The sequence below is a fragment of the Carcharhinus amblyrhynchos genome, chromosome 6 (genome assembly GCF_965287045.1).
Source record: "Carcharhinus amblyrhynchos chromosome 6, sCarAmb.v2.hapA, whole genome shotgun sequence".
Lineage (NCBI taxonomy): Eukaryota > Metazoa > Chordata > Chondrichthyes > Carcharhiniformes > Carcharhinidae > Carcharhinus > Carcharhinus amblyrhynchos.
In genome coordinates, this window is record NC_137329.1 from 57,429,411 (window position 1) to 57,929,766 (window position 500,356).

Sequence of the window (500,356 nt, forward strand, 5' to 3'; positions counted from 1 at the left end):
AAAGGACCTACATGCGTGATGATAAATAAAGACTGTTAGGGTGAATGGCTCCTTCAACAGCATTGTCCAAATTCACAATCTCAACACCTAGTTGAACAAGGACAGAAGTTACATGGGACATCTCTGTCTCAGATCAGAAACTCCAAGGTGTATTATGAAGTTAGCCTAGACCTCAACCTTTTTTTTGATTTTGGCATTAGGGCGAATGTAAGCTGTTTCACTCCAGGTATGATTCAATTGACACATTAGAAAGCTTTTGTCAAAACAAACTTTATTCAACACAGTTAAAATATAACAAAAAGAATGAGCAAAACTTTTATCAATTAAAATACTAAACATGACAAAGTATAATTCTTACAGCTAGCTATCTCTATAGTTCCAATTTAAGCAATATCCCCATGGACATGCACCTTCTTCAGAATCAGTTGACACAAAAAATAAGCTCACATAGGAGCTATGTTTCCAGCCTTTTAACCCTTCTGGGGTTACAAATGAAATAGCTTGAATTAGAGGCCAAAGACAGAGAAATATTAGCTTTGGCAGAACAAAGGGAATTTGAACTTTAGAAACTGGAATTGAAAAGCAAATGCCAACTTAAAATGGTGAGGTAAAGATAAAACATGGGAGTAGTGATGAGGACAGTGAGAAAGAATGAACCCATCATAGTCAAAGGCCTGGTGGAGATCGTAGTATCACCACAGTGCAGAAGAGGCCATTTGGCCCATCAAGTCTGCATCAACTCTTTGACAGAGCATCTTTCTCAGGCTCTCTTCCCTACCGTATCCCACCAACACCACATTTACCAGGCTAATCCATCTAATCTACACATCTTGAGACACCATGGGGCAATTTAGCATGGCCAATCTACCTAACTTGCACATCTTTTAACTGTGGAAGGAAACCGAAGCACCCAGAGAAAACCCACAGGTGCCTGTGGAATTTCACATTCTCCCTGTGTCTAAGACCAGAGTTGAACCTGGGTCCCTGGTGCCACGTGGCAGTGCTAACCACTTTTCCACTAAAGAGTCATAGAGGATTACAGTATGGAAACAAGCCCTTTGACCCAACTTGCCCATGCCGTTCTTTTTTATCTGACATCTAAGCTAGCCCCAAATGTCCGCATTTGACCCATATCGATAGCCATTTTACTCAGATGTCTGAATGCTTTTTAAAAGACAAAATTCTACCCATCTCTACTATTACCTCTGGCAGCTTGTTCCAGACACTCACCACCAAGTGTGAAAAGATTGTCCCTCTGGGTCCTTTTGTATCTCTCCCCTCACCTTAAACATATGTCCTCGGGATTTTAGGACTCCCCTACCTTTGGGAAAAGATATGGACTGTCTAGCAGATCTATGTCCCTCATTATTTTAATAAGGGGCATATAGGATCTTTTGTAAGATCACCCCTAAGCCTCCTGTGCTCCAGAGAAAAAAATCCCAGTCTAACCAGCCTCTTCTTATCGCTCAAACCATCAAATCCTGGTAGCATCCTAGTAAATCTTTTCTGCGCTCTTTCTAGTTTAATATCTTTTCTACAATAGGGTGACCAGAACTGTACACCATATTCCAAGAGTGGCATTACCAATGTCTTGTACAACTTCAACAAGACGTCTCAACTCCTGTATTCAAAGTTCTGAACAATGAAACCAAGCATGCCGAATACCTTCTTCACCACCCTGTCCACCTGTGACTCCACTTTCAGTGAGCTATGAGCCTATACCCCCAGATTCCTTTGTTCTATAACTCTCCCGAACACCCTATCGTTAACTGAATTAGTCCTGTCCTAGTTCAATCTACCAAAATGCATCATCTCACATTTATTTAAATTAAACTCCATCTGCCAATCATCAGCCCATTGGTCCAATTGATCAAGATCTCATTGCAATTGGAGATAACCTTCTTCACTGTCCACTATGCTACCAATCTTGCTGTCATCTGCAAATTTCTAACCATGCCTCCCAAATTCTCATCCAAATCATTAATATAAATGACAAATAACAGTGGACCCAATACTGATCCCTGAGGCACACTGCAGGTCACAGGCCTCCAGTTTGAAAAACCATCTACAACCACCCTCTGTCTTCTGTCATCAAGCCAATTTTGTATCCATTTGGCTACCTCACTCTAGATCTTGTGAGATTTAATCTTATGCAACAACCTACCATGCGGTACCTTATCAAAGGCCTTGCTAAAGTCCATATAGACAACAACTGTACTGGCCTCACCTACCTTCTTGGCTATCCCTTCAAAAAACTCAATCAAATTTGAGAGACATGATTTTTCACTCACAAAGCCATGCTGACTGTCCCTAATCAGTCCTTGCCTCTCTAAATGCCTATCTCTCAGAATACCTTCTAATAACTTACCCACTACAGATGTGAGGCTCACTGGCCTGTAGTTCCCAGACTTTTCCCTGTAGCCCTTTTTAAACAATAGCACATTTGCCGCCCTCTTGTGTGAGTAAAGTTTACTCGTGTACACATGGAGGAGTAGGTAAAGAAGTTAAAATTTTGAGAGATATGGGAGCAAGTCAAATCTTTAATGGTGAGAGTTGAGATTTGTAGTTCAGAAGGATTATGCCAGAGGTAACATGGTGAAACAGTATTCCATTATATACAGTGAGGTTGGAGTCTGATGAAACGTGGTGTACAAGTAATAGAGAAATGATCTTTTCTGGGAATACAATTTATCCTTCGTAACAATCTAGTTGGATCACTGGGCAGAGTGATGTTGTATGTGATGAAAAGCCAACAGAAAATCAAACAACTGAGATGTTGAAGGACAAATATCCTGGGATATTTCCTGTCTTACAACAAGATCACAAAGCCACAGTTTGAGATGGGAAGTGAAATCAAAGAATAAAGATAAAGAGACTGAAGTTCAGTTATCAGAAACCATTTTTGACCAGATGGTTGAGAAAGTGGTGGACAAAGCCGATACTTTTAGCTCAGGAAAGTTGGCAGAATTACAACATAAAGATGCAAAGATAAAGCAGATGCATCAGAAAGCATACATAGAAGAAGAATCTGAGTGTATACTGGAGTGTTATTACATTAAAAATCATGTTGTAATGAGGAAATGGAGACCTTTACATTTTCAGGCTGATGAAAATGGGCAGAAGTTCATCAAGTAGTATTACTGGTCAGTTGTAGAAAGGTGGTAACATGAAGTACAAGTAGGTTGTCATTTAGGAGCCAGAAAACTCAATCACAAATACAAAACATTTTTATTGGCCTGGACTACAAAAAGATGTAGCAAATTTTTGTCACACATCAGGTAGTAGGAAAAATTCAAGTGGAAATCAAGCCAGCATTTGATGACCTTTAACGAAGGTCCTAATTGATTGTGTGGACCCCTGCTTACAATGAAAAGTGGAATCAATATTTGTTGACTATAATGGATGTGCCTACTAGATTTCTGAAGGCCATTCGATTTCATAATATTTCAACTAAAAGGATTGTATAGGAGCAACTTAAATTATTTACTAGATACAATCTACCCACAGAAATCCAGTCAGATCAAGGATTAAATTGAATGTCAAAATTATTCAGGGAAGTTGTGGATAGCTTTGGAGTAAAGCAATTTAAATCAACTGCACACCATCCAGAATCACAGGGAGCATTGGAACGGTGACATCAAACTTTAAAGACCTATAGTCACGATAATCCAGAGGATTGGGATAAAGGAACTTCATTTGTACTTTTTGCAATTAGGGATACAACTAAATTAAGTCTATTTGAATTGATTTTTTGTGATGAGGTAACAGGACCAATTGATCAAAAGAAAACTGGTGAGTCATTGTTTTGACTGTGTGTCAATCTTTAGGGAGAGATCAGCTAGGTCTGGAGAGTTGACCAGCATGCAATGAAACAAAGAAGCAGACAAGATATCAAAAAATTGTACTTGTGCTATTGGGGTGAAGTATTATTATTATTACCAGTTGCATGTGAACCATTAAAAGGTTTACGGGCCTGATCAAATCAAAAGATAATTGATTGAAGTGTTTTGATTAGAATGCCAGATAGAAGGAAAAGTCAGTGCCATGTTAATATGCTCAAATGATACTTTGATAAGGAAGAAAAGCAAAAGATATAATAGTTGTTACAACCCAGTGAAGAAACAAATCCAGATGATTTTGAATTTAACATTCCTCAAATTAGATTGGATAATGAGGAAGTTACCAGAAATTGAAATAAATTATTGTTACCTTCTGGCAGAAAATCAAAATGACCTGGAAGAGTTATTACAATCTCATGGAGAGATATGAGGTAATAAACTGGGAAATACTAAAATAGTAGTGCATGATATGGATGTCAGAAATGCTGTTCTAATTAAGCAACATCCATGTAGACAACCCACTAAAATAGGCACAGGTCCAAAAAGAAATTGGTAGTATGCTCAAAAATGACATAATTGAAGTGAGTTGCAACAAGTGGAGCTCACCCATAGTCATGGTACCAAAACTAGATGATACCCAACAATTGTGTGCTGACTGTAGAAAAGTCAATGCAGTTACAAAGTCAGATTCCTCATTTGGAAGATTGCGCTGAGAAGGTGGGACAAATGACTTCCCTTTCCAAACTTGACTTATTTAAAGGATACTTTATTTGAAAAAGCAAAGGAAATTTCAGCTTTTGTGATACCAAATGACCTGTACCAGTTTAAAGTCATGCTGATTGGAATGAAGAATGCGTCAGTCACATTCCTAAGTTTAACCAATAAGGTAATTGCTGTATTAATCGTGTAGTGTACATAAATGATCTGGTGACTTTTAGTCAGATGTGGGTGGAACATTTAAAACATCTAATGGAATTGGTCGATTGACTTCAGGATGCAGGCTTGCTGGTAAACGTGGCTAAGAATGAATTTGCGGAAGCCCAAGTCACATTCCTAAACCATTCATTTGGACATGGACAAATGACCTTACGGACTTTGAAAATTATTGTTATTGGGGAGTTCCCAAAACCATGGGCAAAAAGGGGAGTACTGCAATGTCAAATTTTAGCATTGTAGTTGGTCCACCGACTGACCTGCTGAAGTGCAGAAAATTCCAATGAGTGGCTGAGAACCTGAAGGCATTTTACAATTTGAGAGCTGTATTAACCACCACAACTGTTTTGGCAACACTGAATTATGTAAAACCATTTAAAGGTGACCATTGATGCAAGAGATTTGGGCGTTGGTACTATACTATTACAGGTCGGTGACAACGGGTTAGAAAATATCTATTGGGTATTTTACCAGAAAGCTAAATGGTCATCAAATGAAATACTTGACCATTGAGAAGAGGACATTGAAGTTGGTGTTGGCATTGCAACATTTTAACGCTTATGTTGCCAGCAATGCATTGGAGACTATTGTTTACACGGATCATAATCCATCAACATTTCTGGAGAAATTTAAAGATAAGAATGCAAGACAGTTTAGATGCAGTTTTATATTACAGCCATTTAATTTGAAAATTATACATGGAACTGGAAGAGGAAACATTATTAATGCTTTATGCAGGGTTCTGAGGAATGTGGAGGAACAGAGAGATCTTGGGGTACATATCCACAGATCTCAAGTGGATACAGCCATGAAGAAGGCGTGTAATGTGTTAGTGTTTATTAAAAGGGGGTTTGAGCTTAAGAGTCGTAGAGTTATGCTGCAACTACACAGGACATTGGTGAGACCATATTTGGAATGTTGTGTGCAGTTCTGGTCACCTCACTATAACGAGGATGTGGAAGCATTGGAGAGAGTGCAGAGGAGATTTACCAGGATGCTGCCTGGTTTGGAGGGTAGATCTTATGAGGAAAGGTTGAGGGAGCTGGGGCTTTTCTCTTTAGAGCGGAGGAGGATGAGAGGTGACTTAATAGAAGTTTATAAAGATGATGAGGGGGATAGATAGAGTGGACATTCAGAGACTATTTCATCGGGTGGATGTAGCTGTTACTGGGTGCATAATTATAAAGGTTGATGGTGGGAGATATAGGAGGGATGTCCGAGGTAGATTCGTTAATCAGAGAGTGGTTGGGGTATGGAATGCACTGCCTGCTGTGATAGTGGAGTCGGACACTTCAGGAACTTTCAAGCGGTTATTGGATAGGCACATGGAACACACCAGAATGATCGGGAGTGGGATAGCTTGATCTTGGGTTCAGACATAGCTTGGCACAACATCAAGGGCCGATGTTGTGCTGTACTGCTCTATGTTCTATCACTGATGAAAGGAAGAGGAATGTTCAATGGTGGAGGAAAAGGCCTAGACTACACTATTGTTATATATGTATAGTTATAATAGATGAAAACAGTCAAATAGAATATTGCTTACAATAGTTTGGCTGGTGTCTAAAATAGCTTGTAGAGGGTCATTGAAAGAAGTTGATCAATGGACTTGGTTCAATCTTTGTATCTCTATTTGACCAAGCTGCGCTGACAGTGGGGCACTCTCTGCTGTTATACATTATAGTCTTAAAACATGGCCACTTTAATCTTCATTCTTTAAGGACAGCTTTATTGATCTGCTTGGATAGGTTGTTGATTGGTTCAGTGATTTTTTAAAACATACTGAAATGACAGTTCAAAGTGCTTCTTACTGGAAGAGTATGCGTGTGTGTGCATGTGGGAAAGAGTGAGCAAAATTTTTAAAACAGCAAATAAATGGGAAACAGGCTTTGTTAAATAGAACATAGAACATTACAGCACAATACAGGCCCTTCGGCCCTTGATGTTGCACCGACCAATCTAATGACCCTCTAACCTAAACTATTCCAATGTTATCCATATGCCTATCCACTGACCATGTGGACGCCCTTAAAGTTGGCGAGTCCACAACTGCTGCAGGCAGGGCATTTCACTCCCAAATATAATATTAATAGTTAGTTAATATTATAAATCAGCTTTCCTTAATTGCATTAACTTGCTTTTCTCAGAGTGAGAACATTTGCATCCTGTTCAAATTGCTGTACTCTGGTATTTTATTGCAAAGCAAGTGTTGACTGCTTGCCAATTCAGTAGCCACTTCAGAAATACAGGTCGAGTGAGAGCAACTTAAAAAAGCTGTGCTATTTCCACTAAAAGTACATTTTTTCATTTCTTTCCTGAAAAAGCCTCCTAGCTCTGCATACAGTCCAATGATTGCTGTTGTCCTTTTGGTACCTTGGTGAAGTAGCAATCATTCATGTAGGAGCCCAGGGTGTGTTTGCAGGATAATTGACTGCAGAGGGGAATCCATCAGGCTGACAATTTTGCCCTTTCTACACAACAGATGCTGAGAGCTATTATATCTCCACAGATGTGTGCAAAAATTACTGAATCATGTACATCCAAGATTCTATAAAGATCTGCGTATCATTTAAAAGAAATAAATTAATATCATACATATACTCGTCTCCAATTGATCATCTTGCTCTTGTAGCTTTTCTGTCGGAAGTGGCAAAGTGAAATATGATGAAGTCTCATTCACACCATGGTTAAGATAAATATGAAAACAACTAGCTCCTCATCTCAGGCAGTAGCTCATCAACAACTCTAGCAAACAAATTAGCTACCTGCTTCCTAAAGGAGAATGAAAAATACATAATAAAATCTAACAGTTATGTCATCACAAAGAAATTGCTTCATAATTCTGATTGATTGAGAAATAAACCATGATGTGCACATTTGGTGTACAAGGGCCTGAAAAGGGAAGTGGATTACAGGATTATTTACTTGTCTCTTCTGAAAAGAGTCAGTGATCCATTTTTTTCTGCGATCTGCATGAACAAATCGTAACCAAATGTACCATAATTATAGCGATGACCAAGAGGAAGTCATGATGAACTTAATATTCTAAAGCTCCCCAATCTTTTCAGATTATAATACTGGAATCATAGAATCAACACCAGCGATGGTGCAGCTGCTACAATCTGATCCGAGACACCTTCATCTTGATTGAAGGTGAAAGATGAGCACCTAAGTGGATGGGAAAGGAGTCAACTAAATGTAACTTTTCCATCCTACCCCACTTCAAATGCAGTTTGTAGCCAAGGTTGGCTTCTTTTCTCTCTGCACCATGTCCCAACTGAAAGGAAGATGAGAAAAAGCAGAGGAGGGCTGGAAAAGATGTAGGGACAGTGAATCATAGAATGACAACACTGAAGGCAGCCATTCAGCCCATCATGCTAGTGCTAGCTCTTTGAAAGAGCTATCCAATTAAAGTCACTCCCTTTCCCCATAGCTTAGCAACTTTTTTCTTTTTCAAGCCTTTATCCAATTTCCTTTCATAGGAACCAAAAAAATGTATGATCAGGAGAGGAAAACAGCAGTGGGAAAAGAAGCAAAGTAAGGTAAGATAGTGAATAAATTCTGACCCACCAGGAGGCTAACATATAAGGTATCTTCAGGATTTAACAAAATTGATTACATAATTTGCCTACAAACAATAAAATCCGTAAGTTAGCAAATAGTGTACTACACTAACTGCTCTTTAGGCATTTCTGATGCACATTAGCAGAATGGGATATACCCCCATTGGGCATATGTGAAGAGGGAAAGCAATAATTGTCAATATGTAACATAGATCTTCCCAAACACAAGTAAAAATGTTATACAAAGGAGCACAATTGGTGCTGGGTTATAATTTCCAGTAAAATTTATTTTGGCCACCATTTCCTCAGAGAAAAAACAAAATAAAAATAAGAAAAACAAAGAATACGTCATCCTAAAAATATTTCTGCTGGTTCAGGCTTACATCATACAAAAAGACATGGTCAAAACAGTCCAAAAAGCATCATGTGTACAATCTTTACTTAGCAAAGAATAAAATAAATACAAATTGATCCAAAAGGCTTCAGATGCATCTCAATTTTTGTCCTTTTTTGTTTTTCATACAGCTATTGTCTAGATACACCACTAATTAAAAATCACAATGGCTTTGAAACAGAAGGGAAATGCGAGTAAATAAGAGGCATAAACGGCTAATAATCAGTCGGTGAAAATGTAGAAATGAAAATTATTCAGCACAGGATCTTAAACAATATTAGAAAACAATTACATTAAAAAAGTCTGTTTGGTTTGCTGTGTCCTATCAAACCAACCTCAAAAAGATCTATACAATTTTCAAAAAGCTGAACACCACTATTTTACAATAAAATTAACACTGATAGTAAACCAGTGTTGTGATACATTTTACATAATTTGCAGCACATTCAAACAGTTCTAGTGTTTGTTTTGCTCTCCTAAATAGATTGATATAGTATGGTGCCACTTCCCCCTTTAATTATCTGCATTAAATCTGGAAGCATGAGTCAAATAATCTCAAAAGCATTTTTGCTCATTTTGTTTTCCTGTTTCATTTTGTTTGTTCCCCCACCTTTCATATAGAAACAATAATAGGAGAGTAAAGGTACTGTGCATATGAGGTAAAAGTGTCTATTTTTAAAATATAACAAACGTAAACAGTTAGTTACTTTGTTAGAGGCTGATCTCCATAAGCCAACAGAACCAACACTTTCCAACCTACTGCTTTAAGGATATCTGGCTGTGAAAAAGTGATTCCTGCTGCCGTTTTTTATGACTAACTAAATTCTAACTTGATGTGCTCTTCTTAAATTAAAGGGAGATATACTGACCAACAACATGCAAATTGGTCAGTTAAACATTTATTTATAAAAGTACGATTCATCTTGTCCCATGTGAATAGGGGATTTTTTTTGGTCATTCACTGTTGGTAATGGTACATTCTCAACAAAAACTATTAGTAGGTGTTTCTTTTAAAAGGATATAATTTAAAAGGAATAATTTCAAGGATAATATAATTATCTCAGGTCACATGCAGTTAATTACCATCAGTATTTTTGTTCCATAGAACAACTGGCAACAGAGAGCACCCCCTAACCCCATTACAAGCACTCAGGAATTAAGTAAACTGTTTAGTATGGTACTTGGTCCTTAAAGACAAAGGTCCAAGGTTGCATCTATGACATGTGCAGGGTAGTAACAAATACATTACAATTCACCTTTGGGTAGAAAGAGCAAGTGGAAAAAAGGAGAGTGATGATTCTGGTTTTCATTGGCTGTGTGGTGACAACTTTTTGTTTTGTTATGCAGATGTGTAAACGAGTGCCTGTCTGTGTGCATTCTCATTGCATGTTTTCGGTTTGCATGCATCTGGGTGCATGTGAATGTGTGTCAAGACGTGTGCACGCTCATACATCTGTCTGCATGCATGTATGATGTACATCTATTTACGTGTGACCTATCATGTACCCTTATCAGCATGTATGGTCTCATATCTGTGCACTGTGTACACTCACGTTTTGTCAGGGTGTGCATGTATCTGGGTGTCGGTGCATGGTTTTCTCACTTCTGCATATGTGTTGGGGTGTGTGTGCACATGCTTTCTCATATCTGTGCATTATGGTGTGCACAGGCTTCCTTGTGTATTCGAGTATGTTCAAGCAGACATTAGAAGACAGGTTCTTCCAAGTATAAATAACCTGCTGATATTTATTGTCCAGACTCAAGAATTGCTCACGTGGGTGAGGTAAGCCCGAGGCATCCATGGAACTCCTAATCTTTATCTAATTCAGCACTTGCAGTAGCAAACAAAACTTTAGTGTTGCTGACTCTGGTGAGATAGGGTAAGATAATTCATCCCATGTCATGCAGTATTGATCCATTTGTTCTTTAGGCTTCAGACTTGAATCTTTCCTATAAAGTCCTGAGAATTATTTACTCCCCTCTACTTTATTCTATCCAAATATACAAAATGGGAAATGGATGGTGAAAAATATAATCTCAAATGAGCTGATAATTTCCAGATTAAACTTTAGAGGTAAATGATGCTTTCAGATACCTTTTACTGTTTAAGACAGGTTCCAAAAACAGTAATGGCAATTTTAAAAGCAAAGATCTTCCTTTCATACAAGTTGGAATGCTTTTTATTTTGCCTGCTTTGGAGCACAGGTTGAGCTTTGAGCATGGCTGTTTCAAGCAGCAGGAATCGACAACACAATATTCATAGACAAGCCTATTTTAACTTTTGTCCTACTAGTCTCAAAGAACAGGAAAAAATACCAGTGATGGCAAAATAATTTATAATTGAAAAGAAACAAGTATGTGCAAATTATAATGTACCATAGTTATACACCTTTCAAAAGGTTCAGCTTTTCTCTCCCTCTCATACACACAGTAAACAGTTATAATACTGATGTTGGTTTCACCTCAATTCCAATTTACAGAAAGTTAGACTGCTGCCACTTACTTGCTTTCTTGTTTAAAAGAACAAGACCAACAGCAAATGCAGAACAGAAAATGTGACAAGATATCGGGGCACTATGACAAAATGAGCAGTCACATCCTTTAGCATACTGTTGATACTGTCACAGATAATTTGTTTCAATGTTTCCTACCCTGTCAACCTCAAAAAAACATAAAAAGCAGAGATATTTTTTCATTCAGGGTCAGTTTTTTTTGTGCTAACCATTAACTACTGCAGGGCAAGGAACCAATGTATTGGTACATTGCTGGATTTTAAAATGAGAACAGAAATTCCCAGGAATATTCAGCAGGTCTGGTAGCATCTGCAGAAAGAGAAACAGTCAATGATTCAGGCTTGTGACTGAGCTCTGCTAAAAGGGTCGCTGACCCAAAACATTGACTTGTTTCATTTGCCGCAGATGCTGAGTATTTTCTGCTGTCATTTCAGATTTTCAACATCTGCTCTATTTTGCTATTGTATAGTATTTTAAAACCTTCTTTACCAGTAAAAGACTACTGTACAGCATTTAATTTAAAAGGTTTTAATGATTTCTTGAAATTCCTATGTATTTGGTGACAGAAATTGTAGCAAAAGTTGACACCAGTTAATTGGTCAATAGTAGCTAAAGTTATTTTTTTATCAGTAGAGAACATTTTTGAAGAAGGGCAACCTATTTAAATTAGTAGTAAGGAGTTTCATCAAAACGAGGATTGAATAGATTATAATTTCATTTCCAGCTGAATGGGCAAATTAATAAGATCACCGCTACATAGTAGATGTGATTCACAGTTGCCGTCTAACCAGGCTTGCTCTATAACAAGCAAAAAGATAGACAAGGATGCACTGATTCCTCCTCTCATCTAAGATGCCATAGTTTACTCCCAGTAACAAGTCTCACAACACCAGGTTAAAGTCCAACAGGTTTATTCAGAATCATGAGCTTTCAGAGCACTGCTCCTTCATCAGGTGAATGATGGAGGAGCAGAGCTCTGAAAGCTCATGATTCCAAATAAACCTGTTGGACTTTAACTTGGTATCGTGAGGCTTCTTAACGTGCCTACCCCAATCTGGCATCTCCACATCATACTTTGCTCTGTAACCATGGTTTGTGCTTTGAGCACTACCCAACGGAGAGGGAAAATATTGTTACAGATTAGAGAAAGATTGGGACTAAAACCTCAAACATGTTCGCCAGTGCTTCTAAATCTAGGTGTCAAATCATTATTACAGAATTACCCATTTATGAATTCAGGATCATCAATGAACTTTAGGAATAGTTAAACAGAAATAACACATGATTGAAGCAATGTTATAGAGGCAATCGTTAAATATTACAACATGAGCAGACTTAAACAAAATATTAGTACAGCTAATGTTGAGAGAGCCACAATTGTCACAAAATACATTATAACTATTCCTGTTTTTTAGTATTCTCCAAATATTGGGGATTCATGTATCAATGCAACTTGTTTTCTTTTCTTATAAGGAAATAATCTACCTCAAATAAACATGCACACAAGGGAGATAAATCAATATGCACACATTGGTTTTGCTAAGGTTTTTTCTGAAGGCTATACCTGCAGTCAATGGTAAAAAAAAGTCCTGAGGATTCTTGATCCAAGCATGTGCTTAATGTAGGATCAAACTTTATTACAAGATCAATGAAGCTAGGGCAATAAAACTGATTCCAGGTTTACATGCAATCACAAGCAGGATTGGGCAAAGGTTCAGTTGTTCTATCAACCTGCAATTTTTGCTACAAAATTGTCCACGGCCTCCAGTTTTGGTGACTGATGCATAACTTAGACATGGGGAAAATCTTACAAGCTCCACACCCTGGTTCATTCTTAACACTTCGTCAATATTGTAGAGGTTACTTGACGGCATGTGATCTAAAGCTAAAACTCTCACCCCTTGACAAACCAGCCCAAATATTGGGTCAATGCAATTCATACTTAGGAATGCTCAGTTTGGAAATTTTAAAAATCTAAGCAGCCCATTTGTGCTGCACCATGGGTGGGATGCTCTTTCAGAGAGTCAGTGCAGACTCAAAAGGTCAAACGGCTTCCTTCTGCAACGTAGAGATTCTATGGTTCAATAATGCAGCGATGCAATTTATAAAATGTTCTAATGGCTAGATCTTGCACTGAGTTGTTATCGATTATTCTACTCTTACGCTTTTTTAAACCTTTTTAAAAAGTTTGAGATACCATCCATCATGAATTATTGGAAGCTATAATCAACGTAAATTATATTCCTCAAATTACAAAAAATAAAATTAGTGAACTGTATGCAAATAGATCCAGAGTTCTTGGACGTTTTAAATATACGTATCTTTTTAAAAAGTACTGGATACGCATTGTGGCATCCAGGACAACACCTCTTTCATCATAACTGAAGAGATTTATTTGCATACTTCAGCTCATTTTACAGTGCAGGTGGGATTGTTTTGCTTTGCTAAATGTGGAGAGCAGGAGGAGAAAATAATGTGCAAGATATGTAGCATACATCTTATTATTTAATTAGTGCAACATTAGTTCTGTATAGCGCCAGCTCCATATACACTTTATTAGAAGCAGCTTGCAGCACTCAGCTACAAGATTAGAAAATACACAGACACCACACACACTGTACAGATGAGGGAGGGAGAGGGGAAAGAGGATAAATGATAAGTTGGTCTGATGTACCAATATTTCCCTCATTATTGACACGAAACAATATAAATATTTTTCTCCCTCCCTTTCATGTGTTGTTGATTCTCAACCTGGAGAATAAGACAGCTGAAATTGTGGCTATAGTCTTTGAAGGGTGATTAAAATACCATTAGCATTTACAATGTCTAGTTAGTCAAAAGACAGCTCTCCCCAATCCGGTTTCATCTTCTCATAGATGATTCAACCAAAAGCTAAATTTCTACTTTTGGGATTCCTCAAGAGCTAAATTCAGTTAAAAATCAAACTTTTGTCTGTTAAATGAGCACCAGTGGTGTAGCCAAGGGAATCTCCCTTAATGGGCATAGCAATCCTCTATAGAAGGCACTCACTGATTCCCAGTGCAAATAAATCAATTAGGTTTTACTGGTTAAAAAGAATGTTACACACACGCTTTCTATAACAAGATTCAATCAGCAAGCTTCAAAACAGACTCCGAGTTTGGAAAAGAGATGATTTTTGTAGATTTAAAAAATATTATCAGAACCTATGCTGTTGTTATATTTAGCTCAATCATAGCCATGAAAATAAACAGGATTTTCACATTCATTCAGTTAAACTTGTGAAAAATACAAACTAAATCAATCTGTTACATTATAATATTAAAAAATAATAAATAAGCAACCTTCAAAATCATACTATGAGCATGTGGGAATAATGAATGGACATATTTTCCCTTGCAGCAGGGTTCAATGATTCAGATCAGGGAAACTGGCCAAAGGTTCAGGCAACACCATGATTGTATATTTGATAAAATGCTTGTTCTACTGAACTCCAGAGTTTAATGAATGACAGGCAGATGGATCAGGCATTATAGCAAAAAAATTGGGAAAGATATGTTTGACAGCAAAACATGACAACAAAGAGCACATTCATCTTACACAGTTTAATTTCATTACTCGAGGGGCTATATGGCTTACTTGGGACTCCTATACTCACATTCCTATTACTTCCACTTACCCACATTCCCAGACTGTTCCTCTGCAATTAATTACCCTCCAAAAAGTGATTCCCACTGCATAGACAAACACCAGCTACACTTGGAGGGCTCTCCTAATCTAATTTGCTTCTGGATTGGATTTCCACAATGTGCTGATTTGATTTACATACATTGTATCACAGTGTTATTGTTAATGTGGCAGTGCTACAATCAATGTGATTTATCCAGTCAATCTTACAAATTTATTTCTGCTCATCCCCATTTGATTGGTTTAAAAAAATCTTCGGAAGTTAAAAGAGAGTACAGATACTTTGCAGGAAGAAGAGAAAAGCAACGTATCTAAATGGAGTGAGATCTTAGAATTGTGGTACACAGGGATCTGGGTGTCCTGATACATGAATCACAAAAGTCAATCTGCACATACAGCAAGTGATTAGGAAGGTAAATGGAGTAATGATGTTTATTTTAGGGGAATGGAATATAAACATAGGGAAATTTTGCTACAGTTGTACAAGGCTCTAGTAAACCAAATCTGGAGTACTGTGTACAGATTTAATCTCTTATTTAGGGAAGAATATAATTGTATTAGCAGTTCAGAGAAGGTTCACCTCACTGATTCTTGGGACGATGGGGTTATTTTATGTGGAAAGGTTGGACAGGTTAGACCTGCATCTACTGGAGTTATTGAGTCATTGTATTGAAACATACAAGGGCCTGATGAACTGAGGATAGATGCTCAGAGAATGTTTTCACTTACAGGACAGACTGGAACTAGGGGACATAGTTTAACAATTAGAGGGCTCTCATTTAAGATGGAGATAAGGAAACCTATTTTCTCTCATGGGGTGTTAGTCTGTGGAATTCTGTTCTCTAGAGCAGTGGAGGCAGGATCATTGAATATTTTTTGAGGCGGGGTGAAATAGTGTCTTACTTGACCAGGGAGTTAAAGGCTATCAGAGACAGACAGGAAAGTAGAGATGTATGTTCATATATACATGTGTGATGTTTCTAAAACCAAGGAGATCCCCCAAATTTGAAAACTCACAAACAAATCAATGTTTACAAACTCCTTTTTGCTCACTCTGCAAGCATTGTTTTGTTGCAAGAAAAATTTATTTCCAAGTCTGGAAAATGTAATCAACACTCTACCTATGGAGTGCATAACTCTAGTTACAAGAAATTAATGTGTATATTCAGAGTTGTGTTTGCTGTGCAAACATATCCCTTAAAGCAATAAAGAACAATGGCTGTGTCACTGAATAGTGTGCGATTAAGTCCGCAAACAAATAACCTGCTTAAATTACTCAATGCCTGTATGGGAAGTTAGGTTTTAAGTGTGAGAGAAAGAGAGAGTTAGGAAGTGGGTTGGAAAGAAAGAACCCAAGAGTTTCTAAATAACCATAGGACAGTTCTAATGTTTATCACTGATGGTCATGTTTCCTGCTGAGAAACAGATCAGTGCAAGAGCAAATGCAATTCTGCTCACTCAGAGTTTGGCTGCCAATCCATGTTAGTGATATGTGCATCATTTTTACATTTCACTAATTCTGATTCATCGTCATGCCTTATTTTTCTCCTTTTTTTAACATGCAATTTAACTGCACAGATCATTAGTAAACTGTCCACTACCTGTCCATCCAAAACTATTCTACCTGCTGCAGAATGGGCTTGGAATCTCAGTCATCTCATTACAAGGCTAGATCTCTAGATCTCATTAATGTACTAATTGGGGGTGGTCAATTACAATCTAGAATACTCCGAACTTGACTTACTGAGTCTGCTATAGCAATTCTCAGTCTTGCATTGCTGAGTACACCATCTTCGAACCAAAGCGAAGCTATTCACTGATTCTCCACAAAAGTTTGTAAAAGTAATTAAAACCTGGTTTGGGGGTTCAGATTAGAACTTGGTGCATCTCTGGCATTGGCCCAATGCTGTGTTACTCATCATAAGAAGTCTCACAACATCAAGCTGAAGTCCAACAGGTTTATTTGGTAATAAATGCTACTAGCTTTCGGAAGGCTGTTCCTTTGTCAGGTGAGTGGAGAGTTCTCCACTCACCTGACAAAGGAACAGTGTTCTGAAAGGTAGTGGTGTTTACTACCATATAAAACTGTTGGACTTTAACCTGGTGTTGTGAGACTTCTTACGGTGTTTACTCCAGTCCATCGCTGGCATCTCCACATCATTACTCATCATAAAACAGATAGAAATAACGTTCTAAAAATAACATTTTATTTTCTAAAACAAAAATCCCAAGAAGGGCAAGAATGAAAAACAGATCATTAATAGAGCCACATTTTCAATGCTCTGGAGAGGGCATGCTGGAAGGAATCACTGTTGCATTATCCTCTATAATCATTCGAGTAAAATGGATAGGTTCAGATTTCTAGCTCATGTAAATGTAACATTTTTGAATGTAAAATACCAGTACAATATTAGTGGGGTAAATATACCTTTCAATGCACATGCACAAGACTAAAATGTACACGTATCTGCACCGTAACCCAATATAACTTCCAAGCCTGCTTCATTTCTTGAGAAAATACTGACTCAGATAGACATATAGTTCCATTAGGCACCTGACTACCAGTAATTTTCACAAGTGGGCATTTTTTACGTGAGCCAATGTCAGCAGGTTATCTGACCACCGTAAAGAGGATGCTACTTTCAGAATCATAAACTCTTGCACTAGTATTGATCCAGCTCTGAAAAATTTTATGGACTCCTCAATTAAACATCTTTGGGCAATCTTCCAGCTAATTGTCAGGGTTCAAACTCAATAGACTTCAGCAATTGCTTGAAGTTGGGTATGAGTAGTTAATTTTTAGAAAACTACAATGACATGAGAGAAACATCAAAATGATCCCAACTGAAAGGATTGCAAAATAAAATCCAACACCATGCACATCATTGTTAATTTGAAATAGATTTGTTCTTCTTTTACTAGTGCACCCCTCTCTCCCCATGCCCCCCTCCGCCCAAAAGGCAATCATCCACAATCTTTGTTCAAGACTTCATTCTTTACATATCTTCCTAGTTAATTAGGGCCATCAGCAGGTAACCACAGCAAAAAGCAATTACATAGCAGAACCAGATCCTTCCAGTCTTTTCATTTATCTAAATTGAGGACGCCTAAATCAAACATGTTGGTCCCACAAGGGTAGGGTTCAAGAAAGTGGCTCACCATCATCATCTCAAGGGAAATTATGGATGGGCAACCCTAGCCAGCAGCATCCACCTTCCATGAAAGAATTAGCCAATAGCCACATACAGCTCCACATTGTCTTTGGGTATGTAATCTCAATAGTTACGTAATGTTAATACTTAATGATTGCAGATGCATTTGTTAGGAAAATGGCATTACTAAAAGTGGATTTTTTTTATTGTTGTGGGTGATTTACTTCCTTGGTTACTGAAATGAGTTAGATGTTTCTAAGTACGTATACATCTGCAAAGCATGTGTGAATGAAAGATGTTTCATGCTAAAATTAGTGCACTTCGCTAAACAAAGTTGTGGGGCCACATTTGTGGCTAGTCAATAATGTCTACTGGACAACAGTACCCGGAATTTATGTGGAATGGAATTCCAGGACTATGAGTTTATTATTTTATAAAAGCATTGTCATGACAATCAATGGGGTTCCCAACATTTGAATTGTTAAACAGATATTGTTAAACTAGAATGTACAGGCTATTAAATATTAATCAAGGAAGTATCCCAAGGGGAACTTCTGAAGAGTGCAACATATTAGATACAAGCCCCAAGTGAAAACTTTCCTGACCAGGATAGCCGTGTACAGATTGTCAGAAAAAACCATGCACCAGAACATGTGAGTTATGTTAATACAATACCAATAACAGGCCAAGCTGCAGGTCTAGCTACATGGATGAAAAACTATAATGAGTAATAGTACTTAGCTGGGATCAACGTTCTCAAAACTGCAGGGTTCCTGCGTCGGCCACGCACAAGTTAGCTTAAGTTACTGCATGAGTAGCCATGAAAAAAAATTTAAAAGCCCACCCACTTGCACACATCAGCTGCAAAAAAAAGTAGGCTGGTTGGGATACTTAATCAGCCAATCTGGTACATGGATATGCTGAAATTTTATCCTGCCCATTAAGAAATGGCACAGTATGTCTATTGAAGTAGACACACATACCTTAGACTTGCAAACCGAGATCAGGTATTCCCTGCACAGAAAAGGCAAAATGATAAATCAAACGTTGCTACTTTCTCAGATAAACTATATGGTGTGAAATAGTTTGAGCTTGTTTTATTACTCAGTATTGGGCACAATTCTGATCTCCATATTGTAAAATGGATAAAGGTGTGGCCAAAATGCCAAAAAAAGGATTTACAAGGATTACATTAGAACTGTTGCACTATGACTATCAGAAAAGATTGAACAACGTGGGGCTTTGGGGTGGAGAGGGGGTAGAGGCCTGTAAGTGATGTCTGAAAGAATGAAGGGATTAGATAGGGTTGACATTTAGAAAATGGTGCCACTTGACAGGCAGTCCAAAACTAGGAATTAACATCAGGTAGCCACTAACATATCCAATTCGGAAGAAACTTCTTTAACTAAGTAGTTAGAATGTGGAACACATCACATGAAGTAAATGAGGTGAACAGCACACATGCGTTTAAGAGGAAGCTAGTCAAGTACAAGAGGGGGAATGGAATGGTGAGCTATGGTAATATGACTATCTGATATTCAGTGAGAAGATAAACACCAACATTGACCAATTTCTGTGCTGTACATTCTTTGTAACGATTTCAAGGTTAGTTGATATAAGAATAGCAATGTTGGTGCATTTACCCATGCCATACATTGTGATGAGATACAAAGGCAGAGAAGAAAATATGTTATACCTGATATGTTATGCAGCTGAGACACCCTGGAGATCCCCAGATGTTTTGGTCTCTAAAATAAGGCACAGGGTTCTGTATGCACTAATAGAAAGAGAGGTAATGTACCTCCTATTCATGACATGGAGAAAGTATGGAATGTTAACCATCTAATACTGTTAGCAGGTTCTACTAAATGCTGTAGTACAGTTATATTTTGCTTACTATACTGTATGGCATTGAGAGTTTATTGTCATGCCATTTGGGAAGAAATATTGATCCATATACTCCAGAAATGGATTGATTAACTGTGGCATTATGGCAGATGGCATTGCTACTTTAGTTGGGTTGTGACAAATACCCTATTTATGTTATCTAGATAAGAGAACTGCAGGGAACCTGGTTACCACGTGGGTGGGGAAAACAAACCTGATTGGTGAAAAATTATCCAAAATGGACCTATTACACAATGAAACAAATATATTCATGCATTCTTTAGAAAAGTGGCAGGTGGGAGGATAGGAGATGGTTGTCTTTAGTGAAGTTTAGTGGCATAGCTGTGTTATTTGCAAATTCCACACAAGACAAAGCCCAAACCAGGTAATCTTGCACCTTAATATTGAGAACATAATTGTAAAAGACATGTTACATGCAGATAAAGTATTACACAGTCCAGATTACCGTACACAAGAAGATACTGAACAGGAATACCGGTTCTCTGTTGATTCTGTTGAATAACCTGATTCTCTACCTGTACAGTAAAGAGTATGGTCACAAAGCATTGCACAGTGACTAATGCTTAAAGAATACTGAAACATTATATTGGCACTGCATAGTTGTAGTCCCTATGTGATCTAGGACAACCCTTCCTGTATAAACTGACCACAATTCCTTGTTACACAGAAGCAGTGCAAGATGCACCTTTATTGTTGGCAGAACAGGAATCCTAACATGCTTTCATTTAAGATTAAATGCAATTGGAATTTTCACCAGCAATAATGAAGCAGAACTCAAGAAACCGCTTTTTAACTGCTTTCTAAACAGTATTAAACATCACATAAGATAAAGTGAACACTGCCATTAAATACCACCATGTTCGTTTGGATGAGCTATGTGTTGTTTATGGCCATAGTAAAAGCTTGAAATGGAAAAAATATTTTGACATGATAATGTGCTGATTGACAATGCCACTTCATTCATCCCAGCTGGACAGGCTGTTAGCCGAAGGAGGGATGTTCCTGAAAATCAATGAAGTTAGATGCACTTCAAATACGGCACTAGGGAATGTGTTCAAATAGATACTGTAGGGTGAATTTGTATCAAACTCATAGCAAAACAAATATTAGAGACTGAAAATCTGAAATAAAAACAGAAAAAGCTGGAAGAACTTGGCCTCATCACTAGGTAGAGTTAATTTTTCAAATCTTATGATCTTTTTGTCATGCTGAACAACATTTCCTTTAACTCCACTCACTTCCTCTGAAATATGTTACCAAGGGAGCCCAGAACCCAAGCTATGCCTGACATTTTTCACTCCGATCCTACTCCGGTGCCTTCCTTGACTTTTTCTGGTGCAGTCTCTATTCTTGCCGAGCTGGATTTATACATTTTGCTTCTAAATTCCACCATCCCTTCCCTTTTGGTCCATCTCTGACTCATACCTTATCTTTTCCTCAACCCCTCTAACTCTACCTGCAGGAATAAACTGCTAACAATTTCAACTATTTCGATTCCCTCAACTACCTTATTATAATTCTATTTCACTTCCATTCTCCGCTCCCAGTTTTGCAGTCTTCATCGTAAAACAAAAATTGGTTCTGACAAAGGGTTTCGCAATCAGAAATATTAATCCTATTTCTACAGAAGTTGCCTGATCTGTTGAGAGTTTACAACATATTCGTTCATACGTCTGCAGTTCTCTGCAATACCCTCAAGTGATATTACGTGTTTGTTTACAGGCTGTAAAAGTTTCATTAATCAACTGTTTAATTCTGGTGAACAGCCTTTCGAAGTATGCAACTGTTGCTGAAAAGACTTGATTAATAATTTCTCTAAAAATCCCTTTACCTCAATTTCTGAAAGATATCATAGGATTTTGTACAAGTGGTTTGTTTAATTATGATTTTTTTTCCCCACAAATTTCATATTATACTGGACTGTTCAATGTTTCATTTGCACTGCTTGCTTCTCTCAGCAATTCTATTCAATATTGGAAACACTCAACAGATCAAGCAACATCAGTCAGGAGGGAAATAGCTAATGTTCAGGTTGATGAGATTTCATCTGTACTTGTTAAAGATGTATAAGCTTTAAGCAAGTAAGATGGGAATAAGTGGTGAAGGGGAAAGAACAAAGTTAAAGTTCTGTGATAGGATGGAAGATAGAGAGATATGACAAAAATATTGATGCTGCAAGGCAAAAGATGGTAATGAGATTAATGTTCATGAACAAACTTGTTTATTCAATACTTTAGCCTCATGAAAAATGTTGAACATTGCTGATACTACCTGTCGCAAGTGATGCAGGATCTGTGCATTATACAGGCACACGGTAACAAGGAGGGAGGGGTTAGGTTGATAGCAGCAGATGGATTAGTTGTCTATTTCCCATATCTGAATGCAAGTTGTTTCTGTTGTATCAGATCCAGTTTCATTTCATAGCAAATGCAAGTTCATTGACAGAAACTGTTAAGCATGATTGAATTGCAACGACTGGGAGTTATATTTACAAGTTAAAAAAAAATCACTGCTCAAAAGCAAAACAAATTTTTCTGAAATATACAAATTTCAACCAGAACCTTAGATGCAGCTTTCTGCTACTTTTGGTCTGAACATGATTATGATTGTTCTTTTCCAATTTTACACCTCTAGTCCTTTCCATAGAGTATCATTAGGTACCACTGACCCAAGCAAGTTGCATCCTTACGCATTAGCCTAGGCAGTGAATGACTATGGAGGGCGTTGTAGTCAAACCATAGTCTGTAGGTTTCTAATGCCTGCACAGTTATGCTTTCCAAGAGAAAACACTGGTGAGTAAAAGGCAGAAATATTACCTGATTTTCCTTTCCTTAGAGGTATCGAATACTGTAGCACAGGCTTCAACAACCGATTTCTCTAGCACCATTCACTAACTTAGCATAAACCTCTGAACTAAAACATTAGTTTTACCAAACAAGTCATCTGGAAAGCTTCTGGAAAGTATTCTGAATGAATAAATAACTGTAAAGTTAGTTTACTTCAATGATCAACAATGAGATAATTGAAATTAATAGGTGGTGAAGAGCTGACAATGAGCTGCAAAAGCTATTGACTCAAGTGGTTACTGAAGATAACTTTAATGAAAGATGGTTTGAGAACATTAGCAAAACATGCTGATCAATTTATAGCCTTAAATTCAGGGCCAGCTGTTTATTACTATATATTTGACATACAAAAATTGTGCTGTAAAAAGTGGTATCGTAATGCAGGACTACTAAATATGATTATAACATAGGAACGGAAGGTACATGGCATATTTGACATTTCTTCTGGCAACAGGTCAGGGATGAGCTAATCTTGATACATCCATGATGAGGACAGACCAAGATCAGTAGGGAAACAACATCAACACAAACGCGCTATGGTCGAACTTAAGTAGAAATTTTTATCAGCTCATTGCAGTTATCAACTGCTAGATATTTAAAGTCAACTTTGAAACAAATTCATGATGTATCAAATCTTTAATTTGAATATCAGTTTCTAGCTTCCTACTTAACTAGGCATCTTGATGGATGAACTGGAACAGTCCTAAGAAAGCAATGAGATACCTGCAATACTGGACTGCCTGGTTGAAAAGAAAAGGGAGAGTGAAAATGCATGTGGGAGCATCAAGGGAAGTACCAATATCAAAGGGATAGAGAATAAAGAAAAACAAAGATTTTGATTTACATTCAGAAATGTTTCTGCAACCATTTTCATTTATTTAAATTACTATTTCAGTTCTCACCAGCAGTCATTTGGTTGTCAACTAATTTTGAAAGAGCTTTCAGCTTTTGGTTTTGAGACAGTTTTCTTTGTTAGCCTGATTGTTTTTTAAATCACTTGTGCTGAATATCAATTCTATTAAAAATATCTTTAATGAGTTATGTTCCAGAATTGGATTAAAAACATTGTAAAAGACCATCACTAAATAACAACAGAATATTGTGACTGTATCTAGATGAATCCCTCCTTATCTTCACGGCCTTGCCAAAGCCCTGTTCTGTATATGTACCACTGTAAAGTTGGGCAGGCATCAATAAGGAAAATTAAATTCCCCGCATAACTGATTTAGAAGAAACCCATCATTAATAGTCTCTTCCATCTGCACATTGTTTGGCTAATAATTACAAATGTAAGTATAAATGGCTGAAATTTTCACCTGGTGCCAAATGTAAAGGCAAGCACACCTGATATGTGAGATAAGTACAACCAACATTAAATATTAATGCAAAGATAATATAAATTTCCATTCTGGCTGTACTTGCACAACAGACAACAGACTTTTGCATTCTTTACACAACTGATGACCTATGACCATTTTATTTAACTGATCTTGTTACCTGTGACCTTCAATCCACTTTTCGAAAAGATGGAAATAGTAAGAACTGTAAAATTGTTCCAGTATATTCCCCAGTAAACTGAAGATCATTCCCTGCAGGTTCAATATAGAAGCATTTGGCAGTTCAGACGATAACAGATTTGTGTTTTTTTTCTTTTTATATATACACAATTTTTAATATATGTGTGTGTGTTTGTCTGTGTGTATATATATATATTTATATATACAGAATCTGCTCAATTTCTAACACTTTGTTTTCTATAAATCACCTCGTTAGGAAATAAAAGCACTCAACAGTTCACTTGATCTAATTTCTGTAACACTAGGAAGACCTGAATATTTCCCTAAGCTTTAAAAACCCAAAAATCTCAGGACAAATTCAGTCTGTCCCTTTTATGTCTTTCCAGTGCCCAAGACACTGAAAAACTTACTTGCACAATGAACAAGCACATTACTTTTTTTTTAAATTAAAAAAGAAATACTCTTCATCATAAGCCATGCATGGTTTTGGTGCCACCGCCTACCAATCCCAATAATAAACCTACATTTCTGTTTTTTGTATTTAAAATAAGAGGAGAATCTCTGTACTTTGTGCTGTGTTCATTACACAATGTACCTGTCTCTGTCCGTACTTCTGATTCAACCTTCACAGCTTCAGTCAGTCAATGATTGCTACCGCTCTGTCCTCATGCCTCCGATCCTTTCAATTCTGCACATTTTTTTTCCATCATGTTGCATTGTCTAAATGTCTGCTATTCTGCTCAAATAATCCTGGACTTGGGAATTGTGAGAATGCAATTCAAGCCCAGGACAGCTCACTAATTTTCTGCCATTGTTTTCTACCTATTTCCCTGAAGAGTAGACAAACTTAAAACCAAACTGGTGGCAGCAGGCACACACTGGTATTTTCACTTGGCTTGACGCTGGTTCTTGCCCAGCTGGTACTCCCAATATGGATCTAAAAGAACACAATCCAGCACAGAATCCCCCTTAAATTGGCAAATCAGGAACCGCCTGTCACAATTTTGTTCCCAGAAAGGTTTACAAGTTCTACAGAATCCAGCCCTTTCTTTCAGCTACTTGGTCTCTGAGTTACTGTCACAGTTCACTGGCGAAGATGCAGTGGTGGGGGAGTTCACGCAGTCTGTGGGGTTGTTGATCGCCTCATCTGTCAGTGTGGCATTTTTTGAGAGTTGTATACCCTGGATCAGATGGATAAGCCGTTTCACTTTTTCCAACGAGGACTGCATATCTTTTTGCCGGGCAAGTAACGTGTTCTTGGTCTCCATACATTTCTAAAGAAAAGAAAAGTTTACTACTTTAAAAAAAATTCAATTCCATTTCTATTCTCCATATAATCTTGCAATTCCAATATCTAGGTTTGGGGTACTCCATATTAGCTCTCATACCAGTCTTTGAAAATGACACCAATTATGGCAGATGGAATTCACTGGCAATAAATGTGAGGTTATTAATTTCATTAAAAAAGTGATAATTATACTTTGAATGGAAGAAAGTTGGCTACCACACAAGAGCAGAGGGATTTGGTGGTAAAGGTTCACAAGACATTAGAAGACTTAGCAAGATTAGCTAGAAAACTGTATGCAGCTTTGGGGTTGATCCTGCAGAATGGATGTTGCAGCAATATAGACAATTCTGTGCAAATTCATCAGGACGTTGTCTAGTACTTGAAAATACAAATGTAATAACAAAATTTAAAAAATGGGATGTTCTTTACTGGAGAGATGATATGTACTAATGAGATGCTGTAGTTATTTTTTTCATGAGACTAAGGCTTAATTAAATCATTTCTGAATTTACATATTTAATCTCATTATATGTAATTTCATGTTTCTTGTGACGTGCTGGATGGGTTGATTGGCTATGTTAAATACCTGCTAGTTTTAGGAGGATTAGCAGGGTAAGTATGTGGGGTTATGGGGAAAGGCTGGGTCTGGATTGTTGTTGGTGCAGACTCGATGGACCAAATAGCCGCCTTCTGCACTATGATTCTATATGTTAAACAAAGAACAAAGAACAATCCAGCACGGGAAACAGGCCCTTCGGCCCAACGAGCCCGCGCCGCCGCATCACCCCACACCTATTCTACCCTGCATATCTACGAATGGAACCCCTAACTTAGCCAGATTCAGGGGAGAATAGTGTCAATTTGGTAAAACCAATCAGCCTAAGAGCACATCTTTGGGGTGTGGGAGGAAACCGGAGCGCCCGGAGGAAACCCACGCAACCACAGGGAGAATGCGCAAACTCCCACAGACACAGGCCCAAATCCATGTATCTGCACAGCTAGCAGTGCTAGTCACCGAGCTGTTGCGGCGCCCGTCTACCGGTCCAGGATCAAGCACACACACCTACACGAAGTGCTAGGCCACTCCCGGAACTTCCAAGAGCAGCCCACGCACGACCCACCGTGTGCATGCCCCTCGTTTGACACGAGGTGGACCTCCACCTGCGGAATAAAAAGACAAAAACGTTAATCTTACATGCCTGCTTTTCCAGTGTCTCCCGAGGTTCTAACCTTATTTAATAGCCCCTACCATAACCCTCCATCCTCGTTTCACTCATGTGTCTATCTAACTGAACCTTAAACGAGTCCAACGTTCCTGCCTCCACCACCCTCCTCGGTAGCGCGTTCCACACCCCCACAACTCTCTGCGTAAAGAACCTTCCTCTCACTTCCAAATTATACCCCTCCCCCCTCACCCTTAAATCATGACCTCTCGTGTTTGTACCCAGTCTAGGGAGCAGTCTCTCACTATTAAACTCTATCTATTCCCTTCAGTATCTTATATACCTCTATCATGTCCCCCCTCAATCTCCGTCTTTCCAAGGAGAATAGACCCAGTTTCTCCAACCTTTCCTCGTAACCCAGCCCCTCCACGCCAGGCAACATCCTGGTAAACCTCCTCTGCACCCTTTCCAGAGACTCCACGTCCTTCCGGTAGTAAGGTGACCAGAACTGGACGCAGTACTCCAAATGCGGTCTAACCAACGTTCTGTACAACTGAAGCATTAGACGGCAGCTTTTATACTCTATACCCCTTCTTATAAAAGCTAACAATCCATAAGTCTTCCTAACAACCTTCTCCACTTGTGACGCAACCTTCATGGATTTGTGAACCTGCACTCCCAGGTCCCTCTGTATGTCTACACTCCTAATCTGTCTACCTTTTATCACATAGCTCCTCTCTGCATTATTCCTTCCAAAATGCATCACCTCGCATTTGTCAGGATTAAATTCCATCTGCCACCTATCTGCCCAATGCACCAACCTATCTATATCCTGTTGTATCACCTGACAATCCAGTTCAGTACCCGCCAACCCTGCCATCTTGGTGTCATCAGCAAACTTGCTGATCACACCACCTACGCTCTCTTCCAAGTCATTTATGTATACTACAAAGAGGAGAGGTCCCAGTACTGAGCCCTGCGGCACACCACTGGTCACTGGCCTCCAGCCCGACAAGGTCCCCTCCACAACTACCCTCTGTCTCCTATTACCCAGCCAGTTCTCAATCCACCTAGCTACCTGGCCTCGTATCCCATGCGCCTTAACCTTTTCTACCAGCCTACCATGAGGGACTTTGTCAAACACCTTACTGAAATCCATATAGATGACATCAACAGCTCTCCCATCGTCAACCGTTTTTGTCACCTCCTCAAAGAATTCCACCAGATTCGTAAGGCAAGACCTCCCTCTAACAAAGCCATGTTGCGTATCCCTAATCAGATCGCAACGCTCCAAATGCTCATACATCCTACCCCTAAGTATTTTTTCCATTAATTTCCCTACCACCGATGTCAAACTCACCGGTCTATAATTTCCAGGGTTGTCCCTACTACCTTTTTTGAACAGCGGTACCACATTTGCTACCCTCCAGTCCTCTGGGACCTCACCTGTGTCCAAAGAAGAGACAAAGATTTGCGCCAGAGGCCCAGCAATTTCATCTTTCACCTCCCTAAGCAGCCTGGGATAAATACCATCAGGCCCCGGGGCTTTATCCGTCCTTACGCTACCTAAAAGCCCTAGCACTTCCTCCCTCGTAATAGACACCTCCTGCAACTGATCCTCAGCTCCCTTCAAGAGACCGCACGATTCCGAACCCCTCTCCTTCGTGAATACCGATGCAAAGTATTCATTCAGGATCTCCCCCATTCCCTCCGACTCAATACATAACTCTCCACTCCTGTCCCTAAGAGGACCAATTTTCCCTCTAACTACTCTCTTGCCTCTAATATAGGAATAAAATGCCTTTGGATTTTCCTTAATCCTACCAGCCAAAGCCATTTCATGCCCTCTCTTTGCCCTTCTAATTCCCCTTTTTAGCTCCCTCCTACTGTCTCTATATTCCTCCAGCGCACTCTCTGTACCCAGTCGTTTCAACCTAACATACGCCTCCCTCTTCTTCCTGACCAAGTCTTCAATACCCCCTGTAATCCATGGCTCTCTAATCCTACCTTTCCCATCCTTCTGCTTAACCGGAACATACCTCCCCTGCAACCATTTCATTTTGCCCTTAAAAGCCTCCCACTTGCCAACCGTGGACTTTCCAGCTAACAGTCCCTCCCAATCAGTGTCCTGCAGCTCCCTCCTAATCCTGCTATAGCTCGCCTTTCCCCAGTTCAGCACACTCCCGTTCGGCCGGCACTCGTCCCTTTCCATTTTTAACCTAAAGTAGACGGACTTGTGGTCACTGTTAGCCACACGTTCGCCTACCTCTACCTCACCCACCTGCCCCGGCTCATTACCCAACACTAAATCAAGTATAGCCCCTCCCCTAGTCGGGCTAGTAACATACTGCTCTAGCGACCCTTCCAAAACACATCTCACAAACTCCTCTCCCTCCGTAAGTTCTAGGAGTATAACTTTTAGTTTGAGTATTGAAAATTTTGTGAGTGTTGAGATAAATGGAAACATCTAGTTTGGAAAGTTGGGAAATTGATTTAGTGTAATTGCAATTGAAAAGGTGACTTATGTTTATTTAATAAAGCCAGAATTGGAATCGGAAGGGGTGACCACTCTGAGTTTGTGACGGGGATAACAAGTCTGCAGCTGTCTCAATAAGGGGTAAAAATTTCTCCAGATCAAAGAAGTGTTTGAAAGCAACTGGTAACTAAGGGAAGGTCTAAAGTTGGAGATAATGACTTTAACCTTCACTCAACCATCCCAGGTGTGGCACATTGGCATGGCATGGATAGATTGCAGGGAGTTTTTTTAAATTTAAAATTTTAATCTCTCAGATTAAACTTTTTTTTTTAGGGGGATTGAATATAAAAGTAGGGAGGTCTTGCTGCAACTGTACAGGGCACTGGTGAGGCCGCAGCTGGAGTACTGTATGCAGTTTTGGTCGCCGCACCTGCGCAAGGATATTTTGGCAGCCGCACCTACGCAAGGATATTTTGGCCTTGGAGGGAGTGCAGAGGAGGTTCACTAGGCTGATACCGGAGTTGAGGGGGTTGAGCTATGAGGAGAGGCTGAATAGACTGGGCTTGTACTCTTTAGAAGGATGAGGGGAGATCTCATTGAGACATATAAGATGATGAAAGGGATGGATAGGGTAGAGGTGGAGAAGTTCTTCCCGCTCAGAAAGGACAACAGGACTAGAGGGCACAGCCTCAAGATAAGGGGGGGCAGTTTAGAACGGAGTTGAGGAGGAACTTCTTCACTCAAAGGGTGGTGAATCTCTGGAATTCTCTGCCCGTTGAAGTGGTGGAGGCTACCTCACTAAATATATTTAAGACGCGGGTAGATAGGTTTTTGGTAGGCAAGGGGATTAAGGGTTATGGGGAGAAAGCGGGAAAGTGGAACTGAGCCACCTCAGATCAGCCATGATCTTGTTGAATGGCAGGGCAGGCTCGAAGGGCTAGATGGCCTACTCCTGCTCCTATTTCTTATGTTCTTACTTCTAACAGAAAGACAAAACTAGTTAGTCTGGAAGCAGCTTTGAGACAAGTTGAGAATCTGCCAGGAACTGTAGACAGTAGCTGAGAGCCATCAGACGCAAAGGGTGCCACTAAGCAAGAGTGCAGTGAGGCCCATGCTTGAGTTAAGCTGTCCACAATCACGAAGTTTTAAGAAAATTGGAGGGCCACCTGGCTCATGGAAGAATCCCAAAAGAAATCTGAGAGAATGGAGGGAAATGAGGAGAGTCAAAATGATTATATGAAAGCTGTAGAACAGGTTGGTTTGATGCCAGTAGAAGCTAAGGAACCCTCAAGATCCTGTAAAGCTTGGGAAACAACTGGATGGAAATAAAAATACATGAAGTGGTCTGTTGAGTTTTTGGATTTAAAGTATTTACAAGATATGGAGTTGTTAATAGGATGCGTTTTGTTTTATTCTTTACAATAAAACCTTTGATTAAAATGTAAATTTTTGGCACAGTTCTTGATTTGATTCATTATTGTCACATGTATTGGGATACAGTGAATAGTACCACGCACTATACAAAGCATACTGTTCTTAGAGTACACAGGGAAGGAGGAAAGGAGAAAGGGCAGGATATAGTGTTACAGTCATTACTAGGGTGTAGAGAAAGATCTACATAAGATAAAGTATGTCCATACAAAAGTCTGATGGCAGCAGGGAAGAAGCTGTTCTCGAGTCAGTTAGTGCGCAATCTCAGGCTTTTGTATCTTTTTTCCTGACAAAAAGTGGGAGAAGAGAATACATCTGGAGGGTGAGGGATCCTTTATTAAGCAGGCTGCTTTTCCAAGACAGCAGGAAGTATAGATGGAATCAATGGATAGAAGACTGATTTGCGTGATGGACTGGGCTACGTTCACAAAGAATAATGAACAGAACAGCAGAAGAACAGGTCCTTCAGCCCTCCAAGCATGCGCCAATCTTGATGCCTGTCTAAACTAAAACCGTGTGCACTTGAGTCTGTATCCTCCCATTCATATATTTGTCTAAATGCCCCTTAAATACCACTATCATGCCTACTCCCACTACCTTCCCAGTTGGCACGTTTCAGACATTCACCATCCTCTGTGTAAAAAAACTAGCCTCACACATCTCCTCTAAACTTTTCCCCACGCACTTTAAACCAACGTCCCCTAACACTTGGCTTTTCTACCTAGGAAAGAGCAACTGACTATACACTCCATCCATGCTACTCATAATCTTGTAAATCTCACCCCTCAACCTCCATTGAGGGTCACCCCTCAAGCTCCATTGTTCCAGTGAGAACAGACTGAGTTTATCCAAACTCTCCTCATAGCTAGTACCCTCCAGACCAGGCAACATCCTGGTAAACATCTTCTGTAGCCTCTCCAAAGCATTCACATCCTTTTGATAGCATGCAACCAGTATTGTATACAATGTTTCAAATGAAGCTTAATGAAGGTTCGGTACAGCTGTAGCATGACCTATAATTTTTATTTTCCATGCCCCGATCGATGAAGGCAAGCATGCTATATGCCTTCTTGACTACTCTATTGACATATCAACATTGCTAAGGGTTCTGCCATTTACTGTATAATTCCTACATGCATTCAACCTTCCAAAATGTATTACCTCACACTTGTCTGGAATAAACTCCATCCGCCATTTCTCTGCCCAAGTCTCCAACCGGTCAATATCTTGCTGTATCCACTGACAATCCTCTTCATTATCCACAACTCCACCAATTTTTGTGCTATCTGCAAACTTACTAATCAGACCAGCTACATTTCCTCCAAATCACATATATACTATGAACAACAAAGGTTCCAGAACTGATCCCCTTGGAACACCTCTAGTCGCAGCCTTCCATTCAGAACAGCATTCCTCTACTGCCACCCTCTATCTTCTATGGTCAAGCCAGTTCTATATCCATTTAGCTAGCTCTCCTCTGATCCCATGTGACTTCACCTTTCACAGCAGTCTAACATGAGGTACCTTGTCCAAAGGCTTTAGTGAAGTCCACTGCCTTTGCCTTTTATCATTTCTTTGAGAAACTTGATTAAGTTAAACATAGAAACATAGAGGATAGGAGCAGGAATAGGCTATTTGACCCCTTGATTCTACTCTGACATTCATTACCATCATTGATCATCCAACTCAATAGCCTAACTCTGTTTTTCCCTCCATTACCTTTGATCCCATATGCCCCAAGTGCTATATCCTCAGGCCGCCTCTTGAATACATACAACGTTTTGGCATCAACTACTTCCTGTGGTAATGAATTCCACAGGCTCACCACTCTTTGGATGAAATGGCTCATCTCTGTACTAAATGGTCTACCCTGAATCCTCATACTGTGATCCCTGGTTTTGGACTCCCCCACCACCAGGAATGTCTTCCCTGCATATACCCTGTCTAGTCCTGTTAGAATGTTGTAAGCCTCTATGAGATCCCATCCCTTCCCACCTCCCACCCCACACCTCCCCATTCGTCTGAACTCCAGCAAAAGCAATTCTAACCCAGTCAGTCAATCTCTCCTCACACATCAGTCCCACCATCTCCAGAATAGGCCTGGTAAACCTTTGTTGCACTCCCTCAAGAGCAAGAACAGCCTTTATCAGAGAAGGAGACCAAAACTGCGCACATTACTCTAGGTGTGGCCTCACCAAGGTCCTGTATAATTGCAACACATCCCTGCTCCTGTAACTTGAAATCTCTCGCAATGAAGGCCTGCTGCACTTGCATGCTTACCTTCAGCGACTGGTATACAAAGACATGAGGTCCCGCTGCACATTCCACTCATCCAATTTATAGCCATTGAAAAAGTAATCTCCCTTCTTGTTTTTGCTTCCAAAGTGAATAATCTCACATTCATTGGTAAGTTAATGAGACATGACCCCCCCTTCACAAAATCTTGCTGCCTATTACTAATAATAGTATTTGTTTCCAAATGTGAGTAAACCTTCTCCCTAAGAATCTTTTCCAATAATTTCCCTACCACTGATGTAAGGATTATCCCTGCTGCCCTTCTTAAACACTGGAACAACACTGGCTATTCGCCAGTCCTCTGGAACTTCACCTGTAGCCAGTGAGGATACAAAAATTTCTGTCAAGGGCCCAGCAATTTCCGCCCTTGCCTTCCTCAGTACTCTGGAGTAGATCCCATCAGGCCCTGGGGACGTATCTACTTCAATGCTTTTTAGGATGACCAACACCATCTTTTTGAAAGCGATTTGATCCAGAATATCTATCCCATCCTACCCAAGGCTCCTCATCCGCCAAGTCCTTACCTTTGGTGAATTCTGAGGCAAAGTAATCATTTAGTATTTCACCTATTTTCTCTGGTTCCATGCATAGATTCCATCCACTATTCTTGAGTGAATCAACCCTTTCCCTGGCTACCCTCTTGCTCTTTTACATATGTATAAAATACAGTAGGATTTTCTTTAATCCTGTTTGCCAAGGACTTTTCCTGACCCCTTCTGGTCTTCCTAACTCCTTCCTTAAGTTCTTTCCTACTTTCTTTATTTTCTTCAGGGGCTTCATCTGTCCTAAGCCTTTTAGATCTTACAAATGCTTTCTTTTTCTTTCTGACAAGGCTCATAACATCCCTCGTTAACCAGGGTTCCGATAGTTTATACACTTGTCCTTCGTCCTCACAGGTACATGCCAATCCTGAATTCCAATCAATTGACATTTGAAAGACTCCACATGTCGGATGTCGATTTACCCTCATACAGCCTCCCTAGTCTACATTCACCAGATCCTGCCTAATGTCGTAGTTAGCCTTCTTCCAGTTTAACACGTTCACCGGCGGATCATTTCTGTCCTTTTTCACAAACAAGGATTTGTGTGGACGAAGGTAGAGCAGTTGATGTCATATACATGGATTTTAGTAAGGCGTTTGATAAGGTTCCCCATGGTTCTCCATGAAGAAGATAAGGAGGTGTGGGATAGAAGGAAATTTGGCCGATTGGATAAGTAACTGGCTGTCTTGTAGAAGTCATGATGTGGATGTGCCGGCGTTGGACTGGGGTAAACACAGTAAAAAGTCTGACAACACCAGGTTTAAGTTCAACCGATTTAGTTGATAGTAGACTCACTAGCTTTCGGGGTTAGTCCCTTCGTCAGGTGAATGGAGAGTTCTGGCCTCAGACAGAGCATATAAAGCACAGACAGTTTACAGATTACTGATTAGAATGCGAATCTTTACACCTAACCTGCTGTTCAAGTCTTAAAGTGGCCGACAATGTGAGTGGAAGGAGCACCGATCACAGGTTAGAGATGTGTATTGTCTCCAGACAGTACAGTGAGGTTTTGCAAACCCAGGCAAGTCACAGGGGTTACAGATAGTGCGACATGAACCCAAGATCCTTGTTGAGACCGTCCTCATGTGTGTGGAACTTGGCTATCAGTCTCTGCTCAGTGACTCTGCGCTGTCATGTGTCGTGAAGGCTACCTTGGAGAACGCTTACCCGAAGGTCAGAGGCTGAATGCCTGTGACCACTGAAGTGTTCGCCAACAGGAAGGGAACAGTCTTGCCTGGTGATTGTCGAGCGATGTTCATTCATCTGTTGTCGTAGCGCCTGCATGGTCTCCCCAAATGTACCATGCTTCAGGACATCCTTTCTTGCAACGTATCAGGTAGACAACATTGGCCGAGTTGCAAGAGTATTTACCCTGTACCTGGTGGACGGTATTCTCACGTGTGATGATGTCATCCGTGTCGATGATCCAGCATGTCTTGCAGAGGTTGCTGTGGCAGGGTTGTGTGGTATTGTGGTCACTGTTCTCCTGAAGACTGGGTAGTTTATTGCGAACAATGGTCTGTTTGAGGTTAAGTGGTAGTCTGAAAGCAAGAAGTGGGGGTGTGGAGATGGCCTGGCGAGATGTTCGTCTTCATCAATAATATGTTGAAGACTCCAGAGAAGATGTCGTAGCTTCTCCGCTCCGGGGAAGTACTGGACAATGAAGGGTACTCTGTCCTCTGTGTCCCGTGTTTGTCTTCTGAGGAGATCGGTGCGGTTTTTTGCTGTGGCACATCGGAACTGTCGATCTATGAGTCGAGCGCCACATCCTGTTCTTATGAGGGCATCTTTCAGCGTCTGGAGGTGTCTGTCACAATCTTCCTCATCTGAGCAAATCCTGAGTATACAGAGGGCTTGTCCATAGGGGATGGCTTCTTTAACATGTTTAGGGTGGAAGCTGGAGAAGTGGAGCATTGTGAGATTGTCTGTGGGCTTGCGGTACAGTGAGGTGCAGAGGTGACCGTCCTCGATGGAGATGCGTGTGTCCAAGAAGGCAACTGATTCTGGGGAATAGTCCATGGTGAGTCTGATGGTGGGATGGAACTTGTTGATGTCCTCATATAGTTGTTTCAGTGATTGTTCTCCGTGAGGCCAAAGGAAGAAAATGTTATCGATGTATCTAGTGTATAGCATCGGTTGAAGATTCTGTGCAGTGAAGAAGTCTTGTTCAAACCTGTGCATGAAGATGTTGGCATATTGAGGTGCGAATTTGGTCCCCATGGCTGTTCCGTGTGTCTGGATGAAAAACTGGTTGTTGAAGATGAAGACATTGTGGTCCAGGATAAAGCGGATGAGTTGTAAAATTGCATCTGGAAACTGGCAGTTGTCGGCATTGAATATTGAGGCAGTCGCAGCAATGCCATCGTTGTGGGGGATGTTGGTGTAGAGCGCCGAGACGTCCATTGTGATGAGGAGTGTCCCTGGTTCAACTGCTCCATGTGTGCTGAGTTTCTGTAGGAAGTCCGTAGTGTCCTGACAAAAGCTGGGGGTTCTTTGTACAATGGGTTTCAGGATGCCCTCAACGTAGCCGGAGAGGTTCTCACACAGAGTCCCATTGCTAGATACGATGGGACGGCTGGGTGTGTTTGCCTTGTGTATCTTTGGGAGGCAGTAGAGATCTCTAACGCGGGGAGTACGTGGAATGAGAGCACGGAGGGTGCTCTGAAGGTCCAGATCAAAGGTCTTGATCAGATTGTTGAGTTGACGAGGGTGTTCTTTGGTCGAATCTGTGGGTACCTATCTGTAGTGTTCCTCATTGTTTAGTTGTCAGTATACTTCTTTACAATAACCCGTTCTGTTCAGTATGTCATCAAACCAGCAGACAAAGGAGAGGCCATCATCATACTGAACAGAATGGATTACTGTAAATCCTCACTTACTGTACTGTCTGGAGACAATACACATCTCTTTAACCTGTGATCAGTGCTCCTTCCACTCACATTGTCAGCCACTTTAGGACTTGAACAGCAGGTTAGGTGTAAAGATTCGCATTCTAACCAGTAATCTGTAAACTGTCTGCGCTTTATTTGCTCTGTCTGAGGCCAGAACTCTCCATTCACCTGACAAAGGGACTAACCCCGAAAGCTAGTGAGTCTACTGTCAAATAAATCGGTTGGACTTAAACCTGGTGTTGTCAGACTTTTTACTGTGTCTCATAGAAGACAGAAGTTGGTGGTGGAAGGAAAATTTTCAGACTGGAGGCCAGTTACCAGCAGTGTACCACAGGGGTCAGTGCTGGGTCCTCTGTTATTTGTGATTTTTATCAATGACTTGGAAGAGGGGGCTGAAGGGTGGGTTAGTAAATTTGCTGACGACACCAAGATTGGTGGAGTCGTGGCTGAGGTGGAGGCCTCTTGCAGACTGCAAAGAGACATTGACAGGATGCAGAACTGGGCTGAAAAGTGGCAGATGGGAGTTTAACCCTGATAAATATGAGGTGATTCATTTTGGTAGGACAAAATTGAATGCAGATTTCAGGGTCAACAGCAGTGTTCTAAAGAACGTGGAGGAACAGAGAGATCTTGGGGTTCTTATCCACAGATCTCTGAAGATTGCCACTCAAGTGGATAGAGCCGTGAAGAAGGCTTATAGTATATTAGCGTTTATTAATAGGGGGTTTGAATTTAAGAGCTGTGGGGTTACGCTGCAACTACACCAGATGTTGGTGAGACCACGTTTGGAATATTGTGTTCAGTTCTGGTTACCTCATTATAAAAAGGATGTGGAAGCTTTGGAGAGAGTGCAGAGGAAATTTACCAGGATGCTGCCTGGTTTGGAGGGTAGGTCTTATGAGGAAAGGTTGAGGGAGCTGGGGCTTTTCTCTTTGGAGCGGAGGAGGATGACAGGCGACTTCAAGGTTTATAAGATGATGAGAGGGATTGATAGAGTGGACGTGTAGAAACTATTTCCTCGGGTGGATGTAGCTGTTACTAGGGGGCATAACTGTAAGGTTCATGTTAGGAGATATAGGAGGGATGTCCGAAGTAGATTCTTTACTCAGAGGGTGGTTGGGGTGTGGAATAGACTGCCTGCTGTGATAGTGGAGATGGACACTTTAGGAACTTTCAAACGGTTATCGGACAGGCACATGGAGCACACCAGAATGATAGGGAGGGGATAGCTTGATCTTGGGATTGGACATAGCTCGGCACAACATTGAGGGCCGAAGTGCCTGGACTGTGCTGTAATGTTCTATGTTCTAAGCACCTTAAAATTTACGGAATTATGATCACTGTTCCTGAAATGCTCCCCTACTGAAACTTCAATCACCTGGCCACGCTAATTCCCCAACACCAGGTCTAAAGTAGCTCCTTCCTGAGTTGGGCTATTTACATACTGTTTCAAGAAACCCTCCTGGACAGTCCTTGCAAATTTTGCCCATCCAAGCATTTAGCAGTAAGTGAGTCTCAATGAACATAGGGAAAGTTAAAACCTTGTTGTTTTTGCATCTTTCCAAAATCTGTCTGCATATCTGCTCCTCTATCTCCCACTGGCTGTTGGGAAGTTTGTAATAAACCTCCAACACTGTGACTGCACCCTTCCTATTTCTAAGCTCTACCCATATTGACTCACTGCCCGAACCCTCCAAGGTGTCCTCCCTCAGTATAGCTGTGATATTCTCTACCAGTAATGCAACACCCACCCCTTTTACATCCCCCTCTATCCTGCCTGAATAATCTACATCCCCCTCTATCCTGCCTGAATAATCTAAACCCTGGAATATTTAGCTGCCAATCCTGTCCCTCTTTCAACTAAGTCTCTGTAATAGCAACATCATCATAGTTCCAAGTAGACTGACTCCAGCAAATCTACCTGCCAAGATATTGGTGCCCCTCCAGTTTAGGTGTAACCTGTTCTTCTTGTACCGTTTCCACCTGTCCCAGGAGAGATCTCAATGATCAAGATATTTGAACCCCTCCCTCCTAAAGCAGCTCTTGAGCCACGTGTTTAGTTGTACCATCTTCCTATTCCTACCCTCACTGGCATGTGACACAGGAAGTAATCCTGAGATTACAACCCTAGAGGTCCTTTTTTTTAAACTTATTGCCTAACTCCCTGAATTCTCCTTGGAGGACCTTGTCATTCTTCCTGCCTATGTTGTTTATACTAATGTGTACCATGGCATCTGGCTGTTTGCCCTCCCCTTTCAAAATGTCCCATGCCCGTTCAGAGACATCCTTGGTCCTGGCACTAGGTAGGCAACATACCACATCTGTCTGCACTCCTGGCTATAGAGTCCCCTATAACTATTGCTCTTCTGCACTTTACCCTCCCTGCTGAACAACAGATTCAGTTGTGGTGCCACTGCCCTGACTACTGCTATTTTCCCCTCTTTCCAACTCTTTGTAGTTTCTTGCTGTCTTGATAAGAGCAGGAGCCCATATCAAATGGTGCTGCATCCGCCAAGGATGCTTTCTGTGCTGCAGCTATAAGATGGGTGAGATTCACAGCAGACGTGCTGAATTTCCTTAGCCTCCTGAGAAAGTAGAGGTATTGGTGGGCTTTCTTAACTACAGCGTCACCATGGAGGCACAGGACAAGCTGTTGGTGATCTAGACACCTATAAACATGAAGCTCTTGACACCTATAAACCTATAAACATGAAGCTCTTGAAGCTCATTTCATCCCAGCTTCCTGAAGTCAAAGTTATAACTGGGAATTCAAACTTGTTCAAACAGAAATTCAAATTTCTGAGGTCCACTGAGACTATAAAAATCTGAACTAAAGGTAAATCTCCACAACCCTAAAATACACACTGAAATAAAAGTCAATAAAATATTGCATTCTGATTGTTTAACTTAAGTCCATATACGAACATAATACTTTTCCCACCAAAAGTCTATGACTTCCATTAGGACTGCTGTCCCAGAAATGTGACCATATTATGCACATTTCCTCATATCCTGGACATAAAAGCTCTACAAAGTCTAAGGATTACTTGGCTAATGGTTAAAACAATTCTGATGTGGTACCAAAATCTGCTTGAAGATGATGGAATTTACAGAGACAATGAACTGACAATGTGCACCGCATAACCCACTCTATTTGGCAAAGAACTTAACATAAGAGATTCAATTACATTATCTATTTACACTGTCAAAAACTGAAAGGCACAATTGATCTTCCAGCTGTGAGGGACTGCTGCAATGTCAGAGGTGTTGTCTTTCAAATAAGTAGTTAAAATCAGGCCAGTCCTCTCAGATAAAATAAATCATAGAAAAATCATGGAATGATTACCACACAGGAGGCAGACATTTGGGTGTCATGTCCATGCATTGCAAGGGTAGCTCAGCTGTTCCATTCCCCTGTCTTTCCCAGTAGTCCTGCAAATTTTCTCTCATGTAATAATCCAATTTCCATTTAAAAATCATGATTGAATTGGCTTCTACCACACCTCAAGCATTGGATTCCAGATATGAATCACTTGCTGTGTAAACATTGTTTTTCCCATGTTGTCTTTTGCCATTCACTGAAATCGCTGCCTTCTGGGTTCCTGACTTTTCCGATAATGGGGGCAGTTTCTCTCTATTTACTCCATTGAGATTCCTCATGATTTTGAGCAACTATATCCAATCTCTAAATTAATTTCTGGAAAGGAGGAATTGTCGTACAAGGAAACATTAAATAGACTGGGGCCTTTATTCTCATGTGTTTGTAAGAATGGAAGATGATCTCACTAAAACATACAAAATTCTTACAGGGCTCAACAGGGTTAATGCAGAAAGGATGCTTTGCTTAGGTGGGTGTCTAAAACCAGGCAACTCAGTCTCAGAATAAGGGCAGGACATTTGAAACTGAGATGAGGAGGAATCTTTGGAATTCTCTGGAATTCTTTGGAGTGGTGAATCTTTGGAATTCTCTGCCCCAAAGAGCTGTGGAGATGCAGTTATTGAGTGTGTTCAAGACTGATGGATTTCTACAGATTAAACACATCTAAGGATACAAAATAATGCAGGAAAAGGAATTACAAAGTAGACCAGCCATGACCTTATTGAATGGTGGAGTGGGCCCAAAGAGCTGAATGGACTATTGCTGATCCTATTTCTTATGTCTTCTTTTAAATTCGAATCAAACAGATGTGACAATACCGTATCTTTAAGAAATGTATTTTACTCGTGCTTTTTGTTTGCAGGTTTTTCAAGCAGTTCCTTTGCAAGATTTTACTGTTGCTGTAATGTTGGTAGCCGGTGTGCTCAATTGTGACTGAAGTGATATAATGGACCTCATGTTTATTTGTTTTGGGGGTTTTGTGATCCTTTTGGAATTGCGTGATTGACAGATCAGGTGCTGCCTGGGGATAGTTCCACACTGCACAGTGAAGTAGTAAAGTCCAAGATTTTGGTTTACACAGAAACAAAGAAGATAGAAGCAGGGAGTGACCATTTGATCCTTCGAGCCTGCTCCGCCATTCATTACGATCATGGCTCATCCTCCAACTCAACAGCCTAACAGCTTTTTACCATAACCTTTGATCTCATTTGCCTCAAATGCTATATCTAGCTGGTACTTGAATGCATTCAATGTTTTGGCATCAACTATTTCCTGCAGTAATAAATTCCACAGGCTCACCACTCTTTGGGTGAAGAAATGTCTCCTCACCTCCTTCCTAAATGGTCTACCCTGAATCCTCAGACTGTGACCTCTGGTTCTGGACTCCCCCACCATTAGGAATGTCCTCCCTGCATCTAACCTGTCTAGACCTGTTAGAATTTTATAAGTTTCTATGTGATTCCCCCCCTCATTCGTCTGGACTCCAGTGAAAACAATCCTAGCTTAATCCATTTCTCCTCATACATCAATCCTGCCATCTCCGGAATCAGCCTGGTACTCCTTTGCTGCACTCCCTCAAGAGCAAGAACATTCTTCCTCAGAAAAAGAGATCAAAACTGCACACCACACTCTTGGTGTGGCCTCACCAAGGCCCTGCATAGTTGCAACGACACGTCCCTGCTCCTGTACTCGAAACCTCTCGCAATGAAGGTCAACATGCTATTTGCCTTCTTTCTTGCCTGCCACACCTGCTTGCTAGCCAGCCTTCATACTGCATCTGCCATTGATTAGTCCACTCACCAACCTGTCCAGATCATTCTGAATGATCTCTGCATCTTCGTCACAGTTCACCATCCCACCCAACTTGGTATCATCTGCAAACTTTGAGATGTCACATTTTGTTCCTTCATTCAAATTATTATTATATTGTGCATAGCTGGGGTCCCAACACCAATTCCTGTGGCACCCCACTAGTTACTACCTGCCAATTTGAAAAACATCCATTAATTCCTACTCTTTGTTTCCTCTCTGCCAACCAGTTTTCTATTCATCTCAATACACTTCCCCCAACCCATGCGCTTTAATCCAGATAATCTCTTGTGCAGGACTTTGTCAATCGCTTTCTGAAAGTCCAAATATACTACATTTACTGGTTCCCCCGTGTCAACTCTACTAGTTATATCTTCAAAGAATTCCATCAGATGTGTCAGGTATGATCTCCCCTTCATAAATCCATGCTGTCTCTGATCCTGCCACTGATTGTAAATGCTCTGTTATAAAGTCCTTGATAATGGATTTGAGAATTTTCCTCAGTACCAATATTCAGCTTATTGGTCTTTAGTCCCTGTTTTCTCTCGACCTCCCTTGTTCCAGGGTCTATAGAATCCTGAAAGATTACCACCAGAGCACCCAGTATTTCTAGAGCCACTTCCTTAAATACGCTGGGATGTAGATTATCAGGCCCTGGGGATTTATCTGCCTGCAATCCCATCAATTTTCCCAGTAGCGTTTCTCTACTAATATCGATCTCCTTCAGTTCTTCCCTCTCACTAAATCTTGCATTCTCCAACATTTCTGGCATCTGATTTGTGTCCTTTTTTGTGATGACAGAACTAAAGTATGTTTTTAGTCGTTTGGACATTTCTTTGTTCCTTATTATGCATTCCCCCACTTCTGTCTGTAGTGGACCTACATTTGTCTTCACCAACCTCTGCCTCCTCACGTATCTATAGAAACACTTAGTGTCAGTCTTCATGTTCCCTGCAGGCTTATTTATGAACACAGTTTCATTTTTTTTTCTCAGATGCTGTTTGGATGTGGAACAGAAAATAGGGTTCTTGTTTTCCCCTCTCTCAAGTTGGAAATTCTGCTAAGAGTTGCTAGCCAGAAGCGGGTGGAGGCAGACAATGCCTCCTCTCTGTCTCTATGTAGAGGTGTGCTTGAAAATTGCAGAACCGGGAAGCCTAAGAGTTTTAATCCAACATTCAAAGCACGTGTTGAAAGCTGCAAAATCCAGGGTCACATACTTGCTTTTTCTGTGTCAAGTCTAGAAAAAGGAGATGTTTCTGGGGTGTTGTTTGACTTGAAACATCATTGCTAGCTGTTAAGGTTTATACTTTATCATGGTTGTTTCTTGTTATTGGTAAAAATGCTAATTTTTATTATATGTTTATTGTGTTCTTAAATAAATTTTGTTTGATAAAAACTTCCTAGTGGGTCACTTGAATCATTCCTGGAGTGAAACACCTTATGCTTATGCACCTTATGAAACACCTGTGCCAAATTCAAAGGCAAAAACTTGGGGTCTAGGCTGTTTTCATAAAACACCTTGGATTTTCTGGCCTGAGTCATAACACAACTCCAGCTTTTCTAATCTATCCACATAACAGATGCCCTTCATCTCTGGATCATTCTTGTAAATCACTGCCTCATGGTTTCACATTCTTCTCAAAGTGTGATGCCCAAGTGTGCAAGCCACGCACGTCAGCCCCTTTAAGCTACTGCACAGTCAAGCAAAAACATTTCAAGCGTTCATGCGCTTAATCAGCCAAGCGCTATGAAAAAAAAGGGGTTATGCTGCTCAGGACACACAAATATGCAGATTCAGTCACTGAACCAACAATGATTAAAGTTAAATTTCTGTATGTGTGTTCAGAATTCAAAATGGTGAAATAACCCATTACTTTCTTCGAGTGTGAAGTATTAGGTGCACTAAACAATAGGATGGACCTCAATTATTTTATCTCACACTGTGTCAACTCAAAGTTCAGCCCCATCCCTATTTAAAGATGCAACTGCCCTTCCAAAGCTGGAAGAGGGAATATTCAGGGTGCATGGACATGAAAGAAGGAATGCAACTACTGAAGACAGGTTTCCAGAGATTGCATGAGTTTCCTAATTAAGAATGCATGGGAAAGAAATCTTCAATTAATCCCAGTTACATTTCATGTACAATTAGTTCAATTTTTTTTAAGGGAAAAATAACTTTCTGAAAGCTTTTTACATCAACTTGGAGAAAACAGGAAGTTTTCTCCAAATGCAGTCATGCACATTTCTTATTCAAAGACATAAACATGTCACATTATAAAACATCTAATATACTGCTACTCAGTTTTAGTGAATTCCACTTACATTTGGATTTTTTCTGATGAAAATCAGACATAAGCAATCATGAAACAAAATTTGAAAGAGAAAATATCATTACAGCTTTTCTGAACCTAATGTTTGGTATTCAGAATGATTTTAGCTGGTTCAGCACAATTTGCATCTCCTTAGATACTGAAATAGTATATCCATATACAACAAGACCTGGATAATATTCAGGCTTGGGTTGATAAGTGGCAAGTAACATTTGCACCAAGTGCCAGGCAATGACCATCTCTTCCTTGACATTCAATGACATTATCATCGCAATGTCCCACTATCAAAATTCTGGCAGTTACCATGACCAGAAATTGAACTAGACAAGCTATATAAATACTGTGGCCTCAAGAACAGGACAGAGGCTAGGAATTTTGTGGAGATTAGCTCACCTCCTGACTCCCCAAAACTTGTCCACCAGCTACATGGCACAAATCAGGAGTATGGTGGGACACTCTCCACTTGTCTGGATGACAGCAGCTCCAACAACAAAAAGCTTGACACTATCAAAGGGCCATCAAGCTGCTTGACTGACATCCACCCACCAACAGTGGCAGCAGCGTATACCATCTACAAGATGCACTGCAGTAACTCATCAGGGCTCCTTTGACTGCACCTTCCAAACCTGAGAACTCTAGCATTTAAAAGGGCAAGGACAATAGATGCATAGCAATGCCATTACCTGAAAGTTCCCCTCCAAGCCACACACTATCCTAACTTTAACTATATCATTCCTTCATTGTTGCTGGGTCAAAATCCTAAAGCTCCCTTCCTAACAGCATTGTGGGTGTTCCTACACACATGGATTCCAGGAGTTCAAGAAAACAGATAACCACCACCTTAGAGGACAACTGGGGACGGGAAATAAATTGGTTTTGTTGCTGGCCTAGACAGCCGCATCTGCATCCCATGAACCAATCAATAAAAAATGGCTGAGAGGAAACAAAAATTATAATTCCGCCCTAAGAATTCAATCTGGCCATTCAGATTCTCAATAAGATCAGGGAAACAAACCATATTCACTAGAATCTTGTTTAAATTGATAAGCTGGAACAAAAATATGTATTTGAATTTGGGAATCCTCGTTAGCTTGAATGTATACTAAAAGATTTATCTTAGCATTTTTAGGATTGATTTCCTCAGATTAGAATTCAGGCTTCAATAAGCGAAAAATGATGAAATTATTAACAGAAATCCCCAAATCGCAACTATTATTTTTTTCTGTACCAATATTAAAAATCTAGTTTATTTAATCAGTATTCCTGAAGGGTTTGACACTACTGTATCAAACTTTCAAAACTCTGGCAATTCTGTGACAAATGGAGTTTCAGCTTTAACACCATTTGTAGGTTATTTCACTATCCTGATTGAGATAAATGTTGATCAGGATTATAAGCACTCCACAGAACTTTACACATGAATGAGAGACCAGTTGGAGACACCTAAAAGATAGCACTTGACAATGCAACACTGTCTTGGTACAGCACTGAGAAGCCAATCTAGATTTTGTGCTCAAGCTGGAACATAGCATCTTGGAACTGTCGGAAGTTATCACTGAGCCAAACCATTATTTTGACTTAACCTCAACTTTCATTATGCATGTTGTACCAGTTAGTGAACTATGTGACACTGTTGAAAGTGCAGTTCAATTTACAGGAACGAAAAATCATTGCACAGTAACATTTTTAAAAAACGAAACACATAGCAACATTATTCATTGAAACATGTATTAGATTAACATCCGTGGTGTCGGGTGGATGGGGCTGTCTGTCTTCAGTTTGGTGTTTGAAGTCTATTACACTTTTGACATTCCTCACTTTTTTCTGTGGATTTTGACCACTCAACACTCTCCCTAGTTACTGCACAGTAAGAAAAGGACCTCCACAAGTGTGTAAACAAACGGAAAACTTTTAAATATTAGAACCCAATCCATCAATGAAAATTCACCCAACTAACTGGCTAGCATCTCACATCCCTGTTGTGAAATCTAAAAGTGCAATCCTTCAGTAAGTATACATGATTTTGGATCTTACTGAGACGTATAATATGATGAAAGGGATGGATAGGGTAGAGGTGGAGAGGTTCTTCCTGCTCAGAAAGGACAGCAGGACTAGAGGGCACAGCCTCAAGATAAAGCAGCGGGGGGGGGGCAGTTTAGAACAGAGTTGAGGAGGAACTTCTTCACTCAAAGGGTGGTGAATCTCTGGAATTCTCTGCCCGTTGAAGTGGTGGAGGCTACCTCGCTAAATATATTTAAGACGTGGGTAGATAGGTTTTTGGTAGGCAAGGGGATTAAGGGTTATGGGGAGAAAGCGGGCAAGTGGAACTGAGCCACTTCAGATCAGCCATGATCTTATTGAATGCTGGGGCAGGCTTGAAGGGCTCGATGGCCTACTCCTGCTCCTATTTCTTATATTCTTATGATCAATATAAAAACAGAGCAGAGTAGGCCATTCAGCCCCTCGACCCTGCATGGCCATTTAATAAAATCACGACTGAATTAAAGTAACCTTTAACCTGCACGCTGCCTACCCCCATTAATCTAAGACCATAAGGCATAGGAGCAAAATTAGGCCATTCAGCCCATCGAGTCTGTCAATCATGGCTGATATTTTTCTTAACCCCATAACTCCTGATCCCCTTATTAATCAAGAACCTATCTACCTCTGTCTTAAAGACACTCAACAACTTGGTCTCCGCAGCCTTCCGCGCAAAGAGCTCCACAGATTTACCACTATCACCCCCTTTGCTTACCAGAAATCCGTCCACCTTTGCCTTAAAAATATTCAAAATCTCTGCTGCCATCACCTTTTCAGGAAGAGTTTCAAAGACTCACAATGCTCAGTGAAAATTCTCACTTCATCTCCGTTTTAAATGGGCAACCTTTTATTTTTAAACGGTGATATCCTTGTTCTAGATTCTCCCAAACATCTTTTTCACATCCACCTTGTTTAAATCTCTCAGAATATTTTGTTTCAATTAAATAAATCTCAGCAGAAATGCTGAAATATAATCACTTTAAAAAGTGGTTGAAACTACACTTGCTTATTCCTTGCCATCAGATAAGGATAAGCATACCCCAGAATGGTCCTATCAGAAAAGGGATATGTTTTTGAAGGAACTGATTTGTTATCTAACTAACTAAACAGATTTGTAACTACTGTTCTCAAGAACCATTAGTTCATCTTAAAACTTTCTAGTTTCAATTTTATTCAACCAAAAGCAAGAGAAAGTCACAGTCTCTTCCTTCATCATAGTAGATGGTTATGTTATCCCTATCACCAGCTCATCCAATTAGTTGATACCTATAATCTTCAATTCTAGTTGCAATATGCTGTCAAAATGACTTGTGAGTTGAAATATTGCAGCTTAAAATGCTTGCAATGGATATAAATGAAGATGTTTTGCCACCTCTACCAAACAAAAGATAAGTACTCCATTAAATAAAAGTTCTCAACAGTTCTTTTTCAACATCCAGTTTCTAAATATTAAGAACAAATTTGCACTAAAAGCAGTTGTTACCATTCAATAAATGCTTTCCCTTGTGCTTCCTTTTACCTCTAATTTATGGCTATGATTTTAACTTTACACATCAGAGGAACATTCTCTTGCCTTTAGTTTGTGTTACTCACCGATATGAAATTACTCAGTTGTTTGACTTTCTGTTCCAACTGTTCTCGCTCCTGCTTTAGTTCAGCACTCCATTTCAACAATTTCTGCTTTTCTTCTTCTTTTGCTGAAGAATAAAGAAAGTAAAATTTGAGAACCTTCAAAAAGGCAATAGTTAAAAAATTTACAAATGTAACTAATATTCAAGATTGTCTAGCACTTCTATTCAAATTACCAAAGAAGAGAAGGAAGAAAGAGATAAGAGTACACAAAATGACATGAATTGCATCTGCTGAGATTTTACCAACACATTAACTTTAAATGTAACACGAACAACCCTGGCCAGGAAACATGAATGGTTTTGTCTTTTTCACTAAAATCTATACGCGTTTTGTTGAAATGTGATTTGTGTTACACTTCTGGCCAACTTGACTTTCCAAATGGGTGAACACATTGTATTTGACCGTTTTAATAAAGCAATGTGACCCACTATGATGAGACAATGATTCAGTTTTCAAGCAGTACCCTTAACAGGATCATCTGCTCCTACAATGAATATCTATGTAATGTCTCCCAACAGTGAAAGGATCAATCTAATTTATAGCTGTTCTGATACATAATCAACAATAAGCCAGTATTTCTTGAAGACAAACTCAGTATGGCAAGCTCTTACCAGCTTTGTAGGCAATGTAAGAATGGACAATAGCTAGTGTCCCAGGCCACGGGATAGCTTCTTCCTTTTTCAGAATCTAAAAACAAAATGTTTTTAACCATGATGGATAACATGTCATTTGCTTAAACTCTTTTCAGCATATGTTAAGACTGTAAACAAAAACAATTTGCAACTGACGTGAGAGACAAGAAAAGACTTGCCTTTACGTAAAGGCTGATCAATCCGTAAAGTACTGAAGTAAACTTTTTCTTTGTAATTTTCTTTCTCTTAATATTAATACCTAATAGAATATTGTTTGCATTTCAATTGAAGAAAATTAGATTTATTCAATCATTGTGTATCAACAGCACTGCCCAAATTGTGCCTGGGAATGCACATGACAAATGGATGACCATGGTAGAGAATAAACCAGTTAATCTCTTTGTGCTTGGAGGTGGTCTCAGATATTCTCAGTAGAGATGTAGCAGATTGAGATGCCAACAACATGCTTTAATCACAGCCATACAAAAAAAATCTTTTCTTTACAGGTGCAATATTTCCTTTACTTCACACCACCTATCCATAGGTGCATCTTCAAAAGGTTCATGACCAAGAGTTCTAAATAACAGCTGGTTCAAGTGAGTACTAGATTTGAATCTGTCCAAACTAAATTTCACTCTGGATCTTTAACAGTGACCTAACAGCATTTTCCCTGTTCTAAACATAAACGTACTGTTTGAAGTATTTAAGTTAAGCTGCAACATTTTGAGTCAGGAATAATAAACTGATCATCGTAATTCCCAATAACCAGAGAATAGCCAAAATGTTAATTTGGCTGGCTCATTACTGATTTTATTAAGTTATTGTCCTGAGTCATATCTATGTGTATACCCTGGAGTGTTTGAGACACTGTATGGCGTAACAAAAGAAAAATGAAAGAAAGCAAATCCCATCAAAGTTACCAAAACAAAACCCTACAACTACTAGAGTTATATTAGACTAAATTAAGTCTAAGGCACTGTCTAAGCCCACACCTGCTCCTGACATTTGGGACAAATCCACATTCCTTTGGGAATGGCTTTTAATGGCGGGTCCAGGCACTCCAGGTGATACACACGAGAACAAGTGTCACACATCAGCAGCTGTCCACTACGTCGACACACAGAGCAGAAATCCTCATGGATGTCACCCTATCAAAAAACAAAGTTACACAATCATTTACATGGCTTAAATTATAATTTGGGTTTTAATTTTTGCTATAGTTCTAATTTTAGTGGTTCCCAATATGGTAGACACATGCCTATGTAAGCACACGTCCTAGGCACTATGACATCTATAACACGGAGTTCTGATGAGATCCAAATTTGGATCCCTTCAGAGCGGAATTTTCCACTCAAGCTTTCCTTAATACAACTTAGTTTATGGCCTAGGATGGAAGTAAAAGCAAATCTCGGTTGGGAACAGCCTAACTGCACCATTCAAATGCAGCACAAAGTAGATCAACCAAGGAGTGGCACTGACTGGATCAATGGAGATGCCAAAGGGCTGGACCGCAAATGAGACAGGTGGAACTCAAAAATTGTGGAATTTGAAAGGTTCTTTCTTAATCTTTTCCTTTCAAAATTATTACACATTTAGCTGCAACTTTACACAAATTGCTTGCTAACAGCGCAATTTAAATCCAGACCTAATTAAGTTTTTATTAATTACATCAATGGATACTATATTGGCTCCTAACAAGATATCTTGTACAACAGAATGTTCATTGCTGTATCTCAAGAAAACTGAAGAACTAAATAATAATTAAATGAATGAATGAGTAAATAAATACAGATAGCAATTGTGATTAGGTTGCACTGTGGACAGGCAGTTGAAATAGATTACATTTCCCTCCAAATAAATCAATTGGTTTTCCCATCCATCTTTTGCTTTATATGCCCTTCTAAATAGATCTTGAGATCGATTGCAGGCCTTATCAACTTTGCCAAACAGTACTTTCCAGTCCAAGCTGCCTTTACTTTTGAATCCTAATCACCTTTGAAATAAAAATCCCTCTTCAAGTTCAGTGCTTAAAGAGAGCCTGATACATTTTAAACAAAAATAAATGCACTCACAGACAAAGTTGTATTTTTTGTGATGTTTTCAATGTCGTTTGTCTCATCTTGTATCTTGTTGACAGGGCCCCTTTGTAAAGTAGCCCTTGTGGCTAAATAGGGCAAACCCTAGTTAAAGATGTTTTAAAATGAAAAAAATTAAAATAAAGCTGTAATTGTCCATTCGTGGTTTGCATGTCAACCTATCTAGATTCTTCTATGAATTGTTACTGGATTTAATTGTGTTGTTGTTCCAATTGCCTTTTGTGTGCAACAAATATACAAATTCTTACACACACAAAGCATGATTTAACATACATGTTCCATTGTGCTTTGGGAAAAATCATTCAGTTCTCAATGAGAAGGCATCAAGTTCAAGGACAGATTAAAGACTGCAACTAAATATTATTCAAAGTTAAAACTGAAAGTTTGTTCCCAAAGAACAAACAGAATACCTCTTCTGACGCTCAGCAGCTTGCAAATATATGGTACTTGTAAATAAATAAAAAATTCCAATGGAGATTTCATCAGCATTGGTTTAAAAAGAATTGTGACTAGGAGAGAGCAGATTCGTAGTTAAGACTTAAGTTGATGTAAATGAAAAAAAACTTTAAAATGCTCCCCCATAAATTCAACATTAATATTACTGTTTTTGTTACTTCCAGAACAAACATTTTTCAAGAAATGTACTCTTACCAGAAATCATATTGAATTTGATATTTATTAATCCTTCAAAGAATTTTCCAACTAAAATGTTATTTTTCATTCTAGTTCTGGACATTAAAATTTTTTGATATATCATAATAAACAATCTCAGAATTAAAAATAATTTCTCACTGGCAGGAGTTCTTGTTTACAAAATCTGCATCTATTAAAATTTCATATTGAACTTCAAAGGGAACATGGAGTGAGAAAATCAAGGTCAAGAAAAGTTCATTCCTCTTGTAGGTTAACGCTCCCATTTTAGCACACAATTAAAATATAAGCAACCCCACTGTTTTATCTCTACCAGCCTGCAGATTATTCCAAATATTTACAAAGTATTCAAAACATATTGTTAGAGATAGAGTAATAATGGAGTGCAATAGTGATAAATTATTATGGATGAATGACAGAAAAGAGCACGTGAATGAGTTCTCTCATGAATCAAATCATAACAATCATCAGTAACTGTATTTTCTCAAACAATTTTAAAACACATCTTTAAATAACCGCATAAGAAGATGATTAGAAAAGTAAATATTCAACAAGTTTGCCATCACAATCAAATACACTACATTGGCAATGTGCTGGAGGCTTAAGCCCATGTTTTACACAACAAACTCATTCTCAGTGTTTGACCGATTTTCCAGGTATGGTATGGCCAACTGATTCACTAGACATACCTAATAGAACATGGGAACACGAACATGATTGATCTATGACCTAACTCCATTTCAGGTCTTTGCTCCATATTCCTTAATTACCTTGGATTTTAAAAATTATCAATCCCAGGTTTAAAATTAATATTTGATCTAGATTCAATCGCTGCGTGCAGAACATGACAGTATTAAAAACAGTAAGAGTAAACCATTTCACCTCTTGAGCCTGTTCTTATTCAACAGGAGTCAGATCGTGGTCTCAACTCCACTTTCCTGCCTGCTTTCAAAGCCCTCAACTCCCTTACGAATCAAAAATCTGTCTAATTGGGTCAAAGTAACTCAATGACCCTGCCTGTACTGCTTGCAAACAAAGAGAATTCCAAGCACTAATGATGCTGTGAGAGAAGAAATTCCAGATCTCCATCTTAAATAGGAGACTGTTTATTTTCAAACTGTGCCCCCTACTTCAAGATTAACACACAAGAAAATCCTCTCTGCAGCAACCATCAGGATCTTATGTTTCAATATGATCACCTCTCATTCTTCTAAACTTCTATTAACATAGGCCCAGACCTTCCTCTCAAGACAACTATCATCTCAGGAATCTAGCGAACCTTCTCTGAATTGCCTTTATGTCAAGTATAGCCCGCTTACAAAAGGGAGACTGAAACTCTGCAGACCCAAGGAGTGGTCTCAATAGCTCTCTGTATAGTTGTAGCAAGATTTCTCTATTCCATCCCCTTGCAATAAAGGCCATCATTTTATTTGTTTTGCTCTTCTTGCAAGCTAATTTTTTTGAGATTCATCATCTCTCAGTTTAAATAATATTGTTTTTCTATTCTTCCTACCAACATAGATAACCTCATTTACCTAATAATAATCCAGCTGCTAAACATTTGCCTGTTCACTTAACCTATCTATACTCGTTTGTGGACCTTCTGACTGGATTTTCGTCTTGGGTTCATGAAATACAAGTCAGGCCTTGTAGTTTCCCAAATGTGAACCTGCCTCTGAGCTCAATTTGTGCCATAATTTTTTTCTTGAGAGCCAGGGCAGATTCCAGGTTTCGTGTCAGAGATGTGATTGGGTGCTAGTGTGGGCTTAAACTCAGGCCAGGAAGAGTCTTGGGTGCAGACCTCTGTCCAACATAAGAGTAGTTATATATGGGGAGGTGATGGCCTAATGATACTATCGCTAGATTATTAATTCAGAAACTCCAGGGACCCAAGTTCACATCACGTCACAACAGATGGTGGAATTTGAATTCAATGAAAAAATCTGGAATTAAGAATCTACTCATGACCATGAAACCACTGGCAACTGTCAGAAAAACCCATCTGGTTCACTAATGTGCTTTAGGGACAAAAATCTGCCATCTTTACGTAGTCTGGCCTACATGTCACTCCAGAACCACAGCAACGTGGTGGACTCAACTGCCCTCGGGCAACTAGGGATGGGAAATAAAAGCCAGTGATGCACATGTCCCATGAATGAAGTTTCGGTTTTGTGAAGGGGAGGTTGTGTCTCACTAACTTGATCGAGTTTTTCACAGAAGTGATGAAGATGATTGATGAGGGTAAGGTAGTGGATGTTGTCTACATGGACTTCAGTAAGGCCTTTGACATGGCAAACTGGTACAGAGGATGTAGTCACATGGGATCAGAGATGAGTTGGCAAGATGGATACAGAAATGTCTCAGTCATAGAAGACAGAGGGTAGTAATTGAAGGGTACGTTTCTGGAGAACTGTGACTATATATAAAAAAATGATTTGGAGAAAAATGTTACTGGTTTGATTAGCAAGTTTGCAGACAACACAATGGTTAGTAGAATCGTGCATAGTGATGTGGACCGTCAGAGGATACAGCGGGATATAGATCGGTTGGAGACTTGTGTGGAGAAATGGCAGATGGAGTTTAATCTAGACAAATGTGAGATAATGCATTTTGGAAGATCTAATAAAGGTGGGAAATATACAGTAAATGGCAGAACCCTTAAGAGTATTGATAAGCAGAGGGACCTGGATGTACAGGTATTCAGGTCACTGAAAGTGGCAACACAGGTGAAGGTAGTCAAGATGGCATATGGCATGCTTCGTCCGGCGCCTTCAGTTTAAAAATTGGCAAGTCACGTTGCAGCTTTATAGAACCTTAATTGGGCCGCACTTAGAACCACACTTGGAATATAGTGTTCAGTTCTGCTCGCCATACCAGAAGGATGTGGAGGCTTTGGAGAGGGTACGGTAAATAATTACCAGGATGTTGTGTGATATGGAGGACATTAGTTATGAACAAAGGTTGGAGAATCTTGGTTTGTTCTCATTAGAATGACAGAGGTTGAGAGGCAACCTGATAAAAGTCTACAAGATTATGAGGGGCATGGGCGGAATGGATAGTCAGAAGCTTTTTCCTAGGGTGGAAGAGTCAATTGCCAGGGGCATAGGTTTAAGGTGCAAGGGACAAGGTTTAAAGGAGATGGATGGAGGAAGAGGGGAGGGGCAGGGGGAGCAGGGGCCGGGGGACACGAGAGATTGAGTGTAGGCGGGATGGACTTTGTGGCTATCATATTGGCCACTAATGGTGACGGGTGACACCAAGCTACAAGTGTGTTCAACAGAAGTGATTCAGACCTGTGACAAGGAGGTAGCAAATGTGTTTCGGGTGCACCATCACCGTCTTCTGCAGCAGACACCAGCCCAGAGACACACACTTAACTTTAGAACTTGATGTGCAAGAGGTGTCAGAAGCAGAGTTGTTTGCACATAGCCTCTCCCCCACCGAGGGAGGGCAGTGACAGGAATGCTCCCCACAGGATTAGGAGCAAAAGCCCCAGGAATCTCTCTTTGGGACTGTGTATTTGGCTAGGCAGTGACAGGTACGCAACCATCTGGTTGAGCTCCCTGAGACATCGAGAGGTCTTGTACTACGAATGAAGGAGTACGTGATGGATATGAGTTTTGCTATCTCTCAGGTTAGGGGCACGCAATCCCCTAACATCAACATCCTGGCGGTTGCCATTGACCAGAAACTTAACTAGACCAACCATATAAATACTGTGGCTACAAAAACAAATCAGAGGCTCAGAATTCTACATTGAGTAACTCACCTCCTAATTTCTCAAAGTCTGTTCACCATACATAAAGCACAAGTCAGGACTACAATAGAATACTGATACAGTACTGAGTGCAGCTCCAGGAAGCTCAACACCTCTATAATGAGGCAGTCTAATTGATTGACACCTCATCCACAACCTTAAACATTCTCTCTCTCCACCATAATTGCCATTCCTTCAATGTCACTGGGCCAATATGCTGGAGCTCATTATGCGTGCACCTACACCATATGGACTGCAGTAATTCAAGGAGGCAACATTCATCATCTTCATTCTTGAGGGCAATTAGGGATGGCCAACAAATGCTTGCCTTGCACACCATAAAAAATATTCATTAAAAAAGGGCTTCAACTGTAGCAGTTTCTTATGCAGGACTTTATTGAATGCCTTCTAAAAACCTATATAAATACTATATATGAATATTCCCTGTTCACCACTTTAAGCACTTTTTCAAAAGATTCAGTCAAGATTGTCAGACAGGGCATAACCTTTGCAAAACCATGTTGGCTGACTGTTCGGATACATCTAAGGGCTGACTGATTTATCATATATGGAAAACAGCTAACTTATTCATAGATAATTAAAGTTTTCAGTGATAAGGGATAGGGCCTGGGTGGGATTGTTGGTGATGCAGGCTTGAAGGGCGAATGGCCTTCTTCTGCACTGTAGGGATTCTGTGAGAAAAAGCCAGTGAGTGAATTTCAATATGAGTTCCAAATATGGAAATCTCAGAACATTTTTGGGGTAAAATATCTGATTACAAAGCAATGGAATACTCCATCTTTCTGTTAATATATTCAAGTAAACCATCAAAAATATTTAGAAAATAGACAAAAATGTCAATTGCAAATTGTGATAATTGGGCACCTTGTATTGCACAAGGCACTGATATCATAGAGCTAATGTTGGGGCTCTGCATCTTGTAAACCACCAAAACTAGAATTTAAAAGAGGAATCACAGAAATTAAAAATAAGACTAATAAACTTGATGAGAAACTGAAGTTTCGCACCGATGATTTAATGTGAGCTCTTGATTAAGTTACAGCTTTGCAATATACTCTGAAGTGTGAAACGTTGCTCCTACCATGCCTTGTCTGTCAATATAAAAAGCAGTTGATAGCAAACACAGGAAACTCCAGCTCAAACTGCCCTATTCTGCTGACTGAAGGTGAAAATGAAGAAGTGTCATTTTCAAGTCACAAGTTACTTCAAATACTAGAAAAACACTCAAGCTACTTAATTTGGGGGGGGGCGGGGGAAGCGAGGGAGCGAAGCAGTGGGGTGGGATCCAGATGGTTAATAGCATCCAAACACAAGCCACACAATTTATTTCTGTGTGATGCTTGAGTAAATTACTGGTACAACAAATTTGTCATCTACAATTTTGACCTGTGTGGCAAAATATCCACAAATTGAGTTGCAGAATGTCCTGCCATCTTGCAAGTAAGTACACTGAATCATATTTAGCAAAGGAATTATGTAAATTCTAAGGGACAATGAAGGCCTGAGCCTCAGTTAAACTGAGCATGCAGTAATACAAATAAATTGTATAGGAGTGATCTGACTTTCAACATAGAAATAAAGACTAGTTATAATGTAGTCTGTGTTGCAGTATATAGGTGGAGGTATTGTTTAGCAACTATGCATTTACATAAAGGATATGGTGAGTGAGCGAGCAAGGTGAAGGTAGGAGGAGGAAAGGCTCATAATGTAGTTAAAATTTCCAAGCTATTCCTTTTGTTACCCACTACCCGTATACAAGAAAAATAAATAAATCTGTATAATTAATACCTCATAATGTGTTGACTTATTAACCCTATGAAATTTGGTAACTTACATCTACAGAGCTGGGGCTGGATGCAGACTGTGCTGGAGCGCCAAAACTGAGCAAATTCTCTGTTTTTTCGAAATCTGGGGAGGCAGGATGACTCGGAGGGGAAGAAGGTGCCATTGCCCCCATGCCCAGCACACTAGTGTACTTAGGAGGGCGACCTACATACAAGAAAAAAAAGAACACCAAATATATATACACATACCTTCAACCACTGATCCTCATTGGCTGCCATTGAGGAAAGGGGAGGAGGAGCATAGACAATTGTTAATAAACAGTTACAAGTAAAGGTCAAAACAAGGAACAAGCAATTATACATAAAGGCAAGTAATAAAAAGGGAAAAAATAAAGTTAACAAATTTGTCAGCAGTAATATGATGAACAAATATAACTTGGTGTAAGGTACAGAAATGACCAAAAACTATAAAAGGTAATACTGGTAATCTTATTATGTTATGAATATAAAAAATAATGGCTTTTCTGATCAGATTTCCAAAACCATAACTTGAGGGTTAACTATCTAACAAGCAATGAAGATGTAACAAATCAGTATATAGCATAATTGTTTTAGCGATACTATTTAAGGGCTTCCCAGTTGTTTGGCACATAATGACAGTTCCTCAAATTCCAATTTTATGTTTCAGAAAAAAGCTGCATTTGATTAACTGAAAATAACATTTCATTATAATTATTATAACCATTTTTATAAAAGCAGCCCCAAATATCTTCTGCAAAATCTTGGAAAATAATCCTATTCAGGAAACCCATGCATATATTTATTCAACCGCAGATGTATTTGTTAATATGCAACATAATGCAGAGTGAAGAAACTGTCAATACTCATAGAACCTTAATTAAGTAGCATGAGTTAAGCATCCGGTTTGGAAAGTCATCATAAAGCTATTGTTTCTTCCAAACATCTGAATTTGAAAGACCAAGTGGGTCAGGCTTTTCAAGGTAGGTGAAGGAAACTGAGAAGAATTAATACATTCACTGCATAATCATCATCAGGAGCTAAACCTCTAGCACTTGCGATGATCCAAATCAGTATCCAAATAACAAAATAGCAGCAAAGCTACCCTGGAACCAATTTGGAACCAAAGAGGAAAAGCATGTGATAAAATAATAAAAATTGCTGCATAAGAGGAGTCTGTCTGAAAGAACTATTCACTTACTCCATTCTCCAAAGCTTTAAAAGGTAATTATCCATCTCTTAAAAACCATTGAAGATTCTACTTCCACCACTACTTCTGTAGAAGTCATTCCATGGTCGAACAATCTCATGTAAAAAGAATTCCAAACCCCTTGCTTCATTCCTCTGAGTTTAAATTTATGCTCTCAAAAGCTATTGATATATACCAACTAGCGCAAATTTACCAAATCAGAACTCCTAATTATTGGCTATACGGTGCACATTCATCCTACAGGTTTCACCAAGTCTTCTCACTGAGTGGCCTCACTAAATCTCCCAAATTTAATGTGGCGTTGCTTCCAACCCTCCTAGAACCTACTAAGTCCAATGCAAAAGTAGCATGAAACACAGTTTTGCAATTTATTATCCCAAAATTTTTTAGTGAACTAGATCCTGAATCTAAGTAATTTTCACAATGGAAGAGAGTTGGGGCATTTGCTATTTTTCCTTCGTGTTACTCAGCATTTTCATCTTGACTTGAAGCGATGAAATGGAACTACTGTGGAGACCTAAACAATTGCTGTACCAGCATCTATTTAATCCTTAAAGAGTAATACAATTACCACTAAGTCATGAGGTTCAGGTGCCCAAATCCCACAAGTCTAAAATTGAAGTTTAACAGGGTACAGTCTGCACTTTCAGACTAATAGGATTCCAGTAATTCTAAGTTGTTGCAATGAAATTTATGCAGTAAAATAGCAACCAAAAAAAAGCCCACTGATGATGACTTTTATACCACAATGGTGATAGAGAAGTGCATTAGACTACTGGGGCAAAAAATGCAAAGTTAGATAAACTTATGGTTAAGAAGTGAAGTTGTGCTGTTCTGTTCAGTCAGACCAGGGAACAGGGATATTCAAATACTACTGATCCTTTATTATACCAAAAAAAACACTAGTAACACTTATGTTCTACATTATTGCTTACAACGCATTTCTGTTTGTTTAGTGAATGGTGTGGGCTTACTTAGGAGAGGAGAGGGTTTAAAGTCAAATGGAAGAGTAGATTCTAAAATGAAGACCTCTGTTTCCACGAACTACCCTTCATGTTTGATGGGTTAATTTAGTAATCCTTAGTTCTGCTTTCATAGGTAGCACAAATGTCAGACAAAGGGGCATTGGAAATAATGTGCTTTGCCTTTTGGCATTCTGTCAACTGAGCATCAGCAGACATCACGGCAAGATTCCATGGAGAAACCCATTGCTCATTTCATAATTGGCTAGTTACAAATTCAGTAATGGAAGGTGGTGTGGAAGCTGGCAGGGTTGAGTTGGCGGGCAAGAAAAACAGAAGGTAAAACTTTGCAAAACAGCAATTTGGAAAGTACAACCCAGAACTATTGCTTGGAGGCTTGCAGCAGAGAAGATTAAAGATTTAACAACACATATGACAGTAATTTTAGAAAGAAAAAATGCAAGTACTTAACCTTTAAACTATGTTTCCCCGCAACTTCTCAAGTGCAATCCCCACCACTTTCTCAGGACAATTAGGGATAGGCAACAAATGCTGGCTTAGCTAATGACAGGGACATCCGATGAACAAATTTTTAAGATATACTTTATTTCTATATAGAGTTCTGAGTTATAAAAGCTTATTTGTGGGGAAACACATTTTTAGAAACAACTGAAATTGGAGAAGATGTTATAATTTGACAAATCAAATATGCTGGTTTTATGCATTTACATTTGCCACTAGGCTAGATCTTCATCTATACACTGTGGGCAGAAGAATGTAACTCTCATTTCTGGTTCTTGGTTAACAGCAGGATCCTCGGTTCAAAGAGCACAGGCCAATGAACCAAGCAAGTCAAGTCTTATAAGGAGGAGGTCTATTCCCCATGACAAAATTCAAGCACCTTAAAACGATCAATAAAATTTTAAGAATGGAGCAGTACATCCAAAAATTACAATTAACAACTTTCAGAGCACAGATGGAGATGAATAGCTGCAATGGAAAACCACCTTAACTTCAAGTTGTGTTTTTAATGTATACTTAACACAAATCTTCAGACTAGTCAGTGAAAATGTGCACTGTTTTCTATTAAGGTATAGATGTGAATTATCTAGCCATTTTCACTATTTATTATTTACTGTGTCCCAAACTGGAATTCTACTTTAATTGTAAAAGCATACATTTCCCAAGAAATAATATATCTTTATAAAATATTTATACAAATAATTAAGATATCATAAGACACATTACACACAACTGCATGTATCACTCAAAACAAAAACACTTAGCTGCAAATATAGCTTGCATATTATTCATGAACGCCCATTCTGCAACAGCACTAAAATTCAGGTCCTTTTGAAATGGTAAGGAGCTTAGCAATCACACAGTGCTACAAAGCGGTCAGCCTGGCATTTGTTGAAACCAATTGCTTTGCTAAGTGGGAAAGCCACTTTCAGTTTGTATAAATGTAAGCACAATCTTTATGTTCAATAAAGACTGAGAATGTTTTGGATTTGGAAATGTGGCCGATAAGGTATTGTTGATACTAATAGGGAAGTGGTAGTACAATTCTCCAACCTGATATAGCTGGCGCACGGTGGCACAGTGGTGAGCACTATTGCCTCACATTGCCAGGGAGTGTCACTGTCTGCATGAAGTTTGCACATTTTCCCCACGTCTGCGTGGGTTTACTCTGGGTGCTCCGGTTTCCTCCCACAGTCCAAACATATGCAGATTAAGTTGATTGGCCATGTTAAATTAACCCTAGTGTCAGGGGGATTAGAAGGGCAAATATGAGGGTTACGGCAATAGGATAGGATAGTGGTCGGTGTAGACTCGATGGGCTGAATGGCCCCCTTCTGCACTGTAGGGATTCTATGAAAAGCATTCCTGAACTAGTCATTGGGAAGTTGGCGATAGGGCTTAAAACTAAAAAGGTGATGGAGAAGAGGGTTCAGGTAGGAGTTATTTCTATAAGAAAAATTAAGGTTATAACGCAATGTAGAAATTTGTTGAAAGGTAAGCAGTGTGACAATAAGGAACAAAACACTTAATGCTAATAGTGCAGTGAACAAGGTCAAAGCAGGGTAAAAAGCTAAAAAGTTAAATTTAAAAGTACTTTATCTGAATGTCAGAAGCAATCACAAAAAGAGTGAATCAACAGCATAGAGATAGATGAGTTTGATCTAACAGCAAGTGTACAGACATGTTTAATATTCCAGGGTATTTGACATTTAAAAAACAAAGGAAAAGGAGGTGCAGTAGCCCCAATAATAAAGGGGTAACGACAGAAGTTAGAGAGCAAGAAGCAAATCTATTTATTGTGAAGTGAGACACAAAATATTTGATTAAACATCTGTGATTTCCTTACTTCCCATTAAGATGTTCCCATCTCAGCACCTCAAAGATCCACATTTACTTTTGCTATAATTAATGGGTGGAAATCAAATGGGAACAGTTTGTAAGCTTCTGAACAGCAGCTGTATTGTTGGATGGTATTAATCTATATATACAAGGAGCTTCAATTTACCAGACAGCTAGCGTGTGGGCCAACTCAACAGCTACAGGACGAGGTACAATCCCTGTTTTCGCCAAGTTAGATTCAGAGACAGGTCTTCACCTTAGCCTTAGTAATGAGTCATGGCCCTATATCATGATTTGGCAAATAACCGCCAAGGTGCTGCCTTTGGGCAGAGAACTCAAGAGGCAGAGGGCAGTGGCAGGCAGAGCTGATTGTGAAAAGACAATGCAATAATCATGGGCACTTTAATCTTCATATAAATTGGACAAATCAAATTAGCAAAAAGAACTTATGAGTTCACGAAATGCATTTGAGATAGTTCCTATTATAACGTGTCATGAAACCATTATTTTAAATCTTTTCTTCTGTAGTGTCACTTATCTTACATTGTGAAATGAGAAGAAACAGCATGGCTAACATTTACTGAATCATTCCATAATTTTTAACTAACATACATTTCACTGAGAACAGAAACACCTTTGAAAAAGTGATTCTTTTGCGGTTAACTACAGGATAGCATTAGATTAAAAGAGGTTTATAATAGTACCAGAAATAGAAACCATCAAAGTAAGGAGAGTAGTTAAACAAATGTTTTGTGTCTATTTTCACAGTAGAAAACACAAAATACATACGAGAAATAGAACGATAACTGCAACAAAAAAGTGCTGGAGAAGTTAATGGGGCATAAAGTCAACAAATCCCCTGGACAGGATGGTTACATCCCGAGGTTCTAAGAGAGTTGTGCGCAGAGATACAGTTGCACCAGTTGCGATCTTTCGATATTCCCCAGATGGGAAGGTTGCAAATGTAACAACACTAGTAAGCAAATGAGGGAGAGAGAAAACAGGAAACAGGCCAATTAGTCAGGCATCATGTCATTTGGAAAATGCTGAAATCCATTATTAAGTGGCAAGAGGGCATTTAGAAAATTATATTAGGTGGAGTCAAGTTGATTTAATGAATGGGAAATAGTTTGGAAAGTCTACTGGAGCTTTTTGGGGATACAACTAGCAGGGTAAAGGGGAGCTACTGGATATACAAGTAGATTTTCAAAAGCATTTAATAAGGCACCAAAAAAATCTGTTGCACAAGTTAAAGGTTTATGGGGTTGGGAGCAAAAGAGCAGTATGTATACAGAATTAACTAAACAACAGAAAAGAGAGACTAAAACAGGCAATTTTCAAATTGACAAACTGTTACTTTGGGGTGCCAGACTAATGAAATCAAGTGACATGTGGATTGGGTAGCAAAATGGAATTGAGGTAGAAGATCAGCCATGGGCTTAACATAATGGTGCAGCAGACATGCTGGCCATTTGGGCCTAATCCTGGTTCAAGTTATTTTGTTCTTAAGTGATCAAAGGGTCATTTTGCTTTTTGATTTCCCTTCTTGAGACAACTGCCTCATTTAGAGTAAAGTGGTTAATTTTTTTGATAACATTAACAGCAGTGTGCTCAACATATTAAAAAATGGTTTATTCCATTGTGCAAACGATGAAAAAGGTTAGCCAATATATTACAATTACATTCAGGTATTGCCTTTAAGATGGTAAAATATCCCAAGTCATTTCACAGGAATGTTATTAAACACAATTTAATACCCAATCACGTAAGGAGATATTAGGATAGATAAATAAAAGCTAGGTCAAATAGGTAGATTTTAAGAAGTGTCACAAAGGAAGAAAGATGCAGAGTGATTTATGGAAAGTGTTCAGGTCAAATGGAATGATGAGAATCAAGAATGCATAGGAGGTCAGAATTGAACAAGTGCAGTGATTTTGGAGGAATGTAGATTACTCTGATAGGGAGGGATGAGGCCATGGTGGGATTTGAAAACAAAGAATAAAGTACAGTACATGAACAAGCCATTTGGCCCTTCATGCCTGTGCCGATCACAATGCCCTAATTAAAAAAACCTCCTGCCTTTACTCGGTGCGCATCACTCCATTTCCTCCCTATTCCTGCACCCATCCAGATGCTTCTTAAATGTTGTTAATATGCCTGCTTTCACCATATCCTTTGGCAGTGAGTTCCAGGCACCCACCGCTCTCTGCATGAAGACTTTCCCGTACATCTCCCTTAAACATTCCCCCTCTTACCATGAATCTGTACCCACTTGTAATTGACATTTCCACCCTTGGAACAGGTCTCTGATTATTTACTTTGTCTATACCCCTTCATAATTTTGTAGACTTCTATCAGGTCTCTCCTCAACCTCAGTCTTTCCAGTGAAAACAATCCTAGTTTATTCAACCTCTCCTCACAGCCAACACCCTTGAGACCAGGTAATATCCTGCGGAACCTTCTTTGCACTCTCTCCAAAGCTTCCACATCCTTCTGATAACATGGTGACCAGAACAGCATGCAATACTCAAAATGTGGCCTACCCAAGATTTTACTTACCACATAGGATGGAATGAAAATAATGAAATAAAAGCGAAAGCATCTAAAAGCTTATCTTTGAACAAAAGTTTTGTTTAATATTTTGAAGTTTAGTCAAATAGAAAATCTATATCCTGTAAACTTATTGTTGTTTTGGTCCATTATGACAGAAATAATTATAACCAAAGCTTTTAACAGAAATTTGAATGAATTGCCTGAAGTGAAAAAAAACTCCAAATTGTACACTTGTTTAACAGAAAGTAACTTATGACTTTTACCTCTTCTTCGTGTCCCAGGTTGCACAGGGCTGTTCAGATAAGTTACTGCAGACTTTTTGCGCTGTAATACAAAGAATGACAAAATTTATATGGAGTGAAAATTTCAGCTATAAACAACAAAATAGATCTCATGGGATGCAATCTCCTTGACCTACTATTGCTTGTACTTGTTTCCTTTCCTTCTGGAATCATGGGCACAAAGCAAACTCAAATATTGTATCAGAAAATATCAGTAGTACTACACTCAATTCACATACCCAAAATACAAATGGGAACTGCAATTTGGAAATTTTATTACAGGTAGTAACAAGTTCTAAGGGTTTGTACAACACTGTTATAAATGTAACAAATACTCTTTAAACTAGTACCTCTGGTTCAAAAATTGCTCCACTGTACACTGGATTTGCTGTTGTTCGCCGTTTTCTTTCTTGCCTCTTGCTTTGGATTTCTGGTTAAAATCAAAAGATTATAGGACACACCTCATATAAATGCATTTACTATGTTTTCTTGAGTATTTAGTCCCTGACCTCTCCAAATTTCACACAAACTGTGACTAACATTTCTGCAGTTGCCTACCTATGCTGTTTCGAATCAACTATTACATAATTTATCTCGTTATGACTGTGCCTTCTTCAGTTCAGGGACTCACTAATGCATATTACCAAAATAACCCAGTGGTGTGGAGAATGTGGATGCAAACCTAGCTCATTACGTTATCCAAAAGTTATACTGAGGAATTCAAGTTCCCATCTCTCATCGTCAGCTGTTTCACAAAAAAATCTGTAACATAACCTGACCCTAACATGCACCACCATTTGCTTGCTGCAACTAGATTCATGCAGGTCTTTTTTTTCCCCTTCCTGTGGCAATCACAATTTCCACCTGCTGCCTTGCCTATGTGGCTGAAGGTATCTGGCTAAGTTTTGAAATTTAAAGTTGCAAATTTTAAAAAAAATACGAAGGCCTGGAGTTATTGCTCAGATGTGTTGCTTTTCTCAGTGCAATTTTCCTGAAATCAGAAAAACTGGTATAAATGATTTTATGTACTTTTTAATTCATTTATGAGATGTGGGTGTCACTTCCTTGGCCAGCATTTATTGCACATCCTTAGGTGCCCTCAAGAAGGTGGTGGTGAGCAACCTTCTTGAACTGCTGCAGTCCCTGTGATATAATGCTGTTAGGGAGGGAGTTCCAGGATTTTGACCCAGTAACGATGTACGAACAGTTAAACAGTGTGCAAGTGAGGATGGCAGGTGACTTGGAGGCAAAGTTCCATGTGGTGGTGTTCCCAAGTATCAGCTGCCCTTACCCTTCTAGATGGTAGCTATCATGGATTTGGAAGGTGCTGACCAAGTTGCCTTGGTGAGCTTGTGCAGATAGATGGTACACAAGAGTACCATTGTTCATAGGCAGTGGTGGGCGTGAATATTTGTGGAAGGAGTGCCAATCATGTATTCTTGGAGCAAGAATCCAGGCAAGTGGATCACATTCTATCACACTCATGACTTGTGCCTTGTAGATAGTGGACAGGCTATGGACGCAAGTTACTCATCACATGATTTATAGCCTCTGACCTGTTCGTAGCCACTGTAGTTATATGGCTAGTCCAGTTCAGTTTCTGCTCAATAGTTAGCCCAGGGTGTTGATATTGGGGGATTCAGCAATAGTAATGCCAAGGGGCTGTGCTTAGGCTCTTTCTTGTTGGAGATGGTTATTGTTTGGCACTTGTGGGGCATGAATGTTACTTCCCATTTGTCAGTCCAAGCCTGACATTGTCCAGGTCTTGCTGCATTTAGATAGGGACTGCTTCAGTATCTGAGGAGGTGCAAATGGTGCTGAACTTAGTGAAATCATTAATGAATATCCCCACTTCTGATCTTATGATGGAAGAAAGGTCATTGCTGAAGGTGACTGGGTCTAGGGCACTACCCCAAGGGACTCCTGCACTGATACCCTGAAGCTGAGTTGATTGGCGCCCAACCACCATAACCATCTTCCTCTTTGCCAAGTATGACTCCAACCAGCAGAGGAATCACTCCTGCCTATTTCTATTGGGTCCAGTTTTGCTAGGTCTTCTTGGTGCCACACTCAGTCAAATTTTGCCTTGATGTCAAGGGCAGTCATTTTCACATCACCTCTGGAATTCAGTTCTTTTGCCCATGCTTCAACCTAGGCTGTAATGACGTTAGCAGCTGATTGACCTGGGTGAAACCCAAACTGAGAACCAGTGCACTGATTATTGCTAAGCAAGTGCCGCATGACAGCACTGGTGATGACTCCTTCCATCACTTTACTCATGATCAATATTAGATTGATGGGCCGATAATTGGCCATGTTGGATTTGTCTTGCTTTTTGTGAACAGGACAAACCTGGGCAATTTTCGACATTGCCAGATAGATGCTAGTGTTGTAATTGTATCGGAATAGCTTGTCCTAGGCAAGTTCTGGAGCAAAGACTGTCAGCACAACTATCGGAATATTGTTAGGGCCCATTGGTTTTGCAGTGCCTTCAGATGTTTCTTGCATCACGCGGAGTGAATCAAATTGGCTGAAGGCTTGCATCTGCAATGCTGGGACCTGTGGAGGAGGTTGAGATAGACAATCCACTTGGCACTTCTGACTGAAGATTGCTGAAAATGTCTCATCTTTTTCCACTGATATGCTGGGCTCCCCTATCATTGAGATTAGTGATATTTGGATATTTATGGAATCTTCTCCTCCTCCTAGGGGTTGTTTAATAGCACGTCACCATTCACAACTGGACATGGCAAGACTACAGAGTTTAGATCCAATCTGTTGGCTGTGCAATTGTTTAGCTCTAGCACTTGCTGCTTATGCTGTTTACGAGTAGTCTTGTAATTTAGCTTCATCTCATTTTTAGATATGCCTGGTGCTGCTCCTGACATATCTTCCTGCACTCTTCGTTGAACCAGGGTTGATCCCCTGATTTAGTGGTCAAGGTTAAGAGGGGGTATGCCAGGTCACAAGATTACAGATTGTGGTCAAGTATAATTCTGCTGTTGCTAATGGCCCTCATGGATACCTTGCCAAGTTTCTATATCTGTCCAAAGTCCATCTGATTTAGCACAGCAGTAGTGCTACACAACTGGATGTAGGGTATTCTTAATGTGAAGAACAGACTTTATCTCCTCAAGGACTGTGCGGTCCTTTTAAGAACTAGGTTTCTCTCAGATAGTTTCTTGTAAAAAGCAACTCATTTCTAGTAACTGGTATTGACCTAGCTCGCTGGGAGATATATAATAGCAAAGAAAAGGCTAAGTTAATTACAGGGAATTGTAAGTTCCTCTGTGTGCTTCTGTCTTTTAAACAGTTTAGTTTAGATCAAGCTGGCTGCAAGGAACATCTCATTCAAGCAGAATTTAGTTGAAATTCTGTGCTAATTAAAAGGACTTAAAATTCTTGACAATTGAAGGACTCCAACAGTGAGTTGAACTTTGGGATAAATAAGTGAGTCCTTTGATAGAAGACTCCAGATGGGATGGCACGGTGGCACAGTGATTAGCATTGCTATTTCACAGTGCCAGGGACCTGAGTTCAATTCCTGCCTTGGGTCACTGTCTGTGTGGAGCTTCTCCCTGCGTCTCCATGAGTTTCCTCCAGGTGTCTGTTTTCCTTGTTAGGTTGATATGCCAATTTAGTCCCTTAGAGTCAGGAGACCTAGAAGTGTAAATATGTGGGCTCGATGGACCCAATGGTCTAATGGCCTCTATCTGCACTGTAGGAATTCTATGATTTACTGAACATTAGAATCAGGAGAATTATGACCCAAAGTGGCTACACTGAAGACTCTAGAGGCATCAGTGCTGAACTGGGAATTCACACCAATGTGTGGATGGAGGAGATCTGAAGGGACAAACTTGCTGCATGTAAGTGGAAGGCCCAGGAAATCTTTATATGAATCTTTGAAACAGGAAGCAGAACAATTGGTTAACCTTCCAATTTCTCATAAGTAACTGACATGAGATTTTGAGGGGCAAAGTCAAATGGGCATAGAAAGAAAATGGAGTTAAGAAGTTCAGCTTACAGCATAAGTAACAGTATTCACCGTACTTTTAATATCTTTTAGTGTAACTGACTATGTGGTGAAGTTCTTAGGAATTCTATGATTCTAAACAAAAACAAAAGAACACGAATACTAAGTACAGGAGGCCATTTGGTCCATCGTGCCTGCACCTACAACAATCCCAACCTATCTCTAACCCAACATATTTACCCTGCTAATTCCCTCCCACCCCCAAACCGAAACTAGGGTCAAATTAGCATAGCCATTCAACCTAGCCTGCACATTTTTGAACTATGGGAGGAAACTCGAGCACCGGAGACATGCAGACATGAGGAGAATGTGCACACTCCTCACGGAGGGTGGCTCAAGTCAGGAATCAGATCTGGAGAGGTAGCAGTGCTAACGACTGTGTCACTGTGCTGCCCTAGTAGTGTAGTAAAATTATTTTTCTTTGAGCAGTGACCTTTGCAGCTTCATTCTTCCAACAAATTTCTGCGTTTTCAGTATTTAAAATGAAAATGATCATAACATTACTTCACAGCAGCTTCACTTGCAAATAAAAGAACATCTATAGGAACAAGTTGGGTGTGCTAACCTTTGTTCTCAGGAGTGCCATGGAAATGGTACGTGCAAACAAAATAAAAATCTTAAGATAAAAAAGACAAAAACTAATTTCTTACCTTCAAGGTGATCATGTGTAACCAACCCCAGAGAAACCATGAAAGCAACTTTCTGTTTAAAATTGAAACAAGATACAATTTTACCTAATTAAAGCACATTATTGACAAGTTTCCATACTTTTATTTGCTGTTGGTGAAAAGCAGTACAATTTCTAATAAATTAATATGGATTATTTTATTCTACACAAATAAGGCCCATCATCTCAAAAAAAACCAACCCTTGCAAATTACTTTCCCATCTCCAACCTCTCTTGCCTCTCCAAAACACATTCCCATCTTCCCAGAACTCCCATGTTTGAATCCCACCAATCAGGTTGTTGAATCACAGTACTAGAACAACTCAAAGTCACAAACAACATCCTATGTCACTGTGACAGAAGGGTAAACTTCCTCTCCTTGTCCTTTCCACATCACACTCCTCCAACTGCTCTCAACTGTAATCTCAGCCGATTCCATTCTTATCTATTGAGTCATAGCTGAGAATCAGTTGCAATGGTTTCTTTACCTGCTCCTACACCTTTACCTCTCGTGTCCCCCAAGAATCTGTCCTATTTCTCATCTGCATGTTGCTCCTTGGTGACATCATTCAAAGGCGCAGAGTTAGTTTTCAAATAAACGCTGATGATATCCATCTTTACTATCACCTCTCTCAAATTCTTCAGTATTGGTTAGTTAAATACCCAATACTGGACAACCAGAAATTTCCTCCAATTACATACTGGAGTGATCAAGACATTGCTTCTGGTTAAAAAGGCCTATTTCCACCTCAGCAACGCTTTCCAACTTTTGTCGGTCTCAACTCACCTGCTGCTGAAATTTACATTTGCGCGTTTATCACCTCTAGGCTTGATACTTCAACACACTCCTAACTGATCTCCCATTTTCTATTTTTTGTAAACTTGAAGTCATCCCTTTTTACACCTCTCAACCTCTCACCCTTGCTTTACATCATTAAGACGCTCCTCCAAACCTCACTCTTTGACCAAAAGTCTGACCCAAGTATCTCCTTATGTGGCTTATACTTGTTTCATAATATTTTCATGAGACACAATAGGACGTTTCATTGTGTTAAAGGATGGTGTATTGTTGATCATGTAAGTTAATGCACTTTGCTTAAGACCTTAATTTAAAAAATAATAAACCAGCTCACAATTAAGACTGTGCAAGGAAGCATTACTGTGAAATACAGATTTCAGTTTTAATCCATACTCTAAATAATTCAGTGCTATATTCCATAGCCAATGCTTGCTCACTCCTCAGCTCAGCTACAAATTCTATCCACATCAAAAATAAATTCCTCTGCTAGGATTTTGACTCTCACAAATCCATTTTATTAACTGAAAGTCACAAGGGGGCATTAAAGAAAGTACAATATGTCTTTAATTAATGACATTCTTGTTCTTGGAAATTACTCATTTGAAATGTAATCCAAGAGAACTTGGATTATAACTAATTACATGTCAAGTTCATTTCCTCAGGACAAGATATTTTGGAACAATCTTACATTACATTGATGCAATAATAAAAGTAAAACTAATCATAGTGATATCAGGTCAGTATCTCATTGTTGCTTGTGGGAGCTTGCTGTGCCTAAATTATCTGCTGCACTTCTCAATATGCCAATAGCGTACACTTTAAAGGCACTTCATTAGCTTTAAAGGGTATAAATGATGATATACAAATAAGTTCTTTCTCAATAGTGAGAGAAAGATCGAAGTAACTGTTTAGAACAACCTGGTCATCAATTTCTGTTTTCAGTAGAACACAATTACCCAAGAAGATGACTGATGACATGGCCTGCAACACCAGATGCAATGGCCACAAGGAAATATGTGAATAGAAATGGTGTTGGGTGCTTGCAACCTGTGTACAATACTCCATAACTAGTATAAGTTATTATTTCCCACTACAATGGGGTTGAAAGTTACCAAATGTATTTGCAACAGAAGTCCAAGATGCCCACGTTAAAATACGAACAATAATTTTATTTCTGGAAAGCTTTCCTTGATATAGGGCCAAACTTCCTTATTGTACCAACTCCAACTCAGTCTTCTGAAGCCTTGAGGGCGTCTTCTATAATTCTTACAACAAAATGGCAGCATTTTATGGATGACCAGGAGTCATTCACTGGTTGCTGGCTCCCAACTTTCTGACTCACAACTCACTCTCAACATAAAAATGCTACGTACTTAGAGTGCTTAGATAGTAATATGACCCCATATTATCATCAGTGCTCAAGCTGCAGCATAGAATCAGATAGCTTAGATGGAGGCTAATTGGCCCAGCTTGTCCCAGAAAGTTTCTTTGAAAGTACGATTCAATTAGTTCAACTCCCTCCCTGTTTTGGTAGCAAAAGACTTTTGGTGGCTTTTGCTACCAAATAAATCTGTTGGACTTTAACCTGGTGTTGCGAGACTTCTTACTGTGTTTGCCCCAGTCCAACACTGGCATCTCCACATCATGACTACCATGGACCACCACAAACTGGCAGCTCCAAGTGGAGAGGATCTCCGAGTGGCTTTTGCTACCAAATAAACCTGTTGGACATTAACCTGGTGTTGTGCGACTTCTTACTGTGTCCACACCAGTCCAATGCTGGCATCTCCATATCATTCCCAAAGTCCTGCAATGTTTTCTTTCTAACTATGCAGCATATTCAATTCCCCTCACAAAGTTATTTCTAACTCTGCTTCTATTATCTTTTCAGGTAGTGAAATCAGTCCCAGTTGCTCTACAGTTCATAATATATGTATTCATACATTTCACCTAGATTAAAGAATTATTTTAAATATATTGGATAAATTTTATTCTAAATATACTGGAAGAATTACTCAAGTTCATCAGTTTTCTTTTATCTTAAATTCAGAATCTAGAAATTGCACCAACTATTGCATGGCATTACCTCTGGGTTCTCCTCTCTCTTCGGTTTAGGTGGAATCGGAGAAGTCGGACTGCTGTCATTTGGTCTTTCTTCCCATTCTACCTGAAGTTTTATGGTCTAGTGTGACATGGAAAAATACATGAGAGCAGCTCATACTTAATATTCCAGCGACATGAACTTCATAGGCATATATCTGAGGGATGACTTATTTGCTCAGACCATCTAAATGTATCTCAATTAAAATACAGATAAGAAAACCAAATTTGATCAAAATGGCATGTGTTACCATGCTGAAGATAAAACTATCCATTGCCCTACCAGTCAATACTTCTGTTTCTAAAATATCAAAACCAAACTTTAAACTATCGCCCCATCACAACTAATGATAGCCTGTAAAACATGAGCATCATTATCTTTTTGTAAAACAACTGATCTGGATTTTTCAGGAATTGACAATAACTGTCTGAAACATCGAATGTCAGGCAGATTATTGCAGAAATTCTGAAGTTACAGACTCCAATGAAGGCTGCAGGTGGTCTCCCTCACAGAACCAACAAACAATGAAATCACTGAGGAGTTCAATTTCTCTGCACGCTCCCTCCACCCCCCGCCCCAAATTACATTGCCATTCAACACACCTTGTCCAATTAGATGTGACTGAGTCTTTAAAAATGTGATTAATAAAATTTAATGAACAGAACTGACTTGAAGAAATATTTTATAATCATGTCCTACTGTTAAATGCTTAATTATGAGATGCTTTACGCTACATATTTTAACTAATTTACTTAATATTTATAGCTTCTACCTTATTTCATATGCATGTCAGTAATTTGCAGCATGTAAAGATTTTTTAAAAGTGATTTTAATTTAGTGACTTTAATTTCCTGTTTGTGCATCTGCTGAAATCTTTTAATGCGATTGGCTGCTTGGATATCTACATCTGGTGTTGTAATGAGGCGGGAAGAATTAGGGACCTTGTGGTGAAGGATCCTCTTGGGGAGAGTGATCATTGTATGGTGGAGTTTCTGGTGCAGATGGAGGAGGAGAAAGTGGGTTCCCGGATACGCGTCCTTTGTTTGAACAGAGGGGAGTACGGTAGGATGAGAGAAGAATTGGCGAAGGTTGACTGGGGGAGCGCGTTGGAAGGTAGGTCTGCTGAGGAGCAGTGGAGGATCTTTAAGGAGATCTTTCTTGGTGCTCAGCAGAAATTTATGCCGATGGTTAAAAAGGACCATAGGAAGAGAGGTAATAAGCCGTGGATAACGAAGGAGGTAAAGGAAAGTGTTAAATTAAAAGCGGAGGCGTTTAGAGTAGCTAAGAGTAGTGGGCGAGAAGAGGATTGGGAGAGGTTTAAATGTCAACAAAGATTGACAAAGAAGTTGATAAAGAAGGGTAGGAGAAACTATGAAGCTGGGCTAGCGCTTAATATAAAAAAGGATAAGCAAGAGTTTTTATAAATATATAAAAAGGAAGAGGCTGGCTAGGGTGAACGTTGGACCCTTAGAGGATGAGAGGGGGGACTTAGTGGTAGGGGATGGGGAAATGGCTGAGGTCTTGAATAACTTTTTTATTTCGGTCTTCACGGAGGAGGACGTGAATAATTTGCCGGGTGTTAGCGATGGAAAGATGGTAGGACTGGAGGGCCTGAATGACATTATTGTTCCTAGAGAGGCGGTGCTCGACAGACTGGAGGGACTGATTGTGGACCGGATGGAATGCATCCGAGGGTTCTGAAAGAAATGGCGGAGGTGATAGTGGATGCCTTGGTGGTTATTTTCCAGACGTCGCTGGATTCCGGGGAAGCGCCGGAAGATTGGAAAACGGCTAATGTTACGCCGTTGTCTAAGAAGGGTGGCAGACAAAAGGCGGGGAATTATAGGCCGGTTAGTTTAACGTCTGTTGTAGGTAAAATGTTAGAATCCGTCATCAAGGAGGAAATAGCGAGGCATCTTGAGGGGAATTGCTTGATCGAGCAGACGCAGCACGGTTTCGTTCAGGGGAAGTCGTGTCTGACAAATTTATTCGAGTTCTATGAGGATGTGTCTAGGGCGGTGGATGGAGGAGAGCCGGTGGATGTGGTCTGTCTTAATTTTCAGAAGGCATTTGACAAGGTACCTCACAAGAGGTTATTGCAGAAGGTAAGGGGGCATGGAGTTGGGGGTAGGGTGTTAGCGTGGATAGAGGATTGGCTGTCAAATAGGAGGCAGAGAGTGGGGGTTAATGGGTGCTGTTCGGATTGGCGGTTGGTGACTAGTGGAGTGCCCCAGGGGTCGGTGCTGGGGCCTCAGCTATTTACCATTTATATAGATGATCTGGAGGAGGGGACCAAGTGTATGGTGTCGAAATTTGCTGATGACACCAAGATTGGGGGAACAGCAAATTGCGCGGAGGGTGTGGAGAGTCTGCAGAAGGATCTAGATAGGCTGGGCGAATGGGCCAGGAAATGGCAAATGGAATTTAATGTTGGCAAGTGCGAGGTGGTCCACTTTGGTAGGAAGAATGGTAGGAAGGACTATTACTTATGTGGCGAAAAACCGCAGCAGGCGACGGTGCAAAGGGACCTCGGGGTCCTTGTGCATGAGTCGCAAAAACCCAGCATGCAGGTGCAGCAGGTGGTCAGGAAGGTGAATGGGATGCTGGCCTTCATAGCAAGGGGGATTGAATATAAAAGTAGGGAGGTCTTGCTGCAGCTGTATAGGGCATTGGTGAGGCCGCAGCTGGAGTACTGTGTGCAGTTTTGGTCACCGCACTTACGCAAGGATATTTTGGCCTTGGAGGGAGTGCAGAGGAGGTTTACTAGGCTGATACCAGAGTTGAGGGGGTTGAGCTATGAGGAGAGGCTGAATAAACTAGGCTTGTACTCGTTAGAGTTTAGAAGAATGAGGGGAGATCTCATTGAGACGTATAAGATGATGAATGGGATGGATAGGATAGAGGTGGAGAGACTCTTCCCGCTCAGAAAGGACAGTAGGACCAGGGGGCACAGCCTCAAGATAAAGGGGGGGGCGGTTTAGAACGGAGTTGAGGAGGAACTTCTTCACTCAAAGGGTGGTGAATCTCTGGAATTCTCTGCCCGTTGAAGTGGTGGAGGCTACCTTGCTAAATATTTTTAAGACGCGGGTTGATGGGTTTTTGATGAGAGGGGATTAAGGGTTATGGGGAGAGGGCGGGAACGTGGAACTGAGCCACGACAGATCAGCCATGATCTTATTGAATGGCGGGGCAGGCTCGAAGGGCTAGATGGCCTACTCCTGCTCCTATTTCTTATGTTCTTATCTACTCTACATTTTGAATGCCCAGTAAAGAAATGTTGGTAATCAGTTTCCATGCCACTGAATGATGATAGAGATGAAATCTTTAGTTAGACAGACTGCTAAATCTCACAGCAAAACTTACTTTGTTTAAAGTTTATTTATTAGTCACAAGTAAAGCTTACATTAATACTTCAATGAACTCCAGTGAAATTCCCATGCCAGATTCCAGTGCCTGTTCAGGTCAATGCAGCTAACCAGCACAACTTTCAGACTGTGGGAGGAAACCCAAGCACACATGGGGAGAACATTCAAACTCCACCCAAGCTGGGAATCAAACCCAGTCCATGGCACTGAGGGGCAACAGTGCTAACCACTGTGCCAGGGCCATTTGTGGCTGTAGCAAGTGCCCTTGTTTCTCTATTGACTACAAAATTTTGGTCAGATTATGAAGTACATAGGTTTGGAGAAAATCAAAAGCAATGGTGACTACAATTTGTACTTCAGTAATTCCTTTTTCAGAACTTTCAAACTGCAAAACAGTAGTGTACCAACTTGTAAAATTAATAGATGATTACAATTACAAAATAAAAGAATAGCATTGCAAATATTAGCTCTATAATGGAAATTAAAGGCAAACTAAATAAAGTTATCAAATCATCTAATATAGGAATCAGTTCATAAACCTAAATGCCCAACTGCACTACAGGCATGAGATTATCTTCTGGTGATGTTTCCCATTGCTGCAGGAAGGCAATGCATTGCCTGCTGATTGCACACTGCACTCTATGAGCATGTTTAATGGTCTGAAAATAACACCTAATTGTTTATCAGCAGAGCTTGAGTAATACACAAAGTGTTTTTATTTAACAATCTGCGTACACTAGAAGACTAATCTTGGTCAATGCTCACACACAGTTGAAATTGCTAAAATAAGGTTTGCAAATAAACTTTTCTGTTTATTTGTTGGATATGGACATTGCCAGCATTTATTTCCGATTGGTGCTGGTGAATCAACTTCTTGATTCCCATGTCCACTGTTGCACCCCTGAAGAAGGTACTTCCAACAGGGCTGTTCAGGAGAATGTTTCAAGATTTTAACCCATTGATATTGGGTTAAAAGAAGCAGTGGCTGTAGTTTTGGGAACTGCTTTAGAAAAAGCTTTGGAGATGCATGGTATCTTGCAGATGGTATATTATGCAGCCTTGGTGTGTTGGGAAGAGAGGAAGTGAATGTTTAAGGCTGTAGATGAGGTACTAATAAAAAGCAGGCTGCTTTATTTTGGATGGTATTAAATTTCAGGAATGTTGAACTGCATACGTTGGAAAGCTGGACTCATTCAGAGCGCAATCCATCACACTCTGACTTGTGCCTTGAAGACAATGGAAAGACTTTGTGCTGGGTAATATTGCAGCCAATGGAGATTCTTCCACCCACCGCCCTGGATACATTCGATCAAATGCTGCCTTGGTGACAAGAGCACTCTTACCTTTCCTTTGGAATTCAGTTCCTTTTTCAATGTTTGGATAAAAGTTGTAATGTGGTCAGCAGCCAAGTGGCCCTGCTGGAACTTAAGCTGGGCAGTAGGAAACAGATTATTGGTAAACCACTGGAGTTTGACATCAATGTCGATGACACTGCCCATCACTTTGCCGGTGGCTGATGTTTTAAGTGGCTCATACTCACAACTGCCCAGAATAAATATATTTTTTCTTTTCCTAAATATTTATTTTGTCTAATTTCAAGTATTAGTGTCTAATTTCAAGTATTACAGATAAAACATTAACCAGCGAATGGACTCAAATGGATAGATCAATGCCTTTAAGGTGATTTCAACCTAGATATCAGTTTTTGGCTGTTTAAGGGAAGAATGGGACATCAAAAACATTAAATACCTTGTTCTCCAGATTGGTTTTGTTGAGCTTCAGCTGTTGGGAACCAACCAGTTTAGGACTTGGGGTTGCTATGACAATGCTCGTTAGCTGTGCAGTTGGTAATGTTTTGGTGACAGCAGCTGGTTGGCCATTCATAATTCTAGCCTGATGTATGGAATTTGCAGTTGATGGCTGAGAAGTGTGTGAGAATTTTGTCAGCATCACTGGTCGCTGGATTAGTTGTGAAGCAGTAAACACAGGTGCAGGTGCAATAGGAATACTATTTGGCATCACTGGCTTTGGACGAACCTGAAAAATCATCAGCAATTTAGCATGTTACAATGTAAACCATTCTTTTCTCCACCTTTAATATCCTCTTCTCTTGACGCTGACGATTACCAGTGAGCCAAGTCAGCAAGTGTCATCAGGTTACTTAAAGCAACAAGTATCTCAGTCAAGGCCCACCAATTCAATTATATTCCCAGGCACTAATAACCACACTTGTAATTTCTAAAGATAGTGACAGCAGAAACCATAGACAATGTTGCCCGAGGCCAATTGCAGCACTTGTGCACCAGCCCTATCTAAATGCAGCTCGAATAGTTGGATTGAACCTGAGGCCTTTCCAGTTTACAGCACTCAGTTCCAAATTGATGTATTTACCATCTGAACCCTACAAGCTAAATAAGGTCTCCTTAAAAGAATTATTAAAGACCATGCTGCTGAACTTAAACTCAACTGAAAAATAAATGTGCATAACATTAAATTATGAATTCAGGCTCTTGTGCCTTAAAACATTCTAGAGTAAAAATTCTTCACAAGTATGGAATCTCAACATAAGAATATAGCCTTACACTTGTTACACCAAGTAACAAATGTTGAACACCTACTAGTCATGATGTGGATATGCCGGCGTTGGACTGGGGTAAACACAGTAAAAAGTCTGAGACCACCAGGTTTTAGTCCAACCGATTTATTTGATAGTAAACTCACAAGCTTTCGGGTTAGCCCCTTCGTCAGGTGAATGGAGAGTTCTGGCCTCAGACTGAGCATATAAAGCACAGACAGTTTAGAGATTACTGATTAGAATGCGAACCTTTATACCTAACCTGCTGTTCAAGTCCTGAAGTGGCTGACAATGTGTGTCGAAGGAGCACTGATCACAGGTTAAAGAGGTGTGTATTGCTGTTCAAGTCCTGAAGTGGCTGGCAATGTGTGTGGAAGGAGCACTGATCTGTAACCCCCGTGACTTGCCTGGGTTTGCAAAACCTCACTTACTGTACTGTCTGGAGACAATACACATCTCTTTAACCTGTGATCAGTGCTCCTTCCACACACACTGTCAGCCACTTCAGGACTTGAACAGCAGGTTAGGTGTAAAGATTCGCATTCTAATCAGTAATCTCTAAACTGTTTGTGCTTTATATGCTCTGTCTGAGGCCAGAACTCTCCATTCACCTGACGAATGGGCTAACCCGAAAGTTTGAGAGTTTACTATCAAATAAATCGGTTGGACTAAAACCTGGTGTTGTCAGACTTTTTACTGTGAACACCTACTACACATACAGTAGTTTGTAAATTTCCAAGAGACAAAGTCATGTGGATTATGACTTTACCAGTAGCTCACCAAGGAATTGCAACAATATTAGACAGGAACCGAAGAATGTAGATTGAGGGCAGAGGTTTGAAGTCAAATCAACATCTGGCATTTGGGCGACTTTCAAGTGTAAGTTAATAGGTATTCAGGTGCCTGTAAGGATGAAGGATAAGTATAGCAATTTTCAGGAACCTTGGATAATGAGAGGTATTGTCAGCCTAGTCAAAGAGAAAAAGGAAGCATTTGTTAAGGCTAGGAACACACAAAGCAAGTGTGGAATACAAGGGAAGTAGAAAGAAACTTAAGCAAGTAGTCAGGAGGGCTACAAAGGGTCACAAAACGTCGTTGGTCACCAAGATTAAGGAAAATCCCAAGGCTTTTTACACATATATAAGAGCAAGAGGGTAGCCAGAGAGGGGGTTGGCCCACTCAAGGACAAGGTTGGGAATCTATGTGTGGAGCTAGAGGAAATGGGCAAGGTATTAAATGAGTATTTTGTGTCAGTTTGCACCAACCAGAAGGACTTGGTGGATGATGTGTCTGGGGAAGGGTGTGTTGAGTCATGTTGAGATCAAAAAGGTGGTGGTACTGGGGGCCTTGAAAAACATTAAGGTAGACAAATCTCCAGGACCCAATGGGATATACTTCAGAACACAGAGCAGCAAGGGTAGGAGCCTTGACAGAAATACTTGTATCCTCATTGGCTGCAGGGGCGGTCCCAAAGGATTGGAAAATAGCCAATGTTGTTCCTTTGTTTCAGGTAGCAAGGATAATCCAGGTAATTACAGGTTGGTGGCCGTACATCAGTGGTAGGGAAATTACTGAAGAGGATTTTTTGAGAAAGGATTTACTCTCACTTGGAAATAAGTGGACATATTAGCGAGAGGCATTATGGTTTTATGAAGGGGAGGTTGTGATCAAGTTTTTTGAGGAAGTGATGAAAATGAGTGATGAGGGTAGGGCAATGGATGTTGTCTACACAATCTTCAGTAAGGCCTTTGACAAGGTCCCTCCTGGCAGACTGGTACAGAAGGTGAAGTTGCACAGGATCAGAGGTGAGCTGGCCTTTTTTAAAGTCAAACCAAACAAACAAATTCAAGTTAAATCAGGGCAAAGTAAAAGGGGCAGCTCCCCAAAAGGAAGGGGAACAGCCCGAACAAAATCAAAGTACAAAGGAAACTTAAAAACATCAAAGATAGATACAGAACTGGCCTGGTCATAAAAGACAGAGTGTAGCTGTGGAAGTGTGCGTTTCTGAAAGGAGGGCTGTGACTAGTGGCGTTCCTCAGGGATCAGTACTGGGATCTTTGTTCTATTTATCTATATACCAGACGACCCAAAAGTTGGTGGAATTGCAGATAGCAATGAGGACCATCAGAGTAGATACAGCAGGATATAGATCAGTTAGAGATTTGGACGGAGAGATGGCAGATGGAGTTTAATTAGGACAAATGTGAGATACTGCATTTTGGAAAGTCTAACGCAGATGGAAAATATACAGTAAATGGCAGAATCCTTAAGAATATTAATAGGAAGAGGGATCTGGGTGTACAGGTACAAACGTTACTTAAAGTGGCAACGCAGGTGCAGAAGGTAGTCAAGAAGGCATATGAGATGCTTGCCTTCATTGGCCAGGGTTTAGAAATTGGCAAGTCATATTGCAGTTTTATAGAACCTTAGTTAGGCCGTACATTGAATATAGTGTTCAATTCTGGTTGCCGCACTACCAGGAGGATGTGGAGGCTTTGGAGAGGGTATAGAAAAGACTTACCAGGATGTTGCATCGTATGGAAGCTAGTAGCTATGAGCAGAGGTTGGAGAAACTTGGTTTGTTCTCACTGGAACGATAGAGGTTGAGAGGCAACCTGATAAAAGTCTACAAGATTATAAGGGGCATGGACAGAGTGGATAGTCGGAAGCTTTTTCCCAGGGCGGAAGAGCCAATTACCAGGGGACATAGGTTTAAGGTGCGAGGGGCAAGATTTAAAGGAGAAGTATGAGGCAAGTTTTTTGTTTTTACACAGAAGACAGTGGGTGCCTGGAACTCACTACTGGGGGAGGCAGTGGAAGCAGATACAATACTGACTTTTAAGGGGTGTCTTGACAAATACATGAATTGGTTGGGAATAGAGGATGTGGAACCTGGAAGGGTAGAGGGTTTCAGTTCAGATGGGCAGCATTGTTGGTGCAGGTTTAGAGGGTCTAAGGGCCTGTTTCTGTGCTGTAATTTTCTCTGTACCAATTTTCATGCAAGAGATCATGGAAATGTCACAATATTTGACTGTGGAAAGCATCACAGCTGAGTTCAATGATATAATCTGGCAGCCAAAAAATGCACTTTGCAGCAGAGCTCACTGAATAACAAAGTTTTGGGAATGTGACCTTTCATCTGAGAAATGTCATAGACCTGAAACACTAACTATTTCTCTGAGTAAATCCAGCATTTTCTGTCTTTATTTCAGATTTACAGCATCCAGTGCTTTGTTTCTGTCTCATTTAGTAGCAAGCAGTCAGGGGTAAAATTTTTTGCTTATTTTTCTCTCCTCAGTTCAGGCGCAAGAAACATTCCAGATGAGATCTTTCTCCTCACCTCTTCCTGGCAGCAGCTTTGTAAACCCCGAGCTCAGTAATAGGACGCAAAGGGTAGTGGTTGAAGGCTGTTCGAGTGACTGGAGGCCAGTGTCCAACAGTGTGCCACAAGAATCGGTACTAGGATCCTTATTGTTTTTTATATACACAAATATTATAGATGAAAATGTGGGGGAAATGTTAGGCAAGTTTGCAGACGACACCAAGATTGGTAAGGTGGTTACTAATGAGGATTGTCATAGATTATAGGAAGATGTAGCTGAGTTGGACAAGTAGGCAGATCAGTGGCAGATGGTAGTTAACCCAGGTAAGCGTGAGGTGATGCACTTTGGAAGATGATCTTGGGGTAATTATTCACAGATGCCTGAAGGCAGCAGATCAAGTGAATAGGATAGTGAAGACGGCACATGGGACACTGGCTTTCACCTTTCATGGTATAAGAGCAAGGAGGTAACATTGGAGTTGTGCAGAGCATTGTACAGGTCACAGCTGGAGTAGTCTGTGCAGTTTTGGGTCACCTCACTATAGGAAGGATGTGATTCCACTAAAAAGGGTACAGAGGGGATTCAAAAAGATGCCTAGGATGGAGCATTTGAGTTATATGGTGAAACTGGATAGGCTTGGAGAGGGGACTTGAAAAATAACTTTTTCACTCAAAGGTGGTGGGAAGCTGGAATGCACTGCCTGGGAAGGTAGTGGAGACCGGAAACCTTACCACCTTTAAAAAAAATTTGGATGAGCACTTGAAGTATCATAACATTCAAGGATATGGGACATGTGCAGGAAATTGGGATTAATGAGTCTTTAGTGGTGGTTATTGCCACTGTATACAATGGGCCACAGGGCCTTTCCTGCGCTACATGAATCTAAAGAGCTAATTGAATAATAGAAGTGAAATACAATTCTGGAATGAGACCTGTACACCAATATACTTCCTTCTGGTACCAATTTCTTAACAGAAGGCTGTCTTTGGTTATTCCTCCTCCCATCTTTTTGTTTATATGTGAATTAAAGATTGAATACAAAAGGAATGATGGCACTTTGCTGAAAATCAAATATAACACTCATTTGAGCACTTTAATACTTCCTAAACTACACATCGAATGTCTTAGAATCTGGTTTTCAGCAAAACAGAATCCAGCTTCTGAGACAAAGGTATGAAATATCTTAATCGGTGCAATGACAGATTACAAAGGGCCATGTCTATTTATTATTTCAGTCTACAGCTTTGCATTCAAGCCATTAATGAATGTGAAATCACCAATAACAGAAGTCTCTCTGTCACATGCATTTACCTGTGGTAAAAGCGTTGGCCGTTGTGTCAGTCTAGGTGGAGGGATGAACTGAGGAACCTTGATTGGCGGGGAGCTTGTAGTCTGTACCTGCTGATTTGAACATATTCATTCTTACACATTACTTTGATGGAAAATCTTTACATCAAAAATAAACATTGAATACATACAAACTATTTCAAGCTGTTTTAACTAAGATTTGACAAAACAAATACGCTTTCTTCTCTGAACTGTAAAACATAAGAAACAGGAGCAGGAGTAGGCCATCTAGCCCTTCGAGCCTGCCCCACCATTCAATAAGATCATGGCTGATCTGAAGTGGATCAGTTCCACTTTCCTGCTTTCTCCCCATAACCCTTAATTCCCTTGTCTATCAAAAACCTATCTACCCGTGACTTAAATATATTTAGCGAGGTAGCCTCCACCACTTCAATGGGCAGAGAATTCCAGAGATTCACCAACCTTGGAGTGAAGTTCCTCCTCAACTCTGATCTAAACTGCATCCCCCCCCCTTATCTTGAGGCTGTGCCCTCTAGTCCTGCTATCCTTTCTAAGCGGGAAGAATCTCTCTACCTCTACCCTATCCATCCCTTTCATTATCTTATACGTCTCTATAAGATCCCCCCTCATCCTTCTAAACTCCAACGAGTACAGACCCAGTCTATTTAGTCTCGCTTCATAGTCCAACCCCCTCATCTCCGGTATCAGCCTAGTGAACCTCCTCTGCACCCCTCCAAGGCCAAAATATCCTTGCGCATGTGCGGCGACCAAAACTGCACACAGTACTCCAGCTGCGGCCTCACCAGTACCCTGTACTGTTGCAGCAAGACCTCCCTGCTTTTATATTCTATCCCCCTCGATATAAAGGCCAGCATTCCATTTGCCTTCTTGATCACCTGCTGCACCTGCAGACTGGGTTTTTGCGACTCATGCACAAGGACCCCCAGGTCCCTCTGCACCGTAGCATCCTGCAACTTTTCGCCCTTTAAATAGTAATCCCTCCTACTATTATTTCTGCCAAGTGGATAGCCTCACACTTGCTAACATTGTACTTCATCTGCCAGGTCTTCGCCCACTCGCTCAGCCTATCCAGATCCCTCTGCAGACTTTCCACACCCTCCACGCAATTTGCTTTACCACTCATCTTCGTGTCATCAGCAAATTTCGTCACCCTACACTCAGTCCCCTCCTCCAGATCATCTATATAAATGGTAAGTAGCTGAGGCCCCAGCACCAATCCCTGCAGCACTCCACTAGTCACCAACCGCCAATCAGAATAGCACCCATTGATACCAACTCTCTGCTTCCTATAAGACAACCAATCCTCTATCCACGCTAACACCTTACTTACTTTAAAACTACTAACTTTCTAAACCAAAGGTAACAGTTATGTAATAAAAGACCAAATATGCCAAAGATCAGTAAAATACAGAAATATGGACAGCCACATAATTCAATAATACACAATCCCAGCCTTTAGAGGGTTAAAGTCCTTCTCCAGAGATCTGAGCACAATCTAGTCTGGCACTTCAGTCCAGTTTCAGGTGAGAGCACATATGATTCCATAGCACTATTCAAGAAGGAGCAAGAAAGTTCTCCCTGGTATTCTGTCAATACTTATCCTTCAATTAACAGCACTAGCAGATTAAATGGCCCTTTTCCCATTACTGCTTGTAGAGTATTGCTGTGCACAGATTGACTGCTGAATTTCTTATATTCCCAGAAGGAAGAAAACAGTCAAACTTGGGAATGACTGATCTTGTATATGTTAAATAGGAAGTCCAGTTTGGACCAGTACCAGTCATTTCTAACTTTTACTTGTTTTTATTTCTGGGTTAAATGTAGGCTCCATGAAGAATCAAAGGCTGGAACTATACATAGTAGTCACAGACTGGCGCACAATAAATGATATTTACATTCCCTTTTCATCATTAAAGAAACTTTTCTCTAATCCTACATGCAACAGTCTTCTTCACTTTCAGTTGGCTTGTTTGTCTGGTTATCTATACTCATTTTTTTCTTCACTTGTGCGCTCGTGTGGCAGTTTTTGCTGGAATAATCTTTTGAATGGATATCCAGGATACTTGGATAACAGTGAAGGATAAAAAATTAGAATGGTCAGATTTTGCAATTGTAATCATGTTGAAATGGTTAACATTTTCCTTCATTATTCTTTGAAACAGATTGGACTTGTGAAATCCAACATGCAAGATGAACACCAAAAATTATAAGCTTATGTCATTGACTCACTGCTCTTCCACAGGGTGTCCTTTTGAAGTCCTTGCAGATGGAAAACATCCAGAAATCACTGATCTGGATTTCAGGGTCAGTGATAAAGCAAAGGCTTTCTTTGGAGAAAGCTGGTCACAGAGATCTAACAATCTCAATGGTTCCTTTCCCCTCCTTTCTAAAGCAATTTAAATCTGGTGCCAAGACCAAAGTATATCTTAAAAGCAAATTACTGCAGATGCTGGAATCTCAAACAAAAACAGAAAACATTAGAAAATCTCAGCAGGTCTGACAGCATCTGTGCAGAGAGAGAACAGAGCAAACATTTTGAGTTTGGATGATCCTTCATTCCAATTCTGACGAAGGGTCATCCAGACTTGAAATGTTAGCTCTATTCTTTCTCTACAGATGCAGTCAGACTTGCTGAGATTTTCCAGCATTGTGTTTTTGTTGCAAAGGGATATTTTGGTGTGTTGCAGCACTGATGTCAGCAAGAATGGAAGCAACCAATCACACTGAAATATTCAAAAATCAACAACAAGAAGGTGTGCATGTGTGTGTGTTGGTGCAGAGTTTATGTGAAGATGTTGTGGCAATTTCCAAAGTAACATACAATCACATACAGAAACTTCTGGATTTGTGTTGTTCTGCACATATGCCAACTCCCTAAGCTGCTAGCATTTTCAGTGCGACAACGACAGCAAAAGCTGACAATTTTGCCGTCACTATCGGTACATAATCCAAGGTCTAGAATAACTGTAAACTTCTACATTTATGCAAAATAAAAAACAAGTAATCTAAAATTTTTACACTTTTCAGCATTAAGCGTCATGTCCTAATCTTTATTTCTATATTCTATAAAATTATAAAAAGTGAGTGATAAAACTCGCTTGCTACTGCTTGATTTGTTGCCTTTGAGAATTTTTGAAGTGACTGACTGCTTAATCTGGTTTGATGACATCCCTATGCTAGAGATCTTCAATAGATGGTGTCAGGATTAATGTCAGGGAAAATGAAATCCGTGCCCCAGATCTCGCATGGCCTTGTGTGCAGCTTTCCTCAAAGTCAGCAGTGAGTACCTTTCACTTTGTGGCCGACCACAAATTCTGGGCCATCAACTTGAATTGGTGACAACTGGCAAAACAGTTAATTCTCAACTGAAGGGTTTTGTTGAAATAAATGCCTTGTTATTTTAACATTAATTTGAGCAGACAGTTTGCTTTGTTTCTTAAGATGTTAATTTGGAAAATTGGAAAGGATTTTGGGGCTGGTATTATAAACAACTGTATGAAGGAAGGTTTCACTGATTTACTTTTTTCAGAAATGATGTTGTTCAACATGTTCTCAAAAGATCTACTGATTCATTTTAAATTAAAAGTGATTTGTAGGGCTTCCTTTATCTTTTTCCAGCTACAAAAAAGGCACATGATTTTAAAATAAATAGCACAACTGATCTGGGCAACCCTTGTTTATTAAAGGAAAAAAGGAATATGGGGCCCGAGAGAAATATTTTAGCAAGGCAAACAGGAAAGAACTATGAAAAATAAAGATTTGAGTCAGCAGAGTGGAAGTAGCGGTACGAGTCACAGAAAACAAGTTGCAACAAAAACAAAGGGCAGGATCTGTTACATTTAATGAAGGGAACTTGCAAAAGAAATAAAAAAGATGATAAGAATTGTTGTGAAGTAGGAGCATTTTAAGAATAAAGAAGTAATTGAAAGGATACCAACATTTCACAGCTCATTAGTGTCTTTGTTACTACTGATACAACAAACACATATTGAATCAAAGTGTTAACTCTTATTCAAGGCTGAAAGCTCTTCCTCTCACATGGCAGATATCCACTTGCCTTTTCGTTATTCAAAATTTATGTTTTAGTCCTTCTCCTTAGTGAAGAAAAGGATTTTAGCATTGGCTCTGGGTGGATAGGAAGCATCGGTATTATGATGCATCGCAATTATACAAGACAGGGATAGACCAGTGGAGTCTTTGCCATTTTTGTATGGCTTCACCTGTATCAAATTTGAAGGAACAGGAGAATGGCTGAAGCTTATTTAAATATATAGGGTTTTTTTAAAAGCTCATCTGAATTATTTATGAATCAGGATTAATTTGGCCCTTTAAGTTTTTGGCATTAAAAAATATTTTATGCTAATAACAGTTTTGTTGATTGTGGCAAGCAAGTATTCTACTCAAGAGTTTTGTTTCTCTTTGAAAATAAAGGTTGTAGGTACGTAAAGACAAGAGCAAGACAAATTTCAAGGCACAATTGGTTGGAACATTTTTCTTAACCTAACTGCCCTGGGTCTGAAAGCAAGCCCAAATGATCAAGGGAAGTCTGGCAGTTGTAAAGGTTCTAGATGACTAGTGAATTAGCCACAATTCAGGACCGAGTGAGTTTACATGCAAAAGCACAAAACTATGTATGATTCCAGCAACTCAACCGATGATGGGCAACAAAGGATGTCTTCTGGCATGTCTTTTGAGGTGGGGGCAGAGGCAAGGAGGGGATTGTTCTTCTGAAGCTGGACTTGAGATAAATTGACAGGACAATGTTACTCATCTGATCCATGGCAATTGGTCCAAAAAGCAGAAAGACACCACAGCTGATGGTTCCTTATCCTAATGTGTATAAAATTAACACCTAATACCTTATGAAAGATCCTGGAAGTAAAACAAATACCTTTACCAAGGAAAGTCAGTTTTAAAGTAAAGAAATAGCACTCCCAAGTTCTTCTTACCAACTGTACAGTTGATTTTGGCATTATTCGCACAGCATCGGCCCCCAGAGTTGTCAGTTTGTTGGTGATCTGAAGGTTGATGGGTGTGTTTTGAGAGTCTGCATTAATCACTGATTTCTGAGGGTTGCTTAGAGCTGTTACCATGGCAATGGTAGGTCTTGGTGTAACGACCGAGGCAGACATGGTATGTGTTGTTTTAAGTAGAGTAAGTGGAATCTGCTTTGTGGTAACAACTGAAGCTTCAGTTATTGTTTTCTGTGAATAAAAAAAGTACACAAAATTGTAATTAGGCTTTTTGAATAAACAAAACATAATCAAGAGATATAAACGGAAGCATTTCAGACCCATACATTTACAACCTGTATTTTTAAAGCAAATTTTTCTGCATTTATTTTTGCAATGCTGAAGGAAACCTATGGAAGCATAAGCATGTTCAGCATAGTAATAAAAGGTCAATTCAGAACATGGGCAGCACTGTTTTAATCATTACGAGTTTGTTCTAAATATCTACAGAAAATATTCAGATACAATATGCTGAAGTACATACATTAAACTGGCTGCACTGAATTATTCCAATATATTAGCTTATAAAGTTTCTTTGAATGGACATCTTAAGTGCTAAAAAAAAAATTGCCCATGAGTAATATCTGTAGTATTGCATCTGCCAATGCATTTAGTCTATATTTTAGAAATGAAGATAATCAGTCTTGCCAATGTGCAATCATGGCAACTTTTCACCTTACAGAGGCAGCCAAGAATAATCTTAAACATGATTTGGAGTAGGACCTCAGTATTCAAAGGATCCTTAGATTAAATCAGTTGTTCATCAGTGCCAACTGTCTGATGGAATACACAGGAAAATAAGTACTGGTACAACTCTTCATTTGAAAGAAGTCATTCAATTCATAGTGGATATATCTCTAACTTAACTACAATCACATTTAAATATATGAAGAACTGAAAAAAATCAGAATTTGGAAATGAAAAATCGACAGCAAATACAAGATCCGACATGGAGAATCAAAGAGGTACTTGAGAGAAACTTGCCACATTCCTACTTGCTAAATAGAATGGTTTGTTTTTATTCTTTCACAGGATGCTAGCATCACTATCTAGGCCAGTATTTGTTGCCCATCTCTAATTGCAAAGGTGGTGGTAGTGAGCTGTCCTCTTAAATCACTGCAGTCCACATGGTGTAAGTACACCCACAATGTTGTGAGGGACAGAGTTCCAGAAATTTTACCCATACAAATGTGCTTCAAGGAGATCCTAAACACTACTTAATTTGTCTTTACACAATTGTATTGTTCAGGCGAAAGGGAAAATGCAATTTTAAAGTACTTGTATATTGCACTGAAATAAACATGAACTGGTACAACAGTGATTAGGGATAAACAAGCCAAGGTAAACTTATGGAGTCTGTTATATTTTGATTTGGACTGACTAAGGCATTAAGAATACACAAATTTACTTTTTTCAGGACACTGAGTAGTTGTCTAATTTTTTGTTAGTTATGCAATAGAGAAGAAAGGTTACACTTTTTTTAGAATTGGCAAATAGCAAAGATTGATGATTAGTAAATAAATATTACACTGCATCCAGAAGGTATAGGTCAGTGAGCTTTGCAAGTTAAATTAGACATGTAAACAGTGACGATGGATACAAGCTAATCTTTTACTAATCACCAATCTCTGCTGATCTGCAACGTGATACTCTCTTCTATTAATTTCCATGAAAACCACCCCTCTGGAACACAATAAGATGTAATAAAGGGGACAAATACATGCAATGTTTACTGGATACAGATATTAATAATTCAAATGGAACATATATAAATACAATACTTTGCTAAATGTTGCTGGTGTTAATGATTCTTTATAAATAATCCAATTACAGGAACTCCGATCTTCTGCTACTGACCTACAAAAGCACAAGTTCTGCACTGATCACGATTGATTGTTTCATAACACTTCTTTCTGCATTATGAACAGTTAAAATATCAACTCTCTTTCCTCTGACCTCAACAGGCAAGAGAATGAATATCTTCTGTTCAGGTGAATCTGAGGCAAGTGGAAGCCCAGTATATACATTTCTGCCATTTACTGAACTAAGAACAAAGAGAAGAGCTGGACAGGAGAGCTGAGAAGGTTAAGAAAGGAAGTTCACCATACAGGGAAGATTGCACGGGTGAAACCCTGTTTACGTGGCAGTTGCTGCCTATGACAAGTCAGCTAAAATCCTTGAAGAAAAGGAACTGAAATTCTGTTTGGAAGAACTGCGTGGCTGGAACAAGGACTGTACCAGCCGTTCAAATTGCCTATAATATTCATGAGACAGTCTTTGTGACCTCTACTATTCATTTTGTTACTATCTCTTAGGGACCTCTAACATTTAAAGAAAAAGATGAACACCCCAAGATTAACCAACAGAACAGCACCACAAAAAAGTCTCCATTGTACATCAAAAATAATTAAATAGGGGAGGAGAGTCACATGACGTGAGCACAAGAGCAACTGCATTTCTACGAGCTCTGGCACTAGTCATCTTTTAATCCTTTCTTCTATCTAATGAATAACCTGTAATTAAAAATAATCTGTGCAATGTTTTTGGAAAATCCAGCTTAACCTTTTTGATGGCAGGGAGGTCATATTAGGACTAAAAAATTTTGTTCGTGTGATACAGTTGGAGCTGACTTGGAGGTGGTGAAGTTCACAGTGGCGACATCGCTGGTGAGCAGGCTCATGTGCAGTTGTCGCCAATATGAGGACCGTTTTTATGAATAAAATTACGGAAGATGTATTCTGCTTCCCGGAACAGATTACAAGTGCTCACCACAACGAGCTGCGAGATATCCTACAAAGGGTGAATGCTGGTATTGATAATCCTTTCAATCGAGGTTTCTGTGGTGAAGGCTCAGCTTCAACCCTTAGATAACCTGCTGCATGGTGTGTCCAACATCCTATTAAGTTGAGGGGACATGGCTGGGCAAGGTCTGTCTGTAAACTAATCCCCCTGGGAAGAAGGTGAACTATGGTGATATTTCCGGCTGATTTTGGGGTCTGGGGTTGGCTGAAGACCCCCAACCACTGGTCTTGTGTTGTCTTGACTGCATTATTTGCATTTATTGGTGTCCAACCATGAAGGACATTTCCCCTTCTCTGGGGCCTTGATTCCTACTCCTCTGGGCCCTAGGATGATGACATAACGGAGATGTGGAGATTGGGTGAAATTTTGAATGATTCCTGGATATTCCTTTTCAATCTGGTCATAACTTCAGCCTTTTCTAACTCTGTGGATGGTTTATAAACTAACCCTGCAGTTTGTCATTAATCCCGAATTTTGTTCCCTTGTGATTTTAGTCCTGATAATGATATTGTCTTTTATCCTGATAACAGCACATGTCAAGCACAGAAGCTTGTTTTTTTTCAGAAATTGGGATTAGTGTGCCTTTAATGCAGATACTATTGGTGCAGATTTGATGGACTGAAGGATCTTTTCTTCACTATATGACTCTATAATCTAATAATGTGGTTAAAATCCCTTTTCCCTGGAACCATTCTGGTAAATCTCCATGGGCTCTCAAGAGCCCATGGGTCCTTCTTAAAGCGTGAAGACCAAAATTGGTTTCAATACTCTAGTTATCTTTTGTCTGTTTTGACTTGGATGTTGAAGTATAGTAAAATTTCCCAATTGTACCGAACTTCAATCAGCTGCAGCAGAAAGGGCAAACAAGTGCAAAGCTGTACGAAGTAATGCACTTTTTCAGCCAGCTTTTTGATCTGAGCACCCTCCTATTTCATAAGATTATTTTTTGCAATATTTTGTCAAATTAAAGACAGACTGCATGGACTTGTCAAAGGGCACTTGTGCAATGTTAATTTGAGGGTTTTTTGACAAGGTAACAAAGGGCAATGGGGTAGACTTGATGAACGTGGAGTTCAAAAAGGTGTTTGGTAAAGTGCCGTGTAACAGGCTTGCTAGAAAAGTGGAGGTTGGCTGAAACAAAAAGGAGCAGTGAACATTTGTTTCTTGGATGAGAGGAAGCTATCCAGTGATGTTCTTTCTGAAACTGTGTTAGGACCATGACTTTTATTAATCTATATTAATGACCTAGATGGAAAGGCAGAATACTGCGGATGCTGTAAATCTGCGAGGAGGACAAACAGACTTCAGGCAGATATAGACATGGTAGTGAAATGGGCAGATGAAATTTAATGCACAGAAACGTTTAATACAGAGAAAAAAAGAGAAACACCATATAAAAGAAAGGTTATGTGAAATAAATGATACAGTTCAATGATACAAGGTAGTACACGTGCACAAATCATTGATGTAAACAAGACAGGTTGAGAAATGGCTAGAAAGGCATGTAGGATTCTTGGCTTTGCAAATAGAGGCATTGAGCATGAAAGCAAGGAAGTTATGAAGAACCTTTATAAACAATAGTTTGGTCTCAATTGGAGTACTGTGTCCAACTCAAAGTACCAAACGTTTTGAGGATGTGAAAGCTTAAGGATGTAGAAAGGTTTTGGGAGAATGATTCCAGAGATGAGGGACTTTGGTTTTGTAGTTAGATTGAAGATTCTGAAGTTGTTCTCCTCAGGGAAAATAAGGTGAAGAGGAGATTTGATGAACACATTCAAATCATGAGGCCTGGATAAAGTGCTAACTTTGAAAAAAGTACTGCAAAATGAATTGATACATTAATTAACTAAGTAGAGACAACAGGGCAGGTGATGTGCTGTAGCTGCACAACGTGGGAGCTGGCAGATCCCATCACGAGCTGCAGTGACCAGATTTGCAACAAGTGTTGGTTGCTCAAGGAGTTTTGGCTCAGAGTTGATGAGCTCATGACTGAGTCTCAGACACTGCAGCACTTCTGGGAGGCAAGAGTTACCTGGACACTTTGTTTCAGAGGTGGTCACGCCCAATAGATTAACTATCTCTAATTCAGTCAGTGGTCAGTGATAGCAGGATGTGACTGCAAGTGAGGCAGGTCGAGGGATTCTGAATTCAGGAATGGAAGAGCCTCAGCTCTTGACCTTGTCCAACAGGTATGAGGTATTTGTTCCCTGTGTGGAAGAGGAAAAGGGCTGTAAGAAGGATGAGCTAGTTGACCACTGCACCGTGGAACTGGAGGCCATTCAAGAGGGGGAGCAAAAAGACGTGTCAGTTGAAGGTGATTCTATAATTAGGGGGATCGATAGCATCCTTTGTAAGCAGGGTCGAGAATTCCACATGGTATGTCAGTGTCAGGGTGAAGGACATCTCTGGCCAGCTTGAAAGGACATTGGAGTGGGAGGGGAAGGGTCCTGTTGTTGAGGTCCACGTTGGGACAAACAACATGGGCAAGACTAGGAAAGAGTACCTGTTTGGGCATTATCAGGAAATTAGTAGTAAATTAAAGAGCAGGTCCTCATAGGTTATAATCTCTGGATTACCACCTGAGACACGTGCAAATTGGCATAGGGATGAGAAAATTAGAGAAGTAAACACATGGCTAAAGGAGTGATGCGGGAAAGGGGGGTTCCATATCATGGGGCTTTGGCATCAGTATTGGAACAGGATGGATCTGTAAAGTTGGGACAGTCTCCACCTGAACCAATCTGAGACCAGTATTCTAACAAAAAGGATAAGTAGCGTGGTCTCAAGGACTTTTAAAACTAGCAAATGGAAGACAGAAGGGAAGGGTAAAGCTAAAAGAAGAATGACTATTAATGGCAACCAAAGCACCAGCTTAGTATGTGAGGGGAAGAAAGAGGCCAATAGGATGAACAGGCAGGTCTAGTCTACCGACTAAAGATTAGTAATGGATAAAACGTGTGAAAAGCATGGTGCACAAGAAAATCCTTCAAGAGAAAGGCAAATCAGTAGGACATATTTAAAAACCCTGTACCTTAACGCACACAGTATTCAGAATAAGGTCAATGAGTTGATGGAGACAAATGGCACGGTAGCACAGTGGTTAGCACTGCTGCTTCACAGCTCCAGGGTCCTGAGTTCAATTCCCGGCTCAGGTCGCTGTCTGTGTGGAGTTTGCACATTCTCCCCGCGTCTGCGTGGGTTTCCTCCGGTTTCCTCCCACAGTCCAAAGATGTGCGGGCTAGGTTGATTGCCCATGCTAAGAGACTGCCCCTTAGTATCCAGGGATGCGTGGATTAGTGGGTATAATGTGGGGATATGGGGGTAGGGCCTGGGTGGGATTGTGTTCAGTGCAGACTCAATGGGCTGAAGGGCCTCTTTCTGCACAGTATGGTTCTATGATTCTATTCTATGAAATAGGTACGATTTGGTGGGGATTACTGAAACGTGGTTACACGAAGACTAGGACTGGGAGTTGAATGTCCAAGAGTACTCAGTACCTTAGAAGGATAGACAGGATGGAACAGGAGGTGGAGTTGCTTTATTGGTTAAAGATGACATCAAGGCTGTATTAAGAAATAACACTGGCACGAATGGCCAACATGTTGAATCGATGTCGGTAGAAAAAAAACACGGAAAAAAAATCTTGTAGGAATAATTTACACGCTCTTGAGCAATACTTCCAAAGTGGGAAACAGTATGAACCAAGAATTAACAAGGCTTTGAGAAGGGCACAATGGTAATCATGGGTGATTTTAACATGCACGCTGACTGGATCGATCAAATTGGCATAGGTAGCCTCAAGGGAGATTTCAGAGTGTGTAATAGGAAACAAAAACATGGCAGAGGAACTGAATTGTTACTTTGCGTCAGTTAAATTTAGTATTATGTAACAAAGAAGGGTTGCTAAATAGACTTGCTGTTATATTTCCTCTTGGTAAGAGTGATCACAGCATGTTAGAATTTCAGATTCAAATTGAGCAAGAGAAGACAGAGTGCCATACTAGAGTTTTAGCATTGGGCAGAGGTAATTATACAGGCCTGAGGAAAGAGTTGGTCCATGGAAACTGGGCGCAAATAATTGACAGCAGAACAGTTGAGGAACAATGGCAGGTGATGGTTCATAATGGTTCAGGGTGATAATTGAATATCTCCCAATTAAAGTATACTCCTGAAAGGAAGAGGAATTGTAAAACGAAGAAAAATGTTCCATGGCTAGACAAAGAAGTCAAAGAGGATCCAAAGGCAAAAACTAGAAGCATACCAAACTGCAAAACCTAGCAGTAAGCTGGAGGATTGGAAGAACTTTAAGGTTCAACAAAAGTTTACTAAAAATAGAATCAAAACAGCCAAGATGAACTATGAAATGAAACGAGCAGAAAACGTAAACATAGATACTAAAAGCTCTTCTAAGTATATAAAGAGGAAGTAAATGTTGGCTCTTTAGAGGACAATACTGGTGAGGTATTAATAGGGAACATAGAGATGGCAGAGGCATTAAACCAATATTTAGCCTCTGTCTTTATAGTAGAGAATAATGAAGATTTTCCAAAAACTTTTGTTAATGCAGAGGAAGTTGGTGCAATAACCATCACTAGGGAGAAGGTATTGAATAAATTAATGGGATTAAAGGCTGATAACTCTCCAGGGCCTGATGACCTGTACCCTAGGGTTTTAAAAGAGGTGGCAGCAGAGGTAGTGGATTCATTGATTGTGATATTTCAAAATTCCTTGGATTCTGCTAATGTCCTGGTGGATTGGGAAGGGAAAAGTAGGAAACTATAGGCCAGTTAGCTTGACATCTGTGGTGTGAACTTGCTGAAATTAATCATTAAGGAGGGGATAAATGAGCATTTGGAAAGACAAAGCTTAGTCCACCATTGTCAGCATGATTTTACGAAGGATAAGACATGCTTGACAAACATGCTCAAATTCTTTGAGGACATAACCAGCAAGGTGGATAGTGGGGAACCCTGTGGACGTGGTATATTTGGACTTCCAGGAGTTACTTGACAAGGTGCCGCATAAAAGACAGACCAAGGTAAATTGCAGGGGATTGAGGGTGGAGTATTGGATTGGACTTAGGATTGGCTGACTGGCAAAAAGAAAAGGGTTGGGATAAATGGGTCCTTCTCTGGCTGGCAAAATGTAATTAGCGGGGTGCCACAGGGGTCAGTCCTCAGACTGTTTACAATCTATATAAATGATCTGCAAGCAGGGATAGAGTGTAGCATAGCAAAATTTGCAGATGATACAAAAATAGGTGGGAAATCAGGCAGTGAAGAGGATATAAAGATTTTACACTCATAGATAAGCTAAAAATGGGCCAAAATTTGGCAGATGGTGTTTAACATGGATAAGTGTGAAGCTGTCTGTTATGGTAGAAAAATAGAAAGCCAAATTATTACCTAAATGGAAAGCAGATCCAAAATGCATCTGGACAGAGGGATCTGGGTGTCTATGTTCATGAATTGTAGAAAGTCAGTATGCAGGTGCAACACTTAATAAAAAAAAGGCAAATGGAATGTTGGCATTTATAGCAAAGAGGCTGGAGTATAAAAGTAGAGAAATGTTGTTGCAATTCTATAGGGTGTTGGTGAGGCCACATCTGGGGTATTGTGTCCAGTTTTGGTCTCCTTATTTGAGAAGGGATGTGGTGATACTGGAGGCAGTTCAGAGGAGGTTCGCCAGATTGATTCCAGGGATGAAAGAGTTGACATATGAGGAGAGATTAAATAGTTTGGGTTTATACTCACTGGAGTTTAGCAGGATGAGGGGGGGATCTGATCAAGATATATAAAATTTTAAAAGGGATTGATAAAGTAAATACTGGCCAAATATTTCCTCTTGCGGGGCAATCTTGAACAAGAGATCACTGGTATAAATTGAGAGGCAGTAGATTTAAAACTGATTTGAGGAGGCTGTACTTTTTGCTGAGGTGAACTTGTGGAACTTACTGCCCCATAGCATAGTGGAGTCTGAATCATTGAATGGTTTCAAGGAGATAAGATACATTTCTAACTTAAAAAAAGGGATAAGGGGATATGGGAACAGGTAAAGAGGTGGATTTGAGATCAGGGAGTGATTAGTCATGATCTGATTTAATGGTGGAGGAGGCTTTAAGAGCTGAATTTGCCTAGTTTTGCTCTTAATTCCTATGTTCCTGGATAAGATGGAAATTGCTCCCATTGGCAGCAGTGTCTAAACCTGAGAACAGCAATTTGAAGTGAATGGTGAAAGAACCGATGATGACACAATGAAGAGTTAAGTCTCAGGCAATCCATTCCAGAACTGATCATAGAGGTAGATTTAATCATGGCTTCCAAGAGGATTGGATAAGTACCTGAAGGAATAAAATTTGTAAGACTACGAGCAAAGGGTAGAACAGTGGGGCTACATAAACTACTCTTGCAGAGAGCTGGCATGGGCTCAACAGGTCAAATAGCTTCCTTCTGTGGTGCAGCCATTCAATAATTTGTTGCCATCTAATTCCACTAACTTCTCCAGCACTATTTCAATACATTCTTCATGGCACTTCATTTCCGGAACATTTTTGTATCTTCCAGGAAGACAGATACAAAAGTTTAGTGTTTCTTTTCTTATTGTCAATTCTAATTTTCCTTATCACTGCCTCTAATAGGCCCATGTTTATTTTCATTAATTTCTTCCTCTTTATATACCTGTAGAAATGTTGACTGTTTGTTCTTCGTTAGTCTATTCTCAAATTTTCCTTTCTTACTATCTTGCATTCATTCCATGAATTTGTCCTCCACACCATTATTGTGAATTTGTACCTCATGCTTATGTATTACCCTTATTATGTATACCACACCTACACAACAAAACACTACAACTACTCATGGGTTTATAAATAACACACCAATGTTTTCTGCCCTTGTTATTTCTTAGTTCCTTCCAAACCAATTCTACTACTTTATTCTCCAAGCCAAACTAAGATCCTTAGTCTCTATTGCCCTTATCCCATCTTTTATCAGGACTACCCCTCCTTCTTTTCCATTTAGCCTATCTCTTCAAAAAAAGTATCTGGAATATTTATTTCCCAAATTCACTTTTCTCAAAAGGACTCTGCAAATCTGTCCCACCACTCCCCACTTTCCACTCCAATCCTAATACACCAAAGTATGCCATTCCAACAGTAACATCCCAGCAATTTACTTCCATACTCTCAGCACAATTCCCAGTACTCAGATTTCACAGAATATGCCCCTATACCCCATTCCTTAACACCACCTTGCTCCTTTTAAATCCCAATGTCACCAAACCACTAGAATCCTCCCCATTGTTATAAAGATTGTTAAATGTTCATTCTTCGCATTTAAATATTTCTTCCTACCTTCTATCTGCCAGCAACCCAAATCATTCAACTCTGGATTATGGACTATAAAACCAAAATTTATTACATAGCTGAGCAAATATATAGTCAAAATAAAGTGGTGCACAAGCCATGAAAACATAGGTATAATTTTATTATTGAAAAATATCACTAGCACTCCAAGTAATAGCTCGCAATAAAATAATTTCAATTATTTATCAAGCTAGATTAATGTCTTCAACAAGATATCATACTGGACATGATATCATACAGCATATCCTTTGATTCACATGAGCTGTTGTAATATCATAAAAGAGCTATGCCTATGTCATCACAATTCCTGTAGTAAAACAGCATCATCCACTTTATACGCAATCTTATTTTCAAATAGTTGCTGTGAAAATATTCAAATTACGCATGAATTTGGCTCAATGTAAATTTCTTCTTCTGGCAAATGAAGAATGTTAAATTTAAGTAATTCAGCCACATGCGATTTTTAAAAAAGCAAACCGAATTCCATTTAACAGAAGACAAAAAAAACTACCATTTTCTCCCTCAACAACTATAAAACTAGCTTTGCATTATTGACTATCTCAACTGACATTCTTGACTTGAAAGCTTCACAAAAGCTTCATCTTGGACTTTATATTTTGCCTGAGAACAATGCATCGTTAAGGGGGAGAAGTACAGTTAAATGATCAATTTCTGCAGATATATCAGAATAATTGTCACCCAATGACAAAAACATTACTTTTTAAGCTTAAAATAGAATCTCTCTCTTTATATGTTTTAATATTTGGAAAACAACAGGGCAAAATCCAAAGCTTCAGTCAGGTAAAAATACCGATTTGTGTGCAGTAAAATAATACAAGAAAAACACAACTGAGATATAGGGCTTTTCAAGCATGACAGAGATGCTGCAAATTACACACCTGAAGCTACTTTTGTTCACTTCCAAATTCCAAAACAATTTATTTTTTCTCAGCTCCAAAAATAGAATCTGCTTTTTGTGCACAATAACATTTCAGTCTGTCCAACTTTTAAAGAATATTTGAATACGAAATGGATGATTAATTTGAATAGCTTTTTCACTTGAAACTTCAATTGAAAACCTAACAGGATGGCACAATAAGACTAAAATTTATTGAGGACAGTTATCTCAAAACAGGCAATAGGTTCTTGGTTTTTCCTGTTTTCCTCCTCCAATTACTTCAATTGAACTGAAAATCAGGTACAAAGCAGACTGCCAACACATGATCCTTCATTTTACACTATCATACACAAGAAATGTTGCCCCCAGCATGCTCTTTCCTATTTATAGATCTGTTTATACAAAGGAGTATTTTATCCACAAAAATCTGAAGGTTGCATTTTAGGAAAATGTTTTCTCACAGAAATTTTGGAAATTTTTCTGATTGACAGAATAATTAACTTTTCAGAGCCTGGTATTTGTAAGCTCAGCCCCTTCAATCACTTCTTTCACAAATGCAATAATTGCTGATGGAACTCTTTTCGTTCAAAGTTAAAACGTTATTTAAGTAACTTTGTATTGAATTAGTGTTCCAGAGAGGCAGAGATACTGTAAATGAAATCTTTATTTATACTATGGTACTTACCAAAAAGAAAGAATGCTTGCTTATTTTTCACAAAATCAATAAAAACATTTTTCTCTGCAAAAACCTCTTACAAACTAGAGCTGACAGGTGCAGGACCTTCCACCACTAATGCCATACCCAACCCATTAGCTTCAGAAATCCATTAATAATAAACTCTACTTTGCATAATCAAATTTCAGTACCACTTCATGACGTTTCCAAAAGCTAGGCACATGCTTCGAATCTTATTTTGTATTAACTGATGATATAAGGAGTAGGGGATGTAGATTTAAGGTTCTGAGCAAGAGTGGTAGAGGTATGGCAATGATCTTGCTATGAGAATGGTGAAGGCAGAGATAACTAATGATTTCATAATTAATTTGGATGGGCACTTGAGAGAAATAAACTTGCAGGGCCACAGAGTTAGAACAGAGAAATGGGACTGTCTACAAAGAGCTGGCATAGGAAGATGGGCCAAATGGTCTCCTTCTATGCTGTAATGCTGAAATGCTAGCTTGCTGGTTTCTTGGGCATTAAAAGAGTAACACGTTAGATGACTAATTTACAATTTTCACAAAATAATGGCGTTACAACATCTTGACTTATTCAGGCAGCATTAATCTTGATAACATCACATCTTACACATGGCATAAACATCTATTGCTAAAAGATTGTGTATGCCAAGCACCATCAGCAGTAACACAGGAAATCTGCTTATCTACATGAAACAAGTTGAAAACCTTAAAGCACACATTCCCGTACTGTATGTATTCATCTTAGATGCTGATGTGTTGAATTTTCAGTCATACTTTACTGTCACAAAGTGGTTCAAAGTGAAATATCAGTAAACCACAATTGGAGAGATAAGGTACATATGCATCAGAAGTGGGTAAAACAGCTTAAAAAACAACCAAGCCTGAATGACCAGGTAGCTGGGCATGTTAAGCAGAAAACAAAGTGTTTGCAATTGGAATTTAAAATTTCCAAAATAAGATTCCCAAAATGCATATTTTACAAAAAAATGATTAATGCAGCAATTGTTACTTATCTTTTAGTGACTTAAATGAACTATTTGCAATGCCTCGGCTTGTCTTAAAAGCTTGGAATTTGACTGGTTAGTTACTCCCTAAAATTTCAGGGTTACCAATCACATATGCAGATTGTGAATTTGTACTGGTTGCAGAATTTCTCAGTATGTTTGGCTCTATGTTAGGAGGTCTGAGTCGAACTAGCAGAAATTTTCTCTCAATATCTGAAGACTGAAGTTTAAGCATTTTATGGAAATCTATGTTTACTAAAGTTTGTGTAGTCAGTAAACTCTGGTTTAAGGCAGACGCATAGTATCAATTTTGCTTCAGTGATAACACTTCAATCTCCGTCAAAAGATCCTGAGTTCAAATCTGACTTCAGAGAATTGTGCATAAAACCTATGATGCACTCTAAGGAGTGCTAGCAGCCTTATGGGGGAGACATTAAACCAAGGTTCTCCCAGATGAGTGTAAAAGGATTACTTGGGTTACTCAAAGAAAGCAGGATATTCCACTGGAACAGCAGCCAACATTTGTCCCTCACCAATATCCACAGAAAATTAAGTAGCTTCCTTCATAAAAAAACTCTGACTGTATAGGAAACAGAAGAGTAAAACTTAAATTACAACGAAGTTGTAACATTGATAAAATTTTATTTAAAACATTGGAGAGTTAAAAAATCTATTTCTGTCAAATGGGTTGATGATAACAACCAAGGTCTTGTAGATCAACCACAAGTGCCAAGTCAGACACCCACATGAAATGTGTCCTAACTTCCAGTAGAGGGAGTTCTAATATAGTTCTAAGCACAGTGGAAAGACAAACCCAACTTCCTTTGCTAGCTGAGAGCCTCCTTTTTTTAGGCTTTTTATTTCAATACAAACATGAAACTTCCTATGACCCAAGTCTTCAGGTTGTTAGACAGTTTTGGCCATAACGCCATCATCCTTAGCCAGCCTCAAGATGCAATCATCTGATTCACCCATCCTACGGATAGCATCACAGAAAGCATAGGTTTTGTGCTGGCCATTAAATCTTCCTATTTCTTTGTCAACATCAGCGAGGTTGATTCGAATAGAAGCATGGCCCTTGGCACCAATAATTCTGTTGCTTGCAGAGCATTTCCGTGGAACATGAAGATCAACGAATTCACCTGCATCGTTCTGCATTTTGGACTTTATTTAGTAGCTGACTTTGTTCAAAGTTGCATTTTATACAGGGATCCTGCACTTGGAAGACCACATTAATACTCCTTACTTATTCAAACAGAAAGTGATTCAACAGCTAGCAACAACAGACTCTGGTAACATGACTATTGATTGAAACAATGTTTTTACTTCTAAAGTACCCCCCCTCGAAAAGAATTTAAGTGGATGATTTCTTGGGGTGGAGCCTCTGAAGTCTTCATCAATTATTTTGTTTCTAAAATAGTTTGCAAATCACAAATCTAAATATTAGACAAATGTTATCCCCATAAAAGAAGTGAGCTATAACTGTTTTTATTTTATAAGTGAAACAGCACCAATGGGAGTTCCCCCTCTTCTCTCTGCTAATTCCACAGAAACAACTCAAGCAACAGATTTAAAATGCATCACCTTTTTTTTTAGGAAAATGCCTCCTAAATTGACCAAATCAAATCGATAAACAGTTTGAACAGAAGCGCTGGGAGAAAAGATCAATCAACAGCAAACAAGAACAAATAGGACCATCATTGTAAATAATGTTTGAAATCTATTTGATCCATCATCTGAATAGATTGTCAATTTCCTCATGAAAAGTATAGACAACAAAAGATGTACAAAAGGATTTTTAGTGTTTCTTTTTAACAAGAGAGTAGCACAGTGGTTAGCACAGCTGCCCTATAGCTTCAGGGGCCTGGGTTCAATTCCAGCCTTGGGTGACTATCTGCACATACTCCCAGTGTCTGCGTGGGTTTCCTCCTATTGCTCCAGTTTCCTCCCACAGTCCAAAGATGTGCAAGTTAGGAGGACTGGCCACGTTAAATTTTCCCTGTGTCCTAATATTGGTAGGTTAGATGGATTAGCCATGGCAGAGGTTTGCAGTAAACACAATAAGAAGTCTCACAACACCAGGTTAAAGTCCAACCAGTTTATTTGATGGTAAACCCACAAGCTTTTGGGATTTGCCCCTTCATCAGGTGAGTGGAGTTCTCACCTGACAAAGGGGCAAACCCCAAAAGCTTGTGGGTTTACTATCAAATAAACTGGTTGGACTTTAACCTGAAGTGAGACTTCTTACTGTGTTTACCCCAGTCCAATGCCGGCATCTCCACATCATGACTACCGAAGGTTTGGGGTTACAGGGATAGGACAGGGGAGAGGGCCTTGGTAAGATACTCTGTCAGAAGGCTGAACGGCCTCTTCCTGCACAGCAGGGATTTGATGATTCTATGAGAATAAGGGCAAAAATATTTTCCTACATTCTGGTTTTCTTGTCCTTTTTACATTCTAGTCTTCAGCCAACAGGAGCTTTACAAAACTGTTAAATTCCACCACTGTATTTTTCCAATATTCCTTAGGGTTTAGTGTACCAAGCCTCAGCAATATGTGGACCTAATTCCTTAATGAATCAGAATTTACAGTATTTGCCCAAAGAAAATGCAGTGTGACCCAGGGCTGCACAGAAAAACTCTGCTACATTAGATGAATATATTGCTTGATTCCTGTGATCATCTTATGAAAAGAATATACATTAATAAACCAGACTACAAATGATACCAATCCAACTATATAAACATCCCATAATATTGCACATCTTAAAAGTCAAATAGCGACAGCCAATTCAAATAGTCATTACAAACTTCACTTATGCCCTAGTAATGCCAAAAACAAGATACTTTTCCCATTTTAATCCTCAGGGTAAAATTGCACCCAGATACATGGTTAGTCATTTCTTGCATAGAAGCCCAAAAGTGCAGGAGGCCATTCGGCCCATCGAGTTTGCACTGACAACAATCCCACTTAGGCCCTATCCCCGTAACCCCGCACATTTACCCCACTAATCCCTCTAATTTATGCATCTCTGAACATGCAGGGGCAATTTAGTATGGCCAACGCACCTAATCCACGCATCTTTGGACTGTGGGAAGAAACCAGAGCACGAGGAGAAAACCCACACAGACACAGGAGAATGTGCCAACTCCACACAGATAGTGACCCAAGCTGGGAATCAAACCCAGGTCCCTGGAGCTGACAGGCAGCAGTGTTAACCTTTGTGCCACTCTGATAAGCCTCAAATCAAATGCAGTTTTTATGGGATACAACTAAATAATAGCTGATTTTAAAAATCCCCCCCAAAATTAAAATAATTTCCTTGAACTGGACTTGGATGAGAAAAGAAATCTCAGGTTTCAAACGGCATTTGCCCCACAAATACAGCTGTCAAATATACTGTTACAATCGTGATGTTAGTGTACCTTTAAGAAATGTTTTTTAAATCATATTCTCTGCAGCTTATTAGCAGTTTTGGTTTCATTGTTGCCAGGCCAACTGCTTGAAGTCTTTTATTGTTACTTCAATGGTTTAAATGGGGCTTTGTTTATTTTTACTCTGAGACCTTTTATGACCTTCATTGTGAGGGGGAAGATTGACTGACAAGTCAAAGTCAGTTGGTTCATCCCCACGAAAAAAAATCTAAGGATTCATTTTTAGTTTTAGTTTAGAAGGAAGTGGAGAACAAGCTGAAGTATTTCTCTCATTCTTCCTGGTATTGGAAATTCTGCTGGAAGCAAGGCTTTTGACTTCTCTGGAGTGGAAAATCTGCTGTTGTGCTTGGCTTGCTTAGAGTCTCTCTCTCTCTGATGTTTTGGGAAGCTGCTGTGATTCCAAGCTTGTCTGTGTGTACCTCAAGGGAATTGTGGCATTCAACCAAAGAACTAAATTCTAGTATCGTGTCAGCATTAGTCTTTGCTGTGTTAAACCAGTGGAAAGGGTTTTGTTTATGGGATTGGTTTGATTGGGACATTTCCTATATTTCATAAAGGTTTATACAATATGATTTTTTTGGTTTGTAATTGGGAGAAGTTATTGCTAATTTTCTTTCTATACATGTTAACTGTATACTTAAATAAACTTTGTTTGATAAAAACTTCTTAGTGGGTCAGTTGAATCATATCTGAAGTGAAATATCTCATGCTTATCCTAGACAAATTCAAAGTGCAAAACTTACAATCCAGGCAGACTTCATAAAACACTTTGGAGTTTCTGACCTGAAATATAACAAATCCCAGTTGATGTTAATACTGGACCAGTCAGACGCCAGATTGAAAACTGGTTTGATGGATCCTGACTTTTTATTTTAGAAAATTTAGAGGTGAGTTCCTGAACAAAATCACAGGAGTCTACCAATAAACTTTTAATAAATAATAAAATGTTTATTAAAGACTTACACTAGACATAAGGTTGGAATAATTCAACACTATCCCAGTAAACGATTCATAAGTGCTCATCTTTTGTCATAGTCCTCCTTCCAAAGATATGCAGGTTTGATGGAGTGGCCATGGTAAATTGATCTTTAGTGTTCCAAGATGTGTAGATTAGATGGATTGGCCATGGTAAATGTGTGAGGTTATTGGGATAGGGAGGAGGAGGGGGCCTGGGTAAGGTACTCTGTCAGAGAGTTGGTGCAGCCTTGATAGGCCAAGTGGCCGCCTTCTGCACCATAGGGGTTTTATGATTCCTGTGAGAAGTTTTGTCCTTGAACATCACTTTTTTAAAGGCACGCATGTTATGATGCTAGGCACAAATTTGCAACATTCTACTGTTACTCTAACGTACTACAACTGAAACACCTATAATAGATACAGTTGTAATTAAAAACACAGCTGGAGATAACACATTAGCAAAATCTAATAATACATTCAATATAACTTTCAAATGAATGAAATCTATGTACTTGCTCCCTTTTAATCCATCTCAGCAATTTCCAATCCTTTAACCGACAGAAATAACTATCAGAATGTATTGTACATGCTCACACAGTTGTGAGTGGCATGTAACATATTACAACAGAACATTTTGCATTTTCAAAATGGGCTAAATGTAGGGTTTCTTGTGAAATATTCAAGACCACAGATGAAGATAGTTCTTCAGTCATTTCATCCTACGCCACTTTTTCAGCTGATCCAGAAAATACATACAAGTGGTTTTGCCCTTTCACTGCACATGGGATTTTTTTTTTCAATTTATGAAATTTGGGCACCACTGGCAAAGTTATTGTCCATCTCTGATTGAACTTGGGAAAAAAAAAAGATTGTGGTGAGCCACCTTCCATGTGTTGCAGATATACCTACTTTTAGGAAAGTTGTGTGTGTGGGTTGTGGAGGAACTTGTAGGTGGTGGTGTTCCAAAGCGTCTGCTATGTTTGTCCTTCTAGGTCAACATTGATTTGGAAGGTGCTGAAGTCAAGTTGCTGCAATATATCTTGTAAATGGTGCACCACTGCTACTGTCCACTAGTAGTGTGGATCAAATGTTAAGATGGTAGATGAGGTCTAACCAACTTTGTTCTAGACAGTGTCGAGTTTCTTCAGTGCTGATAGAGTTACAATCAACTGCACACTCCTGATCTGTGCCAAGTAGATGGTGGACTGGCAGAATTCCCAACCTCCACTTGTATCCACAGTATTTATGTGGCATCAAGGAGCCCTAGCAAAATTGCAGTCAATGAGAATCAGGGAGAAATTCTCCACTGGTTGGCCTCAGACTTAGCACAAAGAAAATGGCTGTGGTTGTTGGAGGTCAATCATCTCAGTGCCAGGACGTCATTCCTCAGAGAATTGCTTCATCAATGATTTTCCTTTCATAAGGTCAGAAATGAAAATGTTCACTGATGACCACACATTATTCAGTGTCATTCGCAACTGCTCAGATACAGTTAGGTATGACTCTAGGAAGCAGAGAAGACTGCTCTTCTCTTCATTTACTTTAATTTCATTTGGTCTCCCTGAGCCATACTTAGAAAAGTAAGGGTGGCAGATTTTCTTCCTTGAAAGGATGATAGTAAACCAGATCAGTTTTTAAGTTACATTGGCAGCTTCAGAGTTGCCATTACTCAGACTAATTTGATTCCTGATTAGTTGAATTTAAATTCCCTAGCTGCCAAACTTTCATCTCCAGAACAATAAGTCAGGTCCCTGGATTACCAGTCCAGTATCACAACTACTATGCCATTCTTGACTTTTGTATGTAAACAAAAGTCTTAAAGATTTAATGAAAAACGCAAATTCATTCTTAATAATGAGATGATTAAAACAGCCATTTTCAAATCAGTCAGGCCATACAATGAATTTTATCTGTGTTTTCATTAAAACTTTATTCAGTGAATAATAATTTCTCCACCGTGCTAAATTTTGGATCAAGTGAAAACTAATCCAAAACAATGATTCGAGTGAAATGTAGCCACATATTCATTCTGATTGATAAAAAAAGTTGTACAATTCTGCATTAAAAAATTCAACTAACTCATAGCTAGTGATCAAGATAGATTTCATTGATTTGAAATGTTACTGCTAGGTGTGGTAATATTTTAACGTGTTATTAGTCTGTCAATTTTCTCCCCTTCCTTGAAATACTCTTTTCTGGTGAATGGTTTCACAGGTACTGTTTAGATTATTGTTTCACATTCATGGTCATTACTTAAATGCAAGGGGTAACATAAGCACTTCCAAGCTATTTGAACATGGTTGTTAAAAATCATAATGTTACAGCCTTTGTCCAAATCCATTAGAATATGAAGTCAAGAGGAATCCCCAGGTTTATGAAAAACTGATGTTTTAAGTATCAGCAACAGATAGTTTTCAATAGGGAAGGAACTATGTGGGAAAGGTAGTAAGTATGCAGTCATTACAACAAACTTTTGGATTTGAGCAATGAAAAGTACCATTGAATTATTTCTTCAATTCCCATAGCCCAATTTCAATTTTAGGAATAGGTGTTGCTGTATGTTTGCAAACACAACCCTTGAATGAACTCAACCACAGTTATTTAATACTTAACATAATGTATGCATATATGCCAATAATAACATGTATAAACAATTATTTACATTGCTAGTGGAAGATTCTTCCCAGAAGAAAACCCCTTTAGGTTTGTACAGTAAGTTCAGTAAATGTTTCACCCACTACATTAATGTTCGTGCACCTAAAGCAATTTATACTGTTATATGCATGATGTAGAGCAATCACTTAGTGAAGGGCAAATACCACAAACTTAACATTGTAATTATTCTCAAAGCAGATATATAGTAGCATCCCCAAATGATTACAACTTCACAATGTCAGGAATATTAAACCAAACAAGATGACTACATTCTAGAATCAGTAGAGGGTTAAAGCCTCTAACCTTAGCATTTATTTTAAGCACTTTTCACAACACAACCAATTACTTGCATATTGAACTGAGTCAGAAATCACAGTAGAAAGCAAATGATGTTTCAGATGCATTCAATGCACAATTTAGAATCATTCCATTTTCAGCTTTTACATCAGGGTTTGAAGCAAATCCAGGTATACACAAGTATCTCCACATTCTGTCAGCTGCAAGAATCTTACAAGAAATTAGTCTGGCAAGACAACCCAGAACCTTCTGCATAGGGCCAAAAGTATAATATTGTTAATTGTTTGGCATAAACTGGCATTACACCTTAAAACCACCAGGATAATTAGTGTGCAAGATGGAAAACATTGCACAGGTTAATTAACAGCTAGGGTTGAATAGATTGCATTTGATATTATAGCTGACAAAGGCAGTGTCCCTGATGCTGACAATGGATCTTTGCTAGTGAGACAAGTAGCTTAAATTGGGAAGTTTCCTGACACACCCGATGCACCTTGATATAAAAGGCTGCGTTGTAGGTGGGGAGCAGGCCTGCCACCAATTGAGGGAGTTCATAGGTAGCTCTGGAGGTAAGCGAGTACAGAAATTTTCTGGTTATAAGGCCTGCCTTGGTCCTTAGATTTAAGCCCCTTTTATAAAAGGCTGTTAGCTGTCTAGCCCTCATCTAACCACACCACGATTCCATCTCATACGCATGATGCCACCTCCACAGTCACTCACCAAGTATCCACAATAGGCACACCTCAGGAGCCATGTGGAGATGAAAAAAAACTTGTAACAATATAATAGAACTCTCACTTACTTACACTTGATACTAAAAATTAAATTCATGAAATTCCCTCAAATTGGCAATAAACAAATTTTAATTCAACTGTCAATCAAATGTGAACTCAGCTCCCTGAACTGAATGAAGTGCTTCTGGAGCTTTTGAAACTGAATAAAACATTCCTAATGGGCTGTAACTACAGCCTTTGGCCAGATAACCCATTAATCTTTGTTTTTAACTCTGACAGCTTCAGCCTTATTTTGTTTTTAAAGAGTTGGGAATTTAAATAACTTCAATAACATGGGTAAGATAGATAGAGGGGGATATGGGCTAAACATGGGCAATTGACAGTAGCTTAGTGGTAAAAACTGGGCGGCACGTACAAGTTGGGCTGAAGGACCTGTTTGCTTGCTGTAACCCTCTATAACTCTGCAGGCAATGTACCATATGTGCCTTTCAAGAGTGCTTATATCTTCTCTATAAATTTGTAACTCTCGCAGTACAGGACAAAGCCCTTGGAACAGCAAATATGAGGTGTATTCAAGCTCAATACCAATTTCAAATAGCCCTGTTGAGTTTGGCTTGAGAGATTCATGCCCCAGCCCCTTTCCCCTACAGGTAAAAACGGGTTCGGCCAAAAACAGGGGTGGGACATCTGCATACAGGGCCCATCCATCAAATTCTGGCTGCAGGTGCCTAAAACAGAGAGCATTTTGGTGACTAGATTTTACAGTTAATTTGCTGAGTTACTATTTACCAAAAGGTTTAGATTTATGTTTGCCTTTAGCCTGGAAAAAATAAGGAACACACATTCCTATTGTAATGAAGTTATATTTCATGATTTATACCCATAAATTGCTATCATTACAGATCTTGATAACTCAAATCCCAGGCAATCACTAAAAGCTGCTATCTTAATGTTTGTTTACTATGCTTAATGTACAACATATTGCAGATGAAGAATATCAAACAGGTTACAACAACACATCCAATAGTTCACAGAATCCCTACAGTGCAGAGGAGGCCATTTAATGTTGGCAAGTGTGAGGTGGTCCACTTTGGTAGGAAGAATGGTAGGGAGGACTATTACTTACGGGGCGAAAAACTGCAGCAGGCGACAGTGCAGAGGGACCTCGGGGTCCTTGTGCATGAGTCGCAAAAACCCAGCTTGCAGGTGCAGCAGGTGGTCAGGAAGGCGAATGGGATGCTGGCTTTCATAGCGAAGGGGATTGAATATAAAAGTAGGGAGGTCTTGCTGCAGCTGTATAGGGCATTGGTGAGGCCGCAGCTAGAGTAGTGTGTGCAGTTTTGGGCGCCGCACCTGCGCAAAGATATTTTGGCCTTGGAGGGAGCGCAGAGGAGGTTTACTCGGCTGATACCGGAGTTGAGGGGGTTGAACTATGAGGACAGGCTGAATAAACTAGGCTTGTACTCGTTGGAGTTTAGAAGAATGAGGGGAGATCTCATTGAGACGCATAAGATGATGAATGGGATGGATAGGATAGAGGTGGAGAGACTCTTCCCACTGAAAAAAGACAGTAGGACTAGGGGGCACAGCCTCAAGATAAAGGGGGGGCGTTTTAGAACGGAGTTGAGGAGGAACTTCTTCACTCAAAGGGTGGTGAATCTCTGGAATTCTCTACCCATTGAAGTGGTGGAGGCTGCCTCGCTAAATATTTTCAAGAAGCAGGTTGATGGGTTTTTGATAAGAGAGGGGATTAAGGGTTATGGGGAGAGGGCCGGAAAGTGGAACTGAGCCACGACAGATCAGCCATGATCTTATTGAATGGCGGGGCAGGCTCGAAGGGCCAGATGGCCTACTCCTGCTCCTATTTCTTATGTTCTTATGTTCTTATTTGTCCCATCGAGCTTGCACCGACCACAATCCTACCCAGGCCATATCTCTATAACCCATGTATTTACCCTGCTATCCCCCGACACCAAGAGGCAATTTACAATGGCCTATCAATCTAAAATGCACATCTTTGGACTGTGAGATGAAACCAGAGCACCCAGAGGAAACACATGTAGACATGGGGAGAATGTGCAAACTTCTCACACAGTCACACAAGGACGGAATTGAACCCGGGCTCCTGGCGCTGTGAGCTAGCAGTGCTAACCACTGTGCCACTCAGCAATTCTGTCAAGTTCTATCAGCTTTGTGATCCTCATAAATTTGAAAACTCAAACCATTGCCAAATTTTGTGAATTAATCCTTTTTTTGTTTTTATTCCAATTCAATAAAATCAAATCCAATTCAGAGTCTCAACAAGTTAAGACATTCCCGATCCAAGCTGACAAGACAGGGCTCTTACCTCCTGTCTTGGGCTTGATCTACATGATCCAAGCTGATTGGAGTAGGCATAGCTCCTCCTTCAAGGCTTGATCTCATTTGCATCTTAGCCAAAAGGTTGAGATGCTGCTTTTAAAAATTGCTTCAAATGAAGCCAAAATGTAACCTAATGACTTCAACCAAGCATAGCATGTCGACATTACACTTGATCTCAGGCAATTGAGCAGCATTATCAAATTATGGGAGGACGAGCTGCTTCAACTAAACAAGACTATATTGTGTTTCTCTCCTCTGTCCAAGTCTATCTACCTCATTATCCTGAACACTATCAGTAAGTTATAATTGCAGTATTGAATAAAAGTGATATAGCCTCGCAGCACCAGAGACCTGGGTTCAATTCCGGCCTTTTGGCTAAGATCAAGTGTAGTATCGACATGTTGCACTTGGTTGAAGTCATTCGGTTACATCTCAGCTTCTTTTGAAGCAATTTTTTTCAAGCAGCATCTCAGCCATTTGGCTAAGATGCAAATAAGATCAAGCCTTGGAAGAGGAGTTACACCTACTCCAATCAGCTTGGATCATGTAGATCAAGCCCAAGACAGGAGGTGAGAGCCCTGTCTTGACAGCTTGGATCGGGAATGTCCCAACTTGCTGGGACTCTGAATTGGCTTTAATTTGACTTGATTGGATTAGAATAAAATAAAAAAACACACCTTTTATAGGTGCATTCAGAAACATTACAGAATGTACTCCATGTATTATTCAAAAACATCTTGTATCACATTTTAGAACAGTATGTACTGAACACTTGGAGCTGATGCACAATTCGTGTCATTGTAATTTCTAACAGATTGTATTTGAAAAAGGATTTTGAGTGTAATAGTATGTTTAATTGACCAAACCAAATTGTTTATGACTTGCAGGTATTTCATTTTCATATCAACATGCTTGAGGTATTAAAACATACCTTTCATAGTTTGACTAACAATCAGATTTTGAACAGCAAGCTAACTTGAGTTTTACCATCATTTCCCAATGCTAAAATTACATCCACCTCCACCAAACAAATTCAGCTTCCTGTTGAAATCAACCACTAATTAGAAAAGAGTATTTCCAGCATGAGGCTGATGCAGTACACATACCATCCCCCAATTCCAAAATATTTCTTGTTATTTTACCTATATGCTGAAATATTGAAACATTTCCATTTTTGTGGCAGAGAAAATTTCAACATTGCTGCATAATAACTTAAAACACACTTTTCACATGTAGACTGGATCTTCTCCTTTAACTATGCAATACTCCAGAATAGATGGTTGCAGTTTAAACAAATCAGTTTTGTAGATGATTGATTTGATGGGATGCTTTCTTGGAGTCAGTGCAGACTTGAGAGGCTGAACGTCCTCCTTCTGAACTTTAGGTGTTCTATGGTATTTCTCTAAATCATTGCAACTTTTATTGGGATTAAATAATACAACATCTTGACAGTTCCAATTTAGAATACTTGAAATACAAAAAACATTATTCCTAACGAATTTAAACAGAAAATGTTGGAAACACTCAACAGACCCAGCTGCATCTGTGGAGAGAAAGAAACAGCTGACATTTCAGGTCAATGGTCTTTTGTCAGAGCTGGGCAAGGTTAAAACTGCAAAGGCTTTAAGCAAATATAGAGGCAGAGAAAGTGGTGGTGGCTGATTTGGAACAGCAAAAATGATCAGTGGAAAGCATGCTTAAGTTACAGAAGGGGTGTTTGTAGAAGGCAAAATAAGATAGTAATAGGACAAGGACAGAAACAAAAGGTGCATTTAGAGGTGTAAGCAAGAAAAACAGAACCATCACCAACAGCTGCTGTCCAAAAAGGCACAAAGGCTTAAAGTTCACGATATGAAACTGTTGGCCTCATCTCCTCTGCACTCCCATTCTGACTATGCCCACCCCATCTTGACATCCTGTACTTTTTCCAATGAAGCTCAACATAAATTCAAGGAACACCATCTCATATTTTTCTTAGTTGGAAAGGCTGTAGGTTGCCTAAGTGCTGTGTTCAACAATTTCAGTTCAAGACATTTGGCCTCCCTTTTTATTTGGATGGCAACTACTGGTGATGACCATGGTTTTTCCTGTTTATGCCTCCTTTAGATCTTATATTTACCATCCCATAACCTATATCTCGGTCTTGCACCATCATCCTTTTTCATTTAAAATTGCCTGTTTTCACAATTCTCTATCCTGCTCTAAACTTGTACATCTCTATGTCTAGTTGAAAAGTCATATCTAAAAAGTTAATTTTCTCTTTCTATAGATGCTGGCAGACCAACTGATTTTCAGCACTTTGTTTTTACTTTAGATTTCTCATATTTGCAATTTTTTGCTTCAGTAGCATTCTTAATTTGATGACCTCAGCGAACCCATTTTCCTGTTCTTTCTATTAAATGTACAAGACTTAGGATAAAATTAAGCTGAAACTATTTTCCTTTTAACTAGGCTCATAGTAGGTACACATCAAGAGGCAATGAAAATAGAACAACTAGAGAATAATGTCCTGCAACACTTTCCATACTTGCATTAACCATGAAAGTTACAAAATCATCTGTTATGTTACAGGTGGTCATCCCTAGCAAGTCCAAGGAATATAGATCTGGAATTTACCATTTTGATGGAATGTTATATTCTCCACATTTTTTGTAATAGTATTTTACAAAGAATAGGTACTGGAACATCGGAGGATAAAGAAAACCCCTTCAAACATTGGATGAAAATGTGAGTGAAACCTGATAGAGATATCTTTGGAATCAAGATCTTATAACCAAAACAATTATCCATTGTTCTCTTTGCAGTTGACAAGAGTTATTTCTAGCACTTTGACTTTTTCATAAATCCAGCATTTGAAATCTTTCCCCTGCTGTAATTTTGACCAAATAAAGAATCTAAACCAATTATATAATTTATATAATTGAACATAGGCCTAGATACCCAATGCCGAACTAAAACCCCAGTCTAACACCACCAACTCCGCATCATGGCTACCACCAACACTGCAAACTGCTGGCTCAAAGTGGAGAGGATCTCTAAGCAGGTCGTGCATATCGACACAGATGTTAAATTTCTACAAAAATGCAAGAAAGCAGACAAGATACCGAAAGGACTACTGATCATGAACCCACTCAGGTCAGCCTAAAACACAGACTATGCTGAGAGACATTGCCATCGCACCTCTCTCAAACTCCTCAACCACCTCATACACCAGACGCCACAACCTGGAAATCAAGATATATTCTCAACTTGCACTCAGGACGCAGACCAGCTGCAAACCACTGTCAAGCAGACAAGACAATGGAACTATGCCATCTACATGCACACCAAGAACAGGAAGCTTGAGAAATTCGGCACCACCATCAGCAGCAACCAAGTCTCCCAGTACCACAGTAGAAAAGAGTACCATTACAGGGAAATCCATTGTCAACTTGTTGGACTACACCCTTCAACCAGATGAAATTGAAGTTCTCAGCCGAGGGCTCAATTTCTGCCCCAGCACCAAAATGGACCCATCAATCTCGCAGCAGACACAGAAGAATTCATCAGGTGAATGAGGCTGCAGGAGTTCTTCCACAAACCCCAAGAGGCCAACAGCGAACCCAATGAAACAGCTAATGAACCAGACAGGCTGACTGAGAAATCTGCGGTGCAGCAAGCGAAAAGGAAAGAGTTGAACTGTACTCCTCTGAAAGGCCGCTGCCTCGACTTGACATGTATGTCCAAGCCATTAGGAAGTGCATCAATGTCAGGTTCATCAGCTGTGCTCACCAAACAGCCCCAAACGTCACCCAAGCACAAAGCAACGCCATCTGTGCTCTCAAGATCAACTGCAACATTGTTATCAAACCAGCAGACAAGAGGGGCCACCGTCATACTGAACAGAATGGATTACTGCAAAGAAGTGTACCGACAACTGAACAAGGAACACTACAGGCAGCTACCGCATCAAAGAACATACTCGTCAACTCAAAAGACTGATCAAGACCTTTGATCTGGACCTTCAGAGCACTCTCTGCGCTCTCATTCCATATACTCTTTGCATTGGACATCTCTATTGCCTCCTGAAGACACACAAGGCCAACACACCCGACCGTCCCATCGTATCAGGCAATGGGACCCTGAATAAGAATCTCTCCGGCTACGTTGAGGGCACCCTGAAACCCATTGTACAAGCCCCCAGCTTCTGTCGTGACACCATGGACTTCTTACTGAAACCTAGCACCCATGAAGCAGTTGAACCATGCCTCATCACAATGGATATCTCTGCACTCTACATCAGCATCCCCCACGATGATGGCATTGTTGCAACTGCCTCAGTTCTCAATGCTGACAATTGCCAATCTCCAGACACAATTCTACAGTTCATTCGCTTCATCCTAGACCACAATGTCATCACCTTCAACCAGTTCTTCATCCAGACATGTGGAACAGCATGGGGACCAAATCTGCACCTGAATATGCCCAACACTCAACTGATGAGTGGCACCACTCCAAACGTCATGCTACCAAATAAACCTGTCTTTTGATCAGCAGACTTCTTCAGAGGTCAAATCAAAATGATTGGCAGTTGCATTACTGCAAGAGGACCAAACAATCCCTGGGATCATTCCCTGGGATTTCAAACGTTCATGATATCTTTTGAGAATTTGAAGGAGACTGAGATTGAAGCAGATGGAAGAAATCACAAATGAAGTGGTAATGCAGCAGCAGTTTCGTTTGTGCTGGGGAAATTTTATGGCAAGATGTGCAACCTACTGACACCAACATTGATGTGACCTGAATGTGACTTTGAATAATGGCACACTTTAACTAGAGTGCTACAGGAAAAACAAACCACACTTCAAGAATGAAGCATAGGTGATAAAAACTGCAACACAGAAAGAACCGAGGTCATCAAAGTTTTTGGTGTGAAATTATAGAACTGTTGACAATAGCTTGGGGTGGGTATAAAAGATTGAAAGCGCTATGGTGCGGGCACAGGATGAAAAATTGAGAGCAATGTAGTTTCAGATTACGTCACATATGCCTTGCAAGGTTGAAAAAGCTTAAAAGGGCAGTTTCTTATAACTTCCCATATGGGTGATCTACGTTTGCTTATAGATGAACAAATAGCAGAGAACGCATCTCACCTTTGATTTAGTACTATTACAACACTTCTAATATTTCTGACTGTAACTTTGTTGACTGGGGGTTTATATATTGAAAATATTGAATATTTTAAGTAGCACATCAAAGCCTGGAAGCAGGATACGCACTTGGCTGATAAATGGCAGTACAAGTAACTTTGAGGAAAAAAGTTAGGTATATTTTAAAAAAGGCAACAGGCAATTTAACACTATTGTTAACCACATATCAAAACTAACCATTTCATAAGATTAACATAAGAGTAGCTAAGAGTAGTGGGCGAGAAGAGGATTGGGAGAGGTTTAAATGTCAACAAAGAATGACAAAGAAGTTGATAAAGAAAGGTAGGATAAACTATGAAGCTGGGCTAGCGCTTAATATAAAAAATAGCAAGAGTTTATATAAATACATAAAAAGGAAGAGGCTGGCTAGGGTGAATGTTGGACCCTCAGAGGATGAGAGGGGGGACTTAGTGGTAGGGGATGGGGAAATGGCTGAGGCCCTGAATAACTTTTTTGTTTCAGTCTTCACGGAGGAGGACATGAATAATTTGCCGGGTGTTAGCGATGGAAAGATGGTAGGAGTGGAGGGCCTGAATGACATTATTGTTACTAGAGAGGCGGTGCTCGACAGACTGGAGGGACTGATTGTGGACAAGTCCCCAGGACCGGATGGAATGCATCCAAGGGTTCTGAAGGAAATGGCAGAGGTGATAGTGGATGCCTTGGTGATTACTTTCCAAACGTCGCTGGATTCCGGGGAAGTGCCGGAAGATTGGAAAACGGCTAATGTTATGCCGTTGTTTAAGAAGGGTGCTAGGCAAAAGGCAGGGAATTATAGGCTGGTTAGTTTAACGTCTGTTGTAGGAAAAATGTTAGAATCCGTGATCAAGGAGAAAATAGCGAAGCATCTTGAGGAGAATTGTTTGGTACAGCAGACGCAGCACGGTTTCGTTAAAGGGAAGTCGTGTCTGACAAACTTATTGGAGTTCTATGAGGATGTGTCTAGGGCGGTGGATAGAGGAGAGCCGGTGGATGTGGTGTTTCTTGATTTTCAGAAGCGTTTGACAAGGTGCCTCACAAGAGGTTATTACAGAAGGTCAGGGGGCATGGAGTTGGGGGTAGGGTGTTAGCGTGGATAGAGGATTGGCTGTCAAATAGGAGGCAGAGAGTGGGGGTCAATGGGTGCTATTCGGATTGGCGGTTGGTGACTACTGGAGTGCCCCAGGTGTCGGTGCTGGGGCCTCAGCTATTCACCATTTATATAGATGATCTGGAGGAGGGAACCAAGTGTATGGTGTCGAAATTTGCTGATGACACCAAGATTGGTGGAACGGCAAATTGTGTGGAGGGTGTGGAGAGTCTGCAGAAGGATCTAGATAGGCTGGGTGAATGGGCCAGGAACTGGCAAATGGAATTTAATGTTGGCAAATGTGAGGTTGTCCACTTTGGTAGGAATAATGGTAGGAAGGACTATTACTTATGTGGCGAAAAACTGCAGCATGCGACGGTGCAGAGGGACCTCGGGGTCCTTGTGCATGAGTCGCAAAAACCCAGCCTGCGGGTGCAGCAGGTGGTCAGGAAGGCGAATGGGATGCTGGCCTTCATAGCGAGGGGGATTGAATATAAAAGTAGGGAGGTCTTGCTGCAGCTGTATAGGGCACTGGTGAGGCTGCAGCTGGAGTACTGTATGCAGTTTTGGTCGCCGCACTTACGCAAGGATATTTTTGCCTTGGAGGGAGTGTAGAGGAGGTTTACTAGGCTGATTCCGGAGTTGAAGGGGTTTAACCAAGAGGAGAGGCTGAATAAACTAGGCTTGTACTCGTTAGAGTTTAGAAGTATGAGGGGAGATCTCATTGAGACGTATGTTGAATGGGATGGATAGGATAGGAGGTGGAGAGGCTCTTCCGCTCAGAAAGAACAGTAGGACTAGAGGGCACAGCCTCAGGATAAAGGGGTGGGGGGGGGGGGGGGGGTGGCGTTTGTGGAACGGAGTTGAGGAGGAACTTCTTCACTCAAAGGGTGGTGAATCTCTGGAATTCTCTGCCCGTTGAAGTGGTGGAGGCTGCCTCGCTCAATATTTTTAAGACGCGGGTTGATAGGTTTTTGATAGGCAAGGGGATTAAGGGTTATGGGGAGAGGGTGGGAATGTGGAACTGAGCCACGACAGATCAGCCATGATCTTATTGAATGGCGGGGCAGGCTTGAGGGGCTAGATGGCCTACTCCTGCTCCTATTTCTTATGTTCTTATGTTAACAAAGTTAAAGCACCACCAATTCCAATAAAACCATATTCCCTATGCTGGACACAACTTCAAAACTCATTGCCAATACCAATCATCTGGGAAAATAGCTTTTCATAGGAATGTAGGAATTCAACCGCTCGAGCCCACTCTGCCATTCAATAAGATCATGGCTGATCTGTGGCCTATGTACCTGCCTTAAGCCCATATCTTTTGATATCTCAGTTCAAAAAATTGTCGACTTTAGACTTAAACCTAACAACTGAATGAACATCCACCACCGTTTGAGGAAGAGTTCCAAACCCCACCACTCTGCACACAGAAACGTTTTCTAACATCTCTCCTGAACAACTTGCCCTAATTTTTATTATGGCCCCCTGGTTCTACAGCCTTCAACTAGTGGAAACAGTTTATCCTTTAGCGATGGAAAGATGGTAGGAATGGAGGGCCTGAATGACATTATTGTTACTAGAGAGGCAGTGCTCGACAGACTGGAGGGACTGATTGTGGACAAGTCCCCAGGACCGGATGGAGTGCATCCAAGGGTTCTGAAAGAATTGGTGGAGGTGATAGTGGATGCCTTGGTGATTATTTTCCAAACGTCGCTGGATTCCGGGGTAGTGCCAGAAGATTGGAAAACGGCTAATGTTACGCTGTTGTTTAAGAAGGGTGGCAGGCAAAAGGCAGGGAATTATAGGCCGGTTAGTTTAACGTTTGTTGTAGGTAAAATGTTAGAATCCGTGATCAAGGAGAAAATAGCGAGGCATCTTGAGGAGAATTGTTTGATACAGCAGACGCAGCACGGTTTCGTTAAGGGGAAGTCGTGTCTGACGAATTTATTGGAGCTCTATGAGGATGTGTCTAGGGCAGTGGATAGAGGAGAGCCAGTGGATGTGGTGTTTCTTGATTTTCAGAAGGCGTTTGATAAGGTGTCTCACAAGAGGTTATTACAGAAGGTCAGGGGGCATGGAGTTGGGGGTAGGGTGTTAGCGTGGATAGGGGATTGACTGTCAAATAGGAGGCAGAGAGTGGGGGTTAATGGGTGCTATTCGGATTGGTGGTTGGTGACTAGTGGAATGTCCCAGGGGTCAGTACTGGGGCCTCAGCTATTTACCATTTATATGGATGATCTGGAGGAGGGAACCGAGTGTATGGTGTCGAAATTTGCTGATGACACCAAGATTGGTGGAACGGCAAATTGTGTGGAGGGTGTGGAGAGTCTGCAGAAGGATCTAGATAGGCTGGGTGAATGGGCCAGGAACTGGCAAATGGAATTTAATGTTGGCAAATGTGAGGTTGTCCACTTTGGTAGGAATAATGGTAGGAAAGACTATTACTTACGTGGCGAAAAACTGCAGCATGCGACGGTGCAGAGGGACCTCGGGGTCCTTGTGCATGAGTCGCAAAAACCCAGCCTGCAGGTGCAGCAGGTGGTCAGGAAGGCGAATGGGATGCTGACCTTCATAGCGAGGGGGATTGAATATAAAAGTAGGGAGGTCTTGCTGCAGCTGTATAGGACACTGGTGAGGCCGTAGCTGGAGCACTGTGTGTAGTTTTGGTCACCGCACGTACGCAAGGATATTTTGGCCTTGGAGGGAGTGCAGAGGAGGTTTACTAGGCTGATACCGGAGTTGAGGGGGTTGAACTATGAGGAAAGGCTGAATAAACTAGGCTTGTACTCGTTAGAATTTAGAAGAATGAGGGGAGATCTCACCGAGACATATAAGATGATGAATGGGATGGATAGGATAGAGATGGAGAGGCTCTTCCTGCTCAGAAAGGACAGTAGGACTAGAGGGCACAGCCTCAAGATAAAGGGGGGGCAGTTTAGAATGGAGTTGACGAGGAACTTCTTCACTCAAAGGGTGGTGAATCTCTGGAATTCTCTGCCCGTTGAAGTGGTGGAGGCTGCCTCGCTAAATATTTTTAAGACGCGAGTTGATAGGTTTTTGATAGGCGAGGAGATTAAGGGTTATGGGGAGAGGGCGGGAATGTGGAACTGAGACACGACAGATCAGCCATGATCTTATTGAATGGCAGGGCAGGCTCGAGGGGCTAGATGGCCTGCTCCTATTTCTTATGTTCTTATGCACCCTGTCCTTCCCTGTAAATGCTTTGTACGCTTCTGCAGTAGGGAATGGGTTAATGAACTTTGTAATACTTGGAGATTGGTTTAAAAAAAAGTACTGTAAGACTTGTTTTCAACTTGCTTTCATGTATCCCAGACAGGTGTAAGACTTGTTTTCGTGTGTCCCAAAAAACTGCAGCTGTCCTTGCTGTTGTACACAAGTTTATGACAGTCGGTTCAGAAATGTAGCTGACCCACCTCGTATCTATGCTTGTGTCTTTAACATTATGGACTTCTGTCTAACATAGTGAAGATTGTGTGCCATATATATATTTGTTAGGTACTGGTTGTGTGTCATGTACCAACATATATGCTATACAACTTACGAACATAAAATTGTTTTGCCGGCCTGTATGTTAGCCAAGGGCTAATCACACCACCGACAATCGCGGCCTTGAGATAACCATGAAGAAACACCGAGGCACTCTGGGAACCTGCTGAGAATGAGAAGATGCGCACGTGACTTTGCGGGGGGGGGGGTTAATAAATATGTGCTCTTAAGTTGAGTTCGGGGAGAAGCCTGGGGAACCGCTGTTAGGTACCAAGTGTATCTCCCAGCTTTTGAATAAACTTGCTATACTTTGACTCACAACTGGTCTCAGAGGTATCTTTTACCTACAACACTTCGATCTGATCACCCTTCAACCTTTTGACTTGAGAGAATAAAGGCCTGATTTGTCTAATCTTTCTTCGTAACTTAACTCCTGAAGTCCAGGTATCATTTTTGTAAACCTGCCTTGAACTCCTTCCAGCTTCAGAATATCCTTCTCAGGTATGGTACCTACACCTGCTCAGAGTACTCTCAGTGAGGTCGAATTAGGGTTTTGTACAATGGCAGCATAACATCTGCATCCCTAATCCCTATATTCCAGCCCTTTAGATGTGAATGCCAACATTCCATTGGCCTTCTTGACTATTTTCAGGCACTTCTTGACTATTTTGTGGCATTTTAAGGAGTTATAGACCTCGGTGGATTTGAGGCATTTTGCATGTCAAGTCCACTGCTTTGTTTGAAGACCAAGTTTTCTGTCAGTTGTCCAATGTCCACTTGAAAAAAACGATTTGGAAACAAACAACGATCTATACCCGAATTGTTTTACAAAGAATCAACATGAGCTCCATGGGCCAAATAGCCTCCTTTTGTGCCATTATGACTCCAAATAAATTAGTGTTTATAAAGGCTAACACTGCACTTTTCAAAGTAGCCTTAATTCGTTTGAGGGATTACAGGATATTCATCACGAGTGTGTGCACATGGCATCTCTGCGTGTGTGTGCGTGTATGCTTTTCAGCATTTGCATGTACATTTGTGTCAAGATTACTACTGTTTAAACCCTCCTACAAGAGAGCTGTTGAGACCAATGATAGTGTCGTCAGCACTTTCTTGGCTATGTTCAGCTAGCTCAACATAGAATGGGAGATGTGTGGATGGGTAAATTTACTGAGCCACTGGAGAACAGCATTTTGTACTATAAACTTAAAAAATTCTTAATATTTTAATGCAATATTCTTTCTTCAAATGGTATTAAATGCTGTATAGCTATACCACTTGACATTTTCGTATACAATAAATATTATACAACAATTTATATTGTTAATCTTGCAATTATTGGAATTACATCAAAGTAATAGCTATCTCAAATGATCCTTTTGAACATCAATGCATTTTACCTATCATATAATACAAATTATTGTATTAATCTCATGACTAAATTGCATTAGCATAATGTTGGCAATATTTATTGGCACAGAAATCATACACAATATTCCATTTCCCATGAGGGGAACACATCATGGCTGGGAAATGATAATTTGTGACTAGATTCACACAAGAAACAGCTATTATTTACAAAGTATAAACAAACATAACCACTAGTTTATTGCAGGATTCTACAAATGAAACCAATATAGAGTTTGTTGGAAAAATAATGGTAAGTTTATCACACATGCAGTAAATCATCCAGGAATTTGTGAAGTTAATTGCAAATTGCCACAAATTTCCTTGCAAAAACATTAGCTCATCATCAACCCAACCTTGAATTTCAAGGTTTTATTGCATTTGCGTTTTAAAAACAAGAGCTACAGCTGGTATCTAACTGCAGAAGGGGTCTGTCAATGATGAGATTTTGTTTGTGCAATGTCACTCAACTTCCTGGCCTGGAAAGGAGTAGTTGAACCTGTGGCATCTCATCCCTTCAACCAGTAAATTATTTTTGGATTTTTAGAATTTTTCCTCCAAGCATTTTTTCCTCCTCTATTTCTTTCTTTGGAATCAAAAGCACAGGGGCAGAGTGTCAAGATAAGGGGCCAATCATTTCGGACTGACTGAGAAGAAATTTCAGAGAGAGATCAAAGGATTGAGAATCTGTGGACTTCTCTACCCCAGAAAGTTGTGGATGCTCTACCACTGACTGTATTCAGGGCTGAAAAGAAGAAAAAAGGAAAAGAGGAACTAAAGCTATTGCTGGTCCTCTAGAAAACAAGACTGGAAAATTGATCATAGAAAATAAGGAAAAGGCAGATGTGTTGAATTTTGTGACTGTCACACTGTAGAAGACTTATAAAACTTCCCAGAGAGAGGAAAATCCAACTTCTGGGCCATGAGGTCAACAATCTTTATCCATTGTTAGAGTAATAACATCACATTTACATTCAAATTAATTTTGAATTCAAATGCAACATTTAATTTTGATTCGAACAGAGTGTTTGATTCGTCAATTTAGTAATGGGAGTAGGACAGCACAGAAACAACTTCACTTTATTGCAAGCTTAATAATTCTTCATCATAAATGTCTGGCACTTCACTTTTACATGAAAACGTTAGACGAAGCCTTTGAGGCCAATGCAGCCCATTAATACCCCTACTCAAGTTTTTCACTACATTTAGCATTTTAATAGATAATTTATTATCTTGCAGTAAAACATAAATTCTTGATCTATTTTGAATGAAAAATTTAAATCGTTGAAACTTGTTACATTTAGGACTAATTAATTCACACAGCCAACCTTCACTTTAAGTAATCACCACACAATACTGTTTTAAATGTCATTCTTACAAAATACAGCAGTAACATTTCTAACAGGAAAAGAGAATTGAATAGGAAGTACCCAATGAGTAGTAGAATTGATTGCAGAATAAAAAAAAATCAGAAATTTGAAATCACAACATCAGAGACACACAGGACAAGACACTAACCAAATGTTTGGTGTGATGGTCTTTAAACAGAAGTTCATATGATTTTTTTTTTAAATCAAAAATAAGAATGTTGTCAATTATATTTGCAAGTCATTATGAACAATAATGCACTATGATTCTCCACACCGATTTTATAAAATCCTTTAAATAGGTATGAGTTGGATGACCAAACTGTTTTGGACCACGGCAGGTTATTGGCAATCTGGGCGCCTGGAAACCTGAAGCTCTCAATTACTTCTACTTCATTCCCATTGATATAGACAGGGTCATGCCCCCGTTATGCTTCCTGAAGTCAATGACTATCTCCTTCCTTTTGTTGACATTGAGGGAGAGATTATTGTCATCACACCAGTTCACTAGATTCTCTGTCTTTTTCCTGTACTCATTATTTGAGATCCGACCCACTACAGTGATGTCATCAGCAAACTTGAAAGTTGAGTTGGTGGAGAATTTGGCCACACAGTCATAAGTGCATAAGGCGTATAGTAAGGGACAGAGGACACAGCCTTGTGGGGCATCAGTGTAGAGGATGATGTGGAAGTGGTGTTGTTGCCTATTGTTGACTGCAGTCTGTGGGTTAGGAAGTTGAGGATCCAGTCACAGAGGGAGAAGCTGAGCCCCAAGCTACAGAGTTTGGAGATGTGTTTCATAGGAATAACACTGTTGAAGGCCGAACTGTAGTCCATAAATAGGTCTTCGTCATCTAGTTCAAGAGTTGAATCAGGGCCAGGGAAATGGTGTCTGCTGTAGACCTGTTGAAGTGATAGGCAAACTGTAGTGCATCCAGGCAATCTGGGAGGCTGGAATTGATTCATGCTATGATTAACCTTTCGAAGCACTTCATAATGATGGATGTCAGAGCCACCAGACGGTAGTTATGTATTACAGTAGACAGGCTAAATCTTGCTGCCATGTCTTTGAAAATATTTCTATTATTGTCCCACATTTTAAATCCATTGCTGCTATTACATTGAAGTTTTGTGCTAAAGGGAGACTTACAATTGGATGTGATATACTATTTGCAGATACCACATTTTTCACTAATCTCTTCAATAATCATCAACAATTTCCCCAGTAGGATTTTCAACGTATGACAAGAGGGATAAGCAAGTTGTCAACGTAACTTTAAAGCAACTTTTCTCTCCCAAATTCGTATTACCTGAAACAATTAACACTTATTTTAAATTCTGATTAGAGATGCTGCATTTTATTAATGTCCTGATTGGTAAATTGGATAAATCTATTAACTTTCCTAAGACAATTGCTTCATCATGTTCCATATCTAATTTCATTTGTGCCTTTTTCATGGATGGCTTGTTCAGCAGCTTAGATACTACATCAGTAATAAAGTAATAAATAATAAGTAATAAATAAGTAATAAATAATAAAGTAATAATTCAGTAATAATAAAGTGGCTTACTCAAGCTGTTCTACATGGAATCACCATTCTTTTCAGTGACCTCAATATGTTGTCATCCATGAAGCTGAAGTGAAACTTTCATAATTCTTGAAATTTCTTCAATTCTTATGACTGACTGAATCCAAATGACATTTCAATCAATCCGTTCAAAAACCACTGTCCAAAATAGCCCAATAATATGAATCCATGACTAATACACTCATTACCATTCTGAAGACTTAGCAAATATGAGGCTATCCACTTTGGTAGAAATAATAGCAGAAGGGATTATTATTTAAAGGGCGAAAAGCTGCAGCATGCTACAGTGCAGAGGGACCTGGGGGTCCTTGTGCACGAGTCGCAAAAACCCAGTCTGCAGGTGCAGCAAGTGATCAAGGCGGCAAATGGAATGTTGGCCTTTACCGTGAGGAGGATAGAATATAAAAGCAGGGGAGTCTTGCTGCAACTGTACAGGGCACTGGTGAGGCCGCAACTGGAGTACTGTGTGCAGTTTTGGTCACCGCATTTGCGAAAGGATATACTGGCCTTGGAGGGAGTACAGAGAAGGTTCACCAGGCTGATACCGAGATGAGGGGCTTAGCTTATGAATAGACTGGGTCTGTACTCGTTAGAGTTCAGAAGGGTGAGGGGGGATCTTATAGAGATTTACAAGATAATGAAGGGACTGGATAGGGTAGAGATAGAGAGATTCTTCCTGCTTAGAAAGGATAGCAGAACTACAGGGCACAGCCTCAAAATAAGGGGTGGGGGGGCAGTTTAGAACGGAGTTGAGGAGGAACTTCTTCACTCAAAGGTCGTGAATCTCTGGAATTTACTGCCCTTTGAAGTGGTGGAGGCTACCTCATTGAATATATTTAAGTCATGGGTAGATAGATTTCCGATAGACAAGGGAATTAAGGGTTATGGGGAGAAAGCGGGAAAATGGAACTGATCTACTTCAGATCAGCCACGATCTTATTGAATGGCGGGGCAGGCTCGAAGGGCTAGATGGTCTACTCTTGCTCCTATTTCTTATGTTCTAATGAAGATTCTTATGACCATTATAAATCCCTCAGACTTATCAATATTGTCACCTTCTGTTAATTGTTTAACCTTAAAAACTGAGGCATATTCTTCTGTTAATATTACTCCATTCCTGTCATCTGCTAGATTTGCCAAATATTTGATCCAAAAGTATGTCTTTTCCTGAGAATTTAGCTCTGATAAGATCAGGAATCTTTCCACATGCAACACAAACACAATCCAACAACTTGACATCAAGCACTGAATCATGAATTCCCAAATATAATTTCAATATCTCATGTAGAGGCTCCTAAGTTCCGTTACACATTTTTTGATGGAATAACTGAACCGCCCATCATTCTAAAGGCTGACTGTCCTTTGTATGACTCTAATAGATTATCTTTCCTGGAAATTTTATCCAAAGAGCTTTACCCAAATCTTCCTCCTTGTCTAATTTGAGCTTCTTGCTCCAAAAATACTTTCCATTGATCCTGCTTTTGTTAAAACCTTGCTTTCTTTTCAAAGAGGATGTGACCCATATCTGGAAATCGACTTTTTCTACTGGTCACAAAGTTTGGACAGAAAACATCAGTGGGAAAACATACCCTGACACTTGGTTTCAGCCATTCGTCTCACAAGTAACTCTGATTGCAATCTTCTGGCTGAGGAAAAATTCTTACTTTCCCATCTTCACTTTTAAGCAACCACCATGTTAAATGGAAGTAAGTCAAGTGGTGAAGTATGAAGTAAAACACAGATCTTTTACTTGTTAGTAGGTTTATTCACATGAAGCATTACAAACCTCCACCTCCTATTTTCTAACTCAGCTAACTTGCAATATATTCTTGAGAAAACTAAAAACAATAAACCTAATAATTAACAAACTGTTGAAATGATCATACTCTTAAATATTTTCTGATGTTACAGATCACTCGGAGTCTGAGGTTCTGTGGCAGCTAGCACATTGTAGCCCAGGGGCATGCACAGTTATGGTAGACGCCTTAACTTTCTTTCCATCACATGGCTGACTGAATAACTCCTGCTCTAACCTGCCATTAGCGTGTGTTGGTAGAATGTGTAGATTGATAATTAATTTGTCTGGCCAGGTTTTGAGTACACCCTCCTTGGCTGTAAAGTCCTGAGCTTCTGATTCCAAGGCAGGGATGCACAAAGCCTTTCACTATGTTCTCAGTCCTTCATCAAACAATGTACATCAATCAACCAGTAACACATCTAAGCAGGTATTCATGCCCTCTTTAAAAATTGAACATCTCAGCACTCTTCTCCAAAACCAAATCAAAATCTTTCCATATAGGATGCCCAAACATTTATTACCAATATAAGTTGAATGAGGCAACAAAGCCAATTTAAATTTAATGAGCCAGATCTATTTACTGCCTAATTAAGTATAAACTTTTATCTAATAATGATTGTAACATAGTTGAGGTCAACATAATGTTTAAAGGGAGAAAGGTGAAACACCTAAGATTCATTAAATTCATAAACTTTATTTATTCATTCAAGGGATGTTGGATTTGCTGGCTACGCGGGCTTAATTGCCCATCCCCAATTGCCATCAAAAATATGGTGGTGAGCTGCTCAAGTCCCTCTGATGTACATATGCCCAATGTTGTTAGGAAAGGAGTTCCAAGATTTCGACCCAGCAACATAATTGCCATTATATTTCCAGGTCAAGAAGGTGAAATTGGAAAATAATTTCTAGGCAGTGGTTTTCTGGTGTATCTGCTGCCCTTATCCTTCTAGATAGTAGTGGTTGTAGGTTTCAAAGATGTTTTCTAAGAAGCCTTGATGAGTTCCTGCAATGCATCTTGTAGATGATACACTTTGCTATTAGAGTGCATTGATGGTGGAGAGAAAGTGGATGTTTGTAGATGGTGTGCCAATGAAGCGATTCCATCCACTGCTTCGTCCAGGATGGCATAAAACTTCTTGATGCTGTTGAAGCTGCGTACACCCAGACAAATGGAGAGTATTCCATCACACTCCTGACTTATGCCTTATAGGCAGACAGGTTTTAGTGAATCAGGTAAGTTACTCGCCACGAGACTCAGCCTCTGGCCTGCTCTCATAGGCACAGCATTATTTGGCTAATTTAGTTAAGTTTCTGGTCAATGTTAACCCCTAGGATGATGGCAGTTGGGGATTCAATGATGGTAATCATGGGGTGATGTTTATATTTTCTCTTGTGGAGATGGCCATTGCCTGGCACTTGTGTGGTGCAAATGATACTTGCCACTTGGCAATTCAAACTTAGCTACTGTCCAGGTTTTGCTGCATTTAGACAGAGACTATCTGAGGAGTCTTAAATGATGCTGACCATTGTGTAATCATCAGAGAGCATCCCCATTTCTGACCTTACGACAGAAGGAAGGTCATTGACAAAGCAGCTGAAGATGGTCAGGCCATGGACATCACCATGAGAAACTCCTGCAGCGATATTCTGAAGCTGAGGGGACAGATTTCTAACAACCACAATCATCTTGTTTGTGCTCAGTACAATCCAATCAGTGGAGAGTTTTCTCCCCCATAACTGCCATTGACTTCAAAGTTGCTAGGGCTCCTTGGTGCTATACTTGATCAAATGCTATGTTGTTGTCAAGGGTAGTAGTCACTTTCACCTCACCTCTGAAATTCAGATCTTTTGACCATGCTTGAATGGAGACTGTAACAAGTTCAAAAGCTCAGAGGCCCTAATGGAACCTAAATTGTATCACTAAGCAGGTTATTGCTGGGCATCAATTGATAGCACTGCTAATGACTCCTTCCATTGTTTTACTAGTGATCAAGAGTATACTGATGGGACAGTAATTGGATGGGTTGGATTTGTCCTGCTTTTTGTGTGTACAGGATATACCCCCTGGGCAATTTTCACATTGCTTGTGAACAAACTGGGTAGAGAGAGAAAAAAGCATTTACTAGTTAGGAGGTCTAGGATGAGGAGACATAATCCAAAAATTAGAGACAGAACTTTAAGGAGTGAAATTAGGAAATACATCTACTTGCAAACGATGGTATAAGTTTAGAACTCCCTTCCGCCAATAGCAATTGGTGGTAAATCAATTGTTAATTTAAATCTGAGGTTGCCAGATTTTTGTTAACCAAAGGATTGATGAATATAGGACAAAGGTGGGAATATGGAGTTAAGTCGCAGATTGGCCATGATCTCATTTGAACAAAGCAGGTTCAAGGTGCTAAGTAACATAGTTATTTTCCCACGTGCTATATCCATTGCTCATGGTATGGTCTGAACAATGGTATAACCACATACAAATCAGGTAACCACTTCATCCAAAACTTCCATTCTGAGCTCCCTCTCTTGCCAATTCAACTGCCCATCATACTCCTCCTGACATTGTTCCAATGAAACTTCATGCAAATTAGAGGAAGAGCATCATATCTTCTTAACGGTACCTTGCAGCCCTCTGTTCTTAGTTATGTGCTACCTTTAACAATTTCAGAGCTTAACTTTAATTCCAAGTTTCCTTTAGTACAATTGCTGTCCAATTGGGATGGGTGGGGAGATAGGGAAAGAGGAAAACACGCTACCAGTTCAGCGCTGCAATCTCAATCTGTTTTAGTATTTTGGAGAAAGCTGGTCATTTCTATTTTTTCAAGGCTCCTTTTGAAATCCTTTGGAAGTATGTGAACTGTTGCCATAACAACCAGGAGACTAGAAATTGGAAATAGTGTAGCTGAAATGACCCTGCAGGAACATTTACTAAAATGTAGTCAGAAAAGGTTTGCACAACAAGTAGCTTATTTATAATGAGCTATGGCCAGGATAAAAGGCTCAAGTCTAGATGCTCAACCCAAGATGTGTATCGAGAACCCGTGGAAGTTCCAATGGGCAATGATTCCCGTTACATATTTAAAAGGGTTGCAGATTGCTTTAAGAGCTGATTATATAATGTCATTAGGATGTTTGCACAAGCTGCTGTTTTACTTTCAGTTTTATACTTTGTGCAGAGCAGAGAACACCTAAATCTGTTGTTATTAGCTGAATCTATGTATACAAACCAAGATTTTGCTTTCTGTGTAAAACCCACAGTCCCTAACATAGTTAGGGCATTACAGTCCCTGCTCCCCAGAACCCTCCATGAATGCCTCTGACTCCAAATTACAGAGTAGGAGACTTCAGACAGTTGTAAGGTACTTAACCGAATGGGAAACATCCATAAATGGTAAAACAGAAAAAAACTAGTTTAATTCCTGGGTAAGACAGAACTGACCCCCTGCCACAACCACATCACCGCTTCCCCTCCAAGTCACTCACACCGACTTCCTCTCGTTGACCAACCCTCCCAACCTCATTAATTCTGAGTACCCAGTCCAACTAAATCTGATTACCTCCTTGAACAGACTGAACCCACCTCCCCACCACCCAAAGACACCCAATCCACCCTACCCTACCTCCCACATCGACATATCCTCCACCTACCCCACTCATCGAGTTGCAGACCTCATCCAACTACCCACTCATTCATCCATTCACTAACATTCACACTAGACATTTAAACTTACTACATGGCAACTGGTATAGTAAAAATAGGGCACATCTTGCCTACCCTCCAACACTACAGCTCTGTGATAAAGTTCTTCGAGTCACAAACATTTCTGGAGAAGCCAGACAAGAAGATCCAGCAACAAAAGCAGAGCAGCATTAGGTATGAAAATGTTTGAGCACAGTTACAATTCAATGATGACAGAGTAATGACAAAGATTTTTTTTCAACTTTACATCAACAAGACAATAATATCGGCAAGCTCCAAGATCATGCATTATAGTGTGCCTTTGGCCCAGCAACCCACAACAAGTAATTGTCATGACTATGCCTAGTTGCAAGCAGTATAAAGAACATAACAAAACTAACTGGTAGAAGAAACCAGCATTTCAAAAGGCATTCTACAGGATGAGAACCTCCCAATAATGAGATTAGCATGCCGTAAACAGACCAGAACAACATGGTATCATGCTAATAGGGAACACCTTAGTTAGGCAATTGAACCATCAAGGGTAGGCATGCATATGTTAGTTTTCAGAGTCACAGAAGCTGAGGGGACAGACAACAAATACAGAGAGAGAACAATCAAAGGGAAAAAGTAGCATAATTGCCAATATTCGGGAAAGCAGTGAAGCAAATTCCACCAAGCAGCAGTGGGATGCAGATTCCATCTAGCAGCCTGAAAGCTAATACTAGCTAGCAGACAAGCAAGAGTGCAGAAACATGTGTGGAGCAGTTAAAGTCATACCTTCGCTGAACCAAGAAAAGATGTCCCCCAGAATAACTACACAATTATGTACAGTGTGGTTATGAGCTGGCCTTTACTTATGAATCTATTGAAATGGATGTTTAGGAAGAGGAAAGTTCCAAAAGCGTTCAAATCTCAAAAATATATATTGGATCAAAATGGGGAATTTCTATGAAAACTGTGTAAGTATGTTTAGTAATTCCAATAAGTAACCTTCTTAGATCATTGTAGTCCTGCTCATGTATACATGTCTTTATCGCGATAAATAGTCTTTAAAAACCATTATACTATAACTGGACTGATTACTTTCTCACTGGGTGTTCCATATGAATCCTTACACCATTCCCATGAACAAAATTTTACACCACCACAAACCAGTGTTCCAAGTTTGGACATCCTTGCAGATAACATAATACCATATGATTTAAGAGCTTAGTAATGAGCAGACAATGCCACAGACATCCAGAACGGAATATCAATGACAGAAGTGTGTGGATGCTAATTGTGATCTATTTTGACCAATTCAAAAGTGGAACTTCATTCTCAACAAGTTATCATAATTTGATTATGCTTTGAGCACTTTAGACGTACAGTACTTTACTGATTTGCTGTAACATCCTCTCTCTATGAAACTGCTGCCATATATGGTTCTAATACATTAATATACGAAAACATCACACGACAATGGGGTTGAGCTCTTGATGGGAATTTTGGTACAGTAACACTTGGGACACCTGACGTTACGGAAAACCCATCAGGTCCATGATGGGAGATCTAGATAGTGGCACAGTTTTCAAGAGTTAGTGGACTGGAAGTATTATACAAAAAATACTTGGGATGGTGACAGGCGCAGGATCAAAGATCTCTTGAATATATAATTAAGTCACGTAACAGCTATCAAGTTGAAGGATTTTTATTTTTAAAGATAATACATCAATGATCAAATAATACAAATGAATGTCACACAAGGTTGATTTTCTCTCAACAATCAAAGTGCACTGCAAATCAAATATGACCTACATTGGCTGTACCAATAATATTAGATAGAATTCCATGCAAAATGGCCCACTTAGCCCCACCAGTTCATTTTGATATTTGCCCTTTATGAGCTGTTGGTTGAATCTCATGTGCTTGATCTGTTTCCATATCCCTTTATTTTCCTTTTCACTACCAATCTACTACACTTTTCTTTATAGTTGAAATAGAACATAGAACATTACAGCACAGAACAGGCCCTTCGGCCCACGATGTTGCGCCGACCAATTAAAAAGCAATGACCCTATAACCTAAACCAAATCCTTTCCATCCATAAACCTATCCACGGATCTCTTAAACGCCCCCAAACTAGTCGCATTTACAACTGCAGCAGGCAGGGCATTCCAATCCCTCACCACCCTCTGGGTAAAGAACCTACCCCTGACATCCGTCCTATAACTACCATCCCTTAATTTAAAGCTATGCCCCCTCATGCTAGCTTTCTCCATCCGAGGAAAAAGGCTATCACTGTCCACCCTATCTAAACCTCTAATCATCTTATAGGTTTCAATAAGGTCCCCTCTTAGCCGCCTTCTTTCCAACGAAAACAACCTCAAATCCCTCAGTCTCTCCTCATAGGACCTCCCCTCCATACCAGGCAACATCCTGGTAAACCTCCTCTGCACCCTCTCCAAAGCCTCCACATCCTTCCTATAATGTGGGGACCAGAACTGCACACAATACTCCAAGTGCGGCCGCACCAGAGTTTTGTACAGTTGCAACATGACGCTGCGGCTCCTAAATTCAATCCCCCTACCAATAAACGCCAAGACGCCGTATGCCTTCCTAACAACCCTATCTACTTGATTCCCAACTTTCAGGGATCTATGTACACATACACCCACATCCCTCTGTTCATCGACACTATTCAGAGTCCTACCGTTAGCCCTATACTCAACACATCTGTTATTCCTGCCAAAGTGAATTACCTCACACTTCTCCGCATTAAACTCCAACCGCCACCTCTCGGCCCAGCTCTGCAACTTGTCCAAGTCTCCCGGTAAATTAAGACACCCTTCCTCACTATCTACCACACCTCCGACTTTGGTGTCATCAGCAAATTTACTAATCCATCCAACCATACCCTCATCCAGATCATTAATAAAAATTACAAACAGCAGTGGCCCCAAAACAGATCCCTGAGGCACACCACTCGTAACTGAACTCCATGATGAATACTTACCATCAACCACCACCCTCTGTCTCCTATCCGCCAGCCAATTCCTGATCCAATTACCTAAATCACCCTCAATCCCATACATCTGCATTTTCTGCAGAAGCCTTCCATAGTGAACCTTATCAAACACCTTACTAAAGTCCATATATACGTCAACTGCCTTACCCCCATCCACCTCTTTGGTCACTTTCTCAAAAAACTCAATAAGGTTAGTAAGGCATGACCTACCCTCCACAAAACCATGCTGACTATCTCCAATCAATTCATTACTCTCCAAATAACTATAAATCCTATCCCTAATAATTTTTTCTAAAACCTTGCCCACAACAGAAGTAAGACTCACCGGTCTATAATTCCCGGGGAAGCCTCTGTTCCCCTTCTTAAACAATGGGACAACATTCGCTATCCTCCAATCTTCTGGCACTATACCTGAGACCAACGACGACCTGAAGATCAGAGCCAGAGGCTCTGCAATCGCCTCTCTTGCCTCCCAGAGAATCCTAGGGTAAATCCCGTCCGGCCCAGGGGACTTATCTATTTTCAAACCCTCAAGAATATCTAGCACATCCTCCTTATCAACTGCAATACTGTCCAGTTTACAACCCTGTAACCCAGTGTTCTCCACAGATACATTTATGTCCCCCTCCGTGAACACCGAAGAGAAATATTGGTTCAATGCCTCTCCAATCTCTTCTGGTTCCACACACAAATTCCCACTGCTGTCTCCAACTGGCCCTAATCTTGCCCTAACCAACCTTCTGTTCTTAACATATCTATAGAACGCCTTAGGATTCTCCTTAATCCTATCAGCCAAAGTCTTCTCCTGTCCTCTTTTAGCCCTTCTTAACTCACTCTTTAACTCCCTCCTAGCCAATCTAAAGCTTTCTAGTGCACTACCTGAGCCCTCAAGTCTCATCCGGACATAAGCCTCCTTTTTCTTTTTAACCAGCGAATCAACTTTCCTAGTGCACCACGGTTCCCTAGCTCGACCAATTCCTCCTTGCCTGACAGGGACATACATATCAAGGACTCACAGTAGCTGCTCCTTGAAAAAACTCCACATTTCGGACGTTCCAAGACCCTGTAGTCTCCTAGTCCAACCTATGCTTCCTAATTCTCTCCTAATAGCCTCATAATTACCCTTCCCCCAGCTAAAACTACTGACCCGAGGTTCATGCCTATCTCTTTCCATCACTAAGGTGAACGTAACCGAATTGTGGTCACTATCATCAAAATGCACACCAACTTCCAAGTCTAGCACCTGATCTGGCTCATTTCCCAGCACCAAATCCAATATAGCCTCACCTCTAGTTGGCCTATCAACATACTGAGTCAAAAAACCTTCCTGCACGCTTTGTACAAAAACTGACCCCTCTAATGAACCAGAGCTATAGCTATTCCAATCAATATTAGTAAAGTTAAAGTCCCCCATAACAATTACCCTATTACTTTCACTCCTATCCAGGATTGTCTCTGCAATCCTTTCCTCAACCTCTCTAGAACTTTTAGGAGGTCTATAAAAGACTCCCAACAGGGTGACCTCTCCTCTCCTATTTCTAATCTCAGCCCATACTACCTCAACAGACAAGTCCTCATCAAACTTCCTCTCTGACACCGTGATACAATCCTTGACTAATAATGCTACCCCTTCCCCCCCTTCTACCTCCTTCTCTACTCCGACTGAAGCATTTGAACCCCAGAACCTGCAGCAACCATTCCTGACCCTGCTCTATCCATGTCTCTGAGATGGCCACAACATCAAAGTCCCAGGTACTAATCCACGCTGCAAGTTCATCCACTTTATTGCAAATACTCCTCGCATTAAAGTATACGCATTTCAAACCCTGCTCCGCTTCACCCCCACGATGCCGTGTATTGCAGTCCCCATCTATGACCCCCTCACTTTCACCCCCGCTACTCAGGATCCCACCCCCCCCGCCTCTGAATCAGTTTAAACCTCCCTGCATAGCCTTTGCAAATTTCCCCCCCAAGATATTGGTTCCCCTCTGATTCAGGTGTAGACCATCACTCCTGTAGAGGTCCCACCATGGTCTGTACTTAATTCACCATCTCCAAAAGTGCAATTTATAGTTTTAAAACATAGGTATAAAAAATTTCTTCTATTCTCGGGTTGTATAACAAGGACAAGAAAAGACAAGACACATTTATGTTCTTGGGTTGGTCCCAATCTAGAATATGATGTTTAGTTTTAGCCTACACAAGGGGGGAAATGTTAAGTCCCTGAAAAGCTTCAGAGAATTACTTGAAATCCAAGTCTAAAAGACATTAGTTCAGCTTCATAGAAATATATACCACCGAAACAGGCTCTTTGGGCCCAACATGTCCATGCTGACCGGGCTTCCTAAACTAAACTATCCCTCTAAACCTTTTCTATCCCTGTACCTCTCTTTTTCAACATGCCCTACCAACTTCAGTGACAATGTGCGCATATATACTGAGGTTCCTCTATTCTTGCAACGTCTTAAAGAGTTCCTCCCTTTACTTTATATTGCCTCCCCATATCAGTACATTTCACAGGAAAAGAACAAAGAACAGCACAGCCCATTTTAAGACACTCAGTGAGTGCCTTATTTGAGTCTTAGGTCGCTTGTCGACGTTTTTGTCTACTTTTAGTGGAACGCTAGTGGAAATTTAGGGAATTGTACATACGCCAGATTAAGGGAGATCCAATTTAGGGACAATTTATTGATGCCAATCAGCCTAAAAAGCACTGATGTGATGTGGGAGGAAATCGAAGTACGTGGAGGAAACCCACTCAAGCACGGGGAGAACGTGCAAACTCCCATAGACATTGATCCAAGCCGGAGATCCGACTCAGGTCCCTGTAACTGTACAGCAGACAGTGATAGTCACTGAGCTGATGTGTTGCCCGTCAATTGGTCCAGAGTAAGCATACACTAACGGACGTCAAGCACTAGGCAACTCTCGAAGCAACATCCAAGAGCAACCCTCGCACGACCCACTGCGTGTATGCACCTTGTAGGCCAACAAGGTGGACCGAATCGCCTGTGGATGTTAAAGGAGACATGAATAAACATAAATAGACATACTACAGGCTATAAAGACAATGATGGAAGATCCCCAATAGCTCCAACCTAAGTGAGCCTTGAAATTTGTTGGACGGCTGATAGGAATCTATTAATTCCCAGGAATGTCATGAGGCTCTTGATCTTCAACTAGAACATTCGTTTGTATCCCTCCATTTCCAGTCTGCTCATGTGACTATCCAGGTAAGTCTTAAACAACCCTCATGTGTCTGCTTCCACCACCCTACTTGGCAGTGCATTCCAGGCCCTCACCACCCTCTGTGTAAAAAACATCCCTCCGATATCTGAGTTATACCTCGTCCCTCTCACCTTGAGCCCGTGACCCCTCGTGATCGTCGCCTCCAACCTGGAAGAAAGCTTCCCACTGCTCACCCTATCTACACCCTTCATAATTTTATACACCTCTATTAGGTCTCCCCTTATTCTCCGTCTTTCCAGGAAGAACAACCCTAGTTTACTCAATCTCTCCTCATAGCTAAGACCCTCCATACTAGGCAACATCCTGGTAAACCTCCTCTGCACTCTCTCTAAAGCCTCCACGTCCTTCTGGTAGTGCGGCGACCAAAACTGGACGCAGTACTTCAAATGTGGCCTAACGAACGTTCTATACAGCTATAAAATCAGACTCCAGTTTTTATGCTCTATACCCCTTCCTATAAAGGCAAGCATACCATATGCCTTCTTCACCAGCTTCTCCACCTGTGCTGCCACCATCAAGGATTTGTGGACTTGCACACCCGGGTCCCTCTGTGTTTCTATACTCTTGTTGGTCCTACCATTTATTGTATAACCCCACCCCCCACATTAGTTCTTCCAAAATGCATCACCTCGCATTTATCTGGATTAAATTCCATCTGACATTTCTCCACCCAATTTACCAGCCTATCTATATTCTGCTGTACTGTCCGACAATGTTCATTGCTAACAGCGAGTCCAGCCATCTTCGTGTCATCTGCAAACTTGATCACACCAGTTACTCCTCCTTAAATCATTTATATATATCACAAATAGCAGAGGTCCCAGTACAGAGCCCTGCAGAACACCACTGGTCACAGACTTCCAGCTGGAAAAAGACCCGTCCACTGCTATGTCTCCTGTGACCAAGCCAGTTCTCAACCCGTCTAGCCACCTCTCCTTGTATCCCATGAGCCGTAACGTTTTTTACCAACCTGCCATGAGGGACTTTGTCAAACGCCATACTGAAATCCATACAGATGACATCCACGGCCCTTCCTTCGTCAACCGTTTTTGTCACCTCCTCAAAAAAACTCCACCAAATTTGTGGGGCACGACCTTCCTCTTACAAAACCATGCTGTCTGTCACTAATGAGATTGTTCCATTCTAAATGTGCATACATCCTATCTCTAAGAATCCTCTCCAACAACTTCCCTACCACGGACGTCAAGCTGACCGGCCTATAATTACCCGGGTTATCCCTGCTACCCTTTTTAAATAACGGTACCACATTTGCTATCTTCCAATCCTCTGGGACCTCACCTGTGTCCAATGAAAAGTAAAATGCAGACTTTGAGGTCCCCAAATAAGCTACCAAAGCATTTGGTAAGGTTCGATGCTGGATGCATTCTTTTCACAGAGTTGTCAACAGCATTTAGGGAATGCATATTTGCAGCAAATGCTTAAAAGAGAAATACCATTTTCTGCCTCTGTTATGACATCAAATTAGTAGAGGTATGTGGATAAGTTACTGTAGGCTCCTGGAGTTTTCTTAATTGCTTTCGGGGCATGAAAAAGGAATTTCCCAAAGCTTTCCCCGCCAACCCCATCCCAAAATAACCTATTGTTCTGTTTATTCCAGGAGATTATGTGAATGTGGAGGGAGAGATTCAAAAGATAGAAATGGTGGTTAATATAGCTTGCAATATGTCAGATGGGACACATTGATGGGTCAGTTACTCTTTTCCTGACATTTTATATGCTTACCTTCAACCAATGAGGCCCTAAACTCTCGAATTCCTTCCCTAAACATCTTTGCTTCACCAACTCTCCCTGCTCCTTTAAGGCATTCGTGTCTTTAACCAAGCTTTAGTCACCCATCTTAATATCTCATTCTTTGGCTTGGTGAATTTCTGTCTAATTGCTCTTTGACATTTACATTATTATAGACACTATATAAATACAAATTGTTGTTTGGATGAAGTAAACCTGGAAAAACGGGCCACTGAGTTTGCAAACAGTGGTTTGAATCATCAAATAAAGAAAGTTTGGGGGGAAGCGGGGGGAGTTGTTTATGCAGATGGTTGTTAGATCATGAAACGTACTACCAAAAATAGCAGTGGAAGTAAAATGTACAGTGGTTTTTAAAAGGAAAGCGGATAAATATTATAAAAATTATCTTTTAGAGAGACAGCATAGGTGTGAAGAACCAAATTGATCTCCCACTGATACGATCAGAATGGAAGGTTTGGCCATCTATCGTAGCCAGACCTGAAACCTCAAGCCAAATTCAAATGATTTCTGATTATTAATGACTAATCTAAGGATGTATCTCTGATTTCCATCATGTATTTTTTTTAAAACATGATACAGAATAATTGTTCTGATAACTCAGTGCCTTCAATTAGTAAAGAGATTAAGGAAATTATGTAGCTTTGCAGCAGGTAGATCCTATGAAAAAGCTGCAAATAAACACTTTGCAATTGTCCTTATTTAACAGTAACTTAAGTGCTCAAAATTAAGGAAAACAATTTTTAAGCAGCACTCACTACATATACTTACAATTTTGCCAATGCTAAATCAACCAATTGAAAAACTTGGGAAATCAGGTATCTTTGTTTACAAAGAAATATGCATGATATCAAAGCAGTTGGACCCATGGTGGTACAGCCAGTTAACAAAACAGATCCCAGGTACCAGGGCCTATAACAGACCAGAAGACCAGTTGCATCTTTTTCTACTAAATTAGTAAAGCTATTCAGTTTCCTGGAGTGTTGGTTTGTGATCATGAGCAACGCCAACAGCATGGGTTCAATTGCCGTACCAGCTAAGATTATTCATGAAGGCCCGCCTTCTCAACTTTGCCCCTCACCTGAGGTATGGTGATCCTCAGGTTAAATCACCACAAGTCAGCTCTCTTCCCTCAAGGGGACAGCAGCCTACGGTCTTGTGGGGCTTTGGCAACTTCACTTTTAGTAAAGCTAAACAAGATGTGTAGATTTTCCATTTATTTAATTTTAAAAACTGATAAGTGTAAATGGAGTTTCTTTCTCATTTTGTAATTAATTCTTGTTGCCTATAAAAGAGTAGTGTGTCTGTAAATCCCAATATTTGGTTCATTTAAGTAGTTGATCGCTTTATTTTAGACAAAGATAAAACATTCAGATGAGTTTAAATCCAAATCCCTATAATTCCAGATTGTTTCACTCACATTCATCCTTAAATAGGTTTGCTCCATAGACCTAACTTGGGTTACAGTGTGCCAGATACTTAAGAGACTAAAATGTTGATGGTTAATATTTACTGACTACACTCAAATATATTCATTACATTGTTTATACTTCCACTCTTGATACTAAAATTTAATATATGATACAGTATTATATAACCTATACTAACAAAAACGTTCTTGGATCTCGTATTGCAAGACTTGCATTTTAAAACCTCTTGACATGTAAATTTTGAACAAACTAATATCTCCATCTTCTTAGAGCTGGAGAGCTTTACAAAATTAAACTTGCTCAACAACGAAATACTTCACAGATTCCATGCAGTCCAGTATCAATCAGTAATGTAGCTGCGATGATGACTGAAATGTTACCATGGTCATCATCAGGTCAGAAGGCGGGTATATTCACTGATTGTTCCAAATGTTCAGCACCATTCATAACTCCTCAGACACTGAAGAAGTCAATGTCCAAATGCAACAAGACCTGGACAACATCTAGGCTTGGGCTGGCAAAGGTCAAGTATCATACAGGCCACACAAATGCCATACAATGACCATCTCAAATCATAGATTTTCTAACCATCACCCTATGACATTCAATGGCATTACACTTACTGAATTCCCCCACTATCAACATATTGAGGGTTACACTGACCAGAAACTAAACTGGACTAGCCATACAAATACTGTGGTTATAAGAACAAGTCAGAAGCTAGGAATCCTGTACTGAGTAACTCATCTAACTCCCCAAAGTCTTTCGTCAATTTACTAGGCACAAATCAAGAGCGCGTTGGAATACTCTCCCTTTGCCTGGATGAGTATAGCCCCAACAACACAAGCAGCTCAATCCCAGTCAGGACAAAGCAGCCCACTTGAGTGACATTCCATCTACAAACTCACTCCACCACCAATGAAAAGAAGTTGCAGCAACATGTAGCATCTATAAAATGCAGAAACTGACTAGGGCTCTTCAGGCGGCATCTTCCAAACTCGCAACCTTTACACTCCGGAAAGACAAGGGTAGCAGGTTCATGGGAACAACAACATGTAGAAGTTTCCTTTCATAAGGACATAAGAAATAGGAGCAGGAGTAGGCCATCTAGCCCTTCGAGCCTGCCCCGCCATTCAACAAGATCATGGCTGATCTGAAGTGGCTCAGTTCCACTTTCCCGCTTTCTCCCCATAACCCTTAATCCCCTTGCCTACCAAAAACCTATCTACCCGCGTCTTAAATATATTTAGCGAGGTAGCCTCCACCACTTCAACGGGCAGAAAATTCCAGAGATTCACCGCCCTTTGAGTGAAGAAGTTCCTCCTCAACTCTGTTGTAAACTGCACCCCCCTTATCTTGAGGCTGTGCCCTCTAGTCCTGCTGTCCTTTCTGAGCAGGAAGAACCTCTCCACCTCTACCCTATCCATCCCTTTCATCATCTTATATGTCTCAATGAGATCTCCCCTCATCCTTCTAAACTCTAACGAGTACAAGCCCAGTCTATTCAGCCTCTCTTCATAGTTCAACCCCCTCAACTCCGGTATCAGCCTACTGAACTTTCAAGCCATTAACCATTTTGACTTGGAAATACATTGTTGTTCCTTCACTGTCGCTGGGATAAAATCCTGCAACCCTCTCCCTAACAACACTGTGGGTGTACCTACACCTCAAGGACTGCAAGAAATTCAAGGCGGCTACTTGCCACCAATTTCAGGGGAATTACAGATGATCAATAAATGCTAGTGATGTCCACATCCTGTGAAAAAGATTCAATTCCCATTGATTTCAGTGGAAGAACAGAACAACGACGATTGGTCAAATATTTCAGGGAATGTCTCTTGTAGATCAGTGGAAAAACGTCCAGTAAACTGAGGAATGGCATATGTAATGGCATAACCCCCTCAATGTAATTTCCTGGAATTTCTGCACCATAATGGCATACTTCACAGATAAACTATTATTTACACAGAAATTAGCAGCACATCTGAGTCCAATACATTAAGATGATTTTCAGCTTTAAGGGCTATTATCCAATCCATCACAAACTTCGAAAAACATGTTGGCAGTATGTGCCAGGTAAATATATTTAAGGTGACATTTTCCTGCTCATTTTAAAATGGGTTAATATCTCTAGTAGTAATAGTAGGCATAGAACTGTACAGCACAGTACAAGCCCTTGAGCCCTCGATGTTGTGCCCAGCTATGTCCGAACCCAAGATCAAGCTATCTCACTCCCTTTTATTCTGGTGATTTCAATATATTTACATTGCAACACTAGGATGTGCGCTTCCTGCACAGGCAGGATATCTATGAGGAAATCCATGCTGTAAATTTTTGAAAATACTCTGTTTACCTTTAGAGGAAGAACTTGAATGCGTTTCCTTATTAAATGTGCATTCTTTTGATATTTTTTAATCAATGTTCAAAATTTAACTAATTAAGATCGTCTCAATTGTGGATCATATTCAGGAAAGTAGAGTTTGGGTTTCAGTTAGGGGTGGTATAGTGGCGCAATGGTTAGCACTGCTGCCGTAGCGCCAGGGCCCTGGGTTCGATTCTGGCTTAAGTCACTGTGTGGAGTTTGCACATTCTCCCCATGTCTGCATGAATTTCATCCAGTGCTCCGGTTTCCTTCTGCAGTCTGAAAAAAATGTAGGTTAAGTGCATTGGCCATGCTAAATTCTCCCTTTGCATACTCACAGTTGTTGAAGTGTGGGACTAGGGAATTTTTGCAATACTTCATTGCAGTGTTAAGTAAGTCTACTTGTGAAACTAATAAATAAACTTTAGTTTAAGGTAAATTGTGGGTTCTGTACACTTGGTACTGTTTCGTATGCCTGTGATTTACATACTGTGCTTGAACTTTTTGCCCAGCAGACAGTTTTTTGGAAGCAGAACAGCACCAAGGTTGCTCTGGAAAAAATTCTGAGGATGGGGCTATAATCAAAAGGAAAACTGGTGCCCTTCGGGGTTTTTTGAAAAAAGGGAAGAGAAGTTGGCTGGAGGCTACTGACATCCAATCTGTTGTGTTTAACCAGAGAACTCAGTTCTGTATGTTGACAGAGGGAGTTCTAGAGAATTAGGTCAGGCCTAGTAGCTCTGTAAAGGGAGAAGTCGAGCTATGAAATAGATGTCAAGGAACTGTCTACATGTGTCCAGTGTGTCATGGTGTGTGACCATCAGCGATGGATAAACTTAGACCAGGAGGTTGCATTGATAAAAATATAATAGACTCAAACTGTGACATGTGCAGCTAGAGAGAGAATTAAGAATGTCTCCCAGACAGTGTATGTTTCAACGCTGAGTGAAAGACAATAAAAAGGTTTTGTTTTGTTTGTTTTTATTCCAATTCAGTCCAATTCAGAGTCTCAACAAGTTGAGACAGTCCCAATCAAAACTGACAAGACAGGGCTCTCACCTCCTGTCTTGGGCTTGATCTACATGACCAAAGCTGAGTGGCATAGCTCCTCCTCCAAGGCTTGATCTCATTTGCATCTTAGCCAAAAGGCCAAGATGCCACTTCTAAAAATTGCTTCAAATGAAGCTAAAATGTAACCTAATGACTTCAACCGAGCATAGCATGTTGATACTACACTTGATCTTGAATTCATTGTCTGAACATAAAAACGTTTTTCAGTATATTTTATAATTTATATATGGTTTTGAACCATGCTGATATTAAATGCAATGGTATCCCAAAATGCTGAAGGGAAACTTGGAACACTAGTTTCATATGTGCCTTTTTTTTGGTATTATCTGAAGAAATTACATGCAGGGAACAGTCCAGTTGTTGTGTGAACAATTAATAAAGAACATTTATCAACTTAAAAAGAAAAACAAAGAACTGCCTGGAAAGACGGATAATTTCCTGCTTCCCAGGACCCTCCAAAAAAATGTCTCCAACTCGGAATTATAGTTGGAGACTTCAGACTGTTCTGGCTTACCTGAATAGTTACCCAAGAATGTTAGAGAAATCCTAGTAACTATAAAAAGACCCCTTGCATCACCCCCCTCACCATCAGCCCCCTCATTTACACCCCCCACTTATCACCTCATTGTTTTGTTATATGGCTGATGTCTATTGGGGAGTAAGTACCTAATTTAAACTCTATGGACTTGACTGGATTGAATTGGAATAAAAATAAACAAAACAAAACCTTTTTATTGTCTTCCACTCAGTGTTGAAACATACTGTCTGGGAGACATTCTTAATTCTCTGTCTAGCTGCACATGTCACAGTTTGAGTCTATTATATTAAGAATTTAATATTCCGATGCCAGTTTCAGTACTGTTTACCTCCCCACAAGAAAGGTTAGTTGCTTTTCTTGTAATTCTTCCACTTCCTGTATGTGGCTTAGTATTAAAATTTCCGCCCTCTTTTTACAGGTTGTTAATATTTTCAGACAACAATCAATTTTGAAATGACCTGTTTTCCTGCCGTTGTGGCACTCTGTCCATCCTTCTTGCTTATGCAGTCACCACCAAGTACCTGTGTGATATTCTGACATTGTGGCAAGTCTTTAACGTTTTTCATTTGCCCCACTTTTGAAGATCTCTTTTCTTGTATCTTTGTTATCTGCTGTTTAAAAGGTTCATTGGATCCTTTAGTCATTGGCATCATGTTTCATTCTGTGATTGGGGAAGTGGAGGTGGGGTTGGTTCTGGGCAGGTGCTTTGGGAATTGTCTATTCTCCCCAAGTATGCTGTAGCTTCTCAAAATCATTACTCCTTATTTACAAGTATTTACACATTTGAACCTGTACATGAGATAGCAGATCCACTCCTTCCACCAACTGGTGATGTCAAGGGGCACATGGCTTCTACACAGATCTTTTTGCACTGATGTTCCTTGCACTGGGTCAATTTGGAATTGTCCAGAAAAACAAAGTAAATCGGGATTTTTTTTGCTCTTAGCCCCAGTCGGAAGATTTGATTAAATTATCTCAAGTAAGTTTACATCAACACTGCAATGAAGTTACTCTGAAAATCCGCTAGTCGTCACACTCCAGTGCCTGTTAGGTACACTGAGGGAAAATTTAGCATGACCAATGCAAGGTTCAGGGTTCAGACTGTTGGAGGAAACCCATGCTAACATGGGGAGAATGTGCAGACTCTACACAGACAGTGACACAAGCCAGGAATCGAACCTGGATGCCTGGCATTGAGAGGCAGCAGTGCTAACCACTGTGCCACTATGTTGCCCATTTGGGTCATTGTCTGAGGTGCAACAAGGCAGAATTTAATTCTCATCAACACAGAGAAGCAGATGAGTGAATACTACCCTTGCACAGTTTTAAACCAAAAGAATAAACAACCATAAGAAATCCCATGGTGCTTTACGGCCAATCAAGCATTTGTGAAATGTATACACTGTTGTAATGTAGGAAACATAACTGCCAATCTACCCATAGCAATGCAATAATGGTGAGATAAGCAGCTTTTACGTTGACAGAGATAGATATTGGTCAGAACACTGGGTTCAATACCCCTGTTCTTTGAAATAGCACCCTGTTTTACGCGCACCTTACGGACAGCAAGGCATCGGTTTTAAGTCTCATCTGAAAGGTACCTCGGACAATACAGCACTCATGAGTGCTCCACAGGAGTGTCAGCCTTTATTTTTGTGCTCAAGACCTGAAAGCAAATGTGAATTCTCAACCTTTTGATGCAGAGCAGAAGTGAGTGTGCTACCAATTGAGTCACAACTATAATGGGAACCATCAGATCAATACACTGATCAGTTCTCACCTCTGGCCAATCATGTTGAAAGTGGGGTAGAAGCAGCCAGAGCTACCTACTCAACAGAAGCAGTAGCCAATCAGCATTATTAAATAGATTTTATGTTAGAATTATTAAATAGCTAATTTGGGCAGCTTGGTAGTACCACTGGAACCACAGAGCCTCAACAGTCAGCAGTGTTAAAGGAATTTAAAATACCCTGGGACTAAAACACTAATATAGACTATTAGAAGAAAGTGGATTAAGTTAGGATAAGAATCACAGATTGCCTTGTACACATATTTTACAAAGGTATTTTCTGCACAGAAACACATACGACCACAGTTGGAGAATTTAAACATGTATTTCTGAAAAGTGTGTTATAGCTTGGCTACTGACAGTTCTAAGGCATCATGGAAAAATAGTCAAGTAAAGTGGTCCACATTCTTTGTAATACACTCAGAAGCACAGTTCTTATCAGCATGGACTCTGAATAGTCCTTATTAATAGAAAATTCATAAGTCAAAGCCAAAGGCAATCTTAGACAGCTTAATGAATAGACAAAGCCTTCAACTAGATGAGCCTGGAACAGGCAATAAGTGGCCATGGGAAAGACAGGCAAAAATCATTAGAACTGATTATTCTCATGCTGTCAAAGAACAACTGTAACTGGTCAAGGTATATGGCATTTACTAATATGACTGACCTATACTAATGATTATTGGCTCATGATGAGTCAGAGGACGGGTAAAATTACTTTTGGAAATTGGCAATATAATTAACCAATGTGACATAACTTCAGAGAAGTGTTGGATCACCCAAATCTCTTCTTCCAGCGTAGATTGGTCAATAAAGAAATGTCTTTCACCAGGATACTTCGTCATGAGTTTTGTATTAGCTAAAGATCAGCTCAATGCTTAGCCTCTGAACAAACCCCTACAAGTACAAACCTCTTCAGCATGTGTCTCAAGCTCAAGGTGCCTTCAACATCCACTGGCAGCAATGCCCAACTTGCCAGTGGAACTGCTATCATTCCAAGGCCAGAGGCTTTCTGATTGGGCCTACAGCTCAGGTGAGTACCTGTCCTCCTTAACTAAACAGTGGAGAGAGACGACCAATTACACTGGCATGCATTCTAGCAGCAAATGCAGGGGTGCGACATGATTGTTTTTAAAAGTTCACAAGATTCAACCACTTTGTCAGAATTTCCCAAATCCTGCTCTAAGCCTGTTTATCCAAACTATTATTTAAAAATTATATTTTGTATGAGAACATGAAGTAGGTGATAACACATGGCTACACAAGAATAGTTTGGATAAGGCCATTAGATGCATGCCTATTCAGATAATCCTATTGTCTCCAATTACCTGTCCGTTTCTCAAATGAGTCAAGTGCTTCTAACAACTGTTTCAGCTATTGAGTATCATGCATTAAAAAATCATATCACTGCCATAAATCACCACTTCAAAACTGTGAATATATGCCTTCTTGAGCTACTGCATAGGAATGTGCCTAAATTCTGCTCCTCTCACTTTCTCTATTAAGTAGCTTGTATAGCTTTATAAGGCTTCCTTTTTTCCCCCCAAATACAAGCCCCAGTTCATCTCGCTGTTCTCACAATTTAACTTGCGAATGACCACTGAAAAGTGTGGTTACTCTCTTCTCTCCAAATTTTTAACCAGTACAGTACGTAGGACAGTGTGGGATAGTCCAACCACTGCTTCAGTAAGACTTCATAGCACTCTTTAGGAAAAGTCTGCCTTAGATACTCGCTCAAGTTCAGTGGTGTCACTTACTCATGTCAGCAATCTGAGCACTACTTTTATGGGAACGAGCCTACTGTCTTATATCTACTTGTACAAGATGATCCTGGGGTGGAGGTGGCGGATGGTGGTACAGTGTCCATAATAACGTCAACTAAATTGGATATCCAAGTGTTTCTATAAACAGAAAACAGACTGAAGTTTTTTTGCTGGAATTTTTATTCCAAATCATCTCAGTGGAAAAATGGTCAAACTGTTCTGGAACAGTTTTGAACTCAACTGTTTTGCTAATATACCCCCATCATCTTTTTTTAAACAAAACCACAAACAAGCCAGTCAGCATTTCTAAGATTCTCTCAATTCCCATTTTTTTCTATTCCATTCATGGAATAAATCCAATTTTTAATTCTTCTATGTAATTCCTTTCATTTGTCCGCAAGATACCTTTATCTGTTGATCAACAGATAAGAGCTGAAAGCCATCCATGCTTTTAAGATCTTGTGCAGATTGGCGCTCACCTCAGCATTGCTGCAGTCCTAATCCCCGCCCGAGCTTTGTATTACTTGTCATCTATAGCAGAAGGGACATTCCAACACAAAGCCTTGGATATCAAACACAAAATCTGCATATTTACCTAACTCTCATTATATCTATCCTGTTTCTTTCTTTCGCCTGGGATTACTGTAAGAGGGAGTTTAGAATAACTTATGTCTAAATGACTAATAGAATGGAGTATAGGAAAGTCACAAAATGCCTGAAATATACTGTTTGCATAGAGACATAACTACTGTTACAGAATTTAGGAATGTACTTTTGAAAACATATTCTGTACTAAAAGCATACACCTTGGCTAATGACATAATGCTCTAAGGCATGATGGGACATAGTCAAGTGAAAAGAACCACATTCCTCAGAACAACACAGCTGTTGAGCAACAGGTAAAGTAACTCTTATTAGTGTGGACTCCAGACAGTCGCAGAGGTCCCTGACAGTTTTAATGAGTAGGACATGCATTACACTTGATAAGGAAGTGTCAGATGACTATAAGATAGATCTTCAAAGTCCACAAACTCAGTCCCACGCTGTAAGAGGGATGAACAAAGGGGTGGGCAAATGGCTTTTGAAAACTGTACAGTCATAATCCTGAGTGTGATGTAATTTAAGGATAATTTGGAACACCACCAAATCTCTCTCCCTCGTATGTTGAACCAGGCATGGAAAATAAAGAAACGTCTTTAACCAGAGTACTGTCTCCGCGAGTCTGTGTCCGCTGAGTCAAAAGTGAAAGCCAGCTTAATACTTAACCTCTGAAAAAACACTTCTATAGCATTGGCGCTGTGAACAAGGTTGATTCTATGAAGAGAAAACTTACAGCATGGAGAGTACCATTCATCGCACTGTGTCTATGCCAGCCGGAAAAAAAGATATCCAGTCTAATCCCACTTTCCAACACTTGTGTCCATAGCCCTATAGGTTATGGCACCTCAAGTGCATCTGCAACTTTAAAAAAATAGTATGAGGGCTCCTTCTTCTACCATTCTTTCAGGCAATGACTTAAGAAGCTCCCATCGCCCTCACTGAAATCATTTTTCCTCAACTACATTCTACTGCTCCTACCAGTAACTTAAAAGTTGATGGCTCTTTGCTACTGACTTCTCTGCCAAAGGAAATAGATCCTTCCTAACCATTCTACGCACCTCAAAGTTTTTATATCATTGCTTCGGAATGTTCTTTGCTTAAAAAAAGCAACAGTTAATTAGAGGCTGGATATAATGAAATGGAAACAAGACAGAGCCTCAAAAAGATCACGTGATTGGGGACCAGATTAAAAAAAAAGAGCAGAACAGAGCAGGGATTCAAAAGACAAAGGAGAGTGAAAGTTGGAAATCATGATGCAAAAGCGAAATCAAAACAGGAGGAATCAATAAGTTCAATTGCTGAAAAAGTGTAAAGGAAAGAATAGAAAGCATATACTTGCAAGCATTACTTTAATCTAAGCTAAACAACTATAAAGAAAGACCTGATCAATTCATCAATATAAAAATTAAAGCCAACTTGATAATTAACATTTAATTAAAAATCACTGCTCAATTAATCAATCAGAACTAGAGGATGAAGTTCAAATTAAACTATAAGGTATGGAACACAATGAGTTTTCCAGTGAATTAAAATCTAAGGATTTTAGGAGTATAAGTTATATGAAAACATTTCAGTTAACTTCCATATATAATAAACTGGTGTCAACACAGGTAAAGCTGACTGATGAGTTGCTGGTGAATCTTCTTTTAAACATATTCTTTTGATGGGATGTGGGCATCAGTGACTCAGTCACTATTTATTGCCCATCTCTATTTGCCCTTGAGAAGGTGATGGTGAGGAACTATCTTGAACTGCTGGAGACCAGGTGTTGTGGATATACCCACAATGCTGTGAGGGAGCAACAGCAAAGAAATGGCAATATATTTCCGAGTCAGGGTGGCGTGCAGCTTGGAGGAAAACTTGCATGGATTGCCATGTATCTGTGCCGCCCTTGTCCTTCCGGGTGGTAGAGATTGAGAGTTTGGAGGTGCTAGTAAAGGAGGCTTGGTGAGTTGCCGTACTGAATCTTGTAAAAATACACACTGTCACTGTGCATCTGTGGTGGAGGAAATGAGTGTTTAAAGGTGGTGGTTGGAGTGCCAATTAAGCAGGCTGCTTTGTCCTGGATTGTAATATGAAAACAAAATATTGCAGATATGGGAACCTGAAACAAAAACAAAAAATGCTGAAAAATCTCAGTAGGTCTGACAGCACCTATGGAATCAATCTGGTCTATTGCATTTGCTGCTCTCAACAAGGTCTACTCTACATCGGAGAGATCAAATGCAGACTGAATGACAGATTTGCAGAACACCTTCGGTCTGAGCACAAGCAGGACTCAGTTTCCTGTCACTTGTCACATCAACACACCACCCTGCTCTCCTGTCCACATGTCCATCTTGGCCTTTTACAATGTTCTAGTGAACCCCAACGCAAACTGGAAGAGCAGCACCCCATCTTCCAATTGACACTTTACAGCCTTCTGGACTGAACACTGAGTTCAGCAACTTCAGAGCATAAACTCTCCCCTTCAAATTTACCTCATTTTCATTCATCCCCTTTTAAAATAATAAAGTGATAATTTGTCGAGTTGGATTTGTTTTGCTTTTCATTGATGGGACATACCTGGACAATTTTTCACATTGCCAAGTAGATGCCAGTGTTGCAGCTGTACTGAAACAGTTTGGCTAGGGGAGCACAAGTCTTCAGTTCTACTGCCGGAATGTTGTCAGGGCCCCTAGCCTGTGCAGTATCCAGTCCCTTCAGCCATTTTTTTATATTATGTGGAGTGAAGGCCAGCACATGTTTTGCTGAGGACATCAGGAAGAGGTCTTGATGGAAAATCCATTTGACATTTCTGGCTGAAGATTGCTGCAAGTGCTTCAGCTTTGTGTTTGCATCAATGAGGTTGGGAATATTTGAATAGCCTCTTCCTATGGTTAGCTATTTAACTGTCCACCACAACTGGACGTGGCAAGACACAATAATTTAGATCTGATCCACTGGTTGTGGGATCACTTAGCTCTGACTCCCACATGCTCCTTTGTTGTTTGGCACGCATATAGTCATGTGTTGTAGCTTTACAGGTTGACACCTCATTTTTAGGTATGTTTGATGCTGCTCTTAGCATGTCCTCTTGTACTCTTCATTGATTTATGTAGTATGTTGAATAATCTAATAAACAGAGGCACACAGGGAAACTTGAAGCAGCAAGACACTTTTCATGTCCTCAATAACCACATGTGCAGGAAATGTCTCAGCTAAGAAATGAAGAATCTCTAAAGAGAAAGAGAGTGAGAATCTGGTGAAATGGTGCGATGACAATAATCTCTCCTTCAACGTCAACAAAACAAAGGAGATAGTAATTAACTTTCGGAAATGTGAAGGACATGCTCATCTACATCAACAGGGTTGAAATAAAAATGATCAAGAACTTCAAGTTTCTAGGTGTTCAGATCATCAACAATCCGTCCTAGTCTGCCACATCCACTCTACAGTTAAGAAAGCCCACTTACACCTCTAATTCTAAGAAGGCTGAGGAAATTCGGTATGACCACTACGACTCTCACCAATGTTTACGGATCCATAGAAAGCATCCTTTCCAGATATATTACAGCTTGGTATGGTTTCTGCTCTGCCCAAGACCACAAGAAACTACAAAGGGTTGTGAGCGTAGCCCAGTCCATCACGCAAACCAGCTTCCCATCCACTGACTTTGTCTACACTTCCCACTAGCTGAGAAAAGCAGCCAGCATAATCAAGGATCCCATGCACCTCGAACATGCTCTCTTCCATTATCTTGTGTCAGGAAAAATACATAAAAATCTGGGAACAAGTACCAACTGACTCAAGATCAGTTTCTTCCCTGCTGCCATCAGACTTTTGATCTTTCTCTTCACCATATCTGTAACTGCAACACTATATTCAGCACCCTACCTTGTCCTTCTTCCCCATGTACTCTATGAACAGTATGTTTTGTCTGTATAGCACGCAAAAAACACTGCATTTCACTGTATCCCAATACATGTGACAATAATAAATCAAATTTGCAGCAGCTCAATTGTTGGCTTTCAGATCTAAGCAATAGCTGATGGCACTACAGCACATTTGCAAGGTTGACAGTTTCGTCAACAGCTTGTTTGTACAAACGTGCACTCCACAGCTGAAGGGGTGAGGGAAAAGGAGGAATAAGTGACTAGTACGCAGTCAAGAATAACCAGATAATTAGTGGAGTCCCCTGAATTCATCTCACTCCCCAAAAAGTGTGCAGTTCTGAATATCGTTAAGTGTAACAGTTCATCTGTGGAATGCAGCCAGAGTCAAGTTCACATCATCACAGCTGGTTCAGCTTTTTTATGGGAATGGGAAGAAGATTGGAAAAGCAATAGCAATAGGGAATTCTGTAATTTGGGGAATAAATAGGTATTTCTGCAGTTGCAGACATGAACCCTAGATGATATGTCACCTCACTGGTATCAGGGTCAAGGACATCACTGTACAGCTGTAGGGCAGTCTGAAGAGGGAGGGTGAACAGTCAGTGGTGTGGTCCAGATCAGTATCAACGAAATAGGTAGAAAGAGGGATATAGTACTGCAGGTAGGGTTTAAGGGGCTAGCAAGCACTACAGCAAAAAGTTAGTAATCTCTGGAATACTCAAGGGAATCCTAAAGTCTTCCGTAAGCATCAAAAAAGTAAAAGGTGGCAAAAAGAAGAATTCAGTCAATTATGGACCTAATAATAGGATTTGCATATTGTGGCAACTGCATGTTTCAGGTACTAAATTAGAACTTTGCATCTGTCTTTAACAAGGAAGATACTGCTGCCCAAGTCACACAGTGAAGGAGGGGGTAGATGAGACACTGGAATGGCTAAAAATTGAAGAAGAGGAGATATTATACAGATTAGCTGAACTTAACTTTGATAAATCGCCAGGACCAGATGAGATGCATCCAAAGATAATGGCAGGCTTGCACTCAGTGAGGCCTGTGCTCACCTTCATTTCCGGGGGCATCCTCAGTGATGTCATGTCCACCCGATGAAGTTTTCATTTCAAATGAGCTTTTGCACACACTTAGTCACTCGTACGCTAATATCTCCCACAAACACAATTCTCTGAATCACTCTTCCCTCATTCATATACTCTATTATACTCACTGATTCCTATCAATCTCTTTCGTACAGTCACTCGTGCACATAGACATACTTATTACCCCTATTTCTCTCGCAGGAACAACCAACTGAATACATAACTTTCAATCTCAAATTCAACAACATACCTTAATCTATTAACATTGTTTGGGATATTAAAGTCTGTAAAGTAATTGAGAAGGTGGAATAAATGAAAGTTGGTGATTCTACAGAGGTTCCCTCTCTGGGGCAAGACTCCTTAATTTGACTGAGAGGAGCACTTGAGTGACAAGCAGAAACCAGGTGAGTGAGCAAGAAGAGAAGGTTAGGGGATGATGGAAATACAACCAGAGAAAGGCTGTTTTAAGGTTAAGTGCAAGCAGCATGAGGGGGACAGAGAGCAGAGAGGGAGAGTGACTAAGAGCGACTGGAAGTGAGCTGGGTCATGGTGAAAAGAAATTGTTCCTGAGACTATCCAGATTCCCATAATGGACACTACGCTGACCAACAGAGGCAGGAATAGCCAGCAGCTCCAATAGCAGTTAGGGCACAAGTCAATCACACCCTCAGAGAAAAACACTGGAGAAGAAAGGACTACAGGAACTCCCAAAATAAAATTAAACAAGGCCCAAGGTGCAGTTAAGATTTCGCAGCATTGCACAGGGGGGAAAAAAAAGATTTGAGCTGATTGTCATAGATTAATCCCAGTGTGATATCTGTTCAGTTCTGCACTCTTTCTGGGAGTGAGGCAGGAAGATTGTTTGAGAGGGGAAGAATTACACTGAACAGGTCCAGGAGCTGGGGAACCCATTGCTAGTGCCAAGTTGCTGCTCTTCCTCAAGCTGCCAAATGACTACCTGTGACCATGTTCAGCGATCCCGAGGTGGACCTGGGCTTGGTGCTAGTCAAGGGCGACATCTCCATCTGACAAAAGGCATCTATGGGCTACCTCGGGGGTACACACTATGACAGCCCAGGGCACCCAGGAGGATTGTAAGAGGAAAGGACATCCCTGACTTTTGGCCAAAGCCTTTAACTGTTTCTGCCCAATGAACAGCTTCATCCCAAAGGGCAGGCTCTCCGACCTGCACTGCCCAATTCTCTGGCTCAAGGACAATGGGCAGCTCAGGTAGCAAGGGCACACCTCACAGATCATATTTCCCATTCCTTGACTCATCAGGAACATGATGAGTTGCTAGCTGATATTGATGACTTGATCACCATGAAGTTCAAAAGGTGAAGAGAGATTAATTTTGTTGTAAATGTAATTGTTTACATTGCAGCTTTTCTATTTAACAGCAGTAGTCTGTGCTTGCCAATGATTCAAAGTGCCCGCCAATGATTCAACAACATAAACTGGGGTGGAAATTGCAGAGGTTTTGGTAATAATTTCCTCCATATAGGGATGGTACTAGAGAGCTGGAGAATTGCAAATGTTATACTTTTGTTCAAAAAAGGATAGAAGGATAATTTCAGTGGTGGGAAATCTTTTAGAAATGATAATTTTGGACAAAATTAACAGGCATTGAAACAAATGTATTTTACTTACAGAAGCTGAGCACAAATTTTTGAATGGCAAATCACGTTTCACTAACTTTTTTGAAATCGTAATGGAGAAGGTTCATGAGGGTAATGTGGTTGATTTGGCAGACATGAATTTCCAGCCAGGATTTGCCAGGGTACCACATGATGTGGAGATGCCGACATTGGACTGGGGTAAGCAGAGTAAGTCGTCTCACAACACCAGGTTAAAATCCTCAACCAGGATCTTGGGTTCATGTCACACTACCTGTAACCCCTACAACTTGCCTGGGCTTGTAAAATCTCACTAACTGTCCTGGCTGGAGACAATACACACCTCTTTAACCTGTGCTTAACCCTCTCTCCGCTCACATTGTCTGTGCCTTTATGACCTGATTACCTGTAAAGACTCACAATCCAACCATTATCTTGTAAATTGAGTTTGTGTCTTTATATACCCTGTTTGTGAACACAAGTCCTCACTCACCTGAAGAAGCTGCTTGAGGCTCCAAAAGCTAGTGCTGCCAAATAAACCTGTTGGACTTTAACCTGATGTTGCCTGATGTTGTGAGACTTCTTACTGTAAGTACCACATATCAGGCTTGTAAGCGAAGTTGGAGCCTATGGAATAAAAGGGGCAGTGGCAGTCTGAATACAAAACTGGCTCAGTGACAGGATGTGGATATGCCAGCGTTGGACTGGGGTAAACACAGTAAAAAGTCTGACAACACCAGGTTTCAGTCCAACCGATTTATTTGATAGTAAACTCACTAGCTTTCGAGTTAGCTCCTTCGCCAGGTGAATGGAGAGCTCTGGCCTCAGACAGAGCATATAAAGCACAGACAGTTTACAGATTACTGATTAGAATGCGAATCTTTACACCTAACCTGCTGTTCAAGTCTTAAAGTGGCCGACAATGTGAGTGGAAGGAGCACTGATCACAGGTTAAAGAGATGTGTATTGTCTCCAGACTGTACAGTAAGTGAGGTTTTGCAAACCCAGGCAAGTCACGGGGGTTACAGATGGGTTCATGTCACACTATCTGTAACCCCCGTGACTTGCCTGGGTTTGCAAAACCTCACTTACTGTACTGTCTGGAGACAATACACATCTCTTTAACCTGTGATCAGTGCTCCTTCCACTCACATTGTCAGCCACTTTAAGACTTGAACAGCAGGTTAGGTGTAAAGATTCGCATTCTAATCAGTAATCTGTAAACTGTCTGTGCTTTATATGCTTTGTCTGAGGCCAGAGCTCTCCATTCACTTGTCGAAGGGGCTAACCCGAAAGCTAGTGAGTTTACTATCAAATAAATCGGTTGGACTGAAACCTGGTGTTGTCAGTGACAGGAAACAGTTGTGGTGAACAATTGTTATTCAGATTAAAGCAAAGTATATAGTTGGGATCCCAGAGATTGATGATTACATCCCTTCTTTTTTTGATATATATTAATGACCTAGACTTCAAAAGGTATAGGGTGCAATTTCAAAATTTGCCCATAACCTAAAACTTGTAAATATTGAGGACAAATTAGGACAATAGCGTTAAACTTCAAAAGGGCAAACAAGTTGTTGGAATAGGCAGCAAAGTGGCAGATGAAATTTAATGCAGAGAAGTATGAAGTGATTTATTTTGGTAGGAAGAATGAGGCGAGGGGTTAAAGGGGTGCATAAAGAAAAGGGACCCGAGAGAGTCCATGTGCACAAATAATAATAGGTGGAAGGACAGAAAGTGATTAATAAAGCACACAGAATCCTGGGCTTTCTAAATAAAGGGACAGAGTAAGGAAGTTCTGCTCACGGATGAGAGTAGCCAAATAATTGTGCAATTACAGCACTTTTTATAATTTGTGATGAATGCAAACGCTTTGAGGCGGCACCAAATAGATGGAACTATTCGTTTGAAAATAGAAACATTAGGCTTCCCTTTACCACCAAAGATCGTGGACCAATGCGTATAAATCAAATCAAAGTGATCTCAATATTTTAGGATTCAATGCAGTCAATGCATGTAGTACAGGATGAAGTCCATATTAATAACATTACATGATCTTCCTGGATTATGTACGTGCAAAGCATTGGGACAGTGTTTCACAAACTAATTTTTAGTATCTTAATTTACCATCATCTTAAGGGCAATTAGGGAAGGACAACACATGCTGGCCTTGCCAATAATGCCCACATCTCATGAAAGAATATATTTAAAAAACTCCTGAAAATTAACAAGATTCCAGCAAACAACTACAATAAAGCAGCGCAGTAATGTTCAGCGTATAATTATTAAAGCACATGTATTATAGATCAACATAACCCATTACATTTAAAGTACTTTATTAAAATGTTATTTCATACAATCGTGAAGATTTCAGCCAAACTCTCCATACTCTCTGATGACAGAAAATTCAGTGGAGCTCAGATACATATCCCTACCTCTATGCGCACATGCACACAGAGTGGCCCTCTCCCCAATAATACTGACTTCCGCCAAACTGTCATCTCGCCTCTGGCCTGCTGAACCCTGCTGTAACTTTGGCTCTACAGTTCCTTCCTCCACCAGTAGCCAACAGTAGAGCTAGCCTTTGTGATGGCACCCTTGTAATTAGTCCTGGTCTCACTAATGGGCACATTAAAACTCTTGCTTTGATGGCACTGAAGGCCACAGCAACTGAGAGAAGGCAAAGATTAGACAAAAATTTAAGAAGTACAACAACTAAAAGTAGGAATTTCACCATATGGTGAAAATTATTCTTCTCCATTATCATAAGCCAATATAAAACATAGGTTCAACCTCACATGGAGTTCTCTGTCTGCTTCTGGGCACCGCCTTTACTAACATTACGAAGGCTTTAGAGTGGGTGCATGAAAGAATCATGGTTCCAAGAATAGGGAGCTTCAATTACATAGACTGCAGAAACCAAAATTGTACTCCATGGTGAAGGGAAGATCAAGATAAATTTGACCTGGTGTTTTAAAATCTGGGGGTTGAAACAGTGAGGATAGGTGCTGTCATTTCCTTCTTCTCTCAGCTATGATAATCGATACTTGGGGCCTTTACATCACACCTGAAAGCATCCTTGTACAGGAACTTTAGGCCTCTCACTAGTCATCTGACTCCAGCTACTTCACCATAAAGAAAGTCCTTGGGTTTGCAGTGGTGTCCAAGTCAACAAAATGTCTAAGAGTGGTAATAAATTTGAAAGCTCTGACCCTTGAGAGGACTGCCACATTTACCATTTGGTCCTACCCGGATATACCCATAATGCACCACAGACGGCAAAGATGGAAACTATCGAACTTCTCTTCTTGATAGCTATAGGTCAGCCATTTTTCACAAGCAGACAAGGTGCTGAGAACATAGACATTATAAACCATCTACTTGGTCCAAGGGTCAGCTTGACGTTATCCCATGCACTATTTATCAGTCAGCCAGAGGTGATAGCTGCTTTCCCCATATCAAGTTCTGCATCAAGGGACAAGCTGTCTGTCACTGTGGAACCAGGCGGCAGAATTTTCTATACACTTCCAGTGGGGAACTCTCCACCACAAGCAAAATTCCAAAATAAGGTCAATTGTTATGATTCCAGCCAAGAGAATACTGGGCAAGTCTGATACTTGTTCAGATTTACCTTGATACATTGTAATTTACTGAATGCAATGTGTGGAAGGACAAGGATAATGAAGTAAGCTTCAGGACTCCAAATTCAACTATAACACCAACAAAACAAGAACCACTAGTATTGACTAAGTACTTTCACTGAGCAAATAAGATAATGACTAAACAGCGTGAGCTTCTATTTTAAACTCGATTCAACAAACTTAGCCTTTTGCTACCCGGCCTTTTGGCTAAGATCAAGTGTAGTATCAACATGCTGTGCTTGGTTGAAGTCATTAGGTTACATTTTAGCTTCATTTGAAGCAATTTTTAAAAGCAGCACCTCAGCCTTTTGGCTAAGATGCAAATAAGATCAAGCCTTGGAGGAGGAGCTATGCCACTCAGCTTTGGGTCATGTAGATCAAGCCCAAGACAGGAGGTGAGAGCCCTGTCTTGTCAGTTTGGATCGGGAATGTCTCAACTTGTTGAGACTCTGAATTGGGCTTGATTGGATTGAATTGGAATAAAAACAAAACAAAAGGTAATCACTTTCATTCCTCTGTCTCCCTTTCATTAATGTTTTTCCTTCCCTCACTAATTGCAAACAACAATTTCCAAACTCAAATAATCTGAAATGTACTGAACAATGATGTTTTGCATGGCTGGAAAGACCCTACATGCATAACACAATATGCTGTTCTCCCTTGCATACTAATCTAGCTTTTCCTTAAGTGTATCTGCATCATATACCACAAACTCCAAGTAAAGATGGTCCCAATCTCCAAATTTTATGAGCTCTATATTCTAATATCCCAGTAGTGGATTTCCAAAACCCTTTCTTCCCAAAATGTACCCTCTCAAAATATACTCTTCATAATTTTAGCAGCCTCTCGGTTTTCAAAACTGGTTGGTTTTTCTTAGTCATTGCAGCTTCTCAATTCTAGCATAATCATTTTGCACTTTTTCCTGTGCTTCTACATCCTTTCAGTAAGATGGAGACTAGCATCATTTACAAAACTCTAAATGTGTGTGGTCTAACCAAAATTTTATATAGTTCAACAGAGTAACATTTATAGAGGCCTGAGAATGACTCTGCTACTCAATCTCTTCAGCAGGGGACAAGAAGAATCCAAAATGTGGGGAGATGGCCTAGTTGTATTATCACTAGATTATTAATCCAAAAAAAGCAGCTAACGTTCTGAGGACCTGGGTTCGAATCCCGCCAATGTAGATGGTGAAATTTGAATTCAATAAAAAAAACGGGAATTAAGAATCGACTTAATGACCATGAAACTATTGTCAAAAAAAACCCCATCTGGTTCACAAATTTTCCTCAGGGTTCAAAACCCTCTATGGCAGATGGTGGAATTTCAATTCAATAAAAGAAAACCTGGAATTAAGAATCTACTGATGGCCATGAAACCATTGTCGATTGTGGAGAAAACCCATCTGTTTCACAAACGTCCTTTAGGGAAGGAAATCTGCCATCCTTACCTGGTCTGGCCTACATGCGTGACTTCAGGGCCACAGCAATGTGGTTGACTCTCAACTGCCCTCTGAACAAGAGCAACTAGGGCAATAAATACTAGCCAGCCAGCGATGCTCATGTCCCACAAATGAATAAAAACAAGGAGCACACAACATATGTCAATGGCTTTTGCAGAATCTTCAAGAACTACACATTGACGACTAATCTTCAGCTTGCTTTACTCAACATTGGAATGGAAGAACTTATGTTACTGATCAAACAAGTTTGTACCAGCTCAAACAGCCTCTTTTCAAACAGTAACGTTGTAATTCTTTCACTTAAAATCTGTTATGTGAACTGCAGTATCCAAGTATGTAATTTCACTTGCAAATGTATAGCATTACAAATTAGCTTCTTTACAGTAGTCTGCAAGTATCCCAAGTGCTTTTATATTCAGCTTTGTTCAAATCAAAAAATCCAAGAGAATTAAACATGCTTAAGGAACAAAACCAAAAGATGTTTAATTGCTATGAATCCTATTTTTTTGCAAAGCACAAGTTTTAAAAAAAAGAAAACAATATGTGACATAACAAATACGTCAAGAACCTGATCAAATGATTGAAGAAACCAACGGGGAGGATGTGGAAAAGAGAAATGACTTCCAAACAGCAAAAACTGTATATAAATTGCTAATAAATTAGATTGAGGAAAAATCAGACGACCTTGGTTAACAACATAAATCTCCAAAAGTATGCTAATTTCACTTCAATGATCGCCATCATTTCAAAATCTCTTTTGCTCATTCATTTCACCCGAAGTAGAGCAACTTGTTCATAAAAAAAACTGACACTTAAGGAAAACCCTGAACACTAAATAGTAATAACGAAATTGAAGCATTTTGATAATAGACACCAATGTCTGTTTTAGCCTTCTGGGTTGTCTTCTGTCAAAACAAATCAGCAACACAGCATATACTCCTCAATTAAAGTGCTGATGTTTGTAGCACTAAAGTTTATTATCCTTTCAATAAAATAGTCTCTCATGTCCAGTTTAAATCCCAAAAACCAACCTCTGAAGTTAAACCCAGAAACAAGATAGTCAAATACAAATGTAGATATGAAACTTCAAAAAATATGCAGTTTACTTCACTGTCGCCTTAATTTCCCAAGTAAAACACATGTTTTTGTTCCCCACAGTAGTGTCATTTTAAAAACGGTATTTTTTCATGGAATATGGACATCGTTAGCAAGGTTAACATTTCTCACCCATTCCCAACTACTTGGGAAAATGGTGATAAGTTGACTTGCTGAACCTTAGCAGCATGAGGTACAAGTACTAAGGTGCCGTCAGGTTGGGAGCTCCAGGATTTTGATCTATTGACAATGAAACATTGCCAATCAGGATGGTATAACTCAGAAGGAAACTTGTAGGTGATGGTGTTCCAAAGTACCTAATGCTATTCTAGGTGGCAAAAGTCGTGGTTTTGGCAGGAGCTCTAGAAGAAACATCAGCAAATTTCGGCAGTGCAACTTGTAGAACGGACAAGATAGCCATTGCACACAAGTGGTAAAGGAAATGAATGCTTAAGGTGATGGATGGGGTACCAAGCAGGTTGTTTTGTCCTGGATAATGTCAAGCACCTAGAATATTCCATTACATTTTACTCACCACAGAATACTCAGCTTCAGATTAAACACCCAACAGTCAATTAGTGAAGGAAAAAAAAACAGAAATCAGTCTTTACTCAGTTTTACACTGATTCACAAATAAACGTATAATTGTTTTGCTCCTAACTTTTACATCCAATACCAGTGTTAATAATGTTCCATATGTACTAAAGTAATTATCCAATGAATGCCATCTACCAGTATACACTTAATCTTACTTTATACATTTATGTAACTACTCCAATTGAGAATCTGGGTATAAGATGTACAAGCTGCAATTGGTTTTAAAGACAAATCTTAAGAGGTACAGATCAGTGTATTAGATAATAAAGTGCAAAAAATTTGTGTGGGTTGTGTATAGAATTCTCAAAAAACACTGCATTTTTTTTGGGACTAAAATATTTTTGAAAAATTATCTATTCTAAACCTTGCCTGCAACAGGAAAGAAAGGACAGATTTTAGCAAATAGAAGCAGATACTGCATTGAAACATCAGAAGAATTTTAAAGCCACTTCAGAAAATGTGGTATCTGTATATCACATCACTATACACCTGCAAATCAGGCACTAAATATACCATCATTTGTTCACCACCCGTAAATTTGAAACCATCAAGAGTAGATTAGAACAGATTCCTTCAGTTGAGGGTAATGAAGAGATGCCTCATATGAAAGTTATTTACAAAGGATTAAAGTAATTACTATAGAACCTTTACCCCATGTAACTTCACAGGAGCATTCCAAAACAAAATTTGACACCAAGCCACATAAGATGTTGAGGCAGATGACCAAATGCTTAATCAAAAAGGAAGCATCTTAAAGGATGAAAGTGAGGTGGATATGTGGAGGGAACTTCGTTGAGATCAAATATGACGCCAAGCTTTCAAACCCTGAAACAGTGGCTATGGAATGGAGGTTTTGGCTCTGCAATTTACTTGCAGGAAATTTCTGCTCCAAGTGCTGCATGTCAGTCAAACAGTCTGACAATTTAGCAACAGCTGAGTACTGATAATTATGATCTTTTTATTATTTTGTTTAATTGCCATTAAAGGGATTTCTACTGTAAGTATTTTATGATTAATGTTTGTTTTAGAAAATTTAAATTGTTTAATTATTTTATTTAAAATATGGATTAAAAGCATAATATTTTATTTGTTCATTGATGAAGGTGATTCTAAGGATAAATCCAAGAGCTAAAGGCAATCAGTCATTGTTTTATCTTGGGCACACAGCAATCTTACCTAAAACCCGAGAACTTAAGTATGGGGAATTGGAACCTGCCAAGATGAACAAGGGTACAAAATTTCAAAAACATAACAGTGGTAGGAAGTAAAAGTAGGCTGGATTAATTGAAACTTGAAGCAAAATTTAAAACAAGCTTATTAACAGTTTTACAGTAATAAAGGGAAAATTATTTAATAAGAATGCGAAGAAATAGACAAGTTTGAGTTAATTTGTATAATTGCCACAGAGAATGCCAAAACAAATCAGAGTTTCAATTAAAGCTGAATTGTGAAAAACAACAGACAATAGATACTAAAAAGAATGATATGAATTTATTCCAACACCATCAATACTTGTATTCAAGCTTTTGAATTATTAGCAAGCCATCATAGGTGCGATAAAGATGTCTAGCCTGAATTACCTTAACTTAACAGTAAATATTTGCAGCCTTTTCCCCAATCTGATGAATAGTACAGCAAAATGATCTATTCTTAATGCTTGTGACTTACCACTTGAAATGTACAAGAAGTGATGTAAGGAAGGAAAAAACTTCACAGAATTCACCATAAAATTAGAAGATATTTTAAAGGAAAAAAATCTGATATTTAGGTCATGTATGACAATGGATGCTTGATCTTGAACATCACAGGCAAACAAATATTGCTCATCCCAAAGGGAACAAACAAACACACACACACACTAAAATGGGCAAAGTGTAAACAATTTGCCCAACATGAATTCATGAGCCCATCAGAAAGGCCAAACCTGCTACAAAACACAAAACTTGAAGTATGTGCGATACCACTAGAAATGAGAAATATGATCACACATCGACATCACCAACTTAACCCAGTACAGGAATAGGTACCAATGAGTTTTGATAAATCTTGGTACTCCAGGTATATCAGACATATTTACTAAAGGTCGCTCAATTTGTATCTTCTGCAGAACATCATGAAGTAAAATGTAAAAGGTACCAATTCTTCTGGCTTAGGATGTCCAAAGATATGATGGAATTTTGTTAATATTTATGACTAATGATAACATACAACTAAATCAAGTGAGTACAACAAAGCTTCTGCTATCTTTATTTATTAAGAATGAACCTTTCAAAAGAGTGGACAGAGATAGCATCAGGGAAAGAGCACTTATAATAATAAAGTATAGATCTAAGCATTCCAATGCAATATTCTTGCAGAATGTACATTGTAACTAACCCACTTGGGCACAAAAATGGTTCAACTGGATGAGTTATTCACACAATTATGACAAGAGTCATAAACAAAATAACTTTTATCCACTTACATTCTCAGGATAATAATCTGCTCGACAGGTTTAAAGGCACCATGACTCATACACTAAACTAAACCAAGTTAAAACAACCAAAGACAGATAAAACATTGGCTTATTGTAAACTACATGCAGTGGCGGATTAACCATTAGGCTGAGTAGGCTTAAGCCTAGGGCCCTGGAAGGGAGGGGGGCCCTAGAGCAAAAAAAAATTGGTTTAACCCTTTTAAGGATGAATACATTTTTCTGAATTAATATAACAAATGCCTATAAATCGAGGAGCTTCACCCCTGGACTTGTACTACATGCAAATAAATACAAAATAAATGCAAAGAGTTTGTTGTCGTGCTATAACATGTATACATACTTATTTTAGTGCATACTTAGGGATGTATCGAGCTCTGGCAAGAGATTGACTGCATGAGGTGCATCCAAATACATACATTTGCTTTAGAATTTATCTGCCCTTAATGATCACTAACTGTTCAGGTGAGCGTTCATTTTCAGCACTGAAGAGGATCAAAATCTATCTGCACTCAACAGTGAGTGATGAGAAACTTAGTCATCTGGCACTCATGCACATTGATTTACATGCTGTTATCGACACTTTTGTAAACCAAAAAACACAGAAGCTTTTTAAAGTACAAATGTAAAGAAAATGAAAAATAAATGAATTGCTGTAATTGATTCATATAACTTTTTTTATACATGTAGTACATTATACATAGTACAACAATATAAGTTATCTAACGTCACTTAATTCTATTTAATAAAGGGTGGGGCAGGGACAAGGTCAGGGGGTCTTACTAAAGCTCAGCCTAGGGGTTCAAGTGGTAGTTAATCCGCCATTGACTACATACAAGAAAGCAACCCAAGAAATGCAGGACCCTCACCATACAAAGATTATACAATTACAGTGATTGCCAACAAAACTCTAAAGGCATGATTAGCAAAGATGCACAGTAATAAATGTGGAGTAGGTTAACCCAAATAGTTTGGTAAACTTACACAAGAGAATTGAAAATATCAGACAAGTCACAAAACTGGTATAACTGTGCAACACAGTAAAAAGTCTGACAACACCAGGTTTTAGTCCAACCTATTTATTTGATAATAGACTCACAAGCTTTCGGGGTTAGCCCCTTCATATAAGGGGTGTATATGAAGGGGCTAACCCCGAAAGCTTGTGAGTCTATTATCAAATAAATAGGTTGGACTAAAACCTGGTGTTGTCAGACTTTTTACTGTGTTTACGCCAGTCCAACGCCGGCATACCCACATCATAACTGTGCAACTCAGTGCTGGGACTATCAGATAGGATAGTGCGTGGATGTTGCTATCTATATGCTCAACAGGCAGCTCCGTATAGTGATGAAAAGACCTAGCAAGCAAAATTACATAAAAATACAGTGCAAATTAGAGGTGCTGTAAAGCTCATTTCAGTGCTGCAACATGCTCAATTTCTATTACCTGTGGACTGGTCAGCTGTGGTAAAAGCTGTGGTACGGTCTGCTGTTGCGGTGGTATCTGCTGCTGCTGTTGTTGTATTGGCAGTTTGCCTTCATGATGTTCTTGTTTTACCATTAAATCTTTCCTCAACTGTTCAACCACTTTTTTCTGAAAACAAAAGAAAAAAAAAATTTATTTGCATTTCAGCAAATGTGAAAGACTTTGTTCACGCTAGTTTATTACGTTAATTTATTAGGGCTCGTTATGAATATATGAAACAGAAAATTCTTCTTAATCTTAAAAGCTCCTCAAGTTCTGTGCAACATTGATCATACAAGTGAAGAACAACAAAGTCAACACATCACACTCACTACTCCAGCTAGTAGCTAGGTGCAGACTTTTGCTGAAGATCGTTCACATAATGAGGCATAAAAATGCAACTTGGTCAGTGATCTGAATCAGAGGCCCATTTTGCACTCTGTGATTTTATAAGTAGTGCCTCCACTACTTACAAAAAAAACATTTGAATGGTACTTCAGCATATGATGTTGGAGGCAAAATTTTGAAGTCATGTGAAAGATCTGACGATGAGACTATTACACTGCATTTATTAGTATTGAATGAGTAATGGTCCAACAGTCTTCTTTATATCACCAGGTGATCTTATAAAACAGGCATGAAATGGAAAGATAAAAACAAAATGCTATGGAAATCTGAAATACAACAGAAAACATGGAATAAGTTTAGCAGCTCTGCAGCATCTGTGGTGACAGAAACTCAGTTACTGTCGAGTTCATGTAACCTTTCCAGAGAACTGGAGGGGAAGGAATGTAAAGGGTGAAGGAGCTGGGGCAGTATAGAAAGACAGGGACATGTCGGAGCAAAGGCGAGATTGACAGAGGTGTCATGGACATATGACAAAGGAGTGTGTTAATAGTGCCACTATGGACTAAAGAAGTGCTAATAGTGGCAAAAGATAGCAGAATGCGTTAATAAAGGATACAAAGTTCAGTGCTCAGAGAGAGCAAACCTGAAATTAAGGGTTGGATGGCCATGTGGGGGAGCAGTGGGGTGGGGGTGTGTTGGGGCAAGCCAAGGGAACCTAGAATCAAAGTGGGAGGAGGCAGTCAAGGTGGAGGTGAAAATTCATAGTTGTTGAACTCAATGTTTAGTCCAGAAAGTTGTAATGTGTTATTATGAGAAGATGAGATGTGGTTCTTCCAATTTGCATTGAGCATCACTGAAGCATTGCAGCAGGACAAGGATGGATACATGGGCATGAGAGCAAGATGCTGAGCTGAAATGGCAAGCAACAGGATATTTGGGGTCATGCTTGAGGATGGAGCGAAGGTGTTCCGCCAAGTGGTCTGCTGCATTTAGTCTCCTCAATGTTGAGGGGACACATTGGGAGCAGTAAATACAGTATATCAAGTTGAATGAGGTACAAGTGAAATGCTGCATCTCCTGAAAAGAGGTTTTCACCTGAAAACCTGTGTTCTCCTATTAACACCTTATTATCTTACCTTTCGCCATAATTGGCACTCTTCAGTCCCCAATGGCACTATTAACTTGTCTAAATTCCGTGACAGCTTTGTCCATCTTCCTTTACTCTGACCTATGCCTGTCCTTTTATTCTGCCCCTCCAACTATATAATTCTTTACAAATCTACCCTTCCAGTTCTGTTGAAGGGCCACATGGACTTGAAACGTTAACTCAGATTCTCTCTCCACAGATGCTGTCAGAGCTGCTACGCTTATTCTGAATTTTCCATTTCTACCAAACACAAGCAATAATTTTCAACATGTGAACAGTGATACTAGAAAGTTAACCTTTTGTTGTTCTTAAAGTTAAAATTTATTAGTGTCACAAGTAGGCTTACATTAACACTGCAATGAAAATCCTCTGGTGCCTGTTCGGATACACTGAGGAAGAATTTAGCATGGCCAATGCACCTAACCAGCATGTCTTTTGGACTGTGGGAGGAAACCGAAGCACCCAGAGGAAACCCACGCAAACATGGGGAGGATGTGCAAACTCCATACCCGGGTCTCTGGGGCAGTGTTAACCAATATGCTATTGTATCTGCTTCTCAGCAACTAATTCATAAGCAGTAAAAATGATTGTTTATCGGGCTCAGCAAACAAGTTAAATTACAAATAATGGAAGCTCATTCAATAAGAGAAATTTTTAAAAAACTGCTAATGGAAAATTCAACACAATTATTAAATAGCTCGAGTGCAACTTAGTCCTTCATCCCCAGCATCTTAACAAGCAAACAGGTACACAGACATGTTAACTTGAGTCGGAACTTAGAAACCTGATCATTACCACTTCAGTTAACCTCAGCTTAGTGAAAAACCAAATTACTCTGACACCCCCTGGGTTAAAGAGTTAACTTTTATTTATTTTACTAGCACCTTTTTAAAAAATGTTCCAAACCACTGCACGTTATAATTTATTTTTAAATGGACATAGCTATTATATTACCTAAAGCTTGATCAGCAAGCGGAGGTTTAAGGATGCTCAAAGAATGGCAAATTGTGATGGTTGAGGGAAAGCAGGGCAGGGAATGATGCAGAAGGAAAGACCACAGAAAAAATTGAATGCAATGATGGCAATTTTAAATTTGATGTGCTGGGAAATCTGCAGTAAATATAGGTCAGCGAGGACACATGGTAACAGATGAATGAGACTTGCAGGTTAGGAAATAGGCAGTTTTGAATGAGCTGAAGTTTATGGAGCCAGGACAGTATTAGAATGCATACAGTATAGCACAGAAACAGGAAATTTGGTTCAACTGGTCTGACTCTGATGTTTATGTTTCACACAAGCCACCTTCTAATCATCGTCATCTAATACCATCATACAATTCTATTCTTTCCGCTCTTGTATGTTTATCTAGCGTCCTTTAAATGCATTCATGGCAGCTTGGTGGTGCAGTGGTTAGCACAGGTGCCTCTCAGTACCAGGAAACTGGGTTCAATTCCAGGCTAAGTGGACTTTGCACGTTTTTCCAGTATCTGCATGTTTCCTCTGGGTGCTATGGCTTCCTCCTAGAGTTCAAAGATGTATACGTTAGGTCAATTAGTCAAGGTAAATCTGTAAATTTCAGAGAATCAATGCAGACTCAATGGGCCGAATAGCTCCCCCTGCACTATAGGGATTCAATCATTTCATTTGCCTCAAATACAAGTTCAACTATCTAACTACTCTCTGGGTTAAGATTCATTTGTCATTCTCTTTTTTTTGAGTTTTGGGACTCCCCCACAAGTAGAAACATTTTGTTTTGCATCTCTGTGCACTACACTCCCAACTATCTTCTAAACAAAGGTTCAGTACAAGATTAACATAATTACTGTGCAAGTCTTTCCATCTAGCTAGGTACGAACCCAACTGTTTGGTTTGAATTTTTAAATGGCCTTATTAATTTGTCGCTACTTTTACTACTGTGCGTATCTGTACCCGAAGGTCCTTTTGCTCAACTACCCAATTGCACCTCTTCACTCCAAACTTATTTGCTAATCACATACCTATGTCTTCTTGTATTTTATCACATTTTTCCTCAGCATTAACTCACATCAACTATAATTTGATGCCACTGCAAATATTCCCAAATATGAACAACTGTGGTCCCAATCACTTTTTCCTATCTTTTGCCAGTCTGAGTAGCAAACATGTATGTTTTGTTTTTTAACTTGTAGTCCACTCTATTATTTGTCCCCACTCTACATGCTCTGACCTAAGTCATGAGTTTATCACCATAAACATTGTGGCAAGTTTTCAGCACAAGCTCTATACTGGATCTGCTTTCATAGATCTTTCTTCAGCCTACAACATTGTGTGCAAACATGGACTGATGCTTAAACTGTCCCTGCTCATGCCATGTGCAAAACTACTCTGGTTACTGTGGATATTTGTGAGCAACAGGAGGATGATGGTCCACCTACAAGACAAGGCCAGCACTTCAAGAACACTCTACAATGGTCACCCTGTGGGCACTGTCCTGTCACAGACGCTTTTTATCATCTACATAAGCAATAGCCCCACCACATCATAAAAATTCATTTGTGCCAATAATAAGCCAACTTCCACTGATACTGAATTAGCCCTTGAGTGTCCCTTAACTTACCATCATCACCTCTAAATGACTGCCAAAAAGACCAAGACACGAGTGAGTATCAACTGCAAACTCACTGGCACAAGCCGAGGTGCAAAGATCATCATTCTTTATACTTCTGCTGTAGATCTAATCTTCTATATAGTCAAGTACTAGGCATCTATATGTGCCTCATGCTGTCATACCAAACACATTTAACTCAACTTCACTCAGTAAAGCGATAGTCTCTGGAATTCTAAAATCAATTCTAGTTTAGTGGTGAACTCGACCTTGCCTCCATTGATGGGACACAGCAACATGCAGAGAAATAAGTCATATCAGTGGCTCTTGAGCCTCCCTATCCATGTGGTTCGACAAAAGTCTCCTCTGGACACAAAAATTACCTCCAATTCCATAACAGTGAAAAAACCTGGCAGAAACATCCTTCCAAATAACCACACTGTCTCTGACCCAACACCTCATCAACCTGGCTTCAATCTCTCCCCAAATATGTGGGCAACCTGCACTCTCGTTTCTTTCTCTGTGAAAGGTATGCTCTGTCTGTATAGTGCACAAGAAACAATACTTTTCTCTGTATACTAATACACACGACAATAATAAATGAAATCAAATCAAACAACCCTCAATAGAATGTGGCCACCTGGTGTACAAGTAGCACCTCAAAATATTGCCTGGCTGTGACCACAGAAATCCTGACCAAACCATAGAGCACATAATAACATCTTGTCACTGACCCATGTTTGACAGTGACATCCCGAGATTATACATGCTCTCCAGCAAGGGGATTGGACTAATTAGGAACTTAACATTAAAGCTATGATGACAGCTTCCGCTCCTAAAACCAGATAAAAGATGAAAAGTGGTATTATGGTACCTTATCCAATCAAGATGTGACAAATGCAGATAAAAATTTTTGTAGCAGTGTTATGAGACTGATTTTCCTGTAGTTTAATGATTTAATAGTCATTGTTTAAGATCACACTCATCAAATTTCCATTTTGAAGTAGGAGTGAGTTGATAATATCCAAGCTATATATCTGCAGGCTAGGGAAAATAATTTTTTTTAAAAATTTCCCAATCATGCCACAAACTATTTAGGCTTCATTCAAAGTTTGGGTCTTCATTAGAAGTCTAGTTGTGAACAAGTATTATTTACAGAGGTCTTATATATCCATATCGATAACGGATATCTCAAAACATAAATAATGCTAAACTATATGCTTACAGGCTCTTAAACCTTATCATAAGTGGGACAGCTTTTCACATGAAATCATCTAAAGAGCTTTAGAATTTTAATTCTAAAATTTAAAAGGTTGGCAATAAAACATACTTCCAATCATCAACATTCATTTTTGGAATTTGAGGTCTGAAATCAGCAACGAAGTAAAACAAAATACAGTAGAACAGGGCAATTTTTATATCTGTATCAATTCAGACTCCTGTTAATTCAAATGATTTTAAAAGATTACAGGAACCCATCTTAAAATAATACATGCAAGAATTTTAGAAAAACTGGTGAGGATTCTTGAAATCTATGTGATCCTTGAAAACATGCAGAGATGGCTCACAAAAGTTAAATCACTCCTATCCCAAAGTTTCAGTACAGCTCAGCTGAGACAGAATTCTCCAGTGTACAGGTGAATTGAATAAGAACATAAGAACATAAGAAATAGGAGCAGGAGTAGGCCATCTAGCCCTTCGAGCCTGCCCTGCCATTCAATAAGATCATGGCTGATCTGTTGTGGCTCAGTTCCACTTTCCCGCCCTCTCCCCATAACCCTTAATCCCCTCTCTTATCAAGAACCCATCAACCCGCTTCTTAAAAATATTTAGCGAGGCAGCCTCCACCACTTCAACGGGCAGAGAATTCCAGAGATTCACCACCCTTTGAGTGAAGAAGTTCCTCCTCAACTCCGTTCTAAACCGCCTCCCCTTTATCTTGAGGCTGTGCCCCCTAGTCCTACTGTCTTTTTTGAGCGGGAAGAGTCTCTCCACCTCTATCCTATCCATCCCATTCATCATCTTATACGTCTCAATGAGATCTCCCCTCATTCTTCTAAACTCTAACAAGTACAAGCCTAGTTTATTCAGCCTCTCCTCATAGCTCAATCCCCTCAACTCCGGTATCAGCCTAGTAAACCTCCTCTGCACTCCCTCCAGGGCCAAAATATCCTTGCGCAGGTGCGGCGCCCAAAACTGCACACAGTACTCCAGCTGCGGCCTCACCAATGCCCTATACAGCTGCAGCAAGACCTCCCTACTTTTATATTCAATCCCCCTCGCTATGAAGGCCAGCATCCCATTCGCCTTCCTGACCACCTGCTGCACCTGCAAGCTGGGTTTTTGCGACTCATGCACAAGGACCCCGAGGTCCCTCTGCACCGTCGCCTGCTGCAGTTTTTCGCCACGTAAGTAATAGTCCTTCCTACCATTCTTCCTACCAAAGTGGACCACCTCACACTTGCCAACATTAAATTCCATTTGCCATTTCCTGGCCCATTCGCCCAGCCTATCTAGATCCTTCTGCAGACTCTCCACACCCTCCGCACAATTTGCCTTTCCCCCAATCTTGGTGTCATCAGCAAATTTCGACACCCTGCACTCGGTTCCCTCCTCCAGATCATCTATATAAATGGTAAATAGCTGAGGCCCCAGCACCGACCCCTGGGGCACCCCACTAGTCACCAACCGCCAATCCGAATAGCACCCATTGACCCCCACTCTCTGCCTCCTATTTGACAACCAATCCTCTATCTACGCTAACACCCTACCCCCAACTCCATGTCCCCTGACCTTCTGCAATAACCTCTTGTGAGGTACCTTGTCAAACGCCTTCTGAAAATCCAGAAAGACCACATCCACCGGCTCTCCTCTATCCACTGCCCTAGACACATCCTCATAGAACTCCAGTAAATTTGTCAGACACGACTTCCCTTTAATGAAACCGTGTTGCGTCCACCCTATCAAGCAATTCCCTTCAAGATGCCTCGCAATTTCCTCCTTAATGACGGATTCTAACATTTTACCTACCACAGACGTTAAACTAACCGGCCTATAATTCCCCGCCTTTTGCCTGGCACCCTTCTTAAACAACGGCGTAACATTAGCCGTTTTCCAATCTTCCGGCACTTCCCCGGAATCCAGTGACGTCTGGAAAATAACCACCAAGGCATCCACTATCACCTCCGCCATTTCTTTCAGAACCCTTGGATGCATTCCATCCGGTCCTGGGGACTTGTCCACAATCAGCCCCTCCAGTCTGTCGAGCACCACCTCTCTAGTAACAGTAATGTCATTAAGACCCTCCATTCCTACCACCTTTCCATCTCTAACACCCGGCAAATTATTCACGTCCTCCTCCGTGAAGACAGAAACAAAAAAGTTATTCAAGACCTTAGCCATATCCCCATCCCCTACCACTAGCTCCCCTTTCTCATCCTCTAAAGGACCAACGTTCACCCTAGCCAGCCTCTTCCTTTTTATATATTTATAAAAATTCTTGCTATCCTTTTTTATATTAAGTGCTAGCCCAGCCTCATAGCTTCTCCTACCCTCCTTTATCAACTTCTTTGTCAATCTTTGTTGACATTTAAACCTTTCCCAATCCTCTTCTCGCCCACTGCTCTTAGCTACTCTAAATTCCTCCGCTTTTAATTTAACACTTTCTTACTTTAAATTCCTTTAGTGGCTGCACTTTTTAAAAAGTCTTAAATTGGAAGACTACAGGATGTCAAACTAGGTATCCTATAATGAATGTAACAAGCAAAGCGTAAGTGGAATGGTTACAAGGACGTATTTCAAGCACAGCATCCAACTACATAATACTGATAGCTTCAAAATAAACTAACGGCTGGTCACACAAGTTGAGTGATACTTGTTAGCTCACTGTTATGAGCAACAACACATAGATCTCCCAAAGGAAGTTTGTGTCAGAATGTGAACAGGAAAAAAATCAGTCAGCCCCAAATGAGTTGACTGACTTTTTTTTGAAACACGCTGGAAAGATTTCCTTTGATACTAGCTTCAATAACCACCAACACACTCAAAACGGACAGTCTCCCCAACAACAATTTAAAAATTAAACTACTTACGTTCGGTACACACAAACAATGTTTCAACATTTTTTTTAAAGAAGTCAGCTATAATTTTGTTCTCCTAAATCACTTCCAGAAACACCTTAGCAACCAACTTAGAAATGAAACTGGTGAAGTCCAAAAAGAAATGCACATGAACATGTTACTGGGAGGGGGGAAACTTTGGTGAAAGAAAAGTTGTGTAGTATGATGCAACATTAGAAAGATTATCAGTTGGCACATCTAATTGATGGCACCATGGTGTGGTAATCAGTCACACCTGAGGTCCCAAGTTCAGTAAGTGCTGCCTAACCACATACAGCCATAGTACAGGCACTAAAATTAGACTGCGTGCTCCCAGGCTCGGACAGGGAAAGAAAGAAACACAATCAAATTAGTACTGTTGTGTTTAATCACTAATAGGTAACACTTTGGGATGCATGAATATATAAACATGTCAGTGTACCAAAATTCAGCTCAGGCACTCAAGTCCTCATGATTAAAATAACCTGTCAACATTCAACCTAGTTTCATACACAGTCTTTTGGACAAAAGGGTATTCATATTTGTGGAACAGGATCTCCACAACAATCAACATATTTAGAATAGAACAGAAGCAGAGAGAAATTGTGATTGGGGAAAGAGGGGCTGTTACAGTTTAGTGACAAATCATGCCCAAATACTAAGATTTCAGCCATTAGCAAATTTAATTCAATTTATAATCATTTCCTGAGGTATTTTATGCTCATCCTTCAAATCACAAAGTGCATACCTGCACAGCATATGAATTTAACCATGCTTTCCCAATTCACTTCCATAATACACTCTCAGCAGCAATGAAAAATCCATTGTGTGCATGTTTATAAGGCACAGCTATTGTGTATACATCTGAAATGCAACATTTAGAATAACAAATATTCTTTTATCTTGCTTTACACAATGTAAAATTCAAAAATTTTCATCAACTAAAATGCTAAAAAGAGCTTCTCGGCAAGATTTCAGACGTCATCGCATTCCACACTGTAAACTGGAATAAACACTGTATATTTATTGTATTGTACATTTTGAACTTCTAAATATGACAATGCAACTATCAAGAGACAAGGCAAATGATGATGATCTGGCAACAAAATATATTGCAGAAACAGAGCAATTGAACACATATACAAATCTACTCAACAAATAAGTTACACAACCAAAACAATTGTAACTGTACGTGTGCATGCACAAATACCACACAAAACACAGCACTGCACAAAGCATCAACATATAATAAAACAGTCTGCAAGCAAAACACTAAGGGAGAACAGCAACTGAATGAGAGAATTATGAGATTCTGTGAAAGCTGACATGAGTTGCAGTGAGGGGGAAGGGGAAAACACACAAAAGATTTGCACCTGCTAAAGGACTTATCAGCAAAACTAGCAATGAACAATTCAATCTCAAATGAGGGTACTCTTTCCAGAGCTCTTGAAGATTACTGTATAACTTGAAGATCTTCCATCACTTCATAGTGAACTCCAGTCAGCTTCACTCAAAAAAAAAACTCTCTAACTAGAAGGGAAAGAATGGTGAGAGCAAAGGGAGCCTGGGCTAGTGCCATATGGTTGAAACAAAGAAACAGCCAATCACAGGCAGAGTGATGAAATTGAGAGATAATTACGAACTACGCATCACAGTCCTACGGGAATAGTACAGGAGGCCCTGCAAATGGGGGCTTTTCAACTCCATGTACAACTAAGATCTCCCATTCTAACATTAACAAATAAAAACAAAGTTGTGGCTTCAAGCTAACAAAGACCAGACCAGCTCTCTTACGCCAATCAAATCTCACAAGCCCATCACATTATGTCTAAGAACAGCTAGCCAAGCTTTTGCAGGGACCTTGGCCTAGCTGCTCAGCTATTGTTCATAACCCCCAAGTAACCTGCATCAGCTGCTGCTCACTTCCTTTTCATTATATCACCAAGAACAGCTGGTACACTTTACATTTCTCTCTCAAAGAAAATTAGAGCTTAGGAAACCCAGAATGCATGTTCAAAAAATTGTGAATGCTACAAATGATAACTGAGTACTGGAGTTTAGGTAGGTTGTTAAATTTAATAGCTTTTCTTTCTTAAAAGTAATTTCTCATTCTCAAAATAATAATTATTCTCTGCAATGATTGGCTAAGTTGTGGGATTCTGATAACATACGAACATCAAGAATAAAGCTGATTTACAAAAAATATTAAATACAATATAATTCTTTACAGTGTAGCATAATTTTAAATACATATAAACATTAAACATTCACAGTAAAATAAATTTACTTTGAAAATGAACTACCAAAGTTATAACATATACTCTCTACAGATTTTCCCAAATCAATTGATCGCCACACTGCCAACTAGCTAAAAGTAAATATTCTAATTTTTACTATTCTTTGATTTGTCACAACTGTTAATTTATCATTTTTTCCCTCATGATTCAGTGAAACAAGATCAAACAGCACTTTGCAACATTGTTGCAATTTCTTACCAGGAACAGTTTATGAACCTGGATAAATTTGCCAATTTATCTGATTGATTTCCATTAACAATTTACTGTTAATTAACAACACTTTACAACGTTACTCTCCCTTGAGCATGTTAAAGGTCTTCGATATGGAGTTACATGAATTTAGAAAGTGCATTTAAGAATAGTTTACGAAAATGGATAAGCTCAATATTAAATGCTGTCTCACAAAATTTGAAGAAACACAACTGAGTTGTTCTCTATCTCCTAACCACAAAAGGTTAAATCAGAAGACGCAAGAAAAGCGCAGCAGGTTAGGCAGCATCTTCAGAGAGAGCAGAAGGTACTTCTCATTAATGATCTCGTGTCCGCAATTCTGACTGAAGGCCATTGGCATGATATCTTTTGTCATCACAGACTTGCCTGCGGCATATCATCAGAATTTTCAGTTTTTACTTCAGGTTTTCAATACAGGAGTTTCTCAAACACAGCTGTCCAAAACAGAAGTTGTCTGAAAACCAGGCACGTTGTGCCATGCATAAATTTTACTTGAAAAAAAAACTTGCCTGGACAATTTGGCTCAGAGCTGCAATGGCACAATGTGGGGCCTAACTAGTTATCGGTTTTGCGCGACTCAGTATATTACAGCACTCTGGATAACCCTAGACCCTCCTGACCTGGTCCAAACCACCTGATTCAAAATCCAGCAAGATCCAAAATCTATTGTTGACGTGATCTCAGTTCTGTGGAAGCCAGTTTTCCGCTACCTTTGAGAAAGAGTCAGGCATCATGTGGAGGAAAGAATGGGTTCTAAGCCAATGGAGCAGAGATTAGAAGTAGCATCCAGAAAGTTGGCCACAAATTGAAGTAGCTTCTAGGTACAGTCTCATAGGAAGTGATGTAGGTTGGGACACAGAAGGGTTAAAGGTGAAAATTCCAAATGAGGGGCCAGATGGGTTGATGGCAATGTGGAGTTGATGCACATGTCAAAGGATTGGAGAATTCAGGCAGAGTGCTGCAGGGCTGGAGATGGTTACCAACACTGCGAGAGACCATAAAGTAATTTAGAAGAATTAAAATATTGTATTGAACTATAGAAGGTCTTTATGGGTCAACAATAGATGTGGTGAGAAAATGAGACTGTGCAAGACAAGATACCAGCAGCTAGGTGACCTCTAGATCATGAAGGAATGGAGGCCAGCTGGAAAAGCATCATGAAAATAGAGACTGTTAATGATAAAAGCAAAGATGAAGGCTTCAGTAGTAAGCAGGACAGGATGTGGGTAGGGATGGATACAATGTTAAAGATGAGCACAGCAATCTTCCTGGTGGAGAGATTAAGAGTCAAGAATTTCAGCTGTGCATGAAACAGGACACCGAACCAGCCTGAATCAGCTTTAGGCAAAGACAGTTGACAGGAAGCACAAAGGAGTCAGTGATGAAGGCACAGTTTGCTCTAGAGGTTAAAGTGACTTCCTAATGTTTACCTGGAGAAAACTCAACTATATATGGCAAACAAGTATAATATGTAGGCAGCAGAGGGATCTGGAACGGTGGCATTAAAATTGAGCTGGGTGTCATCAATGTACCTGTGAAAGTTATCCCATGCTTATGATGATTTCACCAAGGATCAGTTTTTAAATGAAATTAAGGCAGGGCTAATAAATGAAGTGCACAGTATAACAAGACACTACAAGTTGTACCCTATTATGATCATGGCTGCCAGGCAGAAAGTTCTTCATATGCTACTGACATGTAAAGCTCCAGTTCACTAGATACTACCCACTTTTAAAATAAAGATGCTGAACCAACATTCACATAAAAAACTATAGATGGTTCAAAACTAAATGTTAAACATTCACAAGAGATCTAACTTTTTCAACGAGCCTTAACATGAGATCTGCTGTATTCTAATGCTATAAAACATCTGGACTCAGATGTCAGATCAGTACTTAAAACACAAAAATAGCAGCAACATTTGAGCATAAATGATGACATGTATGGGGTGAAGTGGGGTAGGAGAGAGAAAAACGTAAAGCATTAAACATTCTTTCATAATGATAATTTGTGGTGAAAATAAGTTAGTTACATATACTACATTTGTAATATATTCACAGCTTCATTTTAAAAACACCAACATTAGGATTTTTTTCTTTTAAAAGGATAATGAATACTCAAAATATTCAGATATATATTAAAAAAATCCAGAGTCTAGTACTGTCGTACACATGGATGTTAAAGCCATAGAATCATAGTGCAGAACAGGCCCTTCAGAAACACCTGACTTCTCACCTAATCCTATTTACCAGCACGTGGTCCATAGCCTTGAGTGTTATGTCGTACTAAGTGCTCGTCCAGGTATTATGGGAGACATGATGGCACAGCGGTTAGCACTGCTGTCTCACAGCACCAGGGGCCTGGGTTCAATTCCTGACTTGGGTTACTGTCTGTGCAGAGTCTGCACGTTTTCCCCATGTCTGTGTGGGTTTCCTTTGTGTGTGTGTGTGTGTGTGTGTGTGTGTGTGTGTGTGTGTGTGTGTGTGTGTGTGGGGTGGGGTGGGGGGGCTCTAATTTCTTCCCATAGTCTGAAAGACATGCTGATTAGGTGCACTGGCCATACTTAATTCTTCCTCCCAAACAGGGTTTTGGAGTGTGATGATGAGGGATTTTCACAGTAACTTCACTGCAGTGTTAATCTAAGCCTATTTGTGATAGTAATAAATAAACTCAAAAAAGGACTTTAAAACTTTTTAAAGGATGTGATGCAGCTTACCTCTCACATCCTCCCAGGTACTGCATTCCAGACCGTCACCAACCTCTGGGTAAAAAGTTTTTCCTCACAATCCCCTTAAACCTTCTGCCCCTCACCTTGAACTTGTGTCTGTTATGACTGATCATTCAACTAAGGGGAACTGTCCATGCCCTGCATAATCTCATACGCCTCAATCAGGTCGTCCCTCAGGTCTTTTCTGCTTCAACGAAAACAACTAAAACATCTCATCATCACATACATGTTCCAGCCTAGGCAGCATCCTGGTGAATCTCCTCTGCATCCTCTCCAGTACAATCACATCCTTCCTATAATGTGGCAACCAGAACTGCACACAGTACTCTAGATGTGGACTCACCAAAGTTCTATACAACTCCAACATGGTTTTCCTGCCCTTTCATCTCCAGAGAGATCTACAAACACGGCAAGGTTTGTTTGTTACGCAGGACCTTCGAGTGTCATGCCATTCATTGAATACTTCCTTGTCAAACTACTCCTTTCAAAGTGTATCACCTCTCACTTTTCAAGGTTAATTCCCATCTGCCACTTATCTGCCCATTTGACCATCCCATTTTCTTGCAGTTCAGGACATAGCCTCACTTTTAACCACCTGGCCAATCTGTGTGTTCCATGTCTCAAGAAGCTTAACTTCTTTGCACTTGCACTGCAATGCAAAATCTGAGACAAGCAACTTCATGGTATTTTGTTATATACAAAAATAAACTGTTTTAATTTATGACTCAAATAGATCATGCCTTCAGTGTCACAGGTTTAGGTGCCCATTTTTGTGGTCAATATTCCCTAGTAATACAAATAAGTGGTTTATATTAAAGTAAATGAAGCCATATTGTATACCACTAAGATCTAGCAAAAAATGGAACAAAAAGCACTGCAAAATTTAAATATGCAGAATTAATGACATTACACTATTAGTCAATTTTCAGACTGCTTTCCCAGCAGCTTTTATCATATTTCCAGTAAAAACGGAGCCGTGCACTATGGTCATTGTTTTCAGTTTTATAACTGCACAACAATCTGAAGATGATTTTATATTCTTCTAGATTTTATAATTTTAATGTATCTCAATTTCTAATAGCCTTTTATTAATCCAACAACACTGAATAATCAAAGCTGGGACCAAGGAACTTGGAGAAACTAAATTAGGGAGGGAGTAAATTCAGCTGCAAGGCACTAGTGGCTTGTTCAAATGGCTTGTGTATGACACCTGAATTCCAATTCAAAACTACGAACAAGTTGTTTGCTCTCTTTAGCTCAATATCTAAACAAAATGGATGGATCACTGATTAATATTTCTCATGAATTAAACTCATTGCCCAAGTATTTTATAATGGTGTTAGAAATAGCAAGTACAATGCTACGGCTATGCTAATGCTTCTGCTAACACAAAATGATCAGATTAGAGTATTACCCATAGTGGTCCAACCTATTTCAAAGACATAACTAAATAACAAATTCAAAATCTGAAACTAAACAGCTCAAAATTATCCGAAGTTCAATGTAATGGTGAACACTAGAATATACTAATGTACAACACTATTCAAGAGCAAACAGTGCCCATATCTATCGCTTCTCGACCTTTTGGCTAAGATCAAGTATAGTATTGACATGCTGTGCTTGGTTGAAGTTATTAGGTTACATATCGGCTTTATTTGAAGCAATTTTTAAAAGCCGCATCTCGGCCTTTTGGCCAAGATGCAAGTGAGATCAAGCTTTGGAGCAGGAACTATGCCTATTCCAATCAGCTTGAATCATGTCGATCAAGCCCAAGACAGTAGGTGAGAGCCCTGTCTTGTCAGCTTGGACTGGGGATGTCTCAACTTGTTGAGACTCTGAATTGGACTTGATTGGATTGAATTGGAATAAAAACAAATGATGCATCTAGTGAAATTGGTTCAATCAAAATTGATGCGAATTTTCACTTATGTCACAATCTAGCCACCTGGTGGCTTTTCTCCACTAATTGCTCAAAATATTTCCAAAAAATATTTGATCTGGTTTTTTAATTAAAAGCTGACATTCACAATATTCTAAAACATTGAACAGCATTAAAAAAAATGACATTACAGATGTCACAACGAAGCTACGTTTATTCACCAAATAGCCTGTTGTGTTTTTTCTCCCAGCAAAACTTTAAATGACTTGGCATTTTTGCTCAGACTTGCTGCACGGTGTGCTTGGCAGTCTAAGTAGCTGTGGTGCTACCAATTTCCCAGGATGCATCAATATTGTTTAGCTTCCAGCAGTTTTCATGCAACCATTTTTCAAAATTATTGCAAAGTAAATAAATTTAAAGGTAAAAATATTTTATTAAATACTTTCTTTGAAAAGAGGGCTTGAGAGTAAAAATTGATTCTTTATTAATCATTTGTATCTTTTGGTCTGTGTACCCTCAGAATTAGCAAGTGTATTAAGCCATATACAAGTCGAACACCCTCAAAACTGATTGTGTTTTTAGATCATTTTGGTTTTCAGATATTGCATATAAGCCTAGGTCTACTTACATTACAACGGCTGACGCCTAGGTTAGCTGTAGTCAAAAGTCATTAAAGTGACAATAAAAAGATGTATCACTAAATATCACATACAGGTGTGGAAGGAATTTCTAACCAGCTAATAAGATTTATAGGCAGAATGCAGTCTTTCAGAGGACAAGGAATCAAAAAGTTAGATGGTTATTGAACATGTTAATACAAACAGTTTACACATACGTGAATGAAGTGAATCAAAACAAGCAGTTATGATTTTAAAACATATGCTGACATTTTAAATGTATTGTAAGCTTCAGTCAAATAAAGTTACCGAAAGGCATAGTGGTTGAAGTCAATAGTTTAAAACCAAAGGTCTGGGAACAGGTTAGTCAGCAAGTCTTACCAGATGGCATTCCTAAGAGGGGATGTATCATGCAACATTATGAATAGATGTATTTATTGCCCAGACATGGAATAGATATGAACCTGGATGTAGGAACATGTGTCTATTCAACTTTTGATTTATTATTGTCACATGTATTAACAATGAAAATATTGTTTCTTGCACGCTATACGGACAAAACATACCATTCACAGGAGAAAGAAATGAGAAAGTGCAGAACCTAAGCATAGGGGAAGAGTAAGAGATAGAATTAGAAGGAATGCTGGGCACAGCTTGCAAGAAGTCGCCGTGCTTCGGCACCACCTTGGAAAAAATACTTGGTAGTGAGCTGGTGGGAATGTCCATTTTGACCTTACGATAGCGTCTGCCATTACCAAGCAACAAGGAGTTAGTTAGTGCCAAAAGGGGAGACTCCAGAATCAGTTGGACAAATAAGACATCACCATGCTATTAAGTATCTTATGATTGGCTGAGGTATTTGACAGAGATGCATACTGATGTATAATTGTTAAATGGAATTGATTTTAGGATAATGAAAGTTTGAATCATGTTGAGATCAAAAAGGAGGTGGTACTGAGTTCATGAGAAACATTAGGGTTGACAAGTCCCCAGGGCCTGATGGGATATACCCCAGAATGCCGAGAGGGGCAAGGGAGGAAATTGCTGGGGCCTTGACATAAATTTTTGTATCCTCACTGGCTACAGGGAGGTCCCAGAGGATTAGAGAATAGCCAGTGTTGTTCCTTTGTTTGAGGGTAGCAAGAATAATCCAGGTAATTACAGGCCTGTGAGCCTTACATCAGTGGTAGGGAAATTATTGGAGAGGATTCTTCGAGACAGGATTTATTCCCACTTGGAAATAAGTGGACATATTAATGAAAGGAAACCTGGTTTTGTGAAGGGGAGGTCATGTCTCACAAACCTGACTGAATTTTTCAAGGAAGTGACAAAGATGATTGATGAGGGTAGGGCAGTGGATGTTGTCTACATAAACTTCAGTAAGGCCTTTGACAAGGTCCCTCATGGCAGACTGATGCAGAAGGTGAAGTCACATAGGATCAGAGGTGAGCTGGCAAGATGGATACAAAATTGGCTCAGTCAAAGAAGACAGAGGGTAGCAGTGGAAGGGTGCGTTTCTGAATGGAAGGCTGTGACTAGTGGCATTCCTCAAGGATCAGTGCTGGGACCTTTGCTGTTTATAATATACATAAATGATTTGAAGGAAAATGTAACTGATTTGATTAGTAAATTTGCGGACATCACAAAGGTTGGTGGAATTTCGGTCAGCGATGAGGACCATCAGAAGATACGGCAGGATATAGATCAGATGGAGACTTGGGGAGAGGGAGGGCAGATGGAGTTTAATCCGGACAAACGTGAGGTAATGTATTTTGGAAGGTCTAATACAGATAGGAAGTATACAGTAAATGGCAGAACCCTTAAAAGTATTGATAAGCAAAGTTTAGAAATGAGTTTAGAAATTGGTAAGTCATGTTGCAGCTTTATAGAACCTTAGTTGGGCTGCACTTGGAAAACAGTCTTCAATTTTGGTCGCCACACTACCAGAAGGATGTGGAGGCTTTGGAGCAAGTACAGAAAAGATTTACCAGGATGTTGCCTGGTAGGGAAGGCACTAGCTATAAAGGAGAGGTTGGAGAAACTTGCTTTGTTCTCACTGGAGTGACAGAGGTTGAGGGGCAACCTAATAGAACTCTACAAAATTATGAGGGGCATGGACAGAGTGGATAGTCAAAAGCTTTTTCCCAGGGTGGAAGAGTCAATTACTAGGGGACTCACAAGAAATAAGAGCAGGCGTAGGCCATCTAGCCCTTTGAGCCTGCCCCACCATTCAATAAGATCATGGCTGATCTGAAGTGGATCAGTTCCACTTTCCCGCTCTCTTCCCATAACCCTTAATTCCTTTGTCTGTCAAAAACCTATCTACCTGTGACTTAAATATATTTAGTGAGGTAGCCTCCACCACTTCAACAGGCAGAGAATTCCAGAGATTCACCACCCTTTGAGTGAAGAATTTCATCCTCAACTCCGATCTAAACTGCACCCCCTTACCTTGAGGCTGTGCCCTCTAGTCCTGCTATCCTTTCTAAGCGGGAAGGATCGCTCTACCTCTACCCTATCCATCCCTTTCATTCTTGTACGTCTCTATAAGATCCCCCCTCATCCTTCTAGACTCCAACGAGTACAGACCCAGTCTATTTAGTCTCTCTTCACAGTCCAATCCCCTCATCTCCGGTATCAGCCTAGGGAACCTCCTCTGCACTCCCTCCAGGACCAAAATATCCTTGCACAAGTACGGCAACAAAAACTGCAGTTTTAAGGTACAGGGGACAAGGTTTAAAGCAGATGTATGAGGCAGATTTTTTACACAGAGAGTAGTGGGTGCCTGGAACTCGTTGCCGGGAGAGGTAGTGGAAACGGATATGTTAGTGACTTTTAAAGGGCATCTTGACAAATACATGAACAGAATGGGAATAGAGGGATATGGTCCCCGGAAGGATAGGGGGTTTTAGTTCAATCGGGCAGTATAGTCGGTGCAGGCTTGGAGGGCCGAAGTACCTGTTCCTGTGCTGTAATTTTCATTCTTCTTTGAAAGGTAGAATGATTAAGTATAATTGATCTGTATTTGACTCTGTAATCAGGTCCTTTTGGAGAGGCTCTGTCACTGTACTTCGAGCTATTTAACCCTTTATGGGACTCTGGTCGATTATACGTTTGTATTGTCTTGTCTTGTGTTATGTTTAATAAATTTGTTATGTCTTTTGCACAGAGATATTTGCCTTGAGAATTTTGAATTGTCTTAGTTTAAAGACACAATTGGTCATCTCTTGAAATTTCCCCACAACAGGGAACCTGTAATAAATTCTCACCTGTGATACAATCTGTGATTCTGCTCGTAGGAGTGGGGTCAAAAGGTAAACAGTTCAAACAACTAGACTTCCCACGCTGAAGACCGGACATGTTCAGCGAGGTTTGTGTTGGTTCGGGTTGTGTCAGCTCAGGTCAGAGACTTCCTATGCTATAGGTTGATGAGGTTGAAAAATGTGCAGACGTTAGGTGCGTCTGGTTTGCAGAATTACAGATAAAGGATACATGACCTGTAAATTATTTATCCTCACTCAAATTTTATAAGAACAGTCATGAGGAAAATAGATGGGCAAAGGGAGACAAGGAAGGGAGGAAAGTAAGATTTTGGTGGAATGGACCTTCAGCCTCTTATCATTGCACTTAACTGGGGAAGTGGGTAAGATATTATGGGTAAAAGCAAGAGAACAACACAGGTAGTTCAAAGGGAAAAGGGCAACGTTGCAAATGGAGGATGTGGAGTTGAAAAGCAACCACAAAGTCACCACTTCCTTGGATCATCTTTCCCAAATGCATCTACAACAAAACCATATCCTACCTGAATGCATAAACGTAACAGAGGAGTTCCAAAGAGGACTGAGAAAGAAAACCATGTGAAGGACAACAGTAGGAGAGATAGAAGCAAGAAAAGCGAGAGACAGGTTAAAAATAGAGGAAAAGAAAAATGCAATATACAACTTGGTTAATTGAAGTTTAAAGTTTATTAGTCACAAGTAGGCTTACTTTAACACTGCAATGAAATTATTGTGAAAATCTCCCAGTTGCCACACTCCAGCACCTATTTGAGTACACGGATGGAGAATTTAGTATGGCCGATAAACCTAACCAGCAAGACTATATTAATTCACCTTATGTAATACCACAGCACTATTAACAAGCCCATAAACAAAAATGCTAACTCAATGCTCCTTAGACATGCATCATTAACGGTCAGTCCTCGCTTAACATTGTTCTATTTAACACTGTTTCACTTTAAAATGGGCCATGTAATCTCATTGACTATTGTAAGCTGCATTTTAATTCTGTTTTCTGCATGACACCATTTTGGGGCTGCCTCCCCACGACATCCAAGTTGCTAATTCCTCCTGTTTCTCCCTCTCCAACCACCGGACTAGACTACCACTTCCCTGACCACTAAGATGAAGCATCTCCACCACTCCCTGATCTAGCTTCTAGCTGAACTTTCCACTCTCTGCCTCCCTCTCCTGAACCCGCATTCCTATTGAAGATCCATGCCTGATCTGTTGTGGAAATGCGAGTCTCAATGGTATTAATAGTGCCAAACTAGGACTGCATCAATCCATATTTTTTTTAAAATCCTCCTGCCTCATTGTTTTTCTGTGCCATCGGTCTGAATCAGGACAAAAGCAGGGAATGGGAATATCTGAAAAGAGATATGGATTATAGCAACTCAGTAATTCTGTACTATCGAGCTTTTCAATTCTACAACATCAGAGCTCCACTCTCAATTGGGTCTGGATCAATGAGAATGCAGTCCAGGAGAAGGAAGATGTCAAGAAGTAGGAGATTTGGTGGGGGAGGTCATAACTTGGAGGGTTGGGACAAGAGGATCTAAGAGACCAGGAAGATCAGAGAGCAGGAGGACAGGGAAACAGGGTCTGTAGTGCCCATGAGGTATTGTAAGTGGAAGGTTACACTTTTCTTTTAATCTTATTTTAGAAATTATTTCATTTACCAATACCAAATATTTCAACTTAAGAGGGTGTGATGTTTTAATATTTTTTCTCAGTTAAGATTCTGTAGAACCTAGAGTTTTAACACTGATTCATATGTGAACCAATGCTTCAACCTGAAGTAGTGATTTTGAGAACTCAGACAACTTTAAGCAAGAATCTGTATTGTGATATTAACTTCAAAGGTCAACCTGATGTTAAGAGGAATAATTTAAAACGTCTAAGAAAACAGAAAGGCTAACTTAATGGCAAGATATCATAATTCAAACCTGCCTGAAACGTTATTAATGCACCAGATAACTACATGATTTACACATTGTAAGCACGAAATGCACTTACGACAAGGAGATCTTTGCAACACAGGAAAGTATAGTGCAATATCATTTTCAAGTCATTTTCCTGCTGCACTATTCCTGTTGCTATATGGCCCAATTACCACATGGTCACAGTGAATAAACTGCTATCTTCAGAAAAGCATCATGGTAAATTGCAGAGGCTGAATAACCTTCACAACAAACCCAACCATTTGGGGAAATTTCCCACTATGCCTTATTTATTGTTTGGCTGGGGTGAGTTATTGGCAGCAACATAATCATATGCCTTTGATTTCACAGGTTAAGATGTGATCATTGATTGTTTCATCCTTGCAATGCAATCCAAATACTAAATTATGGCATTTAATCTTCAGCAATCACAAGACATTAATTAAAAGCAAAACAAAAAGAATGAGACACAAGTAACCCAAGGTTAAAATTATTGGAATTTTAAGTGCCAAATAAAACCTTTAGCTGCCAAAATGTTTTGAGTTTCTAATACTTCTGATCTATTTTAGCCACATTATTGATAGTATCAGTACTTCACAGAAGTAACTTTGTACAGCTTTGTTTCTATAGGAAAATTCTTTGGAATCTTTGAACTGCAATTTTAATGCAACCTCAATCAGGTAACTCTACGCAAATTCTGATTTGGATAGGACAGCCGCACAATAACAAAAGGGTTTTTACGGTTAAAATCACAGAGAAACTTGTTCACCTGCAAATTCAGGGTAGATCAATTTTGATTCATTCTCACATGTACAATGAAAAGTGTAGTTTCTTGCGCACTACACAGATAAATCATACTGTTGATAGAAAAGGAAACGGGAGAGTGCAGAATGTAACGTTACAGTCATAGCTAGGATGTAGAGAAAGATCAACTTAATGCAAGGTAGATCCATTAAAGTCTGACAGCGGCAGGGAAGAAGCTGTTCTTTAGTCGGTTGGTATGTGACCTCTGACTTTTCTATCTTTTTCCCCAACGGGAGGAGGTGGAAAAGAGGGGTCCTTAATTATGCTGGCTGCTTTGCCAACGCAGCGGGGAGTGTATACAGAGTCAACGGATGGGAGGCTGGTTTGCGTAATGGATTGGGCTACATTCATGACCTTTTGAAGTTTCTTGCAATCTTTGGCAGAGCCATATCAAGCTGTGATACAACCAGAAAGAATGCTTTCTATGGTGCATCTGTAGGACTTGGTGAAAGTTCAAGTGGACATGCCGAATTTCCTTAATCTTCTCAGAAAGTAGAGGAGTTGGAGAACTTTCTCAAGTATAATGTGGGCATTGTTGTGGTTGGGGAGGGGGGGGGGGGGAAGAGAGGGAGAGGGAGAGGGAGAGGGAGAGGGAGAGAGGAGGAACCAGGTTGTTGGTGATTGGGACACCCAAAAACCTGAATCTCTCGACCCTTTTTACTTCGTCCCCATTAATGCAGACAGAGACTTGCTCTCCTTTATGTTTCCTGAAGTCGATGACAAACTCCTTGGTCTTGTTGACATTGAAGGAGAGATTATTGCCGTTGGACCAGTTCACTAGATTCTCTATCTCTCTGACGAGATTCACCTTGACCCAGTTTAATTTGATCTTTTCCAGCCAGGTTCTCCCCATTAATGTTGGATAGTTTCCTTTAATAATGTGCAGGTATAAGTCTGTGGTCTGTCCATTCAACTGCATGTTTATGAGGGGCTGTTTTGACGTAAACATGCAGTTGAATGGACAGACCACAGACTTATACCTGCACATTATTAAAGGAAACTATCCAACATTAATGGGGAGAACCTGGCTGGAAAAGATCAAATTAAACTGGGTCAAGGTGAATCTCGTCAGACTTCAACATCAAGCTACTGAAGGCTTTCAAGAAACATGCTATTGTCTTTAATGGAGAGCTGGGAAGCATGAAGGAGATTTCAGTCAAGTTAAAGATTAAGGACTAAAGTCAAGCAAGATGCTTGAAGGCAGGTCAGTGCTGTACTCAATCGGGCTCAAGGTTGGGGCAGAATTACAGCACTGGTTTTGAGTCCTCAAACCCACGCTGATGGTACCTGTCACGATGAAAGACTGATCAGTATACATTTGTGGCATTCTTAAAGTCTCTATTGATCTGGTACTGTGTGCAGAACAATACTGTCTGCCTCCAGTAAAATTGACCTTGAATGTGAATGAATGACTGTACCTGTGTTGTTCCAACATGTCTCAAATCAAAATTCTAAGCAGACTAGAATGATACTTGGATGATATCTTAGTTGCTGGAAAGAATGAGGAAGAACATCTCCATAACTTAGACGCCACTGGAAGATTACAGATTAAGTGTGCAAAAAGATGTGTGAATTTTTCCAATCTTCTCTGGAATACCTTGATCCTGTCAGATGCAAAAGGGACTGCACAAATTGCTATTATGAAGAGACCCGCACTTCAACATCAGTCAACCTTATTCTATTTTGGGCTCATTAAACTATTATGGAAGGTTTGTCCCTAATTTAGTGACAATCCTTGAGCCTTGGCACAACTTGTGTTGAAACAGGAAATTGGTGGATTAGTGTGAAAAAGCCTCTGTGCAAGCTAAGGAGGCACTGCTAAAGCTAAATGTCCTGATTGATCTAAATTTATCTTTGCAACTGGTATGTGATGCAGCACCTTATAAAATGAGGATGGTGATTTCTCTCAATGCTCAAAGGTGTAGAGAAGCTGGTAGCTTTTGGATCAAAATCGTCGAACAAAGAAATGAACTATGCATAGAGAAAAAAGATCTAGGAGATACCAATGCCTATGTGGAAGGAAATTTGCTTCCTTTATAGTAAGAATGATGCAGATAGCCAGAAGCTATTTTTAGTGGCCAGAGCTCAATAGCAAAATCAAGGAGATGGCAGGAAAATTTTTGTGCAAAAGTTTGGAACCTGCTGCCACTAGTGCCATTGCACCCTTGGGAATGGCCAGAGGTGCCGTGGCAAAGCATTCCTGTAGATTATACCAGACCATTCAAAGGGCATAGGCTCCGCATTTCTTCATTTAGGAAGAATTCACCAATTGGAGAATGTGATTTATTACACCTGATCTGCTCCTTATCCTGCCAGAAGTGGGCTGGCAGAATGATTTGTTCAGATGATGAAACACTTGTTGAAGGTAACTCTAAAGCAAATTTCATTGACCAAATGGTTTGAGCTAATTCCTTATGTACAGAAGTACCACACATTTGACAACTTAGTGTTCACAGGGGTGGCACGGTAGCAGTGGTTAGCACTGCTGCTTCACAGCTCCAGGGTCCTGGGTTCAATTCCTGGCTCGGGTCACTGCCTGTGTGGAGTTTGCACATTCTCCTCATGTCTGCGTGGGTTTCCTCCCAAAGTCCAAAGATGTGCGGGTTAGGTTGCCATGCTAAGAAATTGCCCCTTAGTATCCAGGGATGCGTAGGTTAAAGGGATTAGTGGGTATAATGTGTAGGGATATGGGGGTAGGGCTGGGTGGGATTGTGTTCAGTGCAGACTCGATGGGCCAAAGGGCCTCTTTCTGCACTGTAGGGTTCCATGATTTCTATGATATTCCTGTACTCTGTCCCGTCATTGTTTGAGATCTGACCCAGTGGTATCGCCAGCAAACTTGAAAATCAAGTTGAGGGGAATTTGGCCAGTCATAGACGTACAAGTATAGTAGGGAGCTGAGAACACAGCCCTGTGGGGTACCACTGTTGAAGATGAATGTGGAGGTGGTGTTGTTGCCTATATTTATTGATTGTGGGTTAAGAATTTCATGATCCAGTTGCACAGGGAGGGGCCAAGGCCACAGAGTTTGAAGATAAATTTTGTAGGAATAATGGTGTTGAAGGCTAAGCTGTAATCAAGAAACAGGAGTTTGACATAGTACCTTTGACATGGAACACCTTGTTATCTAGGTGTTCTAGGGTTGAGTGCAGGGCCAGGGAGATGGTGCCCACTATGGACCTGTTGTGATGGTAGGTGAACGGTAGTGGATCCAGGCAATCCAGGAGGCTGGAATTGATTTGTGCTACGACTAGCCTTTGGAAGCACTTCATAATGATGGATATCAGAGCCACCGGACATTAAGGCACATTGCTTGGCTTTTCTTTGGTACTGGGATGATGGTCGTCTTCTTGAAGCAGATAGGGACCTCAGATAACAATTCAATCATGGAGATATGTTGGGCAGATATTTGGAAATAAGTGTTATAATTACATGCACTTGGTTAAAAAATGATAGAAATTGTGTTTATTTTTGAGGAAATGCATTCTATAATTACTTATAGGCATAGGCTCCATTTGAAATTGAGTGGACTTGCTGCATTTTCTGTCAAAGTAGTACTAGAAATTACAGCATTTACAAACCATAGTTACTGTGTTTTATACTCATTCCTCACAAATTGATCCAAGCTAAATTTGTATTTAGTGATCCAAAAAGTGAAAAACTTGCGGTGTCACAAACATCTGCATCATGACATAAGATTCACAGTACATTCACAAGAGAATCTGCAACTAAAACACGTTACTAATAATGTAACTAGAATGCCCAAAAGTTTGGAGGTCTTATATGAAACCAAGATTTTTTTATTAGGTATTTGCAAGCTTTATTGCCCATCTCCAATTGTCCTTCAAAAGATGGTGGTGAGCCACTTTCCTGAACAGCTTGCTATCCATGTGGTGTTATTAAATCCACAGTGGCGCTAGGCAGGGAGCACCAATTTTTACAAATGCACCATAAAAAGCATTCTTTCTGGTTGTATCACAGATTGGTATGCCTCCTACTCTGCACAAGGCCGCAAGAAATTACCAAAGGTCATGAATGTAGCTCAATCCATCATGCAAACCAGCCTCCCATCCATTGACTGTCCACACTTCCCGCTGCCTCAGTAAAGCAGCCAGCATAATTAAGGATTCCATGCATCCTGGACATTCTCTCTTCCACCTTCTTCTGTCGGGAAAAAGGTACAAAAGTCTGAGGTCATATACCAACTGACTCTGGAACAGCTTCTTCTCTGCTACCGTCAGACTTTTGAATGGACCTACCTCGCACTAATGATCTTTCTCTACACCCTAGCTGTGACCGAAACACTACACTCTGCACTTGCTCGTTTCCATCTCTGAACGGTATGCTTTATCTGTATAGTGCACAAGAAACAATATTTTTCACTGTATGTGACAATAATAAATCAAACCCAGTGACAATGATGGAATGGCTATATATTTCCAAATCAGAATGGTGTGTAACATGGAGAGAAACTTGCAGGTGGTGGTGATCCCTTGAATCTACTGCCTTTGTCCTTCTAGGTGTTAGAGATCGTGGGCTTGAAAGATGCTATTGAAGGAGCCTTGGTGTGTTGCTCCAATGTATCATGTATGTTGCACACAGTATTGGGGTCACTGTGCATCAGTGGTGAGGGAATGAATGTTCCACCTTTGTCCAGTAGTGTTTAAAACAGAAGTAAAAGCAAAACATTCTGAAAATACTCAGCATATCACACTGCATCCATCAAGGCAAGAGAGGGTGAGGAACATGCATAAAGGCCAGACATAGGAAAACAGACAGCATCATCTCTAAATTATGTTCAAGAGTTGAACCATTTCTTAATTCCCAACCTGACACTTCATAGTTATATGCCTGTGGCTGGCTGTAATTTTTTTTCCTTTGTCACTCATTCTGTGCCTTCTTAAACGTTCACCTGTAATATATATTAAGTTCTTAAGGAAATACCTAATTTTTCAAAGTCAATGGTGCTGTTTTCTCAGTAGATGCTGCCTGAGCTGACTACCTTCAGCCTTTTCTATTTGCTTCAGATTTTAGGGATCTGCAGCATTTAACTATTTGATCCATCAAGTGTCAATTTTGGAAATGACTAAAGTTGGTTTTGAATAGACCTTTCAAAACCTAAAGCATGCAATTAATAATTGCATTCAGTCCCCAGGTCAGCTTTAACACCATGTGAGGAGGAATGAACTGATGCTCCCCAACCCTCTCCCCTCCATTCCCCCATTTCATTTCCTCAGTTGATCACAAACAAAATTTACATTTTTTTTTGAGACTTTTCCAATAGTCTTTTCCAAATCAGAATGTATTTCGACTACTTAAGCTGTGAGCAAAGAAACATAAAAGTAATAACCAGTATCAGAAAAAATAATTGTGACATCAAGCATTCAGCCCTCATGCAGTCAAGGGCACACACACACAGCTATTAGAAGTAAGAGTTAGAGTGTAATTAAAAAAAAAGGTAAAAGAATATCTTGACTGTCCTGGAGGTGTAGGTTTCAAACATGGCAGCTGATTTAGGATATCTCGTTTTTTGAATGCATTCAGATGCGCTGCATGGTGGCACAGTGGTTAGCACTGCTGCATCACAGCTTTAGAGATCCGTGTTCAACTCCAGCCTCGGGTGATTGCATGAAGTTTGCATGTTCTCCCTGTGTCTGTGTGGTTTTCCTCCCAGACTCCAAGGATGTGCAAGTAGGTTGACTGGCCATGCTCAATTGCCCCTTAGTGTCAGGGTGATTTGCAGGCTAAATGTGTGATGTTATGGGTATAGGGTCTGGGCAGGATTATCGCCGGTGCAGGCTTGATGGGCCGAGTGGTCTTCTGCTGCACTGTAAGGATTCTTATGTAGAAGATGTCGTAATTATGATAAGATTGCATGCAGTTCCTCTGATAGCTTTCTGGACATCACTAGTATCACTTGCAATCTCTTGTTAGTGACTGGCAGCCTTGCCTTGAAATACTTCATCCAGTGTGCATTTCCAAGAGGTTTTGAGTGGGTCTGTTTGTGGTAGCCATTGTTTTGACATCTAGTGTTTTGAATTTTAACGTTTTTCCTTGGATTGTTACAAGTTTTGATTGATGCTTGTTTCTTAACTCCACCCTGGAACCTGCTTTTGCATTTTTAAGCAGTTTGTTCCGTCTCAGTTCAAACTGCAAAATTTCCAATCAATTGAAAATCATGTTTCAAAAGGAAAGGGCAAAGCCTAGTACCAGCCATCAGACTCTTCCAGATTTGTGCTTCTCTTTATCCATTATACTACTATATTTCATGGGGTGACAGGGTGGGGATAGGCAGTGCAGCATGACTATTTGCTTAATAAGTGTTACTACTTAAAAATGGAAGTTACTTCTTAAAAAAGCAATACATCATAAGGTACTAATATCCTGGCACCATGTTATTCAACATGTATGTGCTGCTCAGCATATTCAGCAAACTCGTAGTTTTATTATTGTAAGATTTCCTTGCAAGCAATGTCAGGTTAAATTTAAACAACAGTGCAGCACTCATTTGAAAACTATAGTTTTTAAATGGGGCACCAGCTGAACAGACCAATTGGCTCTCATTGAAGAGGATAATTTTTTTTATCCTTAAAATTAATACGGTCATGTAAGCTTTTGAAGAAATGCATGCAACAGGTTCATAAAATGGTTATAACACAAATGGCAGTCATTCGACCTATCGCATCTGTGAAAGATTCAATTAACCCTGCTTCCTCTCAGGTAATGCTTATTGCATGAAGAAGTTTTTTTTCATGGTGCCATTGCTTCTTTTGTTAATCTGTGCCCTCTGGCTCACATTCCTTCCACAAATGGAACAGTATACATGTACAATACAAAGAGAATCTTCCAAAAAAAACTAACCTTAACATGCATCTAGAAACAGTGAAAGCGAACAAAACGTTTTACTTGGGTAATCTAACATCTGATCACTGAAATAATAATCACACTAATGTGCAATGGCAAATGAACAATAAAATCTGGGGGAGATGACGAATAGAATGCCCAAGTATTGCGTGGCCAGCAGTATTGAAGGGATGTTGAAACAGGACCTTGGAAGGCAATGACTCATTATTTCTAAATTCCAGGGAAGTCCCCAGGTAGAGATTGCCCAGGAAATTCAAATTTCCATTGGACATTCACCAGAAGTACAATATCAACTGCAAACTTCAAATGGTTCTAACTGCCTTACAGCAGAATGATTTACCCAGAAACAGTTGGAAGAATTAAAACCATTTATAACTTTCGGGTAACTATAATATTGAGCACTCACTTCTCCCAGACTAAACCTATTTATTCAACTACAACAAACTAGCCCCACCCAAACTTCCCATAGGACTATCCTTATGCTCCCTACTCCTCATTGGACCCCCCAGCTCCTCCTCCCACACCAGAGTATACCAGGATGAGAAAGGAGCAGCTTTATTGCTGTAAGACAGCCAAGTGGCAACCTGATTGCCACTGCATTGCAGCATTTCACCAAAATCTGATCAACTGAATTTAAACAACTAGGAGGGCCCTTTAACAAGCACAGGAAAACAAATTAATGGTGAGAATGTGGTCATTTCATGAAATGCTGCTGGGACTCATCCTATAACAATTTCAGACACTTAACAACACAAACATGGGCAGATAGCTCAAAGTGGACAAACATAGCATCAGAAGCTGATGCAAGTAGCTGGCAATCTACAGAAATCTCCAAAAGTGATGAATCTGTGGAATTCACTACCAGAAAGTAGTTGAGGCTAAAATGTTGCTGTGATTTCAAGAATAAATTAGATACAACTCTTGGGGCTAAAAACATCAAGAGATATTGGGAACAGGGAGGGATCAGGATATTGAATTTGATGATCTGCCATGATAAAAATGGATGCTGGAGCAGCCTTGAAGGACCGAAGGGCCTACTTCTGTTTCTAGTTTTTACATTCTTAAATATCAGACAATAGCCAAGACACTGGCAGATTTAAAAAACGGAGGGCTTTTATTAAAGCCTGGCTCATCACAGGATATTAAAAAAACTCAAGCTCCGAGTAAAGTATTTCTGACGTGTTATCATTCTTATAGTTTACAAAAATGTGGCAAACAATGCGCACACAGAAAATCTGACAAACAGCAATATAATAAATGACTAGATTATCTAGTGTAGTAATTTTGATTGAAGGATAAATATTGACTGAAACACTGGATAACTCCCCTATAACATGCAGGGCAGTACAATGCACAAATGGTTAGCACTGCTTCCTCAACGCCAGGGACCCAGGTTCAATTCCAGCCTCGGATGACTGTCTGTGTGGAGTTTGCATGTTCTCCATGTGTCTGCATGGGCTTCGTCTGGGTGCCCTGGTTTCATCTCATAGTCCAAAGATGTGCAGGTAGGTGGAAAGGCCATGTCAAATTGTGCCTTACTATCTCAAGATGTGCAGGTGAAATGAGTGGGCTAAATGTGTGGTGTTACGAGGATAGGGTTTGGGTGAGAAGTTATGTCAGAGATTGGTATAGACTCAATGGGCCAAATGGCCTCTTTCTCACTGTAGGGATTCCATAATTCCAAGTTCAAGATTCAGGTACTAATGTGTACGAGTATAATCTGCTCCCACATATAGTTCAACTTTTTACAAGCATTAATTCTACCAGCACAAAGATAGGGAAATGTACCAGCTAACTTGCTTCAGTATACATCATACCATTACATTATGAAATGCAATGGATTTTGAGGGACTGCATCAGCTAGCAAAATGGAGCTAACTTATTACTTTCATAGGGTAGATCTCAACAGAGGCTGGAACTATGGTTCAGTAGGTATGAGTTCTGGCAGTATCACAGAAGAAAGTGTACTGGAAAAAGGAGGCTCACATCTCCAGGATATTTATAGTACCAGCTTCCTAGCGCTGGGGCAACATAGCAATGGGGAACAAGATCATATGGCACGAAAGAGAAAAACCAGGCTTTGATACCACTGAGGAGAGCCCTATAGAATATAACCCAAACTTCCCTTTTCCCCTTTAATGCCTTCCCTTTTCATTTTGACCAATCTACAACTCAAAAAACATTCTAATTAAGTGTAATTCCTTTCAAAATGGGAATGGACAAAGTAACAATCCAAATAATGATTAAGATAATAATTCCAGCTCTAAAAATTGGAAATGGAGCTCACAGCTCAAGAGAGAGACTGTCCAGATAGCTGGAAGCTTTATGGAAAAATCTCTCTCTACCTGGAGGCACCATTCATCGCTCTAACACCAAATCACTGAGGCATCCAAGTAATCTTGATTCATTTCCACATTTGAAGAGACTAAATGGAGCCTTTTTTTGTTATTTTTAAGCAGGACAGCTAAAATGGCCAGAGATCTGAACATTTTTAATTCAAGGGCAGCTGTCAAGGAGAGTCCAAGAGGTCTGCTCCACGTTGACTCCTGATGTATCCATGAATTATGAGCAGACCAAAGCTGCCATCCTGAATGCTTATGAGTTAGTCCTGGAATAATATCGCCAATAGTTTCGGAATGCTCATAAGAAGCCCACACAAACATGCATCAACTTTGAATGACTGAGGTAAACTGTGTTTGACCTATGGTAAGATCCCCAAAAATCCCACAGACTTGAAGGATAAGTGAATTGACATTATTGGAAAAATTCAAAATTTGCTTACCTTCCAACCTGTGAATACTCTTAGAAAGAGCAGAGAATCACAAGCAGATGGCTGTAATCTCATCCATAGGCCTGGAAATGGAGAGGCTTTTTAAACTATCGCCGTGAGCTTTGGAAAGATAGGAAAGGTTATCTACATTGGAAAGGCCCCCTACTCATAAAATAAAACACAAAGGGTGTGAGAAGCCCATTTGCCAACAGTAAAGAGAACCCTCAGACACCAGTGTGTTCCCATTGCAACAAAATAATCCATTCCAGACCTGAATGCTGGAGATTGTGGGCCAAGCCTATTCATCAGAGCTCAATACCAGTAGCTCCTCGGGGACATGCCAATGGATTGTGCAGTAAAGCAGGCAAAGACTCTCACTACAGGGGCCAGCCCACTTGAGGGCACAAACTTGTGTGAAGCTGGACTAAACAAAATTCTCAAGAGCAAAGTTTTGTCTTATCAGGAACGATGACCCAGGATGTGAGGCCCGCCCCCCCCCCCCAACCGACTCCTTCCTGAAAGCTAAGATGTTGATCACTGAAAAGGTAGGGGATACTAGTTGGTGACTGGGAATCAACTTCCTACTTTGGAACAATTTGTCTAGTATCAAGGCGGTCACCATCCTTATAGTTTTAAGCCAGCCAAACAGAGGGTGAGAAACTGAATGGCTTAAGGACTATATCCCAAGGATTTTCCCCAGCTTGATCCAATCCCAGGCTAGGCAAGCAAGTTCGGTCAGAGAGCCAGTGTCTCAACATAATGAGCTAGAAGTCAGGCTGGCTGACAAACATTCTTTCAAAAGTTGACTGAAGGGTAGGAAATGCTCAGCCACACCTATCTTCTTAAAGCCCAGCAGACAGATCCTGAGATCTTGCATAAAACGCAATCAGCTTGCTCAAAAGCAGAAGCCACCCTTAACTGTTACTACCTATGAGCTGGGTTAATAATGGGGAGTGGAGAAAGAAATCTGAGGTATCCTAATGCTTCAGCATTTTGAAATTTACATACACCATGGGCACCAAGAATGTTTGTATGCACCCATCACAATCTTCTGATATCGGTGGTAAAATTCAAAGCCACCAATGCAGAGCTACTGAACTGGAATATGTGCCTTTTAATCTCTGAATCACACGTATGGTCAGAAAGGACAACGTCTTCATGGACGCCCTTTTTTGAATTTGAAAATGCAGCAGCAAACTGCTATTGCCTGTGCTAACTGCAGAGTGAATGAGATATTGTATGCATATTTCTTTATTTTCTTTTTTTTCTTCATAAGATCACTAAGTAGTAGAATACACTTTTTTTTCCCCAAGGTAACAAAAATGTTCTGGGGACTAAGACCTCACATTATATATTTTCTTTATATATACATATAATTTCTCATGGTTAATTTCTGAAAATTTAAAAACTAAACAGATCTTAAAATAATTGAAGCTACATCGGCGATCCTGAACAAAAGGAGCTACCATAGCAGCATCACAGAAACTTCTGTCTCATTATCTCTGAAGTGACACTTATGATGCTGTGGGTTGCAAGAACCAAGATAACTACTTTATACACAGACCATCTTCATTTCTTAAGCTGGGGCTAGCCAACCAGAACCTGTCTGCTGCAAAAAACAGCCCCACAACATTCCTTTCAAATCTACTTATGAATTCAATTCATTATGTCTGTGTGTGCTATCACAGTCTACGGATGCTGCAAAAGAGATGTTCCAATGCTGCCACATTGGTTCCTGCCCAGTAACAAGGGTGGGACCTCAATGGGAATGTGTTGATAGACCACCCAGATCAGTTCAAGGGTCAGTCATTTTAAGTCAGTTTGATCAGCTTCAGGAAGCCAGCTTGCAGGTGTCACAGACAGGGACATGGACAGAAGTCCCAACTGAGTTTAAAAAAAGCCTTGCTGTTAGCTCAGATGAACTGACTTTGCGGCGGGGGGGCTTGATAAAACCCTGCGAGTCATTCGTAACTCTGTAACTGGAGGTAAAAGGGAACCTTGGGAGAAATTGATATCAGCGACAAATCAGGGTTTCAAAAAATCCTAAGTGACCGGGGAACAGTGTCTAGACAGTCAGGATTTGGGAGAAGTACTGAGCAGCAAGCCCAAGAGAGAGCGGTTTTTAAAGCATTTAACCTCTTTGAGGGAGCTCCAAGGCTAGATCTTTGAAAGCACAGAATTGGAGTGCCTCATGAAGAAGAGAGCTTAAAGATATTGTGCAACTCTCAGTGAATACTAATGTCCGGATGGGTTCTTGAGAAATCCACTGGTTGCATTTGCCATTTCCTCTGTAGTGTGTGAATCCGAGCACAGAGCGTCTGTTAATTGACATATACCTAATATATGCCCTGAACGTATCAGATATATTTTGCAATTGTTTTATCTTTCTCAACTACGTAAATCTTGTTTTTTTGATTGTTCAAAACCCATGGAATCTTGTGGTTTTATTCCAAAAGCTGTGGCCTTTCATCTCAACCTTTAACTATTTTAAACAAACATTACTGGTCCCCAACTGGTATGCACCCCCAACACCACCCCCATCCTAGGATCAAAAGAAGTCTTAATGGTTGGAACATTTAACCACCATGGAAACCCAGAGAGGATGCACACCCATAGTCAAAGAAACTACGAAGAGGTGGGAGGCATAAGTCATCCTTAACTTGCGTAACCAGCAATATTGCTGCGCTGCAGAAATGGCTGCCTGCAATTTATCTATCCACCTAGCAGCAGCACAGAAAAGAAAATCTGCCTAGACTGAATATCTAACGCCATCTACACTATTTCTATTGGAACTTCTGTACCATCACCTATCAGGTTGACTCATCTCTACGTGCCTACCTCATGAGAAGTTAATTCGACTGGAAAAAGGAATTGTGCGGCATCCGGTTTTAGCTTGTGAATCTCTGTGGAGGGATTGCTCACTGACTTTGATTCTACATTTTGAACTTGAGCACAACAACAATTATTTTCTCTGTAGTCTTTTCCCTGTCGCTCTTTCTTTCTCTATATTTCATTTAAACTATGAGTACACAAGAGTCTTTCTCTACCCATCTTTTACACTGAGTACACACCTGCGTTTCAAATGTTTGCATACAAATTAACCCTCGAGCTGATCCTATCTAGAGTGTGGACTTATTCATTGAAGTTGGAACACACCAAAACTGACAGGTTAGCAAGTACACCATTACTTATAAAGGGGAAAGCAAATCAAAAAAATTGTTTACGGAAAGGTGGCAAAAAGAGAAATCGGGGTAGTTTAAATTAAGTCCCTCCCAGCCATAACTCTACTTATTCAATCAGTTCCCTCTGAATACCTTGAAAACTCTCAACTTTTAAATTCCAAGTAACACAACCTCAATTCTAGCTTAAATGAACTCAACAACCAGGAATCGTTCTGGTAAATCTATACTCCAAGGTCAATATATTCTTCCTACAGTGTGGTGCCCAGAATGGAACACTGTACTCCAGGTGTGATCTAATCAAGGCTTTGTATAACGCAGCATGACTTCAAATTCTTGTATTCTGGACAATAAAAGGCCAACATTTTAATAGTCTTTTTAATAATATTTTGTATCAGTACATGAAACTTTGATGCTGTGTACCTGGAGCCTCAACTCTATTTTGGACTTGCACAGTTTCTAATGCATCACCATTTAGAAAGTACTGTGCTCTATCTTTTTTTTATATCCAAAGTGGATGATCTCACATTGGTCTGTCTCTTTATCCAAGTCACTGACATTGATTGTAAATAGCTGAAGCCCCATCACTAATCCTTGCAGCTGTCCACATTTTTGCAAACTTGAAAAAGTCCTGTTCATACCCTCATTCTGCTTTACCCTCATTAAACCAATCCTCTATCCATGCTAAAACTCCACAAACCCTTATCATGCCTGGTAATCTTTAATGCAGCACTTTACCAATGCATTTGAAAATCCATTTACTACAACCACTGGTGTCCCTCACCTAATGTAGTTAATTCCTCAAAAATCTCTGAATAAATTTACCCTTAGTAAAACCATGTTGACTTAATATTATGCTTCAACTGTATTAAGACTTCTCTAATAATAGATTCCAGCATTTTTCCAACAACTGATGTTAAGCTAACTAGCCTGTCGTTTACAGTTTTCTCTCTCCCTCCTTTCCTAAAAAGTGATGGAACATTTTCCAATTTATGGGACCATTGCTATTCTAAGGACTTTTGATATCTCTGCAGCAATCTCTTTTAGAATCCTCGGACGTAGCCATCAGGTCCCTGGGATTTGTCAGATTTTAGTCCCTCCAGTTTCTTCAAAACCTTTTTCCTGTTGAAATTAGTTTCCTCACACTTCTTATCCCCTAGGTTACTGCATTTCTGATACAAAACTTGTCTCTTCTACTGTGAAGCTTTCCTGCAGTCTTCCAACTCACTGTGAGAAAAACAGATAAACCCAAAAGAAGACTGCTCTCCTGCAATCTATTCTTATGGTGGAAGTGAAATTGGGGTGTTCCAGATAGAAATTCAATTAATTAACTGCAATTCCAAACTTAGCCTTTGATTTGAAAAGCATAGGGACACCAAGATCTTCCTCATTTCCCCTTTGCTTTCAAACCTTTGATTTAGGGTACAAATAACTTACACCTCTTTCAAAGGCAACAGTAGGCATCTTGTTTCCAACATTTTTCAGTATTTTCACACTTCTAACTCTGATCTTATTAAATAAATGCAAACTACCCTTTGAATTGCAATTACTTAAGGCTCTTATCACCCAGGATGGTTCCCCCCACCCCCAAATATCAGAAATCATAAAATCATGGAAACCCTACAATGCAGGAGGCGGCCATTTGGCCCATCAAGTCTGCACTGAGCACAATCCCACCCAGGCCCTGTTAAGGAAGGATAGGTGGGAGGAAAAAGGGGGTGGGGGGGGGGGGTGTAGCTCTGCTGATTAAGGATAGCATCAGGGTGGTAGCAAGGGATGATATAGGAACCAAAGAACAGAACGTGGAATCGTTGTGGGTAGAGATTAGGAACAGCAAAGGGAGGAAGACGCTGGTGGGTGTCGTCTATAGGCCCCCAAATAATGATCTGGAGATGGGGCGGGCTGTTAACGCCCAAATAAGTGCAACGTGCAGGAATGGGGCGGCCGTAATTATGGGGGATTTCAATCTGCATATTGATTGGTCAACCCATGTTGGACACGGTGGGCTTGAGGAGTTGTTCTTGGAATGCTGCCGGGATAGTTTCCTTGAACAGTGTGTGTTGGAGCCGACGAGGGAGCGAGCTATCTTGGATCTGGTGTTATGTAACGAGACGGGTAGAATTAGGGACCTTGCGGTGAAGGATCCTCTTGGGGAGAGTGATCATTGTATGGTGGAGTTTCTGGTGCAGATGGAGGAGGAGAAAGTGGGTTCCTGGACACGCGTCCTTTGTTTGAACAGAGGGGAGTATGGTAGGATGAGAGAAGAATTGGCGAATGTGGACTGGGGGAGCGCATTGGAAGGTAGGTCTGCTGAGGAGCAGTGGAGGATCTTTAAGGAGATCTTTCTTGGTGCTCAGCAGAAATTTATGCCGATGGTCAAAAAGGACCGTAGGAGGAGAGGTAATAAGCTGTGGATAACGAAGGAGGTGAAGGAAAGTGTTAAATTAAAAGCGGAGGCGTTTAGAGTAGCTAAGAGTAGTGGGCGAGAAGAGGATTGGGAGAGGTTTGAATGTCAACAAAGATTGACAAAGAAGTTGATAAAGAAGGGTAGGAGAAACTATGAAGCTGGGCTAGCGCTTAATATAAAAAAGGATAGCAAGAGTTTTTATAAATATATAAAAAGGAAGAGGCTAGCTAGGGTGAACGTTGGACCCTTAGAGGATGAGAAGGGGGACTTAGTGGTAGGGGATGAGGAAATGGCTGAGGTCTTGAATAACTTTTTTGTTTCAGTCTTCACGGAGGAGGACATGAATAATTTGCTGGGTGTTAGAGATGGAAAGATGGTAGGACTGGAGGGTCTCAATGACATTACTGTTGCTAGAGAGGCGGTGCTCGACAGACTGGAGGGGCTGATTGTGGACAAGTCCCCAGGACCGGATGGAATGCATCCAAGGGTTCTGAAAGAAATGGCGGAGGTGATAGTGGATGCCTTGGTGGTTATTTTCCAGACGTTGCTGGATTCCGGGGAAGTGCCGGAAGATTGGAAAACGGCTAATGTTACGCCGTTGATTAAGAAGGGTGCCAGGCAAAAGGCAGGGAATTGTAGGCCGGTTAGTTTAACGTCTGTTGTAGGTAAAATGTTAGAATCCGTCATCAAGGAGGAAATAGCGAGGCATCTTGAGGGGAATTGCTTGATAGAGCAGATGCAGCACGGTTTCGTTAAAGGGAAGTCGTGTCTGACAAATTTACTGGAGTTCTATGAGGATGTGTCTAGGGCGGTGGATAGAGGAGAGCCGGTGGATGCGGTCTCTCTTGATTTTCAGAAGGCGTTTGACAAGGCACCTCACAAGAGGTTATTGCAGAAGGTCAGGGGACATGGAGTTGGGGGTAGGGTGTTAGCGTGGATAGAGGATTGGTTGTCAAATAGGAGGCAGAGAGTGGGGGTCAATGGGTGCTATTCGGATTGGCGGTTGGTGACTAGTGGAGTGCCCCAGGGGTCGGTGCTGGGGCCTCAGCTATTTACCATTTATATAGATGATCTGGAGGAGGGAACCGAGTGTAGGGTGTCAAAATTTGCTGATGACACCAAGACTGGTGGAACGGCAAATTGCACAGAGGGTGTGGAGAGTCTGCAGAAGGGTCCAGATAGGCTGGGCGAAAGGGCCAGGAACTGGCAAATGGAATTTAATGTTGGCAAGTGCGAGGTGGTCCACTTTGGGAGGAATAATGGTACGAAGGATTATTACTTACGTGGCGAAAAGCTGCAGCAGGCGACGGTGCAGAGGGACCTCCGGGTCCTTGTGCATGAGTCGCAAAAACCCAGCTTGCAGGTGCAGCAGGTGGTCAGGAAGGCGAATGGGATGCTGGCCTTCATAGTGAGGGGGATTGAATATAAAAGTAGGGAGGTCTTGCTGCGGCTGTATAGGGCATTGGTGAGACCACAGCTGGAGTACTGTGTGCAGTTTTGGGCGCCACACTTACGCAAGGATATTTTGGCCTTGGAGGGAGTGCAGAGGAGGTTTACTAGGCTGATGCCGGAGTTGAGGGGGTTGAGCTATGAGGAGAGGCTGAATAAACTAGGCTTGTACTCGTTAGAGTTTAGAAGAATGAGGGGAGATCTCATTGAGACGTATAAGATGATGAATGGGATGGATAGGATAGAGGCGGACAGACTCTTCCCGCTGAGAAAGGACAGGAGGACTAGGGGGAACAGCCTCAAGATAAAGCGGGGGGCGGTTTAGAACGGAGTTGAGGAAGAATTTCTTCACTCAAAGGGTGGTGAATCTCTGGAATTCTCTGCCTGTTGAAGTGGTGGCGGCTACCTCGCTAAATATTTTTAAGAAGCGGGTTGATGGGTTTTTGATAAGAGAGGGGATTAAGGGTTATGGGGAGAGGGTGGGAATGTGGAACTGAGCCACGACAGATCAGCCATGATCTTATTGAATGGCGGGGCAGGCTCGAAGGGCTAGATGGCCTACTCCTGCTCCTATTTCTTATGTTCTTATGTACCCCCATATCCCTACATATTTTACCCAATAATCCCTCGAACCTACACATCGCAAGATACTAAGGGGCAATTTTAGCATGGCCAATCAACCTAACCCACGAATCTTTGGCCTGTGGGAGGAAACCGGAGCACCTGGAGGAAACCCACACAGACACAAGGAGAACGTGCAAATTCCACACAGTGACCCAAGCCAGAAGTTGAACCCAGGTTCCTGGAGCTGTGAAGCAGCAGTGCCAACCACTGTGCTACTGTGCCACCTGCAAGTAACTGCAAAGGTTACTTGTAGTTAAAATTCAATTCCCAACTAGAAGTTTTTTGCTAAAACATGTAGGCTGGTGGAATACAGGGTAACATGTTGAATGCAAGTAGACAATAAGGAGGCGCAATATATAATTTTATAGGGGTTCAGAAATAGAGTCCCGAGGGCATACATGTAAAATCATTGCAAGTGCCACAGCAAGTTGAGAAAATGGTCAATAAATCATAAGATTGGGGCCAGATTTTCAAGTCAAAACCAGACACATTTTGGAAAAGTGAAGATCAGTGGTAACTGACATATTGGGTAGCCAGTTAGGGAGACGTATGGTTAAAGTTATGTGATGGCATCTTCCAGAATAAGTCTAGCTAGAGTTGGAAACCCCCTATTCCATAAACCGTGAATCACCAAGAAATGCCCAATTAACTTACATTTAATATCTCTTTTCAAGCCTTCTAGAAACTATCTCAATATTGCTTCAATATGCTGCACTTTTACATATTGCACGCTTCCATGCCTCTGTACAAACAATATGCAGTGAAATTATAGTAATTATCAGAGGAGCATTGTCAGCAATCCAGCCCCATATTTACAGTTAAAAACATGAGCAGACAGTGTTAGCATGTGGTCGGAGGATTGCATTTTCAAGCATTTATCAATTAACAATGAATATCATTTCCATAAATGTACACATTTGTAACCTGACAATGGATGCATTTTGATCAGACACTTGGGTTACAATTCATATCCCTGGTCTGTCTTTACTAAAGTTTTGCCTAATCAAATAATTGTAAAATTTAGAAAATTTGCACAATCGAGTTATCTGCTATGAAACTATCACTGGACTTAGTGGGACAGGATCATCCTAAACTGCAAAGCAATTGACAGCATCTCCCAGCCACACAGACGACATCTTGGAGAGGATAACCCCTGGAGTGAGCGCCAATGGGATTGTTGAGGACAACTGAGGGGCAGAGAGATTACACAGCACCAACAGCAGCATAAAGGTCAGCAGGGTCAGGCACATGGCTGGGCACCACAAGGATACCTAAAAGGCATAACAGCAATGGTGCACTGTTGGCACCAGAATGGTAGTTATAACTCCCTTGGACATAGCTCCTGCTTTGTTTATTTAACATTTATGTTTCTTGGCTATTTATAATTCAATTATAATATTATAGTGTTAGGAGAGGTCCATTTTTCAATCAAGATAACATTGAGCAATATTTTCCAGGTAACTTCTTAAATCACACCTCTGAAGTTGTAGAATCATCGAAACCCTACATGCAGAAAGGAGCCATTTGGCCGGTTGAGTCTGCACTGACCACAATCCCATCTAGGCCCTAGCCCCATATCCTGACATATTTACCCGCTAATCCCTGTAACCTATGCATCTTATGACACTAAGGGGCAATTTTAGATAGGCCAATCAACCTAACTGCACATCTTTGGACTATGCTCAAAAATCAAATGCCCCTCTACCCTGGTGATAATTGCCAACTGTTTTGAAATGTAATTATATTTTGGGTCACAAATCTCTAAAGGCTCCACAATCCTGGAGTGAATATTATCCTAATCACTTGTTGGAGCAAAGTCCAGGTACAAAATATTTATATTAGAATAGGTTTTTTTTGATTTTATAACACAATGATCCAGAGGTTAATACTGCATTCCGTAAAGTAGCTCAAAATTTGTCTCACTTGCATATCAATTCTCAATTTATACTGCCTGGAATAAAGTTTACCTTTATTAAAATTTTATCTTATTTACAAATAAATGGAGCATACAATCTGTCATTTCCCCTTCTAAGTTCTTACCTTGCTATATTTGGTTACATATCATAAGCAATTGCTGCTTTTTAAACGAGGGAAAAGAAAATCAAATTCACACTTCTGTACACAACCTTAGAATCTGACTTTCAAACAGCCAAATCTCTGGGGAGATCAATACAGCACAAAGCATCACAGCAGTAAGAGATCACATGTTGTTAACCTTTAAAAAGAGGCAACAATAGAAGCATTTAATGCACTTAATGCAGGGTAAAACCCAAATAATAATATAAAATTTGTATTCTATTTATTCTAAGATCTGATGTTATGGCTGAGCTGAATAATCTGCAAACAAGCACACACATCTCCATTCCAGTATTACAATAATTTGCAATTTAAATTACTTGCAAATGTATATAATTTCTATCCCCTTCCCCTTATATTGGCAAGCACATTCGGGGATGGAATGATGCTAACAGGTTGTCCATGGTAAAACAACAAAGAGGAACATGAGGCATGACTCAGCTAATATGGAGTGGTGGGGAAAAAGGAAATTTGTCATTTGCTGAAAAATCATGCTTGTGTCAACTTGATCATAGTTCAGGCATCTTAATGCTAAATGAAAGCAGGAGCATGAAATTAATCATTTATAAACAGAAAACGAAAGAGTTTACACCTATTTCTAATGATGTGCAGATGCCGCTGTTGGACTGGGATGGACAAGATGGGAAGTCACATAATATCAGGTTATTGTCCCAACTGATTTATTTGGGATCACAAGCTTTTGAAGCGCTGCTCCTTCATCAGACTTCACCTGGAAAACAAGTAGTGTTCTGAGAGCTTGTGATTTCAAATAAACCTATTGGACTGTAACCTGGTGTTGTGTGATCTCTCATATTTCCAATGAAGGATTGGCATAAACATACAACACATCAAAATTGTCCATTAAAGGTTAAAGCATGAAATTACTGTGCCCTCACTGAAAAGCTGTATTTGCATTCATGAAAAGGGCAATTTTAATATAATGTAAATCAGATTTTCCCATTGCAATCAATTTAGAAAGTGTATTTAGGTTCTGTAGAACTCTTATTATGGAAAAAAATTCAGACATTATATCCTATAAACAGAAATATTTAAATGCTTAATTCTTATACTTTTAAATGAAATGTGATTTAAAATAAAATTTTAGAATAGTGCGGACAGGTGTCCCATGGCCTCCAGAAAATTGTTACAAAAAGATTGATTTTTTTTCATGAGCATGGATTAAAAACTCAAAATATTGAACCCAGCCAGACTCTGCAATTTTGCAAGCTGCAGAGTTGGAACAGATAGTATTTATGACAGCTCACATGCAGCAAAGCCTTGGACAATCACTTCTACATCAAAATCAGATAGGCCTGGAACTGTTTGTCAGGTGCGAAAGATCATAGAACAAACCATTGTTTACATTGAACCTGCTTTGTTAGAAGAATGCTATGCAGACTTGGTGGCATCCAGCTCAGTCAGGGGGCAGGGGCATAATGTGACAAGGACTGAACAAAGGAGAAAGAATCTTGGAGAAGGGAGTGATTAAAACAGCCTGGTGTCTTAGCTCTCTCTTTACACTTCCTTCAAATACTTCTCCAGAGAGTTGCTTCAACGGGCAGTCAGGCAGTACAGTATCTCCAGTTCCTTGCACCTTGTGGTGAGCATAATCAGACCAACCAGCCCCAGAAGACCACCCCGGTGAGACAAACCAAAGACCAGAGGCAGCCCTAGTTGCAAGGGAAAGCCCAAATCAGCAACTGCATGGTAGCACAATAGTTAGCACTGCTGCCTTTCAGCACCACGGACCCAGGTTCAATTCCAGCCTTGGGTAACTCTATGCACATTCTCCATGTCTGTGCGTGTTTCCTTCGGGTGCTCTGGTTTCCTCTGGGTACTCCCGTTTCCTTCCACAGTTCAAAGATGTGCAGGTTAGGTGGATTGGCTATGCTAAATTGCTCTTAGATGTGTAGGTTAGGGGGATCAGAGGGGGTAAATACATGCAGTTACAGGGATAGGAGCCTGGGTAAGATGCTCTTTCAGACCCATTGGCCGAATGGTTTTCTTCTGCACTGTAGGGTTTCTAGAATCCTAGAATTCTAGAAACATCAGCCAATACTCAAAGACTCCTTCCAGACAAACAGTTCAAATATAGTAATCAAGTATGGAGAGTGTAGCAAATCTTTGGAAGCACATGTCAGAAGTAGATAACTAGTGTAGATTGAAGATTATTTGCTTTGAGATTGATGACTGTTTTCTGAAGAGTCCTGTGAAGAGATTGAATATTGTCTTTCCTTGATAAAGTGTTCAATAAAATTGTGTTGTACGTTCACCTGACTCTTGTACACTTTGTCTATCTCATTGTGCAAGCACCTGAGTTAAAAAGGGTTACTGCAAGCTGGTCAAGGTTAGTCAGAGGACATTGACCCATGTTTTCACTTTACAGCAATATAATACGACTTGCTCACTTAACTGGTTCACCACCTTTCCCGCTCTCCAACTTCTGACCTGCTGCCAACTCTCCACCTTGCTGTCCCTCCAGCTCTCACACTCACTGTTTTCCTCTCCTGAACCCTCACTGTGTGCGAGGTTCAGGTGGCAAGAGCAGCTCTGGAGCGGTCACGGATAAGAGACTTCTCAAAACGAGGAGTCTATGGAAAAAGTTTGTTGCATATTGAATCTCACAATCTTACGGCAGACCCAAAGCAAAATAAATTAAAACTAAACTCCATATGCAATTTATGATTCTCATATAATGTGCCATTGGTTCTATTATCACAACAGAATCTGGACACTTAACAGGATCACATAATTGTTACAGCACAGAAGGAGACCATTCAGTCCATCATGTAGCACCAGCTACATGAATGAGCCTGCCTTCTCGTTGTAATGCTGCACATTCTCTCTCAGTTAACAGTCTAATTCCCTTCTGAATGCTTCAGCCTGCTTCTACCATAGTCTTTGGCAGTGCAATGCATTCTTGATCTTAACCACTCATTGCAAAAAAAAGTTTTGCTTATATTGCTTTTTGCTTCTTTTAACAATTACTTTAAATTTGTACTGTCATTGCCAACTCTTTCATAAATCCTATCTACTCTGTCCAGACCCCTCACGATTACGTATACTTCTATCAATACCCCTCTCAGCCTTCTTTTCTCCAAGGAAAATCGTCCTAACTTCCCATATTTTCCTTGATAAAATGAAGTTCCTCATTCCTGCAACCATTCTTCTGAATTTTTTTCTGCATTGTCTACAATGTTTTCACATTCATCCTAAAGTGTGATGCCTAAAAGTGGATGTAATACTCTAGCTGAGACTAAACTCATGTCTTACACAATACTGAAGCCTAGGGTGCTATATGCTTTATTAACTACTTTCTCAAAACATCCTGACCTTCAATGGCTTATGCAAATCATCTAACAGCATAGCACCTTTATGAATTGGATGGTTCTTTACAATAACTGACCCATTTTATTAAACTGACTCTTTTATTATGCGCTGAGTTTACTTTAAGAGGAATGCTTCGTGATTTAAAGTTGGCTTTTGCTGCAAATGTCATGCCCCCTCTTTTCCACCAGGGATATACTATTATCATGGAACTAAAGTCAATTTTTAAACTCACTTCTGCAGTACAGCAAAAGGCACACTTAACAGGCAATGCCATTGCACACTCTTTTGTAAAATACACCAATGTCTGGAACTCAAGCTATTGCGTCAAGCTTTTACAAATTTTTGGTTTACAAATGAGAGAAAACTACCTGACTTCAGATTATGTATATTCATAAATCTTAAGTACTGTTGTTTAAAATAATCTTACTGAACATCAATTAACTGATTATCCCTTGTGCGTGGATTGAAAAATAGCAGGTTTGACAAAGAACCAACAAAGAAAATTACAGCACAGGAACAGGCCCTTCAGCCCTCCAAGCCTGCACCGACCATGGTTCCTGACTGAACAAAAACCCCCTATCCTTCTGGGGACCATATCCCTCAATTTCCATCCTATTCATGTATTTGTCAAGACGCCCCTTCAAAGTCACTAACATATCTGCTTCCATTATCTCCCCTGGCAGCGAGTTCCAGGCACCCACTACTGTGTAAAAAATCTGCCTCGTACATCTCCTTTAAACCTTGCCCCTTGCACCTTAAACTTGTGGCTCCTAGTAACTGATTCTTCCACCCTGGAAAAAAGCTTCTGACCATCTACTCTGACCATGCCCCTTGATCTTGTAGACTTCTATCAGGTTGCCGCTTAACCCCCATCGTTCCAGTGAGAACAAAGCAAGTTTCTCCAATCTCCCCTCATAGCAAAGAGAGGATTTGTGAAAGTGAGAGAGATAGAGATAGACATAGAGAATGTGTATCTGAATGAGTGTGATTTAGTATGTGATTTATAAGTTGGTCTGTGGTCTATGAATGTGTGTATGAGAATATTCATGTGTGTGTTTGTGTGAGTGTGTATGTTTCATTGACAGGAATTGGGCATTGCAGGCAAGGCCAGCATTCATTCCCCATCTCTAGCTGCCCTTGGGAAGGTGATGGTAAGCTGCCTTCTTTGATCATTGTTGTCTGTGTGGTGAAGGTATGCCCACAGGGCTATGAAATAGGGAGTTCCATGTTTTTTGCCCAACGATGGTGAAGGAATTATCATATATTTACAAATCAGAAATTTGTGTGATGTGACGTTGTTCCCATGCACCTGCTGCTCTTCCTTCTGGGTGAGAGACATCATGGGTTTGAAAGGTGCTGTTGAAAAAACCTTGAAAGGTTGCTACAGGGCATCTTGTAGATGACTCAAACTGCTGCCATTGTCTTAAAAAAAAGTAAAGTCACCATCGTCCCAGATGACCATACACTTATCTCCCCTTTGAGGGGGAGAACTAACCAATGGTAATTTTAGTCTAAGGATTACCATACCTCACGCAAGGGGCAAGTTAAGGTGGGCCTTCAGCAAGTAGGGGAATTGAACCTGCACTTTTGGCTTCTGCATCCCAAGCCAGTCATCAAGTCAACTGAGTGAACCAGCTCCTTGCCAGTGTATTGGTGGTGGAGAGAGTGAATGCTTAAAGTGGGAGATTGTTTATACGCTGCTTCATCCTAGATGGAGTTTTGAGTGTTGATGGAAGCCTCCGGGCAACTGGACAGTGCTCCATCACATCTCTGACTTGTGTCTTGTAGATGTTGGGCAAGCTTTGGGGAGCTAGTAGGAAGGTTACAAGAAAAAACAAAAAGATGAAAAAGAGGAAAAATGTGTGAGGATCCTGGTCAGTTTGACATGATAAGCTTTCTTTAGTAGGCAAACTGCTACTTCTCTAAGGATTTATAAAAATGATGTTTGGAACAAAATTTCCCACTTCAACAGTTGTCTCTCAGGAAGTGCCAGTGTGCCCAGGGGACACCAACCTCACTCTCTGGAGGGCCCCGATTGCCCACCTTTGACTCCAGCAGGATCATCCCGATAGTTCCCCAAAAGTGGGGTACTACTATAATCCCTGCTGGAGTGAAACAGTCTATGTGTGTGTGTGTGTGTGTGTGTGTGTGTGTGTGTGTGTGTGTGTCTGTGTGTTGTATGGGGGGAGAGGGAGGGATACTAGTGGGCCCAGACACTTCAGTCCCAGACCCATTAATTACATTCAAATTGTATTAAGATGACCATGTTAATTGACTTTGCACCTCCCCACCAGCATCAGACTGCAGAGGGGTCTAATGTGTCTGTGCCAATCTCCCAGTACACTGACGAGCATCACCCCCCCCCCCACCCCTTCACAATGATGGCTGGACCCGGCCTCCAATCGCTGACAACTCTTGACCCCCAGCCTTCAATCCCCGATCCTTTTTGGGGCCACTGCTGTTTGTCATTTTTATAAATGACCTAGACGAGGGTGTAGAAGGATGGGTTAGTAAATTTGCTGACGACACCAAAGTCAGAGGAGTTGTAGACAGTGAGGATGGATGTTACAGTTTGCAGAGGGACATAGACAAGCTGCAGAGCTGGGCCGAGAGGTGGCAAATGGAGTTTAATGCGGAAAAGTGTGAGGTGATTCACTTTGGTAAGAGTAACAGGGGTACAGAATATAGGGCTAATGGAAGGACTCTTAGTAGTGTTGACGAGCAGAGAGATCTTGGTGCATAGCTCCCTGAAAGTTGGCACCCAGGTTGATAAGGCTGTTAAGAAGGCCTGCGGTGTGTTAGCTTTTATTGGTAGAGGGATTGAATTTCGGAGCCGTGAGGTCATGTTGCAACTGTACAAAACTCTGGTGCGGCTGCACTTGGAGTATTGCGTACAGTTCTGGTCGCCGCATTATAAGAAAGATGTGGAGGCATTGGAAAGGGTGCAGAGGAGGTTTACCAGGATGTTGCCTGGTATGGCGGGAAGGTCTTATGAGGAAAGGCTGAGGGACTTGAGGTTATTTTCTTGTGAGAGAAGGTTACGAGGTGACCTAATTGAGGCATACAAGATGATCAGAGGGTTAGATAGGGTGGACAGTGAGAGCCTTTTACCTCGGATGGCCAACACGAGGAGACAACTTTAAATTAAGGGGTGGTAGTTATAGGACGGATGTCAGAGGTAGGTTCTGTACTCAGAGGGTAGTAAGGGCGTGGAATGCCCTGCCTGCAGCAGTTGTGGATGCGCCAACTTTAAGTGCGTTCAAACGGTCAGTGGATAGGCACACGGATAACATTGGAATAGTTTAGGTTAGAGGGTCATTAGATTGTTGCGCCGACCAGTGGAACCATCGAGGGCCGAAGGGCTTGTACTGCGCTGTAATGTTCTAATGCCCTCCATACCAGGCAACATCCTGGTAAATCTTTTATGTAGCCTCTTTGAAGCCTCCATATCCTTCTGGTAGTGTGGTGACCAGAATTGAATACTATATTCCAAGGTTCTATAAAGATGCAATATGACTTGCCAATTTTTAAACTCAATGAACTGTTTTCAACTTGAATTTCAAAAAATAACCTGCAACATTTTTTAATAAAACAATTAAATAACTAAAATTTACTTGATTCAAGTCTGGCTAACCTAGCAAACTCAAATTGCTTTGCTGTCCATGAACCCTACGCTTAACATTGTCAACATTTATTTATTATGGGCCACACAGATGTAAGACAAAGCCCCATATACAAACACTAAAGTTATTTTTATACTGTTCTTACATTTCAGGTTATTTCAGCAACCCACCCTCGAGCTAACTTCCAAAATTCATGCTTTAAAATCTGTCTTCTGTAGCTTCACAAGCTGTTGGCTTGTGGGTTGAGATAAATTTGGAGAGTTTGTTGCAATGCTTTGGCAAATGAATTCAACAAACCCAAGAGCAGATTGGAAAGATAAAAACATCTAAAATGATGTACACCTAACATACATATTGTCATAATCTGAATACAAGTAAAAAAAAACATATATAACAACATCAATCTGAGTTTTATAATTTTTTAATAAAATGGACAAAGGCTGGGATGCCTAACCAGTCATGACCCTTAATGGAGAAATTTCTCACCTTCAGACAACAGCAAAGACTGAATTTCTTTCCCCCATTCCTTTCCCCTCAAACTGCACAACACCTCTTTACATTTCTACAAGAATGCTGGCATCCAAAGGTGTTATGTCCTGGAAAACAAAAGGGACCCTGACTCCTATTAAAAATTTCAAGATTCTGGACCTGGAAAATGCATCCTTTATCTAACATCCAGAGGAAGAAATGAGTTAAGTCACATGATCCTCCCCAAGCCGCAAAAATCTGTATTATTGCTGTGTGGAACTAAACCCAAGCAATCTACTGCTAACCTAACAGGTAGCAACATCTTTGCCTAGCTTTCATCTACATGGTGTTCTACTGGAACACCTACACTTCTGTATCTATGCCAAGAAGAATAATTTATCTTTACAGGTCTTCTCCCATATGGAAGTCATTGTTTTCTGAAAAATGGATCACCCTGCAAAAGTTTAGCCTGTTAACTTTGAAGAAATACCAGCATTGGACATTTTGATTCTGGACTCACTTGAAACTAAATGCCTATTTACGCCTATGGTCTTGGCCTTGAAACCTTTTCCTTCCCTATCCCTCTTTCATTGTATGAATGCAAAAGTGGCTAACATTGCCAACCCACCTCCTGCATTTTTGTGTGCATATAAAATAACCTAACCCTCTGATTTCACCCTATCTTGAGTTGCAATGGGGTTAGAGGATTGGATACTTCAAAAATGAAGGTTTGCAGAAAATACACCACTTTTTGTTCACAGACAGGTTATGAGTGGGAAATCACTGTTGTTCTAAATCAACCTTTGTCCTTGTGAAGCTGGTGCAACAACATGACTCCAAATGTTTACCATCATGCAAAATCTACCATGTCGGGCACCAATACCATTCATTAATCAAGACTCCAAGCAAGTAAATGCACTTGATTGACTAATGCATGAACTGAGTATAATGACTATGCATTTGTTTGATCTAGGGTCCCAATCCACCCAATTGCTTAAGCAAAGAACAGTACAGCCCAGAACAAGTTCTTCAGCCCACCAAGTCTGCACTGACACATGACGCCTTTCTAAATTTAAAGACCTTTTGCCTCCACATGGTCCAAAACACACTATTCTCTGCCTATTCATGTACCTGTCAAGATGCCTCTTAAATGTGTTGCTGTTGTATCTGCTCTACCACCTCCTTCAGCAGCACATTGCAGGCACTTAACACCTTCAGTGTGTTAAAAAAAAATTGCCTCTTGCATCTCCTTTAAACTTTGCTCCTTTTACCTTAAACCTACATCCCTTAGTAATTGACATTTCTACCCTTGGAAAAAGTTTCCCAGCTATCAATTCCTAACGTAATTTTTTAAACTTCTCAGGTCACCCCCTCAGCCTCCAACGTTCAAGTGAAATCAAACCATGTTTGTCCAACCTCTCCTCATAGCTAATAACCCTCCAAACCAGGCAACATTCTGGTAATCTTTTCTGTACCTTCTTCAAAGCCTCCACATCCTTCTGGTAGTGCGGTGGCCAGAATTGTACACCATATTCCAAATGTAAGAACATAAGAACATAAGAAATAGGAGCAGGAGTAGGCCATCTAGCCCTTCGAGCCTGCCCCGCCATTCAATAAGATCATGGCTGATCTGTCGTGGCTCAGTTCCACTTTCCCGCCCTCTCCCCATAACCCTTAATCCCCTCGCTTATCAAAAACCCATCAACCCACGTCTTAAAACTATTTAGTGAGGCAGCCTCCACCACTTCAACGGGCAGACAATTCCAGAGATTCGCCACCCTTTGAGTGAAGAAGTTCCTCCTCAACTCCGTTCTAAACCCCCGCTCCCCCCCATCTTGAGGCTGTGCCCCCTAGTCCTACTGTCCTTTCTGAGCGGGAAGAGTCTCTCCACCTCTATCCTATCCATCCCATTCATCATCTTATATGTCTCAATGAGATCTCCCCTCATTCTTCTAAACTCTAACGAGTACAAGCCTAGTTTATTCAGCCTCTCCTCATAGCTCAACCCCCTCAACTCCGGGATGTGCCCTAAAGTTCTATGTAGCTGCAACATAACTTGCCAATTTTTATTCGCTACATTAAAAGGAAGAGGTTAACCAGGGAAAGAGTAGGATCCATTAGAGACCAAGAGGATAATCTGTGTGTGAATTCCTCTCTGGCCATGGGGAAACTGCAAGAGCACTGGAGGAATGTGGTTCCACTTTTCAAGAAGGGTAGTAGAGATGAACCAGGAAATTAGAGATTGGTGAATCTCATGGCAGTGGCAGGAAAACTATTGCAGAAAATTCTGAAGAAGAGAATTGCACGGTAGCACAGTGGTTAGCACTGCTATCTCACAATGCCAGGGACCCAGGTTCGATTCCCGACTTGGGTCACAGTCTGTGTGGAGTCTGCACATTCTCCCTGTGACTGGGTTTCCTCCCACATTCTGAAAGATGTGCTGGTTAGGTGCATTCGCCTGAACAAGCACCAGACTGGTGATTAGGGGAATTTCACAGTAGCTTCATTTCAATGTTAATGTAAGCCTTACTAGTGACTAGTAAATAAACTTTATATTAACAAGACAATGTTCAGATTTAGGTATTATTAAAGGTAGTAGTGAAAAGGAGTTTCTCAAAGCTTCCAAGCCTATAAAATTTAAAACAGCAGAAAATTAATAAGTGATTAATTGGTCCATTGCCCCCGCTTGGGGTCCTGGCGGCCCATCGCCCCTCCCCTCAGTTCCTGGTGATGTATCACCCCTCCTGGCGATGTATCCAGGAACTGAGCGGGGTCAATTATTACATCGCATGATATAGTTTGGCCATCCCAGCTGAAGATTTTTATAATACCATTTAATTATGAAGCAGGCTCCAGTAAGTTTTAAATCTTATATGCTAAGTATCTCCGATATCCAAACTATATTCTGCATTCAGATATTTACCACAATGGAGAGCATTTCCGTCATGGTGAAAATAGCAGAAATGTCCAAAAATGTAAAGTCCCACCCCAACAGGGCACTTCCAATTTTCACAGGGGTAATGCATGTACACGTGTTGCTCGCTGAGACAGCTGACCATTTAAGTTATCAGCTGCCTCCACTGAAGAGGAGTGTGAAAACTGAAGTGCGCAGTTCAGGTAAAAACAGGTCCGAACTGGTGGCTTCAAAAGTACATAAACTCATTACTGTAAAGATCAATGGAACATTCAGTTGAGCTGTCAAAATCAACTGTTAGAAGCACTTGTCAAAGGGACCTTTCAAATAGAGCTGACAAGGTCCTTAAAAGTTCACCTCTTTAAATCTTAAAATGTCTGGACTGTTAAAGATTGCTTGCTATTTTACTGGGTCTGTTAACATAACCATGAGGGCTTCCATGACTGGATTAGTACTGCATGACTGATTTCACAACTAACCATCACTTAAAATGTTTACCATTTCAGTTTGATTGACTGCTGCTAGTGGTTACAGACTCTTTGGAGTGCGACTATGAATTCCAATGTTTGTTATTTGAAGGAATTGTATATTTGAATATAAAGCCTTTAGTTGAAAGAGGTAAATGGGCTTTTAATAACTGAGTGTGCATTTTTGTTTAAATATAGTAAAGTCTGCAATAGAAATAGAACATTACAGCGCAGAACAGGCCCTTCGGCCCACGATGTTGCGCCGACCAGTTACAAAACAATGACCCACTAACCTAAACCAATCCCTTTTCGTCCATAAACCTATCCACGGATCTCTTAAACACCCCCAAACTAGGCGCATTTACAACTGCAGCAGGCAGGGCATTCCAATCCCTCACCACCCTCTGGGTAAAGAACCTACCCCTGACATCCGTCCTATAACTACCCCCCCTTAATTTAAAGCCATGCCCCCTCGTGCTAGATTTCTCCATCAGAGGAAAAAGGCTATCACTATCCACCCTATCTAAACCTCTAATCATCTTATATGTTTCAATAAGATCCCCTCTTAGCCGCCTTCTTTCCAGCGAAAACAACCCCAAATCCCTCAGCCTCTCCTCATAGGACCTCCCCTCCATACCAGGCAACATCCTGGTAAACCTCCTCTGCACCCTCTCCAAAGCCTCCACATCCTTCCTGTAATGTGGGGACCAGGACTGCACACAGTACTCCAAGTGCGGCCGCACCAGAGTTGTGTACAGTTGCAACATAACGCTGCGACTCCTAAATTCAATCCCCCTACCAATAAACACCAAGACACCGTATGCCTTCTTAACAACCTTATCTACTTGATTCCCAACTTTCAGGGATCTATGTACACATACACCTAGATCCCTCTGCTCATCCACACTATTCAAAGTCCTCCCGTTAGCCCTATACTCAACACATCTGTTATTCCTGCCAAAGTGAATTACCTCACACTTCTCCGCATTAAACTCCATCCGCCACCTCTCGGCCCAGCTCTGCAACCTGTCTAAGTCTTCCTGCAAACTATGACACCCTTCCTCACTATCTACCACACCTCCGACTTTGGTGTCATCAGCAAATTTACTAATCCACCCAATTATACCCTCATCCAGATCATTAATAAAAATTACAAACAGTAGTGGCCCCAAAACAGATCCCTGAGGCACACCACTCGTAACCGAACTCCATGATGAATATTTACCATCAACCACCACCCTCTGTCTCCTATCCGCTAGCCAATTCCTGATCCAATTCCCTAGATCACCCCCAATCCCATACATCTGCATTTTCTGCAGAAGCCTACCATGGTGAACCTTATCAAACACCTTACTAAAATCCATATACACCACGTCCACTGCCTTACCCCCATCCACCTCTTTGGTCACTTTCTCAAAAAACTCAATAAGGTTAGTAAGGCACGACCTACCCGCCACAAAACCATGCTGACTATCTCCAATCAATTCATTACTCTCCAAATAACTATAAATCCTATCCCTAATAATTTTTTCTAAAACCTTGCCCACAACAGAAGTGAGACTCACCGGTCTATAATTCCCGGGGAAGTCTCTGTTCCCCTTCTTAAACAATGGGACAACATTCGCTAACCTCCAATCTTCTGGTACTATACCGGAGGCCAACGACGACCTGAAGATCAGAGCCAGAGGCTCTGCAATCACTTCTCTTGCCTCCCAGAGAATCCTGGGGTAAATCCCATCCGGACCAGGGGACTTATCTATTTTCAGACCCTCCAGAATATCCAGCACATCCTCCTTATCAACTGTAACACTGTCAATTCTACTCCCCTGCAACCCAGTGTCCTCCTCAGCTATATCCATGTCCCCCTGCGTGAACACCGAAGAGAAATATTGGTTCAATGCCTCTCCAATCTCCTCCGGTTCCACACATAACTTCCCTCTGCTGTCTATAACTGGCCCTAATCTTGCCCTAACCAACCTTCTGTTCTTGACATACCTATAGAACGCCTTAGGATTCTCCTTAACCCTATCAGCCAAAGTCTTCTCATGTCTTCTCAATAGAGACTCAGAACTATATTTTATCTCATTTCTGCATTGGCCCCAAGGTCTGTTCATGGAGGATACTAAGTGAGTTGGCATAATAGGCCAAAGTATGTCATGTGGAGCTATGCATTGGGATAAGGGCAGTAAAAAACTTGAGGGATTGGGTGGAGGCAGGTTGGCAAGAAGGTAAATGAGTTATGAGGGTGAAAGGGGAGCATAGGTTGGCATGGATGAGTGGTTTGGGGGGGGGGGGGGTTGATAAGGGTTGGAGGGATGTTTCATGATTTGGTCTTTATTTTTAAACTTTGAACACAATGCCAGAGCTCTGAGGCGGGCCTTCCGTCCACCCGTCTCAGCATCCACCATCTGCTTCAGTTCTTCCCGGGTCATTCACTCTGACTTCCAGTCCAGCGCACACAATCCAGGCCAAAAATCCAAAACCAGGGCAGTTGTTTTTAAAGGTCTGATTCGTAGGGCCAGGAATTCTTTCCTCCACGTACCCAAACAAATCTAAACCCTGCTGTCAGCTATGTGAAGACCTAGCAGATTTAGGCTATGTTTGCACATTTGTCTTTTCTCAGCATTTCCTCAAATTGAAATTTACAAGCTTATAGCTACTCTTTCATTGATGCATAAATTCAAACATATCAGTTTGAAATACATATAAATCAATTAAAATTTGAATGCAGTCTGCTGTCTTCCATGAATACACCCAAGTGGGCCACAGGGTTGTGTTTTGGACAGTCCTACAGTACTGTATAATAACTTATTCCTTGTACATTCACGTTTTCTTAAGTCATGTCAAATGGTCATTAAATGCATAGGAAGGAAATGTTATTCCATGTTTACCTACGAATGCTGCCAGCTCCACATCATTCTGAGAGCTCAAGGAATTTTGCTCCTTCAGTACTACTGCACAAGAGTGAGGAAAAGGATCAACTACTCACGTTCCTAGAATGTATAGGGCACTAAGTTGGCCTCAGTTGGAATATTATGTCCAGTTTTGGGTGCTGCATTTTAGTAAAGATGTCAAGGCATTGAGTACAAAGACTCATGAGAATGGTTCCAAGAATGAGGAACATCAGTTATGAAGACAGAAGTTAGGATCATTTTGTTTGGAGAAAAGGTGGCAGAGGGGAGAGTTAACAAGGTATTCAAAAAAATCACAAGGGGTCTGGACAGAGTAGACAGGGAGAAACTGTTTCCCTTGTGAAAAAAATTGCGAGGCAAAGACGTTTAAGTAATTGGCAAAGGAAGCAAAAACAATACGAGAAAAACTAGTTACGGTCTGGAATACCCTGCCTTAGGGTCTGATGGAGGTAAATCCAATCAGAGCATTCAAGGGACGAGACTGAGACTATCATTTGAAATGGAACAATGTGCAGAGTTATGGAGAAAATGTGGCGGAATAGTACTAAGTAAATTACTGATGAGCCAAATAGTCTCCTTTTGGACTGTAAAAATTCTATGACCCTGTTAAATATTTCTTTCTCCACAGATTCTCCTGTATTTTCTATGACTATGTATCCCATGTCCTACCTATTTACAATCTAGAGCACCTGTATCTATAATCACACCTTAATAACTGGTAACTTGAACCACTATCCATAAATTCCATCATGTTACACTGCACAAAATAGCAATTTCTTTGACTCAATTAACATCGTAAGAAGTTTCACAACGCCAGGTTAAAGTCCAACAAGTTTATTTGGTAGCACAAGTTTTCAGAGTCTCACTTCTTCATCAGGTGAGTGAGGACTTGTAATCACAAACAGGGCATATACAGACACAAACCCAGTTTACAAGATAATGGCTGGAATGTGAGTCTTTACAGATAAAGAAGTCTTCAAGGTACAGGCAATGCGATGGAGAGAGGGCCAAGCACAAGTTAGAGGTGTCTATTGTCTCCAGCCAGGACAGTTAGAGATTTTGCAAGCCCAGGCAAGTCATGGGGGTTACAGATAGTGTGACATGAACCTAGGATCCCGGTTGAGGCTGTCCTCATGTGTGCAGAACTTGGCTATCAGTTTTTGCTCAGTGGTTCTGCATTGTCACGTGTCGTGAGGGCCCCCGTGGAGAAAGCTTACCCAAAGATCAGAGGCTGAATGCCTGTGACAGCTGAAGCGTTCCCCAACTGGAAGGAAACACTCCTGCCTGGTGATTGTCGTGTGGTGTTCATTCCACCGTTGTCGTAGTGTATCAGTTAACATCATCATGGGAGAACCATCAAAATCTACTGCGCAACAGGTAAAGCCAATTTTAACTTGGTTATGATTGTCTTTAAATGTCAGATAGCCTATGTTTAAGCATGAAGGATGACCACCTTGGTAAACTGCTTATGGAATCAAACATTGGCAATGAGTCAAAAGCCTTCAGGTGAGGAGAGGGAGAAAATCAGAGATAAGAAGGTGGGAATTTAGTTAATATCTACATGCGAATCTCAATCAAAATATCCACACAGTTTCCATTAAGTATAAGCAGTACGAGCCAAGTCTAATTGTTACCACATAATCTCCACATTAGTGCAAGTTCATAAATGCTTTGCTTAGATGTTAACTTGACGTGTAACTTGGATGTCAAGGCTCAAGTATACTGAGATTCCAATCCAATGTCAGACCAGGTCTCCCCACCAGATTCAGAGTTCACTTTAAACCACAATGTTGCTGCAAGGCAATTTCACTTTGCAACAATGCTATAGTTAGAATGTGAATGCATATTTTATGAAAATACTGCCCTGGATTCTAGATCCTTTTTTCCATTAAGGGGGTGGGTGACAAATATATGGAAATGTGTCATAAGATGCTTAATACACAGTTAAGTGTTTTCTGTTTCAGCATAAACACGTGCGCAAATTCTGTGTCAGCCAATCCTCGTGTTCATATTGTAAAATACTACTTAGTTATATGACAAAGAGACTTACAGTAAAATGAAGTGTCAGAACTTATCAAAACCAGATAAATTCAGATAGAAAAGCACTAAATAAAAAGCTAAAGTACAGAACACTATACAGTCAGACCTCATTTAATTCTCCCAGTTTAACACAGTTTTGCTTTAAAATCAGTATTAATGGGATCTTATAGTCTCCTTTAGCAACACAAGATTACTTTTAAACTAATTTCCCACCAGGCTGATGTAGGATCATGCGATCCAATCAGGGCCATTTTACAGTGGCCTCTCCCATTCCCTCTGCTGACACACTCCAACTTGTGGCTTCTGTCATGTCACGACTCACTCTCACGGAACATCCCGCTTACCACTTCCTTCTCCTACATTTATTTCATTTTAAAAGTTATTGCATTTACCAATATAGGAATCCAACAATGTATAGTATTTCAACTTAAAGGAACTAACATTTTCAAACTTTTTCTGATGAGGAAGTTCCTATGGAATTTAACAATAGCTTTTACACTGGTTTTAATGGAAAATGTGATTTGCTTAAAGTAATTTCACTTAAAGTTACAATTTTCAGGAAAATAAGAACATAACAACTAAAACTTATTCTATACAGTTTGCAAAAGCTCAAGACTATTGCAGCATTAAAATACATCCACTCACTGTTCGTCATTTATGTAACCCAACAGAATTTTCAATAATTAAACTGCAAGAGCTCTAACAACTTTCCCCAAAATGCCATTTGGCATCATTCCCACTTCAATTCACCACACTGGAAGAAAGCCAATAACATCTCATATTGACTTGATAAAGGTTGCACTTTTACTTTAAAATAAATATAAACTTTAAGATTGTGATGTGATATATTTGTACTAACTGTCTTTACGTGCAACACATTGTTGGAATACACAATGCTGCATGTAACAAGTTACATCAATAAATTATTATAATAACCTTTATGTTGACGAAGTGCCAGTTAGCTATATGTAATATGTAAATAGGTTCTACATTTAGTCATAACGCTCATTTGGAGAGCTGCTCCAGGCCCAAAATGCTGAATGGCCGCGTTCTGCACTATAATAATTCTGTGAACATTTTTCAAGCTACTCAGTAGGGAGGGAAAATAGCAATAATGTGATTTCCTGTAATCAGCATTGCAGACCATTTCTCTTAGTATACAGACTCATTTTATGAACCAATGTCTGTCTGAGGGGGCACTGCCACTTTTAGTTCCCATAGCAACCTAGAAGTGCCACCATGCAAATATACAGTGATGCCTAGATTACACACCAATGGAACAGAAATGTCACAAAACTGTTTATTTCCTTCAATGCTTTTCAGTATAAATCAGACAAAAAGGTTTTCTACTCATTCATGAATAAACATTTAGAAATTCAACAACAAAAATATAGAACTTTTTTCTTCCTTGAGCAGTAATACATAGTAGCCTGCATATAATTTTATCTAGCAGGATCTCCTTGATTATTCTGGAAACGTACAAATGGATTTTTCTCTTAAGAGCTTTCTTTGATGTGAAGAAGTCTATAGTGAGTTCTATTTGCATGTTTGACCCTGTGCTGGGGCCTGACATGTTTCATAAATATGTGCAGTACAGCTCAACATTATTGTAATTAATTCTAGTTGTCATACAGATACAGCATTAAGTAGCTTTGCCTGATCATTGTTTTTACCCTAATTCAATGCAGAATTAACATTAAAAAGCTTTAATTTTTCTACATTCCAGTATTAAATCAAAATTCACCATATTTAATCAAAACTAAAATTGGCATGAAAATCAACTGTTTCACTAATGCCCTTCAGAGAAGGGGTCTTGCCAGTACTACCCAGTCTGCCCAACATATGCCTCTACTTCCACACTACATCACTATCGTAATGAGTTTCATTGGCAGCAATATTGGGTAGATCGATTGGCAAGAATCCAGCAACCCACTCAAATGAGACGGAGGCAATTCAAGTCTAGCTGACCTCCAAACATCCTCCACACTAGCACCTGCATTATGCTAACAGTTGGGAAAGCTTTCTCAACAGCCCTGACATTAAAATCATATCACTCAACATCCAGATTGCCATTGCTAAGTATGTGTGGAACCATGGTTTATGAGTATCAAATAGGACATTTCATGACCATTTTGTGGCCTGATATCTGTAAAATTTCCCTGCTACCCCAAAGCAATATGCATTATCTTTTGTTTCCTATTCGTGTGTCCAATAGAGAGCAGAATTCAAACAATTGTACTAATAAGAGCCAAGCAGAAAATGGGAGCATGGAAAACTCCACAATGCAGACTGGGTAATAATGAAAACAGAATAGATATCATGTACAAAATAATCTATAATGTAAACACCAAGCTGATGGGAATGGTTTCTACTTAAAAGCATTGTTCTATGCTGCATTAGTTTAAAAAATTCAATTTTCATTTAAGTTACAAGACTTTCAATTAAATTCAGTACATAAAATTTAAGGACAGCCAAGGATAAAGAGAGAGAATATGATGAATCTTTGTAGCAGATGGATTGAAGCATTGAGATGTGACAATCTGTGAAGTTTGCTCACAGGCTTCTAATTTAATTTAGTATTTGTTGTTTCATAACCATATGTCACAAACGCATTTTTCTCACTTCACTGTAATTTTATGCAATAACTTAAAACTACCTAGACTTAGCAAGTCCCAATGAGTTTACAATACAATCACAGGCTATTCACAATACAAGAATTGGATATACTGTTTATTACTACTAGTGAGGACACCAGCTCACATTTTCTCCTCAGCTACATGTCCTGGTATCTTAGCCAGAAGGACAAGTTTCAGCTCACTACCTGGTCTCTGATTTACAGCAGGATTCATTACTTGCTCAATAAAATTATTAAAATACAGTTTCATGTGAATATGTGAAGATGAGACAGTGAGGAGAGACAAATATAGAAAGAGTAGCAGCAAGGACACAATAAGCAGAAAGGACTGACAGACCAGAGCCAGATAGTGAGGACAGCCAGAGCAACAGTGGAGAAAGAACAAAACAGCAAGTGCGTTAGGTAAGTCAAAAGCATTGAATAAGGATGGGGTAACAGAGGGTAGGGAGCAGAAAAATTAAGTTAGAAACAAACATGAGGAAAGAAAAAAGGAGCTTAGAGACAAACAAGGACAAAGCATGCACAATCATGCACAAACAAAAATGATGAGGTGAGATACAGCATAAAAACAGAACAAACAAGGAAGCAAGAATAATTTTGTAAATAAATATAAAGTATGCAAAGATTGGCTCAGTTCTATGTGGAACAGAACAACGAGGACATATTTCTCTTCAACAATAGCAGGGCGGATGACAAACAAGAATATTCTTGCTTATGAAGTTTTAAAACTCAGAAGCTTCAGCCTAAAGCCTAAACTATACATTTTTCAGAATACCTTGTATTTTAAAAAACGATTGTATAAAAACTTTTGTGGGAAACTACGAGAAAAGGGAAATAAAGTACATCAGGTCAGAGGAAGCACATTCTATGAGGACAAGATGGAAAAGTCATAAATTCCTTGAACTTAGAAAACATAAAACATATAATCATAGCATGATGCCACACAGGAGGCCAATCAGTTCATGTATGTGTTGGCTCTAAACGATCAGCTAACCCCACATCCTGGCTATGTGCAATAGCCTTGCAAACATTTTCTTTCCATTTTGAAAGTTATTGTTGAATCAGCTTCCACTAAACTTTCACAAATTCATTCCAAATCACAATTATTTGTGTTCAAAAGAAAAACCCCCCATGTTAGCTATGCTTCTTTGGTCAACCACGTTAAATTTTAAACCCAAATCTCTGGTTATCAACACTGCTGCCTCACAGTGCCAGAGACCTGGGTTCAATTACGGACTCCGGTGCCTAGGTTTGTACATTCTCCCCATGGGTTTCCTCCGGGTGCTCCAGTTTCCTACCACTGTCCAAAGGTGTGTGTGTCAGGTTGAACGGCCATGCTAAATTGCCCCTTAACGTCAGGGGATTAGCAAAGTAAATAGGTGGGGTTACAGCAACACAGCCTGGGTAGGACTGTTGTCAGTGCAGGCTCAATGGGCCGAATGGCCTTCTTCTACATTGTAGGATTCTATGATTCCAACATCAACCGTATTACCTTCATCAGCTCTCTCCAATACTTCATCAAGGTATTCCATCAAATTAGTCAAACATGATTTGCATGAAATAATCCACTATCCTTCATTGATTATCCCACAATTTTTTAAGTATAAATTAATTTTATCTCAGATTTTATCTCAAGGTTTCCCCACCACCAACATTATGTTGATTGGTTTGTAATTAATGGGTTCAATCCTCTACCTTCAAAAAGGGGAAGTGGTGTAACATTTACAATCCTCCCATCCTCTAGCAGATATGCCATATCCAAGAGGGATTGGAAGAATTTAGTCAGCACCTCAACAATTTCCATCCTTGACTGATGTGCACCCCACATTTTACTTTTGAGGCCTAGAATGCAAAGCATTTGGACCAGATTGACTCTTCTACTTTGAGGGCTGCCAAACTTTTAAGTATTACCCGTATTTTGATCATATTCAATATCACTATTACTTCCTTCTTTACTCTTAAGTTAGCAGCAGCCTTTTTTCCAGTAAAGTCAGATACAGAGCATTCATTTAGTGCCGCAGCCATGCCTTCAGATGATCTTTTTTGGTCTCTGATTGGCCCCATCCTACCACGTGCTATTAACTGACTACATCCCAGTGGGAATTTGGATTTTCTACTGCAGTATATTGGTGCTAAAATGAAGGGCAAAAACACTAAGTACATTTCAACTTTTAATTTCACCTCAAATAACGTTGACAAATAGTTCTTTAGTAGAATTAATACAATGATCCAGACCTCTATCAATCACTAATTGATTTAATGGGCTTTACTGAACTATACTGTTAATAGATGCCCAATTCTTCCTGACAAATATTTATCCCTCAGTCATTGAATATTACAGAAAAATAGACTTTTTGTTGAAGCTTTCCATTTTGCACTTATCAGGACAGTTTACAAGAATACCAATGTTGAAAAACAACAAATCTCTACCTTATAAGAAAGTACCAATTGATTAAAAAGTAAACTCTGATTGGCAGACTTGTTGCCAGGGAGAAAGCATCAATTGAAAATGACTCTCAGTTAACTGCAAGCAGTGTTTGAAATTTGTACCAGGCTGCTTGATTCTGATTGGTCATAGCATTTTCCTTGAGGAATGAACCAGCAAATGGCTATCACTTATTTTGCTTAGCTGAAGCAGGTGCAATGCGTGCACGTTCTTTTTTGTCTGCAAACAGGCCCCATCAACATGTGGCTTCCAGTTTAAGCACAAGTCCACTGACAATCTTAAATTGGTTGTCAGCATAATTCTTAGCACACTGAGGATTTTTAGCAAATGTTGTCCAATTGAAGAATCACATTCAACATCGGACACTGTTTTGAGTTTTGCAACCAAGTTTCAACACATCATCCAGTTAAACTGAGGAATGTGTAGTTGCTGCTGTGACTACCGTTCCTAGACAACAGACAGGTTTTCAGTCTAATAAGCAAAAACACAGCATGTTACCCAGCTGGATACATTTTGCCATAATAACTGAAGCAATTAACAACGTACACAGCTGGGAGGAAATTCTTCACTTGAAAACAGGATTCCTGGACAAAAGTAACTAGTGCATTTCCCCCAGGAATCTTTTCCTAGAATCCTACTTTTTGTTGTATTGGCAAATGTGGAGCAGGGAATCTGTAATATTACTGAATTTGCTTTTGGCACAAAGATCTCTATGTAGGCAATTCATAGAAACATTACCTTACCACCAAAGAAGCCATATCAATTTCTTAGATGATTGAGATAACAAATTGACTTCAATACTATAATGTAGAATGAAGCATACAAGAATTTTATATTCAGCCAATTCAAATGCAAACCTAATGCCGGAGGACAAAATTAACGTTCTCCCTTAAGAGACATATAGAAAAACTTTCAATTGTGATTTGGTTCACCTTTTTAATACTTTAAAAATAAAATTTAACTGAGGCAATTACTAACAAAAGTGTGGTGCATCTGAAGGGCATTAGGCTAGAATCAGAACAAGATCAATTTTAGAAAATGGTTCACGTTATCCTGTTTCAAAAAGAAACAGACCCATTAAGGCTCCAAACTGAATAACTGGGATGATGTTACATTCTTAAGGTTGATGTTATTATGAAAGATTTAAGTCAAAAGTTACAGATCAGGATTTTTATCTTTAGTTTTTCATGTGATGTGGGCATCACTGGCACAGTCAGCATTTGTTGCCCATCCCCAAGAGCCCTTGAACTGAATGGCAGAGGACATTTAAGAGGCAATCACATTTCTGTGGATCTGGAGTCACATGTAGGCCAGACCAGGTAAGGATAGTGGATTTCCTACCCTACAGGACATTAGTGAAACAGATGGGTTTTTACAACAATCAATGATAGGTCAAGACTAATTTTATAATTCTAGATTTATTAACCAGATCTAAATTCCAAAGCTAACAGTTGTTATAGTGGGATTTGAACCCATGTTCCCAGAGCATTAATAGCAACAAAAAAAAGTCTGCAAAATCTCACCAGGTCTGAAAGCGTCTGTGGAGAGAGAATAGAGCTAATGTTGAGAGTCATCCAGACTCTCTGGATGACCCTTCATTAGGGCTAAGAAGCTCAGCTCTGTCTCAGCTCAGACAAAGGGTCATCCAGACTTGAAACATTAGTGCCATTCTCTCTCCATAGATGCTGTCAGACTTGAGATTTTCCTGTATTTCCTGTTCCTATTTCAGATTCCAGCATCACTGTAATTTGCTTTAATCCCCAAAGCATTAGCCTGGGCCACTAGATTATCCCACCCCACCATCTCCCTGGCAAACAAGCTATTCATAAGTACAACATAGAAATATGGGGGACAAGTCTAAAATTCACAAATTTTGAGCCAGGCTAGAGATACAAAAACACAATCACAAATTACTGGATAAGTAGGGCAAAGTCCCAATAAAGGTTTGCTTTTGGGTGAATTAGCACCTTTGAAAATAACCTGAGTTTCGAGAAAATTTGATGAGAAGGTCATAGAGAACAAACAATGCTCCCAAAGAAAGTGTCCCTGAACTAGGGGATCAAGCAGAAGTGAGGGAAGAAAGCTTGTGATAAAATTAATATATATGAACTTTCATTGAAGTAGACTTGGTCCGACAGAATAATGCAGCGCAGCACAGAAAAAAAGATGATTCAACCCCATATGTCTGAGCACCAGTTCTTTCCCAGTTATTTTTTAAGATAAGCATTCAATCTAGAATATAACACAACTGACCAATTTTGAAGGAGAAAACCATTTACCAATTATAATTGACAAAATAGCCTAGGAAACAAAGTATAAATTGTAAGCTGGGGAGGTGGGTGAGAGAGATGGCAGAGATATTAACAAAAACTTGAAACGGCCAAGGATTTATAATCTTGATCACGGTCCTGCAGGGAATGCAAACAAATTTGTTTTTTTTTCCCTCTGTACAAGGCTTTGATACATCTTTTGTATAAAAAGATAATCTCATCACATCTGGAACACCATCTAGTTTTGTTCCCCATCGAGCAGAGCGGTGTAGATTCCCTAAAAAGGCTGAAGCAGGCCATTAAGACCTGACTGATAAAAATGTCACAGACATGAAATGTTCTTCTCTGCACAGATGCTGCCTGATCTTTAGAGTATTTTCTGTTTTATTCCATTACCTAGTTTAAGACTCTTCAGATATCATGGTAGACTAAGAACCCTTTCGCCCTTTGAGAACAATTTTGAGGAAGTATGAATGTGGTATTTAGACTCAGTAGAAGTGGATACTCCATTAAAACCAGACTGGCAGGCTAGAGGGCACCAGGGGACAGGTATCTGCAGGACTAGATTAGATGTGGGTATGCCGGCGTTGGACTGGTGTAACCAGGGGCTAACCCGAAAGCTTGCGAGTATATTATCAAATAAATAGGTTGGACTAAAACCTGGTGTTGTCAGACTTTTTACTGGGACTAGATTAGATCATAGGTTGTGCATCTTTTCCTAGGCTCCCAGGCTCCTCCATCTCTGAACATTCTTCAGCACTGTGTCCCTATTCCTTCTGCAAACATGCATCATTCCACATTTATCTGTATTAAATTCCATCTGCCATTTCTGCTCGTCTATGTCTTTGACTGGTATTATCCTCACTGTTTGCCACATTTATCAAGTTTGCTTTCATCAGAAAATTTTGCTGTTGACATCGGAAATACAAAGTATTTATAGATACGAAGAAAGGTCCAGCACTGACCCCTGAGGAACCCACTGTCTACCATCCTCCTGTCAGAAAAATAACTATTTAAAATGTCTTACTGTTTCCTTTTTGCCCAAACTGTTATGCTCTTCCTGTTCCATGAGCTTCAATTTTGTCTGTGTTTAATGTTTTCTTAAAATTCATACAGACAACATTCACTGCATTTCTTTAATCAACCTTCTCTGTTATTTTATCAAAAAATTTAAAGAGTCAAGCACAATCTGGTATTTACAAAAGCAAAATACTGCTGATGCTGAAAATCCGAAACACAAACAGGAAATGCTGGATAATCTCAGCAGATCCGGCAGCATCTGTCAAGAGGGACACCGAGTTACTGTTTCAACTCCATATGACTGTCCTTCAGTTTCTCTCTACAGATGCTGCCAGATCTGGCTGAGTTTTTCCAGCATTTTCTGTTTTCAGTCCTACTGTTTACAAATCAATGCTGGCTTTCCTAAGCAACTTAAACCTCTCCAGTGGAACATTTGTAAAAACTCCATCTCCACAAAAAACAGTGACGACCTACTGTGGCTCCCATTTTCCCAATGTTTCCACTTAAACAATTTCATCTTCATGATTAAATCCTCATCACTTCAACTTGCCAAAGGTCCTTAGGCAGCACCTTCCAAACCCATAACCGCTACCATCTAGCCGGATAAGGACAACAAACACACGTGAACATCACCCTCCATGTACACATCATCCTGACTTGGAACCAGATCAAGATTCCTTCACTGTCACTGGATCAAATTCTAGAACTCCCTTCCTAATAGCACTGTGGGTGCAGCTGCATCAGATGGAATGTGGTGGTGCAAGACAGCAGGACACCACTACCTTCTCAAGGGCAATTAGAAAAGGGCAATAAGTGCTGGCACTGCTATAAAAAAGTAAAAATTATTGTTTCTCCCCATCCCTCATCCTATTTGTAGAAGTGACCATAGCCATCTCAGTCCAATGCTCAGAATTCTCTAGCTTTCATATGGGTAAAGGGAACTGGATGGGGAGGAGAAGTACTGAATAGAGAATTAGAGAAAAAAAGATGACTTAGGGAAAAAAAAACGAGGGTTGAAAGAGAAAAACAGACAAAGGTAAATGGGAATGGAAATAGAAAAAAGGTAGGTTTCAAGAGACTTACAGGCTAGAGGAAGAAAGAAATAAAGGACCAGAAATTAAAAGACGAACAGTGGTAGAGAGTTAAAGAAGGGAGAGATAAATGAAGGGGTAAAAGAGAAAATGGAGTTGGGGAAAGCCACTAAAACCATTATTTACCCTAAAACTTTACTTGAAATGTAGCCTGCAACTCTTGGTGGATCATTTTGCTTCCCTTTCATTAAGGGAAAAATAGAATCAGAAGAGAATGAGAGTGAACCAAGTTTGAGAGAAGCAGAAGCACTGAAAAGCAAACAACGGTAATGGGAAGAATCGGCACAGACAGAACCAACTCAGCCAATACCATTTAATACTGAAGAGTCTCATGGAGTCAAACATTAACACTATTTCTCCACAGATGCTGCCAGACCTGGGTTTTTCCCTCCCTTGCAATTTCTGTTTTTATTTCAGATTTCAAGAATTTTGATTTTTTTGTTTTCATTTAATTTTGCTTGCATGCAACTCATCTCAATAGTCAGGGGTTGAAAGTAAGGGGAGCCTCCTCTTTTGTGAGGCAACGTGGATTGCACTGTAATTAAATCTCATCTACTCTGGACGGTGTAGTTCCACCCGCACCGCCCCTCACCCCCCAACCCACCCACTATAATTCCTGTTCTCTCTTGCACTCTCCATTTTCAATTGCCTTCTTTTCTGTTCTCTGAGCCATATCCTACTGTCTGGCTGTGTGCAACTTGTGCAATAATTGGTACATCAGTATCGAAATCTAATCTGGTGAACTGAGTGACAAATACAGCATTTTTATGTGCATATCTTTAAGCTTTTTTGACCAGAAGGTGAGTCATACTCAGATTCAGTCAGACAATTACAAATATCTCTCTAGCCAAAATAAACTAAAAAGTATACGTTGGTTAAAGCCAAGAATGTTAAAATGTAAAATAGTATAATTCTAATCAACATGTCATCATCCTGCTGTTAAAATGAGGACTGAAAGTTGAAGCCTGTTAACAGGAAACTGTGAGAAATCTTGGTTTTCCTTGGCACTGGTGAAAATGTTATTTTGTGACACATTTCCAGTTTTCTTACAGCTTGAATGCAGAATAACTAGTCACTGATATATTGTCTTTGGTGTTGAGTACCTACAGGTCAGTTCAGAATCATGGCTCAGTGCATTTAATGAAGTTGTTCCAAACAGAGTGGCTGAGTAGAAACCTGATGGTTCTCTATTCAGATTGGATTTCAAATTATTAAATGTTGGGGATAATATTTACTGAATTTAAAACTGGCAGCACTACCTTTACATTTTTTTTATAATTTCCTTCCGCTTTCCTCCCCTTGAGCTAATTTCTAAGTAGCATAATGGCCTGGTACTTGCCTGTAATGGAAACAGATCTGAGTAAGTCAAAGAATTCTAAGTGGCTCTAAGACTACCAGTGCCCTACTCAATATTTGTGAAGTCATGCTGCTCATTTCAGATTTTCCTTCAAACAAAATGAATCAAAGTGTTTAGGCCAAAAACAGACAAAACTCATTCCAACTATGGTTGCAATTTTTTTCACATGAATCTTTTTTGGGGAAATAATTTTCTGATTTCACCTCTACTTTATGGATAGAACTAGGTCAAATTGATTTTAGTTTTAGACAAGTTTTTATTCCAATTCAGTCAAATCAAATCCAATTCAGGGTCTCAACAAGTTGAGACTTCCTGATCCAAGCTGACAAAACAGGGCTGTCACCCCCTGTCTTGAGCTTGATCTACATGTTCCAAGCTGATTGGAGTAGGCATAGCTCCTCCTCCAAGGCTTGATCTCATTTGCATTTTAGCCAAAAGGCCAAGATGTCGCTTTTAAAAATTGCTTCAAATAAGCTGAAATGTAACCTAATGACTTCAACCAAGCACAGCATGTTGATACTACACTTGATCTTAGCCAAAAGGCCAAGCAGCGATAGACAAGTAACAGATTAACTCAAAACCATTGGACTGCTATCTGAACACCAGCCCCTCCCCCCAGCCACCACCACCAAAGACAACACTGTAATTTTATAGTGAAGCTAACACTGGGATTTGATTAAAGGACAGATGGATTACAAAGCAGACATAAACTTATGCTACAAGACTACTGAGAAACTTTCTTTTCCACAAATTGCATTATGAACATATAGATGGAGACCCTATAATAAATTGCAGGCTAAAATATGCTAATCTCCTCATGAAAACATGGCAAATACTGCTGCCTCAGAGCATCAGGGACCCGTGTTTGATACCAGCCTTTGGTGACTGTGGAGTTTGCACACTCTCCCTATACTTGCATGGGTTTCCTCCTACAATCCAAAGATGTGTAGGTTAGGTGGACTGGCCATGCTCAGTTGCCCATTAGTGTTCCAAGATATGTAGGTTAGGGGGATTAGCTGGATAAATACGTGGGGTTACAGCGAAAGGGCAGTGGAATAGGAAAGATGCTCTGCCGGAATGAGTGCAGATTTGATGGGCTTGATGGCCTCTCTCTGCACTGTAGGGTGTCTATGATTCTAATTCTGACATGTATCACCATCTTTAAAATATGGATTGAAATGAGACATTTACACTGTCTCCTGCTGTTTTCCAAGTAAAATGAAGACCAAGAGATTTGAGGTATCCTATCTGTGCAATTACGCACACACATTTCTGTTCTTGAGCTGACTTTATCAAATGTTTCTAAACCTGTCTGCATTTAAAACTATCTAACATTTAGCTGCTTGATTTAAATTCATCTCACATTTGCCCTGCCTTGCAATCCTTTGAGCCCTATAGCTGCAACCATCAGAAGCTTAAGCATATTAACATGTTAAGCTAATTTACAAGCATGGTGCTAAACACCTTGTGCTAAGCAGGATTGGTTTGCAACCCAGGTACTCTTAAATGCATAATCAGGCATTTTATAATATTATGGCTGTGTTAGGCTACCAGTGTGATTTCTGATTTCATGAAGTATCACTGTCATCTCATTTATTTAACTCTCATACCTGTAGGAATACAAAGTATGTTTATATTGCTAACATTTTCAGAAAAGAATGACAACACTGCTCGCCAAAAATGAAACCTGTAACAATGGGTATATTCTTCATGTCCGCTCATTCATTTATTATTTCAGATTAAGAATTAGACCAATCTTTAATCAATTTTGTGCTACAGGCCCAAATTCGCTAGGAACAGCATAGGGGGAGGGGAGAAAAAAAATTAGAGACAAAGATTTAAGGGAACACACACACACAAAGAGGGAGACCAAATTACAACATGCATTTATAATTTCAATAATAGTAATAAATGCCCAAAGTGTTTCACAGAGAATTTTTAAAAATGGATAATCTTGAAAGGGGCGTTTAAAGGCAGAGTGAGATTGGGATACAAAAACTTAGGAAAGGGAACTCCATCATGAATGGCCTAGAAGATTGAAGGTATCTTACCAATGATAGGACAGGAAAGGTGACAACAGCCAAGTCTTGGCTAGACTTGATGGAATGGAGATCTCTATGGTGATGATGCTGTTGGAGATGTTGGGAAGCACAGGAATGATCTGAGTGTGGACCAGTAACAATAGAAAATGGAGAGCAGTATTGTGAATTATTAGAGTGTAGGGGTTAAGACCTAATCCTAAGTGCACTAGAAGTCTGGAATAGAGAGTATCGGGTGGCGGTGGTGTGTGTGCGTCCCAGCAGCCAGTGACATTACGAAGATGGAAGTCAAGGTTGGTATAACGAAGAGGACATGTAATCAGAAGTTTAGCTTGGGGTCAAAGGGAACCAGGATGTTGCAAACAGTTCGATTCAAAGTGAGGTGTGACTGAGGAAGGGAATAATAATGGTGGCACAGGTACAGTTTGCGCCAAGACTAAAATAATAGTTTTGGTATACCCAATTTTAACTGATGGAAATTGTAGCTGGTCCAAGTCTAAACACCAAACGAAAGAAACAAACAGCATGGATGGGTCAAGACAGGTAGAACTAAATGCCACCAGTACACAAATGGAAGCTGAATAAAAAAGTGCACAACATACAAGAGGAAGAAAAGAATGTCAAGGACAAACCTTTCAAGGACTCCAGAGGCAGTATGTTGAGGTTAATGCAAAGTCATTGTGAGAAGTACTCATCTCATTCTAGACAGTAAGAGTACAAGATGAATTAAGTTCCATTGAAGGGGACAATAGAAGAAATTTGGAGGTGAACAGTGCAGCTGACTAGCACTTCTTCTGCAACTTTGATGTAAAGTCACAGAGCATGTCGTTTGTGACAGATTGGAACTATTATTGGGCTGCGGCAGAAATGTGATTGAAGAGATTCAAACCTGCAGTTGAGAAAGAGTATGGATTTGGGAAAAGACAACACATTAAAAGACAGAGAAAAGGGATATTGGAAATGGCTTTGAAGTTTGCAAGAACAGAGCAATTGAACATGACCTTTTTTGAAGGGGAGCTGAGAATAGTAAGTTTTAAAAAGGTAGGTAGGATATAACGTGACTAACCACAAGGCTAATAAGGACATTGGATAGTCCACAATTTAGTGAAAATGGGAGGTGGTGTGCCGGGAAATAAAGGGACAGAGCAGCAAAATAGTAGAAGTGGGTAAGAGGGAAGGGCAGCAGGTAGGTAGGGGAGTCATCGTCAGGCAGTGAGGACTAATCAGGTCGGGGGAGTTAGTGGTCAGTTGTGTACACCCAGGCATTAGTGTTAAATTAAAATCTGACCTTCGGTTGCATTCTTGGAGATACGCATCTCCATCAAGGACAGTCACCTCAGCACTTCACTGGACCACAAGCCCATAGATAACCTCATGATGGCTCCACTTCTCCAGCTTCCAACCTAAACATGTTAAAGAAGCCATCCCCAAAGGACAAGCTCTCCAAACATACAGGATCTACTCAAATGAGAAAGAATGCAAAAGACACCTACAGATGCTGAAAGATGCCCTTGCAAGCACAGGATACGGCACTCGACTCATTGATCAACAGTTCCGACACAGCAGTGAAAAACCACACCAACCTTTTCAGAAGACAAACACGTAACATGGCAGACAAAGTGCCCTTTGTCGTCCAGTACTTTCCTGGAGCAGAGGAGCAACAACATCATCTTCGGAGCCTTCAACACATCATCGATGAAGACAAACATCTCTCCAAGACCATCCCCACACCCCAATACTTGCCTTCAAACAACTGTGCAACCTCAAACAGACCAATGTTCGCAGCAAACTACCCAGCCTTCGGGAGAACAGTGACTATGACACCACACAACCCTGCCACAGCAACCTCTGCATGACGTGCCAGATCATTGATACAGATGCCACCATCGCACGTGAGAACACCATCGCATGCGAGAACACCATCCACCAGGTACATAGTACATACTCTTACGACTCGGCCAATGTTGTCTCCTTAATACGCTGCAGGAAAGGATGTCCCAAGGCACGGTACACTGGTGAGACCGTGCAGACGCTACAATAACGGATGAATGGACACCGCTCGACAATCACCAGGCAGGAGTGTTCCCTTCCTACAGGGAACACTTCAGCAGTCAAGGGCGTTCAGCCTCTGATCTTCCGGTAAGTGTTCTCCAAGGTGGCCTTCAAGACACATGACAATGCAGAATTGCCAAGCAGAAACTGATAGCCAAGTTCCACACACGAGGATAGCCTTGAGTGCATGTCACACCACTTGTAACCCCCACGACTTGCCTGGGCTTGGAAAATCTTACTAACTGTCCTGGCTTGAGAGAATTCACATCTCTTTAACCTGTCTTAACTCTCTCTCCACTTGCATTGTCTGTACCTGTAAAGACTTGATTACCTGTTAAGGCTCGCACTCCAACCATTATCTTGTAATTGAGTCTGTGTATATACATCCTGTTTGTAAACAATTCTCCACTCACCTGAAGGGGGCAGCACTCCGAAAGCTCATACAACCAAATAAACCTGGACTTTAACGTGGTGCTGAGACTTCTTACTGTGACTACCCAAGTCCAACGCTGGCATCTCTACATCATTCCTGGGTGACTATTCAGGTAAGAATTTGGAACCATCCAAAGTTTTTGACTCTAACTCGAGAGTTGGAGACATTTTCCAAGGGTCCCAGGAAACACACATTGCAAATCAGAAATTCAAACTTCCCTCGGAATCCATGCATTGGTACTTCCGGGCCATATCCAGTCTCCGACTTTCTGGAGGCCAGAAGATCTAGGCCATTAATGACTAATTCACAGCATTTCAAAAATTGGACAATGGAATTTTAAAATGACTGAAGTCATTTTGAGTTGCAACTTTCAAACAATAGGAGTTAATCCGACATTATCAAAGAAACTGGCGCCAATTTATCTCTGAAGAGATACTAATAATGAATGTGGACTGCAGAGGTCAATTTCAAAGGGGATCATATAACGCCATCTACCTTTTATTAACTCAGCCTGGCCACTGGAGTCTGATAGTTTGCTAGGCCAAAATACTTAAAAACTTCCTTTTGAATTCTTAATGGTTGGAATGTTAACAATCTTGGGAAATCAGACAAAGAAAAATACACCATTCGCCAAAACCAAAATGGGGATATGGGAGTTATAGAGGTACAGTATGAAAGGACTGGGTTATGAGGAAAGATTGAGCAAATTGGGGCTGTTTTCCCTTGAAAGAAGGCGACTGAGGGGAGATCTAATAGAGGTGTATAAAATTATGAAGGGTATAGATAAACAGTGGTAAGCTTTTTCCTATGTTAGAAACGCATATTATGAGGGGCCACGGGCTTAGGGTGAGGGGGGCAAGGTATAACACAGATGTAAGAGGGAGGTTTTTCACACAGAGGATAGTGGGGGTATGGAATGCTCTGCCAAGCAAGGTGGTGGAGACAGGCACGCTGGAGTTGTTTAAGAGTTACTTAGACAGGCACATGAGGGGGCTGGAGATGGAGGGATATAGGAGATTGTTTTAAATAAGGTTCAGTAGCCTTGGGACATCCCTGGTAATGTATAAGGATGCGGATGATATTAATGTTTTTCTCTTTTAATTCACAGGTGCTTCGGGCCGCCTTGTCGTCCAACGAGGGGCATACATGCGATGGGTTGTACAAGGGCTGTTCTTGGTTGTTTCGAGAATAGCCTCGTACTTCATGTCATTAGTGTATGCTTAAACTGGACCAGATGCTGAGCAACACGACAGCTCAGTGACTATCACCGTTTGCTATGCAGACACGTGGATTTGGGCCAGTGTCTGTGGGAGTTTGTGCATTTTCCCCGTGCTTGCGTGGTTTTCTCTGGGTGCTCCGGTTTCCTCCCACACCCCAAAGATGTGCTATTAGGCTGATTGGTGTAATAAATTGTCCCTTAGTTTTCCCTCAATGTGGAATGCCATAAGCATAGATAAGGGTCATGAGTGGAGGGGGGGGCTCGTAATGTTAAAATGGCGGTGCGGGCTCATTGGGCCAAAGGGCCTGTTTCCTGGGCTGTTTTGTTCTTTGTTCAAAACTCCAGAATATTAGTACATCAGCATCTCTTTGTTTGCATGAAAATTACAAGTTGTATTTCCTGTGCTTTCTAACTTAATGGCTTTCCATACTCGTGGCACATTATAGTACAATCTGCTTCTGATACGCATGTGGATGTTTGACTCAAACCTTGATTGGTAAAACCAATGAGAGAGACAGGCTTTCCTTCCATTATAATTCCTGTGGTGCTGCTTAACTCCATCACTTTAAAGAACTATTAATCAACTACGTGAGGCTAAAGGACGCATTACTAGAGCAAAAGAAAGTCAACACCTTGCATTTATGTAGCACCGTTAATTTAGAGAAAAACACCAAGGAATTTCAGAAGCAAAATGAAAACATGAATATGAAGCTGCAAGGGAGAGATTAGATGGGCTTGTCCTTTGGTGTAATAGTTGAGTTTTAAAGAGTGTCTTAAGGAAGAGGTGTGTAAAGAAATGCAGTGTTGGGACCAATCTGAAGACAGTCATCAATATGGGGTCAATGCACAAAAGGCTGGCATCAGAATTGAGTGCTTTTTAAAGTGGGGATGGTAGGAAGTATCTTATCAGGCTGAGGGAGTCACAGATGTTTAGGAGGTGAGACTGTGGAGATGAGTGAACAGAGGTTACAGCCTTAAAAAATGCCTCGGAATATGAACTTCACGTGAGATTAATTCAGCATTTGTTTGTGCTAACACAGATTAAAGTAGACTCCAATGTTTAGCATGTTCCAATCACCAACTATAACAGTTGCCACTGTGTGAAGAATAGGCAACACATTTTTGGATTAATTGAAGTTCATGGAGGGTGAAGGGTGTGAAGCCAACCAGCAGAAATTAGAATAAGCAAAGTGATGACAACATGACTAAAGGTTTCAGTACCAAATGAGGTGAGAATAAGTGCAACTGACAGGCAATGTTATAATGGTAGAAATAGACAGTCCTTGTAACAGAAAGGTTATGTTAGAAGCTCAACTAGGGTTGAACAGGGCACTGACAATGTAGACATTTCAGTTTAGCACAACACAAGTTACCAAGGAATAGGAATGGAGCCCATGACAATGGTATGAGTTAACTCTTGGAGGCCATAGATAAATACTTTGTTCTTCTCACTATTCAGCAGGAGTGGCCTCACTAAACAAATCTTGAAAGTCATCATTAATGAGAAGTTTATTTGAACCAGTTTTATTAACACAATGGTTACAAGAGCCAGAGAAGTTGTGGACCCAGTGGCTCACTTTCAGGGTTCTTAAAGCCTCTGTACTATCTAAAAAGCAGAAGTTAGAAGTATATTAACAAATTACTAATCAATGAGTAGATGCAGCTACAACACTCATCAACACTCCACAGGACAGAGCACTTTCACATGATTGGTACCCTTCTGATTGGCTTCTATATCCACCCTCTCCATCATCAATGCTTTGTTCCTGCTGGGTCATTCACAAGATTCACTTCAACCTACTGTGTTTTTTTAATTCAGTTCTGGTACATGGACATCACAAGGCCAGCATTTATTGTCTGTTAAAGAAAATGAACATAAACAGGAAAAGTTACAGTAACAGTATATGCTAGTCGAATGTTTATCGAATGTGACCCTTGCACACCCTCAAGGACCCAAGATCAGAAAGAACCTTCCAACAAGACCTTGGCTGTTTATTTTAGAAGGACAGACATGGAGTCAGAGCAGATAGGGAAAGACAGATAGTTTCTGGCTAGGTGGAAATTTCTGCTCTGGGTGAAGGTTAATAAGCTTATACATAGACAAGATATTCTATGTCTGTGATTAACAGTGTACAAAAATAGTTGTTAAGGGACTAAACCAGAAACTCCAAAGCATGTTATGGAGTTAGGCTAGACCCCGATTTTTTTTGGCATTATTGTGAGGATAAGGTGTTTCAATCCAGGTGTGATTCTACCGACTTCTAGGAAGCTTTTTTATCAAAACAAAATTTTGATTTGCTTAATTAGCTTAACTTATAAAATTCAACATTTAGCTTCATTTGAAGCAACTGTTAAAAGCGGCATCTCGGCCTTTTGGCTAAGATGCAAATGAGATCAAGCCTTTGAGGTGGTGCAATGCCTACTCCAATCAGCTCAGATCATGTAGATTAAGCCCAAGACGAGAGGTGAGTGCCCTGTCGTGTCAGCTTGGATTGGGAATGTCTCACTTGTTGAGACTCTGACTTGGACTTGATTGGATTGAATTGGATTTTAAAAAACTTCAAATTCAAATACTTAAACATAAAATATAATTCTTAACTTCTAACCTGTCTTTATTTAAGCAATATTCCTCAGACTTGAACCCCTCATCAAAATCAGTTAGCAAACAACACAAGCTTGCATGCTGATACATGGCCTGCCAATCCAAAGTCTTTGAACACATCTGGAGATAGAGACGAGACAGAGAGACACCTGTCTTCTGACACTCAAATAGCAGCCTCCAGAGAGAAAGAAACATGTATTGCTTCTTTCAGGATCAAGCAGAAACTAAACTATTTTTTCCTGCAATCTTAGCTCTGCCCATTCTCTTCAGTGTCTCTTGACAATCAACCTAATTAAACCCTACTCTGAAACCCCAAGGAAAAAACCCAAAAATAAACAAAAATGCTACAGCCCAAATTAAAACCAACATTCCATTATTTAGGATCAATTATTAGAACCATAGAACACTACAGCACTGAAACAGGCCCTTTGGCGTTTCTTGGCTGTGCTGAACCATTTTTCTGCCTAGTCCCACTGACCTGCACCTGGACCATATCCCTCCACACCACTCTCACCCAGGGAGGCCTGGGAAGTAGTTTTTTTTTCACATTTAAAGGTTACTCACCTCAGCGAATCGACCTCATTGTACCTTGGGAGCACATTAGAGAGGGAGTGACTGGTGAGAGGAGAGCTTGTGAGTAAGCTACTGTGTTTTTTTTAAACTAACGTCTCTAGCTTTTTTTAAAATTTTAAACCGGATACAGGAAGCATTCACAGGGAGGCCTGGGAAGCAGTTTTTTTCCCTCTGGACCCCCATAAATTGGAAAGGTGAAGAAACCCGATACTCTACACATGTAGAGTATCCCACCCTACCCCCTCGTCTCACCTAAAAAAAGGAGAGTGACTTGGAGTGACAGCAGGTAAGTTTAAGTTTATTTTTGTTGCTTGGTAAGGGAAGTAATAGGGATGGCAGTGCAGGCAGTGCAATGTTCCTCCTGTGGGATGTTTGAGGTGAGGGACACTGGTAGTGTCCCGGCTGATTACACCTGCAGGAGGTGCATCCATTTGCAGCTCCTTGAGGACCGTGTTAGGGACCTGGAGCTGGAACTGGAGGAACTAAGAATCATTCGGGAAGCAGAGGCAGCTATCAACAAAAGTTACAGGGGGATGGTTACTCCTAAAAGTGATGCATGGGTGACTGCTAGAAGGGGTAAGAAGCAATCAGAGCAGCGATCCCCTGAGGCTGTTCCTCTCCAAAGTAAGTACTCTTGGACGCTGTTGGGGAGGAAGACTCAACTGGGGTAAGCCATGGAGTACAGGTCTCAGGAGTAGAGACTGTCCTTGATGCTCAGGGGGAAAAGAACAGGATTAGTGATTGGGGATTCCATAGTTAAGGGGACAGATAGGAGAGTCTGTGGGAACGAGCGAGACTCGCGGTTGGTATGTTGCCTCCCAGGTCCCAGGGTCCATGATATCTCTGATTGAGTGTTTGAGATCCTCAAGGGGGAGGGGAACCAGCCCCAAATTGTGGTTCATGTAGGCACCCATGACATAGGTAGGAAAAGGGACGGGGATATAAAACAGAAATTCAGAGAGTTAGGGTGGAAGCTTAGGGCTAAAACAAGCAGAGTGGTTATCTCTGGTTTGTTATCTGTGCCATGGGATAGCATGGAGAAGAAGAGAGAGAACATTTGAACTCATGGCTAAAGGGATGGTGCAGGAGGGAAGGGTTCAGATACTTGGACAATTGGGGCTCATTCTGGGGTAGGTGGGACTTCTACAAGAGGGATGGTCTGCACCTGAACCACAGGGGTACTAATATCTTGGGGGGAAAATTTGCCAATGCTATTCAGGGGAGTTTGAACTGATTCAGAGGGGGGATGGCAACCTGAATTGTAGCTCCAGTGTACAGGAGGATGAGAATAGGGAGGTCATGGATATGGTTCCAAGGTCACAGCAGTATATTGGCAGGCAGGAGGGTGGTTTGAAGTGTGTATACTTTAACGCGAGGAGCATATGCAATAAGGTGGATGAACTTGCAGCCTGGATTGGTGCCTGGGACTTCGATGTTGTGGCCATTTCAGAGACATGGATAGAGCAGGAATGGTTGTTGCAGGTTCCGGGGTTCAGATGTTTCAGTCAGAGCAGAGAAGGTGGTAGAAGAAGGGGAGGCGTGGCATTGTTAGTCAAGGACAGTATCATGATGGCAGAAAGGACGTTTGATGTCGACCTGTCTATTGAGGTAGTATGGGCTGAGATTAGAAACAGGAAAGGAGAGATCACACTGTTGGGAGTTTTTTTTTTAATAGGCCTCCAAAAAGTTCCAGAGATGTAGAGGAAAGGATAGCAAAGATGATCCTGGATAGGTGCAAAAGTAACAGGGTAGTTGTTATGAGGGACTTTAACTTTATAAATATCGATTGGAAAAGCTACAGTTCAAGCACATTAGAAGTATCAGTTTTTGTCCAATATATGCAGGAAGGTTTCATGACACAGTATGTAGATAGGCCAACAAGAGGTGAGGCTACATTGGATTTGGTACTGGGTAATGAACCAGACCAGGTGTTAGACTTGGAAGTAGGTGAGCACTTTGGTGATAGTGACCACAATTCGGTTACGTTTACCTTTGTGATGGAAAGGGATAGGCATATACCAAAGGGCAGAAGTTATAGCTGGGGGATAGGTAATTATGAGGCTATTACGCGAGATTTAGGATACATAGGGTGGAGTAGGAAATTGCAGGGGCTGGGAACATCTGAAATGTGGAGCTTATTCAAGGAGCAGCCACTGCGAGTCCTTGATAAATATGTACCTGTCAGGCAGGGAGGAAGCCTTCCATTGTTTGCTGGAGCAGACGAGTGAAGGAGCAGAGAGAGAGCTAAGATTTTACCTGTTAAAAACCTGTTTAAAATAAGTTTAAAGCACTTTGTTCTTTGTAGAACTGTTTAAAGCATTTATTTATTGTATTTACTGCTTTAAGAATTCTGAGGGAGTGGTTAGAAGGCAGTTGTGGGCCATCAGCTTTAAATCAGCGCCAGGTTTAAAAGGAGGCCTGGTGTAGACAGCGGGCAGTGTCTGAGCGGGCAGTGGAGTGAGTGGGAAGCAGAGTGAGCTATTAGGGCTTAATATCAAAAAGGGCTTGAGGGAAAAAAGGCCAGGTGAGTTCGTTTGAAAAAACAAGGGGAAAAAAAAAACAAAAAAAATTTTTTTCAAAACTACTACAGTGAATAATGGAGGGGCATGTGATGTGTGGTTTCTGTATGATGTGGGAACTGGTAGACCCCAGGGTCCATCCCAGTGACTATGTCTGCAGTAAGTGCAGATTGCTGGAGGAGCTCCAACTCAGGGTAAATGAGCTGGCCTCTGAGCTACAGACGCTGAGGCTCATCGGGGGAGAGAGGGTGCCATTGTCAATGGGGTGCAAGTGACATCCACCCCCCCTAGACTGGCTAACTCTAAGGGTCAGGGACAAGAGGGGGCTGCTGGGAGGAGGAAGGGGGGTGAGGAGCGGAGGCCTCAGCCTCTTAATCTGCATACCAGGTTTGAGGTTCTTGCTTCCAGGCTGGACGAGAACGAGGCAGGTGAGGTTGGTGAGCAAACTGCACACGGTACAGTGATGCAGCAGGACATAGGCAAAGAGAGGGGGAAAAGGAACGTAGTAGTGATTGGGGATAGTGGGGTGAAGGGTATTGACACTGTCCTTTGTCACAATGACAAAGTGCACAGAAGGGTGTGTTGTATGCCTGGTGCTCGGGTACGGGATGTCGCAGCTGGGCTGCAGAGGAACCTGGAGTGGGAGGGTGAGAATCCGGTCGTTGTGGTACATGTGGGTGCCGGCGACGTAAGCAAAATGCAGACTGAGGATCTGGGGAGGGAGTATGAAAAGCTGGGAATGGAATTAAAAAGTAGAACCGACAAGGTGGTCATCTCTGGGCTACTACCTGAACTGAGTGCAGACGGGTGTAGGGTTGACAGGATTAAGGAAGTGAATGGGTGGCTCAGGGATTGGTGTGGGAGGAATGAGTTTGCATTTATGGGGCATTGGCACCAGTATTGGGGTAGGTGGGACCTGTTTGGGCGGGATGGGGTTGGTCTGAACCGTGCTGGGACCAGAGTGCTGGCGAATCGAGTAAAGAGGACTGTAGACAGGGCTTTAAACTAATTGGGGGGGGGGGGGGGGGGGGGGGTGCGCGAGGGTAGGTGATGTTACGAGGTCTAAAGTTAAGGAGAGGGTACAGGTAAGGGAAGAGGCCAAGGATGTCCCAATAATAGAGGGAGTAGGGGGCGTGAGTATAGTTGGTGGCGTTACGGCAAATAGGGTCCAGGTGAAGGCTGGGATGAAAGCGCTTTATCTGAATGCACGAAGCATTCGGAATAAAGTGGATGAGCTGGTGGCGCAGATCGACACAAATGGATACGATCTGGTGGCCATTACAGAGACGTGGCTGCAGGGTGACAGGGACTGGGAGCTGAATGTACAGGGCTATCAAGTGTTTAGGAAGGATAGGCAGGAGGGAAAAGTGGGGGGCGTAGCTCTGCTGATTAAGGATAGCATCACGGTGGTAGCAAGGGATGATATTGGAGCCAAGGAGCAGAGGGTGGAATCGTTGTGGGTGGAGATTAGGAACAGCAAAGGGAGGAAGACGCTGGTGGGTGTCGTCTACAGGCCCCCGAATAATGATCTGGAGGTGGGGCGGGCTGTTAACGCGCAAATAAGTGCGGCGTGCAGGAATGGGACGGCCGTAGTTATGGGGGATTTCAATCTGCATATTGATTGGTCGACCCATGTTGGACGCGGGGGGCTCGAGGAAGAGTTCTTGGAATGCTGCCGGGATAGTTTCCCGGCAGCATAGTGTTAAATTAAAAGCGGAGGAATTTAGAGTAGCTAAGAGTAGTGGGCGAGAAGAGGATTGGGAGAGGTTTAGATGTCAACAAAGATTGACAAAGAAGTTGATAAAGAAGGGTAGGAGAAACTATGAAGCTGGGCTAGCGCTTAATATAAAAAAGGATAGCAAGAGTTTTTATAAATATATAAAAAGGAAGAGGCTGGCTAGGGTGAATGTTGGTCCTTTAGAGGATGAGAAAGGGGACCTAGTGGTAGGGGATGAGGATATGGCTAAGGTATTGAATAACTTTTTTGTTTCTGTCTTCACAGAGGAGGACGTGAATAATTTGCCGGGTGTTAGCGATGGAAAGGTGGTAGGACTGGAGGGTCTTAATGACATTACTGTTACTAGAGAGGCGGTGCTCGACAGACTGGAGGGGCTGATTGTGGACAAGTCCCCAGGACCGGATGGAATGCATCCGAGGGTTCTGAAAGAAATGGCGGAGGTGATAGTGGATGCCTTGGTGGTTATTTTCCAGACGTTGCTGGATTCCGGGGAAGTGCCGGATGATTGGAAAACGGCTAATGTTACGCCGTTGTTTAAGAAGGGTGCCAGGCAAAAGGTGGGGAATTATAGGCTGGTTAGTTTAATGTCTGTGGTGGGTAAAATGTTAGAATCTGTCATTAAGGAGGAAATTGTGAGGCATCTTGAAGGGAATTGCTTGATAGAGCAGACGCAGCACGGTTTCGTTAAAGGGAAGTCGTGTCTGACAAATTTATTGGAGTTCTATGAGGATGTGTCTAGGGCAGTGGATAGAGGAGAGCCGGTGGATGTGGTCTTTCTAGATTTTCAGAAGGCGTTTGACAAAGTACCTCACAAGAGGTTATTGCAGAAGGTCGAGGGACATGGAGTTGGGGGTAGGGTGTTAGCGTGGATAGAGGATCAGTTGTCAAATAGGAGACAGAGAGTGGGGGTCAACGGGTGCTATTCGGATTGGCGGATCGTGACTAGTGGAGTGCCCCAGGGGTCGGTGCTGGGGCCTCAGCTTTTTACCATTTATATAGATGATCTGGATGAGGGAACCGAGTGTAGGGTGTCGAAATTTGCTGATGACACCAAGATAGGGGGAACGGCAAATTGTGCGGAGGGTGTGGAGAGTCTGCAGAAGGATCTAGATAGGCTGGGCGAATGGGCCAGGAAATGGCAAATGGAATTTAATGTTGGCAAGTGTGAGGTGGTCCACTTTGGTAGGAAGAATGGTAGGAAGGACTATTACTTACGGGGCGAAAAACTGCAGCAGGCGACAGTGCAGAGGGACCTCGGGGTCCTTGTGCATGAGTCGCAAAAACCCAGCTTGCAGGTGCAGCAGGTGGTCAGGAAGGCGAATGGGATGCTGGCCTTCATAGCGAGGGGGATTGAATATAAAAGTAGGGAGGTCTTGCTGCGGCTGTATAGGGCATTGGTGAGGCCACAGCTGGAGTACTGTGTGCAGTTTTGGGCGCCGCACCTGCGCAAAGATATTTTGGCCCTGGAGGGAGTGCAGAGGAGGTTTACTAGGCTGATACTGGAGTTGAGGGGGTTGAGCTATGAGGAGAGGCTGAATAAACTGGGCTTGTACTCGTTAGAGTTTAGAAGAATGAGGGGAGATCTCATTGAGACGTATAAGATGATGAATGGGATGGATAGGATAGAGGTGGAGAGACTCTTCCCGCTCAAAAAAGACAGTAGGACTAGGGGGCACAGCCTCAAGATAAAAGGGGGGCGGTTTAGAACGGAGTTGAGGAGGAACTTCTTCACTCAAAGGGTGGTGAATGTCTGGAATTCTCTGCCCGTTGAAGTGGCGGAGGCTGCCTCGCTAAATATTTTTAAGACGCGGGTTGATGGGTTTTTGATGAGAGGGGATTAAGGGTTATGGGGAGAGGGCAGGAAAGTGGAACTGAGCAGCGACAGATCAGCCATGATCTTATTGAATGGCAGGGCAGGCTCGAAGGGCTAGATAGCCTACTCCTGCTCCTATTTCTTATGTTCTTATGTAAGTGGTCGAGCAAGGGAACCATGGTGTACTAAGGAAGTTGAATCTCTGGTGAAGAGGAAGGAGGCGGCTTATGTAAAAATGAGACGTGAAGGCTCAGTTAGGGCACTGGAGAGTTATAAATTAGCCAGGAAGGAGCTAAAGAGAGAGTTAAGAAGAGCTAGAAAAGGACATGAGAAGACTTTGGCAGATAGGATCAAGGAAAATCCTAAAGCTTTCTACAGGTATGTCAAGAATAAAAGACTGGTTAGGGCAAGATTAGGGCCAGTCAGAGACAGTAGTGGGAAGTTGTGCGTGGAGTCTGAAGAGATAGGAGAGGCACTGAATGAGTATTTTTCGTCAGTATTCACGCAGGAAAAAGTCAGTGTAGTCGAGGAGAATACTGCGATACCAGGTAGTAGACTAGACGGGATTGAGGTACATAAGAATTGCCAACACCACCTCCTTGTGAGTATGAAAATAGATAAGTCCCCTGGGCCGGATGGGATTTACCCTAGAATTCTCTGGGAGGCTAGGGAGGAGATTGCAGAGCCTTTGGCTTTGATCTTCACGTCATCATTGGCTTCAGGTATAGTGCTGGGAGACTGGAGGATAGCAGATGTTGTCCCCTTGTTCAAGAAGGGGAGTAGAGACCATCCTGGGAATTATAGATCAGTGAGCCTTACTTCTGTTGTGGGAAAAGTTTTGGAAAGAATTATAAGGGATAGGAATTATAATCATCTGGAGGGAAATAAATTGATTAGAGATAGTCAATACGGTTTTGTGAAGGGTAGGTCGTGCCTCACAAACCTTAGAGTTTTTTGAAAAGGTGACCAAAGAGGTGGATAAGGGTAAGGCAGTTGACGTGGTGTGTATGGATTTTAGCAAAGCGTTTGATAAGGTTCCCCATGGTAGGCTATTGCAGAAAATGCAGATGCATGGGATAGAGGGTGATTTAGCAGTTTGGATCAGGAATTGGCTAGCTGATAGAAGACAGAGGGTGGTGGTTGATGGGAAATATACAACCTGGCGTTCAGTCATAAGTGGTGTACCTCAAGGATCTGTTTTGGGGCCACTGCTGTTTGTCATTTTTATAAATGACCTAGATGAGGGTGTAGAGGGATGGATTAGTAAATTTGCTGACGACACCAAAGTTGGAGGAGTTGTAGACAGCGGGGATGGATGTTACAGTTTGCAGAGGGACATTGATAAGCTGCAGAGCTGGGCCGAGAGGTGGCAGATGGAGTTTAATACGGAAAAGTGAGAGGTGATTCACTTTGGTAAGAGTAACAGGAGTACAGAATATAGGGCTAATGGAAGAACTCTTAGTAGAGTTGACAAGCAGAGAGATCTCGGGGTACATGTGCATAGCTCCCTGAAAGTTGGCACCCAGGTTGATAAAGTTGTTAAGAAGGCGTACGGTGTATTAGCTTTTACTGGTAGAGGGATTGAATTTCGGCGCTGTGAGGTCATGTTACAACTGTACAAAACTCTGGTGCGGCCGCACTTGGAGTACTGCGTACAGTTCTGGTTGTCGCATTATAAGAAAGATGTGGAGGTATTGGAAAGGGTGCAGAGGAGGTTTACTGGGATGTTCCCTGGTATGGTGGTACGGTCTTATGAGGAAAGGCTGAGGGACTTGAGGTAATTTTCTTTTGAGAGAAGGAGGTTACAAGGTGACCTAATTGAGGCTTACAAGATGATCAAAAGGATTGGATAGGGTGGACAGTGAGAGCCTTTTACCTCAGATGGTGATGGCTAACACAAGGGGACATAGCTTTAAATTAAGGGGTGGTAGTTATAGGACGGATGTCAGAGGTAGGTTCTTTACTCAGAGGGTAGTAAGGTCATGGAATGCCCTGCCTGCAGCAGTTGTGGACTCGCCAACTTTAAGGGCATTCAAATGGTCAGTGGATAGGCATATGGATAACATTGGAATAGTTTAGGTTAGAGGGTCATTAGATTGGTTCCACTGGTCGGCGCAACATCGAGGGCCGAAGGGCCTGTACTGCGCTGTAATGTTCTATGTACCTGTCCAAGTTTTTCTTAAATGTTAAAAGTGAGCCCGCATTTACCACTTCATCTGGCAGCTCATTCCACACTCCCACCACTCTCTGCGTGAAGAAGCCCCCGCTAATATTCTCTTTAAACTTTTCTGCCTTTACCCTTAACCCATATCCTCTAGTTTTCCCTCCTGGCTTCAGTGGAAAAAGCCTGCTTGCATTCACTTTATCTATACCCATCATCATTTTACACACCTCTATCAAATCTCCCCTCATTCTTCCAACTCCAGGGAATAAAGTGCTAACCTATTCAACCTTTCTCCGTAACTCAGTTTCTCAAGTCCCGGCAACATCCTTGTAAACCTTCTCTGTACTCTTTCAACCTAATTAATATCCTTCCTGTAATTAGGTGACCAAAACTGCTCACAATACTCTAAATTTGGCCTCACCAATGTCTTATACAACCTGACCATAACATTCCAATTCTTATACTCAATACTTTGATTTATAAAGGCCAATGTTCCAAAAGCACTCTTTACGACCCTACCTACCTCAGGCGCCACTTTTAGGGAATTAGGTATCTGTATTCCGAAATCCCTCTGTTCTACTACAGTGTCTTACCATTTACCATGTATGTTCTATCTTGGTTTGTCCTTCCAAAGTGAAATACCTCACAGTTGTCTGCATTGAACACCATCTGCCATTTTTCAGCCCATTTTTCCAGCTGGTCCAAATCCCTCTGCAAGCTTTGAAAACCTTCCTCACTGTCCATTACACTTCCAATCTTTGTATCATCAGCAAATTTGCTGATCCAATTTACCACATTGTCATCCAGATCATTGATGTAGATGACAAACAACAACGGACCCTGGTCCCTGTGGCATGTTACTAGTCACAGGCCTCCACTCAGAAGCAATCCTCCATTACCACTCGCTGGCTTTTCCATTGAGCCAATATCTAATCCAACTTACTACCTCTCTATGCGTACCTAGCGACTTAACCTTCCTAACTAACTTTCCAAGCAGAACCTTGTCAAAGGCCTTACTGAAGTCAGTGCATTGGGAAAGTGCAGGTCTTAAAATGTTAAAATTATTTCCCTTTCCAGGTAGATTCTCCTGCGCTAACAGACAGATCGGCACCAGGTAAACCAGAGCTGAATTTTAAACATACCACTCACAAGAAACATTTCTTAAAAGGCATAGTATTGTCACAGTGGAAATCTGTGACTTGGTATGAGTGCTGTATTAGGATCTCTAAGACAGTGCTCTCAACACTTCAATAAAACCATCATAACCTACACCTGCGATTCCTGTGAATAGTTTGTAGAAGTCCACCACAATATTAATTTAGTGTGCTGGCACAGCAAACAAGGCCTGTATTCGTTGCCTATTTCTAATTGCTCTCAAGAAGGTTACTTCAAAAACAGTTCTCTCTGATGTGACTTCTGTAAAAAGGTCAGGCAAGAGCATAACAAGTTGTAGAAACATTTTCATCATTCTCCCCCACCCCTCACATCCAAATCATTTTCTTCATCGTCATTTGGTTAATTCCCCACCAGACTACCACCAGCACCAGAAGAAATGCATCAGTTCTAGACAACCCAGAAACACTGTCAAGCTGATAAAGTTCAACAATTGTAACCTTCTCAACTTTGGCCACTGAGAATGTTTATTTAATACATTTTGCACTCGCCCCTTGCTTGTTTAAACTAGCTTGTTGGCTTAAATTACAACTAATACTTTTACGAATTTTAATATCAATGCTTTCTCTTGGCTTTTTTTTCTACAGAAAAATTACACTCTCACTGTACTTGAGCCTTTCTTAAATTCCAGGCCTCAAATAATCCCAATCCCTCATAAATTATATTGATATGATTCTTACTTTAAGGTAGAAGGCTGAAGGTTCAAGTTCCATGTAAAATGCGAGTACAAAATTTAGGTTGACTTCAGTGCATTGGGAAAGTGCAGGTCTTATAATGTAAAAATTATTTCCCTTTCCAGGTAGGTGTAAAACAATGCCACAGTACATCAGTCAAAGATGAGATGGAGATGCTTCTAATATCCTAGGTAAATTTCTCCCCAACTAAATGCCAACAGAAGCAGATTATGCAATCATTCTTTCATTTGCTTGTTAGTCTTTGCCTGTTTGTAGATCGACTCCCAGGTTTGTCAAAATAATATGATCACACTTCAAATGTAATTATTGACAAGAAAGCACTTTGGGACATATGACTAAATAACCATAAAATGCATGTTTCTAATTTCTAATGTATCTGTAATAATTTTTAAGGGAAGGCAGACAAAACAATATGCCACTATGTTCTGACAAGCAATCCTGATCTTTCTTACTATTAGAAAGCTCCAAATTAACAAGATGCTTCCACGGTATAATCGGTTCAAAGTTTTATTTAGCCTGTAGCTTTTCTTTTACTAGTTGAAGAGCCCTATAATTATAAATACTTTCATTAGTTTGATCTTGGTCACCATTTTGACTTTTTTTGCTCCCTCAAGTAATATTTTCCTTTCAACTTTCCTTAAACATGTAAGATCAATGTTTCTCATTTTTAATTACTTCGCTCCGTACTAATCTATAATTCCGTTTCTGTTTGACATACATTCATTCTGCCTGAAAGGCCTCACTCAAGTCTATGCTGACCATCACATAACACACTCTCTCCCCCATTACTACTTCAGAAACTTCATCCGAGGAACAATTCTGCCCTTATTAATGATTAATAATCAGAATCTTTCCCTCTCTTTGACAGCAATTTTTCAAATGCTGCTCACTATAGCATCCTGAAGCCCATTCTCAACTGCCACTGCACCAACTGGATGCCACTCGGTTGTTCTCGTCTACTATGACTGCCTGTGGACACTGAACTTGTTCTCTTGCAGCAACGCTGCCCAACCACTTCTGATATATTAACATGGTTCCTGCCTCCAGCCCATTCAGGGATGTTACTTTTTCCCTCTTGGCTTTTGGTGGCCGTTCTACATCCATTGTATGTAACTGCATTTTTAGAGATGGCAGCTGCTGATTATTGACAGTGAGGGGGGTGAAAATACCTCAAATGATAATAATTCTCTGCCAAAAATCTTGAGTTGCTGTATATAGGAGTATGTAACAGTGGGAAATATTGGCAAAGAGGGAAGACGGAGAAATAAGGGCACCAACTTTCTACTCCCATTTGAAGACAACTTTTCCCTGGCTTACATTAAACTATAAGATTTACCAAGCTTTACATACATGAGCACATGGGTCAGATGTGGAAGGAAAAATATTCCAATAGCAGCTGTTTAGTCCTGTCCACTGGATGTAACTTCAACAGCATCTGAGGGGACTCTATTTAATCTACCAGTATGTCACTGCACTTAATATGCAGATTCAACTAAAATAATCAGGTTTACAAAGTTGCATGTGTCTTTTTAGGCTTAGAAAACATCATTTAAAAAAATTCCAGGCTTTTTACACCAATGTCTTTCTTTTGTGTTGTATTAATAAACAAGTTGAACTTCAATCTTAATAGCCACCAGCTAGTTTAGTTTCAATGATGCTACAACAATTAAATCATAGTACGTGTCAGAAATATAACTCTTATGAATTAAAAAGTTAAGCAGGCTCTAAACAAAACGTAAATACAGAGGTATGGCGGGTGGGGAGCGAGTTGGCTGAGGTTAATTAGGAAACGAGCTTAAAACTTGGTGGGAGAAGGATGCATATAGATAAGCAATAGCGAACATTAATAAGCGATTCCGAATTCTTAATGAATATACAGGCCACTGAGGAATGAAAAAATCAACTGGGAAAGAGGTATTATCATGGCTAATTAGAGAAGTTAAGGACAGCGTTAGACTAAAAGAAGCATGCAAAAGTAGTCACAGTTTAAAAGTAAGGGGTCACTCATTTAAGACAGAGATGAGAATTCTTTTCCCTCAGAGGGTCATGAGTATTTGGAATTCTCTTCCTCAAAAGGCAGTGGAAGCAGAAACTGAATATTTTTGAGGCAGAGCAAGATAGATTCTTGATTAACAAGGGGATGAAAGGCTAAAACGTGGGATTCAGGCTTACATCAAATCAGCCATGATCTTATTGAAATGATGGAACAGGCTGGAAAGGTCAAGTGCTCTTAATTTGTATGTTCGTACTATGTTAATAAACCTGAGGATTTGGAGGCTTTTTAAAAATTGACAAATTGTAACCAGGAATTTAAGAAAGGAAACATTGAAGAGCAAAACAGCAATAAATATAAAAACAGATTCTAATGAATAAGACAGATGAGCAGAAAGCACAGATAGACACAAGGTGGTATGATAAAAGCAAAATACTGCGCATGCTGGAATCTGAAACAAACAGAAAACGCTGGAAAATCTCAGCAGGTCTGGCAGCATCTGTCGGGAGCATCCAGACTTGAAACACTGGCTCCATTCTCTCTCCACAGATGCTGTCAGACCTGCTGAGATTTTCCAGCATTTTGTTATTGACAAGGAAATAAAATATCACGGCTATCACTGAAACATGGTATAAATGAGTGCAGCAATGGTAATTCAACATTCCTAGTTACAGGATTTTCACACACCATTGCAACAGGAAAATGGAAGTGGTGGAAGTCATAATATTGGCCAAAAACAATCACAGCTGTGAAGAGGGATGATATGCAAAAATGAGCATAGGAACTGGCAAATGGAATTTAATGTTGGCAAGTGTGAGGTGGTCCACTTTGGTAGGAATAATGATAGGAAGGACTGTTACTTATGTGACGAAAAACTGCAGCAGGCGACGGTACAGAGGGACCTCGGGGTCCTTGTGCGCGAGTCGCAAAAACCCAGCTTGCAGGTGCAGCAGGTGGTCAGGAAGGCGAATGGGATGCTGGCCTTCATAGTGAGGGGGATTGAATATAAAAGTAGGGAGGTCTTGCTGCAGCTGTATAGGGCATTGGTGAGGCCGCAGCTGGAGTACTGTGTGCAGTTTTGGTCGCCGCACTTACGCAAGGATATTTTGGCCTTGGAGGGAGTGCAGAGGAGGTTTACTAGGCTGATGCCGGAGTTGAGGGGGTTGAGCTATGAGGAGAGGCTGAATAAACTAGGCTTGTACTCGTTAGAGTTTAGAAGAATGAGGGGAGATCTCATTGAGACGTATAAGGTGATGAATGGGATGGATAGGATAGAGGTGGAGAGACTCTTCCCGCTCAGAAAGGACAGTAGGACTAGGGGGCACAGCCTCAAGATAAAGGGGGGGCGGTTTAGAATGGAGTTGAGGAGGAACTTCTTCACTCAAAGGGTGGTGAATCTCTGGAATTCTCTGCCCGTTGAAGTGGTGGAGGCTGCCTCGCTAAATATTTTTAAGACGCGGGTTGATGGGTTTTTGATAAGCATGGGGATTAAGGGTTATGGGGAGAGGGCGGGAATGTGGAACTGATCAGCCATGATCTTATTGAACGGCGGGGCAGGCTCGAAGGGCTAGATGGCCTACTCCTGCTCCTATTTCTTATGTTCTTATAATGAAGTTACATGGGTTGAAATGAAGAACAAAAAAAAGAGTTGATCACATTCCTGAGTGCATGCTATCGACCCCAAACAGTCAGAAGGAGACAGAAGAGGAAGTGCAGAAAAAAAAGAGCCACCATCATTATGAAATTTCAACTACCCTGTATCTAATTGGCCAGCTCCCTTTGGATCCTGTGTAATCTAGCCTTACTGACCAGTCTACTATGCAGTACCTTGTTGAAGGCCTTGTTAAAGTCCATGTAGACAATGCCCACCACACTGCCCTCATCTATTTTCTTGGATCACCCCTTTAAAAAACGTGATCAAATTTGTAAGACATGATTTTCCATGCACAAAGCCATGCTGACTATCCCAAGTCAGTTCTTGCCTTTCCAAATGCACACAGATTCAGTTTCCCTGAATTCCCTTCAACAACTTATCCATCACTGATATTAGGCTCACTGGTGTGTAGTTTGCTGGCTTTTTCCTGCTGCCTTTCTTCAATAACAGCGTATTTGCCTCCCTCCAGTATTCCGGCACGTCACCAGAGCTGGCGATGATACAAATATCTCCACTAAAGGCCCCACAAGATCACACTCATCTCCCATGGCGCCACACATAGATGACCTCATTGATCTACAAGGGGTCTATTCTCTCCCTAGCTACTCTTTTGAGGGGTATAGAAGTGAAATCAGTTGGGCAAAAAGGAAATGGTTTTGGCAAATAAGATAAAGGAGAATCCAAAGAGATTCTACAAGTATAATAAGGGCAAGTGATTCACTTGACCCCAGTTAGACCATAAGACATTGGAACAGAATTAGGCCACTCAGCCCACTGAGTCTTCTCCGCCATTCAATCATGGCTGATATTTTTCTCATCCCCATTCTCCTGCCTTTTCCCCATAACCCCTGATCCCCTTATTAATCAAGAGCCTGTCTCTGTCTTAAAGACACTCAATAACCTGGCTTCCACAGCCTTCTGCAGCAGAGTCCCACAGATTCACCACTCTCTGGCTGAAGAAATTCCTTCTCATCTCTGTTTTAAAGGATCATCTCTTTAGCCTGAGTTGTGCCCTCTGGTTCTAGTTTTTCCTACTAGTGGAAACATTTTCTCCACATCCACTCTATCCAGGCCTCGCAGTATCCTGTAAGTTTCAATAAGATTCCCCCTCATCCTTCTAAACACCAAAGTGTACAGACCCATAGTCCTCAACCGTTCTTCATACGACAAGCTCTTCATTCCAGAGATCATTCTTGTTGCCAATACAGATGCCTATACCTGAATATGCGTCCGTCTTTTTATTGACCAGGGCCTCAATATCTCTAGTCGTCCAGTTTTCTCTACTCCTGCCAGCCTTGCCTGTCACACTAACAGGAACATGCTGGCCCTGAACTCTCACTGTCTCACTTTTGAATGCCTACCATTACCAGGCATTCCTTTACCTGCGAACAGCCTCCTCCAATCAACTTTTGAAAGTTCCTATCCAATACCATCAAAATAGGACTTAGCTCAATTTAGAACTTTAACTTGTGGACCAGACCTAACCTTTTCCGCAACTATTTTAGAACTAATAGAACTATGGTCATTGGGCCCAAAGTGCTCCCCCACCAACATGGGGAATGCTCATGAGCAATGCTCTACGCCATAACTATTGAAACACTACGTTCTGCATCTTCTTTCCTTTTATATGAATGGTATCCTTTGTCTGTACAGTGTACAAGAAACAATACTTTTTGCTTTGAACTAATACATGCGACAATAATAAATAAAATCAAAAAATCTTAAAGCACATCACAATAGCATTATTAAATAAAATATCACACCAAGTGACATATAGAAGTATCAGGTCAGGTGACTGTCAAAGAGCTAGGAGTGACTGAAAGCAGAAAAACAAAGTAGAGAGAAGCATAATATTGCTGAAAGAAACATTGTTGAAGCTTTTTGTCTTGCACGCATCAACAAATGCAATAACACTAAATTTAGAAGGAATATGTTCAAGCCTTGTGCCTTTTTTGAATTACTCAGGAAATTGGGGAGCCTATACTTTCTGGTTGATTTCTGAAATGTTTCAACCAGTCAACTTGCTAGTCAATCAGCACCATTTTCTCTTGTAGTATAAATTGTTTTGACATCTTGAGTATTTGTTTGTCCTGATAAGTACAAGATGAAAAGCTTTGGCAACATCTCTCCTTTCAGCAATATTCAAGGTGTGAATATCTTACGTTTGGGAATATACCAATACTGTATAATATCCAACTATATGATAGCGTGTGATGTGCCAAATGGATCTCATGATTGGAATACAGATCTTCTTCACACATGCACTCCTTCAATCTTTCAAAACAGGGAAATAAAGCACTTGGTGAGAGAGACAAAGAATGATATAGTAAGCTGTTTTATTTTACAGACAGCAAATTAATACATCAATAGTCAAAGCAAGCTCCATGCGTATTTTGTTCCAACTCATTCCTCCCAAGAACACGAGGAGAAAAATAACTATACAATGTTCCATTAACGCGCTGTCAATTCCTTTAGACAGACATTACTTTACAAAGATCAAATTGTAAGAATTGTTTTTCTTCATTTTAGCTTTCAGCTCTGAGCTCAAACTTGCAGTTTGAACTAACAAATTGAAACATACTAGGTAATTAGCCTGGAGTGAGACAATTGATCCTCATTAAATCTGTTTCAACTAGACTTTATAGCAATCCATAAGTTTTTTCTTTCTTCAATGCCTGTAGCCTGTGTCATCTGTTACAAATCCTAATCAAATTCACAGATTTAAACCACAAACAATCCCAAAATCCTTTCTCCTTAAAAAAAGATCAAAAAATTCCAAAAGAAACAAGTGCACAGCTGATCAACCAAGGAAGAATTAGGCCGAAAAGCAGAGAAGCAATGTGCTGTGTTAGGCACTAAATAGTGGGTTCCTTTAGATTACCGCTTCTCTGTGGCCAGACAACAGAAAAGAAAGGGGGACAAATTTAAATCACCTGTACACCAAGAAGAAAATTACAGGGTACCCTGCAAAGCAAAAAGAGAAGGCAGAGACTTTTTAGTTTAAATTGGTAGCTAACAATGAGTGAAAGCCCAAAGCTCTTCTTACACATAATAACAATAAAAAGAGTTGTGTGCAGGACTCAGACCTCACCCTATATAGATATGTACTCACTGCTGTCTCAATGTGAATCTGTATCTGTCTGGAACACTGACTAAAAGAAGCAACCTGCCAGTATCAGAGATGCTCATTTTCCCTGAAGGAGTCATGCAGCATGGCACTCTGGTTTGTGGAACAAGTAATATTTCTTTGCTGTACTGCAAAATCAGCCTGCCATTGCAAAATAATCTAACTAGCAGCATCATAGAAAAGGAACTTGGCCGAGATACATACCTGGCCCCATCTATACTGCTTATACTGGAAATTCTTCAAGAATGATTCTAATCAACAAGACTCTCAATGTGAAGTCAACACCACCAGAAAAGTGAATTATCCAGCATCAGTTAGCAACTCACCTACCTCAGTGAAGGTATACCTTGTTTGAATTTGATTCTGGACCCTGGAACCCACATGAAACCCCAATTCTTTTCCCTGTGGTCTCTGCTCTTTAAATCTTTCTTTGCTCTATCCCTCTTTTACTGTATGAATGCAGGGGCAGCAACACTGATTCTTCTCCCATGTTTTGTATGTGTGCAAATAAACTAACCCTTTGAATTCATCCTCTCTCAAGTTCGCTGCATGGTTATTAATAGAAATTGAATCAGAACAAAATTGACGGGTTGGGAACTACGTCACCACATATGAAGGGCGAAGCACATCAAAAACAAATTTCTGTTTATGTACCAGTGGGCAAAGGAGAAATTAGTGCTGTTTAAATTACATGTGCCTCCAGAGCCACAGCAATACGGTTACTCAACTGCCCTCAGACAATTAGAGATGGGCAATAAATGCTGGACAGCCAGTGATGCCCATGTTGCATGAATGAACTTTTTAAAAAAGCCGATGAAAACATATGACAAGGTAAACTCTGCCAATCATACTTGTTTCCTCACCATGTTTCATTTCTGCTTTCAGGCAGCAGCATATCTGCTCCAGACATCTTTTGTTTCTTTACTTGTTCCATTACTATCCCAATTAGCAACCTGAAATGCTAACTCTGCTTCATTCTCCACACTGACTTGCTAACATTTTCCAGCATTTTCTGTTTTTATACATGTTAGGGACCAGTTCAGAAACTTCAAGGCATATTACCCCAACTATCTTTGATTCTGGTATTAGTGTGAGCATAAAGTGTTTCACTCCAGCAGTGATTCTACTGACCCACTAGAAAGTTTTTATTAAAACAAATTATTCAACAGTTAAATAAAATAAAAGAATTCGCATAACTTTTACCAATCAAAAATATCTAAACAAGGCATAATTCTTAATTGCTAGCTATTTCAATTTACACAATATTATTCCCACAGAGGGGGACCTTTTGTGTGTGCGTGTGAGAGAGAGGTGGTGGGGGGGGGGGAGAGAAGAGAAGAGAAAGAGAGAAGAGGAGAGGAGAGGAAGGAGAAGAGAGGAGAGTTTCCTCTCTAAGCCTAGCTCAACCCACTCATGAGCTTCTTCTCATCAATCAAATCCTACTCAGCAACCCCAGGGAACAACTCTAACAATAACAATAATTAGGATCATAGAATCCCCTAAAGTGCAGGAGGCGGCCATTTGGTCCATTAAATCTGCATGGACTCTCTGACAGAGTATCTTACACAGGCCCATCATCCCACCCTATACCATGACTAATCCACTTTATCTACACATCTTGGGACACCAAGGGGCAATTTAGCATGGCCAATCAACCTAACCACGGAAGAGGTTTTTGCAAAAGCTAAGTTAAGGAGAAGGCTGCTAGGATATTATGGAGCAGGGCATGAACCTTTGTGGGGTCACAAGCTTGTGAGGCCCTTTTAAATCCTCACATTTTTTTCTTAAGGGTGGACAAGGACCAACAGATTTTTGGAGCTTGGTTCCTACTGCAAAAAAAGTGAAAATATAGTTTTTTCTAATTCTTAAAGTCTAAACATTGTGTTCAACTGCGCTCCCTACCCTGCTCACAAAAAAATAGTCACTCAAAGTTCTATTCCTCTTCCTACCATCTGCCAGTGGTGTGATGGGAAAGTTTTTAGAAACAATAATCTGAGAAAAAGTTTTAATAATCACATGGGCATGCATGGACTAATAAGTTAGCATGTATTTAAAGGCAGATTGTGCTTGACTAACCCAAGTATTTTGATGAGGCAATAAGTGGTGGAGGATGAGGGCAGTGCAATTAACATTTGTTCAAAACCCATTTGCACACTGTTCAATTAATACATATTTATTTATTCACGGGACATGGGCGTCGCTGGCTGGCCAGCATTTATCGCCCTTGAGAAGGTGGTGAGTTGCCTTCTTGAAATGCTGCAGTCCACATGCTGTGGTTTAAGCCACAACGCTGCTAGGGAGGGAATTCTGCGAAGGAGTGGTGATATAATTTCCAAGTCAGGATGATGAATGGCTCGGAGGGGAACTTGCAGGTGGTGGTGTCCCATGTATCTGCTGTTGCTCTTGCCCTTCTAGATGAAAGTGATCATGCATTTGGAAGGTGCTATCTAAGGAACTTTGGTGAACTTCCGCAGTGCATCCTGTAGATAGTACACACTGCTGCTACTGAGCATCAGTGGCGGAGGGATTGAATGTGGTGCCGATCAAGCGGGCTGCTTTGTCCTGGATGGTATCAAGATTCGAACGTTGTTGACTTGCTAGCAAAATGAGGATAAAAGCCTTTGGGCAGGGTTTCCCAACCTGGGGTCCGCAAAACTCCAGTGTTCTGCGAGAGGCCTTCAGAGGGTTGGCTGAAATTCCAGCAGCCACACAACAAAAAGTGTTCTTTTAAAAACCTTAAAAAAAAGTGCACAAAATAAAATGAGTGCGCAAATCAGCTGCAAAGATAAAAATTCAAGAGAAGCAATGGACACAAATTAAAAAATAATCAAAGCCAGCACTCCGAGCACTGGCTTCTGATAGAGTGAAGTCCACCTACCAGTGTCCAATGCTCGGAGAGGCAGGGCTCTGACTGGCAAATTGAAATTCTTGTTTATTTCTGTTGCTGGACAGAAAAGCAGCTGAGTGGAGGAGCGGCTTATGCAACAGGGAAATGCTAGCTAAGGTAAGATGCAAGTACTCTTATTTTAATAAAGAGAACCTGTTAGATTGGCAATGTCAACCACATCCCAGGAGTGCATTTCTAAAAAATGCAAATCCTGGCAAATAAACTAAATGCTATACAAGAGGGGCTTTGCAGATGATTGTTAGGGAATTTTGGGGGGTGGTGGGAGGGGGAATTCGTTGGCCAAGCCTTTGATGGAGGTGGGGAGAATTTGAGCCTCATCACAAAGGACTAGGGAATCTATGTAAATCTGTTAGAAAGTTTAAGTAAAACTCCACAATTTGGGAAAAAGAACATGTTGATATAAACAAAGACTGCTTACTTGGGTGAACAGCTAGCTAGTATGCCTAATGACTTCTGTATAAACTCTAGTTGGCAGTGCCAGGCCAAGGCTGGAAACAATAAGAGATTAGGAAGACAGATAATTCTTTCAGCAACCACCACCTTGGCTCACAGTGTCTGTAAATTATTTAATGTGAATCTAAAATAGGTAATGCTGGAATTTAAAACAATATACTGCTTTCGTGATTTTTTCATTGTATAAATGTGTCATAGTTCTTCAGTTGTCTCAGAGACCTTTCTCTGAAGTAGTGTTCTCCTTGCACATGCTTGAATAAAGCGATCTTAACCTGCAGTCTCCTGAGGTTAGTTCGCAAGAAATCAGCAATAAAAGTTCTTGGCCTGTCCTTCATCATCTGGCTTTTTAGAATAAAATAATTCTGTTCTGTACTATTCTACAAGTCTATATTTGCCTCAGGAATGATATATTCCCTGGATAGAAGAATTAACAAGTATTATCAAAGCACATATAGGTTCATACTGGAAAACTATATTCCATTCCCCTTCTCCTGGAATTTTTAAAGCATATAAAGGGAATGCATACAAGACCATTTTTAAGCTCCATCCTTATGAATTTTTAAATGATTTTTCCATGTTCACAAAGCAATTTCTTTGATGGAAGATTTCCTTAACCTATGCCAAATTATTAAAAAAATACATTTTCAGTTAATGTTCCCAAGCACATGACTAAAAATGAGGTATTACAATTTGGAGCTGCCATTTGTGCTGCCTTATGCTTTCACCAGATTAAAACCAAGACATGTGCCATTGCACCAACTCAATTCAATTTGAAGTTCAAATGGAGCAAATTACTTGTGCCTAATCCTTAAAAGCTTTGAGTCATATCAATATGTAATATGAAAGCACACATTCTTGGTGAATGATCAATTTGAGGATAATGGCACAATCATTTTGTGTAACACCTCTTTTCGCACTTTGCAGACAACAACAGGAAGGAGACCTTGTGTATATTTGGGAATTAGAAACCCAGTTTCTTTTTTGTGATTAAATATTCGATAACTGTAATGTAAGTTTAACCCAACTGACACTCAGCTTTCACTTTGATGTCCCAGAAGTGTTCAAATTTGATTAAATAGAATCTCAATGGGGTGTTTTTGTAAAATAATAAAAATAGCTTCCCCTGTTAAAACCTATGAACCTTGCAACTTCAGTGAGTCAAATGATTGCCAACTTCTGCAGGCTGTCCCCCAAACATGGGTCCCAGATGGACAAGGACCGGACATGTCACTGAGGCACAGTTTGAATCCATTGGAGGATATTTGGAATGAGGCCAATAACTGTGCTAACACTAAAGCATTGTTGCTGAGTGGTCTCTACAATTTGTTTACTGATGGTAAAAGGAGGGGAGGGAAAGCTCTTAATTACCCTGCTAATCAAAGCCTTCATTTTCATAGCACACATGCTGCTGCTTTTTTGTAGAAGTTTCACACAAGTCTATACTTGTCTGCAAAATTATCTTTTTGTCAAAAGGAAATGCATTAGTTGTTTCTGTAGTTCTGATGGGAATGGCGTTAGATGATGCCACAGCAATTTGCAGATAAATACTTCATCGCTTGTACATCTAATTCTGAAGGCTAGGACACATGTTGTATTTGATTCAGACTAAAAGACAGCAATTGACTATAGAATATATCCTAATTTGCATCAGTATTCACAAAGGAGAAGGGCATGGTGGATGCTGAATCTAGAGCAGGGTATGTTGATATTCCCAGGATATGTCCATATAACAATGGTGTTAGGGGTTTTGAAAAGCATTAAAGCAAACAAGTTCCCAGGACCTGATGAGATCTATCCCAGTATACGATGGGAGATGAGGGAGGAAATTGCTAGGGCCTTATACAAAACCTTTGTATCCTCTTTAGTTACAGAAGCGGTCCCAGAGGATAGAAAAATAGCCAAATGTTATTCCTTTGTTTAAGAAGGCAACAGGGATAATCTGGGAAATCAGGCTGATGAGCCTTACGACAGTGGTAGAGAAATTATTGGAGAAGATTCTTAGGGGCAACATTAGCTCACATTTGTAAAAATATGGACTTATTAATGGGACATATCTTGGCTTTGTGCAGAGCAGGTCATTTCTCATAAACTTGATAATGTTTTTGAGTAAGTGACAAAGATGATTGATGAGGGCAGGGTGACGGATGTTGTCCACACGGGCTTTAAACAAGGCCTTCGACAAGGTCACATGGGATCCGAGATAAGCTGGTAAGATGGATACATAATTGGCTTGGTCATAGGAGACAGTAGTGGTGGAAGGTGTTTTTCTGACTAGAGATGTGTGATCAGTGGTGTTCCACAGGGATCAGCATTGAGACCCTTGTTTGTAATATATATTTGGAGGAGAACGTAGGTGGTCTGATTAATACGTTTTTGGACTACACAAACACTGGGGGAGCTGTGGATAGCAAGGGGAAATTACCAGAGATACAGCAGGATTTGGATAGGCTGGATACTTGGATGGAGAAATGGAAAATGCAAATTAAATCTGAACAAATGTGAGATGTATTTTGGAAGGTCTAATGCAGGAGGGAAGCATACAGTAAATGACAGAACCCTTAGATGCATTAATACAGGGATCTGGGATGAAGGTCCACAGTTCCCTGGAAATGGCAACAGAAGTGGATATGCTAGTCAAGAAGGCATATAGCACGCTTGCTTTCATCAGTTGGGCTTGGAGTCGGAGTCAGAGTCATAAATCACAGAAAAGATCCATCAGCTCATCGAGTGTGCACCAACAATAACTACCACTAAAGTTGCGCTAATCCTATTTTCTACCACTTGTCCCATGTCCTTGAATGTTAATGTTTCAAATGTCTATCCAAACACGTTAAAAGTTTTTGGTCTCCACGATCTTCCCAGGCAGTGCCTTCCAGATTCTCACCATCCTGTGGGTGAATTTCTTCTTCCCAAATCCCCTCTGAATCTCCTGCCCCTCACCTAAAACTATGCCCCCTCGTGACTGACCCCTCAACTCAGGGGAACAGCTGCTTCCTAATCACCCTGTCCATTGCCCTCAATCTTATACATCTCAATCATGATTCCCTCAGCCTTCTCTGCTTTAGGGAAAATAATCCAAGCCTATTTAGTCTCTCCTTATAGCTCAAATGCTCCAACCCACCCAACATCCTGGTGAATCTCCTCTGTACCCTCTCTAGTGCCATCACATCCTTCCTATAGTGAGGTCACCAGAACAGTACATAATACTCCATCTGTGGCCCAACCAACATTCTGTTCAGCTCCTACATTATCTCCTTGCTGTTATACTCTATGGCACAACTGATTAAAGCAAGTGTCTCATATGTTTTAATTATCCTATTCACCTGCTCTGCCAATTTCAGGGATCTGTGAATAAGTACCTCAAGATCCATTTGTTCTTTTGAACATCCTAGTGTCCTACCATTCATTAAATACTCTCGTCTACTCCCTTGTCTAGTTATTTCTTCCAAGGTGCATCGCCTCACACTTATCAGGGTTAAATACCATCTGCCACTGCTCTGCCCATCTGGCCAACCCATCTATATCTTCCCGTAATCTATGACCATCTTCTTCACAATTAACCATCCCACCAATCTTGGTGTCATTTGCAAACTTGCTTATCATATCCTCCCCCACTCCCCACCCCACTTTAGCATCTATATAATTTATACATATAGCAAACAATAAAGTCCAAGCAGTGAATCTTGTGCTACTTCACTGGACACCAGCCTCCAGTCACTCAAACAGGCTTCTACCACTACCCTTTGTGCCCTATTACTAAGCCAATTTCAGATCCATCTCACCAAGTTTCCCTGAATTCCATGTGCTTCAGCCTTCTCCATCTGCTATGTGGAATTTTGTCAAAGGCTTTGTTAAAATCTGTATAAATCACATCAACTGCACTTTCCTTATGCACACAATCATATTTCAGAAAAATTCTACCAAATGTAAACCATGATCTCCCTCTGACAAAGCCATGCCAAATATCCCTAATTAATCCATGCCTTTCCAAGGAGATTAACTCTTCAGAATTTTCTCCAATAGTTTCCCTGCCATTGCCATGAGACTCACGATCTGTAATTTTCTGGTTCATCCCTACTACCCTTCTGGTTTGGAGGGTTATTAGCTATGAGGAGAGATTGGACAGCCATGAGAATGATCAGCCATGATCTTATTGAATGATCAGCCATGATCTTATTGAATGATCAGCCATGATCTTATTGAATGATCAGCCATGATCTTACTGAATGATCAGCCATGATCTTACTGAATGGCGGGGCAGGCTCGAAGGGCTAGATGGCCTACTCCTGCACCTATTTCTTATGTTCTGATGACAAACTTGGTTTGATTTCGCTTGAAAGTCGGAGGCTGAGGGGGGTGACCTGATGGTAGTTTACAAAATTATGATAGGAATGGATAGTCAGGGATCTTTTTCCTAGGGTAGAAATATCAATCACTAGAGGACATAGGTTTAAGGTAAAAGGCGCAAAGTTTAAAGGAGGTGTGAGAGGCAAATTTTTTAACACCTGAGGATGTTAGCTTAACATCCATAGTTGGGAAAATGCTAGAATCCATCATTAAAGAAGAAATATCAAGACACCTAGAAAAGAACGGTTTGATCAAGCAGACGCAGCATGGATTCATGAAGGGAAGTCATGTTTGATGAATTTACTGGATTTTTATGAAGATGTAATGAGTACAGTTGACAGAGGGGGACCGGTGGATATGGTGTTTTTAGATTTCCAGAAGGCGTTTGATAAGATGCTTCACAAAAGGTTGCTGCAGAAGTTAGGGTACACAGAGTTGGAGGTAAAGTGTTACCATGGGTTGGGGATTGGCTATCTAACAGGAAGCAGAGAACTGGAATAAACGGGTGCTTTTCTGGTTGGCAGTTGGTGACTCATGCCGCAGGGATCGGTGCTGGGGCCTCAACTGTTTACCACATACCCAGACGATCTGGGGGAGGGGGCTGAGTGTAGGGTAACAAAATTTGCTGATGACACAAAGATGAGTGGAAAAGCGACTTGTGTGGAAGACACGGAAAGTCTGCAGAGATCTGGATAGGCTGAGTAAGTGGGCGAGAACCTGGCAGATGGAGTATAACGTTAACAAATATGAGGTTATCCACTTTGAAAGAAATAATAGTAGGATGGAATATTATTTAAATGGTGAAAAGTTGCAGCATGCTACTGTGCAGAGGGACCTGGGGGTTCTTGAAAACGAATCTCAAAAACTCAGTCTGCAGGTGCAGCAGTTGATCAAGAAGGCAAATGAAATGTTGGCCTTTATCGCGAGGGGGATAGAATTATAAAAGCAGGGAGGTCTTGCACTGATGAAGCTGCAACTGGAGTACGGTGTACAGTTTTGGTCCCCGCCTTTGCGGAATGATATATTGGCCTTGGAGGGAGTACAGAAATGGTTCACCGGACTGATACCGGAGCTGAGGGGGTTAGCTTATGAGGAGAGATTAAGTAGACTGGGCCTGTACTCACTGGAGTTTAGAAGGCTGAGGGGGGACCTTATAGAGACTTACGAGACAACGAAGGGGCTAGATAGGGTAGAGGTAGAGAGATTCTTTCCACTTAGAAAGGAAACCAGAACTAGAGGGCACAGCCTCAAAATGGAGGGGCGGGGGGAGAAAGGGAAGAGCAGTTTAGAACAGAGCTGAGGAGGAACTTCTTCTCTCAGAGGGTGGTGAATCTCTGGAATTTACTGCCCATTGAAGCAGTGGAGGCTACCTCGTTGAATATGTTTAAGTCACGGGTAGATAGGTTTCTGATAGATAAGGGAATTAAGGGTTATGGGGAGCAGGCAGGAAAGTGGAACTGATCCACTTCAGATCAGCCATGAACTTATTGAATGGCGGGGCAGGCTCAAAGGGCTAGATGGCCTACTCCTGCTCCTATTTCTTATGTTAAAGTTCCTGGAATGTGATGCCAGAGGAAGTGGTAGAAGCAGATACAATAGCAACATTTAAGAGGCATCTTGACAGATACATGAATAGGCAGAGAATAGAGGGTTACAGACCGTGTCTAAGTCTTTAAGTTTAGAAATGCATCATGTATCGGCGCAGATTTGGTGGACTGAAAAGCCTGCTCTTAGCTGTACTGTTCTTTGCTTAAGCAATTGGGTGGATTGGGACTCTAGGTCAAACAAATGCATAGTCATCATACTCTGTTCATATATTTGTCAATCAAGTGCATTTATTTGTTTGGAGTCTCAATTGATGAATGGTGTTAGTGCCCTACATGATGAATTTTGCACGCTGGTGAACATTTGGCATCCTGTTGTTGCACTAGCAAGTGAAGTGCTCCCTAAGGACTTCTCCAAGTCTGCATATTTGGATTATTGTTGGATTAGAAATTAATAATTTGTCAGCTCCAAACCATAGTAATCATTGTGCACGAGGATACAGCCAAGAAAAATCCCCCTGTACACTATGTATCTGCTTCAAAGAAATGATTCCACTCTTACCTCAAGGGTTGACTGCAGCTTTGAGCAACATTCACATCAAATGGTAGTACTGAGCACTGGTGTGATAATTTGTCCCCAGTTAATCTATCATATGCTTGCTCTCTTCAAAGATTTTTCCTTTCCAATCACCTGAAAGTTGGTGGAGACATTCTAAAGTGGGTCCCAATGACCTTAGATTTGGTCCTAATTAATTCTGTGAAGACTCTTGACAGTTTTACTTGGGGAGTGAAATCAATGAAGTGTGGTCCAGTGCAATGAAATAAATAATACTCCAAAATCCTCCTCAGCCAGTTTGCTGTGGAGCATGCTAGTTGGTAATGTTCTAAAATAATCCATTCAATATTCAGATAAGTGACGACATCAATTCTTCAAAAACTTACAAACCTAGACTATATTCCTAGCGTGCCGAGGATGTTGGATAAACAAGCAAGGCAAAATGGCGTTGTCAAGCATGATAGATAAAGATAACTATTGAGCTAACCTGGAAGAGGCAGGACTCAGTGTATCAGCAGATTCCTAAATCCACCAAACCTACACAACTTTCTCCCCGGGTTGGAAGAGTCAATTACTGGGGGCACGGGTTTAAGGTGCGAGGGGCAAAGTTTAAAGGAGATGTATGAGGCAAGTTTTTACAGAGGGTGGTGGGTGCCTGGAACTCGCTGCCGGCGGAGGTAGTGGATGCGGATACGGTAGTGAGTTTTAAGGGGCGTCTTGACAAATATATGAATAGGTTGGGAATAGAGGCATGTGATCCCCAGAAGAGTAGAGGGTTTTTGTTCAGACGGGCAGCATGGTCAGTGCAGGCTTGGAGGGGCCGAAGGGCCTGTTCCTGTGCTGTAATTTTCTTTGTTCTTTGTCAGTACTATCAGAAAAAAAGAGTAGTAACCTCAAAAAGATTATTCAGCTTCGTCACAAATTGCATCTATTCAACTTTTATCCACACAAAAATATGTTCAGTGCACGTTGAAAACTTCAAATAAAACAGAGAGGCAGCACATTCTCGCAACAGCACATTTGTGCTGACCTAGTTACGTAACTGGTAAACCCACTGAAGAGCATATAAACCCAAAAAACAAAGGCAATCCATTAATCTGAAATTCTCAGTCCAAAATTTTTAGCTGACCAAAGAAAGCATCCAGTTACTATAAATAGCAGTCAAAAAGTGATTTTTTTTTTTAATGATGCACAAGAACAAGTTAAAGATACTGTGGAAATTGCACTTCAATTTCCAACACTTGTTTAGATGAAGCTAAATAAAGATTCACAACTAGTTTATTTGCAGTAATTTCATAATGGGCCCCATGTCAAAAGTATAACAAGCAAAATATACATTGAAGTACAAGTGTTAGGTTAAACATATATTATGTACATATTTCAATGCTTTGATTACAGTTGAAGTTAGTGAAGTAAATTACAGGCCAAGAAGTTACAGAATGGAAAAAATACTACAATCCTCAAAAACACCCTGCTAACTGGGGGGAGGGAGGGAGGGGGCGGCATGGAATCTCTCCTAACCCCCTAGCAACATTCATTTTATTATACCTTTAAGTTAGAATTCCTTTCACAGAACAAATCTCATGCTTCATAATTTCAACGCACCAAGCTTTTCAAAATTCAGATAACTACAGCATATAGAGTCAAATTTCCACTGTGCATTCTGGCTATAGTACCCCATATGCCAAACTGTGGAAACAGTGGAGGAAACAGCAGGGATTGAAAGGTGCCTAATACTTTAGTTTACTTATGTATATTACTTCCCCAATAGTGGAGGCAAAGTACATTGCAGCAGCAAAGAGCAACAGCGCACCCAGGTTCCTGTGGACAGAAACATGCATTAGAATTAGGCCATTCCAAAAAAAATTCTAACTTATGCAGGAAAACAAGGACCTTGAAATTATGCTGGAAATATTCTCATTATTTTGGTAGAGTCAATTAATCCATGTACTTAAAATCTTTGTTAAAATAAAAATTTAAATGAAAGCACCCAAGTCTTCATACTAAGCCCATATCACTCCAGCAGCATTTGATTTCACTGAAAGGAGGAAATCACTGCATCAATCCTGCTCAACTAGAAATGTAACAAATTGATTTATTTATTCCCAAGACCCCGATTTCTTTGGTCTTTTACATACATCTTAATTCAGGCAAAAGAGCTTTCTAACTGTTTTAAACTACACAATTGTTCTGTTTCATCAAAAGGAAGATGGCGGGGGATGGGTTGTAGGAAGTAAAAGTACAATTTGTTTTAGAGATTTTGTGAAATAATGAGCTCTTTTTAAATAAATGCAATATTCTTAATAAGCAAGCAAATTAACCATGATATTTACCCCACCAATACATGGAGAAACATGGAAAGCTTGTATCAGTATAACCTCTTCATTCATTTTGTTTCTTTTGGCAACAAGGTGCAACAAAAATGAAGAATTAATAGCTATAAAGCAGACCACTAATAGATACAGCTCAAACAAAAAAAGGACCATAACAATGTAAGAACATAATAGGAGCAGGAATGGGCCATCTAGCCCCTCGAGCCTGCCCCACCATTCAATAAGATCATGGCTGATCTGGTGGTGGTTCAGTTCCATTTACCCACCTGCTCCCCATAACCCTTAATTCCCTTATTGATCAGAAATCTATCTACCTGTGACTTAAACATATTTAACGAGGTAGCCTCCAATGCTTCAATGGGCAGAGAATTCCAAAGATTCACTACCCTCTGGGAGAAGAAGTTCCTCCTCAACTCTGTTCTGAATTGACTCCCCCTTATTTTGAGGCTGTGCCCTCTAGTTCTGGTTTCCTTTCTAAGTGGAAATAATCTCCCTGCCTCTACCCTGTCTAGCCCCTTCATTATATGTTTCTATAAGATCTCCCCTCAGCCTTCTAAACTCCAATGAGTACAGGCCCAATCTACTCAATCTCTGCTCATACGCTAACCCCCTCATCTCCTGTGTCAACCTGGTGAACCTTCTCTGGTCTCCCTTCAAGGCCACTATATCCTTTCACAAATAAGGGGACCAAAATTGCACACAGTACTCTAGTTGTGGCCTCACCAGTACCTTGTACAATTGCAGCACGACCTCCCTGCTTTTATACTCTATCCCCCTCACGATAAAGGCCAACATTCCATTTGCCTTCTTGATCACCTGCTGCACTTGCAAACTGAGTTTTTGGGATTCATGCACAAGGACCCCCAGGTCCCTCTGCACAGTAGCGTGTTGTAATTTTTCACCATTTAAATAATAGTCCATTTTACTATTATTTCTTCCAAAGTGGATAACCTCACACTTGCCAACATTATACTCCACCTGCCAAATCCTCGCCCACTCACTTAGCCTATCCAAATCTCTCTGCAGACTTTCCACGTCGTCCACACAATTCGCTTTCCCACTCATCTTTGTGTCATCAGCAAACTTTGTTACCCTACAGTCAGTCTCCTCCTCCAGATTGTCTATGTATATGGTAAACAGTTGAGGCCCCAGCACCGATCCCTACAGCACGCAGTCACCAACTGCCAACCAGAAAAGCACCTGTTTATTCCAACTCTCTGCTTCCTGTTAGATAGCCAATCCTCAATCCACGCTAACACTTTACCCCCAACTCCGTGTATCTTAATCTTTTGCAGCAACCTTTTGTGAGGCACCTTATTGAACGCCTTCTAGAAATCTAAAAACACCACATCCACCAGTTCCCCTCTGTCAACCGCACTCATTACTTCTTCATAAAAATCCATTTCATTTAATGTTGTCAGCTGTTTAGCCGAAACCATAAATAAATAGGGTTCTCAAAAACACACCCATTAGAACCATTCTTCCACCCCTCTTTATTTCCTATCCCTGAAGAGGACACTTAGTCTGACATAATAAAAAGTAAAGAATGCACAAAATTGTTAGCAATCATTGCAGAGTATCAAAATAATTTGTTCTGTTCAAAAACAGTGTTAAGAGTTTCTTTAAATCACTAAAAGTAGACAAGAAATGTCATTTAAATCAATGCTATTTATAACTGAAAACTGTCAATATGCAGCTTCCTAGTTATTTGAATGGCATACCTCCCTAATTTGCAATGAGACAAGAATCTTGCTATAGCTGCAAATTACATTTTTTTGTATTACTAGCCAACATCACTGTTAAAAAATAAATTTTTTTAAAAGCCAGCTTAAAATATTTTCTATTGGATTTTAATGAATTTTACTAAGTTCATTGTTCATGAGGAAATAATAATACATAGTTTGGTTTACATACCAAAACTCTTGCATTTCACTAAAGCCACATAATTATAAAGCATTCTGCCTTGATAAAAGAGCAGTAAAGACAAAAAGAGTGCAGATCATATCCAGAAGCCTTCACCAGCGCTGTATCCTGAATGTAGCATGCCCATTCTGTCTAAACCTTCTGACTCAGAATGTAGCCACCGATCTTCTCAGCTTTGGTTTTGCAGGAACATGCATGTACTGTTCTTCTAATGCATCCCCTCACCTTCCCCCCACCCTCCAAGGAGAAATCCACAGTATTCAGGGTTCTGCATCAGTGTCTTGTACAAAAATATACCTTCTTCCTGCTACAACTCTCCAAAATGGTCGTAAATTACCAGCTTTTTAATGAGTAGCCATACATATTGATCACTGTAGTAGAGCTTAATGTCCTGTATGACAATAAATTTTTTCAAGCGTCCCATTTCCCTGATGAAAAGCATTGCTCCTGGTTTAATAACTCAGCCTTATGAAGATGCGTAAAAACAGCTGAGACAACAGCAAGTACTGTGCTCTCTCCAAACTACCACTCCCCCGTTATTGCGTCATGTACACTGAACAGTTGAAAACTAATCCCTTTCATCTATTTTAAAAACTGTTACATGCAACAACTCATTATTCCCAGTGACTCTTTCCAGCCTGTTTTCTTGAAGGAGGCTTACTGATATACACTAATTATACCACTTAAATTGGATTCTGTAGCTGCCAGTTAATTTTCATTGGAGGATTGTTTGTAATGGCACTTTATTTTTCCAAGTTCTTCTTTCACAAAAACTACATGCTAACCACCTGAGAATATTCATCACCTCCGAATATATAAGCATGAATCTGTGAGGATACATACAAATATTTGGTGCAGTCAATGTAAATAGGTGTCCAAATCTATTTATGCCGCATCAAATAAACTGCATTAGGTATCCGTAAAAGCAAAACATTTCAAGACTCTCCATTGCCAACATTAAGTTGATTAAGCAGTCATATTTTCTTATTCTTATTTCCCATCTTAAAACACTTGAACTCTAAACTACTAAAGAATGGATATTCACTGCAGTTTAACAATACTTCATCCTGAACATCAGATGCATTACACTGAAGATTAGAGGTACACTAATTTATGCCCATAACTTTAGACCAATGATTATTTTAAATTCACTTTTCTGCAGTTTTGAGGCTATACAAATTTAAATACATTTTTAAATTGCAAATGTTTTTGTTTGTAACATGTGAACATAAATTACCCTCAGGAAGCAAGGTACAATATATCACATGCTGTAACATGAGCAACAATTGGCAGTTCACCCTGGGAGCTAACTCCATGGTAGTCATGATATGGAGATGCTGGCGTTGGACTGGGGTAAACACAGTAAGAAGTCTGTTTATTTGCTACCAAATAAACCAGTTGGGCTTTAACCTGGTGTTGTGAGACTTCTTACTGTGAACTAACTCTAAGCAGTGGTGATATTTATTACTACTGTGCTATCCTGTGCCAGTGCCTGGCGAATTTGAATTGTACTACCAATACCCAGTAGATTATCTCATTCAGGCAAGGGTGTAAGTAGCATATTCTGGGTACTGGACATTCAGAATACGTAGAAGTTACAAGCCAATCAAGTACAAATCAGAACTACATTTCAAAGAATTTCTCCTGGTTTCCCCAGTGTCCATGCTTCCAGACTGAGCCTTATTTAATGAATTCTTTAATCCAAACCAACAAGGATTTTGAATGAACTTCCTACAATCATGTCATGGAATGCACTGACTAGCTGCAACTAGATTTTGTATGTATTAGGGTTTGCAGAATGATCACACTTAGTAAAACCATCTCAGCCATACACTGTGCCTAGTTCAAATGCTGGGAAGGCCAGGCATTCAGCTGACATGACAGTCACTGTGGAATTAAGAACACAAAAGGCTAAAAACACTCAGTGGATCTGGCAGCATCAGTGGAGAGAGAAAAACATTAATGTTTAAGTGCCTTTTCATCTGAATTCTGATATTCAGCTTTTGTTCCAGCATTTGCAGTAGCTTGCTTTTAAAAAAACAATCATGGTGTTTAGCCAGGACTTGGAGGCTTCTAACAGGCTACAGCACGCACCTACCTTGCTTTACTGCACTAAAGGCACTTCACAGAAGTAATATCACATAGAATTTGACACTAAATTACATAGAGAAATATTAAGACATGGCCAAAGGCTCCTCAAAGAGGTAGGTTTCAGGGGACACATTCAAGGAAGAGTTATAGAGGGATGGTTAAGAGGGGGCCTGGACTGGAAAACATGGCAACCAATGGTAGGGAGATTAAGATCAGGAATGTACAAGGATAGAGCTGGAGAAGCACAAAGATCTTAGAGGGTTTTAGGGCTGGAGATAAATTGCAGAAACAGGGAGGGGTCACAGACATTGAGGAATTTGAAAACAAGTTAAGAATTTTAAAACCTAGGCATTGCCAGATCAGAAGTCAAGAATTTATGCAAGCTATGTGTGTAATATGGGTAGCAGAGTTTTGGATGAGTTCAGGTTTATGTTGTTCATCGGTGGGGACCTCGGCACCATTAGTCATTTTGAGGCTGGTTGCAGTGTGTCCAAAGATGACTAATCAGGCCAGTTCAGGCACGGGACGTCCTGGCACATATTGGACAGACTTGTGTAGACACTGTAGTTGTTGCGCTGGTGGCTCTGGACTTGCACAGCTCACGCTTAAGTTGTGCTTCAGCAATACACCTTGCTTTGTGAGCTTGACAGCCTTGCTTATTCCTACAGAAGAATCATTAGGATGAAAAGTCTGGGGTTGGAGCAGAGCTTTCGCGTACCCATACCACAAAACAACAGTGACGTAAATAATTTTCCCTCCTGGCCCTGCAACTTTCACAGATACAAGAAGGATTAGGTGTATGTAAGTACAGCACAGAGGTGATAAGGTCAAAATGGGATCAGAAAAAGGAAGAAAACTTAGGTTTTAAATAGCCAGTTACAGATCATTTACTCAAATTTGTGATCATCTGACCCATAAGTCACAATGGAAATATTTTGCACCCAAATACATTTTAAGAAATTGAATCAGTAATTTTTAACCAAAACTATACATGCTACCATACCTGCCCTCTAGAGACAAGGTGGCAGGGCAAGCCACAAATGCATCAAAGTCAGTTGTCCAGAAATACATAAGAGTTCGCCAACTGATAATACTCTGCTTTTCTTCTGCTTGAACCCACTTCCGATTTGAGTACTTAACTAGATTTCTGCAGATTGAGTTTGAAGACTTAATTTTAATGTAATTGGAGCAGCAAATCAATTACAGCACAATCATCCCCAGATTCCAAAACATTGACAGATGCACAAAAAGCTTCCTGCATCTCCTGCAAGGGAACCTGTGCCAATCAATACAAGGATAACATATAGTGGCAGCATTCTGAACTACAACCAAGTCAAAATGGAGGGATATTAAACCTGTTATGTTTCCAGTGTTCATGGACTGTTAAATAATAAAATTAAAGTTTACTTTTATATTGTGCACACAATATGATTCAAATTAAATTCATTCTCAATGTTGTTGATGTGTTCAAAATTAAAATCACTTTAAGTCACAAATAGGAGAAAGCAAGAGCCTCTCTTATTTAAACACAGAAGGTTGTTAGGATATGGATACATAATCATAGAATCCCTACAGTACAGAAGGAGAACATTCAGTCCACTTAATACTTGATACAGTAGCATCCTGCATTTATTACTGGACTAGTAACAGAGGGGCTTGGGCTAATGACTTGGTAACCCAAATTCAAATCCCAAGTAGCTGGAAAATGTAAATTCAATTAAATAAATCCAAAATTAAAAAGCTAATGTCTATATTGGTGACCACAGATTATCAGAAAAACTCATCTGGTTTAGTAATTCTTTTTATAGAAAGAAACCTGCTGTCTTTACCTGATCTGACCTTCATTTAACTTTAGACCTAAAGTGGTTGACTCTTAACTATTCTCTAAAACTTCATAGCAAGCCACTCAGTTACACTTAGGAAAGTGGCTCACCATACCTTCTCAAGGATAATTAGAAATAGACCATAAAGCTGGCCATTCCAACAATGGCCACATTTAGCAAATTAATGGACAAAAAAAAATCAGTAATAGGGACTGAAACATGATCCTTAATAAATTTTATAAGGGAAATCAATAAATATTTAATAAAGTGACTGAGGATAGGTTTTTGACATAATGGGCTGAAGAGATGAATAGCAATACTTCTATGCTGCAAAATTGTGTTTCTTTGTCAAAAGACATCTTCAAATAGATGCAATCATTACTTGAATTATTTTCCCCCAATTTTGACTCCATTAATCAGATATTAGACATCTATAAATTGGTCATGGAGCGCAACTGGACTGCTAGTTTCTAAATTCTAAAACTAGTAAAGTCTGATTATTAAAAGATGCTGACCAAGTATTCAGGTGAATGGGGTGGCATGACTACTGTCTGGTGGTGACATTTTGTTATCTAGCTGCAAACAAAAAGAATCCGGAAGTCAAAACTAATAGTCAAATCATTAAACCAGTACAAACAGACACTTGGAAAATGTTCAAGAATGCACCAGATTGCGAAAGAATATTGCAAAATAACTGTCAGCTTTGTTGAAACTGTTCAAAAATTAGCAAAGTGGCACATCTATGCTGGAATTTACCTGTTACCACATTAGGCAACAGAATTCTGTTTTAAATGTATTTCATGACAATTAATATTGAACAAAAAATTAGAGCATTTAATCAAACACTAAATTGTCATGAGCTAGATCCATTGTTAATATACATAATGTTGATGGAACGGAAGTCAAAAAATCTCTGGGAAAATCTGATCCATATCAAGATTTCACTAAATATAATCCTCCAGACTTAAACTAGCAGTGTGAAAATTTTGATCACTTGATCAGATAGACATATCAAAAGTAGTCATAATCAAAATCATAATAACTGTATAATCAAAAAAAGTAACCAACTGCTGAGAAGACCGTTAAGCAGCACAGCAATCCTATTTATGAGATTCTGTTTAACATGGCGATTATTGGTCATCTTCTTTTGAAAATTTCATCAGGCTGTGTTGACAAGGTCAATAAAATTCTGCACTTTCAATCAATTAAAATTGCTTTGATACAAAAAGGTTGTCACAATAAGTAACAAAAGACAATGCTACAATTTTTGGGTTGTGCCAGATGTTTCATGCGCAGCATGAATGATCACTCCTGTAAATGAAGTTGCGCTGTCAATGAATAACGCTGCACATCCAATATTAGTAATGTAGGCCCAGGTTTGAGCCCTCATTAGAGTAATTTGTTCAATAGGAATGATGTGAGCTGTCTTGCTACCCTAGTTTAAAGGTCAGACGTTCTAATACCCAGCACCAAGAGATCCAATGCAAGAACCAATGGCACGAATGTTCCTTCAACACAAAAACAAAAGCAGATGAGGTAAAACACTGAAAATAGCTGATAATCAACTCTGTCAATGTACTTGACTGGAATAAGCATGATCTTTTTATGGTTATAATGAATTACATTCCACAGAATAATGCTTAATGATAACCTGGGTGTTTTTTTCTTTAAAAAAAATTGTAAAACTCATCTTTCATTGTCAAAAAAAAGGATCCAGAAAGAGGTCAGGCATTACTTCTGAGATGTCAACCGTGGGTTAATAGGATATGAGCAGAATTAGGCCATTCGGCCCCACTGAATCTGCTCTGCCATTCAATCATGGCTAATATGCTCCTCATCCCCATTTTCCTGCCTTCTCCCCATAACCCTTAAACACATTACTAATTAAAACTAAGTCCAACTCCTTAAATTTACTCACTGCCCCAGCAGCCACCACACTTTGGGGTACGAATCTCTCAGATTCACAACCCTTGGGGAGAAGTAGTTTCTCCTCAACTGTTTTAAATTTTCTATCCCTTATCCTAGATCACTTGCCCTAGAATGTTCCACAAAAGCAAGCACCGGCTTCATGTCTATTTTACCCATACCTTTTATCATCTTGTATACCTCAATTTGATTTCCCCTCAAACTTTCTCTTTGGAGGTACTGTTGGACCTGCCGTGCAAATATATTATTTTGCTTTTAATTCATATTTTCTAATTAGTAAACTAGTTTTCAAGACTGAGTTCACATTAACATGGAAATATTAGTTGGGTTTGGATTATAAGTTACATCAAAGAATGCTCTAATTTATAGCTACACAAATAAAGACATTCATTCTTGGCTATGCTAAAAACAAAGCACAGAAATGTTATCAAGAATATCTAATAAAATGAAATGCTGGATGAATGACCAGTTCACATTATAACAAACTATTAAATCATGAATAATTCAAAATTTTCTGGTCCAAATTCCAATGCTAAAATAAACTGAAAGACAACTCACCAATATGGTAGCTTGCATGATAAGCAGCTAGATTACTAATCTTTTACCGTAATTAAAAAGATGTTTCAATTAAGTGATTGTGATTTTTGGTCAAACTTACTAATTTATTACCAATTGTAGATTAGTTCACCACTATTGCCCATTCAATTATTTTGTGTCAACTTTCACTGTCAATCTTTTTTTAAGAGGCTAATGACTCGAGATGTTTTTCCAAAACACTGCATGCTGTTTTTGTCTCAAAAATTAGGTTTCGAAGAGATAAAAATCAGCCTCCCATCCACTGACTCTGTCTACACTTCCTGCTGCCTTGGCAAAGCAACAGCATAATTAAGGACACCAACACCCCAAGATGAGTACAGCTCCCACACCACTTAAGTAGCTTGACAGCAGGACAAAATTGCCGACTTGATTGGCATCGCACCCAGCATCTTAAATATTCATTCTGGTCACCACTGATATACAATGGCAGCAATGTATACTACCTGACGAACTCACTTCTGCAACTGGATCCAAGACTTTCTAACCCACAGACCGCGGTCATTAAGGATAAGCAATAACACCTGCTTCACGGTCATCCTCAACACCGGTGTTCCACAAGGCTGTGGGCTCAGCCGTTATCATACTCCTTACACGTCTCTGACCGTATGGCCAAATTCCCCTCCAGCTCGGCTTTCAAGTTTTCTTATGATACCACCATTATGGGTCGGATCTCAAGAGATATACAGTAAAGAGATAGAGAACCTGGTGAACTGGTCAATGACGATAATCATTCCTCCAATGTCAACAAAATGAAGGTGACTGTTATCGACTTCAGGAAGCATAGTGGAGGACACACCCCCATCTACATCAATGGGAACAAGTAGAAATGGTCAAGAGTTTCAAGTTTTTAGGTGTCCAGATCACAAACAACGTGAGCTGGTCCCTCCATGCAGATGCTGTAACTAAGAAAGCCCACCGACAGCTCTACATTCCCAGGAGACTGAGGAAATTTGGCACGTCTGCTACAATTCTCACCACCTTCTACAGATGCATCATAGAAAGCATTCTTTCCAGTTGTATCACAATTTGGTATGGCTTCTGCTCTGTCCAAGACCACGGTTAACAGCAAAGGGTTGTGAACGAAGCCCAGTCCATTACTCAAACCAGCCTCCCATCCACTGACATTGTCTACATTTCCCACTGCCTCAGAAAAGCAACCAGCATAATCAAGGACCCATGCACCTCAGACACACACACGGGAAAAAGATATTAAAGACCTATGCAACTGACTCAAAACCAGCTTCGTCCCTGCTGCTATCAGATTTTCCAATGGACTTACCTCGCATTAAGTTGATCTTTCTCCACACCGTAGCTATGACTGTAACACTACACTCTGCGCACTCTCCTTTCCCTCTCTATGTATGGTACGATTTGTCTGTATACTGCACACGAAACAATACTTTTCACTGTATACCAATACATGTGACAATAATAAATCAAAACAAATTACCTAGACTCCTTCTAGAGAACCTTCCAAACCTGAAACCCCTATTATGGAGGAGGAAAGGGTGGCAGATGAATGGAAATGCCCCAACTGCAAGCTACTCTCCAAGCCTCACTTCATGCTGACTTAGAACTATATTACTGTTCTTTCATTGTCACTGGATCAAATTCTTTGAATTCCCAACAGCACTGTAGGTGTACCTACACCTCCACCTGACTGCTGCAGTTCAAGGTGGTTCGCTACCACCTACTTGAAAGCGGTTAGAAATAAGCAACAAATAGTCTTGCCAGCACTGCTTATGTCCCAATAACAGGCAGTTCTGATTGAAAATACTAATTTGTATTTAAAGTCACAGAAATCATCAGACTTCAATAACTAACATTGTTGTTAAATTTCAAAAAGTGCATACCACCCAAATGGCACAAATTCAACTTGATGAAGGTATGAGAAAACTAAAACTTAATTCTAATTTTAGATCCAAAAGATTCATTTTGGAATTCAAATTTAATAGTGGATGAGTGATTTCAGGTAGAGATGTGCCAAATCTCAGTAATTCAGACTAAAAGATAAAGTGGAAATTTGCCATCAGCCCAATTTAGACAAATGTCTTGTATAATATTTTAGGCAACAGCTAACATAATGCACACTGCCTGCTCCCCCATTATCCTCCGTTCTTGATTTGAATAATGCTGACTGATGTTGAAGTATTTTTTGGCTTAGAGACTGAGAGTAAGGGGGCAGAGAATTAAGATGGGCATTCAACCTGCCCAGAAGCATATGCACTCTAGTGGCTGTTCTATGTTCTGTGTATTGGCAGAGGCCTGAGGGAACAGACATAATCTGGACATGACAAGAAACAAAAGTATGTTGGCAAAATTGACAGTAAACGATAAAACAAAATTATTTCATCAATTCACGTAATTAAAAATATACGATTGCAGTTGATGTAATTAAACCATAAGATATAGGAGCAGAATTAGGCCATTCAGCCCGTCAAGTTTGCTCCACCATTTAATCATGGCTGATAAGTTTCTCAAACCCATTCTCCTGTTTTTCCCCATAATCCTTGATCCCTTTACAAATCAAGAACCTATCTGTTTTAAATGCACTCAATAACCTGACCTCCGTTAATTCTGTGGCATATTTAAGCACAATGGAGAGGGAAGAGCAAATTCAATTTCTTAAACTTCTGAAATGGAATTTAGAAATTCTAATTTCTTTGAAACATTTTTCAATGTAGCATCAAGTTTTATGGTTGATTTGAGTTATGCTAATTGCAATCATACATATGTAATTTGAATGCAAAGAAGTGAATTAGAAATCTGTGGCCAGAACTCCTCTCTATTGAATCTAATTTCGAGCCCTTGAACTCTGGGACGTTTTGCTCCAACTTCCAAATTTTCTGCTGGTCGACTTTTTATTTTGGCCCATTTCAAACAGTGCTTCTTTTATATTGTTGTATACCCCATCCTACCACTTTTCACCAATCTATTAATATCTTTTACTCCGGCCATAAAGCATTTTCAACAAACATACAAGCAAACATAAGGAGTAGGTCATTCAAACCCTCGTGCCTGCTCCACCATTTATCATGGCTGATCTCATAGTAACGTCAAACCCAACTTCCCATCTACACCTGATAGCTTATCACTCACTTGCTTACCAACTATTTATCCACCCTGCCTTAAAAATATTCAAAGATGCTACTTCCACCAACTTTGCAGGAAGAGAACTCAAGACTGACAGCCCATTGAGTGAAAAAGTTTTGCCCCATCTCCATTTTAAATGGGTGCCCCTTTTGCTTTTAAACAGTGATTTAATTCTAGATTCTCTCTCAAGAGGAAACATCTTTAAGGGGTGGCAGTGGTGTAGTGATTTTGTCACTAGACTAGTAACCCAGAGACTTAGGGTAATGATCCAGGGACCTGGGTTTGAGTCACACCATGACAGATGGCGAAATCTGAATTCAATATAAAAAAATCTGGAAATTGTAGTCTAATGATGACCATGAAACCATTGGGGATTGTAGAAACTTAAATCTAGCCAGAAAATGAGAATTCTACTCACTGCTATGGTGATCAACTATGTCTAAATGACAGAGACACTGAACAAATATTATGGACGGCATGGTGGCTAGCACTGTTGCCTCACAGCTCCAGGTTCAATTCCGACCTTGGTGGTTTGTCCGTTCTCTCAGTGTCTGTATGTGTTGCCTTTGGGTGCTCTGGTTTTCTTCCATAGTCCAAAGATAAGCAGGTTAGGAAGACTGGCTATACTAAATTGCTCCTTAGTGTCCCATAGTGCAGGTTAGATGGATTACCCATGGTAATGGGTGGATTTACAGGGATAGGGTGGAAGAAAAGGGCCTGGGTAAGATACTCTGTCAAGGAGTCTTGCAGACTCAACAGATTGAACAGTCTCTCTCAAACTGTCAGGATTTTAATATTGTGTTTCTTATAATTACAGACAAAAACACAAAACTGGAAAATTGTGTGCAACATTGGTGCTTTTGCCAAATTGTTTAGCATATCAATTTTCCTTCAAATAGACTCAAAATGCTATTTTTCTGTAAAAATTAAAGCTTCAAAAATTAGGGAAGATTTTTTTAAAATTTGAATTTATAAAACCAATAAATGAACTTAAAATCCGTTAATTCGATAATCAATGTTTTTTGTCTGAGGGAGTTGAAACATCACTGTATTTTTGTGAAACACACATATTGCTAATTTATAAATTTGAAAACAAACAAACTTTAAAATGACTGAAGCCATGACTGGCTGCGACTCGAACAAAATAAACTGATATTCAGAGAAGCTGACACTGCTATTTCTGAAGAGACAATAAATCTTTGTGATTGCAAAGACCAAAATTAAAGGAAATTCTACAACAACCATCTACATTTTATAAGCCACCAAGGTCTACCAGTCAATGATAATCATCAGGATGCTGGGGGAATTAAGCAACAGTAATGCCAGTGAATGTCAAAGTAAGATTCTCTCTTGTTGGAGATGGTCATTATCAGACAACCGTGAAGCACAATTGTTACTTGCCACTTAGCTCAAGCGTTATCTAGGTGTTGCCGCAAGCAGACATTAACTGCTTCCAGAGGGGGTACTTAAGGGGTTTTAAGTGGTACTGAACACTGCAATTAGTGAACCTAAGACCTTTGGAGAAAAGGTCATTATATGAAGCATCTGAAAGTCATTGGGCTCGGACACCCTGGACTCTTGCAACAAAGTCCTGAGCTGGAGATGATTAGCCTTCAACATCATTTCCATCTTCCTCTATGCCAAGCAAGGCTTCAGCAGAATAGTTCCCTTCTAGCATCCATTTTGCCAGGGATTCTGATACCACAAATGCTGTCTTATCAAAGCAACCACATATGTTACCTCTACAAACATGCTCTTTAATCCCTCTTTGGGCCAAAGCTGTAATGAAGTCTGAAATGAGTGGCCCTGGTAGATACTACTGGTATCTATGACAATGGGGAGGTGGAGATGCAATAACTACTCCACACTTCTGGCTGGTGGTTGCAAATATTAATGACCTAGACCTTGGTGTACAATAATTAGTGGATAATCTGAAACTTTGAAGTGAATTTCTCATGAATTGTGAGCCATAAGGAAGACAAGTTCAAACTTCAAAATAACAGTCATGGACAAACAAGAAGCAGGGTGAAATTTAATTCAGAGAAGTATAAAGTGAAGCATTTGGTAGGTAGAACACAGACATGGTATGAAACAATTCCAAAATGGGTACAGGAGCAGAAGGACCTGAAATGTAAGCATGTATAAATTATTGAAGGTGGCAGGACAGGCTGAGAGCACGGTTAAAGCATACAACATCCTGAGATTGTCAATAGGGGAATAGATCAGAAAAGGAAGGAAATTGTATTAAACCCCTGTAACACTGGTTCAACTTCAACTGGCAAACTGCATCCAATTCTGGGCACTACACTTCAGGAAAGATGCAAAGTCATTAGAAGTTTACAGAAAGGATTCACAAGAATGGTTTTAGGGATGAAGAGCTTCAGTGAGGTAAAAAAGATTGCAGAAGACTAGTAATTGAAGAGAAGGTTGAGAGAATATTTGACAGAGGGGAATCTGGACAGAATAGGAGGTACTGTTCCTACTGGTGGAAGGACTGAGAACCAGGAAGCATTGCTTTAAAGGTAATTGGCAAAAGAGCAACACGAACAGAGGAAAAACTTTTCCATGCAGAATGGTTAAGGAATCTGGAATGCACTGCTTGAGATGTAGTGGAGTGTGGAGGAGGTTCAATTGAGGCTTTCAAAAAGAAAACGTATTATCCGAAAAGAAAAACTTGTAGCGTTACGAAGAAAAGGCAGGGGAGTGGCACGTGATGAATTGCTACTTCAGAAGGCCAGCACACACAATGGGTCACACAGCTTCCATCTCTGTTGCAACTATTCTATCAAATGCTTCAGCATTGGCTTTTGCATTGACATGTTGAATTCATCTCTGATTATCTGTTTACTTGCCCACCACCATTCACAATTAATTCAACATGTCCCCTGCAAATTAGCTCATACATAATTGTATTCCTTGTTCATTTTACTTTCAAATCAGCTATAAAACAAAAACTCATTAGCTTCTTTTATTACATAGCGCAGGTAAATGGATTTTGTCAAGTTTGACGTGTTTTATTCCCCAGCAGCTTTAGTGCAAACATCAAAAATCTTATTGAATTGATCTGCATTGTTTCAACTAAAATAAACATTTAATATAGATTTAAACCTAATTTCCAGTCTCTATCCCTTGTGATAATTGTGCACATATGAATCCAGCAACATTCTCATTCTCATGCAAGGTCACAGGCCTGAAATGTTCACTCTCCATAAATGCTGCTAAACCCAAGCACTTCCAGCATTTTTTGTTTTTATTATAGCTTTCCAGCATCTGCAGTATTTTGCTTTTCTATCATTATTACTAAGCTGTCTTCAACTGATTTCAACAATATATAGGGCCGTTGAGGTACCTAGCATGGCTACAGGGAATAAATGTACTGTAACTTGGCAGAGTGGGAAAGTTATTATGTTTCACCACAGCAAGACCAGAAAGGCAATTTACCATACTGCACTAAGGCTACATACACAGTGTCTATCTACTGTAATAATAGGACTATAGAGGCAATACAATGTAACACAAAAGGACCAAGAGCCAATATACTTGACCAACTTGCATGCAGTTACTTTCTCAGGGATAAGCCCTTCCTCGCACATTCCTACCTCATCCAGCCAACATCCTAGATCTGGTACATCTCCAAGGCAACTTCCCCCGGATGCGTGTTTAGCCAAATTTACTGGCTATAATATGTGGAAGTGCTAGTCCTCATTCCTTCAGCATCATCCCTTCTTTTAATAAACTTTTTCTCTGCATTTTTTTTTACCTCTTCTTTCAGGTCCTCATTTTCTACCATCTAGTCAAAGACTCCAGGAACTTTCTCAAAAATTAATCTCCACATGTCTGTGCACCAATCTAATCTTCAAACAGCTCCAATTTCAATCTGCCATTTTTCCCAAATTTTTGTTTTGCGACCGTAAGTAAACAACATCAGTTTGAAAAGTTTTTAAACCTTCCAAAAATATCTGCAACATCCACCTAAATTCTGTCTGGCAAGTTGACTCTAATTGGCCAAGACATTGCATGAAGAAAGCAATGGGGAACTACAGGCTCCCCAAACTTCTCACTTCAACCAAAATCCAATTAATCAGCAGCTTTCTCCTGTAGTAGAGATTGTGTATCTTTGAAATTTGGCATTGTTGTACTTGGCCTGATGAGTATAAGACAAAAAACTTCAGCAACTTCTCTCTTTTCAAAAGAAATCACCAAAAAATTATGGAATATTGAGTCAATCAATCCAACCTATTCTCCTATTATTTACTGGAAATTAGATTTTTGAAAGTAAAAGGAACAGTTGATCGGCTGCCACTCACTTTTGTACAATTAACCACTTTGTAAGATATATAGAATGCATACCAGCATTTACAAGTTTTAGGGAATTAATATAAATTTAATTTATTTATCGCCAATCACGAAGTAGCTTGACGTTGAGAAGCTTTTTACTGTAAATTTTTTTAACTAAGTTAGTAACAAAATATAATCAATATACAATTATTGGAGGCTCACGAAGGCTAAACTTGAATTCTTTAACCATTTTAGCAGGTTGTGCATTACTGGACCAGGGTACAGTAAAAAAAAAATTCTAGTAAAGTAGTGCTGCAAAAACTTAGTCACAACAGTAGCAATTATATGGATCTACACTTCTGAAGTCTTTGCAAATTCTAATATTGTTATTAGGCCTACCCTCAATGAGCCTTTATAACTGGGGAAAAGGTAATAGTTTATAATATCTAATGAAATTCAAAACAGATTCACTAATCATTTCAATGTTTCAGATTTACAGACAGCTTAAAAAGAACAGCTATTTAATGACATGTTGTAAATTATAATAAATTAGAGGTGAGAGAGCCCCATAGGCATTTTTGGAAAAGTAAAAACACTACTGAAAATCTTCATTACACACTTAAAATTGTTAGATCTTCAAGAATTATGTTTCAGTTTTATTATTAAGTGCTTTTGCGACCAAAGGTTAGACTTGTAACTTGGCCTCATATTTTTTTCACTTCACAAAAATTCTAAATGGCTATTTAGACAACATGTTGTTTAACTCAGGATGTACTGCAAGTCTCCATCTTGGAGCAAACAAATACATCTCATTAAATAATGGGATCTGAATAATACATTAGTCCTGCAGTACTTTGTAATTTATGCTAAACTTAAATTTAACCATAGTTTCACTCAATATTTAAGAATGCTTGAACAAATGTATCATAAAACATTCACAAAAATGAAATGAAAATATGAAAATAAACAAGCTAGGCATTCAAAAGTACAAAAATTGACTAATATAAAAATTTAGTTATGAGATGCATTATGTATATTATGTATACACCTCAATTTTTGTACGAGTTAAAAACTTACTGATTTTTTAAAAAATATACATTCCCCAGTAGCATTTGGGCAGCATGGTGGCACAGTGGTTAGCAATGCTGCCTTTCAGTGCCTGGTTCAATCCCAGCTTAGGTCACTGTGTGTGGAGTTGGCACATGCTCCCCGTGTCTGCATGGGTTTCCTCCCACAGTCCAAAGTAGTTAGGTGGATTGGGCATGTTAAATTGTCCCTTAGTGTTGGGGGATTAGCAGGGTAAATACATCTGGTTACGGGATTAGGGCTTGGGTGGGATTACTGTCAGTGCAGGCTTGATGGGCCAAAATGGCCTCTGACTGCAATGTGGGGATTCTATGATTTGATTTAGGTTTTTACATTTGTTTATAACCAACTTCTACTTAACGTAATACAAAACTGAACAATTTGTACATTCATATTTTTTCTGTGAAGGCTAACAGTAATGATACAATTTTGTGCACTTGTTATTGCTGTCAACCCTTTGGCTTAAGATTGCTGCCAGTCACACAAGTAAAAATTCAAAGATGTACATTAAGTCACCAGAGAAAGAAGACGCAATTGCATTTTCTTTGCTTTGTTACAAAGTGCAATAATACCATATTGCGTGTTCCAAGATGTGTACTTTTGGTGCACACATTTTTCTCTTCCCTTCTATTATCCATACCATTTGGCACTTACAGTCCTAAAGAGGTTAAGTGCCCATAAAGCTATTACAAACTTTAGTTGGACTTTAATCCACTACAATGCACAATATATTTATCATTCGAATGAAGTTTATTTGATACATTAGGTGCAAGTCTATTCATCACTAATATCAGTTTAATGAAAAATGCATTATTTTTAGACCATTGAAGACAAGGTAAATCTAAGATACTAGATTATAGTGACTGAATAAGTTAAATCCCATTTTTATTACATGATTTAACGTATTTCTAGGTCTCCCCAATCCTCAGACAACAGTTTTTCCGAATCTCCACAAAGGCCTTTGATAATGGGAGCATATGGTAGGCTCATGATGAAAGGCTAGGTTATGCAGAATCAGGAGACAAATAGCTGAATGGCTAACAAATTGGTTAAAAATAGAAAGCAGCGAGTAGGGGTAGGGGATAATTATTCTATTTGTAGGAAAGTGGTGTTTCACAAAGAGTAGTGCTGCAATCACTTATAAATTACATTAAGATTTAGACTTGGGGACAAGTAATCAATATTAATTTAGTACATGCTACTAAGCTGAAAGTTAGGGGAATACTACAATATAATACAGTACAACAACAGAAAACATACAGACTTGGCAGTTAGGTGGCAAATGAACTTTTAATATAAAGCTGAAGTGATGTACTTTAGTACACTCAATGATTAAATTGTGGAACTATCACAAAGCACTTGAGGCAAATAACTTGGATGTTTTCAAAAGGAATCTTGATGAATTAGAGAGAAAATGAATAGAAAAATATGCTGAAAGGGAAACATGGATCAGTTAAGACATGAGGTATAAGCTACAGACTGATTGGCAAGAATGGTCAAATCCTTTGCAACATGTTCTGTGTAATCTAGCTTTGCTGTTCCAAATATTCTTTTATTCCTATTTTTTTTATTTTGCTTTTTGAGAAACCAGAACAGAAAGTGACAAGCAAAAAGGCACAAAGTGAGGAGTGAAAGGGAGGAGTCCAATGGGTGGTGTAGCACACACAAGAGAGGGAGGCGGTGAGGGGGGAGGGAAGAGGAGGGAGATGGGGAGGGGAGAGAAGAGGAGAGAGAGAGAGAGAGAGAGTGAGAGTGTGGGGAGCGGGGTGAGTAGAATGAAGTATATGTGGCAACCATATCATACCAAATCCTAGACTGTGGGAATGGCTTGCAGAAACACTGAATTAGGCTGGGCATAGCTGTACATGCTGTGGGGGTGAAGAGAGGGAGGCAAGAGGGTGGCATCAAAGAGGTTAACAGGGGTGAGTGAAGCTGTGATGTGGAACTTATCTAATGCAAATGGACATCCTGAAACACTGGCAATGCTGCATTTTGGAAGAACAATGCAAATGTTTAGAACATTTGGGAGAGGAAAGGGGAAGAGAGCGCTGGGATTTAAAAGCAGTGGGAAATAGAAAGATGGTGTTAACATTTGATAGTATTGAGGAGGAACACCGCTCAGCATTATACAGCAATAAATGCAGAAGCATAGAACATGGCAGCACAACAGGGAGGGATTCTGGACTGGATAGTTGGAAGGGGTGGTGGGAAACAAAAGGGTAAGTGGAATATGCCACTTGGCAAAACTGGAAAGGGGAAGAGAGAAAGCAACCAAGGCATTAAATTGTTACGCTGGCAACAATAGCAAAGATGTGGGTATGCCGGCGTTGGACTGGCGTAAACACAGTAAACACAGTTTCACCTGACGAAGGGACTAACCCTGAAAGCTTGTGAATCTATTATCAAATAAATCGGTTGGACTAAAACCTGGTGTTGTCAGACTTTTTACAACAATAGCAAAAGCAACCACAGCTGATAGTGTAAAAGATAGATCCCTGAAAGTATTCATCTTGGACACAAATCTACAGGAAAAGAACTGAATTTCCAGTTAATTATTCTCAATTGAATCTCAAGCTCCCAACAGAGTTGTAGGCCTCTTTAAGAAAATGGTTTCCAGGGAATTACAAAACCATGCAGTCAACCTTGAGTAAGCAGTAAATTTAGTGTTACTTTCAGCACTATATCCTCTGTCACAAGGCACAGTTGCGTGGTTAGATTACTGGACTAATTATCTACACAAGTTCAAAACCCATCACAGCAGTTGGGGAATTTAAAATCAGCTTATTAAATAAACCTAAAATCAAAGCGATTAGCAGTAATACAAAGAATAAAGAACATCCCAGCACGGGAAACAGGCCCTTCGGCCCAATGAGCCCGCGCCGCCGCATCTTCCCACACCTACCCTGCCCTGTGTGTGGTGACTATGAAACTACCGGATTGTCAAAACAAAACATCCAGTTAACTAATGTCCTTTTGGGGAGGAAAGCCAACATCCTTAGCCAGTCTGGCCATAAATGACTTTTAACTGACATCCGAAATGTCCTAGTAAGCCATTCAGTTGTATCAAAACTACCATAAAGACAGTTCGGGATGGACAATGCAGCAATGGCCACATCCTGTGAATGAATTGAAATAGGCACAAATCAACAAAATACTAAAAACTTTATTGCTCATCTTATTTCATTTATTAATATATTTTCCTTGTTGCTTACTTGACTACATTTTTCACATGTCCCTTGTTCCTCAAGGTTTATGGCAATTGGTTCACGTATCCTTTGCTCTTTATGATTTGCTATTGTTTTATGAATACATTTGTGCTAAACAAGAAAAATGAGTGTAATGTATATTACAAATAGATTTTAAAACCCAGTATTTTATTAACCTAAGGCAATGTAAGCATATGACAAAGATAAGTCTTTGCCAGAATTAATCAAAAATTGTATCGGCTTCTAGCAAAATCAGTAAATTACTAATAAACAAAACCATGATCCACATTTTAATTTTCTTTTTGTTTCTTTAAAAAGCTTTCAGAAGCAAAACATCTCCTCATCCTAATGCAAGAGGCTGTATGTACATATAGGCACGTACACATCAGTGGACAGGCTCTGACTTTCTGCTGACAGGATTTTAATTTAAATTGAGTGAACGCAAAAGTAAGGAGTAAACCACTCATGAAAGCTCATCTTCAGCCATCTATACTGAGCTCTCCCATGATGCCGCCAAGCACATGTACAGTGCTCCATCAATTACTTCCAGTCCAATCAATTTACAAGAACGGTATGAAACAACATTAAAAAAAAGTAAAATACCACATTAAGAATCAATTATTGAACCGCTTCCATCCCCCAAGCAGAAGCATTACTAAATCTTTGCAGTAAAAACACTTTATTTACAAGCCCTATTTGAAATGCAATGAGATGAAAAGTCACTCAGTTTAATGCACATCACAATCTCGTGTAGAGAATCTGTTCACATGTAAGTTCCAAAAAGAAACAATAATTTGGAGTCATACCGAACATTTCAAAGTTTGGTGCAAAACACTAATTAAGTTATCTCCTGCAACCCAGAGTTATAATTAATTGGACACTTTCCCCAAATTCCATGCAAATGCAGTTGAATCTTGAGCAATTCTGCTTGGTTGAATGTGTGAAGAATGATGTCGTTCTGAAAGCTATAAACACAAGTCTAATTAATTCTCAAATATAGAAGGGGTGATGCGGGATAGGGTGAAGAAAGATACACAACTGCAGATTGTCTTTTTATTTGCAAAAGGATTAAAATTGATGAGTTTCCTGCACCACAAAGATTACACAAAAGAAAGTACTTTCTTCCCATCAGTAAATCATGTTATAGCAAACCATAGCTCCATACATGTTCTAACAGGATGTCAGTTAGCTGCTACAAATCAGTTTCTATGGAAGCTTAAGTTGAGAATTGAAGAGATTGATGTTCACCATTTTAAAAACATAGACATTTTCTTAGATCACTTAGTTATACTCTTAATTTATGTTTATAAACATATCTACATTAAGATGTTTTAAATTTTAACAAGGCAAAAAAACAATTAAACCTGTTATTGCTACTTTAAAGCATTTTATTTTAAATAAAAGCAAACAGAAATCCCAGTTAATAATAATGTTGCATAGATAATTAAAAATCAACCTCAGACTACTCAGTTGTATTATCCCAATTTCTGGGGAATGTCTATCTTGTTACAATGTTATCAGCTACACCAGCAAATGTATTCTAGCAGTAAATGTATACTATAAATGTGCACACTTACGCACTACAGAATAGAATGTATGAAAATAATAGAATGCAAGCAGGTTTTTATTAGTTGCATCAAATAATTCAACAAACATTTCAATTATTGATAATTTTTGAAATGTACTGATTTTATTATTACATGTATTTAACTATCAGCACAATTTAAATTAAGTTTGAATTCCATAAACGCCCAAAGAATGCTTACAGCAAGAAAATGTTTTTCATGGTTTATTGATAGAATTGATTGAATTTAAACAACAGCGAATTCTATTTTGAATTATTCATTGTTTTCTACTGAATTGTTCATTTGACAGGCAAGATCCCAGTTACTAGAAACTTATTTTCATTTTCAAAAAGAACACATTGAAAAGAACATTCAACGATTACATTTTCAGTAACCAAAATTAACAACCAGTGCACAAGAAATGCCCTTTGGCTAGGCCAGTATCTTCCACCTCCACAATTCTTACATTTACCTCAAAAATGCTTCCCTGGCAGTTCGCATTCTTTCGACCATGGCTGGTTTACTTTATATCTAGCTGTATGACCTCAACCAAAGTAACTAGCAGAACTCATCTTATTAAAACTGCAAAGGTTCTTTGCCCATTGAATAAAACCTGGCCTAAATATCTTCGTCCCAGAGTACTTAAAAGTGGCCCCAGAAATAGCAGATCCGTTGGTGATCATTTTCCAAAATTCTTTGAACTCTGGATTAGTACCTACAAATCGGAGGGTAGCTAATGCATGCCAACAATTCAAAAAGGGAGGTAGGAAGAAAACAGAACTACAGACCAGTGAGCCCGAATTAGTACTGGGGAAGTTGCTAGAGTCCATTATCAAAAATTTCATAGCTCAGCATTTAGAAAGCAGTGGTATAATTTACAAAGGGTAAATCACGCTCAGTGAATCTATTGGAATTTTTTGACAATGTGGCGTTGACAAGGAGAACTGGTGGATGTGGTTTATTTAGACTTTCAGAAGGCTTTGTACGAAGGTCTCACATAGCAGAGTATATGTAAAGTTAAAGCACGTGCTACTGTGGGTAGTGTCTTGAGAGGGATCCAAAACCGATTAGCAGATAGAAAGCAAAGAGGTGGCATAAATTTGTATTTTTCCAATGGGATACCGCAGGGATCTGTGCTAGGATGCCAATTGTTCACATTATATATTAATGATCTGGAAGAGAGAATCAAATGTATTATCTCCAAATTTGCAGACGATACAAATTTGAGTGGGAGGGTGAGTTCTGAGTAGGACGCAGAAATGCTTTAGCGTTATTTGGACAGGCTGAGTGATTGGGCATATGTATGGTGGGTGCATATAATGTGGATAAATGTGAGGTTATCCACTTCAGTAGCAAAAATAGGAAGGCAGATTATTGTTCAAACGGACGTAAATTGAGCGAGGTGAATACTCAGCAAGACCTTGAGGTCTCATGCATCAGTTGCTGAAATTAAGTATGCAAGTACAGCAGGCAGTAAAGAAGGCAAATAGCAGGAGGATTTCAGTGTAGGAATAGGGATATTTCACTACAATTGTATAGTGTTTGGTGAGGCCATACTTGGAACTGAGTATACAGTTTTGGTATCCTTATCTGAAGAAAGGTATCCTCGCAATAGAGGGAATACAGCTAAGGTTTACCAAGCTGATTCCTGGGATGTCAGGTCTGACATATGAGGACTGACTAAGTCGATTAGGATTCCATTCATTGAAGTTTCAAAGAACAAGAGGGGAGGTCATAGAAAATTATAAAATTCTAACAGAAGACGACAGGGTAGATTCAGGAAGAATGTTCTCAACGGTGGGGAAGTCCAGAACTAGTGATCATAGTTTGAGGATATGGACAAACAAGTGAGGGGAGGAGAAATTTTTTCACCCAGAACAGTGAATCTGGGTAATTCACTACAACAGAAACTAGTTGAGACCATAACCTTGTGTGATTTCAAGAAGAAATTAGATATAACTCTTGGGGCTAAAGGATATTAGCCCCAATAAGAGGAAAAAAGAGGTGGGATCAGGATATTGACCAGGATCAAAATGAAAGGCACAGCAGGCTCAAAAAGCTGAATGGCCTACTCCTGCTCCTATGTTCTATGTTTTTAAAAAGAGTAATGGAAAGAGTTGAAGGTAGTCATGCATATAGATTTTCAAATGACATTTGATCAAATGGTACATAGCATGTTTGTTAACAATATTAAAGCCCACGGAATTAAAGGGACAATGCAGTGGACATTCAAGCGTGACTAAAGGACAGAAAGTGAACATACTGGGAGGGAAATGGACGGTGGTACATTTTATATATCCATACCCACATACATAGACATGTACATACATGATATAACTTATATGCATTACATGTATTACATCAGTAAACAGTGAGGAACTTGTTTATAATTGTCAGGAGGACAAATGGGTGAAATGAGCAGACTCGGCAGAATGCTAAGTAGCAATTCATTTTGGAAGGAAGGAATTGCAGAGACAATACAAACTATATGGTACAGTTTTAAAGGGATAAAAAAAATCAAAAGTATACATGCACGAGTCTTTGAAGGAGGTGGGGTGTTTAAAAAAATGATCCATAGTCCCATGAACAGAGAGTCAGTACAAAAGCAGGGAAATTAAGCTAAACCATTGTACACAACAGTTAGACTGCTATTGGAGTATTGCAGCCAATTTCGGCTTCATTTTAGGAAGGATGTTGAGTCCTGAGAAGATATTTGAAGTGCTCTGAAGAGTCATATAGAGGCGAAACATTAACCCTTTCTCTCTCCAAATTAAGACAGACTTGCTGAGTTTTTCCAGTGTTTTCTGCTTTTCTTGCAGAGGGGATTTATTGGATTGTTGCAAGGTATGAGGGATCTCAATTTAGTGGAAAGGCTGGAGAAGCTAGGATTGTTCTTCTTAGAGCAGAGACCCTTAAGGAATGATTGATAAAAGGGTTCAAAACTATAATAAAAATGAGTTTCCAGCTGTGGTTTGATCAGTAACCTGAGGACACAGATGGGCAAAGAAACTCAAAGACAATGAGGTGGGGCAGGGGGAATTGGATAAATAATTAGAGGAAAATATACAGAATTTTAACGAGGCAAGAACAGGATGGAGGGACTAATTGAATAACTCTTTCAAGGAATTGGCACAAGCACTAATGGGCTTATTTCCATGCTTCTATGACTTTCAACAGAGCAAAGTCTTTGTAACCTCGAACACAGTAAGCATAGCCCAAATCTCCCAAAAAGATGCGAACAATGAAATCAACTCCTACACAAGGGGTTTCAGTTGTACAACTGTGTAGGAAAAGATTAATCAGAGCCTTATGCTTCTTCCCTCTACCGCATTTCTATTTTAAGGGAAATATTTCTTCCGAAGTGCCACTTTACACAGCTTTGCAATGCCTGAATTCTGAAATCCCTGTGCTAAAGGTATTTTAAGTATACCTCAGATTCTTCCAATTTCCCATAAATTGTGTACTCCATTGGTTGAGCTCCTTTAGTTTGAATTGTGATGTCCACGTTTAGAGCATTTAAAATAGATAAATTGGAAAGGAAGTCTAACTTAATTGAACTAACAATAGCAATGATGGCTATTGTTAGTTCAATTAAATCAAACTAACTTGGGCCAGGGAAGAGGAACTGGAGAAATTAAAAACGTCAATGAATATCTCAAATACTGTTTAGATCATGGGAGCATTTAGGCCATTAAGTCCATTGAGCCTGCTCCACCATTCAGCTAGATCACGGCTGATCACCTACCTCAACACCATTTTCCTGCATAAGCCCCATATCCCTTGATGTCATTACTACCTGCTGATCATCACAGAATAAGGGGCCACATAAATAGCTTCCTACTTCTCATCCATAATTATACTTTCGAAGCTATTCCTTCAAGTACATTACACTGGATAATAGCTATAAAAAAGCTGGAACAGATTGAAAAATCAAACATGAGCAACAAAGTAATTGCCCTCTGGTGAAATGCAAAAAAGAGACAGCATCAAGAAGCAACAAACATATTTGGTCATTATTTGATTTCTTAAAGTGTGTCAAATATGGAGAAAACAACATTGTCAAGCTCAAAAGGAAAGACTTCAAGAGCAAGCTAGTGTGTTGATTTCATAATCTACATATATTTCAAATATTTGAATTGTTTTACAATGGAAGGACAATCACTGCTGGGTAGTTAGTGAAGAACCTGCAAGAACATTGGACCTTTTATCTTGCTGTATGGCTTGGTTCGCCATAGGTACATGTAAGTGTCTGAGACAGCTGTTGAAAAAAGCTGCACATTTGCAATTTGACCATTCATTACTTTGATTTCTCTTAATCCTGTTAAATATTTTTGGAACAATATAATTTCTCCTGTTGCAACTTAAACTAACTCAATCCACTTATCCAAAATGGCTCTTTCCATCAATACTGGAGAAAAACCAACATAGTACAACCAAGCAAGACAATGTATCAGAGTTCACTGAGACACAGTAAAAATGTCATAAACTTTTGTTTTTGGTACAAAAAAATGAAGTTCTCCAGTGATAGAAGATTACCTTATTAATGCCTGTCTAATTTATTCAGAGGCAGGCAGCAACAAGATATACCTAAATACCTAACTACTTAAACTAAATTACTTAGATGAATATATCTAAGCCTCATACTTGTGCAAAGACAACATTGGAGTCTGCAATTGAAAAGAAAGAGGTTATGTTGACCAAACACTTGTAGTTCTCTACAAATATGATAAAGACAGCATAATCAAAAGACTAATACATATTCTGAGCAACAGTGAGATTTATTTTTGAAAAACAAATTGACATTTTCCTAGTATTTTTCACAGCCTCCAGGTGTTACGAGTTTTACAACCAACTAAATACTTAAGTATAGTCGCTGTTGTGACAGCAATCACGACAATCAATGTGCACTCGGCAAACTCCCGCAAATAAGAATGTGAATGAACAGATAATCTATCTTTTGCAATGTTAATTGCGGTATAAATATTGGCCAAGACACTGGGAATAATTCTCAGTTTCTTCTTTGAATTAAAGTCTTTTACATCCATCCTTGCAGGCAGATGAGCCCTTGTTTTAACACTTCATCTGAAAGACAAACACCTCCATCAGTGCAGTGCTCCCTCAGTACTGCAGTGGAGTATCAGCCTCGATTTTTGTGTTAAAGCCCAGAGTGAAATTGAACCTGAACCCTGTGATTCAGAGGCAAAAGAGCTGCCAACTGAGCCATGACTGAATGGTAGTGCTGAGCAGTTTATAAAGATTGCATTCTTACAGCAAAAACAGAAAATACCGGAAAACCTCAACAGGTCCTACAGCATCTGTGGCGAGAACAGAGCGAACATCGAGTCCAAAACGTCAGCCTTGTTCTCTCTCCACAGATGTTGCCAAGCCTAAGATTTTCCTGCATTTGCTGTTAGTGTTTCAGATTCCAGCATCCGCAGTAATTTGCTTTTACATTTTTATGGCCTTATCAGGTATTTCTCCCATGCTTGAATCATGGAACACTCAGATAAATGGCTCCTCTCTCCCCCCAAGATCTGAGTGCTGTCTTCATATACAGTGTATCTGGTAATGAAATGATGTCCAGGAGTCGAATAGCGTTTGATTTTTAGTGTGCATAAGCTAAAACATGAAAGGGCAGTTGTTGATTGTAGTAAACAAACAGCTCAACTTCAATGATAAAACTTGAATTGCTTTAAAAATGAAAATTGAACAGTGACAGAAACAAAAGTTAAGGTGTTTGCATAATTCCATTGGTATTACTAAACTAGGACTAGCATTCTTCCACCTTCATCCGCCAGGAAAAAGTTACAGAAGTCTGAGGTCACGTACCAACTGACTCAAGAACAGCTTCTTCCCTGCAGCTGTCAGACTTTTGAATGGACTTACCTTGCATTAAACTGATCTTTCTCTACATCCTAGCTAGGACTGTAACACTACATTCTGCACTCTCTCATTTCCTTCTCTATGCAAAAGGTTAGGGTACATGGAGTTGGGGGTAAAATGTTAGCATGGATTGAGGACTGGTTATCTAATAGGAAGCAGAGTTGGAATAAATGGGTGCTTTTCTGGTTGGCAGTTGGTGACTCGTAGCGTGCCGCAGGGATCGGTGCTAGGGCCTCAACTGTTTACCATATACATAGACGATCTGGAGGAGGGGGCTGAGTATAGGTTAACAAAATTTGCTGATGACACAAAGATGAGTGGAAAAGTGAATTATGTGGAGGACGTGGAAAGTCTGAAGAGAGATCTGGATAGGCTGAGAGAGTGGGCGAGGTCCTGGCAGATGGAGTATAACGTTAGCAAATGCGAGGTTATCCACTTTGGAAGAAATAATAGTAGGATGGAATATTATTTAAATAGTGAAAAGTTGCAGCAGGCTACTGCGCAGAGGGACCTGGGGGTCCTCGTGCATGAATCGCAAAAACTCAGTCTGCAGGTGATCAAGGCGGCAAATGGAATGTTGGCCTTTATCGCAAGGGGGATAGAATATAAAAGCAGGGAGGTCTTGCTGCAACAAGGCACTAGTGAGGCCGCAACTGGAGTACTGTGTGCAGTTTTGGTCCTCGCATTTGCAAAAGGATATATTGGCCTTGGAGGGAGTACAGAGAAGGTTCACCCGGCTGATACCAGAGACGAAGGGGTTAGCCTATGAGGAGAGATTAAATAGACTGGCGGCCCTGTACTCAATGGAGTTTAGAAGGCTGAGGGGGGATCTTATAGAGACTTACAAGACAATGAAGGGGCTAGATAGGGTAGAGGTAGAGAGATTCTTTCCACTTAGAAAGGAAACCAGCACTAGAGGTCACTAGATTTCTGATAGATAAGGGAATTAAGGGATTAAGGGTTATGGAGAGCAGGTGGAATGTGGAACTGATCCACTTCAGATCAGCCATGATCTTATTGAATGGTGGGGCAGGTTCAAAGGGCTAGATGGCCTACTCATGTTCTTATGAACAGTATGCTTTGCCTGTATAGCACACAAGAAACAATACTTTTCACTATGTTAATGTGTGACAATAAATCAAAATCAAAACAAAATTCATAAAATTACACACAATTGTACAAGCATCTACCTTCACAAGAGCTCCAGCTGGCTGCGTGACAAATACAGCTTATCCTTTTGAGGTTCAAAACAGAATACAAGAAAATAAAAGACATCTTCCAGTTTAAAAACTGAAAGCAATGGTTCCTACCTCTTAACCAGTTACTACCGATTTCTACATGGTTCTAAAAAGCATCTATTCCTCAAATGAATTGTGTTGAGAACATACCAAAGGGTCTGTATTAAGAAGTCAAGATCTCCCATTGTTTGTGAGGGAGATTGATTACAAAAATAGAGATGTTATGCATCAGTTGTACAAGGCACTGGTAAGACCACACCTGGAGTAGTACATACAGTATTGGTCTCCTTATTTAAGGAAAGATGTAAGCACATCAACAGTTCAGAGAATGTGTGCTAACTAATACCAGGAATTGGTGTGTTGCCTTAGGAGAAAAGGTTGAACTGATTGGGCTGATATCGACTAGAGTTTAGAGGAAATAAAAGGTTACTTGATTGAAGCATACAAGATCCTGGGACGTCTTGATAGAGTGGATTGTTTCCTCGAGTGGGAAAATGTAAAACCAGAGTCATGGTTTAACATGAACCTGTCACCCATGTGTGACTGAAATTAGGAGAACTTTTTTTTTCCCCTCACAGGGTCATAAGCCTTTAGAACTCGACCTGAGAAGGAAGTGCAAGTAGGGTCTTTGAATATTTTAAAGGCAAAGCTAGACAGATTCTTGATTAAAAAGTGGGTGAAAGGTTGTTGGGGTAGGCAAAAATGTAAAGTGGAGGTTACAATCCAAACCAGCCATGATCTTACTGAATAGCAGAGCAGGCTTGAGACTGAGTGGCCTACTCCTCCTCCTCATTTGTATGTACACATGTTGTATGTACATATGCTGTCTGATACCTGCATACATACCCTATCTAAACTGCCTGTCAAGTAAAACAAAAGGTGCATAGATATGAAAAAGAAAAATTCAAATGTTTAAAATATGGTTCTCCCCATCAGGTTTCGAGGTCCTGCTAGAAGGGGAAAGGCAGGAACTTCTATCTTTTAGACAAACTGAAGATCATCACTTGTCTACATGGGCCAAATAAAAATAGGAAATGGTCCAAGGGTCTTCGAGGAAGGGTCATCCCAAACAGAAATAAAATTAAAGAAGTGTCCAAAAGCATGGCGAAAAGGCTTTAAAGGAGACTTTTTCAGTGGGCACAGTGGTCAGCATTGCTGCCTCATGGTGCCAAGGACCTGGGTTCAACTCCAGCCTTGGGTCACTGTCTATGTGGAAGTTTGTACGTTCTCCCTGCGTCGATGTGGATTTCCTTTGGGTGCTCCGGTTTTCTTCTGCACACCAAAGATGAGCGGGTTAGTTTGATTGCCCGTGCTAAATTGCTGTTCAGTGTTGGGGGCTAGTGTAATTACAGGGATAGGGCCTGGATGGAATTACTGGTGCAGACTCAATGGACTGAATGGCCTCCTCCTGCACTGTAGGGATTCTATGATTCGAGTAAGCATGGTGGAAAGGCGGTTGAGTGAGGAGGGATAATAAAGAGATATGAGGCAGAAGAGCAGTTGAAGCAGTAAAACGCTCTGTCATTAGGGAGGGCTCTGAGTTCCACAGAAACCATGCAGTCTCTTGGTACATAAGGATAGAAATGCTAAAGGGCCTTGAGCTTAAAGGACATGATGAGGAAGAAATCTGAGCTGAGCGCAAAGTGTAAACCAAATGGACTGAGCCAAGCAATGTTTCAAAGCAATAAAATCTAAATATTAGGACACATTACACCATACCAACAGGAATTGAGGGTCAGACCCATCTCTGTGGCCTCTGAACTATGTCGTCTCCCAGTCCAGCAACACAATTTTAAAAACAGCAACCTTGTTTCCGCATCTCTTGCAGCTCTTCATCTCTGACTTCATCATGGTCTCCACACCCTTCCATTTCTGGGCTCTGGCACTCCACCATCGGCAACCATGCTTTTAGCCAACTAGACCTCTGGAATTCCCTTCCCAAATCTCTGCTTGCTAGTTCTTCTTCAAAATGCTCCTCGACACCCATGTCTGAGCAAACTTTCGGTTACCTGCCCTAATACACACCATTTGTTTCAATTTCAAATTTGGGACATTTTACTATGTTAATGGCACTATATATATGCAGGTTTATTCTCTTCATTATCCAATTTAGTAACCAGATATCAAATGTTATTGTTGTAGGCAACTTAGAAGTACTCAAGGTCATCTGGGAGACCCTCAACCTGAGCAGCATTGCATGGCATTGTCCTTTCAAGAGACATTAACTATCACACTGTTCAGGTGAACATTAAAAATACGCTTTACAGCATTCTAAATGGAGCAGAAAGTTCTGTGCCCTGGATAACACTTGACCCTTCAGTTAAGAATGGATGCAAAAAAAAATACATAGCAGGGGTGACCAAAAGTTTATTCAAAGAAGTGGGTTTCATAAAGGCATTAGAGAGGGAATTCTAGAACATAGAGACAAGGCAACCAAAGGCATGGCCCTCTACCTGAAACAGCAGAGGAAGCACAAGAAGCCCATGTCAGGGGAAAGTAAATTTCTGGAAGAGGGTGAAACCATGAAGGGACTTTAGCAGAATAATAAGAATTTCAAGTTTAAAATGTTTTGGGGTTAGGGTACTAACGTAGGTCAACAGAGACAAGGGTGAGAGAAGAGGGGATTTAGTATGGAATACGAGCAGAGATTCGAATGAGATGGTCATGGAGGATGCTGGACAGGAGAGCTTTGGAATATTTAAAAGTTAAAACTAAAAATATGAGCATTTGTACATTATACTGTGCCAGTTGGCAGCAACAGTCAGACGAGTTGTGTGCCAGTTAAGATCTTAGATGCAAACTACCAATTCTACCAAGTAAAACTAATAGGAAGTGATGCAATTCGGTTGCTCAGAAACACTGCGAACTTCCACAGAAACAGCACCATAAATTTACTACACATTTGCACAATCTGCATATTCTCAGTTCAGTAAAATGTCAAGAATGCTGAGACTCTGCTCTTGTGAAGACTATAACAAAAATACTGCAACCAACTGAAATAACTGGAAAGATTCAAACCTTCAATAATTTCTAATCAGTTATTTTGTAGCCCACACAGTTTGTGCTGGTTCCCCCCAATCAGCAGAACACAGCTTCAAAAAAAGATTTTAAATTATCCCTAATCCAAAATTTGTGATCTTATGCCATGTATGGGTTAATGTGCTCTGATGTAATAACCTCTAATTACTGCACACAGCACACTGAAAGTAACATAAGATATTCCTGTTTGCCAAAATGAAAATATCATGCTATCAGACTAATGCTTACAGGCCAAGGGTATTAGTCAGATTTGTTTTTCCCTTATTTTTTCATGAGATGTGAGCACTGCTAGCAAGACAGTATTTGTTACCTGTCCTTAATTGCCTTCAAACTGAGTGTTTGCTTGGACATTTCAGAGAGTGGTTAAGATATAAACACATTGCTGTGGGTCTGGAGTCACTTTAACAACATCACACGCCCCTATCAATTAACCTAATAAAAACCCACATTCTATTCCTTTAATCAAAAACCTGAGCCGATCTTTTGTTTTTTTAAGCAAAAGTCCATTAGCTCTTAGTAAACACTACATGGCTAATGAGTAACTATCCTGCTTTTCCAGTATCCGATCTAAACGTCTTTCAGACCAACTGACTACTTGCAGAATAAAGCCAAATTTTAAACGTTCTACAGAGGCATAAAATATATCAACAGCACAATATCACACTTCCTCTCTAATCTGGCAATATTCAGCCTAATTCTCAACTATATTATCAACTTGACATCCACCATACACGCCCCTTTCCTGCAACATTTTACTTTCTACCTATCAAGAACTGCAGCAGTTAAAAATGGCAGCTCACCACCACCTTCTCAACGGCAAAGAGGAATGAGCAATAAATGCTAGCCAGTGATGTCCACATTGATCAAAATAATTCTCCTGAACATAAGACATATTCCCCCTCTCTACCGTAAAACTGTTACTTCTACAATCTAGCTTGGGATCACTGAAGTTCCCCATTCTACTACTCTACAGTTTTTGTACATTTCTGTAATAGTCTTGCAAATTTGTTCCTCTATTTCTTTCCAAGGTGACCTTTAGAATACAGCAAAAGTAGTAAATATTTATTAGTCCGAGTAATGTTCGCATTTTGAAGCCCAAGTTGGATTACATCAAGAATCGACACTGATTGTCATGATGTTCTAATTGAACAGGTGAGAGGGAAAGTGGCATGGTCAATGATGTTTGCAGATGACACTGAGCTATGTGGTGGGGACAATGAAAGCATGTCCCAGTATTTGAAGAACTGGAGAAAAGCAGTGGGAGGCAGGTACATAAACACAGATGCAAATTTGAGCCCAAGGCTGGGGGTTGGAATGAAGGTAGGGATGCACGTGCTTAGAGGAGTGATGGTGGTCAGTAAATATTGTGGGAGTGTTAAAGGAAGTAGAAAGTGGCCAGAAGAGATTGAAATGGTGCAGTCATCTGTTGCAGAGAGGGAGGAAATAAAGTGAGGTGAGTGATGGAGATGGAACTGACAGGAAGGAGGAAAAGAGGAAGGCAGTGGCTTAAGACCAGATTGGAAGGTGTGGTGCTAAGAAATGTAAAATAGCAGAATTGGAAGAGGAATGGGTGACTTACAGAACAGGGTGATCAACCAACATTGTGAAATGGGAGATGCCAAAAGTAGCTTTGGGTTTATAAGTTTAAATTCACACCCTCTGCCCTCCTGGCTTATTTTGAAGCAATATTTTGCATCTCTCTTATCATATAAGAATTTATACATTACAGAGATTCCTTTCCACCCAACACAGTAATCCACCCATCTATTGTTTTGTCCAATTTAATGATTCGATATGATTAGGAATGGGAAAAAGCATAGGTTTATTGAAACAGCATTTTTAAAGTACAGGAGCTGAGGTCATTCTTCCACCACACTAACACAAAAAAAACTTCTGACCTGGAAAAAGCTGCATGTTGTGTATGTGTAAAAACACTAATTTTAAAATGGCATAAAAAAAACTGCGCTCCATTTGGATAACATACTTACAGTACTGGGTTTTTGAAAAGTTTTAAAATTTCAGTCTGCTAACTCTTTACTGAAACACGTTGCTTTGAAGTAATTTTTAAACACAACTGGTCAGTCAGTACCTCCCTTATATGAATCGTAGCTGCATAACAGAAGATGCAATAAAAACCATTAACCTCTAGTCTGCACTTCTGTTGATTCACCCAAAAAACACAAAAACATGCATCTATTCAGCATCTTTTTTTTGAATGTCCCAAAGAACTTTGCACAGAATTCACTACCTAGTTGAGTTGAGAGATAAAGTGATAACCATTTTGTACACAGTAAGGTTCCACAAACTACAGTAAGAAGTTTTTAAAATTGCAGTTAGCAACCACTTTCCTGTAATTACTTCCATGGCAGGGAGTAGAAGAGCTACACTTGATTGCAAACTGAAGACCTCATAAGGCACCTGATGTAGTGTTTCCGATGGATTAATAAATTGTTATATTGGTATTCTCAGTACTCAGCATTGCAATAGTGTTTTAAAATAGCTAGTTATCCGACTTCATCCACAGGTGCCAACTCAATTTTGCACATAAGCATTCCACAAAGCAAGGCCCAGAAACGTTTTAGTGAACCTGTCTGTGGATTTCAGTAGGCATTTGCATGGTCAGTAATGATCCCCTAAATGCTTACTCTTTTAATCCATTTCAGTGGTGTACAGGTCTTTCTTGGTCAGGGTGCATTCTTTCCATCTCAGCTGATGTCTAGCTTCCTAGTTGGTCCATCTTGTATTGGATGAGCAATATTTTCCTCCATTTAAATGGTAGAAATACTAATGTTATGAATCATCTTTTGTCCTTCCTATCGACTCCATCCACCATCTGGGGTTAAACCTGATTGTTTGCAACTTTGGTGTTCCATTTGACCCAGAGGTGAGGTCCAATCCCATCTTCTCTCCCATCACCAAAGTTGCCTACTTTCACCTTTGATTCATTATTGTCATGTATTAACATAATGAAAAGTATTGTTTCATGCATGCTATACAAAAAAAGCATACTGTTCATAGACAAGGCAAGGAGATAGTGCAGAATGCAGTGTTACAGTCATAGCTAGGGTGTAGACAATGAGCAACTTAATGCAAGGTAAGTCCATTCAAAAGTCTGACAGCTACAGGGAAGAGGCTGTTTTGAGTCGGTTGATGTGATCTCAGACTTTTGTATCTTTTTCCCAAAGGAAAGTGGATGAAGAGAGAACGTCCAGGGTGCATGGAGTCCTCAATTATGCTGGCTGCTTCGCCGAGGCAGCGGCAAGTGTAGACAGAGTCAAAGGATGGGAGGCTGGTTTGCATGATGGATTGGGCTACATTCACAACGTTTTGTAGTTCTTACGGTCTTGGACAGAGCAGGAGCCATACCAAGCTGTGTCACAACAAGAATGCTTTCTATAGTGCATCTGTAAAAGTTGGTGAGAGTCGTAGCCAAATTTCCTTAGTCTTCTGAGAAAGTAGAGGCATTAACCATAGTGTCGGCATAGGGGGACCAAGACAGGTTGCTGGTGAACTGGACACCTAAAAACTTGAAGCTCTCAACCCTTTCTACTTTATCCCCATTGAGGTAGACAGGCATGTTCTTCATGCTTCCTGTAGTCGATGGCAATCTCCTTGGTTTTATTGACATTGAGGAAGAGATTATTGTTGCTGCACCAGTTCATCAGATTCTCTATCTCATTCCTGTACTCTGTCTCATCATTGTTTGAGGTTTGACCCATTATGGTGGTGTCGTCAGGTAACTTGAAAATCAAATTGGACTATTATTTAAATAGTGAAAAATTACAACATGCTACTGTGCAGAGGGACCTGGGGGTTCTTGTGGATGAATCACAAAAACTCAGTTTGCAGGTGATCAAGAAGGCAAATGGAATGTTGACCTTTACCGCGAGAGGGATGAAGTATAAAAGCGGGGAGGTCTTGCTGCAATTGTACAAGGTACTGGTGAGGCCGCACCTAGAGTATTGTGTACAATTTTGGTCCCTTTATTTAAAGAAGGGTATATTAGCTTTCAGGGAGCGCAGAGAAGGTTCACCAGGTTGATTCCAGAGATGAGGGGGTTAGCTTATGAGGAGAGATTGAGTAGACTGGGCTGGTACTCATTGGAATTTAGAAAGCTAAGGGGCGATCTTATAGAAACATACAAGATAAAGGGGTTAGACAGGATAGAAGCAGTGAGATTATTTCCACTTAGAATGCAAACAAGAACTAGACGGCACAGCCTCAAAATACTGGGGAGTCAATTTAGAACAGAGTTGAGGAGGAACTTCTTCTCCCAGAGGGTAGTGAATCTTTGGAATTCTCTGCCCATTGAAGCAGTGGAGTCGACCTCGTTAAATGTGTGTAAATCACAGATATATAGATTTTTTACCAATAAAATGAATTAAAGGTTATGGGGAGCAGGCGGGTAAGTGGAACTGAACCACTATCAGATCAGCCATGATCTTATTGGGTGGCAGGGCAGACCCAAGGGGCTAGATGGCCTACTCCTGCTCCTATTTCTTATCTTATAATTCGGCCACACAGTCATAAATGTAAAAGGAGCATAGCAGGGGACTGAGAACACAGCCTTGTGGGGCACCAGTGTTCAGGATGATCGTGGAAGTGGTGTTATTGCCTATTCTTACTGATCGTAGTCTGAGAGTTAGGAAGTTCAGGATCCAGTTGCAGAGGGAAGTGGCGAGGCCCTGACCGCAGAGATTGAGCATGAGTTTCATGGGAATAAGAGTTTTGAAGATTGAGCTGAAGTCAATAAATAGCAGTCTGACATAGGTGTCCTTGTTATCTAAGTGTTCCAGGGTTGAATGCAGGGCCAGGGAGATGGTGTCTGCTGTGGATTGTTGTGGCAGTAGGCAAACTGTAGTGGATCCAGGTAGTCTGGGAGGCTGGAATTGATTTGTGCCAATGACTAGCCTTTCGAAGCACTTCATTATGATGGATATCATAGCCACTGGCCGAGAGTCATAAGGTCACCTCCATAACGTCACCCATCTCCATTTGTGTCTTAGTTATTCTGCTGCCGATGCACTCATCTATGCCTGTTACATTTAGATTTGTCTACTTCAACGGCCTCCTGGTTGGTCCCCAACCTTGCACTTAAACCTAAGCTTATCCAAAATTTTGCAACCCACATCCAATCTGCATCAAATCCTCGTTATCCATCACCCATATGTTTGCTGACCTACACTGACTCCTAGGCCAGCCAGATTTCAATTTTAAAGTCTCATCACTTGAGACTGTTTTCAAATCGCTCCTTCATCTCTATTACTATAATCTCAAGCCCTACAACTGAGATCTACACTCCTCTAATTTTGGCTTCTTTAGCATTCCAGAAATTCATTACTCCACCACTGGGAGCTGTGATTTTAGCTGTCAAGACCGAAGCTCGGGAATTCTGTCAACTCCACTGCGTAGCATGGTGGCACAGTGGTTAACACTGCTGCCTCTCAGCACCAGGTATCTGGGTTCAATTCTCAGTTTGAGTCACTGTTTGTGTAGAGTCTGCATGTTCTCCCCATGTCTGCATGGGTTTCTTCCCACAGTCCGAAAGACATGCTGGTTAGGTGTCATGCTAAATTCTCCCTCGGTGTACCCAAGCAGGGATCGGAATGTGGCGACTAAGGATTTTCACATTGTAGTGTTAATGTAAACCTACTTGTGACACTAATAAATAAACTTTAAAACTTTAAGTCTTCCCTTAAAGCCTAACCTTGCTTTTAGTCATCTGCCCTAATGTCTCCTTTGTGTCCAATTTTCTTTAATTGTGCTCCTGTGAACCATCTTGGGTCATTCCACTCGTGTAAAGGTGTGAATTAAATGCAAGTTTTTGCTCTTACATAGATAGCTCTAGGAATAGCACATTTCCCCCTCAGTCAGTTTAATGCACTGCTCTAAAGTAATTCTACAGTTTTCATTCAACTGGCCAGTCTTTTCCTTTTATAATTCTTAGTTGAATGCAAAAATACATAGTAAGGCCAGTAATCTTCTGGACTAGCCCTACAAACAAAGATAATTTGCATCCATTTAACACTGCGACTTTCAAATGTCACAAAGTATGCTGTATAGATATTTTCCCCAAATTTTCGAAGTGGTCATTCCAGAAAGTACAAAGTTACTCAACTCTAAAGTGCCTCAATGCAACAGTAATATACATGACATTTACTACATACATTCAATGTTTGGTATACAGTCAGAGATTCTACACTGTCTCCAGCCCCTCGGTACACTATGGCTGAAAATCTTAAAGATGGTGTTTTTTCTCCATTGCACCACATACACCAAGCTTTAGCAAGCCCCATAGCATTTAGTTCTGGGCCTTGGAATGTGCAAGTTAGTAACATAGCGTCGTGGACACTTCTGGGCCTCAGAGACCATCCTGCTGGGCACAGCACAGGCCTAGTCAGAGCAGATGACCAACTCCACGGTGGACATGACCCAAATAGCAATGACTTTGGACAGAAATTTGCAGCCCACATTCAGCAACGAAATCAGCCAATTTCAAATTTTTTCCCTTTCCCTATTCTGTTAGTAGTTGAGTTGAACGCTGCCTCGCTTCACACATTCTCACATGCTACCGGCCAGAAGCATACTCTCGTACACTTCCAACAAGTCCAGTCCTACAGAATCAAATACAAAGCATCCTATATAGCACCAATTATCCTATGCAGTGAAATAATGTGACAACGGTTTTGTGCAGATTCAGGCAATGCCCTGCCAGATACACACCCCTTAAGCAGAGCACTCAAGAGTCCAAACACACAAAAACTGTGCATTACTATTTTATAATCACTTGCCTTTTAGCCATATTTTTCTCTAATTAATTTACAAGCCAGCAAAAGAATAGAAGTACAATTTTACTGTATGATCAGACTAAGCCATTGAACTGACAGCCAGCTGTAGACCTCACCTCTAATGATGACTTAAAATTTAAGAACCTCCTGAGGGAGCATTACCTCATCTATCTCGCCACATTGGCAGTTACAAAATAAAGTAAATGCTACAAAAATGTTTTAGTTTGACTTATGGGTTTCAATTCTAATAGCAGGATGAGTACAAATCCCATTTTACCCAAAATTAGAATGTTCAAGACAACTAAGCCAAACATCTAATTATGCAAGCATCACATTTGCAAGAATTTAAAAATATTGTAAGTTCACTGACATTAAGATGGTCCAAATTTATTTCTCAAACAACTTATTCAGAGGAAGTACTAAAATAGTTCCACCTTCAAGTTTGGGGGTGCTGTTACCATCCACAGCAATTATAAAATAACAATTAAGTCGTCTCTGATATATAAAGCACAAGTCACTACACAGTATCTGTACATTGTGGCAATACTTTTCTTTAAGAAATGTATTTATATAATCTTTCTTATGAAGGGTATGTTTTAAAATTCAGCTCTGTGAATATAATGCCAATTTTCCTGCTCTAGCCAGCCCATAAACTGAGAATGTAGAAGAATAATTGATCCTAGATAATCATGAGTTGTTTTTAATCTGGGCTAATACAGTTTTGGTTTTTCCCCGGGGTTTCATGGGAGGATTTAATTAGGTTGATTGACAAATGAAGTCATGTACTAATAGGAAGAGTTAACCTTACAGGAAATTTTTTTAAGTTTCTGCTTGGTTGTGCAATAAAAAGTCTGACAACACCAGGTTTAAGTCCAACGATTTATTTGATAGTAAACTCAAGCTTTTGGGGTTTGTCCCTTCGTCAGGTGAATGGAGAGTTCTGGCCTCAGACAGAGCATATAAAGCACAGACAGTTTACAGATTACTGATTAGAATGCGAATCTTTACCCCTAATCTGCTGTTCAAGTCTTAAAGTGGCCGACAATGCGAGTGGAGGGAGCACTGATCACAGGTTAAAGAGATGTGTATTGGCTCCAGACAGTACAGTGAGTGAGGTTTTGCAGGCAAGTCACGGGGGTTACAGATAGTGCGACATGAACCCAAGATCCCTGTTGAGACCGTCCTCATGTGTGCGGAACTTGGCTATCAGTCTCTGCTCAGCGACTCCGAGCTGTCGTGTGTCGTGAAGGCCGCTTTGGAGAATGCTTACCCGAAGGTCAGAGGCTGAAATCTGTAAACTGTCTGTGCTTTATATGCCCTGTCTGAGGCCAGAACTCTCCATTCACCTGATGAAGGGACAAACTCCGAAAGCTTGAGAGTTTACTATCAAATAAATCGGTTGGACTTTAACCTGGTGTTGTCAGACTTTTTACTGTGTTTACCCCAGTCCAACGCCAGCACATCCACATCATTGTTGTGTAAGGGCCAGAAGTTTGCTGTTTGGGTTGGTTTGAAAATAGGCATCTACCTCCAGAAATGTTCTGGAGGCTTGAAGACTAGCACCATGTAAGGACATACGTCATGTAAGCCTATGCTGTTTGCTAATTGATTTTGAAGCAGAGTTTAAGTCTATGAGGAATATTGCTTAAATTGGAACTAAGAAATAAGTTAGCAGTTAAAAATTGTATCTTGTCACATTTAAGTATTTCAATTGGTAAAAGCTAATTCATTTGTTATATTTAAATCGTATCATTAAAATAAAGTTTGTTTTGATAAATGGTCCCTAGTGTGTCAACAGAATCACGCCTGGACTGAAACATCTTATTCTCACACTAATGTCAAAAAGATAAAAAATAGTTGGGGTCTAGTCAGGCTTCAAAACATGCTTTGAAGTTTCTGATCTGGTCCCTAACAACATGTGTACCCAAGTATACAAAGCTGCTGATTGATGTACTTTATAACACTGGAAAGTCCATGCATACCAAAAGACATCAAACAGAAAACAATGTTATCCCCGCACAAGTATATTATGAAAGCAAATTTTTTGTAGTACTGCTGTAGATGATAAGCAATGTTTATTTTCTTGCATATCTTAGCACTTCCAGAATTCCAAATAAGTTCTAATAATTTGAATTCTTACAGATACTTAAATATTCCAAGTTTCCGGATTTGAATAATTGTCAGCAACATTCTAAAATCACTGACTATCAGAGATAGAACTGAACAAATCACATAGCTTGTTCAAAAATAGATTTGTTCTTCTTACAGGTTTTGCAGATAGCTAATGTAATCCATTAATAACAAGTCCCACCCATTAGAAATACATGTATTTAAAACGAAGTAAAAATGCAACGAAATAGACAAAACCAATATCAAGAAAACCAACACAATAAATCCACACAAAATATAAGCATGCTGTAAAACTTAACATCTATTACCACCAATGTAACAGAAACCCTGCGGTGATTTCAAGATATAATTTCAATTTTAAACGATCCAGATTGCTGGCATAAATGTTGCCTGAATCTCTTCATTAGTTTAGAAGATTCTAATCATTACTGTGTATTAATCTGAGTATACATTGAACAATTTTTAAAAACACGCAATATATAGTAACCTTCCAACAGAATTACCAATTTATAATGCAGTTTCCAATAACTAAGCTACGTGCAGCAGACTTTTCAGCATAGCTGTGTTAATACTATAATCTTTCAATTGATCAAAAAAGTCTTGCATTTAGCACAGATCCAGTGCTTCACACCTTTGAAAGGGGTCACATCTGTAGAGCAAAGTGAGTGACCAGCTGAACTTTAAATTCACCAGTTAACTAAACTATTTGGATTAGGCAGTAAGCATGAACAAGCAGCATAACAATGAACAAGCAAAACTTGAGTATTTTCAGGTGAAGAAATTGTGCTGTGAATTAATGGGATGTGCCAAATCATTCAAACGATTTTATTATCCACATTTAGTGGATCCACACTGAGTGTCACACACTGCCATATATGTGTGCAGCAGTACCAAAGAAAAGCCAGGCAGCGCGCCTTAACGATGATTGTCTGGTAGCTCTGACATCCATCATTATGGAGTGCTTCGAAAGATTAGACATGACACAAATCAATTCTGGCCTCCTGGATTGCCTGGGTCCACTAGAGTTCACCTACCATTGCAACAGGTCCACAACAGATGCCACCTCCCTGGCCCTGCACTCACCCTGGAACATCTAGATAACAAAGACGCCCATATCTGATTCCTATTTATCAACTATAGCTCACCTTCAACACCATTACTCCTATGAAATTCATCTCCGAACTCCATGGGCAGGGGCTCAGCTCCTCCCTCTGACTGAATCCCAGATTTCCTCACCCATTGACCAGAATCAGTAAGGATAGGCAACAACACCACCTCCACGAACACCAGTGCCCTACAAGGCTGTCTCCTCAGCCCCTTAATATACTCCACATACACCTATGAATGTGCGGTCAAATACCCTGCCAAATCAATTTTCAAGCTACTGATGACACCACTGTAGAGGGTTGGATCTCAACCAATGATGAGACAGAGTACAGGAAAGAGATCGAGAATCTGGTGAACTGGTGCAACAACCATCTTTCCCTCAATGACAAAGGCAGTGCTATTGTTATAGCAACATAGAAAATAGAAGCAGGAGGCCGCCATTCAGCCGTTCAAATTGATCATCGCTGATCACCCAACTCAGTAACCTGCTCCCACTACCACCACCCACCCCCCCCCCCACCCACCCACCACCACCACCGCCATTTCCCTTGATCCCATTAGTTCTAAGAGCAATATCCAACACCCTGAAAATACATAATGTTTTGGCTCAACTGCTTTCAATGGTAACTGAAAAAAAAGGCTTATCATTCTCTAGGGAAATAAACTTCTCTTCATCTCAGTCCCAAATGGTTTATACTCTGAGTGTAACCCCTGGTTCTGGACTCTCCTGCCATTGGGAACATCCTTCCTACATCTATCCTGTCAAGTCCTATTAGAATTTTAGGTTTTTATGTGATTTCCCCCCCTCATTCTTCTAAACGCCAGTGAATATAATCCAAACCAACTCAATCTCTCTGCCTACATCAGTCCTGCCAACCATCTCAATACACCACCCCCTTTCCCATGCGCTTTAATTTTATACACTAATCTCTTGTGGGACCTCGTCGAAAGCCTTTTGAAAATCCAAATAAACCACATCCACTGGCTCCCCTTATCAACTCTACTAGTTACATCCTTGAAGAATACCAGATGTGTCAAGCATGATTTTCCTTTCATAAATCCATGCTGACTCTGTTTAAGTGCTTTTTTAAAAAACTCATTTGTGGAACATCGACGTCGTTGGCTGGGCCTGCATTTATTGCCCATCCATAGTTGCCCTTGAACTGAGTAGCTAGCTAGGCCATTTCAGAGGGCTGTTAAGTGTCAGCCACACTGCTGTGGATCTGGAGTCACACACAGGCTTGGCCAGGAAGCAGATTTCCTTCCCTTAAGGACATTAGTGAACCAGATGGGTTTTTTGACAATCGATTCAAGGTCATCATTAGATTCTTAACTCCAATTTTTTTTTTAGTGAATTCAAATTCCATTACCTGCCATGGCGGGATTTGAACTTGGGTTCCCTAAACATTAGCTGAGTTTCTGGATTAATAGTCCAAATGATAATACCATTACACCACTCCTTCCCCATCCCCTCTGCTATTAAATAAAAGACTGAGCATTTTGCCCATTATTGATATCAGGTTGACTGATCTATACGTAACTGTTTTCTCTCTATCATTCTTTTTAAATTGTGGGGTTTCATAGCTACCCTCCAATCCATAGGAACTGTTCCAGAGTCTATATAACCTTGGAAGATGACAACCAATGCATCCACTATTTCCAGGATCACTTCCTTAACTGCTCTAGGATGTAGATCAAACTTGAGGGATTTAATTGGCCTCCAATCCCAATTTCCCCAAAACGATTTCCCTTGAATTTTGATTTTCTTCAATTCCTCCCTCTCATTAAACCCTGTGTTCTGGCACATCATTTGTGCCCTCCTTTGTGTAAACAGAACCAATGTATTTAGTTGATCAGCCATTTCTTTGCTCCCTATTATAAATTCCTCTCCTTCTGACAGTACATTTGTCTTCAATTTCTTTTCTCTTCACATATCTATAGAAGTTTTAAATCAGTTTTTACGTTCCCACAAATTCAGTGGGGACTCGCATATTTTCCCTCTTCTTAATCAATCCTTTTCTCCTTTGCTGAATTGTAAACTGTTCCTGATATTCAGGTCTATTTTTTCTGGCCAATTTGTACACCTCTTCCTCGGATCTAACATGGCCCCTAATTTCGCTTGTAAGGCATGGTTTGACCACCTTTCCCGTTTTGTTTTTGCACCAGACAGGAATGAACAGTTGTTACAGATCATCTATGTGCTTTTTAAATGTTTGTTATTGTCTATCCACTATCATCCCTTTAAGTAAATTTTCCTAATCCATCATAACCGACTCATACCGTCATGGTTTGCTTTATTTAAATTCAGGACCCTAGTCTCAGAATTAACATCACTCTCCACCTTGAAGAACAATTCTATCATATTATGGTCTCTCATCCCAAAGTGGCCTTGCATAACAATCACCAATTATTCCTTTCTCTCTGCACAATATCCAACCTATGGCTTGTTCTCTAATGGGTTTGTCGACCTTATTGGTGCAGAAAACCACCTCGTGCACATTCCAGGAATTTCTCCTCTACGGTTTTGTTACTAATCTGATTAGCCCAATCTCGAAGCAGATTAAACTCACGTAAAATTACAGATGTTCCTTTATCACATGCCTCTCTAATTTCCTGTTTGTCATCCCCAACATAACCACTAGAATTTGGGGACCTATATACGACCCCCCACAAATGTTTTGCCCCTTGATGCTTCTCAGCTCTACCCATACAGATTCCACATCATTGGAGCCGATATGTCCCTTCATTATTGCATTATTTTCCCTTTAACCAGCAATATATTCCCACCAACCTTACTTTTTTGTCTGCCCTTCCTAAATATGGAATACCCAAAATGTTCAGTTCCTATCTGTGGTCATCCTGAAATGCCTTCGCAATCCCGACTATATCATACCCGTTTACATCTATTTATGCAACATTTTCTAAAAATTCATTCATGGAATGTGGGCAGTGCTGACTGGGCCAGCATTTATTGCTCATCCTGGAGGACATTTAAGAGTCACATTGCTGTAGGTCTGGAGTCACTTGTAGGCACGATCAGGTAAGGGCAACAGATTTATTTCCTATATGACATTAGTGAACCAGATCGGTTTTTTATGACAATCGACAATGGTTTCACGGTCACATTAGATCTTCAATCCCAGATTTTTATTGAATGTAACTTTGCCATGGGAGATCAAAACCAGGTCCCCAGAGCATCAACATAGGTGTCTCATATTGTCACTGCACCAGCAATTCTTAGTGCCACTGCTTCTCCCAATTAATCCACTTTAACGTACTCCACACACTAAAGCACAGAGCCTCAAGGCTAGTCTTAACATTCCTTGTCCCATTCTCATTATTATTTTTGTTCTGGCTTTTGATTTCTCAGCCTATCATTTTTATTATTCTCCTTGCTTTCCCCTTCTCTGACCCCATGCACAGGTTCCAACACCCCTCTGCTACTTTAGTTTAAGTCCTTTCCAACCACTCTAGCAAATATCACCCCTCGGGCATTAGTCCCGGTCCTGCCAAGGTGCAATTCATCCAGTTTGTACTGGTCCCACTTCCCATGAGTCCAGTCCCAGGAATCCGAATCCCCCCATCATCACTTCAACCACAAATTCATCTGATATATCTTGTTATTTCTGCTCTGACACATGGCAGTGGTAGTAATCCTGAGATCACTACCTTTGAGGTCCTACTTATCAAACTTACTTTCTAACACTCTCTTTTCTGCTTTAAGGACCTCATTTTTTAAAAAAATCTTCATACCGAACAAATTGTACCAACGTGGACCGTGACTACTGGCTGTTCACCTTCCCTCTCCAGAATATCCTGCAGCTGCTCTGAAACCTTCACCACCACACAGTAGCACCACGGAGGCAACATACCATCCTGGAGTCTCATTTGCAATCACAGAAATGTTCCCAGGTATCTGTTGCTTTTGTCCTTCTAGATAATCGCGGATTTGGAAGATGCTGCTGTGAGATTCTGTAGTACATCTTGTAGATGGTATGATACATGGCTGCCATTGTTCATTGATATTGGAGGGATTGAAAGCTAATGCAGGGTAGCAATCAAGCAGGTTGCTTTGCTCTGGATGACTTTCAGCTTTAATGTTAGTGGAGCTGCACTCTCATGCAAATGGAGAGTATTCCATTACAGTCCTGACTTGTGCTGTGTAGATGGTGGACAGGCTTTGGGGGAAAATTAGGAAGCGAGTTACCCACCACAAAATTCCTAACTTTTGGTCTGGTCATTGCCTGCCGTGACCGTCGCTTGTCAGCCCAAACCTGGACATTGTCCAGATCTTGCTGCACTTGGGATATGAACTACTTCAGTGTCTGTGGAGTTGCAAATGGTGCTGAATATTGTACAATCATCTGTGAACATCCCCACCTCTGACCATATTATGAAAGGAAGGTTACTGACAAAGCAGCTAAATGGTTTGATGTAGGGCACTATCCTGACGAGCTCCTGCAGTGAAGTCTTGGAGCCAAGATGATTGACCCCCAACGCCACAATCATCTTACTCTAGGTCAGGTACGACTCCAACCAGTAACGAGTTTTCCTCCTGATTTCTGTTGACTCCAGTTTTGCTCGGGCTCCTTGATGCCACTGTCAATCAGATGCTCCTTTGATGTCAAGGGCAGTCACACCGACCTCACCTCTGGTTCTTTCGTCCATGTCTGAACTAAGACTATAATGGAGGTGAGGAGTCGAGTGACTCTAGCAGAACCCAAACTGAACGTTCATTAGCAGGCTATTGTTAAGTGCCCTTTGATTTTGCTGTCAATGACTCCTTCCATCATTTTTCTGATGATTGAGAATTGAGGTCCGGGTCCACAGGACTCTTAGATCGGCCTCGCAGGTGGAGGATGTGGTCAAGAAGGCGTATGGTGTACTGGCCTTCATTAATCGAGGGATTGAGTTTTGGAGTCAGGAGGTAACGCTGCAACTTTATAAGACCCTTGTCAGGCCTCACTTGGCGTACTGTGCGCAGTTCTGGTCGCCTCACTATGGAAGGACGTAGAAGCTATTGAAAGGGTACAGAGGAGATTTACAAGGATGTTGCCTGGATTGGGAGGCATGCCTTATGAAGATAGGTTGAGGGAGCTGGGACTCTTCTCCCTGGAGAGACGAAGGTTGAGAGGCGACCTGATAGAGGTTTATAAAATGTTGAGAGGAATAGATAGGGTGGATTCTCAGAGGCTATTTCCCCGGGTTGAAATGGTCACTACGAGAGGACACAGATTTAAGGTGCGGGGAGGCAAGTACAGAAGTGATGTTGGGGTAAGTTTTTCACTCAGAGGGTGGTGAGTGAATGGAACCGGCTGCCGTCAGTGGTGGTGGAGGCGAACTTGCTGGGGTCTTTTAAAAGACTTCTGGATGAGTATATGGGATTGGGGGTTATAGATAGGTCTATGGATTGGTAGGTGTTGATGTGATCGGCACAACTCGTGGGCCGAAGGGTCTGTTTGTGCTGTAGTGTTCTATGTTAAACTGATGGGGCAGTAATTGGCCAGGTTGAATTTGTCCTGTCCAGGACATATCTGGGCAATTTACCACATTGTCTGGTAGATGTCAGTGCTGTAGCTGTACTGGGTATGGCAAATTCTGGAGTTCGTCTTCAGTACTACTGCTAGAATATAGTCAGGCCTATAATGTTTGTAGAGTCCAGTGCCTTCAGCCACCACTTGAACTATGAAAGCATTCTCCTTGTCCTCATTCTTCACCCACCAGTTCATTCAAAAGGTAACCCTCCACCATTTCTGCCAACTCCAGCATGATGCCACCACCACACACATCTTCCCTTCACCTCCCGTCAGCAATCAGTAGGGACTATTCCTTCCACGCACCCTGGTTCACTCCCATTCCCCCAACATTTCATCCCCCATTGCATTCCTATGCAATTGTAGAAGATGTAACACCTGTCTCTACCTCCTTCCTGCTCACCAATCTAAGGCTCCAAACATTCCTTCCAGGTGAAGCAGTGATTCACTTGCATTTCTTTCAATTGAGTCTCGTGGATTCACTGTTCAGTTTGATCTACTCAACACTGGGGACATAAAACACTTTGTGGGGCACCTTCACTTAGTCCGCAAGCATGATCCCAACCTGTCAGTTAACTATTTAAATTTGCAACCACAGAAATGTTCCCAGGTATTTGTTGCTTTTATCCTTCTAGATAATAGTGGATTTGGAAGATGCTGTTGCAAGTTTCTGCAGTAATCTTGTAGATGGTATTATACATGGCTGCCACTGTTTGTTGATATTGGAGGGATTGAAAGCTAATGGCAGGGTAGTAATCAAGCAAGTTGCTTGATTGCTCAAATTTTTGCCTTGCTACAATGTTCTAGTGAACCCAACACAAACTGGAAGAACAGCACCTCTTCTGATGAGGTACTTTACATCCTTGAAGACTCAGCAAATTCAAAACATGAACTCTGTCCTGAGGTGGCAGCATGGTTAGCAGTGCTGTCTCAGTGCCAGGGACCCAGGTTCAATTCTGGCTTTGGATGGCTGTGTAGAGTTTGCATATTCTCCCTGTGTCTGCATGGATTTCCTCCAGGTGCTCCGGTTTCTTCCCACAGTCCAAACACGAGGTTAGGTGGACAGACCATGCTAAATTGCTCCTTAGTATTCAAGAATGTATAGGTTAGATGGATTAGTCCTGGTAAATGTATGGTGACAGAGGAAGAGAGGAGGGGCCTGGGTGAGATAGTCAATCGGTGCAGGCTCGATTGGCCAAATGGCCTCCATCTTCACTGCAGGGATTCGATATTTTGATTTTTTTTTCCCAACCCCCTCCTCCCATAGGACCAGTCTGTAACTTGTTTTTATGACATGCTTTCAAAGATTTCCACTATTAACACATTCTTCTATGTAACCTTTATGCCACTGTTAGCACCTGTCTTAACCTTAAACATTCCCTCTGTCTCATATCCATAATATCCCACCTATCCTTGAACTTCTATTTTGCTCCAGCTGCTCCCACTCTTCAACAGTATAAAATCTATCACATTTATATCTCTCTTCAGCTCTGAGTCAAATTTAAGTCTGCTTCTCTCTCCATAGGTGCTGCCAGACATGCTAAGTTTTTGCAACATCTTTTGTTATTTCAGGTTTCCAGCATCCAGTTTTTTGCTTTAAATTTTGTTTCTAATTTGAATCACTATCTAAAAACTCCCCATTGCTGAAAATTTGCCAGTAAAAGAAACATGGCTTAATGCAAGAAGCACATTTATAAATTATAAATGAAACGTTTTGTTAACTCAGTTCCCTGTTTGGGACAGGGAACATAAGAACATAAGAACATAAGAAATAGGAGCAGGAATAGGCCATCTAGCCCTTCGAGCCTGCCCCGCCATTCAATAAGATCATGGCTGATCTGTCGTGGCTCAGTTCCACTTTCCCGCCCTCTCCCCATAACCCTTAATCCCCTCTTTTATCAAGAACCCATCAACCCGCTTCTTAAAAATATTTAGCGAGGAAGTTGCACAACATTAGAATCAGTGATATTGATTTGTTTAATTTGCCTGACAATGTTATGCAGATCTGGATTTGGGTACCTTGGTCCATGACACCATTGCCTAAAGACTTAAATCTGAACACAAAACAATCACACTGACCCATCATCTGCATTACTGTAATGGGCAAAGAAATTTTGTAGCCAGAGTGCCAATAAAGATGTAATAGGAAAAAATGGAGATAAAAAGAAATTTAAAAGTTGACACCTGAGATTCATTCAAAATTCCAATGATACAGATTCTAATTTCAGCTTTTTCACTAATTCCAAGTACTCACCCCAGATCTCAAGCACTGTCCATTTATTTTAATGCATCCAGAAAAGAACTAAAATCGATTCATTACAACCTTGAAATGACCTGGTTGATCTACCTAGGAGAACCAAGCAACTGCTGAACTGCAATGAACTTCCAATAATTAGCCTTAAATTAGGCAGAGATCCTATTCGAATACTTCGAGGTCTATGACTCCAAGCGATCTGAATACAATTCCTAAGTGGAGAGGCAAGGCTAGCAGCTTAATGATGCTCCAATTATGTAAATTGGGAGGATTTCCCACTTGCTTTTACAATGATACATATTACTTAAAACCATTGCATATTTCAACTTTGGAATTCTCAGCAGTATTTCTTTCAATAATGGCGCAGGTGAGACGGGCACCGTAGGGCCCCTGGGGCACAGGCACTGCAGGGGGACACATATGTGGAGGCACCATACAAAAGGGCACATGCACATGGGTGCACACCATATGGATGCAGGCGCACATGCGAGAGGTCGTGCTGGGGGTGCGCGTGCACGTGAAGGGTGGCACCATACAAATACATATGATATATATAAGTGGTGCACACATAAGCACGCTAAACTTTGTTACTTCTGAAAATGATCTCCTAACTCCCTGCCCTTACTATATAATTTTCAGGCAAAATTTTAAATTAAACTTTACTGGTGTTTTCAATTATGTGGCAACATCCCCTCTACAATGCATGCCGATAATTTCTTGCTTGTATTTCAAACATGCAGAAACATATATGATTCATTGCACAGTTTTGCAGATGATTTCATGTCCTATCATAAGCATCCCTGTTACAACCAGCTCAAGATATGGAGATATCTGGAGTTCATTTACAACGTTGAAACTCCATGGGGTTTAATGGCAACTGCAGAAGTCTAAGTTGCAAATGCCGGAATGCATTTCAAATGCATTGATAAATTAAAGCAATGGAACTTTTCACAATTGAAGGTTTATTGTTCGCGTTTGAATTCTCACTGATAAATCGCTAGCATTTCTTGTGCATCTTTTTGGGGTAGCTTATGTAAACATTTTCAAAAAAATGCAAACTTTTAACCGCATGACATCATCCTTGATTGAGATACAACTTAATGCTTTTACTCTCATCTATAAGTAGGAAACCTTTTAAACAGGACCAATCAAGTAACCACCATTTAAATAGGATTAACTTATTTTCTATTTCTCTCCCCCACCCCGAAACAATGATTTACAAGCAGAACCAATCGTGGTAGCAGGCTGTCAGAGTACAGTGTCCGCCACACATCCCTGAAGGGGCGGCATGGTACCACAGTGGTTAGCACTGCTGCTCCACAGCTCCAGGGTCCTGGGTTCGGTTCCCGGCTCGGGTCACTGCCTGTGTGGAGTTTGCACATTCTCCTTGTGTCTGCGTGCGTTTCCTCCGGGTTTCCTCCCACAGTCCAAAGATGTGTGGGTTAGGTTGATTGGCCATGCTAAGAAATTGCCCCTTAGTGTCCAGGGAAGCTTGGACTAGATGGTATAATATGTTGGGGGTAGGGCCTGGGCCGGATTGTGTTCGGTGCAGACTCGATGGGCCGAAGGGCCTCTTTCTGTACCGCAGGGTTCTATGATTCTGAAGAGAACAAATATTCCAGCTGATTCATGCGAGTCTTTGTTTTGTGAGCAGCCAAACATGGAGAAGATTTAATCCAGAAGACACTGAACACATCAAAGCATCACCGGGTGCACACGCAGGCAAAGCTGAGGAATTGGAGAGCACGCACAAGCCTCCAAATACTTCATCTGCCTCTCCTTCAAGCACCACCTGTCCGACATTTGGCAGAATCTGCACAATATGCACTGGGCTTCTCAGCCATTTCAAAACCCATCCAGAATGGAAGCAAGTTATCCTTGACTCCAAGGGGCTGCCTAAGAACTACATTTGCCAAGCTCGAGACTTGTAATATGCATTCCTGAACAATCTGGCATGGACAAGAAAAAAATAGTAGTATGCAGCAAATTTTAAGCATTACAATTTTAAACACCTCAACAAAATAAATAGTTCCCGGGTCTGGGGATTTCAGCAACAAAGCAAATAAAGCATTTATATTAGTATGTTTTCAAACACATGTAGCAGTTTATAGTAATCCCAGTTTTGATATTCATTTTCATTTAATAAACTTCCAAATACAAGATGCTAATTTCATATATAGAAACAATATACTTGCCAGCAATAAAATATTTGTAAGATTAATACTTTGACAGATAGATATTTTTTTAAAAATAGCATCACATGTTGGGGTAGTGAATCCACAGATTCGCAATCCTTTGCGAGTAGTTTCTCCTCAGTTTTAAATCTGCTGCCCCTTATCCTAAAACTGATCTCTTGTTCTAGATTTCCCCACAAGAAAAGCATCCAATCTACATTTACTTTGTTAATATCTTTTATCTTATAACCCTCGATCAAATTTCCTCTCATTCTAACGAGGATATAGGCATAGACCTAAATTACTCAATTTCTCTTCATAAGACAAACAATGTTTCCCACTTAACCTCGTGCACATTGTGGTCAATATAGTCTGCTGTTTTATAATTAATAAGGCAGAGGAAAAATTATCAAACTGCATTCTTTCATTTATTCCTGCTCATTAACTTCTTTACGCAATGTGTTTACAGATTGTGAAGTATAACAGCAGAGAATATGAACGAGGATCAATTTAAACACGTGAATTAGAAATGTAAAACTGCCATCCACAGAGAACTTGGATATTGTAATTGACTGAAAAATGGACAGCAATAGAGGCAGAGACAGAACAAAAGAGCTGGATTGAGCAAAGGTACATAATTCTGAGGCTGTCTCCATTTTCACCCCAGCTGGCTGGGGGAGTTTATGGCTCTGCGATATTTAGAATTGGAGCTCTTATGTAAAAGCAGTCCCAAAACAAAACTGGTAACAATATTACACCAATCAAACGTTTGTTTTTCCTGGTTGGCCATTCAACATCCACTGGAGCTTCAAAAAAGGCACAATTATATAAATGTAGATTTTATCCTTGCAAACCTGAATCACTGAACCTTCCCAGGCTCTTTCACATGCTCTGTAAAAAGTCAATTTTCCATCAGCAGAACAATGCTTGTATCTTATGTAGCAAAGTAAGACTTACAAAGCAATCGGTGATAATGTATAGTGGTCTAACAGTTGAACAGTTTTATGCCTTTAGGTTTCCGAACAAGATTTCCATTTGCACACATCTCTTCAGAAGTTGAGCAATATCAGTCACGCCAGACACTTTAATAAACAGGCTAAACAACCTGTTGGGTATTTCATTCTGTTACAAAATTTTTAGCATGATTGTTATTCATTGAAAGATGCAAGGCCACAGTAGCAGGTTGTTGAAGTTAGCCCATGTAACAACAGTTTTGAACCAATTCACAAAATTAATCAAACCCATTAGTTGAATTTCTTTGAATAGCTTTTGTTGTTCATCTGCTTTTCTTTTAAGAACATTCTGGAAAGACTTTGTACCAGGGTGACAGTCATCCAATCATTACTGATTACCATCTTCCTTGGATGATAGGTTGCCTAACGATTGAGCTATGCCTTCTTTCCAATATGTCTGCAGCTATTTTAAAGCTGTAATTAGTATATTACAGGTGTAGAATATTCAGATCCAAGTAGTTACTAAAACAACGTATTTTATATGAACAAAGGGCAGCAAGCTCCACAGTTCTTACACAAAAGTGCACTGATGACCACCTGCAATGTTTGGCAGGTGTTTGTCAAAAGAGATACCAGATTGGAATGCATTCATTAGTAACCCATAGCTGCATATTAATTGCTTCCAGTAACAGTTGATAAATAATCAGCTGCGTTGGTTTAACCACGTTCCATTCAAAGCTTGTTATTCTCCCAACATCCAGTTACAAAAAGCCATGTTGAATGGAGCACCTTTCTTAAAAGGATTCATTTTTAAGAACTTACAGTACAGAAAGAAAATCCAGAACGAAAACACAAACATTCTGCTCTAGATTTTGTGTTGAGAATAATGGAGGCACTAGAGATACTCACACTCAGACAAACATGAGAGGTACTTCAGTCTAAGATACCTTATCCAGAATCTGAAGTCCAAGATATTCTGTTCCTCCAGAGGCTGCACTATAATTGTACCTCTTGAAAAGATTTGGCACTAAAATCGACACCAGGGCAGGAAGTGAAATATTTACCCATAGTTACCCAATATGCATGGGAGACAAAATTATGGCTAGTGCATTCAGGTGCAAATGAATTTTTAAGTGGTGCGATCAGTCATAATTACAGTCAAACAACCTCTGGCACAAAAAAATTAAATTCTACATGGATAGAATCGCATTCTTTCAGAAATTAGAGTTCAAGACTTTTTTTTTTACAGGAATTAACTTTTTTTAGTTTTGTCTTTCTATTAATCCCATCTTTCAATTATTATTGTACCTTTCAGTGTGATTTAAATCTAATTCATACTTCCTGGTTAAGGCCAGATTGATTGAAGAGACTTGCTTTTGCTTGTGCTGCTCTCACGTGCTACAGATCCTGCATAGAGGGCACTATGCTGGATTAGACTAGATGACAGCAAGTCTGCACTAAATCTCTAGGCAACAATGTGCACTGTTCCTTCACCATTCAAAAAATCCAGACCATTCTGACTTAAAACATGACAATCTCAAATTAGTCACATTTGAGTTGCGACTAAAGAAAGCATTTTGAACAATATGACAACAGGTGAATAACAGCATTGATAGGTCAATCATTGGTGGGAACAGTAAATTGAGATGAAGTGAGAGCATCCAACACTAATGTGCAGCAGCACCAATCTTCTGAAAAACCTTAATGATCTGAACATATTCTTTATTTACCAAACAACTGTAACAGCATTGTCTGAATTTATAAATTCAATGTATTGTGCTCACTAGACATCTAACAACAGCAATAAAAAAACTTGAATTATCGAGTCATCTCTCGTGCAGATGACAACTGAACTATGACTAGAAATTCAAAAGAATAATTAAAATGAATGTTACAACAAATGATTACAACTTTGCATACCTTGTCAACTTCGAGATAACCTTTCATGGAAACAAAGAATTATAGGCAGAACCTTAAAATATGAAGAGTTCAGTAACCTTCAACCCCACAAAATCGAATATCCACCACATAAATCCTTCTACAGACTCTCAAACATATTTTATCTAATTTTAACAGGAGTAGTACTTTCTAACTAGGACTCACCAAGTTAAATCTCAACATTAACTCTTATTTAAATAACTTCCCTTCATCAAGTCTAAAGCAAAAATCTAAGCTCATCTGTGGCATGCCAAAAAAAGGCAAAAAGAAAAATATACATCTAGATCACTCAGCCTAATGTAAATGATTGTAATTGACAAAGGCCTTACACTTACTGAAGCCTGATTACCTATGACTCACAAAAGGAAAGTCTAGTCTTCAGAAAACAGCACAAGACCATATGAAATAGGAACAAGAATGGGCCATTTGGGCCGAGCCTACTTCGCCATTCAGTAGGATCATGGCTGATCTGACATTCTCCTTTCTTGCCATTCCCCGTAACTTCTAATTCTCTTACTGATCAAAATCTATCTGGTGCAGCTTTAAATTGATTCACAATAATCTGAGGTCCCTATCTGCTCCAAGACAACAACCACCAACCCAGTACATAAGAAAAACCAAACAGTGTGCCTTAATGACTATCAGCTGGTGGCTCTGACATGCAGTATGAAGTGCTTCAAAAGTCTAGTTACAGCACAAATCAATTCCAGTCTCTCAGACTAACTGGATCCACTACAGTTTACCTACTGCCGCAACTGGTCCACAGCAGACACCATCTCTCTGGCCCTGCACTCAACCTTGGATCACGTAGATAACAAGGACACCTATGTTAGATTCCTATTTATTGACTACAGCTCAGCCTTCAACAGTATTATTCCTACACAACTCACATCCAAACTCCGTGGCCTGGGCCTCACCACCTCCCTCTGCGATTGGATCCTGAACTTCCTGACTCTCAGATCACAGTCAGTAAGGATAGGCACCAACACCACCTCCACGATTAGTCTCAACACTGGTGCCCCACAAGGCTGTGTTCTCAGCCGCCTGCTATACTCCTGATTCACCTATGACTGTGAGGCCAAATTCCCCTCCAACTCGATTTTCAGGTTTGCTGACAACACCACCATAATGGGTTGGATCTCAAACAATGACGAGGCTGAGTACAGGAATGAGATAGAGAATCTGGTGAACTGGTGCGGCAACAATAATCTCTCTCTCTCAAAGTCAAAACGAAGGAAATTGTCATCGACTTCAGAAAGCATAAAGGGGAACATGCCTCTGTCTACATCAACAGGAGTCATGACGTGGAGATGCCGGCGGTGGACTGGGGTGAATACAATAATAAGTCTCACAACACCAGATTAAAATCCAACAGGTTTATTTGGTAGCAAAAGCCACTAGCTTTCAGAGCACTGCCCCTTCATCAGGTGAGTGGGAGTTCTATTCACAAACAGGGCATATAAAGACACAAACTCAATTTACAAAATAATGGCTGGAATGCAAGTCTTTACAGGTAATCAAGTCTTAAAGGTACAGACAGATAATGTGAGTGGAGAGAGCATTAAGCACAGGTTAAAGAGGTGTGTATTGACTCCAGACAGGATAGTTAGTGAGATTTTGCAAGGCCAGGTAAGTCATTATGGGGGTTACAGATAGTGTGACATGAACCCAAGATCCCAGTTGAGTCTCATGTGTGCAGAACTTGGCTACCATTCTCTGCTCAGCAACTCTACACTGTCGTGTGTCATGAAGGCCGTCTTGGAGAACGCTTATCCGAAGATCAGAGGCTGAATGCCCGTGACCACTGAAGTGTTCGCCAACAGGAAGAGAACACTTACCTGGTGATTGTTAAGCAGCATTCATTCATCCGTTGTTGTAGCATCGGTATCAACATCTTCTCCAGAGCCTTCACCGTGTCACTGATGAAGACAAACATCTTGCCAAGGCGACCCCCACAGCCCCACTTCTTGCCTTCAAACAACCGCACAACCTCCAACAGGCCATTGTCCACAGCAAAATTATCCAGCCGTCAGGAGAACAGTGACCACGACAACATAATCCTGCCACAGCAACCTCTGCAAGACGAGCTGGATCATCGACACGGTTGCCACCATCTCATGTGAGAACAACATCCACCAGGTACACGGTACATACTCTTGCAATTCGGCTAACGTTGTCTACCTGATACACTGCAGGAAAGGATGCCCCGAGGCATGGTACATTGGGGAGACCATGCAGACGCTACAACAGATGAATGAACATCGATCTACAATTAGCAGGCAAAAGTGTTCTGTTCCTGTTGGGGGACTCGAGTGGTCATGGGCATTCAGCCTCCGATCTTCGGGTAAGCATTCTCCGAAGCGGCCTTCACAACACACGACAGTGCAGAGTCACTGAGCAGAGACTGATAGCCGAGTTCCGCACACAAGAAGATGGCCTCAACCGGGATCTTGGGTTCATGTCACACTATCTGTAACCCCCATAACGACTTGCCTGGGCTTGCAAAATCTCACTAACTGTCCTGTCTGGAGAAAATACACATCTCTTTAACCTGTGCTTAATGCTCTCTCTCCACTCACATTGTCTGTACTTTTAAGCCTTGACTACCTGTAAAGACTCGCATTCCAACCATTATTTTGTAAATTGAGTTTGTGTCTTTATATGCCCTTTCTGAATAGAACTTCCACTCATCTGACAAAGGGGCAGCACTCCGAAAGCTAGTGGCTTTTGCTACCAAGTAAACCTGTTGGATTTTAACCTGGTGTTGTGAGACTTCTTACTGTACATCAATGGGGACAAAGTGGAAAGGGTTGAGGGCTTCAAGTTTTTAGGTGTCCAGTTCATCAACAACCTGTCTTGATCTCCCCATGCCGATACTACAGTTATGAAGGCCCACCAACACCTCTACTTTCTCAGAAGACTACAAAAATTTGACATGTCAGCAACGACTCTCACCAACTTTTACGAATGCATCATAGAAAGCATTCTTTCTGGTCGTATCATAGCTTGGTATGGCTCCTGCTCTGCTCAAGATCGCAAGGAACTACAAAAGGTTATGATCGCAGCCCAATTCATCACGCAAACCAGCCTCCAATCCACTGACTGTCTACAGTCCCCACTGCCCTGACAAAGCAGCCAGCATAATTAAGGACCCCCACACACCCGGACATTCTCTCTTCCACCTTCTTCCTTCAGGAAAAAAAATACCGCAGTCTGAGGTCACATACCAACCGACTCATGAACAGCTTCCTCCCTGCTGCTGTCAGACTTTTGACTGGACTTAGCTCACATTAAGTTGATCTTTCTCTACACCCTAGCGATGACTGTAATGCTACATTCCGCACTCTCATTTCCTTCTCTACGAACAGTATATTTTGTCTGTCTCGCGCACAAGAAACAATACTTTTCACTGTATGTTAATACATTTGACAATAATAAATCAATTCAAATTAAATATACATAAGGACTCTGCCACCACTGCTCTCTATGGCAAGGAGTTCCAAAGACTCTCAACCCTCAAGAACTTCCTCATTTTTCAAACTGGTTCCCCTTTATTCTGAGACTATGCCTTTTAATCCCACACACTCCCATGAGAGGAAACATCCTTTCAGCACTTACCTTGTCAAGTTATATAAGACTCATTTACATCAATGAGATCACCTCCCATTCTTCTAAATTCCAATGAGTAGAGTCCCAAACTGTTTAACCTTTCTTCATAAGACATACTAGGATGACAATGAACCTTCTCTGAACTGCCTCCAATGAAATAACCTCTTTCCTTAAATAAGGGAACCAAATCTGCTCTCAGTACTCTAGATGGGGTCTCAAGTCCCTTGAACAGTTACCTTAAAAAAAAAGGGCCAACATTCCATGAGTCTTCCTGATTACTGCTGCACTTATGTATCTGTGTGTTTTGTGCACAAGTAAGGGGCGGCATGGTAGCACAGTGGTTAGCACTGCTGCCTCTCAGTGCCAGGGACCCAGATTCAATTCCCAGCCTGGGTCACTGTCTGTGCAGAGTCTGCACATTCTTCCCATCTGTGGGTTTGCACCGGGCGCTCCAGTTTGTTCTCACATTCTGAAAGATGCGATTTGGTGCATTGATCCAAATAGGCGCCGGATTGAGGTGACTAGGGGAATTCCACAGTAACTTCATTGCAGTGTTAATGTAAGCCTTACTTGTGACTAATAAATAAACTTTAAAATAACTAGTGTTGCTTTCTGCAGTTTTTCTCCAGTTATATACTCTTTTGTTCTCCCTTCTCAAATGAACTTTGCATTTTCCCACATTATATTCCATTTGCCAAGTTTTTGCCCAGTTACTTAACCTATCAATATCTCTTCAGAAATTGGTTGTATCGCTCTCAACTTGCCTTTCCACCTATTTTTGTGTCATCTGCAAATTTGGCCATAATACATTTGCTTCCTTCCTCCAAATCATTAACACATTGTAAACAGTTGCAGTCCCAGCACTGATTCAGCTGTAACCCCACTTGCTTTCAGGTCGTCAACCTGAAAAAGAACCTCTTATCTCCACTCGCCCTTTGTGGTGCATTTGCTAATTCTCTATCCACGCCAATACACTACCTCCCACACTATGGGCTCTTATGACTTTTGAGATAGCTTGTCGATTGCCTTCTGGAAATCCAAATACAACACATCTCATGGCTCCTCTTTATCCACTCTTCCTCAAAAAGCTCTAATAAAATAATCAGATTTCCTTTTCATGAAGCCCTATTGAATATGCTTGATTAGATTATGATTTTCCAAATGTGTTGATATTACTTCCTTAATAATCAATTCTAACATTTTTCCCAACAATATATGTTAGGTTAATCAGCCTATAGTTATCCGCTTTTATCTCCCTCTCTTTGAATACAAGTATCACATTGGCAGGTTTTCGATCATCTGGTACTTTTCCAGAATCCAAGAATTTTTGGAAAATTTCAACCAATGCACCCAGTTTCTCTGTAGCTCCTTATTTTAGGATCCAAGGACACAAGCCATCAAGGCCAGGGGACTAACCTGCCTTCAGCCCCTTAGTTTGTCTCTGGTGATGGGTACTTAATTCCTCTCCTGTATTCTTTAGTATTCATGGGATATTCAAAATATCTTCCACCGTAAAAACAGATGCAAAATATCTGTTTAACTCCTCCACCATTTTCTTCTTCCCCATAACTATCTCCCCAGATTAATTTTCTACACAGCTTATGTTCACTTTGATCTCTCTCTTCCTTTTAATATATTTAAAGAAGCTCATCAGTTTTTACATTCATTAGTTTGCTCTCAGTTTACTTTCTCTCATTATCCTTTTGATCCTCCTCTACTGGAATCTGAATGTAGCCCAGTCTTCAGAGCTATCACTGTATTTTGCCTCTTTATATACTTTTTCTTGCAACTTAATACTCTCCTAACTCCCTTAGTTGGCCATGGTTAGTTTCTCTCTCCGACTCTTTCCTCCTTAGGGGATATATTTTTACTGAGAATCATGAATTACCTCCTTAAAAATGTCTGCCACTGCTTGCTTATCATCTTTCCTAATCTATCTGCCCAGTTCACTTTAGTGAACTATATTCTCATTTCATTGTAATCCCTCTTATTCAAATTAAACAACTGTTTCCAAACCAAGTTTCTCACATGCCAACTAAATATTGAATTCTATCATGTTATGATTACTACTTCACAGGACACCTTTTGCTGCCGTGTCATTCATTAAACCTGTCTCATTACCCATCACCAGATCCAAGATAGCCCATTCCATGGCTGGCTCCATGACGTATTGCTCTAGGAAACTATCCTAATACACTCTTATGAATTCATTGTCACAGCTATCCTTTCCAACAAGAAGATTAAAGTTACTCAATTATTGTTCTATTCTTTTTACATGCTCCTATTATTTGTTGATTTACATCCTTCCTAGAGTCTGGTCACTGTTTGAGGGTCTGGAAACTACTACTACCAATGTTTTCTTCCCTTTTCTCTTTTTCACTTGCAACCACATGGAACCTACATCATCCAAGCCTAGTTCGCCTCTCACAACAGACCTCATTTTATTGCTTGTTAACAGCATTATCCCACCACCTTTTCCTTCCTGAAACTTCAAATATCCCCAGATAGCAAGTTCCCAGTTTTGATCTCCTTTTAACCATGGCTATGAGATAAAAATTTATAGCATGGAAACAGGCCTCTCAGCCCAACTTGTTCATGCCACCCATTTTTTTTAAAGCCCCTAAGCTAGTATCAATTGCCTGCATTAGCCCGTATCCCTCTATAGCCATCTTACCCATGTAACTGTCTAAATGCTTTTTAAAAGACAATTGTACCTGCTTCTACCACTACCTCTGGCAGCTTGTTCCAGACACTCACCACCCTCTGAAAAAACCGCCCTCTGGACTCTTTTGTATCTCTCCCCTCTCACCTTAAACCTATGCCCTCGGGTTTTAGACTCCCCTACCTTTGGACAAAGATATTGATTATCTAGCTGATCCCTTCATTATTTTATAGACTTCTATAAAATCACCCCTCAGCCTCCTACACTCCAGAGAAAAAAAGTCCCAGTCTATCCGGCCTCTCCTTATAACTTCAATTATTAAGTCCCTGTTGCATCCTAGTAAATCTCTTCTGCACACTTTCTAGTTTAATAATATCCTTTCTATAATAGTGTGACTAGAACTGTACACAGTATTCCAAGTGTGGCCTTACCAATTGTCTTGTACAACTTCAACAAGATGTCCCAACTCCTATATTCAATGTTGTGACCAATGAAATCAAGCATGCTGAATGCTTTCTTCACCACACGTCAGCCTGTGATCATAGCCGTTTACCTTGATTTGCGCCAGTTTGTCTACCTTATTCCGAATGCTATGTGCGTTACGATGCAAAGCCGTTAGGGGCCCCCTTAGGGTCACATTTTTTGCCATTTGTAATTATCCTAACTTTTCTTTGTACTGTGGCCCTATTTGTCTTTGATTACCCTGACTTTGTATTTTACTGTGCTTACTGTTATTAATGTCCGTTTTTCTTTTCGTCACACTGCTCAGGTTTCCATCATCTCTAAAGATGTACTAGTGCCTCTTGTGACTGCAGAAATCAAATTCCAAGGAAACATACAAAGGCTTTCTTCTAAGGCAGAGGTCTGGACAGAGGACAAAGGAGCCCTAAAACTTAATGGATACAGCATTAACCATCTTAAGAATGCAGAAGGAGATTTCTCCAAACCAAGAAGAGGGAGTTATGTCATGTGATCCACTGACAAACTCCCGCCTCAAAGTTGCAAAGCCCCTTCCTGCATTTTGAGTGTGCACGCAAAACAAATCCTTTGGTTTGACCCTATCCCAAGTTTGCTGTGGGATTATTACTAGAGGATGGAATCACTCTCAAACTGAAGATTTGGGGAAAATAAGCCACCACTTAAAAAGGAGGAAGTCAAAAATCAAAAAAAAAACCTGTTTACAGATAGGAGGGGGGAGGAATCAGGGTTGTTTTGAATTAATTCCCTTCCTGATGGTACAGTGAATTTAATCATCCATTCCTAGATCTTGCTGGAGTATATCAAGCTTTATTAGGCTAGTACTCTCACCTCCTGAAGAACAAAAGTATCCAAGTACTGGCTACTTTTTCTATTCTTAACTGCCACCATAATTCCTTCTTTAACATTTCTCCAACCTAATCTAGAAGCATCTGAATTTCCTTTTGCTGCTTGCCCACCGGTTATATCCATGAAGCTAAATCTACTCCACTATCTCCACCCTAGCCTGATCTTCTGCACTGCACTAACTTGAGACCACAATAAAACGTAGCTGAATGCATTGTTTAAGGATCTTCTTTATATAACAAAATAACTAAATTTAACAATAACAGTACCTCAGTGGAACAGTAACAAACAGTAATTGTAAAATAGGTCTTGCTTGCAGGACATTCTTGCAGACTGAAAAGCCACCAAAACCTGCACATGCTCAAAACCCTCAACAGATACCAGCAGAACAATTATATAGGAGAAAAGGCTTATAAGAACACTATATTCAAAAATGACACTGTACAATGCAGATTTTCCAAATTCACCCCATTGAGAAGACCACCTGATGTTTTCAACACTATTCCGACTCATTTCCTGACCAAGTTTCCTTACTGCCCTTCAGTTTAGATACATATTGTCTCCCTATCTTCAAAAGTTATCAACTACTCCCTCCTAAACCTACTACTCAACCCTTCCACCAATGCCAAATATTGCACCATCTAAATCTTTGTTTCCTGAATCAAGGTCACAACTCAATTTTATGCCAAACTCTCAAAACTTTACTCTTCTCCCTTTGATTTCCGCTCCTTCTATAGCACCAAAACCATTCTAACCAAAGTCACAAATGGAATATTGTGACTAAACTGTACAGTCTTTCAACATTCTTACTGACCTACTACAATTAATCTCTCAATCTTCTTCTAATGCCTTTCCAGTTCCATAGAACTGCCCTCATTTGTTTCCACTCTTACCTACCCACCCATAACCAGAAACTTTTCAACTATGCTCAGTTACTCTGCAATCCCCTAAGAATTCATCCTTAGCCCACTCATCGTATTTAATTGCATGTTATCCCTGGACAACATTGTCATAATGCAGCTTTCACCCATATACTAATGACTCAGCTCTACATGTCTACCACTTCTGTCATTACAACAGCAAGTACACATCAAAACTACTGTAAAGCAATATAGGACAAACCAGAAGCTTATTTGTGCCTTTTACAAATTCTATATTCCTGTTATTAACAGCCAGTCTTGAATAAGCTATTCATTTTCTCAACACTTCCGGGCCCAATTGTTCCAATGCACTCCTGGCTGACCTTCCATTCTTCAACAAGTTCAGCTAAAAATTAAGCTTTTTAAGATGCTACGATTCTTTAAAAAATGACTCTTTTTCCTTTAAATTTATCTAACTCAGGTGATGCTCAAGCTCTTTGAATAAACACAACAAAACTACAGCTCGGAAGTGTAGCTAAAAAGGCCAAAGTTCATAATACCAACTAACTTTTATTTTGTTTGTGCAATTCCAATCTTACCGGCAGTGAATTTCTATTGGAATAGCCAATTCTAGTATTATTTGGAAGCAAACAGTGAATTTCACAAATAATTTTGTGCTACAATCAATATTCTGTTGCCAAGATAAAAACAAATCACAGAAAATAGTTGCTAAACTTAGATTTCGTTTTCAGGGTGTATTTAATTAAAGTGCTCTGCATGAGTTTATTTTCCTTTCACTCTCAACATAGTTAATTCTTCCATTACAATCAAGGCAACTAATGTAGAATTCAAAATTCTAAAAGGCATCAAAATTTGGGAAGTAACGAGTGCTTTGTTCATTGGTACACTGAACATAAGAACATAAGAAATAGGAGCAGGAGTAGGCCATCTAGCCCTTCGAGCCTGCCCCGCCATTCAATAAGATCATGGCTGATCTGTCGCGGCTCAGTTCCACTTTCCCGCCCTCTCCCCATAACCCTTAATCCCCTCTCTTATCAAAAACCCATCAACCCGCGTCTTAAAAATATTTAGCGAGGCAGCCTCCACCACTTCAACGGGCAGAGAATTCCAGAGATTCACCACCCTTTGGGTGAAGAAGTTCCTCCTCAACTCCGTTCTAAACCGCCCCCCTTTTATCTTGAGGCTGTGCCCCCTAGTCCTACTGTCTTTTTTGAGCGGGAAGAGTCTTTCCACCTCTATCCTATCCATCCCATTCATCATCCTATACGTCTCAATGAGATCTCCCCTCATTCTTCTAAACTCTAACGAGTACAAGCCTAGTTTATTCAGCCTCTCCTCATAGCTCAACCCCCTCAACTCCAGTATCAGCCTAGTAAACCTCCTCTGCACTCCCTCCAAGGCCAAAATATCTTTGCGCAGGTGCGGCGCCCAAAACTGCACACAGTACTCCAGCTGCAGCCTCACCAATGCCCTATACAGCTGCAGCAAGACCTCCCTACTTTTATATTCAATCCCCCTCGCTATGAAGGCCAGCATCCCATTCGCCTTCCTGACCACCTGCTGCACCTGCAAGCTGGGTTTTTGCGACTCATGCACAAGGACCCCGAGGTCCCTCTGCACCGTCGCCTGCTGCAGTTTTTCGCCACGTAAGTAATATTCCTTCCTACCATTCTTCCTACCAAAGTGGACCACCTCTCACTTGCCAACATTAAATTCCATTTGCCATTTCCTGGCCCATTCGCCCAGCCTATCTAGATCACTGGATAAACAAAACAGCAGAACTCCTGACATTTAAAATTGCAGAAAACTTACATAATATTCTAGTATCAGAACGCTTCAATGGATAGAGGCAGTCCCTATGTCATTAACTCCAGGAAAGTCCATATTCAATTCCAGTACATGTTGAATTAGTTCTCAGCAAGGTCAGCGTTTAGGGAGAAAAAAAAAATTAGAATTCCTGCTTCCAATTGTTACCCACCAACTAAAACTGCAAGTGCACACATCAGGACATTGTCGCTAAATTCTGAATCAATGTTTACCATGCCAAAGTCAAGTACAGGAAGGTTGTTCGTGCTTGTGGAGCCATATTCCAGCAAGTGGTAGCATCAGGAGACTTTTCTAATTGAGGGTGTAGTCAGGGAAGCATGGACAATGCACCCAGCAGAAAATTACATCGCAAAAATAGTGATAAGAATCTATATGCTATAAAAATCCAATGCAAGATCAGCCATTTCTATACAGGTATGAAAACACACTTTCCTCATCGATCAGAGTTTGCTGGAAGCTTTCCAAATTTTATAATATTCAATCAGTAATACACACAGTTAGAGGCACAAGATGACAAACACACCGAGCAATAAAATGTCATTGTCATAAGTTACTCAAAGCTCAATTAGGTGAATTTTAGTCAAGCAACTTGTTCAATCTCAGTTCTCTAGATGACAATGGAGAAACAGAGAAAGGTGAAGCAGAAAAAGGGCTCCAGGAAGGTGTACAATGGGGTGCCATCAAGAGGTCAGTTTTGAGACTACTTCTTTTGTTGAGTTCATAGAATGATAGAACCCTGCAGTGCAGAAAGAGGCCATTCAGCCCATCAAGTCTGCACCGAACACAATCCGCCACATTCCTACATATTTTACCAATAATCCCTCTAACCTATGCATCCCAGGACACTAAGGGGCAATTTTTTAGCATGGCCAATCAACCTAACCCGCACATCTTCGGAGTTATATGAAAGGCTTGGATACGTATTTTCAAAATTTGCAAATGACAAAACTTTGAAGTGCTGTGAACTATGAAGACAGTTACAGACTTTAAGAGGGGACATACTGGTGAAATGAGAAGGCACATGACACATGAGATTTAATAGAGAACTATGAAGTGATAAAGTTCAGTAGGAATATAAAAATAAAGAATTCAATTCTAAAATGGGTGCAAAAGCAGAGGGATGGATCATTGAAGATGGCAGGTAACGTTGAGAAAGTGGTTGATGGGTATACAGGATCCTAGGCTTCAGAAATAGAGACACAGTACAAAAGCAAATTATGGTGAAAATTGATAAAATATTGGTTCGGCCTCCTGAAGTATTGTCTCTAATTCCGGAGGCCAAGCAGAAAAGATTTACTGGAATGGTTCTGTGAGAGAAGGGATTTCAATTACATAGATAGACTGACAAAGCTGAGGTTGTCCTTCTTAGAGAAGGTTAAGAGGAGATTTGACAGTTGTTCAAAATCATGAGGGGTCTGTGCAGCAAAGATGGGGAGAAACTGCTCCCATTGGCAGAAGGAAAGCAAAAGATGTGTAAGGTGAGTGGTAAGAATCAGACAAAACATGTGGGAAAACATTTTTCTTTTAAACGTGCAGCATGTGTTTAGGATCTGGAATGCACTGCCATAGTGTATAATGTAGGTAATTTCAATCCTTCCTCTCGAAAGGCGATTGGATAATTACCTACAGAGAAAAAAAGTTACAGCCCTACAAAGGGTAGGAAGGCAATTGGGACTGGCTACGGTTGAGAAAGAATGGACAAAACTGGCTGAATAGTCTCATTCTGTGCTGTAACTAATCCATGATTTGCTAATCTGTTTCTAACTTACAGGAAAGTTACACAGGATATGATATATTGTACTGAATTCATCCTTGCGCACATTTTAACAGAAATACTAAGGCATTCTATAGAGAAAAATCAACAATTCATTCTTTTTAGTACAGTATCATACACAACAATGCTGATCAGTGAAGCAGTTCTTTGGAGGTGCATGTACCTGTAAACAAATGAGCAACCCTTACCTGATAATGAGGTTAGTGCAAGATAACTTTTTGGTGCTCCTAGGGAAAATTGCATGACTTTTGCAAACTTAAGCAGAATAACACACAGCAGTACACTTTTTGAAGACGAAGAGAGAGAGAAGGCAAAGAAATGGGAACTAGGAATGGAAATGAGAGACACACGATGAGGTGTTTGTAAAACATTGACTGTGATATTCTATGCCTAATTTAGTATCTTTGGGGGCTGTCACGTGCTACGTGGATTAGGTTTGCATACAGACACTTAATGTTTCACATACTGGCCGAGCACTTCAAGCACAAAAGGCCTCATACCTCGGTGTCAAGAATACAAGAAATAATGATGATGAGCTGCCATAACATTATCGGCCCATGTGTTGTTTAACAGCTATTAGACTTTTTTTTAAACGAAGACAGGAACCTTGTGTGTGAGAATTCAGGCTACAGAAGTTTGAACAAGTTGATTAGAAATGTAAAATGTGTATGGAAATACTAGATAGGATAGTTTTTTCTTTTAGCAGGGGAAGCTGAGGGGAGATTTAATTATGGTGTATTAAATGAGAAGCCTAGGTAAAATGGATAAAAAGGACTTATTTTCCTCATCAGAAGGGTCAAAACCAGCAGAGATTTAATGTGATTGGTAGAAGTATGAAAGGGAAGCCAAGGAGTATTATTTTTCACTGAGAGGGTGACGCAGATCTGCAAATCACCACAACAGAGTGTGGTAGAACAGAAACCTCATTGCACTTAAAAAAAACACTTAGGTATGTACTTAAGATGCCATAATCTACAGGGCTATGAACCAAGAGGTGGAAGGTAACATTAAACTTGGCAGTTCTTTCTTAGCCAGCACAGGCACAAAGGGTCAAATGGCTTCCTTCTGTGCTGTAAATCTGTCTATTTCTGAAACTCTAAATCTGTTTATCGGTTTTGCTATTTTCAGACCATTCTACAAAAACAGTAATGTATGCTGGGGCCTCTCATAGCTCCACCATGCCATTGTGACAGTAACACAGCATCACCATGCAGAACTGCAAGCTAAATGGCTGTGTGCAGTAATGTGACATTTGTGGATGGGCGCTCTATCACGTCTGGTCAATGACCTGTGTGGCTTCATCAGTTCTTCAGCCAGTTGCTGTAATATGCTGACATGGGCAGCTGCAAGAAAATATGTGTGGGAGGAAGGAGGCAGCAAGGTAATAAAACGGGGAGAAAACAGAGCTTCACTGCGGAAGGGGATTCTAAGTTAGCTAGAATAGTGACAGAAAGGAAAGAATTAAGATGATTTTCACCCAACATGAAAATGTTAACAGTTTGGTCATGTGTGGATGCAATTAACTGCAAAGAAATTAATGATTGAGTGGAATATTCTGTTTAAATTGAAACGTATTTAATAACTTATTTTAATATTGAAAGAAATGAACTTTTACATTTCAGTCAAAATGCAAACATAGAAAATAGTAATGAGTTCAGAAGTTCATAACCTGGCAGAGAAAACACAACTGTTTCAAATTGGGAACAGTTGATGAAACATATTATATTAGTAACAATAAGACTTATGTTGTCCAGGCATAAAATGTCAAATTTTGGGCCCAAGGTTGATATTATCTATGCTTTGGCAATTTGTCGATAAGGTAGGCAAGGAAATGCATTATGTCAAATAAGTGATCTGGAATTGGAGTAGGCCAATAGAATGTCATTATATCAGGTGGCGTATCACAATTGGTTGAGATGATCTGTCATAATAAGGATTGATACATTAGCTTAATACAATTCCATTTATTATTAATTAGTAGGAAAAACTTGAGAAAGGTATAACTGCATTGAATTTTAGCACAAAATTTGACACTGTCAGAAAAGCTTTGTGGCACTCTATACTGCTTGGCAATCTGAAGGGCTCCCTTTGGCTGTAGGTTAATGTTTTTGTCTTTTTGTATGTTTTTTGTTTAAATACATTTTAGTACGCTTTAAGCTCAGAATTTGCCTTGGAGAGATTTAATTTTCAAAAAATACATTAGGCCACATCAAAAATTCCCCACTACATTCACAGATATTGGTTCATTTGCTTAGACAGAATTCTGTCTGTAGCACTAGCATCTTACAGGTATATAGAAACAACTTGATACCAAGGGTTTGTAGGAAATGTAACTAATCAGGCCACTGAATAGAGTTGAGTATTCAGTAGCTGAACATATTTGGAAAATCTACTACCAGTGGGTCATGGACTACTCCGGTGTTATGAAAGATAGTCAAGAGATAATAGGATTGCTGTTTTCATGGTTCTGAAGGGAGAGCAGCAGCACCTATGGACCCAGCCTGCACTTCAATAGTTCAGTGAAGGCGAGTCAATGGAACAGGCTTCCTAGTTATATGGAAGAAGCAAATAGCACTGGCTCATTCAAATACAAAATCTTTGAGGGTAACTACAGAAAGTTGATAAAGCAACTTTAAAGGAAAGTTGATAAGATATTTATACGATGGGCAGCACGGTGACACAGTGGTTAGCACTGGTGCCTCACAGTGCCAGGGACCGGGGTTCAATTCTAGCTTCGGGTCACTGTGTGGAGTTTGCACATTCTCCCCATGTCTGCACGTGTTTCCTCCAAGTGCTCCAGTTTCCTCCCACAACCCAAAGATGTGCAGGTTAAGTGGACTGGCCATGCTAAATTTGCCTAAGTGTCAGGGGAATGAGCAGGGTAAATATGTGGGGTTACAGGGATAGGGCCAGGGTGGGATTGTTGGTGCAGGTTTGATGGCCCAAATGGCACTCTAGGGATTCTATGATCTTTTAATTCAAAATGACAGGACACAAATGGATGTTAAATCATAGGTTAGGTATTAATTCATTGGCTTCCTGTGCTGTAAACATCTTTCAGCTCATTGTTGACTGGTGTGGAGACAAAGGTCTGACTGCACTAACTCGACTTCCCAGCATTTGGTCCATAGCCCTGGAGGTTAAGGCAGTGCAAGCAAATATCTAATTATTTCTTAAATTTTACCAGTGTTTCTGATTCAACTACCCTTTCAGGCAGGGAGCATCAGGCTCCCACCATCGTCTGGGTGAAAGTTTCTCCTCAAGTCCCCTCTTAGGCTTCTATCTCTTACAGTAAATCTATGCCACTGGCTTTGACCCCTCTACTAATTGAAAAAGTACCTTCCTATCTACTCTATCTATGCCCCTCAATCTTATACACCTCTATCACAAATGTGAGGTAACGCATTTTGGAAGGTCTAATGCAGGTAGAAAACGTACAGCAAATGGCAGAACCCTTAAGAATATTGATAGGAGAGGGGTCTGATGTACAGGTACACAGATCACTGAAAGTGGCAACACAGGTGGAGAAGATAGTCAAGAAGGCTTACACCATGCTATCAGCCAGGCATTCTGTTTAAAAATTGGCATGTCATGTTGCAGCTTTATAGAACCTTAGGCCGCACCTGGAATAGTGTTCAATTCTGGTTGTCTCACTACAAGGAGGATGTGGAAGCTTTGAAAAAGGTAAAAAGATTTACCAGGATGTTGCCTGGTATGGAGGGCATTAGCTACAAGGAAAGGTTGGAAAAACCTGGTTTGTTTTCACTGGAACGACAGAGGTTGAGGGGTGAGTTGATAGAAGTCTACAAGATTGAGGGGCAGGACAAAATGGATAGTCAGAAGCTTTTTCCCAAGAAGTCAATTACTTGGAGCCATAGGTTAAAGATGCAAAAGGCAAGGTTTGAAAGAGATGCACAAGGCAAGTTTTTTTTAAAAAACACAAAGGGTGGTGGGTGCCTGGAACTTGCTGCTGGGGGAGATTGTGGAAGCAGATATGATACTGACTTTTAAAGGGGCATCTTGACAAATACACAAATAGAATGGAAATTAAGGGATATGGTCCCTGGAAGGGTAGGGATTTTAAGTTCAGATGGGCAACATGGTTGGTGCAAGCTGAAGGGTCGATTCCTGTGCTGTAATATAAAAGTAGGGAAGTCTTGCTGCAATTGTACAGGATACTGGTGAGGCCGCAGCTGGAGTACTGTGTGCAGTTTTGGTCACCGCACTTGCGGAAGGATATACTGGCCTTGGAGGGAGCGCAGAGGTGGTTCACTAGGCTGATGCCGGAGTTGAGGGGGTTGGACTATGAAGAGAGACTAAATAGGCTGGGTCTGTACTCGGAGTTTAGAAGGATAGGGGGCATCTTATAGAGACGTATAAGATAATGAAGGGGATGGATAGGGTAGAGGTAGAGAGATTCTTCCTGCTTAAAAAAGGACAGCAGAACTAGAGAGCACACCCTCAAGATGGGGGGGGGGGGGGGGGGGGGAGACAGTTTAGATTGGAGTTGAGGAGGAACTTCTTCACTCAAAGGGTGGTGAATCTCTAGAATTCTCTGCCCGTTGAAGTGGTGGAGGCTACCTCGCTAAATATATTTAAGTCACAGGTAGATAGGTTTTTGATAGACAAGGGAATTAAGAGTTATGGGGAGAGAGCTGAAAAGTGGAACTGATCCATTTCAGATCAGCCAAGATCTTATTGAATGGCGGGGTAGGCTCGAAGGGCCAGATGGCCTACTCCTATTTCTTATGTTCTTAGTTCTATCAGGTCCCCTCTCAACCTTCACTGCTTTAAAACAAACAGTCTCAGGAAAAGGATTATGTAAACTGCACTTACAATATGTGTAGTAATTATAACTGGTAGGTGATGCAACCAGCTTGCAGGAGACATTTGCCTAATCAAGCATACAAACTGAATGTTGGCAATGATGCACTTCACATGTTTTGCTTAGTGTCTTTTGTCGTTATTAGATTTACACTAAGGAAACTACTAGTCTCCTTGGCATAAATAAAGTCACCAACGTTGAGGTTTATTGAATAAAAATGTGCATTTATAAAACAACTACAGGACATTCTAAAATGATTTATAGACAATCAAGTAACGTCAAAACGTAGTAATTGTTGTAATATAGGAAATGTGTCCAATTTGTTCACAGCAAGCTTCCACTAATGACAAAAATGACCAGATTTTGTTTTTGTGATGTTGGTTGTGGGATAAATATTAGCTAGGACACTGTGGATAACTCCCCTATTTTTCCTCGAAAACGAAGGCACAAGATTTTTAACATCCACCTGAGGGGAGCAGATGGGACTTGGGTTTAATGTTTTATCCAAAAAGCAGCACCTCCAAAAGTGAAGCAGTACCTCAGCATTGCACAGGAGTGTCAGTCTTGATTTGTGTGCTCAGGTCCTGGTTCTGATTTAGAAGTTAGAGCACTGCCAACTCAGCCACAGCTGATATGCACCCCACAGCATTAATTTAATAAATATCACTGACCAGGAAGGGTTTACAATTTTAAAATAGTACTATTTGCAATTTTATTACTCCAGTCCCAGCCCCCTGCTCTTTCTCCACATTCCTGCAATTTTTGCCCTCTGGGTATTGATCCCATTCCCTTTTGAATTGGCATCCACAACCCTATCACAAACAGTGCATTCAAAATCCTAACCATGCATTATCTAACAAATATTTCTTCATGCTACCATTGATTCTTTTACCAATTACTTTAAACCTGCAGTGCTGGTTATCAACCATTCAGAAGCACTTTCTCTTCAATTACATTATTTAAATCCTTGATTTTAAGCAACTCTGAAAAATCTCTTCTTAGCTCTCTCTGCCCTAAGGAGGGGCACCCAATTGCTAATCCAACAGTCTATACCCATGGATCCAAAACCATCTATACCCAACAATAAATTGATTCACTTTTCCTACTAATTAGACCACACATGGCAGAAACGTCTTCTTAAGCGTTCAGTATAGTTCAATTAATCCATGTAACAGCAAATGGAAACAATTGTAAATGTAATAGGTTACATCAAGATTTGGACATTCTCTATTTTATTAGTAAATTCAATTTCCGATTCATGGAAGCCTTCAATTATAAAACTACGGAATTTCTACAGTGCAGGAAGAGGCCACATGACTATTTGAGTCCAGACCGACTCTTTGAAAGAGCATCTTATTCCAGTCTGCTCCCCCTTTCCTGTAACCCCCGCACATCTTTGGACCGTGGGAAGAAACTGGAGAATCCAGAGGAAAACCACACAAATGGGAAAAACATGCAAACTCCACACGGAGTCACCCAAGGCCAGAATCAAAGCCAGGTCTCTAGCACTGAGACAGCAGTGCTAACCACTGCCACCTATACTATATACACTGGGAGGGAGAAAAAAAACCACAAAAAATTATTCTATAACAAACTAAAAATGAACAAGTATTTCCAGTCAGCCTGCACAGTGCTGACACTAGTGCAGATACTTAATTATTGCATGGTAAAAAGTATAAATTTACAATCTAGAATCTTTTCAAAATTTGACATTTTGTATACGTTTGATAGAACCAATATAGACCAAATTGCTTTGAGATTATATATTTAATATGTGGATAAATTGGATGCAAAAGAATGAAATCCTACAATGGATTTTGTTATGATATATTAGACAAAAATCTATGTTTTTAAATGCTGAAATATTTTTCCTTGAATAGTCACTTCTCAATATAGAATTAGAGCAATACTGGACACACTGCACTTAAGACAGTTAGATGTGTAATACTCTTTGGTCCCTAAGTGGGAATTATCCTCCGGGGCTTTGGTAGAATTGGGAGCTAACACAACTGAGAATGGGAAATTAAAACAAAGTCAATCACATTTGACAGACTTCACAATCAGACACCAGAGATCGATAGTTTACCATCACCAAGGGCTTGGAATTTTCCTAATTCACCTCCAGATAACTCTAGCCCCACCCTGATGGGCAAGTTGATTCCAAGCACACAGCAGCTGTAAACTTAATAATACTTCATGTTAGCAAACTGAGGCACTTGGGATTCTACTAGCTTCCATCACTGTGAACGTGTACCAAATTATTTTCAAACCTGAGTAACTGGACAGTATTCTTACAACAATATGGTCACACTTTCACCTGAAACAGAAGGCTGAGAGTTCAAGTCTCACTCTGGAGACTTTAATACATAAATGAGTCTAACGCTTCAGAATTACACTAAACAAATGCCGCACTGTCAGAGATGCAGTATTTTAGATTAAACATTAAACCAAGGCGCTCTCTCTCTTTTCAGGTGAATACAAAAGACCACAAGACAATATTTGGGGGAGCGAAGGAGGCTCTGAGCGTCCTGGTCAGTATTTGCCTCTACACCAACACTGAAATTAATTTCTGGTCATTAACTCATTAATGTTTAAGGGAACTTGCTGTGCGCAAACTGGCTGTCACATTTTGACATTATATCAATGACTATACCTCAAAAGTATTTAACTGGCCATAAAACAGTTTAGGATGTCTGAGATTGTGAAAGGCATAAATTATTCTTCCATTTTTTGTTCCTAAGTTTTTGGACCACTGTCAAGGTGCAAAGAATGCCACAAAAGTTTCTTTTAGAAATAATAAATGATAGGATGCAACCTGAATGTTGTTTTGGAAACATTGTTACACCTCAATGAATTAGTTTGAAATGTAATTCTTGTCATTATGTAGTTGAAATTATTCTAATGACCTAGAGATCACTGCACAACGTTGTCAGCAATAAAACATGCAGTGTCTTTTTCATCCAAACAATGCTCCTTCAGTAAAGTAAAAATGTTTTCAGCATTTTAATTAACCTTCCATAATTCACTTAACACAGGCAATCTGGAAGATGATGATGCAGAACAGTTACCTTGGAATCAGGATGAAAAGAATGAAAATAGTAGTGAAATGTCCCAACATTGATATCCATATCCTGTTCTATCCCTGTTCACTTGAGAATGAAGACCAGGAATAAGTAGACAATACCTGAAATTCATCCAAAGTAATTACTTTTCTCTATATATAATGTTCCTTCATGGCTGCTGCATTTGTGCAATTCGTAAAGATTGGCTATTGATACAATGGTGAAGCAATTTAGAAAATGACAAATAGAATAAATTTTGTATTTTGTTATAAAACATATTTTATTTGGGTACTCCCCAACCAGGGATAGAGCATATGACCTAATATGTTTGATTGCAACTTATTTCTGTGATTCTTAACGGTCCACAAGAAATCAGAAACATTGGCAACGGAGTTTATTGAAGAGTCTCCTTTCCTCCAACACTTTTCCTCATTGTACCAGGAATTTTGCTTTGCCAATACAAAATGTATGTTAAAATTCTCTGCTCATATTATGATTTCCCTTACATATGAGCAAAAGCTCGTAGAAGAGTGCAAACTACCACTGAGCCATATTCGGCAACTACTTTGAGTTGCAGATATGGCCCAGTGGTAGTAGCATTCTCACCCGAAATTTATAGGTAGTTGAGTTCACTTCAGAGATTTCAGCATAAAAGGCTAGATGAACACTTCAATGCAGTACCAAGTATTATATTGTCGGGGTGCCATCTTTCAGACAAGATGCTAAACTAAGATCCTCTCAGTTAGATGCAGAAGATTCCTAGGCATAAGAGGAAAAGTGGTGTTTTGCCCTGTACAAATATTTGCCAATATTTATCCAATTTGTATTTAATTTACATTTAACAAAGAGTTAAAACATGTTCCATGCTAATTTACCTCAATGCATGGAAAACCTTGTTGTACATAAATTGGCTGCTACATTTCCTGCTGACCAACAGGACTAATTAAAAAAAAACACCTATGTTCTCAAGGCATAGATGCAAGTTTTTTTATTTGCCCACATCGTGATCCTGTAGTGGCTTTCAGCTTTAACTTCCCCCTCCCAATCCCTATAACATCTCTGCTACTTGTCTTGTAGACTGTTCCAAAGGTCATTTCAAACTTTGAGAACAATATCTCAACTAAATATGAGAGTGAAGCTGGAAATAGAATAAAAGATGCAAGAAATGTGTATTGTTTCCTGAAAGTTTATACTAAAGAGGAATTTTGGTAAAAACATATAATCAGTTTTATCAAGGATCTCTATGGACTGATTAAAATAACTTTTATTAAATTATCAGTTCCAAAATAAAATTTTTCTACGGAATATGTATGTTCGCAGGAAGTAGACAAAAGATAGTTGACATTGTGCTGTGTATTAAAACTGCATGTTATTGCTTAGATCAGGATTATGGAAGAACTGTTTCGTCCACAGTGGAAAATTCTTTGTAACGTATTTATGTCTGTGTATAGGAATGCTTCCTCTGCAAATCCTGACCATTCAAAATGTATACTTTATGACTAACTGCAATTTATTTGAGGACAAAAGTTGTCCTAACAAAACCTACATAGAACCTAGAATGAGACAGGCATGCAAACAGTTGTTTTAGATTTATTGATGAATGTGTTGGCATATAAATAACTAGGACATATTCCACCCCCCCCTCCCCAAATTAATTGAGTTGTTTGAGGAAACGGACATAAACAAAAGAAACACGCTGAATGCAGCATTCAAATGCCCATAAACTTATGTTGCATCACGCAAAAAACAGCCTTGATAGTTTTCACTCAAAACTGCCCCTCCTCGCATTACTTTTTAATTCCAAATTTTCAAAAAAAACATAAATCACAGAACAAGAAAATCTGGCCCATTGCGCCAACTCCTTCTAGACTATAATTGCCCTTTTAGGATTACCAAACTAGTCATCTCCTGAGTGCAGTACTAGTTTCAATTTCTTATGAAATAACCCCTCCAGAATATTTGACCAACCACAAAAGCTAGTGAAATAAAGTACAGAAGAAAGATTGAACAGAAGCTAAGCATAATACAATATTGCAATGCAGTCAGAAAATAGCATAATGGAGTCTAATAAACACTTGCTATTGTAAAGGCATTTGATGCTCATCAACCCAACTGTTACTTTAAAGCTACTCTCCAATTCTCAGCACTTTTTAGGCGAGTTAAAATAATTCAATTCTTTCTTCTGGAATGATTTTCCAATGTCACCTATCCCTTTTTTAAAAAAAAAAATCAATCTTGGGATACAAGATCCACAAGTTGAAATTTTTCACCCCTCTTAGCTGTACTGGCAAGTAGAGATCGGCTTTCTTTTTGATTATGTTGCAAAGATGCTTCCACACTGTTGTTCAGTAAGTTGTTCCAGAATTTTGACTTGGTAACACTGAAATTCATCCAAATCATGATGGCATTTGACTAGGAGGGGAACTTGGGGGTGATGCTCTTTCAATGCATCTGCTATCTTTTTGTTTCGTGATGGTGGTAGTAGTCAGGGGTTTTGGAGGCACTGTCAAAGCTTTGGCAAGTTGCTTCAGTGTAACATGAAAATGCATGCACTGCAGCATCAGAGCACCATTTATGATGAGTAGGAATTTTAAGGTTGATAATATGATGTTAATCAAGTGAACATCATAGGCCTGGATGATTTTGAGCTTCTAGAATATTATTACAGTTGCACACGAGGTGAGTGAAGAGTATTCTATTTTTTCTCTTCAATTGGCAATCCCCTTTAACACAAACTCTCACACTGCAATTTAAGAACTCTGGTTGGAAACCCACACAGTTCTTTACAATCTACTGGATTAATTTTTACAATAGCTGAGTTTGGAAGAACACTTGTCCAATATGCATTTAAAAATAATACACTGTAAATTGGTCAGCAAATAGGGCAACAAGAAACAGAGGGAATCCTGTCAGGGTGGTTTAAAAGGGACAGTTGGGGAAGGACCGCAGTGATTAGGATGATCTAGGGATCATACTGGGACCTTGCTTATAGTTCATATTATTAACCTGAATTCAGAAACTCAAACTCTCAGGTGGCAGTGAATTTATGAGGGCACTTGAATCTAGGTAGGAAGTTCAGTAACAAAATGTACAAGCGGACAAGTAGCAGATGAAGTTTAAATTAACAAAGTGCTGCATTTGGGAAAAAACATGGGTGACTTAGAATAAAAAGCATTAAAATAGTAAATTGTGTAATTTTGGAAGAAATCCAAAATTTTTACAAACGTGACATTCACCATGTTCAATCTCAGCAATACAGCAGCCAAAATGGCAGATAGCATACTGAACTGGACAACAGTTTCATTTCATCTATCGCCTCATATGCAAACTTCAAAAGTTAACCTATCACCCGCGTGCAAATCTTCCCCTTCACTTCCGCTGGCCCAATCATTTGGCTAATCTCATCTCTTGCCACATATACACAACACCCTCCAATCTCCCCCTCTCTAATCCAGGTCCCCTCATTGTCCCTACCTAAAACAAAACAGAAATCCGATTGCCTTCACGCTCTCCTGCAGTGGGGCCTTTTACCCATCTCAAGTATTTTCCCTCCACCTGGATCCCTCCCTTTATGTTTTCACCGAGAACTGCCAAGAATGACATTACATCTTCACTCCTTTCACTCATACCAAGCTGTGTGAACTTCTGCACTCCGTTCTCTAGGTCCAAGCCCAGTACAGTCAGCGGCTGACAAGGGTGGTGTTGCTGCTTGGTGAACCTGTCTGTCACCTCTATAACACTTCTACCTCCCACAGACCATGACTGAATATCAAGCCATCATCTCTAGGACAGTCAATTACCTCTTCGCTCCTGGAGATCTTCCTTCCAATATCACCAAAATAATAGATGCTCTCCCTCGGCCCACTTTTAATTCCTTCCCCAGATCCAGAAGCTAGACTCCCCAGTTCCTGCCCTGTTGATCTGATTTTTTTCTCTAATCTCAGCTTTACTATTTTCTCCCCTTTTCAAATCTCATCCTGCACACTGACGGATCTTCTGAAACATTCCATTACTTTTTACACTTTCTAGTTTCCTGGGCCCTAACCATTTCCTCTTCACCATGGACAACCAACCAATCTTAAACACTTCTAACCCCCACCAGGGGGGGTAGTCTCACGATTATCAGCTTCTTCTCTAAATGAGAGCCAAGCCAGTCCCATTCTTCACACATTCCTCTGTCCAGCTGAACGTGATCCCACATTAAACAACTTCTCCTTTATCTCCACTCATTTCCAAATTAAATATGCTGTTAGGGTACCACATGGGTTATAGCTATGCCTGCTTTTTTTCAATCGGTTATGTGGAACATTCCTTGATCCAGTTCAACTCAGTTCCCACCCTCACCTATTTTGCTCACTAAACAACAGTTATCAGCATCTTTTCTTGCTCCCATTCCCTGCACTAGAAAATATCTTTGTTTGCTTCCAGATTTTACCCTTTTCTCAACTTCAAAATGGTCCATGTTCCAACTGTTCCCTTCCTCAACTTCTCTATTCCTCAATGAAAGTTCATGAAAAGTCCACTGATTCCCACAGCTACTTTTGACTATACTTCCTCACATTCCACTTCACATAAATACTTCATTCCATTCTTCCTGTTTTGCCATCTCTAATACATCAGCTCTGATGATATCACCTCTTTAGCCTCACAGCACCAAACCTTCTCATTTAATCTCTCCTGTCTTTCGTCCAGTGGCCGTTCCTTTTGCCCCTTTCCTTATTCACTATAAAACCTATTACATTTTTACATTTCCCCAGTTCTGTTGAAAGGTAATCAATCTGAAACATTAACTACTCCTCTCTCCACAGATACAGGCTGATCTGCAAAGTATCCCAAATGTTTTTATTTGAGTGTTTAACAATACAGCAAAAATTGCAAAGTTAATTCAAATGTCAGACATACATGTTTGTCTCATGGTCCTGACAAAGTGTAATACCAGCCTTTCTAATGTGTTCTTTTCTCCTCAATGAGGAATTTCCTCCTCCCCAACATGGTTGACAGAGCCCATAATCACGGGCAATCCATTTCCCGCACTTTTGCTCTCAGCCTTCCCCTTTCACCCAGAGCAACGATAGATTTCCCCTTATTCTCACTATCCACTGCATCAGCCTCCGTATTAAACGGATGACAATTGAACGTTTCCACTACGTCCAAATCTTTGCTTCGCTCCCCTTTCGGTATTCCAAAACGACTATTCTCTGTGACACTCTAATCCACTTCTCAACCATATCCAAAATCCACACCTCTTTTCATGCAAGAACAGGAAATGCAGCATTTGTCCTTTTGCCTCCTCCCCCCTCACCATTCCAGGTCCAAACATAGCATCCAGATGAAATAGTTCTTTACATGTATTTCTTTCAATTTTGTGTACTACATTCACTGCTCACAACACAATGAGCTCTGAACTAAGAGACAAAACTCAAACAGGAGGACCATCTTGTAGAAGATCATAACACAAGTGTGACTCAAAGGTCCCAGTTACCTGTTATTTTAATTCTTCTCTTGTACTGATGACCTCTAGGAGTGCCCTTCCTCTCAAGTAGAAATGATCTTTCTGCATCTACTTTATCAAAAGTCTTTCATAGTTTTAAAGACATGTCACCCCTCAGACTTTTCAAAAAAGGAGGTCCAGCCTGTCAATCCTTGCCAGATAAGTACACTAACACATTTCTAGTTTTATTCCTGTAAATCTTTTCGCCTTTGCCAGCACCTCTGTATCCTTATGATATGGCAACCAGTACTGCATGCAAAAATATGTGGCATAACAAAGTTTTGATCCAGGTTTAGAATAACTTCCCTACTTTTCAACTATATTCCTATGTAAATTGTGCTCAATTTGCTTTTCTTTTTATGACCTAGCATTTTTTATAGATCGACCTATTTGCACTTGAGATCCCTTTGTTCCTCTATCCAATGATGACTTGCACCCTGATCTTCCAACATCACATTTATTTGCATTGAACTTCATTTGCCAAATAGATACCGATGTTGCAAGTTTATCAATGCCCTCCTGTAATTGGTTGCAGTACCCAGCCACTCCCCCCACATGCTCTAGACGCATCTTTTGTTTGTGCTTGTCCTATTACCCTCCCTTTGGTTTTGCACCACCAACTGTTCTGCTATTTAATCTCTCATGCCTTCCACCTGATCTCAGACATCGCTTTTGTTCTTTTTTCCCAATCTCTGTCCTTTGTCATGTAAAACATATTTATAACTTTCCCACTTCTGATGAAAGATCATTGACTTTAAATGTTAACTTTTTTCTTGCTCCACAGGTGTTGCCTGCCCAAGTATTTCCAACGTTTTCTGTTTTTGTTTCATAACACAGTACTATACAGGCAAAATGATAGCGTATAAGTTAGTTAATGTGAATGTCAGGCATACAGCAAAATGTAATTGCATCCCCTTTACATAACATGCAATAATCTGAAAGATATTTTTAAACTTAGCCTGACATTTCTTAACTGAAGTAATCACTGGAAAGATTATGTTTCATATTTAGTAACAGCAAGGTACCATGTTAAGCAGCTTCTCATTATTGAGAAAAGTGTTCTCAACATTAGATTTAATTGTGATTATAACAACAGAATTTGATAAAATGTTACTTTTATTACACTAATTTACTAACAAAAAATAGGTGGGGATGCAACATCAATAATTTAAAAAGATATTGTAGAAAAGTGTCAACTTTCTCTCTTCAAAAAGCCTGAAACCAGACATCTAATATGTATTACATAAACAGAAAGCAGGTCAGCAGGTCAGGCAACATCAGTGAAGAGGTACAGGAGTTAATTTTTCAGATAGATGATCCTTTTTTGGTTCTGATGAAAGGTCAACCTGAAACACAAATTTGGTTCTCTCCACAGATGCTACCAGATGAGTACTTTCAGCATATGCTGTTTTTATTCATATTTCCAGCATTGAAAATTTGGCTTCAATATTATCAATTTGTATTTTCCTTGAGTAACACAACTCTGTAGAATAAGACAATATACTTAAAAACTTGTCCTTATTACACAACTTAAATCATCCTGTGTTCAACTTTTTTGCATAACAGATTTCCCTAATTAGAATAGGCAGTCTGACTAAATATTCTTATTTATTACGGACAAACTACCCAGACAATTAAAGCACCAGTATTCAGTGCCTAGAATGTTACTATGCCTTGTTAGTTACTGTTGACAACATAGTCAGATGTGGCAGTTTATTTGCTTACAAGATCCCACAAATGCGATACACAGTTAAACTGTTTTGTTAGTATTGGTTGAGGGTCAAATATTAGTCCTGATTTTTTTTTTGCAATGTGAAGTCCTGTATCATCCACCCAAGTATACGGACAGAGGCTCAATATAACTGTAAAAAGCAAACATTCTGCAATAGACTATTGAATCTCAAAGCCTATCCATCATCTACAAGCCAGGTTAGGATGTGGAGAAATATTCTCCATTTACTTGGAAGAGTACAGTTCCAACACAAGTAGTTCAACACCATTCAGGACAAGCAGCCTGCTTGATTGGCACTCTATCCACTTCAACATTCAATCTCTCCATGGATGACTGTAGTATATACCATCAGTGGTACAGCAGTTAGCATTGTCGCATCAGGGACCCAGGTTCAATTCCCAGCTCGGGTCACTGTCTGTGCGGAGTTTGCATGTTCTCCCCATGTCTGCGTGGCTTTCCTCTCGGTGCTTTAGTTTCCTCCCACAGTCTGAAAGACGTGCTGGTTAGGTGCACTAGCCATGCTAAATTCCCCCTCAGTGTATCCAAACAGGCATCAGAATGTGGCAACTAGGAGATTTTTACAGTAACTTGCAGTGTTAATGTAAGCTTACTTGTGATACTAATAAATAAACTTTAAACTTAGACAGATTGCAGCAATTTAACATGATTTCCCTTACAGCACTTTCCAAACTGTATCTTTATCACCTAGCAAGACAAGAGTAGCAGGCACATGGGAACACCACTACCTCAAAGTTTCCCTCCAAGTCATACACCAACCTAATTAAGAAATATATCACTTTTTCATCATCTGAGTCCAAGTCCTGGAACTCTGTCCATAAAAACACCGTGGGAATGACTACACCTCATAGGCTGCAGCAGTTTGAGATAGTAGCTCAACTTCTCAGGAACAATTAGGGATGAGAAATAAATGCTGGCCTTGTCAGCAACCTCAAAACCCATGAACAAGAAAATCAGAATCTTCGGACCCAAAGGGATTACTTTTCAGCTCCCATTAAATTCCTGAGAACTGCAGAGCTTCAATATATTACGTAAGAACATAAGAAATAGGAGCAGGAGTAGGCCATCTGGCCCTTCGAGCCTGCCCCGCCATTCAATAAGATCATGGCTGATCTGTCGTGGCTCAGTTCCACTTTCCGGCCCTCTCCCCATAACCCTTAATCCCCTCTCTTATCAAAAACCCATCAACCCACTTCTTGAAAATATTTAGTGAGGCAGCCTCCACCACTTCAACAGGTAGAGAATTCCAGAGATTCACCACCCTTTGAGCATTACATATATGCATTACAAGAAAATACAGAAAAGTATTGCCAAAATACTTCCAACTGATATGCTTCCAAAGCTTTCTGTCTTGCACTCATCAGGACAAATGCATAAATGCCAAATTTTCAAGAACAATTTATACTATAGCAGAGAATGATGCTGATTGTTTTGCAAGTTGACTTTCATTGGCCATGATGTAACCATAAACAACAGGAAACTATAGGTTCCTTAAGCTCACAAATAAGAATATGCAAGGGAACCTCTTTTGTTTGAAGTATGAAATTGGCTAAGGGACAGGAGCCAGATGTGCAATTGGTGTTAGGATCAGTCACCGTCCCTAATAATACAATCTAGTAACTGCCCCACAACTTATGTTAGACTAACAGGCTTATAATTCCCCAATTTGCTTTCCTTTTCCTTCTTTGATACTTCAATGATATTTGCAATTTTACAATCCAAGGTGACAATTCCATAATCAAGAGCCTTCTGTATGAGGAACATATCAATAATTTCCTCACCTACTTCTTAAGTGCACACTGCAAACTGTGTTATACTCCATTGCTGAATGGCATGGTGGTTACCATTGCTGTCTCAGTACTAGGGGACCCTGATTCAATTCCTGCCTCAGGTGAACATCTGTGTGGTGCTTGCATGTTCTCCCAGTGACTGCGTGGGTTTCTTCCAGGTGCTCCAGTTTTCTCCCACAGTCCAAAGATGTGCAGGTTAGGTGAAATGACAAACCTAGAATGTCCCTTAGTATCCCAAGATATATAGATTAGGGGAATTAGTGAGGTTACAGTGATAAGGCCTAGATAAGATGCTCTGTCAGAGAGTCAGGTGCAGACTCGAAAGGCCAAATGGCCTCCTTCTGTGCTGTAGGTATTCTATTCTATGAACTGCTTGACCCCATTCACTCACCCAACTGTTCTGCATACATCACAGACGGTTATCCTGAATGATATCAAATGTTCCAGTATGCGAACAAACGATCAAACCCCATAATTATATTTACAAGGCAGCAACATCTAGGTGAAGATACACACTAAATTATCTTCAACTCCAGTTGTTAAAAATAGTTCCTATAGCTTTCATGTCTTCAACAACAATGGCATGCTGCACAGTCCAAGTAGTTTTATTTGCCAGCAACAATTCTGAAATTAGATGTTTTTTTTCAAAAAAAGAATCACATAAATCTTTGTTAGGTAGGGAATGCTTACAACATTCCTAATTTTTTTGATGTTCACTGCAAATACTAGAATGATTTCATACTGATTTCATCAGATGATTACAACCAAACTTCACTCTTATAGGAATCTCTCCAAATACTGTTTGTAGTACTTCCCTAGGATCCATTATTTTGCACTTTTAAATTTGCTTTGCATTTGAAATGTTACCACCAGTTTTTGAAAATAGATCTAAGAGTGCTTTTTTTACAATGCAAAATAAATAGTTAGCCAAAAACTTGAAATATTCACCCTTTCTCCTTCCACAGATGCTGCCAGTTCTGCTAAGTTTTTCCAGTATTTTCTGTTTTATTTCAGAAGCAGTATTTTGCTTTTCTTTTTGTGCCTAACATCCATGCTGGATAAGCAGAAAGTTTGGTCCAACCAAATGTTGGGAAAACCAAAAGAATTAAATTTGGTCCCCACCACGAAAGCCATTCTCTTGTCATTGCTTCAAACAATAATCAGACAGGAAGGTGGAAACAGAGTTAGACTGTTTGTAACTTTGGTGTCATTGCTTCCCATCACAAATCCCCACCATCACTAAGACCACCTTTTTCCATCTCCATATCATTTCACTCCTGCCTCAGCTCATGTTGTTGAAACTCCCAGTCAGGTATCTGTTTCCAATGTACTCCTGATTACTTCCCACAATATATCCGCCAAAAACTTGAAGTCATCCTAATCTCTACTACTTACATCCTAGCTCACACCAATTACCCATTCACTTATCACCTATGTGCTCACTGATCTACTTTGTCTTCCAGTTAATAAACACCTCAACTTAAAATTCTTATCTTTGTTGTCAAATCTCTCCTGGCCTCATCCCTCCATTCCTCTGTAATTTCCTCTGGTTGTGTGTCACTTTGATATATTCATGTTCCTCCAATTCTGATCTCTTTACCATCACTGATTTTAAAATCACTTCAACACTGGCAGCCAAAGCCCTAAGCACCGGAATGGCCTTCCTATTTTCTTCCTCTCCATCCCTCTAAGTTGCAAACTGACCTCTTCAACAAAGCTTTTGATCATCCGTCCCAACATTTTGGGGTATGGTTCCAATTTTGTTTGGAAAGTTTCCTATGAAGTACCTTGGAATGTTTCATGACATTAAATGCTAATACATAAATACAAGTTATTGCTGTTTTGAAAGTAACATAAATCTAATCATACTGTTCCATAAGTTCTTTAAAATGCCAGGATACCTTTTAAGGAAGTTGCCATATTATGGGAAAATTAGCAAAAGAATCAATGATATTTCTATTTAACCACTGAACATAAAACTATTTTGGTATTCTGCTTGTTAAATTAATGCCAAAGGGATTCAAAACAACACTGAAAATGCATCAAGGAAGATGTTCTCCTTTGAAATATACAAGATCTACACTACAGCAACACGTTCCCATCCAGTTTTGGCCCATTGTTTCCATGGTAGCACACTGCACTTATGTACATGCCAATGAAGGAGCATAGATGCCAATGAAATCAAATATCTGACACTATACTAGACAAATACATGGCAAAAGATGATCCTCATGTACAGGAGCTCCAAATAGGATTCAACATTTTGTAGAGAAAGAAATCTTGTCTACTTGCATTAAAATTATATGGAAAACATTAATAGGCATCAATTTTGATACTTTTTTATAACTACAGTTAGTGAACATTAAAGCTATAGTACCCCAATTGTGTTCTGCAGTATGATGGGTGATCCATCTTGGCCTCTTACTGAAGTTCCCAACATCACACATGCCTGTCTTCAACCAATTTATTTCACTCCACCCAATATGAAGAAACAGCTGAAGGCACTGGATTCTGCAAAGGCTATGGGCCCTTGCAAGATTCCAGCAGTAGTACCAAAGACTTGTGCTCTAGAATTGGCCATAACCCAGCAGCCAAGTTATTCCAGTGCAGCACAGGAATCTCTGACAATGAACAAAATTGTTCAGGTATGTTCTGACCACAAAATAAACTAACCCAACCCAGTCAATTATTGCCCTATCAGTTTACTATCTATCTATCAGCAAGTAAGAGGCGTCAGTAGTCAGTTTGGATTCCCCAAGGCCACTCAAGTCCTGACTTTAGTCTTGGTCCAAATATTAATAAAAAAGCTGGAGTCAAAGGGGAAAGGAGTGTGCCTGCCTCTGACATCAAGGCAGTATTTGACAGAGTGTGGCATCAAAGAGCCCTAGCAAAATTGATGTCAGCAGAAATCAAGAAGGAAACTCTCCACTGACTGGCATCATACCTAACAAAGTTAATTGTGGTTGTTGGAAGTCGATCGTCTCAGTCCAGGACATAGATACATAGTTCCCTTGTCCTAGACTAAACCTCCATCAATGACCTTCCTTTCATCATGAAGTGAGGATGTTCATTGATGATTACTTAGTATCATTCTGACTCCTCAGTACTGAAATAGTTTGTGACTATTTGCATTGAAACTTGGACAATGTTCAGGCTTAGGCCAGGCCAGTGGCAGGCAATCAAAAATCTAACCTCCCCACGACACCCAATGGATAAGTCCCCAACTATCAAATCCTATGGGTTACACAGACTAGAAACTGAACAAGTCATGTAAATACAATGACTACAAGATGTCAGAGACTGGGAAATATATACAATTAATGTACCACGAGACCAGATCACACTTTTCTACCAAGTTCTGCCATCTTTTTCCATTTATATAATGTACCAATTTTCTATTTTTTCTGGAAATTGGACAACTGCTGTTTAAAAACTCTTTTTATTGCAAAATTGTGCTGGTTACCCGTAAGTGCTAGATTTCGTTCTTTTAGATGTAGTTTAGTAAAAGTGATTTATTTGACCTGCATGACTTGAGGCTAATCCAGTGCTATGTTGGAAGCCAAATTGTAGAGTGAAGGGCAGCATTATAACTGCTCACATTGAATTTCTGGACCTTAATTTTGCAAAATGAATAATAGAACAGTTCTCTTTCGTACCTTTAAATCTTGTTTGGGATATATTCCTTTACGTTTGCCCTTTTAAGTTTACTCTTTGAGATGTAGGTGTTGCTAACTTGGCCAGCATTTGTGCCCATCCCTAACTGCCCTGAGAAGGTGAGAGGTTAGAGAGTAGGAATTCTGCAGACTGACTCCCCAAAACCTGCCATTATCACAAGGCATAAGTCAGGAGTGTGATGGAATACTCTCCATTTGCCTGGACTAGCGTGGCTGCAACTATACTCGAGAAGCTCAACATCATCCAAGATAAAGCAGCCTACTTGATTAGCGTCCCATTCACTACCTTAAACATCCATTCTCTCTGCCAAACAACAGTGTGTACCACATACAAGACGCAGTGCAGCAATTTATCAAGTCTCCTGCAATAGCACCTTACAAAACAGTGGTTTCTATCACCTAGAAGGACAAGGGAACAGGCGCATGGGAACAGCACCACCACCTACAAGTTCCTTTCCAAGCAACATGCCATCCTGATGTGCGCGTACGTGTATGTACACCAAAGGGACTGCAGCAAGTCAAGGCAGAGGCTCACCAGCATCTTCTCAGGACAATTAGGGATGAGCACAAATGCTGGCCAAGTTAGCAACACCTACATCTCAAAGAGTAAACTTAAAAGGGCAAACGTAAAGGAATATATCCCAAACAAGATTCAAAGGTACAAAAGAGAACTGTTCTATTATTCATTTTGCAAAATTAAGGTCCAGAAATTCAATGTGTGAGCAGTTATAATGCTGCCCTTCACTCTACAATTTGGCTTCCAACATAGCACTGGATTAGCCTCAAGTCATGCAGGTCAAATAAATCACTTTTACTAAACTACATCTAAAAGAACGAAATCTAGCACTTACAGGTAACCAGCACAATTTTGCAATAAAAAGAGTTTTTAAACAGCAGTTGTCCAATTTCCAGAAAAAATAGAAAATTGGTACATTATATAAATGGAAAAAGATGGCAGAACTTGGTAGAAAAGTGTGATCTGGTATTGTGGTACATTAATCACAATGTTAGTATGTAGGTACAGTAAGTGATTAGGAAGGCAAATGGAATAGAGAAGTAGGGAAACGTTACTGTAGCTATACAGGGTCCTTGGGTGTGACTACATCTGGAGTACTGTGTAGCTTTTTTTCTCCATATTTGAGAAAAAGATATACTTGTATTAGCAATGCAGAAAACAGCCACTCGACTCATTCCTGGGATGACTATTTATCTTATGAGGAATGGCTGAACAGATTGGGCCCATGTGCACTGGATTTTAGGAGAATGAGAGGCAATTTTGTTGAAACACACAAGATGAGGGAACTTGATATGATGGTTACTGGGCAGATGTCTCCTTCTTTGGGAGACACTAGAGAACACATTAAAAATAAGAGGTCTTCCATTTAAGATGGAGATGATGGGAGCACTTTTCTCTGAGGGTCATTAGTTTGTGCAGGTTAGGTCATTTTAAGGCAGAGTTAAACAGATTTTTGATAAATGACTCAATTTATAGATGGAATGCAGGCAGGAAAATGAACACCGCAATCAGATAAGCCATTATCTTATCGAATGGTGGAGCAGCCTTGAAGAACAAAATGGCCTCTTGCTGCTCCTAAATCCAATGTTCCTATTTCTAAAGTAATGTGACCAAAAGGACATGTCTTTGACACAAGTGGCACCTACATCATCTTTATTTAATCTGTTTAACATTTTCACCTTTCTCCAATAAAAACAATAACTTATACTGGAGTACAGTTAAATGCGTGAAAAAGCCCCTACCCAATATCAATATTCAAATATAAACTTAAACACAATGTTGATAGGCTATTTGACCGTAGGAGCATTACATGCAAACCCATTTCTTTCCTCACACGTTTTCCCCATCCATGCAAGAAAGTCGCAAACTGAAGGAACTTTGATTTTTACTACCCCCCAGTTCAGGTGCACCACAGCCAATCATGTTGACGGTGCACAAAATCATTTGAGAGCAATCAACTTGCTTGAAAATTAAACCTGTGCCTTTCTATTTTCATGACTCAATAGTACACTAGACAGTACATCCCCTCAGCTTTCAGAGGGGGGATAACAAAAATATAATTCAGTCTGATAATTTCGTGCAGCTCCACCATTCCACATAGTACTAATTTGATGATTCCTCATTTTGGAAAATTCATGAGGAAGCACCATCACCATCCAGGTGTCCTTGTACTTCATCAAAGTGACAATTTTCAAGAGACAGCATGCACCCTTACAGAATTACAAAATTGGTGGATACCAATTTGCTGAGTACCAAGCTCCATTGTTCAAGACAAAGAAAAATATTGGTAATGTAGCATTTCAAATTTCACTTTAAAGTCACCACTATCCACAAAAAACTAAACAGCATAATCCTTGTTTTCAAACACTAACTGTTCAACTCAAAAACGTACTGCTTTTCACACATCCTGTATATGAAGTTTCAGATCCATAACTTTATTGGTTGCACAGAACTTTGGGGCATCTCAAAGTCATGAAAGATATTCTCAACAAGTTCACCCACCACATAATATCTGAAATGTCACATAATGCCTTAAACGTGTTAACATTGATACATTTGCCTCTTTTCCTTCAGTTATGCTATTGTGGAAAATCTGAGATGTTTGTGAACTTGATGGTGTATTTTAATTGCAACATAAGTTATACATATATCAACCAACAATACATTTTAATAACCTGCTATTCCTGTCACAAGATAACGTGTTATTTCCCAGTAAAATATTGCAGTTTTGTGCAATTAGACAAGACCCTTTCCATTGTATACATGAAGTTTCATACCAAAACACAGCTGTAGAAAAAAAAGTTAACTCTAACTCCAATTTGTCAAATAGACATACTACAGTATACTCGAGATAATTCAATGTCATTTTGAGTAAATCAGCAATAACCTAAATAAAATGTACAGAAGGTAATTTTTTTTAAAAAATCACTCCAAAATAAGAAAACGTTTGAACTGAAAACCACAAGTTTGAGAACAGGATATGGAGTATATTTATTGTATCAATTACTTGTATAACTCATGCGGCTTACAAGGTGGTTTAGGCAAAATATTTCCTGTATGCCACACACGTAAGTGCTAGTCTTCAGATAATGCATTCCAGCCATACTGACTTCAAAATGAATTCTCAATAAAAAGCAATAATTACATCACCATTATTATGAACTTCATCATATCGACATATGGTACACAAATGATCAAAGGAAAAAGTAATCCAAACCTGTTTTTACAAAAACGAAATCATATCTAAACAAATCACTTCCCTGGAGCCCTCAGCGCACGTTAAGTTGCAAAACAGTAAACTAATCGTAAGAATCCAATGGTTAGAAATGTTCCAGTGGTGTCAGTGAATCTCTGCTAGATAAAGAGTATTACTTTCCAGTGTAAGGTTTAGCCACCTTGCAGCATTTTTATCATAACAGAGCATATTCCCATATCAACCTAATTAGCCTTGACAGTTACTACTTGGTGCTGGTGCAGTGGAGAGAAAGCAAACCAGGCATGTATTTTTCTATAGCTTAAATCACTGTTTTCAATATATATGCTAGATACATCTAAATAAAACTCTGTTTGACCTTCATGTTCAAAAGTGTGACAAGTAGATCAAGAAAGTACGGTTAATTCCCAAGATCAGAAAATTCCACCCAAGGTCATCAGACCTTCCCATTGTCCGCCTCTTGTCCGGTTTAATTCCTGTGGCGGGCAGGGCAGTAGAATTGGAGCAAAAGTTTCAGATCAAGCCCAAAATGCAATGCCTTTTCTTGTCAGTTTGGATCTTGTATTTCCCTCTTGTGGGGACCATGAATTGGATTCAATTTGAATTGGCTTTTGCAAGGAAACGATTCTTGCCCTGTTCATTCTGCACATTGGCTTTGTAACTTTAAGAATAAAGATTTTTAACAACACAATCACTATTGTCCAGACCTCAGACTAATTGGCTGTGGTGCTGGTTTTCAATCACAATGTTTTTTGACTTCCCAACTGCCCGCAGGAAACAGAGGAGCAGTTGTGTAGTCGGGTACTGAAAAGGTGTGAAAAAAGCAGGGTAGTTGTAATAGATGATTTTAACTTCCCCCATATTGACTGGGAATCCCTTACAGCCAGGGGCTCAGATGGAGAGCAATTTGTTAGATATGTCCAGAAAGGCTTTTTCATATAGTACGTTAACAATCCAACCAGGGAGACTAGACTTGCTATTGGGGAATGAGCCAGGCCAGGTGATCAATGTTTCAGTGAGGGTGCATTTTGGGCTTAGAAACCATTAGAGTCAAAGAGGTTTACAGCATGGAAACAGGCCTCGTGGGCCTAACTTGCCCATGCTGGCATTTTTTTAAACCCCTAAACTAATCCCAACTGTCCGCATTTGGCCCATATCCCTCTATACCCATCTTATCAGTGTAACTATCTAAATGCTTTTAAAAGACAAAATTGAACCCGTGTCTACTATTACCTCTGGCAGCTTATTCCAAACAGTCACCATCCTTTGCTTGAAAAAATTGCCCCTCTGGTCGCTTTTGTGTCTTTCCCCTCTCACCTTAAACCTATGCCCTCTGGTTTGTGATTTCCCTATCTTTGGGGAAATATATTGACTATCTACCTTATTTATGCCCCTCATTATTTTATAGTCATTATTCCACAAGACTTTGAGTAATCATGGATAATGACAAGAATGGCCCTTGTGTGAGGGTGCTTAATTGGATGAAGGTCAATTACATCCAAATTAGACAGGAACTGGGGAATGTGGATTGGGAGCGACTAGGGCAAATCCATGTCTTGACATGTGGGAGGCTTTTAAAAAAGCCAGTTAATTGAAGTGCAGAAGAGGTGGTCCTCACAAAAATGAAGGATAGAAACGACAGATCGAGAGCCATGAATAATAAGAGAAATTATAAGCTTAGTCAAAAGGGAAAAGGAAGCATACAATAGGTCTAGGCATTTATCTAAAACATTGGTTAGGCCGCATTTGGAGTATTGAGTGCAGTTCCGATCACCATGCTATCAGAAGGGCATGGAAACTTTGGAGAGAGTGCAAAGGTTCACCAGGGTGTTGGCTATGAGGAGAGGCTGAATAAACTAAGATTGCTTTCACTGGAAAGATGGAGTCTGAGGGGAGGCCTGATAGAGGTTTACAAAATTATGAGAGGCATAGATAGGGTGGATAGTCAGAGACTTTTTCCAAGGACCGACGTGTCAATTACAAGGGGGGCACAGGTTCAAGGGGGAAAATAGGAGAAGTCTGGGGAAAGTTTTTCCACGGAGCGTAGTGGGTGCCTAGAATGCAGTACCAGAGGATGTGGTGGAAGCAGACACATTAGCAACATTTAAGAGGCATCTGGATGTGCACATGAATAGGTAGGAAATAGAGGAATACAGACCAAGTAAGGACATCATGATCGGCACAGGCTTGGAGGGCCCAAAGACCTGTTCCTGTGTTGTACTTTTCTTTGTTCGGCCAGTGCAATCCAAGGTCCACAGCAGCCTAGATTCTGGCTTCTGGAAGCCTAGTATCCAAGAGCAATTAGCATTCATTTCTATTAATTGTTTTTTCTCCCTGCATCCCATTTGAATTTTGTGGGTCTGGATATTTTGAAAGAACTACTTTCAGTGCCATCATCTAATTGGTCCTAAAGCATTTTTCAAGATGTACTCACATCAGCAACTTGAAACATATGCAAATTAAAGGGAACATCAGTTCAAATCCTAGAAGTGGTCCAAAGCTCCATAGTATGGATCTAAGTGGCCTACAAAATTAAAACCTTAAAAGCCAATGTACTATGAAATGAGAAATCTCAATCTGGAATTCCAGTTTCCAGCCACTTACTCTTCACGTGATGTATAAGATCTGAAATCTTGTTCTTTTCCCTAACTTCTCCCACACATTATTCTCCATCTCTTAACAAGTTATCCATAGTCCTCTCAAAACTTTTTCACTTCAGTATTGCAACATCTACACATCAGTTAAATGTTTCCAGTCTTTGGTTAATAAGATTACATTTCCTGATGTTTTCAAAATTAATTAACACCTTGTGATCTGATTACCTGCCTACTCCTGCACCTATTTTCTATATTTTTACAGAAGGCATGGAACACAGAGTATAAAGTGCAGTTAGGAAGATGCAATCTTCATGAATTTATTCTTGCACCCTATTACTCTCACATTGATAAGTTATATTTCTCACACATTGCTTATAACTTTTTATTGAGCAGTGATACCAATGTTACTTTTAAACCAGGAAGAAAGCATTTCAAAATTTGTATAATCTCTCTTCTGGAATTCAAAATTTGTACTTTTAGCAATACTACAGGTCAACCTGTGTTCAATATATATTTACATATTTTCATATTTAAAAGGGATGTAATATATGATCAAGAATCTTAAATAAGCAAGCACATTACACTAAAATTTGAGATATTATGCTAGAACAGGACTTGCATGTGATTCAGAGTACAATAAGTTACTTCACGTCAAGTTAACAGGATGAAGGACTAGGTTTAAATATCTAAAATACAATCACTGAAAAATCATACTTTTGAATTCTGATACAGTATTAAACTTTCTTTATTGATCACAGTTACATCCATTTGCTCCACAAACTATGTACTCCTCCAGCAATCTCCACAAGTCTCCACTTTATCATTGAGCTGGGTAGAGCGCAATGAAATGTGTGAACTTGTTCCAATTTAAAGATGTTTTCTGAGTCACTTTTCACCCATTTTCTCTGCTCCAATCCAGTGTTGCTTAGTGTAGAAACTCAAGGGGGACTAAGCTTGCATTCACTTAGAACCCTGATGCCATGAATTGGTACTCTGATACACTACAGGCCGCACTATTAGCCTTACGCAATGAATAATAGTTACTTGATAGAACATTATTTTTTAAAAACAAGGCTTGATCACTTGCTACTACATATCTCCTTTTCATCCAGGAATGTGAAGCACTCTCAGTTGCAGGAAGATCCCTAAAGTGCTCGTTTTCTTAATTCCACTTTTTACCGGTTATCAAAATTTGTGCTGTGTAGATTTTGCAAGAAACTCCAATCAAACAAGTAAGGCACTAAGGTTTATGTCCACAGGGAAAATATAACAGTGATTTAAAAGTCCCCAGTCAGGGACAACCCCATACTCCATAACTGGCCAGCAGGTGGTAGATTTTCAGTAAGACAGGTTCACAATACCAGCTAGTATAGCTCACATTAGCAGCCAAAGATTTAAACTTAAATGTCCAGCTGAGGCAGTGAAGTTCACGTAACACAGGTAAATTTGGAGCTCAATCAGGATCATCTTGTGAAGTTAAATACTCAACTGCATAGAGTTGCAAGGTTCATCATAAACAATTCTTGAATTCAGTTGAAAGGAAGAAAAAAAAAATCAATCTAGTACTTTCCGAAGAGAACACAATTGTTTCTAATAGTCAAAAGTTTATAGCTTTAAAAAGTAGTTACAGAAATTGTCAGCATTTAGTAAACATGACTTCTCGGAATAAAAATTATCTATGCTGACTCAAGTTTAACCAAATATGATTTTTTACAAAAGTCAAACAAATTAAAGCTGTACAGTAATACCAAGCAAAATTAATCTTATATGACCTTCAGAAATTGAAAGCGGGAGAAAATGTAATTACTGCACAGCTAAAACAGTTGCACCTGCAAAATTACAAGTCAACACAATACTGAAAGTAAAATAACAGCTCAAACTTATAATCAAATTCTCTCCCACAACAGGACAAAGTATCACTACAACTACTTAACAATACCAATTCAACTTCTCAAAAATGTCAACTTCTTTAAAACAAAATGTATAAAATAGCAAGTCAAATCCAAATACTCAAACCAGTATTTATTTCTACACTGAATTGGTGGTTGGCCCGCATGGTTACTAAGGCAGCTAATCACATGACTATGATTGAAGGCTGACTTTACAGAAACAAAATCAGACAAAAGCCTTTAAAGACAGCACAATATCTAAAATTGTAATTATGGGTGCTATTCTAGAATTAACAAGGTACCTCAATAGTGTTGAGAATAGAAGTTCAAACAAGTGCTTTGCTGTAGATCTTTGTTTTTCTGCTTTTAAAATATTTCATTGATTATTTCATAGTTCAAGGTACAATTTATTCAGGAGTTTCATAAAATAATGTGAACTCAGATGTGGGTGCAGCTTTACAAAATTTGACTTATCCCTTTTGAGCAGAGAGAACAGGATGCTACAAATACTGGGGTGAGAGTAATGTGAAACTGAATGCACAAAGAACCTAGACTGAGAAACAAAGAAAAAAGGGGGAGAGGCGGTCATTTCACACCCAGAACTACACCCACCCATCTTCCCCACCCCACTTCCCCCAAGACCCACACATATATAGCCAAAAGGAAAACATAAGAAAAAGTCAAGCCTTCACTGCACTTGATAAAAGGGAGCAGAAGGTAAAATCTTAACAAAAGAAATCCTTGGCAGGAACAACTAAACTGGGCAAATTGAGAATGAGGGAGGTATGTGGGAGAAATATATTATTTCAAAAATAGTATTTACAAAATAAAGTGAATAATTATTTAGTGTTGTTAAGTAAAGATGCTATAGGTTGAGTTAGAGCAAAAGGATCTGAAGAGAAATGAATAGGGAGTTTCATAACACAAAAAAGGTTAGAGTGAGAAAGAACATTGCTCCCATAATTTTTAAAACTGTACAAAATTTTAAAAAGTCGATTATAGTAACAGGTGTAGTTAGGGCTATCAGTTATTTTTTTCCCCCAAATCAACACCTGCCAACTTGACTAACCATTAAAAACTTCCAGAAAACTACCCAATCCTCCAGGATGAGCTCATCCCTGGAGAACACACAACCATCTGGAATAGAACAGCCACAAATTCATTTTTGCCTTACTTGTTTCTCACTGAGAGCAGTTATCTTTGCTTGCAATTCATGTAACTGTTTCTTCAAATCAGCATTCTGTGAAATAAAATTTTAACAATATGTTAGGTTACCTTATTGCTAATACAAGTCTTTTTCCCATACTGGGAAAATGAGTCATTCAACATTTTCAGTTGAACACTGTGAAGGGAAAAAAAATCAAAAAGCCTTTTTTAAAAAATGACTAACAAAAATACGTCGTTTGCTTTGTCTTACCCTATTTAAAACTGCTTAAAACTGCAGAATAAACCAGAGCTATATTGCATTTTCAAAACTAAAATCCATATTGCACATTTTCTAAATTTTAATAGCATGTATAATCAGAAATGTGGAAACATTTTATTTACAGATGTAATAAATATATTTAAAAACACACAAGAGTAAACAAGACACAAGAACAAAATATACCTGCGGATCCTGTTTCATCTGGGCCACAAGTTTCTGTTTGGAGAAGAGATGAAATAGAGAAAGTTAATGTCCTATGAGAGAGGAGATCATTCCACAGTGAATATAACAAGGGCTGGTTTTATTGATCAATCCAGCCTCTGAGGTCAAGTGTTGTGCTCACTATATCTACTTTCTTCAACAGATATGGACTCTGAGACTGCTCAGATTGCTTCAAATTATAATAAGGTCTTAATAAAAAGTCCTCAAAAATATTCTTCCTGATTTCTACCAAAACAGAAAAATCAGTTAGAAGTGAATAATGCTTCTAGAATACCAAGTACAGAATTGTTCTACATATAAAATGTTTACAAGTTTTTTTTTCTTAAAAAGTGTAACTAAATAGTTTCCACAAATTCCTAACTTTTATTCATAACTCAAATTACAAGAATATACTTCACTTATCCACTTATTTTTGTTTTCCCCATTCTCCCAAAAAAATGACTGGGTGATGTAGTTTCCGAATACTTAAAAAAAATTAAGGCACAGCCTGAATTTAAAAAGTTGGTGATTTGCATTGTACTTTTTATCTAAAATAAAACATAAAATGGTTTCTCGCCAATTATTCCCTTTTAGCAGATGTGCCTAATATGTGTGTGTCGCTGAGAGGTAGTGGTTGGAATTAAAACACATACACTACATGCAATAAATGAAAAGAGACCAGGTTACCTGATGAAACTGGATTTCCACTTTCAGAGCCTCCTGCAGAGTTTGTAACTCCATCTCCTCTACTTCCCGCGCCACTTTCCTTCACTTTTTTTTCCTCCACACCCCCTTTAAAAGGTTAAAAAAAAGGAAACACCCGGCTCCCCTTCTCTTTACCCCCTCCCCTCTTTCCTCACGCAGCCAAAAAGAGTATAAAAAATACAATTCAACAAAAACAGGGCCCGAAATAATTTCACGAGGGAGAATAAAGTCCATTAAACATCGCGGTCGGCCGCATGTGTATAAATATCTGCTTTTTATTTATATTGATAAATATGTTTTATATATAAAATATATATATAAAAATGTATAGATAGAAAGAAGGGGAAACAGAAAGATACAGGGAGAGTGAAGGCAAAACAAGTTCTCCCATCCACCGGACTCATCACTCTGCGCCGCCGCCGAGCCAGAGGGGGGCGGTGAGCTGCCCGACCAACAACAACTTCAAAAACATTCCCCCCCCCTCCAAATTATTATCAACAGAGGGGGCCCAAATCAAAAAATTATCAAATAAAATGGCACCGCAAATAAACCGACTCAATATAAAACGGAAAGGGAGGGGGGGAAAGGAAGACCTGGGGGGGTACAAATCCTGAAAAAAAACACCTCGGTATGAAACGAGCGGCCGAAATTTATTTTACTTTTCCTTTTGATTTCTTTTTTTTAAAAAAATATCTGGGTTAAAGAAAACTTCCAATTATTTCCCCTCCCTCCTTCAAGAAAAGAAAGTAGCTGTGTTGTGCGCGCACCCCTGCCCCTCTCTCTCTCTCCTCCTCACTTACTTACTGGGCTTCACGCTCAATCCCTGCTCCCCTCCCCCCAGCCCCGTCCCCAAACCACACTCCCTACTCCACGCGCGTGCCCGTGCCTCACTCTGCTCGCTCGCACGATCCCACCGCGCGCCCGCGCCTCACTCCGCTCGCTCCCACCACGCCGCCCACCTCCCATGCCCTCGCCGATCAGTTTGCTGGAGGTGCTCGCCCCTTCCCCCGGGGGCGCGCGCGCGCGCGAGGCAGGTCACGCGGAGTGGGGGAGGGGGCTAACCGAGAGCCGGGAGAGGGGAACTATTTCACAGCGCGAGCGGTGGCGAATTTATTTCACTTTGCCTAAGGAACGGCAGTGTTGTGGCTCTCATTGCCTAGGGAAGGTGCCCGGATGTAGCGACTCCTCACTTTACTCCGAACTCAGCTGGGATTATTTATTTAACTTTCTCTCTTTTTATTATTTATTTAACTTTTTCTGTTTTTATTATTTATTTAACTTTCTCTCCTTTTTATTATTTATTTAACTTTTTCTCTCTTTTTTAAAAAAAGTATGAGTAACTTATTCCAAGCATTTTTTGTCCAAATGAAAAACACTCAAACATGCCAAATTTTTTTTAGAATGTGGTTACTTTTTATAAAATTATGAACTTTTATTTGAAATCCCTTCCCATGATTTTTAATTAGAGTTCTTCATGCAATTCCTACACAACGAGGGATGAGTGTTTAATAATTGCCTGTTATTGGATAATTTGAAATACTTGATCTGTCATTCAAACTTGTTAATTTCAAGAAACAAAAATCTCACCTACTTTAGGGACAAAATATGTTTATAAATAATTCCCCCACAGGTCACACGTTGACTGTTTTACAAATATGTTGGAGAAATACAAACCTGCAATATTATTTCAAATGTTAACATTTTTCTTTAAAAAATGTTTCAAACTTTATTTGTATATTATCAATAAGCTATTGTTTATTTTAATTTAATTATTTTTACACTTTGAGGAGCAAAAATGATTGAAGTTTATAAAGGGATTATTATATTTTAGATTTGAATTTGTTTCACTTCTGTAGTTTGGTACAAAATGGCGGAAGAGTGCTTGAAAGTTTTAGTTGCTGGGTTTCAGATTTCAAGCTGCAATAATTGGGTTAGAGAGAAGAATCAAAGGGGAAAAAAAGCTGTTGTCTCCTCCCTAAAACAAGAATTGGAGCTGCATGACATTCGAAATTATTAAATCAGGAGTTTGTTTTTAATGCAATGCTTTTATTATTTATTTTCCTCCAAAATGCTTTCATGAGTTTTTTCTCCTCCCAGTTGACGTGTGGAAATGTTCACCCAGGTTTATTGCAGCTCCTGCGTGAAAGAGAATGAACCAGAATCCGGTTTCAATTAGTCTTTTGTTTTCATTCGTTTAACAAAGCCAATTGTAACGTTCTTCCATCCAAAAGACTTTCCTATTTTTAATATGATGCATTTAATACTTTTGCCGATCAAGTGATAGATCGGCTCACTGATATTCTGCAAATCAAGTTTAAGTGGAAGGTTTAAAAATGTGCAGGCACGAACGAAGTCTACTAAAGTCCCAACACAGTAATATTTTCTTTAACTCTTCCCATCCCAAATTCTAATTAAACATGTTAGCACCGTTAGTGCGCGTGCTTAAACATATACAGAACTTTTAAACCACAATATTATTACTTTCAATTAATTTTTAGAGGTGTAAAAATATTTTTCACACACTGCCCCTTTTCAGGTTCAGTCTATGAAAGTTTCAAATTTGTATTGCAGTTATGAAAGAATAGGCTTAAATTGAGAACGAGGTGTAATTAACATGAGTAATATTTTAAAACGAATCCTAGCATTACAGTAAATTGAGATATTATAATCTAAGTAACAGAGTCTATACAAATTAGCCAGTCCCTTTGGAACAATTTCATTGGGCAATGATATCACATGACTTTTTAAAGTTGAGTGACATTTTGGATGAATCTCATTGGCTGGTCAGAGCCATGTGTTCCACTCCCCAGTGATTTTATTGACCTAAACCAAATAGTATGAGAGATGTGATTATTCCATTTCATTAACAGGACTTCAGATGAGGAAACCAACCCAAACAGGGGGAGGGGAGAGGAGGGGGAGGGGGGGAGAGGAGGGGGAGGGGGAGGGGAGAGGAGGGGGAGGGGGGGGGAGGAGAGGGGGGGGGGGGGAGAGGGGGGAGGAGAGGGGGGAGGGGAAGGAGGGGGGGGGGAGGGGAAGGAGAGGGGGGGGAGGGGAAGGGGAGGAAAGGGGAAGGGGGGACTCTGTTTCGACTTACCTGGTTCGTAGAAGCATAGAAACCCTACAATGCAGAAAGAGGCCAATTGGCTCATCGAGTCTGCACCAACCACAATTCCACACAGGCCCTACCCCCATATCCCTACATAATTACTGGCTAATCCCTCTAACCTATGCATCTCAGGACACGAGGGGCAATTTTAGCACAGCCAATCACCTAACCTGCACATCTTCGGACTATGGGGAGAAACCAGAGCACCTGGCGGAAACTCATGCAAACATGAGGAGAATATGCAAACTCCACACAGATCGTGACCCAAGCCAGGAATCGAACCCAGGTCCCTAGAGCTGTGAAACCATGCCACGCTGTCAGACAATTATTTCTCAAGCAGTTTGTACTTAATTGATTTTAAGTAAAGTGTTTGGTCTGCAGGAAAGTTGGGAGTTAAAATGAAATTCCCATCAAAAATATTACCAGTCTTAATTAGACTATAAACTAAGAGGAGGCGAGGTCAATATGTTATTCTCACATAACATTTATGCATAATCACCATATCCTGGAACATTTTTCAAGGTTAGTCAGAAAATGTGCTCTGTAAGACTAGGGGCAGGTTTATGTTGCAACACTTCTACGACTCAATTAGTTCTCCACTGACTGCAAAGTACTTTGAGATGTCATGGAGTTGCAAGAACTGCTTAATTCTTTTAGATCATAGTTGGCTCCATTTACCTGTCTTTGCTACACACACCTAATATGCAACATCATATCAGATCTGGAGTCTGGGTAATTTAGAATAACTGAATAGTCAAATTATGTTTTATGATGGGTATCAGTGATGCTTTCCAGCTCAAAGTCCATCATTACGTTCATTATGCCTTCATTAACAATAAAACATTCAACTGATGATCTGGTTATTTTTCTTTTTTAAAGTTCAGCTTCTGGAGGAAAATGCTGGTAAACATTTTCTAAAGGCTGATATGTTATAGGAAGTGTGTACAGGTGTAGGGGGGAATTGGAAGGTATGTGGATTAGTAGAGTTGAGTGGACGGGCCTGGAGCAAATAGAGTGTATGTGACATAGACATACGAGTGTAAAGGAATGGAGAGATAACACATCAGTAATAGGGTGGGGAAACAGAAAAGAGAAGGCATATATGCTTAGTATAGCATAGTATCGCAGGTGACTAAAGAGAGCTGGGATGGAAAGAAAGTATTGAATTGGGGAGGAGAGAGGAGATTTTTTAAATAAAGTTATTTATTAGTCACAAGTAAGGCTTACATTAACACTGCAATGAAATTAGTGTGAAATTCCCCTAGTGATTTCCTAAGCTTATAATATTTAAAATACAACTTGATTAAAAACACTGAATAACTTATAACTGGCTCCTTCTGCTGCTCTTCAAAGGAAAAAGGCTCAGGGTCAAAATAGGAAGTAAAATTGAGTTGTGCTCCATGGACAGCAAATATTCAAAATTATGTTCAGCTTGAGTAGGAGAATTTGGTCACTGATAAGAGGGCGAGGGAACTAACAACAGGCTCCTTTATGCTATAAATAAAGTTCATGTGGAAGTATAAAAATTTTAACACAAGGAATGACTAAGGTGTACTCACTGACACTAAATGGAGTGATGGCAGGAATTTGGTGAGGGAAGAAATCCACTGCCAAGTACAATAGGTTCTGTGGTGTGTTATTATCAAATTATAATTAAATAACTAATTAATTTTCTCATCTTTACAGTTGAAGTAAAGTTTTAGTTAGGGGCAGTTAATAGTTAATTGGTTGTAGGTGGACCTTTAACTTGGTGTTAATTATTGTGACTGGCTATAGATAATGAGTTTCTAACAACTACAACATTATGGAGGACAGTAATATTAAACAGATCCTAATTACATTAAATAAAAATCTGATGTGTACAAATTAAATAATAAATAGGAGTAAAGGGCTATTAAGCATATATAAATATATTAGAGTTTTAACTAAAATAATGGAACAGCTAAGAATCCTTTGTCTGCATAGTTTCTGTGCCATATGTCCTGGATAGTCACACACGTAGGAAATACCTTGAGTTGCTTGAATTCCAGCTCAAGATTTCAGAACTTGCAAGACTGTAATCACTGAAGGGTTTGAGAATTATTTTCTGGACCTCACAGTCCAGGAAGTGGTCACTCCACAGTTACAGAACATTCAGGAGAATAGTAAGTGAGAGCCAAAAGTAGAAAATGCTACAAAATCTCAGCAGGTCTGACAACATCAGAGAAAAGAGAAGAAACATTGGCTCTATTCTTGCTCCACAGATGCTGTCAGATCTGCCGAGATTTTCTAGCATTTTCTGTTTTTGTTTCAGATTCCAGTATCCGCAGTAATTTGCCTTTATTATAATAAATGAGAGCCATCAGCAGAATAAGAAGAGACATGTGATGCAGAAAGCCTCCAGAACTGTGGTACTTTCAAATCAGTTTTCACTGCACAACTATGATAATGTGAGGTAAATGACTTCACAGGAGGCACAGCTATGTGTAAAAGGCAGTGAAAAGTCTGACAACACCAGGTTTTAGTCCAACCTATTTATTTGATAATATACTCGCAAGCTTTCGGGTTAGCCCCTTTGTCAGGTGACAGGGGCTAACCCGAAAGCTTGCGAGTATATTATCAAATAAATAGGTTGGACTAAAACCTGGTGTTGTCAGACTTTTTACTGTGTTTACGCCAGTCCAACGCCGGCATACCCACATCATAAAAGGCAGTGGTCAGGGGGATTTGATCAGGGGATAGATAAGTCTTTATAAAACTACTAGCACGTGTCCCAAATAATATATGGTGCTAGAGTAAAGAAGATCACTGAGAAAGTGCTGAACATCTTAGTGTTGAACAGTGGGGTGGCACGGTGACACAGTGGTTAGCACTGCTGCCTCAGCGCCAGAGATCCAGTTTCAGTTCCGGCTTTGGGTCACTGTCTGTGTGGAGTCTGCATATTCTCCCTGTTCTCTCTGCATGGGTTTTCTCTGGGAGCTCCAGTTTCCTCCCACATTCCAAAGTTGTGCGGGATAGGTTGATCTGGCATGCTAAATTGACCCTAGTGTCAGGGGATTAGCAGGGTAAATATGTGGGGTTACGGGAATAGGGCTTGGGTAGGGTTGTGGTCGGTGCAGACTTGATGGGCCAAATGGTCTCCTTCTGCACTGTAGGGATTTTATGATTTTAAGAGGAACAGTCAAAAATTGTGGTTCACATGGGAACCAATGACATAGGAAGGAAAAAGGTTGAGCTGGTCTTGATATCAGAAGCTTTGGAGGAAACAAAAGAGCAGGTAGTAACCTCTGGATAACCCCCCAGTGCATTTTGGAATAGTTGGATAAAACAGGTTAATACAAGGTTGGAGAAATGATGCAGGATGGAAGCCTTCAGATTTCTGGAGAGTTAAGGTCAGTTCTAGAGCAGGGGAAATCTGTTTAAAGTGAATGGTTTGCACCTCAGTAGAGCTGAGACTAATGGAAGGTTAGCTGGGAAGGTTAACCAGGAAGGTTAATTGGTAAAATGGGGAAAGAGTTTAAAATAATTTCACAAGAGGGGAGGGGGCGGATCAAGCACCAGAATGATACATTAAAGCGGATGAACAAGGTACACTGAACTAGGGCAGAAAAATGGCCCAAGAATTCAGGAAGTCCAGAAATGGAAAAAAGTTGGGGGTATGGAGATAGGTATGAATGTGCAGGAGGGAAGGAAAAGAGTGGAGGAGTGAGAGCATTGATTGAAGAAACTAATGTCAGACTGGAGAGCAATGATTTAGTTGATGGCTGAAAGACTGAGTTTATTTGGTTAAAATTCTTAAAATAGTGGAGCTATTATGCTACAGGGTGTACATTGAAGGCCAGCAAATAGTAGGCAGAAGTCAATATACAGGCAATTACAGAAAGATGAAAGAGCTACAGAGTTGTAATAATGGGAGATTCCAATTATTTCAACATAGACTGAATATTATCTGTGCGAACGACAAAGAGGAGGAGGAATTCCTGAAATTTATGCAAGAAAACTGGCTTGATCAATATGTTTTATTCTCATCTCAGCTCCTCCTTCTGTGACTGGATCCTAGATTTCCCAACCCACAAATCGGAATCAGTAAGGATAGGCAACAACACCTTCTCCACGATCATCCTCAACACTAGTGCCCCACAAGAATGTGTCCTCAGCCCCTTACTATACTCCTTATATACCTACGACTGTGTGGCCAAATTCTCCTCCAACTCAATTTTCAAATAATGGATTGTATCTCAAACAATGACAAGATGGAGTACAGGAAAGAGTTAGAGAAACTGGTATGACGACAATAATCTCTCCCCCAAGGAGGTATGTAGCATGTGTTTGAGTGTCACAAGGTTCCACGTCCAAGACCCCCTCAAGAGTTTGACAAAGCTACACTCCAGTGCAGTACTGAGGGAGTGTTCCGTCGTCAGAGCTGAGGCCCCATCCGTCTGCTCAAGTGGATATATATGATTCCATGGCATTGTTTCAAAGAAGAACAGGAAGGATATCCCTGGTGTTCTGACCAACATTTATCCCTCAAGGAGATAGTCATCGATGTCAGGAAGCGTAGTGGAGGACATGCCACTGTTTACATCAATGGGGATGAAGAGGAAATGGTTGAGAGCTTCAAGTTTCTAGGCATCGAGAAAATAACCTATCCTGGTCCCTCCAGTCCAACGCTATGGTTAAGAAAGCCCATCAACACTTCTACTTTCTCAAGAGGCTAAGGAAATTTAGCATGTCCGCTACGACACTCACCAACCTTTACAGATGCACCATAGATAGCACTCTTTCTGGTTGTACCACAGCTTGTCCAAGATTACAAGGAACTACAAAGGGTCATGAATGAAGCCCAGTACATCATGCAAACCAGCCTCCCATCCATTGACTGTTAACACTTCCTGCTGCCTCAGAAAAACAGCCAGCATAATCAAATACCCCATGCACCCTGGACATTCTCTCTTCCACCTTCTTCCATTTGGAGAAAGATATAAAAATCTGAGGTCATGTTCCAACTGACTCAAGAATACCTTCTTTCCTGCTACCATTAGACTTTTGAACGGACCTACCACATATTAAGTTGATACTTATCTACACCCTAGCTATAACTGTAACATTACATCACATACATTGCACTTTCTCCTTTCCTTCTCTATGAACAGTCTGCATATTCACTGCAAAATAATATATGTGACAATAATAAATCAGATCAAATCTTAGATATGGGGTGGTGCCAGGGGGCTACAGAACCATAAATGCTTTAAAAACAGCAAACTGATAACTTGGCAACAAAAGATCAATCAGCCCTGTATCGATGGTGGCAAAATCTTCAGAGACAATCATAGAACAAAATGAAAAGTATGGGCTAATAAATAAAAATTGGCACAGATATGATCATGGCAAATCATTTTTGATTTACCTGATTGAATTCTTTGATGAAATAATGGGGATATTGGAGGAAGGTAATGTAGTGCATATGTAGTCAAAAGCTGTTTGACAAAGTACCAGATATAGACCTTGTTGCAGTCATAACCAATGGAAGTAGGTGGAAACTGGCAGCATGATTCAAAATTGCCTGTAACAGAAAGCAGAGAGGAGTGGTGAATGGCTGTTTTTCAGACTGGAGGGAGTGATGTCCCACAGGTGTTGGTATTGGGACCATTGCTCTTTTTAGTGTATATTAATAATCTGGACTTTGTTATAGATGATATGAAGCTCTGAAATGTGGTAAAATGAGAAGGATGGTAACAGATTTCAGAACAACATAAGAATAGAGAATGTTGTAAAAACTCAGCAGATCCGGCAGCATCTGTATGGAGAGAAAACAGAGTTAATGTTTCAAGTCTGGCTCCTCCTCAGAATTAAAGAGAGGGAGAAATGTGTTAGATATTTTAAACTAGAGCTGTGAGAGATTGCAACAAGATGTAGCAACCTTAACAACAAAAGACAGATGGGCTGGTGTCAGGGTTATGGTGGGGGGTGGGGGCAGTGTTATTGCATTGAGACAAAGTATAGGATATCTAAAAAATGACAGACTTACTAGTGAAATGGGCAGATATGTAGCATGTCTTTGAGTGCCACAAGATTCCACGTCCAAGACCTCCTCAAGATATTGACAAAGCTGACAGTCCAGTTCAGTACTGAGAGAGTGCTCCACCGTCAGAGCTGAGGCCCTATCTGCCTGCTCAAGTGGAAATAAATGATCCCATGGCATTATTTCAAAGAACAGCAGGAAGTATACCCCTGGTTTTCTGACCAACATTTATCCCTCAACCAACATCATAAAATAAAGTTACACAGTCATTATCATATTGCTGTTGTGAGAGTGCACATATTGGCTGCCATACTTACTACAGTACAACAGCGATTACACTTTATGAGCTGTAAACTATTTTGAGACATCCAGCGATCATGAGAAGCTGTATTCAAAATTGAAGTTTTTCTCTTTCAATAAAATTTAACAAAGAAGTGTTAAGGGATATATTTTGGAAGGAAGAATCAGGAGAGGCAATAGAAACTAAATGGTGCAATTGTAGAGGACACAGGAACTAGGGGTGCATGTACACAAACCTAGAACAAGATGAGAAATCTGTTCAAAAAGCATGTGGAATCCTTGGCTTTTTAATGAAGTGACGGAGCACAAAAACAAAGAAGTTGGAAGCAGATTCAAAAGCAAATTAAATAAATACTTGAAAGGAAAACATTTATAGGCCTACAGACAGGGGGAATGGGACTAATTTGATCCATCTACCAAAGAGCTGGCAGAAACATGATGGGTGAAGTGGTCTCTTAAAACGTGCCTAACAGCGATTTTTGTCACTCTCCTGAGCATCTCTGAGAAGATTAAACCTTGAATTTGTGGAGCCTCCTATTACTTTGTCAACATGGGACTCTGTTTCAACTCTCAAGATTTTGTTTAGTTATGACTGACAAGTATGACAGGATGCTTGCAGTTGAGTCATTCAATTATTATTATGATATCCTGGTGTTGGATTGGGGTGGGCAAGATGAGAGGTCACACGACACTACGTTATAGTCTAACAGGTTTATTTGAAATCACAAGCTTTCAGAGCACTGCTCCTTCATTAGGTGAAGTTCACAGTAGAGAAGTCACTTCACCTGACGAAGGAGCAGCGCTCTGAAAGCTTGTGATTTCAAATAAACCTGTTGGACTATAACCTGATGCTGTGTGACCTCTTGTGACAAAGTTGGTGCAGGTATTCATATATTACAAAGACCCACCAGGAGTTGCTCTTGTCCAAGATCTTCTCCACTTGGTGATTTTCTTTTCGGCTATTATCTGTGATCTTGTCTATTACAGCACTAAGCAACAATGATAGCAGGAGGTCAGTTGGTAAAAACGTTGCTTAATCACTATCTCACAACCCAGCAAACTTCCTAATTTCAATTGGCTTTAGCAGTAGAGAAACATTGATAGTAAACCTTAATGTTACAAATTTTGGGGCAAAGTTCACCAGTAACATGCAGAGCTGGCAGATCATGTTGTCAATCAGTGTCTAATGCTGATTTGACACTAGAGCTAACATCTTGGAGATCCAATCGATGCTAGTCACCGGTTTAGGGAAAACACGACTCATGTATTTACAGGTGAAAGCTATTCAGAGGCTTGCAGCCTTATGGCTGCAATCAGGTACCAAGATGACTCTGAGTATGGGAGTCCATGCTTACCAGGGTAATTCCCCCACCCTTCTTCCTGATCGTTTCTGAGTCATGTGACTCTTTTTCCATAGATTAATCCCTAAAGGGACAATCACCACATCCCTCCCCCCAAGTCCTTTTATACAAATGTCAATACTCAATTTACATAATCCAAGATAATTAAACATTTAGTACATGAATTTAGCCAAATATAAGTTAAGTCTTTTGGTGGATTCTGGATCCTTGTCGAGTGCCATAACTTCTCTGTCTGAGGCACTTCCACAGGATAGCTATCAGCTAAAAACCACTATGATAGTTGCCTTTTCAGGCACTCTTCAGTTCAATCTTCAATTCAATCTGTTTACATACAGAGTGGCCAAAATTAGTGAAGAACTAGAAGATTGGGAAAGCTTTAAAAAACAACAAAGAACCATTAAGAAAGCGATAAAGAAAGGAAAGATAGATTATGAAACTAAACTAGCACAAAATGTAAAAACTGATAGTAAACGTTGTTACAAACATACAAAACGGAAAAGAGTAGGTAAAATAAATGTTGGACCCTTAGAAGATGAGAAGGGGGATTTAATAATGGGAAACGAGGAAACGGCTGAGGCCTTAAACAAGTTTTTGTGTCAGTCTTCACGGTAGACGACACAAATAGCATACTGATAATTGACGGTCATGGGTCTGTAGAGGGGTGAGGACCTTATAACGATTACTATTACTAAAGACTGCTTGGTAGACTAATGGACTGAAGGTAGACAAGTGCCCAGGTCCAGATGGAATGCATCCTAGGGTACTAAAAGAAACGACAGAAGTAATAGCAGATGCGCTAGCTGTAATTTCTTAAAACTTCGCTGAACTCTGGGGAGGTGCCAGCTAATTGGAAAACAGCTAATGTAACACCATGGAAAAGGAGGTAGACAAAAGGTGGGTAACTACAGCCGGTTAGCTTAATGTCCGTAGCTGGGAAAATGCTGGAATCTATCATTAAGGAAGAAATAGCAGGACACCTGGAAAAGAATGGTTCAATCAAGCAGACACAGCATGGATTCATGAAGGGAAAGTCATGTTTGACGAATTTACTGGATTTTTATGAAGATGTAATGAGTGTGGTTGACAGAGAGGGACCTGTGGATATGGTGTTTTTAGATTTCCAGAAGGCTTTCAATAAGGTGCCTCACAAAAGGTTGCTGCATAAGATTAAGGTACACAGAGTTGGGGGTAAAGTGTTAGCATGGATTGAGGATTGGCTATCTAACAGAAAGCAGAGAGTTGGAATAAATGGGTGCTTTTCTGGTTGGCAGTTGGTGACTAGTGGTGTGCCGCAGGGATCGGAGCTGGGGCCTCAACTGTTTACCATTTACATAGATGATCTGGAGGAGGGGGCTGAGTGTAGGGTAACAAAATTTGCTGATGACATAAAGATGAGTGGGAAAGCAAATTGCGTGGAGGGCACAGAAAGTCTGCAGAGAGATTTGGATAGGCTAAGTGAGTGGGCAAGGATCTAGCAGATGGAGTATAATGTGGGCAAGTGTGAGGTTATCCACTTTGGAAGGAATAATAGTAAATTAGACTATTATTTAAATGGTGAAAAATTACAACATGCTACTGTGCAGAGGGACCTGGGGGTCCTTGTGCATGAATCGCAAAAACTCAGTCTGCAGGTGCAGCAGGTGATCAAGAAGGCGAATGGAATGCTGGCCTTTATCATGAGAGGGATGGAATATAAAAGCAGGGAGGTCTTGCTGCAATTGTACAGGGCACTGGTGAGGCTGCACCTAGAGTACAGTGTGCAATTTTGGTACCCTTATTTGCCCTTATTTCCCCTTATTGGCTTTGGAGGGAGTACAGAGAAGGTTCACCAGGTTGATTCCGGAGATGAGGGGGTTAGCTTATGAGGAGAGATTGAGTAGACTGGGCCTGTACTCGTTGGAGTTTAGAAGGCTGAGGGGGGACCTTATAGAAACATATAAGATAATGAAGGGCCTAGACAGGGTAGAGGCAGAGAGATTATTTCCACTTAGAATGGAAACAAGAACTAGACGGCACAGTCTCAAAATAAGGGGGAATCAATTTAGAACAGAGTTGAGGAGGAACTTCTTCTCCCAGGGGGTAGTGAATCTTTGGAATTCTCTGCCCATTGAAGCAGTGGAGGCTACCTCCTTAAATGTGTGTAAGTCACAGATAGATAGATTTTTGACAAATAAGGGAATTAAGGGTTATGGGGAGCAGGCGGGTAAGTGGAACTGAATGACTATCAGATCAGCCATGATCTTATTGAATGGAGGAGCAGGCTCAAAGGGCTAGATGGCCTACTCCTGCTCCTATTTCTTATGTTCTTATGGAGACATTGATTATACCTGCCACAGGATTACCAGGTATTTCAGCGCTAAAGCAGTCAGCAACATTTTCTGATGGCAATATACTGGCTACTGGGGCACCTCTCTCTTTTCCCGAAATGGTCTACATGTTTTCAGATGATCCTTCCTTCTATGCCCACTTGATAAGACAGTAGTCCAGTTTTAAAGACAATGATTTCAGGGACCCAAATTGACCCACTAACAAAATTCCTCATATACATTGTGCCATCCAATGGAAACAATCGTTCTGACTGGGATGAATCATGGTTTGCCTTCCGACTGATTTGGCAGGCCTCTACCCTCCCTGGCAAATTTGGAAACACAAGGCTTAGACTCGTTCTGAGACAACAGTTCATTAATAACTCTGCTGGCAGGACTTCTGTTTTTGCACATAGAGTGATCCAGTAGCCAAAAAGGAAGAATAAGATTCTGGTCTCCTGACTGCTTCTTTAGGCCAGACTTAAAAATGTGGATGAAAGCAAAATACTGAGATGTTGGAATCTGAATCTAAACCAAAAATGGGAATGCACTGAAGTGGGGAGAGGGGCGGGAGGTGAAAAGAAGGAGAGCTGGAATGGAGAAGTGGGAAAACAGAAGTGAGAAAGAAGGATGATAAAATGGATGAATGAGATGAGATGAAATAGGTAAGTGGAAAAGGGGTGAAGGTAGTGGAGAGAGTTCAGAGTAACTTTTACATTCCTCAGGCAGTCCTTTAACAATCTGTACCACTGCTCTGCCATTCTCGCACTCTGGTCACTTAATAGACACTCTTAACACCTTCTCAGCTTTCTGAATCCTCCTTTATGTTCCCTTCGTCCAAATCCCACCCCACGCTCCCCCCCAACCCCACCCCAATAATATATATCTCTGTTGATTTTCTTAGCTCTGATGAAGGGTCATCCACTCAAAACATTGGCTCTATTCTTTCCCCACAGATGCTGTCAGACCTGCCGAGATTTTCCAGCATTTTCTGTTTTTGTTAAAAGTGTGGATGGCTAGTTTAGGCTGGAAATGTGACTTCACCAACTTAGAGAGTCTTTTTGTCTCTTCCATGAAGAATAGATTAGGAACATTTAGGCTATCTTCATAAGACTCTTTAATTTTGAAATCATTGGCCAGGATTCTCCCAAAAAAAAAACTAAGCGCCCAACAGGCAGGAAAATGGGTGAATATCCTGCCTGATTTTTGGCTGTACTTACCGGAACGAAATACTGACACTGTGTGCAATGTAGAGTGCTGTAGAGAGATTCACGCAAGAAAGTAAGGGGCGGGGCCTTATCCCACTTGAGGGGCCAGCGGCGTCATGCTGGGTGGGCCACAATGCATGTGCTGATCTGACAATGCGGAAATCAGTGCATGCCCCCCACCCATCACTGGCCTCCAGATCACTGGCCTTCCCCCCCTCTTCTGATTGCAGGCCCCCCAACACCCACCATCACTGGCATCCCGAATCCCCCCACCCTGGCCAACTCTGATTGACCCCTCCCTCCCAACCCCATTGATTCCACTTGCAGAATGGCAGCGGGTTCCCCCCATCGTCGATCATTTCCCTCCCCCCCGCCCCAATGCGTACTGTCGCCTCTGGCTTTGCCCCCTTGGCAGTGCCCAGTGGCTAGTGCCAGAATGCACCTCCAGCAGCGTCAGGGTGACAGGCTGGTGCTGCCCCAACCTCCCAAGTGGGCCTCAATGGCCTCTGTCATCATCAATGGTGTGAGGATGCCTTTTCTCATTAGTGGGGAGCAGTTGTCCAGTCCATTGGTGGGAACCACTCCCGGCAGGGGTAGATGCCCGTGGGTCCAAAGAATACCATCCTGGGCCTGCTAATCATATGGAAATGCCAATTTCATCAAAAAAAGGGGCCTGGGAGATTTGTGATCATCTGTACATAGTCACGGGTCACACCAGGGGCCACCTGTCGATGTCTCCCTGCTTGAGCAGTGCAGTGGTCTGGAAGAATCCCATCCATGTTTAGATATTCATCCTAATGGAATTAAAATGAAAAATAACTGAAAGAGTGATTTGAGTTCAGAGTATGTTCTGGCTTGCTCAAAACTCATTTAATTATATACAACTCATTTGCCAATCCAGCCACTGGTGCAGGCAAGTCACTGTGTATCAGTGCACGTTCCAAACTCCGATAAATGGGGAAGGTTAGTGGCAAGAAGGACATCTGGCTGATAAACCAGCCTCCAAATCCATTTGATGATTGATAGGAATGGAAATGACACCCATATTACAGTTACCTCACGAGTGACATACAAGGTCCCTGTGAGGAATGGGAGAGGATGCTTAACCTATAGACAAGGAGTGTTAAAGGGCAAAGTCTGAAGGAGGGGTGAAAAGATGACTGCAAAGATGCACTTTTAGAGACTTAATTAGTGCACGCCAGAAGGATTTATTCATAAGAATTGTGCAGCAACCGCATGGCTGAAGCTAGCCCCCAACATGTCTCCTGCCTAACAGTAGTGATTCCCTATTAGTCTGCATTAGTCACTCAGGCCATGTGAACCTTACTCTGCTGTGTTGCCCCTAAAGGAACAATCACCACAATGACCAAGCTCAAACTAACTAATTCAAATATTGATAGCCTGACAGGGAGAAGCAGTGAAGTAACTGACCTGATGGTGAAAAAAGGATTCACATCATGGGTCTCCAGGAAACAAAGTAGAAGTAAGAGAAATTGGTAGTGGATAGAAACTTTACCATCATGGACAAAATGGGAGAAGAAATGGTGTTGGAGTAGTAGGTGAAGAAATAAAAGACAAAGTTCTGACAGTGGACAGAATCAGTAACAGAATCATCAAAGCTAGAAATAAAAGAGAAATGTGAAACATATTTGTTATGTACATCACGGTCATGTCATGTTCCTGAAGTTGGAGACAATGAACATTGTTACTTTAAAAAAGAACATGACATGTGGACAATTTACTATGATCCAAGATGGAATCGGGTGGAGGTGGGGGGCGGGAGTGGGGGTGATGGGCAGTGCTCACCAAGGAACCTTACAATGGCTGCAATACTTCTTTACTCCTATACTCAAATCCCCTTGCAATAAAGGCCAGCATACAATTTGCCTTCCTAATTGTTTGCTTCACTGCATATTAGCTTCTGGTCATTTATGAAAAATGACACCTAGATCTCTTTGGACATCAGCATACCTCAATTTCTCACCATTAAAAATACTCTGCATTTTTTTCCTAATAAAGTCGATAACTCCATATTTTTACATTGTCTATTCTGTTTGCCATGTATTTTCTCACTTATTAGCCTATCTAAATCCCCTTGAAACCTTGATGCTTGGAAATATTACATTCGGTCTCCAAATCCAAATCGTTATTGTAGATTGTGAATAGCTGGGGCCCAAGCACTGACCCTTGCATTTGGTACTTCACTAATCACAGCCTGCCAAACTGAAAGTGATCCATTTATTCCTACTTTGTTTTCTGTCTGTTAACCAATTCTCAATCCATGCCAGTATATTACCCCTAATCCCATGTGCTCTAAGGAAGGGGAGGTTATTGATGAAGCAGCTGAAGATGGTTGGGCCTAGGACACTCACCTGAGGAACTCCTGTAGTGATGTCCTGGAACTGAGATGATTGATTTCCAACCATCGCAACCATTTTCCTTTGTGCCAGGTATGACTCCAACCAGTGGAAGGTTTTCCTCTGATTCCCATTGACTCTAATTTTGCTTGATGTCAAGGACAATTGAACTCACCTCACCTGGGAATAGACACAAAGTATTTGCTTAATTTCTCTGCCATTTCTCTAGAAATGGTCTTTCGGTCCATTGAGTCTGTTCTGCCATTCAATCATGGCTGATAAGTTTCTCAACCCCATTCTCGCACCTTTTCCCCTTAACCTTTGATCTCCTTACCAATCAAGAACTTATCTATCTCTGTCTTAAATATCCTGAACGATCTGGCCTCCACAGCTTTCTGCAACAACAAAATACATAGATTCACCACCCTTTGGCTGAAGAAATTCCTCCTCATTTCGGTCCTAAATGATTGTCCTTTTATTCTGAAGCTCGTCTCATCTACTAATAGAAACATTTTCCCCATGTCCACTCTATCCAGGCCTTTCAGAATTCTGTAAGTTTCAGTGAGATCCCCCCTCAGCCTTCTAAACTCCAACAAGTACAGACCCAGAGTCCTCAAATGCTCCTCAGAAGAAAACGGCAAGATCCTGGAGTTTGCCATGTCAAACTAACTGATTATACTAAATACCAAAACTGCAGAAACCACCTTATAACCTACAGTGATAAAGTCAAGAAACACAACGGGACTACATCATGGTTAGAAAAGAAAGGAAGCAAAGGATTGCAAATTAGCAAAGGATTGCAAATTCTTCTCAAGTGAGACACTGACCACCTAACACAGGAGAAATACAAGGAATACGAGACAAGAGTAACAAACAAATATGTAGGGGAAGACTGAGGGTTTCAAAGTCACAGTTGGATTGCATCCAGAATCGGCACTGAGCCCCTTCCTTTTCCTGAATGTCATGGAAGTCCTAACTAAGCACATGAGGCAGAAAGTGCCATTATCAATGATATTTGCAAATAACATTGAACTATGTGGTGGGGATGATGAGAACATGACTGAGTATCTGGAGAATTGGACAAAAGCCAGGCAGACAGGGTATGACAATAAGTGGACAAATGATCCAATTTTTGGACTGTCAGTTTGAACCTAGGGAAGGTTATGGGTGGAAGACCTGGAGAAAATGAGTATCTGCAAGTATCTGGGGTCAGAGTTGGCAGAAGATGAAAGCTTGGGAATTAAAATTAAGCTATGGATTAACCCTGAATGGAGTAATTGGGTAAGAAATCTCACAACACCAGCTTAAAGTCCAATAGGTTTATTTGGTAGCACAAGCCACTAGCTTTCAGAGCCCAGCTCCTTCATCAGGTAAGAGGGAGTTCTGTTCACAAACAGAGCAAATAATGACACAAACTTAATTTACAAAATTGAGTAATTAGTGCAGTGAGTGTAATGTGATAGAAAAGTATTACACAAACTGAAAGGAAGAAGTGAAGAAGTAGAAGAGACAACCCGCTTGCCAGTTGTGACACATTAACCTGGTATAATGCTCTAGAACCCCACTGAGGAAGGATAAGTTATACATACATTTTCTTTAAGATTTAGCTTAGAAAAGGTTAAGAGCTTATATTTACCTTGTTCTGATATTGTAGACAGAAATATCCTAGAGGTCTTTCTGTTCAATAATTCCACATTTGCACACAAGGTCTACAACAAAATCTTGGCATTTTCTTTAAATGGCCATTTGTGCTTTCCACAAATATATTCCAGACTTGACTATTCCAATGTTATCCTGGCTAATAATCCATCTTCCATATTTCCTAAACTTCAGTTCATCTAAAGCTCTGCTACCTGTACACTGACTTGTACTAAGTCCTATTCTCCCATCTCCTTTTGTGCTCACTGACTTACATTCGCTCCTAATCCAACAAAGTTAAAATTCACATCCTTTGAGTTCAAATCCCTCCATGCCATGGCCATTCTCTATCTCTGTAACCTTCTCCAATCCGACAATCCTATGAAAGCTCTGCAATTCCCCCACTTCTGCCTTTTGTGTATTCCTGATTTCCTCCATTCTACATTGGCACCTGCCCTTTAACTTTCTACGTCCTAAGCTCCAGAATTCTCTTCCTAAATAACTCCAATTTTCTATCTCTCTTCTCCACTCAGATACTCCTTAAAACCTACTTCTTTGCCTTTTTCAATCATCTGTCTTCCCCTGTGAACTTTCCATGGGGCTCAGTGTCCAAATTGCTCTGCTAATGCACCTTGGGATGCTGTACTATGTTAAAGGCATTATATAAATGCAAAGTATCGCTGAGACTTCTGTCAAGGGCATAATTTGCAGTTAAGAAATTATTTCATTTAATCGATTCTCCTGTCCCCTTCATTTATCACGAGATTTTGCAGAATGTATGAATTGATGATTTTAGGCCTTGGTGGGCAGGATGCAGAATTCCCTGCCAGATTGTTTGCTGATTTCTTGCTGCATCCCACCCCATAGATAAATTTTCCATCATTGGGATTGATAAGAGTGTGGTGGGGTAGACAGGGCAAGCATTGGGTAACAAATTAACTTTGCTAAGGTCTATTAAAGTTTATGATGGAAACCAACGGGAGTTTTCCAAGTGGTGTCCAGGTAGCTGGAAACATTGGGGAACAGTGGAGTTGCCTGAAGGTGAACTCCTGGCGGCAGACCAGGGGCCAAGCTGAGAAGTCCTCTCTCCAGCTACAGACTCAGGCCACCAGGTAGCAGATGAATCCTCTTAACAATTGTGGCCTGGCAACTCAGTGACAACTCTGTCTTTTCCCCTCATAATTTTGTATACTTCTATCAAATCACCACCTCAGCCTTCTTTATTCCAAGGAAATAGCTCCAATCTATCCAATCTCTCCTCATAGCTACACTTTTATAGCCTTGGCAACATTCTTGTAAACTTTCTCTGCATTCCCTTTAGAGTGACTACGTCCTTCCTGTAATATGGTGACCAGAACGGCACTCAATATTCCAGTTGTGGCCTCACCAGTATTTTATACAATTCCAATGTTATATCCTTACTTTTATATTCTATTTCTCTGCCAATGAATGAGACGATTTCATATGCCTTCTTTACAGCCTTGTCTACTTGAACTGCTGCCTTTAGAGGCCAAAATCTCTCATTTCATTTTGTGATGGTACTGTGCCTTTAAGAAATGTATTTTAATCATATTTTTCTGCAGGTTGTTTCTGCAGTCCTTAGCAATTTGTCAGCACTATGTTTTCCCTGACCTGTGTCTTGTATTGTTACTGAGGCAGTATAATTGATGTCATTTTGGTTTTAATCTGGCCTAATGCAGCGTTGTGGGGTATTAATGGTCCTTTGGGGATTGCTGAGTGGAGCTTGACTTGGGCATAATTGACAGGTTAGGTGATTTGTCAGGGGACAGCTTTTTTTTAAACAGAGCATTCCAAGTTTTTAGTTTTGTTTCTCTTGCTGCAAGTAGAAAGTGGAAGAAGGCAGTATTTCTCTGTCTCTCTGTCTCTCTCTCTTTCCAGAGACTTCCTGAAAGTTTCATCACTGGTGAGCCTCCAAGAATTGATACAACGTTCAAAGAACCAATTCACACAGGTGTTAAAAAGCTGAACATCCAGCATCACGTGACTATACTTCTTTTTGTGCTAAGCCTGAAGAAAGTTATATGTCTGTGTGATAGTGTTTAACTTGGAACAACAAACATAGCCAGCTGTTAGGAATTATACTGTGTCATGTTTAAGACTTGTAATTGGTAAAAGTTATGCTAATTCTTTTTGTTATATTTTAAATGTGTCCTTAAATAAACTGTTTAATAAAAGTTTTCTTGAATCATACCTGGAGTGATACACTTTATGCTCACCCATTAGAGTCTAGGCTAACTTCATAAAACACTTTGGAGTTTCTGGCCTGAGTCTTAACAATTTACCCTTCTTAGTATATTCCCATTTATTGTGTATTCTCTCTAACTGTTTGACCTCCCTAAATGCATTACCTCACAATTCTCTATATTAAAATCCATCTGCCACTTTATTGCCCAATCCATCAACTAATCAATATCATTCTGTAGATTATAGCTTTCCTCTACACTATCCACTGCTCGGATCAATCTATGTGTTGTCAACAAATTTTCCAGTCGTAATCCCCATATTCACATCCAAATTGTTAATATATAAAACAAAAGCAAAGCTCCCAATACTGAACCCTGTGGAATACCTCTTGAGATAACTTTTCATTTGCAAGGGCATCCATTGACCATTACCCTTTGTTTCCTGTCACTAAGGCAACTTTTGATCCAGTTTGCCACATTACTCTGAATTGCATGGACATTTACTTTTTTGACCAATCAGCCACTTGGAAACTTTGTCAAATGCCTTGCTAAAATCCATATACACAACATCTACTGCACTACTTTCATCAACACTTCTTGGCACCTCCTTAAAGAATTCGATCAAGTTTGTGAGGCAAGACCTTCCTTTAACAAATCCATGCTGACCATCCTTGACATGCCTAAGTCCTTGCCTTTCTACATGACAGTTAATCCTATCTCTCAGAATTGATTCTGCTAATTTGCCCACCATCGATGTAAGACTAATTGGCCTACAATTGTTTGGCATTTCCTTCAATCCTTTTCAAACAATGCAACTATGTTTGCATTTATCCAGTCTTCTGGTATCTCCTCTGTATTTAGTGAGGATTGGAAAATCATCCTCAGAGTATCTGCTATCTTCTCCCTGACCTCCTTCAACAGCCTCGGAAACAAACAATCTGGCCCTGGGAGGCCTATTGCTCTCATTTAGTTGTTACTTCTTCAATGCTGGAAGACTTAATTCGACGGTGAGCCTGCCCCTTGGCTCCAATTGGCCAATTCAGGGAAAATCAGAGCCAGGTGACTGGGTTATCCACACAATGTGGACTCTGACCCCCATTTGACCATGGTGGTGGGGTCCCAAAGCTTGCAGGGAAACTCCTGGCCTACTTGTCTGGTTATTCTTTTCATAGATCCTGAGTAGAAATTTTGTCTATCCACTTTCCACATGTTTGCATCAAATGATCTGGATCTGTTTACTTGTTTTTGTTGCTGTTTCCTGAATATGAAATTTCAGCCAATCAAGTGAAGTGCCAGAGAGTCTATACCAGTTACACAGTGCGAAGTTGAAGGGTAATGAAAATACACAGTTGATGCAACCATTTTATATGTACTAGTTGATTGCCCATGGGACTGCTTACAGTGAGTGAGAGCATATGCCATTTTCTAACAACAAGCAGTGTTATGTAATGTAACATATAACAATATTGTTGGGCTCATGATTTATGTACTTAGTAGGTAAGATTGTGATTTTAAATCATGGTGTTCTGGGAGTTAGATTAGTGATTTGGGGATCAACTTACTTGGTTCATGTTTCAGTAACAGCAGTGAATTTGGCGACCTTCATTATTATGGTCAGAATTTTATCACTTTGCCCACCGTGGGAATCAGAGTGAGTGAGGAGTGGACAATGGGAAGGTCTGTTGAGCTCAGGTAGGATTTTACACTTTTGGGACAAGCGAGGCCATAAAATTCCAACCATTGTTTCTTCTGTACTAACTTTTTAATTTCCTATTTTGTAACACCTAGAATGCACAATAGAATGTACCCAACTGCAGTGAGGGGAAATTTTGTGGCATTTAGAGGGTATTGAAATATGGTGGCATGTGGGATGGTATGGTGGCACAGTGGTTAGCACTGCTGCCTCACAGTGCCAGGAACGCGGGCTCAATTCCAGCTTCAGGTGATTGTTTGCACATTTTCCCAAATGTTTGCACATTTTCCCTGTGTCTGCATGGGTTTCCTCTGGGTGCTATGGTTTCCTCCCACAATCCAAAGATTTGCAGGGTAGGTGCATTAGCCATGGTAAATGTGTATGGTTACAAGGATAGGTAAGGATGGCAGATTTCCTTCCCTAAAGGAGGTGATAAAAATGGTTGACAAAGGACGAGCCATTGATGTCGTCTATATGGATTTCAATAAGGCGTTTGACAGAGTCCCTCATGGTAGATTGGTAGAAAAGATTAAGGCTCATGGGATACAAGGCCAGGTATCTAGATCGGTGGAGAACTGGCTTGCTAAGAGGAGACAGAGAGTAGTAGTGGAAGAGTCCTTTTCTAGCTGGAGGTCTGTCACTAGTGGTGTGCCGCAGGGCTCAGTACTGGGACCTCTTCTCTTCGTAATATATATAAACGACTTGGAAGAGGGAGTAAGTGGTGTGATCAGCAAATTTGCTGATGACACCAAGATGGCTGGATTGGCGGGCAGTGAGGAGCAGTGTCTGGCAATACAACGGGATATAGATAGGCTGGTATATTGGGCAGATATATGGCAAATGGAGTTTAATCCTGATAAATGTGAGGTGATGCATTTTGGCAGGAATAATGTAGGGGGAGTTATATGATAAAGGGTAAGCCCGTAAGGGGTATAGAATCGCAGCGAGACCTGGGGGTGCAAGGGCACAAGTCTTTGAAGGTGGCAGTACAAGTGGAGAAGGTTGTGAAGAAAGCTTATGGTATGTTAGCCTTTATAGGGAGGGGTATAGAGTATAAGAGCTGGAGTCTAATGTTGCAGTTGTATAGAAAGTTGGTTAGGCCGCATTTGGAGTACAGAGTCCAGTTCTGGTTGCCTTACTAACGGAAGGACGTGGAGACTTTGGAGAGAGTGCAGAGGAGGTTTACCAGGATGTTGCCTGGTATGGAAGGACTGGGTTATGAGGAAAGATTGAGCAAATTGGGGCTGTTTTCCCTTGAAAGACAGCGACTGAGGGGGTATCTAATAGAGGTATATAAGATTATGAAGGGTATAGATAGAGTAAACAGAGGTAAGCTATTTCCTATGTTAGAGACACAGTACGAGGGGCCACGGGCTTAAGGTGAGGGGGGAGAGGTATAACACAGATATTAGAGGGAGGTATTTCACACAGAGGGTAGTGGGGGTATGGAATGCTCTGCCAAGCAAGGTGGTGGAGGCAGGCACGCTGGAGTTGTTTAAGAGTTACTTAGACAGGCACATGAGTGGATTAGGGATGGGAGGATATACAAGACTGTCTTAAATAAGGTTCATCAGCATTGGGATGTCCCTGGTAATGTATAAGGATGAGGAACGATACAAATGTTTTTCTCTTTTAATCCACAGGTTTTAAGTCGGTCCTCCTTGTTGTCCAACGAGGGGCATACACGGTCGTACTTGGGCTGCTCTTGGATGTTCGAGAGTAGCCTAGTGCTTCATGTCGTTAGTGTGTGCTTAAACTGGACCAGATGCTGGGCAAGACGACAGCTCAGTGACTATCACTGTTTGCTGTGCAGACACATGGATTTGGGCCGGTGTCTGTGGGAGTTTGCGCATTCTCCCCGTGCTTGCGTGGGTTTTCTCCGGGTGCTCCGGTTTCCTCCCACACCCCAAAGATGTGCTATTAGGCTGATCGGAGGTAATAAATTGTCCCTAAATTAGTTTCCCTCAATGCCATAATCATAGATAAGGGTCGTGGGTGGAGGGGGGGACTGGTAATGTTAAAATGGCGGCGTGGGCTCGTTGGGCCGAAGGGCCTGTTTCCCGGGCTGTTTTTGTTCTTTGTTCTTTGTTCTTTGTAAAGGACATTAGTAAACAAGATGGGCTTTTGCAATAGAGTTATCATTCGCCCTTTAACTTCAGATTTTTATTGAATTCAAATGGTGGTGCCATAGTGGGATGTGAACCAGGGTTCCCAGAAAATTACCCTTGGTCTTTCAATTACTAGTCCAGTCACAACATCACTACTTCACCACCTAATAGCACAGTATGGGATAATGCAGTTACACAACATTACAGTGGAAATCCTGAAGTTTGCACTACAGGAGTGGATAATGAGCTTTAAGAGCACATGAGAGAGGTCCTGAGGTTTACCAGCACAGCAAGGATGGTGTTGGGATTTGTTAATACTGTTTTGCAGGCCTGGCAACTGGCGGAGCAATGGTATCATGGTGCTCCAGCGATCAGTTATTTTAGCCATTACTGTTGTGGGACCCTCCGTGGGTTACGGTGAGCCATCAAGGACACATCAGGAGGCTGCTGGGAGACTGCAAGGAATCACTTCACAGTTTCTTCTGCCTCACCAACCCTCTGTAGCAATGGGCCTTCCTGACACAGAGAAATGCCTTGAGGGTGGGATGTGACCAAATTAAGTTTTTCAATTTTCTGTCTGAAAGGCAGGTTCACGTTGCTGGCAATACGCCATGGCAGTGAGTAGATGTCATACACCCCTCTCAATGCCTTCTTCCATCTGCTGTCAGCATTCCCACTTCCCAACCTTTTGCCAATGGTCTGAGAAAATTCAGGCAATCAATCTCTCATAGTAGGAAGTAATAAAAGCAGGATATACAAACTAGATTAAAATCTTTGTAGAAGAACAGAAATAAAGACTATAGAGAGAAAAAAATGAGAAAAACAGAAAAGCTTAACAAATTATAACTTTAACATCTGTGACATTACATGTTCTTCCAAGGGAATGAGACCCAACACTCATAAAATTAATTTTTCAGGCCAGGAGTTGTTCAGATATAATTATCACCCTACACAACCTCATACAACAAAGTGGTGAAGAAGTTTCTGTCAGGAGGTGGATGTCTCCTCAGATGAGGAAGAAGGGGAGAGCCTTATGGTCATGAGGCATGGATACTTCAGCTACAACTGCAGATGCCAGTGCCAGACAGGCCCTTGGTACCCTCACTGAAATTAGATTCTGACAAGAAACCCCTGAAAAATCTCTTGATTACCCTCTCAATAAAAGCTGCAATAGAAGTATCAGCTGAACGAACCACTCTTTCCAGACCAAAGTACATTCCTGCGACCTCAGGCCTCAATGCATGTTTTCATGGAAGCCACATACATTTGCGATTTGAAAGGTGTTTCATGTGTAAAAATTGTAGTCTTCCTCAGTGTCTTAGCTTAGTGAGAGGCTTTATTGAACTACTTAAGTTGCCTGTCTCCAGAGGCAGCCTCTTGGCATAGCCACATGACTACAAAAAATCAGGTGTGTCAATCAGACAGGCTACATTTCAATACCCAAACATCCCCCTTTTCATAGCTAACAAAAGATAGTGATTTCTCTTTTCCGAGTGAACAAAGGACACATTTGCACTCACAGTCCTGTGTGACTGTGAGTTACCCAAGTTACCCAATAAACTCACCCTGTTCTCCTGCATTAGTAACTGTTTCTTCTACTAGTCTGTCTTTGTAGATACATTGCATATTTTGTTTTTAAATCATACATGTCTCTTAATGGAATATGCGCACGTTGATATTGGCTGTTCATCTGAGTGATGTTCTTTGTTCAGAGAGTGTCATTCCTGTGGTTCTTGTTGCCTTGATGACTGTTGTTGTTACATTGGGGTTGCTGGGTACACATAGTCCTCTATTATTTACAGTAGTTCTGTATTCAATATAGCCAATGAGATCCCTTCTTCCTAACTGGCTGATTGCTGGAAAAGAATAGCTTCACTAATTGATTGCTGAACCTGGCTCTCCATGACACTCTATGTGGAGGAAGACAAGTGCTCAAATGCAGGAGACATGAAAGTACTCAAAACCCTGGGTGAACTGCTTCACCTTCCACTCAAGGTCTCAGGCATCTCTGCATCTCCATCAGGTTTCTATGGCCAATTCCAGAGGCACATCATCAGCATGGGGATCAGAACAGGCCTGGTCTCCAGCATCTTTCAACTGTCAGAGGACCTTATCTGGCAAATACTCTATCAGCTGTGGAGAGAAGCCTGTGCTTACCAGATTGTGACCCCCCCGAGTCTAATTGTGAATACGTAACCACAGAGGTAAAAGTCTCTGTGCTAGTGGAAGGTAAAGAAGAATAATATGACAGTGCATCCTCTGAGTGTTCCATCTAATCATCCTCAGAGATGAAGGTGAAAAATACTTCTTTCATTTCCCCTTACTGCAAGTACCTGCAGTGGAGAACAAAAATTATTAGCTCAATCCTTTTTCCCATTAATACATTATTTGTTATTCCTGGATACCCAGTTGTCTAGATTGGAAGTATCCTCACCCAAATGTTCTGAAATTCCAGCCTCTCCATTTGGGCAGGATCTTCTTCATTTCTCCATGGCTAATTCTTTAGGCTCCTCTTATGCAGAGGACCAAGATTCTAGAGACACCTCCACCCAACCTCAAGCATTCTCTCATGTTGTGAACTCAGTCCTGCAGCCAGACAGAAGGATTATGTGCCATCCCAATGGGTGCATGAATGCTTTGAGATAAATGCCTCTGACAGCTCCTGTGACCTCCACGCTAAATGTTCCACACACACTTTCTCTTATAACTGGTACAACTTTCACAGCATGAAACTTGTATACACATTCAGTCCACATGTTCCATACGCAGTTACTGCCTTAACTTGGAGTCTTGTATTCTAGGTGATCCACATTGTGGGCATTGTTAAAGTCATTACATTCTCCACGTGCGTATTTGCATTGCTTAATTCCCATCTGAGTTCCACTTTAAGTGACAGCCACTTACACTTGCAGAGTGCAGAAGATTCCTCTGCTGGACCCAGTTTCTGCTGTGGAATCCTCAGGCTGCTAACCTCCACTGCTACCTCCATCCAGGCTGTCTTGGTTGGACAGGAGGGCACCTTGCTGCCATCTCTAGGGAAGAGCACCTACCGCCATCATTCCCAGATGGCCTGGAGGAGTACCTGCAGGGAGACATTGCTGAATGGCCAGGGTTGGGGTTGGGGGCACACGTTATCCACTTTGAGACATCTGACAGCAGCATTTGGTTTTCCACAGGGTGGAAAAGACCAAGTGATTCCAGCAGCAGCTATAACAACACTCATGCTGCAGGGTTACAGGGGATAAATGTTTGTCTGGATGTCCTTCAAATGTGGAGCCAAGAATTTTGATTCTATGAATTAGTTGTAAGGTTGGTGACGTTCTATTCATCCCGCCACATGATTGGCCAGGTTCCTTGTGCAGGAATAACTGATTGGCTGGCTACATGCGGCTACGTGTGAGGTACTGCACACTTTGAGTTCAACCATGGAGGCCCACAATGCCAGAGGAAGATTCTGCTTACAGAGTGGGCTGCTGATGTACTTCACCCTTTGCAGGCAGGCCCAGCCAGGGAAACCCAGGGCTGCTGCAGAGGTTGGGGAGGTTGCGGGGGTTGGGGCGGGGGGTGCAGTCTGAACCATTTGAAGGTAAGCACAATTTTCTTGGCGGCAAAAGACACTTGAAGGCTTACCAACATTTCTGTGAAAGAATTCTGAATGACCCTGCATCAGAAAGGTAGTGGGTACAACAAATCTTCCCAGAACTGCTTGTGGTCTTACAGTCACACTTCTCTGGTGATCTTGGCCTGCAATACAGTGGAAAATACATTAAAATGTCATCCATTTCCCCTAACCATAACCCTCACCAGCACCAGTACCACCAGGGATATGGGGAAGGGAGGCAAGATCATGATATTGAATCTGATGATCAACCACGATCAAAATGAATGGTGGAGCAGCCTTGAAGCACTGCATGGCCTATTCCTACTTCTATTTTCTACAGCCCCCTCCTCCCCCAACTCCTGAGCCCAACTATTTCTGATTGCAGCTGTTAGTCAAGGGCCAGAGGTCTGAGACCTGTTGGCAAGCCTTACCTCCTCTATTTTTCCTGGTTTGCTGTCACTATATTTCAAACCAAATGTATAACAGTGGATAACCCAGACCCAGATGTCATAAACTAGCATTTTTCTGTCTCTCTTGAATAAATTCTCTATCCGAAAACAAAAATAAGTTGGTAATAACTTTCACGTAGAACATCATTTTAAAAGTAACTATGAAAGCTATGGAATTGTTATAAGAATGCATTCGGTTCACCAGTGTTTTTGAGAGAAGGAACTTACTATCCTTACTCAGTCTGGGCTATCTGAAGCCATTCCCACACTAAATCAGACTGGTACTATGTTATAAAGTTCTTGTGAAAGAATCACTAAAAACTCAGACACCACATTCTTGGGAGAACTAAAGATGGGCAATAAGTACTTCCTTGCTGATGTCATCACCATCCGAAAAAGAAATTTTAAAATTCATTTGATTTTCACACATTTTATAAAATCAACAATACAATTGTTAGGCATTGAGGGAAGACACAATTTGACATTTGAAACACAAAATTCGATCATATTTTCTGACGTGTTATCAGCATGTGAGGGAAAACACATTCAATAAGTTATTGTTTTTCTACTGTAGCCAAAAAGAGCAAGGCTTACAAACACCAGATGCTGGCAATGGAGACTCTCTCTCTGAAATAAAAAAAGAAGTTGATCATAATTTAATTTCAAAGAATGATGGACGTTTACAGCATAGAAGGAAGCCATTTAGTCTATTGTACTTATGCCGGTTCTCCGCTAATCCCTGCCTCAGACTCTATCTAGTCTTGCATGTTTCCCTAATTTAATTTTTTCTACTTTTTTTTCCCTCTTAATATGTACAGTGATCTCTTTCTCAAACATTCATTGTAACAAAGCAATCAACTTGCTGAGTAAAGAAATTGCTCCTGATAACTAGGCCGATTAGTTTAATGTCTGTTGTTGGAAAAATGCTTGAATCCGTCATCAAAGAAGAAACAGCGAGGCACCTAGAAAAGAATTGTTTGATAGAGCAGATGCAGCACGGATTCGTTAAGGGGAAGTCGTGTTTGTCAAATTTATTGGATTTCTATGAGGATGTGACTAGTGCGGTAGACAGAGGGGAACCGGTGGATGTGGTGTTTTTAGATGTCCAAAAGGCGTTTGATAAGGTGCCGCACAAAAGGTTGCTTCAGAAGGTTAGGGGGTATGGAGTTGGGGGTAAGGTGTTAGCGTGGATAGAGGATTGGTTGTCTAATAGGAGGCAGAGAGTTGGTATCAATGGGTGCTATTCTGATTGGCGGTTGGTGAATAGTGGAGTGCCCCAGGGATTGGTGCTGGGGCCTCAGCTATTTACCATTTATATAGATGATCTGGAGGAGGGGGCTGAGTGTAGGGTAACAAAATTTGCTGATAACACAAAGATGAGTGGAAAAGCAAATTGTGCGGAGGGTGTGGAAAGTCTGCAGAGGGATCTGGATAGGCTGAGCGATTGGGCGAAGACCTGGCAGATGGAGTACAATGTTAGCAAGTGTGAGGTTATCCACTTTGGCAGGAATAATAGTAGGAGGGATTACTATTTAAAGGGTGAAAAGCTGCAGCATGCTACGGTGCAGAGGGACCTGGGGGGTCCTTGTGCATGAGTCACAAAAACCCAGTCTGCAGGTGCAGCAGGTGATCAAGAAGGCAAATGGGATGCTGGCCTTTATAGCGAGGGGGATAGAATATAAAAGCAGGGAGGTCTTGCTGCAACTGTACAGGGCACTGGTGAGGCCGCAGCTGGAGTACTGTGTGCAGTTTTAGTCGCCGCACTTGCGCAAGGATATTTTGGCTTTGGAGGGAGTGCAGAGGAGGTTCACTAGGCTGATACCGAAGATGAGGGGGTTGGACTATGAAGAGAGATTAAATAGACTGGGTCTGTACTTGTTGGAGTTTAGAAGGATGAGGGGGGATCTCACTGAGACATATAAGATAATGAAGGGGATGGATAGGGTAGAGGTGGAGAGGTTCTTCCCGCTCAGAAAGGACAGCAGGACCAGAGGGCACAGCCTCAAGATAAGGAGAGGGCAGTTTAGAACGGAGTTGAGGAGGAACGTCTTCACTCAAAGGGTGGTGAATCTCTGGAATTCTCTGCCCGTTGAAGTGGTGGAGGCTACCTCGCTAAATATATTTAAGTCACGGGTAGATAGGTTTTTGACAGACAAAGGGAATTAAGGGTTATGGGGAGAAAGCAGGAAAGTGGAACTGATGCACTTCAGATCAGCCATGATCTTACTGAATGGCGGGGCAGGCTTGAAGGGCTAGATGGCCTACTCCTGCTCCTATTTCTTATATTCTTATGCAATTTTAAATTGATGTCAGTGACTCCACAATAAGACCATATGACATAGGAGCAGAAATAGTCCATTTGGCCCGTTGAGTCTGTTCTACCATTCAATGAGATCATGACCGATCTGATGTGTTAATCCTCAACTCCACTTTTCTGTTATGTCCCCAATCAGTTCCTTACTGATTAAAAATCTGTCCACCTCACCCTTGAACATATGTAATGACCCAGACTCTACAGCCCCCTGCGGTAAAGAATTCCACAGATACACTACCCTGTGGGGGTAGAAATTCCTCCCCATCTCTGGCTTAAATGTGTGAGATTATACTCTCTGATCCTAAGGTCTTCCACAAGGGGAAACAACTCTCAACATCTATTACTTTAAAGGTGAATCTCAAGAATCTCCGTAGGGGTGATGAAATTGACATTTTTCTTTAAAAATGAAAAAGAACTTATTCTTTTCAGATAAAATTCTGGTGTCTTGAAAACAAAATACTTCTCTTAGACTTACTGCCTCCTTACAGGAACCACATTCCATATATCAGCAGCAGTACAAGTTTAAGTTAGACCTGGTCTTAATACCTCAGTCATGATCACCACAGTGCAACAGCCATTCTGCTGTCAGGAAAGGAACCGAAAAATCAGAAATTGCAGCCACACAGGAGTGCAGCAAAGAGAAAGCTACACCCTCAGGAAAAACAATACTGGTCGAAGGTTAACTCTCCAGTGGTATTCAAGAGGGAATATGATCAGAGTATTAAATTAACTAGAGTAATTACTAAGGTATTAGAGGAGCCTTACTGACTCCAACGTCTCTTCTCGTGTCAGTTAAAATCACAGCAATCACTATTTGTTTTGGCTAGTAGGTCTTTTCAGACTCTTGGAGATGATTAACATTGCATTGGTAAAGACGCCATGTCTACTGCATTCAACAACTGACTGATGCAGTGTTCCAGAATGATGGCAGGTTCATCCATTTGTCCGAGAGTCTGGAACAACATACTGGACAACAAAAAACAATCAATGCCATTCCTGCGATTCCTTGATTTGGACACTTCATAGGCTGTTACCACAAGGACATTCTATTTTCTTAGTGTGTAAGACCTCAAAATAATCCGCTTGATGACAATTTGAAGTCCAAATCATCATGTGGCTCTGTTATTACCAGTCAGTCAAACTTGCTTTGTTTCAATGAGATGATATATTGCTGACTACAATTACTTTTTCCATTTTAATTGTGAAGTAAAATTAAGCAGTAACTTTTCTGTTTAACAAATCCATATTATGGACCAGTTATTTTATGAATCAATACCAATGAATGGGCCGATTGTAAAATAATATACACGACATAATCTTTCCGAAATGCTGTTGAATTAATTTGCGTTTGTTTAGGTATTCTCATTGAACAATTTGTGTGTGTATGTGACTTTTGCCATTTCCCTTTGATACTCATGCACAAAATAAAGGGTTTGCATCCATTTTGGGGTGTAAATTTGGTAATGTGGGAGTATTGGGCAATCAACAATGTCTCATTGGTAATGTTCATTGATTGAGTCAGAGGAATATGGATTTGGTTGTGCTTAAAATGTCAGCTGTGGCTCAGTTGGTAGCTCTCTTGCTTCAGAGTTTGAGATTCAGGACCCAACGCAATCCAGAGTACAAAAATCAAGGCTGAGACTCCAATGCAGTACTGAGCAAGAGCTGCACTGTCAGAGGTGCGATTGTTCTGATGAGACTTTAAACTGAGACCCTATCTGTCTACTTGGGGGGATGTCAAACCTCCCTTGGCACTATTTCAAAGAGCAGGAAAATTATCCCAAGTGTCTGGAGTTTAGAAGAACGAGGGGGGATCCTGTAGAAACTTATACAGTTTTAACAGGGCTGGGCAGAGTAAATGCAGGAAAGATGTTCCCAATGGTGGGAGTATCCGGAACCAGGAGTCATAGTCTAATGATATGGGGTAAACCTTTTAGCACTGAGATGACCAGAGTGATAAGCTTGTTGAACTCACTACTGCAGAAAGTAGTTGAGGTCAAAACATTATAAGTGGATTTTTACAAGAAAAATTCTAAGTGTCGACCTAGCATGAAAATGGGAGAGTTGAAAATCCATTTTTTGGGTGAGTCTTTACTCCCACTCTTATGCACTTAGTGCATGAAAAAATGGGCTAGACTGTTTCTAGTTATTAGAGGCAGTGGGCGGGGCTTAAATCACCAACGAGCTTGCTCTAGCAGTAGAGGGAGCTATTGCACATCTGCAGACCTCTGTGGCTGCACATGCACAATTGCAACAGCAAAAGCATGGCAGAGACATAAAGAGGGAACTAGTGGTGCAGTCGTATAGAGGAACCAGTGGTGCAGTGTTATTGTCACTAGACAAGTAATCCAGTGGACGTAGAATAATGCTCTGGATATCCAAGTTCAAATCTCACAATGGCAGACGGTGAAATTTGAATTCAATAAAAATCTGGAATTGAAAATCTAATGATGTCCATGAAACCATTGCCATAAAAACCCATCTGGTGTACTAATATATTTGTGGGCAGCACAATGGTAAGCACCGCTGCCTTACAGTGCCAGGGTCCCAGGTTCAATTCTGATCTTGGGTCACTGTCTGTGGGGAGTTTGCCCATTCTCCTTGTGCCTCCGTGGGTTTCCTCCCATAGTCCAAAGATATGTGGGTTAGATTGATTGGCCATGCTAAATTAACTCGAGTGTCAGGGGGATTAGCAGGGTAAATGCGAGAATAGGGCCAGGGTGGAACTGTGGTTGGTAAAGACGTGATGGGCCAAATGGCCTCCTTCTGTACTGTAGGGATTTGATGATTTCCATCCTATGATTTCTAGAGTTATCAGGCTTCTGTTGTTGCAGCCTCACCCAGCCATTGCCCCTTGCAATTGCAGTGACCCACGGCCGATTGTGAGCCCCACACTGCCTGAAAATATCACCTGCTCCACAACCCAGACCAATGATTGAAGCTACAGAGCAGCAGCCAGAACTCCTACCCATTGCGATGCAGAGCGGCAGCAGCCCCCTCTCTCACCCCACCGATTGCAGGTACAGTGCACGGCAGGCACCCCCTCCCTCCCCGATGAGGCTATTCCTGCCTGGCCTCACCCCTTCAGGCCCTGATCCCTTTGGCTCTGCCCCATTCAGGCCCCATCCCATTATCCCCACCCCTACCTGATGGGCATTGCCAAGGTGCCAGACTGGCACTGTCCCCTTGCCTTCAAACTCTCCGGGGGAGGCCTCAATTGCCTTCAGTCCTACCAGTGAGGCCAACGTGACTGTTCATGGGGAGCAGGTGTTTTCCTTGCCGGAGAGAACCTCTTCCGACGAGACTATGCTCCAACGCTCTAATGTCATGTAAATGATATTTAACATAAATTTGAATAAATTATTCAGCCTCTCGCCAGATGTGAGCAGAGGCTGACTGTGCCGGAAATCTGGTGCTGGTAAGACTGGGGAGCTGAGAAAGCAGGCTCTCGTGTGGTTTTACTGGCTCGCTCCACCAGTAAAATTGCAGCCTTTATGTTTTTATGAAGCAGTTAGATATAACTCTTGGGACAAAGGGGGGGTCAAAGGATATTAGAAGGTGGGATCAGGCTATTGAGTTGGATGATCAGACATGAACATAATGAATGATGGAGCACCCTTGAAGGGCCAAATGACCTACTCCTGCTCCCATTTTCTATGTTTCTATGTCATAGCCAATATTTATCCCTCAATCAACAATAGAAAAACAGTTTTTTGGGTCATTATCACATTGCTGAGCATTTGTTATGCATATATTAGTATTTGTATTTCCAACATCACAACAGTGACATTTCAAAATGACTTCATTGGCTGAAAACTTGTGGTGGACTCCTCTGAGTATTTTAAGCTGCAAATGATTTTATTATCTTCTGTGGGTCCTTCCATGAACTGAAGAGTCTAATGAGGGATTTGGCAAGGACCTCCACTGAACTAGCAGTTTATATTGCCATAAAGGCAAAGTATTGCAGATGCTGGAACCTGAACCAAAACAGAAAATGCTGGAAAAACTCAGCAGGTCTGACAGCATCTGTGGAGAGAGAAAGAGCCAATGTTTGAGTCAGATCCAGACTTGAAACATTAGCTCTGTTCTCCATCCACAGATACTGTCAGACCTGCTGAGCTTTTCCAGCATTTTCTATTCATATTGTCGTTGTTGGTGCTTAGGAGAACTTCTCCACGTGTTCCATCCCTAGACTTCCTTTGGGCATTTTGATGTTGTGAGTTTGTCTTAAATGGTCTTTGAAACATACAGAGCTAAATTTCCATGCTTGCCTCCATGTGGTGTAGTCAACTGCAGAGTTTTCCCAAGAGAGGTGAGTAGTCTGCATTGCAGTAGTTTTTAATGGTCCTGTTTTAGGGTGCCCTTATATTGTTTATACTGATTACCTTGATGTTATTTGCCCTGAGAGAATTTCCCAGAGAAGAACTGCATGGGAGTCCTCTACTTCATATTCAACTTATCTCATTCTCTCTCAACTTATCTCATTCATCACACACTGGCAAACAAGGTATGTCAGGGAGTCTATGGAGTTTTAGCAACACCTTGGGCGCTTGCCCCAAAACCAGAAAATATCCACCCGAGGTCAACAGACCTTTGCATGGTTCCCCCTTCACCCCTGCTATGATTCCCCTGGCAAGCTGGAAAGGAAAACCTCCTCCCGCCCCCATATCTTCCCCCAAGACAATGCCGTTTTCTTCAGTGACATCTGGCTGTTCTTTCTCAAGAAACACACTATCATTTGTTCATAGAATGTAAGTGAATGAATGAACACGATAGCCTGACCAATCAGCAGTAAGGTCCTGCTCACATTCCCACCTTCAATTACATATAATTATTTATTCACCTGTCCACCCCATTTCTTCACATGAAGGGTAGCATACACTACACTGTCTGAATGTTGATATCTATTTGTTTTTCGAAATAACTCTTTTAAGGTAACAACTGCTCTTTTCAGAGCAAAGCTTTTCATGGTGTAACTGCAAGTCCTCAGTTTTCAACTGCTAAAACTTTCAAACAATGTTTGACTCTGTCAGTTGCCTTTGTGATTTAATCTTTTAATTGAATAACAGTTCAGACATCTGTTCCTCTGCTTTTAAGCTTAGACAGATGGCTGAGGCCTTTCAATGCGTTCAAAAGTTTTAATGTATTCAGATCTGGGAGCTTTGTTTGTACAACTGTACAGTGGAATCCCATTATGAAAACTTGACTGAGCTCCAAATCCTATCAATAGATTCAGTTCCTCAAGGGTTGCTGTTACAGATGTTAAGACGGATATGAGTTTGCTTATCTTAACAGTTTTATGATGCTGAATAGGATAATGTTTTTGAAGTTCTTTTTGAATAATGGTTTGTTAAGCATGAAATTTCAGGGGTATCTCAAAGACTTCTCAATATTATCAGGCTCAAGAGTTCCATGCATATTGGATATTGGAAGAGAGGAGAGGTGAGGGTAGGGGGAGGGGTGGGGAGGGGGGGGAGCATAATAGGTAAGGGTGGTTGAGGGGATGAAGGTTAGGGGACTCACTCATTTACAAAACTTGGCCAATACTCCAGCAACTGAAGATGGGCCTATTAACCTGGCTGCCTTTGGGACTACCCACCTTCCTTCCTGCCTTATCCCTGCTTCAGGAGGCCAGAACTCCATCTCCAGCCTCTCTTGAATCTGATGGGGGAGGATTGTGGTTGGGGGACACAGCCTGGAAATAGGTTGAGTCCTGATTCCTGACTCAAAGTGGAAAATAGAGCCTGTAGTGTACAAAAACAAGGAAAGTATGCTAATCCATTTATAAATTGCTGGTTAGGCCCCAGCTAGAATATTGTGAGTAACTGAGGGGAGTATCCTTCTGTAGAGATGCCAAGGCCTTAAAGAGGGCACAAGGAGGTTTACTGGCATAGTATTAGGGATCTGAAACTTCATTTACTTAGACTAGAAAGTTTGGGATAAAAATATAAAATACTGAAAATGCTTAACAGATGAGACAGCATCTGTGGAGAGAATCAGAATTTATGGCCAGAATTCTGACCATTCAGTGGGATTCTCTGCTCTTGCTAGTAGTGCACTGCCTACCCATGGTTTTTCTGGCAGTGTGGGGTGGCTTCAATGGGAAATCTCATTGACAATAGTGGGACTGGACCATGCCACTGCCAGCGAATGGTGTGACACCTCCTGCCACCGAGAAACATGCTGAGGAGAAGCCAGAGAATCTCACCCAATGTTTCAGGTCAATGACCTTTATTCAAAACTGGAAAAAGTTAGAGATACAATAAGCTTTAAGCAAGTATGGTGGAGTAGGTGGGGAGACAAACCAAAGAGGAGTGTTTGTGATAGGATGGAAGGCTGGAGTATTAAATGACAAAAGGAATCAGTGGTGCAAAGGCAGAAGTTAGAAGCAAAGTGATGACATTTTCCAATTCAGGACGAGAGCAGAAAATTGTACTGTTACAATCAATGTAGCAGAAAGAGGTGGGCCTGAGCACGCCTGGAACAAGAAATAGTTGATATGCTATGAAAAGACAGACATAGTCAGGGCCTATGGGTTTGCATATTCTCCCGTTTTATTTGAAGGGAGGGGAGTCAGAAATAAATTGTCCAAGAGTGAGAACAAGTTTGGTAAAGTGGGGGAGGGTGGTGGTTGATGAGAATCGGTAAGGCTGCTGTCTGTGGAAGAAGCCAAGAATCCTTGGGCCATCCTGGTAAATGTTGAAGGTCCAGAGAAACTGGACATCCATGGTTAAAATTAGACAATTACAGCTAGGAAATTGGAGCTGGCATGAGCATAATAAGCAGAATGGCTTCTTTCTATACTGTCTTGTTCAGTGATTTCTGTTGTTGTTTTTACTTGGATTATCATTATGTTCTTGGCCTGAGTGATCCAGTAATTTGCCAGTTATGTCCAAAGCATTACAATGATAGTGTTCTGTAATTGTGTAATTCAGCAATGTATCCATCTGAGACTGATTGAAGTAGATCAGCAAGAGCTCTGCTAAATCTTCAATCTGGCAATGTAATCTAACAGTTTTAACACCAGAGCTGCTTGGTCATTTTCGGATACAGATAAGTTTTCAAGTGTGGGGTATGGGAAAAGGCAGGGGAATGGCACTAAGCCATAATACTCATTTGGAGAGTCGGTGTAGACAGAATGGGTCAAATGGTCTCCTTCTGCACTTTTTGATTTTGTGAAAACACTTACACTATAAGGAGTCTCGTGGTGACATCAGAAAGTCTTTAAGTTAGTTTTCCTGCTCAATTTTTTTCTATCCTTTTTCCATCAAGTCTTCTTGTTTTATCATCTTCAGATGGTGTGAATCATTTCCCTCACAGTGGTTATTCTTCATGTGTGAGTTGTTTTACTTCCCTCTATTGATCTCTCCATATTATGCCCATCCTCTATTGAGAGAATAGACAATAAAACTGGCTGAAGATCCCTTCAGCAGTGTGGCATCACAGTGGTTAGCACTGCTGCCTCACAGCACCAGGACCAAGGTTCAATTCCTGGCTCGGGTCACTGTCTCTGCGGACTCTGCATGTTCTTCCCATATTTGCTTGGATTCCCTCTGGGTATTCCAATTTCCTCCCACAGTCCGAAAGAAAGGTTAGGTGCTTTGGCCATGCTAAATTCTCCCAATGTGTGCCTGAACAGGCGCCGGAGTGTGATGACTAGGGAATTTTCACAGTAACTTCATTATGTTGTTAATGTAAGCCTACTTGTGACACTAATAAATAAACTTTAAAAAACTGTCAGCCCTATAACCAACAGCTAGAAAGTACTTAATAAGGGTGACCTGTGAACTTATCCTCTTATCATTTTCATTTTATCATTGCAGATGCGTCTGAACAAATGCTCAATCAAATGCTGCCCGGATGCCATTGGCCAGGATAGGAACGTAGCTCCTAGGATAACCATTTTTGCATTGACGCGGTATCACTCTTTATTTGAATGCATTGGAGCATCAAGTGAAAAAGACTCTTTCTTCTCCTATATATTTTTAAACTTTGTTTCCTTTGTAAAGTAATATGTTACGTTATTTACATTGTTTACTGCAACAAATAGAACAACATCATAGTCTCTAGTCTCTGGCTATATTTGTATCAGGAGTGAGTCAGTGTGTGCTAACAGAAGTATCTTCTGCAATACAATTTGGGGCTTCTGCCATGTTGCAATAAAAAGCTCCTATCTCACATATATGGAAGAAATGCTGCTCGTCAATGAACACAGCAAAACAGAATGTAAGAATATGCAGTTCAAATAATGTGATAGAGCAGCAGTTCAGTTCTAAATTATATTACTTAATTGTGAGAGGCTGATGTCTGCCACTGTCCACCATGAGATCCATCAGTGACAAAAAGAGCAACTTGCTGAAAATGGAATAATATAATCCCCTTAGCATTCACTCAGATAACAGACTGGAACATACTTCAGGAATGGGAGATTCTCAGGGTATGGATGACATTGATAAACTGACAAAGTTTTCCTCATTCATTTTACGAGGTTGTCCTAATCTTTCAATAAGTTACTGCCTAGTGACAAAGACAAGAACAATTTTTATTTATATGCTGTCTTTAATGGAAGTAAAGGAACCTAAGGCCCTTCATGGGAATGTTGTCAAACATAGCTACGTAAGGATATAGTCGAACAATATATTACAAATGCTTGGTTAAGCAGGTAGATTTTATGGATTGTCTTAAAGGAGAAAAGAGAGGTAGAGAGATGGAGAGAACATTTCGGGAGGAAATTTGCAATCTGAAGGCATTGGCTGCTGAAGGAGGAGTGCAGGGCCATTGGTATTGATTTAAAATAGGGGATGTTAAAATTAGGGAGGCCAGATGAGTGCAGGTACCTCATAGGATTGTTGAGCTGGAAGAGATTACAGAGATAAGGAGGAATAAAGCCACGGAAGGATTTTAAAGTGAATTTTTAAAATTCAAGCATTGCTTAACTGAAAGCAAGCGTAGGCCAAGGATGAAGGGTAAGCAGCAATTGATGTCAGTTAGGACATGGAGAGAAGAGCTTTGAATGACCTCTGGTTTATGAGAGATAGAATGCGGGAGCCAGTAGTGCATTTCGGCAGTCAATTTTACTACCGTAAATGAGGGTTTCAGCACAGATGAGCTGAAATGGAGTGGAAACAAGTGATTGCTGGAGAGGTAGAGATAGGCAAGTAAGAAGGGGAATGTATCTCTGAACATGTAAGAAAGAGATTGCCCTTTTATACTTGGAGCTTACCAGAAGATAAGATCCTCTTTGGTGTATTAAAACATAACTGAAAATTGCACTTAACACACAGTTTGATTTCCCAATTGCAGGTAGGATTCTTGTGCTGCAGTAACGCCCACCTCTAGTGGTGATGTCGTAAATATCAACATGAACAAAACTAGTGAATGAGAATTTCAATTGTTTACCCTGCACTTCCCATTGTTCATCAAGGCAGATAGAAACAATGAAGGCTAAAATAGATCAGATCACTCCTAATCTTCTCTACTTGGAGGAATACTGTCTTCTAACTTAACCATTTAAGCCTTGATGCATCTGTTCAGCACCCTTGTAAAGGCGATATTTGTTTTAATGTGGGCCAGAAGTCCAATCAACCTCAAGTGAATCAAATTATTTGAATGGAGACCCTGGAAAAGCTATGAAGAAGATGAATTACCTATTCAATTTTGACCTCAGTAATGCTTCGCTTGAACATCCCAATTATCAAGAAAAGGACAAAAAAGTGGGAAGTCTGAGGGTTCACCTTTCATGGCCTCAGATAGTTCCAAAAGATATTAATTTCTTTTGAAGTATAGTCTCCATGGTAATGTTGGATGCACAACAAGCTCCATAAATCAAAAAGAGAGATTTATAATTCAAGGTATTTTCCATTCCAATTCTCTTCCAACAGCTAGTGGTGCACTAAAGCAGCAATTCCTGGAGCAGGTCACTAGTCTGTCACCAGGGGCTGATAGTTTGAGGGGCACCACTCCACACCAAGCATGGCTGATCAGGACTCTGTCCCATTCTTACCACCAGCCATTGGTGTCTTTGGAATGATTTGCAGGTTGATCCTCAACTTGTTTGACTGTGTTATGAATGCACCTTCCTTGGCCAACATGTCCCAGGGTCATTGAACCAGAGGGACGCTACTTGCTGTGCTACAAAATCTCCTTATTACTGGTGTTTGAGGAAGAATAGATAATGATACAAGATTTAAATAGTGTTGTACAATCTTTTACACCCACCTGTGGATCCTTTGTCTTAATGTCTTATCCACAATTCATGAGATTCTTAAAGTTTAGTTAGAATAACACAATATATCAGAGAAATCCATTGATGCTTAGCTCTTTGTTACCCTGAGGATAGTTTAGAATAACAGTTTGTTTTGTTGCATTCTTCCTAAGACTATTTTCACTCGCTGTTACTTTATTTGGACATACTGCTAGCTGATGAGAGTGCATACCTTCTGTCATGTCAGGGTAAAGTGACAACTCATCTGTTGTGTGGGTGGAAATATAATGAATGTCAAGAAATTGATGATAACCCCAACACAATTACCAGACCTTCTGGGGTTTATAGCCTGCCTGTTCAGTCAATATAAAAATACCCAGTGCCTTGGGAGAAATAGATAGGCTGCACAGAGCAAGAATAGCAGACATTTTGATGATGACAATGATTTTCTTTTATATTTCAGAAAGACCACATTTTGATCAGTAGAACTATTTCCATTTTGGTAATTAATTTGAAGAGAGCATTAACAGCTGGATTTTTGTGGAGGAGGCAGGAAAGTTGAGTCAGGAAGTTTCCTGACTTGGCAAAGCCACTTCCAATTTAATGTCATATTTTGTGTCATGTTTTGGAGATCTTATTTTCGCTCCAGGGAGGCAGGGATGAGATCGAGTCAGGCCCACCTACCCTGTAAGCAGCTTGGAGGTGGAAGGAGGCAATGGAGGATATTGCCTAGTCCTCTTTAAAAAGCCCAATAGTGGTTTATGATCAGTCCTTAAGAAAAAGCGTCCACCACAGATGTATAGATGGAATTTTTTAACGCTGAAGACGACTGCCAACCCCTCTTTCTCGATCTGCGAATATCTCCATTCGTAGACCAAGAGACTCCTTGATGTGTACAGAACAGACTTCTCTGTTCATTTTTTCAGTGCTGTGCCAGTACCGCCCCAACCACGGAACAGAAGGCATTTCATGTCAGGGTGATGCCCTTTTTGGGGTCAAAATGGGCCAATAATTTAGAGGACAAAAGTTATTATTTGTAGTTGTTGAAAGTCTCCAGCTGTGGTGCTCCCAAGACTACCTTTTGATGTTTTCATAATAGGGTATACAAGAGGGCCAACAGAGGAGCTTAGAAATAGATTTCTTGTAATAATTCACTAACCCCAGGGAGCATTTCAGTTCTGTGGGGTTCTGTGGAGTTGGCGCCTCCTTAATGGCTCTCACCTTATCCTCCACCAGATGAAGGCCCAGCTGATAGTCTGTCCACCCGATAGCCCAAATAGGTCAAGCCACTTGCATGGAAGGCACATATTTCCCTTGTCAGGCAAATCACAGCCTCTGAGAATCGACCTCTTCCAGGTTTGCTATGTGTCTGTGTTCCAAATTTCCTGTGACCAAGACAGTGTCAAGGTATACCACTACCGGAGGTAACCCTTGGTGTATGTTTTCCATGACCTATTGAAAAATGATGCATATGGACAAGATCTCAAAAGGCAACTGATTGTGTGTATCAATTGTCACCTACATCCAGGAAGGCTCGTCTAATTCAAGTTGGAGATAAGCATGGCTCAATCCCAACTTAATGAATGCTTGGTCACCAATTAACCTGACGTACAGGCCTTCAATCCAGGGAATGGGGTATCTGTCAAGTTTGGTAACCCAGCTGACATGTAAGGTTCTAAAGTCAGATCAAATTATCTGGCTTGAGGACAGGAACATCAGGTAGGGCCTTCTCTGTGAATTGTATGAGTCTTATTACGCCCAACTTTTCCAGGCATTCCAGTTCTGACTCTACCCTTTCCAATAGGGAATGTGGAATTGGTTTTGCTCTAAAATATTTAGGCGTAGCATCAGGTTCAATGTAGATCTTAGCTTCACCTTCCTTATTTTTCCAAGTCCTTCCTGGAAAACCTTGGCGTACTTATTGATGACTGTGTACAGTCCCTCACACCTAGCCTGAAGATGTCCAGCCAGTCAATGTCTGATGTGTTGAAGTCAACTTCTCCCCAGAAGGTTAGGCCCTTGATCCCGTAAAACGCTGAGTGGAAGTCAAGCCGAATGCTGCCCATACGACACTAGGGTCACCATACTAGTCTTTATCTGCAATGGCTCCTTCATGTAGGTGGCCTGTCTAGTCTTTGTTTTTTTTGAGCCCAGGAATTTTATACCAGCCTGGAGATGATAATAATTCGGTTCCCTGATAACGGTGACCCCAGACTCACATCCACTTCCATTTTAATGGGTGGGTATTTATTAAGAACTCCACTATTATGGGACAACCTTTGTCTTGGAGATGTGGTTTAATTGCATTATCCTTGTTCCTGGTAATGGACACACCTGCAGGGTACAGTCCAGGACTGGTCTTGGTCTCTTTTTGAAGGACCATGCATTTTGACTGTTCTTTTATTTTTGTCTTGATTGTGGTCTTCTGCAGCACTTGCAATAATCTGCTGTCTGGCATCTAAACCTTCTAGAATATACTCGCTAGGAGTATGAAGGCTGTCCCTGTCCTTCCTTGACTGCCTGGTGATGGGATTTGGGTTCCACCGTTGTATGGGATTATGTGATATTTTACTAATACCATCGTTCTCAGTTGAGGGATGGATGTTGCATGGAGCTCCCCCCCCCTCCAATCAGAGGATGCAGTTATCTGATGTCCCCTGTACGTCCTGAGCTCCTTTCTCTACATTCTCCAGTGATAGAGCTATCTCAGCGACCTTCTTCAGATCCAAATTTTGTTCTTCCAACAAATCTTTTTGGACTGGCATATTGCTAGTTCCACAGACCAGTCTCTCTCACAGTATATCATTCAGGGGTGGCTAGAATTCTCAGTCTCTGCCAATTTTCGCAGCCTGATCAGACATTCAGTGACAGATTCACCAGGGGCTTGTCCGGCTGTGTTAAAGCATATTCACTGGAATTTTATGGAAGGCTTTGGGTCATAATAGCCTTTAACCAAGTTCACCAATTCATTTAAGGTTTTGGAGTCAGGGATATCTGGATAGGTCATGCTTTTTGTTACACTGAAGAGCGGGACCCCGCAAACTGTCAACAAGATCACTTTCTGCTTCTTGCCCTCCTTTGTATCGTTTGCCTGAAAAAAGTAATGTATGCGCTCTGTGTAATGGGCCTAGTTTTCTATGCATCATAGGCTTTGAGTTTACCCAAAAAAGGCAGGTTCCTTACCGTTGGATTCCTTGTCTTGACAGTAAGTATTGTCTTATAGTAAGTATTGGGAAAAAAACTTACAGTAAGTATTGGGAAAAAAAACTCACTTTACTCCTCATTGCCAGTGTAATAAGGTCAGTTTTCCATCACTAATACCTTTTATTTACAATGGCCAAAATTTTACTGTCTTGCCTGCCACAGGAATCGGAGCGAGTGATGGGCGGACCATGGAAAGGTCTGTTGTCCTCGGGTGAGATTTTATTGTTTCAGGACAAGTGAGACTGTAAGACCCCACGCACTGTGTACATAGTATTGCTCCTGTGGCTATAGTGCAAAGATCAAGCCCCTTTTGATTGTTGACTTCCGATCTGAGTGGAGTTGGCTGTTTTAAATCCCCTGCTGCTTCTTCCCTATTGGGTGACCTTCCACTCATTTAATAAGGAGCTCTTACTCTATGAGGCCCACGTGGAGATCTATTGATGATCCCCTGTGGCCATTATAACACACATATAAGTCAGAGTGACAGTAGTCATATGGATACAACCTGTAATTGCGGCCAACTGGTTTGTTATGGCAGAAGAGACCTTCCATATGACATTGAGTTTGTGTCAGGAAACACCATACAGAAGTCAACAACTGTTGGCAAAGCTTCATAAGATTCTGCCATATAGATGGCTGCAATTTCACAACTCCAGCAGGTCCCAACACCCCAGTCGATGAAATCAACAGTAAACTCGGGCTCATCTCTGGTCCCTACATGCAGACCCTTTGCTCTTCGACTTATCTTTCTCCTTCCCATATCTCGAGATTAAGGCACCTAAATGTATCCAACCCACTACTCGCACAGCTACACACTGTCAAAGCAGACAGGTGTGACTTTTGTGATCCTGCAGAGCCATGAACGCTCAGGAACATACCATGTCAGGTTGGCGTGCGGTCACAGCAGGTGGGATTCTCCAATCTTATCTGTGACTGCCCCACTGCCAGCAAGAACACAGAATTTGGCGCTCAGCCAAAACTGCATTCACTACAGTGGCACTGGAGAATCCCAGTCACTGACATGGTGGGAAGTTTTTGGCACAGGCCTTCACGATGACCTCCCCGCAACATCAATCTGTTCTCAACTCCATAAAGGGGTCAAGACGTGAATAGTTACACTAGACAAAGTGAGAAACCTGTATGCTTTCTTCATTGTTTTATCAGAACGTGGCAGAGGCTTAACTGCTCCAGACAGTCAGGGAAGAACCCGGAAATTGTCATCAGGACTGTGAACTAGTGTTCCACGAGGTGGGGTATTGGAGGGGAATTTCGTATCTAGCAGACAAGAGGACCTTCCAAACAGTTGCTGTTGAATGTGGTGTGAGATCCTCAGAGCTAGTTAGTCGAACAGCTTCTGTACAAAAAGCTCCCTGCTGACAATGGCATCTAGTATGAATCTTGTCCACAGTCCTTCCCCTTGCGAAGCCACACATAGTCACCCGCCCATTTGGTGGCTCCTTCACAGTGTCTAGCCCCTTGAGCTGAATACCCCTTCATTACACTTTCTTATGGAGCTTGCAGTGAACCACTGCTATCTTTAACACGCCTGCAGGTGAGTATCGGGGTGCACCTCCTGAATGGTCGAGACACTTAAACCTCATTTTTAACAGGCTAAAGGTCTACTAGATAGTGGTCCTCAGTTGCAATGGCTGGTAGTGTGCAGCAATGCTGTGGCCCAGTCTCAAGGGAGTCAGCAGCCATGTCTGGTTGACCTTTCACTCAGGGTAATATTCTCTTTCTCCTCCTCTTGCTGGTAGCTATGCCATGTGCTGCACGGATATCCTGGCTCTGGCTGCACACTGCTGTCTCTATTGCCTGTATGTGGGAAGGTGCCACTGTGGCTGGAGAACTTTAACAAGTCGAGCAGACATTAAACCCACCCTGCACATATTTACACCTCCTCCATAAGATCATGGTTCCCCCACTTCAGGTTAACCATAGGAAATCTACAGCACTGACAGAGGATATTTGGCCCATTCACATTAAGGCTATGCAGCAGTGCAAGTTGAGCCTTTTTTTGCATCAAGCAGTCAAATGAAATGGTCCTCAGGATTCCTATGTAATTCACACCCTGCTCTCTTCTCATGCTGGGATTGGCTGGGAATGGAAGTGTGGCTTTCACATCTGGATCCTAGAAATCTGAATTTTGAAAGGGCTTCCAACTTGTTTCAAAAAAGCTGGGCCTAAATACCTAAACATATGCCTCCGCCTGCCCTAGAACTAATCCAAAGAGGTTCAGGCTGCATCAGTAAACCCATTAGTTTCTCTCTTATCTTGACAAAAGTTTATCATGCATGGTTAACATTGCCTTTGACAGATTGCTGGTGATAATTCTTAAATCCATTTTACAATATTCAGCTGCTCATATACTCTCTGCCTTAGTCAACATTTCTGTGATGGGTCAAAGAAATATCATCCTCCTTCATATTGCTGAGGATTTTCATGTACCTTTGCTGCTCATAGCTTTGAGTGGAGAGCAGCTGTGATGTGAGAAACTGAGACTGAGCAATGTGACGTCTTGCCTTTGAAAATACAATTTAAAATCTGTTAGGAACTGCTGGGGGTTGCGCGACCCTGGTTCTGATCTAGATTGAGAATTCCTCAAAATGGACACTCTCGCCGGCAAAATCCATGGGCACCAGGAGCCCTAGCTCAAACTAACTCTGTTTCTTCAATATTGTGGAGTTTCCTTTCTATATGGCAAGAGCATTTTTTGCTTTTTGAAGATTCTTATTACCATTACTTTTAAAGTTCCTGATGTCTAGACCGATAATGCTTTGCAATTTATGAACTTTGCATGTTGCAGTATTAATATTGTGACCAATCTGCTCTATTTGCCTCATCCCTTTCAGTATTTTTAAATGCATGGACGTTTTAATGCAACATTTATGCACAACTTTCCATCACCATGCTGAGTTTTATTAGGAGCCCCATACTTGCACAGGGCTCCTGTGCATGGGTCACATAGCCTCACAAGAGCTGGTTTCCCTTTGTTAATGAAGTGAGAAATCACTTCTGACTGCTATTCAATTGAAATAGAAACATAAAAGATAGAAGCAGTTGGAGGCTATCTGGCCCTTCGAGCCTGCTCCACCGTTCATCATGATCATGGCTGATTGTCCAACTCAATAGCCTAATCCTGCTTTCTCCCCATAACCTTTGATCCCATTCACCCTAAGTGCTATATCCAGCTGCCTTTTGAATACATTCAATGTTCTGGCATCAATTACTTCCTGTGGTAATGAATTCTGCAGGCTCACCACTCTTTGGGTGAAGAAATGTTTCCGCATCTCTGTCCTAAATGGGCTACCCCGAATATTCAGACCGTGACCCTTGGTTCTGGACTCCCCCACCATCGGGAATATCCTTCCTGCATCTACCCTGTCTAGTCATAGAGTCACAGAGTCATAGAGGTTTACAGCATGGAAACAGGCCCTTCGACCCAATTTGTCTGTGCTGCCCTTTCTTTTTTAAAACCCCTAATCCCAGTTGCCCGCATTTGGTCCATATCCCTCTATACCAATCGTACCTATGTAACTATCTAAATGCTTTTTAAAAATCAAAATTGTACCCACCTCTACTATTACCTCTAGCAACTTGTTCCCTCTGTGTGAAAAGTTTGCCCCATGGACAGTTTTGTATCTCTCCCCTCTCACCTTAAACCTACGCTCTCTAGTTTTAGACTCCCCTACCTTTGGGAAAAGGTATTAAGATATTAAGCCTTAAGTACCTTGTTAGAATTTTATAAATCTCTATGAGACCCCTCCTCATTCATCTGAAGTCCAGCGAAAACAATCCTAATCCAGTCAATCTCTCCTTATACATCAGTCCCACCGTCCCTGGAATCAGCCTGGTAAATCTTCGCTACACTTGCTTGAGAACAAGAACATCCTTCCTCGGAAAAGGAGACCAAAACTGTACACAATACTCTAGGTGTGGCCTCATCAAAGTCCTGTATAATTGCAACAACACATCCCTGCTCCTCTACTCTCAAACTCTCGCAATGAAGGCCAATCATACCATTTGCCTTATTTACTGCCGGCTGCACCTGCATGTTTACCTTCAGTGACTGATGCTGAAGGTAATCATTAAAATGCTACAAAGAAACAGTCTTACACTTTGGCTGGATTAAAATTTCTGCTCAGTTTAGAATCAAAGCTCTGTTTGAAGGGGTTTTCAAAACTTAGCAGAGGAATTGAAGATCTACCACCCCTCTCCAACCATCACATCCTCATCAGAGTAGCAGAGTGATTGCTGTTTGATTTCTTCTTTCTCAGCAAGGGTAAATACCCGGGGAGAGAAGGGGTGTTGTGGGGGAGAGGGACGTGTACTGAGGTTTGATTTTGAGTCGGTGCAAACACAATGGGCCAAATGGTCTCTTTCTGCACTATGATAATTTTGTGATTTCCAGCATAAAAGTAATGGGTGGTGGCTTTAAAAAAAACGGCTGCTCGGTGGAATTTATGGGGACAAATCTTAATTTCCGGGTCAAGGGCCCTCATTTCCATGAATTAGATGGGAACAACTTGTAATATACTCATCATAGACAGCTTGCTAATTGCCAAACAGCACCGTGGCAGTTCCTGCACCACACAGACTGCAGTATTCAAGAAATAGGTCCATCACCATAGTGGTAAACTGGTTAGCATTATTGCCCCACAGCTTCAGGGACCCAGATTTATTTCCAGTCTTGGGTCACTGTTTGTGTGGAGCCTGCACGTTCTCCCCATGTCTGTGTGGGTTTCCTCCGGTTGCTCCAGCTTCCTCTCACAGTCCAATGATGTGAAGGTTAGATGGATTGACAAAGCTACATTGGTTCTTAGTGTACCAAGACATGCAGTTTAAGTGAATTGGCCATACTAAATGCACGGGTGTTACAGAGATAGGGCAGGAGAATGGGCCTGGGTAAGATGCTCTTTTGGAGGGTTGGTGTAAACTCAATAGGCCGAATAGCCTCCTTCAGCATAGCAGGGATTCTCACAGCAACATGGATTGTGCAATAAATTCTGGTTTTATTGGCATTGTACAAATTCACAGAGATTATAATTACAATTTGGACATTGCTGCAGGTTCTTAGGTGCTTGCAGCAGCTATTGCATTTTCTTTTGTGTGACCAAATCAAGTAAGTAACTGTGGAGCTGCAGGAGGATTTCTGATGCAGGAAAACTTCCAGTAGCACCCTGGGGTCTTCACATCCAGCTGTCCAGATGCTAGTGGAGAAATGTCACGAGAGAAAGGAAATCAGGTGCCAAGACAAACTGATGATTGGTCATGGCAGAAGTTAGAATCATAGAGTGCCACCAGTGAAAGGAGGCCATTTGGCCCATTAACTCTGCACTGACTCTGTGAAAGAGCATCTTACACAGACACACCTGTCCTACCCTATCCCCATGATCCCATGCATTTACCATGGCTAATCCATCTAACCTAATGTAATGTGAACAAATCTCTGTGGCAGCAGTGAAAGAAAGGTAATGATCCGACCTAAAGTACAAAGTTAATACTCACCTGTACATCCCACAGTCTCTCTAATCAGCCCCATTTGACATTACCTTGTGTTTCTTTCCTTCTCATGATAGCTTCCCCAGCAATGATCATTCAGTCTGGCTTTCAAAAGCTGCTACTGCCGGCACCACTACTTCTCCCTCTTGGTTAAAGTTGCTGTGTCTCCCTGTCATCATCTTGGTAAGTTAGTTCACACAAAGTGAGGAGTGACTGTCTTTGCCGATGGCAGATATTTAGCCACTTCATGATGGCAGGAGAAAGACAGGCAGTACAGGTAGAAGTCCTGTCCCTCTCTAGACACTTTAACTCTAAACACCACTGTTGATATTCTGGGACATGATATATCAATCAACATTGGTGACGATGAGGTTGGTAGCCTGTTACAGCCAGATGTGCTAGTACCAACCTCAACTTTTTCTGTTAAATGCTTCCACGCATGCCTGCCTGAACATGACAGCCTGTTGTGACTCAGCCCCAATAATCATTTGTCATATGTTTACCATTAAAGCTCTGTTATATCCCTTGTTCCTCCCTTTTTATTTTGGATTAACAGATAAAATGAAGCTGTAAACCTCTTAGGCCTCAATCAGGTGGCACTTTCACTTCAAGGTCAAAGGCTATGGGCAAAAGATCCACTCCAGAGACTTGAATGCAAACATCTAGGCTCGTATTCCAATGTAGCGAAGAGTGAGTGCTGCACTGTAAGAGGTACTGTCTATCAGACGCAATGTTAAACCTACCAACCTTTTCAAGTGGATGTAAAATATCCTTATATGCACTATTTCAAACCGCAGCAAGGGAGTTATACCCAGTGTGCTTTTTAACATTTATCCTTTGATGAATATCACTAAAACAAATTATCTGGATAAACAAATTATTATTCTATTGTTGTTTATGGGACTTTCCTGTATAAAAACTGGCTGTTGTACCTCCTACATCTGACAAATCGTGAGCTGAAATATTAACTCTGTTTCTCTCGTCACAGAGGCTGCCAGACCTGCTGAATATTTCCAACATTTTCTGTTTCCATTTCCAATTTCTAGAATCTGCAGCATTTATTTTTGGATTAGTATCTGAGTCATGTTGGCTAAGTATGTGGAATCCACTACTTTCTTGCATGCAGTTTTCATGGCATGGCACTGATACTGTGCAATCACTGTGCTGCTTGCTGAATCTCCCTCTCTCTCAACTGCATACTATGTAGCTGCTGCTGAATGCTTCACTTTCAAGCTGAAAGATGCTTCCTAACAAAAGCTATTCACTTTCTCTTAAGGCAATTACCTTTAGCTCTAACACTAGATTCTAATAGTGATTTCTATACTTGATTTTTAATGGCAATCTGCAATCTGTAACAATTATTTTAGACACTTCTGGGTTTTTATAGCAACTCCCACAGCCCCCAATCAATTACCCATTGATCAATAATGTTCTATGCAAGTGCTAACTTCTGAGCAAGTGCTCTGCTAATGTTTCTCCTGACAAAATGCCCCCGCAGGTGTCCTCTGATAAATACCACCCCCATGGCAAATGTGAAGACTGTTGTGAAGCTCCCCTTTATATCCTTTTTGCAGACAGCTTTTGCAACAGTGAACACAAGTTGCACACCTGTTCAACACAACTAATAACTTTGAACTCAAATATTTTCAATTTTTGACCGATGGAAAGAGTGCTTCTGTCTTCTCTACAAACAACTAATTTTAATTTGTAAACTTTACTTATAATTTTAGCCCTCAGGCCATCCTTCTAGCCAATCAGTATTCGTTCCTATTTAGTACTAAAGCTAAATTCATCAGAGTCCAAATGTGCAAACAAGTCCCAGTTATAACTCCTTGTGTTCTTTCTTACAGCTACATTATGGTACTTTGCACTTAAACAGATGTCAACTTAAAGCCTTCTTAACATTATATATATATAAAGGCTTTTCATCACAAGTTTATGTAGAGTACAATTTAATAACTTCAGCCTTATTAATAATACACGAGTCAAACAATGTGAAGTCTCATGCAAGTTATATTTCACTCAGTTTTGCATTATGGCCTTCTGTGAAAGACAGAGCTGGATCAATAATTATCATCTTTCAGGGTAGTTTATCTGGGACCATCCACCTTTATGAATTGTGATACAATTAGGTAATTAACCATATTTCACTAGGGACTACAGATATCTGTTTAGAGAAAGGCAAGTGATGATGTAACTTGATGAGCACCACTAGTTTAGATTATAGGGTTGGTAAGAGTGGGAAAGAAGCTGAACTTGAGAGAAATTTCTTATATATCTATCAGATTTGTAACATTCTCATTTCAGACTAAATTTCCTGGCTGTGAAATATGATGTGGCATGAAAATAGTTGCAGGGTTAGTGTTTAACTTATGCCATTGCTTCTAATGAAGGCAAGCAGACAAACTTTGCGATGCCTGCTCTTTAACATGATTGTAACATGTAGCCAGTGCTAAGTGTGCTGTTGAGTGGCTGATTACCTGAACAGGGGACACAAAATTGTGAGCAGCCGACATGAGTTCAAGCTTGCCTGCTTTTGACTGGAGTGGGTGTTGCAAGTGGCTGATGAAGAGTCACTGGTGAAGAGTAACTGGTGCAACACTGGCAAGATGTGCTCCAAGGTTCTCAAATATTGCACTGGAAGCCTTTTCTGCAGGAGGCAGATAGGAGGAGAGAGGTCACGTCGTACCAGGAGGTCCTCCAGACAGACACTGAAGGCATTGGGAACAGATAGCTGCTGCAGTCAATGTCAGCAGTCTAACCTCAAAGATCTGGATGCACTGCTACAAGACGGTCAATGGCGTCACACGAGTGGTCAAGGTCACTGAATGTACCTTCAAGTGTCATATCCCAGGAACTACACTACCAGCTTCTCGCTCTGCTCAATTCAAAATAACCCTATTGTTCACCTGCTAACAATCACAACTCATAGCTTTACCTCACCTTCTTACATTTAGCATAATTGCAAGCCTCACACCCATATCTCAAAGCTTGTATTCATTGTAAGCTATTCAACCATGATGGCCACATCACACAAACATATTGCACTGTATTCACTGACACCCTTCCCTTTCTCTTGCAGGACAAAGTGGTGCATAACTACAGGCAGCAGGAGCAGACTAACAGAGGACAACTGCAGCTACAAATCCTTATCCTCATGGAGAATGCTGCGCTCGCCATCACTGGAGCAGCTGTGACCAAGGCCGTGGCCACTAGCAGGGATGAAAGTATTGAAGATGTGGCTTGCTCATTCCCAATTTTTATTTCTCACTTTCACCTCATCTTACACTTTATTCTGGTTGGCCAGCTGCAGAAGTTGTAAGCATGCCCCACTTTCTTTACCAGGGAACTAGCCTTGTGCTTTTCTCCATTCAGGTACCCAAGAACTACCATCACGTGGTGTTTGAAGAACGAAAAGCACTGGTGAAGATGAAACAAGGTTGTTTAGTCTCACTCACAGCCACTGGCTCAGCAACTAACTCTGCACTTTATCTTGGAGGTGGAACCTGCATGTGGTGACATAACTGGTCTGCAGCCAGGGTAGGGAGGGGGGCAGGGAAAGTGGAGGATAGATTCAGAGTGGTGAGTGCTAGTGCCTGTTATCTGAGAGTTTGGTGGGGAATGCATCCCCATCTACACCGACGGGGCGGATGCCATTTCACACTCATATGAGCTCTGATTAGCAGCAGGCAGCACTGCCATCCTCACCTGGACAGACACCCTGCCTTAGAGTGGTCAGCCAATCACAGCACTACAGTGGCCAGAAGAACTGCTGCAATGCCATGCCTGACCCGAGTCCTGGAACTACATTTCAAGAGAGTGCTAGGGGTCCTGTGGGGATTGGGAGGGAGGGAATAATCCCAGTGTTGGGGGTGAGTCAAGTATGGCAGGGGGACTTGAAGGGAGTCTGAAGGGATCTTTTGATTGAGGGTCCCCTGCCCCATATCCATTTCCTGTCAGAGATTGAGGCTGAGCAGGAAAAAGGTCCTTAAGCAGCCATTAAGTGGCCCTTAAGAGCCTTAACTGAGGCATGCCTGCAATTCCAATTTGCAGCCCTGCCTGCCCCACAGTAAAATCATGTCTGGGTCAGGGGCCAGTGTAAAATTCTGGCCACCATTTCAAAAGAAGAATGGGGGTGGGGTTGCAGTTCCCTCTAGTGAAAGAAACCCTACAGTGCAAAAAGAGGCCATTTGGCCCATTGAGTCTGCACGGACCACAATTCCACCAAAGCCCTATTCCCTGCTAATCCCCTGACACTAAGGGTCAATTAAGCTTGGCCAATCCACCTAACCCACACATCTTTGGGCTGTTGGAGGAAACTGGAGCACTCAGGAAATCCACACAGACACAGGGAGAATGTGCAAACTCAACACAGACAGTGACCCAAGCTGGAAATCGAATTGGGATCCCTAGTGCTGTGAGGCAACAGTACTAACCACCATGCCGCCCAAGTGACCAAGTTAATATTTATCCCTCAACATGATACCACTAAAACAGATGATCTGGTCTTTTCTACATCCATATGCCCCTGCTGTGTCAAAGTAGCTGTGTATTTCTCACATTAGAACAGGTGAGGAACAGTACTATATGCATGTGACGAGCTATGGTTCTGTAATTCCCATGTTAGCAGGGAATAGCAGGTCAGAATGTCAGAACAATGAAAAGTGCAATCCATTGGGGAAGGGCATGGTAGGATAGAAATCTTCAGTGAATGATTCCTTTGGTATGTTTCCCTTTACAAAGAGAGTTCTAACATCCAGTCCAACAATCCACGTGTATAGTGAGAGTAACTGGGTAGAGTTGGAAGTTACAAGTGTTTTGTTATTGAAATGCAAGTGGATAAGACGAATCTAAGGATGTTAACCGAAGATATTAAAGATGGAAGGAGAAATCTCAGAAGCAAGCAGCAGAATTAATAAACATGAATCGTTAACACAAATAGAACGTCTGTTAGAGAAAAGGCACCATCAATGACAGTGGAATTATTTCTGAATAGCTTAACTTTGTTTATAAGGAAGACAATGATGTTTCATAATAATGTGTTCATTCAAAAGACAATAATCCACAATATTTGTAGGTATATCAGTAGTACTGACTTCCAAAAACAAACAAACAAGAACTACTAAATCTTGCAGCATTAGTTGTGAACAAAATATTGAACTTTAATTTCAAAGTACATACATTGTAATCACTACATTTAGAAATAAAACCAATTAAGATAATTTTGAGTAATGTTCTGTAAAAGCAGAGTCATGTAATTTATTACGATTACATGTTTCATTTCAGAAAGAGAATTGAGAAATCCACAGCTATTTTAAACTAACAAATGTATAATCACAGAAAGACCATCAGTGTATTTACATCCCACAGAATTTCAATACCTCCCCTGCACTTTCGCTCCTCAATTACCATCCCATCTTCTACAGCCACACAATCACCTGACAGAGGCAAAACAGCAGTGACAAAGATGCAAGGCCAATGTGGGAATGAGATATAACATGATCCGAGAAGTCACAGACACATTCCGCAATATTCACCTGCTTCCTGTATTTCTTTGAATTCTTGTTTCAAAAGTTGTTGTGGCTCAGTCAAAAGACCTCGCATCAATTTACCTTTGTTCTCCATTCTTGTAACTTTTATTTCTATCTTAGTTATTCCAATGTTATTGAATTCAAAGATTGTCCATGTGGACAAAATATAATCCTTTCATTATCTCAATCATATCTCCTCAAAGTCCAAGAGCACAATCTTACCAAAAAAGAACCAGCATTAAAATGGGAGAGTTTCAGTCTATTATTTCAGCAAGGCTACCAGCCGAATCTTATTCACTCTGTGCAATAAAAAAACTTTTGATCAGTTCCTCGCCAGTATGGGAACTTGGCAGGGTCTAAATCACCCGAAAGTTAGCTGATAGCAGCAGAAGGCGCCATTGTCCATTTGCAGGTTTCTGTGCTAAGAGCAGCAGAGACCTGTCAGTACCTCTGCTGCTATCAGCTGGCCCCTGTGGCCTAAGCCCGGCTCCCCCACCCTACCACAGGGCTTGGCAGCCAATCATGATGATGCTGTTGTCAATGGCCTTGAGTTCTATCGGCGAGGCCATCATGTCTGTTTCCCATTGCTGGAGGGCCATATGTGATCCTTGCTGGAGAGAACCTTCCCTTACGAGAGTACACAGGCAAGTGAATCCAGACGATTCTGTCACATGCTCACTAATTCCATTTAAATATGTTTTGAATACATTTAATAATATATTCAGCCTTGCATCAGATATCTAATGCCAGCAAGATCGTAAAAGGTGAGAAATCGGGTGTAAACATGATTTCTTGGCTCTCTTGGGATCTTATTAGCTTGCCCCATCCATCGCCCAGCAGTAAGCAATAGTAAGATCATCCCCTATGCCTTTCCAAAGTAAAAAAAACTCTGTTGGTCCTGGATAATGAAAGACCCCAAACTATGTATTGAACTAGTGCTGTCCTCGGAATCTTTTCCAGGGCCTTCATGTCACCAATCTGAGGGGATCAAAACTGGACACAGTATTTGGTATAGTGGTAAGCTTGATCATGTTGTCTTCCTGGTCTACCTGGCTTTAGATGAAGATCCATGTGAAAAGGTATATAAACTCAAACCTGTGGGGTTCAGGCTAATCCCTGGAAATGAATTAGATATTGGCTGAAGCTGGAGAAACAACAAATACCGATTACAAAAGTCATATCATGAATGGGTGGGGAAGAAAGTAGGGCATGAGGTGCCTCAGGCCTCAATACTGGGCCCTCAGATATTTATAATTTACATAAACAGCCTTAATTCAAAACTCAATGCAAAGTAGTCAAACTTACAGAATACATCAAACTGTAAAGTGGGGAGTGAGACACAGCTCAGAAAATACAAAATGTAAATGGCAGAACAATAGCAAATGAACTTCAAGGTCAGACAAGATGGTGCTAAGAAAATCTAGATCATAGACATATTCCACGAATGGTCTTCAGATAAGGAAACTCTAAGACACCCAAGAATCTTGGTAGATTCAATGCTGAACATGTCCAAACAATGCAGACAGCAATCAACAAACTGAGATGTTAAACTCCACAGTCAAAACCATAAAATATAGGAAAGAGGAGATTTAATAGTGTACCAGGAATAACACTCATTCCTGTTTGTTGAGAGAAAAGACATTCAGCCTTTGGGTGAAACCTGTATAAGAGCATAAAGGCTGCTCCTCGGTGCAAGTTGTGAGAAACAGCTTGGAGATATATCTCAGAGATATATAAACATAGGTTATAAATGTAGGAACAATTAACCCATACTATTACTTTAAGTTACTTTGAATTTTAAATGATCAACATCCGAAGTAAGCTTCTAGACAGAATAGAAACACCGGAGTAGGCCATTTAGCTTGTCTCCAATTCAATTAGATAATTGTTGATTTGTGCACAAATTCCATAAACACAGCTTTGCCCCGTATCCCTTCATGTCTATGGCTAACAAAGATCAAACAATCTCAGGCTTAAACTTCAATTAACATATCTGTGAAAAAGGTGTTCCTAACTTCTATGAGACTGGGTGTGTAACTGTTTTTCCTGATTTTAAATCCTTAAAGTTCTGGCTCCAATTTTTAGACTATGTGCCCTAGCCCTAGATTCCCCACCAGCAGAAATAATTTATCTCTATCTACCCTATCTGGTTCCCTTAATGTTTTCCTAATTTATTATTTTATGGGATGTGGTGAGACAGCATTTGCCGCCCACACCTAATTGCCTTTGCAAAGGACTTACCTGATCAATGCCAGGGCTTGCCTCTGGGATTCAGGGTGTAGGCTGCCAGCAACCCTGGACCTTGAAACATAGCAGTGGGCCAGGGAAGCACTTACAGGTGGATCCTCCAGATTCAATGTCATCAAACAAGTCCATCTTCCAGCCTCAGAATTTTTCTGGAGATTTTTCTCAGGAGGTTGATCTTCTTTCTTCAATAGCAGATCAATGATATTGGACAGTTTTGAATATGTCACAAGGATACGATGGTGGACTACATGCCGTTAGACATGCCCTTTCATGGAATATGGTGTCAAACCTGGTTGCATAATTAGTAAGGTATGGTGTAGTTTCCCATAGCCAAGTTATTGATAAATATTGTAAACAGCTGAATTCCTTGCAGGACACCACTGGTCACATATTTGCCCATTATGCCTATTCTGCCTCCTGCCGCTTAGCCAATTTCATAACATGGTCAATAATGTGTCATCAATTCCATTAAATTAAACTTAAGCTAAATGTCTTTTATGCAGGACTTCTGGAAGTCCATATGACTAACATGCATAGGTATTCTTCTGTCCACAAGTTTCTTCAAACATTTAACCAGATTTGCCCAGCATGACATTCTATTAAATTGAGAGAGTAGTTAGCAAAGCATATGGGATCTTTATATTGAATACAAAGGTGCGATGCCTAGCCCCTTTAAGGGGCAATTTGCTGAAAATATCACATGACGCAAGCTGACCAATTGGGAACTGAGTTGGGGCATCACTCCAACTTGTCTGGGCTTGTCACAGCAGTTAGAGCCTGGAGGCATTATTGTAAGTATTGAGTCTGCATTACTCTGTATACAGTTGTCGCTGTGATTAAATATGCTTTGTTCACTAATAACTGGTGGAGCCAAGTTACCACATTTGGCAACAACGTAAAGAACAGCAAATGTGCTTACAACATCATCAACATTGTAACTGGTCCAGTGGAAGTCAAGCTTGTGAAGTAAAAAACGAGCTGCAAGGATGCCTGTATGTGGAAGAGTGGATCTCTGACTCCTCTGCTGAGTATTAGGTACATGTTGAAGATTGTTCTGCGAGTGATCGGAATGTTCTTCAGATGAATAATGTGAAAACGATAGCCCCTATTACAGTGGTATTATTGGTCAACAGCAGATCATTAAGCATAGTGGGGGAGCAGACCTACAGGAATCTTCGAGAAGGGTTTTGACCTCTGAGGTTGAAAAACACCTCAACTGGATTGGTCATTTACATGGGCGGAGTCCATTGAAATCATAGGGATGACCAAAATACCCATGAACTATGGATACAATCCACCCAATTTACATTAATCATGGTGTCTAGACAAGGACCAAGCCTGATGGGCCACGACTGGCTCCAAGAAGTTAAGCTCAACTGGTTGGAAATTTTCAACATGAAAGGAGGAGACCTGCATGAAGTAATCGAAGTATCAGGACATTTTTCAAGATGAACTTAGGAAAATTAAAAACGTAAAAGCAACAATTTGCATAGACCCAGAAGCCACCCCAAAATCTTTCAGAGCTGTGCTCCATGCTTTGTTGGAGAAAGGCGAGATTGAGCTAAAAAAGGCTGGAAGAACTTCATCCAACTGGTTTGGTTTGCAGAAAGGGCAGCCACCATCGTGCCTGCGTAAAACCAGATAAAACAGTCTGTGGAGATTATAAGTTAACAGTAAACCAGGCAGCAAAGCTACACAAATACCATATTCCAAAGATAAAGAATTTATATGCTAGACTGACTGGAGAACATTCATAAACCAAATTAAATATGAGTTATGCTTATCAACAGTTGCAGCTGGATGATGCTTCCAGATGCTACATGATTATTAACACCAATAAAGGATTATATCAGTATACATGCTTGCTCTTTTCTGTTTCATTAGCATGTGCCATATTATAAAGAACCTTGGAGAGCTTAATGCAGGGCTTGCCACATGTCTTTGTATATTTGGATGACATTGATTACTGGTACACCCGAAGAACAACACATGGCTAATCTAGAAAAGGAACTGAGAAGATTTCAGGAGGCTGGAGATGGCCTAAAAAGGGAAAAGTGCACATTTTAAGCCAGAGAAGTTGCCCACCTCGGCTACTGTGTCAATGTCCACAGATTGTGTCATATGGAAGACAAAGTAAGGGCACTAAATGAGGCACTGGTCCCTACAGACACTTCAGAGCTTGAATCATTCCTGGGGATATTTAACTATTACAGATGGTTCCCTCCAAAGCTGTCAACACCATTCGTTCCTTTACATGTTTTATTGAAGTAACGCCAGCAATGGCTTTGGAAAACACAACAAAGAGACACATTTAACAAAGTCAAACAGCTATTGCATTCATGCCCCTTTTTCATACATTTTGACCCACCTAAGAAGTTGGTGCTAACATGTGACACCTTCCCATATGGCATTAGGGTAATTTCATCCCACAAAATGGATGATGAGTCTGAGAAACCAATTGCATACGTGTCAAGAATCTTTCTGAAGCTGAGAAGGGCTACTCACAGATAGAAAAAGAAGAGTTATCTGTGGTGCATGGAGTGAGAAAATTCCACCAACATATCTGCAGTAGACATTTTATAGTCATTATGGACCACAAACCACTGTTGGGTCTTTTCAAGAAGGATAAAGCCATTCTGCCAACTGCATTGGCCAGGATCCAGCACGAGGCACTGATCTTATCAGCCTATGAATACAAATCAGCCAGAGATACAAATAGCCAATGCTAATGCCACCCTACCCCCCAGCAAGAACAAAAGAACAAAGAACAAAATCAGCCCGGGAAACAGGCCCTTTGGCCCAACGAGCCCGCGCCGCCATCTCAACACCACCAGTCCCCCTCTCCACCCACGACCCCTGTCTAATGTTTTATGGCCATCCACATTGAGGGAATCTGATTTAGGGACAATTTATTCCTGCCAATCACCCTAACAGCACATCTTTGGGGTGTGGGAGGAAACTGGAGCACCTGGAGAAAACCCACGCAAGCACGGGGAGAATGCGCAAACTCCCACAGACACCGGCCCAAATCTATGTGTCTGCACAGCAATCAGCGATAGTCACTGAGCTGTCGTCTTGCCCAGTATCTGGTCCAGTTTAGGCACACACTAATGACATGAAGCACTAGGCCAATCTCAAACAACCAAGAGCAGCCCCAGTACGACCCATCGCGTGTATGCCCCTCGTTGGACATGAGGCGGACTGACTTAAAACCTGTGAATGAAAAGAGAAAAAACATTATTATCATACTATACCCATTTACATTACCAGGGACGCCCCAATGCTAATGACCCTTATTTAAAACAATCTCCTATATCCATCCATCTCCAACCCACTCATGTGCCTGTCTAAGTTACTCTTAAATGACTCTAGCATGTTTGCCTCCACCACCTTACTTGGCAGAGCATTCCATACCCCCACTACCCTCTGTGTGAAAAACCTCCCTCTAATATCTGTGTTGTACCTCTGCCCCCTCACCTTAAGTCCATGGCCCCTTGTCCTCTGTGTCTCTATCATAGGAAATAGCTTACCTCTGTTTACTCTATCTATACCCTTCATAATCTTATATACCTCTATTAGATCCCCCCTCAGTCGGCGTCTTTCAAGGGAAAAGAGCCCCAATTTCTTCAATCTTTCCTCATACCCCAGTCCTTCCATACCAGGCAACATCCTGGTAAACCTCCTCTGCACTCTCTCCAAAGTCCCCACGTCTTTCCGGTAGTAAGGCAACCAGAACTGGATGCAGTACTCCAAATGCGGCCTAACCAAAGTTCTGTACAACTGCAACATTAGACTCCAGTTCTTATATTCTATACCCCTTCCTATAAAGGCTAACATACCATAGGCTTTCTTCACCACACTCTCCACTTGCACTGCCACCTTCAAAGACTTGTGCACTTGCACCCCCAGGTCTCGCTGCGATTCTATACTCCTTACGGGCTTACCCTTTACCATATAACTCCCCCCTACATTATTCCGGCCAAAATGCATCACCTCACATTTATCCGGATTAAACTCCATTTGCCATGTATCTGCCCAATCAACCAGCCTATCAATATCCCGCTGTATTGCCAGACACTGCTCCTCACTGCCCGCCAATCCAGCCATCTTGGTGTCATCAGCAAATTTGCTGATCACACCACCTACTCCCTCTTCCAAATCATTTATATATACTACAAGGAGAAGAGGTCCCAGTACTGAGCCCTGCAGCACACCACTAGTGACAGACCTCCAGCTAGAAAAGGACCCCTCCACTACTACTCTGACTCCTCTTTGCAAGCCAGTTCTCTACCCATCTAGATACCTGACCACATATCCCATGAGCTTTAATCGTCTGTACCAACCTACCATGAGGGACTTTGTCAAACGCCTTACTGAAATCCATATAGATGACATCAACGGCTCGTCCTTCGTCAACCGTTTTTGTCACCTCCTCAAAGAATTCTACCAGATTCTTAAGGCAAGACTTCCCCTTTACAAAGCCATGCTGCGTATCCTTAATCAGATTGCAACGCTCTAAGTGCGCATACATCCTATCCCTAAGAATCCTCTCCATCAACTTACCTACCACTGATGTTAAGCTCACCGGCCTATAGTTACCTGGGCTATCCCTCCTACCCTTTTTAAACAACGGTACCACGTTCGCTATCCTCCAGTCCTCTGGGACCTCACCTGTGCCCAAAGAAGAGACAAAGATTCGCGTCAGAGGCCCAGCAATCTCATCCCTCGCCTCTCTAAGCAGCCTAGGATAAATGCAATCGGGCCCTGGAGATTTATCGGTTTTAATGCCAGCTAAAAGCCCTAACACTTCTTCCCTCGTAATCGATAGATCTTTCAATTGGTGTACCGCTCCCTCGTTGACCATACCAGACATAAGAACATAAGAAATAGGAGCAGGAGTAGGCCATCCAGCCCTTCGAGCCTGCCCCACCATTCAATAAGATCATGGCTGATCTGTCGCTGCTCAGTTCCACTTTCCCGCCCTCTCCCCATAACCCTTAATCCCCTCGCTTATCAAAAACCCATCAACCCGCGTCTTAAAAATATTTAGCGAGGCAGCCTCCACCACTTCAACGGGCAGAGAATTCCAGAGATTCACCACCCTTTGAGTGAAGAAGTTCCTCCTCAACTCCGTTCTAAACCGCCCCCCTTTTACCTTGAGGCTGTGCCCCCTAGTCCTATTGTCTTTTTTGAGCGGGAAGAGTCTTTCCACCTCTATCCTATCCATCCCATTCATCATCTTATACGTCTCAATGAGATCTCCTCTCATTCTTCTAAACTCTAACGAGTACAAGCCCAGTTTATTCAGCCTCTCCTCATAGCTCAACCCCCTCAACTCCGGTATCAGCCTAGTAAACCTCCTCTGCACTCCCTCCAAGGCCAAAATATCTTTGCGCAGGTGCGGCGCCCAAAAATGCACACAGTACTCCAGTTGCGGCCTCACCAATGCCCTATACAGCTGCAGCAAGACCTCCCTACTTTTATATTCAATCCCCCTCGCTATGAAGGCCAGCATCCCATTCGCCTTCCTGACCACCTGCTGCACCTGCAAGCTGGGTTTTTGCGACTCATGCACAAGGACCCTGAGGTCCCTCTGCACCGTCGCCTGCTGCAGTTTTTCGCCTCGTAAGTAATAGTCCTTCCTACCATTTTTCCTACCAAAGTGGACCACCTCACACTTGCCAACATTAAATTCCATTTGCCATTTCCTGGCCCATTCGCCCAGCCTATCTAGATCCTTCTGCAGACTCTCCACACCCTCCGCACAATTTGCCGTTCCCCCAATCTTGGTGTCAACAGCAAATTTCGACACTCTACACTCGGTTCCCTCCTCCAGATCATCTATATAAATGGTAAAAAGCTGAGGCCCCAGCACCGACCCCTGGGGCACTCCACTAGTCACCATCCGCCAATCCGAATAGCACCCGTTGACCCCCACTCTCTGCCTCCTATTTGACAACCAATCCTCTATCCACGCTAACACCCTACCCCCAACTCCATGTCCCTCGACCTTCTGCAATAACCTCTTGTGAGGCACTTTGTCAAACGCCTTCTGAAAATCTAGAAAGACCACATCCACCGGCTCTCCTCTATCCACCGCCCTAGACACATCCTCATAGAACTCCAGTAAATTTGTCAGACACGACTTCCCTTTAATGAAACCGTGCTGCGTCTGCTCTATCAAGCAATTCCCTTCAAGATGCTTTGCAATTTCCTCCTTAATGACAGATTCTAACATTTTACCTACCACAGACGTTAAACTAACCGGCCTATAATTCCCCGCCTTTTGCCTGGCACCCTTCTTAAACAACGGCGTAACATTAGCCGTTTTCCAATCATCCGGCACTTCCCCGGAATCCAGCGACGTTTGGAAAATAACCACCAAGGCATCCACTATCACCTCCGCCATTTCTTTCAGAACCCTCGGATGCATTCCATCCGGTCCTGGGGACTTGTCCACAATCAGCCCCTCCAGTCTGTCGAGCACCGCCTTTCTAGTAACAGTAATGTCATTAAGACCCTCCAGTCCTACCACCTTTCCATCGCTAACACCCGGCAAATTATTCACGTCCTCCTCCATGAAGACAGAAACAAAAAAGTTATTCAATACCTTAGCCATATCCCCATCCCCTACCACTAGGTCCCCTTTCTCATCCTCTAAAGGACCAACATTCACCCTAGCCAGCCTCTTCCTTTTTATATATTTATAAAAACTCTTGCTATCCTTTTTTATATTAAGCGCTAGCCCAGCTTCATAGTTTCTCCTACCCTTCCTTATCAACTTCTTTGTCAATCTTTGTTGACATTTAAGGATATATATGTCATATATATATATATATGTCAAGGTGAAGCCTTCCATTGTTTGCTGGAGCAGACGAGTGAAGGAGCAGAGAGAGAGCTAAGATTTTACCTGTTAAAAACCAGTTTAAAATAAGTTTAAAGCACTTTGTTCTTTGTAGAACTGTTTAAAGCATTTATTTATTATATTTACTGCTTTAAGAATTCTGAGGGAGTGGTTAGCAGGCAGTTGTGGGCCATCAGATTTAAATCAGCGCCAGGTTTAAAAGGACATCAAGCCCCTCTCCAAAGTATTCATTCAGGATCTCCCCCATTCCCTCTGCCTCTAAGCACAATTCCCCACGTCTGTCCCTGAGAGGACCGATTTTACCCCTAGCCACCCTTTTGTTCTTAAGATAGGAGTCAAACGCCTTTGGATTCTCCTTAACCCTACCTGCTAAAGCCATCTCATGCCCCCTCTTTGCTCTCCTAACTCCCCGTTTGAGATCCCTCCTACTCTCTCTGTATTCCTCAACGCTCTCTCCGTCCCCAGCTGCTTAGACCTGACATACGCCTCTCGTTTCTTCCTAACCAGGTCTTCTATATCTCTAGTAATCCACGGTTCCCTAATCCTACCTTTCCCATCCTTTCTCCTAACCGGCACATGCCTTTCCTGCACCCTTTGCAGTTTTCCCTTGAAAGACTCCCACATGCCTAACGTGGTCTTGCCTTCCAACAGCCTATCCCAGTCTGTATCCCTAAGCTCCTGCCTAATCTGGCTGTATCTAGCCTTCCCCCAATTTAGCACCCTCCCCTTAGGGCAGCTCTCGTCTTTTTCCATTCGTATCCTAAAGTAGACAGAGTTGTGGTCACTATTAGCCACATGTTCGCCTACCGCAACCTCAACCACCTGACCCGGCTCATTTCCCACAACTAAATCCAGTATCGCCCCCTCTCTAGTCGGGCTATCTACATACTGTTGCAAGGATCCTTCCAATACACATCTTACGAATTCCTCCCCATCCGACCCCCCAGCTCTAGGCACCTTCCAATCCACCCCAGGGAGATTAAAATCTCCCACTACAACAACCCTGTTCTTCCTACACTTATCCAAAATGTCCCTACATATACCCTCTTCCACTGCCTGCAGACTTTCGGGCGGCCTATAGTACACTCCTAGCATAGTAATGGCCCCCTTCCTATTCCTCAACTCCACCCACAGAAACTCAATTCCCAACCCCTCCATGTTATCCTCCCTCTACACCACTGTGATCTGCTCCCTAACTAAGAGCACCACTCCTCCTCCTCTTTTCAACCCTCCTCTATCACACCTAAAACACTTATAGCCTGGAATATTTAGCTGCCAGTCCTGCCCCTCCTTTAACCACATCTCTGTCACTGCCACCACATCTAAATTCCTCACGAACATCAAGGTCCTAAATTCATCCGACTTTCCCATCACACTCCTTGCATTAAACAGATGCGCCGAAGACCCTCAGGCCCTCTCGGATCCTCCTTCTCCTGGGGGATTTTCCTATCATCTAGACTTACCCTGACCTCCAACTCACTCCCAGTGCCTGAGCTGTCTCTCTCCTCCCCACCCCCCCCCCATACTAGTTTAAACCCTACCTAAACACTCCAGCCAACCTCCCAGCTAAAATATGTGTCCCCTTCCCATTTAAGTGTTCCCTATCCCTCTTATACAAGTGCCCTTCCTTTGCAAAGACTTCCCAATGGTCAACAAAACTAAAACCCTTTGTCCTGCACCAATCCCTCAGCCACACATTCAGCTGCAGGATCTCATTATTCTTATCCCTACTATTGCTGGGCACTGGCAGCAGCCCAGAGATCACCACCCTGGAGGCCCTACACTTCAGCCTGGCTCCCAACTTCCTGAACTGCGTACGTATTTCCCCCCTACTCTTCCTTCCTATGTCCTTCTCTCCTACGTGTATAATTACATCCGCCTGGGTCCCTTGGCCCTTCAAGATTCCCTCTACCCTCTCCGACACATCCTGTACCCCTGCTCCAGGGAGGCAGACTACCATCCTGGAGTCCCGCTTTTGCCCACAGAACCGCCTATCAATTCCTCTAACCCTCCCATCCCCCACCACTATCTCACATCCAGCCCCCTTCCTTCCCTCTGAGGCATTCTGCTCTTCCCCTCGTGCCCTTTCCACCTCAGTTGGCGCCTTACCCCTGCTATCTTGAGAGATTACCCCTGGGGTAGCCTTTGGAACATTACTCCTCTTCTTTTTCCCCTTCCTAACTGTAACCCACCCATCCCCCCTCCTTGGCTCTGGGATCCCCTCTTGAATCTGGTTCCTATTCATTAGCACCTCATTTTCCCTCACTAAAAATAAATCCTCCAGCCTCAACTCCAGTTGCCTAACCCAGGCCCTCAAACGCTGCAACTTCAGACATTTGGTGCAGATGTGGACTCTCCAGAGATGCTGTGTCTCCAGGAACTCCCACATATTGCACCTTACACAGCTGACATGTCTCCCCATGGACCCTGCCATTTATTTGACTACCCTTAGACCTATGGACACACTTAGAAAAAACTGACCAGTAACTCACCTTGCCTAAGCCATGTGAGCCAAAGCCCTTGCAGTACTCACTCAGCACCCACCTCACTCTACTGGCCACTGCCCACTGTCTACTGTGGCCTTGTTTTTATACTCCCTCACTCCCTTCCCAACAGCCCTTGCGCCTAGGACCCACTACGGAACGCACAAAAGGAAAAAAAAACCGCGACCCAGAAATGCAATTTAAAAAAAAACAGTACACTCGCAGTTTACACTCACCAGCCACCAGTACACTGCTCCGGAGAACACTGAGCAGCACCAGTGCTGCAAGAGATCACAATGTAATTAATTTCCCAGAAACCTTGCCTGTCTTGGCAAAGCAAATAAGATTTTGGGCCAGCAGACACCCACTGTTATTAAAGATCAGAAATAGGATATTAGTAGGCTGGCAGAATGAAATGACTTCCAAAGACATGAAGCCACATCATATTAGGAAGAATGAGTTAAGTTGTGAGGATGGTATTATCCTATAGGGAGCGAGGGTGGTTGTCCACATGCAAGGAAGGGAACTGCTTCTTGCAGAGTTGCACAGTGCTCACCCAGGTATATCAAAAATGAAAATGTTTGCAAGATGCTATGTTTCGTGGCCAGGCATTGATGCCAGTATTGAGAAAATGGTAAAGCACTGTGATCAGTGTCAGGTACAGCAAAAGTTATTACCACGGCTTCGTTGTACCCCTGAGAATGGCCAAGTCGGCCATTGGTGCGAGTCCACATAGACCATTTGAGACCATCTTTTGGCACAATGTTCCTCCTGTTGGTGGATGCCTAATCCAAATGGATGGAGGTATTTGAGATGAGATCCATAACTGCACATGCCACATTGAAAAACTTTGCCAGTGCTTCACATTTCATGGACTTCCAGAAGTGCTTGTTTCAAGTAATGGCACAGTTTTTATAAGCACCAAATTTCAAGATTTCATGTGTTCCAATGGGATAAAGCAAATCAGAACTGTATCTTATCATCCCTCTTCAAATGGAGTTGCTGAGCGGGCAGTGCAGACTTTCAAGGCTAGTTTGAAGAAACAACCACCCGCATCTTTGGAAACTAAAACAGCCTGATTCCTCTTGGCATACAGGACTACCCTGTATTCAGCCAACACTACATCTCTAGCAGAACTATTGATGGATTGACATCCAAGGACCAGGTAAAGTCTGGAATTCCCAAATTTAACGGGGAGGGTAGAGGCAGGACAGTGCAACCGAAAGAAGAACCATGATTCGGTGAAAGATTCAAGATCATTTGAAATAGATGATCCAGGCTACATAAGGAACTTCGGGAATGGTCCAAGTTGGGTCCTTGGAATTTTGGTGGCCAAGATGTTGTCATGAGGTGGAAGTGCAAGACTGGATTTTGGGGAAACATGTTGATCATTTGCAAGAATGAGACTTGTCCCAAGAGCCAATGTTACAGCCTGATTCATTGTTGCCAATTGGCAGTATTGTTGGTTGCCCAAGAAGTGAAATGCCCACTCAGCCTGAGACAGGCGAGAGTATTATACCGAGTGAAACAGAGGCGATTGAAGGTTATTTTCCAGATGTCGCTGGATTCCGGGGAAGTGCCGGAAGATTGGAAAACAGCTAATGTTACGCCGTTGTTTAAGAAGGGTGCCAGGCAAAAGGCAGGGAATTATAGGCCGGTTAGTTTAACGTCTGTTGTAGGTAAAATGTTAGAATCCGTCATCAAGGAGGAAATAGCGAGGCATCTTGAGAGGAATTGCTTGATAGAGCAGACGCAGCACGGTTTCGTTAAAGGGAAGTCGTGTCTGACAAATTTACTGGAGTTCTATGAGGATGTGTCTAGGGCGGTGGATAGAGGAGAGCCAGTGGATGTGGTCTTTCTGGATTTTCAGAAGGCGTTTGACAAGGTACCTCACAGGAGGTTATTGCAGAAGGTCAGGGGACAGGGAGTTGGGGGTAGGGTGTTAGCGTGGATAGAGGATTGGTTGTCAAATAGGAGGCAGAGAGTGGGGGTCAATGGGTGCTATTCGGATTGGCGGATGGTGACTAGTGGAGTGCCTCAGGGGTCGGTGCTGGGGCCTCAGCTATTTACCATTTATATAGATGATCTGGAGGAGGGAACCGAGTGTAGGGTGTCGAAAATTGCTGATGACACCAAGATTGGAGGAAAGGCAAATTGTGCGGAGGGCGTGGAGAGTCTGCAGAAGGATCTAGATAGGCTGGGTGAATGGGCCAGGAAATGGCAAATGGAATTTAATGTTGGCAAGTGCGAGGTGGTCCACTTTGGTAGGAATAATGGTAGGAAGGATTATCACTTACGTGGTGAAAAACTGCAGCAGGCGACGGTGCAGAGGGACCTTGGGGTCCTTGTGCATGAGTCGCAAAAACCCAGCTTGCAGGTGCAGCAGGTGATCAGGAAGGTGAATGGGATGCTGGCCTTCATAGCGAGGGGGATTGAATATAAAAGTAGGGAGGTCTTGCTGCGGCTGTATAGGGCATTGGTGAGGCTGCAGCTGGAGTACTGTGTGCAGTTTTGGGCGCCATACTTACGCAAGGATATTTTGGCCTTGGAGGGAGTGCAGAGGAGGTTTAGTAGGCTGATGCCGGAGTTGAGGGGGTTGAGCTATGAGGAGAGGCTGAATAAACTAGGCTTGTACTCGTTAGAGTTTAGAAGAATGAGGGGAGATCTCATTGAGATGTATAAGATGATGAATGGGATGGATAGGATAGAGGTGGAGAGACTCTTCCCGCTCAGAAAGGATAATAGGACTAGGGGGCACAGCCTCAAGATAAAGGGGGGTGCGGTTTAGAACGGAGTTGAGGAGGAACTTCTTCACTCAAAGGGTGGTGAATCTCTGGAATTCTCTGCCCGTTGAAGTGGTGGAGGCTACCTCGCTAAATATTTTTAAGACACGGGTTGATGGGTTTTTGATAAGCGAGGGGATTAAGGGTTATGGGGAGAGGGCGGGAATGTGGAACTGAGCCACGACAGATCAGCCATGATCTTATTGAATGGCGGGGCAGGCTCGAAGGGCTAGATGGCCTACTCCTGCTCCTATTTCTTATGTTCTTATGAAGCCAGGAGTTGCAACTTGGTCTCCAGTACCAGGAGATCAAGGGTGATAGTTTCTACAGAAAGTACTCCAACAGAGTCATTCCAGTTGGTGGAATTGCACTGCTCTGTGAGGAAGCGGAAGCCACCAGAGAGTCTATGTTTTTGATGGACTGATTGTTCACTTGTAAATTATGGAGAACTATAACTATTATTCTGTGAATGAAGGAACTCAGAGAGGAAGGAACGTTTTGCCACTTTAAATCTACTGAAAGAGTTACATGACCAACCGGGAACCAAGTTGAGGCTTCATTCCAACGTTTCTGGGCTTGCCCAACCAGTTAGATCCTCCTGGAGGCATGACTGAGCATTGCTCTGTATAGATTTGTTACTATTAATAATGTTCTTTGTTTGTTAATAACTGATGGAACCAAGTTACTACAAAAAGCAAAGAAGTTATGCTGAACCTTTTTAAGAACACAAGAAATAAAAGCAGAAGTAATCCACCAGACCCTTCAAGCCTGCCTTACCATTCAATACGATCATGGCTTATCTATGTGGGCTTGAACTCATTTTCTGAGACTTTTGCACGTTGCATTCCATTCGTCAGTCTATCAAATATTTAACCACCTCCACTACAAATGCTTCTAATGATCCAATCTCCATCAAGCTTTGGGGTAGAGAATTCCAGATATTTAGCACCTTTACGAGAAGAAATCTTTAAGCGCCTCAGTTTTAAATGCCTGGCTCTTAATCTTGTAGCTCTGTTCCCTTGTTTGAGACTGTCCCGTAAGTGAAAATATCTCACTATTTACCCTGTCAAACCCCCTCACACGTTTGAATAAGGTCATCCATTACTCTTCTGAACTCCAAGGAATAGAGACCCAGTCTCTCTTTATAGGACAACCTTCTCATTCCAGGAATTAGCTTGGTGAATCTTCCTTTGACTGCCTCCAATGCTACTATAGCCTATTTTAGGACCAAAACTGTATGCAGTATTCTGGGTGAGGTCTCACCTACATATTTATAATTGCAACAAAACTTCCCTATTTTTAAACTCCAACCCCTTTGCAATAAAGGCCAAAATGCTGTTTGTCTTTTTAACTACATGTTGGAGCTGTCTGTGAGCTGTTTGTGATTAATGTACTAGAACACCTAAATCCCTCTGTACTACACCAACCTGCAATCTTTCTCCATTTAGATAATAATCTGCCTTTTGATTCCTCCATATGCCAGGTTTTCCCCCAGTCATTCAATCCATCCAAAAGTATTATAAAAATGCAGGTATGGTGAAACAAAACTGTGGTTAGAAAGTAGCAGTGTTACATACATGGCCCAGAAAATGTGCAGAGTTCATAGAAGCAGAAAGCTGTCAGGAATAAGAAAGATGATCCAGTAATAGGTCCTCATCTTCATTTATAACCTGGAGTGATTAATAAAGTATAGCATTATGTACAGAATGGTCCAAATGCTAAATAGGCAGAATAAACAGTTGGCTCACAGAAGGGAACCAGAAAAGGTTCACTACCTTGACATATGGTTGTCAAATGGCCTTTAATACTGAAACATGTTAAAAAATGAACATTGAACCTGGCAGTCCTGACTATAACACACATTCAGTCAAAGGAAGACTGGGAAAGATCAAACTTGCTTTTATTCAGTTATCCTGAATGCTAAGGAACTAAAAAGTCAAGTATTTTAAATAGACAGTCTATCTTCTCAACCCCATGCTCCAAGCTGAAAACAACTGTCTGTGTTCTTTCAATCTGCAAGTTTTATTTGCAATGACGTCATTGAGATAGACCAAGGTGCAGTCTTTCTCCCTCCCTCGGATGGCAGCCAATCTGCATATTTAAGGCAACAGTTAGGGGAGATAAAGCAAATTATTGTGGATGCTGGCATCTGAAACAAAAACAGAAATGCTGGAAAATCTCAGCAGGTCTGGCAGCTCTATTCTCTCCCCACAGATGCTGTCAGACCTGCTGAAATTTCCCAGCGTTAACAGTTAAGGGAGATTTAGAGGGCTCACCAGCACCTTTAGCAGGTTGGGAATGGGGGCCAGAGAAGCTCCATTGCCCAAAGAGGGAAACATTTGCTGCAAAGTCCACACATGCAGCACAAATGCTGCCACTCTGAGGGGTTTGCTTGCTTTAGTCCTTTGAAGTTTTAGTTTAAATAGATGCCTCCAAAGTCACTTCCATTTTGAGGCACCCTCATGTTCTGAGAGCGGCCAGCCCTCTGATTGGGCTAGTAGAATTGATGACCCGCCCACCATCCTTAATAGGATGATGAGAATGGAGGCTGCTTCCTGGAGGAAAGCTCCTGGCAAGTACAGCTTCATAGAGCCACCATTGGATCCCAACATCTAGGTGCCAACGGTCATAGAAAAATCCTGCCTTAACTGCCCAGACATCATCAACATGTTCTCTTGTCAGGAGTCACTCTGCCAGTTAACAGTGCAGGGACAATCAACTGAATTAGCCATATTGATAAAACTGCTGATGATTTCATTAAACCCAGACTTTACCTGGCTCTGAAATTCAGCCTGTCTAACTTTCTTTGCCAATTGAAAGTCCCAATTTAAAGGTCATTGTCCACAAGTCAAGTTGTGTGCTTTGGGACATAACTTGTATTTATAGACTAAGGGATAATGAAAGAATAAGAATGATGAGCATGTGGATCTCAGCTGAATTCATAAAGCAACAATGTTGATAATGGAAGGGCTATTGGATCATCTATCTTTAAAATGAAAAATTTAAATTAATAATTAAAAATTGCGTGAGCTAATAACATAGAGGGAAGACTATTATATACATCACTTAATTTCTTTGATTAATTAGTTATTTCATAATCAAATATGGCATCCTTAATCTTTGCCTATTTTCTATAGCACACCACTTGTTCATTTGTATTTATTATTCATTCTGGTTATCGCATTTTGAGATTACACACTAGAATGTTGATATCTTTAATGTTTCCGAACTTTGGCAAAGGATTCGAACAAGGGCGAGAGGAAGGCTTATGGCTGTAGTAGGCCATGGATTATAGAAATACTCCTGTTATTTTGATCGGGGCCACCCTTGGAAGGTTAGTTTAAATTGCGTTGCTGTAACTACAAAAAGGTGCAGTTGCTCTGGAAAGAGAAAACAGGACAATTTACCAAAAGACTAGGGCAGATCTAAAGAGTCATTCTTGGAGAAAAGAAAGCAAAAGGAGAAAGAGAATTAGTAGTAATTAAAGAATGTTGGATAATTATCAGCATGATATTGATGGAAACCAAATTTAAAGCACTGGGCATGGGGATAGGATATTGTTCAATGTCCAATTTACTGACTTGCCAACTTCTGATCAAAACCGTACTGATGTGGGCGGGTACAAAACAGTGACCACTTAACTCCTCTTGGGAGATAAGCGAGGGAAAATCTGGGAAGCATTTGTTGCCCAACTTCTTCCACTTTTCTATACTAACAGCAGTAGTAATGGAGAATTCGAACAGTACATTAATTAATTTCAGTATATTCTTTGTACAGGAAGAGCATGGAATGTAGAATGCTTTTGATTTGCAAATAGGATAAGAGAGGCCAATATTTTATCTATATGATGAAATAATAGTTGTACAATTGACATATACCGACAAATACTGTACAGACCACAGAAGATGGATTTTAAGTACTTCATGGAGAACATTTAGATTGAAACAATTTGCATTGTCTGGATTAAAGAATGGCATATGCAACTTTATCACTTTCAAGTTACAAGGGAATTGTAGTGAAGATCAGGATAACTCATCACTACTAAGAATTGCTGTGGCAATCATAATATTGATAACAATAGTACAAAGCAGCACACTGTACAACATAAACCATTCATTTTAATAGATGAGTGGTGTGTGATATAGGAAATTGGCAACTATTAAGGATACCTTGATTGATTATGAAAGGACTAATTAATTAAAGAAAATGAATGGTGTATATATAAGTCTTCCCTCTACATGTTATTAGTTCACACAGTTTTTAATTATTAGTGAGTGTACAGAGGGAAATTTGGGTTGGTTTCTCCAGCACAGCTCTGAGCAGTTTAAACTGGGAATGTCCTCAGGGACATGGTATAGAGACAGAAAGTAAACATTTCTCCTTGCAATTTGAGGAGATATTAGGCCTTGAGATTACATTCTTGGAAATTAAAGTTCAAACATGTGAGGCACTTCTCAGTAGTTCTATCCACTATTATATTGGAGGCATTAACTTATTTATTTGAATTCAGTTAATGCCGTGGTTGAAAAAGCAGGGGGAGGAATTTCAGACAAATGAAGATATGAGCTCATCATTCAAGTCTAACTGCTAACTTTAAGATCTGATTCATTCATAATTTATTACAAGGTATCTATTTTTTCTCCAGCCCCACATCTTCCCCTGACTTCCATAGCTTTCACTCTTTGTCTCCTGAAGGTTTTGCAGGGGGTGATTATTTTGAGACAATTTGGCATTAGAGAGTTTCTGACGTGATCAAGCTGAAACAATGGTTTAGCCCAAATTTGGTGCAAGATGTCATCTGGGTAAAGGAGTCAAAGCTTGTTCCAGGAATGATCTTTAATCAGCCCCACTGCTCCTATAACCACCCTTTAACTCTTTACATGCTGATTGAAGTATTTTGGATTCTTTTCTCTGTTAGCTGCCAGTCTCTTTTCATACTTTCTCTTTGCTTCTCTTATTTGATTCTCTTCCCCTGTGAATCTTCTACACTCAGCCTGGTCCTTACTTGTATTACGCATCTGATTTCTGAAAGTTAGCACACATTTTCTTTTTCATCTTAAACTCTTTTGTCACTCGAGGGCTCTGGATTTGTTTGCCTTGCCTTTCTCTTTTGTGGGAATGTCATTTAACTATACTGAACTCTTTCTTAAAGGCAGTACATTGTTTAGTTAAAGTTTTGCCTGCTAATCTTTGATTCCAATTTATCTGGATCAGATCCATTCTTACCACATTGAAGTTGTCTTTCCCCCAGTTAATTGTTTTTATTCTGGATTGCTCCTGTCCTTTTCCAAAGCCAGCCTAAGTCTTATGACACAACGATCACTGTCTCCTGTTCTCAGACTAACACTTAATCCACTTGGTCTACTTCATTTCCAAGAAGCAGATTTAGCAATGACTCCTTTCTTATTGGACTGGAAACATATTGCTGTAGGAAATTCTCCTGAACACATGCAAGGAATTCTTGCCTGTCTCCAATCTTTACTCCACTATCGACTGTACTTAACTGTGTCCATCTAATTTGGAATGAGCATGTTGCCACAGAGGATGTTGAGTGCTACATACAAGTTTTTCATTTTTTACCATTCACTTGCAGCTGGAACTGTAACAAGCATCTCTTAAACACATTAGAAGACTATCTCAAGCATTTTCTCAAGCCTTTACCAATGCTCAAACAAAATTCATTATGGAAGCCTGGAGGACTACACAAAAAAAGAAAAAAGTTAGTGCCGAGATACTCCACATGATTAAACGCCTTATAAAAGAGCCACCTGGAGCAAGTGGGGAGATGTTTGATCATAAGCATCTTGTGTCTAATCAGCACTTTAATGCTAAATCATGTTTTAAGACCTTAGCAAGTTCAAATTATGGTTGTCAGCAAATAGGGCCTAAATTTTTTTTTAAATCTAGACTTTCAAAAAGACGTGTCTTGTTATTGCAGCAACTATTTTCTACCTATTTTCCCTGTTTTAGCAAAATGATTCTTTTTGGGGTAAAGTTCTACAAATATTGACAACCCTCCAGCACCTCACTCAATTGGTCATTTATTATCTCTGATCCTAGACAGTGACTTCACTGATGGAAGTATAGCCAAATCTGACTTTATCTTTAAGTACTGTGAACACTCATATGCTGGAATTCTCTGGCTTCCTCACGGCATTTTCTCAATGAGGGGAGATGGCATGCTACTGGCTGACAGCGGAATCTTCTGGTCCTGCTGCTGTAATGGGATTTCCCACTGATTCTGCCCCATCTGCACAGCAGCATGCTGCAATTTTTTACCATTTAAAAGAACTGAAAGATCATACCTGTGGATGTTCCACACAATATTGTGTGGGTAGAGATGAAAGAAAGCTTTCCATTTATATGGCACCTCTTTCATCCACAGGATATCCCTAAACAGCTAACGAAATACTTTTGGAGTGTACTTACTGTTGTAATGTAGGAACCCTGTAATGAGGAACATGAACACTGGTGATTTTGGGCTAATTTTGATGTGATGTTCGACACTCCAGCCATATTCTAGATCAATTAAGGAAAAGGATGAATGATTTAGCCTGGGGTTATCTGCTTCATCCAGTTTAGCGGAACCATGGACAGTACATTTAACCAATCGGTCAATGGAAGAAACACTCCTGAGCTAACAACGCACAGGTATACAACAAGAAGCTGCCAATGGCTGTCTCTCAATTTCCCTGTTCCTGATTCAAGGTGCCTGGCCTCAGTTCAGGAGCTTTTTAATCTTCGTAGCTAAGATTGGAGCAAGAGATTTAAAAAAAAATCTAACATGAGAAGTCTAAGGGAAGCACTCACCTTTGAAAATCCTTTCCTCTTGAGAGTTTTCTTCTTTAATAAAGTAATTGGCATTGCAGAGCTGTCAATGTCAGAGTGAGATTCAGAATCAGACCAAATGACACATTTATGAACTTAGTGAAAAATCTGGAGCTTTGTTTATTTTTCAGAGTAAGACATGTCAAGGAAGGGTTTATCTTTTCTTGCTGCAATTGCTCTTCAGTTACAAGATGCTGTCAAACCTTCACAGCCAATTTTATTGTATACAGCACTCATGCTTTCCTAGATGTGATGCAGAGTGGCAGGGAGTAAGGAGATTACATTTTGAAATCGTGTTGAGTGAGTTTCGCACCAAACATGTGAAATCTAACAGGGCCATCAGGAGACAGTGTGTGACCTGCACTCTTAACGTTAGTGTTGTATTCACTCCCTTTGAACAGACCTGATATTAAATTTGTCATCCGATAAAAAATATCTGTCTGTCCCAGTACCTTCAATATCCACTCCCTCACTGTGTCTCAGTACCTCCAGTATCCACTCCTTCACTGTGTCTCAGCACCTCCAATATCCACTCCCTCACTGTGTCTCAGTACCTCCAATATCCACTCCCTCACTGTGTCCCTGTACCTTCAATATCCACTCTCTCAGTGTCCCTGTACCTTCAATATTAACTCCCTCACTGTCCCAGTATCTCCAAGATTCACAATATTCACTCCCTCACTATGTCTCTGTACCTCCAATATTCACTCTCTCATTGTGTCCCTGAACCTCCAATATCCACTCCCTCTGTGTGTCCCTGTATCTCCAATATCCACTCCCTCACTGTCCCAGTATCTCCAATATTCACTCCCTCACTATGTCCCTGTACCTCCAATATCCACTCTCTTAGTGTATCCCAGTACCTTCAATAACCAAGTATTTGAGCTTGTAACCAGTGTCCTTGTCGAGAAGTCATAAACCCATAAACTTTAATTATAATAGCATCTTGTGTTTATGCAGCATCTTTGCCAAAGTAAACTACCTGAAGGTACTGCGCTGGAGTGTTTTCAAGAAATATTTGGTATCAAGCTAGATAAAGAGATATTAGGGCTGGTGAGAGGTAAGTTTTAATAGTTTATATAGCATCTTTTAATGTAATAAAGTATCTCAAGATGCTTCACAGGAGCATTATAAAAAAACATATAAAGCCGAGTGGCATAAAGTGATTTCAAGGCTGATGTGGAAAGGTTTGGTCAGTGAGTTAGGCCTTAAAGAATATCTTAAAGGAGGACAGCGAGGTAGAGAACCCAACATGTTTAGAGAGGGAATTCCAAAGCTTAGAACTGTGGCAAGCTGAAGGGACAGCCGCTAATGTGGAAGCAATTAATATCAGGCATATGCAAGAGGTTAGCATTTGATGAGTGCAGATGAAGGACTGGAAGAGATCACAGAGGTAGAACGTAAGAACTAGGAGCACTAGTAGACAATTCAGTCCATCGAGGCTGCTCAGCCGTTTAATATGATCATGGCTGATCTCATTTTGGCCTCATCTCCACTTCCTGCTCATTTCCCATAACCCTCCATCCCATTACTATTAAAAACCTATCTATTTCCTTCCTAAATCTGTTTAGTGTTCCAGCATCCACTGCACTCTGGGGTAGAAAATTCCACAGATTCCCAACCCTTTGAGTAAAGTAATTCCTCCTCATTTGTGTTTTAAATTTGCCACTCCTTAGCCTAAAACTATGGCCTCTTGTTCTAGAATGCCCAACAAGGAGAAACATCTGCTCTACATCTACCCTGTCAATCCCCTTTAGCATCTCACATACCTCGATTAGATCTTCTCACTTTTCTGAACTCCAGCGATTATTGGCTTAAATCTTGATCTCTCTTCATAAAACAAGTTCTTCATCCCTGGAATCAATCTTTAACCTTCTCTGATCCTCTGCTAATGCATTTGCATCCTTCCTGAAGTAAGGGGACCAAAACTGTGTGCAGTATACCAGTTGCTGTCTCACCAATGCCCTATACAGTTGTAATGGCACTTCACTTATACTCTATTCCATTAGCAATGAAATCTGTCTTCCTTATTACTTGCTGCACCTGCAAACTAACTTTCTGAAATTCGTGCATGTGGTGGAGAGGGTGAAGCCATGGAGGGATTTGGAAATATTGGATGAGAATTCTAAAATTAAGGTACTGCCAGACCAGGAGCCACTAGAGTTCAGCAAGCATTTGAGTGATGGGTGATCAGGATTTGATGCAAGTTACAATGTATTAATTGTGATTTATATTTGAATGTATTATAAGTAGCAAATAAATTAGTTAATTTTAACAGCTGAACAAGTAGATATTCCTACTTACAATATTGTAATATTTTCTTACTGCTGTAAGCTAGGAGTTGTACGACCAGTTGCAACAAGATTTCTCAATCATCTTTTACAGAGCCTATAGACGTTATTGTTACAGTTAATCCCAATTATAATGGATGCCAATTTGCCACATTAAATATTTGTTGTATGAGGATATTTACGTAAGTCAGGTTTAATCTATATCTTTCTTTAGTTTTATTGTTTGCTTTTTTGTTATTTAGGTGAGGACTTCTACTCCCTCTTTACAATCACTTCCTTTATCCCTAATAAACACTCATTCTGATTTTGGAAGCCTGTTTGTCAAGGTTTCAGCTTATAGCTGCTGTTACCCTGCTCACATTTCTCTGTCAATTACCTGGTTTTTAAGATGAGTAGGCAATTTTCCTTACTCCTGCTCCTCAACTCAGCAATATTATCTTGTGACACAGAAGTAAAATACAAAATTTGCTACACTGGGTCTCTACCTCAGCTGCAAAGCCACTGAACTTCCAGATGGGGTGGAGATGTTCCTGGATTTTCTCTCTGGATGTAGACAGCTTTTCTGTTGGATTTTCCTTAAGGATTCAGGTACATTAGCCACCCAGTGTTTGGTTGGAGTTTTTCTGAGATTCTTTTCTTGAGGCTTGGACGAAGTTTATCCTGGATTTGCTTGTGGGGTTCAGGTAAGTTTTTCCTTGGCTTCCTCTCAGGACTTTCTTCTGGATTTTCCCGTAAGAGTTGGCTAGAGATGCTTTCAGATGTTCTTTTGGGTTTTGGTAGGGTTAGATTTGATTTGATCAGAAGGACGTATAGTTTGTGTTATGCCTCCACAATCTTAGGATATTTCTTTGGGCTTCATACAGGCTGTGAAGGATTATTTGCTGTTTTAATACATGGAAAAGTATTATCAAGATTGCCCACCACTAATGCCACTATCAACAGTGATTTAAATGACCAGACAATCTACATTTTCATAATGATACAACATAGGAGGGTTGTCATCCTATTTGGTCTTTGTTGTTTCTGTACAAGAGCAATCCAATCAATCCCACTGACAGTTATTATGTCTATAGCCTTTCTTTTAACCTTCAACTACACTAATTATCCAATTCCCATGGTATTAAACCTGCTTCCACCACCATATCCAAGGAGATTTCAAGTATGTGGCCAAAACCTCAGCAATTTACACTTTAACTACCCTCAATCTAGAATGCAGCACATCAGGTACCTGGTACCTTTGCTATTTTGCCTACTGCCTAATTCCACATTATTCATTTGTAACCTGTCCAATATCACTACTACCCCTCCTTCTCTGCCCAATTAGCAACGTTCTCTATTCTAATGACAAACAACATACTTGTTCGGTACTTCAGCTATAATCTCTGCCACCACTAGGTCTCTGACCTCTGATCCTGATTAGCCCCATCCTTCCGTATTGACTACTGTTTTACTGTTGGTAAAATACGTGACTATAAAAGATTTGGCTTTCCTTTTGAGTTATCCATTAATCTTTCTCACACTCTTTTTGCCCTTCATTTTCCTTTCTTAGGATGTCCTCTGTACTTTTTATATCCACCTTGGTTCTCTGCTATGCTATAAACATTAGATGTGTCATGAAAAAAGGAATATTTTCTGTTTCATTTTAATCACTAAATGTGTGGGGCTCTAGCTAGTGACACTCTTCCTTTCCTCTCTTGGGAAAGTACTCTGTATCCAAGTGATATCTCTATTGAAGGCTTCCCCTTTTCCAGTTGCTGCTTTGTCTATTAATTTTGAATTTCAGCCTACCCAGGCTAGATTTCTTTTTAATGCTCTGAAATTAGCCCTTCTCCAGTTAATTATGTTCTTTATTCTTTATCATAGCTGTTCTAAGCCTAAATATTATTAAAGTTGTTCTCCAAATGCTCACTACCTGAAAATGCTACATATGCCTGGTGTCATGTCAAGAAGTAGATCCAGCACAGTTTTCTGCCTTGTTGCTCTGGAAACATACCAATGAGAAGGTTCCCCTGAACATATTTCAGGAACTCCTACCTCACTTTGCCTAAGGCACTTTTACTTTCCCAATCTCAATGGGAGTAATTGAAGTCCTCCATTGTCATTGTTCTTTAGTTTTTGCATTTTCCTAAAATGTTCCTCTCCATTTCTTTCCCACTATATAGTTGTATATATCAGGGTTTCCCAAACTTTTCCAGTCAAAGAAACCTTTTTATTCTTTTTTCATAGCTGAAAAGCCAAGAGTTCTGATAGAACCCCTGAGAAACATCCTTGTTGTGTTGAAGAGTTAAACCACAAAAAAAAGTTTTTGTACGTTTGTTCCTATTGTATAAAAACAAAGGTTTTTGTATTTCTTTTATGTTTACAAAGTTCTCTTATTCAACAAACTAGGGGATTTTCATAGTAACCTCATTGCAGTGTTATTGTAAACCTACTTGTGACACTAAAAACAAAACTTAAGTCTTACCTTTTCGTCATTTTAATCAAGGAGTGATCTGCTTCTTTGTGTAATATTGCTAGTGTTGCTGGAGAGCTGGTTTCTCCCATCAGACACAGACACATACACACACAGACTCACACCCAAAAGAAGCACACACACATTCACCCTCTTTTTCTCACACCCACATAATCACTCACTCACTCTCTCACATTTCATTCTCTCTCACTGATCCCCATCTCTCTCTTGATCTCTCACACACACTCTCTCTTATTCACACACCCACACTCCCATCTCTCTCACACCCACACGTCCACCTCTTTCTCACCCACCCACAATCCCATCCCTCTCCCTCTCTCATCCACCCACCCACACTCCCACCTCTCTCTCTGTCTCATTCCCCCCTTCCCCTGCCTTGCACTGCCTGTTCTCTCAACCTCTGCTCCTTGCCCCGGCCTTCAACTTGACCTCCCCAATGGCAGCAGCCTACCTCACTTCACCACCTGCTCCGCTGTCTGCTTGCCTACACACTCACCTTGCCTTTACTGCTGACTGCATGTGCCTCTATTTCCAGCTTGTCCAGTCAGAGGTTGGCTTCTTAGAGCAGTGGCTGCTGATAGGCTGACTAACAGCCAGTACAGTGAAAAAGCTGCCTTTGATTGGACAAGCTGGCAGGACAGCTTTTTTGAAATTTAAAAGGCAGGACACACTGCTGAACCCTTGAATCAGCCCACAGAATCATAAGGGTTCCCCAGTTTGGGAAATGTTGGTCTAGATTACACTCCTAATAACATACTGAATTTTGCTCCTTAATTATAGCCAAACAGATTCAACTTTTGACCCCTCAAATCCTCAGTTACATCATCCCCCGCCAATTTTAGCACAGATGCTTTGATCATTTCTGGCTCCTCCTTTCTTTCCTTAATATTCTGTAGTGAGGAATATTCGGTTACAAATCCCTCCTGAAAGAGCCAAGTTTTTATTATGATATTGAAGAATAAAAGTTGCCTCAGACACTGGAGAGAATTTTCCTGCTTTTCTTTGAAGAATCCCTTGGGAACTCTTACTCTGCCTTCATAGGAAGATGGAGCCTCAATTTGATGTTTCATCCAAAAAGGAGTGCCTCCAACATGTCAGCCTAGGTTATGACTGAGGTTTTAGCAGCTTGTCCTGCCCATCAATGGGTGCAGTGAGCTGGTAAAATCACATGAGAGTCAAAAAATCACGATAATGCACAATTCGCCGGAAATGGATGAGAGGCTGCATAATTTATTCAAATTTATTTCAATGCTTATTTGCATCTATTTAGTGAGCCTGGCACTCAATCATCCAGGCTCCCTTGCCTTTATGGCTATGCCAAGCGAGGTTCTCTCTGGCAAGGAAAACACTTACTCCCTGTGAACGGGGAACAGATGTAATGCCTCGCCGGTGGAACTGCAGGTCATTAAGGCCCCCCAGGGAGACAAAGGGCAAGGGGGGGTGCCCCATTGTCAATGCCAGCCTAGCAATGCCACCCTGGCACTGTGGTACTGCCAGACTGTCACACGGGCAATGTTCAGCGGGCACATAGCATAACAGTGGGCCTATGAGGCAGGGTCTGATGGAGTAGGTCCTGGAGGGATAGGGCTTGAATGGCTGGTGCCTATGGGGGTGGAGCCTGAAGTTTGTTCAGACTGCCTGCAGCAGCAGGGACCTGACAGCTCGCTCTCTGCCTCTCAGACCTCCACTGCTGAAATTGCATATGTGCAGCCTGCAGCAGCTGGAAACAGCCTATAGCATTTTTTCAATGACTTTGTTCTTTGTTCTTTAAGTACATAAGATTGAGCGTGAAAACTCACCCAAAAATTGGATCCATGCCAGCTGGACACTTAGAATCATTCTCATAAAATTCCACCTTACATTTGCAGTTCTCTATAGTGGGGCTTTCAGCCCACAAGCTTCTAATTTAAAAGCAGGAGCATTACTCACGTACCAAAGCTGAGAGCCAAGAAGTAAGTAGATGAGAAAAGGGAGAGAGAACATAAGAACATAAGAAATAGGAGCAAGAGTAGGCCATCTAGCCCTTCGAGCCTGCCCTGCCATTCAATAAGATCATGGCTGATTTGAAGTGGATCAGTTCCACTTTCCCGCTCTCTCCCCATAACCCTTAATTCCCCTGTCTATCAAAAACCTATCTACCCGTGACTTAAATATATTTAGCGAGGTAGCCTCCACCACTTCAACGGGCAGAGAATTCCAGAGATTCACCACCCTTCGAGTGAAGAAGTTCCTCCTCAACTCCGATCTAAACTGCGCCCCCACCACTCCCCCCCTTATCTTGAGGCTGCACCCTCTAGTTCTGCTATCCTTTCTAAGCGGGAAGAATCTCTCTACCTCTACCCTATCCATCCCCTTCATTATCTTATACGTCTCTATAAGATCCCCCCTATCCTTCTAAACTCCGAGTACAGACCCAGTCTATTTAGTCTCTCTTCATTTATGGTATATGGAGGTTTATGGTAACACTTGGGAGAGAAGGCGCCTACAGTTGTTACTTCATTGACAGTTCCCTGTCATTTTGGGCTGATTGCTTGAATGGTTGCCAATGTTCTGTCTAAATTTTCTTTGTACATAGGTAGGCTCCCACAATCCTCTGAGCACCATTATTTTGTCTATGAGCAGTTTGCAATTTAAAGGTCATGGAACTTCTTGCCAACAAACTGACAAAGTTGTGAATGGCTGGTTTATTTCAATGTGTGATGCACTGCTAATTGCTGTGCAGCCTCTAAACACCTTAAAGGGAATCTTGGTTATACATTGTTATTTTCCACCACCTTGTACCTACAGTAGGTATTAACAATAATAATGGAGTAATTGGCCCGGATTTGAAGTTCTTGCTGCACTGGGAGCTGGAATGTGGTGAGTGGTGTTGTCTGGTAGCACACAGGGAACCTGTAAGTATGTGTAACACGTCTGCCACTGTTCTTTTTTAACCCAGCCATTGTATTACCATTTTATTTCTGGGTTTCCCAACCAATTAGCTTGAGCGGGCACGAAGACAACCTGTTGCAGTCTATTTCAGCTTCAATATTTCAAGAAACATTGCAAACATGAAATTGAATGGATTCTAGAGTTGGGAATAAAAGACAACAAATTGAAAGAATGTGATGTGTTAGTGACTCCTCCCTCTGGTGTGGTCCTGGGAGGGCTTGTAGGGAGATACTATTCCGAATTCTGGAGAAAGAAGCTTGCCAGTGAAAACAAGAAGGAATGGCTGGAGTTTGTCCCTGAGATCAGCAGCAGGAGTGTGTACTACAGTCATGGATTCAATGACAAAATGGTTTAATGACCCAGACAAGGAAGGAATGTTGAGTATGGCGGCATATTCAACTGTATCCTGCTCTGTGCATCACAATACAGATTCTGCTTTCTCAAACCTACTCCAGCACATCATTCCTCACACCAACTTACCTTGGACCCTTACTCTGTGTCTATGCACTTGCTCACAAATCTTTCAGTCTGTCCTCACACACATCTTTATGTAACATCATAGGTAGAAGTTCAAGGATGGAGAGTGCTTGGCATTCATCATCCTGTGAGTCAGTACATAATAGTTAAGTTCATTTTTGTTTGTTCAAAACTGTGGTATCTCATGGCTTTCTTCGCCTCGTCAGTGTCTCGGATCTCAAACTGTGTCTACTTTAACAAAATGTCGTTGGTCCCTAACCGGACCTCACCAACAACTTAGATTCTGGCCAAGTATCATAACATGCTGACATGGACATATCTGGCAATTCTTTCATTGGTACTAGGCAAAAATTGTGGAACTCCCAGCACTGTGGGAGCACCCCAGGCATCAGTAACTCAAGTAGAATATTCACCTCCATTACAACAGGGCAACTAGAGATGGCCAATAAATTCTGGCCTTATTAGTGACACACACATTGTAACAATGAATTAAAAATATTTAAATTCCCTTCCTCATTTCTGAGTGATCCTACCCACTCTAACGTTTACTTTTTATATGCCTTTATTATTCTTTATTATTTCCTTATACGTTATTGGCTTGGATTTTTACATGCCCCATTTAACTTGAATCTTCTTCTGATTTCATGACCTTGAATTTGGCTACGTGCCTTCATATGTGTTAATGCCCCATTTTTAGCTTTTGATGCTACATTGTCCATTTTTATTCTAACAAATATACAAATTAGTTGCAGGAGTAGGTCATTCGGCTCTTCAAATCTGCAGCACCATTCAATAAGATCGTAGCTGGTCAGACTGTAGCCTCAACGCCATTATCCTGCCTTCCTCAACACCCTCTGACTCCCTTGTTAATCAAGAATCTTTGTAACTCTATCTTAAAAATATTTGATGACCCTGCCAGCACTACTCTCTAGGGGAGAGTGTTCCACAGAATCATGATCCTCTGAGAGAAAAATTCTCCTCATCTCCATCTTAAATGGGGGACCCCTTATTTTTAAACGGTGTCCCCTAATTCTGATCTTTCCCACAAGGAGAAACGTTCTTTCAGAATTCACTCTGTCAAATCCCCTTATATGTTTCCATAAAATCATTTCTCATTCTTCTAGAGTCCATTGTCTACAGGCAGACCTGCCAATTTTACCTTATAGGGTAACCCCTTCATCTCAGATATTTGTCCAGTGAACCTTCTCCAAACTTTATCAAACGCACTTTCTTAAATAAGGAGAACAGAACTGTGAACAGTACCCTAGATATGATCTCACTAATATCCTGCACCACTTTACCAAAGGATCCCTACTTTTACATTCCATTCTCCTGCAATAAACAATATCATTCCACTTGCCTTCCTATTGTGGTGTTACAAGAGGCTGAGTGCTTCAGGAGTAGTATTTCCAATCTTCCCTCCTTCTCTTTCTAGATCACGTCTGTCCCTCATTCAACATGGCAGGTACAGCCAAGCCTCACACAGCATGGCCATAGGCAATCCCAGAAGGAACTGCCAACCTTCAACCCAGAAGTGCTTTCCTGTCAGCTTTGGAGATGAGGTCAGTTGTAAATCCTTCAATAGACTATATAAGCAGATCACCCAAGCAATAGTAAAAGGAGGAAATCTTATGGTGAAAATAAGGAGGGTGTTGGATTCCTGTGTGGATTGATTGGCTATGCTAAATTGCTCCATAGTGTCCCAAGATGCGTAGGTTATGGGGATTAGTGAGGTAAATATATGGGGTTATGGAGACAGGGCCTTGGTAAGATGCTCTGTCAGAGAGTTGGTGCAGATTTGATGGGCCAACTTGTCTCCTCCTGCACTGTAGGGATTCTACTTGCTGTGTGCGAAGTGAGGAGGACGTTCAATTCCTGTGTGGATTACTTGCTGTGTGCAATTTGCTGTGTGCTTTGTGGATTATTACCAGGACTGGACAATGAACAGCTTTGGAACCTGACTGCGGATTGTATGAGAAGATGCCTCGACAGCTTGAATCATTTTCCAATTTCATGACCTTGAACTTGCTTTGTGCCTTCATCTCTGTTAATCAATAAATTGTTTAGTGATTTGACTTGGTCTTCTGGTTGCCTACTTTGTGTCACTAAACTCCACCTCTGTCATTGCCTGACCCTTTGCAACATCACATTATGCATTTGCTGTACCTGCATACTAGCTTTTTGTGATTCGTGTACCAGGACACCCAGATCCTTCTGTACCTTAAAAGATCTGCAGTCTCCCTCCATTTATAATATGCTGCTTTTCTATCCTTCCTGTCAAAGTGGACACATTCACATTTTCTTACATTGTATTCCATCCGCCAAATTCTTACATTAAACTGAACCAAACCGTAAGGAACTACAAAAGTCATGAATGTAGTCCAATCCATCATGCAAACCAGCCTCCCATCCATTGACTCTGTCTACACTTCCCGTTGCTTCAGCAAAGCAGCCAGTATAATCAAGGACCCCACGCACTCTAGACATTCTCTCTTCCACTTTCTTTCATTGGGAAAAAGATACAAAAATCTGAGGTCACGTAACAATTGACTCAAGAACAGTTTCTTCCCAGCTGCTGTCAGACTTTTGAATGGACCTACCTTGCATTAAGTTGATCTTTCTCTACACCCTAGCTATGATTGTAACACTACATTCTGCACTCTCTCCTTTCCTTCTCTATGAACAGTATGCTTTGTCTGTACAGCATGCAAGAAACCATACTTTTCATTATATGTTAATACATATGACAATAATAAATCAAATCAAAACAAAATGTATTATGATCACTGCTGCTTAGTTTTCCTCCTTCTTTCACATCTGTCATTTGCCCCACTTCATTTCCCAAAACTAAATTAAGCAATATTTCTCCTCTTGTTATGTTGTAAAGGAGCATGTAGCAACCTGGGCACCCCACTCACCCAGTCCTCCAACTACCATCTGCCCCCATGTGATAGAGACTGTCAGTCATGCATTGGACTCCTTAATAATCTGCAAACTCATTTTCAGTGTGGGATCAAGTCACCCTCAACTCCGAGGGACTGCCTAAGAAGAAAGACTGGTAGAAAGTAGTCCTCAATCTAACCTGAATTTCTTTGGTCCCACTTTGACTACTAACTGCCTTTGGGATAATCAAAATCATTATGTGTTATTTCCGTATTATTCTTAGGTTATCTGTAGATTCCATTCTATTTCTGTGAAAATTGGATGAAGGCAGTAGTTCGTACAGTTGCTTGGCGACCCAAGAATAAGCCTTTAGCCCAGTCCTTGGGTATTTTCCTCGTTGTACAATGAAAAGATGCAAAAAATAGGAGAAATTTAGACTCCCAGACGGTTTCTTTGATTGCAAAATGCCTTGTACGACAGGTGGCAAAAATACCCCAGAACAAATTCAGATGAAGAAACATTTCAGAATACTTCTGCATCATTGCTGAAAAACCTTCATAGCTATGTTCACAGTTTGTTCCCATAGCAACATTAATTGATCACTTCAGGGTCATCGAGATTTATTTAGGAGCAAAATCTCTCTACTTTCCGACGGTAAGAGCTAGCAAGAAAGAATGAGAAGTAGCAGCGAGAAACAGAGAGATGCTGAGACGCCAGCAAGAAAATACGTGACAGCCATTCACACAAAGAGAGACATAGGTAGAAAATAAATGTCTCGTGGAAACAGAGACAAGGACATAAGACAAAGAAAAATCATTACAGAGAGGGACACACTCTTTAAAGGATTGTTTGTGAGCGTTGCCACTGGAGGTCAATGTAGCATTGCACATTGACCAAATTATTTTCATGGACGGTTAGCTGTAACTCTATATAAAAGCTTGCAACTGTAAATCGTGCAGTATGAGTCTAATCGCATGATAATGGCGAACATTCGTTGCCAATGGCAACCGTGACTGCTGTTGTTGGTTTAAAATAAAGCCCCCACACTGAACTTTGTAATATACGTTTTTCAAATAATCAACAGGGTCTTCACGGCTGAAGTATTATCTGAGGCTCAGTTGACAGTAATAAATGGTTTGATCTTCACTCTGTTAGTCTATGAACCCTTTAACCCCTCAAGATCCCTCATTTGTCCTGTGTGAATTGTCTGAATCCTCGGTTACATCCCAGACCCTAATTCTCGGATATCTGTTTTTCTGTGTAGAAATCATTTGAGTCCCTTGGTTACGTTACATTTGTAATCAGATGTGAACTTACAATCAAACACACTCGGACGTCCCCGGGTGGTAGTGGAGGGGGTGTGGAGGGAGGGTGGGAGGTGAGGGAGGGTCGCTGGTCGATGGGCTATGGGGGCACCAATCAGAGCCTGAAACCTCTCCAACACAGAGCAACATCAGTCTCTGATTGGTCGAGTCTCCTTAGAGTGGGAAAATACTGTTCAAAGTCATCGAGAGGTGGATGTGATGGAGGAAGAGAGAGCAGTAGTGAAAATCTCCATAAAGGTATTTGAAAAAAACAGCAGCCAGATTTCTGACCCAAGGCTGAGGAGCCAGAGCCAGCACAGTAAGACTGTCAAGCTGGAGGGGTGCAAGGGCTGAGGAAGTGTTGCCAGGGGTCACTGAGGGGAGCAGCGAAGCAACTTGACCTCTAGGTCAGGACTGAGGAGGGCAGATAGCCAGGCAGGCAGCCTGAGCCAGCAGCGAGGCACTCCAAGATCATCGGGGGGAGCAGCAGTGGGGGCAAGTTTACCCCCAGGCCGGGGATGAGGGGGGTTGGACAGGAGAGAGTGAGGCCAGACAGGCCTGGCAACCTGAGTCAGCAATGAGGTTGTGAAAAAAGAAGAAAAGCTATCTAAGTTGCCATGCCAACAAGGGATGAAGCAAGAACATCTTTAAAATTTGTCCCTCTTCCTTTTTTTGTTTAAATTCTCTTTTTCAAAAGGGACAATTTGGTGGTCTGATATAATGACTGCTGGTCACACAGATAATTCTATTCACCATTCCCCATCGCTCTCAAGACTAGCCTTCAGAAAGTCCCTGAGGTTAAAGGATGGAATCCTGCTGGATAATAACTGATATTGACCTTGGACACTCCATTCACATGAGTTTGCAGCAATAACTGCTTTGATTTTTTGAGAAGATGTAAGGAAGTTAACTTAGTTGAAAATGAGACTCTGATATGCAGAATGGCAGTATATGCATCTTGTTGATTGGAGTATTTGTTCCTGCACTGCGCTGGCTCATTCTGTCCTGCACTGGACTTTGCTGCAGTCATGTCATCGGGTGATCTTTCCATCTCACTGCCCATCAGCCAGTTCCATGTTTGCTCACCTCAAGACACACAGATCACAATAACGACCACTTACCATCATTCTGACAAGAGGTAAGCTTGGGTGTCAATTCAACAGTTACAGACATATTTTTAAAAAACACTAACAGCAGTTAAGCAATTTGTGTATTTTAGTGGCTTGTGCCTTTGTGTTCTGTGCAGCTGGGGTGGGTGGGGTTGGGATGGCTGTGAAATTATTTGGGGTAGGATATTATGTCACTGAGGATAGGGCATTGCATCATAGGGTGGTGGGCATGATGTCATGGGGGGGATAGAAATGAGGTGAGCATAGGGCCCCACAAAGTGTAAAGTCCGCCACTGTTTGTAATCAGTCAGCTGCAACCCTTTTGCCTGTTGCCTGTACACAGCAGTGTAGCTGCTGCGCCTATTTGCAGAAAGTGAATGAGCAATGTTCAGCACTCATTCTGATGGATGGGTTCTCATTCCCAACAGCTAAGTTATAAATCAGACATGCAATTAGGTTACTTAATAAAAATAACATTAAATATCCCACTCGACAGAATATAAAAAACAGCAAAGAATGACTAAAAGACTAATAATGAGGGAAAATTTAGAGTTTGAGAGAAAGCTAGCTAGAAATACGAAAACTGATAGTAAGTGTTTGTATAGATATTTTGATAAAGGAATTAACAAAGTGACCTTTGGTCCTTTAAAAAGTGAGTGTGGAGAATTGATATTGGGAAATAAGGAGATGGAAGATGAATTGAACAGGTATTTTGCATTGGTCTTCATGATAAAGGATACCAGTAACATCCAAGAAATGGCTGTAAGTTGGGAGATGGAAGGTACTCAAGAAAATCACAATCACCAGGGAAGTGGTACTGAACAAACTGTTGGAGCTGCAGATTGACAAGTCCCTGGATCCTGATGGATTTCATTCTAGGGCCTTAAAAGGAGTGGTTTGTGAGATGATGTATTGGTTTTAATTTTCCTAACTTTTCGAGATTTGGGGAAGATCCCATTAGATTGGAAAATAGTGAATGTAACTCTTTTATTCAAAGTGAGAGGGAGGTAGTAAACATAAGAACATAAGAAATATAAGAACATCAGAAATAGGAGCAGGAGTAGGCCATCTAGCCCTTCGAGCCTGTCCCGCCATTCAATAACATCATGGCTGATCTGTACAGGAAACAGGAAAGTGCAGGCCAGGTTGCCTAACATCTTGTTGGGGAAAATGCTAGAAGCTATTATTAAAGACATTATAATAGGTATATAGATAGATTCAAGGTAATGAGGCAGAGTTAACATGATTCTGTGAAAGGGAAATCACGTTTAACCAATTTATTGGAATTCTTTGAAGAAGGAATAGTTGTAGATAAAAGTGAACCACTGTGCTTAAATTTCCAGAAGGCATTTGATAACATACCACATCAAAGATTATTGCAAAAAATGAAAATTCATGTGGTAGGGAGTTACATATTAGCATTGATAGAAGATTGACTGGCTAACAGGAAACAGAGAGTAGGCATAAAAGGGTCTTTTTCAAGATGAAATGAATGGGGAGCAGTCCTAGAACTGAGTTTTTTACAATTTATACAATGGGCTTGGATGAAGGCAGTAAGAGTATGGATGCTAAATTTGTTGATGACACAAAGATTGATTGGAAAGTAAGTTGTGAAGAGGACATTGTTCCAAATCAGAAAATCCCACCTGAGGCCAATGGACCTTTGCATGGTCTGCCCCCGTCTGCGATGATTCCTATGGCAGGCAGGATGGGAAAATTCCCCTCATTTTATGTAAATAGTGAGCGATTGCAGAGCCTGAGATGCAGATAGATTTGTGTGTCTGCTAGTGCATGAATAACAAAAGATTAGGATGCAGGTAATTAGGAAAATTAATAGAATGTTATAATTTATTGCAAGGGGAATTGAATACAGAAATGTTGGGGTGGAGAGGTTATGCTTCAGTTATACAGGGCATTGGTGAGGCTATATTTGGAGTACTTTGTACAGTATTAGTCTCTTTATTTAAGGAAGAATGTAAATGCATCAGAAACAGATCAGATAAGGTTTACTAGGTTAATACCTGGAATGGATTGGTTATTTTATGAGGAAAGGTTAAACAGGCAGTTCATGTATTCACTGGAGTGAAACCAAAGCCAAGTTGCCTGAGTGCACAAATTCAGAAATCTAAATTAAACTTAAAACCTAAGCCTAAAATTATAGCTTATTGTTAACACACACAATTATAACATACTTTATCTACTCCCTAACATTGGGATGTAATTCAGATGCTGAGTTGCATTACTCTCTGAGGATGTATAAAGGTAAGAATGAAAAGACCAAAAAAACTTCAATTTTTCCAGGAAGCCTTTTCTCAGACACTTCATGGAATGCCTTCTGAAAATCTTTTGCATTATGTCAAACGCAATCTCTATATCTACATTAATCAGTCATGTTTTCCAAATCTCTATCATGTTTCCAGAGGTATGGTGACATAGTAGTTAGCACTGTTGCCTCATAGCACTAGGGATCTGGGTTCAATTCCTTGAGCGATTGTGTGGAGTTTGCATGTTCTGTCTATGTCTGTGTGGGTTTCCTCTGCATGCTCCGGTTTCCTCCCACAGTCTAAAGATGTATGGATTTAGGTGGATTAGCCATGCTAAATTGCTACCTAGTGCCCCAAAATGTGTAGGTTGGGGGATTAGTAGGGTAGATATGTAGGGTTATGGGGATAAGGCCTGGGTAAGATGCGTTTGGAGAGTTGATGCAGAATCAATAGGCCTCCTGCACTGTAAGGATTCTAAGTGTTCTAATTTTGTCAAACACAACTTCCCCTTAATATCCTGTGCCAGTTGCCATGACTAATCAATGATGTTACTTGTCAAAAGGTGTAAGTCCGTGCATTTGTACAGTCTTGTGGAAGCAAGAGCTGATGATTTAGATCTCCAGTCTGGCTAGTTTCTACATGAAGGTGATGGTTTGGTCTCGAAAAGCAATAATAGCATGTAGTATCTCACATATTTTACATTGAGCTGCATCTGCATCAGAGTAGGTTGTGTTTGACAGCAGGGAGCATTGTGGACTATCATGATCAAATGTGGGAAGAGACATCAGATTAGAAATGCCAGTGAAATTCTTATACGCGTCTCTTCAGAAACAGACGCTCTGTTTCAAATATTGTTTTTTACTATTGAGACACGCCCAAGGTGTTGGATGGTCTATTCCTGTTGCATTGTCCTCTGATGCTTGAACTGAATTGAAACCTTAATGGTACGACTGACTCCATTCCTTCTAAGCTGTAAACATAAACTTACTATACTAAACACTCTGTCTGTTCCCTATATTGCTATTGCGTTGAAACTAAGACGCAGTGGATGCTTTATATAGGAACATAGGAACTCCTGATGAGCAGGAGTAGGCCCATCTGCATGTACCAACAAAATAGGTAGACTAGGAAAGAAAGGGTATGAGGATCTAGGAACTAAGCTAAAATGCAGAAGCTCAAAAGTAATTATCTCTGGATAATTACCTGAACCACATGCTAATTAGCATATTGTAAATAAAATTAGACAGATGAATGCGTGATTTAGAGATTAGTGTGGGAGAAGTCACTTCAGGTTCATGCTGACACCAATATTGGGACAGATTTCACTTGATCTGTGCTGGGATGGCTGTTTGAGTGAATCATATAACTAGGGAAGTAGAAAAAGCTTTAAGCTAAATAGGGGGGAATGGATCATGTTTAAGATTGTGGCTGATTTTCAAAATCTTTTGATAAGGTCCCACATAAAAGACCGATAAACAAAAATCAGAGTACATGGAATGGGAGGAAATATACTGGCATGGATTGAGAAATTGTTAACAAGCAGAAAACAGAGCAGGAATAAATGGGTTATTTTCAGGTTGGCAGTCTATGACCAGTGTGGTCCTGCAGTGATCAGTGCTGAACCCCAGTTGTTAATGTTAATCCTATGATTTGAACATGGAGATTACAAGTAATATTTCCAAGTTTGCAGATAGCACAAAACTAGAAGTATGAGTTGTAAGAAGGATGCAAAGATGCTTCAAGGAGAAAAATCTGAAAGGTGGAATATAATGTAGAGAAATGTGAAGTTATCCACTCAGCCTTCTACGCTCTGAGAAAAAAGTCCCAGTCTATCCAGCCTCTCCTCATAATTCAACCATCAAGTCCTGGTAGCATCCTAGTAAATCTTTTCTGCACCCTTTCTAGTTTAATAATATCCTTTCTATGATAAGATGACCAGAACTGTACACAGTATTCCAAGTGTGGCCTTACCAATGTCTTGTACAACTTCAACAAGACATTCCAACTCCTGTATTCAATGTTCTGACCAATGGACCCAAACATGCTGAATGCCTTCTTCACCACTGAATGTTATTCAGATCTTGCTGCATGAAGGCACAGACTGCTTCAGTACCTAAAGAGCTGTGAATGGTACTGAACACTGTGCAATTGCCAATGAATTACCCCATTTCTGACCCTATGATGGAAGGAAGGGCATTGATGTAGATGGTTGGACCTCGGATCCTGAGGAACTTCTGCAGCGATGGCTTGCGGCTGAGATGACTGACTGAGAAGACCCCTTTCAGTGAAGTTTTCTTGTGATTCTCATTAATGTCAATGTTTGCAGCAGTTTAACAAAGCCTGAAATCACTGCAGATAATGCTTGTTGTAATTGTTACTCTACTGTTGTTACTGCATGTTTCTGCCAGTACTGCTCAATGGCCACCTGCAAGACAATGCCAAATCTCATCCATTCATTGCAAGAAATGAAACTTAAAAGTAAATTTGAGTCTCATTCACAATCTCACAAGCAAGCTCTTTAATTTCAGGAACACATGTCTTCCTGTATACTCTGATTCTCCTCTAGAATGATGGACTCATTGTTGGGGCTGATTGACAGTCCTTCCCTGTGAGGTTATCACAAGATGACACAGAATGGTGTGATGGGGCTATTTTGATATATGCTCATGGTTGCTGAACAGCTTGGACAGACACATGGCCTAAACAGTGGCCCAGTCCTCAACAGCATGTGAGAGCTGGGATTTGTCACATGGTAAACCAGGATCTGAGGGTTGATAGTGCTTCAGTGCCTCGTTTTGAGAGTCTGGTCTGGTTGACTGAGACCCAGATACACTGAACAGCAGGATCAGCTCAATGAGTTGCTGCTTTGCTGAATATATAAAGTATCTAAAACTTGTCTTTAGATATACCTGATCCATCACCATCTGACTCAGGGTAAAAAGAGGGATAAAAAGCAACTGGTGATACAAAAATCCAATTACGTTAGTGTTAAGTTGTAAGTAATCCTATTTGTGCGATAACCTTCATGAAATCCATGGGGAATCACCAGTTGATCTCCCTGTGGGGTTCATTGAATATGAGTTTCCTTGGTAACTGGCAATTGCCTGCCCTGTTGGAACTTATCACCGGTTCCCTTTATAAGGCAGACACCAGAAAACATCTGCAGAACTGTGTCCTGGCATGGACTTTGTGTGTGCTGCTAAATAGTGCTATAATTTTGTGCTTAACAATAAATATCATTCCTTTTGAAATTTATTCTCTCCTAAGATTATTTTGTTACCATAACTTTTTACCATAACACTGCACATCTTCACCTGGGACAGTAATTGTTTGACACTAGGGCCCGATACAATCCATTTTGATGCTATTTTAGTGAAACAATGAGAGGCACAATAGGTGAAATGTTTTCATGCCGATTTATAAAATTCCCTTCCCTATTCCATTGGTATAAAGCTGAATTCAGGATGGCTGTTGGTAAGGTTTGGCAAAGGAATGGCCAGTAAACTGGGGGGATTGAATGCTAGCTTTCTCTATCATTCTCACTCTCTCTCTCAGCTTGAGCCATATGGAACAGCCTGTGAAGTCGACATAACTCAAATTCCCGATGACAAGCAACCTGAGCCTGAATCCTACTCTATTTTTTTAAACTTCATATATATTTTTGAGTTTCTCTTCACTTTCTTGTTTTATACTACACTTTGCAAAAATAATTTTTGCTATCTGGATGGAGCTGTATTACTTTTATATCAGGCCATGTCTCTGTGCTGTGGGCCTTGGTGATGCACAGGTTTGAGAAGACTCACAACTTAAGAACAGCTTCTTTCCTCTTAAGCTCTTTAATGGACCTATCTTATATTAAGTTCATCTTTCTGTACACTCTTGCTATGACTGTAACACTATATTCTGCCACCTTTCCTTTCCTTCTCTCCTATATATTCTATGAACAGTATATTTTGTCTGTATAGCTCACAAGAAAGAACACTTTTCACTGTATGCCAATACATATCACAATAAATCAAATCAAAAAAAAACAAGCCAACCAACTCGTGTATAATTGGTTATGATAATCAGCAAAAGAACCACAGGCTACATAGGGAAACCTTTTTATTATTTTTATATAATGAGTTGCTATGATCTGGAGTGCACTGCATTTGTGATAATTTTCAAAAGGAGTTTGGATAAATACTTAATGGGGAAAGTTGTAGCGCAGAAGAAGGGGAGAATTGATAGTTCTTTCAAAGGACTGGCACTCACACAATGGGCCAAATGGCTTCCGTCATCTCCTTATTTTGTGATGTTCTGGAACAATTACAATTAAATATAAATATGTTTTCCTTAATTTGATAATCAGATTGAATATAATTTGTTTAAGATGACCAAAAGAACAAAACAATTCTTGCTTAATACTGTTAAAAAAGCTTTCCTGCCTGCATTTTAAACCCTAATTCATGCCATAACTACTGTCTCCCAGCCACATTCTTTCTGCACCCCTTCCTTAGCTTAAATCTACAACCTACATGCCCACCCATCACTCATCTTCAAGCTCTAGTGGCCATGTGCTCCCAGGGAGTTGATTTAAATGTTTGACCAATTTTCACATTTCTACTCACCCTCCCCCTCACCCCCAACTCCTCTAGATTACCAGTGATATTCCAGCAGCGGAGGCAGATCGCCATTGACTGCTGGCAAGATTCTCCTGCCAAAGTCTATGATGTTTTGCATGGCGTTCGGGTGGGGCTGGGGGCATGGGTGTAGCCTTTGGCAGGACCTGAAGATTCTGCTGTGGGAAGGGTCGGAAAACCTGGCCTCAAGTTTCTTACTGTTTTTCACTTCTTAACTCCACTATTGTGGGCCCTTCACTTAGCCACTACAGTTCTGTCATTTCCATTCAGTTCACACCATCTGCCCCGGAATCTTAAAAAAAATCTTCCTAAAGGTTGTTGGGTCTTTCATTACCCAAGCTTTATTTTTAAACTTTCCCTCCTGTACAATATTCACTGTTTCTGATTGTTATTGAATAAGATCTTTGAGGTATAAGTAGTACTGCAGAGTTGCAAATTGTTGTCTCTTGATACTAAATATTACTGTTCATTAAGTATCTATTTACATGTTCATTTGTTATATTCAAGATATTGCAACTGTAAGTAATGGCAAATATTCACTTTGAAGCTGATAAATTAAACTTTTGCTATTTACAGTAGAATGTGTATCTATGATGAGACACAAGTTATTCATTAATTGGACCACTGAATCTTTACCAATCAATTATTGTTCATCCATTTACATTAGCTGCCATTGTTATGTTTTTAGTAACTGGATTGGGAGATGGTTATTGTTACTGCCTTGTAAGTAAAGGAATGTTTAATACATTAAGCTGGGTCATGTGGGTTAGATTTCACCCTATAAGGAGGCACCTATTTCAGCCAATAGTGATTGTAATGGGAGAATAAACCCTTCACTGACACAGGGGATAACATTGGGCAGAATGCAAAGAGCCGTTCAAAAGTCCATTGACTTAGACGGGAATGGAAAACTCCGCTATCTGGAGGAGGGGCTGTTAAAATCCACCGGATGGATTTTTAAAAGTTGTTTGCAAAGCAGATGCATTGATAAAGCTTTTTATAAAGCGCTGTAACCTGCTCGAGATTTACGTAACCCATGAATGAGGTTTATAACCAACTGTCAATCCATATTATTTTTGGAAATAAAAGCAGCTCGTGATCTTTGTATATAATGTCTTGATGTTGAAGCGTTTGTCTCTTGACCATTTTGAGATAGTGGGGTGGGCATTACAGTGACTAGCTCTCTATAACTGACAGGGAGAGTGAAGGTCCCAGGCCAGTTTTCTGCAGCTGCCTAATGTTGGAGTGGGAAAAGGGGGAAACGTTACCTACCTTGATTCCCTGCTGAGGAGTGATGGGTGGAATAGGGCAGGAAACCAGAGGAGAAAACACAGTTTTCACATGCCAGAGTGGTGAGAGTGTGACAGTAGATTGGATTTAACGAAAAATTGGAGAGCCCTGAACAATCTGTTTTTAATTTGTTCAATTATTTTGTCATACACCAGCCCATTCAGCAGAGATACACATCAGTAAAGATGTAATGTAATAATTACAGACAATTAGCATTATAGATTAGTATTATAATTATTATTTACTAAATTAACTTGTTTACCATATGTTCTCATCCACACGGGACACTTTAATCAAAGAACGGTATACAGTGCATGACTGGAAACATGACAGTAACCAACAAGAGTATTTCCACTTTATTAAAATTCCCTATTTGGATTATCTTAAAACCTTTTACCTGCTTCCTTACTTCCTCGCCTGGTTGACATGCACTTAGTCCTTGTCTTCACTGCTGGTGTTACTCTATATCTAGGCTGGTAGATTGCAAAATTGTCCAAAATTAATATTATTATTCTTCTCTTCCAATCCTGGTCTCATTGGGAAAAAGATACAAAAGCCTGAGGTCACATACAAACCAACTGAAGAACAGCTTCTTCCCACCTGCCATCAGACTTCTGAATGGACCTACCTTGCATTACATTGATCTTTCTCTACACTCTAGCTATGACTGTAACACTACATCCTGCACTCTCTTGTTTCCTTCTTTATGAATGGTATGCTTTGGTATGCTTATGAATGGTATGCAAAAAACAATACTTTTCACTGTACGCTAATACATGTGACAATAATAAATTAAATCAAATCAAATGTTGTTACTCTCCCTTCATCTTTGTCTGCACTATTCACACAAATTAATACTTTTCCTCTCCTACCCTGTTCATGGTAATATCCATGTTTACCCAATATAGTTCAGACTTGACATTCTCCTTATTTTCCATAGACTTGCACCAACACCAATCCTAGCTCCTCTCTGCTGCTGCAGTAGAACCATAGAACCCTGTAGTGCAGAAGGAGGTCCTTTGGGCCATCGAGTCTGCACCGAACACAATCCCACCCAGACCCTACCCCCATATCCCTACATATTTTACCTACTAATCCCTACGCAACCCAGGACACTAAGAGGCAATTTCTTAGCATGGCCAATCAACCTAACCCACACATCTTTGGACTGTGGGAGGAAACTGGAGTACCCGAAGGAAACCCACACAGACATGAGGAGAATGTGCAAACTTCACACAGACAGTGACCCGAGCCGGGAATCAAACCCAGATCCCTGGAGCTGTGGAGCAGCAGTGCTAACCACTGTGCTACCTTGCCACCCTAGGTTTGAACATAACTCTGGATTGGCAAGATTGATCTTATAAGAATTTCCAGTTTTAATTGTGGCGTGCCATTCCTGACAATGGAACAGGAACAGGGTGCCACTTCCCCTCTCTTGCTTTTGCTGATTCCCACATGACTATAAGTAAAATTAAAAGTCCTGTTGATGTGCCCAAATGATCAAGGAGCAGGGAAGCTACAGTTTATTCACCTAACCTACACCTCTTTGGACACTAAAGGGCAATTTATCATGGCCAGTCCATCTAACTTGCACATCTTTGGACTGTGGGAGGAAACCAGAGCATCCAGAGGAGACCCACACAGACACAGGGAGAATGTGCAAATTTGCAGAGACAGTCACCCAAGGCCAGAATTAAACCTGGGTCCCTGGCAGTATGAGGCAGCAATGCTAACCACTGTGCCACCATGCTGCCGAGGAGATTTAGGGACAATTTCTTTTTTGTGTTTCTGCATTCATTCATTCATTATTGAATGTTCGTATTAGTTTCCAGTGTTGTACTCATCACTCTGTGGGACGTGGCTGAATTTGCAGGCTCAGTTGGCCCTCTATTCCATGTATTGTAAAGGATATTGGCTGAGATCACTTACAATGGGGATAATTAAAATACTGTAGCTGAACTCAAAGCCCTATAAGGACTTTGTCAGCGAACATGATGAGATAGACCCAGACGAGAACAGTACTGACATGCCTTCTAAATCCTTCATTTTCTTACCTTTGCTGATTGTTTCCATCAGCCCCACCACACCGAGGATACCAGGTCCTTCCCACCTCATTTCTCCCATGCCCTCGACTCCACTCCACAACTCCATCTCCCTCATAACCCCATCTTTCCTCCATGCAAGCTACCATTCTCTATCTCCTCCCATCTTATGCCACAGAGTTTAACAAAAGTTGCTGGCCCCAAAACACAACTATTCAAAACCAACTGACGCACACCATTTTTAAACAGAACATGAACATTAGTACCACAAGAATCTCATACATTGCTAATTGTCTCTTGAAGGTAAGACATGATTTTTTACACTAATGAGTACTGTGTTCATGCTATGCAAGTATATTACAACTAAGGACTCACACTGTGGGACAGTGTGAGGTCTGATATGCCTTAAACATGCCACTGACTTAATCTCTGAATCTTGAATTGCCATCAGGAAATTTTTAATTTTGACCCCCATTTAATTCAGTCACCTCGCAAACCACATTTCATACTCAATGATGGCTCCAAATAAATCTCCAACAAGTGCTGTTGGATTTAATGACTTGGGGTAGCAACAGGTGATGGGAGCTGAGAGTAACATTCATTTTTGCCTGCCATGTTATAGAAATGGACATCATCTTGAAAGCCTTGCACATGTGAAATGTGAATGGTTATGTATATGGTAGTGTTGCTGTTATAATTGCCAGATGCTATTGTCACCTTTGCTTTCATTGCTTTTGCTTGAAATTTTTCAGGGGGTGGGGGTGTGGGGTTATGATCTTGAGGTGGGGAGTTTCCCTGATGTGCACTTGGCACCCCCTCCCCACCACCATAATGGGCCCCTCTTCTGTCCCAACCTTGGTGAAAAATAGTCTTTTTGCCCTTGTCTGCCCTCTACTGTCCAGTGAGTTACGGCAGTGTAGGTTGATTGAGGTTCTTAACTGGCCACTTAGTGGCCTAAGTTAGCTGAAGGAGGGCTAACCCTAACCTTAAATCTTATTAGCAGGCCCAGGACTGAAGTCTCTGGGCCCACTAGCCGCTCACCCTCCCCGCCAGGAGTGTTTCATTCCAGCGGGGTTTACAACAGCTCCCCATTGGTGGAGAACTGGCGGCACAATCTTGCCGGAGTGAAAGGGGTCATTGAGGCCCCCCCAAGGGGTCAGGGTATGGGGAGGTGCTCCCTGGGCCAGCTAGGCACTGCCAGCCTGGCCCTGGCACTGCCCAAGGGGCAAAGTGGCAATGCCCATGGGGTATATTGGCACTGTGCACTGGGCGTCGGGCAATGCCAAGAGGGTGGGGCCAAATGGGGGCAGGGCCCACTGGGAGGAGGACCTCTGGGGTAAGATTGGTTGGGGTGGGGGCTCTTGCTGCCACTCTGCAGTCTGGCTGCGTGACAGAGGGAGGGAGGCCAGCAATTGGGGCTGGCCATTGGGGTGGGATGGGGTTGGGGTGGTGATTGGTCGGCTTGCCGAGCAGGGCGAGGGGGGGAGGGAGGGAATATCGAGATGGGCCTGGAGAGAGAATAGGGAGTGGCAAAATGAGGCCAGCCCGGACATGATCGAGACATGGAGGGATCAATGAGGCAACATTGCGGGGGGTCACAGGGCTGGCCAGTGATTGGGAGGCCGGCAGTGTGGAGCTACTGTGCATGCACTGATCTTGGTGCTGACAAATTGACACATGCACAATAGCCTGCCCAGTGCTATCCTGCTGGCCTCTCCAGCAAGAATAGGCTTGGCCCACTGATTTTCAGCGTGATTCACGCCAGAGCTCTCAGCAATGCACAGTGTGGGCGATTCATTTTGAAAATTCTGCTGAAAAAAACAATGGGTTTACTCCAATTTTTAGGCAAATTCGACACTAGAATTTTTTCGGGAGAGTCGTCCCCCCCTTATGTGAGAACTGACATTTATTTTACATTGTTGGAAATTGTAACCTGGAAATTGAAATCTGGTGACTCTGTTAGAAAATAACTTTTTGTGAGGGGGTGATGCTCGTCCTCTGCAGTTTAAACATTCTGATATTACGAAATTGGAAGCAAAATCAATAAACCTTTCCCGGTCCAAGTGAGATAATGAAGCAACACCGATATATTCATCAATGTAATGGAGAAAGAGCCTGAGTAGGACTAGCACAAGAAATGTTCCACATACCCCACAATGCTGCCAGCCTTGCTGAGTTTGAATCATAGAACCCTACAGTGTAGAAGGAGGCCATTTGGCCCTTCAAGAACCAATCACAATCCCACCCAGGACCTGTTCCCATAACCCCATGCATTTACCCTAGCTAGTCCCCCTGATGCTAAGGGGCAATTTAGTATGGCCAATCCACCTAACCCGCATGTCTAAGGACTGTGGGAGGAAACTGGAGCACCCGGAGGAAACCCACGCAGACACGGGGAGAATGTGCAAGCTCCATACAGACAGTCACCTAAGCTGGGAATCGAACCTGGGTCCCTGGCACTGTGAGGCAGAAGTGCTAACTAATGTGCCACCGTGCTGCTCCAGTTTATCCAACATTTCTTTTTATTTCAGATTTTCAGCATCTGCAGTATTTTGCCTTTATTTATTCATTGAGCACTGCACTCTGTTGCCAGCTGTCAAAACACACTCCCCTCTTGCAGTAAGGCATGGAAACAAAGGGGAAGAGTATGTCTGGACAGATGAAGAGAACAATAATAAGATTGGTTAAAATATTATCCTTAAAAGGAAGGAAATGACTGCACTCTGCCCGGAATAGAAGTGACGAATGATGTACCACAGGAATCAGTACTGGGGCCTGAACTATTTACAATTTATATCAGTGACTTAGATGAAGGGACTGAAGGTACGGTTGATAAATTTGCTGAAGATAGGTAGGAAAGTGAAGAGGATATAAGGGGGCTACAAAGAGACATATGGATAAATCAAGCAAGTGGGCAAAAAAATCTGACACTTGGTGTCTAATGTGAGCAAATGAGAAATTGACCATTTTGACAAGAAAAGTAGAAAGAAACATATTATCTAAATGATGAGACATTGCAGAGCTCTAAGGTGCAAAGGGACCTAGGGGTCATAGTGCATGAATCACAGAAGACTAGTATGCAGGGACAGCAAGTAATTTGGAAAGCTAAAAGAATGTTATCATTTATTGTGAAGGGAACAGAATACCACATTTGGGAGGTTATACTCCAGTTGTACAGGGCAGTAATGAGACCACACTTGGAGTACTATGCACAGTATTTGTCTCTTTATTTAAGGGAAGATGTAAATGTGTTAGAAACAGCTCAGAGAAGGTTTACTACACTAATTTCAGAAATGGGAGTGTTGTCTTAAGAGGAAAGGCTGGATAGGTTAGTTTTATATCCACTTGAGTTTCGAAGAGTAAGAGGCAACTCAATCAAAACCTTTAAGTCAGATAAGCTTAAAGCCAGACTCACTTTTCAAAGGGAACTGAGAGATTGCTGTGTGCTCTGTTTCACAGAGACGTAGCACACTCCTGCTTCACCAGTGTGTGCATTACAGCCAGAGAGCTCTTAGTTCACCGAATGGACAATACAGTGGGATCAGGCAAGGCTAGGGGAGGTGCGGTTTCTAATCAACATCTCTTGGTGCTCAGATGTAGCAACACTGGTGAGTTTCTGCTCCCCAGACCTAGAATATCTGACACTGAAAAGCTGCCCCGACTATCCACCATAGGGTAACAGAGGTGAACTCCCAACAGCAGTTTACATCCCATCCCATGTGGATGTGAAGATCAAGCTGGACAAAATATATACCACAACAAATAGATGAAACATGCTGAGGCCTTGGTTGAGGAATTCAACCAGGCCAAGCTCAACAGTGTTGAACCAAGATACTACCAACACTTCTCCTGTCCCACCAGAGGCCCAAACATCCCAAACCACTGCTACACAGATATCAAACATGCCTACCATTCCACCACCTGCCCACACTTTGGTTCCTGCTCCTGGCTTACAAGCAAAAACTGAAGCAGGAGAATCCGATAAAGTCATGCAAAGTTGGTCTGAGGAATCAGATGATCTTCTACGGAACTGCTTTAAGTCAGTGGATTGGTCAATATTTAGGAATTCATCGACCAACCTGAATATGTAGGCTGCTACTGTAACAGACTTCATTAGCACCACATGAAAGACTGTGTGCCAAAGAAGCAAATCTGTGTGTTTCCTGACTGGAAATCATGGATCAACAGGGATATTCACTGCTTGCTGAAGTCCAGGTCTGAGGTGTTCAAGTCCCAGTCTGAACCTATACAAAAAAGTCCTGATATGATCTATAGAGATCCATCAAAGATGCCAAGAGACATTACCAGACCAAGTTAGACTCTCAGGCTAGTCTATCGGACCCACTGATTGTGGCAAGGTCTGCACAACACAACAGGCTACAAGGTGAAGGCACATAAAATTGCTGACAGCAATACACCCCTTTCTGATGAGCCCGTTTTGAGCAAGAGGTCAGCAAGAGGATGTCTTCCACCCTGGAAGCCTTGGCTGAACTGGTATCCATGGTCACTATCATAGACATCAAATCAGCCTTCTTGAAAATTAACCCACAGAAAGCAGCTGCCCAGATGGGGTACCCAAACAAGCACCCAGAATCTGCACAGACCAGCTGCCAAGGGTATTTGCAGACATCTTTAACCTCTCCTTACACCATTTTGAGGTCCCCACCTGCTTCAAGAAGATGACCATCATCCCTGTACTAAAGAAAAGCCAGGTAGCATGCCTTAATGACTCTCACTCTATGGCTCTGACTTCTATCATTATAAAATGCTTCGTCATGGTGCAAATCAATTCCAGCCTCCCAGATTGCCTAGATGGACTACGATTTGCCTATCCAGCAACAGGTCGACAGCAGATGCCATCTCCCTGGCCCTACACTCAACCATGGAACACTTGGATAATGAAGACACCTATGTCAGACTCCAAATTGTTGACTACAGCTCAGCCTTCAACACCATTATTTCTACAAAACTTACCTCCAAACTCCATGGCCTACGGCTCTGCTCCTCTCTCTGCAACTGAATCCTAGACTTCCCAATCTACCAACTACAATCGGTAAGGAGAGGCAACAACACCTCCTCCACAATTATCTTCAATACTGGTGCCCCATAAGGCTATGCCTTTAGCCCATTATGATACTCCTTATACACTTATGACTGTGTGGCCAAACTCCACTCCAACTCCATTTTCAAGTTTGCTGATGACACCACCATGGTGGGTTGGATCTCAAACAATGATGAGATGGAATACAGGAAAGAGATAGAGAATCTGGTGAAATGGTGCGACAACAATAATCCCTCTCTAAATGTCAGTAAAACAAAAGAAATAATCATCAACTTCAGGAAGCGTAATGGAGGACATGCCGTTATCTACACCAACAGGAATGAAATGGAAATGGTTGAGAGATTCAAGTTTCTAGGTGTCCAGATCACCAACAACATGTCCTAATCCCTCCATGCTGACACTATTGTTAAGAAAGCTCTACCTCTCCTCTAATTTCTCAGAAGGCTAAGGAAATTTGGCATGTCTACTATTACTTTAACCAATTTTTTCAGATGACCATAGAAAGTATCCTTTCCAGGTGCATCAGCCTGGTATGCCTCCTGCTTTGACCAAGACCGCAAGAAACTACAAAGGGTTGTGAATGTAGACCAGTCCATTATGCAAATCAGTCTCCTATCCATTGACTTCATCTGCAATTCCCATTGCCTTGGAAAAACTGCCAGCATAATTAAGGATCGCTTGCATCCCTGACAGTCTCTCTTACACCTTCTTCCATCAGGAAAAAATACAAAAGTGTGAGATCACATACCAACCGACTCAAGAACAGCTTCTTCCGCGCTGCCATCAGACTTTTGAATGGACATATGTTACATTAAGCTGATCTTTCTCTACAGCTTCGCCAAGACTGTGACACTATATTCTGCACTCTCTCCTTTCCTTCTCCCCTATGTACTCCATATGAACTATATGCCTTATCTGCAAGAAACAATACTTTTCACTGTATACTAATGCAAGTGACAATAAATCAAATCAAATCAAGATCCTGAGGGGTCTTGACAGGATGGATGAAAAAAGGATGTTTTTTCTTGTAGGAGAATCTAGAACTAGGGGTCACTGTTTAAAAATAAAGGGTTGCTCATTTAAGTAAAGATGAGGAGAAATTGTTTCTCTCAGAGGGTTGTCAGTCACTGGAACTCTCTCCCTCGAAAGGCATTAGAAACAGGATGTATGAGTATTTTTAAGGCAGGGCTAGATTGATTCTTGACTAACAAGGTGGTGAAAGATTATGGGAGTAGGCAGGAAAGTGGGGTTGAGGTTTCAATCATATTGGCTATAAATTACTTGAATGGTGGAGCAAACTCAAGGGGCTGAATGGCTATTCCAAATTCTTATATTTGGAAGTCTTGAATACTTTTCTATTTCTCAATTCTAACTAAAATGTTTCTACTGCCCGCTAACCATTACTAGTATCCATGTTCCTCCTTATCCAATTTCTTTGAACTTTCTAAAGATCTTATAAGACTTGTTTTGTTGCTGGACTCATAATCCAGAGACCCAGGGTCATGCTCTGGGAACCTGGGTTTGAATCCTGCCATGGCTGATAGTGACATTTGAATTAAAAGTCTAATTGTTGTAAAAGACCATTTGGTTCACTAATTTCCTTCAGGAAGGAAATCTGGTATCACATCGTGATCTACATGTAACTCCAAGTCCACAGTAATGTGGCTGTCTCTTAAACACCTCTGAAATGAGATAGCCAAGCAAGCTACTCAGTTCAATGGCAATTAGGGATGGGCAATAAATGCTGGCCCAGTCAGAAAATAACCTCAGATATTTATCTCATGCCCAGGTCTCGGTTTCTGACTTAAGCAGGATTCGTGCTTCTAATTCACTTCACTTTATTGCATCTACGATATGAATTAATGTACATTACCTTTCATTGGGCAATAGCCCCTATGGGGACCTGAATGTTTTCAACACACCTTTTTATTTACCATATCCATTGGTTTTAAATCATTTTTGTCATATTTTGTTAGTTGTTTTGTTGTTATTGCCCACATTTGTTTCTGAATCTGAAGTATTTATATTACCTTTAGGCTTAGAGTTTGTTCTCAATCCTTTTTTTTAATCTTTAGACTACATTGATTGAATTTCTGTCTGATTAATCATTACCAAGAATGATGAAAGAAAAACCCCAGCGTTGTAAAAACAACTGGAGAGTGGATAGTATAAAATTAAAGCCAGTGATGATATTGGGTGGTACATTGGCACACTGGTTAGCACTGAGGCCTCACAGAACCAGGGACCCGGGTTTGATTTCTGGCCTGGGTCACTGCCTGTGTGGACTTTGTGCGTTCTCCCCGTGTCTGTGCGTGTTTCCTCCGGGTGGTCCAGTTTTGTCCCACAGTCTGAAAGACAAGCTGATTAGGTGCACTGGCCATGCTAAGTTATCCCTCAGTGTACCCAAACAAGCGCCAAAGTGTGGGAATTTTCACATTAACTTCATTGCAGTGTTAATGTAAGTTTATTTATGACACAAACAAATAAACTTAAACTCATGCTCAAGCACAAAACTCTCCTAAAGGAGACATTTCAGCAAGGCCTCATCATCTACACTCACAGGAAAGGCTGAATAAATGAAGATAGTGCAAGAAATGGGATCAGTAATGTGTGTAAAGGAAACATTTTATTGGTTTGCTCTCATTCACATTTCATCTTATTGACGATGTATTTCATAATGTGGGATCAACTGGTTCTTCCCAGCAGTCTGTTGTTCAGCCTGATGACAATGAGAATGATTACTTGTGAACTATCAACGAAGATGATGATAATGAAAATGAGGAATCATAGAATCCGTAAGATGCTCTGACATCTTACGAATTCTAAGATGATTCAGGTCCTTTTCCCTGCCCCATCTAACCTGGTAAGAAGTCTCACAACACCAGGTTAAAGTCCAACGTGGTTTTGTGAGACTTCTTGCTGTGTTTACCCCAGTCCAACGCTGGCATCTCCACATCATGGACATCTAACCTGCACATCTTTGGATACAACCAGGGTACAGGGACAAATTGTTCAATGAGTCAGATGCCGATCAGGGTGATTTTGAAGGTTTTCAATGCAAAATGTTATAACTAATTCCTTACAGTATATATTTATGGTGTACTGCATGATATGTATATAGTTTGTAATGTTTTAAAATAAATAAATATTACAGAATGAATATGAATTCTTTATCGTTGCTAGTATTTACATGAGTCCATTGTGATAATTTTTTTGGGGTCCCAAATCAAGCACTTGTGTTTCAATCACTCACAAACATTACCCATGGACAGGTCAACCTTATGACTTTTGACATAAAAGTTTGGTCTCAAAAATTCAACTTTTACACAGGTGTATATGGTATACATCGTACATGGCACTATTAAAGTAGACTGGTCAGTTTAGCAGGATTAATATTTATTTTTAAATGGCTTCCACCCACTGAAAGTGCAGTGAACACTTACCAGCTTGTTACCCCTCCCACTGGCCAGTCATGGTAAGTGCAGCTTTGCACACCACATGCTGGCCAGTTATAGTCATTGCAGTTTGTCACTCTCCACTGGCCAGTTATACTAAGTGTAGCTACACACCACATACACACTGGCAATTAACACATCTCTAGATTATCTTCCCCTTTAGTTTCTTCTCATCTTTTGCTGTGTATTCTGAATCCCCTCTGACCTGCCTCTCTCAAACCCTGAACAATCCGTTCTGAGTAAAGCTTTTAGTAATACTATTAATACTATTGTTCCCCCCCCAACGCTCCCCCCCGCCCCCGCCCTCCACACTGTCCCCCTGACTTCAATAAATTTTGAGCATAGTGTGATGCTGAGCTCCTCTTCTATTACCTTCCCCTCTGTGCTCACTTCTTTGGCCAGGAGTCTTCCCGCACCAGAAATCCTTTTTACCGTCTTGTGAATTCTCCTTCCATCTGGACTACTCCTTCAAGCCTTGTCCCTCTCTCAGTCATATCACTGTGAAAAATGCTGGTGTCTCTATTTCTGTGCTCCCCCTCATTCTAATCAAATTCTATTTGAATTTGCAGCACTGCATTCTCTTAGGTTTGGAGTTTATCAAACCAAAGTTTCATGAAGAACCACATAATAGACTTGTGAGCAAAGTTGAAGCTGATGCAATAAAAGGGACAATGGCAGCATGGATATGAAGTTGATTGAGTGACAGGAAACAAAGAGAAGCAGTTGTTTTTCGGACTGGAGAAAGTTATGTACTGGAATTTCCCAAGGGCCGTTATGGATCCACTGCTTTCCTTGATCTGTCTAAATGACCTAGACTCGGAAGTACAGCTAGCGAATGATTTCAAAACTTTCAGATAGCACAAAATGTGGAAGCATTGTGAACTGTGAGGAGGATAATGATAGACTTCAAGAAAATATAGACAATCTGGTGGAACAGGAGATGGGAGGGCAGGAACCAAATGAAATTTAGTGCAGAGAAATGTGAAATGCTACATTTTGGTAGGAAGAATGAGGAGATGCAATATAAAACAAAGAGTATAATTTTAAGCAAAGTGCAGGAACAGAGGGGTCTGGAGTAGATGTGCACAGAACACACAGAGCAGCAGGACTGATTGAGAAAGATCCTGACCTTTACAAACAGAGTCAGAGAGTGCAAAAGCGAGGAACTTATAAAACACCTTCCTGGAATATCGAGATCAGTTCAGGGCAACACACTTCAGGAAGACTGTGAAGGCATTAGAGAGGGTACAGAAAAGGTTTGAGAGAATGGTTCAGTCATGTGTGTAGCTTGGAGAAGCTGCAGCCTTTCTCTTTAGAGAAGGGAAGGTTGAAAAGAGATTTTGTCGAGGTATTCAATGAAAAATGCAGGACGGCATGCCAGGAGCAACATCAGTCATACCTAAAATGGTGGGTCAACTTAGTGAAGCTTCAACACAAGACTACTTGCACACCAAACAGCAGGAGCAGCATGCAAAAGACAGAGTTATGGATCAGATCAAAGTCCTGCAGTCCTGACACATCCAGCTGTGAATGGTGATGGACAATGAAACAACTCACTGGAGGAGGTGGCTCCACAAACATCCCCATCCTCAGAAATGCAGGAGCCCAGCACATCAGTGAAAAAGTAAATCTGCAACTAGCTTCAGCCAGAAGTGCCAAGTGGATGCTCCATATTGACCACCTCCTGAGGTCCCCAGTATCACAGATGTCAGTCTTCAGCCAATTTGATTTACCCAATGTGTTATCAAGAAAAAGTGGAAGGCACTGGATACTGAAAAGACTATGGGCCCCAACAATATTCTAGCAATAGTACTTGTGCTCCAGAGCTAATCATGTCCCTAGCCAAGTTGTTCCAGAACAGCTACACGACTGGCATCTGTCCGATAATGTGGAAAAATGCCCAGGTTTGTCCTGTCACAAAAAACAAATCCTATATGGGCAATTACTGCCCCATCAGTCTACTCTCAATCATCAAAGTGGTGGAAGGTGTCATTAATAGTGCAATCAAGCGCAGTAATAACCTATTCACTGACGCTCAGTTTGGGTACTGCCAGGGTCACTTAGCTCCTCACCTAAATACAGCCTTGGCTGAAACATCAACAAAAGAGCTCAAAAGGTGAGGTTAGACTGCGTTCTCTTGAATCAAGGCGATTTTTGACTGAGTGTGACATCAAGGAGCTCTAGTAAAGCTGGAGTCAATGAGAATTAGGGAGAAAACTCTTCACTGGCTGGAGACATACCTAGCGCGAAGGAACATGAGTGTGATGTTGAAGGTCTATCATCTCAATTCCAGGATATCACTGCAGGAGTTCCTCAGGGCATTGTCCTCTGACCAATCACCTTCATCAATAATGCTCTCTCCATTTTAAGTTCAAAGTGGGGATGCTCTTTGATCATTGTATAATGTTCAGCACAATTTGTGACTCAGGTTCTGAAGCAGTCCATGTTCAAATGAAGCAAGATTGGACAATATCCAGGTTGGGGGATTATAAACGGCAAGTAACATTTGTAAGTGGCAGGCAATGACCATTTCCAACAAGAAAGAATTTAACCATCTCCTCTTGACATTCAATAGCAATACCATTCACCATCAATATCCTAACAGTTATCATTGACCAGAAACTGAACTGGGCTAGCTATGTAAGTACTGCAGCTACCACAGCAGGTCAAAGACAGGTAACTCTGAGGAAATTAAATTCGCCTCTTCACTCCCCAAAACCTGTTCACCATTTACAAGGCACAAGTTAAGAGTGATGAAAAATACTCCACTTGCCTGGATAGCTGCAGCTCCAACAAAACCTAGGAAGCCTAAAACCATCCAAGACAAAGCTGCCTAGTAGATTAGCACCCCATCCATCAACATTCACTCTTTCCATCACCAATGCAGAGTGGCAGTAATATGGACCATCTACAAGATATACAACAGCAACTCACTAAGGCTCCTTTGACAGCACCTTTCAAACCCATGACCATTACTACCTCAAATGACAAGGGCAGTAGACACATCGGAGCACCACCACCTGCAAGTTCCCTTCCATGTTACTTACCATCCTGACTTGGAAATATATCACAATTCTTTCACTATCGCTGGGTCAAAACCCTGTAAAACTCTTCCTAACAGGATTGTGGATGTACTTGCATCTCAGGGACTGCAGCAGTTTAAGAAGGTGTCTCATCATTGCCTTTTGAAGGGCAATTAGGCTGGGCAATAAAAGCTGAACTAGCCAGTGACACCCGCATCCTGTAATAGATTTTTTAAAAATTTGAGGGGTTGGATAGTGTAGATAAGGAGAAACTGTTCCCAATGATGGAAGGTGGTTAGCACTGCTGCCTCACAGCGCCAGGGACCTGGGTTCGATTCCTGGCTTGGGTCACTCACTGTCTGCATGGAGTTTGCATGTTCTCCCTGTGTCTGTGTGGATTTCTTCCGAGTGCTCCAGTTTCTTCCCACAGTCTAAAGATGTGCGGGTTAGGTTGATTGGCCCTAGTGTCAGGGGGAATAGCAGGGTAAATATGTGCAGTTACAGGGATAGGATAGGATTGTTATCGATGGGCCAAATAAACTTCTTCTGTACTGTAGGAATTCTATGAAGGGCCAAGAACAGTCGACATTCATTTAAGGAGAATCGCTGTTGCACCAGGGACCGTTCCCTCTACAACATCCTGGTCCACTGCTTAATTACCCCTAACACCTTCACTTCGCATAGCATTTCTTTCTCCACCTGTGTATCTCTTTCTACATGTCTGTATCTTTCTCCATGTGTTAATCTCTTTCTACACATGTGCATTTCTTTCTCCAACTGTGTCTTTCTTTCTCCATGTCTGTATCTTTCTTCACGTGTTAATCTCTTTCTCCACGTGTTAATCTCTTTCTCCACGTCAGTGTCTCTTTCTCCATGTATTAATCTCTTTCTACACGTGTGTGTCTCTTTTCCCATGTGTGTATCTCTTTCTCGACCTGTGTACCTCTTTCTCCATGTCTATATCTTTCTCCATGTGTTAATCTCTTTCTACACATGTGTATCTCTTTCTCCCTGTTTGTATCTCTTTCTACACGTCTATATCTCTTTCTGCATGTGAGTATTTTTGTAAGAAACCTGCTTTTGATTCAGTTATAATCAGGAATCTGCTGAGTATAAGTCAGATGAAGAGCCTCTTGACTCGGTCCTGCCTCAGTTGCTGTAGTGGCAAAGACGAGCTCAAGAGCATCAGGAAACGATGCCTGCTACACCCCTCAGATTGCAAGACATGATGGAGGAGCCTATCCACCTTCAGTCTGAGGTGGTAGTATTGACAGGCTAACACACCAAGGTCAACACCAGTAGGGTGGTGGCCACCATGGAGACCGCGGCCCTAGACATTGGTACTGCACTTCCATTCCAGAGGCACTTGCTGGGATCCATCAGTGCCAATGCCGGGGGGTGGGTGAGGGGGGGGGGGGGGGGGGGGGGCGGATTTTGGGGGGGGTTGGGGGGGGTGGGCGCATCTCAAGCTCTTTCCAGCTGCCCCTCCCTCTCAAGGAGGCAGCCAGGGGCACTCAGAAACCCATGAGGAGGAGTATCAGTTGGTACACACCCTGAGGTCATCTACCCAGGTGACCCCAGAAGTGTCCCACCCATTTGAATCCTCTCCAGCTCCGTAGGCCAAAGAGGGTGGCACTGCCACACAGCAGAACCCCAAAACACATGGGGATTGAGAATGCCTGCCAAGGTCATCACAGAAAATAGGACGCAGCAGTCAGCAGGTTGGCTCCGTGTCCACTGTGGATATTGGGGTGCACCAAGATGTAGCAGCAGGGTTAGAAAGGTTAAGAAGTTGTAGTTTCACAGTGAAGGCAGAGGTGTTAATCATTTGTATATAATGTTCACAATAAATATCCACTAGTACATTGCATGTCATGCCAAGGGAGCCATAGAAATGTTCCTGTCATTGTGCAGTGAAAACTTGGTCCCTGCGCAAGATAAAGGCAGATTTCAGTCCAAGGTTTCCTCCCTGTGCTTTGTTCATCCTTTCCAGCAGATTAATGGCATTTCTTCACAGTGACTGAACACATCAGCCATGCCCATATCTCATTGGTATTACAATGTCTGCCAGAAAGTACTGAACTGGTGTTACACAGTTCAGCTATTCTCCCTGTATGCTCTCTGCCTTGTTGAAGTGTGGCTGTCTCCCCCATCGCACCAGCTTTTCTCTCCAGTGACACTGTATTCCTCAAAGGTTCAGCTCATGAAAGATGCTGTAGGATCAGAAGAGGTTAACCTTTCCCGCTGTATCACCATGATACGATGCCATTACTGTCACCTTCAAGTGATGTTCAACATGGAGAACTATGATCAACCACGATCAAAATGAATGGCAGAGCAAGCTCAAAGGGCCAAGTGATCTGCTCCTGTTTCTACTTTCTATGTTTCTATGACCCCAGTCATTGAGAGAAAGTGAACTGTCATCACCCAGACAGCAGTCAGACATTCATATAAGCTCTGTGGGGATCTAGGGACTGTCCCATTGCAAGTAGTCATCATCCTCCTGGAATGTAGGAAATATTGGCATCCAATAGTTTCTATGACAGGAGCCTTATTACAGTGGCTATGTGCACCTCCATCAGTCAAAAGTGGGCGTCATGCTCACAGATGCCATGTGAAGATAATAGGATGTCCTCACTGGACATCCTCTTCACTCTCCATGTATCTAACAGCAATGAGCTTGTCCAATGTCCGAGAAGGTGTGCCTTGTCCAGGCATCACCAAACCTCATGGCTAACATCCTTTCCCTTGAGGACCTCCTCAGTCTCAACCCTTCGATTTCCTCCTCATGAAAGGAGATAGGCAGCTCCTCCATCTCCTCCTCAGGCAGTTCCTTCTCCCTGCAGCCTCTGTGGATCCTGAAACACATCAAGGATCTGAGAGTGGTCAAGAATATAGGAGTCATGCACAAGGAATTGAGCATATACCTGGAGGATGTGTTTGTGTGGTCACAGACCACTGAATATTCAGCAAGTGGAAGCCTTTGTGGTTCATGCTGTCTATAGTTTGATACCATGGAAGTCTGAATGCCACGTGAGTACAGTCAGTGGTACCCTGCACCTGTGGAAAACCAGAGATCTGCGCAAATCCCAACAGTTTTGCAACTTGGCTTGACTGCCTCTTGGCTTGGCTTGAGCACCTTGGCTTGATCCTGGTTAAAATGGACAAAGTTGTGTGCCCTCATGAAAATTGCTTTCTGGATGCATTGTGTCTGCAGGCTTGTGATATGCTGCAGTGCTCACCTGTGGAGACCTGGAAGGAATGAATGGCACAAAAATTGCGCACTACTAGAACATTCAGCGACATTAACAATGAATGTCTTCCAAATCCTTGTGATGTCAAATTCCGCAGAAGGTGGCAGATGTACCAAGATAGTTCCCTGACCATGTGTAATCTTTGGAGACACTGGCTCTCGGACTGTAGATATGTCAAATGCCATCTCATAATGTGCTTACTAGTGATGGCTCTCCAGCGTTCATCCTTTGTGTGTGGAGCAGGGCCTGGCACCCCTTCCTTTTGATGGTTCTGCTCCTGCCTTTGGCAAGTCAGGCGCCACTGTTGACATCATCTTCCAGAAGGCGTTTGACAAGGTACCTCACAAGAGGTTATTGCAGAAGGTCAGGGGACATGGAGTTGGGGGTAGGATGTTAGCGTGGATAGAGGATTGGTTGTCAAATAGGAGGCAGAGAGTGGGGGTCAATGGGTGCTATTCAGATTGGCAGTTGGTGACTAGTGGAGTCCCCAGGGGTAAGTGCTGGGGCCTCAGCTATTTATATAGATGATCTGGAGGAGGGAACCGAGTGTATGGTGTCGAAATTTGCTGATGACACCAAGATTGGTGGAATGGCAAATTGTGCGGAGGGTGTGGAGAGTCTACAGAAGGATCTAGATAGGCTGGGCGAATGCGCCAGGAAATGGCAAATGGAATTTAATGTTGGCAAGTCCGAGGTGGTCCACTTTGGTAGGAATAATGGTAGGAAGGATTATTACTTACGTGGCGAAAAACTGCAGCAGGCGATGGTGCAGAGGGACCTCGGGGTCCTTGTGCATGAGTCGCAAAAACCCAGCTTGCAGGTGCAGCAGGTGGTCAGGAAGGCGAATGGGATGCTGGCCTTCATAGCGAGGGGGATTGAATATAAAAGTAGGGAGGTCTTGCTGCGGCTGTATAGGGCATTGGTGAGGCCGCAGCTGGAGTACCGTGTGCAGTTTTGGGCGCCGTACTTACGCAAGGATATTTTGGCCTTGGAGGGAGTGCAGAGGAGGTTTACTAGGCTGATGCCAGAGTTGAGGGGGTTGAGCTATGAGGAGAGGCTGAATAAACTGGGCTTGTACTCGTTAGAGTTTAGAAGAATGAGGGGAGATCTCATTGAGACGTATAAGGTGATGAATGGGATGGATAGGATAGAGGTGGAGAGACTCTTCCCGCTCAGAAGGGACAGTAGGACTAGAGGGCACAGCCTCAAGATAAAGGGGGGTGCGGTTTAGAACGGAGTTGAGGAAGAATTTCTTCACTCAAAGGGTGGTGAATCTCTGGAATTCTCTGCCCGTTGAAGTGGTGGAGGCTACCTCGCTAAATATTTTTTAAGAAGCGGGTTGATGGGTTTTTGATAAGAGAGGGGATTAAGGGTTATGGGGAGAGGGCGGGAATGTGGAACTGAGCCACGACAGATCATCCATGATCTTATTGAATGGCGGGGCAGGCTCGAAGGGCTAGATGGCCTACTCCTGCTCCTATTTCTTATGTTCTTATGTTCTTCTTTCCTGCCTATGAGCAAGAAGAATGACAGCAAGATCATTAGGTCTGGTGCTCTTGACAGTTTTCTTACTGCAGTATCAGAGACTTGATGGTTAGCATTTGACTGTTAAAGATCACTCTTTGTCCATTCATCATCTGCAGCTGCCTCTCAAAACCCACTGACTCATGTCCTGGTTACAGCATCGATGCTCAATCCTTTGTTCGCGTGCTGGTTGGACAAGACCCCCCACCACTCCACCCCACATCACGTGGCCACGTGGTGCCAGCTTTGGTCATTCGACTTCCTCCTGAGCACTCATTTCCAGCGCATGTATTGTCCAAACTTTCATTCCAAATCCTTATGCTCAGCTTTGGCTCATAGGGGCCACTTGTCCATAGGCACCTCATCACAGAACCAAGGATTAGGAATGCTATCCCCAGTGAATGTGCCATCAAAATTTTCCAGGGGATATTGTTGCTTGCTGAGTCCTGAATGGTATGCTCACACAAAACAGTCATTGAACTTGGAAAATTGTGCATCTAGGATTATGTGCCGAGCTGTGATCATTGGCATGTGTGAGTGCTGTTTGAGTGGGCACAACTGCCTTACTAGTCTAACTCCAAGCGTGTCAAGCTAAATGGCCTGATCTGCAACAGAGCGCTCATCTTTGATATGTTTTTCCATTTGCCTTGCCCTTGTCTTCATTTACCTCTATATGCAACCCCTCAACCAGCCACTGTGATTGTGTGGCACATGCAGTCCCTGCTGATTCCGCCCCCAATCCCCAACTGCGTTGATGCCCATGCCCTGGTCTTCCCTTCCTTCTCTTCAGGCTTGCATTCCATGGTATCAAACACATGCCCCAGCATCAGATTGCAGTCAGGAAGATGCTGTTGTACAGACCTGCCTGAAACTGCATCTCCCCTCCCCTTGAAGAGGTGGAGCCGCATCTCGGGCACTGTGCCAGCTTAACTGCACGTAGTTCCATTCTCCCTATGGAATTCTGCTTGCCACATGCACACCTTTTGAAACCGTTCGTACATTGTGCCATTTTGATATGAAGCTGTTAATTTGATGTTGAGCTGTGATTCTGGCAAATGAGCCCAATAATGCTATGCTAATATATTATAATGACATTCCCAATATTGGACAATGGAAACGCAGCCCCCCACTGACTGGGAGCAGGGGGGTGGGGGGCGGCGGGAACAATCACATCCTGCATTTACACCACCAGAATGCATCTAGGCTTTTCTCACAATATTTTCCACATAAGGTGCCAAACATGCCCTCTGGGAACTGGGGCATAAAATCCCAGCCTAAGTGCTGCACAATATGGCAGAAAAAGCCACCCTTGCCTTTAGTGGGTTTAATGCCACTTTCCCCACATGGAAACATTGTGTCTTGTGGAAGCAATGCAAATGGGACTTTAATTGGCAAATATTTTGGGGAGTAAACTGAAGACAGCTCGCCCATTGACTCTTACATAGTCATTCCTGGTTGGATAACATATGATCTACAAAAAGTGTAAGTCAATAAAGATTAAGCATTGAGCTTGTGCGTGTGGTACAAGTGTTAGAAAGAGAAAGAGGATATCTCAAATGTGTTGATGTAAGATATCAATCACCTGACTGTTTCACAAAAGAAAATGCTTGTGCCGAAAGATTACTGAAGATCTTAAAAGAGGAGTGAATTGTAATTTAGTACTTTGTAGAGGATATAAGAAATATTTATTTTATCTTCAATTTGTTTTGAAATATTGTTTTTGAATATTTATATTTTATTAAGTCTTAAGGAAATTTGTTCATTATATACATTAAGGTGAAGTGTAAGGGTAAACACATGGGGGGCATTCATTAGATAATTATTTCACCACATGTAAAAGATATTATGGGAGACTAGTGGTGAATTAAGAGTTAGAGATACACATTTGTAATGTTTTACTTTTTAAATATATCTAATACTGAGTGAGGATTGACTTCTGGTCTTTTTCACCAACTGACATTTGGAAGTTTAACAGCTGGTGGTTTTTTTCTTTACATATGTGAGTCTTTAATGAGTTGATTTCTGTTAACTGAAATTAATCCAATAAATAGAGACATGGCAGGGTACTTTAAACTCATGGAATGCATATCCTGTGCCATGTGGGAACTCCTGGAGAATTCTCATAGCATTTGGCCCATCATATTTGCACCTACCACAATCCCACCCAGGCTCTATTCCTGTAACCCCACATATTTACCAGGTTAACCTAACCTGCACATCTTTGGAGGAAACCAAAGCATCTGGATGAAACCCATGCAGACGCACAGACAGTGACCTGATGTTGGAATTGAACCCGGGTCCCTGGTGCTGTGAGGCAGCAGTGCTAACCACTGTGCCGCCGTGTCTTGGATAACCACACGTTGAGAAATGTCATCAACTAGAGAAGCGCAATCTCTGGAGCTTGAGCAGTAACTGCATCTTTAAGGCTGAGAGCAACATGAAGAGCATGTCTTTGAATGTGGTCACCCCATAGCTTAAGGATGAATAGCTGGAGAGAGAATGAGTGACCACAAGGAGTTAAGGAGGACAAAATGCTAGTGCTGGGATCACTTGAGTGCCTTTTGCTTTCCAACCAGTATTCATTTCTGAACACTGGTGAGAATGACGGTTCATTTGGGAAGTGCAGCCTGATGCATGGAATCACATATAGTTAAGTGATAACAGGGGGAAGGAGGAAGTTTGAAAAAGCAATAGTGAAAAGATATTCCATGGTTAGCAGTATTGAGTTTTACACTCTTGTGTTCTGGAGTGGGGGGATACCTATTATTCCTCCCAAGCTCATAGGCACACAAGTGCACAGCAACCTGAAAGTCCCTGCTTATGCTGAGCGTAAGTTGGCCCTTTTATCATATTTGTTTAATTGCATTCTTAAAACAGTTGGCTGCGATAACAAAGAAAAATAGCGAGTGCATTACATACAATTCTAGGAACATGATCTTGAATTGGCTGAAGACTGGTTCCAAAACCAGGTCATTATGTTAATTTATTCTATTGCAAACACTAACTTTTGACCCATGGCTTCAAGGACAGTGACATGGTGAACTCATGATACATTTAGTCAATTGACATTGGGCACTGTAAACACTTTGTGATCTGTGCCTAGGAAAACAAGTGAGCTGACTGGCAACCCGAAATGAATGACAGACTTTAATCATATTTTATGGCAGTTTCATTAAAGGCACAATGTGTGCTCAAGTGGAGCTTATATTGCTCTACAGTTCAACACACTTAAACAAGATGACATAAAGCAGGAAAAGTAATTCAAAGAACGAGTTGAGTTTTTAAAATTCGTTTACGGGATATGGACATTGCTGGCCAGACATTTATTGCTCATCTCTAATTGCTCTTGAGAAAGCGGCAGTGAGCTGCCTTCTTGAACTGCTGTGGTACCTAAAGTGTAGTAAACCCGTCATGCTGATAGGGATGGAGCTCCAGGATTTTGATCTAGTGACAGTGAAGGAACAGCAATATGTTTCCAAGTCAGGATGGTAAGTGACTTGGAATGAAACCTCCAGGTGATGATGTTCCCAGGTATCTGCTGCACTTGTCCTTCTAGATGGCAGTGTGTTTGGAAGGTGTAGTATACTGAGCTTTGGTGAGTTTCTGCAATGCATCTTATAGATGGTACATGCCACTGTCACTATTTGTCAGTGGTGAAAAAAATGGATATTGTGGAAGGGGTACCAATCAATTAGGCTGCTTTGTCCTGGTTGGTGTCAGGCTTCTTAAGTGTTGTCAGAGAGTATTCCATTGCACTCCTGACTTTGGGTGGTGGACAGGCTTTGGGAGTCAGGAGTTCAGTTACTCTCTACAGGATTCCTGGTCTCTGACCTGTTGTTGTAGTCATAGTATTTACATGGTTAGCCTAGTTCAATTTCTGGTCAATTGGAAACCCCCAGGATCTGGATAGTGAGGGTTCTGTGATGGTAATGCATTGAATGTCAAGGGTGATGATATGATTCTCTTTTGTTGGAGATAGTCATTATGTTGTGCAAACATAGCTTACCATTTGTGAGAGCAAGCCTGGATATTATCTGGGTCTTGCTGCATTTGGACATGAACTGTTTCAGTATCTGAGGAGTCACGTTGTGCAGTCGTCTGCAAACATCCCCACTTCTGACTTGATGGAAGGAAGGTTATTGATGAAGCAGCTGCAGGTGGTTAGACCTAGGATACTACTTGAGGAATTCCTGCAGTGATGTCCTGGAACTGAGATGATTGACCTCCAACCACCACAATTATTTTCCTTTGTGCCAGGTATGACTCCAACCAGCAGTGGGTTTTCTGCTGGTGACAGGATCTTCTGGTCCTGTCAATGGGGTTTCCTGTTGAATGCACCCCTTGCTGTCATGAAACATGCATCTGGGGCACACTGTCAGAAGATCCCACTGGCCGAATAGTTCCAGACTATAGCAAAGTTTGGTTATCAGCAAATCAAAGAATTAAAGGGATGGACAGTGTACTTTAAGCACATTTTCAGTCGATCAGCTCCAGATAATAGGTTTGCCTTTAATTCCAATAAGGTGATAGCTGTTCTAGTTGCTAGTTGTGGTGACATTACAAATGCATGACCTGAGAACTGCATGTATATTGATACAAGATCACCTTTAAACTTGCATCAATGTCATGTCACAAACTATCCTGACTTGAACATATATAGATATCATTTCATCCTTGCTGAACCAAAATCCCAGAATTCCTTATCTAAGAAGCAAGCCTGTGACAAGTTTCTCAAGTATAACCAGTAAATTAGTGAAACTGTTATCCCTGCTAGTGAGGTCCACAGAAGAAAAATCCACCTTGCAGTGTAAAGGGCCTCCACCAGAGCATGTGGAGGTAAATTGCAAGGCACAATTGAAAGTAGAGTCAAAGGACCTAGCCAGATGGCAAAAAGGTGAGCAAACCTCAAAGTAAAAGGCTGACGTAAGGTTTTAAATTTGGCACAATAATCAGGCAACACTGGCACTTGTTTTAATGAGCACAACTTGAAGGACATTGCAGCCCTGATCCAGAGTTAGTGTGGTGAACATATACAACCAAAATAAAAAAAAAGAGAAGTCAGACCAAAAAAATGACATTCAATTTGATTCTCTAAGCTTGAGAAAATAACTAGCTGGCCAAAACGATTTGTTCAAAAGCTTTGATGTAGAATTACTGAAATTTAAAATGGGTCCCTAACCATGACAGGAGCCTGCCAAATCCTGACAAGTGAAGGAGAAAAAAATACTGCAGCTCCGTTAACAAAAAAAAGTAAAGCTGTATTCCCCTGTCCTGAAAACATCCTTGGATGGTAAGTTAACACTTCCAGACCAGACTGAATATTTTGAAGAGTATTTTAAGATATATGATGGCATCAAAGTTGAATAAGAAAACAAAAGCTGAATTAGTGAATGCACCATTGTATTTAGTAGGTCCAATAGCGGATAACATAATTGCTAGACAAGGAATAAATTAATCCATTGATAACTCTAAAAGTCCTTAAGTTATTTCACACCTACTTTAGCCTAAAAAGCAATAACATTTTGGAGTGAGCAAAATTTGACAACAGAGTCTGAAAGTCTGGGGAACATACAGACTCTTTAATATATGAGTTATATAGATTGGCTGAAGGCTATGACTATGGTGAACTTAATTAAAAGAGAGGCCCAACAACAGTGGGAGTGGCCAATGATACTCTTCCAGGTGTACTCCAATCTAAAGAAGAAATGACTTTGGAAAAAGCCATCCAAATAATTAGACAATTAGAAGTATGACAGTAAAACTAATCCAGTTAGTGTCATGAGAACCATGGTATAGAGCAAAAAAATAACAAGAGTAAAGAGACTCCAGGACAAAGAAAGCAATACCCAACAAAACAAAAGACAGTGACAGACAGATGTCAGCGCTGAAGTGCCAAAAAACCTCATAGGTTAAAGCAACATCTAGCGATCATTGTGCGATGCTTATACTGCAACGTCCTGGGATATTTCGGAAAGATGTGCAAGTCCAAAATAGAGTAACTCAAATAAGTCTATGAGATAGATGAACTACACTAAAAAAAAGTCCTAAAGGGCTCCTTGGGAGAAATTAAGGTTTACATTTTGGAGTGCTGACATATCCGTACATGGTCAACTCAATTTCAAGTTTGACACAAGAACCAGTGTAATAGTCCTGTCACATCAGGAACTGTGGTGAAAAGATTTCTGGCTACAGATCACAGACACATGGTCCCGGAGGAATATGACATTGTCATAATTCAAGAGCCACTTCAGTAATGGCACTATCAAAATTCTGTATGTCATCCACAATCTACTCGTTTCTTTCCTGAGCAGAGATGCGTATGTGACCCTCATCTCCTTAAAATGGCAAAAGATGTCAAAACAACCACTGTAGTTACTGACACTGAATTGGAGACTTCTGAGATGATCTCAATTGGAATTTCAGTTCGTAAATAACTTCACTCTTTGCAGAGACAGTTATTCCAGCCCCTTAGCAGACAGCAGAAAATATTCTTCTTCCATCAGACCAGCCAAACATCTTGATGAGCACCAACATATTTAAAGCAGAAGATACCAAAGAGAAAGAGCAGCAGCAGAAGAATGAGCCTGAATTTCAGAGTCAAATGTTGCTGTCACAGAACAAGGGACATTACAGCAACAAAGCTGGAGCTTCAAGCTCACACGCAGAAATGAAGTTGATCCAGGAGCAGAAGAGATGAGTCAACTAATTCACCAAGATAAAACTCAAGGAATTACAGGAAGAAACAGAGCAGCTTTTGGAGCCAATCTGCAAGTTGAGCTGAAGGTTGAAGAACACACAACCTGAGGGAGGTAAACCTTCAACTTCCAGGGAGAGCATGGTGGACCCCACTGAAAAAGAAAACCCAAATCTACTCTATGAATGAACAGAATCAATATTTCCTCCGAAGGAGAAGGTTGAGGCCATGGTATCTACCCAAGGAAGATAGATTGTCGATAAAGAAAAATACAACACTTAGGAGTGCCAGAGATGAATTAGATGTTGACATTCAAGTATTTAAAATACTAAGTACTACAGCTTCAACTCCAGACCAACAAAGTCAGCCTAAACTAGTTGAAACTACCACTCCTCCAAACTTGAAAAGAATGATATCTGGAAGAGTTGTAAAGACTCCAAACTGTCTGAATCTATAAAGTCAGAGACTGGCTGAGAAGAGGGGTAGTATATAAATATATTGTAAATGCATTTTGGTGAAGAATTGTGGGGAGATATATATTAGGGTGTTCAGGACTGCAAGAGTTCATGTAGGACTGACATTATGATGTAGAGAAGCACATGGGAATATAGAGAGTCTGATAGAAGTGGGCATAAAGATAGCATCCTGTTGGATTGGGATCCTAAATATATACATATATCTAAAAATTATGTTGGCCATGATGTGGACATACCGATGTTGGACTGGGGTGGACAGGATGAGAGATCACATGGCGCCAGGTTATAATCCAACAGGTTTATTTGAAATCACAAGCTTTCAGAATGCTGCTCCTTCATTGAATGTTCACCTGAAAAAGGAGCAGTGCTCCAAAAGTTTGTGACTTCAAATAAACTTGTTGGACAATAACCTGGTGTCATGTGATCTCTTATATAGCTATTTGTTATTAATAAACTGTTGTTGTTCAATTATACAAGTCTCAAGACCTCTTCATGAGACAACATACAAACCTTCAACACTTTTCACAAATTTAGGACATGCAGCTAATGAAATAATTTTGAAGTGGCGTCCTTGTTGTATTTAGGAAGAGGGATGCAAATCTGAAAGAATGTTGCACTGGCAGTTTGAATGATAAACTGTCCCTTTATGTTTTCATGTGGTTGCCATAGTAATAGGGTCTGGTTAATGTGGGACTGAGTTCAGTACAGTCCATAAAGTAATGTAAGAAAACATATGACCTGCATCTATGGGTCAGTTTAGTGTTACAGTCGTGAGCCCGAGCAAGAATAGAGACAGCTCCTAGCTTGAACCCTTTACTGCATATATGTAGATGGTTCTTGTTATTAAAAACATAGAGTTAACCTAGTTAAGACTCTGAGGACTTCATTAAGACCCACCAAATGGTATCCAACACTCTACAATATAATGGCAGCTAATGGAAAAACCCAAAATCTTGTGAAAAATGTAGAGAAAAACTAAAATCCTGCAAGACTAAGGACAAATTTGAAGCTTGACTAGCAGATGTGCAGAGGAAAATCACCAGGGTAAAACTCTAAAGAAAGGTTTTACGGGTGGCATGGTGACACAGTGGTTAGCACTGCTGCCTCACAACACCAGGGACCCGGGTTCAATTCCAGCCTTGGGTCATTGTCTGTGTGGAGTCTGCACATTCTCCCCATGTTTGTGTGGGTTTCCTCTGGGTGCTCCAGTTTCCTCCCACACTCTGAAGATGTGCTGATTAAGTGGATTGGCCATGTTAAATTGACCCTAGTGACAGGGGATTAGCATTAAATATATGGCATTCGGGGATTAGTGCCTGGGTGGGATTGTGGTTGGTGCAGACTTGATGGGCTGACTGGCCTTTTTCTGCACTGTAGGGATTCTATAATTCTATGAAAAGCCTGGAAGATGAAGGCAGATGTTTAAAATTCTTCACTGCACCAAAAACTTTGTGGGATTTATTAGAAGTTCATTTACAAATCCCAGAGAGTAGAGGCAGCAGATCGAGCAGCGGTGAGCTAAAACTTTTAAAGAGGCGGTGAATCCTTTGTCTTCAAATGAACATCTTGAATTTCAGCAACTTCTTAAATCTGAAATCACACTTTAAAATTGTTTAACCAGGAATCAAAAATCTGGATAAATTTGGACTTATCCAAGGCCCAGAACAATTATATAATTGGGGAATTTGGGGAAAAAGATTCCTTAGGTATATGATTGTTTCAGGTATGGATAAAAAGACAAAAGTTCAACACACTGCTTTACACTGTAGGCCCAATATTGGAGGACATTATTGCAGGACAAGGAATCAACTAATCATCTGCTAAATCTGAAGAGATACTAAAATCATTTGATGTTTATTTTAATCTGGAAGTAACAAAATGCTTAAAAGGACTAAATTTAATAACTGCATCCAGCAGCTTTTGACTCATTTGTTAACTATCTGTACAGGTTGGCTGAAGGCTATGAGACCCAAAATTCAAACTTATCAGTGACAGAACAGTTGTTGTTAGAAAGTGAATGACACACTCTCGGACATACTTCAAGCATAGAAAGTTCTAATTCCTATCAGCTTTAATTCCATGTGCAGCACAGGTCCATTTTAAGGGGGGAAAATAAACCGAGTTTCAAAGGCAACCCATAATCCTAGTTAATTAAACAGCAGAGAAACAGGGCACTCCAGGCCAAAGGAAGCAATATGCTCATCGACCACTGGAGCGACCAGGACAGTGTTGTGTAGCAAAGCACTCCCACGGGCGAAATCAATGTCATGCAATTTCAGCCCAATGCTTTCAATGTAGCACTAAGCAAACTGTACAAGGCCAACACATCTAAACGCACAGAAGTTGCAAAGATGATTCACAAAGTCAAAACTGCACACCAAGAGGACACATGCCACGCTTCTTAGGGGAGGTCTAGAATCCTGGATTTTTGTATTGGAATAAGGATATTTTAGTTAACGACCATCTTACAGACTTTAAATTGGACAGTGGAGCCAGTGTCCTGTCGGACAAAAGACCATGGCTGAAAGACCTCGGGCTTCAAACAACAGACACAGCACTTTATGGGCCAGGAAGAATCCAACTTTTAGTCATAGGTATGATTTCTGGAACCATTAAGGTATGGCAGCAAACTAATGCACATCATCTGTAACCAGCCTTTTTCTCTCTTGGGAATCTTATATAATCCCAGACCTCCTCAAAATAGCAGAAGATGTCAAGACAGCTGCTGTATAAATTATACAGGACTGCAAGTTCCCAAGAGCTCAAACAAGAAACATACAAACATACAAATTGGGAGCAGGAGTAGTCCATTGACTCCTCAAGCCTGATCTGCTTTTCAATAAGATCATGGCTGATCTGATTTTAACCTCAATTCCACATTTCCGCCTACCCCATACCTTTCACCCCTTATACAAGCACCTTTTCTCAAGAGAGAAAAAGGCTGGTTACAGATGATGTGCATTAGTTTGCTGCCAATCAACAATCTATCTAGCTCTGTGTTAAAAGTACTCAATGACTCTGCTTCCACTGCCTTTTGAGAAACACGGTTCCAGAAACTCGCAACCCTCTGAGAGAAAAAAATTTCTCCTCATCTCTGTCTTAAGTGAGCGACCCCTTATTTTTAAACAGTGACCATTGGTTCTAGATTCTCCAAAAAGAGGAAACATCCTCTCCGCATCCACCCTATCATGACCCCACAGGATCTTAAAGGTTTCAGTCAAGTTGTCATTTATTCTTTGGATACAAATTATTTTCTCCAATTTTTTCTCATTAAACCCATTACCGAAATTAAAGTAGTAAATCTTCTCTGAACTGCTTTTAACACATTTACAAGAAAGATATCCTGACTAGGACTTCAACTCTGAACTGTCTTCTCACTTTGGAGAGTAGGCTTGCCCATTTTCATTAAGTGTTGGAAATCCCTCGTTGGCCAGTCCAGCCGACCAATTAGATGACTACTATGACACATGTGGTGGATGCTAGACGACAAAGTAACCAACAATCAGAAGAGACTCAACTTCTGGCTTCAATGATTGTTGATGAGGTCAACAGTGAAACCAGAAAGCAAATTTTACAACTCCCACCCAGAACGACAGATCTGTTGGAACCAAATAACAGCTGTACATTGCTGACAGCACACCATGCAACCAAATGCAAAGGTGAACCTACTAAAAAACTGTATCCTTATATAATAGGAAAGGCCAGCTTTGGTCACAGTGAACATCATGGCAACCCACGTGGTGAAGAAACAAGGGGAAAAAAACAACATGGGAATCAGCAGGATGATCATCCATCCTGCAAGAGTGAATAGGATGGAGCAACAGCCACTTATCACCGTAACTGCTAATTCAACAAAGAGTGGTTTAATACTAAATAATATAGAAACATAGAAATTAAGAGCAGAAGAACAACATTTGGCCCTTGAGCTGCTATGCCATTCGAAATGATCATGGCTGATCCTCTATTTCAATGCCATATTCCCATTTTCTCTCCCTACCCCTTGATGCAATTAAAATCTAAACGATTATCTGTCTCTTTCCTGAGTACATTAGGTGACTTGGCCTCAGCAGCCTTCTGTGGTACAGAATTCCACAGGTTCACTACCCTTTGAGTGAAGTTTTATATCCCATCTTATATGGTCTACCTTGTATCCTGAAACTATGCCTCCTGGTTCTGGATTCTCCAACCAGGAGAAAAAAATAGGGGATAAAAAGATACACAGATGCCAGCCAACATCCAAATCAACTGAGTTTACCTGTAATGACAGAGCCTACCACTCTTCTGATAGTGGTGTAAATTAGATATGGAAGGGTTAAAAGATCTCTGTCAGACCCATTGAAGTGGGTATGCTGGCGTTGGACTGGTGTAAACACAGTAAAATGGTTGGACTAAAACCTGGTGTTGTCAGACCCATTGAACTCAGTAACTTGAAGTGGGGGAGATAGGATAGTAATAATGATGAAAATACTTGGGGTTAAACTAGAATAATTTGAAATATATTGGATGAAGATTTGAGGGGGAAGTTGTAGTATAAGGGTCTGATACATCGAGAATTAATGTAGGTCTGAGCCCTATACTGCCCACACCTAGGGCTCACTCTGGTATTGGACAAAGGCATATGCACAAGTAGAAATGAAGACAGCTCTGAGCTTGAACCTTTACCAAATATATAGTTCTTGTAGTTAACAGTTACAATTAGGGGCAATTTTGCGGCCACATTTGCAGCAAGTGTAAATGATGACATGGGTTCAAAATCATGCGAGAGTTGGGAAATGAGATTCACACCGGTGATATCTTGTTTCCTGATGTTTCTCGCCTTCACCAGTGATGCAATAAGATTCCAATCCAGGAACGAGTGGAACCTCATTTAAATACATTTTAAGGCATTTTCATGTTATACTGGGCCTCCCTGTTACATGATTCCCCCCTCACAAAAGATTGAAACCTTGCTAATGTACCAGGGGGCAGTGCAGCAGTTAATAAATATTCCAGAACATTCTTTGAAGAACAAAGATTTCAGATGTCTTGGCCAACATTTATCTCTCAGCCAACACTACTAAAGCAAAATTATATAGCCACCTCATTTTGTGGAAATTTGTCAGACATTCATAGAATCATAGAATTCCTACAGTGTGGAAAGAGGCCATTCAGCCCATTGAGTCTGCACCGACCACAATCCCACCCAGGCCCCATTCCCGTAACCCCACATATTTATCCTGCAAATTCCCTGACATTAGGGTCAATTTAACATTATCAACTAACCCGCACATCTTGGGAGGAAACCGAGCAACTGAAGGAAACCCACGCAGACACGGGGAGAATGTGCAAACTCCACACAGACTGTTACCTGAGGCTGGAATTGAATCCAGGTCCCTAGAGCTGTGAGGCAGCAATGCCTACCACTGTGCTGCCCCTAATTTTTCATACAATCTAGCAGGTCCATTTCCCTACATCAGAACTGGGTCTACACTTCAAAAATTATTTAATTACCTATAAAATGCTTTGTAATATTTGGTGATCACAATTAAGCAAATTCTTCATTTCTTAGTAATATTGACCCAGCAAAGTGAAATGGGAAAAACAGAATGATTACTGGAGCCTACATACAACATATTATTGCAGCTGACAATGCCTCTCTGTTAATACAAGCACAACTTTCTGATACCTATAAACTTTTAGACATGAATCAACATTATATGAATCTTATCATTAGTGCAACATGACACATAAACTCATTTTCCAACAAACAATTTTGTGATAAATATAATCAGTTATTCGGGGTAAGAGAGCATATTCATCCTTGATAAGAAATGAACTGAAGCTACCTATGATAAACCTTTATAATTTTTGATAAAGGGTTTGGCAATATTATGTTGATGTCATTAAAAAAACAACAAAATCAAATGTATTTTTTCAGTATGCTATTTGGAAAGTGGTGTTTTGAATAATAGATCAATTTTGGGATGGATTTCATGCTGTCAAAAAGGAGAGGAGTATGAACTTTGATTGCATTTGAGGCAACCAACTCAAAGGGAAGCTTGATGGTGATGGTAAGCATTATAAGTATAACATTGTCACAATAAATCAGATATGAAACATACACGGTAATGTCATATCCTATGTAATCTAATCAGGTTATTTGAAGACAGTATTGAGTATCTGTATATTGGAAGGGTGATCTTTAAAAGGCTCCACATAACCATTGACAGCTGAAAATCAAACCAGCACTAATAATAACTAACATAGGAACATAAAAAATTGGAGCAGGAGTAGACCATTTGGCCCTTCAAGCCTGCTCAACCTTCAATATGATCACAGCTGCTCCTCTATCTCAATACCATGGCCTACTCATGTTTCTAGTTTCTATGCCCTGTCAGAATTTCATACATTTCAATTAGATCATCTTTCATTATTCTGAATTCCAGTAAATTCAGGCCCAGTCATAAGAATATCAGAACATAAGAAATAGGAGCAGGAGTAGGCCATCTAGCCCTTCAAGCCTGCCCCGCCATTCAATAAGATCATGGCTGGTCTGAAGTGGCTCAGTTCCACTTTCCCGCCCTCTCCCCATAACCCTTAATTCCCTTGTCTGTCAAAAACCTATCTACCCATGTCTTAAATATATTTAGCGAGGTAGCCTCCACCACTTCAACGGGCAGAGAATTCCAGAGATTCACCACCCTTTGAGTGAAGAAGTTCCTCCTCAACTCTGATCTAAACTGCTCCCCCCTTTTCTTGAGGCTGTGCCCTCAAGTCCTGCTGTCCTTTCTGAGCAGGAAGAATCTCTCTACCTCTACCCTATCCATCCCTTTCATTATCTTATACATCTCTATAAGATCCCCCCTCATCCTTCTAAACTCCAACGAGTACAGACCCAGTCTATTTAGTCTCTCTTCATAGTCTAACCCCCTCATCTCTGGTATCAGCCTAGTGACCTCCTCTGCACTCCCTCCAAGGCCAAAATATCCTTGCACAAGTGTGGCGACCAAAACTGCACACAGTCCTCCAGCTGCGGCCTCACCAGTGCCCTGTACAGTTGCAGCAAGACCTCCCTGCTTTTATATTCTATCCTCCTCGCTATAAAGGCCAGCATCCCATTCGCCTTCTTGACCACCTGCTGCACCTGCAGACTGGGTTTTTGCGACTCATGAACAAGGACCCCCAGGTCCCTCTGCACCGTAGCATGCTGCAGCTTTTCACCCTTTAAATAGTAATCCCTCCTATTATTATTCTACCACAGTCCTACTACAGTCAACCTAATCTCTCCTCATACAACATATCCTGCCATCTCAAGAACTTTCACTGCACTCCCTTGTTGACAAGTATCTTAGATAAGAGAGACCAAAACTGCACACAATACTCTAGATGTGGTCTCACCAAGGCCCTGTACAGCTGTAGTAGGACAGCCTTGGTCCTGTCTTCAAGTCCACTGGCAATAAAGCCAACATACATTTGCCTTCCTAACTGTTTGCTATACCTACATGCTTGTTTTCAGTGACTGGTATACTGGGACATTCAGGTCCCTTTGTATGTCAACATTTCCTAATCTCTGCCATTCTGTTTCTCCATCTGAAGTGGATAACTTCACATTTATCCACATTATACTGCATCTGCCATGTATTTGCCCACCCACTCAACTTTTGTTAATCAACTTAAAGCTTGTTAACATTTTCCTCACCACTCAACTTCCCACCAAGTTTTGTATCATCAGTAGAGTTAGAAATATTACTTTTTGTTCCTTTATCCAAATCATTGATGTATACTGAGAATAGCTGGGGCCCAAGCACCGATCCCTGTGGTACATCAAGTCACTGACTATCATTGCAAAAAAGACCCATTTAGTTCTGCTGTTTCCTATCTGCGAACCAATTCTGAATACCAATACATCATACCCAATCCCATGCACTTTAAATTTGTGCACGAACATTTTTTGTGGGGCTTTATCAAAGGCTTTCTGAAGATTCAAATATACCACATCCACTGGTACTCCCTTATCTATTTTACTAGTTACAGCCTCAACAATTTTTTTTTCACAGCATGGTACAGACCATTTTGGCTGTTGTTCCTATTCCAGCTCTCTGAATGGACAGCACAACTAGTCCTGTATCCCCTGGCAACTTGCCCATTCTTTCTTTTCAAGTAACAATCTAATTCCATTTTAAATGATTCAATCGAACCTGCCTTCACCACACCCAGGCAAAGCATTCCAGACTCTATCCTACTCACCGCATGATGTTATTTTTATCCTCATATTACAATTGCTTCTCTTACTAATTACTTCAAATCAGTGGTACCTCGTTCTCAATCCTTCCACCAATCTCCCTGTATTTTGAGGACCTCTATCAAAGCACCTCTCAGCTTTTTTTTTATAGTAAGAAGTCTCATAATACCAGGTTAAAGTCCAACTGGTTTATTTGGAATCATGAGCTTTCAGAAGGAGCAATACTCTGAAAAATCATGATTCCAAATAAAGCTGTTGGACCTTAACCTGTTGTGAGATGTCTTATTGTGCTCACCCCAGTAAAATGCTGGCATCTCCACATCATGATTTTTTTATTATAAATTTGAACTTGCAAAAGGTGTAATTGAGATAAATAGCCATGGGTTCAGTAAAGGGGAACAGTTGAGGGAGTAAAAAAAAATACCCAATAGGATGAGAGAGTGGGAGGAGTGCAGCACAGTAGTCAAGGATGAATGGCCTGTGCTGCAGAGTAAGAAGTCTCATAACACCAGGTTATAAGAACATAAGAACATAAGAACATAAGAAATAGGAGCAGGAGTAGGCCATCTGGCCCTTCGAGCCTGCCCCGCCATTCAATAAGATCATGGCTGATCTGTCGTGGCTCAGTTCCACTTTCCCGCCCTCTCCCCA

At 40.7% G+C, this 500,356-nt stretch overlaps 1 protein-coding gene, 1 non-coding gene and 2 pseudogenes across 6 annotated transcripts; 1 reads left to right on the forward strand and 3 right to left on the reverse strand.

The window, feature by feature from the left end:
- Positions 1–17,011: 17,011 nt before the first annotated feature.
- On the reverse strand, positions 17,012–368,802 carry phf21aa (PHD finger protein 21Aa). Of its 5 annotated transcripts, none has more exons than XM_080190505.1 (17): positions 367,994–368,802; positions 367,289–367,321; positions 366,854–366,919; positions 164,822–164,968; positions 87,078–87,332; positions 82,111–82,197; positions 76,651–76,938; positions 71,522–71,617; positions 68,620–68,671; positions 64,284–64,363; positions 63,916–63,976; positions 56,599–56,753; positions 50,312–50,419; positions 49,232–49,387; positions 48,219–48,294; positions 47,569–47,672; positions 17,012–25,605 (listed from the first exon to the last, which is right to left on the reverse strand). In XM_080190505.1, exons 1-17 carry the CDS (start codon positions 368,045–368,047, stop codon positions 25,387–25,389), a joined length of 2,037 nt encoding a protein of 678 aa, XP_080046631.1. In that variant the 5' UTR covers positions 368,048–368,802; the 3' UTR covers positions 17,012–25,386. The 5 variants fall into 5 exon arrangements, with proteins under 5 accessions (XP_080046631.1, XP_080046630.1, XP_080046632.1 ...); XM_080190504.1 differs by having other exon boundaries at positions 82,111–82,200; XM_080190506.1 differs by lacking the exon at positions 56,599–56,753 and adding an exon at positions 56,798–56,820 and having other exon boundaries at positions 82,111–82,200.
- LOC145343944 (small ribosomal subunit protein eS21 pseudogene) lies at positions 100,796–101,108 on the reverse strand (annotated as a pseudogene).
- On the forward strand, positions 152,191–153,764 carry LOC145343652 (oxaloacetate tautomerase FAHD1, mitochondrial-like; annotated as a pseudogene).
- On the reverse strand, positions 233,099–233,289 carry LOC145344606 (U2 spliceosomal RNA). Its single transcript, XR_013886907.1, has one exon. It is a non-coding gene; the product is annotated as a U2 spliceosomal RNA (small nuclear RNA).
- Positions 368,803–500,356: the final 131,554 nt, after the last annotated feature.

Coding starts and splice junctions, on each gene's coding strand:
- phf21aa (XM_080190504.1), bottom strand. CDS start 368,047: ATGGAGTTACAAACTCTGCAGGAGGCTCTGAAAGTGGAAATCCAGTTT. Junction 64,364..68,619: donor TACACATGATCACCTTGAAG/GTAAGAAATTAG, acceptor GATTTTAACCAG/AAATCCAAAGCAAGAGGCAA. Junction 56,754..63,915: donor ACCTGGGACACGAAGAAGAG/GTAAAAGTCATA, acceptor TCTTGTATGTAG/GTCGCCCTCCTAAGTACACT.